Source organism: Schistocerca piceifrons, unplaced genomic scaffold, assembly GCF_021461385.2.
Source record: "Schistocerca piceifrons isolate TAMUIC-IGC-003096 unplaced genomic scaffold, iqSchPice1.1 HiC_scaffold_866, whole genome shotgun sequence".
NCBI classification, from domain to species: domain Eukaryota; kingdom Metazoa; phylum Arthropoda; class Insecta; order Orthoptera; family Acrididae; genus Schistocerca; species Schistocerca piceifrons.
Window position 1 is genome coordinate 511,742 of NW_025729131.1, and position 576,716 is coordinate 1,088,457.

The following is a 576,716-nucleotide window of genomic DNA, read 5'->3' on the forward strand; positions in this document are numbered from 1 at the left end:
TTCTGTACTAGTTAAGATCTTTGAATTGTCAAAGGGGAAATGGGAGTTTATGATGTATATATTGTAAAGATTTAATAATGTTTAAAAATAATGAAACTTCATAAAATATGTTTGCTCGTAAAAGAGAATTTGTACTTTGAATACTGCTTCATACTTAGGGAAGTTGAATAATATATTAAGGAAAAGGTGTAGGGAACCCCCTCCGCTACGGAAAGGGCTTGGCGCGCGATAAAATATGGATTGACGGTCAATTAGGGCGGCAAGAGAGAGAGAGCACATTATGCAGTCAGTGGCCAGCAGCTATACAGTCAACATCGTAGGTGCCAAGTGAGGCATTCGGAAGCCAATTTATGTCGAAATTGCCTCGGATGTGGTTTCGGCTATAATATGGTGCTCTTGTATTATGGAATGGCTCTAAAATGATTAATACGTCGCCAAGAAGAAATTTGAAAGGAGCCTTAAACAGCAAGAGGTGAGACCAGATAACCGCCACGTGCTTGCCACCACTATTCCGCCGCTGCTCCACTAACTTCAGGAAATCAGATATGTATTTTAGTATGGACCAGTACATTTGTGTGTGTTATACAATAATAATTTCAGTGATAAAAATATGTGTTTGAACTTTGAAATCGCCCTGGTCATGAAACCTATACAGGGTCCTATCCTTAACGTGCGAAAGACCGAGTGTCCTGTTTCTGAATAATCAGTGATTTGTTTCGACTTTGAACGTGCCAAAGTTTCAATGCTAAAGTGTATAAATGATGCTAGTTAAACCAACTGTTTCACAGGTAATGAAAAAGGCACATAATTTGACTTACAGGTAATTTTATTTTGCCTTTACTATTACCATAAACTAATTTCTGAAGTTTTATTTGAGAATAACATTTGAGTAAATTGCTATATAGTTTTGAAATATAAACAAATTCAAGTGGGGTTACAAAGTAAGATTAGTGAAATAGTTACAAAATTTGCTGGCAGAGTGAATGATAGTTTATGGCCCCCACTATATTCTTCTCTATAATGAGAAAGTTAAACTAAATATTGCTTTTGCTAATGGAATCTGAAGTATTTCCATAAAAGAGAGAGTATAAAAAAAGTGTTTGTACAGTGTTATTTTATTGCATTTGTGATGTTTGTGTGTTAGTTAAACCAGGACTCTTGTCACGCTTTACTTAGTCTCGTGATGTCTTTGATGATATTCTGGCGCTGAATTGATTAATGATTGAGATAGTAATTATTATCAATAGGAGTAAAATGCCATTTATCTTTCTGTGATTGCCACTTTATGCAAATGATAAATAGTACTAAACACTGTTCAGTTCGTCTGGTAGCCGTAGCCGGCCGTTATGGGCGAGCGGTTCTAGGCGCTTCAGTCTGGAACCGCGTGACCGCTCAGGTAGCAGGTTCGAGCCCTGCCTCGGGCTTGGATGTGTGTGATGTCCTTAGGTTAGTAGGTTCAAGTAGTCCTAAGTTCTAGAGGACTGATGATATAAGATGTTAACTCCTATAGTGCTCAGAGCCGCTTGAACCATTTTGGTAGTCGTGTGTGTTCATTGCACCTTAGAAAGAGAAAAAGACAAAGTCGTTTTTGCAAAATTATATTTCAATTCTTTGACCATAATGTTTCAAAATTATTACGCCTAATTAGGCTGGCGACCGTTTATTATTTCATTCACGAAAACTTTCGCTGATTCCATTATTTTCAAAATTAAAGTCTTTCTACTAGTTGCCATTTATACGAAATTCATGTTCGATACCCTCTGTCCATTAGGTAAACACACGGTCAAACTTCAAAATTCCTTCCAGAGGGTAACACCTACTGTACGTTAACGTCATATTTGGCACAAAGTACGTACAGGTGCTATAATGTGACTGCGTGTTTCTCATCATATTATGAAGGATGCGTCGTTTAATTAGTAATGATAAGTGAAAGAAATTGTTTAACGTTGTGTTTGGTATTAAGCGTTTTTTTATTTTTTAACCCAACTCCACAACCGAAGCTGTGCTCGACTGTGAGAAAGCCGTGTTGGAAGAAATTTTCACCGCCATTATTCGGCTAACAAGGGGCATAAAGTTCCCTGTCAGATAACTTCGCACCAGCGTCCTGGATAACTGGATAAAGTTCTAAAATTCTCGTCTCTGTCCCATGGAGTGAGAGCATGTGACACAGCTGATGGTGATCAATACGTCAGACGGGGACGTAAACCCGGAGGGCTCCTTGCTGTTATTGGAGTTGAGCAGGCCACTTGTCTGAACCTGACCCCACCCCTTCTCAACACAGATCTGACACCACAATATACAAACCCCCATTACAGTCACGAACACTCATAGGTACACTTAACAATAATTCTCACACATCGTGTGAAAATGGGCCGTTGTACGTGGACGAAGATAACCCTTTCCGGCTGAACAATCCGTTGAGGTCTCTCATCCAGCAACGCCAGACAAATCATTATTTTTCATATATTGTTTGTTTATACAAGAAAAAATGACAACACCAAGAAGAAGTTGTGCGACATAAGCGAAATTTGGTAGGCCTGTTTCTACATCCGAAAAATTATATCTATTCAGATTTCGAGCCACGCTAGTAGCACCACTATGTGTATGCAAATCAGGTTTGCTCTAAATACACGCTGTGCTTTAGTTACTTTTGAGGCTGGACGTGGTGAGCTGATGTTAGTCAAGAACGCCTTTCAGCCGACGAAGACGCTTTTATCCACACCTCAGTGACTTTGAACGAGGTCGTATAATAGGGCTACGAGAAGCTTGATGTTCCTTCTGCGACAATGCAGAAAGACTTGGCATGAAAGTAGCTACTGTAGATGATTAGTGGCGGCTGTTGTCACGAGAAAGTACAGCCGCAAGAAGACCGGGCTCCACTCAGCCACGTGGCACTATCGAGAGGGAAGACCACCGTATTCGGCATACGGTTCTGGTGCATCGTATTGAATCCGCAGCAGCAATCTACGCAGCAGTTGGCTCCACAGTGATAAAATGAACGGTTAAAAATCGGGCACTTCACAGACAGCTCTGAGCAAGACGTCCTGTAGCGTGCATTCCACCGACTCCCAACCACAGCCATTTACGACTTCAGTGGTTTCAAGCGAGATCTCATTGGAGGGCAGGGTGAAGGTCTGTTGTGTTTTCTGATGAAATCTGGTTCTGTTTCAGTGGCAGCGATGGCCGAGTGTTGGTTAGAAGAAGGCCAGCTGAGGGCCTCCAACCAACCTGTCTGGTGATAGACACACTGGACCTACACCTCGAGTTATGGTCTGGGGTGCGATTTCGTATGACAGCAGGAGTACTCTCGGGGCTACTCAACGCACCCTGACGGCAAATCTGTACGACAGTCTGATGATTCGACCTGTCCAGCTACTATTCATTAACAGCGTTTCAGGGATTGTTTTCCATCAGGATAACACTCGTCCACATACCGTTGTTGTAACTCAACATGCTCTACAGTGTGTCGACATGTTGCCTGGCTTACTTGATCACCTGACCTGTCTCCAATCGAGCACGTATGGGACATCATCAGGCGGCAACTCCAGCATCACTGACAACCAGCATAACCGCCCTGTATTGACCGACCAATGGAATTCCATCCCAAAAACTAATATCCGGCTCCTATAGAGTACAAAGCATGCCCATTTCCATGCTTGCATCCAACCTTCTGGTGGTTACAGCGGTTATTAATACACCACCATTTCACATTTGCAATGCCATATCTTTCACTTACATAACTCTGTGATCTTGCAGTGTTAATCACTTAAATATGTTACCTAGACAAATTTATTCACGAAATTTCGTTACTAAATGGTTCAAATGGCTCTGAGCACTGTGGGACTTAACTTCTAAGGTCATCAGTCCACTAGAACTTAGAACTACCTAAACCTAACTAACCTAAGGACATCACACACATCCATGTCCGAGGCAGGATTCGAACCTGCTACCGTAGCGGTAGCGCGGTTCCAGACTGTAGCGCCTAGAACCGCTCGTCCACAACGGCCGGCAAATTTCATTACTCTACATTAATTATTTTTTGGTGTTGTGATTTCTTTCCGTCAGTGTATTTGCTAGAGTGTGAAAAACAGGAAGGAGCATAAGGTGAACGGATAACGACAAATCGAAAACACAAAAAAAATGTACAAAAATTTTATTACTTTTATGTCGTCTTTTGTGTATGAATTACAGTTCACTTTCTCATCATTAAAAGTATCAATTTATACTTTAACAACAAAGAAATATAATATTCCTATGTAACGTGGGAGCACCTGCCCATAGTTTTCTTTATATCTGGTTGGTACAAATGGTTCTAGTGAACTGTCTGCAGTACTTGAATGACAGAATGTCAGAAAAGAGACGATAAGGGCAGACAGAAAATGTTTAAATGAAGTATGGCAAATGCACCGGAATCGATTACTCAGATACAAAGTCCAAGTGTTTTCATATATGTAGACACGTAGAAACGAAGTATTTACTCACAACGTAATTTGGGCAGCTGATATTCAATACCTTCCTTTCTCGAAATATAATACACTTCAGAAAACATAATATAAAATTTAAGTCCACCTCTATCGGTTTATGTTCAGCACCACATTTGCTCTCGTTTCCTGTGTATCTGTAAGAGTGTGTCTTAACGCCACATCTCTGTTTATTTACCACTTGTATGTGGCTGTGACTCAATAGCTATTAGTACATCATTTCCCTGAACTACTGAACTGTTACATTCGTCAGAGGAATGATAGATTAGCATGAAGTCACACGGCAGTGACTGCACTGTTAATGGGAATTCGGTGTCTAAATTTTATCGATAAAATTAGAGCACACAGACAAACGACTTGGTGATTTAATACTGGATACGCCCATTATCAAACATAAGGTCACTGAAACAAAAGGCATTTATAAAATATGTCGTATATGTCTTAAGTATTTACTTTTTCTGCACTTGCTCAAACTATAGCACATTTCTTGAATCGAAACATATAGCATTATAGCAAAAAGTGGCAGATAGCAAACACGTATTGGACATAAGTGTAATATGTTGCAGTTGTTGCCTCCAGAAATAAAGGACAGGTACGTATTTCATTTTAAAGGAGTGCTAAGTTCCTCAAATACTACGGGTCATTTTAAAGGAGTGCTGAGTTCCTCAAATACTACGGGGAAAGAATAACGCTGCGTTCTCATTCGCAGTTTTCACGCTGTAACTGTGCCGTAGCTTTTTCGTACTTCTTTTTCATGTTAAAAAGTGACACTATACCTCTAAATGGAAGAAAATGAGCTTACATAAAAATTTTTAAAGATATGTGCGTATATTTTGGCACTTATTATCTTGTATTTCGCATGCAAGATTACTTTTTTCCATTTTAATGGACGTCCTTTTATTATGAGCTATTAACGAAAACAAATGGTTCAAATGGCTCTGAGCGCTATGGCACTCAGCTGCTGTGGTCATAAGTCCCCTAGAACTTAGAACTACTTAAACCTAAATAACCTAAAGAAACCACACACGTCCATGCCCAAGGCAGGATTCGAACGAGCGACCGTAGCGGTCGCGCGGTTCCAGACTGGAGCGCCCAGAACCGCTCGGCCACTCCGGCCGGCTTAACGAAAACATTTTAATTTGATGATAACGAACCGCAGAACAAATGTTTTTGTAGCTCATGAATAAAACAGTCTGTTCACCAGAGGAATATTCTGCCCCTCACGGAGATTAAAAGATTGGAACCCAGACTTTACCTTAAGCTACGTCCATCCAAACACACCTCACTGTTCACCGTAAGCGTTTTTTCTGCCAAAAGTCAGGTCTTGATGGACCTAAACCCACATTATAATTTGATACAGCAATACTGATGCTTTGATAGATTGGGTGCGGTGTGATAAAGGGTCTAGTCCTTTAATAAGGCGAGTTCCAAGTGCTCTTTTGACTAATCGTTGCTCCACGAGCAGAAGAAAAAAAGTATTAGAGTTTCGCCGACTAAGAGGTTTCGACGAGCGGAGACGAGAGTGTTGAATGAAAAAACATAACTGATGAAAAGTTCAGGTCCTCAGATGACTATACGCCTTCACAGAGTTGTTAGCATAACAAAAGAGCGAGGAGGGGAGCTGAATAGAAGTGCTGCGCTGGACAGTTCTGCGGCCTCATCGTCGAGCCTCGGCGACCAACTACGCCTCGCAGACGGTGCCCTTGATGAGGCCTTTGACGGCCGCGGAGAAGATGCGGTAGTTGACCGTGTTGGGGTCGAGGCCGCCCTTGTACACGTAGACGGGCAACCGGTCGGTGAGCACCCAGAGGGTGCCCTCGGCGTCCACCTTGAGGTCGTTGGGGAAGGAGAAGCGCTCGCCGTCGCTGACCAGCAAGTGCACGTTGCCCGGCTCCAGGGGCTTCTGCGTGTTCCAGCACGCCACGCCGTTGCGGTTCAGCTGGAACAGAAACAACAACACAATGTGACAAACATTCTGACAAATATTCCATGAAATGTCAGGAGAACTGTCGGACAACTTTCTGCCATGATATTTCGGCGCAGAATCTTCTGACCATCTGTAGGTGAATACTGACAGCAACGGCACTGCGCTCAAATATTTAAGACAAACGGCGCATGTGCAACGCCAGCTGGACACACCACGCATGTGCCGGCGGGCTCTTAATTACGTGAGCTTAGTGCGTTTCCTATCAATATTCACCTGAAGAGGCCAGAAGATTCGGCGTCGAAATATCATGGCAACAAGCTGCAGACATCTGGTAGTTCCCGCGAAATTTTATGAATAATCTGTCTATCTATCTATATCCGGATCCCGCTCCAGCTACTGCCAGGTCTAGGCGCTGACGAGTCCTCTCCATTTGGCTCGGTCCTCCCACCACTTTTCTTCCTCCACTTGCTGCCAGGTCACACCTCTTCTTTCCACAGATATTCCCACTCCCATTTTCCACTGTGTTCTTGGGCGCCCTCTAGGTCTTTTTCCATCCATCTATAGTTCTTCCATAATTTTGGGGAGAGTCTGGCCATGCATCCTCTTACCATGCCCATACCATATAAATCTCTTTTTTTCAATTTCTTCTTTCATACTTTCTTGTTTAAGGTCCTTTCTAATCTCTAAATTCCTTACTGTCCATTCTTGTTTTTCCCTGAGAAATGTCATTTCCCCTGCTTGCAGTCCCTTTCTGCCATTGTCCATGTTTCTCCACCATAGGTGACAATAAGGAAGTAATAATTCTTATAGAAAAGGAGTTTTGTTTTTTCTAAAACTTCCTTAATCCAAATCAGGTGTTTTATTGTTTGGTAGAAATTGCCTCCCTTCTGTAACCTCCTATTAATTTCGTTGGTTATTCATCCATCACTAGATATTTCACTCCCTAAGGAAGTGAAACTTTCTACCACTTTGAGGGGTTCTCCATTCAAGGTAATATTTCCGCTGATCCCTTTCCCTCTTCCAACGCTGTTGCGTTCCTCCCACCTTTGAAGCTATTTACCCAGTTACACATGGTGCAGTCACATTACTGTAACTACCTGCCAAAACCTGAATAACCACCTCTTGCACAGACCGCTGAAGATGTGCAGGAGACTCAGTGAGGTTCTGGAAGGTACCAACAGGGCTGTGAAGCCATGCTGTGACCAGCTGCACTAGGTTTCTCTGTTGAGCATCCATGGCACCTATAGCCCGATCGCTGTGGTCCCGTAGATTCTCCACTGGGTTTAGGTCCAGCGACTTTGATGTACAGTAAGCTCATCCTGGTGCTCTTCGAACCACACACGCAGTGAGCTGTGTGACACATTGCATTGCCCTGCTGGTAGATGCCATAGTACTAACGAAAAAGAAATTGCTCGTCGGCGTGGACATGGTCCACAAGAATAGAGGAATACTTTTGCTGATCCACTGTGCCATCCAGGATGATAGCTTACTGAGGAAATGCCTCCGGTCTGGACCCTTCTGACACTTGTTGCAGGGTGTTTGTTATCAGAGGTTTCACGACATTCATGCCAACGGCCTTCTGTCTGATGAAGCACAGAGCGTGATTCATCTGGAAAGGCCACCTGTCGCCTCTCATGAACGTCCAGTTGCGCTATTGGCCTGCAAATTCCAGCCTTCTTCGCCAATGAGCAGCAGTCGCCATGGATGCATGAACCAGATATCTCCTGTGGAGGCCGACACGCAGCAACATTCATTGAGGAGACACTGTTTGTAAGCCCTTGGTTCATCTGGGCGGTCAGTGGCTATTCGTCTGTACCCATCAATGTAGCCGTCATTAGCTTCTGTCATCTATCGCACTTCGTGCACTATAGTTGCCTCAACACCGTTTTGGATCGTTACTTTTGCCGTCAAAAAATAAATACATAAATAAATAAAAATGGTTCCAAGCACTATGGGACTTAACATCCGAGGTCATCAGTCCCATAGACTTAGAACTACTTAAAACTAACTAACCTAAGGACATCACACACATCCATCCCCGAGGCAGAATTCGAACCTGCGACCATAGCAGCAGCGCGGTTCCGGACTGAAGCGCCTACAACCGTCACAGCGGCCATCTACTTTTGCGGTCAGAATATACTTTAACCAAGGCGGCACTCCAAAGGTTACAAACTTAACCATTTCGACATGCCTCCACCCTTAGACCGAAAGCCAATAATCAAGCCCCTTTTGGACGTCAAATAAATTGCTCCGTTTCCGCATTCCCCTAACACACTTTATATACCCTCCACTGCTAATGCTGCCATATGGTGTCTGAGAGTGGTTACTGTACAGTGATGTCGAAACTAGACGACGGTCTCTTTAATGTTACTGGACCGTGTAAGGTGGACTTTATACCATGGTGCAACTCGTCGTTTTTCACCCTCACAAACATTATCAGATGGTGCCCTGGTCTACAGTGGCTCGTTACAGAGTGTCTGTATTTCGCTTCCATTCTGCCGCCGGTTTCTCTCGTACTGCACGAATGCGAATTGACGGTGGTTCAAATGGCTCAAATGGCTCTATATGTGACTTGACATCTGAGGTCATCAGTCCCCTAGACTTAGAACTAAAACTAAGACTTAGAGGCCGGCCAGAGTGGCCGTGCGGTTCTAGGCGCTGCAGTCTGGAACCGAGCGACTGCTACGGTCGCAGGTTCGAATCTTGCCTCGGGCATGGATGTGTGTGATGTCCTTAGGTTAGTTAAGTTTAATTAGTTCTAAGTTCTAGGCGACTGATGACTTTAGAAGTTAAGTCGCATAGTGCTCAGAGCCATTTGAACCATTTGAACCTAAGACTTAGAACTTAAACCTGAGTAACGAAAGGACATCACACACATTGATTCCGGAGGCAGGATTCGAACCTGCGACCGTAGGAGCAGCGCGGATCCCGACTGAAGCGCCTAAAACCGCTCGGTCACAGCGGCCGGCGACGGTAGTTCACTGCGCGGGGTAGCCGTGAGGTCAGGGGCGCCTTGTCACAGTTCGCGCGGCTCGCGCCGTCGGAGGTTCGCGTCCTCCCTTGGGCATGGGTGTGTGTTTGTGTGTTTGTGTGTTGTCCTTAGCGTACGTTGCTTTAAGTTAGATTAGGTAGTGTAAGCTTAGGGACCGATGACCTCAGCAGTATGGTCCCATAGAACTTACAACAAATATTTGACAATGGTTCAACCCCTTCCCATTTACATCCGATAGGCATTGTTGTGTAGTCAGCGCGTACACAACTTTCCCAATAGAGCGCGCCCTGCTAAGCACAACAGTGCAGGCGCAGCGCTCGTCCGTCTCCGCACTACGAGATGGCGCTGTCTTAGAGACGGACCAAATTCTGCTTCCGCCGATCCGCGTATTAATATGTATCGCAGCCAATGAGATTGCTGTTTATGTAGAACCTTTTCTGCTCGCAGATCACACTCGCGCAGTGATACCTGAACGCTCGAGGTATTATAACGAGTGTACAGACCTCCAATTAGTCAGTCTGCATTAGTCTGCATTAGTCTGTAGTCAAGTTTCAGTCTGCGCCTAATAAGATTATCATATTCCTGTACATAGCCATGAAGATAAATGAATAGACACTTTGTCAAGTATCAGAGATGTGAGAATAAGATTAACATACCAAGACCAAAGAAACTTCAGATTGTCAACTGTAAATAGCGTCCAGAACCAAGTTAAGTTATTTTTATGCTTGTTATTATTTTAATAAATGTGTGTGAAAATTAATCAAGTTCTGTTTAAAGTTGGTCACCGTCAATCTGCTACTCTAAGCGCGCAAGTGGCATTTCTATCGTCTGAACTAACGGCAGAAGATAAACACGCCACGATAAGACCACGAGACATATTGCTGACACTCGCCTGCTTCGTTGGAGCGACAAGTCGAATAATCTGATGGTGTGTGTACCGAAGGTCTTACAGTACGCACACCACAGGCATCAAGGGTAACCCTTTACGCTACCGTCAGTAGAAAGATGCTGTTTTGCTGCATTTTTTCGAAGTCAGCAAAGCCGCTTACTGCAAAACGTAGTGCAGCTGGGGGTGGCCATTCCAACAAGTGTCCTTTCCTCGGATACCGCCTGTGGCATCCACGATAGCCACAGGAAGAACGCAAAGGTGCAGGCGGGCAATGGCACAGTTTGCCTTTTTGGTGTCAGAACGGTGATACGCACCTGCGTGAAGAAGAGCACGCCGGTGCCGAGGTCGAGGTAGGAGGCGGTGGCCTGCGTGTCGTTGCCCTTGAAGCCGAGGTCCCGGTAGTGGTAGTAGGAGTCGGGCCCGGCGGCGAGCGCGGCCGTGCGGTTGCGCAGCACGCCGGCCGGCACCGAGAACTCGCGCAGGCTGGACAGCGCGTGGAAGAAGACGGTGCGCTCGCCCTGCGCGTCGGGCCGCGACAGCGCCACGCCGAACACGCCGTCCGTCCACTGGAAGTTGACGTCCTCCACGCGGTGGTTGCCGTGCAGCGGGTCGAAGTGGAAGTAGTGGTGCGTCACGCGCCACGCCTCGTCCGCCTCCCAGCTGCAAAAAGGGTCCGCCAAATCTGCAGGTCAGGCGGCGTCTACAGCTGTGGCCACATGGCTGCTGTGCAAATCACACTATAGTCCAGGATGAGATTTTCACTCTGCAGCGGAGTGTGCGCTGATATGAAACTTCCTGGCAGATTAAAACTGTGTGCCGGACCGAGACTCGAACTCGGCACCTTTGCCTTTCGCGGGCAAGTGCTCTACCAACTGAGCTATCCAAGCACGACTAACGCCCCGTCCTCACAGCTTTACTTCTGCCAGTATCCCGTCTCCTACCCTCCAAACTTTACAGAAGCTCTCCTGCGAACCTTGCAGAACTAGCACTCCTGAAAGAAAGGAGGTTCGCAGGAGAGCTTCTGTAAAGTTTGGAAGGTAGGAGACGGGATACTGGCAAAAGTAAAGCTGTGAGGACGGGGCGTTAGTCGCGCTTGGGTAGCTCAGTTGGTAGAGCACTTGCCCGCGAAAGGCAAAGGTGCCGAGTTCGAGTCTCGGTCCGGCACACAGTTTTAATCTGCCAGGTAGTTTCACTCTATAGTGTTTGGCAGAGGGGTTCATAGGATCACTTTCAGGCTATTTCTCGCACACTGGACTCGCATTAGGGAGGAGGACGGTTCAATCCCACGTCCGGCCATCCTGATTTATGTTTTCCGTGATTTTCCTAAATCGATCAAGGCAAATGCCGGGATGGTTCTTTGCCCGTCCTTCCCTAATCCGACGAGACCGATGACCTCGCTGTTTGGTCTCTTCCCCCAAACAACCCAACCACAACTATTTCTCGACTGCACCACTCTCGAATAACACATGGGAAAAATGAACATCTAAAGCCTCATGTACAAGCTCTAGTTCCTCTCAGTTTATCGCGATGGTCAGTGAGATGGGATTCAACAAAACTCTGCCGCATTCTATGGAGAAAGTTCTTGATCGAAATCCAGTGAAAACATCTCGCCACAACAAAACACCTCTTTACTGTAACAAATCTATACAAAACGAGCTACCGTTCTCTGATCTCCTTCGATGTCTTCCGATAACCCCATCCGATAAGAATCCGCGCAGTAACACTACATAAGAAGAAGACAAGCGTAGTATAGGCATGAAACTTCCTGGCAGATTAAAACTGTGTGCCAGACCGAGGCTCGAACTCGGGAGGTTCGCAGAAGAGCTTCTGTGAAGTTTGGAAGGTAGGAGACGAGGTACTGGCAGAACTGAAGCTGTGAGGACGGGTTGTGAGTCGTGCTTGGGTAGCTCAGTTGGTACAGCACTTGCCGCGAAGGCATAGGTCCCGAGTTCGAGATTCGGTCCGGCACACAGTATTAATCTACCAGGAAGTTTCATATCAGCGCACACTCCGATACAGAGTGAAAATATCATTCTGGATACTATAGGCAGTCTAGTTACTTCATTGCGTCTTCTATGCTTTCTGCCAATAAAGGCAATATTTGATTCACCTTACTCCCACTCCAATTTAAGGTGTTCATGATGATAATCCCTAGGTATCTAGTTGAAAGGAGAGCCATTAAATTTGTCTGATCTATCGTGTAACTGATGTTTTTTAACAGTGTAAAAAGGCTCATCGGATTCCATCTTACATCGCTATATATATATATATATATATATATATATATATATATATATATGACGCACCAAGAAGGAATTGTCCAAAGGGGACGAAAATCGGTAAATGTGATGTACATGTACAGAAAAACAAACGCTTACAGTTTCAAAAAAATTGGATGATTTATGCAAGAGAAAGAGGTCCATAAAATGCATAAGTCAATAGCGCGTTGGTTCACCTCTAGCCCTTATGCAAGCAGTGACTGAGCTTGGCACTAACTGACAGTGACTGTCCAGTTGACACATTAGAAAGTCTAAATCCCGAGCTGGTTTCGGGGTGCTGAGCATAATGCTCCAAACGTTCTCAATTGGGGAGAGATCGTGCCTGCAAGGCTAACTTAGGGCTGGCAAGCACACGGAAAAACACTAGAAACTCTCGCCGTGTGCGGACGGACGCTATCTTGCTGAAATACAAGCCCAAGATGGCATACCATGAAGGGCAACAAAGTGGGGTGTAGAGTATCGATGACGTACCGCTGTGCTGTAAGGTTGCCGCGGATGACAACCAAAGTGGTCCTGCTATGAAATGAAACGATATCCCTGATCATCGCTACTGGTTGTCAAGCCGTATGGCGGGGAACAGTCGAGTTCGTATCTCACTGCTGTTCGGGACATTTCCAGACACATCTTCGGCCTGAACTGAATGGAGTATAAATGCACTCAGTGATGATTCCCGCTTCGAAATGAGCCCTAATGACCAGCGAAATCGTGTCCGGAGGCGCCCCAGAACCCTTCCGCTGTCATCCGCGGTGCTCCTACAGTACAGCGTTATGTCATCGACATTCTACGCCTCGTTTTGTTGCCCTTCGAGGCAAGTTATCCTGAGCTTACATTTTAGCAAGATAACGCCCACCCGCTCACGGCGAGACTTTCACCTGGATAACTTCCCGTAAAATACTAGCAACCATGCCTTTCCTGACAGAAAACCACGATTCCAGTTGCACAACTGAGACAATTCTGTATGAGCACACTATTTGATCAGAAGCCGCTTGCCAGGGACGGCGTCAAACGTCTTGAATTCAGTAAGAACGGTGTTCAAATTCCTGTCCATCCAGATTTAGATTATTCGTGATTATCTTAAATGATAAGTTTGGAAAGGTCTCGGCTGATTTCATTGCCCATCTTTCTGCATCTCAAAGTATTTCGCTGTCGACTACTCGTTAAACTGTGAAAATTTGTCTACGTTTCTGTTTAATTAATCAATAAAACACTCTACTATGGTAAAATACACCGTGAAACTCACTTGAATTCCGTTCACAAGAAAAATGGCAGAGTACTCAAAATGCCGGGTTTCTTTCTTACAGCATTGCCATAGCAACAGTGGCAGATGTGAATACAAACTACGCTGTTTACCTATCGATTTATTTAACAGTATCAGCAAACAAAATTTACTCTGACGATATGAATATTAAATCGTTGCAAGAAAACCTACTGTTGTGTTCTCTCTCTAAGCCCACTTCTTGTTCCTGTCAAGAATTCTATAGTTCTCCTCAGCGAAGTACTATTTTTTTTCTTCTTCGCAGTGTGTTGTTGCATTGCCGTAAAACAGAACTATGCAGCCTCAGTACAGAAACCAACATGTAATTTAATGCAAATATCTTTATCTAGCTTAAGTCGAGTTTTTCAGTACGCTGCCCTTCCTGAGTGCTAAAAGTTGTATCCGCCACGTCTAATCATCTCAATATGTTGACGTTAGTGTTTTGAAACGATAAAATTATGAAAAAAGTTTCCTTCTTCATCATTATCTCCGCACGGACGAATCCTTCATTTCCTGAACCGGTCTATGTTTTTTGTTGATTTTCCTCTTTTTTGCTAGCGTAAATCTCACTTAGTTCCCCACAATTGTTTCTAGAAACCAATTAGGAACATGAGGATAGCTTCGCGTAGCGTGCTAATAAACACACCACGTTTCTACATTAAATGCAAGGGTATGCAGACTAACTTTACAGTGCCCAAGTCGATTTCCTTCTCCATTCATTTCAATTCGAGTTTTTACTCCATCTACACTGATGAGCTAAAACATTACGACCACCTGATTAATAGCTTGTTTGTCCGTCTTTCGAACGAAACATCATTCTGTGTATCAGGGATCCGACAGTTTGGTGGTATGTTTGTGGAGGTATGTGACATTAGATGTCTACACACACGTCATGTAATTCGTGTAAACAACGGGCCGCCGATTTGCGTAAGCGGTGATGGCGTCCGGTAGCGACTCAGATGGGCTCCACAGGGTTTACACCGTGCGAGTTTTGTCGCCGAGACACGAACGTAAGTTCGCTATAATGCTCCTCAAACCACTGTATCATTATACTGATGGGAGCTGAAGAAACGATTTAAAGTTTGTAGTGGAGCCGAGACTTGAAACCAGGTCTCATTTCTTACTAGGCAGGTACGCTAGCCATTACACCACCACAGCATCATCGCTGCACGGACTACCCCAGTCAAATGCTGTCCCTAACACAAACTTCAGTTCAAAGCTTCAGCTTATTTTCCTCTTCTCAGATCGTCGCTACTGCCAAGGCTCTCCGGTATTGGAATAGCACCCCTTTTAATTCATTTCTTCAAATTCCATTATTACCGTAGATAAAGATGAGACTCAACTGTCTCGAGGAAAATTTAATTATATCAAATCCGTAGCTCACTTAGCACGTCTCTGATTCCGAAACATATACTGCTGGAAGATGACATCGCCGTAGGGGAAGGCATCAACTATGAAGGGATGCAGGTGTTTCACAGCTTCACAGCTGTCTGCGTGTCTTCGATTACTACAAGAGGTCCCATGAAAGTGCAGGAGAATATCTCGCATAGCATAATACTGCTACCACTTGCCTGCGTCGGTGGCGCGCTGCACGTTTCGAGCCGCTGGTCACCTTGACGACAGCGTTTGCGGAGACGATCAGCGACCTAGTGTAGCAAAAATGTGATTCACCCGAAGAGCCGACATGTTTCCATTGAGCGACGGTCCAATCCCCATGGTTCCATGCCCACTGCGATTGTAATTGACGATGTCGTTGGGTCAACATGTGTAGAGGTCAAGGGTGGTCTGCTGCGGAGCTCCATGTTCAACAATTTACCATGAGCGGTGTGTTCTCCTAAACACTTGTACATGCGCCAGCATTGTGCTCTTTCTGCAGAAATACCAAAGACAACCATCTACCCTAGTTTACAGAGCAGACAACCCTGCGAAATCCACGTTCTGTGAAGAATCGTGGACGTTCAACCATTTAGCACCTAGTGTTGGTTTCACTGTCCTTCTACCTTTTTCCGTAGATGCTCACGACAGTAGCACGTGAACATTCGACCAGCTTCGCCGTTCTTGAGATACTCGTTCACAGATTCTGCGTAATAATAAGCTGCCATTTTTCAAAGTCGTTTATGTCAATAGATTTTCCCATTTGCAGCCCATAGCTTCGATAGGGTGACCTGTCCGTGTCTGCAGTGCTTACATACATTTCATAGCGAGTCACGTGCTCGCAACGCCACCAGGAGGCATCTAATGTCGCGGTGGCAATGGTCATCATGTTCTGGCTCATCAGTGTATAATGACCTTGTTGTCAACGGGACTTCCACCCTGGTGCTGGTTTCTGTTTGTATATTTTGCTTTTGAACTCAGGTGGAGCTACGATAGGTTACAGGGAGTTCCTTCGAGCGTTGCGTGTAACACTGTAGAAAGGCACTTATTTTGCGTTATGTACTAGAAACTCAAATCTGTAATCTAGTTTGACATGACTAAAATGAGTTTATGTGTACACCGTGGACAGGCTTTAAAAGAAATTTTCTGTTCTATGATCACCATGGTGACCGAAATCCAATGAAGCTGATTTGTAACATCGTTAAACAAAAAATATCTGAAAGAAATATAGTATCACCAATCCTTTGTCGGAAATCTTGAAGGAGCTGACGAAAAGGAGCATAGAAAAAATAACAGTGACATACTGGCCAAAAACGTATGGGCTCGTTCAAAATACTTAAAAGAACATTAGCGTTATGATGCTCTACCATTTGGCCCATTCCCAGTTCAACTCACGAACATAGCGTGGGAAGAATGATTGTCGATAAAGCTCCTTGTAACATTAAAATCCTCTCATTTTCTCGTGACCATTTTTACATCTACAGCTATACTCCGCAATCCACCTTGGGCTGTGTGGCAGAGAGTGATTGTGTTCCACTGTAATTCCCCCCTCCGCCCCCCCCCCCCCCCCACCGGCCATTCCCTGCTGCACTCACGAATGGCGCGTGCGAAGAATGGTTGCTGTGCTGGTAAGCTTCTCTAATTTTATGTTCAAGTTCTTTTACCGAGATAGACGTAGGAGGAACGTAGCCTCTTGCAATTTTTAGCAATAGACTATGCCGTGGTACAGAACACCTCTCTTGCAATATCTGCCACAGGAGTTGGTTAACCAGCACAGGAAAGCTTTCGTGCTTACTGAATATACCTATAACGAAACGGGCAGCGCTTCTTCGGCTCTTCTTTATTCCCTGCAGCAATCCTAACTGGTGGGGATCCCTTATGACGAACAACATTCGAGAATCCGTCGAATGAGTGTTTTGTAAGCTACCTCCTTTGTTGACGGACTGCTTTTCCTGAGGTAGGGACTGAAGAAAACGTGACGCCACAACAGTACGTCAAGTCCTTGTGTGTTAGCTCTCATGTGACACTATCAAGGTGCCATATTTCAACAGGACAATGCTCGTCCACAGTTGGCACCTGTCTCTATCAATTGTCTACATGATGTTGAAGTACTCCTGTGAACAGTAAGATCCCAAAACCTGTGTCTGATAGAACATGTGTGGGACCTGCTTAAACGTCAACTCCGTCTCTGTGCCACTATGCAGCATACCCTGTAACGACGGTTGTGGGACAGCTTCTCCCAGGAGAAAATACAACAGATTTATGACACATTTCCTAACCGAATCAGAGCAGGCATCCAGACCAGAAGGAGTGCAACATCAAAACTGATAAGTGGCCTCTAATTGCCAAGTCAGCTGTAAATCTCACTCGATTTTGTGATCACTGAAATAACATCAGATATTCTCTCAACCGCAGAATAATACCTCTGTAGAATCCGGTCGGCGTTGCAGACGAAACGTCATTCACGATATGCAGACCAGGATGACCGCAGACTGCCAGGCAAGCCTGGCAACAGGCTGTGTGTCTGTGTGTTTACGGATTACGTCTGCTGCTGTGGTCATCGCTTGGAAGTCGCTCCGCCAAGTGGAAATTTTCTAAGCGTCACGCTCGGTGTCGAAACAGCTTCTCAAAGGTCACAGATTTCTCTGTACCGATCTGTGCGGTCAGCGAATGTTCCCAAGCAACTGCTCACACAGCTGAACAGACACTACACGCGGTATGGCTGTGGTGTCCTCACAGCAACACTAATTTATTGGCCATGGCTCTTCATGTCATGTCAAATGAGATAGTGATTGGTTCGTAATCAGTTCCGCATCCCCTTTTGCCAGAGCTTAACCAATCCCACGTGCTTCGCCTCTGCCATTGCTTGTCTTGCGACGTCGCTGTCACAGTTGTAGTTAGCCTATCTTTATTGTCCCTCTTAAGACAGTAAATGCTCAGATGCCTTTAAATTCTCTATTGAATACACTATACTTCCTATTTAGTACAAATGGCTCGCAGAAGCAATCACTCACAGCAGTCGTTGAAGTTTCGTTCTTTAGACACGAGTATGCTGCACTTGCTATCACCATTTGTCCCTGTGATATAGTGTATATCAACGATTCTCTGAAATCCCGGACTGTGCGAGATGGCTTGGTAGGAGCTAGGAATTGAGAGGGAGTGCAAGGTTCGAATACAGTCCGCAGGTTCAAGTAAATGCAGAAATAAAGAGGCTTGCGCAGGATAGACTACCTTGGAGAGTTGCATCAGACCAGTCTTCAGACTAAAGATCACAACAATAACATTGTAATACACTATGTGATCAAAAGTATTCGGACACCCACAACAACATAAAGTTTTCGTATTAGGTGTATTGTGTTGCCACCTACTTCCAGGTACTCCATAACAGCGACCTCAGTAACCATTAGACATCACGAGAGAGCAGAATGGGGCGCTCTGTGGAACTCACAGACTTTGAACGTGGTCAGGTGATTGGGTGTCACTTGTGTCATACGTTTGTACGCGAGTTTTCGACACTCCTAAACATCCCTAGGTCCACTGTTTCCAAAGTGATGGTGAAGTGGAAACGTGAAGGGACATGCACAGCACAAAAGCGTAAGGCCGACTTCATCTGCCAGCGCTTGTATTGACAACAGTAAAATTCGGAGACGGTGGGGTTATCGTGTGATCGCGTTGTTTTGCGTGGCACTATCATAGCACACATTGATGTTTTAAGCATCTTCTTGCTTCCCATTGTTGAAGAGCAATTCGGGAATGGCGATTGCATCTTTCAACACGCACTAGCACCTGTTCGTAATGCACGGCCTCTGGCGGAGTGGTTACACGACACTAACATATCTGTAATGGATTGGCCTGCACAGAGTCCTGACCTGAATCTCATTGGAATGTTTTGGAAAGCCGACTTCGTGCCGTTACTCACTGACCGAGATCCATACCTCTCGCCAGTGGAGCACTCCGTGAAGAACGGACTGCCATTCCCCAAGAAACCTTCCAACATATGCCTGCGAGAGTGGAAGCTGTCAGTAAGGCTAAGGTGGGCCAATACCATATTGAACTCCAGCATTGCCGATGGGGGGCGCCACGAACTTGTAAGTCATTTTCAGCCAGGTGTCCCGATACTTTTGATCACATAGTGTGCCTCTCCACAATGAGCTCAGGTGAAGGTGGCCCACTTGGGCTGCATCTGTACGTGACATTTTGCCGAAAGCCAGACAGGTACACTTTAACTAAAGCGTTTGCTTCGCTCTCAAAGCGTTTTTCTGCTTTTAACGCTGACTGGCAACAAGAAGGACGCTGTCAAGTTGAGTAAAGCTTTCTACTTACAAAGTGAGTGAAGCATTCTACTTAAAAACAAGTAAATTTGTTGATGGGTTGCTCCCTTCGTGTAGCTGAATGCAAACACTTGAAGTAATTCTTAGATGTGTCCACGAGAATGTCCGAGCTGGAATCCTCTGGGGAGACTTCACCCAAGTCACGGAAGTGACATAACAAGGAGCCTGCGTGAGAACAAGGCGGCAGTTCGCATGTTATCCGCCAGTCGCCGCCAGGGAGTTTTCGACTCACAAGATCGGAAATTCAGTCACCCTATATAAAGACTGGGAGGCGTCAGGATGTAATCTTGACCGTTCACTGGGTCAGAATGTAAATTGCGCTCGCAGTGACTAGGGCGATACTATGGAAAATGAAGCACACTCTAGCACGGAGGCAGACAGGAACAGAGAAGATCAGAGATAGAGGAGAGGTCAGACAGTAATCGAGAGATTGGACAGTCAGTGCGGGAAGATAACGATCCATCGATGAGTGAGAGGGGGACACAGAAGAGCCGGAGAAGAAGTGATTTTTCTGTGGACGCTAATGAGCCCGGGAAGCAGTTTCACATGAAATATTTTATTTTTGCGTTCTAGAAGCATGTAAACCTATTTTCGGCCTTTGAGTCAGATGCATGCATTCATTCCGTCGTATATCGTCACCTTGTGATATACTGATTTCCAATCCCACGTTACGTGGACAAGCAATCCGATGCTTGAATTTTTATGCGCTCGACTACATTTTCCTTGCCTGATGTCAGTCACCAAATTTCATACTGTCACCGCCTCCGGAAGGAAATCAACATAGACAAAAGATGTCACACATGAGAACAATAACATTCACAGCTGCAACCACGACCGGAGGTGATCACCACATCGTACCGGCATCATATCGGTTGCCTAAGCCTGCAAGTGATGAAAAGACGTTATTCACTCTTCATGCTTTCCCAGTTACTAAGTTCGTGTCTGTGCTCAGTCGAAATAGCCATGAAATATTACTTCTACTGTTTATCTGTGATTAATAATAATAAACGGAGGTATTTTGAAGTATTTGCCACTTTTGAATTTAATTCGCTACATTTTTGACCTTATTTACGTATCAGTCCCTCAATCAATGGAATTCATTTATTATATTTTTTACACTCAATGTGGACCGATCTCTTATTATTCTAATTCAGTTTATCACGTTTTGGCACCCATAATGCCGACCTTACAAGGGTTCCGAATTGTAGCGTGTAACTACCTCACTGCGTGACAAACAGCGTACTGTGATCGTGTTTTGAATTTGAAGAGTTCGTCCACACATGGGGTACCCTCTTCTTCAGCACGACAATGCCAGACCACACACGTGCCCTGGAACGCCTGCAACAATCCGTCGCCTCGGGTTCACCGTCGCCGATCGTCTTCCATACAGTCCCGACTTGACAACATCCGGTTTTAATCTGTTTCCAACACATCAAACAACTTCGAAGACTTCACCTTGGTAATGATGGAGCGGCGCAAGAAGATGTGAGGTCACGGGTGTTATGATTCTCGTTGTCAGTTGTTATTATGACAGGTGGACAATGCTAAGTAGAAATATGTATTGCAGGTATGGCAGTGAATTCGGTAAGGAGCTGGCTGCACAGTCTGAGATAATTAGTAGTCGTTTGTAAAAAATAATGTATATTGTACTTAACCTGTGTTACAGGCTTCTTCATACGCTGCATACATATAATTACATACATGAGAGGCATTACTTATGCCATACTTGACTAAGCGCCTTGTTAGAGGTTGCTTCGTATCAGCTGAAGGCTATGATATACCTAGTTGAAGTCCCAAGCTAGAGTGGACGAGAGCTCGCTAGATACTTGTGCACAAGCCGCGGAGCGGCGCTAGTCGCGACTCGTGGGTCCAGCGATATATATTACGGATCGCGGTCGATCTCAACCCCTAACAAGTGTGTATCTAACGCTGATATCACAGTGGGTCCCTCAACAACGTCATACGTTCATGCATGACGGTATAAACAAATTGGTTTCTCGTTGGGAGAAATCTGTTCGTCGCAAGGGTGACGATGTTGACAAATACAAGGCCCAGTCACATTAATTTGAACACCGCGTATATTCGACGTCATCATGCAGTAACAAGTGACAGACAGCAAGTGGCGGCACTAATAGTGGACAGTATTTAAAGTGTCTCAGGGAAGGGGGTGGCCGCGCGACCGCTGCGGTCGCGGGCTCGAATCCTGCCTCGGGCATGGATGTGTGTGATGTCCTTAGGTTAGTTAGGTTTAAGTAGTTCTAAGTTCTAGGGCGCTGATGACCTTAGAAGTTAAGTCCCATAGTGCTCAGAGCCATTTGAACCATTTTTTTGAAGGGGGTGGGGGGACACAGAAAAGAGTGCAATCGTTATCGTAACGCGGAAACTTGTCGACTCATTTGAAGTCGAAAAGGGCATACATTGCCTTTCGGGTGAAGGGCGGAAGCATTTCTGCAACAGCTAAATTTGTAAACGGTTGGCGTGCCGCCGTGGTTCAAGTACACCGTACCACCGTACAAGGCAAGATGGTGCTATACAAAACAGACGCCGAGGCAACCGCGGTGCACCATGCGCCACAGATCATAGGGCAGAACGACTACTGCATAGATGTGTACGTGCGAATAGATGTGCAACTGTTGAGCGACTGACCGTGCAGATGAACCAAGGGGATACCGACAGTGTCTCCTAAACGACTGTTCAGCGAATGCTGCTTCGTAAGGGCCTCTGTAGCAAACGCCTGGTTCATGTACCCATGCTGACCGCTGTTCATCAGCGACAAAGGCTGGAATTTGCTCGCCAATAGCGCAACTGGACATCCACTGAATGGTGACAGGTGGCCTTTTCGGATGAATCACGTTTCATGCTGCATCGGGTAGATGGCCTTTGGCATGTACGGCATGTAGCGTCTGAAAGCAAACACACTACAACAATTTCCGCGGTATGAGGGAGTGTTATTGTCTGGGGAATGTTTTCCTGGCGTTCCCTGGGTGATCTCGTCATTCTGGAGGACCCAATGGATCAGAACAAGTATGGGTCTGTCTTTGAGGACCACATGCGTCCCTACATGCAGTTTTCCCCCCTCGGCACACTGGCATCACTAGCAGGACCATACAAAGTGTCACACAGCTTGCAGAGCACCAGGATACGTTTACCGTACTCCCATGGCTGTCAAACTCCTCGGATGTAAAGCCAATCGAGAAACTGCGAGACCATCTCGATCGGGCTACTGGCGCCACGAAAGCTCAGCCGAGAAAGCTAGCGTAGCTGGCCGCGGTATTGGAGTCGGCCTCACTCCAGATTCCTTTCGTTGCCTTCCACAACCTCTCCTAGCACGTCTCGCATTAATGTGGCGGGACAGTGTGAACAGATAGAAATGAAGAACAAAGATACAGATTGTCAGTAACATTTGTTTTATTTGGAAAGTTTTAAAAGTTTTCACTTAAAGAACGGGACCCAATTGAAATACAATCAGATATATGTTAACAGAAAAGTACAGTTGTAAGACTTTTTCATATAATTGGGTGGTACATACCTACAGATAATGACAACACATATCAGCTGTTATTTGGCATCACCCCTTTTGGCCTACACATGTCCAGAATTCAAGTTGAACTGAGGCTGCTGTTTAAAGCTATCTCACAACTCAGTGACTAAAGTTCATAAAGGTATATTTAAAACTGTGGCCTTAATCCTCTTCTAACTGCTATCATTAAATTTGCTAGAAACCAATATATGTGTAATGTTCCTAGAAATATTTATATGTAATGTACTTCTCTAATGTAATACAAAAAATAATTATGTACATATCGATATCCAAGAACACAAAGTAGTTCATATTACTACCACTCTGACTGTAAAGAATTTTTACAGCTTTAACATCACTCACCTGTTGTAGTCACTCTTATTGTATATCAAAAAAACATCTATTTCCTTAAAATTGTGAGCTTTGTGATAAGAAATAACCCAGGACAAATACAATGTATTAGTGTAACATGATGCATGTACAGTGGGTGACATAGTCATGAATGATGTACACTGAGGTCAGCTGTGAGATAATTGTAAACAGCAGTGTTATAACCTTTAATCATTAATAAATTGCGGGGATATACAAAAGTAGAAACAATAGCGGGTTACATGCTATTAACTCCGTATCTGTCATTCGACTCCCGTGCCGTGACATGCGGCCGGCACCGTTCATAGCCAGGTGGCGCTCCCGCGCTCGGCCGAGCTGCGGAGCGCCTCTATCGCCGTGTTCGCGTACTGACGTAGCGGCACTTTTAAATCTCGTGGCACTGTCACAACACTTTTCCCCCCTTGAAAAAAAACACTCACTTCCTTGGAGACACGGACAGTGCGGAGACATCCATGGCCTCTTGGGAGGCCCCGAGAAGATCCCGCGGAGAAACATGAGAGTGTGGTCGAAAATGTCCAGGACGGAAGCTTGCACCTGGAACGCGCCTCCTGGACGAGATGATGGGTGAAAACTCCGGAGCAGCATCCAGAGGTGTCGTGGACCTGGGGGTGTGTTCCAGCGAGATGGGTCCCGGAGAAGGCGGCGTCGCGACTGGGGCCGGTTCCGGCGTACTCGGAAGCGGTAGCGACGTTGGCTGCAGCAACACGCCCGGAAGATCGGCAGCAGCTACAGGACTGGCTTCTCGGGCTGGTGGAGACGAAAGAAGGGGCGGTGGCACCGGCGTGGCCACCACTCGTGGGCGCATCTGGTCGTAATGGCGAATAACCATGCCATCGTCCGTACGTATTTCACAAAGCCGGCGGCCGCGAAGAGCCTGGACCACCCCTGGAATCCATTTAGGGCGAGATCCATACCCTCGTGCCCACACGTCGGCGCCCACTGAGTATTTTCCCGCACTAGGGGACACAGTACAAGGCCTGACAGGGTGAATCAGGTGCAGTAGAGTGCGCAGTTGGCGGCCATGCAAGAGTTCAGCAGGGCTGCGATCACCCAGAGGCGTGAAGCGATAAGAACTCAGAAATTGCAACAGAGCGTCATCTGTGGAAAAATCACTAAAGAATTTGTTCATCTGGCTTTTGAAAGTGCAGACAAGGCACTCGACCTCCCCAATTGATTGCGGATGGAAGGGCGGTGCTGTAACATGATGAATCCCTTGTCCAGTACAAAAATCACGGAAGGCCTGTGAAGAGAACTGAGGGCCATTGTCCGTGACAATCGTGGATGGAAGACCTTCTAGCGCAAAGATTTTGGACAAAGCCAGTGTCGTCGCCGCAGTGGTGGGCAACGGACATCGAACAACAAACGGAAACTTCGAGAAGGCGTCAATCAACAGTAGCCAATAAGTGCCGAGGAAGGGGCTGGCAAAGTCAGCGTGCACCCGTTCCCACGGCTGCACCAGATCAGGCCATGGGGAGGGCATAATACAAGGTGCAGCCAGTTGTTGAGCACACTGACCACACGCAGCGACCATGTGGGCGATGTCCGAATCAATACCAGGCCAATAAACGTGCCTGCGGGCCAGGGACAGTCCGAGAAATCCCCCAATGGCCTTCATGCAATAGTTTGAGAACATCTTTGCGAAGAGAGGCTGGCACCACGACCCATGGAGATTGCCAGAAGAACAACACCCTCACGAACAGAGAGATGAAGGCGCAAGGCTTGGTAGTTGCGAAGGGCATCTGATGCCCGGCCCTTGGTCCTATCCGGCCAACCCCGTTGAACAAAACCGATCACCTGATGCAGGACCGGGTCCCGCGCAGTAGCCGACGCGATCTGCGAACCTGTAAGTGGAAAACCCTCGACTGCACGACGTTCTTCCTCATCAATGTGGAAACAGAGTAGTTCATCGCGATCGAAAACCGGGTCGGGGCCCATTGGCAAACGCGACAGTGCGCCAGCGTTGGCATGCTAGGCCGTGGGGCGATAGTGAATCTCATAGTGAAAATGAGACAAGTATAAGGCCCAACGTTGCAGGCGGTGAGCTGCCTTATCAGGAAGCGACGCCGAGGGGCTGAACAGACAGACCAGCAGCTTGTGGTCGGTGATGAGGTGAAACTTAGAACCATACAAAAAAACGCTGAACTTTTTGAGAGCATAAATGATAGCGAGCGCCTCCTTTTCGATTTGAGAGTAACGCCGTTGGGCATTGTTGAGGGTCTTGGAAGCGTAGGCGATGGGTCGTTCCGACCTATCCTCATACCGATGGGCGAGAACAGCCCCTAGGCCATACTGTGACGCGTCAGTCACCAGAACCAAGTGCTGACCTGGACGGAATGCGGCAAGACAAGGCGCCGACTGCAAATGAGCCTTCAGGCGGACAAAAGCCTGCTCACACTCGTCGGACCAGCAGAAAGGAACGTTTTTGCGTAACAGCTGATGCAGAGGATGAGCCACCGCCGCCGCGGAGGGAATCAATTTGTGATAATAAGCAATCTTGCCTAGAAACGCCTGAAGTTCTTTGACCGTAGACGGCCGGGGTAGAGCGGTAATGGCCGCAACGTGCTGTCGTAGAGAACGTATACCCTCACGGGACAAGTGGAAACCACGATAAATAATGGAGGGTTGGAAGAACTGTGACTTGTCCAGATTGCACTTCAACCCAGCCGAATGCAGAACCCGAAACAGTGAACGCAAATTGCCAAGGTGCTTCTCAGCGGAGGCCCCCGTGACATAATGTCATCCAGGTAGTTGATGCAGCCGGGAATGGAAGCCGTGAGCTGTTCCAAAAACCGCTGAAAATTGGCCAGCGCGCTAGCGACACCAAATAGTAACCGCTGGTACTGATACAACCCACAAGGAGTGTTTATGACGAGAAATTCCTTGGAAGACGCATCCAACGGCAACTGATGGTATGCCTCCGATAAGTCAAGTTTGGAAATGAACTGGCCCCCAGCGAGCTTGGTAAATAACTCCTCAGGACGGGGAAGAGGATAAGTGTCAAGGAGGCTCTGAGCGTTGACAGTGGCTTTAAAATCACCGCACAATCGCAGACTCCGGTTTGGTTTAGAAACCACCATGATTGGCGATGCCCATTCGCTGGAGGCAACAGGAAGGAGAATCCCTGAAGCTGTTAACCTGTCTATCTCAGCCTTGACAGGCACACGCAACGCCATCGGAATAGGGCGAGCTGTAAGTTTAAGAGTAATGTGGGCTTCAAAACCCTTGGCCCGACCCAGACCAGCAGAGAACATGGACGAGAATTCAGAACACAATCCATCCAGCTGTTGATATGGAATATCCTCAGATATGAGGTGCACATCATCATCAATGGATAACCCGAACAACTGGAAAGCATCATAACCGAACAGGTTTTCCGTGCCCGCATGATCCACCACATAAAACGTGAGGGGCCTAACAACAGACTTGTAGGCAGTAGAAGCATCAAACTGGCCAACGATAGGAATTTTCTGCTTATTATAAGTTCGCAGATTCTGCGTAACGGGAGACAAGGGACGAGAGCCCAACTCCAAATATGTGCGAGAATTAATGAGAGTTACTGCAGAGCCAGTGTCCACTTGCATGCGAATGTCTTTATCCAGAACACGAACAGTAACAAACAACTTATTTGTTGGAGAAAGCACACAGTTAACATCCATGTCCGATGCCTCGTCCTCGCCGACAGGAACTTTAGGGGACTGACACACAGTGGCAATGTGGCCTTTTTTCCTACATGAATTACACGTGGCCCAACGTTTTGGACACGTGGCCCCGTCATGCTGTATGAAACAACGTGGACAAGAAGGAAGTGCGGAACGAACCTGCTTCTGTGGTTGCTGTTTTCGCTGCGAGTGTGGTGGCCCAACGCGACGTTGTTGACGCCAGTGAACCGCCGCCACATCGTCGTTCCCCTGTGAAACAGGCAAATTGTTCACGTCGAAAGTGGTCTGTACAGCGCCCACATCACACCACACGTCTATTTGCGCACCAGCAGCGTGAGCCACTTCAAAAGATTGAGCGATGCTGATAACTTCCGACAACAACGGGTTTGGCAGTTGTAAGGCATGTTGCCGAACTTTTTTATCAGGAGCAAGCCGTAGAATAGCGTCCCGAACCATTGAATCAGCATAAGACTCATGATGAGTGTCCGTGACAAACTGACATTTCCTACTCAGACCATGTAGTTCCACCGCCCAAGCCCGGTAAGATTGATGGGGCTGTTTACGACACCGGTAGAACGCCACGCGGGCGGCAACGACGTGGGTGTTTTTTCGATAATAGTTAGACAATAATTCACACATTTCTTGGAAGGACAGAGAGGCAGGTTCCCGCAGAGGGGCTAACTGAGATAGCAGCTGATAGATCCGTGGGGAAATCCAAGATAGAAATAACGACTTACACATAGGAGTGTTGACAACGCCGAAAGCCAAGAAGTGTTGCCGCAAATGCTTCTCATAATCCTCCCAGTCTTCAGCGGCCTCGTCGTAAGGAGGGAACGGAGGCTGAGAAGAGGAAGACAGACGATGAGTAAGCGACGTCGACAACGCCTGAATAGCAGCCGTCAGCTGCATTTGTTGTGCCTGAATAGCAGCCGTCAGCTGTGTTTGTTGTTCAATGAGCACTTGCATAAGCTGTTCCATGGCTGCCCCGACACGAACACACAATTCCACTACGCAAGAAAAAAAATACCCGACGTTGTCGCCAAAAAGTGTTATAACCTTTAATCACTTATAAATTGCGGGCATATACAAAAGTAGAAACAATAGCGGGTTACATGCTATTAACTCCATATCTGTCATTCGACTGCCGTGCCGTGACATGCGGCCGGCGCCGTTCATAGCCAGGTGGTGCTCCCACGCTCGGCCGAGCTGTGGAGCACCTCTATCACCGTGTTCGCGTACTGACGTAGCGGCACTTTTAAATCTCGTGGCACTGTCGCAACAAGCAGCCTCAGTACAATTTGAACTCTGGACTTGTATAGTCCAAAGAAGAGCTATGCCAAATAACAGCTGAAATATGTTAACTTTATCTGCTGGTATGTACCATTCACTTTTATGTGATATTTATACAACTGTACTTTGGTGTTAACATGTGTGCAATTGTATTTTAATTGGTCCCTGTATTACTTCTGCAAGTGTTGTATTGCTACTTGAGGTAGTTAAATTCTTCATAGACATTACTTAATCAAATTTTTATCATTATTTAGAATACAGCATGCAAATGTGAGGAATATTATTCTTCACATTTGTGTGTTATAAACTAAATAACAATAACAATTATCTTCACAACTGCTGTTTCCAATTGTTAGCATTGATGATGTTAGAAAACTCGAGCCTGTTTCATAATTTTTAATGTTACCTCCCATCATGCCCTTAAATGAAGAATGTCCTACCCATTATCCTTCCCACCCCTCCCAAAGTGATATTCAGCCACCCAGCAAAGTTACACAATATCCTTGCCCATCCCTATTCCGCTCCTGGCTCATACCCCTGTAATAGACCTTGATGCGAGACCTGCACCCTACATCCTCCCATCACCAACTACTCCAGTCCAGTCACAAGCATCACCTATCCCATCAAAGGCAGGACTATCTGTAAGAGCAGTCATTGATCCACAACCTAAACTGCATTCTGGGTGGGCATGACAACCAACAGGCTCTGTGTCACCATGAATTGCCACTGAAAAACTGTGCCTAAAAACACCTGGACTACCCAGTTGCTGAGTATGCTGCCCAATACAATATTCTTCACTTTAATGACTGCTTCACAGCCTGTGCCATCTGGATCCTTGCTACCAACACCAGCTCTTCTGAATTGCACAGGTGGGAACTCTCCCTGCAATATATCTTATGTTCCCATAACCCCCTAACCTCAACCTTCATTAGTCGCTGTCCTTCATGCACCTATCCATTTCCCTGTGCCCTCTTGGGTGCTACACAGCCTTCTATGCCACCAACACACCCAGTCATTTTACCGCTCTCCTTTTCCACTTATCCCCTCCCCCTCCCCTAGCCACTGTCTAACCTCCCAACTGCACATAGCTGCTCTACCCTCTCTCCACCTTGCCCCTGTATGCTCCCACAAGCAGCACTTTATTGTCACCCACCCCATCCTGCTATCCATGCCCCAGCCACCTCCTTACCCCCACCACCAGATTGATTCTCCCATCATGCACTGTTGCTTGCAGTCTGATCACTGAAGCCAGAGACAATGGTCGTGTGTGTGTGTGTGTGTGTGTGTGTGTGTGTGTGTGTGTGTGTGTGTGTGTGTGCGTGTGTGTGTGTTGTCTAGTTCACAAGAAGGCCTTCTGGCTGAAAGTTTAGTTGTTTAGCAGTTTCTTTGTTGTACCTGTCTGTGTATCAGCATCTCCCCTGTATGGTGAGTAGCAATCTATCATTTTCATAATATTGTCATTATTCCATCATGGATTTTCCATTGCTTGATTTTGTTCATGCTTTAATTGTGTGATATACTATGTTCCAGGCCTTTGCTAGATTTTGTCATTTTAAATACAACTGCTTCAATTTATATACCAACAAAAATGATAAAAGTTTGAAAATAAAAAATAATTAAATGGGTAAAAATCTAGTCACCAAGAGCTGTTGGGAGAAAACACATATAAAGTATTTGGAAATGCAGAAGCTTTTGGAGCCAGTGGCTCCTTCTTTGGACAGAAAAGTTGATGACTTTTCCATAACTCCCTCAAGTTCCTAAACCTTATCAGTCCTTTTTCTTCATCCCTCTTTCTTTCCCTTCAATCCTTCTGTAAGAAGAAGGAGCCACTGGCTTCAAAATCTTCTTCAATTTGTAGTTATTTATGGAGAATTGTGCAGTTTCTTTATTGATATAATATGATTTTTTTTCTTTGCAAGATTAGTGCTAAACTGCATAAACGTATTTACGAATTTTTCACTCAGTACATTAAAAGGAGATGCTACTTTTCTGTTTATGCCGTTAATGTAGTTTACTTGCTGTTGTGTAATGTATATCTTTATGGAAGGGTCAGTGGACTTAACTGCTACACAATGAATGTGTTTGATCCCAGGTATGGTTTCCACAGGGGAGGACTGGAACAAGATACAGTCAGTATCATAAAAATTAAGGCTGGCATTCATGGTCAGGAGAGAGGTGTGCAAAAATTAGGATTCAAACATCCATTTATGATGTAAGATGGCATATACAGCAGTCATCAGTTGGGTTTGCACAATTCTCTGAACCTGATACAGAATTTGTTCAATAGAAACAGCTGGTAAGTAGGCATTGTTATGTTTTGAATAGTGTTACTATTGAGCATGTCCATATCCTTGTTGGATGAATGTAATTATTTCTCTAAATATAGCAATTTATTTTGTTATGAACCTCTTGACATATGGTACTAAGTGGCAAATGCAATCACAGGAGTCATATAGCAAACAAAAATTTTGTAAAAATCATGCTGTAGCATAGAAACATACCATTTTTGTTGCAAAAAAAACTCTGAACGTATCTGTGTGATGGTGACCTGCAAACTGACCCATTATGATATCATGGAATTCTCGAACCATTACAATATATTTCCTATTATGTTTTTGGTGAAACCAGTGGATTCCAGGTATTGCAAGTCGACTTTCAAAGACACCAGGTGGTACAGACATAATAAGGTAAACCTGAAAAAGATGACAATGTTTAACCCTATATGTATAATAGACCAATATGAAATATATGACACATTAAGATGTAAAATTGTAACATTATCTGTGGACTAGTAACATTCTGTTAAAGTGCTGAAAGGAGTTGGTACTGAATACTGTGATCAATAATTTGCTCCCACTCCACATATGGTTGCACCTGAATTTGTCCCATGTAATAAATAGGTGGTCTCAGCTGACTTGTGTGTGAGTGAGATGCATTAAAGAATTTCACTCTGTGAATTCAGACTGTCACTTCAAAATGGTAGACAAGAAGACAGTACAGGTAAATGAGCTAATGACAGGGGTGGCCTGACCATGGAAAACACTGTTAATGCCAAAAGTGGTCCTCTAGATCTGGATACCATGAAATGTATTACCATTCATTCATTTTGCAAGAAGACAAACTGGTTAGTATGACTGAAAAATTTTTTTTCATCCTTTCTAATGTATAGCCACCTCCAAGCCAAGTGGCAAGCTATTCTGACTCTCACCCTGCAGTGGTACTTTTTATGATAGCAACATGTCTCACTTACTACTATAGTGACAAAAGATTTTCATGGAGACATTTGATTTTTGTTAGTAGTACAGAGAGTAATGTCTACTGTGTACATGTTTCTTTTTTAATTTATGTGCAGATATGAAAGGAGAAATGTGAACACTGTCCATCAACAAGACATGATGATGAGTGAGTATCTTTACTTGTGCTGGAGAAGTCATTTACACTTTGCCATCATGGCTTGGGAATGATGTGAATTCCTGAGAAGAAGAGCTCTGGACTACAATGATCTCATGCAGGAACAAAAGAAGTATGTCATAAGGCATGTTATTATGTGGAACACGTGGATTCAATTTCTGGTACTGCCAGGGATTTTTCCTTAGTGGGAGGACTATAACATAGTGCACTCAGCCTCACAATGCCAGTTAAGGAACTACTTGAATGAGAAGTAGTGGCTCCAAGATCTGAAATCTGAAAGTTGACTATAGTTGGGAGAGCAGGGTGTTGACCCCATTTCTGTCCATACCACATCTGCATGATGCCACATGGCAGACGATTACGTGGTGACTGGTCAGCTTCATGTGGTCTTCATGGACTGATCACTGAGTTTAGTTTTAATTTTCTAATGTACAAAATTGTCTCTCAATAATCAGTCATTTCACTTTATCAAGAATTGCATATGCAGAAAATGTCTTGTAAAAACATAAAGCTGCACATGATGTTTGCCAGTCCCTCCATGTAGCTCCAACAGAGTTCTACACAAACTCGCAGAACTGTGTACCAAGTGCACTGAACTGAATGGAAACTGTAGAAGAATGATAGAGATAAGTACCTGTAGTGATATCTTGTATTATGTATTCCAATTTCTCTATTTTTTAAAGAGCTATGGTAAACAAGAATTTTGGGTTTTATGAAATAATGATCGAGATATTATGAACCATGAGAAAACAAGGAAAATGTAAATGACACTTCCATTTCATTTTGCTTCCCTCATTTTATTAAACTACTAGTTTATTACTAGCTTCATAATTCTTGAAAGTACTTAGAGAAATACTGAAACAAAGCCTCAAGTAATTACAGTTTAATTTAGGAGTGTGACAAAAGTTCAGTACTTGATGGAGAGCCTGTTTTTGTTTTTGGTATTTGAAGCAACAGCATTTTGAGGAAGCATCCAAGTAAGCTTTGTGATGAAGCATGTCCCTGGCATTAGGTTACATTATTTGCTCTGCAGTGGGATACTGAGTGTTGCTGTAAAGAAAGAGTTTGTTGGTGGCTGCCCATTCAAATGATACATGAGCAGTAGTCATGCCAGGCTAAAACCATCAACAAAACTTAGAAGTTAGTTTGTGAATCATCTGTGTGGTCCTTCTCCATTCAATTCTGTTTTGCTAGTGTGTGGAGTCAGAATATGTAATGTTAATAGGACACATGAAGTATGTTGAACAGTGATGCAGTATGTGGGCAGGGCTGCGGCAACATTTGACACAAATAAAGCTAACACAGAGCCCAACAAGTTTAACACAGAAATTGTATCAAGATCAGAACATCACCTTTTGAGATGTTAGGAAGACTTTAGACATTGCCAATCTCATTTCTGTGAACAAATTAAAGAAAACGTAACCTCAAGGTAGAATCTGATTACAAGTTCTTTTCTGCCTTTAATTGTCCAGTAACAAGGTACTCTAAAATACATATACAGACATACTCATGTGACAATTTACAAGAATGTGAATGGCATAAAAGGCTAGGTAATGGGAGTGCCAATGAGTATCTCACTCTAAGAAACATAGTGAAAGACAGTCAACTAGTTAACTACAGAAAACACACACACACACAAACGAAATATTACACACACATCAAGTTCTTTTTCACGAAGAAATTTATATAGGAGTCTATCACTCACATGTTCAGTGAGAAGGACACTTACAGCAAATGTGTCATAGCAGTAAACCTTTGTGGGTACCTTCTTTTTATTTCTGTTATAAGGCGACTAGAAAGTTCCATACATTTTGTCATGTGTTATGGTTACCCTTTGAATGTTGACATTTTGTCACTTCTTTGCTTATTAGTCATGGCTAGTAAAGTTTCTGGGACACACTCAAGTGAGCACAGGTGATAATCAACTGTGTCCAAATCCATGTACAATGCAGCTGCCATCATTGGTAATGCAAGTAAATAGGCCAAAGAGGAGCATGCTCAAAAGCCAGTAATGTAGCACAGTTCAATTCGCAGCAATGCCAGCTGTACGACAATACTTGAAGCAGGTAAGATGCAATGAGAATGAGACATGAAGGGGCTGTAGCTGCATAAAGCCACACTTGTATGCAGTTGCACATGAGTTGTGGCACCTAGGGGCCATGCAGTACCTGGAGACCCTGTGCAAACTATTGTTTTCACATGCTGCAGGTACTAATGTTAGCCTGGGAATGCTCTTGCAGTTGTGGTTGACAGTTTCCAAAACTGCCTTCATGTTTTCATATATTGTACATTGTTATCATAGTCATGTTCTAGAACTACCTTCATCTTGATGTCTTTAATTTCCAGTTGGAAACCATGAAATTCAATGAGATATTTGGAATGCCTACACTCTAAATCTGTCCCCCTTTCTCTTTTTCTCTTCTCCTCATTAAGTTTCTTGCTTTTCACATACATTTCTTTGTACAGCATATTCTATCTCCTCCCCCCCCCCCCCCCCCCCTGCCCTGCCACTCATGCACCTCGACACCCCATCATTTTTCTAAAAGGTCCTTCTCAAATGTATATTGATTTTGTAAATTATTTAGTAGTAAAGGTAACTACTTACTGAATAGCAGAGGCACTGAATCATCAAAAGGCACATAAACAAGACTGAAAACTTTGATAGCATTTGTAAAAATCTTATTTTGAATTGAAATACACACACTCACACCTCTATGGTTACATTGTGTCAGGGTGCGATTTGTGCTTTTACCAGTGGGGGGGATGTCTTAGGGGGTTAGTAGAATTATGTATGTTACTAGCTTGGACCGTGGTGTTACGCATGGTTAAACAGCTATTTATAAATAGATGTTAATGCCGAAACTCACTACTGACGCGTATGCACTATCAGAAAAGCCATCCCTTGTTATATCTTTACAATTACATTATAAGTAAAGCTTATTTACAAATTCATCAACATACGGGTACAGATATATGAGGGGAATTCAAAAAGTAGAGGCACATTTGTGAAAAGTTGAACTTATTCTGATGATAGAAAACTGAAACATATTAATAGTATTAATAGTAAAACTTATTAAAAACTTTCAGTGTTCGGCTCCACAAATTTAAATTATATGTAAAGTTTTACTCCAGTGCATGGGAAATAAACATCCCAGGTAGGGATGCATAAACTAAAACCAGAGGAGGGGATGTTCTGATGCAGAGGGGGGGAAATCCCCCCAATCCCCCCATGCAAATCGCACACTGCATTGTGTCAGCAGAATATGCTGTGCTGCAGCAATTCTACAATCTGCTGTTTGCAGCCATGCCATCCAACAAGCTAATCAACACCACCACCAAACCAAAATGTTCCTATCAACACCAAGATGTAGCAACACATCATACCAAGAGCTGGGTGAAAACTGCAACAGCCAGATGAGCAAGGCATTTCTCCACATAAAATCTGGTCCCCAAGAGCACTGAACCACAATAAGCCTCCAGTTGCAAATACCAGCAGTGGACAAGGTACATCAATATGGAAATTGAAAGACTACACGTAACTAAAACTGAATTTCTTTTGTGAACTGCTAATCTGTATGTTTATTTTTGTTATCTCTTTCATTATTCATTTTATGCCTTTGCTGTGTCAAAGTGTGAAAAAATTTCCACTGAACAAATTTAAAATGTTGAATTAACTATGTAAATTTATAAGATTACAATTAATGTTACTTAAAAAACTGTGTTGAGGAGTCATGTCAGGTCGAAGGGGCAAGAGGAGAAAGGACTAAGGGAGTGGAAAGGGGGGGGGGGGGGGGAGGGCTAGTGAACAGGGTCTGATGGTCTGATCACTGGGATGGAATCAGTTGGTGCATGAATAGGAATGGAGGAGGAAGAGAATGTGCATGGGATAGGAATGTGACTAGGGCTCTGGCACTGGTGAGTATAATAATACAGGAGTTGATAGGAAGGGAGGCTGTAGAGAAGAGAGTGTGGGTGCAGGATGAGTTAAGTTAAGACTCTGCAGCAGAGTTAAGGTGGGTGGGGGGCAAGGCACTAGTGAAGACTGGAGCCCAGTGAATTACAGGAGCAAAGGACCTATTGTGAGAACAACCTCTGTGTATGTAGTTCAGAGAAGCTGGTATTTGGGTAATCGTTACAGATGATATGGGTTGTGAAGAAGCCATTGAAATTGAGCATTTGTGCTCAGCAACATGCTCAATCTGTGGATGGTCAACTCTGCTCTTGGTCACAGTTTGGTTATGACCATTCATTCAGATGAACAGCTGGTTGGTCACATAAATGCTGTGCAAAAATTACAGCAGAACTAGTATAGCACATGACTACATTCACAAGTGGCCCTGTCTCTGATGAGGTAAGTCAGCCTGTGATGGGACTAGAGAAGGATGTGATCAGTGGGTATACTGGACATGTCTTGTACCTGCAAGGAGTGGCAAGGAGTTAGGAGTGTGTGTGGCATGAGAATGGATCAGGAAAATGTATAGATTGGGTGGACAGCAAAATACAATTTTGGGAGGGAAGGGAAGGATTGTGCGTAGGATGCTCCTCATTTCTGGGTATCTTGATAAGTAGTTGAAGTCCTGTTAAAGGGTATGCTTCACATTTCTACTCTGGAATCATATTGGTAATTATAGTGGTGCTATTTTGCATTAGGTTCAAGGGTGTTGTTGGAGGATTATGGATTTGTGAGGGAATGGCATGGGAAATCTGTCATTGGACTACATTTGGAGAATAGTGCCTTAGCGAGATGTTCAGGGTAGTAGGGAATGAAAGTCTCATCACTGAATATGCACCTTCCTTGGGTGGTTTGACTATATGGGGATGATTTTTTTTCATGTAGGTTGGATGACAGCTATCAAAATTCAAATACTGTTGATAGTCAGTTGGTCTCATATGGAGAGAGGTATGGATGGAGGCATGAGAGAGGTGGAGCTCAATGTCCAGAAGCTTGAATTTGGGCAGAGAATGACCAAATGAAGATGATAAGATGCTGAGGCTGTGTAGGAATGACGACAGAATGTTTTTTCTCTGGCTTCAGATCATGAAGATGTCATCAATGAACCTAAGCTAGACAAGAGGTTTGGGGTTATGGGTGTCTAGAAAAGATTCCTCTAGACAGTCCATATATACATTGGCATAGGCTGGTGGCATGTGGGTCATACGAGAAATCAATGATGGCCTGTACCAGCCCTGCTGCAATTTCTGCACACATCCAAATCTACTCTGCTCAGCACCATAACTTTCCTCATCCTGTAGCCACAACCTCATCTCACGGTCTTCCCCTTCCTCTATTCTGACACCCTCTGCCTATCAACTCCTCCATATCATTGTCATCATATGCTGCAGGAACTCTTGCTCACATCACATACCTACCCTATGCTCCTGCAGCCTCTCTTTTTCATATTTCTGTCCTAAGCACTTACTGCCTACCTCAGCCTCCTCTTTTCAATCCTCCTTCCTGCTCCTTTCTTCCTTTCTCCCTTGCTCACCCCTCCTGACACAGTCCCTAACCACAGTCAAGCAACAGAATTGCAGACCCAGCACACGTGTGCAGATGTTACATCATTCTCACTATAGGTGCTTATCTCTCATCCTAGTACCTGAGTGCATTTTATTCCTTTTTAATCTTCACAAGTGGAAGATCAGCTGCTGTGGAACACACTGTGCAGCCAAGAGACCACTAGATCTGATTTGATAAGACTGAGGTACTGGCAGCCACAAGTGGAATGTATGAAGGGCTTCAGGAGAGGCTATAGAGAGTGCAAAGTACCTCACTAATTTTAATCTGAAACAGGAGTGTGTGAAACTAAATGTTGTCTGGATTCTGGCACTGGAGAAGATGTGGCTTCATGCTTATGCATGGGAGTGTGTAGAAATGGAATTTTACTTCAACCAGTAGCAAGCCAGGGTGTCCATCAGACCTTCAAAAATGGTTCAATGTCCTTTGCAGATGGGGACAAAATACTGGGTTTCAACAAGAAATTCATCTGACCACAGCATAATTGCCCAGAATATTTTAATAAATATCTTAGTAATTTTATACTTCCTTTTTCATCTTCTGAAGGGAAGTACTAGCCAGCAGTTCTGAATTTTCCTAAGGTATTAGAAAATAAGTTTAAGACTTAAACTCACAAAGATCCATATTATATCAGTTAAAATGCTGCTACTAGAAGTTATATTAAATGCTAAATAGATAGCAAAGCTAAATACGAAAGTAATCCAAATAATTTCTCTGTGTAGCTCCTATTTCACAGAAGAAATTTATTTAAAAGCTTGTAGTTTATCTTGTATTAAAGTCTTACATACTTACTTTCACAGATTCTGTTTTTCTGTGAGAACTTATCTGTATATGGCTGATATAAAGCCAATATTAAATACAAACTAAGCTGATAACCTTTAAGCTGACTTGCTTCATATCACTGAGATACATCATGTAAGTAATCTGTGAAACAGTAAACAGCTAGCTGACAGACATTATCCAAGTCACAACAACACAAGTAAAAGTTTTATACAGTAAGTCCAAAAGTTGAGCTGTGATGCATTTACATTCCTTGATCAATGATGCAACCACATCTCTATTATTCTTCGTGATACATTGAATGTGAAAGATATACATTTTAATTATCAACATATTTCAAGGGCAACTTCATTTATGGAGATTTACCTTCAAATCTTTTTCTCTTGCTTTCAGGAGTTCCATTCTAAGCCAGCTCCAAATTCCTAAAGGATCATCTTCCAAGGCAGCTGCATTTCCTTCTGCAATGTGGTTGCTATTAAAAATCACAAGGACCAGCCTCAGGGTATTATGGACTTCAGAATAACAGCCTGTCTTAGAGAATAGCTTCATTGACTGAAAAAAATGAATAAAAAGTTATGTTATTTTCTATTTTTGTTGTCAACAGTTATGGAAAAAAGAAGTATAAGCAGTACAACATCACTGTAGGTACTGTACCAAAACTAAGAAATTAGTAATTACATTGAAATGGAGAATACAAATTTTTGCAGTACAAATATATTGATATAGTATTATGTGGCTGTTCAGTGACAGCATTTCACTTGTGATGGAACTAAAAGATCCAGGGATTGAATCCCAGTCAGACCACAGATTTTTGGTTGGTTGGCTGATGTGGGGGATGGGACCAAACAGCCAAGTCATCGGTTACATTAGATTAGGGAAGGATGTGGAAGGAAGTCAGCCATGCTCCTTCATAGGAACTATACCAGCATTTTCCTGAAACAATTTATGGAAATTACAGGAAAACCTAAATCAGGATGGCTGGATGTGGGTTTGAACCATCATCCTCCTGAACATAAATCGAGTTTGCTAACCACTGAGTGACCTCACTCAGTGTGGATTTTTCAGTCTTCACTTGTACCTATGACTGACCTCTCAAAGACATGGCACTTCACCAGGAATGACATGTGGTTGAGTTTCCACATTAAATTGTAAGATCCCTTCCACAAATTGGATAACTAGATCAGTCAGGAACATGCAAGTCATAGGCATCCAATTTAAAGACACACACCAGGCTACTGAGTCTCACAAATTTATTATTTTTACTTTTAATGTGCTCTTTCATATTTTTTATTTACATCTTTGTGTCAGGTGAAAATATAGTGGTTCCAAATTCATATTTTTCCAAATTCACATTTGCCAGAATTGTTGAAAATTTTGCAAAAGGTAATATTCAAGCAGCATCTCAACCATCTGGCTGTTGAAATCACAGTTTGGGTTTCTAAAGGTCAATTTTTGGGAAAGCAATTTAGAGTTACAGCAATACTGTGCCTAATTCGCTTGACAACAAATTGCAGCCTGCGAGTGTATTCAGTGATCTTTCAAGGCATTTGATTGTATGAATAACAATTGCTGGACAATTTATTTAAAATATTATGCTATTACAGAAGCTTCAATGAAATTGTTCAAGTCATATCTGTCTAACAGGAAACAAAGTGTATCAATAGGAATAGCCCTATATTAAAGTATCAGTCATTACTCAAGTGCGAACTAATTTCATGTGGTATTCCATGAGGTTCCACCTTTGGGCACTTATTAATTCGTGTATTTATTAATAACCTAGCTTCTGTAACAGAGCCAAATGCTAAGTTTATTTTGTTTGTGTATTCATACAAACATTACAATAAGAATAAAACGTGGTAATAAATGTAATATGTTAGTTATCAGGAGTAAACAAACTTTTAAGGGGCAAAATTACGTCAGTTTAAAGATCGACCTAATTAACATATTCCAAGGCCAAATAAGGGTATCTGTTAAGAAAATGGGCTCACTTTTTTCATAAAAAAGGTAAAAGAGCTATATGTAATGAATACAAGGACTCCACAACTATGCATGCAACTGACAACTCAAAAAGCTAACTGACCCATAAGACCAACAGTTAACCACATTAATAGCCTCAGATACAAGTTAAGCTTACACAATAACATTTTGCAAATGAAGAATGTGTTCAGGCATCTGTTTATGGTATGCAATACACAAAAATTAGTACAGAAAATGAAAAATGTCCAGATTCCAATAAATCCAAAATGAGTCTCACTTGATTATAACCAATTTGTATATAAGACTATTGAAATCATATTGGAACTATTAAAATCATATAAAAAAATCTCCTCCAACAGGTGATATGATTGCTGTGTAGGTGGCTGATTTTATTCTCGTGTTAAATTTGGTGCTGCCATACAAATATTTTTAGTTCCGGCAGGAATATTACAATCAGCCTAACACTTCGTTATTGGTTGTTGCCATGGAGGAGCATAAGCAAATATTTTCATTAGTCATTTAGAACAATACATCTTTTCCAGATAGCACAGAACAGTGTGGCATGTTATTTACTACTTTCAGTATATCAATGACACACTAATTCTCTATGAAGACACAGAGGACAGTTTTGAAAATGTCCTAAACCTGTTTAACAGCATGACCAGAAGATAACTTTCACCAGTGAAAAAGAGAATGACCAAAGAATGAACTTGGACATTACAATTTCTAAGTAGCATGATAAACATTGATTTGCAATTTTTTTTAAATCGACTACTACTGATGCCATTGTTACCACTGACTCAGAGCACACTAAAAAGTATAACCAAGCATTTTTGTAGTATGATCAATAGATTAATAAAACTCCTACTTGAATATGAAGAAAGACAACATGAATGACAAACCTCAAAAGAAATTTCTTGGCACAATGGATGCTCTACTGTTAGTTGTAGACAGTATTCATAGGATGGTGATGAGGAAACCAAGCAACAGAAATAATGAGATTGCACTTATAAATATGTGATGGGCAAAAGTATACAGTTTATGGTAGTATAACATATTTTAGATCATACCTGTTTAGGAAGTTTAAAGTGTATATAATGTTCAGGGATAATTATACCGTGTTACACAGCAGAAATGTATTATGGACAAAAGTAAAATTTTCCCAAAGTTCTCTCTAGCCAGCATGAACTAGGGGCAGCCCAGGCCAATCCCCCATGTTGCAGTCAACATGACAAACAGGCAGAAGGTCAACACTGCCAAAACTGGAAAAAACCCAGAGGACATTGCCTCACCTCACACAAGTGAGAAGTCAGAATTGTAAAATCAGGAAAATGACCTCAGCAAGGAGAGGGCATTGTGTCATTCTAACAGCATAGCTTGATTTCATAAAAAAGAGTAAGAGTTTAATGAGAACATTTATCAGCCTCTGAAATAAAATTTTCACACTGCAGAGTGAAAATTTCATTCCAGAAACATCTCCCAGGCTGTGGCTAAGCCACATCTCCACAATTTCCTTTTTTTCTGGAGTGCTAGTTATCCAAAGTTCATAGGAGAGCTTCTGTAAAGTTTGGAAGGTAGGAGATGAGGTACTGGCAGAGTTGAGGCTGTGAGTGCAGGTCATGAGTTGTACGTGGATAGTTCCATCAGTAGAGCACTTGCTCGTGAAAGGCAAATGTACTGAGTTTGAGTCTTGGTCCGACACACAATTTTAATCTGTCAGGAAGATTCACTTCTCAGCGGCTGAAATGGCAGAAAGACAACAAGCTGAAGCCCTGGAAGTCATTCTTATGAGATAGAGGGGTGCTGAAGAGTGCTGATGAGCCTGGAAAAATAGGTCACTTTCAGTCATTACTGGCCAGGCATAACATCATTAACTTGGCCAAGTAGTAATAAATACTCACACTTCTGAACCTTGACATATTTGCGTTGCAGTACACCAACAGTGAAGCTGAAGCTGCCATACATGAAACTGTTTGTCAAGATGTCTTCTGTCTTCAAGACGCTACCTTTCTGTACTCTAGGGTGTCCATTTCATTTTCATTGAAAAAGAGAAAAACTTGGGACAATGAAGAAAAAAAACGGGACATAAATATTGTACTGACTAAATTTAATACACATACAAGTTTACCTTTAGAACGTGGACTCAGATGATCCCAAATAACTTTTTACAATTATTCTGGCACACTATCACCGTACTTTTCACTTTTATGTACTTTATCAAGAAGTGCATTTTCGTTTGAAATTGTATCATGAAAGTCAGTACACGATTCACCATTAAAGTGTGTTTTGACAATGAGTAAGGTCCTCACTGTTTCAACTTACATTCTGTTTTTTTTTTTTTTTTTTTTCCATCTGACCAAAAAGAATTCACTAACGAAAACACACATTCCACAGCAGCATTTGACCCAGGAATTGTCAGACAAAACCCCACCAAATAATCATGTTTTTCATGTTAATGTTTTTACTTTTGAAATAAGCAAATATTTTACAACCACTTTGTAGGGAATTGTGCACCACATGTGCTGGACAGCCAACACCTACTACATTATTCACTGTATTCTGTTGCAGTTTATAGAACAAATTGTTTTTTCCTTTCCTCTGCTTACCACCAAAATTGGTGTTAGTGTTGTCTGCAGAAACTGCAATCACCTTTCCCTCAAGATCATATTTCTTTTAAACCTCCAGCACGTAATTCTGAAGTAAACCTGCTACAGTATTTCTGATGCACACTAACAGCTGTGGCCCCAGACTAATAATTGCAGGCAGTCTTCAACATCTCCAACCTTCCTTGGTGGAAAGACTATGCTTTAGCTCATCTCCACATCATTCAGAGCTGCTGAGAGATTACCTGAGCACACCCCTTTAATGGTCATGAGAATGCTCTGGTAATATACAGTCAATATCCTTGGCAGTAAAGCTTGTTTACGTGAACCATACGCTACTGGATGATGCTCTCTGCACTTGTTTAGATGGTGCCAGCATGTTACAAGACAGAATGCTACAGTGTCACTGACCTTGGAGCCAACAGACAGAAGAATACATGATTGTAAACTTTTATGTAACAGATTCTTGTTCTGCTAATGTTGTACCATTAATACCTATACCATTGACTGGCCTCTTCATTTGCACTCCATGGTTCATCATGCCAACAGCACTAGGTGCCTCAACCCATATCCCTACAACAGGGTGATTACAATTAAAGTTGCAGTTCCAAAATGCTGTAAAAAAGGAACCTTTCCTCAGAACAATGTCAAATTTGCACTTAATATTATCAAAGAAGTGAGAAGTATTATGGAAACAAAACAAACCTAATGAAAATTTCCCCACTAGATGACAATGTAAACCTCATAATGTAAATGGGTTCAGTCACAAATGACAGAAGAATCTTAATATGACAGCTATGATGTGAGTTGTACATTAAACCAACCATACTGTGCAATGTGCATGACCACACTAGTTTGATATTTGATAGCTGTGTCACAACATTTCAATCCCACATTTCACTGTCAGGTAAGGCCACCCACCATTGCAAGGTTGTACCGCACTGGATGGAAAAAAATGGTTTTTAATTGCCCTGTGGCCAAAAAACATATAAAAATAACAAAAACTAGTTTTTAACCTTTAACTCCTGAAATGTGATCTTTCAGTCGATGCACAAATTTTCCAACTTGCTCTATGTATTCATTTCAGGTGGAATGCTTCTATACGTCCCCAATTCTCTTTAAACTGCCAACCTCACACTGTTTTGTTGTCAGCTGCGTTATCACCTTCTTTGTCAGTTGTTGATAAATGTTATCAACATGTGATGGTGTTTTCCTTGATCTCACCTCGTGAACCACATACCTGTTTTCTTCAGTGTAATACAAAATGTATTTACAGGAATGTGCAAATGTTAATGGTCCTAAGTTTGAGCAAATTGTTAGTCAGTGGACGGAGGAAGATGGCAGTTATATAGATCAAGAAATATACAAAAAAGATGACCTTTTTTAATAAAAAACAGTGATTGCAGTTCTTTTAGTGAACAAGAGGGACATTCAGATGAAGAACTTCAAGACAAGTGTAATGGGGAACTTTCTGTTTCTCCAATAAAACACTTAAACTGTTAGTTAAAATTAAATGTGTACTGAGCAGTAATACAGAAAAATGTAGCCACCAGTAATGAATGTCAGTTTTGCTGACTTTCTTTTTGTACCTATTAAGTGCAATTTTTATGTGATGGTATAAACCCTGGAATTTAATTTTATATGGAAATTTACTTGCCACAGAGATACTACAATTTTACAGGATTTATAACTCAGTTCTCTGACAGTACGTTTATGTGTACTATTTAAAAAAAACTGTACAAATGTATTTGAGTTCGTGTGATCAAAAGTAAAATGCTGCAGGCATTATTTAGTGCAATAAGTTCAACAAGTAGTCCTTAAATAACACTGACATAATTGTAAAAATAAATGCTATGTAACTTCAGTTAAAATTTTCATACGATTTGCACCTTAAAACTCAGTTTAAACATAGAAGTCTCATGGACCCCACCTTGTAATATATATTACAGGAAAGTCACCTCATTAATCAAGGGTTAACACATTGAAACCGATGGATGCACTAGATACATTCACTATGTTTTAACCATAAAATCCGACGGACGTATGTCATACGTTTGTGGCGCCAATGAGGTCAACACCAGCATCAATATGCGTTCGTCTTTGGACTGTGAGCATTGTCTTTGGACTGTGAGCATTGTCTTTGGGCTGTTCCGCCATGTTCAGTTCTTTGTGAGCCTTGAATGCGTATAGGTGAATAAATGAACTATTGAAATTGGGTGTTGTTTGGTGTAACCTACCTGAACCTTCCCCTCACAGGTGACCCCGAGTTGTAACGTCTTCCGTTTTCGCCATTTTACTGTGTCCCCAACCTCCACGTTGGTTATTTTCGCTTGTATTACATCGACACAGCATTCAAACAATGACTTCGGCCCAGTGCCTAACGCTGGATTTTGTGATTGACATGCATCATGTTGTGGGCAATGTACACCCACCAGGACTGCAAACAATGCGTCTCACTCGACGATTACGCCAATTTCACCAGACGTTTTCGAGCCTGCAACAATAAGTGAGGTTAGGAGTGTGCATGACTCTGGCTATCAAACAAATTTGTTCCCACCACATGTGCCCTCCCTCATTGAATGTGCAGTTACCTCTTACGTATCTCCGTGCAGTGCGGAGCCAATGCTGATTTCTGCAAATGATTCGGTGGATAACCTACTACCACCAGGACAACAATTTGCCATGCCGCAATCTGTGCAGTACCATGCGGATACCCCCCACGTGGCTGGAACTACTTCATTCACAGGTCTACCTCCTCAGTATCCAACCACGCCCACGCCTGCCTTGGTCCAACATTAGTACATGCCTTCCTACTTCCAAACCTCGGCCTGCAACAGGAACAATAACTTGTTATCTGTGCCTGACCTCCTTCTCTGTGCCACTTCTATGCCTCAGTGTTTTGTGCCATGATATTCACCTTATCCGCACACCGTTTTGAGTGGAGCGACTAAGAACAGTGAACACTCACACATTCCATCCCACGTTCGACATCATTTCCCACACTGTGCTTCTGGACAGCTCGCACCTCCACAGCCTCCCTACAACACAGCTGGCCCCGGCTCTGATCATACATCGAGCTTTCCACGGACTAACACGTGTTCTCAAACTTTGAACATTTTCTCACCTGTCGCCCCCGCACTGGCTCCAGTCGAGCTTCCACTACCATTCTCGGCACATCTCGGTGCCTCATCCACGTTGGTCTTCCGCAACGCACCAATCTGAACACACCTGCAACGTGTTGAGCTTCCGCAACCGCAATCGACACATTACGGTGTCTCACCTGTGTCGGCCTTCCGCGTCGCGACGGATCATGCTCAACCACAATGTATCACCTTCATGCTGTCACCCAAACAGCCGTTGTTGCCACATTCCCTGGAGGCACAATCACCTAGAATATTACAGCAACAACAGCTCGATTCAGGCAGTGTCCTGATGAACTCAACTCATCCTGTTCACGCTTACTGATGCTGCCGCCATTTAATCCCAACAGAGCAACAACCTCGTTCAAAATTGTGGATGAAGTGTTCGACCATTACAAACTCAACGAGTCAACCAGGTTTCTGTGCACTTGATTGCTGACCTGGTCGACGCCCCGGACTCATCTACATGGTACACTCTAGCCAAAAAGACAGTTCTACATTGGATTGCACGCTCAACTGAGGCAGCAATACGGCAAGTGCTCCACGTTGAGCAACTAGGCAACGACAAACCTTCCCAGCTCTGGAGATGGCTACGTGCCCAGGTCAGTGCCGATCTATTCTCTGACACAGCTCTCCTTGCCATCTGGTCAGATAAACTACCTCCTCAGATCCACTTTGCTCTGGCTCAACGGTCTCCTGAACCTGTTGAGCAAACACTGACATTTGCTGACAAACTACACAATGCATCACTGCTCTATTTCTCAAGCAACTGCCTACCTGACAAGTCTCAGGTTCAGGCTCATCGCCCTGCAGCCGGACGCAGCCGGGGCCATACTGTGCCGACCGTTCTGCTCACTCTGGGAAGCAGTAAGGTAGCAACTGGGACGTCACCGGCTCTGCCCACTGTCATGCCCCCTCCTGCAACCGAACCTGATGTGCCTACCAAACCTCGGCCACCGCCACTGGCAATGAAGTTTTTGTAGGAAATGCAGCCACACTACTGGTACTGTTACTTCCACACACGGTTTGGTGAGGCGGCACGGAATTGCAGACCACCCTGCTACTGCCCAAACACCAATCGCAGGTAGGTCCAGGTGCCGCCTCCTGCGCACAACGTGACAGGTATCCCCCAGTGCTCCATTCTGTCCAGGAATGACCGGATAATTGCAGATGACTTTACATTAAAGACATTTAGTTGGGATATCTTTTCCTAGTGGACACAGACGCCGATGTTTCACTGCTGCCTATGTCCTTAGCGTCGTCGAACATCCACCCTCATCATACTTCACTGCAAGCTGTGAATTCAACTAAACTACAATGCTCGGGTTCAACTTCCCATGTCGTCTCACTCTCTGCAAACTGCAAACTCCAAACTCGAGAGGACTTTTTTAGTGTGGGAAATTGACAAGCCTATACTAGGCATTGACTTCTTGCGACACCACAAACTATCACCTGACCTAGTGTGAAACACAGTGTTTCATCATCCGTCCAAGACTCACTTCCCTGTGCTCTGTCGAGCAACCCCTCCCTTGATGAATCAGTCCAGGCTCATCTCATCCGTACATGATCGTCTCTGTCTACAACGTTACAAGAAACCACGCACAAGTGCCTTGTTGAGCTTGAACACGTCACTCGCCTACACAAGGAAAACTTCAAGCTCTCCCTCCGGCTCCAAGAAACACAGCTCCAGCTCTCTGATGCAGCAAAGGGATTACAGACACTAGAGCAAGGACAAAGCAAGCTCAGTAAGTGCACCAAATCTGCTTGCAATCCCAGCAATAGAACCTCTGTGTGTTTACCTCCCGCTACCCCACGCAACTGTGCTATCAAGACTGCCATAATGTGTACTGATAGTTCTGCAGGGCCACACCCCCTGTAACACCGCAGCGTTTGACACTCGGCCGGACACAAGTGTGCATGCGCGACGAGCGTCACATGTTCCCGAACTGATGGCTCCTACCCCGCCCCTCGCGGACAGCACCTCAAACTATGCAACTTCGGCTCCTGCGCACCACTGTGCGACCGCCACTGACAACACGAACAGTGCACTTGCGCCAAGTGTTTCGCCCACGACCGTGTTGCCACATGCCGCACCCTCAGACAATCAACTCACTAACATCTCACAAGCTCTACCGAGCTCACCCAACCACAGTGTCACTGCTTTGGGCTGGCGGCCATCTTGTCACGTCAACAAGGACTGCCAGCAATGGGCACGCTCCTGCGTCGCGTGCCAATGCTGCAAAGTACACAAGCACACTTCACCCCCTCGGCACCTTTTCGATCCCTCCTGGGCGTTTCCAGCATATTCATATTGACATTGTCAGCTCTCTCTTCCCCTCTAATGGCTTTCGTTATGTTCTCTCGTCTATCGACCGAACAGCTAGCTGGGTCGAGGCTGTCCCCCTCCCCAATATTACGGCAGAAACCGTTGCTTGAGCTTTCGTCGTGTCATGGGTATCGCGTTTCAGATGTCCAGCTGTTATTACGACTGACCAGGGCAGACAATTTGAGTTGGCCCTGTTCAATGAGATTTGTAACATTTGCGGCATCCGACGCATCCATACCACAGCATATCACCTGCAAAGTAAAGGGCTAGTTAAGTGCTGGCACCGGCTCTTCGATGTCATGACTCTCTATGGACAGAGGCCCTTCCCCTTGTGCTACTCAGCATTCATGCAATCTATAAGGAAGACCTCAAAGGCACAATAGCCGAGTTCATATACAGGCAGAACATTGTTCTCCCTGGCGAACTTGTCAGCCCTTCCACTTCTCTCCCTCAGTCTGACTTACCTTCCATTGTGGACCGCGTCAGACGCCACTCCATCAACCTCCATATCCCTCCGCCCTCCAGCCATTCCCACCCTAAGGATCACGTCTCAAAATCTCTGGACAATTGCGAGTACATCATGCTTTGAGATGACACTATCCGTGCTCTCCTCCAACCTCCATATACCGGCCCGTGCCGAGTTCTCCGGCGCTCAGCCAACATCTATGACATCCAGATGAAAGATTCAGCTGTTACAGTCTCTCTCAACAGACTTAAGCCTGCTCATGTCGAGCCTTCTTCTACCCCCCTTCAGGCCACATCCACGCCACTCACTGTCGTGGCTAATGACACTCCGACCACTCCTTCCATGTTGGACTTATACACTCGATCGAGTGACTTTCAGCTCCAATCGTCGAGTTCTCCTCCAACCTCACCCTCTACTCTGATCTCACGCACTCCGTCGAGTGACCACAGGCTCCCCACGTCGAGCTTACCTATGATCATTCCCTCGCCGCCAGACCCTTTGCCGGTCCCTTTGACCTCTCCATTGTCGCCTGCCTCGTCCTGTCGAGGTTTCTCACCCCACCCATCTTGAATGTGCCCTCATTCAAGGTGTATGTGCCTGTCCCCCTGGATATAATCCACGATATCTCAATAATACTGCATAATGATACACTGTTCGTTGTGTGTTTCTCCTCATCCAGTGCTCATGACACAATCTCCACCATTCCCTGCCACCTAGTAAAGTGTGTTCCCCTCCCGCCCGACGTCAACCTGGACATGTGGAGACAGCATCGTTGCTGCTCCATTCCACTCGCAAACCACTGGCCTACCTGTTACCACGTGACCAGCACGCCCAGTGTGACACCCGGCTCGCTTCAACGACTTCCAGGTTCAGTGGCCGAACCTTCCTTCATGACATCTACCCACACAGTTCCCTGACGATGCTGTTGAGGTGACCATGGTTTGGCTCCTGCGGACTACCCCTGCCGATGCCTTAGTCATCCCCCCCCCCTCCCCCTCACCGGCCTCTCTAGAGTACTCCGTACTGCAGGGGGGAGAGCTATGTGGTGCCAAGGTGCCAATGAGGTCGACACCAGCATCGATATGCGTTCGTCTTTGGACTGTGAGCATCGTCTTTGGACTCTGAGCACTGTCTTTGGGCTGTTCCGCCATGTTAAGTTCTTTGCGAGCCTTGAATGCGTTTAGGTGAATAAATGAACTACTGCAAAATGGGTGTTGTTTGGTGTAACCTACCTGAACCTTCCCCTCACATTCTTCACTTCCTTCCAACTTATTTATTTGTTATTTAAACGTATGTTTTACATTTGTAAGTGGCAAGATTAATTGTTTGGCTGTCGTAAGTGCATTGTTGATGGCTAGCATCCACCAGTCACTCGTAAATGGTACCAGTGTTACACGAACTACACGCGCTCTCAGAATATTGTTAAAGGTTGTTTTGTTCTATGTTGGCTGTCATGTTGTGCTATTGTGTGCCTCCTTTCCATGTGTAAAAACATATAAATAGTGAATATGGCTGACAGACATTGCTTGTCAAACTTAAAGATTGAAGAACTCTTGAACAATGGCTCAGAAATTGATGATCTTTTAGATGACATCAGCAATTTTTCAGAAGACGACGATGATTCACATGAGCTGGAGAGTGAAACCTGTGCTGCTGATAGAAATGATGGTAGTGAGTATGAAGAAGCTACTGCACAAGTTTCTATTAGTCAGGTTTGTCATTCAGTTCAGCAGCCTGCCCCTCATAACGAATGGTGCCATTTTGATGCACTCCCTGAATTACCTCTATTTGAAGAAATGAGTGGAATTCAGGTTCCTGTTGATGCATTATCAACAGAGCTAGACTGTTTACTGGAATTTTTTGATCACAGCATGTTTGTAAAAGTAAAGTCACAGGCAAATTTACATGCTACTGATTCTATTTCTGAACTTCATTGTCAGAACAGAATCAAACCAAAATCTTTATGGAAGAAATGGAGAGCAGTGAGGATACATGAAGTATATCAATTTTTTGCAATTGTTTTGCATATGTGTGTTGTAAAGAAACCGAAACTTAGGGATTATTGGTCTGAAGATCCTGTGCTTGCTTCATCATTTTCTTCTCAGCTAATGCCATGAGACAGACTTTTGCCATATTCAGAATGCTACATGTGAATAATAACATGTTATAGATACTGCAACAAGAACCAGGCCATGGCCCTTTGCTTAAAATAAGACCTGTTTGAGACTTTTTCACAGAAAGATGCAGAAAAGTCTTATCCACCATGAAATGTGACGTCCTTTTTGAGGAAGACTTGGATTCCATGTTCATACGAAAGACAAACCAGGGAAATACAGGATAAAACTGTATGTTGTAAGTGATGCTCAAACATGTCACATGTGCAATGCTGAAGTTTATACTTGGGGAAAAGGAAATACTGAGAATTCTGTCAAATCCCTGCTGCTGAGACTACGTTCCTCTTACTTGGGAAAAGGACATATGGTGTACTTGGACAGATTTTATACAAGTCCTGCAGTCCTTGAAGAGCTATGGGAAAGAAATACATTGGAAGTTGGAACTGTGATGAAGAACAGGATAGGTTTGCCTAGAGACCTGATAAATCAAAAACTAAAGATAGGAGAAATGATATTTCATCACAAAGGACACCTTTTCTGCTTGAAACGGAAAGACAAACATGGAGCAAACATGTTGCCAACACAGCATAAGATAACTGCTTTACATGTCAGTGTAAAATCCAGGATATGTTGAGGTAGTAAAGCCAGACGACAACTTGTCTAAAACTGGTGTTGACAGAGGAGACTAGCTGATCAGTTACTATCCCTTCTAGTGAAAGACTGTAAAATGATGGAAAAAGATTTTCTTCCATATTTTTGTCAGGGCAGTTGTGAATGCCAACATTATTTACAATATCAAAAAATTGTGCATTAGCAGATTTCATCTGTAGATTAGCAAAGCAATTGGCTCAAAAAGGAGGAGCAGAATTAAATAAAGACATACATTCAGCATCTGGAGTTGCAAGTGCAGACTCACAGCACATCATTTTCCTGAGAAAGTGCCACCAACAGAAAAGAAAACATGCACAGCTAGAAGATGCAAGATCTGTTGGGAACAAGGGAAAGATGCAGGAAAGGTAGTGAGGAAAGAGACGGATACTGTAGGCCATGTAACACAGGTCTTTGTGTTCCGAGTGTTTTTATGGATTTCATACCCAAGTGAAGTTCTCTAATTTGTAAGAATGAGAAAAAATTCACACTAAAACACTTTACCTATAATTGAAGCATTTGGTATTTCCTTCTGACAAGTGATTTTAAATCAACAGTCTACAATTCCCTATGACCTACGAAAATTTTGTTCACTTCGGGGAAAAATAAAAATGCTGAAAAACAGTATCTTTAGAGTAATATCTACAAATCCCTTTATAATTCATTTGTGCTAAATGTATACATATTCATAAAGCGGAAGGATGGAAGGTTAAGCTGATGTACTGCCTAAAGAGGTAAGCCGATTAGTAAATTTATTAAAACAATGAAAATTGTAGCAAATTTCCTCAGGGTCTGGGTATTACATGGATTGCTGACCCATTAGGCTCCAATGTGTTAAGTGTCCTGAGGCCAAAAATTGCATAAAAAGCAACAATGAAATCAGTTTTTTGTCATGATAGTGGCACAAGTCATATTCAATATGCTGTCTCTCATTTTCTATCATACATTGAAATCGAGAAACAAGATGTTCCACAACAGGTTCGAGTGTCTCAGAGTTCACATTCAGAAGTGTTGTGCAACGCATACCTTCAGTTCAGCTACGTTTGTAATTGGAGTACTGTACATAGCATCTTTCAAATAACACTAGAGCTGGAAGTCACATGGATTAAATCAGATGATCTGGATGGCCAGGCTGTAGGGAAATGATGACTGATAATTCTAGCATTTCCAAAATGCATCTGCAGCAGCTGCTGTGCAATCCACAGAAGAGCACCATCTTGCAGAAAAATTATTCTCTCCACACATCAACACTACTGAAGGGTTGGAATAACATTCATGTGCAAAAGACTTTCATATTGTTCACCAGTGACAGTACTGGTAACAAGACTCACAGGCCTCACCTTCTTGAAAAAATATGGGCCCACAATAAACAGTGCCATCAACCCGCACCACACAGCTACCTTCGCAGAATGAAATGGTATCATTTGATGTGCGAGTGGATTTTCCATTGCACATATTCTGCTTCTGTGTATTGACACATCCTTGGAGATGAAAATAGGTTTAGTCTGTCCACAGAATGTTCCATGGCCATTCATTGTCTGCCTCTATGTGAGCAAGAAATTCTACAATAAATGTTTGTCTGCCTTGGAGGTCAGCATGAAGTGATTCCTGAACAATGGTAATTTTGTATTGGTAGCTGTGCAGGATGTTTTGTAAAAATCCTCACAGAAATGTACAAAGTTTGGGAAAATCCCCATCACTGCATGTTTTGCACACCACCACTCACCCCTCCTGCAACACTGTTGCTATATCTTCTACTAATAACAGATCAATTGTTTTCCTCCCTTTACCACATTCCACTTCTAAAGAAACTGTCTTTGAATTTGTAATCATTTTCCCCAGATACTTGACATCAGAGCAAAATCTTTTTTCATACCCTTGTGGGTCTGTAACTTCTGCAGAGCTACTGGCACTCAGTCACCAGTCAGCAGTAAATGATGCTCATTGAGACAGTCACATCGACTATCTGAGATGCCACCAACTGAGGAACAGAAATGTAGTGTTTGTCTTTTACTCTGCATATTCTGCTGTCTACTACCCCTTCCTCCCCCCCCCCCCCCCCTGCCACACTCAACATTTTCCCCTTTTTCAATAATATTCTGTTGAAATTTGACATCATGCGGAGTAGCTGTTCATATTTGTTTACAGCATTTGATATTGGAACTTTAATTATAATCACCTTGTATACTGAATCATTCAGTGCAGAAAATGTCTCCCTTACTATGTTCTGTTGTATATAGAGTGCAATGTGTTGATTGCAGTATGAGATACATTAGCCAGATTAGATTCAATGAACTTGTGAAATTAAATATAGTAAACATACCATTTTCAAACAGCTGCCAAATGTTAAAAGTAACATGGAGGTTTTAATGTCATAGACAAAGGAGCAACTTCGAACATCATTGAAAAATTAGAAATATTCATGCAGTCCCTGTGAAATCCACATTTACTGATAAAATATTGAACATAATTAAAAATAGAGGTTAAAAATAGAGGATTCTTTAATCTGTTTACAAATATGAATGGAGAACGGCAATATCCTACACCTTAAACCTGAATTATGTCAGCAGGTAACATATGCCGTCAAAAAAAAAAAAAAAAAAAAAAAAAAAAAAAAAAAAAAAAAAAAAAAAAAAAAAAAAAAAAAAAAAAAGAAGGAGTAGAGTGACATAAATCAATGTTGGTAGGTGTGTTTCTACATCTGAAAGATTATGTCTGTTCAGATTTTGTGCCAATTGCATAAGAGTGGCGATAGTAGCACCACTATGAAGAAGCAAGTCAGGTTGCCTTAAATACATACTGTAACAGTCATGAGCATTAGTTACCTTTGAGACTGGTTGCACTAAATTGACATTATTCAAGAATGCCTTTAAGAAGACAAAGGCACTATCAGCATCTCACTGAGTTTGAACAAGATTGTGTAATAGGACTAAAAGAAGCTGAACGACCCTTCTGTGATATTGCAGAAAGACTTGGAAGGAATGTAGTCACTGTACATGACTGCTGGCAGTGGTGGTCACTGGAATGTATGGTCACAAGAAGACCAAGCTCCTGACAGCCACATAACACTAATGAGAGGGAAGACAATTGTGTGTGGCATATGGTTTTGGCACATCATACTGGATCAGCTCTAGCATTTTGAGCAGCAGTTGGCACCACAGTGACACAACAAACTGTTATTAGTTACTTGAAGGACACCTCAGAGCCAGATGACCTTACTGTACATTCCACTGCCCGTAAGCCACTGCCATTTGTGACTTCAGTGGTGTCAATCAAGAGGTCATTGGAGGCCAAGGTGGAGGTCTGTTGTGTTTTCTGATGAAAGCTGGTTCTAGCTTGGTGTCAGTGATGCCCGTGTGTTGGTTAAAGGAGGTCAGTTGAGGACCTGCAAACTACATGTCTGCTTGTTAGACACACTGGATATACACACGGATTAATGTTCTAACATTTTCACAGGATAACATTAAATGCAGACAGATGGGGTACACAAAACTTAGTCAAGGAATGGGGGGGGGGGGGGGGGCAGTGAAGACATGAAATAAAGCCAGAAAAAATAAAAGGAGAAGAAGAAAAGAATAGGAATGAAAAATCAAAAAGCAATCAAAGCATTTCATGTAAATTTTATTCAAAAGCCTGTGTTATAGAAATAGTTACATTCTAAATTAGTAGATTAAAATCATCCTATTGTCAGTTCACATCTTATTTTGTCAAAAAATATATTTGTTCAAAAGTGATTGGTGTTAGAACAGGTTTTCTGGAAACTTCTTCTAACCCAAAAATGCAATTTTTAAAAAAAAGTACTATTGTTGCTGTTTAAGAAATGGAAAATCCAGGTTGTAATGTAACAATATTATGAAAGGAAAGTCGCCACTACCCATACTACAGTGGAAATGCTGAGTTGCAGATAGTCACAACAAAATGACTGCCACAAATAAAGCTTTCAGCCCATGAGGCCAGTAGGTTATGGGTGGCATACAGTGATGTGCTGTTGGGGAGCACACAGAGAAAAAGTGGAAAGAGGGTAGGGTAGTTATGTGCAGTTGAGTTAGGTGAGGGGCAGCAGAGATGTGGGAAGGGGGCAGGGAGGCGGAAGCAGAAAACAGACAGCAGTAAAAAGACAGGTTGCAATGGCAGAATAAGAGCTGTGTAGTGCTGAAATGGAAACAGAGAAGGGGCTGAATGGAAGAGAAGAGGACAATGACTAACAAAGGTTGATGGCAGGAAGGTTACGGGAAAGTAGGATATATTGCAGAAAATGTTGCCACCTGGACAATTCAGGAAAGCTGGTGTTGGTGGGAAGGATCCATAAGGCACAGGCTGTGAAGCTGTCATTGAAATGAAGTATGTCATGTTTCGCAGTGTGCTCAGCAACTGGGTGGTCCACTTGTTTCTTGGGCACATTTTGTTGGTGGCCATTCATGTAGACATAAAGCTTGTTGGTTGTCATGCCCACATAGAATGCAGCACAGTGGGTGCAGCTTAGCTTGTAGATCAAATGACTGGTTTCACAGGGATGTTTGTGACCAGATTGGAATAGGTGGTGGGGGAGAATATATGGGACAGGTCCTGCACCTAGGTCTATTATAGGGATATGAGCCACAAGGTAAGGCATTAGGGTCAGGGGCTGGGTATGGTTGGATGAGTATACTGTGTAGGTTTGGTGGATGGTGGAAGGCCACTGTGGAAGGGGTGGGAAGGATCGTGAGCAGGACATTTCCCATTTCTGGGCATGATGGGAGACAGTCAAAACCCCAGCAGGGAGTGTAATTCAGTTGCTCCAGGCCTGGGTGACACTGTGTTATGAGGGGGACCTTTCTCTGTGGCCAGACAGAGGGGCTTTGGGAGGTGGTGGGAGGCTGCATAGGTAAGGCACAGGAGATTTGTTTTTGTACGAGGTTGGGAGAATTATTACGGTCTGTGAAGGCTTCAGTGAGACCCAACAGTATATTTTGAGAGGGACTGCTCCTCACTGCAGATGTGATGACCATGAGTGGCTAAGCTGTATGGAAGGGACTTCTTGGTGTGGAATGGGTGGCAGCTGTCGAAGCGGAGTTTCTGGAGGAATGTGGATAGAGTGTCCTCACCCTCGATCCAGATTGCAAAGATGTCATCGATGAATCTGAAGCAGTTGAGGTATTTAGGATTCTGGGTATATAGGAAGGATTCCTCTAAATGGCCCATGTATAGGTTGGCATAAGATGGTGCCATGCAGGTGCCAATAGCTGTACCCAGATTTGTTTGTAGGTAATGCCTTCAAAGGAGAAGTAATTGTGGGTGAGGATATAGTTGGTCATGATGATTAGGAAAGAGGTTATTGGTTTGGAATCTGTTGGGCATTGAAAAAGGTAGTGTTTGATAGCAGTAAGGCCATAGGCATTAGGTATGGTAGTGTAAAGGGAGGCGGTATCGACAGTGATGAGCACGGCACCATGTGGTAAAGGGACAGGAACTGTGGAGAGTCAGTGGAGGAAATGGTTGGTATCATTTATATAGGAGAGTAGGTTCTGGGTAATAGGTTGAAGGTGTTGGTCTACAGGGGCAGAGATTGTCTCTGTGGGGGCACAGTAACTGGCAACAATTGGGTATCTCTGGGTAGTTGGGTTTATGGACTTCAGGAAGCATGTAGAAGGTAGGAGTGCGGGGAGTGATAGCGGTAAGCACAGAGATGGATTCTGGGGAGAGATTCTGGGATGGGCCTAAGGATTTGAGGAATGACTGAAGATCCTGCTGGATTTCTGGAATGGTGTCACTGTGGCAAGGTTTGTAGGTGGATGTATCTGACAGCCAGTGGAGTTCTTCTGCCAGGTAATCCTTGTTGTTTAAAACAACAGTGGTGTAGCCTTTATCTGCAGGTAGGATTACAAGGTCAGGATCAGTTTTTGGATGGTGGACTATGGTTCTCTCTGCAGATGTAAGGTTAATTTGCATGTTGAGGGATTTGGGGAATGATGATGAGGCAAGGTCTGAGGTTAAGAAATTCTGGAAAGTTAACAGGTGGGGATTTGGGGGGAGTGGGTGTGAATCACAGTTGGATGGAGGAGTGAACCGAGTTGAGTAGGGTTCAACATTGGTCTATGGCTGAGTCTGGTTGGTAGGGTTGGTGCCAAAAAAAATGTGTCCACTACAGGGACCAGCAGGAGGACATTCTATGCTACATCTTATGCATCTGCAGCTTAAAACCATAAGTCAAGTGCATTAAAAAAATCATGGAGCTAGGGATCCTGTCATCTTAAAATAATCTTTACATCAATAACTTAAAACATAGTAACAGTGGAATACATTAGACTAAATATCATACACTTCATGTAATAATACAGTATAGAGTATTAACTGAATGAAACAGTTTTTTCTAGTCTTGTTTCACAAACTTTATTATTACTATATGACCTAGGTTTCAGGTTATAAGCTAATTTTTTAGTACCCAATATATCCTATGGGAAACAAGCAAGAAAAATACATCAACTTCACAACATATTGATTCTCGAATTAAATTGTTAAAGGTATCTCTGTTGATAATTTTGACACAACTCAAAAACTGGTAGGTTAAGAAGATGACATATGTATCTTTACATCTATACTTGCATCTACATCTGTATGCTGAAAACCACTATGAGGTGCATGGTAGAGGGTACAGCCCATTGTATCAGTTATTTAAGTTTCTTCCCATCCCGTTCATAAATGGAGAGTGGGAAGAATGATTTTTTGAATGTCTCTGCATACAGTAATTATTCTAATCTTAACATCATGATCCCTATGGGAGTCATATATAGGGGATTGTAGTATATTCCTACAGTCATCAATTAAAGCCAGTTCTTGAAGCTTTGTCAACAGACCTTCTCAAAATAGTTTACACCTATCTTCGAGAGTCTTACTTTTCAGTCCCTTCAGCATCTCTGTGGCACTCTCCCCTGGGTCAAAATAAACCTGTAGTTCAATATCCTCTGTTAGTCCTATTTGGTATGGGTCCCACATACTGGGTCAGTATTCCATAACCAGTCGCACAAGTGTTTGTAAGGAATCTCCTTTGTAGACTGACTGCACTTCCCCGGTATTCTACCAATAAACTGAAGTCTACAACTTGCTTTACCCAGGACTGAGCCGATGTGATTATTTCATTTCATATCCCTACAAAGTTTCATTTCATACCCCTAGACTCAGATATTAGTATAAGTTGGTAAATTCAAACAGTAGCTTATTGATATTACAGTTCTATGACATTTTTTTGTTTTGTGAAGTGCATAATATTACATTTTTGAACATTTAAAGCAAGTTGCCAATCTTTGCACCATTTTGAAATCTTATCAAGATCTAGCTGAATATTTATGCAGCTTCATTGTAGATAACTGTATCATCTGCATCTGAGGTTACTTTCAACATTGTCTTTAATGTCATTAATATACAGCAAAGACCCCAACACATTTCCCTCAGGAAAACCTAAAGCTACTTCTTCATATGATGATGACTCTCCATCCATGATAACATGCAGCATCCTCCCCATCAAAATGTCCTCAAACCAGTCACAAATTTCACTTGATATACCATATGATCGTACTTTTGACAATAAGTGTAGCTGTAGAACTCAGTCAGATGCTTTTCAGAACTCAAGAAATACTGCATCTACCTGACTATATAGATCCATAGCTTTCAGTATGCCATGTGAGAAAAGTGAGAGTTGGGTTTCACACAATCGATGTTTTTAGAATCCATGCCAGGAGGCATTGTGGAGGTCATTCTGTTCAAGATATCTCATTATGTTCGAGTTAAGAATATGTCCTAAGATTCTACAACAAATTGAAATGAAGGATATTGGATGGTGACCTATGCCTTTTCCAAGAACAGGGCATAATTTTTTGTTCAAGAGGTCTACAATAGATTATAGATGTAAGAGAGGCTAACTCAACTGCAAATTCAGTATAGAATCAGGCAGGGTTTCCATTGGCCCCTGGAGCGTTGTTCAATTTTAATGATTTCAGCTGTTTCTTACCACCACTGATACAATTACTTCTTTCATTCATGTGTTAAGTGGTATGAGGATTAAACTGGGCTGACTCTCCCAGGTTTTCGTTTGTAAGGGAACATTTGAAAATGAAGTTAAGCATTTCAGCTTTTGCTTTGCTACCATCAGTTTCATTTCCTGTCTCATTTGCTATGGACTGGACACAAATGTTGGTGCCACTAAGAGCCCTTTCATACAACAAGAATTACTTTGTGTTTTGCAAAATAAAATTTGACAGTATTCTGCTACAGTAGACACTGAAGGCATCAACTCTTTGCTCTCTTGACAGCCAAATATTTTTCATGCAGTATCTCTCTATCTATGTCCCTAAGCTTTGTGTTACACCTGTTATGTAGTAATCTCTGTTTCTTTAGAAGTTTCTTTATTGTGACTGTATACCATGGAGGTTCCCTCCCATTATGAACAGTTCTATTGGATAGATATCTAGTGCATGGTCAACTATTCTTTTAAACTTGAGCCAGAGGTCTTCAAATGCTCCTGCCCCTTGCTAAAAGTTTAAAGTTCCTCAATGAAATGGAATTGAGCATTTGACGTCATTGGCCAGGAGGCCCCTTACGGGGCAGGTCCGGCTGCCTTGGTGCAGGTCTTATTACATTTGAGGCCACATTGGGTGACCTGGGCGCCAAATGGGGATGAAATGATGATGAAGACAACGCAGCACGCAGTCCCCGAGTGGAGAAAATCCCTCACCCAGCCGGGAATCGAACCCAGGGCCGTAGGACGGCAATCCGTCACACTGACCAGTCAGCCATCGGGGCAGACTGTTCCTCATTGAGATAAGTCACTACTGAATTTTTATCTAGTTTACTGAACATATATATATTATTACTGCTTGTTGAAGTTGTCCTTTATACTGTGGTAATCATTGTTGCCACAACCACATCATGGTCACTGATACAATTTTTGATGTGGACGTCTTCAGAGAGGTCAGATCTATTTGTTGCCATTAGATCCAACATATTTGCATCATGAGTTAGGTTCCTATCTTTTATAGGTAGTTTTCAGAGAAGGCTTTTAGTATAGTTTCACAGGATGTCTTATCACACCCACTGCTAACAAAACTTTAATTTTTTCCAATTAATTGTAGGATGTTGATTAAAGTCTCCACCTCTGGTTACAGTATGACTAGGGAACTTATGTACAGGTGAACTAATGTTTTGTCTGAAGTTTTTGGTTACATAGTAAGTGAGTCTTGTGTGTGACATAAGGATCAAATTATCATTTTATGCTCTTCCCCTATACTGCATCTTGCCCAAAAAATCTCACATACACCTTCAGTTTCTATCAAGGTGGATTTGAGTTTGCTGTTTACTATGACAGTACACTATTTACATTCCCCATTTGCCTTTTCTTTCCATATACACTGAAACTTTCCTAAAAAATCTCATGGCTATCAACTTCAGGTTTCAACCAACTTTTCCTATCTGTTATTATGTTAGCTTCACTGCTTTTCATAAGTACTGGTACTTTGTTTGAATGCCTTGGCAGTTAACCGCTAGGACTTTAATACTCTCATCTGTGGGAGGCTGTTTTCTTTTCTTATAATTGATAGTCCTAGGTTTCCTACAGCTATCATTATCTGGATTGGATGGAGAGTTGCCTAATCTAAAAAACCAATGTGTGCACTTCACACACAGTCAGCTGCCTGAGTAGCAGCCTCTGATGTGAAGTGCGCACTAAGCCCATTTAGAGAGACGCTACAGTTCTCAAGCCTATGGCACAAGTCCAAGAAGTCACACCACAACTTCTCACAGAACCTTCAAAGTCTCTAGTTCTGTCCTTCCATTTGATTCAGAACCAAAGGACTACTATCAATTCTGGGGATAATGCTACAAATTTTGAGTTTTGTTGAAACTCCATGCACAAGCCTGGCCTTGCCAATCTTCTCTGCCAGCCACTGGAACATTCCTAGTATGACCTTAGAGTCCACACAAAAGGCATAATTTGTTCCAGTGATCACCATAATCTGCAGTTGCTTGCACCCTGTTCCCTCAATGGCTGTTGGAATAGCCTCAACATCTTGAATAAGGCCCCCAGGCATACACATTGAGATCACTTGGTGTCCTTTGTTGACCCTTGCTGCCATTACCCTTAGGGACACTATCATTCACAGTATGTTTCGACTACCAACAATTATTGGACCCCTATCCCATTGTGTTTGCCTCCTCCTGATGCCAGACAAAGCAGGTTTCCCAAAACAGGCAAAGTGAGTCCCATTGGCTCACCTCCAGTTTCAGTGAAAGACAGCACCTGGAACTTGTTGGTTAGGGGGAGTGGTGCAACACCCACAGTCCTCACTGGTCCCTGTTGACACGCCACTCACAGCCAAGTGAACAAGTGATCACAGATCCTGTACTTTCTCCAGATGACACAGGATCCACAGGAGAAGATAGTACTTGAAGTATTTCTGATACTAGTATCACAGGTACACAACTCTTGCAGCAATTGCCAATCATTTGATTGTAGTCAGGGTACTTTCCAGCTGCTTACTAATGTCAATCAACTCATTCTGTGTTTGACACCAGCATTCAGAGTGGAGCTGCATTTTAGCTGGTGCAATGTATTACAGGACAGTGAACAAACAACTAAATTAAGCTCGTTGATAACTTTTAATCTGCTGAGCTAAAAAGTTGCAAATTCCCTATAAGAACTAATACAAACACACAAAATGAGAATCCTATTGAAGCAACACATCAACCTGTGGTAATAAATACCAGTTTTCTAAAATATTTTGAGGTTAATTGTCGTTGTTAGCTAACTCAAAAACTGAGTTAATTTATGATAAATGCGCATAATGTATGCGGCACCTCCTCTTTAAGAGGAAACCAGGTGTAACACAGTATCTTACTTAGAATATCTGCTACAGTAACTGAATCACAAATGCTGATTTACTACTAGTTGTGTATAGATTATGCAAAGGACAATGGTAGTTTCCAAAAATTCTCAAAAATGCACATTTATTTGTGTTTATATACAATGAAATTCAGGGGTACTGTATTCTTTGGCAGAATTGTGAACCACAAACTCTAAAATAAGTTATGTGTCTAAAACACTCATACCGGTAAATTTCGAAATATAGTTTTGTAAGTTTTACAACTACGTCTGTACTCTGAAAACCACCATGAGGTGCATGTCAGATCATGTGTCGCATTGTACCAGTTATTAGAGATTCTTCCTGTTCCATTCATGTATGGAATGTGGGAAGAATGATCATCTGAATGCCTCTGTGCATTCAGTAATTATTCTAATCTTATCCTCATGATCCCTATGTGAGTGAAGCATGGGGGAGGGTTGAAGTATATTCGTAGAGTAATGATTTAAAGCTGGTTCATGAAACTTTGTTAATATACTCTCTTGGGATAGTTTACATTTTTCTTCAAGAGTCTTACTTTTCAGTTCCTTCACTGTATATGTGACAATATCACATGGATTAAAGAAACCTGTGACATCTAGTGCTATCTTTCTCTGCATATATTCAAAATCCCCTGTTAGTGCTATATGGTATGGTTCCACTCACTTGAGCAATATTCTAGAACCGGTTGCATGAGTAGTTTGTAGACTGATTGCACTTCCCCAGTATTCTACCAATAAACCGAAGTCTACTATCTGCTTTACCCACAACTGAACCTATGAGATCATTCCATTTCATATTCCTACAAAATGTTACACCCAGGTTTTTGTATAAGTTGGCCAATTCAAACAGTGACTCATTAATATTACCATCAGAGGAAATTTTCTTGTTTTGTGAGGTGCACAATTTTACATTTCTGAGCATTTAAAGCAAGTTGCCAAGCTTCACACCACTTTTAAATCTTATCAAGATCTGACTGAATATTTATAGAGCTTCTATCAGATAGTACTTAATTATACATAACTGCAAAAAGTCAGAGGTTACTACTATTAATATTATCTGTAAGGTCATTAACATACAACATGAACAGTATGGGCCCAAACACACTTCCCTGGGGCACACCCAGAATTACTTCTACATCTGAAAAAGATAACATGCAGTCCTCCCTCCAACAAGTCCTCAATCCAAACTTCACTTGATATCCAACATGATTGTACTTTTGACAATAAGTGTAGCTATGGAACTCAGTCAAATGTTTTTCAGAAGTCAATAAATACTGTATCTACCTGGTTGGCTTTATCCAGAACTTCCAGTACATCATGTGAGAAATGTGCAAGTTGGGTATCACATAATCGATATTTTCAGAATACACGCTGGTTGGCATTGAGGAAGTCAATCTGTTCAAGATATCTCATTATGATTGAGCTAAGAATACTTTCTAAGATTCTACAACAACTAAATATCAAGGATAATGAACGGTAATTTTGCAGATGACTTCTACTACCCTACTTGTAGACAGGTGTGATCTGTGCCTTTTTCTAATAACTTGGCAAGGTTTTTTGTTTGAGGGATCTAAATAGATTATAGTTATAAGAGGGGCTAACTCAGTGGCAAATTCGGTATAGATTCAGGGAGGGATTCCATTGGGCCCTGGAGTTTTGTTTGATTTTAACCATTTCAGCTGTTTCTCAACACCACTGACACTATTACTTCTTTCATTCATCTGTTCAGTGGTACAAGGATTAAATTGGGGCAATTCTCCCACGTTTTTGTTCGTAGAGGAACATTTGAAAATTGAGTTCAATATTTCAGCTTTTTCTTTGCTACCCTCAATTTCATTTCCTGTCTCATTCACTAGGGATTGGACACAAACCTTGGTGCCACAACAAGCCTTTTCATACAACTAGAATTTCTTTGTGTAATAACATTTGACAATATTCTGTTGCAGTAGTTACTGATGGCATCACTCTTTGCTCTATTGACAGCCTAATGCACTTCATGGTTTTTTTTTTTTTTTACACCTATTATGCAGTAATCTCTGTTTCTTTAGATGTTTGTTTACAGGGTCTGAATACTATGGAGGTTTGCTCACATTATGAATTTAAACTTGAGCCGGATTACCTCTACACGCTCCTACCCTGTGATGAAAATTTAAAGTTACTCATTGAGAAATTTCATTAGCAAATCTTTATCTAGTACACACACACACACACACACACACACACACACACACACACACACACACACACACACACACACACATTTTTGATGTGGACATCCTCAAAGAGGTCAGGAATATTTGTTGCCATTAGATCCAACATATTTCCATCATGAGTAGGGTTCCTAACTATCTGTTGTAGGCAGTTTTCTGAGAAGGCTTTTAGTAAAGTTTCACAGGATGTCTTATCATGCCCACCACTATCAATGATTTAATTTTTTCCATTTAATTGTTGCATGGTTAAAGTCCCTACCAATGATTACAGTACAATTGGGGAACTTATGTACAAGTAAACTGATGTTTTGTCTAAAGTTTTCAGTTATGTCAGGAGATGAGTGTTGTGGGTGACAGAAGTATCAAATTATCATTTTATGCCTATCCTTGATATTGAGTCTTGCCCAAACAATCTCATATGCAGCTTCAATTGCAATCTTGGTGGATTTGAGTTTCCTGTCTACTGTAACAAATACACCACCTCCATTTCCCATTTGTCTATCCTCTCCATACACATTTATATTTTCCCCAAAAAATCTCCCTATCAATTTCATATTTCAACCAGTTTTCTATACCTAGTATATGTAAGTTTCACTGCTTTTTATGAGCGCTTCTGACTCTGGAAATTTGTTGCAAATGCTTTGCAGTTTACCATTAGGATTTTAATACTCTCACCTGAAGGAGGCATTTCTTTTGATTTTACGCTGCTGGGTTTCCTACAGCCATAATTACCTGGATTGGATGGAGAGTCACCTAATCTTAAAAAAAACCTTGTGTGCTCCCCACACACAGTCAGTTACTTGAGTAGCAGCCTCTGATGTGCAGTACATGCCTAATCTGTTAAGGGGACTCTTACGGTACTCAATCCTGTGGAGCAAGATCCAGGAAGCCACAGTCTAACTGCTCACAGAACCTTTGAAGTCTCTTGTTCTGTCCTTCCCCTTTCCTCAGAACCAAAGGGCGACAATCAATACTGCGGACAATGCTGCAATTGTGAGCTTTGTTGAATCTCCAAATGCAAGGCTAGTCTTCCAAATCCTCTCTGCCAGTCACTGGAATGACCCTAGTATGATCTCAGAGCCCAGATGACAGGTATCATTTATTCCAACATGTGCCACAATCTGAAATTGGTTGCACCCTGTTCCCTCAATACAAATTGGTGTTGATACAGTCAGTGAAAATATGTGAATCTAGAACTTCAAACAGTAAACAAAAGATGTACATGCAGTCTCACACAAAAGAAAATTCTGAAGTTGGCTTTTATATATAAATAAACATGCATATTGCACAGATTTTTCACTTAGCTGTCTGTGTGTGTCCACTTCTACACTGGCATGCCATAGAAGAACATTTTGCTTGGTTCCTATCTTTGAAATCAGTTGTGTACTAGAAAATGGACTTATAACCCAAAACACATGCCATACAGTAATAAAAAAGTATGTGAAATAAGCCTAAAAAGTGTGTGTTTAGATAATGCAATGCACTGAATTTCACCAAGAACCCACAGTGGAGTTAATTAAAATGTTATATAGCTTATTTTGCTAAGGGTAGGAGGAAGGGAAGGGGATGGGTGAAGGGGAAGAGCTAAGTAAATGACATAGGGGAAGGAGCAACAGATAAAACTTTGGAAGTATAGTCAAAGATTGAAAGTTAGAGTGGAGGGGAAGTGTGATACAAGACATAGGAAAATTGTTAAATTTTGCATATTGTCCCTAAGGTCCTGATGATGAACAGCTTAGAGGGGATGCAAATGTGTACTCACATGAATGGACAAACAAGTTAGTTACTCGGTGATCAGACAGAAATTAGAAAAATGCAATTCCTAGAACTATCTACAGAATGGATGTAAGGTTGCCTCATCAGGTTATTTGCTGGATAAACTTCTGATACATGGTTTAAGGATCTTGTCAGCAATCCTTCCCTCCCTCCCTAACTTTTAATCAATAAATGTTCTACACAAGGGATAGTGCAGTAAAAGATTTATTGAATGAATGTGGCATTTATTCATCACTTAGATTGTTATTTCTTTATTTTCACTACACGTTTTAGCATGTCAAGCCATTGTCTATTGAATACCTCTTAAATTTGTGAAATATCTAAACAGGTGGAATTTTCAAAATCTGTATCTCAATTTATATAGGTTTACAACTGTTCTAGGTGTTTTGACAGTTTTGGCATCTATTTTGTGACTATAGGATGGTAAATATGTGCACGTATCTGTGAAAATTTCCTGCTTTCTATACACAAAATAAATGTCAAAACACCTCGACCAATCTGTAAACCAATACAAATTGAGACACAGATTGTGAACACACAGGCAATTTAAACATTTGGCAAATTTAAAATATATTTTGCCTTCATAAGGCAAAATCAACAGAGAAAATAAATTATAGCCTAAGTGAAAAATAAATGTTCCACTCATTTAATCTTAGACTATATTTGTAAAGTTTTATATGTCTGTCTTTTCCCTATGTCATTTATTCCACTGATTACTATGTTTTAAATTATTGACATAAAGACTGATTTTAAGATGATGATGTTTTATAAGCACTTGACTTGCTGTTTTAAGCTGCAAATGCACAAGGTAACTATGGACATAAAGTGGTCTCCTCACTTGTAGACACAGAGCGCCACCAGGTTTAGAACATAAGAGTTGCATTAAAGTGGCACAATAGGATAACATTCATAGCATGATATGTTCGTTTTGTGGCTGTACTTGTGCTGGCATAAGCTGGCAGCAGCACACTGGTCGCCAAAGAGGTTGCAAGAAGATCAATAACAGGCACTGAATCAAATGAACCTTCAGGAAAGAGGCCAAAGACAGACTCAGAAGCAATGCACCGCTAATGTACTCTCAACTGCCAGCATTTAAATTGCCACTGTGGACCGGAGGGCACAGTCAGTCATCCAGTGAGTCACTGAGTTGAGTCATCTGTTGCAGCCCAATCACTTGCAGTCACAGGCATGATCAGAGTCTCAATCTCAGGCAGCACATAACGACCAGAGTTGGGTGCATAGTGGGACTTGTACTTCACCAGAAGTTAGGCTAATGTGGACTATTATAGAAGAGCTCGTACAACAACACGTGGACCAGCTTAAGACAGGTAGCTTCTTGTTCTGTTAATAAAGAACCCAGTTAATATATGTGTGCAGTTTATGTTGTAGAACGAGGATACTGGCCACCAAACAACATCTTCTCCTTGCTTCGCACAGTACAAACCTACAGCGCCAATGGGATGACACAAAAGTGTCAAGTATAATTCAGTGCAGATTTTGCTTGCTTCTCTTGTGTCTTAGCTTGCAGGGGTGCTCATTTCTCTTTACCAACGTGTTGTTGTGTTCTTGCGTGTATTCCAGGAGGGGAGCCACAGAACTAATCAAAATTCTCTTTTAAAAGGCTTTGCTTGCTTTTTGCTATAACGTATTTGTGTAAACCATGACTCCCCCACCCCCTCCATTCCCTGCCCCTACGCCTCAGCCACAGACAGCCAATGTGATGGATCTAACACAGGCTTTTCAGTTTCAGACCAACAGACTGCAACCTTGCCGATGACAGTACAGCAACTACTGGCTGCACAAGCTGTGTCAGTCTCTTAACAAACAAACTAACCAGCCCAACAAGTGCCACCAACTGGCAAACCAATGCTCAGGTAATTTAATGACACAGAAGAGAAATGGATTGAATACCTGTCACAATTTCAAGCACATTGTAAAGTTCATCATGTTGAAGGTACTGTAAAGCTACAATATTTTCTTTTGATTGTGGGAACCCCAGGGTTGAGGTTAATACAAAAAGTATTCCCAACTGCATCTCCCAACAAACTCAGTTATGATCAAGTAAATGCCACATTAACTCAATATTATGAGCAGCGAGTCCAAGTAGCTGCAGCCAGATATCAGTTTTCTTGCTTGCATAAAAGGCTGGAAGAGATGTACCATCAGTGTTACACAGGCATGACCAGGAAGTGTAAATTTAAGTGTAGTTATGGTAACTTTTATAGTGATTTAATGATTAAAGATGCAATAACACCCAGTGTCCCAGATATTAGAATATGATCCTAAAGTAATCTGATTCGTCACTTCCCTAAGTATTTATTTTTTATTTATATATTTATCCAGCTGTAGGCAATAAATATTGTATGGATGTTGTCCAAAATAATATGTAAATTTATGGAAAACAATTTATGGAAAAGGAACATACAAAGTTTTATATCGAGTTGTGCAAGGAAAAATACATACAAAATTGTACAAAAAAAGTACAAAGGATAATACTTGGTCATACAAGACACAGTAAGACAACTTTTTATACATGTATTCTAACAACATTGTAACTGCATAGACTGTTTGCCCTAAGGCTTTATTTTTGTCTTCCCTAAACAGGAAGCCCTTATATTCATTACAATGATTCAGTAAAGATTTTACCACACTCAACAGCTGTCCGTCAGATATACAAAGTTAACAGAAAGGGAATGAAAGACAGTGTTTTCAGTTTTGCCTTAATATAAACATTATAAGCATTATTTATTGGCCTAAATAGTAATTTACCAAGTAAAAACATTGTTCAAATAGAAATTCTTTACATTCTCCTTTAAATCTGTTTTCATCCTTTAACATTCTGATGTTGGCTGGTAGTCTGTTGTAGTGTTTTGTACCAATATGGCTCACATGCCTTTGTGTGTGTGTTCTTTTTGTTTGCTGAGTATGGAGTGCTATGCTATTTCGGCTATTGTAGTTATCCAAGTCAAGGTATTGTTAGAACTTTAAGCTTGATAAATAAGGGTTTTCATTGTGTCTGTGGATGACTGTGTTATAATTCGGATAGCCCTCTCCTCCTTCTGTAACAGAAAGATTTGTTTTAGACAGCAAGTGGTGGAAACCCAAAATATTATTTCTTATGTTGCAAGACACAGAAAATAGCCAAAATATGCCATCCTGGCACCCTCTGCAGTACAAATATTTGCAATAATTCTAAGAGCAAAACAGGCTAAATTGAGTTTCTGCACAAGTTTCATTACATGGTCATTAAAATTAAGATTTTCATCTACATGAATCCCCAGCAATTTAGTTGATGCCACTCTGTCTATGGCCTTGTCACCCAACAACAGATCGAGATTTACATTTTGACTTATTTTCTCAAACTGCATATAATTTGTTTTATTTGCATTTAATGTCAACCAGTTTCCATTGAACCAAGTGTGGAGATCCTTTATTACTTGATCAATAGTTGTTTTGCAGCATTTGCTTTGGTGAACCTATTGTCACACTAGTATCATCTGTGAATAGTATGGCCTTGGCTGCTCCATGTGAATGTCATTTATGTAGACAAGGAAGAATAAGGGACCTAGAATGCTGCCTTGCGGCACTCCTATTTCAACTTTTTTGCATCTGATATTAAATTTATTTTGTGGTTGGAGTAATCTGACATCAGTCCTACAATCTGTGTTCTGTTTTGTTGGTCTGATTCAAATCACTTTTTCCCAGTCCCATTAATACCTAACACTTCCAGTTTTTCTAAAAGATTGCTATGATCGACAGTGTCCAATGTTTTGAAAAGATCTACATTTATTCCTACTACACAACTGTCTTTTTCTAGATTTTTGATTATTTGTTCAATGTAGCACACTTCTGCTCTTTCTGTATTTTTATCTGCCTGGAAGCCATGCTGATTTCTATTTAGTAACTTATGGCCATTTAAATATTTGTTGATTCCATGCTTCATTAATTTTTCTATTATTTTGGAAAATGCTGGAAGGAGGGATATTGGCCAATAGTTTTCTACCTCTTGCTTGTCACGATTTTTTAATAATGGCTTCACTTCTGACATTTTTATCCTTTCTGAGAACACTCCTTCACTAAATGATAAGTTGGCTACGTATGCCAAGGGCCTTGTGATTTGTGCAGCTGTGATTGTTATGATATAAACAGGCACCTCATCTACTCCTGCTGAAATTTTAGGTTTTGAGCTTTTTATTACTTTCAACACTTCATATTCATCTGTTGGATCCATCCTCATGCTACAAGCTGCTTTTGGAAATTCTGGTTTTTCTTGGTTTGTAAATTTTGAGCTTATTGCAAATCTTATAGTAACATGATTTGGGTGCCATGGCAGCCAGTAAGTTTGACCAGACCTTGGTTTGTCCAGTCAAGTCACCCCTTGCTCATAACTGCCCCAAGCAGCGACAACAACAAGCGCATACACAGCCATGTGAACAGCCACATAGACATGTAAGCAGACCTATTAACTTAGTGAAGTCTTTCCCTAGATGTTTTGCTCACCATAAAAGACAGGATTCCTCTCACATAATGCAATGTGTTACATGCCTGGAAAAAAGGCCATGTCCAAGCAGTTTCTTTGCAATGGCACAAAAAGGCAATTTTGCCTGCTCCCATAAGAAATGGTCTCATGCAAATGCAGTGAACATTTTGTTTTCCAAACCTACATCAGGTTCTGACAAAAGCAGGGTTAAGGTTGTGTGCCTCCTTCTCACCCTAGTGCTGTGGAATAATGTTATAACCAATTTTTTGTCTCGTTAGTCATTGCTGGCCATTGTATGAACTTTCAGTTAGGCACAGGTGCCTCACTAACTTTGCTGAACTGTGCCATGTATGAACAGGTAGGCTCACCGTGCCTTTCTAAATAGCAAGCACTTCACTGCTTACAATGGACAGGAAATTCCAGTGCTCGGACAAAATAGTTTGCCTGACACTTACTATTCTCACACTAGGACAGTGAATTTCACTGTGCTGAAGTCACATGACAGTGAAAACATTTTTGGTTTAGAAGCCTTTGATTTGTTTGGACTTAGCATCCACGAGAATGTACTTTCCATATCAGCTTTTGGATCAAAGACAGTGTCACTAGCTAGCTTATAGAATTTCCTGAACTATTTTCAGAAGGAATGGGAAAAGCTAATAACTTTGTAGCTCATGTTATGTTACATTGAAAGACAATGCACAGCCTAAGTTTTTCCAGGCCTGCCCCATTCCATTTGCTGTAAGAGACAAAGTTGCCAGTAAATTGAAAGAATTGCAAAATAATGGTGTAACTGCTTCCATTCAAGCTAGTCAATGGGCAAGTCTTCTCATTTTGTTGCCTAAGCCTTCTGGTTGCATTCACATTTGTGTTGACTTCAAGTCTACAGTCAACCCACAGACAGTAGTTGACACATTGCAGTACTCATGGACAAGCCTGATGCAGGACGTTGCTTTTCTAAGATAGATTTGTGTGATGTCTACTTGCAAATTCCATTGGATGAAGAATCACAGAAAGTTTTTGTCATAAATACACACTTAAGACTGTTCGAGTATTTGCATTTGCCCTTTGTCAGTGCTTCCCACACCCACCATTTTAATGTTACTTGGAACAGCTGACTACAAAAGTGCCATTTTGTTCAAACTACCTTGATGATATTGTCATCTGAGGTCATACACCAGAGGAACACATTGTCAATTTGCATACTCTTTTCTGAGTGTTGTTAGAAGCAGGATTCAAGTGTCATCTCAAAAAATGTGACTTTTTTCAAACTGAACTACAGTACTTAGGTCATGTTATAAACAGTCAGGGTGTGCACCCCTCTCCAATCTCATCTACTTGTGATCCATGACCTGCCTCTTTTTTGCACTGTGTCTGAACTACAGTTAGTACTAGGCAAGATGACATGTACTTCGTACCTAGTGCCTCTCAGATCATGTCTCCATTGCATCACCTGCATGCAAAAACGTGCCTTTTGTGTGGGCTAAAGACTGTCAAGATGCATTTCAGAAACTCAAAAATGCTTTGCTTAGTGACAGATGTTTAGTGCATTTTGACTCTGCCAAGCCAGTAGTTTTGCAAGATGACGCTGCTTCTTATGGAATTGCCACTGTGCTTTCACACAGAATTGGTGCACAAAACAGATCTACTGCTTTTGCCTCATAGTTGATAACTGAAACTCAGTGCAATTATTCTCAAACAGAAAAAGAGGCTCTTGCTATTGTGTATGGTGTTACCAAATACCACCACTATTTAGTTCTATTTAGTGACAGATCACAAGCCTTTGCAATCCTTGTTTCATCCATCAAAGCCAGTTCCTACATGCATCACTTAAAAATTGCAATGCTGGGCTTTGTTGCTTTCACAGTATAAGTATGAAATTGTGTACAGACCTATGGCAACGTATGGCAATGCAGATGTCCTACCTATACTTCTTATTGGTCCAGACTTTGATTTTGATGCATCTGCCACATCTTGTTGACAAACTGATGTGCAGGACTCAGAATTTCTGGGATTTTCTCCCATACACTACAGAAAAATTCCACAGCCCACATAAACAGACCCTAGACATCAAGATTTTGTTGCGTAACATTCACATGTCTCGGCCTCATTCATTGAACAGTATCCAGAACTGAGTTGTGCGCCAATACTTTGCTCGTCGACATAACCTTTCAGTACAACAGGTTGTGGTTCTAGTTCAAAATGACAGTGGACAATCATGTGTGCTTATTCCCAAAGTGTTCCAAAAGGTGTGCTGTGATTGCACCACCAAGGACATTGAGGAATTGTTTGCACTAAACAGTTAGTTCACCAGCTCTGTACTTGACAGGGCACGGACACACACATTGAAAAAATGACATCACAGTGTTGCACATGCGCAGAAAACCAATCTGCTCTGCCACAAACATTCTCGTCTTGGCCTAAGACTCAATTTCCATGGCAATAAGTGCACATAGACTTTGCAGCACCATTTTGGAACACTCGTTGGCTCATAGTGATAGACTCTTTTAGCAAGTTCCCATTTGTGGTGCCTATGAACTCCACCACATCATGTAACAGCATTCAAGCATTGTACTCAATATTTTGTGTAGAAGGTTTGCCGGAAGTACTTGTGTCAGACAATGGACCACAGTTCACTTCACATCATTTTGAACAGTTTTGTGAATGTAATGACATTCATCATTTCACAAGTGCTTTGTTTCACCCACAATCCAATGGAGAAACAGAACACTTTGTACACACTTTCAAATAACAGATGGCTAAGCGTCACACCACCTACACACAGGAACAGGTGCTGTGACTCTTTCTCATCTCCTACTGCTCCCACCCACAAGATGGACCATCACCAACAGAACTTGTGCACGGCCGCTGCCATCGGACACTACTACACTTGCTGCACCAACCGCAGCATCCCGGGCTGCCAATGGACCACAAGTATTGCTTTACACCACATGATCTTGTTCTTTTCAGGGTTTATAGCAACTATGGGCACTGGAAAAGAGACATGATCCAGGAACGCATAGGCTTTTATATGTATTTGATTGCATGTCCTGATGGCGTGCAGCACTGCCAGCAGAACCAAATTTGCTCATGTCATTTGCCCCGTCATTCTCCCAGTTTTCTTCCCCCATATTCACAGCCTCACTGGACTGCATTGCCTTCGCAGCTGCCCACTGGTGTTGCCAGGCCACCCCAGGATGAGTGGATGGACGATGCGCCCTCGCGCCCACTGTTCCCACTAGCCGACCCAATGGACCTGGACCTGCCATTGCCATCGCCATTGCTATCATCACTCCAGGACATGCCCTCAGGCTTGGATGTGTGCCCTGGCAGCAGTTTTCTGGAGGATGTTCCTGTTGCCTTGCAAGCCAGATGGAGGGGTACAGTCGGAAGTACACCTTCCTCCACAGTCACGGCTCCCAGCTCATCTCTACATCCAGCATCCTGCCTCCCTCCCCTTTGTCATTTGCAGCCTCATTACATGACAATGGTGTGGCATTTCAGAGGAGATGAATGGGCTGGTGCAAGCTGTTGCCAGCACACCAGTTGGCAAAGAGGTTGCAAGAAGATTGTAATAGGTAATAGGTGCTGAATTAAGTGAGCCTATCATGAGAGATGCCAAAGACAGACTCAGAAGCAGCACATTACCAATGCCCTCTCAACCACCAGTATTTAGACTACTGCCATGGACTGGAGGGTCCAGTCAGTCATCCAGTGAGTCAACGAATTGAGTCATCAGTCTCATCCCAGTCACTTGCAGTTGGAGAAAGTCACAGGTGCAGTCAGAGTCTCAGTCTGAGGCAGCACATGGTGACCAGAGTAGGATGAATAATGGGACTTGTACTTCACCAGCAGTGAGGCTAACATGGGCTATTACAGAAGAGCTCATTCCAAAACACATGCACTAACTTAAGATGAGTAGCTTCTTGTTTTGTTAATAAAGAACACTGTTAACATATGTGTGCAGTTTGTGTTGAAGAAAGAGGGTGCCAGCCGCCAAACAACATCCTCTCCTTGCTTCCCATGGTACAAGCCTATAGTGACAACAAGACAACACAAAACTATTAGTGTTGTAGTCCTTTGTAGTCTTCCTCTGATACCAATGCCCGTCAATGCAGCAACTCACAACTGCATGTTATCTATGGGGAATGATTAGCATGGTTGTAGTGGGTTGTTGAACTGTGGCATGTTATGGAGGAAGCACAATGCATCACCACCAAGAGCCCCAGCATATACATGGACACTGCTTGAAGAAACATAACTGTAAATATGGCCAAAGACTGTCGACTGACCGTTGCAGACTAACACATAGCCACACTGCACATCTTTTCAATAAAAACAGTTTTTTGTTTTATATATAATGCTATTATTATGATGACACTCACTTGATCAAAAGAATTATAGCCAGATCAATATGTTAGTAATAAAGATAATGAATGTTAATAATGGTGATTGTTTTATTTAAAAAGCTTTAAGAGTTTTCACACAAAAATTTCAGAGGCATTACTTTCCAGCACACCCTCCTAATGTCTTAAATTTCATATTTTATGCTGCTTTTATTCTTAGACATCTTTTACATTTTTTTTTGTTTTTTGTTTGAGGAAAAATGAAATCTGTACATAGGAAGTGCTCTTACCAGTGTTGGCCCCAATTTGCATCTTTGTAAAGTTAAGGGAAGGGGAGACCTACACATTTAAAGATTGCACACTGTGCCATGTGATTGCTATCCTAGAGAAAAAATAAATATTTTGTAAATGTCTCTTACTTTATTATTTTTGCTGTGTACTGGGATTATTTGATCATACAACGGCCTGAGGATGGTAATATGTACCAGAACTGGTAATCAGTAAGCAAAATAGAAATTTGCAACTATAGACTGAAAGATATATTTTTGGGGTGTAGAAAGGGTCAAACATGAATAAATCCTTCAGAAACCTCTTTAACTGAATTTTACTAGTAGTTAAATTTTTTATGGCATGGAGTCAGCACACTGTTGCCACATCAGTTTTTGTGACTTGGAGCCACTAATTCTTAGTCAAGTAGCTCCTCAGCTAGAATCATGAGGCTGCAAGCAACCTGTTCCAGTCTTCCTACCAATGAAAAATCCCTGGCAGTACTGGGAATCAAACTCAGGTCCTCCTTATGGCAGTCAACTGCACTGGCCATTCAGCCATAGTAGAGGACCTGGACGAAAGTAAATGGTAAATGTTTATGAATATAATTCTTATTCCTAGTATTGATCCTATGAACTGTGCTATTGGTTTGAAAAAGAGATATATATTTAATACCAAACTTCATAAAGGAATAAACATAGTGGGCAGCAGTAGATAGTATTCCTAGTTCCCTAAACGGGCTTCTGTAAGATGTTCTTGAGTTCATACCATTAATTTCTTACTAAATGTGTTTGAATTCAGAAAACTTTAGCTTGGATGGATGAGTTACCCCAAAAATCATCCTGTATGACATTATGGAACAAAAGTAAGCAAAGTATGTTAGCTTTTTTACTTTTATATCACCTATGTCTGACAACATTCGTATTGCAAATAGAGATTTGTTTAGGCACTTCAGCTGTTCTGTGGTGTGCTTCTCCAAGCTGAATTTGTCATTAACCTGTAATCCAAAGAATTTAAAACTGCCAACTTCTTCTATCTGACTGTTATATACTTTACATGTATACTGGCAAGAAACCTGATATGCTACACTGCATCTTCATGTAGTGTGCTTTGTCAAAGTTTAGTGACAGAGAAATGGCCAGGAACCATTTATTAATGTTCATTAAAAAATCGTTAGCCAAACTTCCTAAGACTATATTTAATTTGCTATTTATTGCAATGTTTTCATTACCTGCATACAAAACAAACTTGACATCTGGTAATTTTACATATTTTATTTATTTATCAAATGGTTTCTACAGAGTTAATTTCATAATTCAGGTGTAACACAATTTTGTACTCAGAATTATACAAAGTTGTCAGAAGATGTATATTATAAACAAAATGCAAACGATACTGAATGTTTAATGGTGATTACAATATTTAAACATTAATTATGGTCTAGTTTCTATAGCACTTAATTTTCAGTGTGTATCTGCTACAGTGTGATGTCCAGTGTGTTCAGCCATTCAATTGCTCCAGTGGTTGTTTTTAGCAGACATAGGGTGTGAAGAAGTGTAATCAACCACCAAAATGACAAAGATGAAAGGCCATTGGCACACAAAAGAAAATATATGAACCTTAAGATGGAATATTCTGGGACACCACATGTAATTAGTCACCAGTTGGATGATGCCTGTTAGCTTAATAGGCTACATGTATCTTTCCTTTTGATACCTTTTGTTTCCAGACAGATATATAGGATATGAATCATTTTGCAGCATTTTCTGTTGTATTCCTATATTCTAATTTACATAAAATTGTATAGGCATTTATGCAGTCAGATGCCTTTGGCAATTATAAAATATACCAGGAGCCTGCACTTTATTTTCTAATGTGTCAAGTTCATTATCATTTTATAAGTAGAGCCTTCTCAATTCCAGGACCCTTTAAAAATCCAAATAGTGACTCTGATGGTACATTATTTGCTGTCAGATCTGTATATTACCTGGAAACGATCACACATCATACGTCATGATCACAGTGTAGACACTTTTATTGTTCCAAGGGGGAGGGGTTGGAGAGAAACTACAATGATATAGAATATACAAAACTTAATGTACCATATGTAATGTGTCATAAAACTGCCATGTTACGTTACATGTAGCCTAAGTGTAAAAGGCACTCTCCAAGTATACATATCTTGATAAAAATCCAGTTGGTTAAATGAACACAGTTGATAAAGTGCATATGGTTGATAAAATGCACCCAGTTGATAAAATGCCAACAGCTGAAAAAATCCTGATACCATCCACGCATGCTCATGGTGAATATGACTCTCACATGCTTGCTACAGAGCACTATGCTTCCAGCGGAGTGTTGACACAGAGGCAGTGGGCACACTAAAAAGTTACCTACCTTGCTGTTGGATGGCATGTGTAATACAAGCTAAATGATCACATGATGTGCTTACAAGCAATGAATAGTGATGCATCAGAAATAAAGGCAGATTTTTCAAAGTACCCAATATAACAATTATGATATCACCTGACCATACGTGTAAAATTACCTTGGGCTTATGCACCATATAAAATCTGTAGTAATTACATACTGTGTGATCACTGACAGCAAGGAAACAACAGAAAAAAGTAACCTATATGTTTAATTAACAAAGCAATGTGACACAAAAAGAAAACCACGCTGATGCAAGCACAAATGCTAAACCAGGCAGACCTGGAGGGGTCTTGCCAATTATTGCTCATGGATGGGGGAGGGGGGTACTCAAAAGTGGATCTGTCACCTCTATATTAGCACTCTGCTGTTAGCTTAGTGCTATGTGGCATGCCTGTGACAGTAATGTTCTCTGCCAACGTGCATAGATGGTATGAGGATTTTATCACCTGAGTGCATTTAATCAACTGAATTTTTATCGAGATACGTATATGTGGGAAGCACCTTACATGCTTTGACTTCATGTAATGTAACACGGCAATTTTTTATCAATAGGGTATTTAATGTGTGCTGATTTTTTTAAAAAAAATCTGTGCTGCTTTCAGTTACTTGGAACCATGTTACACTAGATTAATTATGGAATTATCAGTGCTTCTTGAGCTATTTTATATACCTCCCTGCACAGAATTTCTTCATCCTTATCAGTAATAAATTTTTATCCTTATATTTCTATACCTATTCCATATACCTATGTTTAAGTAGTACAAGATACAATAAATAACTTAGAAGGTCATGTGTGATTACTGTAAAAACCAAAATGCCTGAAGATGAATGAGTAAGGTCTAAAATGTCATCATGTAAAATTTAAAATAAAGTTATTTTTGTACTGGGGGCAAAATTTATATATACATTCAAATATTTACTCAAGAGAAGGGTAACTTAAGTATGAAACTGGCTGACTCAGTCAGTGAACCACCAAAAGGTATAAACACTGATAAAAGCAGGACAATAAATACTATGATCAAGATCAGATAGAGCATGTTTCATTATTGATAGCAGATGGTGCCATTAAATGATGTGTAATGAATGGGCAGCATCAACAAGCAATAGTAATGTGTGAGACGAGATGCTATGGATGCTGGGCAGTCCATGATCTAAACTGCTGTTAGTGATAAGTGAAAACAGAGTTGTTTGCTGAATAGTGTAACATATCTGTCAGATTTCTGTTAGTGAATTGTGTCCTAGATGGAAGCTTCAGCTGGTGGCTAAGTAAAACAAGTGAAGTACTATGAGTCAAGGTAGTTGGGTTATTCCTACTGATTTTCACTGCAAGAGATTGCTGTTTACAATATGATGAGTGCAAACAGTATGACTTTTTTGCTGGTGAAAAATGCAGAAGAGAGGAATGGAGCCACAAGCTGAAATTTCCAAGGACTCAAGTCCATTATTAGGGCTTTGCTATTGGAAATCAATGCTAATGTCTTTTGTTGTCAAATTGGAGCTGGATGCATTTCACTAGATAGATGATATCATGCTTTGATTATCCATCAACCTCCTGACCCCACCGACACCCCGCACCCCTACCTTCTACCTTCTTTCTAAAATTCACAAACCCAATCATCCCAGCCGTCCCATTGTAGCTGGTTACCAAGCCCCCACAGAACATAATTTCTGCCTATGTAGATCAACACCTTCAACCCAGTACATGCAGTCTCCCATACTTCATCAAAGACACCAACCACTTTCTCGAATGCCTGGAATCCTTACCCAGTCTGTTACCCCCGGAAACCATCCTTGTAACCATTGATGCCACTTCTTTATACACAAATATTCCGCACGTCCAGGGCCTCGCTGCGATGGAGCACTTCCGTTCACGCCGATCACCTGCCACCCTACCTAAAACCTCTTTCCTCATTACCTTAGCCAGCTTCATACTGACCCACAACTTCTTCACTTTTGAAGGCCAGACATACCAACAATTAAAGGGAACAGCCATGGGTACCAGGATGGCCCCCTCGTACGCCAACCTATTCATGGGTCGCTTAGAGGAAGCCTTAATGGTTACCCAGGCCTGCCAACCCAAAGTTTGGTACAGATTTATTGATGACATCTTCATGATCTGGACTCACAGTGAAGAAGAACTCCAGAATTTCCTCTCCAACCTCAACTCATTTGGTTCCATCAGATTCACCTGGTCCTACTCCAGATCCCATGCCACTTTCCTTGACTTTGACCTCCATCTGTCCAATGGCCAGCTTCACACGTCCGTCCACATCAAACCCACCAACAAGCAACAGTACCTCCATTATGACAGCTGCCACCCATTCAACATCAAACGGTCCCTTCGCTACAGCCTAGGTCTTCGTGGCAATCGAATCTGCTCCAGTCCGGAATCCCTGAACCATTACGCCAACAACCTGACAACAGCTTTCGCATCCTGCAACTACCCTCCCGACCTGGTACAGAAGCAAATAACCAGAGCCACTTCCTCACCCTCTCAAACCCAGAACCTCCCACAGAAGAAACACAAAAGTGCCCCACTTGTGACAGGATACTTTCCGGGACTGGATCAGACTCTGAATGTGGCTCTCCAGCAGGGATACGACTTCCTCAAATCCTGCCCTGAAATGAGATCCATCCTTCATGAAATCCTCCCCACTCCACCAAGAGTGTCTTTCCGCCATCCACCTAACCTTCGTAACCTCTTAGTTCATCCCTATGAAATCCCCAAACCACCTTCCCTACCCTCTGGCTCCTACCCTTGTAACTGCCCCGGTGTAAAACCTGTCCCATGCACCCTCCCACAACAACCTACTCCAGTCCTGTAACCCGGAAGGTGTACACGATCAAAGACAAAGCCACATGTGAAAGCACCCACGTGATTTACCAACTGACCTGTCTACACTGTGACGCATTCTATGTGTGAATGACCAGCAACAAACTGTCCATTCGCATGAATGGACACAGGCAGACAGTGTTTGTTGGTAATGAGGATCACCCTGTGGCTAAACATGCCTTGGTGCACGGCCAGCACATCTTGGCACAGTGTTACACCGTCCGGGTTATCTGGATACTTCCCACTAACACCAACCTATCCGAACTCCGGAGATGGGAACTTGCTCTTCAATATATCCTCTCTTCCCGTTATCCACCAGGCCTCAATCTCCGCTAATTTCAAGTTGCCGCCACTCATGCCTCACCTGTCATTCAACAACATCTATGCCTCTGCACTTCCGCCTCGACTGACATCTGTGCCCAAACTCTTTGTCTTTACAAATGTCCCACAGTGGGCAGCTACAAAAGGTGTCTGCTCCACATGTCAGTGGCGGCCTCAACCAACCTCCTGATCTGGAAAGTCAGGTTGTACTCGGCAGCATGCCATACATCCAACTACTAAACATCATGATGGTACAATGAGAAAAATCTCATTACCCCGGGCCCCAGTCAATAGACTGGGATTGTCGTGAGCATCGGATTCCGAGGGCTCACAGACATCATGAGAAGAATCGGAGCTTCTCAAACTCCCTCAAGACCAAACGCAAACACTACATCGGCACACTCAACGTGAACACACTGATGAAGACAGGAAAGATGAAACAACTGACAGACACTCTCGAAAAATTTCAAATCAAAATATGTGCACTGCAAGAAACACGATTCACAGACGAAGACCATTTCAACACGGAGAATTTCAGAATATACAAAGGAAAACCATCGAGACAACTGAAAAACCTAAGGCTTTTTGGCACAGGATTTGCAGTACACAGGTCCATCACGGACAGCATAATCGACTTTTCATCACCAAACGAAAGAATCAGCACCATCACAGTGAAATCAGCCAATAAATCCTACGCAATAATCAACACACATGCACCGACTGATGACTACAACAGGAAAAACCCGGACGAAATTGATGACTTCTGGACGACAATGGAAGCAACTATCAGAAAAATTCCTGCACATAGAGTCAAAATAATACTGGGAGACTTCAACGCCAAACTAGGAAATGAAAAGATATACAGACATATCACAGGAAAACATACTCCACACAAGGACACCAACAAAAACGGAAAACATCTGATAGACTTTTGCAAAAGCCACGACCTCGCCATTATGTCAACAAAATTCAAGAAACCAACACGAAAACTTACCACATGGAAATTCCCCAGCGGAAAGCAAGAACTACAAATCGACCATGTAATAGTGCAGAAAGACTCACAAAAAGAAATTTTCAACATAGACACCCGTTAAGGCTACTTCGACTCAGACCACCACCTACTACAGATCAGGATTCGTCTTTTGCCCAAGAAAAAGCTCCAGAAGAATAAAATTGTTAGACCAGATCCAGGATACGTTACTTTAAACCAGACACAAATATTACACAAAATTAAAATGGAGAAAACGACAGACTGGACACAACTTTCACGAAGAATCCGAGAGGCCATGAAACTAGCACAAGCACCACGTACACGGAAACACCGTTGGTGGAACCACACATGTGACCAAGCTATTGACCAACGAATCAGTGCATGGAAAAAATTTAGTAGCCATAAATCCCAAGAGAATTGGATGAACTTCTTGAAAACACAGAAGCAATCAAGCAAAATCATTCGCAGTGAAAAACGACAGTATGACAAACGGCGACTGACAGAGATCGAATCGGACTTCATGAAGAACAATACAAGAAACTTCTACAGAACGTTCAGAGAAAATATGACTGGATATCAACCACCCAACTTGTGCTTCAGAAGACTGGATGGAACCCTAGAAACCAGTACCAAAAACAATTGTGACATTCTGGCAAAGTACTTTAAAAAACTGCTCAACACGGACCCCCCCATGGAAGAAATGATGACAGAAACGAGCACATACAATCCAGATAGTGAACCTCCAACTCTAGAAGAAGTTAAAGAAATAATAAAGTCACTCAAGAATCGTAGAGCACCAGGAGAAGATGGCATCATCGCGGAAATCTGGAAGTTGCAAGACCCAGAACTCACCAAAGACATCCACAGGATCTTGGAAGACATCTGGAAGACCATGAAAATTCCTGGCGACTGGAAAACTGCCCTGATACACCCACTACACAAAAAAGGTGACAAGACTGACCCAAACAACTACAGAGGAATATCCCTACTACCGGTCACCTACAAGATCCTCTCTAAAGCTTTACTGAACAGACTAGAATGCCAAACCGACCACTTGATTGGGGAATACCAAGCAGGCTCCCGTAAAGGGCGGTCTTGTGCGGAACAAGTTTGGAACCTGAAAATGATTTTACAACACAAACAAAACCTGATCATTACCTTTGTTGACTTCAAAAAGGCGTATGACTCTATCGACCGGAAAACTCTCTTCAAAATTCTAGCAGAATACAAAGTAGACAACAAAACACGGGCTATCATAGAGCAAACTTTAACCAACACGACCTCCAAAGTAAAGTTCTGTGGGGAACTATCAGAGCCCTTTGAAATTCGCACAGGTGTCCGACAAGGCGATGGCCTCTCACCTCTCCTTTTCAATCTGGTGTTAGATAAGGTCATAAAAGAATGGGAAACATCACAACAGGGGATAACCTTAGGAAACCTACAGATTAAATGCCTGGCTTTTGCAGACGATTTGGCGATTGTCACGAAAGGTATAAAGGAAACAAAAGACGTTATTTAAAAACTGCACAAAATCGCTTCCAAAACTGGACTACAGATCTCTTACAAAAAGACACAGTTTATGAGCACAAAGAAACTCTCATCTCTGAACACAAAGTATGGCACGATTTACAAAATGGCAAACTTCAAATACCTCGGTGAAACACTACAAATGAGTGGACATAACAGAGACTCAAACGAAGAAAGAAAGACTAAACTGGACAAGGCATACAAAGTAGTGTGGAATCATTACAACAAGAAGTCTATCTCACAAAAAGCCAAATTACGCCATTACGACACGGTGGTGCTCCCCGAGGCACTATATGCAGCAGAGACCACACTAATCCTAGGGCATACACGTATCAGACAATTAGAAAAAGTAGAACGGAAAATACTTAGGAAAATATTTGGCGCAACTAACAACAATGGAATATGGATCAAGAAACCTACAGAGGAACTGTACAAACATACGGAGACAATCACAGAAAAGATTAGAAAACGCAGACTACAATTCTATGGACACCTATACAGAATGCCATCACACAGGCTGACCAAACAGATCTTTGACTGGGTAACCACTGGTAACAACAAATGGGTGGCAGAGGTAGAAAACGACCTGAACCAGCTCAACATAACAGCAGACACAATAAACGACAGAATAAAGTTCAGAAACATCATTAAGAAAAGTAAACTACATGAGATACAATGCGACAAACGAACAGGCATAAAATGGACTGAAGAACGCAAGCAAGATCACAGCCAGAAGATGAAAGAAATATGGGCAACCAAAAAGGCAATCAAGATGAAGCCGAAGACACAAAGCCGACAAGAAGCATGGACAGAGGACCGGAAACAGAAACACAGCGAGCGAATGAGGGAAGTTTGGGCAGCAAGGAAGGCAGCAAAAGGAACTGGCCATGTAGTTTAGTTCAAATGCGCTCTTTAAGGGCAAAACACCAATAATAATATATATAATATATATCAATTCTTGTATAGGTGAACATTCTCAGCTGTTTCACTGAAATAATTTCATTTGATTTTTTGTATGATATATTATATTTCAGACTAAAATGTATAAAAAGAAATTAAGTTGTTACAATCAATATAGCTAAAATTATTTTTCTTTTAGGAATATGTGGCATACTTAAAATTCATGTTATTAACTGCACAGTCTAGCACTAATTATTAAATTTATTTCTGGATTCACCTATAAAATAATGTCATATCTTGGTCAGGAAAGTTTGAAACTCTTTTGCTTTGTAAGCACCTTGGAATATTGTGAGTACCACAGAATGTAGTAGTAGTGGGTATGCCTCTGATGGAGGCAGATGTTTTGTTTTTTTTATGATTGACACTAACGATGTAATTTGGAACATTAAGTGGAAATTGTAAAGATGGTGTGATATTTAATAATGTGACAAAGAATAAAGTTCAAGAAATATAATGGCAAATCTTCATCAGTTAGTCAGTCATCAGGAACCCACAATGTTAAATCAAAATTTCAGCGGCAAGAATGTACCCCCAGGCGCAAGACTTGGAGCCCACAACAAGAAGAGAAAATGAAGATAAGTAAAAATTTTTTCTTTTGTATATTTTACACCTCTCAGAGCTTTTGAAAATAATGAAGACACTAAGGGACATTAAACTGTGATATGTGAGAGGATAAAATTACAAGTGTGTGCATCAGCCATGATCCGTTGACTGATAACGAAGTTTGGTGTGTTGCATAAGAAGAATGGATTTTGGATATGGGTCATTTACAGTTTATGTATAAATGAAATTACAATCACTCAATCAAAGAAGACCCGTGAGCTGCCCAACGAAGTCATATCAACAGTGATGAGATAATATCAACAATGATGGACCAGATGAATTGAAAGAGGACTTTACAAATACAATGAAGGACATCAGAAAAGATAAGTACAAACTATCTGTGGAATTAATATTTCTGGTGGACTCGTGTGATTGCTAGGAAAATGAATAAAGACTAGGTTAATGATGTAGATGTGAAAGCTGTAGGACCAAGCCAGAACATGTTTGAACCAAGTGAAAGTGTAGTTAGCAAAGAAACAGTTAAAACTGATGTTACACAGTTGATTTTGGCAAAATAGAGTGCAGTTACAGATCAGTTAACAGAAGTACGAACTGAAAACAATGATAAAATGGACAGGGTACAATACCAAATAGACTAACTTAGTAATAGGTTGTCAGATGGATTAAAAAGTGTGAATGAATAAGTTGATGTAATAGGAAATAAATTTATTGTTTTTGAAAATGAGTTAGTTGCACAATCCGCAAATCAGGATAAGAATGTTAATGATGTCAGAGTTCAACAGAAGGCCATAGAGGAAAAAATGGAACAGAACTTTAGGAGTTTAGATCAAAAAATTTTAAATGTTGAAAACAATATGCTAACTAATGTAAATGTTATAGATCTTAAAATTTCAGTAGTCCAGCAAAACTGTATTCACAAAAATCTTTATTCAAACAAAGGTATTGCACGGTCCAACATTCAGTAATTTGCAAGAATGTTTGCCTATTGGAGCCCCAGGCTCCAAACGATTGGTATCAAACGTGTGATTCTAAATCCACCATGCAACTGTGATGGCAGGTGTCATAAGATGCTAGGAAAACCCAAATGATTTATGATGGTAGTGTGTGGGATGTCTGGTATTGCAGACGTTTCTTTGGCCGATTACATCATGTGGAAGAATCTGACAACACTGCTGCACAAGACATTTAAGTACGCTACTGGCCCAGATCTAGACTTTTACCCTCCTCTGTTATTTACCCATTGTTATTTTTACTAGTATACTGATACTCCTCTTCTTTAGGCAAGTGGCTCTGCTCTGTATTTCTAGATAATGTCAAGAATGAAATACTGAAAAACCTCTAAAAGGGCAGAAATAATGCTTGATTCATTTATAATCCTTGACAATGCTGAGACTTCAAAGTGATCCACTGCATTCCATTAACTGTACTCTACTCTATTCCCAGCTGGAGCTTATCACCATTAAACTGACAAAAACAGTCTACAACTGACAGATTATTTTTTTTAAAAAAAACAGCGTTTGAGATATCTCAGAACTGTTCTACAAAAGACCACATGCATAAAAATTAAATTGAAATTCCAGATCTATGTTAAAAATGCAGGCAGCCTTTCTTACTTCATTTGTCAATGAGTCTTTAAATAGTGGTGCAATATTTGAATAGAATTTCTGCTCAGTTATATTATTAGTATTATTCCATATGACTGTAAATTCTTTCCAACCAAGAGCAGGGTAGGTTTTCACGTGTTTTAAATGTGCAAGCTCACAGTAGATATATTCCAGTGATTGAAATACTCCAGATAAGGTGATATCTTCATCTGATGAACCACTGCTGCTGCAATAGAGTGATAGAAATATTGTAGCAAATTTTGAACACCATTATCTTCATGCAGTGCAGAAGATAACAAACAAAGATATAGAATGTTGGGACAGAATTGCTGGTCAGGCCTTACCTTCAGACCCCTGTCCTTCATCCCAGGTGGGTCCCTCTCCCCATTCGATCCAAGTGACCTGCCCTTCCTTTTTAACCTTTCCTGACCTGTGCCTCTCTCCTCCTCACAGAAGGAACTATTGGTTACTTTGCTAAAGCTAAGACAGTGTGTGTAATTTTATGAGTGTCTATCAACAGTACTGAATTTCTCCTGACCAGCAATTCTGTTTCATGATTTTCTTTTTGATAAAACTATTCAAACAAAACCATTAGGTTTGTGGAGCACTAATGTCAATGAATAATGCAGCTTCTTTCAATAGAAATTACACAATAAAAACAATCTATCATTAACTTTTACACTAATCTTTTAGTATCTGAATTTGTCAGATAGTTTCAGTAAACTCTCTTACAGCAAGCCTCCACGTAGTCATTTTAAGGATATAGGTCACATAACAGCATCATCCTAGCACCCTCACTTTTTTAAATAAAAGATCACTGATTGTAAACTGAATAAATATTACAACACTAAAACTTAATTAGTAACAGGAATAAAAATTCTGGAGAAAATGTAAAACAGAGTAGTTACTACAAATACAATATAAAAAATCTGCGAAATGAAAGATATTGTATGGTCACACAATGAGAGTTAGTGGGTTAGAAAAACTGCTAATTTCAATCCTTCGAATTTTAGGGATGATGTTATGGGCAAACATTCATACACAGTTTTGCATGGTTTATTTCATAACCTGAAACAGAAAGTAAGTCATCATTCAAATGACTGATTACTCTAACAGAAGTCAGCTGAAATAAGTGCTGCTCTACAACATAACCAAAATCATCACACCTTGGGGAATCCTTTTTGCTGAGAAGGAACTCATGCCTCTATGGCAGAATCAAATTCTGAGGTATATGTACAATATATCTTGGAAAATCACAGGAGCAAATCAGACAAATCAAATTGACCATATGTTAATCACAAACCAGAGGGTGACTTTTGCTAAAAATGGGGATATTTTTTGAGAAGCTAATGGTAACTTTGACCACTGTCTAGTGGGTGGAAATCAGAAACTATCTGCAGTACTTAAAAGAAAGACTGTCAGCACAAAGAAATACAATGTGAACAAACTTAAGGATAAATTTGTACTACAGTGATACTGACAAATGTTGGCACAAATGCTACATCATCAGGAAGTAGGAAAATAATACATAGATAAGGAATGGAGATACATTAATGACTGTCTTAGTGACCATGTTGGTAGTGGGGAGCAGGTGTGGTAATTGCAACGCTAAATAATCACTCGCACTCCCGCCACTTACTATGGATACTTTTATTCTTACAATGTATACACAATACATGTAGCATAGAGTGCAAACTACAGAGAACTGATCTAGCAAAGATACAGTTGTTCTTGCTGTGGTATGGCAGTGATGTTATTGGGATTAGAGCCAGTGGTTCTATGCCTCCACAAACACTCAAACAATATTCAACAATGGGTTCCACAAGTGTTCTATATGCAGACTCCTTTGCAGAATGAAAAGAAGACTGAAGTAGCAATAATTTCAGACAGTAGAAAAGAAAAAGAGAACTACTAACAAGGCAGACAGGGGAGATACCAGAGAATTATCACAGTAATGAAAGTGGTAAGTCCTATAAGAAGTTAAAAGAAACAACCCAAGAATCACGACAAGATAACATTGAATAAGGATAGTTATGAAATCCAAGTATCAAGAGTTAACTGAAAAACAGCAAGAACACTTCAAAGTTGTTCAGATGGCAAAAATATTTCAATAATATTTCAAGGAGATCCTCAAAGTGATAGCTGGGAGGACAAAAAAACTTCTGCACTTCATAGCAGAAACACAGACTGGTGAACTATGCTCCAAGAAATGCAAAGGATCATCTCATGTTTGAAAAAAAATTGGTCAGGTGTGTGTAGGACTGAGGGTTCCATAGAAGCTTAATTATGTTTAATATATAGGCACTTCATCCATGCTGGGAATCAGATACTGGCTATATGCCACTCCCAAGAATCCCAAGACTTTTGAAAATGTTTTAATTTTAATTCTGAACTTGAATAACAAATACCAAAAAATATATTTTCTCACACCACATGGCAGAGTGAGAACACACATACAAAAGATATTACATATGCAAGTTCTCAAAGCTTTTATGTATATGTTCTCCTGCTACCACTTGGAGAATAGATTTTTTATCCATCCAATTATATCATACTTTCAAATTTGTGCTGAAATATTTTTTCATGCAATGTAATTACAAATTAAACAATGTAAATTCCAGGTAGGAATATCAACAATGTAGAACCAGCTCTTAGTCACAGTGATATAACAGGCTTTGTGGAGAACGGCTTCTATCAACTAATCCAGTAAAGGCTGACATGGGGACACTGCTCAACTTACATTACTGGTCATTAAAATTGCTACACCATGAAGATGAGGTGGTTGTTGTTGTTGTTGTTGTTGTTGTGGTGGTCTTCAGTCCTGAGACTGGTTTGATGCAGCTCTCCATGCTACTCGATGCTGTGCAAGCTGCTTCATCTCCCAGTGCCTACTGCAACCTACATCCTTGTGAATCTGCTTAGTGTATTCATCTCTTGGTCTCCCTTTACGATTTTTACCCTCCATGCTGCTGTCCAATGCTAAATTTGTGATCCCTTGATGCCTCAGGACATGTCCTACCAACCGATCCCTTCTTCTAGTCAAGTTGTGCCACAAACTTCTCTTCTCCCCAATCCTATTCAATACCTCCTCATTAGTTACGTGATCTACCCACCTAATCTTCAACATTTTTCTGTAGCACCACATTTCGAAAGATTCTATTCTCTTCTTGTCCAAACTATTTATTGTCCATGTTTCACTTCCATACATGGCTACACTTCATACAAATACTTTCAGAAACGACTTCCTGACACTTAAATCTATACTCGATGTTAACAAATTTCTCTTCTTCAGAAACGCTTTCCTTGCCATTGCTGGTCTACATTTTATATCCTCTCTACTTTGACCATCATCAGTTATTTTGCTCCCCAAATAGCAAAACTCCTTTACTACTTTAAGTGTCTCATTTCCTAATCTGATTCCCTCAACATCACCCCGACTTAATTCGACTGCATTCCATTATCGTCGTTTTGTTTTTGTTGATGTTCATCTTATATCCTCCTTTCAAGACGCTGTCCATTCCATTCAACTGCTCTTCCAAGTCCTTTGCTGTCTCTGACATAATTACAATGTTATCGGCGAACCTCAAAGTTTTTATTTCTTCTCCATGGATTTTAATACCTACTCCAAATTTTTATTTTGTTTCCTTTACTGCTTGCTCCATATACAGATTGAATAACAATTGAATAACATTGGGGAGAGGCTAAAATCCTGTCTCATTCCCTACCCAACCACTGCTTCCCTTTCATGCCCCTCAACTCTTATAACTGCCATCTGGTTTCTGTACAAATTGTAAATAGCCTTTTGCTCCCTGTATTTAACCCCTGCCACCTTTAGGTGTGGTGCTACAGATACGAAATTTAAGCGACAGGAAGAAGATTCTGTGATATGCAAATGATTAGCTTTTCAGACCATTCACACAAGATTTGCACCTGTGGTGACACCTACAACGTGCTGACATGAGGAAAGTTTCCAACTGATTTCTCATACATTAACAGCAGTTGGCCGGCATTGGCTGGTGAAACGTTGTTGTGATGCCTAGTGTAAGGAGGAGAAATATGTACCATCACATTTGCGACTTTGATAATGGTTGGATTGTAGCCTTTCGCGATCGCAGTTTATCATATCGCATCATTGCTGCTCGCGTTGGTCGAGATCCAATGACTGTTAGCAGAATATGGAATTGATGGGTTCAGGAGGGTAATACGGAATGCTGTGCTGGATCCCAACAGCCTCATATCATTAGCAGTCGAGATGACAGGCATCTTATCTGCATGGCTATAGCTAATTGTGCTGCCACATCTCGATCCCTGAGTCAACAGATGGGGATGTTTGCAAGACAACAACCACCTGCACGAACAGTTCGACGATGTTTGCAGCTTCATGGACTATCAGCTTGAAGACCATGGCTGCGGTTACCCTTAATGCTGCATCACAGGCAGGAGCGCCTGCGATGGTGTACTCAATGATGAACCTGGGTGCACAAATGGCAAAACTTCATTTCTTTGGATGAATCAGGTTCTGTTTACAGCATCATGGTGGTTGCATTTGTGTTTGGCGACATTGCGGTGAACGCACAATGGAAGCGTGTTTTCTTCATCGCCATACTGGTGTATCACCCAGCATGATGGTATGGGGAGCTATTGGTTACAAGTCTCAGTCAGCTCTTGTTCACATTGACGGCACTTTGAACAGTGGACGTTACATTTCAGATGTGTTACGAGCCGTGGCTCTACCCTTCATTCGATCCCTGCGAAACCCTACATTTCAGCAGGATAATAACATGACCGCATGTTGCAGGTCCTGTACGGGCCTTTCTGGATACAGAAAATGTTCAACTGCTGCCCTGGCCAGCACATTCTCCAGATCTCTCACCAATTGAAAACGTCTGGTCAGTGGTGGCCGAGCAACTGGCTCGTCACAATATGCCAGTCACTACTCTTGATGAACTGTGGTATCATGCTGAGGCTGCATGGGCAGCTGTACCTGTACACGCCATCCAAGCTTTGTTTGACTCAATGCCCAGGCGTATCAAGACTGTTATTACAGACAGAAGTGGTTGTTCTGAGTACTGATTTCTCAGGATCTATGCACCTAAATTGCGTGAAAATTTAATCACATGTCAGTCCTAGTATAATAAATTTGTCCAATGAATACCCATTTATCATCTGCATTGCTTCTTGGTTTATCAATTTTAATGGCCAGTAGCGTATTACTTCCTTCCACATGTCATGAATCTTACATAGTTTGAGAGCAAATTCAAAATTATGAAGTGGCTTTCCTCAAATCGAAGTGCTCTTTGTACTCCCTTCATACACTGGTACCTGAAAAGCATAGTGCCTGCTTCACTTTGGGGATGGGAGTGGTTTGATTGGTACTCAAAATATCGTCATGACAACAGAGACACTGCTTCTCCTAGTAAGCAGTTACCTCCAAGTCATTTACTAGTGACTGTAATTATTACTTAACTATGTTCGTATTGATGTATCCTTATCTATGTCAACAGTGAATGAAGTTGTGTTACTAGGTACAGGAAAGCTCCTGCAGCTGTTAAAAAAAGTTCACTAAGTAACAAAACACAGACAAAATATGGAATCATTTAAAAAATAATACTAAACCATCATGTTCAGGTTGAAATTGATATCTTTACAATCATACAGTAACATACTGGATAACAGGAAGAGTAAGAAATACTGTGTTTTCTCTTCATTTATTCTCTGTAGGTGTTGCATCTCAGTAGTTTGTAATGGCAGTGACATACATATATTTATGTTAATGCCAGCAGGAAAATTTTAGAAATCCTAGTCCACAGTTAAAGTTTTATTACAGTATGTCTATTCCTGAAACTCAGTACTATGGGGAGTTTTCTAACAAAACAACGTACAAAATATATGCATCCCTAGCTGACCCACACAATTCTTATATACAGTACCTGAGAGCACAGGTTTAAAGATGGCTACTTATGAATGTAAATGCCCAAAATATTCAATAAAACTTTTTTCTTGCATCAATACAGAACCACACCAGGAAGCTACAAAATAATTAAACTTATTAGGTAGACCTGATACTTGATATTTTAAAATATTTGGTCGAAAAAAATTGGCTTCCTAGAGTTTTAAAAAGATTAAGTAGAACTTCAAAAGATCTATCAGAGAACAAAATGAGTAGTAGTTTTGTTTAGCCAAAATTACCATAAATTATTAACAAAAGCTTCTGTTCTGAAACAAAGTGCAAAATCTTTGATAGCAGCATTAAGTGCTATGCTGAACTACAAAATAAAACTGTTTGGCTGGCTGTTATTGCATGAACCCAATCATGAAAGCTATCAAGACATTATTGTTTCTGCGTCAACCACCACAGTTTCTTAAAAATCATAGTTGAACTGAAGCATTATGGATGGAGTTATATAGGCAGAATTAAGGCAACTGCAGTATAATGTAAAAAGTGATGTAAACCAATGTGGTTGGCAGTGTCAGCAGTCTTACTCGTGATAATTATTTATGAAGAAACAGTCAAGATCACAAAATCTCAGTTATTTGGTTGGTTGGTTGGTCGATTTGGGGGAGAGGACCAAACAATGAGGTCATTGGTCCCATCGGATTAGGTATGGTTGGGGAAGGAAGTCGGCCATGCCCTTTCAAAGGGACCATGCCGGCATTTGCCTAAAGCGATTTAGGGAAATCATGGAAAACCTAAATCAGGATGGCCGGACATGGGATCGAACAGTTGTGCTCCTGAATGTGAGTCCAGAGTAATAATCACTGTGCCATCTTGCACAATATCATTTTTTTTAAAAAAAATGACCAGTTTTGGCACATACAGTAGGCCATCTTCAAATTGACACCACCATTTGCTGGACCTAGTGACGGACTGAGCAGCTGTGTGCTGTCAAGATTATAACAGAGCAGTTATCATATTGACAACACACAGCTGCTCGCTCATTAAGTCACCAGCTTCAGCAAATTATGCAAGCAGCCTGTAGATGGCCTACTGCATGTGGAAACCCGTCATTTTAAATAAATGATATTTTCTAATTGTGACTTTTTCTTCATAAGTACCTGTAAAAAGTATATTTCAGAATGAAAAGAAGCTATAGCAGCAACACTATGTACCCAGTCCATATAACAAAATCTGCATGTTGCTTCTGCGACATCATGAAATGCACCAAGCTGTTGATTAGCTGCAAGGATGAGCCACATACATATTCTCCAAAAATATGGGTATTCACGTAATCAGAGCTCATCTTACGACAACCTAAAGGAAAATAAAAAAGTACACTGAGCACATTAACTTGTGTTTAATGCCACGAGTAAAAAGATATTTACAGGCTACATTTTTTACATAGAATAAACTAAAGTATTTGAAAAATTGAACTAAGCTTTCATGTAAAGCAGAAATAACAAAAACTAAGGAACACATTAATAAAGCCTTCAAGGAAAATATACTTCTGTTGATTCAGGTATACAACACTGCAGACATCTCAGCAGCATTTGTCAAGAAATATGTTGGGGAAGAGGAGGAAGAAAGACTTGCTAGGTTAAGAGTTGGGTTACGTAAAGAGAGCAAAAGAATGAATACAGAACTTAGCTTTTCAAGACTTTTTAACAAACAGAAGTGAAGGGAGATGAAATATACTGTTTTCTTCCATAAATAACTTTTCTGATAATACAATACAAATTTAAGAGTTAATCTATTTAAGCATACTCACTTCAGTATACATAGTAATTGTGTAATGACAGTAACAATGAATGTGTTTATTGTACACTATGTACTGGAGAATTTTCTGTTGTACATTTCAGTACTCACGATAATTGATATCACCATGCAAAGAAAAGTGAGGATCATAATGAAAGTCCGTCGAGTGCCAAAAGTAGCCTGTAGTAATCAGAAAAGATATAGTAAATATCACAGAAGGTAATAATAGTTCTACTATAACAATAAACGAGTTCCCTATATCTCTCACAATTACAGATGGGACAAAAATGTGGACAAGTGAGGAAAATACTGAATTTCCATAACACATAGGAAATATTCATAATGTATTCTAATGGAACATTGAAATTAACTGAAATGAAAAGGGTTGGTGTATTGTTTTCATCTACGATCTTTTGTTTTATGTATACTGTTAGTAACAAATGTAATTGCAAATACAAAATAAAACACTTTTTCTACAATGAAACTGTTTAAAGGAGATTGCAGACCAAAAAATACAAAAATAGTTCTGTCACACCACTGCAATACTTACCTATATCTCTTGCACGTATAGACTGGACCAGATGATGCAAAAGTGAGAAAAACACTAAATATCTTAAATGCATAAGAAATATTCAGAATGTTTACTAAAGGAGCACAATAGTTCACTGAAATGACAATGCCTGCTGTATCATTTTAATCTGCCATCTTTTGTTTTATGCATTTCACAACTAACAAATGAAAGTATAAATAAATGACAAAATAACTTTGCATAATTCACATTTAAAAAAGAATCACATTTAAGAAAATGTTACATAGCTTGTCTTGGAGAAAAACAATTTTTTTTATTTATGTTAGCATATCTTTCCATACACATTGGTGTAATTGCCTGAGCACTCATATAATCATAGAACATAGCTGAACAATTATTTGTTTCATGTACATGACAAAATGGCAGTGATACATTGCATAGTACTTCTGTTTCTTTACTGAATTGACATCATCTAGAAAAGTTCCACTCCAAGAAAATAAACATGGGTTTCCACTTTTATATACATAGTTATATAATTTTTGTAATATTTTAAAGTAACTTTACATAATTAATGAATTTTCACTCTGATGGCAGATTGTACAGGATTTGAAACTTCCTGGCAGTTATAACACAGTGCTGGGATGGAACTCAAAAATGGATCCTTTGAAAAGGTCCCAGGTCTGAGTCCTGGCCCAGCATGCTGTTTTAATCTGTCAGGAAATTCCTATTTATATAATTCTGTCAAGTCTGTCTCTGCATAGAGTATGCAGCAATTATATTTAATGGCAAAGGAACAGTGATTCAACTTCCCATGTTATTTAATAAATCAGTTTAGCCTGTTTTATTGTTTTGGGACCTCTACATAGATTTACTATATGTCCATGATTAACCTGGACAGTCCTGGTTTTTAGTGCTGTCCAGAGTAACAGGGGCTGCAAAAATGTTTGGGGTTTGAGAATTTAGTGACTAGTTTGATTATTTTTTTTTAACTTATATGTTCGACATCACATTTTCAAATATCCTCTTACGACTGTGCCTCTCTCAGCCAACATCGGATCGAGAGGGGTTTTTGTCTCATTGTTTAGCAATGGGCAAAAAAAACTGCATGTTTAATTTTAATCTGCAGCAGGAACATTTTTTTTTAATTGTGTAATGACAGTAACAATGAATGTGTTTATTGTACACTATGTACTGGAGAATTTTCTGTTGTACATAAAGAAAATGGTGATATTAAAAATCATGTAGACAACTAAACATAGGAGTGCTATTACTGCTACTGCTTGATGAAGCATAAGAGAAAGTTCAAAGAAGGGCAATGTTTTTTGCATTATTGAGAAATAGGAGGGAGAGTATTACGGACACGATACAAAATTTGCACTGGGAATCATTAGAACAAAGGTGTTTTTCACTATAGCGGGATCTTCTCACCAAATTTCAATCACTAACTTTCTCCTCCAAATGCAAAAATATTTTGTTGATGCTGACCTGCAAAGGGAGAAACAACAATCATAATAAAGTAAGGGAAATTAGAGCTCACATGGAAAGATATAGGTGTTTGTTTTTCTGTGCATTGTTTGAGAGTGGAATAATAGAGAATTAGTGTGAAGGTGATTTGATGAACCCTCTGCCAAGGTACTCAAGTGTGATTTGCAGAGTACTCGTGTAGATGTAGATATGAAAAAGTTTTTTTAAAGAGAAATGTGGGAATATTACTTATGCAGAGTGTGCTGCTAAAGAGGCTACTACACAGCTACACATGAACTCAGTCTCTAAGTATCATACTGCACGTCCAACCTAGTTAAAAAATTATATGATCCTAAATTTTCTTTTGCTAGAAGCAAAACTTAAACAATTATTGTTGATGTAATTTCAGCATTTGTTCCTGATGATGTGTTGCATTCTTTAGAAAACATTAGTTATGGAACAGTAATGACAGATAACTCAAACAGAAGTGTTGCAGAATTTGTTCCTGTTGTTAAAAGATGTTTCAGTCTCAAGGTAGGAAGTTAAACTTCATAATTTTGTTGAAGAGTCAGATGAAACTGCTCAAATTTTGACTCAGCGTCTTTTGCAGTCTGTAAAAAATACAAACTTAAAAGAACATTGGTTTTTATACTGCTCAGATGAATTCAATAAGAGGACAGTGCATGAATGCCGACAACAACAAACCTTCAGTAGTTCTTTCCTTTTCCTTCCACTGTACTAAACATAATTAGCCACATGCCTGGAAATGCTGGTAAATGTCAGCATTAAATACCAACCTCCACTCCTGAAGTTCCATGACAACAACTTAATCAATACTGAGGACCTACTACTAACAAGGATACTGTATTGTTGGACAAGTGCAAGAACACAAACGCAATATCCTCTTAGTACAAAAGACCTGCAGAAGAGCTTCGTGGCACTGACCCAAATCAATGGCATGAACATCATGCCACAATGACCACACAACCAGTACAACAGCATAATCGTCACCAGACCAAGTCATTATATCATCTCAGACTCGCTGCTGGACAACTTTCAAATGTATACTGTAGAAACTTCACAGTACTGCACCACCTCTGTGCATGTTCTGCCAGACGAGCAGTAGTTCTTTAATGAACCTGATGGTGATAGTTACCATGAGGTCATGATAGTTACCATGAGGTCACGATGGGTGGCTTCAGCTGCCACTACAAACCTTGGCTTTAACAGGAGACAAACAACAGAGTTCCAAAGGATACTCATCAGTGAACTACCCTCCTCCCTTTACTGATGATAATGGAGGAAAGAGTATGATTTTAGTAATATTTTTGTCTGTTTGGGGATGCAACACAGAGACAGAAATATTTTGTTAACCAGTCTCTCCCAGACCACACAGATTGATTAAGAGTACTGTGGTGCAAGTGTGAAAACCACATTCTTAAACAGGCATTCACTGTAACTGATATGGAGCTGGTCATTTGTGAATAATGCCAATGCACTGAGGGCCAAACAAATTAAAAACTTGGGCCAACACACATGGAAATGGCTGTTGTAATTGATGAACATCTCTATAGTCAAACTACAGATTCTGAAAACATAGAGAAAGGCTAGATACATGAAAAGGAATCAAAGACTTGTTAATTAGCACACCACAAACACTATGCTCATTCAACACAAATATTAAAATTCATTCTTGAGCTGTACAATTACAAAACAGGAAATATTACAACAACACACTATTCAATGGCATTCTTCAACCATTTGTTTTAAAATATGAATATTTGCACCACTTAAGCTAGTTCAGTTTCTCACCAGGCACTAAATCAAATTGGAAAAATCCAATAATATGAATTCATACAGCAACTAGCTTCTAGTAAATCTTGCACAAACCAGGTCCTATATGTGGTGGAGTATTAAGGATGGCTTTCAGCAAAAGATCACTGGACTGTCTTTTAACTCCATCAATCACAGGCTAATTAGTAACTGAAACCAGCAGCACAAAAAGTAATTTTTGTAAGTAAATCTTGTCAATGAAGTGTGTAATGGTTTTGTTCAATCTCTCCAACAGGTGCAGCATACTGTTGTCTGTCTGGAGTGGTAGTACATGACTGGTGTCATGAATAAACAAATATGAGCAAATATATCCACATTAAATTTTTACTTACAAAAAATGGACTGAAAAAAAAAGACAATGAGAGAAGTTCATGGTTCTACTAACTTAGTACTCAAGATCTTCTACTACAGTAAAAATTGATCTGAATATACTTGTTTCAATTCTGAAGATTTGGTATATTCTGGGCACACACTAAGTTTCTTTTAAAGAATTTGTTGACAAAATTTACAGTACTGTCATAGAAGATTATCAAATGACCTTTCACGAAATGATGCAAATCTTATATGAACTGGTAGATGAAGTCTGGAATAAAACTCAGTGTTTAATTTGCACCTCATTTGTTGACTCCAAATCAAAGATGATCAAGGGAGGACAGCTAAAATGATGTTTGGAGAAAGTGAAACAATCCACAGGACTTCTGGTGTCATTGTGAGACTATACATTAAAACTTGGCTCCATTATTACACCCCACAGGAAACTTGCAGCCAAAGCAGAAGATGTTAATGGTGAAAAGGAACAATGAAAAACAAAACTGAATGTGTCATAAATAAAAGTTATAATGACTATTTTTTGGAACTCTCAGAGCATTATCATGGTTGGTTATTTTGGTTAAAAATACTTCTATTTCACTATTCAATTGTGTGCAATGACAGATGTCATGACTTATTCCAACCTGATAGATGAGACTTGAGGATGTATGTAAATCATGTCATCAGAATTCACTATTTAAATTTAAAGGCTTACTTGTTCTTAAAAAGACTTGTGGATTTTAGGCAATAACTGGTGCTCTTTTAAAAGCTGAACAAAATACATCATCTGAGCCTTCCCACAATAAATGAAAATCGATGTGAAATATCCTTACAATGAAGTGTTCAATATGTATGTGCACACTAATTTGACGAAACTTCAAAAGGAAGTAGTTCTCTTTGCTTATGGAACTAAAGGTTTCTTTTCAGCTAGTTTCTGGGAAAATACAACAAAACAGTGTACAAGTAGGATCAATAATACCAATCCTGTACAAAATTGGGTCACAGGTACAGATTCCAGGTAAAAAATGTACAGAAAATGTAACAACTAAAGTTTTGGTACACTTAATAATTTGCTTAACTTATTTAGCTAGTCAAAGGTTATCAGCAAAGAACAAGAAACTAGATAAAATTGTTTGGTGCTGAAATAAATGTAAGGTAAATGAGGTTGTAACTCAACATATATGCAGAGAGTTTTGAAGTTCAGTATCTTCTTGTCTGAAACATGAAACACATGTGGCAACATAATGCAAACAAACAGCAGACACTGCAAAAATAGCCAGCACATTGGACCAGATATCTGTTGCACACTTTCTGAAGAGTAAACACAAAAACAAACCTATTGCAAAATTTTGCATAATGGAAGAACTGTATGGTGATTCCTACTTGTTTCTGCAGTAGGTTGGATAAGATGTACTTTGCCTTGTATAGATCCTCAGTGAGGAGATCCTCAATGATATACAAAATGACATATTTACAAAAAGAGGTATGCTAATGGCTCTTCCACAGATCCTACATGAAATGTTCCTCCTGAATGAGCAGTAATTCAGAAAACTGTAAACATGTTTTGAACAATATGGAAAGGACAGATTTGTTACTCACCACACAGAGGTGGCACTGAGTTGCTGAAAGGCACAATGGAAAGAATACTAGAAATATATCAGCTCTCAGACAAAGTCCCTTCTCAGAAGCAGAACTCTAGATTCTAAACACATTTCCATTCAATGAGTAATAAAAAAATGAGTATGAAGTAAGAATCTGATCATTGTGAGGCAAACACCCCGTAGTTATCCCATATACACTGGGCCAGAAAACATATCAGTGCTGGAAGACACTTTAAAAGAAAATCATTGTATAAGTGTGATGAGAAATATATACAAATACAGGTACTGAAGTTGGATCATCAGTCCTCATAATGTGGTGTAATTCCAACTTTTTCCTGCACTTATGTGCAATTTGTAAATTGACAGTAGAATTTAGTGTCAGGTATTGCAAAAGGTTAAAAGTTTTCTACACCCACCCTCGGCATCAAATCTCATTTCTAGTAATTATTATGATTTTAAGTCTTTCAAACAGGAGTTGAGATGTAGGCATTCCAAATCAAGAAGCAGGTGATAATTACATGGCCGAAGGTTTACAATAGCAAGTCTCAATTTCTTTCATACGTCCCACCTCCAGGGCATACACACATCAGGTCAATTACATAGAAAGGTTTATACTACTTATTTATGGATTAACTGGTCAAATAAAATGTATTTGATGTTATATTTTAACTACTGTACAATAACTATTATAAACATAAAATGAGGACATACTACAATTAGTCTATTTTCTTTCTTTCTTTCATGTTCCATTTTCTTGCCTGCCTATTCATTCGTGTACACAATTTGTGTGCTTTTATGCATGTTCCTGTACATAACCAACAATATTTTTACATCTTCCCTGAGGAATCTACAATTTGATTTGATATCTAATGCTAGACTGATCAATTTCACAACAGGTTTCATTTTGCTCTGTGTATTGTGTTTTCTCAACACAGGACTCAAAAGGCTCAACTATTTTTCTCTTATATGACTTTTCCTTCCATGTGTTTTCCATTAACTTCAACTACAAATAAAGGAATGCCAAGATCTTGATGATTCTTAAGTTAAATAGGTGCATTATTTCCAACCATTATTATGTTTTACAATTTAACTTTGCACATAAGAAAATCTTTACATCTTACAATCCGAGCACATTTTGAAACAACAGAGCAGTATTCTCAGAAGGGCATCAGAGTGGGTTAAATACTGGAGAAGTATACTCTGGCCGGGAATAAACAACGAAACATTAATTTAAATGTTAGAAATTAGTTATGCAACTCACAGCGTGTTGTTCTGCTGTTAATTCAAAAATAAGTATTAACATCATGCCTGAAATTGTTGTATAAGACTGCAACTGCTATCCAAGATGGGGATATGGCGAGTTAGTTCACATTCTGTGTTTACTTACTGTACAGTTTGTGAAACTTATCTATGCATGTATGTAAAATCAGATGCCACTGTTAAAACACAATAAATTAGTTCTGCCTAACAGTATAATAAAGCATGCACAACTATAATATAAATATCTATACACTGAATTGGCTATTATTATTATTATTGATATTATTACTTGAGCATCACAAAACAGGACATGCCTACTAGCCAGACACAAGAGTTGGGACATATGTCATTTCCTGCCCTATATTATAACATACAATACATTACTGTTTGTTCTGCACTAAAGTTCTGTACAAATTAGAATTTATGGCTCTAAATTACAGAAATGAATCCATTCCACATTGCAGCAAATATTATATGTTTTGTTTTTTGACCCCACCAGCAAACATTAGAAGACTGTGGGCCAGTAGCCCTTTTTCTCCCATCATTGTCAATCTTTGCAATCAAACACAGAAATTGTATCTGCATTGCTAGACAAAAAAGCGAAGCACCCAGAAGACTTGCTGGATGTCAATGTGCGCACAGCATCAGTGGGTTTGTAAAAGATTATAGAGCTGCAGTTCTGTGTAGCTGTTAGAATGGCCACCTGAGGGCATTATTCATGTTTAGTGTTGTTACCATGGTGTCGTAGGGGGTATAAGGGGCACAAACAGCATCAGATGTTGAGCAATCACTATGAGGGACAATGAGATGTTACATACTTGTGTCAGACAGCGTTATCAGACCCTACAGAGTATGAAAGATGCCTCGTTGTTGGTCTCCATTTGGCCAGCTGGTGGAATTGAGGACTATTCAAATTTCTGGGGCATTCAGATGTGACAGTGGCTTGATGTTGGGCTGCATTGGAACATGAGACCTGGTGTACTTGTCTAGGTTCCAATCGAGCATGTCTGACAACTACAAGGGAGGATCCAAGAAAAAGTAATGGACTTCTTGAACCATAATTAATCAGAGACTCGCAGCGCCCAGACTATGAAACTACAGTTATATACATAGGCTGCCATTAACACCACAACATATAACTGCTGCCTTTTGAGTGATGTCATTACCAGGAAGCATGGATTGTTGATGGATGACAACATATTGTTCTCATCAATGTATTTCAATTCTTCACTACTCTGGATGACTATCATCGGTGAGTATGGTGGCTACCTGGGTAGGGGTCCCATTCTTTCAATGTTTTGGAGAGGCACAACAGTGTTTGTCCTAGCATCATGATGTGGCAAGCCACTGTATATTACTTCAGATGTGGCTGGTAATGATTGAAGGAACTGACAGCACCACTGTATGTCACCGGCATCTTGTATTTTCAAGTATTCTCCCTCGTGGTGACATTTTTGAAAAGGATAATGCTTGTTCACAGGGGGCATGTTTCTGTATTAAATGTCCTCATGATGTTGAGGTATTCCCATGGCCAACAAGATACCCATATCTGTCCCCCACAGAATGTGTGGGACAAGCTTCGATGTCAGCTCCATCCTAGTGTCACTATCAATGTCAAGGACCAGTTCGAACATTTGTGATGTAACATGCCTCAGGTGAGGATACAAAGGCTTTATGATACCCTTCCCAATCAGATCAGTGCATGCTTCAAGGCCAGAGGGGGTGCAACATCATACTTGTAAGCGGATTCGTGCTCTGAAGTTCTTTATAAATTTGACTCTATAGTCATTGAAGTAACACCACATAGCTTCTCAACCCAAGTTTTGTTTTGTTGGTTTTGGGTGCTTCACTTATTTTTGTCAAGCATTGTATATTGTAGCAATATATATATAATCACTAAGTGTGTCAGCGTACAAATCAATTTTAGTTTGATAACACATTTAAGCATTAGTTAACTCTTTGTGTCACTTTCATCTTCGTAAATGCTGAGTATTAAATATGAAGCTTAAGTCCTATTTATACTGCGGGTTTCATTGCATGAGACGGCAAGAGCTTACTCCATTTACACAGCTCCTCTCTTTACAACATGAGGGCAGGACTTCCTTCCTACACTAACGAAAGCTAAAGATTTAAAAACATTTTTAAATTTGTTAGCATATCACATCTGTTCCAATTATTGTTGTTATGGCATATCACATGCAGAAAAGAATGGAAGGAAGGAAAGATAAAAAGAAAAGGAAGGAAGGAAGATTAAAGTTTAATAGAGATGGAGCACATGCTCAAATTGGAAAAGGATGAGAAAGGAAACTGACTATGTTCTTTGCAAAAAATCACTTACCCAAACTGATTTAGAGAAACAACAGAAAATCTAAATCTGGACAGCTTGATTGGGATTTGAATCCAGCTCCTCTTGGACACGACTCAATTATACTGCCAGTGTTGGCAAGTAGGTATTTCTTTTCAGGCACTAAGGTTATTCATTTTATTGATATATAGCTCATAATGATGAAAACAAAATTGAGTTAAGACAACTACTCACTTGTTGTTGATTTATATGATCTCTTTCTTTCTTCTCTCTCTCTCTCTCTCTCTCTCTCTCTCTCTCTCTCTCTCTCTCTCTCTCTCTCAATGCACCCACATCTGGTCATGGTGACACACTATAGAGTGGTTATGTATGAAAGAACATGTACTGAAACGTTAACAGTGACAGCTCAACAGTTAATTGTACATATTTGTATGCCCCATGCATCAATAACTACAGATGAAATGTTGCTTTTCCTCACTTTAGTTTATTGTTCCAATCCTGGAATTTCCATTATCATAGCATAATGACAAATATTTATGATTCAACTTTGTCTGTAAACACTAATATTCTACAGTAATGAATATCAAAATTTACATCATGAACAATTGGCATTATAAGTACTGTCTAATTTAAAGATGACAGTCAATTTTACATATTGTTCATAAAATGAAGTACTTGTCCATTAGTGCCTTATTGTGAATGAGGATGTCTTGGACTCAAGAAAGGCTAAATTGCTAGTCCTGTACCAATGTGTACATTAGTTCACCATCTGTACTAGTGACAAAGTTTTATAGTTGCCTGTTTCTCTGCAGGAGTCATTTAAAATGAATGCTGCACTTCCAAACACCATTAGATTTGTTCCCTGAGAGATAATACTATTTTTTTTCCTCAAGAAAACCATCACAGATGCTCCTGTTTATCACAAAATTTGTGCTATTTATGGAAAGAGTACAATTTTCAATGTGATAAGAATCTGCAGCTGCAATGAAATTTTTGGATGATTCTTTGAAGCCTTCAGCTGCCATTTTCTTTATTTCCTGTACGATTGTTCAATTTCGGCCTTAGGCCAACACAGCACAATCATACAAGAAACAAAGAAAATGGCAGCGGAAGGCTTCAAGAAATCATTCAAAAAAGAAAGAGTATGACGTGCGAAGGTGTTGTGCAGTAGTGCAATCACTTGTTTAAAAATGGAAGAACAAATGTTGAGGTGGCTGGCCATTTCATTACTCATCATGTAGTCAGTGATGAGTTCCTACAGAAATGTGACAAAAGTTGAAGAAAATGGCTGAGTCATAATATCTCAACTTTTGTAGCAATTTTCATCTTTTTTCCCCAATGTTTTGCTTGAGGTCACCATAGAAAAATAAAGCTGTCACTGTTACAATGACAAGAAAGCATCCTAACTTTGTGGAAAGAAAGTGCGTGGTCTGCCACTTCATTTTATGAAATATAACAGCCAAGACAAGATAACAATAAATTACAAATGGGAGTCCTTAGTACCATACTGTACAAAGCAATAAAGTTTTGTCTTTGATGAAAAGTTACTGATTTTGCAAATTCCACCACACGAAAATGTGGAATAAATGCAAATGCTCAAACTTAGCCTGAAAGGAAACTGAGACGGCCCATCTAAAACACAAACTCTGCAGAATGTTGATTTCTGGCATTGCTGTTATATCGTAAAGATGTTGTTCATGGACTTAAAACATCGGCTGGACTTTTAATTAATTTGGAATCGATGTGGACCTTAAGATGCTATCTCTTGTTGCCAGCCACATCAAGTGACAGAATGAAGATAGCAGTCTTCAAAATTATTAAATAATGTGACAAATGTTTAAACGTATGGTATATGACAGTCACATGAAAAAAAAGGAAAAACTTGTAATTTTGATTGTCAGATATTTCCAATTCATTTATGTCATCTCATGTCGTCATAAACTATCACTAGAAGATGATTGCAGGAAGTGCTCCACTTATGAACAAACACAGAACTTCAAATTGAATGAAATACTTATTCACCAAATCACTTAGGTATGAAGCAATTACTCAAATTTTATCAATATTAAAATGTGAATCATAATTCACACCAATGAATGAAAAAATACAGTAATTTACTTTCCTTTTAAATAATAATCCAGAATGAAACACAATCACAGCCACTGCTACACATTTTGCATTTCAAATTGCAATAAGGCTATTTAATGTTGTGTACATTTAAATAAAATCTTTAAAAAATGTTGAACGAATGTTTTAAATAAAATCAATTATTCCTTCAAGGTACACACTCCTGTAACATACAGTTTTATACAATAAACTCAGATCAAATTATCCATCTATTCAGATTCAAATATCACTTGCACATTCAAACAAATCTCACTTGCAAGTTCACACATGCATAAGAATGCGAATGCAGAAAAACATTACTTACAGAAAACAATTACCAATTAAATTTATTTGGTGAGGAATCAGTTATTATTATTGTCTCTTTGTAAAAGATAATGCGCATCTGCTCTATAATGATGAAGAGCTGTGTATAAAATCAACACAAAAAGACTATTTTACAGGGTTTCTAAAGCGTTTTATACTGACTAACAACAGCTGAATTTTGAACAATTTCTCAATAGGAGTCTTTTGTGTGCATACACCAAAGAAAAAAAATTCTACAGAATGAAGTTATGCATAAAATAATAAAAAGTAGAATGACAAATTTAAATGACATGACTTGGTCCTCAGAAGAAAAGAACCAGTTATTATTCACATTTGTTATTAAAAGTAATTGAATGAACACAGTTGTAGCTGAATAACTTTTCAGCATTCATGAATTGATGAATATCAATTATTTTCATTCGCTACATGAGGCAGAGGAATGTATCAGCTAGAACTATGACTTGTAACAAACACATTTTCTTAACTTAAGTTTAAAATCAATACACTAGTACTCCCATTTATGTCAGTCTTTTTGTGATGATAAGTCATACACACAATAATCAACTATTTCAGAATTATTTTGCAGATTAATGTCACAGAAACTAAGTTAACTGAACTTCATCGAACAATTAAATAACATATGAAAACTTTACAAAATACACAAATAACCTAAATAAATATGTGATGACTATCCATGTTTTACATGACTAACAATACTGCCTTTAAATACAAAAATAACACACTGCCTTTAAGTGAATAAACAACACAGAGCAATGACAAGCATTACAATTTTTATATGAAGCTCTTTGAAAAATCTTGTTTGGATTTTCTTGTTTTATTATAAAACAATGTTTTTATTTACAGTTGAATGTTGTGAGGGTAGCAGTCTTTCAAAGTAACATATCTTTTTCTGAGAATGTTATGTGATGAATACTGATAACGTAAGATGTTGCTTATTAAAATATACTGATTTTCTTATCACTTAACAGCAGAACAAATAAGAACAGGTACAAACACACACAAAATAACAAAAATAATTTGTTGCCTGAGGTGGGACACTAGTGTTCTACATGGCAGCGAAGTTTGCTTACTGAACACATTGCTCATGTCTCCATATGAATTATGTTTGAATATATCTAACTTTGTGGTGACAGCAAGACAGAAAAATATTCATCACTGACACCACAATGTTGTTTAGCATGATACTCCACAGAACAGCAGTAATACTAAGTATAATTTTATTTAAAAGTACTATTTAAAAAATAAGATAAACATTTTGTCATTAGGCAAGCCACTTCACAAAATTGCACCTCTATTACACAACTTTTCACGACATTCTGTGTAATGAAAACACTTTATGGTAACCTTCTCACTGATTTTCCATTCCATTAAATAACTGAGCAGATTGTTCTAATTGTGTGAGCTGGTCACTATATTCAACAAGAAGTCTCTGCAATCTGAGATTCGTGCCCATCAGAGAAAGTATCTCTCTTAGCAAAACGTGCTTTGAAAACCCCTGGAACACAGAACAAAATCATGAAGATTGAATATTACTGATAACACACCCACAAGTCCAGATATTGTACTCACCATAATTGTGTTTTCCCAAGATTTGCTTTGATTTGAATGGCTGTGTGTGGGACCCAGCAGATCATTACAGATTAGCCGTAATTTGGACTCCAGACCTTTAAAGCAGAGCAAAACCATCACAGGAAATTTCTTGCAAAGTTATTTTAACAGTAAATGAAAATTAATCATATGCAAGACTCAAGAAGAACATATATAACCTTGTAGCCAAAGAAGAAAGAAATAAAGCAAGGTTGTTACACACATAAATTAGAAAGCATGATTGACCTTCTACATCTTGGAATTTTTAAGTATTCCCTCAGCAGAAAGAGAAAGAAAGATGAGGAATAAGCAAAAGAAAGATGCACATGTTTTAGAGGAGATGTAAAATCATTGAAAATATGGATTAGGACAGAAACACAACAGGAAAAGTGTCAGTGTCATCTGAGATAGATCACAATTTTAGTTGGAGCGTTGGTCAAGCAAAAGGCCATATCTGTAATGATAATATCCTAAATATGGTCTAGAGGAGAAAACCTAAATATGGTTGAATGGATGGGGATTGAGCCCCATGCCTGTTAATTAAGAGTTCAATGTCATTCGATGTACCATCTCAGTCTTCAGACAAACGGAGTAAGGTAAGAACTGTTAATAATAATAAGAATGTCAAGAATTAACATAAAACCTATAAGAAATTGCAAGATGATAATGGAAACAAAACAAGAAAACCAGAGAAGTGCAAGTAGGACTTGCACTTTGAGGGTTCAGTACAAGCTTAATTACGTACATAGATATTTCCTCTATAGGTTTTGATGAGTGAGTTTTTATCAAAACAGACGACATAAATGGTTATATCTTTTGATTACATCGACTCAGAAACTTAAATGTTTTACACCACCAAGGAACCATAGTCTTTAGTATCAGACGTAAATTTCAATTTGATACAGCTACCCATTCCCGAAAAAAAAAAAGTCTCTCTTCATAGAGAGATGGACATCAAAGTAAATCTGTAAGGGTTCTTTTTTTACTGAATGAGGCACAGAGTTCTAAAAAATATAAGAGGAAAAGTAAAAGTTCATATTGATAAGGAACACAAAATAAAGAAAGAGAAAGAAGAGTCATTAATGGCAAGATGCATATAGAAGATGGGGAGCTTGTTTCCCATCTTGAGTTCACAATGAGAAAGGGGCTCAAACAATGCAGTACTTTCTTTCTGTTTTCTCGGGCATCTATTTATATCTTTGGTCTTTTCAATCTATCTTTGTTTATTGTCACCCCTCCCATCTTTGAACCAGTCAGAATTGGCTTCTCTTTTGCCACAAAACTGGAATCTTAATTTCTACTGTCAGTCCCTCTGTATGTTTTGAGAGAGGCTGTTTATTGCAGTAGATGTGGCTTTCTTGAGAAGCAATGCAGTGGGGAAAGGACATATTGATCTGAAGAGGTTTCTTTTAAAGAGCCAGATCACAATTCAATATCTTGCCCACTTGGTTCACAGACAAATCTCCTATAGTTTATTCTTAAGCTCAATACTCCCACAAGTATAATGGGCAGTAGGACAAAAACAGTTTCCCAGTTACACAGCTCTGATGTAACAAGTCACATGTCTAAAGACTCTTATGTTTTTAATAAAAAATTCTTAATTAGTATGTCCCATGCGAATGGACTTTGTTTAGATACTGTGACTTTTTTAACTGCACCACCTCTTTTTATCATAAATTCTTCACGACTTTATCAGTTATTTTGGTTTCCATTTATCCTTACCAGTGTTTCTACAAGAGCTTTCCCTATTTAGTGAATGTTGGTGTGAGATTGAGCCCATTAATCTTAATTAGAAAGGAACCTCATTGTGAACACTGCTTCTAGGCTCAGTGTGAGTTTTGGGAAATTTATACGCCACTGAAAGTCATCTTTATCAACTGCTGAGTAACTGGAAGCTGCTGAAAGTTGGTGTATTGGAAGATTGCCCAGAGAAACATACTTGAAGTTCCAGAAGGACTTTCGTTACTGTTCACTCCTGTATATACCACTTCTCCAAAAATGACTGGCCTGTAAACCATCTGTTCATTTGTCTGTGACATCAGGATCCCTTCCAAAAAAAAAAAAAAAAAAAAAAAAGAATGAAATTGTGTCTGAAATTGATACTGAATCTGGGCCACTACAAAATTCTTCTCCCATGCCATGTTATGGCAGATGCAGAAGAGGAGAGTTTCACTGAACATAGGACAGTTATCAACAGTTGGAAAATATCACACATAACACTTATTAGAGAGCAGAGCTGACACACGAAATTAACATTCTGCATTATTCACCTCTACAGTGATGAACCAAAATATTATGCCCACTTGCTACTGCTAGACTGAATGCAGCCTGGTGACACTGAGGCATCTGAGATAAGGTAATTATATAGACAGAGTAGATATGAAAGTGGAATAATTGTAGTGATTATATGGCTGCAAATGAGGAAATCATCTGGCATAATGGACTCTGTCCCAGTGCCTGGAAATGAGCATCTCAGAATCTGCAAAGCTAGTCAACTGTTCACATGCTACTGTTGTACTCATCTATGGATGACATAGTATTGGACATTCAAGCCCATCACAGCATGTGAAGGTCAGGTGCTAGTCCACTACAACATACAGAATATGCTATGATCTGTGGCAGATCTAACCACAAAGCACAATGCTTGTGCAGGCACAAGAGTTTAGGATCCCACCGTTCAACTCATATTGCTGAGCATGGAACTCAACAACAGATAACTCCTACGTGTTTTCATGTTGATTCAAAACTATTGTCAATTATGACTGCAGCAGGCATGAGAGTATCTGGATTGGACCATGGATTAATAGAAACTTATTGCTTGGATTGATGTACAGACATGCAGTCATCCAGGCAAACAGCAGCTCAAAACACACACCATGACACAGATACAGGGATGTTGGGAGCAGTATCAAGCTACAGAGAAAATTCACAGGGACTTCCTTGGGATCTGAGATAATGATTGAAGACAACATGACAGCCGTGGACTACAATAAAATTATTACAGAACACCAGCACCCCCTCATGCTTGATGTCTTTCCCAACATCAATGGCATCTTTCTGTTCAAGAATGTGTGTAGCAGGTGGGTACTGATAAACCTGACAACCAATGCAAAATAAATTGCTTCAGAGCAGCAGTGACATTTCTGCAGCAGAACCATGATGACTGTGACGAGTTCCTCGACAGGATCATAATAGGTGATGAGATGTGGGTTTGAAAAGTCATTTTGAAAGTCATATCACAGTTGTTGAGTGCATCCACGTTCCTAATGGAAGATAACCCGAGATTTGGGTTGTTGACTTTACTCTGGAATCAAAGCAACATTACCGGTTTCACGATGGGATCAGTCAACTTCACAGTGGGATCAGTTAACTCACACAAGTACTTGGGTGTAACAATTTGTGGGGATATGAAATGATACATGGTAGAGTGTCAGAAGCTGATGAAAGAACTGAATTCACAGATGCAAACTGGCATGAGAAATCCTACTTAGAATGTTTCTAGAAGCAAATATAAGTGATGAATCCTGGAATATCTTACAACCCAAACATAGTGCTCCCACAGGGATCACGAAGGCAAGATTAGACAAGTGGTGTGTAAGCAATCATTCTGCCCTTACTCTATACATGAATGGAACAGGAAAAAGCACTGATAACTGGTACAATGGAACACACCCTCTGCCATCACTTCACAGTGGTTTGTAGAATAGAGAAGTAGGTCTCCCGTCAAGACGAAGTTCAAGGAGACATTGTTGGTGGGGAAAGTGGGTGCTTGGTGATCTGGGACAGGAGGGGCATTCTACCCATTGACTGCCTGCCCAGCAATGGAACGTTAATGCCTTGCCGCCTGTTACTGTCACTATGAAACATTGTGGAAATTGTGATGAGACATTCCAAACAAGAATGCTCAACGCAGCTGTGTTAACCCATGAAAATGCTCACCCACATATGGACTGCTGCACAACAACTGTTGTGAAGGAGCTTGGCAGGAACTATTTTATCTTCCACCATACAGTTCTTGCTCTCAGCAATTTCTATCTTTCCTTCACATTCAAGAAATTCCCACCCTCCAGTCAGCATTTCCACCAAATTAAGAGCTGGAAATGCCAGTTACATGCGCTGGTTTCATTCCCAGCCTCCTCCAACACAGTAATACGACAGTTGGTCTCACAATATGAAAGATGTCTAAATGATAACAAATGATAGCTCAAACTTTCCTGTATTTGTTACCAATAAAGTTTTCAATATAACTATGTTTCCTCTTTAAAACAAATAGAAAAAAGTTGTGATGACAAGCAAAACTGATACTGTATAGCATTAGAAAGGTGAAGCAACATGCTATAAACAAGTGGTCACAATGTTTTGGCCCTTCAGCGTACTGTATCAAAATTCAAGCAGGAGGAACTATACAGAACAAAATAATCTCTTCCATGGCATCAGCATGAATGCAAAAAATTCTGATCACATGAACCAATTTAATGTTCTTGATAGTCAGTCTTCAAAGTACCAAGGACAAGGGCAACAGGATGTACTCTGAGTTGCAGGACTCCCATAAACCTGTTAACCCTTTGATCGCTGTGGGCGAGTTAACTCATCATTCCCCGTGCTCCTCATATGCTAAGGACCTGTTAAAATGCAGCCTCCGGGTTTTCCTTAAGCACTACTGATGTGTCTGTGCATCCCACTCCATCCATTCTCTAACTCCTGTGAACAATTTACTTTCTTATCTTCATGAACAAAAAAGTTTTCACCTACATATCACACAATGTATGGTTCATGCTGTCATTTTCTAAAATCCTCATTTTGATATCTTGAACCATTAATGAAATATAACAACTGCTATGAGTACGTTATTCCCAATGTGCAGGGATGGAACTGAACATTCTGTGCATGAACATCCACTGGATATAAAAACCAATGCTTTGACAATGAAGCGAAATATTCTTGTGCTCTCAGTTTTCAAAAGCATTTTGATATTTTATCTACATTTCGTACATACCAATATATGAGCTAAAATCAGTCATATGCAAAGGCTATGCAATGCAAACTCTTTAAAATTTCATGTAATGCTTTACTTTATTTGATGCAGCACAGTAGTTATGACAAATAACAAAAAGAAATTCAGTCCTTTATCAAGTGAAGACATCAGATGGTAAGATATGCAAAAATCAAATTTTTTCACCACATAGTTTTCTTAAAACTGTATGATAAGTATTTCATAATGCCTGGAACACCACCTGTTAGCACAGGTACTAGCATTAGGTGAGCAGTAACACTGACAACAAAGCCATGCTCAGCACAGAATGCAGAGAGCACATCTCTAGCAGTCAAAGGGTTAATCAGGATCACACCTGGTTTGTAAGCGGCTTCAAAACATGCACAGAGAGTGGGGGAATTATTATGGCCAATATTGTGCATTAAAATTTAGTAGCCAGTTTTAATAAATATTTAGTTATATCTTTAGAAAATATAAGGCTAGCATAAAAACCAGAAGTTAATTCCTAACAGATATAAATGCAGTCCTGCAAATTTACTAAACATAAAAATTACATGATTAATGAGTCACAATTAGAGTCAGTCATATCACACAAACACCTGAGAGCAACAGTTCCTGGATCCATGAAGTGGATGACCAGATTGACTCATATGCAACTGAAACAAATAATAGGTTTTGATTCACCGAAAGGATACCAGGAAACGTGTTCACCAGCAGAATGCATTGTTTACCACTCTTTTCCCTCACAGTACACATTGCTCATGTGTGTGGTATTCATACCAAGTTTCACAAACCAGGACCATCAAAATTTTTAATGCAGTTTTCAAGAAAGACGGTGTTATTAAGCCTTTAGATGAGTTCTAAGATAAGTAAATAAGACCACATTAAACTCAGATTTATAAAAGACATATTTAGCCTAACACTGTGAAATGAGTAGTTAATATTTTGAATTGAATACAGTTTTATTCACTAACTGTTTAGCTTCTTACCACCAAATCCCAAACTGTTTAAAAATTCCCATGTATAAAATGTTCCAAATGTCTGATTATTTTACATAGAAGTTAATGTGTTGAATATTTTATATTAAGCATTTAAGTGAGAAAAAGCTTGGAAAAGGTCTGATATTATGCTTAAAGTTTGTTGGAAGTCTATAAGTATTCTCACTATGAAACACTGGATGAATGCAGCCTGGGTAATCTGCGATCTGTTTTAAGCAAAAACTAGTTTTTCACACATCTCATTGTTTATGACATTATATCACCTGAACTCTGTGTCAACAATGATATAATTTTGCAGGTACATTCAAAAGCATATGTGGATACTATCTACAAACTATGTTGCGAATAGTTAATAACATAGAAATAAGAAGTTAAAAAATCATATATGATGGCAAAATCTTACTGCATGAACAGTGAAAATGTAGTGACCGATAAACTTTTTTCCTTTCTTCACTCTGTGGATGGAATCAGCGAAAAAATGTTTCATTAATGTTTGAAATTGTGTGTAAAGTTCACTGGAAATTGCCAAGTGCCCTCATTCTGAAGTACTGGATGAATAAAGTCTGGATATTTATGTGCCACCAGTTACACACACACACACACACACACACACACACACACACACACACACACACACACACACACACACACAGTTTCTAGCTGCAGTACTTGTCTTACTGTTTTAAACTATTAACATAAGAATAAACCTCATAATGAGCAAATTATGACAGCATACTACATTTTTAAATTCAGTCAATAATTAGACAAAATGTCAAAATTCAAACTTTCATTCCCACTGGAAGCTGTCAAAAGGCAAACTGCAACTGGTACTAGGTTCAAGGATAGTTGCTTAGTAATACCGATTGTCTTTCTGAAAAGGTGGTGCACTGAGGTAACATTGTGCCAGACAGTCCAACCATGATGTTAGAACACTGTTCACTTCACTTCATGGATTGGTACATGAGGATGTGTCACATATTTAATCAAATACAGATTTATTTTCAACTGTGCAACCTTAAAAATAGGAAAAGCAGCTACTTATGAAGAGAATGGGATATATAATTTGGTGTAGCACATTGTTAAAGAAATATACAAATTGGTGACATTTTCTATATTTGGCATTTTAATTATCTTTACATACTTACTGTAAGGGAAGGCATAATCTTACACATACTATGTGCCAACACAATGGAAGTGTAGTTTTTTAGTAATTCATATTCAACAGCCTATTTAATATCTATTGTAGGACTCAGTTTTACAATCCTGTCCTATTACCCTCAAATACAGGAATGGTCTCTTTCATGTTTAGAAAGCAATGTTACAGTGGCAAGAAAATGTTTATCACTTACTTATCCTTGCTGCTGCACTGAAGTCCAGTTTCATAACTTACAACTGTGTGATTATGATATAGCATACATTCATATTACATGGCATATATTGGAGTTATTTCTTGAGAATCATGAACTAATGAAAGACTGTCAAGCTAAAGGCTTAATCTAGGCCTAGCGGAAAATAAATGAGAAGTTTTGAACTGTTAGTGTCCACATATGCACACCTATACCAACTATAAAAAGGACTACCATTTGCAAGGTTATCTGCTGTGACATTACGCATGGATCATTAGAAGAGTGATTTCTATTATGATGGCTAAGTGTGGGTCACTGTCTTATTAATGCCATAATACAATTATCATTCACAGGCAAACTTTGACAGCAAGTTTATATGAGTATCTGTACACTAACCACCATATTCCACACAGAAACAGACTCTAAGGAAAGAGAATCCAAGATTGTTCCACCATAACAAAACTGCATATTAAATACAGTGTACGGATTAATATCAATGTGGAAAGGATGGACTTTTACTCAGCTCATAGAGGAGGCATTATGTCATAGACATGTACAACGAAAAAGTATACTGGAAATATTCAGCTTTTGGACAAGGTCCTTCATCAGAAGTAGAAAAGTCTCACACATTCATACAACCGCAATTCACGCACAAGTGGCCACTGTCATCTCCTGATGCTAGATGCAGTCAGCCCTAGCACCTGGAGATTACAATGGCCTTGTACATGTCAGTTGTGAATGTGTGTGTGTGTGTGTGTGTGTGTGTGTGTGTGTGTGTGTGTGTGTGTGTGTGTGCGTTTTTCCCCAAGGACTTTGTTTCAAAGCTGAATATTTCGAGCACTTGTTTTCACTGTGCCTGTTTGCGACTAATGCCTCCGATACGTGGAGTATCAATCTATCCTTTCCATATTGTTGCTATTTTAACCTGGTCTTTCAAAATGCAGTTTCTGGCAACATTAACTTTTGATTCTTGGTATTTCTGTATTGATACTGGTATTTCTGCATTGATATAACCACAGACAACATATGTCACCCAAGAGAGGAGGGCTATTTAAAACTGGGGACCTGGACATAAAGTGGGAAGGGGGCCATTTTATTCTTTTTACTTTAAAGGATAATATTTCATTATTATGTGCTGACATACAAAAAGAATACAACAAGTGTTTTTCTTTTCCTTGTGAACACTATTGGAAGCTGATTGTTGGTACACAATATTGAGTGTCAATTATTTACAATTCATTTTCTCTGAATTTATTACAGAAGTAGGAATCACTCATGTGGTAGTTTGTCGATCACGTCACAAACTTTTTAAAAACATTGGTAAACTTAGATTATTGTTTCAATGGGAGACATTTTTCAATAAATGTATACACTACTGATAATCTTGTGATTCCCCCCACCACATTTCAACAACTGTTTTCTTCTCTCTTTTTCTCAGTATTTATCCCACATGTATAGGGTCTGCATGTTCACTATATTTCCTTCCACTATTTCACTCTGTTGCTGACATCTTCAAGTGGATAGTGTTAGTTAAGAATGGTGGAGGATGGATTAACTATTGAGCCAAGATTATTTCTGATGGGAACATTGCCAAGCGAAATCATGTGTATTTTCAATCACTTAGAAAAGGACAATGAACTGTAATGTTCAGTGTATTAATGTATTAGTACAATCTCAAAATGATTACTACGGCTAATATGAGAAAAGGGTGGCAGGGGGGGGGGGGGGGGGGGGGGGGGGGGGGAATAAACATGGTAAAAGCTGGTTGTGAGGGGGGAAGGTTATAAAGAGAGAAATGGATAGCAGTAGTGGTGCAAGGTAATATATGTTTTTTAAATTGTAATTGCAATTAGAAATATTGCATACAACATTAATTGTAAAAAATAATTACATTGTAACTGTGTTATGAACAGTTACTATGGTATACAGTCCATAAAACTTGTTCTGGCGTAACCACAATTGCCGGAACAAAGATGAAGAACACAAAGAAGAGAAGGCAGTGAAACGACGTCGACCAATGATGCACTGATCAGAACACACTATGACAGGAGTGACCTTTACAAGAAGAGAATATAAGCGCTGCTCCTGCCAGCCTTGGTCGCTCAGTATCGGCTCAGTATTCGGACAGCACTAGCACGACCTAGCAGAGAGTGCTACAATAACAGTGACATGTGATCCATATCAATTGCTTGCAAGAACACTGTATATAGCAAAGGACACTTATTTTGCATGTTGCCCATCGCTTGCAACCACTTATAAATACACGTTGAATATTGTCACTCTTCTCGTTTGTAAGAAAACTATTAATGTGGTTTTACATGAATTCCGAGAAAATTCCAAGAACACAGCATCCTTTAGGCATCCTATACGAGACAAATGGGCAAGACCTCACATTTGGTGATGAGTATCTGCCAAACCCAGCGCCTGACGGCCACAGCATTTTCGTTTATATTGTGCTGGTGCCTTAATTCTCTCTTTGTCTTTACTTTGCAGGGGCAATTATTTGCTTTAACAGTTTCTTGTCGTTTTTGCTTATCAGTGTTTACAGGTGGTCATTGCAGAAATTTTCTTTACTTTCTTTGTTTACTTGCCTTGCCTATTTGTTGCATTTGTGTCGAGCAACATGCCCATCCCACCTGCCCGCCCCCTGCTCAGGCGCCGCAGCTGCAAGCATTAGATGCTACAAAGCTAATGCAGGTGTTTCAGTTCCACACTCAACAAATCTCCACATTACTCAACATGTTGTAGCAGCTGCTGGCCAAAGCTGTGCGCCCGCCGGAACAAGCACCACCTACTACAGTTGCTACACTAACTTTTTGACAGTTTTGTGAACAAGAAGAGGAATGGCTAGAGTGGTTGTGGTTTGAAGCCCACATCATTTCCCACAATGTACCAGGTATGGTGAAACTTCCATATTTATTATCAACAGTAGAAAGTACAGTGTTCAGACTTATCCAGAAGTTGTATCCTCAACAACACTCCAAGTGAACTTAATTATGACCAAGTAATCGCTTCTCTAACTAACTATTATGACCAACAAGTGAAAGTGGTAGCAGCTAGATATCAATTCTTTAATTTCAAAAAAGGCCAGATCAAACTTATGAGGAAACAGGTAACAGATTTGCAAGGTACGACAAGGAAATGCAAATTCAAATGTACTTGCGGTGCTTTACATTCAGATGTTATGCTGCATGATGCGATCATGTATAAAGTACCTGATATCAAACTCAGAGAATAGATTTTGAAACAGTCTGATCCATCATTTCAGCAGGTAGTGCAAATACTAGATCAGTACGATTCTGGTGCCTTCTTGACTCATTAATTTGAGCAGCCAGCTATCTGTCGGGTTGAGTCCCTTGCTTGCGATCACCTCATTCTGCACCGGCGGCGTGCACTAGCCGCTGTGAGTAAACAACGTTCCACACTGTGTAAGCGGTTCACTAAACAGGCGAACAGAATTAAGTCTTGACCTCAGTGTTATTCACAGCACAAACGCCAAGACTGCCCCTCCCGACAGGCTCTGTGTTACGCCTGTGGTAGAAAAGGACATGTGCAATCCATATGTTTGTGACAGAACAAAAATAAGAATCTGCCCCACTCACAAAAATCTAGACACAAGGCCCATGTCATAAAAGCAGTACATTCCAAGTCTGCAACTAGCAAGCTGCACCAGTTTCATCAGTGATACATCAGTCAAACAAACTTTTTGTTCATTTACTTATTTGTGGGAAACTTGTGAAATTTCAATTGGAGGTGGGTGCCTATGTCACACTGCTAAATCGTCACACATATGAAGTGTTAGGCTCCCCTTGCCTCTCTAAAACTAGCACGCAACTGATGGTTTATAATGAAAAAGACATACCTCTTCTCAGAACATGTACTTTGCCTACCATTTATCACTCACATACACGAACAGTGACTTTTACAGTGTTGCAATCACGCGATTGTGAGAACATATTTGGTCTTGATTCTTATCATTTGTTTGGCTTTAACATTCAAGACAATGTGATGTCAGCATCTGCATTCAATGCAGAAGACTGTGTAGTTAGCTTGCTAAAAGGATTCCCGGAACTCTTTTCTGAAGTTTTAGTCAAAGCTAACAATTTTGTTGCACATATGGCGCTTAAAGACAATGCTCAGCCAAAATTTTGCCGGGCCAGAACTGTTCCCATTGCACTGCAGGACAAATTCGCTGGTGAACTTAAAGAAGTGCAATATAATCTAGTTATTGCACCCATATCAGCTAGTCAACGGACAAGTCCACTGGACTTGCTCCCCAAACTTCCAGGTCGCATTCACTGACTTTAAGTCTACAGTCAACTCACAAACTGTTATTGATACTTATCTACTGCCACAGCCAGAGAATTTCAAGGACAGATTAGTTGATGGACACTATTTTTCAAAAACTGGTTTGCGCCATGCATATCTCCAAATACTGCTTGGTGAAGAATCTCAAAAAGTGTGTGTAGTAAATACCCATTTGGGTTTATTTAAATATTTGTGTTTGCCTTTTGGCAGTGCTTCCACACCCATCATTTTACAACAGTATTTGGAACAGATGACTGCAAAATGCCAGACTATTCAAACTATTTGGATGATATTATCATAGCAGGTCATACACCTGAAGAACATATTGCAAATTTACGTGGTTTGTTTTGTGCATTATCTGAGTCAGGACTAAAGTGTAGACTGGACAAGTGTCACTTTTTTAAACCTAAATTGCAGTATCTTGGTCATGTCAAACAGTCAAGGTGTACATCCACTTCAGTCGCATTTGTTAGCCATATGAGACTTGCCAGTTCCTCGCAATATCACAGAATTAAAGTCAGTTTTAGGGAAAATGAACTATTATATTTGGTTCATACCAAATGCTGCACAAATCGCAGCTCCACTGCATCACTTGCATCGCAATAATGTCCCCTTTGGGACTCTTCAAGCTTTCCCGGCAGATATGTTGTAAACAGTCTTCACGGGTTTCATGCTGGATCATGTTGTGCAAATGCCACAATATATGCTCAGAGCAACTGTCCGACATCTTCAGCTGGTTCAACATTGCTTGTGGCTAGGTACGACTGATGGTATCCGCACATCGATGTCCCATTTCTACAACATGCCCACAAAGAATGCGCAGGCCTGGAAATCATGCATGTGCAATGATTTGCAGGTAGATAGTGCCATACTCAAACATTCACTGCCGAAAATCAAAGAGTGACTCTCCTGTGCGTGCGCTGTATGCTGCATTTACTAACAGTACAGACAGACATTACTCACCAAAGACCATACTAGAACAATGTTATGACGGGTCTGTTATCGAAAAATATTGATTTTTGCATTGTGATTTAATAGCAGCTAATCCAGGGTTCCAGGCTGTGCTCAGTTGAAATCCCACATCCCTGTTGATGAGATTAGCAGCAGTACAGATATGTATTGCTTCCTTTGTGATGCAATCCCAAAATGATGCCGGGGATAAATCATGCTATGTCCTGTATTCAGACAGTATTCCACAATTGTCAACTGCTATTAAACCACAACACTAAAATCAAGATTTTTTTGATAACAGACCCATTATAACATTGGTCTAGTACGGTCTTTGATGAATAATGTCTGGCCATACTGTTAGTAAACGCAGCGTACCGTGCGCACGCAGGAGAACCCTATGCGATTTCCACGTTTTAGTATGGCACCATCCATCCACAAATCACTGTGCATGTGCAATTTCCACACGTACACATTCTTCGCACTCGTGTCATGAAACGGGGCCTCAATGTGCAGATAGTGTCAGTCGTACTCTAACATTCTGATGGCTTAAAATGTGAGTGTGGGTTATACTGATTTTTTTCTCCAAACCACATTCCACTTCTTCACGAGGTGACTTGGAATTTTGCATCCCTCTTCTTTAAGAGCTAGTTGGCTGCTGGAAAATCTCTTGACTTCCTCTCCATCAAATAGCGATAGGTACAGGAACTTTTAAGGCTCTTACTACTAATAAAATGAGTGTACATACAAACTTTCCTTTTCGTCAGTTAATGACGTATTTGACTTTCATGCACAATATAATTCACACTTTCAACATACATATGTAACTTCCTGTAAGTACCTCGTACCGTCACACATTGGAAACAAAATGAGTTACAGTTAAAAGAAAGTTGGATCGACTACTATGACTTTCTCAAAATGAATTGGAAAATATGTCTTGCCTCTATCAAGACTGAGCCAAAAGTCTAAAAGAGTACTTTTTCAACTGTTCTTGTTTCACATAACAATAGTCAATGACACAATAAGCAGAGCGGCATAAAAACTCCATGGTTCTTCCTTACACATGCACTAAAATCTCTATGGATTGCCTGACAGGTACTTGTCGGTGCAGTTCGACCGCCGCGTCTACTTTCTTCTCGTGACTGATTTTAAACCTGTACACACAAACATGTGATGCGCAGTAGGAAGGATTCTACCATCCCACACTCACTTCTAGAATATTGTGTGTTCAAGACGGTAGAAGGCTGAGTGGTTCTAGAATTTACACAGAAATTCTCAAATCACTACAATACCTAGCCACCAGCAAGGTTGAATCACCTGAAGATGTAGGACAGCTGCTCTGAGGAAGTATTGTGGAATTTGCACAACGTGAACTGGTGGCAAACCCATGAAGACTATTTACAATGTCGCCTTTGTTTGGACAAATGATGTGAAGCAGCTTTGCAAATACTAAAAGATGCATTGCTCAGTGATAAATGCTTAGTTCATTTAGATCGCGACAAACCACCAGTTGTATTGCAAGTTGATGCTTCCTCTTACGAAATCGGTGCAGTGCTTTCACACAGAATTGGTAATAAAGAGAGGCCTATTGCTTTCACATCAAAAGCGTTGCCTAAAGCTCAGTGTAACTACACACAAATTGAAAAAGAGGCTTTGGGTATTGTGTATGGTGTCACCAAATTTCACCACTATTTGTATACCAGAAAATTTTACTTGGTAATGGATTACAAGCATTTGCAGTCCTTGTTTCATCTGATAAAACTGCTTCCTGTACAAACTGCCCAAAAATTGCAAAGATGAGTTTTGTTGTTGTCGTCTCAATACCAGTACTAGATAATGTATCATCTGACAGCTCAACATGGTAATGCAGGCGTGCTTTCATGTATTCCAATTGGCCCTGGCACAGACTTTGATGCTTCTGCTGCGTTTGTTGTCACATCAATGCTCAGGACTCTGAATAGCTTCAATCTTTTCTGCTGAACTATAAGAAAATCGCACAGGCCACGGACGCTGATTCAGATTTTGCTCAACTACATTTGCACATATTGTCCTCTTTCCTTGCATTACATAAAGAACTCTGTGGTGCACCGATACTTTACACATCAGCATAGCCTCACTGAAAAGAAAGGTGTGATCCTTGTACAAAATAACAGTGGTCAGTCACATGTATTGATCCCCAAAGCTTTGCAAAAAGAAGTGTTGCAGTTACTTCACACCAAGAACACTGGGGGATTGTTCATACGAAACAGTTAGCATGTTGACACTGTATTTGGCTGGGTATGGACAGCCAAATCAAACAGATGATATCACAGTGTCACCCATGTGCGGAAAATCAGTCCAATCCACCATAAAAATTCTCTGCTTAGCCTAAGTTGTAATCGCCATGGCTATATGTGCACACACACTTTGTAGGACCTTTTTGGAACAATCGTTGGTTGAGTGAGTTTGACTTGTATAGCAAGTTCCCTTTTGCTGTTCCAGTGAAATCGAGAATGGCAGGTTGCACAATTCAGGTGTTTTCAATGATCTTTTGCCTCGAAGGTTTATCTGAAGTAATAGTGTCAGACAATGGCCCTCAGTTCATTTCAAATGAATTTCAAACATTCTGTCCACAATGGCATACAGCATCTAACTAGTGCACTGATCCTTCCACAGATGAATGGCAAAGTGGAACATTTTGTCAGAACATTGAAGCAGCAGATGGCCAAACTTTGCTCTGCACACACCAGGGATGCAGCTCTTTCCCACCTCATATCGTTCGCACCCACAAGATGGACCATCGATGGCGGAATTACTTCACGGCCACTGCCATCAGACACTGCTCCACCCTCTTCAGCATCCAGCGCCAGAGGAAGGCCACAAGTATTACTTCGTGCCACATGATATTATCTTTTACAGGGTTTTTAGTGGCAGTCTAACCGTTTGGACGACTTAAAGCATTGAAGTATGTATGCAAACTTCCACATCTTTAACGAGATGACTTACTTGAGATGTTCGGCCAACCTTCCTTGCTGATTGGCCTGTCACTGCAAACTCTCTCTCTCTTCTTCTCCGAAATATGTTGCAAGTTACAGGAATTTCTCAAGACTTTTGCCACTTATAAAAATAAGTAGATGTACAAAGTTTCATTTGATTCAACCAACGCTGTATATTTCAACTTCAGACATTTTACAACATCCCACTCTTCACATAAATAAATACTGGTTAGTAAGTCTCTCACATGTCCAAATGTCAGAAACAAAGTTAATTTACATATAAGAGAAGGTAGGCTTAATAACCATGTCCATTCTCAGATGGTTCAAATGGCTCTGAGCACTATGGGACTTAACTGCTGAGGTCTTCAGTCCCCTAGAACTTAGAACTACTTAAACCTAACTAACCTAAGGACATCACACACATCCATGCCCGAGACAGGATTTGAACCTGCGACTGTAGTGGTCATGTGTTTCCAGACTGTAGTGCCTAGAACCGCTCGGCCACTCCAGCCGGCTCCATCCTCAACATGAATCTTAATACACGTCTTCCCCTCACCAAGGCTAAGACAAAAGTTTTAATGGTTCTTTTTCAACTATTCACATTACTATAACAATGGTCAAAACACAATTAGAACAGGGTAGCATAAACACTCCATGGTTCTACTGTCCATTTTCACTAAACTTCCATGGATTGACTGACAAGTACTTGGTGCAGTTTAGCTGCCACGTCAACATTCTGCTCATGATTCATTTCCAACCTGCACACACAAACATGTGACACGCAGTGGGTAGGATTCCACTTTCTTGCAGTCATATCTAAAATATCATGTGTTCGAGACGGTAGAAGGCCGAGTGGTTCTAGAATTTACGTGATAATTCTCGAATCCCTACATGTCCCCCACCCCCGATTGAACACGTTTTTTTTATACACAATCATTACGTACATAATATCACACATAATAACATTTACATTTTAGCAGTATACATTTCTCACATAGGTTTATATATACATCTTCCACTTCAATAACAACCCTTTGTTTTCTCCAGAGCAATATGAGTGTCTCTTTATTCTATTCTCACTTTATTTTGATATCAAGACCTGAGTATTCATTTGTGATTTAGTAAGCTTGACTAGTATTTAGGAATCGTGAGGACTCTTTCCTTATTTCCAGTTGTAAACTTCAGGTGTTCATGTAATGTTGAGTAATCTATTTTCTGTTCTCATTCCTTGTACTACCTTTTTATTAGTACATACTAGTTTTATTATTTTTTGCAGTTTGGAGGAACTCTGAGCAAAAGGAAAGTGTTCTTTTTGACATTTATTTAAGTGAAACACAATAATGCTAATTTTGTATAGAATTCATGCTTTCCAGAATTATCGCTATAAAATGTGTGACTTCTGTCACGATACTGTCCCCTTCTGCTAGGATCAGTACCTATACCTTACTTGAGGGTTGACCTTATGAGTGCTCACCCACTCTTTCCATTCTGGTAGGTATGTCCCTTTATGAAACAGTGATGTTTTATAGGCCACAGGTCATCTTATCTCCATGTAGGTACACCTGCCCTTTATACTCAGTAAATGCTGGGTACACCCCACTTATCCTTTTTGAATAGGCCTCACGGTTCATTACTCCAGTGTACACTTCTATGTATAACCAAATTAAGTATTTTCTGGTTAAGATATAAATCTATCTCAGACTTCACATTCACTTCTTAATACATAATCTATTTCCTAGTGTTCTCCTCTACTTCTCAAATCATATACTCTCCATAGATAATATGTCTACATACACTATTTAAGTTCCACTATCCTACAATCCACTGATTTTTCCTAAATGACTTATAACGATTAATTCCACTCTAGCTTACGTTCTCTTTCTTTGCTCATGCCTCTTTCTTGTCCATCCCCTGCTCACCACTGCTTTATAGTTATTCCACTAACTCACATGCTTTTGTCTCTCTTTGTGCATGAGTTGATCACCACTATACTTTCTTTATATACACCTCTTCATGTATACACAACGAGGTAGAACTGTCATAGTTTTTATATATATGTACATATGTTCCTATGTACACACATTCTTTCACCTACAACACCTGTCGGTTCTCACATCGCAACAGGTTTTTAGTCTGTAATTTCAATGTTTGTGTATAAGGTTATTCTTGTGTGTAAGTGGATGTGTGTTCATGTAGTGTGATTCTTTGGTGTTCTTATCTAAAGATAAGATGTAGGTTATTAGAAACCATGGAAACCAGGAAGGACTTCTTCAGCGATAGAAGTTAGTGAATATGGAAAGAGGGAAAAAAATAGATAGTTCCTCAATTGAGAAGTAATATAGGAAAAAAATAGATGTTGTTGCTAAGATCGAAGAAGAGAAAAAAAGATAGCCCCAAGGACGGGAAACCCTTCCCACTCTCCTTTGCCAGGATCCCTACCTCCTACCTCACAGGTACTTGAGTGAGACACCAGAGGTGGTTTGCTGTTAAATTGTCTCCTACCGAACGGACATCCCCAACTTCACCCTTGAGGTCCCCAAAGGAAATCTTAGCAATCCTATGGAAACGGCAAGTGATGAAGAATCAGGCACACTTGTTTGTGAGGGTTGTTTGAAAGTGTGATGTATGTTTTGTGTTAGCCATGATTTGTGTGTTCTTGTAAACAATGGTTTTATCTGTGTTAACCACCCCTTTCAAAATTGATACAAACACTTCCATTTACATCACCTTTCATAAAAGGTATAAAATATTCTATATAAAATAGGAAATTTATACACTATTGTATAGTTTGTTACATGACATTATATTTTCCACACATATAATACTTCATTCATTTTATTTTTATGGCGATACTGCTTTCCTCCTTATTCTGTCATTCGCGTGGATCATTTTCTACTTAATTGTCATGTCCAGTTTTCTAAACACTAAAATTATAGGATAGATTTTAGGAATAGATGACAGAATAGTGTAAAATTTTAAAGGAATTTGGTGCAGGAAAACTGTTTTGGAAGAAACACCGAAAACAGCTTGGGATCTGACGGTTGTCACTCCACCCATTAACACAGAATGTTAATGTCCCTGGGGAACGTATACATTGTACTTCCCCTTCTCTAATCCAATTGCCGGATCTACTAAAAATAATGTCTTGGGATGTTTTATCATTAGTACTCGATATGGTCCTTCATATGTCTGGAAAAATTTATGAGTCTCTTTCTTTAGCGTCGAGCTTTGAAGATGTCATCAACTTCGTATTGACGTTCCACAGCCTTTTCATTATGTTTACTTACTCTTTGTTGTGCTTTTTCAACTAATTTCTTAGAAACTATTTTCTGATTCACTTCGTAATCAATACTTGGTTGTTCAGACCCATTAAAACACTTAATTATAGGTTCTCCAATAAATGCTTTACCTATAACGTCTAAAGGTGTCAACCCAGTCAATAAATGTGGTAATTCATTTAAAATAAGTTCAAAATCTTTAATTTTTGTTGCCCACAAAGTATGTTTCTCATGACAGTAAGTATGACACAATTTTCCAGTTTCCTTCATCACTCGTTCACACAGGTTTGATGATGGGTTATAATTAGATATTAGCACCTGATGAATACCTTCCCATGCTAGGAATTCTTTAAATTCATTACTTACAAACTGTGGTCCATTATCTGTAAGAAACCGTTTTGGTTTACCTACTTCTAGGAAGTATTGTTGTAAAAAGTGTATAACTGTTAGCATATTTGATTTTTTAACAGGATATAGTCTAACATACTTTTACCAGCACTCTATGATGACCAAAATGTATGATACTCTTCCCTTTCCTTTTGGAACTGGTCCAAAAAATGCTGCCGCTGTGAGATCATGTGACGATAGGAATAATAGGATACATTTTGTATTTTACATGAGTATTATTCTCTTTCACTTTCTCGGAAATTTCACAAGTTCTTATCAAAGATGCTATTCTACGCCCTAGTTTCTTAAAATAATAAAACTTATTCATATGTGTTATTAACTTTTTTATTCTGAAGTGTCCATATCCTGTATGAACATACCACACAAGTGCGTCTTCCATTACCTTCGGAATACATAAGCACCAACGCTGTGATGTTGTGCTCTCTCTATAATAAGTTATGACCTACAATTTTCCATTTTCCTAATTGATCAAGACGATGGATATTTTCTGTTATTCTTTCGGCCATTTCCTTTACTCTGATGTTCGGATATTCTACTGACATAAAATTAATGGTAAAAATAACGCTGGGTCCTTCTGTACATTTCAATTCTTTCATTTCTATGGGTAGCCTAAACAAAGCATCAGGTACAATATTCTCAGAATCTTTTACATATCGTATCTTAATATCATACTCCTGTAGGAAAAGCATCCATAGCATTAACCTATTGTGCAATAATTGACTACTCATTAGAAAGGATAAAGCTTGATTATCTGTATAAACGTGGATTTCAGATCCCCACAGTAGCGTTTGAAATTTTTGAATGCCCTACACAATTGCCAATAGTTCCTTTTCCATAGCTGTGTAATTTAATTCATACCTATTTAGCCTACGGCTAGCAAAAGCTATGGTTTGGTGTTCTACATTCTTTAAATCCCACTCTCCTTGGCAAAGTTTCACAGCAATACCGTAATCAGATCATCTCTTGACAACTTAAAACAGTTTGACCATAACCGGAGGATGTAATATGGGTGATTCTACAAGTGCTCTTTTGATGTTTTCAAATGCATCAGTTGTACCTTGATTCCAAGTCCATGGTACTCCCTTTTTTAATAAACGTAAAATTCTCGGGTCATTTAGTTCTTGCCCTCGTATTTAACATCAATAGTATCTGGCCATACCTAAAAATCCTTTTAGCTGTCTTACATTTTTGGGGTGTGGACATTCTTTGATAGCTTTGATGCATTCAGGGTTCGGTCTAATCCCTGTATCCCTACAATATGACCTAAGAACTTAAGTTCTTGGCGCACAAAATAGATTTCAACAGTTTCACCATAATACCTTTCTCTTTAAACCTTTTCAAAGTCTTGCACAAAGTTAAACAATGTTCTTCGAAAGTAGTTGATATTATCAGGATATCATCTACATATATTATAAATCCTTCAATAACTCTCTGCCTAGTGCCTCATCTAACGCACGTATAAATACAGACATGGAGACATTAAGTCTGAATGGCAGTACATTGAAACGATATGATTTTCCATCAAACAGGAATGCTGTATACTTTTTAAGATTCTGTATGTAACTTTATTTGCCAATATCCCACAGTCAGCTCCATCGTGCTAAAGAACCTTGCCTTTTCAAATTTGGATAACAATTTGTCAATATTAATCAGTTTGTCTCTTTCTGTCTCTATATGTCAATTCAATGTACGAGAGTCTAACACTAATTGTACTCCACCTGTAGCTTTTTTCACCATGACCAGAGGATTATTCATGATGCCGGAACTACGTTCTATAATATTATTATCAGTCATCTTATTGATTTCATCTCTAACTGCTTCCTTAAAACTCACAGGTATGGGATATGGCTTACAGAAGAATGGAGTGTCATCTTTGATTCTGAATTTACAAATATAGTCGCTGATGTTACCTGGACAATCGGAAGAAACTACTTCATATTCCTTTAAAATTTTATATAAATCTCTCTTTGTTGTTCAGTCAATATTTGGGATTTATTAACTCTATTGTGTATATCAGTTCGATGTGTTCCGGATCTACATTATCGATCTTGGTTACAACTGTGCTGTAGCTGTTAATCAGAGACACTGACACTCCGCTGTTTGATTTTCAATGCAGCTGTTTATCATAAACGGAATCCAACATCTACTATTCCCTTTACCAAAACAAAGATTTTCGTAGAAGTTTAAGGTGACCTTAAACTCTAATAACCAATCTAAACTAAACAATACATTCCTGTTAATATTTTCTTCTATCAATAGTGTTTGACAAAATAGTATACCTCCAAAATGACAGTTCACCTGAGTTTCATATTTCACAATTTCACTTTTCGTTCCAGTTATCCCGACTATATATACTCCAGTTACTGGCAATAATGGTAAGTGATGTTTATTTTGTATCGAGTTAAAGAATTCTTTGGATATGAGTGATACTTCACTCCCCAAGTCTATAAATATGTTAATCTCGGAAGTCTTCACAGTCCCTGCTATTATAGGTTGTGGGTTATTAGTATCTAAGCATGGTTCTTCAAGCAGCAACCATTCCTTTGTAGGTATTTTGTGGGTAAAGTTAACACACATATACCAAATGAGGCCTCCTAGTGTATCTCTACAATCTGGGCCCCGGCCCTGAATACAGACTGAACCATGTTTTCCTCATTACCACTCATTACGGGTTGGTTACCGAAACGAGGTACTACATTTCCATTCAACGTTTTGTGGTTACTCGGTACAAATCCTTGGAAGTTACGGGATTTAGATTTGAAGGTGGATGCTTCTTTTGGTAATTGTCGTTACAATGCTGCTTATTGTACTGGTGTACTTTTGCGAGGTTTACTTCATGCTTTTTGAAATTATTTCCATTATTTCTTTAATAGTTCGAAGTTTCCCCTTGGTGTAAAGCTTCATTATGGTCCTTATTTATGGCATCTAGTACATCAACGAAAGATAACAGTTCCTCTACCGTTTTCCAGCCACTAAATAAGATGTCTTTTCTTGCACAACTGGGTAATCGTCTAATTAAAATTTGCACTAATCCCTCTTCTTCCATTGGCTTATCTAAGTACTTTGCCCATGTTTTTAGATGCCAGTCGAAATATTTCCTCATGGTACCCCAAGTATTGTTGTAATATTTTGGGTCCACAGACGTGATTATTAACTTTTCCTGCGCATTAGCAGACCAATATTTCTCTTTAAATTTCCTTTGAAAGTCTCCCTAACAAGAAAAATTCTCAGTATATACAGTTCCCCATTCTGAGGCCTCTCCTAGTAGGCACCCCAGAGGAAATACGATCTTTTTAGAATCTTCCCAATTCTTTGGCAAAGCTTGATTGAATCTTTACAAAAATGAGTCGGATGTACATCCTCGTCTGGCTTAAATTTAGGAAATTGCCTGGATAATCCTGAATTAGACCTCCCACCACCACTGTAGATCAGTCATTACTTTACTAGTTAATACTACATACTGTGAAGTTACTCCTTTGTCTACTTTATTCTAGATAAGTCTGAATTCCCGTCACAGGTCATCCACAACTTTCTTGGTATCGCGAAGTTCAGAAGATAAAAAGGAGATATGTTTCCACATGTTACTTTCTTGGAAACTTCCCGATCTACAAGTTCTACCACCTGTTCCTCCAAACTATTAATATTTATGATATCAGAGTTCACCAACTTATCTTTGAAGTTCCTTTCCACATTATCCACTCTTGTATTAATACCTTAATTTGCGATTCAGTAATTGGCATTAAGTTATCTTGCTTACCGACACCCTCAAAGTACTCAACCCTTGCTTTACAGCATTGAATTAAACATTGCACACAATTTCAAAGGATCCCAACTTTTCATTAAGCTCTGGTTCTACACTATTACATTTGTCTCCAATATTCAATTCTAACCTTTTTGTCAGATTCTGAAAATTATCATTCTGTTTCTGGCTGAAATAGGTAAACATTTGATTTACATGAATAGTCAAGGAACTAGTCAATTCATCCTTTAAATCTAATTTCAAATTTTCTACTTTACTATTTAAGGCATCAAATTCAGTCTTTGCAGCATCCATGCCTTCACATAGTTTACTAAACTCTTTGCTTTGTGAGTCGACTTTGGCATTTAGCAAACATAGGTTTGTCGCTTGACTATTTAGAGTTTCACTCTGGACATTTAGAGTATCCCTCTGAGCATTCAACACTTCACTATGGGTACTTAGTTGAGAATGTACTGAACTTAATTTTTCACTTAAAGTTGCATTTTGAGTATTTGAAGCTTCACTCTGGGCATCTAATTTAGAATTTAAAGTTTTGATCAGATTTACTAACTCACACCAGTCTGGTCCTTCTTTGCTAACTCTCATAGCCATGGGTGGTTCTGAAGTTTCCTTGACTTGCTGTATGTTATCCATACTACTATAGGCTTTAGACCTTGTAAGCATTTAATGCTAATTGTAATTGTATGTTATCCATACTACTATAGGCTTTAGACCTTGTAAGCATTTAATGCTAATTGTAATTATACTAAATACACAGTAACAGTTCACTCCACAGTATTCTGTCACACTTCCTATTACAGTAATTAAGTTATGTTTCACGCTCAGCCAGCATAGAGTTCTCACTGCGTAGGTGAGCAGATGTGGAAGCAGGGCAGCACCAGTGAACAGCAACTCGTGCCGACAAAATCGGATGTTGGTTTCCACGTCTGCGTCCTCGCGATGTGTGTGAGGGCTGTATAATCCCCGCACTGAATCTTCTTTGTCCAACTGTTCTAGGAGTATTTCTTCTTGGTCTAATACAGTGAGATTTTCTCCTTATTATGCTTGGTTACTAAAGCGATACATGATAGATTTTTCCCTTGTTTTCATCTTGAAATTCCTCTTTTCTTCTGTCCTGTCATGGTCATCATGTTCTAATGGTTTGGACGACTTAAAAGTGTTGAAGTATGTATGCAAACTTCCACTTCTCTAAAGAGATGACTTACTTGAGATGTTCGGCCGACCTTCCTTGCTGGTTAGCCTGCCACTGCAAACTCTTTCTCTTCTTCTCTGAAGTATGTTGCTAGTTTCAGAAATGTCTCAAGACTTTTGCTACTTATAAAAATAAGTAGACATAAAAAGTTTCATTTGATTCAACCAATGCTGTATATTTGAACTTCAGACATTTTACAAATCCCACTCTTCACATAAATAAATACTAGTTAGTAAGTCTCTTGCATGTCCAAATGTCAGAGACAAAGTTAATTTACATATAAGAGAAGGTTGGCTTAATAACCATGTCCATTCTCAACATGAATCTTAATACACGTCTTCCCTTCACCAAGGCTAAGAAAAAAGTTTTTAAAGTGTTCTTTTTCAACTATACACATTACTATAACAGTGGTCAAAACACAATTAGAACAGAGTAGCTTAAACACTCCATGGTTCTTTTGTCCACTTTCACTAAACTTCCATGGACTGGCTGACAAGTACTTGTTGGTGCATTTCGACTGCTGCATCTTCATTCTGCTCGCGACTCATTTCCAACCTGCACGCACAAACATGTGATGCACAGTGGGCAAGATTCCACTTTCTCACACTCATATGTAAAATATCATGTGTTGAAGACAGTAGAAGGCTGAGTGGTTCTAAAATTTACACAGAAATTCTCGAATCACTACAGCAGCAGACGGTGGGTGCAAGGCACTTGCATGTATCTTCTTTAAGGCCCAGTTGGCTTACAGCGCCGCCATCAGTTTCGCATCTGTCATGTACACGATGATCTTTCAGTCTCTCTTCCCCCAGATTCACGGATCCAGAGGACAATGTGGCCACAACAGCCACCAGAGGGTGTCATCACAACACTGCAGGACGACCCAATGGAGATGGAGCCTTCGCCTCCTCTCATCCTACCGATGGATATGGACCCACCCACATTGCAGCAGTCGCCACCTTCTTCATATGGTTCATGGCAGCAAGAGGTGGACGCGTAGCATTCTGGTCATTTTCTGCGGAAATGCTTCCACCAGACTACAGGGCAGATGGCGGGGTACGGCTGGAACCTTGATGTCCCCTGCAGCCACAGCTTACAGGCCGGCAATGAGCTCACACTCCTGCCTTCCCCACCCTGGTTGCACTCCCTACACAACAATGGTCCGTTACTTTGTGGGGGAGGAATGTTCTGACATTACTGCAAGCACTGGAATGAAGATGAAGAACAAAAGAGAAGAGAAGAGAAGGTAGTGAAATGACATCGGCCAATGGTGTGCTGATCAGGACCGCACCATGACAGGAGCAATCTCTACAAGAGGAGAATATAAGCACTGCTCCTGCCAGCCTTGGCCACTCAGTATACAGACAGTATTAGCACATTTGTAATAAAAACTATTACTGTGATTTTGCTTGAATTGTTGTATAGCATTCTGAGAATGCAGCATCCTTTAGGCACCCTATTCGATGTGAGTGGGCAAGACCCCACAAAACTTTTCCTTGTAATTAAAAATGTTGTTTCAAGCCTCATAATGGCATTAAAGTATTAATGATATAGCAAATATCATTACTGCTATTATATGATATAAAGGAAGCTATAAACCTAAGCCTGGCTTCCTAGAATGACATACATATGAGCATAAAGTATGCGTTACCAGGGTGTACACGCGGACAAGAAAAAGGAATTCCCGGATTTCCCAGTTAAAAATACACATTTTCCCATGTGATAGTACACTTCTTCCTAGGTGATGATAAGTGACAGTATAATTCCCTTCAAGCTGTAAAAATATCAATCCTTTGAATGGTAAAGGTTTTATACATCAGTGTGAAACTTCACAGAATCAAAAACTTCACCAAAAGTTTTGGAAAGCTCTGATGTGCAGCAACAGTTACGCTGCATATTTTCATATTATGATACACTGCATATGTTTGTATTTGTATTATGCTAGTATAGATTCGAAACAGCACGTTAGTTTCCAAAGCACTGAAATTGAGATTGAAATGCATTTTTGTAAGCTAGTCATACCTCATGTCACATGATTTCACCAGCCAATGACAGCAGATATTCAGAGCATAGGACACATAGCATAGTCAGTCACAACAGCAACATCATTGTTAAGTAGAGTGAACACACAAATAGGAAAAGTTAATGGTTTAAATTACTGTATATAGTGTGGCTACAAGAAAAGTTAAGCTTTCACGTATAATATTGGTCTTTATTGCGTGTGTTACACTTTAAGATACGTCACACAAATGTGCCAGTAAAATTTTAAATAATGACATAAAAGTCTGGTGTCTGTGCTGTAAATTCCTCTAAGTGGCTAGTCCTCAATGTGTTAAGTTTTAAATGAGAATCAAACACTCTGTGATTTTAGAAATTCATTGAACATTCACACATGTAATATGAAACATCTTGTGCAAAAGGAAATTTACTTTGAAATGAACACTTTTCAAAACACAATTTTCCTGCAAGCTGTCAGAAATAAGTTTTGTTTTAGCAATTGCTAAAGAGTGCCAGAGAACACGTGGGGAGCTACGATGATGTAGGAAGCCCATATGTTCATACATATATAGTGTTAAGAGCTCTTACATGACATCATAAAAGCAACAGAATACTCCAAGAGCACTGGAATTTCTAATACCATAATAAAATGCACAATTCGGCTTGAAGTGCACATTTTTTTCATATGTCCAGATTCACAATAAATGGGGCCACAACCTGATATTATGATTTCAGTGCGGTTTTCTGGGTGCCAATTTTCTTGGAATACCAATACTGTAGTATCTCCTGTTTGGTTCTTTATTGTGGCATAATGAAATACATGCCAGGAGATGAAAATGTGCACTAGAAATTGAGTGAACAGTTGAAACTAGCTAATAGTGCAGAGTAAAACACTTTGTTTATAATAAATTGACTGCCTCTGGGGAAAGATTAATAAGAGCCACATTTATATAGCAAATCGAAAAAAATAACTTCACTGTTCTGAAAGTGATTGACTGCCAAAAACATGGAAATAAAATAAGTAAGAAAACTGAAACTAATAACATGTGTTAGCCTTCCATAATTATGTAAATTTATTTAAATTCATTTGATAGCTTCCAGCCACAGAAATAGGCTTTGTTTTCATTTGATGTGAGAAGAATAAATGAAGAGGAAACATCAAAATCACTATATGTAAGCACGGCTTACGTGGATACCAACCCTCCCCACTACAACCCAGACTGCTATGTGCATGCGGCAATCTGGCAGCTTGGGTGCACCAAAATATTTTTCAGGGTACCATCTGGCTGCTTGTTGCTAATGCTGATGAGTAGATTTTTTATCTATCCAATTAAATAATTTTATCTATAATTTATTGTTTTCACTGTTACATATTATGTACTTCAAGCTCATATGTACACTATTCTAGGAAGACAGTCTTTGGTTTTATAGCTTCCATTAAATCTTAAAATAGCACTGATGATTGTTGCTACATAATTAATACTTCAATGCCACTATGAGGCTTTAAGCAATATTTGTATTTGCGATGGAAAGTTATGTGGACTGTGTACCACAATAACTATTTATAACACAGCTATGACGTAATTATTTTTTACAAACAATATATTGTAAGCATTATTTTTAATTGCAATTAGTATTTTAAAAAATTTATTACCTTACAACACCATTGCTATCCGTTTCAAACTTTATAACCCCCCCCCCTCCCCCCCCCCCCCCCCTTCCAACCAACTTTTCCTACGTTCCATTCACCTCCCTTCTTTTTCAAATCAGGCTGTAGTAATAACTTTAAGATTGTAATAATAGGTTTATACACTGAGCATTACAGTTCATTGTCCTTTTTTACGTGATTGTAAACACAAATAATTTTACATGGCAATATTTCCACATCATAAATAATCTTGGGTTAGTAGTTAATGTCTCCTTCACCTTCCTGAAATTTTAAATCTACAAATGTACATTTACTACAGCTATACTCTGCAAACCAAAACCACCATAAGTTGATGGCAGAGGTGCTCACATTATATAGTATGTATCGTAAATATATATATTTACATTTATGAATCCATTATTACAAAATTTTATGGATATACATTATTACAAAATGAGCACCAGTATTATGGTTAATCCTACTGGTAATTCATTTCATTTCATGCACTGTAAATAGTATCACAATGATACTCCATCGATGGACACTATACCATAGCAACTGTTGATAACACAGCTACACTGTACTTACTCTAATTATTTTTTCATAAACAATGCCACCTAGCCTACACTATTATATCAATGTTTATTCACTTGAACAACTGTAATTTCATATTATTCATTTTATTTTATCATCTCATCTATGCAATCCTTTTACAGTTTATCCTGTGTGTTTGTAATTTGGGGAATGTATACATCAACTACTGTAAATGTTAACCATATGTATGCTGAAATTGTTTTTTACAAGTAAAGCCATCTATCTTGCTGTTAAGTACAGCGCATGTGTGTTAAATAGGGCAGTTAGTTGTTTGAACAATCATAATATGATATCCTACTAGTTTTACTGTTATTTCATTTTTAATCTTTGTGTAATTTATTACACATGTCTATAAAATTACAGTATGTAAATGGTAGATATATTGCTACCCCTGCACTCTCTTGTAGCTGACATCACTTGTGACAACACATAGTACCAGTAATTAATTTGCAGTCATCTGTTGCTCACATGATACCCCGTATGTTTTGTACATGTAGTGATTTTAATATGGAAGGCTTTTATATATGGCAAGAGCTCCCTAGATGCTTCAGTTCTATTGTGGATTCAATGTAACCATTTGTTTACTAATGATACTATGTATATATTCCACTCAGCCTTCGAAAATGATGTGTAATTAACACGTGTAGGGCAGCTTTTCAATAAACAATGTGGCTAAGACAATCTGAAACTTTGAGGGGAACTATCACATTGGAAACGGAAACGCTGTATGGGTAGGGCCTCCCGTTGGGTAGACCACTCGCCTGGTGCAAGTCAATCAGTTGACGCCACTTCGGCAACTTGCATGTCGATGGGGATGAAATAATGATGATGATAAGGGCAACACAAAGCCCAGTCCCTGAGAGGAGAAAATCTTCAGCGACTTGCCTGTCGATGGGGATGAAATAATGATGAAGATAAGGACAACACAACACCCAGTCCCTGAGACTAGAAAATCTCTGACCCAGTTGGGAATCGAACCGGGGCTGTTAGGCGTGACATTCCGTCTTGTTGACCACTCAACTACCAGGGGCGGACAAAAGAAACATTACTGTTGTTATCAGGTCAGATCAGATAACCATATTAAGTAGAACAGATGTTAAATTTATTCTGTACAACAGCCGAAACAACACAAGTATTTTCTGAGAAATGTACAATAACACTCATCTCTAAAATTATGTTTTTATATATGACATCAATGGAAATACCTTCTTGAATGAGAAACCTGACAAGACACATCAACCAACTGTGGTACTCCTTCGTTGAATTGAGTGCAACACATGCTGAAAGTAGTTGTTCCAGAAAGGTTATTGTGCATAGAGGCCCAACTTTTGCTCCATTAAGAAGGCGACTTGCTGTAGACGAAATCCTGTAGAAGGAAAAATGTTTTGGTTGAATGTAGATGTTTTTTTTTTACCAGAAGACAAAGTACTGTTGATAATGTGAATAACTCGACAGCATCCAGCTTTATAATACATTAATATATGGATAAAGAACAGATATATTACTCCAGATTTAAGATGGAATCAGCAACCATTCTAGTACATTATAATAGTTAATTTTTACTTAACTTCAGTAATGTAGCTATCATGGGGTACATAACAGCTTTTAACACTTTTAGTGCCAAATACGATCTGATCGTGATCCAGATTTTCGGCGAAAAATGCCAGTAACGATCTGATCGTGATGCCTTTCTCATTCATTTTTTCCGCGCTTGAAGGCAAAGTTGTTAGTATTTCCTATCAAATGAGAAAGGCATCACGATCAGATCGTTACTGGCATTTTTCGCCGAAAATCTGGATCACGATCAGATCGTATTTGGCACTAAAAGGGTTAAGCTCTAGTGTAATGAATGCAAAAGTATAATGGTGAAGGCAGTATCTAAGAAAATAAATTTTCCCATATGATGTGATACATTAATTACTTTCAGTTAAATCACATAAATAAACTTAACTTAAAAGAGAAATTTATGAGAGACTAAAAAATACATCTCACTCTGGCCTATAATGTGAAAATATGATTTATTCACCACTTTTTATCACATTATGGACTAAATTAAAGCACTTCTTGAATGTGGTGCGACCGAAGTTAGTGTTCAATGATCAAGATACACAGTGGAAAGGAGTTACAATAAGTGGTTAAACAATGGAACTTAAAAATAGCCATTTTCTCTGATTAAAGTATTTGGACAAAGTGCATGGTGTACCTGAATCAGCTGTAAAGATCATTTACTCACAGGTAATGAATTTTAACTAGGGTGAATATAGACTGAAGATGAAGCACACACTGGATGTTCAGCTGATGTCAACAGTTTTTGTTGTGGCTTCCTCATAGTCAAATAGATTTTTGGTATTATTTCATAACCACAAATAAAACAAGAACCCAATTCTTTTTGATTTTTCAACTGTAGCAATATTCATGTGGTGGATTTTTACCTTGCCAAATTACAAGTAAAACAATAAATAGTCAAAAGCACTTTTGTTTTTACCTGACATAGTCAAATTGGAGATAAGTGATGTATGTTTATTAAAAGTTGTGCAATCAGAAAAATCCTTTATTAGTCAAGATAGCAAGTACAATTTTTTCTTTTATTGGTAAATAGTTTTGCCTATCTTAATTAGCCATCTTCAGATCTGTAATATGTGGGAAACTGAGTCTAAGAAAATAATACAGTGTAAACAATTAATATAAAAACATTCTAACAGAAAGCGTGTACCAAAACCATTTTTTTATTTAGTGTAAATCACCACTTGGTAAGACATATCATCATAATTTTGTTCCAGCTGCACTGCTAATTATATAATCTGATGCCTATAAGACAAATTTAAATCATGACACTATATATAATATAGTATACTAATATGTGAGAAAAAGTACAAGTTAAGATTATGAGTGTTACAAAAGTTTACAAGATTTTTGAGTGCCATTTATGACAACAAAATCAAACATTCTCCATATGTGCATAACTGACATCCATACGTTATTTTGAAGGCACAGTATGACGGCGACTATGTTATATGAGACTTCCATATTTACTGTGGTAGTCTATTACTAAGTGCACTCCACATGTGAATGTAAACATCACTGGTTACTCATGACACACGGTATCTGTAAACAGATAAGTACCCATGCCATAGCAGGCAGCAGGAAGAAGACCAGCAGGCACCTTGCGTCAGCGCTTAAAAGAAAGAAAGCTCCATCTGAGGGCATTGTTGACAGGTGTTGAGCATACTTGCCAACAGAACATATTTAGTAACAGACTTACACAGTGATCACAAAAGTCTCATGTAATGGAGTCAACATTACACATTTCATTTGTTCTTGTGCTATGTCTGCAGAGTAACATATGCATGTCAGATATGTTTGCACTATGCACACATGGAGAATGTTTGATTTTATTCCTTTATGTAGCACTCAACGATGTTGTAAACTTAGGTAACAATTGTAATCTAAACTTATACTTTTTTGACATATTTATGCACTATATCACATACATCATCACAATTTAAAGACATCTGACATAATTACACACCACTGTTCCATTAGATTATATAATAAGTAACACAGGTTAAACAAAATTATGACAATGTGTCTCGCCATTTGGTGATGTATACTAAACAAAAAATTGAGGTGGAACAAACTTTTGTCAGAATTATTTTATATTAATTGTTTATATAGTATTATTTTCTTAGATGCAATTTTTGTTGTGTTGCAGATCTGAAGGTCATTAATTAATGCAGCCAAAAATAGTTGTAGATATAAAAACCTGTACTTGCCACCTTGACTAATAAATGATTGTTTTGAATCCACAGCTTTCAAAAAGCACTTTTACTACCAGGAATTTCAACAATTTTTTATTTATTTATTGGTGGAAGATTTGGAAGTAATCTTCATCACTTATATTTCAGATCAATGCTGAAGAACTTCAGAGGCATACTACACTTTCTTCTGAAACCAACTGAAAAGTAGAGCTCCATTAAAAGTGATCAAAACTTCATGTAAGAAGTGGTCCACCGCTACAATAAAAACAAAGCTTACATTTCAATTGTTGAACAAATCAAAAGTCAGAAAGTTGATGGGAATTACATCTAATTTTGTTCTAATTTTGAAATTTCAGCCCTCAACTGATTTCTCGCTCTTCCTCCACAGTTTCAAGGCCCACGACAAGGAAGAGATTCACTACCGTAAATGTGAACTTCACAGGCTTTACCTGAACATTTTTTAAACTGAAAAAAGTAAAAGAGAAGCTTCAACACCACTGTAATGCTCATGTAGTTGAAGAGAAGCTAAAATAAGAAATATGGTGCACTGCTATAGAAATTAAAATGAAAATTAAAGATTTATAAACATAATAATTGAACAAGTGGTCTAAACAGAGAATCTATAATTTATAAGCAGCTGCACTAGTAAGTTGAGACAACAAATTTCAAATATTCAAGGCAGCTACAAAAATTGTAATCCAAGGTATCAAGTTTGTGTAAAACAGGCTGATAGCAACAAGAAGAGGAAAGAAATAAGAATAGATGATGCAAGAAAGTCCCACCAACCCCTGAAACAGAATAGGTAAAAGTGTATGATAAGTGAAAAGCTGCAACCAATTTAAAAAGCCAAGATTCAGATTTAAGAGTACTAATAATAAACTGAAGGTTTTGTGATGGCTCCCAAACCCAAGGTCTTTGGCGGTACTTTTGGGGCAGCCACCACAAATTTTATAAAGCATGGTTAGTGACCAGGATGTAGCTATGTCTGTTGGCCGAAAAATAATTAATGGCAAGAATTGCACCAGCTAGAATGAAGAGATAACTTATCTTTATTTCTGATGAAGTGTACACCAGCAATAAAAGTCCAAGTAATATCCAAGAGTAATCCGTGTACTGAGCCTAGTCGAATACAATAGCAAATATCACACTGCAATGGCTCTGCTATAAGCTCCACGAAAGGCTAGCAATAGACAATCGACAATAGACTGTCCGTCTCAGGGCCAGCGCTCCTCCTCATATGCAAAAGGCAGAGGGTGCTGCGGACCCGAGCTCAGCCATGGTGCGACCTCTTCCGTTGGTGGTAAGACCCTGAGATGCCGACGGCCACGACAGGAACTGTGGCCAGCAATATCACGGTCAGGGCGCGTGTGCGTGAGTTCGTTGGTTGGTTGGTTGGGTCCATGGTTACAACAGAAGGGAAATGAAAAGGGTGAAGAAAATTATTTGAAGTTAAGGTAAAGATGAACAACAGCTAAGTGTTAGCAGAATTCCAAGAGACTATTGTTACCATTAGTCGTATGAGTGGGGTAGGGGTTACAAGGGGTGGGAGTCAAATGTCTTTAATAGTTTCCCAGTTACCTATACCACTGTTTCCACATTATAGTGTGTGGTAAGTAAGAGAGACTGACATCTGTGACTGCAAACAATTTGTAGGTGGCTACTCATCTTTACTGTGTCATTAGTGGTAGTCACACCAGTACAAAATGCTGAAACTAACTTGCAGCTCAGTTCACAGACAATGTGTATGGTGCATTTTTCTGCAGTGCTTTTGCAGCAATGGGGTCAACTTCTATCTGGAGTATGACTTCTAGTTATGACTGATTTGTGAGCATTCTTAAATCTCTCAAAATGGCTATAGATGCACACACACAGCAGTAACACCCCAGAAAACCATATCTATTCATCACAGGTAGCATTTTGTGAAGGAAACGCTGCCCAATTTAGGATGTGTAGCATTAGGCAACAGCCTCCACTCTGTACACAGACAGCACTATTATATGCTATTGGACACTGCAGATAAGGCAAACATTTTCATCTTCCCTAGTGAATGAATAGGACAGTGTGATATTCTGTAGCGGTACTCATCAGAGCATTTATAATGATCTCTGGGCAAGTGCTGCATCCATTCTCTTCTGCCAGCCATATTAGTCTTTGCTCTACTGTTCCATGGAAGTACAGATTGGGAGAGTGGTTCTGCACTTGTGCAACTGCTCTTCCACTGAAATATAGTCATGCACTGGCAACAATCTGGCAAGTATACCAGACATAGAGTTGAGTCCAATTGTGATGAAGCACTGGCTGTAAGAGAAGCTACTAGTCCACTATCTGCCTGCAGGCTGTCAGAAAAGAGTTGTCACTCCTAGAAAAAGAGTGAGATGGAATGATTGGTTCAGCAGTACATCTTATGACAAATCAGCTCAGCTTAGGAATGTTCTGCTTATTCCAATCCACAGAATGACTTAGGAAAAGTAACAAACACAGTTCATCTTACTTAAATCTGATGGGAAACCAAGACCACTAACAGTCATACAATCAAAAACTATGTCACCATTTTTCAAATTTAGAGACAGTGATCTGGCACTTTCATATCTTGGCAAAGTGTGACAAGCGTTTGTGACAAAGAGAAAAACAGCAGTCATTGGACAAGAACTATCCCAGTTCAACAATATTGCTGCCATCTGTGAGACTTGTATGAAAATAGTACAGAAGTGAGACAGAATCTGAGTGGCTGTATTCACTACTGCAATTTCATCTTAAAAGATCCTCTGGTGTGGTTTGATTTGCAGTTCAAAATAAACTTACCAAACCACTCCTTAAAACTCCCAAGGGAAGTAACGACAGACTGATGACCAAGCATTTTTGCAATGCCAATGCAAAATACTTTTTCTCTTAAAAATTCAAAACTGTTGTCAACCTGATGGTTGGTTTGTATACTAATGAACTTTAAGGCCTGGCCATACAGAACACGGCTTCATGGTACGGCCTGCAGCCTTGAGCCTCAATGGCCAGGCCATATTGTTAAAATACCTACTGTTACATTCTGCTAGTCACACAGAGTATGGCTTTGACACAGTGGCAACTGGCCTGTTGCACCGGTCAGCATTGAGTTGCCTCAGAATACAGATTCGCTGCACACTGGGGGAACCCTGTGTGCACGTGCTAGCACATATGACTGCTGTGTGGCAGCAGTAGCAGGAGGCAGCTCTGTTGTGTTGCACTACACATACGAGCTGATAATGAGGTTTTGGCTGGTTTGGCAGTGTGGCGGTTGATGCAACAAGAGCAGTCACTGCGACCAGCTGCTCATGGTTGATGCAACAAGAGCAGTCACTACGAACAGCTGCTCTTGTCTGTGTGACATCCCTTGCCATTGAATGCCCTGACCGCTTGCAGTGAGGATGAGCTGCACCATCAAGCCACGTTCTATTTCCCAACCAGTTACAGGAGGACTTACAGCTTAAAATGGACTCTGAACCACAGTGAAACTTGGCATTTTTCACATTAACAAACACTGCCACAGGAAAAAGAAGAGACAAGTAACGGAAAAAATTGTAGAACTGACTAGGGATGGAACTGCAGACCTTTGGATCCTTATTCTGGCATTTAACCACTGAGACACTAACACATTCATTTTATCAGGGCACATGCTTGTAGGCTATCAGAAAATTTTAGTTGAGCTTCATTTGACGATGTTACAGTAATAGCAGATGCACACGTACATCTTATGAGGGTAATACCAAAAGTAAGGTCTCCTATTTTTTTATAAGTACATAGAGCTGTTTATTTCTACAATGGTTTACATCAGTTAACAGCTTGAACATTTAGCTATTTTTCGACATAATCACCATTTCTGTTGATGCATTTTTGTAGATGCTGTGGCAGTTTTTGTATGCACATGTCATACCAGCTCACCACCACGCTGTTCGAAAGTTATGAACCTCTTCTTTTACCTCATCATTGGAGCTGAATCGCTGGGACCACAACTAACGCTGACAGGTACTGTGAGACTCTGAAAAAACTCAAACGGGCAACTCAGAACCGGAGAAGTGGAATGTTGGGCAAGGGTGTAGACACTCTCCATGAGAACACTCGCCCACACATCGCTCGTCAAACCGTTGCTCTCCTGCAACAGTTTCAGTGGAACATAATCGCCCACCCACCCTATAGTCCTGACTTGGCACCCAGTGACTATCTCCTGTTCCATAGGTTAAAAGAACATTTGGCCAAAAGCGATTCAACTCCAAGGATGAGGTGAATAACGAGGTTCATAACTTTCTGAACAGCATTTCTATTCCATGGCTACCAGCAGAAGACAAGTTAAGATTTACTTGTTCATTTATTTTGAGAGAAATGAAAATGTGACAACAGCAGAGATGAAATTGTTGAAGTGAGTACCTAAATGATGAGATATGACAAAAATGATACACAACACCACAAAGGTTGACAGAGAGAGTCATGGTGCAGCCAGGGAGGTGTGATATATCTCACACACACACTAATAAGCGTGCTGGGAGCAGTCAGGGAAGTGCGATATGTTTCATATTCCAGGAAATGAAGGCAGGAATGGAATAACCAGAGTCACAGTACTGGAAAGTATAATGCAAATGGAAATGTGCTCCTTACATTGTGGACAGATTTAAATCACCGCTTGAAAAACACATTCTTCAGATTTACTGGAAAATACAAAAAGCTTGTATGCATCCTAGCTCTATGTACTGGTACCTCCTCAATTATGTTATTTAAGCTACGAGAGATATTATAGACGTTCAAATAAGCAGGGCTACAAGTGAAGCTGAGGGTTGGGCTAATCAGTGTCTCGATACATCTAAAATGAGGCTAACATATAACCTCCCTACAGAGACAATGAAATATGAGCCAACGGAGACTGATAATCTGTAAGCTGTTCAACTGCAGAGGGACCAGTTGTTCATCTACATCTGCATCTACATACATACTCCACAATCCACCGTACGGTGTGAGGTGGAGGGTACCCCGTACCACAACTAACATCTTCTCTCCCTGTTCCACTCCCAAACACAACAAGGGAAAAATGACTGCCTATATATGCCCTAATCTCACCTCGATGCTGAATTTAACACAAATAGATTCTTACCCACAAGGCATGTCAATCAATGAAAAATATACTATGTGCAGACAGAAAAGTTCTGTCATATATTGTTAATAAATGGCAGTTTCTCTTACTGAATAAATAATTCCCAAAAGCCAATGTAACTTCTGACCTAACAGGGACATGCTGCTATTTCTGTAGTTAAACTAGTTCAAGAGAAAATCATTGAACAGAACATGATATCTACATGTGTTTCATTGATTTAAACAATGCATTTGACTACATGCCTGCTGATGTTATGAGAAGCTCCCCATCAGTTTTATGATGGCATGTTTGTCTAAATACAGCATGAGAATAGATCAGTTTCATATTCTAAGTGGTGTTGTGTACTTGCACTCTATTTCACTGCTGTGAGTGATGCACTCAAGAGCTGCAATCCCCATTTTTTTAAAGAACTGAACTCTTATGTATCAAACAACTTCAAACATCTGTTTACTTTACAAATGTATTTGATGTCATATCTCCTGAACTGGGCGTCACACAATCATACAATTATGCAGGTGCTTTCAGTGGTATATATGAATACAGCCTGCAGAATGTGTTCTGAATACAGTTAGTAGTAAAGAGGTAATAATTAAAACATCATATCACACCTGATGATGATGAACAGCAAAAATTTAGTAAGTGTTATTTTTTTTTATTTTGTGTGTGTGTGTGTGTGTGTGTGTGTGTGTGTGTGTGTGTGTGTGTGTGTAGTAATGAATAGATAATGACAGCCTTTTAAATTCTGTCAATAAATATATGATGGGTATCCTTGATAACCTGTAGCTTGACAAGAACAAAGCACAGGACATGGGCTGATATTGGGCTGAAAAATGTTAAAATAAAGGTAAAATAATTACAGTATATGAAATACCGAAAACCAAATTTATGTTGCACTTGTAAGCCTTTAGATAGGCATCATACAACTGTGCTTGGTAGACCACATTAGTCATAATACAGACATTAGATCTGACAAAGGAGTCTTTGACGTCTTCCACTTTTAGTCCAATCAAATGGTGCTCAGAAAGGACAAGTAATTGAAGCTTTTACAGAAGTTTTTGACAAGCTTTGACAAGCTTTCTATATGTTTTTGAGGGTTTTGAATCTGAATTTTCAAAGTTCCACTGAAACTCTGGTCCAGAAATGAGGCAAAAATGAAAAAATCCACAAAAAATGAAACTTTTTGGGTTTTTACACTTACAACTCAGAAAAGACAAAAATTTCAGTAAATTTGACAATGTACAAAAATAAAGAGGATAAAATTTCCCACATAACAGTTCATTGTGACTTTTCTTGCCAGACCAACTGTAAGTGTTTAGTGAATGTTGAAGTTAGCATGATTTCAGAACTGAAGGTGATGGGCCATCTCAGGACCTAGCCCCCTCACACTCCTACCATACTTTGTCGCACATCCCTAGCCAATTTCCATTCTCCAGTAGCGTCATGATGTTATTAGAGTGGTTGGTAGTTGACACTTGCTGAGGGAGAGTGCAAGATGTTTGTGAGCTGGCACTGACCTTTCCTCCTGACAGGTGAGAGGCCAGTCTGTGTATTTTGATTCCTCCTCTGGCGGTTGGAAATTCAGTTTAAATATATAAAACAGTCATACAGAATGAGATGAGGTCAAAGGTGTGTTCCATGTGATGGTGTACTGGATGATGGGAGAAAAGTATCACCATCCAAGCCCGAGGTGGCGTTAAAGAATGTTCTCGAAGTAAGTAAGAAGAGGAAGAACGGGATTAGCTGCCCTTTTGAAGAGCAAAACTTTGTTTAAGGTTCGTGAACAATGTTCAAAGAAGTACACTAGCAAAAAAACTTAAGGAGGAAGAGCAATTGAGAAGGTCCCACAAACACAGCTTTGTAGAAATAGTCTTCAATGAAAGGCGGGTAACACATATCACTTAGGACAAATTCCTGTCTAATTTGAAGGAGGAGGAATGCTTAATATCAGTTTTAATGGACAAATTGGACATAGCAGGCATAACTTCCAAGTATGCCATGGAAGATGTCGATACCTTGATCTACAACTATGTCTACACTCTGCAAGCCCCCTTGCTGTATGTGGGTGAGGGTACTTTGTGTACTGCTGTCATTTCCCCTCTTGTCATAAATAGTTTGTGGAAAGAACAATTGCCAATAAGCCTCTGTGTGGGCTCAATTCCTCCGGTTTTATCTTCATGGTCCTTTTGTGAGATGTACGTAGAAGGGAGCTATATGTTGTTGACTCATTTAGGAACATACTATAACAATATTTTAACAATAATCCATACTGTGATGCAGAACACCTCTCTTGCAGTGTCTGCCATTGCAATTGGTTGACCATTTCTGTGATGCTTTTGTGCTTACTAAATCAACCTGTAACAAAATGCACTGCTGTTCTTTCAGTCTTCAATATTTCCTCTATCCATCCGATCTGAAAGGGATCCCATACAGGTGAGCAGTATTTGTCGAACAAGTGTTTTGTAAGCTATTTCCTTTGTTTATAGAGCACATTTCCTGAGGATTCTTCCAATGAATATATCTAGCATCTGTCTTACTCATGATTTATTTTATGTGGTCATTCAATTTCAAATCATTCTATACGATTGTCAACACTGCACATCTCTGGCTTCCACACATTCAACCGTCATAGTTTTTGTGGAAGGCAAGGGGGGAGGGGTAGGGGGGGGGGGGGCGTCTCATCATTCTATCCGACTTCTTTCAACAACATAATGCATTAATGATGAAAGCAGGCAAAAGAAATCCCACAGAAGCCTGACTGTTCTCAGGGAATTGGCCACTCTACTTGAGAGAAAATCTTGTATTTGCATGTAGTCAAGTTGCTGTGACACTACTTCTGCTCTTTACAGTCAGGGAAAAGTGAAACGCATCACTGAAGAAACATCCTGAATTGCAACAGGACATATGAATATTTAAAGATCCAAACATGGACAATGAGGCAGTGGTGGAGTGCAGTAAAAGATCCCTCGTTAAGTTGTATGGTGGTATAACCAGGTGCCTCTGAACCACATCCAATATGGAAGCTCCACCAAATCGGCATTCGTAACAACTACCAACATCAATTCTCTGCTACCAACAGAAGATGCTGCTTGCCAGTATATTCTCAGATTGTACAGCCAGATACAACAGTGGCTGTGCAAAAATAAAAATCCTGAGGAGTCAGGTTGGACGAGGTCCAAGGATTGCATATGCTTGAGCTGCCAGCACCCAGTGTTATTCTGACCTATATCCCATGCAAATGCTAAACTTTGGCAACTCTTGTAGTTGCCAAAAGACAGGCCTCCACTGTTCCAAGTTCTGCATCAACTGGGATACAGTTTGTGAGAATGTCAGCCACCTCAATTCACATGAATTAAAAACCATGTCGAAAGTAGAGGAGGAACAGGAGACTGAAATGAGAGTTACTGCAGATGAAGGCACACTGTAATTCATATTATGTCGTTAAACATTCCCACTGTGATATCTCATGACCTCATCATCGTAAAGAGAGAGAGAGAGAGAGAGAGAGAGAGAGAGAGAGAGAGAGAGAGAAAGAGAGAAAGACAGAGAGAGAGAGAGGAGGAGAAGAAGAAGAAAGCTGTACACTGGTTAAAACTCTAATTTATTATAATTATAATAGATAGATAATTATTTACCTATTATTTGGTATGAACTGAAATAAGTCACTCATTATCTCACTTTGCTGTAACACACACACACACACACACACACACACACACACACACCCACACACACACACACACACACACACACACACACACACACACATATTCTCATTTTGCAGATAGATCAAGAAAAGATGAGAGCAGACCTAAACACCATTTCTTCTGCCTCAGTTTGCAAGCTTATTTCATTTCTAAGGGATTTACATTGCTGTATTCCAGCCACTGCCTGAACATTTCTGTAATTCCTTCTTTCATTGATTAATTGAAGTATTTCACCTGTTACCCTAGGTTCCTTCACAGTCACCTTCCTTGTACCTATGTTTGTCTGCCCAGCATCTGTTCCCTTTCCAGAGATGTCCACTCCTCTTCAAATGAGCTGCCTACTCTGGTGTTCCTTATCTCAGTATCCACAATAAATGAACTTCAAATGCCTCCCAGCATTCCTCAGTACTTCAGTATCCCACTTCTTTCCACAATGATTTTTTCGGATGATTCTCTTAAACTTCAGCCAAACTACAACTTCTGTAAACATTGGTTTGCCTTTCTTCAGGCTATCTTCTAAGATAAGTCATAGTGTCAGTACTGCCTGGTGTGTTTATACATTTCTTGGGAAACAGGTGGGGAGAGGGGGAGGGTGACAGGCGGGGAGAGGGGGAGGGGGACAGGTGGGGAGAGGGGGAGGAGGACAGTCGGGGGGAGGGGGAGGGGGACAGAGGGGGAGGGGAGGAGGGGGACAGACTGGGGGAGGGGGAGGGGGACAGACGGGGAGAAGGGGAGGGGGACGGACGGGGAGAGGGGGACGGACGGGGAGAGGGGGACGGACGGGGAGAGGGGGACGGACGGGGAGAGGGGGACGGACGGGGAGAGGGGGACGGACGGGGAGAGGGGGACGGACGGGGAGAGGGGGACGGACGGGGAGAGGGGGACGGACGGGGAGAGGGGGACGGACGGGGAGTGGGGGACGGACGGGGAGAGGGGGACGGACGGGGAGAGGGGGACGGACGGGGAGAGGGGGACGGATGGGAAGAGGGGGACGGACGGGGAGAGGGGGACGGTCGGGGAGAGGGGGACGGACGGGGAGATGGCTGCATGTGGGGGGGAGTAGTGGGAGAAGGCAGTGTATGAATTGGATGGAAGTGTGATGCCGACAGAGGAGAGAAGGGGAAAGGAAAGGTTAGGCAGTGGAAACACGTTAGAGGAAGTCAGGGCTGATGGGGTTTCAAGAGTGGGGAATCTGTTGTCTTTCTAATACATCCTGCACTCCTGAAATCCCCCTGGCCTTAACCTCTGCTAACCTGTTCCCCTTGCCTCACTTTGCCTTTTCTCTTCTCTCTTCTGTTGACACCACTCCTTCACCATCTAGATCATGCACTCACTCGCAAATGCCCCTCCCCCTCTCTGCTCTTCCCCTTTCTCAATCCCTCTCCCTTCTCTCTCCCCTTCCTTTCTCCCTCTTCATCTTTAGTTTACTTTCCTTTTCCCCTCTCCCCATTTTTCCCCTCAGTACACCTCTCCCTCTCCCTACACCTCTTTTTGTTATATCCTCTGTATTCTTTACATCTTGTGTGGCCACGAAGTCATCTGTCCAAAGACCAGCCTCTTTCTCGCTACCCATACCTTGTGTTCTTCCCTACCCCATTCCCCATCTCCATCGGCACAAGGAACTGTTTTCAATACTCTAATATCAGTAATCAGTCTTACCGTGGGCATGGGAGTGTGCTTTTGGGTGCCTGTGTGGTTGTGTGTGTGAATGTGTGTACCATTGCTTTAAAAAGAACTAGTACTCAAAAGCTAGTGTGAATTGTATTTTCTATGTGTAACTGTGCTCCATGCATTGAACTGCTATAGGTGAGTGGTTGTCTTTCTTTTATTTTACATACTGCCTCATCCAGGAATTTTCATTATTGTTTTACCTTCACTCTTTCATCACTCACAGTTTCTGTCTTCTACTTTATTCATTTTCCTTGTTTCAGACAAACATTGCCTAATGCTTCCTCTGAAACTCTCAACAACCTCAAGTTCTTTCAATTTATCCAGTTTATTAAGCCTTAATTTGCTGTTTATAACCAATAAATTAAGGCGTGTCTACACCTGACCCAGGAAAAATCTAATAGTTTAACATTTGGTTTTGAAATCTGAAATATTTCAGTGCCATAACATCTCATCCATATATAAAATATTCTTGCATAATACTTAAACCAAGTGTTAGTGACAATCAACATATGCAAAACTTGTGCAAAAATTCTACCGAGCACTTCCCTCTTTCACTCCTTTCCTCCAAACCATGGTCTCCTACTACTTTTTCTTCTCCCCCTCTGGAATACCACTGAGTTCCAGTACCCCATTACAATTAACTTTCTGTCTCCCTTTTTACTTTCATCATACATTCTTTCAATCATTTCATTACCTGTAGAGCAAGTTGGCATATAAAGTTGTACTACTGTGGCTTGGGTTGACTGCGATACTTTGCTCACTACGCTGTTCATATTAGTTGACGACTTTTCTTACTTTCTTGTTCATTATTGGATGTGCTCCTGCATGATCCCTTCTTGATTATCTATATATGTATCACTGTGCCAACTTGACCAGAAGTCCTATTCTCCCTGCCACTTCACTTCACTTCACTAATTACCTCCGTATCTAACTTCAACCTACTCATTTCTCATTTTGAATTCTCCACATAGCGATTCAATTAACACATCTAATATGCCATGCTTTACCCCAAATAATGCCAGTTCCGTTTTTCCTGATGACAACAACTTCTTGAGTAGTTTTGCCTGAAGGACAATATAGGGGACAATTTTACCTCAAGGATATTTTACCCAGGAGGATGTCATCATCATTAAATCAAGAAAAATTATGACTGTAATTTCCCCTCTGTTTTAGTCCTTTGCAGTAACAGCACAACCTTGGGTGATGTTACAAAGGCAGATCAGCCAATGATCTAGACTGTTGCCTCTGCCACTACTGAAATGGCTGCTGCCCCTCAGGAAGCACAAGTATGTCTGCTCTCTCCATAAATACCCCTCCATTGTGGTTGAACCAATTGTATGATAAGCTGTATAGATGTGGCACATGAGCCACCACACCTTGGTGAGGTCCATGGTTCACCAAATGAAAGACAAAAACTTAGCTTTCAGAATGAAACAACTACTGAGCAAAACTGCTAGAAGAATTTACTCAGTTAAATCAAATATTAACAAAATATGAATGTTATTAGTAACTGAAGTTTACATTTATTTGTTCACAACATACCCTTTAATGTGAGACTGCAAAGAAGCAAGTGGAAGCAATTTGTTTTCTTGTGGCAGGAGCTGAGTGAATGCACGCTGAGCACAAGAGCGCTGGACTGCATCTAAGCTGTCACCCATTAATAACCTGGTGAACAAGACATGGCACACAAATTTTGTCATCATGGATGTATAAAAAAAACAACCGAAATAAATATCTGAGATTTCTATTCCTCCTACCAGCAACTTAGATCACTGGATAACATGAATGCTTTTCCTGTTGATAGTGATATTATAGGGCAGCCTTTCTCTGTTACTGTACAACTCAAAATTGTGACAACAGAGCCTGTAAAGATAGGAAAAAGAATTACTGTAAGATAAGAGCCTAAATAATATTGAGATATAGTAAATGAGGACAACTGCAGAAGCACACATATCAAGCTGAAAGTTTACTTACCTTTATTCCACATACCTTTAACATCAGATGATTGAAATACAAGTAAAACTTTTCATTTTCTTCATGCTTTCTAATTATTCCCCCCACAGTCAATAATTTTTATTTCATATTTATTTATTTTGTTAATTATATTGACTTTTGTCTGGTGACACATGTGGTGGTAAACTGAAAGTGACTCAGCAGTGGAGAATGTGACAATATATCCAAAGTGATAACTATGTGTAAGAAAATATTGGAGTGCTAAACACAGAGATGGTAAATTTATGTCATGAGTCAGCTTTTTCCCATGAAATGCATGGATCCTGCTTTTTCAAGTGGTGATAAATCATTTTAAGAATATTTACAAATTGTGTTAAAAATTATCCAGTGCTGATGTGCTGTTAACCTTTAATTTACCCACTCTCATAGAGCACATAATGTTATGAACTGCAGCCATCTGCTGTCTTCTTTTTCCTTTTAAAGACTTCTTCATAAGCCTTTATTGTTTATTTTCACTACCCTATGACTCACTGGTGGTTCTGTATCACTATAACTCCATAAAATGAAAGAAAATGATCAGATTTGTAATTTTTTAGTAAATGGAATCCCTTAAAAACGTATTTTAAAATACTTGACACTTGCAATACATGCATAGTTCTAGAGATACCTCTTCTGATACTCCAAAGAATCGATACTATTCATCGCAGGTCCAAAACATACTGGCAATGATGAAAAGACTGTGTAACGTTGAGCACCTCAGTTGCAAGGTTTGGAAAAGTCAACTACCAAGTAATTTTAATAAGACCATGGCAGCAATGAACTGATCTCTTCAACACACCAGGCAACATAAAATTAAAAAGAAGTTGCAGTGACTCCAAACGATTCTGTGTACCTGGTTCAGAACGCATAATAGGCATCAGCGATTCATTCTTGATGAGGCAACGGCTTTTCTCAAAGTCCCATACACTAATGCAGCCATTGCTTGTGATAAACATAACATGCTGAAGCCCTGAAAGTACCAAACGGGATGGAGCCGCTGACAGCACGAGAGGTGGGAATGGTCGTCTTCCTGCAACGAAATAAGTATGGATCCACTGCAGGTTTACTATGTTTTACAACAGCTCTGATTTTAGGCTGTGGAAAATGACATCAACATTTAAAAATTGCAAGAGAACATTGAATCTTCTATATAAATGTATCCCTCCTCATATGCTCCTCACTTCTGACAGGACATTTCAAAGTTCGTAATATAAATAGTATAGAGTAAACTTTAATTGTACTTCATCCATTATCACAACTTCACATTAACTTTCATTTCCATATTAGCTATGAAAAAAAGAAAAAGGTGACAAACTGTATTTCACTGAAACATGCAAAAGTAAGTCTAATAACACAAAAGAAAATAAGAATGTGAGTGACATAGTATGAACAGCATAGGGAAAGCAGTATCATAGGCGAAATAGGCATGAAGTCAATCCCCACCAAAGTAGTACAAGTTTATTTGCCCATTAGCTCCATAGATGTTAATGAGACAGAAATAGTGTTTGGATAGAGAAAATAAACTATTCAGATAGTTAAAGGAGGCAAAATTGTGATTGTGATGGGAAACTGCGATTTGATAGTAGGAAAAGAAAGAGAAGGAAAAATTGTTTGTTCCAGCCCCCGGCATACAGGCTGCCCATCGTGGTTGCAGTGGTATCAGCCTGGTTTATCAATCTGCTTTGTATGGTGGCCTGTACATCAGAGCAAATAAATGATTTTCAAGAAGCTGATATGTAGTCTGCCCTGCATGAGAGGTGCATTGTGGGAGTAGTTACCAGCCTGCTTTAAAAACTGTACTGCAAGGGGCTACACATGCTAGTGTGCATGCAGGGTACAGATTGAGATGGATAGAGGAAGGAATGGACAAAGCGAGGAGAGGAGGGGATGGACAGAACAAGGAGAGGAGGGAATGGATAGAGAAAGGGGAGGTGGGGAGATGCATGAGAAAGGTGGAAGGGGTAGTGGGCAGGTAAAAATAGAAAAATGGGGGGGGGGGATGAAGAGTGGGGGAGGAAGATATGGTCAGAGGGAGGTGGAGAAAGATATATGGCAGAGGGAGGGGATGGAGGGTAAGGAGGAGATGAAGAGATGAGAGAGGAGATAGATAGAGGTGAGACAATGATGTGGACAGACAGAGGGAGGAAGAAGTGAACACAGAGAGGGGCAGGACAACATGTGTTCAACATATGTGTCAAATGCTCCTGCAGGTGAAGCTGCTGGGGAGGCTAGTATATCAGAAACGCAGAAATTTTGAAACAGATTTTACACTGCACAACATGTCCAGATGAATATGTGGGCTATGATAAATTACAAACTGCAAATTACGGTTTATGAGATAAGACTTGAATGAAAAGAGAGAACCATAGATTATTGACAGTTTAAAATGGAGTATTAGGCAATGATAGACTGAAACAGAGGAAAATAATACAATAGAAGACAAGTGGGTAGTTCTGCGAGGTTAAATATGTGTTCTGATTTTGCGCCACAGTTGACGATCCATCCTCCTCAGCAGGTAGTGCCAAACTTCCAGTTTTCTCACTGCAGTGAGGGGACATGGGCGATCTAAGGAGCCGACTATCGGCATCACTGGTGTTGACAAGTGAAAGTCCAGTGGCAACTATGGGTAGTCTGGACTGGAGGAGTAAAATAAACAGAACTTGTAATTAGGTCTGAAGAAGACCAGTTGGCAGCTGAGTGGAAGGTCACCGAGCAGACAGCAATGCCTACTTTATGGAGCGCTGATCACTCAATGACTGTGTCTTTGTGCTGTGTGCCCTGCATGACAGACTCCCCACATGAAACTCCCATATTTGACAGCCCTCTTCTTTGTTGTCTATTTGGCATCACACATCAATACCATCCCCACCAGCGGCTCACAGTTGGCTACAGAAATGCACGCTTCTGACAGACGCCAATAGCCATCATGCAGGGCCCGGTGTATCCAATGATGCACGCCTGCCAAGCCATGTCTTCAGTAGCTCCATCTACAAGAGTACCCTACCGTTGTGATATAGAATGGCTGGCAGCAGCTACATGGTTCAGTCTCAATCACAGTCTTCAATGGTCTTCAGTCTTAGACAGCCTCTGATGGTTCATTTATGCATTAGTAGCAGGAGCCACACACTACACGATGCTCTCTAGCTTCTTCTAATAACTGGACTTTACTGCTGTTTCTTCATTTGTAAAGTGTCTTCGCAATTCCTGGAGACAGCTACAAGATATGTAAAACTTCTGTTAACCATATTTAATCATTTCTGCTCTTATCCAGCTTGCCTACAAGGACAGATGCTGTGCTACTATGTAACCCACCTCTTCTCATCATTGTGTAAGGAATAGTACACAAGTAACCTGGAGACAAGATGTTTTTGTTCCCACATGTCACTGTCTTTTCACTTTACTGTTGTCTTTTTGGTTGCTTTTGTCACTTGTGGGCTTGTATGCTTTGTCCCCTGTGTTTGCTTGCTTGTGCTATTTATGTTCCAGGTTCTATGGTTGCTGCTTTTGGCCCCCCCCCCCCTTTTTTCTGTGGAATTTTGTATTGCTTTTTGCGTCTTTGTGCATTGCTTGGTTCCAAATGACTACCATGCCACAATTGCCTGCTGCGTGAGTCAACGAAGGATACACATGCTTGAAGTGGTGAATCACTTCCAAGATGGTGGAGATGGGGTCACAACTGACGTTGGGAACAATTGCAACACCACTACCATCCACCCGGCTGTGTGTGTGTGTGTGTGTGTGTGTGTGTGTGTGTGTGTGTGTGTGTGTGTGTGTGTGTGTGTGTGTGTGTGTGTGTGCGCGCGCTCGTTGCCATTTTGCGAGTTTGATAAGATGAAGGAAGACTGGAATGCATTCCTTGCACAGTTCAAAGTGCACATCGCACTGCATCACGTACAAGATACTGACAAACATTCTTAGTCCTTGAATATGGTGGGAGTGACTACTTATAGGCAGTGTGCCAAACTCTTTCCCACTTTGTAAAATATGAAGACCTAATACAGGTGCTTACAAAGTGTTACGAGGATAGGGTACAAGTGGTGGATGCCCGTTACAAACCATTTAGGTTGAGTACGCAACAAGGACAGACATACCGTCACTGCGTGACTGATTTGCAGGGCCTTACTAGACAGTGTAGATTCAAATGTGACTGAGGCAAATACTACAGTGATGCAATGATTTGTGATGCCATCACGTGCAGTATAGCCAACTCATGAAATTGGGAAAAAATTCTTAAATACCCACACTGTTCATTGCAACAGTTTCTGCAAATTCTTGACTATTAAGATTCCTGCAAAAGCACAGCAGACAGTTTTGAGGTACCACCTTATCATATAACGTGTTTGGAAAGAGAAACAACATCTACTGCGTGCACTCTTGTACCTGTATGTGGAGATGGTGTGGACTATATATGGACATAAGGTGGCAAAAAACCAGCAACAAAATACAAAAGGAAGTTTGTTGGCTGTGACTGATGAGTTGAGCTTTGTTGGTACACATTTGGAACGTGCAGTGAACTACTCAGAGCAAGAGTGTCAACACCATTGTCAAGTCTGGAACAAATGAAGACTGTCCTTGAACTGACTTACTTAGAAGATAGACACTGCTTGAAAACTTCATTGTTGTCGAGATTTTTGATAGTCATTATACTGAACATTACAATAAAGTGTTTGTTTGACTGAGTTGTTCAAATATAGAAGAATCATTGAAGAAAGGAGTAAATTGCTTTCCTGAAGTTGAAAGATGTTTTGATTAGTGATCAATGCCTTGTTTATTTTGATCCAGCCAAACTGGAGGTCTTGGTTGTGGATACTTCCTCTTATGGTATTAGTGCAGTTCTGTCGCATACATTTGGTCATGTTAACAGGCCACTTATCTTTGCTACAAAGTTGTTGTCCAAAGCTCAGTGTAATTACTTGAAAATTGAAAAGGATGCTCTTACCATTGTATATCATGTAACTACGTTTCACCAGAATCTCCATGGCAGAAAATTTTACTTGGTGTCTGACCACAACACTCTTCAATCTTTGTTTTGTCCTTCTCATTCAGTCCAAAATCGCACATTGCAGAAGCTACAATGGTGGGCTCTTCTTTTGTCAAATTACTAATATGAGATTGTGTATCAGCTCACTTCAAAGCATGCCAACACAGAAGCTTTTTCTCACCTCCCCGTTGGCCCAGATTCAGCATTCAATGAGTCCTCCACATCTTGTTGCTACATTGATGTACGAGACACAGATGCTTTGCATAGCTTTCCACTTAGCCACTGGAAAATTGCTCAGGCTGCAGCAGCGGATCTCAATTTGCAGATTCAGTCGCACTCTGTCAGCACTGGTTGGCTGCATTCAGCCAAAGATTTGTAGTTATGTGGTTCACTGATACTCTGCCCATCGGCACAAAATTTTCCGTTCATCAAGGTATCAGTTTGATTTGCTTGGATAATGACCATATGTTGTCATTCCCCAGGCTCTCCACTCTGACACACTTCATTTGCTACACCATGCCCACTGCGGCATCATTCGCACCTTGCAGCTGGTGTGGCGTTACTGCACTTGGCACAGAGTCAATGCGCATATTGAACAGATGACTTCTCAGTGCCAATCCTGTGCTGAACATCAGTCAGCCACGTTTCAGCAGTTCTTTGAATGACCAAACCACAAGCACATTGGTGATTTATGCACTTGGATTTCAGGGGTCCTAACTGGAATACACGTTGGCTCATCTTCGCTAATGATTTCAGCAAATTTCCCTTTGTGGTTCCTATGCTCTCTACTATGACAACTCGCTCCACAATCCAGGCCTTGGCATCAATCTTCTGCCTCGAGTGATTGCCTACCGTGATTACGTCTGACAATGGACATCAATTTATTTGCACCGAGTGTGAACAGTTTTGCATCACCTCTGGCATCAAATACCATGAGTGCATCATTCCACCCACAATACAACAATGAAGCTGATTGCTGTGTACAAACATCTACGCAATGGATGGACAAACTTCATACCTCTCACACACGGGATCTAACTCTGCTGCTATTCTTTTATTTCTACCATTCCGCATCACACGACAGACAACCACTGGCAGAGTTGGTATGTGGACAGCACCACCACACTTTGCTTTATTTGCTGCACCTGCCACAGCGAGTGATGCCCATTCCACCCACTGAGGCAAAGTATCACACTAATGATGTGGTGTTTTACAGATTGTATGGTGCATCGAGGCACTGGTAGCATGGCATCATAGTATGACTTCTTGGACATTATGTGTTTTTACTGCAAGAACTGAAAGGATTGCTCAGGTGCCACCACAATCAAATTCTTCTATGTAAATTGTTTGATCCTGCAGCAAGCTTTGTGCTTTCACATTCCATGCCCACTTGGATGCAGCAGCCCTCATTGCATCCAGCTCCCAGGGACCCCACGTCATCAGTGCCAGTCCTGGAGCCAATGGAAGTCAATGCCCTTCTATGGACATCACTATCTTGACAGCCACCACTGCCTGGGAATGGGACCCTCTTCCTGGTAGCTGTCCCACATGCCACTACAGAGCCCTTTGCAGTTGTTGAGGTGCTCTGTCTTCATTTGCTGTTCTGCCTCTGGATGTCGGTACGTCCTCCCTGCCTGTTTTTTTGGGTGATGTTCCCAGGCAGGCTGGGCATATGCTGGGGCATGGGCAGGTACTCAGCGCCAGCCTTCGGTTTGGCTCCCGTCTCCTCACGTGCAACCAGCCCTCCAGCCAGTTATCATTCGCTCATCCACAGTACACAGAGATGGTTAGGTGGTTTGGGGAGAGGGTTGCGAAACCACATAGTGACACTACACTCCTGGCATCTCACAGTCAGAAACAGAAACACACGTTTTCAACAGATGTCAATAGCAGTTGCATGAGGATCTGTCAGATCCAACGATGTGCATCTGCTGAGCCATGCCTTCAGTGGCTGTGACTAAGAGTATCTTCTGCTGCCATGATATAGGATGGCTGGTGGCAGCTGCCCTGCCCAGTCTCAATCACAGTCTTCAGTGTTAGTCAGCCTTCGAAAGTTCACTTGTGCGTTAGTAACAAGAGGCTCACACTGCACAATGCTTTTTTCTTCTTGTAACAGCTTAGCTGGACTTTACTACTGTTTATTCTTTTGTAAAGTTTCTTCACAACACTTGAAGAAAGTTACAAATTAAGTAAAACTTCTTTTTACTGTATTTACATGTTCACTGTTAATTTCTGCTCCTGATGATGATGATGATGATGATTCGAGGTGAGGGGCGCTCAACATCATAGTTATCAGCGCCCTGATGAAAAGTCAGCATGCTAATCTCATGGATGGGGATGAAGGCTGATCCCACATGTGGAGCAGTTTATAATGTATTAAAGTCTGCCTCCCTTCACCACCAATTTAGGGATGAGGCCTGACAGTTCACAAAATTTCACCACAGGAATCGGCATCTGCGAGGATGGTGGGCAGATCTCCATCGAGACAAAGGGCCGCCCTAATATCAGTATACAGGGTGTCCCAGCTATCTTGTCCACCCAAAATATCTCTGAAACAATAACAGCTATTGGAAAACGACTTTCACCGGTATCAATGTAGGGCTGGGGCCAATGAATGTACATATTTGGAAACATTCTAAAACGAAAGCATATGTGTTTTTTAACACAAACTTATGTTTTTTTAAATGGACCTCCTGTATTTTTTCTTCAGCAATCCATAGCATGACAAAGCACATACACAATGGCGTTGATTGCATCGCAATATTCCCATTACATCCCGAGATATTACGACGCGAAGTTGACGCTTGAAACACCCGACATGCGCTGCTAGCGCACGTCCTGAGGCTCAGGCGTGAACCCCATGCTGCCCGTAATCGCGATGTGATTGACATACGTAATCACGCTTCCATACTTATCAAGAGGTCCGAAACGAATAATACGGTCTGCTGCGCGATTACGGGCAGCATGGGGTTCACGCCTGAGCCTCAGGACGCGCGCTAGCAGCGCATGTTGGGTGTTTCAAGTGGCAACTTCGCGTCTCAATATCTCGGGATGTAATGGGAATATTGCGATGCAATCAACGCCATTGTGTATGTGCTTTGTCATGCTATGGATTGCTGAAGAAAAAATATAGGAGGTCCATTTAAAAAAACATAAGTTTGTGTTAAAAAACACATATGCTTTCGTTTTAGAATGTTTCCAAATATGTACATTCATTGGCCCCAGCCCTACATTGATACAGGTGAAAGTCGTTTTCCAATAGCTGTTATTGTTCCAGAGATATTTTGGGTGGACAAGATTGCTGGGACACCCTGTATAATACATATGTTGCCAGAATACGCCGAATTGAAAGTGGCATGCCACGAATTTCACAGAGTGGTGGATCCTCCCACTGGAGGAGGAAGCCCTGTGTTAAGGGGCTATGTCCAATCTGCAGTCTGGTAAGCAGAATCTCCTTCCAGCATTGAGGTTGACAAAGTCTGCCATGCCTGTGTGGTCGATTTGAGTGAGTGCAGTTTGTTTTCTGTCACCTGCAACCATTCAGTCTCCCACTGACACAAGATGCGTCTATCAGAAAATGAGATGATAGTGTGCAACTGGATGGGATATTGATGGACAGCACCATGTCGACATGCTTCCTTTGCAGCTTTATCAGCCATGTCATTTCCCAGTGTCCCAATGTGGCCAGGTACCCAGCAAAAAGATCACCTCCTTGACATGATGTTGGAGCTGCTGTAAGGAGTCATGGATGAGCTGAATCATATGGTCTACTGGATACATTTGGTGAAGTCCTTGGAGTGCACAAAGTGAGTTGGAACAGACAAGAAAAATTGTACAGTGGTGTCTGTAAACGCTCTCTAGTGCAATTGGAATGCCATATAATTCCGCATCATAATTTGTAAATTCTTCCGGAAGACATACTTTAAAAACTCTATCAGAGAAAACAGCAGAACAACTGAGGACATTCTCTTGCTGGAATCCATCTGTATACCGTATTTACTCGAATCTAAGCCGCACTTTTTTTCTGGTTTTTGTAATCCGAAAAACCGCCTGCGGCTTAGAATCGAGTGCAAATTAAGCGGAAGTTCTGAAAAATCTTGGTAGGTGCCGCCACAACTAACTTCTGCCGGAACTTTTTTCTCCGCCCCGAGTTTCGACCACTGCATTTTCATTTTCATACATTATCCAACGAAGTAAATACAAATTAAGTATTGTTCATCTTCGAATTTAGCAGCATTTCAATGTACTACAAAAATCCAACTGGCAAGACTGTTTGGGATGTTTGTCAATATGGCCAACTATATGTTCTGAATTTTTTCTTACCTATGAGAAGAGATGGTTGCTAATAGGAACTTTTATGAATTGTGAATCACATGCAATATTCTCATCACCATAATAATAACACGAATATAAACATTTTGCCATGTATTCTTCCGTGTTTGCTATTATCTCATTAAAAACCTGTCTGCCTAATAAACTACGAAACTAGAGTGAGACAACAGCAAACGCGGAAGAATATACATATCATGTCATGTTTATATTCGTATTATTCTTGTGCCTAATAGTGATACAGCCAGAAATGAAGCACAGTAATTGACTAGATTTTTAAATCTAAGATGACTCTAATTTCAGTGCAGAATGTAATGTACTAAAGAGGCGTCTGCAAAGATTTTCAAACGGAGAAAAATTTTCGCTAAAGTCTCGTTCAGAACATCATCTATCATACGCATTCTATTATTTGGTTCTTGTTGACCATTATCAAAGAAAGCAGCAGTGTAAGTAACAACAAATAGCAGTCTCTTGCCATTGTTTCGCTAATGAGACGATTCTTCTCTCTCTCTCTCTTTATTTATTTATTTTTTTTTTGTAAGCGGCGGTAGCTTGCACAAAAGCAAGCCATGCCACAAGCGGCGACAGGCTGCAAACACAGAATGCAATAAATAATGCATGACACAGTATAGTAATACATTTTTAGCTTAGAGTGACGTAAACACCTATAACAAAGGGAACGGCACTAATCAAATCAAAGAAAAATAAGCAATCAATTCAAACCAGACAAAGCACGTGAAAAAGGAAGGGTACCCGAATAAATACGGACGGAGTGCCTGACGCATAGCAATGGCTACCTGGTATAGCTTAACTGCCAAGCTTACGACTCGAACCAAACTACTGTAGTTGTATCGTCATTCATTCGACCTAAATCGTGTCTCATATTACAATAGACCAACATTGTTTCGATTTGGAGGTGCGGCCTAAAACTTTTCTGTCTCCTTGAATTTCGAGTCTCATTTTTCAGGTGCGGCTTAGATTCGAGTAAATACGGTAAACTGTGATGAAACTTTGGTACATACTTGGAGTGGACAAAAACAAAGTTGTAAAAACATAATCTGGAGTACAAGTTTTCTTGTACTGTGTCAAGTTTAAAATCACTTTGGGCCTCTGAAGACACCAAAGCGGCAATGCGTTCCATCCCTGGGTGCGTATTTTGATGCTTGATATCCAGGTCCTTGAGACAGTTTGTAGCATGTTTCCCAAATGGCTTGGTCGCATGGGGCTGATTCCTGAACAGCCATTCAAAGGTGTGTTGGCCCACATCATTAAATGTGAATGACTGAGGTGATTCTGAGATTTTCAGCACCTGCTGAGCCAAAAGGATATGTCACTGAATCCAAGTGGTGGTTCACCAGCCACTGCACACACACTCTGAAGTGGGCTGGTCTGAAAGGCACCAGTTGGTATCCAAAGGTCTTCATGGTGGACAGTGTCTAACATCTTGAAGTAGGAAGTATGGACTGATCCGTAGACTATGCTGCCATACTCTAAATGTGATTGAACAAATGCGCTATAAAACTTCAAAAGGCAGGACCTGTGGAAGTAAGCAGATGCAGACTGGTTTTTCCTGGACCAGGACCTGTGATTCTTTCAAATGCGAGTGATATCCATTTAAATTCCACTGCAACACAAATGTCCCTGTGGAGGCCACTGTTTAGTGAAGGTTGTTCTTATCTTTCTTCCTCGGAAGTAGTGATTTACAGGGGAGATCAGAGGGAACATTTGCTGGTTCCCGACTCTCTGGTTCCTGTAGCTGGAAATCCATATCCTCAAGAGCAGAGTCCCCCATCAGAGAGGGAGAGAGCTCATCAATCTAAAGGTTTAACTACCACTTTCTTGGATTTGGAACTACTTTTCGAAGGATGTTTTTCTTTACTTATGGGAGGAGCTGTTTGCTTGGGTTGTGGGGATGGCTTAGTTGGCTTCTGATGTGGGGTAGTGGTATGTGGCTTAGGTGGTAAGCCCATTGCTGACAGTTACCAAATGACTTCTGCTTCAAGTGTAGCATTTCCCCACAGGTTAACCGACAAGTGCATGTGCTCATATTGGAATCTGTGGTCTGAGTTTGTGTGAAGGCGTCACACTTAACAATTGGTGTCTTAAGGGCTGATGCAAGAAGCAGCAGCAAAACCCGGAGGTTGCATAGCTTTGATAGCTTTTTTTAACTTCACCATAAGGTATGCGTCTCTTGACCTTCAACTGCTGAATTTTACTCTTCTTGTTGTAAATCTCACTCTTTCTGCTCCATACTGGGTGATTCCCGGAGGAGGTTACACATTTTGGAGGAGGTGTACAAGAATTGCCTGATTTGTGAGCTGAACCACCACAATTGCTACACTTAGCCTGCCCATTACATCTCACAGTGGTATGGCCAAATCGTTGACATTTTTAACATATCATTGGATTAGGAACAAACGGTTGAATGTTAAGATGGATACAGCCTGCAAGGATAAGTTCAAGTAATTCCTGGGTACTATATGTTACAATAAATGTTGCCAATTTTTCCAATTTGCCGTTGACTCTCCTCATATAGTTCTGCACTTCCGTGATGCCCATATTTTTCCATTCTTCACGTAACTCCACAGGGTCCACCTCCATTATGTCAGAGCAGGTGCCCGCTCCTTACTAAAGTTAAGGGTGTTATACAACTCCGTCTGAACTGGGTAGTCACCTAAGGCCTTACATCCCAGAAGCTTAAAGCTTAGATATCTGATTTGAATTAGCAGTTTCAACTAGAAGTGTTCCATTACGAAGTTGTCTGGCACTTTTTAGAGACCCAGAAATACCTTCCAATGCCTTGTGAACATACAAAGGGGAGATCTTCTCAAAGGTTCCCTCTGTTCGCTTGATTGCAATGAAAGTGTTATGGCACACTAATGCTCTGTTACTACGATTCTGGGACTTCTTTATAGGAGGACTGACCAACCGAGCTCTCTTGGAGGATTGGGTGTAAGCACTACCTGACGGTACACCCGCCCCGTCAGTAGTAGTAGTTCGATGAGACTGTTCCATAGGATCCCACAAGATGCTATGGTAACAACTGTCAACTCAGGCGGAGCCCTACGTGCCTGAGCAAGCCTTGTACAACTGGGGGAGGGGCAGCAGGTGCCCCAGAGGTTTCCCACTAGAGACTGTTTTACCTCAACATCCATTCACCTCATCAATATGTAGCACACCTTGAGGTTGGGGGGCTTTTTATAAAGGTGTGTATACCTTCCTCATGGTCCAGGCAGTGAAGCCGAAACCCCCGTTCTCCGAAACAGACAACATTCCACCACTGCGCCACTCGGTGGTCGCTGAAGCATGCCCAGAGCTCAGGAACCCTGGGGTCGCCTATCCTGTACTCAGCAAATGAATGCTGAGCCCCTATGGAGATTTCTGCTCCTGTCCACGTCCCTAGGACGACAGATGCTGCACCACTCTGTAGCCCATCTCCCCTTACAGTTGTGTATGAAATACTGTACAACAATTTAGAATGAATTGTCTGAATGTGCCTCCCAGCAATGTTATTTATCTTAATTCATAAGTGTGGTTACCAAGCGTGTCAGTTTCATTTCTATCCTCTCCCTTTCTTTCTGAGAATTTTGAGATGTTTGACCTAGAGCTCAATTACTTCATGGATTTTATTGTAATGTACGTATGAAGTGTGATTTAACTCTACTGTTAACTGAAATGACCCCACTCACAGAAGACTTTTGCCCAGTTGATCTGAGAATTTAAAAGGGAAGACATTACAGTTTTTGTGGTTACTATGTCATTTTGATACACATCTTTTTGGGATTGCTTTTATTGATATTTGATAACCGTAACCAAGTAGAAAAGGTTGATGAAAGTTGTGTGACCATTTAAACATATTTGCACCACCACAATAATCACACACTTCCACTTCTCAGCCTGTTGCTACTGCTAAACCATCATTTCAAATAGCAGGGGCAGCAGGGGGTCAAACAGTCTAGGGGACAAAGCACAGTAGAAATCTTTGGGTAACAAATGAGATACTGAAATTAACTGATCAAAGGAGAAAATGGTGCAAACAAAACAGGCAAAAAGGCATACAGACATCTAAAAATTGAGATTGACAGAAAGTGCTAAATGGTAAAACATAAATGGTTAGAAGAGAAATGCTAAGGTTGATACATGTTGCAAAGAGGCTAATTCAGCAGATCTTTGGAGAAAAGAGAAGCACCTGTATGATTATCAAAATCTCACATGGGAAACCAGAACCAAGCAAAGAATTGGAGATTGAAAGTTTGAAGGAAAGTTTGAAAGAATATGTTACAGGAGTAACATGGAAACAAACTTGAATACAATATTATATATACAAAAGAGGAAGATGAGAAATGATATTGTGAAAAGAATTTGACAGAGCACAACATTTTCTTGGAATTATTAAGATACTTAGGACAGCCAGCCAGCCATAGCAACACTATGGGCTTTGTGTCCAAGATATATGTGACGGGCAAAATACCCTCAGATTTCAAGAATAATTTCAGTTCAAAAAATGTTGGTGCTAACAAGTATGAACCATCGGTTTAGAAAGTCATGGTTGCAAAATACTGGCACAGACAATTTACACAAGAATGGCTAATTCTCAGGGAAGATCTGGACAAATATAGGAATACGCAAGGCAATAGTGACCCTATCTATGATTTATCCTACAAGACAAGTTGAAGAAAGGCAAAGCTATACTTATAGCATTTGCTAACGTGAAGAAAGCTTTTGACAATAAAACAAAGCATGTGATTGGTTATCTCCAACTTGTACAGAAATCAAAGTCCAGTTATAAGAGTTTAAGGACATGAAAGAGAAGCAGTAGTTGGAAAAAGGAGTGAGACAACACTGTAGCCTACCCCTGATGTTATTCAATCTGTACACCGAGCAAATAGTACAGGAAAGCAAGGAGAAATCTGGGGAAGAGAAATGAAGTTCAGTGAGAAGAAATAAAACCTCTTGAGGTCTGTCACTGACATTATAATTCTGTCACAGATGGGAAAGGGCCTGGAAAATCATATGAATGTAATGGGCAGTGTTTTGAACAGGGTTGGTTTGTTTGTTTTGTTTTAGGGCATCGGAACAAATAGGGTCATTCACACCCCTGTCAAAACTATAGAACAGAGGACAGAGAGGAGTTGAAAAGTGACTACACATCAATCTCAATCCATGTAAGAGAAGGCAGCTAGAATCAGGAATGTGGAGAAAGGTCTATAAAATAGACCATAAAGAAACGGAGGTTCATGACTAAATTTTAAATGGCCTTCACCATATTGCTATGACGGGTAAAAAAATAAAACATGGTCGACAGCCCATGTGGCGTTTGCTAAAATGCCCGATAACTCAGGTGGGAAACCCAAGTGGGAATATAAATGGTTAAAAATTGGCATTCCATCAGGAAATGATGGACAGGTAAAACTCTGGTGCAATATGTACAAACTAGTGGGGGAGCACCACTTAACAAATGACAATGGCTAAAAAGGAGTGCCCAATACACAACCTAGTGAGAATGACCTCCTCACAGCGGGAATGCTGAGAGGAGGTCGTCCAAGCTGCTGGGAGAGGGTTAATAACCTGTAGCTTATTCCCATGAAGGGAGGACCTGTGGCGATGACAAAGTGACACCACCTCCTGACAGGCAGAAACACAGATACTATCGGAGGGAATACAAGAAATAGTGGGCTAAGGCACGAGGACTGCAGCCTTGGCAACAGTGTCAGCAGCCTCGTTTCCTATCAGACTGACATGACCAGGAACCTGTCTGCCATGATCAGGAACCCACATAAATAGCACAGTGAGCAAATGGCAGTTTTCCTGGACCTGCTGCATTGAGGTATGGGCAGTGTATAGTGCACACAGGTTTTGAAGGGCTCTGAGAGAGTCCGAGCAGATGACGCAATTGAAAATGCTGTGTCGCCAGATGTACTCTGTGGCTTGATACAGGGCGAACAGCTCTGTTGTAAATACTGAGCAGTGATCTGGAAGTCAATACCGAAAAACTTCGAAGCCAATGACGACGGCATACCCAACACCACAGTTAGTCCGAGAGCCATGAGTGTACACAAAGGTACAGTCACAAAATTCCATGTGAAGGTTGTGAAATTGAAGGTGATAGAGCAAGGCTGGTGTAGTGTTCTTAGGAAGCGAGTGAAGGCCGAGGTGACCACAGGCTGCCGCATGAAGCCAAGGTGGTGGTGTGTTCACACCTACCGGGAAAGTTACAGGGAGTGAGAAGTTAAGCTGCCGGAGTAAGAGCCGAAAGTGAGCTCCAGAAGGTAACAGAGAAGGTCACGCCCCATATGGGGATCAAAGGTGTCATCGAAGGAGGAGGCGTAGGATGGGTGGTCACACTTGGCAGACAAATGGCATGCATACCTACTGAGGAGAAAGTCACATTGGTAGGACAGCACTAGGTCAGCAGCTACAGCATACAGATTCTCAATCGGGCTACTGTAAAAGGCACCAGTGGCCAAACAAATGCCATGATGGGGGATAGCATTGAGACAGCACAAGAGGGACGGATGTGCAGATGCATAAACAAAGTACCCATAGTCTAGTTTCAAATGGACAAAGGACTGGTACAAATGGAGGCACGTGGTTCGATTGGCACCCCAGGAAGTACCATTGGGGACATGTAGGACATTGAGGGACCATGTACAGCGGGCTGCCAGATAAGACACGTGGGAGGACCAAGAGTGTTTCCTATTGAGCATTAGCCCCAGGAATTTCGTAGTTTCAACGAACAGAAGAGCAACAGGCCCAAGATGTAAAGAGGGTGGGATAAATCAATTGTGCTCCCAGAAATTTATACAAATGGTTTTGTCAGTGGAAAAATGAAAGCTATTGTTGAACTCCATGAGTAAAAGATGATCAAGACATTGCTGAAGACGCCACTCAATGAGACAGGTCCGAGAAGAACTGCAATAGATGGCAAAATTGTCAACAAAAAGGGAGCCGGAGATGACCAATGGGAGACAGGCCATTATAGGGTTAGTGACGATAGCAAGGAGGAGGATGCTAAGGGCGGAACCCTGAGACACATTGTTTTCCTGGATAAAGGTGTCCGACATGGCAGAACCCATACGGACCATCAAAACTCTGTCTCTTAAAAATTTCTTAGGGAAAGGGAGCAGGCGGCCATGAAAGGCCCACAGGCAGAGAGTACAGAGGATACCAGTCCTACAGCAAGTGTCGTAGGCTTTCTCCAAATTGAAAAACATGGCCACAGTCTGGGATTTCCACAGAAAACCATTCCATGTCACGTGTGGACAATGTGGTCAACTGCAAAACGGTGTGCTCATAGTCCACACTGTGCAGTGGTTAGTAAATTGCGAGACTTGAGCCACCATACCAGCCAGCCATGAATCGTACATTCCATCATCTTGCAAGCACAGCTGGTGAGAGAGATGGGGCGGTAGCTAGAAGGATGGTGTTTGCCCTTACTGGGCTTAGTAATTGGTATCACAGTGGCTTCATACCAGCGTCTGGGAAATGTGCCGACTGCCCATATGCAGTTTTGAAGCAGACAAGTGCTTGTCTGCAAGAGAAAGGTGCTGCAGCATCTGAATGTGAAAAGCGTCTAACCCTGGGGCAAAGGATTAGATGAAGTTAGAGCATGATCTAGCTCCCTCACAGTAAAGGTGGCATTGTAGCACTCACAATTCTGAAAAGAGAATGATAACGCCCAAGCCTCCTCTGATTGTTTCTATAGAGAAAGGTAGTGTGACAGTGGGAAGAGCAAGAAATTTCCACAAAATGGCTGTCCAAGGTGTTGGAGATAGCAATAGGGTCCATGATGACATCATCAGCTACTGTCAGGCCGGAAATTGGAGAATGAATCTTGGTCCCAAAGAGCCGCTGGAGGTTAGCCCACACAACAGAGAGGGAGTGGCACTGTTAAAAGAACTACTGAACGCAATCCAGCTAGCTTTTTGCTATCCCGAATAACACAATAACAGTGTACAAGCATCTGTTTATAATGAGCCCAGTTTGCCATCATAGGGTGACTGTCAAAAATGTGGAGAGCAAGTCTGTGCGCGAATCGCATCGTGGCATGCCTCAGTCCACCAAGAAAGCAGGACACAGTGTGTTGAAGAGGAAGTGTGGGGATCTGCAGTGGTAAGGATAATGTTTGTAAGGTAGTCCACCTGGTCAACACAACTGGGGAAATGGTGTTTGCAGTAGGTCGCCAGGGAGGAGTACAGCCACCAGTCGGCCTTAGTAAGCTGCCATTTGGGTGTGCATGCAGGTGGGGTAGGTGTAAGAAAACAGACAGCACACGGGAAATGGTCACTCGAGTAGGTGTCAGAAAGAATGGATCACTCGAGAAAATGGGCAAGCTGGGCACTGCTGAAGGATAGGTCCAAATGGGAACAGGTGTGCGAGGAGTCAGAAAGGACTGTGGGTACTCGCACGTTAAGGCAGAAGAGGTTAAATTGATTACGAAGGTCTGCCAAGAGGACATATCCGACAGGTTCTTGGAGATGGTGCGCATTGCAGTCACCGAGAAGCAGAAATGGGTGAGATATCTGCCCAATAAGCTGGAGGAATGCTCCCTGGTGACATCGAATGACGGAAGGATGTAAATGGATCGAAGGGAAAATGTCAGGTGAGGAAGGAAAACTGCAACAGCTTGAAGACAGGCAGTCAGGGAGATGGGTTGACTATGAATGTCATCCCATATGAACAGAGTGTGACTCCCACATGAGGTGGAATGTCGATGTCAGGGGGAGGTCAAAACAGACTGTCAAGAAACACAAATGATGACACAATTTTGTTTCCTGAAGGCAGAGTACAAGGGGTCACTGTGATTCTACAAGCAGCTGTAAATCCTCTTTGTTGGATCAAAGGCTGGAAATATTCCATTGGAGGAGAGTCATGAGGGGGAAAAAATGAAGGAGTGAACAGGGTTGCAAGATGAATAACCTACAGTACACACTTCATTGTATCACTTTAATAAAGTAGTACAATACCATCCAGATACTGTCTATATTAAATTACTTTATCAAATGTGTATGGATGTATATCAAAACAACTGTTCTCTAGTTCAAAATGTCAGCCAAGGTTGCCCCTGAACTCCGTAAGATTGGTAACAGTAATTGGAAACTGATGACCATTTTAGCCATTTAGTAATATAGATACTGTTTCACACAATACACAATAATTGTGCATTAAATTAGTATGGCTAGATACCTAAGTGAGTAAGGCCTTAGAATCAATCCATTATCTTTTACAATGAAGTGAGAGTATTCATGAGTGACTGTTTGGAAACATATTTGATGTTCAGTTTCTTCTATCAGCTACTCAATATCATTGCTTATTCAGTTGTATTCCCACTAAGATTTTCCATTATTGTATGAAATCAGTACTAAAAAATTCATACAAATCAGAGCTTACCAATTTTTGTGTGATATTACTGACCACAAAAGATGGTAAATATTTATTTGGAGTGTTCAAAAAACCATTAACACAGATATAATCACAGAAGTCAACTCTAACTATCACAAAAGCTGCAAAGAGCTTGTTTTAGATTAGTTGTCCATAGGAGCCTACCATTTCTGTTCAAAAATAAAGAAATGCAGAAACTGCTTAGCGTACTTACAGAAGTAGCGAAGGTCAATGAATATAAGAACAATAGTGTCAAGAACATGTTTAAGTAGTTAAAAGAAAAGAAAGGACCATACTACAAACATAGAAAAAGAAGAAGCAGAAGAAAGAAGGCTCATGACAAAAAGTGCGCTCACTCACACCAAATTGCTAATAGTTAAAAGTGAATTTAGGCTTTGGTAATACAGAAAAATCAGAAGCAGGAATATGACATAAAATCAGCGAGAGACTTAACAAATTTATGGGCAAGTATAAAATTAATTGTCAGGACTGCAACAAATTTTAAGTTGGAGAAACATGCAGAAATTTTGCTGTCCAATTTAAAAAGTGCACGTATGAACGGAAATCCTTTCAGTAATCATCTGAGCTCCCTTAAACATAAAGTGGGACAATACATGGCAATTTAGAAATTTTACATAAAGGAACAAACAGGTACACTTTAAACATATTGCAAGGAATGGAAATCTTTGTTCACAGTAAGAGAGAGCCACAACACTCACTGAAAGAACGAAACATCACATTAAACTGGTATTTTGACATCTTTCAAGAAGGCAAATGTCGCAGACCCATGTTGGAGCTGATGCTTACCTATCTTCCATTGGTACCATTTCATCCACAAGAGGTATCATGTAGCCATGAGACCACTCTCAATATCCCAAGTAGTAAACATGGTACCATGAGATGACCAAGGCACTACTGTCCAACATTCCTGTTAATTTAAATATCTCAACCCCTCCCTATTTATACAAATAAAAAAAAGTTTTTATGACTGTGTAGTATTCTTATTTTAGGTACATTTAGCTTTTACATTCTGTTGCATAGCAGGTCTGACTTCTGGGGTGTACATACAAATTTTTGAAGTTGTGACTTGGCACAGATGGCACATCATCAGAGCTGGCTCATATCTTATGTCACAAGCAGTATCTGGGGCACAGAAGGAATTGTATTGAATCATATTATTCTTTTCTTTTCTTTTCTTATATATAAGCTATATGTAAACTGAATGAATTACACACACAGCCAAAAGTAAATTAATGGGTTGTTTTATGCAAGGATAATGTTTTGATACATCGTTCAACACCTGTATGAAACAAAGTAAGAAATATGCTCTTCAATTCATTAATTCATGTATCTTCATCTTTTTGTTTCAGAAAGTGGTAGCATACAGACGTATGCTTGGTTCTGTCGTACCAGCATCGTTAAAAATGTGTATTTTAACCATTCATTAAAATATTACGATAAATTATTAGAAAAAGAATATTTGCTCACACAGTTAAGAGTTCAAATCCTCTGTTCATCATTTCACTTGCCGCCAAGATCCTGCATCAAGAGATTCGGTGCAGACAACAATAATTCACACAGTATCCGAAAGAGCATTCCTTTATCTAGATGTCACAATCAAGGCTACACACAATGGAATTAATGTGAAGATCAACAATTTCAATGGTTGCAGTGATTATCTGGTACCGCATACTACTGGAAGCAGCAGTATGTAATGCAAATTATGTCTGTTGAATGTAATGATATTAAAGGTCTGTTAATATTGTTAAAAGTTAAAGTTTACCCAAGATTATGCACATATTCATAAATTATCTTCAAAGTTTTTCCAATTATTCACACAATTATTAATCCATTTCCACATCTGCACACATACCTATTCAGAATGCACTGTTCCAGAAGACTAGGCACCACATTTCCACACTGAGCCGAGCCATAATTAATACATGCAAATAATGCAGTATGACAGCACCTAATGTGTTACTCTGTGAGTCTTGCAATATGGAGCCATTCAAGGCATTATTGCACTGAAGAAAAATATGAAGGCAAGGGGAACTGACAATAACTGAGACACCATGTTGGGAGCAAGTCTGCTATCATCTCCAGATAATGAGAGCAAATGACCATATCACCAGCCTTGATGACATTATGTCCAGCTTAAATACGACCATTTCAGAAAGCCTCAGTCTCGATGTGTGGTGATCCCACCTGCATCTCTGATTACGACGGAATGACAGTCTCGCTATTTACAGGATGATTCAATTGGTGAATCGTAATGTGCTGACTGCTGCCAAAATAAGAGACCACATTCAGACAGCTGCCACTGCTGTATGGTCATTTCTGTGGTACAAGAAGATGTTGGTGAGTCTGAGGCTTCCCCTGGGGAAGGGTTATTCAAGTAACAGCAAATTACCACCTACAACATGTTGGGCAACACATTCTCAGATGTTTTTGGACTTCTGCCAGGACTGTGCCACCCAATGGGCACATCTCTCACAAAGGTCTAAAATATTGTGCACAATGTTCTGCAATGTAGTTAATCTAATATTTAGAGTACCTTCAATGCCACAAATTGTGAGATGAGGATTGTCTCCAATCATTTTCCTTGCAGCATCAGTATTTTCTTGGATCACTGCCACTGCTAGGTGACCAGGACAAGGTTCATCTTCAGGAGACTCCCAACCTCTTGAAAGCTTATGAAATCAATTTCCAGATTGGCCCTAGACTCACTGTAACAGTCAAGGTTGGAGATCTTCTGCATTCAACTTCTTTTTTTGGCCACTGCATGAAAATTGTGGCACGATAGAACCATCTCGCACTGTGTCAGACTCGCTCAGCACTGCATGCATCTTCATTCACCTTCACAACATGGTTTGAAGTCCAGTGGTGGGGGAACTGTTGGGCACATGCTCCAAGGTTGAAAAACAATGCACTTTCAAACTGAAATAATCCCACTGTTGTGAGACTTCCAGTTTCAGAGCTGCTAAAAAACTTTCTGCAAAGCCCTCATAGTACCGTCTTCCTGGCAGTACACTGTGCTGCTGATCTGTGCCTAGGCTTCCTCCTTTAGAATGTCTGCCATTCGTGATATCCTGTTGGCACCTGCTTAAGTGCACAATCATCTTTGAGAGTGCTGGGGTGCACCACACTAATTGCCAGTGAGCCGAAGTAGGCTTGCGCCTACAGATTCCTATTCCAGTTACCTGCCTGACATGGCCACTGGGTCCTGACCTACACAATGGCTGTAACCGAGAAAGCTGTGTGCCTGCATTCCTTGTTGCACTCTGGTATGTGACTCAGCAGGTCTTCCACACCACCAGACAAGACAATCAGTACTGTAAACTCACAAGTAATAAACATGTTTCCAGACACTGCTGTTTCAGTGACACCTTAGGATACATGACAGCCACCTCCTCCAGTTCCCGAGGTTGACCACCTGCACCACTAGTGTCACCACCTCACATATTTAGCTTCCATGACCATTATAAATCCTGATCCAAGAGGTAACTGCTACAATACTTAAAAACACTGCTGCTTTTCATAAAATTGTGTCATATTTTAAAGTGGTTCCACTGCCATACTAGTTCACAGAATATTTTATTACATTTATATATTTTGTTTATTTTGTAGAATATGACTGTATACCTAATACTAAAACTTTAGATTCTACATTTGAAAGCATTTCTGTTCTAATGCCATTTAACAACCACAGCTAGTTTTACTTCAAGCAGCCTAAATTACTAACAGTGACACTAGTCCATGATACTCCTGTACACTAGAATTTTTGGTAAATTATTTTGTTTTTGTTGTCCTTTTAATACAGTATGTCTCACTTCTATATACAGGATGGTCCAGGAGGACATCTTTGCTACTTTGAAACATCTCTCCTATTGAATAAGGCTCATAGCTCTTAAGGTACACATTTTAGAACCCATGCTCACTGGACATTTTTTATTGTTTTGGTCCACACTATCACTTCTCAAAATATGGAAAGCAAAGAGTTTGCAGTAGAAGATATTTGTTTTACAGTATTGAAAATAATCAAATGCTCACAGCTCTTCAAGATATGCATCTTTGAGCCCATGTTTACTTGACCTTTTTTGCTTCTAATGATAGTTCACATCATATTCCCGAATATTTTGTGCTATGTAAGATAACCATTTCACATTGCCCCAGTTTCTGAAGATTTGTGTTTGTGTGTGTGTTTTATGCTAACAGATCCATGTAAATAACTTGGAAACAGCAGCACTTTAAACAAAATACATTGCTATTGAAGGGGGAAATTAAATGGAACAAATTATGACAGTTACAATATGCACAAAACCCAATATTACATGATTTTCTCTGCAAGATATTGCTGACAAAATTTTTATAACACACAACTTTAGCTCACAATTGTTACTGTATAGCAGTGGTTTGGAATAATGAACTCCTCTTTCAAAGCACCCTCTTCCTCCTGTAAAGTTCTTATTTATGACAACTGGAATGAACATTGTTCGGAATATGATTATCAGTGGCAGGTGTAAAATACAGGGAGCGAAAAGCTATTTACAATTTGTACAGAAAGCAGATGGCTGTTATAAGAGTCGAGGGACATCAAAGGGAAGCAGTGGTTGGGGAGGGAGTGAGACACGGTTGTAGCCTCTCCCCGATGTTATTCAATCTCTATATTCAGCAAGCAGAGAAGGAATCAAAAGGAAAATTCGGAGAAGGTATTAAAATCCATGGAAAAGAAATAAAAACTTTGAGGTTCGCCGATGACATTGTAATTCTGTCAGAGACAGCAAAGGACTTGGAAGAGCAGCTGAACGGAATGGAAAGTGTCTTGAAAGGAGGGTATAACATGAACATCAACAAAAGCAAAATGAGGATAATGGAATGTAGTCGAATTAAGTCGGGTGATGCTGAGGGAATTAGATTAGGAAATGAGACACTTAAAGTAGTAAAGGAGCTTTGCTATTTGGGGAGCAAAATAACTGACGATGGTCAAAGTAGAGAGGATATAAAATGTAGACTGGCAATGGCAAGAAAAGCGTTTCTGAAGAAGAGAAATTTGTTAACATCGAGTATTGATTTAAGTGTCAGGAAGTCATTTCTGAAAACATTTGTATGGAGGGTAGCCATGTATGGAAGTGAAACATGGACGATAACTAGTTTGGACAAGAAGAGAATAGAAGCTTTCGAAATGTGGTGCTACAGAAGAATGCTGAAGATTAGATGGGTAGATCACATAACTAATGTGGAAGTACTGAGTAGGATTGGGGAGAGGAGAAGTTTGTGGCACAACTTGACTAGAAGAAGGGATCAGTTGGTAGGACATGTTCTGAGGCATCAAGGGATCACCAATTTGGTATTGGAGGGCAGCATGGAGGGTAAAAATCATAGAGGGAGACCAAGAGATGAATACACCAAACAGATACAGGATGTAGGTTGCAGTAGGTACTTGGAGATGAAGAATCTTGCACAGGATAGAGTAGCATGGAGAGCTGCAACAAACCAGTCTCAGGACTGAAGACCACAACAACAACAAAGATTATCTGAAGTGTTAAACTAAACCATTTTGCAAACAACATTTGTATACCATCAAAAATTCTCAAAAATATACCTTAAATCACATAGATGGACAAAGAAATTAGGGGTAACAGTTTGTTTGAATGAGGATATCACGTGCAACATTTGTAGAAACACAAAGATAGTATACAACTGATGAAACAGTATGAATTCGTGTTCCCAAGTCTTTCACTAAAATTCAAACCATAATGTAAAAACGAGAAAAGTGACAGTAAAACATATTATTTACAAATTGAGAGATTATGGGTAATTAGCCAACTTTTTCTTACAAATTATGAAGATTTTCACTTTCTAGAAAGATATCAAATTTTTAAGTAATAGTGCCCTTAAAATTATATCAAAAATTATTATGTAACTGATTTGTAATAAACCAAAGTTCTAATCTTGCTGAGGAATGGTAGAATGTCATCATCAAGCACTTTGTGAAATGGTAAGTACATACGTGCACTGTTAAGTATGAATTATGTCCGCAGCTCGTCGTCTTGTGGCTAGCATTGCTCCCTCTGGATCAGGGGGTCCCGGGTTCGATTCCCGGCTGGGTTGGGGATTTTCCTGCCTGGGGACTGGGTGTTTGTGTTGTCCTCATCATTTGATCATCATCATATGTGACTATGGATAGATTGCACTGTGTAAAAAAATTGGACTGTGTAAAAATTGGGACTCTGTATAGGCGCTGATGACCGCGCAGTTGAGTTCGCCAAAAAACCAATCATCATCATCATCATTCTGGTTGTAATTACACTCATGTTCACAAATTAAGGATAATTGCAGAATGTGGTGCCCCACAACATAGCACTACACAAAACTGGCACTAATAGCATAGGCACATAGGGAACACACACGAAACAGATCTGCAAGTCCACAGTACTGGTGATAAGTTGAGAAAACTGACCTGAAACACATGTGCTACTAGACGCCACTGTTTCCTGGGCATGTACCCTGATATCAGTATGGGATATGATCACCATGCACACGTACTCAGGCCGCACAACAGGTTGGCGTACTCTCGATCAGGTAGTCGAGCAACTGCTGGAGTATAGCCTCCCATTCCTGCACCAGTGCCTGTCATGGCTCCTGAAGTGTCATAGGGGTTTGAAGACGTGCAGCCATACTTTGACCAAGAGCATCCCAGATGTGCTTGATGTTGGAACAGGCAGGCCACTCCATTCGCCTGATATCTTCTGTTTCAAGGTACTCCTCCATGACGGTAGCTCAGTGAGGCCGTGCATTATCATCCATCAGGAGGAAGGTGGGACCCACTGCACCCCTGAAAAGGCAGACGTACTGGTGCAAAATGACGTCCCGATACACCTGACCTGTTACAGTTTCTCTTTAAAGACATGCAGGGGTTACGTGCACCAATCATAATCCCACCCAACCATCAAACCATGACCTCCATACATGTCCCTTTCAAGGACATTAAGGAGTTGGTATCTGGTTCTTGATTCACACCAGATGAAAACCCAGTGGGAATCACTGTTCAGACTACACGTGTACTCGTCCATGAACATAGCCTGGGACCACTGTTTCAATGACCATGTACTGTGTTCTTGATATCAGGGTTTACGGACTCTCCTGTGACCAGGGGTCAGTGGACTGCACCTTGCAGGTCTAGGGGAAAATAAACCATGCCTGTTCAGCCATCTATAAACTGTGTGTCTGGAGACAACTGTTCCATTGGCTGCAGTAAGGTGCCGAGCAAGGCTACCTGCAGTACTTCGCGGCTATCTGTGGGCACTGATGGTGAGATATCAGTCTTCTTGTGGTGATGTACACTGTGGACATCCTGTACTGTAGAACCTGGACACATTTCCTGTCTACTGGAATCATTGCCATAATTGTGAGATCACACTTTGTGGCACACAGAAGGCCTGTGCTACAACCTGCTGTGTTTGACCAGACTCCTACTCACTGCACCGTACTTTGAGATGCACCAACACACCTCTGCATATGTGAACTCCTGCCAGCACCACCGGGTGACGACCACAGGTCAAATGCACTACACGGTCATACCCTGAGGTGATTTAAACCTGCAAATCGCTCACCAGAGCGTTGTTTCTCAGCGCGTGTGTGTGTGTGTGTGTGTGTGTGTGTGTGTGTGTGTGTGTGTGTGTGTGTGTGTGTGTGTAAAAAAAATTCCTGAAGACCCCTGAACGTCTTACACTTACTAAGTCAGTTATTTGTCAATGACAATTTCTGAGTTGTGATAATAGTCTGAAGAAGCTTCAAGCCCAAGGAATACAGTGTAGGAGACAAGATGTGTCAACCAATCCTTAATAGTCTGTCGAAACTGGATGTATCACCCAACACTTTATAGTTTCTCAATATTGGTAAATGGCACATGGCTCTACTCTGGTTTTTATCACAGAAAGCGACACATTCCTCTGATTTGTGACTTTTTAATGTTTAGTCGAGTCATGATAACTATGAGCAATTCACAAGTAAATTTACTCTCAGACAATGAAAAGACAGCATCAATGTTTTGCCATCACAAAGATAGGATGGAGTTCTTCACATGGAACCCTGCCTCAGAATCTCCACAACAACTCACTGTATTTACTTGAATCTGAGCCGCACTCGAATCTGAGCCGCAACTGAAAAATGAGACTCGAAATGAAGGAAAAAAAAAAAAAAAAAAAAATTTCGCGAATCTAAGCCGCACCTGAAATTTGAGACTCGAAATTCAAGGGGAGAGAGAAGTTTTAGGCTGCAGCTCCAATTCGAAACAAAGTTGATCCATTGTAATATGAGACACAATTTAGATCGAATGAATGATGGTACAGCTACAGCAGTTTGGTTTGAGCCATAAGCTTAGCAGTTAAGCTTTACCAGGTAGCCATTGTTATGCATCAGGTGCTCCATCTGTATTTATATGGGTACTCTTCCTTTTTCACGTACTTCGTCTGGTTTAAATTGATTGCTTATTTTTCTTTGATCTGATAAGTGCCATTCTCTTTGTTATAGGTGTTTACGTCACTCTAAGCTGAAAATGCATTATTGTACTGTGTCATGCACTGTTTGTCACATTCTGATAATGTGGCTTGGCTTGCTTTTGTGCACGCTACCGCCACTTACTATTTTTTAAAAAAGAGAGAGGAATTGTCTCATTAGCAAAACAATGGCAAGAGACTGCTATTTGTTGTTACTTAGACTGCTGCTTTCTTTGATAATGATCAACAAGAACCAAATAATAGACAGTGTATGATAGAAGGTGTTCTGAACGAGAGTTTAGCAAAAATTTTTCTCTGTTTGAAAATCTTAGCAGACACCTCTTTAGTACATTACACTCTGCACTGAGATTAGAGTCATCTTAGATTTAAAAATCTAGTCAATTGTTGTGCTTCATTTCTGACTGTATCACTATTAGGCATAAGAATAATACGAATATAAACATGACATGATATGTATATTCTTCCGCATTTGCTGTTGTCTCACTCTAGTTTCGTAGTTTATTAAGCAGACAGGATTTAAATGAGTTAGCAGCAAACATGAAAGAATACATGGCAAAATGTTTATATTCATATTATTCTCATGGTGAAGAGAATACTGCATGTGATTCACAATTCATAAAAGTTGCTATAAGGAACCATCTCTTCTCACAGGTAGGATAAAATTCAGAATGTAGAGTTGGCCATATTTTGTCAAACATCCCAAACAGTCTTGACAGTCGGATTTTCGTAGTACATTGAAATGCTGCTACATTCGAAGATGGACAATACGGAATTTGTATTTACTTCGTTGGATAACATATGAAAATGCAGTGGTCGAAGGTGCTCGTCTTCCACCTTTTTTTTTTCATTGTTTTTGGCGCCAGTATTTATCTTTGTGCCTCCAAAGCATGCCTGTGTAGTGCTACATATATCCGACGGCAGAAGTTAGTTGTGGCGGCAACTACCAACATTTTTCAGAACTTCGGCGTACTTTGCACTCGAATCTAAGCCGCAGATGGTTTTTTGGATTACAAAAACCGGAAAAAAAGTGCAGCTTAGATTCGAGTAAATACGGTACATCTCTGCCCTGAAGAAGTTTTCACACTCTATATTAGCACAAAAGACTCACTTTTTCCCTCACTAGGACACATCTACACAGGAATTATGTGATCTTATTTGTGTTTTCAAAGCAGATAGTAGATGAATTGGAGACATAAATCTGGTTAATGTCAGCTCACGTGGCACCAAAACACTATAGTATTTCAAGTACAAACTCTCTTTTACTTTAGTTAGGAGTATGATAAGTGCTTCAACAAATCTGACTTTTGTTATTTAGGGGTTTTATCACTCTCTTAACAACTCTAACTTCATTATTTTTTGTTGAGTTAATGGAGAGACATAAGTCATTAATAATGGCACCTTGAACACAAAGTAAGGGAAGCAGAACAATTGACAGCAACTGTAGCAACTTTTGACACAACTGTGCATCTTCTATGAGACCTTGGAGCTCATTCTTAGGGTTCTGTACCGTAATTGGTAGAAACAGAATTCTAAGAGGAGCATTTTGTTGTCCAGCTGTCTGTTAAAACCCCCCTCCTCTCAGGAACAATTAGATGTATCATGTTGAAATTTTATGTCAAATACTAAGGTCTATGGATCCTCCTCTCCTTGACACAGCTAAAAAGAACCAAGAACAAGTAAGCACTCACAAAGAGACTGTGCAAAATGTAACCGCCAACATGTGCAATCCAGTTGTGAAGATTAACTGAGAGTACAGTGAGTGAAAAATAAACCAACACTGAGTCTTTAACCAAATGAATGTCAGACAGTCTATATTACTCCCATCAAAATAATGAGCCCTGACATTGATTGGATTCTGAGGAACAGTACATTGTGTGTTTTAAATAGTTTTGGTATGCACTAAATGACTAATATTTAACCATGCACATTACAATACAATGAGTTACAGCTAGTACTTGTTACTGAATATTAAATGTTTTTTGGAATACTGAACTCCCCTTAAATAGCCCCCATTTCCTCCTGTAAAGCTCTTATTTAAGACACAAGTGGAATAAACATACCTAATTAGATATACGATTATCTTATATGTTTAACTAAACCATTTTTTGGGTAAAGACTTATTTCATGTTCTTCATTTAGTTATAATTTCAATTAACAAATAATATACTTACAAAATAGTCTTAAGATTGTTCTCAGCCAATCCTCTGCATCTGTAATGAAATATTAATGTGATGCTACGGTAAGCAAATGGAGCATAGCATCTTGGCACGCAATAGCAATAACTTGGTTATTGGCAGCTACTCCAGCTGCCGGAGAACCCAACACAGCCTCCCAGTCTGGTGGCTGTTCAGTGTCTGCTACACTGCACACACAGACCCGTGTCAGTGGACCATGTGGAGTGTTGAGAGCACCGTTCGATACTTCTAATCGTTTACGCCCTCCCAACAGCTGGAAACATAATTGTTAGGTACAGTACAAATAATTAAATGGAATTAAATCTTTATCTCAGACATATGAAAATGTGAATTTATGAACGCTTGTCAATGAAAGAGAGATTAAATTAGCAAATTGGGTGTAGAATGAAATTTTGTTTACGATTTCAAGAGTGATGCAGTAAATTCCTTACCAAAAAGATTGAATTACAGGGGAAACTGCTTGAAACAATAAATATGCAGCATTTAAGGATAAAACAAGACCCTCAATTTTTACACAGAAGTAACTCCATTCTAATTACAAACAATGATTAAATGAGTAAACTCACTATACAAGTATTGTGTACTTAGGCTTTACCACATTAAGCAGCACATATTTCCTGTATTTATCGGCTGAACAGACCATAGCATCCAATTAAAAATGGTTCAAATAATGGATTTGTAGGATGTTGACTAGTGATTTTGGCAAACTGCTCACAGATCCCAATGATTCCCTCACTGCCTTAAAGGGTTCATGACCTTTTCCATGTCTCACATGTAAGTGCTATAGAGACAGAACTTTTAGCAATAGGTGAATATATTAAACCATATTTGATAAATAGTCGCATGTTATGTTGTATTGTTAGAGGAGACAGACAATCTAAGATAGTCATTCCCTTGACACAGTCCCTTATTTCTTTAAATATTTCCATGAGTGCCTATTGGGAGATCACCTGTTAATACATTATTAGCAATGGTCCCCATATTATATGTTTACCCCACACAGCCACTCCCTTGCTCCTTTCAAATAAACATCTTTATGCCTCAGTTCTATGCAAAGTATTGGTGTGGAAGTACTGAGTCTTTTCTTAATTTGATGATACACCATTTGCCTTTAATCATCTGTTAATGTTATCAGATATTTCATAGGTTGCCTTTTCCCTCAAGGCAATGGCACAATAAAAATTCCTATACTTGCATCCTCAGCAAAATTTTATATGTGTTTAAGAAACAACAAAGGTCCAAAAATAGAACTCAGTGCTACACCATACCTAATAGCTTCAAATTCTAAGTGGTTATTATTATGTGATGAATGTGGATGTAATACACACAGCTTACTTTTTCTACAGATACCACGTAAGTGCGCTCTTGAGAGAAATTTTGGAATGAACCACAAATATGTTGCACTCAAGGTCAGTACACAAAGGCTTGGGCATCCGTGTTCGTTATGAAGTCACCATGTAGGGGCTAAAGCTGATGAAACACTGTAATTTTGTTAATGGAGTAAGCAGTTCCTTCTGGACACTCAGTGCCACTTTTGGGGGCATATTTTTGAACCAGGAACTGCATTTTTATGTCTACAAATAAATTATGTACATTATATACTGGGCCAACAGTGTTATTTATTTAGAGGAAAATCACGTCTTCCCAAACACTACAGGTATAATGTAAAAACTATAGGTATAATGTAAAAACTTTCCCACAAAATCTGATGCGATAAAAATATATCAATGCTAGTATAGCACTCTTGACGAATAACAATTGCATCATTACTAATGTTGTCTTTCTGTAGAGAAATTTGTACATTCAAACATTACATTGGGGCTACTTGAAGGTGAATAATGTCCAAGATATTGCTAAAAAACATTTTGTGTGTAAAACAGATATTTTTAGGACACTTTAACATTTAGTTCCTCCTAAGCTAACATTATTAGGTCACTTCTATACGGGAGCTGTATTGAGTAAAATTTTACTTCATCACTATTTTTATAGGATAAAGTGTATGCTATAACTTTACAAATAAAGTTATGGAAGCAAGGTAAATAAAATAAATTTTCAGAAATGTCACTTTCTTGAGATCATCTCCTTCACTATGTGCTGCAATTCAATTACATATTCAACTTCCTCTAATCACAGTAATTCAAAAGGATCCCTATGCATTTGGTTCTTACATGGAATGACTCCACAGCTAGAATTGAGTTACACATAACTCAGTCAGTGACAACGGCATATTTGAGCATTTGTACACATATGGTAGCTTCAGTCAAAAATATATGATTTCCTAGCCTCTTGACAAATTTCACACTGCTTTGTGATCCCCTCTAGTGTGAGAAGGCAAAACCTGGCTGCAGATTTCTAGAGCTGCATTTTTAGGACTCCCCTGATAGATCAGGGTTGCACTACACAAAGGAAGCCGCTACACGCATAGCACAGTACTTGAGGAGTGCACATGAGGTCTTTTTAGACTAGATGATAGTTTGAGGTGCTCTATTGAATACTCACCAGTCGATATGCAGCAAGAGACGTCATACCGAGTTCAGACTAAAGACACATTGACTGTCAAAATATTATCAGTGAACTGTCAAAGTCTTTGTAATAAAGTTCCTGAATTTACTGCCCCCCTGGAAAGTCTTGTGCTAAAATTATTTTTGGGACCAAGAGCTGGCAGAAACCCGAAGTGGAAAGTTCTGAGATATTTTGCGCGTCACTGAGCGTACATCAGAAAGACAGATTACAGGCCATGGGCGGGAGATTGTTTTTACTGGCCACCCGATACTGCTGTGACAGTTTTAGAATAATTCAAAGAAAGTCTATGGTCAGTAGTGCGTAAATACCCAGATCATGTAGTACTATTTGAAGGCAACTTTAACTAACCGAGTATATACTGGGATGTATATACTGGGATGTCTAAGGATTCATTGCTAGGTAGATAGTCATGTGAAATATTTTTGAACACATTTTCTGAAAACTATCTTGAGCAGGCTATACACAATGGAAATATTTTAGACCTTGTAACTACAAGTAGGCCGGACCTTATCGACAATGTCAGTACAGAAAGGGGGATAGGTAATCATGATGTCATTATAGCAACATGGTTACGGAAATTAATAAATCAGTCTAGAAGGCTAGGGGAGTGTTTCTACTAAATAGCAGAAGGAGATATGCATTTGTTAGCATCTCACTTAGTCAGTGAACTGGTATCACTTAGTTCCAGTAAGATAGACACTGAGGAATTATAGACAAAGTTTAAGCAGATTGTAAATTGTGGTCTGGAGATTTATTTGCCTAGGAAGTTGATAAAGTATGGAAAAGACTCACTATGGTTTAATAATGAAATTCGAAATATGCTGAGGAAGCGGAGGCTGTTGCTCTCTTGTTCAAAAGGAAACGCACAAATGACAACAAGCAAAGGTTAGTAGACATTTGTGCATCTATGAAAAGATCTATGCGCAGAGCTTACAACTACCACTATCATAACTTAGCAAAAGATTGTCACAGAACCTGTGAAAATCCTGGTGCTGTGTAAAATCTTTAATTGGCTCTCAGGCTCCTGGATAAAGGTGTCCGACATGGCAGAACCCACACAGACCATGAAAACTCTGTCTCTTAAAAATTTCTTAGGGAAACGGAGCAGGGGCCATGAAAGGCCCACAGGCAGAGAGTACAGAGGATACCCGTCCTACAGCAAGTGTCGTAGGCTTTCTCCAAATTGAAAAACATGGCCACAGTCTGGGATTTCCACAGAAAACCATTCCATGTCATGTGTGGACAAAGTGGTCAACTGCAGAACGGTTTGCTCAAAGTCCACACTGTGCAGTGGTTAGTAAATTGCGAGACTTGAGCCACCATACCAGCCAGCCATGAATCGTACATTCCATCATCTTGCAAACACAGCTGGTGAGAGAGATGGGGCGGTAGCTAGAAGGATGGTGTTTGCCCTTACTGGGCTTAGTTATTGGTATCACAGTGGCTCCATACCCTTGTTGACCGTCTGGTGTAGCAGTTGAAGACAGCAAAATGAAAGCTGAAGTTTTAAATTTCACATTCAAGAAATCACTCACACAGGAGAACTGTACTAACATCATTTGACCATTGGACAGACTCCAGTATGGACGAAATAGTAACAAGCAACGAGGGCATAGAGAAACAACTGAAAGCAAATAAATCACCAGGTGCAGATGACATCCCAATTTGGTTTTACAAAGAATACTCTAATGACACTAGCCCCTTGCCTAGCTTGCTTTTATTGTGAATCTCTCACCCAGAGCAAAGTCACAAGCAATTGGAAAAAGGCACGGGTGACTCCAGAATATAAGAAGGAAAAAAGAATGGACCCACTAAATTACAGACCAATATCTCTTACTTTGATCTGCTGCAGAATTCTCAAACATATTCTCAGTTTGAGTATACTCAACTTTCTTGAGACTAAGATGCTTATGCCCAGAAATCAGCATTGCTTGTGCAAAACTCAGCTTGCCCTTCTCTCACATGATATACTGCAAATTATGGATGAAGGGCAAAAATGGAGATTCCACACTTCTTGATTTCCAGAAAGTATTTGACATTGTGTCCCATTGCAGATTGTTAATGGAAGTACGAGCATATGGAATAAGTTAGCAGATATGTGAATGGTTCAAAGACTTCTTAAGTTACAGTGTTCGTCAGAGACACGGGTACCACCATGAGGGCCCCAGGGAACTGTGATAGAACCTCTGTGGTTCGCTATATACATAAATGATTTGGCAGAGGGGCTGGGCAGCAATCTGCAGTTGTTTGCTGATTATGCTGTGGTGTACAGTAAGGTGTCAAAGCTGAGTGATTGTAGGAAGATAAAAGATGAAAGAATTTCTAGTTGGTGTGACAAATGGCAGCTAGCTCTAAATGAGGAAAAATGTATGTTAATGTGGAGGAATAGGAAGGACAAACCTATAATGTTTGGATACAGTATTAGGATCGGATACAGTATTAGGAATGTCCTGCTCAACACAGTCAAATCATTTAAATAACTGAGTGTAATGCTGCAAAGCACTATGAAATGGAATGAGCCTGTGAGAAATGTGGTGGGGAAGGCAAATGGTTGACTTTGGTTTATTGCGAGAATCTTACGAAAGGAGACCACATACAGGATGCTAGTACGACCTATTCTTGAGCAATGTCCAAGGTTTGGGATCCATATCAGATCGAACTGAAGGAAGACATCAAAGCAATTCAGAGGCGTGCTGCTAGATTTGTTACCAGTAGGTCCAAACAACACGCAAGTTTTACAGAAATGTTAGGGACCCCAAAGGGGAATCACTGGAGGGAAGATAACTTTTTTTTTGAGAAACACTATTGATAAAATTTAGAGAACCAGCATCTGAAGCTGACTGTCAAACACTCCTGCTAACATACGTTGTGAGTAAGGACCACGAAGAAAAGATACAAGATATCAGGGCTCACAAAGAGGCATATAGACAGCAGTTTTTCCCTCACTCTGTTTGCAAGTGGAACAGGAAAAAGAATGATTAGTAGTGGTATGGGGTATCCTCTGCCATGCACCGATGATAGCTTGTGGAGCAGTTACATAGACACAGGCATAGAACCTCATCCAAGGTACCATCTTCCTTCTTTACAACTGAAATACGGCTGGACAAAAATGTGTCCCGTTACTATATCTCATTCTTAATTTAGTGGTTGATGCTGAGGAATACTCTGCCCCCCTCCCTGTAACTTCCATCTGAAATCTCTAGTTGAGTCCCATTTTTAGGAGCATACACAGAAGTATATTTCATCGCAGGCTGGCTTAGTAATGCAGGACTTTGCCCAGTTTACATGGGACACAGCAAGTACTCAAGATGTCACTCACTACTGACAATTTTACCCCGATGGCCAAGTACCTAATTTGTGCACCACACATCTTGTGGTCGGGCTTCTTATACAAGTTTTTGCAATTCTTTTGATCCAATGATTCTGTCAACATGATGCCGTTTTCTGCATGAAAACATTTTCTTCTCTTTCTGTACAAAACAAACATTACAAAAAGGATTTAACTTTAGTATTGTCAGCTATTTATACCAGAGACTGTGATTCTGTTTGAAGTCAGCATCATGTTGAGCACACAATTAGCTTGTTGACTACTCTTTCCATGAACAGACTGACTGTTTTCTGTTTTCCTTGGGTATTCCAAACTAACTAAATTAGTTGCCTCAGTAGTATTGTTAGTTAGTTTCATGAACAGATTAAAAAAAAAAAAAAAAAAATGGCAGAATACGATTTATAAAACCAAAAGTTGATAACTTTGCCTCAGGTGATACTGTTCATTTTGTTCCTGCTAGAAAATGATTCAGACAGCACATTGGAAGTTATGTAGATAAACTTCTGACTGATTTTCTCATGCATATGTCGTTCTTTTCAATCTGAAGCAATGCTACTCAGGGCCTCTCTCCTAAGAGTCATCAAGCACATTTTCTCTGGTGTTTTGGCAGATATTTACAATTTTGTTTTTGAATTGTGTATCTGGAGCCAGCACAGCCAAATGCTGTTCATCACATCTTTCATGTGACACCCAGTTTTGATGGGAATCATCAGTCTGTTTTCTCTTACAAATAAAATTATTTTTTGGGTGGTATTTTATGTGCCTACTGAACAGACAGGACGAAATTAGTCTAATGCAATATTTGTTTTACAGATGTGTATTAACGCGGACAACAAAACATGAGGAATAATGGGTACTCCTGCAGTGACAGCACCTCCATGGTCTGCGCTGACCGCTATTGCCGTGCAAAAACACGCTGCTCATCAGTCACTGCTGGAGTACCGGTTATTCCTTATGTTTCACTGTTCCCCTTAACACATATCAATGATACAAATATCACTCTAGACTAATCTGGTAATACTCTACTGAATGGGCATGTAAAATTCCAATTTAAAAGTCATTTTGTTTGAAACGGGAAATAAATCGATGCACTTCGTCAAAGCTGGGAATCGTGTGAAAGATGTGATGAGCAGTATTTGTTTGGGCTGACACAAGATACACATTGCAAATATCTGCTGATGAACCAGAGTAAATGTGCCTAAAGAGTCTTTAAGAGAGACACCTGGTACACTGGATGTGTGTGTGAATATTTGTCCACCCTTAGTTCCTATAATCAATCACATTTTTCTCAGTCTTCCAGCTTTATCACTTACTCAATAAAACAGTGTTATTCAGTTGTTATTACTTCAATACATTTCCTTTTCCTTGTTTATATTTTTCTTTTGCATCACCAATAAAGTGGTGACAAGTAAGCAAAGCATGCCTTTTTTTGTCAATAAAAAACATTTTATCACACGAAATTGAAAGTTTTGCAGAAATGTAAAAGGTCAGATTAGAACTTTAACACTGCATTAATGCAAAGGTTCTTAGCAATGGAAGTCAAGGCTAAAATCTGTAAGTGTGAAGCAGCAAAACTACCACATCCTTTCCAAACAAGTCATTCCAGCAATAGCCATTCACTTAGGGAAACTGTGATAAATGCAAATCTCTATGCCCAGAATACGAATTTGAACTCTGTTTGCCCCCTTGCTGTGTGTAAAACTGGAAAAAAACTGAGGAAACTAATGGAAAACACAGACTGGGTGTATACGCGGACAAGGAAAAAAATATTCCTGGATTTCTCCCGGATTTCCCGGTTAAAAATACACTTTCTCCTGGGTGAAAACATACTTTTTCCCTGTTAACTCTCGGAACTGTATAACTTATCAGTCCTTTGAATGGTTATGGTTTTATAAGTGGGTGTAGAATTTCCCGGCGCTTTAGAAAATGAAACACAGGGAATAAACACGTATTGGAAAGATCTTTGATGAGCAGCAACATGTATTACAAAAATATAAATTCAAATTCCACCAAACACCGCATGTTACATTCTGAAGCATTGAAATCGAGATTGCAATGATCTTTTGTAAGCCAGGCATAGCTCATGTCACGTGACCTCGCCAGCTGATGACAGCGGGTATTCAGAGCTGAGGACATGTGATGTAGTCAGCCAATATCAGCATCACTGTTAAGAAGCGGGAACACACAAACAGAAAAAGCTAATGGTTTAAATTAATATACATAGTGTTGCTACACGAAAAGCAAAGCTTTCACATTTAATATTGGTCTATAAGATTAATACGCTGCAAGAGAGGCTAAGCTTTCACATATAATGTTGGTCTTTTCTGCGTGTATTACAATGTAAGATATATCACACAAATGTGTCGGTAAAATTTTTAATAACGATATAAATGTTTGATCTTCTGGGCTCAAAATTCATCTAAATAGCTCATAATCAAAGAGTTGATTTCTAAATGAGAGTCAAACACTCTTTGATTTAAGAAATTCATCGTACATTCTCGCACATAGTTCAACTTGGCGTAAAAGGAAATTTACTTTGATAGCAAAGCTTTTCAAACCACTAATCGGAATATTTTCCCACGACATACTAGAAATAGGTTCGTTTCTGCGGGAGCCCATATGTTCATGTGTGTAAAACCTTAGAAGATCTTACATTATGTCATAAAAGAAACAAGACATCAGAGGATACTCCAAGAGCATCAGAATTTTGTGACCCATACTAAAATATGCACATTTAAAGTGCACATTCATATATCCAAATTCCCAGTGAAGTAGGCCACGACCTGATATTAAGCTTTTCAATGAAGTTTTCGGGATGTAAAATTACTCGGAGTACCAGTACTATGTTATCTCATGTTTGGTTCTTTATTATGGCATAATGCCATACGTGCTAGAAGTTGAAAACGTGCACTTGAAATGCAGTGAACAGTGTGTGGAATTAAACACTTCGTTTCAAATATATTGTCTGCCTCAGCAGAGAAGATTAATAAAAGAAAATTTCTTTAGCAAACTGACAAAATTAACATCATTGTTCTGGAAGGCAATTAATGCTTTACTGTCAGAAAGGTGGAAATAAAATAAAATCTGCAACTAACAACACATTTTAGCCTTCCGTAATTATGTGAATGTATTTTAATTCACTTGATAGCCCCTGGCCACAGAAATCTATTTTGTTTTCATTTCACATGAGAGCAGTAAATGAAGGGGAAACAGCAAAATCACTAAATGTAAATACGGGTCACGTGGAGACTACCCACTTGCCCACTATAACTTAGACTGCTCTGCGCATCACCCCTGGATCTACGATATTTCCGAACCGGGGCAATACCCCGCCACTCCCTCAAGCGTTTCAGACAGGACGTCAATTAGAAAAAAATGGAATTTTCAAAAATATATACATTTTGTTGTGCAAATCTTTCTGAAGATTCTGATGCATAAAACATATGTGTTCGAGGAAATGTAAGACATGTTATTTGGTCTTAAGTGTGCCAAAGCGCAGCACCACACCTCTTCATACAGCATTCCCCTATCGCACGTCACCGTATTTCGCTCTGTGGAATTGAAACGTGTATTTTGTAATGGATACCATCAAACCATATTCAGGACAGTGGAAATTAAAATGTCCTGTGGTGCCTCTCATGCTTACAGTTGGCCGGTTTGACATCCTGTCCCTCTACTTAGAAAAAAAACTCTTCAGAAAATTTGTATTCTTTATTCCCTATCAGCTAACAACTTGCTGCTTTGTGTGACATAAAATTAAATATAGGATACATAAAACCATTAAAGACATGAAACAAGCAAGACAATACACATCTCTTCAATCCTTAGCTCCAAGAACTTTTTCTCTCTAATCTTGCTACAGCTTTACATGGCGTGCTTTCGTTTCTGCGAAAGAATCTGTTGCCTCATCAAAGTTCTGCAAACGTTTTGCTACATGAAAAATTGAAATGTAGTTGTCTAATACTAATAGCTGTTAATAAAAATAGGGCACAAGAATGGTGGTGTTTCTCGATCTTATTATGTCTATTTTGTCACTCTCTGGTAGATAAAACAAAATAGGCCTTTCTCATACTGCCACAATTGTAACACACACCAAATAAACAAGACTATTTTGGCACAAACAGTCATTTTTAACGACAGAATATAATTCACAAAGAACCAATATCAAATGCCTATTAGGCCTACTACAAGCAAAAGGTTTACTTTAGGAAATAGTTTCACACTTCATTCATACGCTCCAGATTCCCAAGCATGAGATTGAAAAGTAGTAGTACAAAATTTTTATAGAAACTTAGAATCGTCATATTGTTCCATAGTTTGTGTGGTGTCCCCATTTCTCCTCCTTCCTCGTTCTAACAAAAGGTCTTGTTATCACTAATTCTGTAACTATTCCTGTCAATGTCAAAGCTTACTCGCCGGTTAACTTCACTAACTCTACCAGAATCACCAGTTTAGTTATCCCACGATTATTCTCTGGTTAGGCATTGTTACATGTTCATACAACGCGTTTTCCGTGCTACTTCCAGAATAGTACTCAAAGCGGCTGCTAGTCATGGACTGTACAACTGTCCCTTACTAGTATAGCGATCTGGCAAAAAATTTTCTGTCAAAATTTCATTTTCTTGGATACACCGAGAAGGTAATATGTAATCACCTACTGCAGTGGCCAAGCGGTTCTAGGCACTTCAGTCTGGAACCGTGTGACCGCTACAGTTGCAGGTTCGAATCCTGCCTCGGGTTTGGATGTGTATGTGATGTTCTTAGTTTAGCTAGGTTTAAGTATTTCTAAGTTCTAGGGGACTGATGACCTCAGATGTTAAGTCCCATAGTGCTCAGAGTCATTTTAATACGTAATCTATCTTACCTGTTATTCATTTATTTCCACTCCACTAGTCTGAATCTATGGATTTCGCTAGTAATTATAACAACGCCCATCATTCGCAAACCCAATCAAACACACAATCATACAGCGGTTGGCATTCATCCATTCGGCCTTACTCCACCCATCAAAGTTTGTTTCTGACAGAGACATCATGAACACTATGCAGATATTCACAAATCAACTTACAATTCACTCAGAAATCAACTTAGAATGTGTTCAAAAATGTTCAAAAACCGACAGGGATGAGTTTCAAAGTCACATTAATAATCGATAGACTAACGTGCGCTAGATGCTATGCGCTTTGTCTAACAAAAAATGTTTTTTTTCCTCAAGATTATGAATTTGCCCCCCTCCCAGATCTGGGCCTGCTGCGCATGCATGAATCTGGCAGCTTGGGCGCTCCACTAAAATTTTTCCCGGTAACATCTAGCTGCTTGCTGCGACTGCTTACACAGCCAACAGCCACATTTCTGTAGCCAGAAGTGGGAGAAGCTACTACTCACCTGCGCATATGCATGATCCTGCTTGTAACTGCTAAAACGAATCTAATGTAAACAGTTGTGATGTCACACTCATCGGAGGCAATTTGTTGTTACGAAGCATTGCATAGTCTTCCTAAAGCCTTTGACACATTTTCCTGTTGGCAGATACTTGTATGAGCACTGTGTTTTGTTGTTGTATATGGTGCATTTCCTTTGCAGTTTAAAGTTTTATTTTCGTTTTTTCCTTCGTTCATGTTTTATTGCTGCAGTATTATTCTGCAGTAGCGGGATACAGTAATACCCCTCGTTATAGTATCAGTTCTTACCAGTCAAAATTACGAAAATTTAACTGAGAACAAGAACAATGAAAAATTCCCGGGTTTTTCCCGGATCTCCCGGTTGTCCCGGGTCGTATACACCCTGACAGATGGAGTTATTGTGTTCAGTTCAATTTTTTAAGACAATAACGTTTTACTGTAAATAGCCCCTTAACGTTGCTCTAATAATAACATGCTATAGGGCAGCATACTGTGTCACATTGTGCTGCCAAATGGAATCCCTTGCTGATATATCAACTCACTTAAAGTAATCACAATTTTTTCCTGGGCAGATTTGATGTATACAATATCCCTGGCGATTTTTTTGTATTTAACCTGTATAAAGGTCCAAGTTTTCAACATTATCTACAACTGTCTTCAAGAGAAAAGCAACTATTTGGTATCAGTTGCTTTCCTAATGAAGATACTGATGAATATTGTCAAAAGTCTGAATTTTATAAAAATTTTACATGCACAGTTCACTGAAAACATTTTATAGAATTTGCTTCTGCCCTCAGTTTCTACATGCCCCAATACAAAGAAGAAAGACACGTCCAGGTTTTGCATAGGAATTAGACAATGTTTTTCCTGTTGCCTATAGTTTCTGAATTGTTAGATCACTTAAAGAATTAAAAGTTAACTAAATTTGTACATAGATGAAGTCTCATTTGATCTTGGTGTTTCAGGATGGAATTTTACTAATAATGATGAGAATTCTTTAATCAATATCTTCATTTACAACTTAGAAATATTTTTAAATCAGTGAACAACTCACTGGTACAGATGCCGACTTTGATAGCCGAAGAACAGGCAGTGACAGAGCCGGATGCTCAGAGGCTGCAGGGGCAGGAGGTGGCACTGGTTGTGGTGCTGGTTTGCTATCAGCTGGTGGTAACAGACGCATCCGCTTCCCCTTCCCTCCCAATGGCTCCCTATCCAGCCGTCTCTTTGCTGCAACTGGTGCACTGCATTCTACTTTCTGCAGCTGCAGTTTCCTGTAAAATAGAAACACAATATATCTGTTATGCAAGTTATCTATGACACTGAAATCAACCTCACATACTGCTGATTTAATTAGTTTGTGATCTAACACATTGTATGTCTTTATATCAGGGGTTTACTGGGAAACAGCCATAAGTGAAATGCAAAAACTGAATTATGTAGGATTAAAAGTCCAAATTCTTTGTTACTAACTACAGGGAATATGCATTCCTTGCTTTAGTTCAAGCCCTCACTAAGTCTTACAAAGTGAATGTGAAAGACTCTGTCTGTTTTGTACAAAATATTGTCAGAGGAAAAAGATCAAGTCATTTGTGTCTGTAAACAGTTATTTCATCAATGTTGTACTTTATACTATTATGTAACATTTCAGAGTCCATGAACAACATGATAATTTTTATGCTATGGAGTCATTTTGTATTTAATAATTACTATGATCCAGAGACAAGAGTAGTACTGCGTTATATTAAACAACAGTCGTGCTCTACTTTGTAACAAGCAAATAACAGAATTAAAATTTATAGTTATAAAGAATTCATTAAAATGTGGCTAAACAAATGTAGACAGCAATAAAAATGCCCTTCTGTCAAATAAAGCAAGATCAGATTTCTCAGACACAATTAAACTTTTACGGTCATTCACCACAAACCCATCATTTTGGACTAAGTGCCTTTTCTCATTATGTGCATAATTTTGTATTTTGTAGTGAGACAAGCCATCAGTGCATTTCTCACAAATTTTCCTACCAATGATTGATGACCAAGACCTGTTCTAGAGCAAAATTTAATAAAACATGTTAATGGATCTATTTACTTATCACATTACATGTTTTTGTTGTGAAATGCAATCATATACTTGTGTGTTTAGAATAGATTGTTTCACACAAACACGTCGCACATTAGGGTGAGACATACATGACAATTGTCAATGGTCGCATGTTAAATGTCAGAATTACATTATAATGAACTAACATACAATTTTGGGTAAAACTGAGTCATCATCATATTTTCCTAAGGATAATAACTTATACACAGAGAGGAAAACTTGAACTGATCTAATGCAAGGAGAGTGATGTACATGGTTTGAGTCAATACAACAGATTATTATATTAAGCACACAACTAATTACTTATTTTTTTAAACAATGATGGTGTTATCTACATGCAAATAATAGCAACCATTTTGAATGTCCGATGTCCGAACCAAGAAGACAAGATCAACTTTATATCATAAAATCTAACATCTCATTTTGGTGAGTGTAGCTGTCGGGCCTGTGAAGAGGCCGAAATAAGCAGTGACAGTGAATTAAATAAATAAAAATGAAGACATTAAATTAACTGAAAGAAGAATAAATTAGCTTTTGATGAGAATTTTGCACCCTAGATCTGTCAGAGAGTACAACAGTATGTGAAGAAAATGTTAAGCTGAAATACTGTGAGCAACACACAAATTTGAAGCCACATCAAATATTTGAAGGTTGACAAATCAATAAATTAGAAAAGAAAGTCAAAAGAAGGGATTGATGTTGCTGGTTGCTCAAGGAGACCATACACAACTAACCAATTTATCAACAGCAGAAAGGAGCAGCTTTAATTGTGCCTACAAATGTGAACTGACATTTTCTGGTGCAGAAGGGTGATGCATGGAACAACATCAGCATTCAGAAATGACTCATACTATCCTTGTGCCAGGAGAAGTTGCAGCAGCTTGTGGGCATATCACCTTGTGCCAACACCACAGCTTTAGCTGCCAACATTGGACCACTCATCTTACTAACAATGAGATGGCCGATGTTTGCTACTAGAACTTGGACTACTTGTGTTGCATGTGCACACCTTGGACTTACCTTTTCCCATGCCCTTGCCCCTCTGATATTGGACATCTCACAGCATGATTACAATATGACTAGACAACCTGGGTGACCATAGGCTCATTTAGTTACAGTTTTCCATTTTAAGAAACAGGACTTAGGGTACATTTACCGTATTTACTCGAATCTAAGCCACACTTTTTTTCCAGTTTTTGTAATCCAAAAAACCACCTGCAGCTTAGAATCGAGTGCAAAGTAAGCAGAAGTTCTAAATATTTTGGTAGGTTTCACCACAACTAACTTCTGTCGTCGAATATATGTAGTGCTACACAGGCATGCTTTGCAGGCACAAATATAAACACTGGAACCAAAACCTCTGCGTCAGTAAATAAAGTAAAAGAAAAGGTAGAAGAATGTAAACATTATGCCATGTATTCTTTCTGTTTGCTGCTATCTCAATTAAATCCTGTACGCCTAATAAACTACGAAACTAGAGAGAGACAACGGCAAACGCGGAAGGATATACACATCATGTCATGTTTATATTTGTATTATTCTTAAGCTGAACAGTGATAGAGTCAGAAATGAAGCTTGCCAACTGACTAGATTTTTAAATCTAAGATGACTCTAATTGCTGTGCAGAATGTAATGTACTAAAGAGGCGTCTGAAAAGATTTTCAAATGGAGAAAAATTTTCGCTAAACTCTCGTTCAGAACATCTTCTATCATATGCAGTCTATTATTTGGTTCTTGTTGATCATTATCAAAGAAAGTGGCAGCGTAAGTAACAACAAATAGTAGTCTCTTGCCATTGTTTCCCTTATGAGACAATTCCTGTCTTTTTTTTATTGTAGGCCACGGTAGCGCACATAAAAGTGAGTCATGCCGCGAGCGGTGACAGGTCGTAAACACTCATTATCAGACTGCAACAAACAATGCATGACACAGTACAATAATGCATTTTCAGCTTAGAGTGACGTAAACACCTATAACAAAGAGAACGGCACTTGTCAGATCAAAGCAAAAGTAAGCAATCGATTCAAACCAGATGGAGCACATGAAAAAGGAAGGGTACCCTTATAAATACGGGCGGAACGCCTGACACATAACAATGGCTACTTGTTAAAGCTTAACTGTTAAGCTTACGACTCGAACCAAACTACTGTAGCTGTATCTTCACCCATTCAACTGATATTGTGTCTCATGTTAAAACGGACGAACTTTGCTTCAATTTGGAGGTGCAGTCTAAAACTTTTCTCTCCCCTTGAATATCGAGCCTCAAATTTCAGGTGCGGCTTAGATTCGGGAAATTTTCTTTTTTCCTTCATTTCGAGTTTCATTTTTCAGGTGCGGCTTAGATTCGAGTAAATACGGTATATTGAAGTTGTGGTGAATGACAAGAGTGACAGTACTAGTATAGTGGCAAAAGTGTAGACAGCATTATCATAGCATTTATATTGTAACATCACTCGGAGTCACACTTAGATATTAATCCCTGCTTGAGTTTTCTTTATTAGTATCAACTATGGACTTCCCAAGATTTACTGGTGAAACAGAGAGGCAAAATGGAATGAAGTGACAAACTGAAAATAAATTGTGTGTGAAAAAGTTTATTTTCACAGCAATAATTGTAATAAGCAACACTGAATTCTGACAAAGATAGTAAGTCTTGAATAAATTGTGAATATATGCAAATGTTCAATTTGGCTCCCAGGGAAAGTTTTCTTATGTCATACAGTCATTGGTTGTAAATTTGTTTTCACAGAGAAAATGTAGTCCAAATGTCTGAGTTGTTGATGTATAAATGTGTGTGTGAATTTTTCTATATGTGATGAAGGACACTGTCCAATAGTTTAATTTCCTTTTAATAAGCCTATTTCTTGTTTTATGACATGGTCAGTATCCTTGAAGATCTCTTCATAATGGTTCTGTGGAATGAAAAATAATCTAATTGTATCCTGAATCAAGAAGATGCAGTCATATTGGGGTCTCGATGAACTTCAAAACAATACTTTACACTTACTCTCACAGGCAAGAGATAATTAAAGATACACTAACAATTTTCTAAAGTCCAGGAAAAGTTTTCAGATACCCAGAACATACTAACTGAAACTGATGAGCTGTTAATGAGAAATTGTTTCTGGAATTGCACTGATTAATTTGGATGTGGAAGTGACTTATTTTGTCAAACAAAAATTTCCAAAGTCTTGAGTCTTCTATTAACACACCTGATTTGACAATTGGATCTAAGAAAATTACCACAGATAAAAGACATTGGTGGATTTGTGTACCTGCAGAGTACCCTTAATTTGGTATCTGCATGAAAGACAAAGTCATTTCATGCAAATTAGTGAATACATTAAAATTTAATTATTTCAAAAATTTGAATAAATGAGTTGATACTACAATGAGAACTATGTCAGGGTCACACACTACAGGACATGTCCTATAATCCTACAAAGCATTAATGGTTTAGCCACATTTGATATTTTCAGATTAAATCTAAGGGGAAGAGATAATTCATTTATTTATTATTTATTATTTACACATCAAGTTCCATGGGAGCAAATCTCCAAGATCATGGAACGTGTCTCTACATGAAATTACAACAAAAAAGTAATAACAGATAAAAATAAAATGTTTATGAAACCGAAAAAAGTCATTCCATAAGTTTAAGTAAACACAGTCAACAATAAAACAAGAATCAGCTTAATTTTTCAAGGAACTCCTCGACAGAGTATATTCTAGTGTTGATGGACTGTTGGTCTCAGTACTGTATGTAGTATTTTACCTGATAAAAAATCTCTAATTACAACTGAGGCCACACAGGCTCTTGTTAAAATGGTGTCCAGTTTGTTATCAATTCATTCAAAAAATTTGTAGTGTGGGAAAGGCTGAAGCACATGTGTTGTTGTTGTTGTGTTGTGGTCTTCAGTCCTGAGACTGGTTTAATGCAGCTCTCCATGCTACTCTATCCTGTGCAAGTTTCTTCATCTCCCAGTACCTACTGCAGCCTACATCCTTCTGAATCTGCTTAGTGTATTCATCTCTTGGTCTCTCTCTACGATTTTTACCCTCCACGCTGCCCTCCAGTACCAAATTGGTGATCCCTTGATGCCTCAAAACATGTCCTACCAACCGATCCCTTCTTCTAGTCACGTTGTGCCACAAACTCCTCTTATCCCCAATTCTATTCAATACCTCCTCATTAGTTATGTGAACTACCCATCTAATCTTCAGCATTCTTCTGTAGCACCACATTTCTAATGTCGTCTTGTACTGACTATTTATTGACCATGTTTCACTTCCATACATGGCTACACTCCATACAAATACTTTCAGAAACAACTTCCTGACACTTACATCTATACTCCATGTTACGAAATTTCTCTTCTTCAGAAATGCTTTCCTTGCCATTGCCAGTCTACATTTTATATCCTCTCTACTTCGACCGTCATCAGTTATTTTGCTCCCCAAAAAGCAAAACTCCTTTACTACTTTAAGTGTCTCATTTCCTAATCTAATTCCCTCAGCATCACCTGACTTAATTCGACTACATTCCATTACCCTCGTTTTGCTTTTGTTGATATTCATCTTATATTCTCCTTTCAAGACACTGTCCATTCCGTTCAACAGCTTGTCCAGGTTCTTCGCTGTCTCTGACAGAATTACAATGTCATCAGCGAACCTCAAAGTTTTTATTTCTTCTCCATGGATTTTAATACCTACTCCCAATTTTCCTTTTGCTTCCTTTACTACTTGCTCAATATACACATTGAATAACATCGGGGAAACGCTACAACCCTGTCTCACTCCCTTCCAAACGACTGCTTCCCTTTCATGTCCCTAGACTCTTACAATTGCCATCTGGTTTTTGTACAAATTGTAAATAGCCTTTCGCTCCCTGTATTTTACCCCTGCCACCTTCAGAATTTGATAGGTAGTATTCCAGTCAACATTGTCAAAAGCTTTCTCTAAGTCTACAAATGCTAGAAACGTAAGTTTGCCTTTCCTTAATCTAGCTTCTAAGATAAGTCATAGGGTCAGTATTGCCTCACGTGTTCCAACTTTCCTACAGAATCAAAACTGATCTTTCCCGAGGCCAGCTTCTACCAGTTTTTCCACTCATCTGTAAAGAATTCACATTAGTATTTTGCAGCTGTGGCTTATTAAACTGAGAGTTCGGTAATTTTCACATCTGTCAACACCTGCTTTCTTTGGGATTGGAATTACTACATTCTTCTTGAAGTCTGAGGGAATTTCGCCTGTCTCATACATCTTACTCACCAGATGGTAGAGTTTTGTTAGGCCTGGCTCTCCCAAGGCTGTCAGTAGTTCTAATGGAATGTTGTCTACTCCCGGGGCCTTGTTTTGACTTAGGTCTTTCAGTGCTCTGTCAAACTCTTCACACAGTATCATATCTCCCATTTCATCTTCTTCTACCTCCTCTTCCATTCCCATAATATTGTCCTCAAGAACATCGCCCCTGTATAGACCCTTTATATACTCCTTCCACCTTTCTGCTTTCCCTTCTTTGCTTAGAACTGGGTTTCCATCTGAGCTCTTGATATTCATACAAGTGGTTATCTTTTCTCCAAAGGTCTCTCTAATTTTCCTGTAGGCAGTATCTATCTTACCCCTTTTAAGATAAGCCTCTACATCCTTACATTTGTCCGCTAGCCATCCCTGCTTAGCCATTTTGCACTTCCTGTCGATCTCATTTCTGAGACGTTTGTATTCCTTTTTGCCTGCTTCACTTACTGCATTTTTGTATTTTCTCCTTTCATCAAGTAAATTCAATATTTCTTCTGTTACCCAAGGATTTCTACTAGCCATCATCTTTTTACCTACTTGATCCTCTGCTGCCTTTACTATTTCATTCCTCAAAGCTACCCATTCTTCTTCTACTGTATTTCTTTCCCCATTGTTGCCAATTGTTCCCTCTGAAGCACATGTTCATTTCAAAAATTCATCTATAGCCAAACATAGCAGAGTTGAGATGCCTATGTCACACTTGTTGCTTGGACAAACATATTTGAGGGCTCAGACTGTACCTGAATTTTGGAAGATCTTGAACAAGCTTCTTCATTTGAGTACAAGATTAGCAGCTGAAAGTTTATGGATGAATATTGATAAGATTCTGAAAATGGCCAGATGACACAGAAAGATGGAGGAACAAGGTTTTAAATTGTAAGACATTTCGAGGGGCAGATGTGGCCCCTGGGCACAATTTATTGGTGATGAACTGTAGTTTAAAACTGAAGAAACTGCAAAAAGATAGGAATACTCTGAAAGAACCTGAGATTGTAAAGAGTTTCAGAGGAAGCATTAGAGAATGACTGACAAGATGGGGGGAAAGGAATAGAATAGAATAGAACAAGAATGGATAGCTTTGAGAGATGAAATAGTGAAAGCAGCAGAGTATCAAGTAGGTAAAAAGACAAGTGCTAGCAGAAGTCCTTGGGTAAAACGAGAGATATTGAATTTACTTGATGAATGGAGACAATATAAAAATGCAGTACATGAAGCAGGCAAAAGAGAATACAAATGTCTAAAAACTGAGACTGACAGGAAATGCAAAATGGCTAAGCAGGAACTTTTGCAGAAAAGGGAACTACCTGTGTTACTATCAAGACATCAGATGGAAAACCAGACCTAAGTAAAGATGGGAAAGCAGAAAGGTGGAAGGAGTATATAGGGAGTCAATAGACAGGAAATACACTTGTCGGTAACATTTTGGAAATGGAAGAGGATGTTGATGAAGGTGAGAAGGAAGATATAATACTGCGTGAAGAATTTCACAAAGTACTGAAAGTCCTAAGCCGAAACAAGGCCCCGAGAGTAGACAACATTCTGTTAGAACTACTGAAAACTCAGGGAGAGCCAGCCATGACTAACCTCTTCCATCTGGTGAGCAAGATGTATGAGACAAGCAAAATAATCTCAGACTTCAGACTTCAAGAAGAATATAATATTTCTAATTCCAAAGAAAGCAGGTGCTGACAGGTGAGAAACTATCAGTTTAATAAGTCACGGCTGCAAAATACTAACATGAATTCTTTATAGAAGATTGGGAAAACTGATAGAAGCTGAACTAGGGGAAGTTCAGTTTTGATTCCATAGAAATGTAGGAAGATGTGAGGCAATACTGATCTTACAACTTCTCATAGAAGACAGGTTAAGGAAAGACAAACCTACATTTATAGCATCTGTAGAGTTACAGAAAGCTTTCGACAATTTTGACTGGAATATTCTCTTTCAAACTCTTAAGGTGGCAGGCATAAAATACAGGGAGCAGAAGGCTCTTTACAATTTGTTCAGAAATCAGATAGCAGTTGTAAGAGTTGAGATGCGTGAAAGGGAAGCAGTTACAAGTGGAATGTGTGTGTGATAAAGTACGATATTTTGCTGTCTCAACTCTTTACTTGAGGTTTACACGGCAATTACATAGAGTGAGGCACCATGAGGCTACCATAGTAGTGATACAGTCATCAACTGATTCCCTAATTGTGTTGACCAGTGTATTTGAAGGAGTGAGTCACGTATGTAAGTGAATATAGTGCTACAGAAGAATGCCAAAGTTTAGATGCTTCGATCATTTGCTAGTGGTCATGCATGCATGATGTGTGCTTTCTTGTCAGGATATGAGATGTTTCCTTTGCTGAAGAAGGCTTTGTCCAAAAGCTATTAATGTGTAACAGGGTTTTCATTGTGTCTGCCTGCAGCTCAACAGGTCATCTTTATGGTAAGTAGCAATCTATCATTTTCCTAATATTACTGATATTCCAACCTAGAGTTGCCATTGTTTAACACATAAATTGCAAGGTGATAACCAAGAACCAACTGCAAATTTTCTAAGATAGCTTGGATACAATTACAGTCAAGAAGAAAGGAAAGAGTACACACAACTTGCTGGAGATATATTTTCATTTATTAACTTACATTTCTGCATTGCTTGTTGAGCGATGCTTGTTGTCAGTTACTCCGATAACTACTTGGGTTCCAGCTAGGCTATTATCTGCCTGAACACCTTTGACAGGTGCACTTCCAGCAGGGCTTGGTGTGCCATCACAAGATTTGCTAGAACCAGGAGTTCCTCCACTGCTACTAACATTTGGCCGCACCACATCATCCCGTTTTTCAATCATAATACAACTTTTGGTCTCAGAGGAACTGCTAAATGTTGGCTGGTGTACACTACCAGTAATTGCCAACCCAAAAGGGCGAGGCCCATCCCTGTGAGGAAAATACAAAAAATTTATATTAATAACAATATCACTGAAAATTCGAAAGTAAATCATTGTGATAATATAACGTATGATTACTAGCAGCAGCAGCAGCAGCAGCACCACAAGTATCAATGGCAACAAGAAAACTGACATACATATTTATACATCTACATCTACATCCATAGTTCACAAGCCACCTGATGGTGTGTGGCAGAGGGTACCTTGAGTACCTCTATCAGTTCTCCCTTCTATTCCAGTCTCGTGTTGTTCGTGGAAAGCAAGATTGTCGGTATGCCTCTGTGTGGGCTCTAATCTCTCTCATTTTATCCTCATGGTCTCTTCATGAGGTATATGTAGGAGGGAGCAATATACTGCTTGACTCCTCGGTGAAAGTATGTTCTCGAAATTTCAACAAAAGCCCGTACCGAACTACTGAGCGTCTCTCTTGCAGAGTCTTCCACTGGAGTTTATCTATCATCTCCGTAATGCTTTCATGATTGCTAAATGATCCTGTAACGAAGCGCACTGCTCTCCGTTGGATCTTCTCTATCTCTTCTATCAACCCTATCTGGTATGGATCCCACACCAGTGAGCAGTATTCAAGCAGTGGGTGAACAAGTGTACTGTAACCTACTCCCTTCGTTTTCGGACTGCATTTTTTTAGGATTCTTCCAATGAATCTCAGTCTGGCATCTGCTTTACTGACGATTAATTTTATATGGTCATTCCATTTTAAATCACTCCTAAAGCCTACTCCCAGATAATTTACGGAATTAACTGCTTCCAATTGCTGAGCTGCTATATTGTAGCTAAATGATAAATGATCTTTCTATATATTTACAGCACATTCCACTTGTCTACATTGAGATTCAATTGCTATTCCCCACACCATGCATCAATTCGTTGCAGATCCTCCTGCATTTCAGTACAATTTTTCATTGTTGCGACCTCTCGATATACTACAGCACCATCCACAAAAAGCCTCACTGAACTTCCGATGTAATCCACAAGGTCATTTATATATATTGTGAATAGCAATGGTCCTACGACATTCCCCTGCGGCATACCTGAAATCACTCTTACTTTGGAGGACTTCTCTCCATTGAGAATGACATGCTGCGTTCTGTTACCTAGGAACTCTTCAATCCAATCACACAATTTGTCTGATAGTCCATATGCTCTTACATTGTTCATTAAATGACTGTAGGAAACTGTAGCAAATGCCTTGCGGAAGTCAAGAAATACAGCATCTTCCTGGGAGCGCATGTCTATGACCCTATGAGTCTCGTGGACAAATAGCGCGAGCTGGGTTTCACATAATCGTCTTTTTGAAACCCTTGCTGATTCCTACAGAGTAGATTTCCAGTCTCCAGAAAAGTCATTATACTCGAACATAATATGTGTTCCAAAATTCTACAACTGATCGACGTAAGAAATATAGGTCTATAGTTCTGCACGTCTGTTTGACGTCCCTTGAAAACGGGGATGACCTGTGCCCTTTTCCAATCCTTTGGAACGCTACACTCTTCTAGAGACCTACGATACACTGCTGCAAAAAGGGGGGCAAGTTCCTTCACGTACTCTGTGTAAAATCGAACTGATATCCCATCAGGTCCCGCGGCCCTTCCTCTTTTGAGCGATCTTAATTGTTTTTCTATCCCTCTGTCATCTATTTCGATATCTACCATTTTGTCATCTGTGCGACAATCTGGAGAAGGTTGGTTGTTGGTTGGTTGTTTTGGGGAAGGAGACCAGACAGTGAGATCATCGGTCTCATCGGATTAGGGTAGGACGGGGAAGGAAGTCAGCCGTGCCCTTTGAAAGGAATCATCCCGTTATTTGCCTGGAGCGATTTAGGGAAATCACGGAAAACCGAAATCAGGATTGCCGGACACGGGATTGAACCGTCGTCCTCCCGAATGCGAGTCCAGTGTCTGGAGAAGGAACTAGAGTACAGTATTCCTCTGTGAAACAGCTTTGGAGAAAGATACTTAGTATTTCAGCCTTTAGTCTGTCATCCTCTGCTTCAGTACCATTTTGGTCACAGAGTGTCTGGACATTTTGTTTTGATCCACTTACCGCTTTGACATCAGACCAAAATTTCTTAGGATTTTCTGCCAAGTCAGAACATAGAACTTTGCTTTCAAATTGGTTGAACACCTCTCACATAGCCCTCCTCACACTACATTTTGCTTCACGTAATTTTTGTTCGTATGCAAGGCTTTGGCTATGTTTATGTTTACTGTGAAGTTCCCTTTGCTTCCGAAGCAATTTTCTAACTCAGTTGTTGTACCACTGTGGCTCTTTTCCATCTCTTATAGTCTTGCTTGGCACATACTCATCTAATGCATATTGTACGATGGTTTTGAACTTTGTCCACTGATCCTCAACACTATCTGTACATGAGATAATACTTTTGTGGAGCCATCAAGTACTCTGAAATCTGTTTTTTGTCACTTTCACTACACAGAAAAATTTAGCTACCTTTTTTAATATTTCTATTTATGGCTGAAATGACTGATGCTGTAACTGCTTTATGATCACTGATTCCCTGTTCTGCGTTAACTGTTTCAAATAGTTCAGGTCTGTTTGTCACCAGAATGTCTAACATGTTATTGCGAGTCAATTCTCTGTTTAACTGCTCAAGGTAGTTTTCAGATAATGCACTTAAAAAACTTTCACTGGATTCTTTGTCCCTGCCACCTGTTATAAACGTTCGAGTCTCCCAGTCTATATCTGGTAAATTAAAATCTCCACCCAGAACTATAACATGGTCGGGAAATCTACTCGAAATACTTTTCAAATGTTCCTTCAGGTGTTCTGCCACAACAGCTGCTGAGCCAGGGGGCCTATAAAGACATCCAATTACCATGTTTGAGTCTGCTTTAACCGTGATATTCACCCAAATTATTTCACATTTTGGATCCCTGTCAATTTCCTTTGCTACTATTGCACTTTTTATCGCTATAAACACGCCTCCCCCTTCACTGTCCAGCCTGTCTCTGTGATATACATTCCAATCTGAGTTTAAAATTTCATTGCTGTTTACATCTGGTTTCAGCCAACTTTCCATCCCTAGTACTATGTGGGCATTGTAACCATTTATTAATGAGAGCAGTTCTGGGATCTTTCTATAGACCCTCCTGCAGTTTACTTTTACCACATTAATATTGTCATTCCCTGTGTGTAGTGCATGCCTGACCTATTCAGGGGAACCCTACATTTCCCCACCCAATAGTGGAGGTCAAGAAATTTGCACCCCAGATCTCAGGAGAATCGTCTCAGCCTCTGGTTTAAGCCTTCCAATCGGCTCCAAAGTGGAGGACCGTGATCGGTTCTGGGAACGACACTACAAATAGTTAGTTCAGATTCCACCCCATGAGCGAGACTTTCCACCTTCACCAACTCTGCCAACTGCCTGTATGAACTCAGGATGAACTCTGAACCCAGACAGCAGAACTCATTGCTGTCAACATGAGCAACAATTTGCAGTCAGGTGCACCAACTGCTCTCTATTACCGCTGGCAGGCCCTCCTCCACATCTCGGATGAGACCCCCGCCGGCAAGCAGACAGAGTGAACACTGGCCTTCTTCCCCGACCTTTCTGCTATTTCCCTTAGGGGCTCCATCACCCACCTAACATTAGAGCTCCCAATCACTAATAAACCCCTCCCCCGTGTGCCTGTTCAGACCTTGCTGAAGGAGCGGCCACATGTCCACTCACTGGCACGGCCAGCCTCCACATTGACCCTCCGCGTCAAGCAACGCGAACGCCATTGAACCCGCCACTGTCCTTGGGGAGAGGGTGGCCCAACCGGGTCCAGTACCCGCGAAGATGTCTCGAAAGCAGGGACCATGGGTGAAGCATGTAACACCTGGTGTGTGCCATGTGACGCACCAGATTCCCCATTGCCGCTACACTCTGAGGCAGCAGCCTGAAGACAGTTGACCGTGGCCATCAGCATGTTCAGCTGTTCGCAAACAGTGGCCAGCTCCTCCTCCATCCATACACAGCAGTCACACATCCTATCCATCCTAAGAAATCAACAATTTACTGTAGAGAGTTAAGTATTCAAATTTTAACTAGACTGCTAATTCACTAAAGGCGGCTGATAGCTGACTAAACTGTGGTTACTAGACACTTCTTGTTGGAAACAATGAAAATAAGCACTAACTGTCTCTGGACTGTATTCAGAACAAACACAAAATCTATGGAACACTATTACTAGTACTCGAAAATTAAAGCTTCCTAAAAGTAAAAACACGTGGAAAAAGAAGTGACAAGTACAAAAAACACAGTTAATACTTAAATTTATGTAGTTTGGTGCACCAAAAAATACACATGCACAACTATTTAGGGTATATAAACATTCAGTAGTCCAGACTACAAACAAATGTTGGAAGACTAAGCCCAGTGAAGCACCTTTTCAGATACTTCATGCAGACTCAATACCACTAGGGAAACATCTATTAGGGCACGTATTTACAAGGTGGCTTATTGTCTGTACATCACCAAAGACACACATCCTATCAGTGCAAACACGCCATTTGTGCATGGTGTATTTGCACATACCTTCTCCAGTTTGAAATGTATTAAGCTTTACCCAACACCTTTCCAGGAACTTTAAAAGTTGAGTTGCCAATAAGCTCATGACTCCCGGTTTTCACGGCTTACCACTTACATTTCCATTTAGCATCACAGTTCAACCCAGTGGAGAGCATTTGGATTTCTATTTCATATGCTGGTCCTCTGGATTTGAGGCATTTCCTATGCGGCAAGAGTAAAACTTTGTGAAGGGGGACTGATTCATTTTTAGACTTGCTTGCAAAGATTGTACAGAGCCACCTTTCAACAAAAGCAGACAACGCAGATGTTCGACAGTATTCGTAGCCAGCACTGAGTCACTAACGGTTTTCATAGAATCATTCAAGTAATCATCATCTTTTTTTCACATGTGCGCTGCAGAACCACACTCATGTGCAATATTCTACTGCAGAGTACAGGGTTTATAAAAAAAAAGAATCATCTGATTTGGCACATCTATATTTCTGAACTAATAAATGTATACAATGGTTTTTCTATTTTTGATGAACAGGAGACTCAAAAGTCCCCCCAATACCTTTTCATAGGTGTAGGTGTTCAATATGGCCCCCCTTGAGATGCACGGCATATGGAAATGTGGTATTCAAATTGTTCCCACACTGCAACAAGCATGTTTGAGTTACAGCTTCCCTAGCTGCTGTTATGCGATGTCTCCGTTCATTCATTGTGACTGGTAATGGAGGCACATAAATAGAGTTTTTTATAAGCCCCCACAAGAAATAATTACATACAGTCAGATCTGGTGACCTTGGAGGCCAGTAATGTATGGCTGAATCATTTCCTCCAGTGCAATTGATCCATTGTTCAGTAATCCTTTGATTTAAAAACTCCCCCACTTCCTGATGACAGTGTGGCGGTTTCCCATCCTGTTGGTAAATGAAGTCGTTTGAATCAGTCTCCTACTGTGGGAAAAGAAAGTTCTAAAGAATATCAAGATATGTGCTTCCTGTAACAGTGTTCTTGGCAACGAAAAATGGACCATACGCCTTATCTCATGAAACTGCATGAAACACATTAAATTTTGGAAAGCCCTCTCATGTTGTACAGCCTCATGTGGTTGTTCTGTACACCATATTTTCACATTACAATGGTTCACCTTTCCATTTAAATGGAATGTTGCCCCATCACTAAACACTAAACGTGGAAGAAAACTGTCATCCTCCATCTTGTCCAGAACGAAATTACAGAACACCACATGTTGTTTTTTGCCACTTTCCCGAAGAACTTGCCGTACCTCAATTTTGTATTGTTTCATGTGTAAATGTCGACGCAACACATGCCAGATGCACAGCAGGAGCATGTTGAGCTGTCGAGCTGCACAGCGAACAGGTTTCTGTGGACTCCTTGTGAAATTATGGCAGAGATGTTCGATGTCTGTTTCAGGCATTCAGGGTTGGTGCAGGGATTTGCCTTTACACAAACAACCTGTTTCTCAGAATTGTTCATGCCATTATCTAATGCTCTGTGTTGTAGGAGGATCCACACCATACCTAGTACGAAAGTCATACTGAACAGTTATTACTTCCATTGTGCAAAATGTAGAACACAAAATGCTTTCTGTTGTCTTGTCACCATTTTTACTAGAACTGAAGTGGGTGCACACTGCTGCTACCTAGTGGGAACCATGTAAAACTCGAGAGTATGCTCATTCCAACAGTACATCGTTCACGCACAAATAACATAATAGTTATGATTTTTTAAAATGCACCCTATATATCAATGCAAGACATGCTCCACGGACAACTGACATGTTTGCTTCCCATATACTACCTACCAACTTCCTCGCCAAGTTCACTCATCTTTGTACTTTCTTAGCTGTGTTGGAAAGGTGTTTATGCTATGTCAGAGTTCTGTCTAATGGGATGCCATGGTAAGTTGGCATATTACTGTGATTGGCAATGCCATAGGGCCAAACTGTGGGTTGATCTTTGCTGCTGCTATATGATTAGAGAGGTGGAAAAGATTTACTTTTGTTTTAGAAACCTTAGTCTGTCATCACATCCTGCATACTGGAGTTCTGGCAGGTCTGCTGTTACATACTGAATAAGGCCAGAGCAAGAACAGAGCCTTGAGGTGAGCCATCATTTGAGTACACATTCTCTGCTCTTCTTTTTAACTTGGCGTACTTCACACTGCTCATTTTTGAACATGTTCCTTAAGAGGTTACTTAGTCTTATAAGGTATAGTTATCAGAAATTTCAATATTATACCAGTACGCCACATCATGTCACAAGCTGCTGACATGTGAATGAAAACTATCCTGGTCTTTAATTTCTGGTACCTAGTTTCTGTGTGAGTAGACAAGGAGAGCACTTGCTCACAGCAGCTTCTACAAGGTGTAATCTATCTTGTTCAGTTGGTACCACATAATTAATTTGGTTTTATTCTGTCTAATATAACTTTTTCCAGGAGTTTGTAACCACAGCCAAATACAAATGTGCTCTGAAGCAGTTCCTTCTTTCCCAGTTATTTTGATAACAATAACTTAAGTGCTCTTAAATTTTGATGGTAATATTCCTTTGTGAAGAATTACATTAAAAAGGTAGGACTGTTGTGCACCAGAATTCCTGAGTAAAGCCCATCTGCACCTGCTTTTCTACATTTCATGTCAGTAAGGACAGTCTTCTGTTCAGTGGTCATAAATTGAGATGAGAATTTTGCACTAGATTCTAGAGATTTCTTGACCTCAGTAAGTTCTCTGTTTACTTGTTGAACACATGTTTTATCTGCTGGAACCTTGGAAACTCTCACTCAATGACTGGCAATTATTTGTGTTGTGGGACAGGTCTTCTCCCAGCTCCCAAATCAGTGTCCCAGCTTTTCCACTGGAATGTGTGAAATCAATCTTTGTGCCAGTTTTCTCTGCTTTGACCAGTCACAGAATTCACTGAATTTGTGGCTGTTTCTTGCTCTCCACCTCCTTTGAATGTATCTCTTTGGATGTACCCTTTACAGCACTCTCTATGTAGGTGTTAAAACTATTAAAACATAAAACTGAATGAAAGGTTATGAGGGAAGCAGGTAACATGTAGGCAAAACTCAGAAACCACTGAAGACATCTCTACCACACTTTGTACATATGTAACTCACCATCTTGGGGAAAATATTTTAGGTACAAGATCCCTTACCCAAGCACCACTACAAGGGGGCAGGGAAGTGGGATGCTGGAAGTGTGTAAAAATTACCAACTTTAATATTGATTTCACAGTTTTCAGAGTTGCTAAGCTCAAAGACATTTCCCTCTTAGGAGTGTGAGCAGAAATGGAAAGGGAGTGACAAATATTTTAGGTAATCAAGTTTTGTCTTGAATTAATTTTACAATAAATTTGTAAAGGGCTTAATTTTATAGTTTGTGTATTGTATTTATACTTTTAAAAACAAATAAATACAGTAGGTTTGTTTTATGCTGTACAATAATTTAATTCCTTTTTCTATCTGACATGAGGCTGAGGTAAATAAGTAACTGGGAACACGAAACAATCAGCTAAAACACAATAAAGGATGATGGACAACTAATATTCACCATAATGTACAGGGCACATAATTTGTAAATATTAGATGAGGGAAGATAGGGTAGCAGAAGCAGTTAGTATTTGTGTAAGAAACATCTCACAATATCTGTATTCAATAATGTGACACAGCAAACATACTTGTCATTATTATAATGGAAATTACTCAGAAAAATGAGTGTGTACAGGCACTAGCCAGTGATAGTCATCTAGGCAAAAGTGTGGGAGAAGATGAAAGGACAGTATAGAGCAGTGTTGAAATATCGGAGGGGGCAGACAGAGGGGTTTTAGTGACAGCAGTGAAACAAGCCCAAAACAGAAGAAGGATGGTGGGAGGGAGGGAGGGAGGGAGGGATGAGTGCAGAAGTGAAAAATGGTGAGGGGGGCAAAGGTAAGGGTGAATGGAAAAGTGACGAGGAACTACCCTTCAAGACACCTTTGACTTTTATGCACTAAGTGTTGGCCTAAAATATTCCCTGCAGGATGCCAGCTACATAATATGGGATTGCATTGTGCATGTGTTCATTAAAACTAACGTTGGAATAACAATTAAGTTCACTTTTGTTAATATACTTAACAATGCCCCTTTCTTTCTTTACTGACTGAACATCTAACTGTTATTTCCCAAAAGCACATAAAATACTTCTTATCAAGAAACTTCAAATAAGCACTGGTACTGTACTAATGGTGACTGGAGAATAATTTTATGGATACAGTAAATCATTGTAGTTTCAAACCTTGTGCATTACAGTTACAAAATCATCCCTGGCAAAATCAGAGTGAACAGGAAAATTAAACCATTACAGTCCAGAGAATGGTCATCTGAATCAAACAAACCACTATTTATTACATTTACTGTTGATGCCCAACACCTGTCAAATACACACCACCTCTCATTGTTTCCCCCTCATATTACAATCCTCTCTCTTCCTAACATTGTATTCTCCCTTGTCACTTTCTCATTTACTAAGTTCTACGTTTTATGATTAATCCAGTCTTTCACCACAGACATACATGCAAGCACGTGACCACAAACACAAGTGCACATGCTCTCTCTCTCTATTCATTCACTTGCTCTCCCTTTTGCACTGATAACTCATAGTTTATTTTGGCACTTCTGCAAATGTAATCTCTCTTTCTTCACATTTCATTTATTCAACTAGCTCATTTATCTTTCCCTGTATAATGCATTATCTGGGAGGTTAAATGGAGCATTATCAAGGAGGAGTAAATTCCATTTCTAAACATCTGGAGTCAAACATTGAAGAAGACTGACACAAAGAACCCTAGATATAATGCAACAAAAGGTCTTCTTCAGAAATCAATAAGATGCAGCCATAGATGTTTTAAAACTTGCCAGGAGGTCAGCAATTGACGACTCTCTGAATACCAGGCATTGTTACCTCTTTGACATTACACAGGGTACACCACATGGAGATGAACTGCCAAAGGTTCAAAAATTGCCTTTATCTTCTTGAATATTTATATTTCAAACAAGCTAAACACACAATCCAGAAAGTTCACTTACACAGATGACTCAGCCAAAGTTGCACAACATGAATCATTTGAGGCCTTCAAAGACATTTTGATCTCCGACTTAAAGCTGCCAAGCAACTACTTTCATAAATGGAGACGGCAGCTTAACACAACTAAGACAGAAGTATCATGCTTCCACCTTTGTAATGGTCACATTAACTCTGAAGGCGAAGGTCTCAACCGTGACAACTACCGTGGACAGAATGCTTGCTTAGAAGGAGCACCTGACAAAGACCACAGGTAAAAGAAGGGCAAGAATTAAAATGATTAATAAACTGTGTGGCATCTATTTGGGCTCCTAGGTAAATATGCTTTGCACATTAGAAGTTGGGCTCATCTATTTGGAGGTGAAATATTGTGCCCCTACAATGATTATCTGCTCACATACGAACAAGATTGGTGTGGCACCAAATGACATTATCCACACTATCAGCAGCACAGTACAATCAACTCCTACTGCATGACTGCCCTCCTTGAGCCATATACGACTACCAGAGATATGGCGTAAAAATGGTTTCCTTAGAGAGTACCATAAAATTAGCAGTATCCCTCAACTGTTCATACATACTGAAATTGCTGGCCTGACTCACAGAACACTGATATCAAGAAAATATGCACTATCCACTGCTAAGGAACTGACACACTCAAACTTTGATGTTCACAATGTCTGGAAATAACACTGGAAAGAGCACTGCCGACCAAAATGCCAAAGTTCCTCAGTGACATTCACTGTCCAAATTAAACATTCCCTCCCCCCACCCCCTCCCCTTCTCACCCCATCTGGTAAGTCTCCCACGACCCAAGGTTCTGAGTGACTTTTCTGTACTCTCCTCACTTCCGAAACCTCACAAATCTTTTTTCTTCATCACTCTTCCTTTCCCCTCAACCTTTCTGCCAGAAGAAAGAGCCACTGGCTCCAAAAGCTTGCATATTTCTTTAACCTTCATATACGTTTTCTCCTGCTGCTCCTTGGTAAGTAGGTTTTTTATCTGTACAATTACATTATATTTACAAAACAAAAAATGACTGATGTGAAGTTAATGGGCACTAGTGCAGGCCCCCAATCAAACTCAATTTAAAATGATCACAATACACATACAACACACAAATACAGTTTAAAATTACAGAAAAATTAATCAAGGCTCACCAAGCATCTGGTGCAGGAGGTATGTACATAGGTGTTATTCTTCTCTTTCCATCTGAAGTACGAGTCTCTATCTGTTAATTGATGGGGCCCTTAAGAGGTGTTGAAGGCTGGGATACAGAAGCAGCTGGCCGTTCCAGTGATCCATTAGTCTGCCCAGCATCTGCTGCCGCTTTCTCTGCTGCAGTTTTTTCTGCCTTCTCCCGGACAGCAAGCAACTCTGGTGTCTCCACCACACATGCACCTGCACCACCGGCAGCTGATAGTGACTTGCCATACATGCGATCATGAAGCATTGTCTGTTTCAATTATGACAGTTTCAATATTAGTATCAGGATTTTAAGACGTTACAAATAATTTCATGAACAGGTGCTCCACACTGGCTCCCTTAACACTGTTCACAAGAGTACTTACAAAATATTATCAGCTACAGCTGCACTAACATGTTATGAAAATGCAGAAAAAACAAAAACTGCAATCAAGACCACGCTTGGTTTAAATCAAATGAAGCACTGTTTATGTCCATACACACATATCACAGTTGCATGGTTGTTTGACAGTTTTACTTATGTTTAATGACACAAATCTCATATCTACTTGTGGTGCTATCGATTTGGTCTGCACCAGTTAAGGAAACAAATCGAGAAATTTATCTTTCAAAATTAAGCAGTGGTTTGGCTATGGAAAATGCAAAGTGCTCACAACATAAATATTAAATTAAAATAGGATTTCTAATTGAAAATTTTCAATGCCAGTGGCAGCAATATTGAAGAGCAGGTTGGGTTACTGTAGACACAATGTTAACAAGAGAAACACAAAATAGAAGAGAACAAGAGGCTGGGAAGTGGGATAGACTCATTTAAGAACAACATATTCTGTGCTCAAATTTCAACCAGATTCTCAACTAGAATGACCTCCATGCCAATGAGCATGAATTCTGAAAACTTCAGTCACTTGTAACTCAGATTGAGCTTCTCTCCCATGACATTTTGAAAGCCACAGATAAAAGCAATCAAGCAGAGGTATTTCTTGACTTTCAAGAAGCATTTGCCTCATCACCACAACAAAGACTGTTAATGAAAGTATGATCCCCCCCCACACACACACACAAAATAGTTGGATGAAATGGTTGACATTCATAAGCATCTGGAAATCACCCTGACTACAGTCAATCGGCAGTTGCTGAGAATCGGTGGAGACCTCCCGAGAGTGACCTGTGACATCTGTACCAGAGGTACCTCATGTACTATCCTCTCCCATGAATCCTGTCTCCTCTGCAGAAAGTATGGGATCTGTCATTAGCCATTCACTTTACTGAGAGAGGCGTGTCAATGGTAGATCTAGGCATCTTCTACAGGGTGGACGAGGACCAGGGAGGACTCAGTCCGAGCTGATGTCTTTCACTGAAACTGATCCAGAGGGACTCACTTCACCTGTTTTAGGAAAATCTGTTTTGTGTGGTGGCAAGATGAGGTGAACACAAAAGGGTAGGAGGTCTATTAATCGTCAGCAGTTGAAATGTACAGCAAATGATGGTAGGAAAATTGCAGCAAGGGACACGAAAGGACACCAGGTGCACTCAGTGTGTATGCCTGCAGGCCACATTCAACATGTTGAAGAGGCTAATCAAGCAGCCAGTGAGGGAACAGTGTGCAAGCAACTGCAGATTGTGGCACAAGTTGGAACAAAGATGCCTTTCATCTGGGCTCCGAGGCCACTCTTGGGTCATTCCACCAACTGGCAGAGATAGTTCAGGAGATCAGCCTTGAGCATGGAGTTTCAATTACTTTTGTCACAATCTGCAGCAATGTCCCCCAGTATACAAGAAACTCAAATCCAGCAAGATAGAAACCGAAGCGGCATGTGAGATTGTTTGGGCAAGACCCAGTATCAGGGGTGGGAATAAAATGATAAATGGATGCTTTTATTGCCCACCAGACTCATCTCCTGATATAAACAAAAACTTTATAGAAAATCTTAGTTCAATTGTACATAAGTTCCCCAATCATAGCATAATCATCAGGGGAGACTTTAATCATCCAACAATTAATTAGGACAATTATAGTTTTGTTGGCTGTTGGTGTTATAAGACATTCTGTGAAGCATTACTAAATGCCTTCTCTGAAAACTGCCTGGAACACATAGTTAAGATCCCCACTCATGATGGAAATGTATTGAATTTAATGGCAACAAATAGAGCTGACCTCTTTGAGGATGTCCACATCAAAACTAGTATCAGTGACCATGACACAGTTGTGGCAACAATGATTAGGAAAGTATGCTCAGTAGACTAGATAAAAAATCAGTAGTGACATCTCACAATGGGGAAGTTTAAACTTTCAACACAGGTAAAGAGCAAATCTGGCTCAAGTTTAAAAGAATAGTTGACCATGCACTGGACAGATATGTACCCAATAGAACAGTTCATAGTGGGAGGGAATTTCCATGGGATACAGTCACTGTAAAAGAACTTCTAACGAAACAGAGATCACTGCATCATAGGTGTGAAACAAAGCGTAGGGCTATAGGGAGAGAGATAATGAGTGAAACGAGTTTGCCTGTCAAGAGAGCAATCTGTGATGCCTTCAATGACTACCTTAGCAGATTACTGTCAAGTGATCTTTCACAGAACCCAAAGAAATTCTGGTCATATGTAAAAGCTGTTATTGCACCAAAGTTAGTGTCCAGACCCTAGTGAATGAGACATGAAGTGAAATTGAGGATACCAAAGCAAAAGCTGAAACACTTAACTAAATTTTCAAATGTTCCTTTACAAAAGAAAACCCTGGATAACTGCCACAATTTAATCCTTGTACCACTGAAAAGATGAACAGAATAAGTATTAGTGTCAGTGGCTTTGAGAAACATCTTAAATCATTAAAATTGAACAAAGATCCAGGACCTGATGGAATCCCTATCATATTCTATACTAAATTTGTGGCTGAGTTTCATCCTCTTGTAACTATAATGTATCACAGATATCTTGAACAAAGAAAAAAAAAACCAAGTCTAGTTCTTGGAAAAAGGCACAGGTCACACCCATCTACAAGAAAGGGAGTACAAGTGACCCACAAAACTACCATCCAACATCCTTGACATCTATTTGTTGTAGAATCTTAGACCATATTTTGAGTTCAAACATAATGAAGTATCTTGAACAGCTAGATGATGTATTTCTTGATTTCCAAAACACATTCGACTCCATATCACACCTATGCTTATTGTCAAAAGTATGATCATATGGGGTATCAAGTGAAATTTGTTACTGAATTGAGGACCTTTTGGTAGGGGGACTTATCATGTTACCTTGGATGGAGATTCAACATCAGATGTAGAAGTAACTTCAAGTGTAACCCATGGAAGTGTGTAGGGACCCTTGCTGCTCATATCATATATTAATGATCTTGCAGATGATGCAGTTAGCTATAATGAAGTACTATCTGAAAGAAGCTGCATAAATATTCGGTCAGATCTTTCAAAGTGGTGCAGAGCAGAGACTGGTAACTTGCTTTAAGTGTTCAGAAATTTAAAATTTTGCACTTCGAAAAAAGAGAGAGAGAGAGAAAGAGAGAAAGAGAGAGAGAGAGAGAGAGAGAGAGAGAGAGAGAGAGAGAGAGAGAGAGAATAGTATCCTATGACTAAGGACTGCAAAAATTTCCCTCAAAATGACAATATGCAAAATTACTTAACAGATGCTGTTCCATAGCAAATTGTATCCAGACAAGTTATTTGTCAGAGACAGGTTCAAATAGCTTTATTTTCTGCATCGAATATCAAAACATAAGCAGTTACTGGCATTGTACATCATCTGGCAAAGCCCAGTTAAGAATGATAATGTCCACAAGAACCTACACGGAAAATGAAGTGTACAAACCCAACGATGTATCAGTGTGCTCAATGATCTGGAGCCATGCCAATGTAGGTGGTTGGATGGTCTGTTTAAGTTACACGGCACATAATGCAACACAGTACTCAGCCATGAGACCTAGCATTTTATAAGAAGGAAACGTGCCTGTTTGTTTGTTAGCTAAAGCTTAAAAGGTAGTATAACAGGGACAGTTTTAACGTGGGAAATTAGGTGGCTGATGGTTTGAGTTGTATTTGCATATAATACCGCTAGAGGTTGTGCCCTAACTACATCTTTAACAGTAATCTACTAACTTCATCAAGCCATTGTGCAGTAGCTGTGCCTGAATGCTTTGTGTTGTGCATTGCTCATTTTCTTCTTTTGAAGCGGCTAATCCTGGTCCATCACAGATTTTGATTATGACCTTTACAAAACCAGAAGAGGTCAGTGATCCCCTGTGACAATGTGTCAGTTCTTGTGTAAGCTTCTGCTCAGCGAAATGGAGGCAGAGTTTGTTTCTGCGCACTGCTCCTTCCTCTGTGGTGGTCAAAATTCTAGTCTGTTTATGTTCGCAGCCATCTGTGACTATAGCCTATAGCACCATCTCTCTGCGCTATGGTGACTGGAACACAAAATCTGTAAAGTTTTCTAACAGTGCCGAAATTTTTCTCCTAACATTAAAATTGAGTTGCCGTACTTTCAATTCTACTTCTATGCTAAATGCCTTGTCAGCTCTATCTGCAGTGTTGTCACGCATGGGTCACATGGCTGTGAATGCCCATGAAAGGTTGAATTTAGTAGTCTGCAGATTTTTTAATCTTCAAATTGGGTGAGAAAAGACAAGTAATGTTCAGAAACATCTTACATTGGAGACACATTCATTTAACTAGAGGGAAAGTGCTGCTGCTTTTCAACAGAACAACCAGTTTTGAAAGCATAAATGCAGCCAAATGAAGAAAGAAATGCCATTTTGGAAGAAAAAGGTGTTGGAGTTTTTTGCAAAAGCAAACACTCCCATCAAAAAGTTCAATTTCAAAGAACTAGTAATTTGTCTGTCTTCACTCGTGTAGTATGACAATCATATAAATTTGTGTGTCTAATAATTTACAAACAAAGAAAATATATGCGAATTTCAACAAAACTATATGTGAATTTTGCAAAACACAGATGTGGATTTTACAAAAATATATTTTCCCATCCTTACCTATCAGTATAATATCAATGAGTTAGTAAAATATCAATGAGTTACTGCTGGAATTGGCCAACTCATACAAATACTTGGGTGTAACACTTTTTAGGGATATGAAATCGAAAGATCACATAGGTTCAGTTGTAAGTACAGCAGGTGGTAGACGTCGGTTTACAGGTAGAATACACGGAAGTGCTATCAATCTACACTGGAGATTGCTTACAAGTCACTTGTGTGACCCATTCTAGAATATTGCTTAAGTGTACAAGTGTACGGGACCGATAGCAGATAGGACTAACAGGGAATATTGAACAAATATGGAGTAGGGCAGCATGAATGGTCAAAGATTTTATAATCCTTGGAAGACAGTCACAAAAATACTGAAGAAACTAAGCTGGAAGACTCTTTAAGATATGTGTAAACTATACTGAGAAAATCAAATGATTAATCCAGGTATGTACTACAGCCCCCTACATATTGCTCACATACTAATCATGAATGTAAGATCAGAATAATTACTGCACATACAGAAGCATTCAAACAATCATTCTTTCCATGCTGCATATGTGAATGGAACAGGAAGAAACCCTTATAACTACTACAATGGGATGTACCCTCTCGCATGAACCTCATGGTGGTTTACAGAGTATAGATGTAGATGTAGATGCAGAAATAATGCAAGGAAAACTTTTTAATGCTTACTACGTTTTCGTGATTCATGAAGTAAAACTTCAGCATCAGGTATCTCATTTTAATATATTACAACTGCATTTCTAGATTATTTGCAACATGTTTTAGAGACAGTATCCACATACGTCACTGAATGTACCTGCAAAATTTTATCATTGTATGACACAGTTCCAGAGATGTGATATTTTAAAACTGCCAGAATCTAAGATGAATCGATTTTGGTTTGGAATTTTTCACCAATCTATGGGTCACTAAGGTTAAACTAATACATTCTATGAGGGCTATTCAGAAAGTAGGGAACATTTCCATCTGACGCCGCTAGGCATGCACCAATCACGTATATTTTGGTATATGTGTGAGCTCGGCAGCTCAGTTAGCATCCATCCCTGACAGTGGGAACGTCTCTGCACGTCTGGTTTTTTCGATATTTGAATTTGAAATGTGCGCTGCATTTCGAAAATTCTGCCTGTTGTGAGCTGCGGTCTGCAACACAGTTTTTATTGGCAAAAAACCTAAAACTTATAGAAATTTATCGTGAACTGTGCGAAGTATACGGAAACAATGTAACGAGTGAATGTTTTGTCCAGGAATGGTGCATTCGGTTTAAAAATGGCTAAACCAATGTTCATGATGAAGAGAAGAGTGGACACCTGAGCATTGTGACTGACAATCTTGTTGCTAAAGCTGATGAAACGATTCATGAAAATCGTCGCTTCACAATAATGGAGCTTTCACTTTCTTTTCCACAAGTTTCATTGAAATTATTGTTTGAAATTGTCACTCGAAAGCTAGGCTACCACAAATTTTGTGCATGGTGGGTGCTCAAAATGCTTACAGAGCACAATAAAGAACAGCAAATGGAGGCAACGTTGACATTTCTGGAGGCCTACCACAAACATGGTGATTCATTATTGGATCAAATCATAACACAAACATGGTGATTCATTATTGGATCAAGTCATAACCAGTGACGAGACTTGGGTGAAACACGTCAATTGTGAGACAAAATTACAGTCCATGGAGTGGGGGTCACAAGGTCCTCCCAGAAACAAAGAAAATGTTTGCAAACCTTGTTGGTAAGAAAGCTGTTGGCGACAGTGTTTTGGGATAGGCAGGGTGTGCTTCTTATTGATTTTCTCGAACATGGAGCAACCATAAATTCTGCCCGGTACTGTCAAACTTTGCACGGCCTTAGAAGAGCAGTTCAAAACAAATGCCGAGGAAAGCTTATGTCCAAAATTTTGTTTTTGCTTGACAATACCCAACCTCACATGGCAAACCGCACTAAAGAACTCCTAATTCATTCAAATGGGAAATTTTCCCTCATCTGCCGTATAACCCCGATCCTGCACCAAGCGACTTCCACTTGTTTCCCAATATGAAGAAATGGCTTGCAACGCAGTGCTTTGATGATGATGCAGAACTCCAGGCAGGCTGACTCACTGGCTGAAGTCTCAGGTGGCAGAATTTTACAACAAAGGTTTTTCAAAGCTTGTCCACTGCTATGATAAGTGCCTCAATGTGTTTGGTGACTATGTGGAAAAGTAGTATGTCAGTCGCTCTTTCACATGTATATAATAAAATGTATATACATCTTCTTCTTCTTCTTCTTCATCATCTTTCTGAATAGTCCTCGTAAGTAATTGGGGTTTTGAGTCTTCAAACATAAAGGTTTACACACTTAATGTAAAATATTTAACACACAAACTCATTTGTAAAGTCAGACATCTGAAGCTCTTTTATACACTCCTGGAAATTGAAATAAGAACACCGTGAATTCATTGTCCCAGGAAGGGGAAACTTTATTGCCACATTCCTGGGGTCAGATACATCACATGATCACACTGACAGATCCACAGGCACATAGACACAGGCAACAGAGCATGCACAATGTCGGCACTAGTACAGTGTATATCCACCTTTCGCAGCAATGCAGGCTGCTATTCTCCCATGGAGACGATCGTAGAGATGCTGGATGTAGTCCTGTGGAACGGCTTGCCATGCCATTTCCACCTGGCGCCTCAGTTGGACCAGCGTTCGTGCTGGATGTGCAGACCGCGTGAGACGACGCTTCATCCAGTCCCAAACATGCTCAATGGGGGACAGATCCGGAGATCTTGCTGGCCAGGGTAGTTGACTTACACCTTCTAGAGCACGTTGGGTGGCACGGGATACATGCGGATGTGCATTGTCCTGTTTGAACAGCAAGTTCCCTTGCCGGTCTAGGAATGGTAGAACGATGGGTTCGATGACGGTTTGGATGTACCGTGCACTATTCAGTGTCCCCTCGACGATCACCAGTGGTGTATGGCCAGTGTAGGAGATCGCTCCCCACACCATGATGCCGGGTGTTGGCCCTGTGTGCCTCGGTTGTATGCAGTCCTGATTGTGGCGCTCACCTGCACGGGGCCAAACACGCATACGACCATCATTGGCACCAAGGCAGAAGCGACTCTCATCCCTGTGGACGACACGTCTCCATTCGTCCCTCCATTCACGCCTGTCGCGACACCACTGGAGGCGGGCTGCACGATGTTGGGGCGTGAGTGGAATACGGCCTAACGGTGTGCGGGACCGTAGCCCAGCTTCATGGAGACGGTTGCGAATGGTCCTCGCCGATACCCCAGGAGCAACAGTGTCCCTAATTTGCTGGGAAGTGGCGGTGCGGTCCCCTACGGCACTGCGTAGGATCCTACGGTCTTGGCGTGCATCCGTGCATTGCTGCGGTCCGCTCCCAGGTCGACAGGCACGTGCACCTTCCGCCGACCACTGGCGACAACATCAATGTACTGTGGAGACCTCACGCCCCACGTGTTGAGCAATTCGGCGGTACGTCCACCCGGCCTCCTGCATGCCCACTATACGCCCTCGCTCAAAGTCCGTCAACTGCACATACGGTTGACGTCCACGCTGTCACGGCATGCTACCAGTGTTAAAGACTGCGATGGAGCTCCGTATGCCACGGCAAACTGGCTGACACTGACGGCGGCGGTGCTAAATGCTGCGCAGCTAGCGCCATTCGACGGCCAACACCGCGGTTCCTGGTGTGTCCGCTGTGCCGTGCGCGTGATCATTGCTTGTACAGCCCTCTCGCAGTGTCCGGAGCAAGTATGGTGGGTCTGACACACCGGTGTCAATGTGTTCTTTTTTCCATTTCCAGGAGTGTACATGGGAGACTGTCTCTTTAAACACTTGGGCTGTGGGGATAACTGGTATTAATAGTATGGATAATCATCAACAGATGTAGAAGTAACTTCAGGCAGGCCACAGGTAACTGTGTTGGGGCTCTTTATTGTTACTGTTGTATACACATGACATTATAGATGACATTAATAATAGCGTCAGTCATTTTGCAGATGATGCAGCAATATCTGGAAAGGGTTGCATTAGTATTCCGTCATGTCAAAGTGGTGCAAAGATTGGAACCTTGCTTTAAATGACGGGTATGTAAAAGTGTACACTTTACAAAATGAGAAAATGTGGTTCCTATGGTTACAATACCAATGACTGACCATTACAGTCAGTCATTTCATACAAACACCTCGGTGTAAAAATTTGTGGGGATATGAAATGGAATGATCACACTGGTTCTGCTGAAAGTAAAATAGACAGCAGATTTTGGTTCATTGTAGGAAAATGCAATCACTCTACAGAGAAGACAGCATGAAAAACACTTGTGTGACCCCAACCTAGAATATTGCTAGAGTGTGTGTGACACATACCACATATGACTAACAGAGGACATTGAGCAAATATGAAGAAGGGTAGTGAAAATGGTTACAGGTCAGCTTGACTCACAGGAGGCTGTCACAGAAATGCTATGAAACCTGGAATGGCACATGCTTTAAGATGAACGCCTGCATTTCCTTGGCATACATGAATAAAACTGAAATGAGTGACACACTGTGCATGGATATACACTCTTACTATTTTTTTATTTGAATTCTGTGATGTGCACAAACTTCAGTCTTGTTTGATATATTTGAGTTGTGTACATTCAGTCAGACCTAATATAAAATGAACTACTTTTTTTTAATAATATGAATATTTATATACATGTTTGGAGAGAGATTGAGAGAGAGAGACTGATTTTTGATTGAGATTTTACTTTAAGTCGTAACTGGTATCTGAATTTCGGTTGCTGCCTCCTTGAATGATCAGCTTCTGCACCAGTTGGTGATGTATTACAATTTGGAGGAAGCTACTGCTCTTTAAGGTTTAAAATACAACTCTGTTAGTTACTTGGCCGTATTGTGGATAGCTTTGAGCCCAAATTTTCGTAGATTTTCATACCTAAGGGACCACTGCTGTAAGTAAATAAGATCAAACAGCAATCTGCTTTTTGTGAGAAAAAGAGATAAGAGATTGCTTAGCACACAAACTCCCTTCAAACTACATGTCCTGCTACATCAAAATTGGTCAGTGGAGTTCAGCACAATACTATTGTACAAGAATATAATCCAATTACAGTAATTCAGAAATTCTGAGAGATTGTTACTTATTGAATGAAAACTATAGAGAATGCAGTTCTTTTCCTGTATTTTAGTGAACTTCGTACACTTACAATTCCGTTGGTTGATAGACAGCAATGACAATGAAGTTTACCTCCTCTTCCAAAAACAAGATATTTCTATTCTTCACTTCCAGAAAATTTGTATACATAAATGTTTGGCAACTCTTACACATACTTTACTCGGTTTTATCACTAAAATATCAATTTTCATTAAATGTAACAATACGTTCTGAGTGACGGCATAGCAACATGTCCTCTTTCCACAAGATACAGATTAACAGTCCTCTGTTTTTCTTTTTTTTTTTTTTTAATAAATCTTATTTTGTTTTTTTGTTTTTTAGAGTCCATACTCAAAGATTTACAACTACTATCGTTGTGGGGATTGCGCACTAAAGAATTTCTTGCTGTTCAGCTGCGCTTCACTTAACTTCAAGTACTTTTTTAATCACATTTACATTTACGGTATTTACATACATTACTGATTTCTCGGAATAAAATTAGGCACAAATTAGTTTAAAAAAGCAGTGAGACACACACAACATTACAACCTGTCCGACAGAACAGACATCACTCGTGATGACATGGCTGATGCTTACATTTATACGAAACACAGAATGGGGAAAGAAGGGGAAAGGATGCAAGGGAATTCATCACTTCCAGGCACACAGGGCATTGTCCTAATGCAATAACGAAAGCTGAGAACTGGTGCTGGTCCAGGATTCTCATGAGCACTTGCCTTAACCTTATTTATTTTGCTCCAAATCAATTTCTAATTAGCTTGGAAAATAGCCTTGTGATGATGGTGCAGTGAAAGAAACACATTAGTTATTTTTACGATTGAATAACACTGATTATCTGTAGATTAAATGTTTGTTGGTTAGGTTAGTTACAAAACAGCATCATCATCACACATTTGGTATCCACTACTGCATAAAAGCCTCCTACAGATTTCTCAATCTTCAGCTATGTGCATTCATATTAATGTAATTCACATAACCAAACTACTTAATCTACATGATCTTCAATTGGTGCACCACTAACATCAGGTACTATGCGAGATATGTTTTGTTTTGATACAAATGGTGCTATCAAATTTAGTATCCACTACAATTTCATATCAAAAGTCAAAAGTCAGTGACAGCCAAGTGACATTATGAAATGCAGAGCAGCTTTACATAAGTAGGTTTCCCAGAAAGCTATTGTCACCATGTCTTGAACAATGTGTTTAAACCAGCTTCTTCTCAACTTTGCTTCTATTGGTTTCATTTGTCTATGTCATTTACAAATCTGCCATTAGTACTGACATTTGGGTCTGGCAGCCCTAGGGATTAAAGACACCTGGAGAAACCATGTACAACAGAAAGGAACACAGGCACTTTGTGCAGGCAGCGTGTGGTCTTCAGGGCTCGTGACCACTGGATATGGATATATGCATTATATTAGTAAACTAGCAAGTAGTACTATTTTTCTAGATGAGAAGTCTCATCTCAAGGAGGTAGTTACACATTGCTGAAGACACAGAAATATTGAACTTATGTACAGCATCCACAAACTACATTCTCTCTTTTCCTGGTGTTGAGTTTATTAAATCATATACATCACTGGTCATAGCATGCCAGGCAATGTTATGAAACTATGAGAAATATCTGATAGTGTGAAGACAGATGTGAGCAACAAAGACAATCATGAACAAAATTTTGAGCTTCGGAGAGGATACACATTATATATTATCACAGGTAAAATCGTTTCTGAAGAAGAGAAATTTGTTAACATCGAGTATAGATTTAAGTGTCAGGAAGTAGTTTCTGAAAGTATTTGTATGGAGTGTAGCCATGTATGGAAGTGAAACATGGACGATAACCAGTTTGGACAAGAAGAGAATAGAAGCTTTCGAAATTTGGTGCTACAGATGAATGCTGAAGATAAGGTGGGTAGATCACGTAACTAATGAGGAGGTATTGAATAGGATTGGGGAGAAGAGAAGTTTGTGGCACAACTTGACTAGAAGAAGGGATCTGTTGGTAGGACATGTTTTGAGGCATCAAGGGATCACAAATTTAGCATTGGAGGGCAGCGTGGAGGGTAAAAATCGTAGAGGGAGACCAATAGTTCAATACACTAAGCAGATTCAGAAGGATGTAGGTTGCAGTAGGTACTGGGAGATGAAGAAGCTTGCACAGGATAGAGTAGCATGGAGAGCTGCATCAAACCAGTCTCAGGACTGCTGAAGGTAAGGTGGGTAGATCACGTAACTAATGAGGAGGTATTGAATAGGATTGGGGAGAAGAGAAGTTTGTGGCACAACTTGACTAGAAGAAGGGATCTGTTGGTAGGACATGTTTTGAGGCATCAAGGGATCACAAATTTAGCATTGGAGGGCAGCGTGGAGGGTAAAAATCGTAGAGGGAGACCAAGAGATCAATACACTAAGCAGATTCAGAAGGATGTAGGTTGCAGTAGGTACTGGGAGATGAAGAAGCTTGCACAGGATAGAGTAGCATGGAGAGCTGCATCAAACCAGTCTCAGGACTGAAGACCACAACGACAACAACAACAACATTATGATTCATTTTTACTACGTTGCCATTGTCTACCAACCAACCAACTTGCTTAGAGTTTATATGGCTGCATTAATAATTTCCAGTAAATAACAATTACATAGGTGGTGTAAGAATAAAATTTTATTTAAAGTAAACTCTGTTCTTTTGTCATGATTCTAGCAGAAAAGCAGCAATGACTTTTTTAAGGGTTTCCAGTTTATTACTTGATATCTACTAGGAGCTTGTTATAAGACCTTGGCAACAGAATATATTACTACTCTAAAGCTTAATAAGAAGTCAAACCATATGTAGATACCATTATTTCATCCTTCGTTGTTACCTAAGAGCTTAATAATATTAGGTCTTTGTAGAGACCTAAACAAGATGTGCTGTTATCTGCTTTACACTATATTCTTATTATTCCAATTTTGGTGAAAACCTTATCATCCCTACACTTTGTTAATAACACTCGATTCTAATGATTTCACAAGATGAAGACACCGTGAAAACAAAAGAAAAGAAAAGAAGGAAACAAAATGTAACTTAAATGGAGTTATAGTGACAGACTTTCCTAGCAACCAAGACAGTATTATTAGAAGGAAAGCTAGCTGAAGTTTCACAGTTTGCAGGGAAAGAAAACAAACAATGACTTTCTTAAAATATTTATGCAGCTAGTTGTAGAAAAGTAACTAAATAATAATTATCTGATATAAACTGTGTGTCAAAGAATCAGTGAAATCATCAAAAGTCAAACCCACTGCAATATGACTTAAGACATGATATCTGTTTGGTGAAAAAATGAAAAATGTCCCTGAATAAGGAAAACCATGAGGTCATCCACATGTGTACAAAAAGAAATCCATTATACTCCAGTTACATGTTAAATAATACAACTTTAAGGGCTGTAAATTTAACTAAGTACCTAAGAATTACAATTACGAAGAACTTAAATTGAAATGATCACATAGGTAATGTTGTGGGAAAGGCAAACCAAACACTGCATTTTATAGGTGGAACACTTAGAAGATGCAACAGGTCTGCTAAAAAGACTGTTTACCTACACTTCTCTGTCCTCTGCTAGAGTACTGATTTGCAGTATTGAATCCTTACTGAATAGGAGTGATGGAGGACACTGAAAAAGTTCACAGAAGTGTAGCTCATTCTGTATTACCCGGCAACAGGGGAAGGAGTATCACAGATACGATAAGTGAGTTGTGGTGGCAGTCATTAACCCTTTCGTGACTATGGGCATACATGTATGTCCAGCAGGTAGAAAAGTCATTGCTATTGGCCTAGATGTACACTCAGCGGGCGGTAACTCCAGACGGCTACTGACGGAAACGGAGGTCCTAAACTACAAATTAAATGGCCTTCGACATATTCGTTTGAGACATAAAAAGTAAAATGCGCTCGACAGCCTGCACGTCATTTGCTAAAACAGTCGATAACTCATATGGCAAACCCAAGTGGGAACATAAATGGTTAAAAACTGGGCATTCCATCATGAAATGGCGGGCAGTTAAAACTATGGCACAATGCATACAAAATGGCAGGGGAGTGCCACTTAACAAATGATGATGGCTAAAACGATGTTTTCTCATGCAACTTCATCTGTCCACAACATTTCAATTTATTCACACCATCATGGGACACAATTTATCAGACAAGGAAATTATGGATATTCTTATGAATTGTAGCGACAAAGATTGTAGTGATACTGCGGAACTTTCTTCCAATGAAGAGTTGGATGCGTGTCAATGTACTGCTGAATCCTCGACATCAAGAATAGAAGATTCTACCTCTGAAGACAGAAAAGAAGATGAAGTAAGTGAAACTTCATCAGAAAAAAGAAAGTATGACTGGACGGAGAATCATCCAGTGATGAAACGACGCCATTTTGTGAACACATTAATGCATTAAAAGCAGACTTCGAAGAGTCAGCAAGTCATTTAGATATTTTTGTACTTCATTTCCATGGAATTCGTTTCTGCTATCTGTACACAGATCAATAATTATCATAAATTTATTACTGGAAAAATGAAAACAGTACCCAGGAAATTTGCATGCTGGAAGCACGCAGAGCCAGCTTAATTTTATTGCTTCCTACCAAGTTCTCTGTTTATGCCTAGAAGTAAAAAGTTAGAAGCGAATGGATATTGGTTGACATATTCTCTGCTTCAAACACCAATATTCTCTAACATAATGGCCAGGGACTGGTACAAGTTGATCCTGCCTTTATCGCACTTCAGTGACAATTCCACCACACCTCCAAGACATTCTTGTAAAAATATGTCTCATTGTAGATCACACAAAAAATAAATTCTGCCAGACATTAGTACCCTTTGAAAACCTAGTGATTGACAAAAGTCTTCTACTTTTCAAAGGAACCATTTTGACATTAAAATTTTTGTCCTTTGTAACGTACAAATCAATTATATTTTGGATTATATTGTCTACATTGGTGCTGCCTCAGAAATAGGGGATAGAGAAAAATATAAAATAGCATGAGCAAACCTAATCTTGAATGAATGAAAACCTGCCTGTCGATAAACTACATCTGACGACGATAACACAATCTACAGGATAAGGATCAGGAAGACATAAAAATTAAAGCAGAATAAATTATTTGCTTACATGCTGTGGTGCTACCAATTATGTAAACCATAAGTGAAACAAAAAGAAAAAAGTAATTAAAAATACACAAATTACAGCGATATGTGAATTCATTATCATATTCAGTAGATACTGTCAAGAAGGGGTACCTCCAATGATGTGGAACAAGTCAAGGTATACACGTAACATATGAGAAAGATATGACAAACTTTTCAACAATAAACTATCACTACACTACTTAATGCTATTCACACTAATGCCATCTAAATTTAATCAAGATAATTAGTAATAAAGTTGTTTCTTTGAAAAATAATGCTGCCTCGTTAGTTTCATCATACAGCAGCTGTTTGTCTGCCATTAATAGCATACCATTTACTTGATTACAATGGTAGTTTTCAAGAATATGTATACATCTTTAAAAACAAGTCCTATTTATAGTACATTATTACTATACAGCTTCCTATATAAACCCACACTGCTACTGGCCATCTAGCTAACAGAATTCTTAAATATCTAAATCTGGGTATTTACATAATTTGTAGAAAAAGTGACTGATGAGGTATGTTTTTAATTTTCTTTTGAATTGGTAGGGAATCTCACTCCAATTTCAGAGAGAAAGGAAACATTCATTTATCATTCACAAAACGTTAAAGTAATTTCTTTGTCATGGCAAAAAAAAAGAAGAGGAGACAAGGTTTGTGAGTTTTGGAGTGATGTATAAAAAATACATGACAGAAGATGGGATTCATTTTATCAGCATATCTAACAACTCAGCCTATTTTGTTTGTTTTCAGACAAATAAAATAAAATGCTCCATTTAATCTTCAAATACTGTTGCCAGTACAGTTTATTATAAATATGCAAAAGAAGACTTTTAAAAAGTGGATAAAGAACTTTAAGTGTGGAACATGAAACGATCCCTATGAAATGCTACTTCTGTTTAGTGCCAGACCAATGATCAGAAAATTTTTAGTATAACTTCTATCTGAACAGTCACGTTTATTCCACGTGGAAAAATATATCTAAAAACAAAGATGATGTAACTTACCAAACGAAAGCATTGGCATGTTGATAGACACAAAAACACAGAGGCAAATGTACTCTGTACTTCCGCCTCGACTGACATCTCTGCCCAAACTCTTTGCCTTTACAAATGTCTGCTTGTGTCTGTATATATATGTGTGTGTGTGTGTGTGTGTGTGTGTGTGTGTTTGTCTGTTTGTTTGTGTGTCTATCAACATGCCAACGCTTTCGTTTGGTAAGATACATCATCTTTGTTTGTCCCCCTCCTCTGAGGCAGTAAAGAAGTGGGAATTTTCCCATATGACTGTATCACGAGTGTACCATGAATATCAGGAATCCATTAAAACATCAAATCTCTGACATCGCTGCAGCTGGAAAAAGATCCTGCAGGAATGGGACCAATGACAACTGAAGAGAATCATTCAACATGACAGAAGCGCAACCATTCTGCAAACTGCTGCAAATTTCAATGCTGGGCTATCAACAAGTGTCAGCATGTGAACCATTCAAAGGAACATTGATATGGGCTTTCGGAGCTGAAGGCCCACTTGTGTACCATTGATGACTGCACAACACAAAGCTATATGCTTCACCTGGGCCCGTCAACAATGACATTGGACTGTTGATGACTGGAAACAAGCTGCCTGGTCAGACAAGTCTCGTTTCAACTTGTATCGAGTATTTTGGACATGTACAGGTATGGAGACAACCTCATGAATCCATGGACCTGGCATGTCAGCAGGGGACAGTTCAAGTTGGTGAAAACTCTCTAATCATGTGGGGCGTGGGCAGTTAGAGTGATATGGGACCCCTGGTACATCTAGATATGACTAACAGGTGACAAGTACGTAAGCATCTTATCTGATCACCTGCATCAATTCATGTCCACTGTGCATTCTGATGGACTTGAGCAATTCCAGCAGGACAATGCAATATCAAACACGCCCAGAATTGTTACGGAGTGGCCCCCGGGACGCTCTTCCGAGTTTAAACACTTCTACTGGCCACCAAAATCCCCGGACATGAACATTTTTTTTTTTTTTTTTTGGTAATCAGTCTACTGACTGGTTTGATGCGGCCCGCCACGAATTCCTTTCCTGTGCTAACCTCTTCATCTCAGAGTAGCACCTGCAACCTACATCCTCAATTATTTGCTTGACGTATTCCAATCTCTGTCTTCCTCTACAGTTTTTCCCCTCTACTGCTCCCTCTAGTACCATGGAAGTCATTCCCTCATGTCTTAGCAGATGTCCTATCATCCTGTCCCTTCTCCTTATCAGTGTTTTCCACATATTCCTTTCCTCTCCGATTCTATGTAGAACCTCCTCATTCCTTACCTTATCAGTCCACCTAATCTTCAACATTCGTCTATAGCACCACATCTCAAATGCTTCGATTCTCTTCTGTTCTGGTTTTCCCACAGTCCATGTTTCACTACCATACAATGCTGTATTCCAGAAGTACATCCTCAGAAATTTCTTCCTCAAATTAAGGCCGGTATTTGATATTAGTAGACTTCTCTTGGCCAGAAATGCCTTTTTTGCCATAGCGAGTCTGCTTTTGATGTCCTCCTTGCTCCGTCCGTCATTGGTTATTTTACTGCCTAGGTAGCCGAATTCCTTAACTTCATTGACTTCGTGACCATCAATCCTGATGTTAAGTTTCTCGCTGTTCTCATTTCTACTACTTCTCATTACCTTTGTCTTTCTCCGATTTACTCTCAAACCATACTGTGTACTCATTAGACTGTTCATTCCGTTCAGCATATCATTTAATTCTTCTTCACTTTCGCTCAGGATAGCAATGTCATCAGCAAATCGTATCGTTGATATCCTTTCACCTTGTATTTTAATTCCACTCCTGAACCTTTCTTTTATTTCCATCATTGCTTCCTCGATGTACAGATTGAAGAGTAGGTGCGAAAGGCTACAGCCTTGTCTTACACCCTTCTTAATACGAGCACATCGTTCTGGATCGTCCTCTCTTATTATTCCCTCTTGGTTGTTGTACATATTGTATATGACCCGTCTCTCCCTATAGCTTACCCCTACTTTTTTCAGAATCTCTAACAGCTTGCACCATTTTATATTGTCGAACACCTTTTCCAGGTCGACAAATCCTATGAAAGTGTCTTGATTTTTCTTTAGCCTTGCTTCCATTATTAGCCGTAACGTCAGAATTGCCTCTCTTGTCCCTTTACTTTTCCTAAAGCCAAACTGATCACCACCTAGTGCATTCTCAATTTTCTTTTCCATTCTTCTGTATATTATTCTTGTAAGCAGCTTCGATGCATGAGCTGTTAAGCTGATTGTGCAATAATTATCGCACTTGTCAGCTCTTGCCGTCTTCGGAATTGTGTGGATGACGCTTTTCCGAAAGTCAGATGGTATATCGCCAGACTCATATATTCTACACACCAACGTGAATAGTTGTTTTGTTGCCACTTCCCCCACTGATTTTAGAAATTCTGATGGAATATTATCTATCCCTTCTGCCTTATTTGACCGTAAGTCCTCCAAAGCTCTTTTAAATTCCGATTCTAATACTGGATCCCCTATCTCTTCTAAATCGACTCCTGCTTCGTCTTCTACCACATCAGACAAATCTTCACCCTCATAGAGGCTTTCAATGTATTCTTTCCACCTATCTGCTCTCTCCTCTGCATTTAACAGTGGAATTCCTGTTGCACTCTTAATGTTACCACCGTTGCTTTTTTTAATGTCACCAAAGGTTGTTTTGACTTTCCTGTATGCTGAGTCTGTCCTTCCCACAATTATATCTTTTTCGATGTCTTCGCATTTTTCCTGCAGCCATTTCATCTCAGCTTCGCTGCACTTCCTATTTATTTCATTCCTCAGCGACTTATATTTCTGTATTCCTGATTTTCCCGGAACATGTTTGTACTTCCTCCTTTCATCAATCAACTGAAGAATTTCTTCTGTTACCCATGGTTTCTTTGCAGCTACCTTCTTTGTACCTATGTTTTCCTTCCAAACTTCCGTGATGGCCCTTTTTAGAGATGTCCATTCCTCTTCAACTGTACTGCCTACAGCACTATTCCTTATTGCTGTATCTATAGCGTTAGAGAACTTCAAACGTATCTCATCATTCCTTAGTACTTCCGTATCCCACTTCTTTGCGTATTGATTCTTCCTGACTAATGTCTTGAACTTCAGCCTACTCTTCATCACTACTATATTGTGATCTGAGTCTGTATCTGCTCCTGGGTACGCCTTACAATCCAGTATCTGATTTTGGAATCTCTGTCTGACCATGATGTAATCTAATTGAAATCTTCCCGTATCTCCCGGCCTTTTCCAAGTATACCACCTCCTCTTGTGATTCTTGAACAGGGTATTCGCTATTACTAGCTGAAACTTGTTACATAACTCAATTAGTTTTTCTCCTCTTTCATTCCTCGTCCCAAGTCCATATTCTCCTGTAACCTTTTCTTCTACTCCTTCCCCTACAACTGCATTCCAGTCGCCCATGACTATTAGATTTTCGTCCCCCTTTACATACTGCATTACCCTTTCAATATCCTCATTATTGGGCATTTCTGGGATGCCTTGCAACGTGCTGTTCAGAAGAGATCACCACCCCCTCGTACTCTTGCAGATTTATGGACAGCCCTGCAGGATTTATGGTGTAAATTCCCTCCATCCCATCTTCAGACATTAGTCGAGTTCATGCCACATCGTGTTGCGGCACTTCCGCGTGCTCACAGGGGTCCTACATGATATTATGCAGGTGTACCAGTTTCTTTGGCTCTTCAGTGTATATAGCTTCCTTCTATGTATATCTCGTGAAAAGATCGTGAGCATGAATTAGAAACATTGAGCCCACACAAAGCCTTACCAGCAATCTTCCTGTGAACTATTCGTGACTGGTACAGGGAAGAGGCTGTGACAGTGGTACACATAGTACCGTCCACCACACACCATAAGATGGCTTGGTGAGTACAGATGAATAGAGAAAGACATTTTTGTCAACAATAAAATAAGTTTTTAATCATGGAGAAAAATAATGTAATATGAACATGATGTTTCTGAATGGAACACTGAATTAGACATGCAGTAAAACAATGAAAATACATACTACATTCATTGTCCTGTGTGTGTGAAAAAGTGCCTACACCAGCAAGTCACGTGCACTGGCAAACTTTCTCATCACAACATGATGTCATTTGCACATCAATAACGAGAGACCATTGCAGATAGAAATAAAATAAAACCAACAAGGTTTCGTATCACATTCACAATTAGAAATAATGGTTCAAGTACTCATTTCATAAATTGCAGTTTACTTTTTATTCTTTTCCAGGTATATATTTTCTGTCTAATAATTATTATTACCTAACTAGTAAAATAATGTTATTGAGCTGTGACTTCTTGCGATGCTCTTAGCAGGATAGTTTCTCTGTCATGCTTTGTGGTGTCATGGTTGGCTAGCACTGTCTATTTAGGATGGCTGTGGCTCGCAAGGTGAGACTCAGTCGGGGGCAGCAAAGGAGACTCGGTCGGGGCAGTGATGGAGACGTGGTTGGGGACATTGACAGAGGGAAGATAGCGCATGGAGCATCGTGAGTAGTCAGTCGATGCTTAGTGTACTGCAGTGGGCATAGTGTTAACATTCCAGCGCCTGGGTCTGGCGGCGAGCAGAACTGGAGTGCGAAAGCAATCACCAGTCATCACAGGTTCTGTTTAAGAGTCGTGTCTATCTCGAGTCCTGAGGAGAGCATGGGAGTTTACCCAGGTGTGCATGTTAACAGCGAGATCCTGGACTAACTTTAAGCAATGAGCAATTTTGTGGTGGAACTTTTGGATGTGTAAACCATTTGGATGAGGGTCCACGATACTTGGTATTACAAGTCCATGAAACTGCACTGTGCCCTGATTCCACTGCATTTATTTTGAATTGCAAGTGTGGCAGATATTCAGTGATTCATTTCTTATTATTATTGTTAATGTATTAAGTGGTAAATTTTATGAATCAAAGTTAATTCTCTACATAAAACTTCAGCTGCTAATTTAAACTAGAATTGCAAACTTCTTCCTTGTTGGCAACTATAATGGTAACGATTTTCCGCCATCAAATGGTGCTTTGGTATTTAAGGTTGTGTGCAGACTGTCTGGTCATTATCACCTTGAGATAGTGGTGATTTATAAATTTATCAAGTGAAATTTCATATCATTGGAGATTGTTTAACGAACTATTGCTTTAATAATAATTGCGATTGTCACACTATAACATTTAACGTCTCATCCTGTATTTGTCGCTACCCAGTGCTTGCCAGTTGGCTTTAGTTTTTTGTGAATTGTGTGTTAATACTGGGTTTGTCTGTTTTAGAAGCTGTTATTATTGTGTGCAGGCCCTCCTGCTCGTTGTTGTCACTTGAGCTCTCGAGCACGGATTTCAGACACGTGGCCGAAATGAACGCCAAATGTCGACTATCTCACAGGTCTGACAGTCTGAGATCCAAAATATCAGAATGAGACTTCTCTCTGTGTTTTTCCAAGTGGGGCAGTGAACAATGCTGTACCATGACTCATTCTTTTTTTTTAATGGATCGAAATATAGAAACAAAGAGAACAATTTGACATCCTGTACATTACAATATCAAGAAGAATATTTACCTTGTCTTGCAGCTATCAAATATTGAAGAAAGACATTTTAACACCAAAGCTGCTGTTTATATACTAAATAACTCGTTTAAGGCTCTGCCCATTTTCATAAGTCACATTTATTATCTAGCATGATGTGATCCACATGACAACAATATTTTATACACAATGGCGAATTTGTTCTTATTGGATATTGGGTTACACTGTGTGTCATGCTGGCTTGTTTGGAGTAGGTGCTGTTGTAATTTTGACAGATTACAGATGCGAAAATTATGACATCTACAATAATTGAACCAGCATGACACAGTGTAATCAACAGGACACTCTTGAAGACAGTTTTGTAAGATGCTGTCTACTTGGAAGCATAGTGCCTCTGAGAGTCAAATGTGAGATTGGTCCCACAGGTAGTCTAGACAGGACATTGGCATTAGCATGTTGTGTTGTCTATCAATAGTAAATAGAATACTTGTAACTGGTGAGAAACAGTGTCCAACATAAAATATACATAATAATTTATTTTGTCAAGAAATGATTGAAGATCTTAAGTTGGTAGGCCCTTGAATTTTTTCCATGCTTTACATATGTTGTCAATTCAGTTGAAGTCCTTTAAGATTCAACATGTAGATGAAATACTCAACTCGCTTGTGAAAGAGTTCATTCTTTTGTAGGTTACACTTTAGCCCATTCTGTTGAAGTGGTCTGGAATGGCAGACATAAGTTCATCATTTACTACTGTATTGTCCTGATACTTGTCTGATCAGAATGTTTTGACTCATCTGCTCAAAAACACTGGAAAACTGCTGGTGTGCTAGCAATTCTGAAAAGCAATTTATTGTATCTGTGTAATCCAAATGGATAATGATGACCATGAATTTACAGGATTGTCTGTATAGCTGCAACTGTAAATAAGATTAAAATAAACCAATTCCCGTAAAGTACTGTCCACCTGATAGTCTTGACAAGAGCTCTTCTTGCCTTGGGATGAGACTGTACTATTGAGCCTTCAAGGTTTTGTTAGGATGGTGTTTGTTTTGTTTTATACAATGACAAAAATGCCACTGAAACACACATGCTGATCCTCTAGTTGCATATGAAATAATTGGAGACACATGACAACTTACTTTGCAATGTGTTCTGTCAAAAATTACCTCTACCTTCCACTGATAACTCAAAATTTATAAACTAAGAAACCCTTTGACATAATTGTGCAATATGGTTAAAATCTCGTTTTAGGGATAGCAACTAACTATGAATCCTGAAAGGTCTGGGGTCATAGGTTCAATTCTAGTTATTGCTTAAAACTTTGACAGTAATGACAGTGACCTCGTTAAAAGAGTGCAAATGAGAGAGTAAAAGTTCAGACCACTCTCTTGCCACTGGGTTGGGAAATGCTCCTAAGGGCAGAAAATTCAACAACAATCAGCAGAATATTGATACAGAAGTTAATGGAAACCACTGCATTAAAGACATTTAATATGTATCCACAATATATGCAGTCATCAAAATTAAATATATTGATAATTTTCATTGAAAAACTTTCTGGCGGTAAACTATTCTCGCATTTGAATCTTCAAATGACGCTGCTCGGGAAAATAAGAATATATTCTACAAATCGAAGCATTGCATGTAATGTTGTAGGGAAAAAGGATGATCTGAAACAACAGTTCTGTTACAAAGGGATTGATTTTGCATTGCTTTGGGTGCAAAAAACAATTGAGGTCATACGTGTCCAAATCAAAACTACAGAACACGAAGACAGAGAGGAGTTAAAAATAGCTATATGTCAGTTCCAACTGACATAATAGAAGACAGCTAAAAACAGGCACATGGAAAAAGATGATGATGATTTAGCTACGTCATCAGCACCCTAGCATTAAAGTTATACTGAAGAAGATTTCCATAATCTATGGAAAGAGATCAATAAACTGGAAAACTACGTTTGCTCTCACCACAGGAAACGTAAAGCAACACCAGAAATGTGAGGTTCAGAAAAGCCCGTAATAAAACCCCAGTGAGACACAGCGGGATAACTAAACAAAATCATGGAGAAAATACCTGTAAAGATGCTGTTAAGAAAGGGACCAATAAGTGTGGCTGGATGACAACTTAGAAATAGTATGTGACACATTAAGATTGCACACCAAGTATTTTGGGAAGAATTCCAGACACCGCACAAAATTTTAAGACACAAACAATATTCGCCTTGTTATCAGTTAAAATAGATCCTGTGGGAAACCCAGTTCAAGCCTCAGGTCGGCAAGAGAACACAATCGGTTAAAAGATGTCAGCTTTGTCCCGCGTCTGACATACTGGGGGCTCCTCCCAACGTAAGAGGAAGCCGTGTGTCACTGGGCAATATGTCCCACTCTAAGCCAAGTAAGGGCTACTTCTTCACACCATCGCAAGCGAAAGGAGGTGATCCATGGTCACACTGAAGTTTAGATGGAACGTATTTTGCTGTTCCTCACTTCTAGCCACTGAGACTCCCACCAAAATGTTGCCTTTCTGGTCACAAATGAAGTGACAGCCCACAGAGGGACTGAACAGCTGGCAGGAGGAGGAAGGGAGCAAGCCTCCTTAGCAGTAGCATCAGTGAGTTAATTACCCTGGATGCCTATGTGCCTTGGAACCCAGCACAAAACGATTTCCTTGTTTTGCCTGGGCAAGAGAAGGAGAGTGTCCTGCACTTGTTGCACCATCCAATCTGCTGGGTACATCTGTCCAACAGCAAGAAGGGCACTTTGAGAATTGGAGCAGATGATAAATTTTTTGTCACAGCACTGTCTCATCTGCTCCATTGCCCTCATGATAGCAAACAATTCCGCATAATAAACTAAAAACTGCTCTGGGAGCCCTATCCTGAGGACAGTGTCAGGGAACACGACAGAACAACCAAAAACATCTCCCTGCTTAGAACCATCTGTGTAGACAGTAATAAAATCTGGGTGGCTACGTAAAAATTCATTAAATTTAATTTTATAAACATGGTCTGAGGAACAATGCTTCTTGTAAATAGTTAGTTCTAAAAGCAATCTAGGCCTTGGTAGTAGCCAGGGGGATACCCTACTCCACCCCTGGCTTTCGACCTTAATCCCCCCCCCCCCCCCCCTTCCACCTGTAATAAATCAAGGCTCTCCCTTGCACAGATCCAAAATGGCCATGTTGCTTGTGGTCGATGATTGAATAGCCATTCCAGTGGCAGCTGAACAATGTAACTGGATGCTGGCGATGTAGGAATGGACAAAGACCTATATGCGTGTCATACAACGAGAAGAAGACGTCCAATAGACAGTGGAGGCTCACCAGCCTCTGCACACAAACTAACAACAGGGCTCGTGTGGTAAGTCCCTGTTGACAACCTAATACCCTCGTGGTGAATGGCATCCAGCACTTTAAGGTATGAAGGCCTTGCTGACCCATAAATCTGGCATCTGTATTCAAGCTGGGGTTGCACGAAGGCCTTATGAAGTTGGAGCAGACATGCTCTGTCGGCTCCCCAAGACCTATGATTAACACATTTAAGGATGTTTAAGGCCTTGAGAAATCTCAGTTTCATTTCTTTAAGGTGTGGCAACCATGTTAACTTCTCACCAAAGATAAGACCCAGACACTTCACCTTTTCCTTAAAACTGAGATCAGTACCCCCAGTTTTAAAACGGGCAAATTAAACAGAGAGCAGGAACGATTAAAAGCAACACAAACTGTTTTCTCTAATGAGAATTTAAAACCTGTGGTGCGAGACCATTCCTCCAACCATCTGACCGTCAGTTGCAACAGCATGCCCAGAACTTAAGATCACGGGACTGCTGGTGCTTACCAATCCCCAGCTCAGGAACCCCGTGGTCGCCAAGCCCGTACCCAGCAAATGAATGCCGAGCCCCTGGGGGCACGTGGAAAAATGGCTAAAACAACGACATACAGAAATGGAAGTCGAAAACTAAAAATTAAATGGACTTTGCCACATTGGTTTGGCGGGTAAAAAGTAAAAGACGGTCAACAGCCTGCCTGTCATATGCTAAAACAGCCGATAACTCATGAGGGCAAACCCAAGTGGGAACATAAACGGTTAAAAATTGGGCATTCCATAAGGAAGAGGCAGGCAGTTACAACTTGGGCACAATGTGTACAAAGTAGTGGGGTAGCGCCACTTATCAAATGATGATGGCTAAAAAGGCAGTGCCCTATACGCAGTCTAGTTAAAATGACCAATCCCAGCAGAAGAACCAAGAGAAGGTTGTCCAAGCTGCTGGGAGAGGCTTAATAAGCCCATGAAGGGAGGACCATTGACGATGCCAAAGGGACACTACCTCCTGACAGATAGCAACACAGAGATCATTGGAGGGACTGAAGTACGAGGACTGCAGCCTTGGAAGCAGTATCAGCAGGCTCGTTTCCTGGCAGACCAACATGACCAGGAACCCACAGAAATATCACACTGCTCCACCAACAGTGAGCTGGTGACAGTTTTCCTGGACCAAATGCACTAAGGGATGGGTGGTGTACAGAGCACTTAGACTTTGAAAGGCATTAAGTGAGGCTGAGCAGAGGACACAATTGAAAAGGCTGTGTTGTCAGATGTACTCCGTGGTCTGACAAATGGAGAAGAGCTTGGCTGTAAGTACTGAGCAGTGTGCCAGAAGCCAATGTCGAAAGACACAGGTGCCAATGACGAAGGCACTTGCAACCCTACGGTCAGTCCAAGAGCCATCAGTGTATACAAAGGTACTATTGCGAAGTTCCATGTGAAGGTCGTGAAACTGAAGGTGATAGACCAAGGCTGGAGTAGTGTCCTTAGGAAGCAAATGAAAGCCAAGGTTAACATGGGCTGCTTCACAAAGCCAATGTGGTGAAGGGTTCACACCCATTGGGAAAGTTGCAGGTAGTGTGAAGCTAAGCCGCTGTAGCAAAAGCTGAACGGACTCCAGGAGGTGTCAGAGAAGAGGGACGCGCCCCATACTGGCCATCACAGGAATCATTGAAGGAGGTGGCATAGGATGGGTGGCTACGCATGGCAGACAAACAGCATGCATACATGCTGAGGAGGAAGTCACCGTGATAGGACAGTGGTAGTTCAGCAGCTTCTGTTAAACTCTCAACCAGGCTAGTGTAAAAGGCACCCGGGGCCAAACGGATGCCACAATGGTGGATAGTGTTGAGACGGCATTAAGAGGAATGAAAGGGCAGACGCGTCAACAAAGCACCCATAGTCGTGTTTCGAATGGACAAGGGACCGGTACAAACAGAGGATGGTGTTCGATCAGCACCTCAGGAAGTACCATTCAGAACATGTAGGACTTTGAGGAATTGAGAACAGCGGGCTGCCAGGTAAGACACATGGGAGGACAAAGAGAGTTTCCTATCAAGCATGAGCCTGAGGAATTTTGTAGTTTCAATGAAGAAAAGGGCAAAAGGCCAAAGATATAAAGATGGTGGGAAAATCCAATTACGTCGACAGAAATTCATACAGACGGTTTTGTCAGTGGAAAAACAAAAGCAATTGTCAATGCTCCACGACTAAAGATGATTAACACATCGCTGAAGATGCCGCTCTGTCAGACAGGTCCATGGAGAACTGCAAGTGAGACAGGTCCATGGAGAACTGCAACAGATGGAAAAATCGTCAACAAAAAGGGAGCTGGAGATGCCTGGCGGCAGAAAAGCCATTATAAGATTAATGGTGACAGCAAAGAGGACAACACCCCGGATGAAACTCTGAGGCACACTGTTTTCCTGGATAAAGGTGTCCGACATGGCAGAACCTACACACACCTTGAAAACTCAGTCTTTTAAAAATGCCTGAAGGAAACAGGGCAGGCAGCCATGGGAGCCCCATGTGCAGAGACTATGGAGGATATCAGTTCTCCTGCAGGTGTCGTAGGCCTTCTTCAAATCGAAAAACATAGTGACAGTCTGGGATTTCTGCAGAAAACCATTCATGACATGGGTGGCTAAAGTAACAAAATCCACACTGCACACTCGTCAGTAAATTGCGAGACTCGAGCCACCGTACCAGAAGGGCATTAATCATGTGTTCCATCACCTAGCAAATGCAGCTGGGAAGAGAGATGGGGTGGTAGCTAGAAGGAATGTTTTTGTCCTTACCGGGTTTAGGTATAGGTATGATGGTGGCTTCAAGCAAGTGTCTGGAAAATGTGTCCTCTGCCTAGATGCGGTTGTATGTGTTAAGCAGAAAGTGCTTGACAGCAAGAGAAAGGTGCTGCAACATTTGAATGTGGATGGTGTCTGGCCCTGGGGCTGAGGATTGGAATGAACTTATCGCCAGAGCCTCCTCCGCTTGTTTCCAATGGATGTAGGCAGGGTGACAGTGGGAAGAGCTCAAAAGTTCTGCAAAATGGTGGCCCAAGGTGTTGGAGATAGCAATAGGATCCACGCTGATGTTGTCTGCTGCTTTCAGGTCGGAAATTGGGGAATGGATCTTGATCTCAGTGAGCCATTGGAGGTTGGCCCACATGAGAGAGGAAGGGGTGGAAATGTTAAAAGATCTAGTGAATGAAATCCAGCAAGCTCTTTTGCTATGACACTTTGCACGTATCTGGTTATCATGAATGCAGTTTGCCATTAGGATGGTGGTTAAAAATGCGGAGAGCATGTCTCCGTGTGCGAATTGCATCACGGCATGCCTCAGTCCACCAAGGGACTGGGACACAATTTGGTAATGAGGAAGTGTGAGGATTGGAATGTTCTGCAGCGGTATGGATAACGTTTGTGAGAAATTCCACCTGGTCATCACAACTGGGGAAATCTTGCTCTTCAAAGGTCACCAGGGAGGACTAAAACTGCCAGTCAGCCTTAGTAAGCTGCCATTTGGGTGTGCATGCGGATAGAGTACAAGTCAGAAAATGGATAGCACATAGGAAATGGTTGCTCGAGTAAGTGTCAGAAAGAATGGAACATTCAAGACGATAGGCAAGCTGGCAGTGGAGAAGGATAGGTCCAAATGGGAGTGCAAGGAGTCGGAAAGGAAAGAGTATGCTCCAGTGTTAAAGCAAAAGAGGTAAAGTTGGTTAAGAATATCAGCCAAGAGGGCACCTCTCTGACAGGTCCTGGGAGAACCCCAAAGGGGATAACATGCATTAAAGTCACTGAGTAATAAAAATGGGGGTGGCAGCTGCCCAATAAGCTGAAAGAAGTGTGCCCTGGTGACATCGAATGACAAAGGGACATAAATGGTACAGACGGAAAAAAAATCAGGTAGGGAAAGGAAAGCTGAACTGCAACAGCTTGAAGCTGGATAATCAGGAAGGTGGGTTGACTATGAATGTCATCCTGTATGAGCAGCATGATGCCCGCATGAGATGGAATGCTGACCTCTCGGAGAAGGTCAAATCGAATTGGTAAGAAATGTGAAAGCTCAATGCGGGTGTGAGGGTGCAATTTTGTTTCCTGAATGCAGACTACAAGGGGATGCTGTGATGCTAAAAGCAGCTGTAAATCCTCTTTGTGGCACCAAAGGCCGCGAACGTTCCATTGGAAGAGTGTAATGATGAGAAAGAGACGAAGGGGTGTCACCTCGGTGGCTGCCCAGTGACAGTTGGTGAAGACAGACTATGACAGGGCACAGAAGCAGGAGTATCCTGCCCCATGGGGTCCACAGAAGCATCAGCTTGATTGTGTTGTCGGTCTGTGGAGTCCAACACTGAAAAACAGTTGGTGTGAGCACTGGCGACACGGAGGCTAGCCGGGTTAACGTATCAAGTGGCAACACCATGTAGAGGATCTTTGAGTTGGTGAAGGAGAAGACCTTTTGCCTTTGGTGGACATACTTGAGCCTTTCCAGTTAGAGGAAGACTCGGGTGTTGTTCCACTGGAGGAACGGAGGAAGTCTTCATGGAAGTACTCCTTCTGTCCTTTCTGGCCAACCGGTTAAGTAGCTGGTGGCTTCGCCCCTTGAGGCAAGAGTTTGACGACATGTTGCACAGCTGGATGGGGGGATGGCGATACTACATTGACACTGGGTGATTTCACTACCTCAGAGCTGAATTTGAGGTCGCATGCCTGCGTGGCCATGCCCTTCATGGAGCGAGGGATAACAAGAGCAGAACTATAGGTGCCAGACAGGAGAACACAGGATTTGTGACTAGTCATTAACTTGCAAGTGACTGGGTAAGGCACTTTTTCCTTTACCCAGATCTCTTGGACAGCCTGCTCATCAAGATACAAGGGAAAATCCCAAGAGGAGTCGGCATGTCTGCCATTGCAGTTGATACCGCGGGGAGGAGGAGGCGGACAATCGCTCTTGTACGCATCCCTACCACAGATTACACATTTGGCTGGGTGTCGACAAGATGATCTCATGTGGTTGAAATGTTGACACTGGTAGCAGCGCATAGGTTTTGGAATGTATGGCCAAACTGTGATAATTTCATAGTCTGCTTTGATCTTGGATGGAAGCACAATTCTATCAAAGGTGAGAAAAAAGGGTGCGGGTGGGCAGTAAGGAGAGATCAAACTTTTTCATTACATGATGGACGGCAGTGACACCCTGATCAGATAGGTAAGATTGGATTTCGGCCTCGGTTAGACAGTCGAGCAGCCTGGTGTAAATTACACCATGGGAAGAATTCGAAGTTCTGTGGGCACTGACATAAACAGGGCAGCCATGGAGAAGCGAGGCAGCAAGCATTTGTGCTTGAGAATCAGACATAGTTTCCAAAATCCAAATGCCATTCTGTAAATGAGAGCAGGATTTCACAGGGCCAGCAATTGCATCAGCACCTTTCTGAATAATAAACAGATTTACCATGGCGAAGGACAAACCGTCTTCAGTACGTGAGACCATGAGGAACAGTCGTGCTGGGTAAGGGTCTTTGAATCATTAGCCTCATTACATTTTACGTATCATAGATGTTTATTGGGAAGCTGACTGATTAATTGTGAGAAAATCCCCCATGATTGCCAGCATCTCTGATGGCATGCTCCTTCCTACTGGGGGCCCCCTTCACTAGGGGGCGCACCCACCTTAGGTGACTGTTCACACCTCAGGTTGCACCTCCTGAACACCTGACAGAGGGACCAATCAGCAATTTGGGAAGATTGCCTGAGCTGCAATCACCCCTACCTGGCCCTGGCATGTACCAGGGGGTATGTGCGAACCCTGCCTGTCAACCCAGAACAGGGAATTACGTGTTACGCAGTCACCTGTTACAAGTCAGATGCATGGGCTGACCTTCAGGAGCACACAGGGAGGAAGAAGAGAAAGAGGAGCCTCAAACGCCAAAGCGGAGGAACAAGAGGAGAAGGGAAACAAAGAAAGGAAAGGGAGCAAAAAAACAAAAGGTGAGACTGTTCTTAGGTCAGCGACAGACAATGCAGAACATTCTCAATAACACCAGAGACATGTTCCCCAAGGGAGGGGAAAAAGAATAGCAAGAGGAAAGACATGCAGCACAGAAGGTAAAAATGCTGTAAAGGCTGGGGCCCTGTGGTAGCCAAGCACAAACCCGCCAAAGAGTGGTGAGCCCCCTGGGGGTCTGTTGCTAAAGTTAGAAGTGATGGGGATTAGTGAAATGAAATGTAAAGGGGCCAGAGGATTCTGATCAAATCATTGTAGGTTACAATATAAACAGTATCAATGAATGGTATAATGGGTATTGGCATGATTATGAACAGAAAGGTAGGTAACAAGAGATACTTTGAGCAGCACAGTGACCAAGAACTCAAGCTAAGGCAACATTGTGTAGAGAGATGAAAGTTTGTATGTTTTTCCACAACCGGTTTCAAAGCATAAAACTCCATATTAGGTGCCAACAAATAATTATGGGAACAAAAATGTGTGGTAGTTACAGGGTGGTGACTATTGAACTATATGAAAAAAAATATAAATTAATTTGTGCACACACTTTATTCAACATGTAAAAGTCACTACAGATATTCAGATTTAGATTACGACATGTTTTATATGCCTGCCACCATTGGCGATAATGTGGTGCAGACAAATAGCAAAATTCTGCATGATCCATTGAAGTGCCTGAGCATCAATGATGTCAATGACTCCTGAATGGCTGTTTTCAGCTCAGCAAAGATCTTGAGGTGGTTGTTGTACACATTGCCTTTAATATAGCACCACAAAAAGAAGTTGCCAGTATTCAGATCCAGGGAATATGGCGACCAATCAAGGCCCATGCCAGTGGCCTCTGAGTACCCCAGAGCCAGAATGCAGTCGTCCTCAATGTGCTCCTCCACGACATCGAACACTCTCCTGCTTCAATGAGGTCATGCTCCGTCTTGCACGAACCACATCTTGTCAAAATGGGAATGAAATCATCTATCGAAACCTTCACGTACCATTCGGTAGCCACCATGCCATCAAGAAAGATCACACATATTATACCATAACTGGACACTGCGCACTACAAAGTCACCCACTGAGGGTGAAGAGACTTCTTGGTCATGAAATACAGATTCTCAGTCCCCCAAATGAACCAATTTTGCTTACTGATGAACCCATCCAAGTGAGCTAAACCAAGCCATGTGCATACATCATGCCCCACAGCCGACCATCCATTTTGAACATCCTAAGCCAGACATTTCAGAAGTTATGACAATTTTATTTCATACAATTCCTGTATGTTCCCATAATTACTTGGTGGCACCTAAAGATAAAGTTTTAGGCTTTGAAACGAATCATGGAATAAATTAAGGAATCACAGGCAATTGAAGTGGATTTTTATTCTATAAACACATTCCTCAGCTGCAGATGTTCACTTGATTAAATCTTCTGTCATAGGTTTCAACTTTTTATAGCAAACATTCATTACCAAAATCACAAAAGAAAGACCAGGAGACAAAGAGAGATATCAAGTAGACTACATTATGTTTAGAGAAAGATTTAGAAACAAATCCTGGTCTACACAGGATATCCAGGTGTGAAACAGACTCAGACTATAATCTGGTAGTGATAAACAACAGATTGAAGCTGAAGAGAATGAGAAAGGAGTATATGAATAAAAGCAATACTGAAAATTTAGGATACAATGCTATTAAGGGGAAATTCTCTGAAGCACTGAGAAATATCAAAAGTAAAAAATGTAGTGTAGTTTTGTGGAATTGGAGAGAACAAGGAAAAAACATTTTAGATAGATACAGTGCAGACACAGTGAAAATCACAGCATGTGGACCCTAGAATTTTTCACTGGGGGCAATGGGACTGCAACAAGGTACTGGAAGATCTCAAAAGAGAGGGCTGACTACATGAAGCAGGTGCCTGGAACACTACGGTACCGGGTTGCTCGGAATCAAAGACAATGGAAACAGGCAACCATCCAGCAATGGAAAAAAATCTATGATACATGTTACTTACCATGAGACTTCCAGACAAGTTCTGCCATCACATTACCATTGAAGGCACATATGGATAAATGTGACAACTGTGTCAGATGACGGGTCAGATAAGTCACACTTGTAAACTGCCGAGCAAAATAATGTACATAAGAGTGGAAACTAAAACTGAAGATATACTGGAAAAAGAACAGTTTGGCTTCAGAAAGACAAAATGTATTAGATAAGCAGTTGTGGTGTTGTGCTTAGTAATGGAAGGCAGATGAGTAAAAATAAGGATAGCTTCCTAGCATTTGTGGACCTAGAGGAAGCATTCAAAAATATAAAATGGCATAAGTAGTTCACAATCTTTGGAAGACTGGGGGCTAAAGTAAAGAGATGGGAGAATTAACTGTAAATGTGCAAAAGCCAAGTGGGAGAAATAAACATGGAATGTCAAGACAGGGAAATATTAGGGAGCGTGTAAGGCAAGGTTGCAGCTTCTCACAACTGTTCTGCAATTAGTACATCAAAGCAACAATGAAATAGTGACAGACAATTTCAGAAGAGGAATAAAGTCGAAAGAGAACAGATAATGTTATGGTTCGCACACCACCTTACCATAAGCAAGGAAGACTTAGAAGATCTATTGTAAGGAACAGATAGTACAGGAAGCACAGAATATGGCTTTAGGATAAACAAAGCAAATATGAAGTCAATGCAGAGTGGAAGAAGTGATAGAATTCTCCAGTCTAGGAAGTAAGAGTACAGAGACAGGTTGCAGTAAGAAAGATATCAGAAAGAAACTGACAAAGGTGAAGAAGGCTTTCTGCAATAGGAGAGCTCTACAGCACATATTCCATTGGAAACAAAGAAGTTCCTGAATGTGTGTGTCTGGAGCACAACGTGAAATACATATCATCAGAAATCTGGGGAAGAAGAAATTGGAAGCATTTGAAAAATGGTTCTCTCAAGATGTGTTAAAAATTAAATGGCAAGATCAAAATGTAAAATGAAGTATTAAAAAGAATAAGTGAGAAACAAATTCTATGAAACAACATTACAAAAATGGACATGTTAGCACAACTGCTACAGAATGCAGAAACAGTTAACTTGGTGCTGGAATGAACAGTAAAGGGGAAAAATAGCAGGGGCAAACATAGACTAGACTGCTGAAAACAGTTTACAGAGGATGTTGATTGTAGCAGTCATATAAATATATAAAGATCCAGGGAAGATAGGGAAAGATAGAAGACACCAATGAACCATTAGAAAGAATTATGGAAAAAAGGGCATAAACCTAATTTAAATTCTATTAGTCTTATTACTTTTCTTTCTACATTAGTAAAGTTTACAATATAGTGTTACAATTTGAAGTACGGCAGTCATATTCTGTTCTTTGTTTTCTTTTAATGCATTTAGTGAAAATAAACACATCAGGACCTGTCTATGCGATGGTGCACCACTTACGTGAAAGGTAAAGGTACCCAATAGAAGTGCTGATATACCCTCCTTGTGAAATATCTGTAGGTGTTCCTTGTAACATATTTAGCTACAGAGAATGGCAGCACACATCCTTATTCTTCAGTTTCCAAACAGTTTATAAAGCTACTCAAAGAAATAGCCAACCTCCAATAATGAAAACATTTGTGAACTAAACTTTTATCGACAATACTACCAACAAAACAAAATTCATACAAGAAAACCAACAAATTATGAGACAGCATCACTGATGAGTATTTATCTTCACAGACAATATATATAGTACTGCAGTGAAAATGACACACTAATAATTCCTTCCTCACAGCTGAGAGGAGACAGGTTGGGCAAGGCTCTCAGACCATAGAATGAGAGAGAGCCAATTGTAGTGAGGCTTCAGACAGAGCTTTGTGTACCCTAAACCTCACCAGAGTGTACACGTGGAAAAACAGAGAGAAAAAAATAATAATTTCCGAATTTTACAGTTAAAAACACACTTTTTCCAGGATGAAAGTACATTTTTTCTGTGTTAAATGACAACATACTTTCCCATGGAACTGTAAAATTCCCATAGAGCTATAAAACTTATTTATCAATTCTTTGGATGGTAAAGGTTTTGTGCGAACCTCCTGACATTTTAGCAAAAACCTACATATTTTGGAGAGGTGTTCAGGACGCAAAGAGTGCATATTTTAGTATTATGAAAGTATAAACAAGAATTCCACAAAAAACAGCACTTCAAAAGCACTGAAATTGAGATTTCACTGCCTGGTACAATTTTGTCAGCCAATCGTAGCTCGTGTCACATGATCGCCAGCCAATGACAGCAGATATTCGGACCATAAGACACACAATGTCGTCAGCAAATAGCAACATCACTGTTAACTAGTGCAAACACACAAATAGGAAATGTTAATGATTTAAATTGATATATATGCAGTACAGTTACAAGAAAAGCTAAGCTCTCACATATAATACTGGTGGTCAAAAATTTTTTGCAGTTTTTTTTATGAGGGTGTGGTTATGCATGATCCTAAAAGCACAGTTTAAAGTACAGCTGATGAATTTTTCTGACAAGCAAAATTATAAATTTCACTGATGTGGACCATGATAACTTTATTTTCCATTGTCACTGATAATTTGTAATCTATGAAAAAACTAAAATAAATATGAAAAACTCACCTTGAAGATTTGTCTTTTTTAGCATGTGTTACCCTTTAAGAAACATCAAAGACAAATGTCTCAGATAAATTATAAACAATGGCATAAATCGCTTGTCTTCTGGGTCCAAAACTTTTCCAAGTGACTGGTCCCCATAGTGTTAAGTTTTGAATGTGAGTCAAACATTCTGTGATTTAAGAAATTCATTGCACACCCTCAAACATAACACAATTCATCTTGCTTAAAAGGAAATTTACTTTGAAAACTAAAGCTTGTCACACCACCATTTGTAATATTTTTCCACAAACTTCTAGAATTGCAAACAGTTGTGATGTCATGCTCATCGAAAGCAGTTTGTTGTTACAAAGTACTGCATGGGATTCATGCTAAAGCTTTTGACACATTTCACTGTCAGCAGAGAAATGTGCATGCACTGTGTTTTGTTGTTGTAAACGGCACATTTTCTATGCAACTAAAGTTTTATTTTGGTGTTATTCTCTCATTTATAGATTCATTGCTGCATTAAGTTCCTACCAGTTAAAATTACAAAAATTTAACTGAGAAATAAAACAATAAAAAATTTCCAGATTTCTAAAAATTCAAGGTTCTTCCTGGATGAAAAATTCCTGGGTTTTTCCCAGATTTTCCAGTTGTCCCAAAGTGTATAAACCCTGCTCATTATAGATGGTGCCTTTTTACACTGCCTTTTCTATTAAACCTTCTCCCAACCTTCCCTCTCCTCTCCCAAGGAGAAACTATTATCACCTCTCCCAAGGAGAAACTATTAATGCCAAGAGCCAGGTAGTGAGTCACTCTTTTATATGTGTGTATCAGCAGTAATACACATTTCACCTACTTAATGTAAGTAATGGTCAGTAATTCATACTCATAATTTATTACATACTACACTCATGTTCAGAAATTAAGGATGATGCTGAAACATGCTGAAACAACGCTCTGGTGGGTGGTTTGTGGGTTTAAATCACCTCGGGGTATGACCATGCGGTGCATTTGACGTTCGGTCATTGCACGGTGGCACTGGCAGCAGTCACATACACAGAGGTGTGTTGGTGCATGTAAGAGTATGGTGGACCAAGTAAGTGTGCACACGTTTTCAGGCATGCTAATGGTGACTGTGTCTTGAAAATGGCTCAAAGAACACATATTGATGATGTTATGAGGGGTAGAGTACTAGGGCGACTGTACTCTGGTCAAACACAGGAGGTTGTAGCACAGGCCCTCTGTGTGCCACAAAGTGTGATCTCGAGATTATGGCAATGATTCCAGAAGACAGGAAACGTGCCCAAGCACTACAGTATGGGATGTCCACAGTGTACAACACCACAAGAAGACTGATATCTCATTATCAGTGCTCACAGATAGCCACAGAGTACTGCAGGTAGCCTTGCTCAGGACCTTTCTGCAGCCACTGGAACAGTTGTCTCCAGATGCACAGTCTACAGATGACTGAACAGACATGGTTTATTCACCTGGAGACCTGCAAGGTGCATTCACTGACCCCTGGTCACAGGCTGGTGTCAAGAACACAGTACATGGTCATTGGAACAGTGGTCCCAGGTTATGTTCATGGATGAGTCCAGGTATTGTCTGAACAGTGATTCTCACCGGGTTTTCATTTGGCATGAAGCAGGAACCACATACCAACCCCTTAATGTCCTTGAAAGGGGCCTGTATGGAGGTCGTGGTTTGATGGTGTGGGGTGGGATTATGTTTGGTGCACGTAACCCCTGTATGTCTTTCACAGAGGAACTGTAACAGGTCAGGGGTTTTGGGACATCATTTTGCACCAGTATGTCCATCTTTTCAGGAGTGCAGTGGGTCCCACCTTCCTCCTGATTGGTGATAACGCACAGCCCCACCGAGCAGCCATCATGAAGGAGTACCTTGAAACAGAAGATATCGGGTGAATGGAGTGGTCTGCGTGTTCTCCAGACCTAAACACCATCGAGCACATCTGGGATGCTCTCAGTTGACGTATCGCTGCATGTCTTCAAACCCCTACAACACTTCAGGAGCTCTGACAGGCACAGGTACAAGAATGGGAGGCTATACCCCAGCAGCCGCTCGACCACCTGATCCAGAGTATGCCAACCCATTGTGTGGCCTGTGTAAGTGTGTGTGGTTATCATATCCAATATTGATGTTGGTGTACATGTGCAGGAAACAGTGGCGTTTTGTAACACGTGTTTCGGGACGGTTTTCTAAACTTATCACCAATACCGTGGACTTACCAATCTGTGTCGTGTTTGTTCCCTATGTGACTATGCTATTAGTGCCAGTTTTGTGTAGTGCCACATTGTGTGGCACCACACTATGCAATTATCCTTAATTTATGAGCACGAGTGTAGAATAAGAAACGAATTATTCCTACTGTAGGAAAACGTAGTAAACTTACAACACATGAGACAGCCTTTCGGTGTCCAACAAAATCCTTATCTTTCCGCCATCCCTCACGTTCAACAATTTGAGCAGTGGGTCCTCCACCATTCATGGCGTGTGCTGATACTAAGTATTGACCATCTGGTGACCAGCTGGGCCTCAAGAAATGTGTTGTACCTCCACACTAAAAATTTAAGAAAAAATACAAATAAATAAAACAAAATTGAACTGACATGTTGTAAGCACTCTGTAACACTACAATTTACATATTATTAGACTAAATATAATATATTAAAATATTTTTTCAGTGATGAGAAAACAAGAAATAAGATACTAAATACGTACCTCACTGAGAACACCAGTTTATACAGTGGCAAGCAACACAACTTAGCACACAATGAAGTTCTAAGTCTAATACTAAGTTCATTGAAATTTCAGATAATCACTAGGTCCACACCTTTTATCACACTTCCAAGAAACAGAAGCAATAGCTGCTTTCTCAGCTAACCTTTTGTTGTATGTTAGAATTTTGGGTGAATACTAGAAATGGCTATAAGAAGTATGTTATTGTGAGCACAATTTTGTGCCAATACAACTGGTCACTAAATATGTCGTCTCCCCTCACTGACCCAAACACAATAACACAACTGTGTACTGGGACAGAGCAAGTGGGAGCTCCAAATGCACAGACATGTGACAGCAATTGATTGGTGTATCAAATTTATGTTTTCCAGTATTTTCTGTGATATGCAGTTCTCCAGTTCATTAACAAGGGTCAATTCTATGTCAATCTTGTAAATATTTTCTGGGACAGTTTTATTTTGCCCATCCTGTGTAATGGACAGTGCCAAACCAGTTTGTGGAAGCAGTTTTGTGAAGCAGTTAGGCAGTTCTCTATGATGTTCTTTTTTGTGTGTACACTTCTGTACGAAAGTTTTCCTACCTATCTTACTAAACCATGAAATGCGGCATAATAGGAAGTGTTCACAAGTGGTTAATAAACAAAACATTTATTTAATGACTAAATTACTACAAAAGAAAAGCATGAAATGGTCTTATAATTAACAAATATTCGAGAAAGTCACTGATGTGGTGGCACTAAACAAAGGCATGGCACACTAGAACTAGTGAACATCGAACAAAGTCAGTATCTCGTCCCTGAGTATTGCCATTACAACAACAAATTTTTACAATGCAATGCACAGAATTAATTGTCTCTTGCGAAAGACGTGGTCTGGACAGGATTTGAACAATGTGTGTGCCAGCAGTGACAGGCACAACTCGGCATTCTAATAGCACTCATGTGGGTACTAATATGTGCCAATCAGAATGATCTGTGGTACAAGTCACTGATTTACTCACTGGGCTGTATAGACGATCTAGAGATGGTGTGGTGCGGATGAGTCATGAAACTCAAGCTGAAAGTTTCAGAGCAAAGCACGTTACCACATAGTGTGTTCGGCCCACTGCTGTCGCTGGGCCAAAGTCAATGTGATTCCACGAGGAGAAGGGCAAAACTAATGGTGGGGCTAGATCAGCGAACACCTTGCTAGGAACTGAGCTACTGTCCTGTAGCCAGCGACTGTAGTAGGAAGGTATCCGGTCACACGACAGAATCGACAGCTTGTTGCGGAAGTATACACACAAAGAAAGAAACTTGCTGTGTTGGGAGACAGTCATAGTGAAGTAGGAACGTACAGATATGCTAAGACACATGTGCGGGGAAGGACTGCCACATGAAGGCCCACCTGCCCCTCATGAGAGTGGAGCTCAGATGGTGAGCGAGTTGGTGATGGTGAAGGCTGCTACCAATGGCGGGGGATGGGGGGGGTGGGGGGTGAGGTGTGAGGACTGTGTACTGTATCAGTGTTGAGGCCATGAGCAGAGCGGTCAACACTGCAGGTCTGCAGTTGTCAGCCATGCAATGGAGGCGGGTGCCAGGTGTTAGGATGCTGGGTGTGAGGTGGGTGGGGTGGCTGGCGGTCAAGTGTGCTAGTCCACTCCATGACAGCAAACAGTGGTGCAGTACCATCAGTGGGCCCAAGTGGTGAGTAACCTGGTGCAGTGCAGGGTGGAGTGTGCGGGGCCAGCCTGAGCTGTGTTCAGTGCTGTGCTTGCAGCAGTGGGCAGGCGCAAGGCGCAGTTGCCAGCTTGGGGCTGTAGAAACAAGAGCACAGAGGTGTTGCCGGGTGGCTGCGAGGATAGGCTGGCAGGCCGATAGCAGACTCTGGCCATTGACAGCACATGCGCCAGGCACTGTGAGCATGAATGGCTTGGCTGGTGCCTCCAGTATGAGGATGAGCAGCAGCTGAGGATGTGGTGTTGGAAAAGGATGAAATAACACTATTGTAGAAGTTGCATGCAGCATTGGTGGTGGCATTGGGATGGGGGATGGGGGATGGGAGGGTGGGGGGCTGGATGGGGGGATGTTAACCTGCTGTCAAGGCGAAATTGCCGAGTTAGGCGTAGGCTGTAGGACAGGCATTGGAGCAGGGACATCCTACATGTGAAGGGTGCTGATGTCTGTGTTGTCAATGACCAGTGGGTCAGGGATAGGGCGAGCACTGATGTAGCATGGTGGGTTTTCCTCAGTGTCCTTGGCCGTAGTGTGGTAGGCTAGCATCTCGAGGTCTTTGGTGGCGTGACACTTGTCATGGTGTCAGCACTGGCATTGGCAGCAGTGGCACCACTGTTGTTGGAAGTGATCGCCTATGAGATTTGTGCAGAGATGGTAGTTGGTTGGTTGGTTGGTTGATTGATTCAGGGGAGGGTACAAAATGGCAAGGTCATCGATCCAATTGGATTAGGGAAGGAAGTCAGTTGTGCCCTTTCAAAGGAACCAGCACAACATTTGCATAGGGTGATTTAGGGAAGTCACAGAAAACCTAAGTCAGGATTGCTGCACGTGTGTTTCAACCATCATCCTCCCGAATGCGAGTCCAGTGTGCTAACCACAACACCACCTCGCCCGGGCAAAGATGGTAGTCAGACTGGGCTGCATGAGATCAGGCAGCATATAGGTGGGCTTCAGTCTATCAATCACACTGCTGGTAGGGGTGCCATGAAGATGTAGGATAAATGTCTTTGAGTCACACTTCAGGACCTAGTCTGGGTGTGGCAGTGCGTGCGAAGTGGGAGCTGACAAGGATCAATGCACAGAATAGCACGAGATAAGGTTTCTATGAATGAATCCTTTATATCTTCCATAGTGCTTGCGGACAGATGGGCAGGGGGTTGGCAGCAGATGAGCCATGCAATCCTGCAAGCCAATGACAAACCCGGGGATGATGTCATCCATGAGCCAGTTGGCAGGCTCCAGGAAGTCGTTCAGCACAGTGAGAGACTAGCTGTAAATGAGGTCAGTAGCTGATGTCTCAAGTTTAGCCCTGTGAACAACAAGGAGGCTGATAAATACCAGCACCATGACAGTATTCCACTTGCTGTTATGACAGCTGAGTGTATGCTTCAAACTGGTGAAACCGTTCCATCGAGCCATTGGCAGCTAGGTGGTAGCTCAATGTCAGGTGCATTTCAGTCCCACAGAAGTCTGTCAGGCACATGTAAATAGGCACTTGTAGTCCACTGTGACATAGCACGGGCAGCCAAAATGGGCAACCACGTGGAGACAAAGGTGGTGGTTACCGTGGTGGTCATGATGTCGAGTATTGGCATTGCCTCAAGGAAGCTGGTGAATCTGTCCACCAGCGTGAGAGGCAACGGCAGCAGTCAGAGAAAAGTAGATGACTGTCAAAGTCCACACGAACATTCTCAAAGTCCGGAAAAATGGTAATGTAGACATCTACATGGGTCCAATATTTACGCACTGACAGGTGAGGCGTGTGCAGGTTCAACTCTTACAGTCTCCCTGAATACCTGACTACACAAAATACTGCATCACCAGAGCAACAGACATGTAGACAGTGGAGTGCATCACATTGTCTAACAGGTAGAATGTGGGCTTTCAAAAGGCAGCGGGCAAGAATGGGATTGGTGAGCCAGTGGATACATCACACTAGTTGCTGTTGTTTGAGCAGGAGTGGATGTACACTGAAATTGGAGTCTGGATGCAGCATCTAGGCAAAGGTGGGTGAGTTTCAGGTCTTGCTCTTGGTCATTGCTAAGTGCCTCTTATTCCAAGGATGAACTGACAGTGCAGATGCGGCTGAGGCAGTTGGCGATGACAATACCAGTCAATACCAGTGACATGTCATATGTCAGTAGTAAATATGGAGTTGAATGACAGCTGCTGGAATTGATGTGGGGAGCACAGATCAGTGTTTTTTTGACAGGGAAGACGTTATAGATTTGTGGTCAATGAATACCATGAAGTTATGGGCCTTCTCAAACAGCTGGAAACATCTGATTGCCTTGTAGATGGCAAGGAGCTCCCTTTCATGTGTGCTCCAATGCTGTTGAACAGCAGAGAGCTTGCTGGAGAAGAGAGTGAATGGCTGCCAGATGTAGTCAGTGTGCTCCTGCAGGACAGTGCTGATGAGTGTCTGGCAGGTGTAGACCAAGATGGCAAAGCAGGGCAGTGGATTGGGGGTGGGCGAATGTGTCTGCCAGGTTGCTCTTTGTGGTGTAATTGTCTTCCATTTGCGGTGTCCACTGCACCAGCTTGTTTCCCATTGTTTTGACCACATGAAGGGCAGCACTGAATGAAAATCTCTTGCATATCAGCAGTATTTCTCAGATGGCAGCAGAAGTAGTTTAAAATGCCAAGGAAGTGGCAGAGGTCCTTGAATGTCACCTAGCATAGGAAATCGAGGACAGCTTGTACCTTGTCAGGCAGGGTGACCAGCTGGCGGTGGAGATGATAATACATAGGAATACCACCTCAACTGGCACCACCAATGCACTTTGCTGTTTTGATGATCCTGGAGGCATTCAAAAATACTCCAGAGGTGCTTGTGATGTTCCTCGGGGAACACAGAAAAAACGAGCAAGTTGTCCAAGTAAGCAAAACAACAGGCAAGCATCAAAAGACACCGTCCACGAATGCTGTAATGTTAGGCAGCATTATGAAGGCCACAGGTCATAAAGATGGTCTCTTAGAGACCAAAGGTTGTGATAGTGGTTCTCTTTTAAATGTCCTTGGTTGCAACTAGAAATAGGGGTGAAAGCCTAGACACAGTTGATTGTGCCAAAAATTGTAGCCCTAACTAGTACTTTGTTGTTGTTGTTACCAATCAGAGATGGTAATCACTTCATAGGTGCCAGGAGCCATCCCCCTTCTTGGTAAGGTGGGGGGTGAACACCCACAGCCTCTTTGCACAATGCAATAGGCCAGCAATGAGTAGCTCATCAAACTTGGCCTTGGTGACCTGGGTGCGTTGGTAGGGGCTTTGACTGGCAGAAGATGGGTGGACCAGGAGAGGTGTTGGTGTAGTGGGCAGTTGAAGTGCAGATCTCCCTTGGTGCACTGAATGAGTTTGTGAGAGCAGGAAATTGTGTCGGGGGTCAGCTTATGGGCCAGAATATTCCACATGCTTCACACTAGAGAAAACAGCAGAATGAGTGACGCATTTCGTTGACCTCCCAGTATCGCTTCCAATGAGATAGTCGCTGGCTACGTCAGGGACCAGATGATAGTGCCTGATGAAGTCCACTCAGATAATGGGTCTGTAACAGCAATGTTAGTGAAGGTCCAGAGAAGGTTCTGTTACAGGCCATGGTCTACGATATGACGATATATGCTGTGGCAATGGTGGAGATTTACTGCCATCAGGAGAACAGCTGAGGCAGCACCATTGCCCCATATGAGCTTCTGCAGGAAGCAACTTGGACCTGGTATCTATCAGGAATGGCATGGCAGAGCAACCATTGCAAACAAACAAGTGTTGGGAGACCGAGCAGCAGCTGGGCACACCTTATCCCAGCAGCTGTATGGGTCTGAGTGCCAAGAGTAGGGTTCCCTGTAGTTTGCAGCATCTGGGCTGAAGTGTTTGTGGTATCAGCAGAGGCTGGCCATATTGCTAGAGGTGTCAGCAGAACGGTTAGAGCTGAAGTTGTTGTAGCCCTCACTGCATCTGTGGCTGGGGCTACTTTGATGGCAGCGGTCAGGGTTGAGGTGAGTCGCAGCTGCTTGCAGCATTGCCACGTTGGTACTGAGTCAGGTGAGGGTGTCGTATACCTACAGTTGCTAGGAAATGTGTTGCAGGTCGGCTGGTGGTGTCGTTAGCAGCACCTCAGGGATCCTTTTGATGAGGCTGGCAGCGTTGGTGACAGAGCAGTAGGCATGCGATGTCACAGCTGTCTGTGAAACTATATATGATTCCAGAGATCTTTCTAAGTCTCAAGCATCTATAATGTATAGTGCAGACTCAAGTGATGAATGAAAATGTTTACCAAGGCCGGAATTCAAATCCAGGTCTGATGCTCACTAGGCAGGCACAGTGCACAACAGCACAGACTACCCTGGCATGCCTCCCTAGCAATCCACATTCCCATTCATATCTCAGCCATGAATGGCAGTGGCAGTAGATGCAGAGGTCTGTGTGGGTATCAGCATGGAGTCTAGTGCTGGGAGCTGGGCCACCAGTGGTCGCATCTCCATGAATTGCGCACACTGATTCGTGTTGCAGCATTCAGCTTCGGGAGCATGCAGTCAGCTCGGTGATCATGTCACATGGCTGGAGTGGCAGTAGCATGTGGCAAGGTGCAGGTTGGGCCAGTGATGGAAGCTTGGTGGCTAAATTCGAACTCTAATAGTACTCATTTGGGCACCAACACAGATGGAATTTCCCATGGCATACATCACAAATTTACACACCGGGCTGTGTAGAAAGTATAAAGACAGCATGGCATAGGGGAGTCTTGAAACTTGTTGATGAGATTCTTGGTGTGAAGTGCATCACCATGTGGATTATTCATAGTGGCATTGTCATGGGGCTGTAATCGATATTGACTCCACAAGAAAAAGAACAAGACTGAGGGCGATGTCAGGTCAATGGAAGCCTTGCTAGAAACCAAGCTACTGCACCACACCAATGCCAGTGACCATAACAGGCAGCTATCTGCTTGCACAACAGAACCAACAGCTTGGGGTGGAAGTAAGTGCACAAGGAAGAACCTCACTGCCTTAGCAGATGGTCACAGTGAGCTAGGAACATAGGGAAAATCTAAGATAGATGTGCGATGCAAGGCCACTATGCTTCTAATGATAGAAACAAATAATCAGAAAACAAACTCAAGGAATTATTAGAAAATATTTAGCAGACAGGATTACTACAAAATATTTAGCAGACAATTACAATGGTGTGACTCTCCAATATTAATGTAAAAAGATAAAAATAATAAGATGGCCCAAAGAGACTGGAAAAATACAGAAATTTTAGCAGGGACATTAAACAAGTTACTAAAATGTAAACTACTGCAAATAAACACAGATACTCCTATTAAAACACCAGCAGAAAATATAAACCCATACACAATCCATGAAGTCTACAAAGCTTTGAAAGAGCTCAAAAACTACAAAGCAAGTGGAGAACACCAAATATTAGTGAAACTTTGGAAATACGCAGTAGAATCAGTGAAGATATCGCAACACCAATACACAGAGAAAATCTGCAACAACAAAGAACTATCTGAACATTGGACTGCAGCTATAGTCCAATCACTACACAAAAAAGGAGACAAACAAAATCCACACAGCTGCAGAGGAATGATAACACATATGAAGTCAATAGAAGAATTTTATATAATCTTTGTAAAGATCAACTTGAACTGGAGCTAGGATAATGCCAGGAGGATTTATGTCTTGGAGAAGCTAGCCAGAACAAATAATCAATTTGAAATTGGTAATGGATTATTATAAAGGGAGGGAAAAAAACAGGAAGTTGTAACGTTGGTAAACTTCAAAAAAGCTTATGATTATATTCACAGTTCTTCAATGATGAAGATACAAAGGAATTTGAGATGCCATCCCAAATTAATAAATATGATAAAATTAACTCAAAAAAACACCAACTCTAAAGTAAAGTTTAGAGGAGAAACATCTGAGCCATTTATGATTAAAATAGGGTTAAGACAGGGAGACAGTTAATCACCATAATGGTACAAGGAAAATGCTCAAAACATAAGAATTGGAACCAAGAAAGACCAAATAAACTTAAACAGCTTGGGATTCACAGATGAGTTGGTGTTCCTAGTTAATAACAGTCAACAAGACAGAAATCCAATAACAAGCCTACAAAAAAACAACAATCAATAGGATTCCAGACACCATTCGAAAAGACTGAGCAGATCCACTAGTAATCAACCACATAACAGTAAATAACAGGAAAGTAAAAATAGAAAAATAATTTAAATACCTAGGAGAAATTATAACACACAAAGATGAGAAACCCGCATGGGAAGAAAGAACTAATAAAATGATTACATTTTTTGGGACATTGTCATAGGAAAAACAGTGACCTTTATAATATTATAATTTATTTCAGAACACACACTTGTGCTCACATTTAAGTTGTCTATTTTTATTTTCAGATGGCCACTTCAATCTTCTAAGAGATCGTCTTCAAATCTTAAATTTCTTGATGACCATAAGAACCGTTAGCAAGGTGCAGGTCCACATGCGCTAGCATGGAGAACACTGCTCAAAAAGCTTAAATTTAACATGATCTACATACAACAAAAAGAGTCTATCAATCAAGGCTTAAAGCATTACAGGATGGCGATTCAACAGAAATGAAACTCCTTCCAAAGTCACTTAGAAAAGTAGAATTGACATAATCCCAAAAGCAGGGAAAAAATACCCAGAACGTGTATTAATAAGAAATATCAAAAAGATGGACAATGGCAGATTGCTCCAAATAAAGTGATGTACAATGAATGGGAGCCAATTACAGACACTATATGGGAAAAAAAGAATCTCTCTTTTTTGGTCACAGGTGTGAGGACCCCTGAAAAACATAAAAATATGATTCAAATTAAAAACAGACAAACAATATAAAATACAAGGAGTATTTACAAAAGAGGAATGATAAAAATGTTGGAGCACATGAAACGGTACTGGGCAATTCAGAAAGAAAACTTATTGATGATGATGATCAGAAAATTTCTGACTGAAGTGGACCAATGAGGCCACAAAAGCAGAACAAGGATACGACACATCAATCTGTGTTTAGTTCTATAGTTTCTATTAAGTCCCAAACCTCTCACTGAGCAATGACAATGTTCCAGCTTCAACAGCTAAATATTTAATAAATTCTACTTACTACTCCTGTCATGACCTGACATCTTAAAACGATTTCCTTTAGTTAATAGCAATTTTGAAGCAGTAGGTTTAGATGTGGACAGGAAGGTATGTCAGAAGTATTTTGCAAGTTTTCTCCAGTGCAAGAATAACAGCAATTTATTATTATTATTATTATTATTATTATTATTATTATTATTATTACTAACTTGATTGGCCACATTGAACCACATTCCATGTTCACTTTCTCTTTGAAGATTGGACTACTTGCTTTTTGTGCACAGTCCAGTATTTTACATTTGTTCCAAACACAATTTTCTTAACTCGTCTGAAATATCTACCAGTCTTCTGTACATCATTTCTGCTGAAAATTTATTATTCATAAGGAGAGTGTTGATTTTGTTTTTGTTCTCTGCATCAGTAATTCTAAGTCCGACTGCTTCAAGATCTTGTTGAATTTCTTTCGCCCACTGTCCTCCTGTCTTCTTTCTGAGACTTCTCATCACTAGTTGTTTTAAAATCCTGTTATCAGGGAGTCATAAGACATGAAAGAAATATGAGATTCTTTTCTTTTTCTTTGTGCTGGTGATTGGGACAGACTTTCACAAGTATAAGTTGCTTCCGGGAGAGTTACAGTTTTGTAATGTTGGATTGTAGTGTCTACTAATGGGCATTTCTTATTATATGTTGACCAGGTTAGAAATTGTGCTTTTTTCATTTTGTTGGTTCTATTTATCCATGTTGCTTTCTCACCCAAGTAGTGCAAAATAATTTCTCCAAGATATTTGAACTGTAGAACTATGTTAATTGATTCATCATTTATGAAGATTTTATCTATGCATAGAGGTTTCATGGGCATGGTTTCAGATTCCTATATTTGAAGCAATTTTCTGGAAACTTGAGATCTGAACATGAACTACTTCTATGTCAAGGGCTTAGAGAGATAAATTGTCAGCAAACCCAGGGCAGTTTGCTCTTACTGCTGATTTTCCTCCAATTTTGATTTTACACGGATTTTTTTTTTGCCAGATTGTCATGATGTAATAGGGGGCCACATTGGAAATCAAAGGGGACAATCCATCACCTTGTCTGAGTCCTGTTTTTATTGTGAAAGCTTTTGACATTTCTCCTCTAAATTTGGCCTTTGAATTTGTGTTAGTTAAAGATAGCTGAATGAGTTTTCCCAATGTGGGATGGTGGCCATATGATCTAAGGATTTTTAGAAGTGTGGTTCCTATGAACACTATTATACATTTTTTTTTCCAAATCTATGAATGGGTTGAATAACTGTTTGCTTCTACACTTGTAACACTCCATTATTAGTTTCAGGCTAAGAATTTGGTCTGTGCACCTTCTGTATGGTCGAAATCATCCTTGGTATTCTCCAAGTTGTTGTTCCAGAATATTTTTGATCCTATTGTAAATTATGCAGGAGAAAACTTTGTATGTGCAGTCCAGAAGGTTTATTCCTCTTTAATTATCTTTAAAAATTAAAAAAAAAATAAAAAATTAAAAAATTAAAAAAAAGCTGGATGGATTTGAATTTTAAAATTTTCCCGGCTGCAAGCCCGAAATTTGTTTGAACAATTGATGTATTATTCCTGAGGTCCGGTGCTCTGGAATTTTCTCTGTGATGCACATTTCAATTAGATGTTGGTGGAATTCATGACCGCACATTTTCCAGCATTCTTCCAGATTTCTGCAAATACATAGTCTTCACCACATGCATTGTAATATTTTTGTTCCTGAATTGCACCTCTACCTCTTTGATAGTTGGAGGGTCTATTAGCTCTGGGGTGGTTAAAATACGTGCTTCAGTGTCTACTTGAAATGTTTCCAGTGGGCCATCACAATTTAAAAGTTTATTGAAAGTCTCTGCAAGGATCTCTGCATTTTCTTGATTACTATGCCCCAACTTTCCTGACTTATCTCTCAGCAGCAATGTTGGGAACTCATACTTTTTAAGATATCTCCCATAGGTTTTGTAATAATCTCTTGACTGTTTCTTCTGGAAGTTTTCTTCTATCTTCTATATGGTATTTTAAGATGTTTGTGTTTTGTCTGTCTGATGATTTTATGATTTGACTTTCTTTGCTTCATAAGTTCTAGATGTGATTCTTCAGACTTTTGGACTTGATGCTTTATCCAAGCTTGGTGTCTTCTTTCTAATGCCTTCATTCCACCACTCATGTTTCTTCCTAGGATTTATTGGAGCCAACTCTTCTGCTATGGATTTTAATTTAGTTGTTAATTCTACTAGCGTATTATAGTTGATAGATCCTTCACCTGATTTCCTAGTGTATTTCCTCATTTTTTGTTAAGATGGTTGGGTTGAATTTTCTTCTAGTTTTTTTCTGAGATCTTTTCTTTACCATTGGTGTTTATTTTATTTTGATCTTCAGGACATAGTGGTCTGACCCTGAGTCTTCACCTCTTAAAAACTTGACACTGTAGATTTCACGATGGTGAAATTTATCCATAAATATATCATCCAGTTGCCATTCCCTCTTTATTAATAATAATAATAAGAACCAAAATTTTTAAGTTCCATATGTATACATATGTTAAAACAAGAGTCTGGAAGCCACTCACTGAAGATTTTGTAATGCATAATTAGATGACATACTTCTCGCAAGCTCAACTGGAATCTGATTCAACATTTGGGTTTTATCTGAATGCCAAATAGGTATTTTCAACAAAGGCGACACATAGAGTTTATGTAAGGAAATTAAAAGTAGGCATTCAGATTCTGGGGGTCTACAGCAGTGTGCGAAGGATGAGTCAGAGCATCCTGAAACCTACCTTAAGCAAGCAACAAATAATTTGATAAACAAACAGAGAGCTATACTCGAAAACTGAAAAACTAACTGATGTAATGAGGAAGAGGATGCTGCAATTTTTTGGACATATATTCAGAATCAATAAGAACAGTCTGACCAAGTGGATATTCACATTACTCAATAGCTACAAATCCAAGCCCGCATAGTTCATAAGAGATTGAAAAGTACATGGAAAATGCTGGAATTGCAACGGACACAATAGAAAACAGAACATATTTCAGAAAGGCAGTTCGAAAGGCAGAATTTCAGGAGAGAAAGAAAACAACTAGACAATAGTGGGCCCAAGAAGAAAGGGAACAACACTCTAAAAGGATGAAAAAAATTTGGAAACTAAGGAAATCTAATACAACAAAGAGTAGCCAAAGTTGATTCATCGTACCCTCCAAATGGGTTATTTGAAAGAAGAAGAAGAATTTATGTATGTTCTCTGCAAGAAAACTCAACACTTTAGTTATCAATAGTGTACAATTTTTTATTACTCAGGGCTTGAAGTGTAGTAGTTATCTTGTAGTGACATTTTATGTATAGTATACCAGCACATTGCAATTTTTTTTTAAAGTAATGTTCAAGTACTTACTTCCATATCTCATCATTGACATTGTGGCTGTCAAATAAGACCATGTATCGGATTTGTAGCGCAGAATGAGTTGGTTTTGATTATATATATATATATATATATATATTCTTTTCTCAACAAAGGATGCTGTTGCTGAGTAATTTTTGGTTTAAATTTTTGTTTTCTATAAATTTGACAGCTTTCCTTGACAAAGTCGATGATGTTGTATCATTACATATTTATCTTATTCATCTATGGAATTATATAGTGCTTATGGATTCTCTGTGCGGGTTTGTATGAATAGTCTTTCCCTATCATAATATCTATTTTGACAAAACTTTTAATAAAATTTTTATGTTTAAGTTCACTCTGTTCACTTAGGGGTTTTTGTGTGTGTGTTTCTATTTGTTCTAAGAGAGCCATTATTGGATGTTGTTGTTGTTGTTGTTGTTGAGGTCTTCAGTCCAGAGACTGGTTTGATGCAGCTCTCCATGCTACTCTATCCTGTGCAAGCTCCCGGTACCTACTGCAACCTACATCCTTTTGAATCTGTTTAGTGTATTCATCTCTTAGTCTCCCTCTACGATTTTTACCCTGCATGCTGCCCTCCAATACTAAATTGGTGATCCCTTGATGCCTCAGAATATGCCCTACCAACCAATCCCTTCTTCTAGTCAAGTTGTGCCACAAATTTCTCTTCTCCCCAATTCTATTCAAAACCCCCTCATTAGTTATGTGATCTACCCATCTTATCTTCAGCATTCTTCTGTAGAACCACATTTCGAAAGCTTCTACTCTCTTCTTGTCTAAACTATTTATCGTCCACATTTCAATTCCATACACAGCTACACTACATACAAAAACTTTCAGAAACGACTTCCTGACACTTAAGACTATACTCAATGTTAACAAATTTCTCTTCTTCAGAAACACTTTCCTCACAATTGAGAGTCTACATTTAATATCCTCTCTACTTCAACCATCATCAATTATTTTGCTCCTCAAATAGCAAAATTACTACTTTAAATGTCTCATTTCCTAATCTAATTCCCTCAGCATCACCCTATTTAATTTAACTACATTCCATTATCTTTGATTTGTTTTAATTGATGTTCATCTTATATCCTCCTTTCAAGACACTGTCCATTCTGTTCAGCTGCTCTTCCAGGTCCTTTGCTGTCTCCGACATAATTACAATGTCATTGGTGAACCTCAAAGTTTTTATTTCTTCTCCACGGATTTTAATACCTACTCTGAATTTTTCTTTTGTTTCCTTTACTGCTTGGTCAATATACAGATTGAATAACATCGGGGATAGGCTACAACCCTGTCTCACTAACTTCCGAACCACTGCCTCCCTTTCATGCCCCTCTACTCTTATAGCCGCCATCTTGATTCTGTACACATTGTAAATAGCCTTTCGCTCTCTGTATTTCACCCCTGAAAGACGGTATTCCAGTCAATATTGTCATAAGCTTTCTCTAAGTCTACACATGTTTGCCTTTCTTTAATCTATTTTCTAATATAAGTTTTAAGGTCAGTATTGCCTCATGTGTTCCAACATTTCTATGGAATTCCCCAAGGTCAGCTTCTACCAGTTTTTCCATTCGTCTGTAAAGAATTCGTGATAGTATTTTGCAGCTGTGGCTTATTACATTGATAGTTTGGTAATTTTCACATCTGTCAATACCTGCTTTCTTTCGGACTGGAATTATTATATTCTTCTTGAAGTCTGAGGATATTTTGCCTGTCTCATACATCTTGCTCACTAGAAGGTAGAGTTTTGTTAGGCCTGACTCTCCAAGGCTGTCAGTAGTTCTAATGGAATGTTGTCTACTCCCGGGGCCTTGTTGCAACTTATGTCTTTCAGTGCTCTGTCAAACTCTTCACACAGTAACATATCTCCTATTTCTTCTTCATCTACATCCTCTTCCACTTCCATAAATTTGCCCTCAAGAACATCGCCCTTGTATAGACCATCTATATACTCCTCCCACCTTTCTGCTTTCCCTTCTTTGCTTAGAACTGGGTTTCCATCTGAGCTCTCGATATTCATGCAAGTGGTTTTCATTTCTCCAAAAATCTCTTTAATTTTCCTGTAGGCAGTATCTATCTTACCCCTAGTGATATGTGCCTGTACATCCTTACATTTGTCCTCTAGCCAGCCTTGCTTAGCCACTTTGCACTTCCTGTTGATCTCAGTTTTGAGACATTTGTATTTCTTTTTGCCTGCTTCATTTACCACATTTTTATATTTTCTCCTTTCATCAATTAAATGCAATCTCTCTTCTGTTACCCTAGAAATTCTATTAGCCCTCGTCTTTTTACCTACTTGATCCTCTGCTGCCTTCACTACTTCATCCCTCAGAGCTACCCATTCTTCTTCTACTGTATTTCTTTCCCCCATTCCTGTCAATTGTTCCCTTATGCTCTCCCTGAAACTCTATACAACCTCTGGTTTAGTCAGTTTATCCAGGTCCCATCTCCTTAAATTCCCACCTTTTTGCAATTTCTTCAGTTTTAATCTACAGTTCGTAACCAATAGACTGTGGTCAGAGTCCACATCTGCCCCTGGAAATGTCTTACAAGTTAAAACCTGGTTCCTGAATCTCTGTCTTACCATTATATACACTATCTGAGACTTCCCAGTATCTCCAGGTTTCTTCCATGTATACAACGTTCTTTCATGATTCTTGAACCAAGTGTTAGCTATGATTTAGTTACGCTCTGTACAAGGTTCTACCAGGATGCTTCCTCTTTCATTCCTTACTTCCATTCCATATTCACCTACTATGCTTCCTTCTCTTCCTTTTCCTACTATCGAGCTCCAGTCACCCATGACTATTAAATTTTCATCTCCCTTCACTATCTGAATAATTTCTTTTATCTCATGATACATTTCACCACTTTCTTTGTCATCTGCGGAGCTAGTTGGCATATAAACTTGTACTACTGTGGTAGGCTTCGTATCTATCTTGGCCACAATAATGCGTTCACTATGCTGTTTGTAGTAGCTTACCCACATTCCTATTATGCTATACATTATTAAACCTACTCCTACATTACCCCTACTTGATTCTGTATTTATAACCCTGTATTCACCTGACCAGAAGTCTTCTTCCATCTGCCACCAAACTTCACTAATTCCCACTATATCTAACTTTAACCTTTCCATTTCCCTTTTTAAATTTTCTAACCTACCTGCCCAATTAAGGGATGTGACATTCCACGCTCTGATCCACAGATGGCTAGTTTTCTTTCTTCTTTAGGTATTATATGTAGAATTTTCATTGCATGACAAAATTAGTTATATTATGGTTTTCTGTTTTCAATTGGGCAAAAAAATTGGAGGGATTTGTATCTCTATTGCTGGACTGCTCTCAATATACTGAAAATTTCATCCTGTCTGGCTTATATAGAATTTTTTGCAATAATTACAACTGATTTTATATTAATGCTGACATAAAACTAACACAAAAAACGCCTACAAGATGGAAAACCACATACATACATAGGAAATATATCAGACAAATTAAATTCATTACTAAATTCTTAACATAAAACGTCAAGTTACCTCAAATTTATCATTTTAACAGAAACTTAAAATCCCAAGTACACTCAGGCAAGTTAACAAGAGGGCTTTGAAAATATAAGACTCTGCTTATATCTCTTTCAGCACAATAGTTTCATGTTCAGCCACTAGAGAGCAACCGGTACTACATTTGTAGCCTGGCTGTCCTGTTTTGGTTGATGTGGTTGCTATAAGTTATCATCTTTACTGTGTGCAGCTTTGGATATTTGACAACAAACTTTGTGCTTTCTCCTATATTGTTGTTTAAGCAATGCTTTCAAAAAATATTTGCTATAGCAAGCCTGAATTTGACACTGAGTTTAGCAGCTCAGAAAGTGAAGAAGAATATGATGTTACTTCATTAGAGACTGAAAGTGATGACAGTTTGTCAGCAGGGTGATAAGTGCTCACCAGTGGAACAACATGAAACACATCCATTGTGCTCCATACAACTCCTCCAAAGTTTATGTTCACAGGAAACATTCTGAAATACATGGTTAGATTTCACAGCTATACAAAAACTAAAAAATGAATTCAAGTTTCACTATATTTTAGTCAAAGTTCAGTGCCCAAAAATACATGGGATTTTATTATTGGTTATTTTCAAAACTTTGTAACTCATTATTTTGAGCTTTCTAAGTTGTATTCATATGTCTGTAAGTGCTGCCATTCATTACAGGATGTTTTCATTAATAAAAAAATAATCATTTTTGGAACATAATTTTTTAAAAAAATTGGTAAGTTATGGGGTTAAAAAATACTACAGTGAGATAACATAAAAACACAAATCCAGGCCAGCAAAACAAAAACACCAACACACAAGAATCCAGGACTATTTTAAATCAATTTTAATGATAGTAAAAATTCTATGTAAACCAAACAGAATGAAATTTTCTGATCAGATATCGAGAACACACCTGAAAGAATGACACAAATCTCTCAAAATTATTCTGTCATATGAAAACAGAAACCCAAAACATAAAGCAGTCTGAGCACACAATGAAAATCCTACATATAATACCAAAAGGCCCAATAATGACCCTTTTAGAAGAAAGAGAAATAGACGCTACATATACAAAAATGCCCAGACAAGATCCTAAATGAACTGACTTAACTCAAGCATAAAAATTATATTAAAAATTTTGTCAAAATTTTAGGACGTGGTAAAAAATAACATGATATGCAAAGAATACTCATACAGACCTATACAAAGAATATATAACAACCACATAACTGTACCGATAAAAAAATTAATATGTAACCATACAATATAATTGGCTTATCTGAAGTGAAGCTGTTAAAAATTAATAAAAAATGAAAATTTCAACTACAAAATAGAATAAGCAGCAAAATTTGGCAGCCACAATGTCAATGATGAGGTATGAAAGTAAGTATTCGACACACTGTTACTAAACCAAACAGATATATAACATAAAAATTGTATATATTAATAGCACATTTTAACTGCAGATCACCTGCAGCCAAAATAAACTTGCCGAAATAAACTTATCACCTAACTACACAAGTCTACAATCAAGCTTCAGAAAATAGCAGCAGTATCCTGAAATAATATACATAAAATGTATCTACTTTATTTATCAAATTATTAATGTACTCCAGGAGTAAGGGTTTGAGTATATTCTTGTATTCCTAGTGTTCATTTTATGTATCAGATAACACGGAGATGATCAAATTCAATTAACAATGTTCCTAAGCCTTGCCGGCAATGCTGTTGCAATATGCAACAGTACATTTACATTTGACCTTATTTTATTCAAATGGCATGCATTCATTACCTCAATCACAGCACCCCATTTCAAATACCTGTGTCAGTTACATAAACAAAGGGAAAGAAAATATGCCAATCAACAAACAGATTATTCAGAAAGCCACAGTGAAACAATCAACAGGTTTTGAAATCTGGCTCCATCCTAAAATGATACCTTCTGAATTGGTAGAGTTAAAAATTGAATTCCTAGTAGGAGTTTCTTGGACACATTTATGATCTAATACTGTTAATGTTCTACCCTCTCAGATATAAAACAAGGAGCAGTATTTCTACAATGTAATTACTTAAATAAGGACACCAGTACATTACCAGCCACTGAAGTCAACATTCATATTAACATGAAAATTTGTAGAATAATATTTGTGCAAAATTATAATTTTAAGAGATAAAAACCTCTTCAAATGGTTCAGTGATGACTGAATCCTCTTTCCAGTCTGCTGTTCTCCAAACCCTCAATGTCTTGTCATCAGATTGTGAAGCCATATATTTGCCTACAGGATCCCATGCAACACCCTTCACTAGTCCAGAATGACCTTTCAGTACTGCTACCATTTCTGTAAGAAGATGAAAACTGGGGACTTAATTCATGAAAATATTCTATGCATTCTCTTATTCCTAACATAAGCTGAAGAAGAAACTGCCTTGCTTTAAGTATCATTATCACAGGCAGGAAACTGTTAATCACCACAATTGTGTATCTATTGTTAGCTATACCTTTAACAATTTAAAAAACAGACAGAAAATACAAAAGAAACTATAATAGGCTGTAGGAGTGTGTACTATAATGGACTGAGACTCAAATATTGAAGTATATGATACATATGTTTACGAATCACCTTGATGTACGATATTTAATATATCACTCGATACACTGTATCTTTTATCACATTATCTTATATTTAAACCTAAGTGAAATTATTCCACAGTTATTATTCTTTATTTGATACTATCTGTGATTACTAAATGTTTCACAAATGACAAGTCAGTCATTCTAGTTTATTTACAAAAATATGATACTTTGAATTTTCATGCACGTATCTTCCTGTTTTGATAGGATGGTAACTCCTAATCCAGAATGATGAATTTTCACTTGGATAATCCAATTTTGTAAAATTAACAAAAATAAAGTCCCAGAAAAAAACACTTTGTAATGTCCGGTCTGATTACTGAAACTGTATAGTGTTCTTTAGATCATGACCTTCAACACAGCTCATAAAATAATTAGGTGCAGTAAATAATTTGGCTACAGCATTGTAGCCTCTGTAAATGAGAGTAATTTAAATAATTAAGTACCTTGACAGTAATTTCATAAAGAGATTCATTTCATGAAAGTTTGCACAGAAAATCAAATATTTTTCCTTCTTTTTGTAAAGTCTAATGTCGCACCAGAATATTTGTGAATATGTAATTTTCATTTTAAGGTAATTAAAGTAACTGTTTTAATAAAACACTTGTAAGCTTGTGTTTGTTGCATTAATATACATACTAAAGTGGCTGTGTCAGCACAGTTAGTTAGTAATTGTTGAAGATATACGATGGCAGTAGTTGTATGAAGTTATGCTGAATATATTGTATGTTGAAATATCTTTGAGGAAACGACTAGATGCCAAACTTGAACTCCTACAACTGTTAGCTTCCAAAAAATTAGTAATAATATATGTACAACAGCAAATTATTGACAATTTTAAAATGTTGCTGAAAATAATATTAATATAATAGAGGGAAACATTCCACGTAGGAAAAATATATCTAAAAACAAAGATGATGAGACTTACCAAACAAAAGCGCTGGCAGGTCGATAGACACACAAACATATACAAAAAATTCCAGCTTTTGTAACCAACGGTTGCTTCGTCAGGAAAGAGGGAAGGAGAGGGAAAGACGAAAGGATGTGGGTTTTAAGGGAGAGGGTAAGGAGTCATTCCAATCCCGGGAGCAGAAAGACTTCCCTTAGGGGGAAAAAAGGACGGGTATACACTCGCACACACACACACACACACACACACATATCCATCCGCACATACACAGACACAAGCAGACATTTGTAAAGGCAAAGAGTTGGGGCAGAGATGTCTCGACTGACATCTCTGCCCAAACTCTTTGCCTTTACAAATGTCTGCTTGTGTCTGTGTATGTGCGGATGGATATGTGTGTGTGTGTGTGTGTGTGTGTGTGTGTGTGTGTGTGTGTGTGTGTGTGTGCGAGTGTATACCCTTCCGTTTTTCCCCCTAAGGTAAGTCTTTCTGCTCCCGGGATTGGAATGACTCCTTACCCTCTCCCTTAAAACCCACATCCTTTCGTCTTTCCCTCTCCTTCCCTCTTTCCTGACAAAGCAACCGTTGGTTGCGAAAGCTAGAATTTTGTGTGTATGTTTGTGTGAAAATAATATTAATGATATGAATATAATAGTGAAACATTCCACGCGGGAAAAATATACAAATATATGAAAATAATATTAAGTTGACATATGTCCCTACAACATCAGGACATGTACTGATGAAGGGAATAAGCTGAAATAAGCTAATATATTAAAATAAAATATCAGGCAGCACATTGTTTTCCAGTTCTCTGCATAATACTGTATGAAGATGGCTGTAAAATCAAGATTTGAAATTGGATTAATCTGCAAAAGCAAATCAAAGTTTGTTATAATTTGTTAATCTGTCTGCTGGGCTGGAGAGAAATAAGTGGGAAGTCGCACACACACACACACACACGAGTATAGAGACTGTTGTCCTGACAGTCTTTTTGTTGAGCCTACTCGCGTGTCAGCATTTCTGCTACATGGGGAGTAGAGCAAATATCCTTTTCATGTTATTGTTACATTCCATTCAGGATTTTCCATTGGTTGAATTCACGTTATCTTATTCTCACTATTATCTGATAAAATACTTACTCTAGATAATATGTACTGAATTAGAGTTCCAACTAATTCATCTGCAAAATAAATAAAAGTCAAATAATAACTTCTTATTTAAACCAGCAGAGCGTGATGTTAAGAGTACCTGTGGCATTATCAATACAAGATATTGGTTATTTTTAAATAACACAATCAAATAAATGGTCCACTGAAGGTGCGATAATGTGCTGAAACACGTACAGGCTCAGAAAAAATAAATTAATGATGTCTTACAGAAGGCAGAACTATAGTACAACTTTTTAACCATTAATTTCCACTATATATAAGACATACACCATTAATATTTATTCTTCACGAGCAAAAATTATTTTCTGTTGCTTATGATATGATCAGGTTTTCATCTGTTTTAACATGCCACGCTTTTCAGAACATATATTTGTAAGACCAACTCTCATCTGAGCACTAACTTATAAACAAGAAATTGCCTATCATCTGACAAGTGTGTGCTTCTGTAATGCCACAAAAATCTGCATATTATTCAATATTCTAAGATTATTTGTTTGTGAACTACATTTAATTCAGGAGACTGGATTTACTAAAACAAAAAACCACCTCAATAAGAGGAACTCCTCTAAGTTGGTTTATTTTCATCTAATTTGTTTTCCAAAAGCCTATGAGGTACCTTTACAGATATTTACCACAAATGATAGTTCTAGTAGTTGCCTATTTATGAAGCAATGAACTGCTTCGTGTTTCAAAACTTTATGTATGAAATGTATAAATCATTGTTATTACCTGGCATCTTAAGAGCATTCCACACAATCACTGTGTTGTCAACAGAACAAGACGCAAGCCACGCATCATGTGGAGACCATGCCATATCCAGGACATCACCATTATGTCCACGCAAAGTCATGCAGCAACACCAACTCTCGACATTTACTTTCCCAACACTTCCAAAAACATTTGTTGCACCTGCAATGTTACAATGCTTTCTGAAGAAAAGTTATCATGTATATGATATAGGAAAAACCAAATACTGTAAATGGTGACTAACAAGAGTCCCACAAAAGAATTACAACACACTTATCAAATAGGGTTGGGGCTAAAAGACACAGAGTGAATATCTAAAACAATGGAAAATCCAGGATGGAATAACGACAATATTATAAAAAGGATAGATTTCATCTTACCATAAAGTAGAAATGTTGAGGCGCAACAAAAGACTGCTAAACAAGTAAGCTACACACAGCACACGCACATTCACGCACATGCAACTCTTCATAGAGTTTTGCCTTAGAGCCAGAGACAGTGGACAGTGGTCATGTGCAGTTGCATGAATATGTGTGTGTGCTTTTTGTATAATTCAAGAGAAGGCTTTTTGGCTGAGGTGAAGGCTCACTTGTTTAGCAGTCTTTTTGTTGTGTCTGTCCAACAGTGAACATATACATGCCAGAGGGGGAGAAAAACAACCGGATAGTCATTTCTGAGCAGGGGGACTTCAAATTCTACAAAATTTCTCAAATAATCGAAGGTCAGAAATGTACCATTATGGTGACACAGCCACAAAATGACAGCCGATCAGTGACAAGCATGTGCATGTGTGCGCATTTAAACTATCTTGCCACAGCAAATACCTGTTATGCTAAGGAGTGCAGTTAATAATCAACTTAGCTGAAGATAATGGTTTCAAGTGAACAGTCATAGCTAGGTAAATTTTAAATTCTCATCCAAGAGTGTTTACGTATCATTAACATTTTCTTTGATGTTTCATGACTATTAAATCAGTTACTTGTATGCATCACTACCATAGCGCCTTAAAATTATTAAGATAATTAGCTGTGCTGCATTGTTAGGCATATCCAAGCACCATCACTTAACAGGATGTCATTTTATGGCTATAGTTCCACAACAAATCACTTCCAAGCTACAGTTATTTTGAAAATTTTATAGATATAAGTTAACATGAACCATGGACCTTGCCCTTGGTGTGGAGGCTTGCATGCCTTAGTGATATGGATAGCCACACCGTAGGTGCAACCATAATGGAGGGATATCTGTTGAGAGGCCAGACAAACATGTGGTTCCTGAAGAGGGGCAGCAGCATTTTTAGTAGTTGCAGGGGCAACAGTCTGGATGATTGACTGATCTGGCCTTGTAACATTATTCAAAATGGCTGAAAGCAAGAGGAAACTACAGCGTTATTTTTCCAAGGTCACGCAGCTTTACTGTATGGTTAAATTATGATGACATCCTCTTGTGTAAAAAATTCCAGAGGTAAAATAGTCCCCCATACGGATCCCCGGGCGGTGACTACTTAGGACGTCATTATCAGGTGAAACAAAACTGGTGTTCTATGGATCAGAGCGTGTAATGTCAGATTCCTTTATTGGGTAAGTAGGTTAGAAAATTTAAAAAGGGAAATGGATAGGTTAAAGCTAGATATAGTGGGAATTAGTGAAGTTCAGTGGCAGGAGGAACAAGACGTTTGGTCAGGTGAATACAGGGTTATAAATACAAAATCAAATATGGGTTATGCAGGAGTAGCTAAAATAATGAATAAAAAAATAGGAATATGGATAAGCTACGGTGACCAGCATACTGAACGTATTATTGTAGCCAAGATAGATACAAAGCACACACCCACTACAGTAGTACAAGATTAATATGCCAACTAGCTCTGCAGATGAGGACGGCATAGACGAAACGTATGGTGAGATAAAAGAAATTATTCAGATAGTTAATGGAGATGAAAATTTAATAGTCATGGGGGACTGGAATTCGATAGTAGGAAAAGGAAAAGAAGGAAAAGTAGTAGGTGAATATGGACTAAGAGAAAGAAATGAAAGAGGAAGCCACCTGGTAGAAGATTCCGCAGAGCATAATTTAATCACTGCTAACACTTGGTTTAAGAATCGTAAAAGAAGGTTCTATATGTGGAAGAGACCTGGAGATACTGGAAGGTTCCAGATTGATTATATTATGGTAAGACAGAGATTTCAGAACCAGATTTTAAGTAGTAAGACATTTCAGGTGCAGATGTGGACTCTTACTACAATTTATTGATTATGAATTGCAGATTAAAACTGAAGAAACAGCAAACTAGAATGTTTCAGAGGGAGCATTAGAGAATGACTGACAATAACAGGGGAAATGAGTACTGTAGAAGAAGAATGGGTAGCTTTGAGAGATGAAAGAGTGAATGCAGCAGAGGATGAAGTAAGTAAAAAGAGGAACAATAGTAGAAATCCTTGGGTAACACAAGAGAGATTGAATTTAATCAATGACAGAAGAAAATATATTGTGTCTCATAACATACATGAACAAAATCATTTGATTCAGGTACAGGAGACACTTCAAAGTTTGGTAAAATTTGCCATAGACATAGAAAGTTGAAGCCTACATTTGTTGTTGTTGTGGTCTTCAGTCCTGAGATTGGTTTGATGCAGCTCTCCGTGCTACTCTATCCTGCGCAAGCTTCCTCATCTCCCAGTACCTACTGCAACCTACATCCTTCTGAATCTGTTTAGTGTATTCATCTCTTGGTCTCCCTCTACGATTTTTACCCTCCACGCTGCCCTCCAGTGCTAAATTTGTGATCCCTTGATGCCTCAGGACATATCGTACCAACCGATCCCTTCTTCAAGTCAAGTTGTGCCACAAACTTCTCTTCTCCCCAATCCTATTCAATACCTCCTCATTAGTTATGTGATCTACCCACTTAATCTTCAACATTCTTCTGTAGCACCACATTTTGAAAGCTTCTATTCTCTTCGTCCAAACTATTTATCGACCATGTTTCACTTCCATACATGGCTACACTCAATACAAATACTTTCAGAAATGACTTCCTAACACTTAAATCTATACTGAATGTTAACAAATTTCTCTTCTTCAGAAACGCTTTCCTTGCCATTGCCAGTCTACATTTTATATCCTCTCTACCTCCCCAAATAGCAAAACTCCTTTACTACTTTAAGCGTTCTCCATTGAGAATGACATGCTGCGTTCTGTTAACTAGGAACTCTTCAATCCAATCACACAATTGGTCTGATAGTCCATATGCTCTTACTTTGTTCATTAAATGATTGTGGGAAACTGTATCAAATGCCTTGCGGAAGTCAAGAAACACAGCATCTTCCTGGGAGCGCATGTCTATGGCCCTATGAGTCTCGTGGACAAATAGCGCGAGCTGGGTTTCACACAATCGTCTTTTTGAAACCCTTGCTGATTCCTACAGAGTAGATTTCCAGTCTCCAGAAAAGTCATTATACTCGAACATAATATGTGTTCCAAAATTCTACAACTGATCGACGTAAGAAATATAGGTCTATAGTTCTGCAAGTCTGTTCGACGTCCCTTCTTGAAAACGGGGATGACCTGTGCCCTTTTCCAATCCTTTGGAATGCTACACTCTTTTAGAGACCTACGATACACCGCTGCAAAAAGGGGGGCAAGTTCCTTCACGTACTCTGTGTAAAATCGAACTGATATCCCAACAGGTCCCGTGGCCCTTCCTCTTTTGAGCGATCTTAATCATTTTTCTATCCCTCTGTCATCTATTTCGATATCTACCATTTTGTCATCTGTGCGACAATCTGGAGAAGGAACTAGGGTGCAGTATTCCTCTGTGAAACAGCTTTGGAGAAAGACACTTAGTATTTCAGCCTTTAGTCTGTCATCCTCTTCTTCAGTACCATTTTGGTCACAGAGTGTCTGGACATTTTGTTTTGATCCACTTACCGCTTTGACATAAGACCAAAATTTCTTAGGATTTTCTGCCAAGTCAGAACATAGAACTTTGCTTTCAAATTCGCTGAACACCTCTCACATAGCCCTCCTCACACTACATTTTGCTTCACGTAATTTTTGTTCGTATGCAAGGCTTTGGCTATGTTTATGTTTACTGTGAAGTTCCCTTTGCTTCCGAAGCAATTTTCTAACTCAGTTGTTGTACCACTGTGGCTCTTTTCCATCTCTTATAGTCTTGCTTGGCACATACTCATCTAATGCATATTGTACGATGGTTTTGAACTTTGTCCACTGATCCTCAACACTATCTGTACATGAGATAATACTTTTGTGTTGAGCCATCAAGTACTCTGAAATCTGCTTTTTGTCACTTTCACTACACAGAAAAATTTAGCTACCTTTTTTAATATTTCTATTTACGGCTGAAATCACTGATGCTGTAACTGCTTTATGATCACTGATTCCCTGTTCTGCGTTAACTGTTTCAAATAGTTCAGGTCTGTTTGTCACCAGAATATCTAACATGTTATTGTGAGTCAATTCTCTGTTTAACTGCTCAAGGTAGTTTTCAGATAATGCACTTAAAAAAATTTCACTGGATTCTTTGTCCCTGCCACCTGTTATAAACGTTTGAGTCTCCCAGTCTATATCTGGTAAATTAAAATCTCCACCCAGAACTATAACATGGTCGGGAAATCTACTCTAAATACTCTTCAAATTTTCCTTCAGGTGTTCTGCCACAACAGCTGCTGAGCCAGGGGGCCTATAAAGACATCCAATTACCATGTTTGAGGTCTGCTTTAATCGTGATCTTCACCCAAATTATTTCACATTTTGGATTCCTGTCAATTTCCTTTGCTACTATTGCACTTTTTATCACTATAAACACGCCTCCCCCTTCACTGTCCAGCCTGTCTCTGTGATATACATTCCAATCTGAGTTTAAAATTTCATTGCTGTTTACATCTGGTTTCAGCCAACTTTCCGTCCCTAGTACTATGTGGGCATTGTAACCATTTATTAATGAGAGCAGTTCTGGGATGTTTCTATAGACCCTCCTGCAGTTTACTATTACCACATTAATATTGTCATTCCCTGTGTGTAGTGCATGCCTGACCTATTCAGGGGGACCCTACATTTCCCCACCCGATAGTGAAGGTCAAGAAATTTGCACCCCAGATCTCGGGAGAATCGTCTCAGCCTCTGGTTTAAGCCTTCCAATCGGCTCCAAAGCAGAGGACCGCGATCAGTTCTGGGAACAACACTACAAATAGTTAGTTTAGATTCCACCCCAAGAGCGAGACTTTCCACCTTCACCAACTCTGCCAACCGCCTGTATGAACTCAGGATGAACTCTTCACCGAGACAGCAGAACTCATTGCTGTCAACATGAGCAACAACTTGCAGTCAGGTGCACCAACTGCTCTCTATTACCGCTGGCAGGGTCTCCTCCACATCTTGGATGAGACCCCCACCGGCAAGCAGACAGAGTGAACACTGGCCTTCTTCCCCGACCTTTCTGCTATTTCCCTTAGGGGCTCCATCACCCAGCTAACATTGGAGCTCCCAATCACTAATAAACCCCTCCCCTGTGTGCCTGTTCAGACCTTGCTGAAGGAGCGGCCACATGTCCACTCACTGGCATGGCCAGCCTCCACATTGACCCTCCGGGTCAAGCAACGCGAACGCCGTTGAACCCGCCACTCTCCTTGGGGAGAGGGTGGCACAACCGGGTCCAGTACCCATGAAGATGTCTCGAAAGCAGGGACCGTGGGTGAAGCATGTAACATCTGGTGTGTGCCATGTGATGCACCAGATTCCCCATTGCCGTTACACTCTGAGGCAGCAGCCTGAAGACAGCTGACCGTGGCCATCAGCATGTTCAGCTGTTCGCAAACAGTGGTCAGCTCCTCCTGCATCCGTACACAGCAGTCACACATCCTATCCATCCTAAGAAATCAACAATTTACTGTAGAGAGTTAAGTAATCAACTTTTAACTAGACTGCTAATTCACTAAAGGCGGCTGATAGCTGACTAAACTGTGGTTACTAGACACTTCTTGTTGGAAACAATCAAAATAAGCACTAACTGTCTCTGGACTCTACTCAAAACAAACACAAAATCTATGGAACACTATTACTAGTGCTCGAAAATTAAAGCTTCCTAAAAGTAACAACATGTGGAAAAAGAAGTGACAAGTACAAAAAACACAGTTAATACTTAAATTTATGTAGCTTGGTGCACCAAAAAATACACATGCACAACTATTTAGGGTATATAAACATTCAGTAGTCCAGACTACAAACAAATGTTGGAAGACTAAGCCCAGTGAAGCACCTTTTCAGATACTTCATGCAGACTCAATACCACTAGGGAAACATCTATTAGGGCACGTATTTACAATGTGGCTTATTGTCTGTACATCACCAAAGACACACATCCTATCAGTGCAAACACGCCATTTGTGCATGGTGTATTTGCACATACCTTCTCCAGTTCGAAATGTATTAAGCTTTACACAACACCTTTCCAGGATGATGAAAGCCTGGATCTTTAAAAGTTGAGCTGCCAATAAGCTCATGACTCCCGGTTTTCACGGCTCACCACTTACATTTCCATTTAGCATCACAGTTCAACCCAGTGGAGAGCATTTGGATTTCTATTTCAAATGCTGGTCTTCTGGATTTGAGGCATTTCCTATGCGGCAAGAGTAAAACTTTGTGAAGGGGGACTGATTCATTTTTAGACTTTCTTGCAAAGATTGTGCAGAGCCACCTTTCAACAAAAGCAGACAACACAGATGTTCGATAGTATTCGTAGCCAGCACTGAGTCACTAACGGTTTTCATAGAATCATTCAAGTAATCATCATCTTTTTTTCACATGTGCGCTGCAGAACCACACTCATGTGCAATATTCTACGGCAGAGTACAGGGTTTATAAAAAAAAAAAAAGGAATCATCTGATTTGGCACATCTATATTTCTGAACTAATAAATGTATACAATGATTTTTCTATTTTTGATGAACAGGAGACTCAAAAGTCCCCCCAATACCTTTTCATAGGTGTAGGTGTTCAATATGGCCCCCCTTGAGATGCATGACATATGGAAATGTGGTATTCAAATTGTTCCCACACTGCAACAAGCATGTTTGAGTTACAGCTTCCCCAGCTGCTGTTATGCGATGTCTCAGTTCATTCATTGTTGTTGGTAATGGAGGCACATAAATAGAGTTTTTTATAAGCCCCCAAAAGAAATAATTACATACAGTCAGATCTGGTGACCTTGGAGGCCAGTAATGTATGGCTGAATCATTTCCTCCAGTGCAACGATCCATTGTTCAGTAATTCTTTGATTTAAAAACTCCCCCACTTCCTGATGACAGTGTGGCGGTTTCCCATCCTGTTGGTAAATGAAGTCGTTCGAATCAGTCCCCAACTGTGGGAAAAGAAAGTTCTAAGGAATATCAAGACATGTGCTTCCTGTAACAGTGTTCTTGGCAACGAAAAATGGACCATACGCCTTTTCTCATGAAACTGCATGAAACACTTTAAATTTTGGAAAGCCCTCTCATGTTGTACAGCCTCATGTGGTTGTTCCGTACCCCATATTTTCACATTACAATGGTTCACCTTTCCATTTAAATGGAATGTTGCCCCATCACTAAACACTAAATGTGGAAGAAAACTGTCATCCTCCATCTTGCCCAGAACGAAATCACAGAACACCACATGTTGTTGTTTGCCACTTTCATAAAGAACTTGCCGTACCTCAATTTTGTATTGTTTCATGTGTAAATGTCGACGCAACACATGCTAGATGCACAGCAGGAGCATGTTGAGCTGTCGAGCTGCACAGCGAACAGGTTTCTGTGGACTCCTTGTGAAATTATGGCAGAGGTGTTCGATGTCTGTTTCAGGCACTCAGGGTTGTGCAGGGATTTGCCTTTACACAAACAACCTGTTTCTCAGAATTGTTCATGCCATTGTCTAATGTTCTGTGTTGTAGGAGGATCCACACCATACCTAGTACGAAAGTCACACTGAACAGTTATTACTTGCATTGTGCAAAATGTAGAACACAAAATGCTTTCTGTTGTCTTGTCACCATTTTTACTAGAACTGAAGTGGGTGCACACTGCTGCTACCTAGTGGGAACCATGTAAAACTCGAGAGTTTGCTCATTCCAACAGTACATTGTTCACGCACAAATAACATAATAGTTATGATTTTTTAAAATGCACCCTATATATCAATGTAAGACATGCTCCACGGACAACTGACATGTTTGCTTCCCATATACTACCTACCAACTTCCTCGCCAAGTTCACTCATCTTTGTACTTTCTTAGCTGTGTTGGAAAGGTGTTTATGCTATGTCAGAGTTCTGTCTAATGGGATGCCATGGTAAGTTGGCATATTACTGTGATTGGCAATGCCATAGGGCCAAACTGTGGGTTGATCTTTGCTGCTGCTAAATGATTAGAGAGGTGGAAAAGATCTACTTTTGTTTTAGAAACCTTAGTCTGTCATCACATCCTGCATACTGGAGTTCTGGCAGGTCTGCTGTTACATACTGAATAAGGCCAGAGCAAGAACAGAGCCTTGAGGTGAGCCATCATTTGAGTACACATTGTCTGCTCTTCTTTTTAACTTGGTGTACTTCACACTGCTAATTTTTGAACATGTTCCTTAAGAGGTTACTTAGTCTTATAAGGTATAGTTATCAGAAATTTCAATATTATACCAGTACGCCACATCATGTCATAAGCTGCTGACATGTGATTGAAAACTATCCTGGTCTTTAATTTCTGGTACCTAGTTTCTGTGTGAGTAGACAACGAGAGCACTTGCTCACAGCAGCTTCTACAAGGTGTAATCTATCTTGTTCAGTTGGTACCACATAATTAATTTGGTTTGTATTCTGTCTAATATAACTTTTTCCAGGAATTTGTAACCATAGCTAAATACAAATGTGCTCTGAAGCAGTTCCTTCTTTCCCTGTAATTTTGATAACAATAACTTAAGTGCTCTTAAATTTTGATGGTAATGTTCCTTTGTGAAGAATTACATTAAAAAGGCAGGACTGTTGTGCACCAGAATTCCTGAGTAAAGCCCATCTGCACCTGCTTTTGTACATTTCATGTCAGTAAGGACAGTCTTCTGTTCAGTGGTCATAAATTGAGATGAGAATTTTGCACTAGATTCTAGAGATTTCTTGACCTCAGTAAGTTCTCTGTTTACTTGTTGAACACATGTTTTATCTGCTGGAACCTTGGAAACTCTCACTCAATGACTGGCAATTATTTGTGTTATGGGACAGGTCTTCTTCCAGCTCCCGAATCAGTGTCCCAGCTTTTCTACTGAAATGTGTGAAATAATTCTTTGTGCCAGTTTTCTCTGCTTTGATCAGTCACAGAATTCATTGAATTTGTGGCTGTTTCTTGCTCTCCACCTCCTTTGAATGTATCTCTTTGGATTTACCCTTTACAGCACTCTCTATGTAGGTGTTAAAACTATTAAAACATAAAACTGAATGAAAGGTTATGAGGGAAGCAGGTAACATGTAGGCAAAACTCAGAAACCACTGAAGACATCTCTACCACACTTTGTACATGTGTAACTCACCATCTTGGGGAAAATATTTTAGGTACAAGATCCCTTACCCAAGCACCACTACAAGGGGGCAGGGAAGTGGGATGCTGGAAGTGTATAAAAATTACCAACTTTAATATTGATTTCACAGTTTTCAGAGTTGCTAAGCTCAAAGACATTTCCCTCTTAGGAGTGTGAGCAGAAATGGAAAGGGAGTGACAAATATTTTAGGTAATCAAGTTTTGTCTTGAATTAATTTTACAATAAATTTGTAAAGGGCTTAATTTTATAGTTTGTGTATTGTATTTATACTTTTAAAAACAAATAAATACAGTAGGTTTGTTTTATGCTGTACAATAATTTAATTCCTTTTTCTATCTGACATAAGGCTGAGGTAAATAAGTAACTGGGAACACCAGACAATCAGCTAAAACACAATAAAGGATGATGGACAACTAATATTCACCATAATGAACAGGGCACATAATTTGTGAATATTAGATGAGGGAAGATAGGGTATCAGAAGCAGTTAGTATTTGTGTAAGAAACATCTCACAATATCTGTATTCATCAGCTACATAATGTGACACAGCAAACATGCTTGTCATTACTATAATGGACATTACTCAGAAAAATGAGTGTGTACAGGCACTAGCCAGTGATAGTCATCTAGGCAAAAGTGTGGGAGAAGATGAAAGGACAGTATAGAGCAGTGTTGAAATATCGGAGGGGGCAGACAGAGGGGTTTTAGTGACAGCAGTGAAACAAGCCCAAAACAGAAGAAGGATGGTGGGAGGGAGGGAGGGAGGGAGGGAGGGATGAGTGCAGAAGTGAAAAATGGTGAGGGGGGGCAAAGGTAAGGGTGAATGGAAAAGTGAATGAGATAGAAATGTCCAAGGGTGGAGTTTTTGGTCAGGGAGTTTGCTGGAACAGATGTGTGGGACAGATAGTTACAAACTGATAGTTAAGATGTATATGATATGTTTTGTATTTTGGCTGTTGACATTGTAGTGACACATGGATGATGGTTTGGGATAAGAAGTGGAATACAGTGGTGGGACTAGGTTGCTGTATGAAGGGAGTATTTTGATACTAAGTATCTGTTAAACCCCATCCTCAGCTATGACAGCTGGAATATGTATTTAGTAAGTCAGAATGAGGCAGAATGGGTGTTTAAACACAGACCAAATTAATGTATATATGGTACAATTGCCAATAATACTAATTTTACAAGCATCACCATGAACTTCTATCCAAATTAGCCACATATCATCAGCACTTCATTTATACAGGCAACAAAAATGTATATACAAAGATTTAGCAACAGAAACAGATACTGTGAACCTTCCTGAATAGGTCCACACAGCTTCAGACAACATTAATGTGTGGTATGCCAAAACATCACAAGGACATATATTATACAAAATAGAAATTCTGTTCATATTATCCTTCTTAATACAACTGAAAGCAATGACATCTCAGTTTCAGCCACCAATCACCTTTACATTACTAAAAGCAAACCAAATTTTCATCCATGAATAACAGCTATATTAATATAGTTGACGTAACATCATAAGAAATTATGATATTATATACTGTAAACAGTTGCGTGCCAGCAGTGAACATAACTGTATGACGAGGAACTACCCTTCAAGACACCTTTGACTTTTATGCACTAAGTGATGGCCTAAAATATTCCCTGCAGGATGCCAGCTACATAATGTGGGATTGCATTGTGCATGTGTTCATTAAAACTGATGTTGCAATAACAATTAAGATCACTTTTGTTAATATACTTAACAATGTCCCTTTCTTTCTTTACTGACTGAACATCTAACTGTTATTTCCCAAAAACACATAAAATACTTCTTATCAAGAAACTTCAAATAAGCACTAGTACTGTACTAATGGTGACTGGAGAATAATTTTATGGATCCAGTAAATCATTGTACAGTTTCAAACCTTGTGCATTACAGCTACAAAATCATCCCTGGCAAAATCAGAGTGAACAGGAAAATTAAACCATTACAGTCCAGAGAATGGTCATCTGAATCAAACAAACCACTATTTATTACATTTACTGTTGATGCCCAACACCTGTCAAATGCACACCACCTCTCATTGTTTCCCCCTCATATTACAATCCTCTCTCTTCCTAACATTGTATTCTCCCTTGTCACTTTCTCATTTACTAAGTTCTACGTTTTATGATTAATCCAGTCTTTCACCACAGACATACATGCAAGCATGTGACCACAAACACAAGTGCACATGCTCTCTCTCTCTATTCATTCACTTGCTCTCCCTTTTGCACTGATAACTCATAGTTTATTTTGGCACTTCTGCAAATGTAATCTCTCTTTCTTCACATTTTATTTATTCAACTAGCTCATTTATCTTTCCCTGTATAATGCATTATCTGGAAGGTTAAACGGAGCATTATCACGGAGGAGTAAATTCCATTTCTAAACATCTGGAGTCAAACATTGAAGAAGACTGACACAAAGAACCCTAGATATAATGCAACAAAAGGTCTTCTTCAGAAATCAATAAGATGCAGCCATAGATGTTTTAAAACTTGCCAGGAGGTCAGCAATTGACGACTCTCTGAATACCAGGCATTGTTACCTCTTTGACATTACACAGGGTACACCACATGGAGACGAACTGCCAAAGGTTCAAAAATTGCCTTTATCTTCTTGAATATTTATATTTCAAACAAGCTAAACACAATCCAGAAAGTTCATTTACACAGATGACTCAGCCAAAGTTGCACAACATGAATCATTTGAGGCCTCCAAAGACATTTTGATCTCTGACTTAAAGCTGCCAAGCAACTACTTTCATAAATGGAGACGGCAGCTTAACACAACTAAGACAGAAGTATCATGCTTCCACCTTTGTAATGGTCACAAGAAGAGAGCTTAAAATTAACTCTGAAGACAAAGGTCTCAACCGTGACAACTACCGTGGACAGAATGCTTGCTTAGAAGGAGCACCTGACAAAGACCTCAGGTAAAAGAAGGGCAAGAATTAAAATGATTAATAAACTGTGTGGCATCTATTTGGGCTCCTAGGTAAATATGCTTTGCACATTAGAAGTTGGGCTCATCTATTTGGAGGTGAAATATTGTGCCCCTACAATGATTATCTGCTCACATACGAACAAGATTGGTGTGGCACCAAATGACATTATCCACACTATCAGCAGCACAGTACAATCAACTCCTACTGCATGACTGCCCTCCTTGAGCCATATACGACTACCAGAGATATGGCGTAAAAATGGTTTCCTTAGAGAGTACCATAAAATTAGCAGTATCCCTCAACTGTTCATACATACTGAAATTGCTGGCCTGACTCACAGAACACTGATATCAAGAAAATATGCACTATCCACTGCTAAGGAACTGACACACTCAAACTTTGATGTTCACAATGTCTGGAAATAACACTGGAAAGAGCACTGCCGACCAAAATGCCAAAGTTCCTCAGTGACAATCACTGCCCAAATTAAACATTCCCTCCCCCCACTCCCTCCCCATCTTACCCCATCTGGTAAGTCTCCCATGACCCAAGGTTCTGAGTGACTTTTCTGTACTCTCCTCACTTCCTAAACCTCACAAATCCTTTTTCTTCATCACTCTTCCTTTCCCCTCAACCTTTCTGCCAGAAGAAAGAGCCACTGGCTCTAAAAGCTTGCATATTTCTTTAACCTTCATATACGTTTTCTCCTGCTGCTCCTTGGTAAGTAGGATTTTTATCTGTACAATTACATTATATTTACAACACAAAAAGTGACTGATGTGAAGTTAATGGGCACTAGTGCAGGCCCCCAATCAAACTCAATTTAAAATGAACACAATACACATACAACACACAAATACAATTTAAAATTACAGAAAAATTAATCAAGGCTCACCAAGCATCTGGTGCAGGAGGTATGTACATAGGTGTTATTCTTCTCTTTCCATCTGAAGTACGAGTCTCTATCTGTTAATTGATGGGGCCCTTAAGAGGTGTTGAAGGCTGGGATACAGAAGCAGCTGGCCGTTCCAGTGATCCGTTAGTCTGCCAAGCGTCTGCTGCCGCTTTCTCTGCTGCAGCTTTTTCTGCCTTCTCCCGGACAGCAAGCAACTCTGGTGTCTCCACCACACATGCACCTGCACCACCGGCAGCTGATAGTGACTTGCCATACATGCGCTCATGAAGCATTGTCTGTTTCAATTATGACAGGTTCAATATTAGTATCAGGATTTTAAGACGTTACAAATAATGTCATGAACAGGTGATCCACACTGACTCCCTTAACACTGTTCACAAGAGTACTTACAAAATATTATCAGCTACAGCTGCACTAACATGTTATGAAAATGCAGAAAAAACAAAAACTGCAATCAAGACCACGCTTGGTTTAAATCAAATGAAGCACTGTTTATGTCCATACACACATATCACAGTTGCGTGGTTGTTTGACAGTTTTACTTATGTTTAATGACACAAATCTCATATCTACTTGTGGTGCTATCGATTTGGTCTGCACCAGTTAAGGAAACAAATCGAGAAATTTATCTTTCAAAATTAAGCAGAGGTTTGGCTATGGAAAATGCAAAGTGCTCACAACATAAATATTAAATTAAAATAGGATTTCTAATTGAAAATTTTCAATGCCAGTGGCAGCAATATTGAAGAGCAGGTTGGGTTACTGTAGACACAATGTTAAAAAGAGAAACACAAAATAGAAGAGAACAAGAGGCTGGGAAGTGGGGTAGACTCATTTAAGAACAACATATTCTGTGCTCAAATTTCAACCAGATTCTCAACTAGAATGACCTCCATGCCAATGAGCACGAATTCTGAAAACGTCAGTCACTTGTAACTCAGATTGAGCTTCTCTCCCATGATATTTTGAAAGCCACAGATAAAAGCAATCAAGCAGAGGTATTTCTTGACTTTCAAGAAGCATTTGCCTCATAACCACAACAAAGACTGTTAATGAAAGTATGATCCCCCCCCACACACACACACAAAATAGTTGGATGAAATGGTTGACATTCATAAGCATCTGGAAATCACCCTGACTACAGTCAATCGGCAGTTGCTGAGAATTGGTGGAGACCTCCCGAGAGTGCCCTGTGACATCTGTACCAGAGGTACCTCATGTACTATTCTCTCCCATGAATCCTGTCTCCTCTGCAGAAAGTATGGGATCTGTCATTAACCATTCACTTTACTGAGAGAGGCGTGTCAATGGTAGATCTAGGCATCTTCTACGGGGTGGACGAGGACCAGGGAGGACTCAGTCCGAGCTGATGTCTTTCACTGAAACTGATCCAGAGGGACTCACTTCACCTGTTTTAGGAAAATCTGTTTTGTGTGGTGGCAAGATGAGGTGAACACAAAAGGGTAGGAGGTCTATTAATCGTCAGCAGTTGAAATGTACAGCAAATGATGGTAGGAAAATTGCAGCAAGGGACACGAAAGGACACCAGGTGCACTCAGTGTGTATGCCTGCAGGCCACATTCAACATGTTGAAGAGGCTAATCAAGCAGCCAGTGAGGGAACAGTGTGCAAGCAACTGCAGATTGTGGCACAAGTTGGAACAAAGATGCCTTTCATCTGGGCTCCGAGGCCACTCTTGGGTCATTCCACCAACTGGCAGAGATAGTTCAGGAGATCAGCCTTGAGCATGGAGTTTCAATGACTTTTGTCACAATCTGCAGCAATGTCCCCCAGTATACAAGAAACTCAAATCCAGCAAGATAGAAACCGAAGCGGCATGTGAGATTGTTTGGGCAAGACCCAGTATCAGGGGTGGGAATAAAATGATAAATGGATGCTTTTATTGCCCACCAGACTCATCTCCTGATATAAACAAAAACTTTATAGAAAATCTTAGTTCAATTGTACATAAGTTCCCCAATCATAGCATAATCATCAGGGGAGACTTTAATCATCCAACAATTAATTAGGACAATTATAGTTTTGTTGGCTGTTGGTGTTATAAGACATTCTGTGAAGCATTACTAAATGCCTTCTCTGAAAACTGCCTGGAACACATAGTTAAGATCCCCACTCATGATGGAAATATATTGAATTTAATGGCAACAAATAGAGCTGACCTCTTTGAGGATGTCCACATCAAAACTAGTATCAGTGACCATGACACAGTTGTGGCAACAATGATTAGGAAAGTATGCTCAGTAGACTAGATAAAAAATCAGTAGTGACATCTCACAATGGGGAAGTTTAAACTTTCAACACAGGTAAAGAGCAAATCTGGCTCAAGTTTAAAAGAATAGTTGACCATGCACTGGACAGATATGTACCCAATAGAACAGTTCATAGTGGGAGGGAATTTCCATGGGATACAGTCACTGTAAAAGAACTTCTAACGAAACAGAGATCACTGCATCATAGGTGTGAAACAAAGCGTAGGGCTATAGGGAGAGAGATAATGAGTGAAACGAGTTTGCCTGTCAAGAGAGCAATCTGTGATGCCTTCAATGACTACCTTAGCAGATTACTGTCAAGTGATCTTTCACAGAACCCAAAGAAATTCTGGTCATATGTAAAAGCTGTTATTGCACCAAAGTTAGTGTCCAGACCCTAGTGAATGAGACATGAAGTGAAATTGAGGATACCAAAGCAAAAGCTGAAATGCTTAACTAAATTTTCAAATGTTCCTTTACAAAAGAAAACTCTGGATAACTGCCACAATTTAATCCTCGTACCACTGAAAAGATGAACAGAACAAGTATTAGTGTCAGTGGCTTTGAGAAACAGCTTAAATCATTAAAATTGAACAAAGATCCAGGACCTGATGGAATCCCTATCATATTCTATACTAATTTTGTGGCTGAGTTTCATCCTCTTGTAACTATAATGTATCACAGATATCTTGAAAAAAAAAAAAAAAAATAAATAACCAAGTCTAGTTCTTGGAAAAAGGCACAGGTCACACCCATCTACAAGAAAGGGAGTACAAGTGATCCACAAAACTACCATCCAACATCCTTGACATCTATTTGTTGTAGACTCTTAGACCATGTTTTGAGTTCAAACATAATGAAGTATCTTGAACAGCTAGATGATGTATTTCTTGATTTCCAAAACACATTCGACTCCATATCACACCTATGCTTATTGTCAAAAGTATGATCACATGGGGTATCAAGTGAAATTTGTTACTGAATTGAGGACCTTTTGGTAGGGAGACTTATCATGTTACCTTGGATGGAGATTCAACATCAGATGTAGAAGTAACTTCAAGTGTAACCCATGGAAGTGTGTAGGGACCCTTGCTGCTCATACCATATATTAATGATCTTGCAGATGATGCAGTTAGCTATAATGAAGTACTATCTGAAAGAAGCTGCATAAATATTCAGTCAGATCTTTCAAAGTGGTGCAGAGCAGAGACTGGTAACTTGCTTTAAGTGTTCAGAAATTTAAAATTTTGCACTTCGAAAAAAAAAAAGAAAAGAGAGAGAGAGAGAGAGAGAGAGAGAGAGAGAGAGAGAGAGAGAGAGAATAGTATCCTATGACTAAGGACTGCAAAAATTTCCCTCAAAATGACAATATGCAAAATTACTTAACAGATGCTGTTCCATAGCGAATTGTATCCAGACAAGTTATTTGTCAGAGACAGGTTCAAATAGCTTTATTTTCTGCATCGAATATCAAAACATAAGCAGTTACTGGCATTGTACATCATCTGGCAAAGCCCAGTTAAGAACGATAATGTCCACAAGAACCTACACGGAAAATGAAGTGTACAAACCCAACGATGTATCAGTGTGCTCAATGATCTGGAGCCATGCCAATGTAGGTGGTTGGATGGTCTGTTTAAGTTACACGGCACATAATGCAACACAGTACTCAGCCATGAGACCTAGCATTTTATAAGAAGGAAACGTGCCTGTTTGTTTGTTAGCTAAAGCTTAAAAGGTAGTATAACAGGGACAGTTTTAACGTGGGAAATTAGGTGGCTGATGGTTTGAGTTGTATTTGCATATAATACCGCTAGAGGTTGTGCCTTAACTACATCTTTAACAGTAATCTACTAACTTCATCAAGCCATTGTGCAGTAGCTGTGCCTGAATGCTTTGTGTTGTGCATTGCTCATTTTCTTCTTTTGAAGCGGCTAATCCTGGTCCATCACAGATTTTGATTATGACCTTTACAAAACCAGAAGAGGTCAGTGATCCCCTGTGACAATGTGTCAGTTCTTGTGTAAGCTTCTGCTCAGCGAAATGGAGGCAGAGTTTGTTTCTGCGCACTGCTCCTTCCTCTGTGGTGGTCAAAATTCTAGTCTGTTTATGTTCGCAGCCATCTGTGACTATAGCCTATAGCACCATCTCTCTGCGCTATGGTGACTGGAACACAAAATCTGTAAAGTTTTCTAACAGTGCTGAAATTTTTATCCTAACGTTAAAATTGAGTTGCCGTACTTTCAATTCTACTTCTATGCTAAATGCCTTGTCAGCTCTATCTGCAGTGTTGTCACGCATGGGTCACATGGCTGTGAATGCCCATGAAAGGTTGAATTTAGTAGTCTGCAGATTTTTTAATCTTCAAATTGGGTGAGAAAAGACAAGTAATGTTCAGAAACATCTTACATTGGAGACACATTCATTTAACTAGAGGGAAAGTGCTGCTGCTTTTCAACAGAACAACCAGTTTTGAAAGCATAAATGCAGCCAAATGAAGAAAAGAAGTGCCATTTTGGAAGAAAAAGGTGTTGGAGTTTTTTGCAAAAGCAAACACTCCCATCAAAAAGTTCAATTTCAAAGAACTAGTAATTTGTCTGTCTTCACTCATGTAGTATGACAATCTTATAAATTTGTGTGTCTAATAATTTACAAACAAAGAAAATATATGCGAATTTCAACAAAACTATATGCGAATTTTGCAAAACACAGATGTGGATTTTACAAAAATATATTTTCCCGTCCTTACCTATCAGTATAATATCAATGAGTTAGTAAAATATCAATGAATTACTGCTGGAATTGGCCAACTCATACAAATACTTGGGTGTAACACTTTTTAGGGATATGAAATCGAAAGATCACATAGGTTCAGTTGTAAGTACAGCAGGTGGTAGACGTCGGTTTACAGGTAGAATACACGGAAGTGCTATCAATCTACACTGGAGATTGCTTACAAGTCACTTGTGTGACCCATTCTAGAATATTGCTTAAGTGTACAAGTGTACGGGACCCATAGCAGATAGGACTAACAGGGAATATTGAACAAATATGGAGTAGGGCAGCATGAATGGTCAAAGATTTTATAATCCTTGGAAGACAGTCACAAAAATACTGAAGAAACTAAGCTGGAAGACTCTTTAAGATATGTGTAAACTATACTGAGAAAATCAAATGATTGCTCCAGGTATGTACTACAGCCCCCTACATATTGCTCACATACTAATCATGAATGTAAGATCAGAATAATTACTGCACATACAGAAGCATTCAAACAATCATTCTTTCCATGCTGCATATGTGAATGGAACAGGAAGAAACCCTTATAACTACTACAATGGGATGTATCCTCTCACATGAACCTCATGGTGGTTTACAGAGTATAGATGTAGATGTAGATGTAGAAATAATGCAAGGAAAACTTTTTAATGCTTACTACATTTTCGTGATTCATGAAGTAAAATGTCAGCATCAGGTATCTCATTATAATGTATTACAACTGCATTTCTAGATTATTTGCAACATGTTTTAGAGACAGTATCCACATACGTCACTGAATGTACCTGCAAAATTGTATCATTGTATGACACAGTTCCAGAGATGTGATATTTTAAAACTGCCAGAATCTAAGATGAATCGATTTTGGTTTGGAATTTTTCACCAATCTATGGGTCACTAAGGTGAAACTAATACATTCTATGAGGGCGATTCAGAAAGTAGGGAACATTTCCATCTGACGCCGCTAGGCACGCATCAATCACGTATATTTTGGTATATGTGTGAGCTCGGCAGCTCAGTTAGCATCCATCCCTGACAGTGGGAACGTCTCTGCACGTCTGGTTTTTTCGATATTTGAATTTGAAATGTGCGCTGCATTTCGAAAATTCTGCCAGTTGTGAGCTGCGGTCTGCGACACAGTTTTTATTGGCAAAAAACCTAAAACTTATAGAAATTTATCGTGAACTGTGCGAAGTATACGGAAACAATGTAACGAGTGAATGTTTTGTCCAGGAATGGTGCATTCGGTTTAAAAATGGCTAAACCAATGTTCATGATGAAGAGAAGAGTGGACACCTGAGCATTGTGACTGACAATCTTGTTGCTAAAGCTGATGAAACGATTCATGAAAATCGTCGCTTCACAATAATGGAGCTTTCACTTTCTTTTCCACAAGTTTCATTGAAATTATTGTTTGAAATTGTCACTCGAAAGCTAGGCTACCACAAATTTTGTGCATGGTGGGTGCCCAAAATGCTTACAGAGCACAATAAAGAACAGCAAATGGAGGCAACGTTGACATTTCTGGAGGCCTACCACAAACATGGTGATTCATTATTGGATCAAATCATAACAGAAACATGATGATTCATTTTTGGATGAAATCATAACCAGTGACGAGACTTGGGTGAAACACATCAATTGTGAGACAAAATTACAGTCCATGGAGTGGAGGTCACAAGGTCCTCCCAGAAACAAAGAAAATGTTTGCAAACCTTGTTGGTAAGAAAGCTGTTGGCAACAGTGTTTTGGGATAGGCAGGGTGTGCTTCTTATTGATTTTCTCGAACATGGAGCAACCATAAATTCTGCCCGGTACTGTCAAACTTTGCACGACCTTAGAAGAGCAGTTCAAAACAAATGCCGTGGAAAGCTTATGTCCAAAATTTTGTTTTTGCTTGACAATGCCCAACCTCACATGGCAAACCACACTAAAGAACTCCTAATTCATTCAAATGGGAAATTTTCCCTCATCTGCCCTATATCCACGATCCTGCACCAAGCGACTGCCACTTGTTTCCCAATATGAAGAAATGCCTTGCAACGCAGTGCTGTGATGATGATGCAGAACTCCAGGCAGGCTGACTCACTGGTTGAAGTCTCAGGTGGCAGAATTTTACAACAAAGGTTTTTCAAAGCTTGTCCACCGCTATGATAAGTGCCTCAATGTGATTGGTGACAATGTGGAAAAGTAGTATGTCAGTCGCTCTTTCACATGTATATAATAAAATGTATATACATCTTCTTCTTCTTCTTCTTCTTCATCATCTTTCTGAATAGTCCTCGTAAGTAATTGGGGTTTTGAGTCTTCAAACATAAAGGTTTACACACTTAATGTAAAATATTTAACACACAAACTCATTTGTAAGGTCAGACATCTGAAGCTCTTTTATACATGGGAGACTGTCTCTTTAAACACTTGGGCTGTGGGGATAACTGGTATTAATAGTATGGATAATCATCAACAGATGTAGAAGTAACTTCCGGCAGGCCACAGGTAACTGTGTTGGGGCTCTTTATTGTTACTGTTGTATACACATGACATTATAGACAACATTAATAATAGCGTCAGTCATTTTGCAGATGATGCAGCAATATCTGGAAAGGGTTGCATTAGTATTCCGTCATGTCAAAGTGGTGCAAAGATTGGAACCTTGCTTTAAATGATGGGTATGTAAAAGTGTACACTTTACAAAATGAGAAAATGTAGTTCCTATGGTTACAATACCAATGACTGACAATTACAGTCAGTCATTTCATACAAACGCCTCGGTGTAAAAATTTGTGGGGATATGAAATGGAATGATCTCACTGGTTCTGCTGAAAGTAAAATAGACAGCAGATTTTGGTTCATTGTAGGAAAATGCAATCACTCTACAGAGGAGACAGCATGAAAAACACTTGTGTGACCCCAACCTAGAATATTGCTAGAGTGTGTGTGACACATACCACATATGACTAACAGAGGACATTGAGCAAATATGAAGAAGGGTAGTGAAAATGGTTACAGGTCAGCTTGACTCACAGGAGGCTATCACAGAAATGCTATGAAACCTGGAATGGCACATGCTTTAAGATGAACACCTGCATTTCCTTGGCATACATGAATAAAACTGAAATGAGTGACACACTGTGCATGGATATACACACTTACTATTTTTTATTTGAATTCTGTGATGTGCACAAACTTCAGTCTTGTTTGATATATTTGAGTTGTGTACATTCTGTCAGACCTAATATAAAATCACCTACTTTTTTTTTAATAATATGAATATTTATATATGTGTTTGGAGAGAGAGAGAGAGAGAGAGAGAGAGAGAGAGAGAGAGACTAATTTTTGATTGAGATTTTACTGTAAGTCATAACTATTATCTGAATTTTGGTTGCTGCCTCCTTGAATGATCAGCTTCTGCACCAGTTGGTGACGTATTACAATTTGGAGGAAGCTACTGCTCTTTAAGGTTTAAAATACAACTCTGTTAGTTACTTGGCCGTATTGTGGATAGCTTTGAGCCCAAATTTTCGTAGATTTTCATACCTAAGGGACCACTGTTGTAAGTAAATAAGATCAAACAGCAATCTGCTTTTTGTGAGAAAAAGAGATAAGAGATAGCTTAGCACACAAACTCCCTTCAAACTACATGTCCTGCTACATCAAAATTGGTCAGTGGAGTTCAGCACAATACTATTGTACAAGAATATAATCCAATTACAGTAATTCAGAAATTCTGAGAGATTGTTACTTATTGAATGAAAACTATAGAGAATGCAGTTCTTTTCCTGTATTATAGTGAACTTCGTACACTTACAATTCTGTTGGTTGATAGACAGCAATGACAATGAAGTTTACCTCCTCTTCCAAAAACAAGATATTTCTATTCTTCACTTCCAGAAAATTTGTATACATAAATGTTTGGCAACTCTTACACATACTTTACTCGGTTTTATCACTAAAATATCAATTTTCATTAAATGAAACAATAAGTTCTGAGTGACAGCATAGCAACATGTCCTCTTTCCACAAGATACAAATTAACAGTCCTCTTTTTTTTTTATTAATCTTATTTTTGTTTTTTTGTTTTTTAGAGTCCATACTCAAAGATTCACAACTACTATCGTTGTGGGGATTGCGCACTAAAGAATTTCTTGCTGTTCAGCTGCGCTTCACTTAACTTCAAGTACTTTTTTAATCACATTTACATTTACGGTATTTACATACATTACTGATTTCTCGGAATAAAATTAGGCACAAATTAGTTTAAAAAAGCAGTGAGGCACACACCACATTACAACCTGTCCGACAGAACAGACATCACTCGTGATGACATGGCTGATGCTTACATTTATACGAAACACAGAATGGGGAAAGAAGGGGAAAGGATGCAAGGGAATTCATCACTTCCAGGCACACAGGGCATAGTCCTAATGCAATAACGAAAGCTGAGAACTGATGCTGGTCCAGGATTCTCATGAGCACTTGCCTTAAACTTATTTATTTTGCTCCAAATCAATTTCTAATTAGCTTGGAAAATAGCCTTGTGATGATGGTGCAGTGAAAGAAACACATTAGTTATTTTTACGATTGAATAACACTGATTATCTGTAGATTAAATGTTTGTTGGTTAGGTTAGTTACAAAACAGCATCATCGTCACACATTTGGTATCCACTACTGCATAAAAGTCTCCTACAGATTTCTCAATCTTCAGCTATGTGCATTCATATTAATGTAATTCACATAACCAAACTACTTAATCTACATGATCTTCAATTGGTGCACCACTAACTTCAGGTACTATGTGAGATATGTTTTGTTTTGATACAAATGGTGCTATCAAATTTAGTATCCACTACAATTTCATATCAAAAGTCAAAAGTCAGTGACAGCCAAGTGACATTATGAAATGCAGAGCAGCTTTACATAAGTAGGTTTCCCAGAAAGCTATTGTCACCATGTCTTGAACAATGTGTTTAAACCAGCTTCTTCTCAACTTTGCTTTTATTGGTTTCATTTGTCTATGTCATTTACAAATCTGCCATTAGTACTGACATTTGGGTCTGGCAGCCCTAGGGATTAAAGACACCTGGAGAAACCATGTACAACAGAAAGGAACACAGGCACTTTGTGCAGGCAGCGTGTGGTCTTCAGGGCTCGTGACCACTGGATATGGATATATGCATTATATTAGTAAACTAGCAAGTAGTACTATTTCTCTAGATGAGAAGTCTCATCTCAAGGAGGTAGTTACACATTGCTGAAGACACAGAAATATTGAACTTATGTACAGCATCCACAAACTACATTCTCTCTTTTCCTGGTGTTGAGTTTATTAAATCATATACATCACTGGTCATAGCATGCCAGGCAATGTTATGAAACTATGAGAAATATCTGATGATAGTGTGAAGACAGATGTGAGCAACAAAGACAATCATGAACAAAATTTTGAGCTTCGGAGAGGATACACATTATATATTATCACAGGTAAAATCGTTTCTGAAGAAGAGAAATTTGTTAACATCGAGTATAGTTTTAAGTGTCAGGAAGTCGTTTCTGAAAGTATTTGTATGGAGCGTAGCCATGTATGGAAGTGAAAAATGGACGATAACCAGTTTGGACAAGAAGAGAATAGAAGCTTTCAAAATTTGGTGCTACAGAAGAATGCTGAAGGTAAGGTGGGTAGATCACGTAACTAATGAGGAGGTATTGAATAGGATTGGGGAGAAGAGAAGTTTGTGGCACAACTTGACTAGAAGAAGGGATCGGTTGGTAGGACATGTTTTGAGGCATCAAGGGATCACAAATTTAGCATTGGAGGGCAGCGTGGAGCGTAAAAATCGTAGAGGGAGACCAAGAGATCAATACACTAAGCAGATTCAGAAGGATGTAGGTTGCAGTAGGTACTGGAAGATGAAGAAGCTTGCACAGGATAGAGTAGCATGGAGAGCTGCATCAAACCAGTCTCATGACTGAAGACCACAACAACAACAACAACAACAACATTATTATTCATTTTTACTACGTTGCCATTGTCTACCAACCAACCAACTTGCTTAGAGTTTATATGGCTGCATTAATAATTTCCAGTCAATAACAATTACATAGGTGGTGTAAGAATAAAAGTTTATTTAAAGTAAACTCTGTTCTTTTGTCATGATTCTAGCAGAAAAGCAGGAATGACTTTTTTAAGGGTTTCCAGTTTATTACATTATATATACTAGGAGCTTGTTATAAGACCTTGGCAACAGAATACATTACTACTCTAAAGCTTAATAAGAAGGCAAACCATATGTAGATACCATTATTTCATCCTTCATTGTTACCTAAGAGCATAATAATAATAGGTCTTTGTTGAGGCCTAAACAAGATGTGCTGTTATCTGCTTTACACTATATTCTTATTATTCCAATTTTGGTGAAAACCTTATCATCCCTACACTTTGTTAATAACAGTTGATTCTAATGATTTCACAAGATGAAGACACCGTGAAAACAAAAGAAAAGAAAAGAAGGAAACAAAATGTAATTTAAATGGAGTAATAGTGACAGACTTTCCTAGCAACCAAGACAGTATTATTAGAAGGAAAGCTAGCTGAAGTTTCACAGTTTGCAGGGAAAGAAAACAAACAATGACTTTCTTAAAATATTTATGCAGCTAGTTGTAGAACAGTAATTAAATAATAATTATCTGATATAAACTGTGTGTCAAAGAATCAGTGAAATCATCAAAAGTCAAACCCACTGCAATATGACTTAAGACATGATATCTGTTTGGTGAAAAAATGAAAAATGTCCCTGAATAAGGAAAACCATGAGGTCATCCACATGTGTACAAAAAGAAATCCATTATACCCCAGTTACATGTTAAATAATACAACTTTAAGGGCTGTAAATTTAACTAAGTACCTAAGAATTACAATTACGAAGAACTTAAATTGAAATGATCACATAGGTAATGTTGTGGGAAAGGCAAACCAAACACTGCATTTTATAGGTGGAACACTTAGAAGATGCAACAGGTCTGCTAAAAAGACTGTTTACCTACACTTCTCTGTCCTCTGCTAGAGTACTGATTTGCAGTATTGAATCCTTACTGAATAGGAGTGATGGAGGACACTGAAAAAGTTCACAGAAGTGTAGCTCATTCTGTATTACCCGGCAACAGGGGAAGGAGTATCACAGATACGATAAGTGAGTTGTGGTGGCAGTCATTAACCCTTTCGTGACTATGGGCATACATGTATGTCCAGCAGGTAGAAAAGTCATTGCTATTGGCCTAGATGTACACTCAGCGGGCGATAACTCCAGACGGCTACTGACGGAAATGGAGGTCCTAAACTACAAATTAAATGGCCTTCGACATATTCGTTTGAGACATAAAAAGTAAAATGCGCTCGACAGCCTGCACGTCATTTGCTAAAACAGTCGATAACTCATATGGCAAACCCAAGTGGGAACATAAATGGTTAAAAAATGGGCGTTCCATCATGAAATGGTGGGCAGTTAAAACTATGGCACAATGTGTACAAAATGGCAGGGGAGTGCCACTTAACAAATGATGATGGCTAAAATGATGTTTTCTCATGCAACTTCATCTGTCCACAACATTTCAATTTATTCGCACCATCATGGGACACAATTTATCAGACAAGGAAATTATGGACATTCTTATGAATTGTAGTGACAAAGATTGTAGTGATACTGCGGAACTTTCTTCCAATGAAGAGTTGGATGCATGTCAATGTACTGCTGAATCCTCAACATCAAGAATAGAAGATTCTACCTCTGAAAACAGAAAAGAAGATGAAGTAAGTGAAACTTCATCAGAAAAAAGAAAGTATGACTGGATGAAGAATCATCCAGTGATGAAACGACGCCATTTTGTGAACACATTTAGTGCATTAAAAGCAGACTTCGAAGAGTCAGCAAGTCATTTAGATATTTTTGTACTTCATGTCCATGGAATTCGTTTCTGCTATCTGTACACAGATCAATAATTATCATAAATTTATTACTGGAAAAATGAAAACAGTACCCAGGAAATTTGCATGCTGGAAGCACGCAGAGCCAGCTTAATTTTATTGCTTCCTACCAAGTTCTCTGTTTATGCCTAGAAGTAAAAAGTTAGAAGCGAATGGATATTGGTTGACATATTCTCTGCTTCAAACACCAATATTCTCTAACATAATGGCCAGGGACTGGTACAAGTTGATCCTGCCTTTATCGCACTTCAGTGACAATTCCACCACACCTCCAAGACATTCTTGTAAAAATATGTCTCATTGTAGATCACACAAAAAATAAATTCTGCCAGGCATTAGTACCCTTTGAAAACCTAGTGATTGACGAAAGTCTGCTACTTTTCAAAGGAACCATTTTGACATTAAAATTTTTGTCCTTTGTAATGTACAAATCAATTATATTTTGGATTATATTGTCTACACTGGTGCTGCCTCAGAAATAGAATCTAGAAATGCTGATTGGGGAAAATCAGGCGATGTTGTTGTGAGTTTGTTATAGCCATACCCCAACAAAGGTCATACCATTTATTTAGACAATTGGTATTCGAGCCTTGAATTATTCCTGTGGGTCCATGATAAATGTACAAACACCACTGGAATGACATGCAAAAACAGGAAACATCTACCACCGTTGCCAGACAGTTTGAAAAATGGGGAAATACAGTCCTAGTCCTGTGGAACATTAATGACACTAAAATGGATGGGCAAGAGAGAAGTCTGGATGCCTTCTACCATAAATGGACCAGAGTTTGTGGAGATAGAGAAAAAAGACCATAGAGTGGGCAAAAACAAATTGAAACCTACCTGTGTTGTCAGCTATAATAAGTCAATGGGTGCAGTTGGTAAGACAGACATGCTGTTGTCTTCTGAACAGTTCATTCGAAAGGCAATGAAGTGGTACAAAAAATTATTCTTTCATATGACTGACTTGTGTGTGTTTAATGCAAAAAGTATTTTTTGAAATGCAAAAGTAACGGAAGATACCACTAGTGAAATACCACTTGGAAACAATCCGTCAGTTGCTTAATGAATTTCATAGTCAAACTTGTAAAAGTGCAATCCTATGAACAACCAAAGAAGAAATCCCTTTCCAACTGCAGAATAAAGAGGGACATTATTCAGGGTTCCTAGAAGCGACAGAGAAAAAGGAGATTCCCCGGACACACTGTGTAGTATGTACTGCTCATTCACAATGAAAAATTACACACGTAAGATGCAAAAAGTGTGATGTGGTTCTCTGCATGGTGCCATGTTTTGAAAAATATCACACACTAAAGATATATTAGTATGTTTTAGTAACTGTGTACATTTCAAGCAAAGGAAAGTAATAAATTAAAATTAAAAAATTAAAAAAATTAAATAAAAAGGGTTTTTAATTCAGCCAGTGGCAGTCAAAGCCTGCATCAAAAATGAGAATGGGAAACCATTAAAGGAAACTGTACTGAACATGACGAGCTGAAAAAGAAAACATTGAGCAAGAAGAAGGTAGGCATTTACTATTTGCCCCGCCCCCCCTCCCCCCTTAAACCAACCAATCTTATTGTGGAGAATCGACTTTAGGCTTTAGTTACAAACCAAGCCATGGGCCTATCGAAAAATGAATTATCCAGATATATGCTTTGTTTAACTCAGAGTCCGGATATGTGCCATAATTTGGTTTTAAATTCCTGTAATTATTTTTTAATTAAGATAGTAGCAAGAACTGTCCAATATTTGGGCGTTTTCACTACACGCTACTCACTTTAACACTATATAGCTTGGAACACATTCATTCAATTTTAAGGAAATTTTAATATGTTGTAGGCACACATATCGACGGAATAAGCCTCAAGTTATAGGAATTATTATTAAAAACGTTCCTATCATTTTTCTAAACCAACTGTTTATCAGCCCATAATAAACATATAACAGAAAGTGTTACTTAGTTCCAAGCTCTCTTTCGTGGTCATCAGAAACTATGACCACTGAGACAGTACAGCGGTTCAGTATGCACCAGAATGTGCGGGATGCCAACAGTGGCCATAGCCTACAGCGACCACAGGGCTGAGTCCGCAGTCTACCGGCCAGGCGAATGATGCATTTCCTCTTATCAGCCGGCCAAGTAGCCAGGACACTTGGCCCTTGTAGCCACGAAAGGGTTAAAACAAAGGCATTTTTCACTGTGGCAAGATATTTTCACAAAATTTCAGCCTCCAACTTCCTCCTCTGAATGTTAAAATATTTTATTGTCACTTACAAGAAAGAAGTGATTGTTGTAATAAAATTTAAAAAATCAGGGCTCATACCAAAAGATTTAAGTGTTTATTTTCCATATGTGCTGTTTGAGGGTGAACAGTACAGGATGTCTGAAGGTGGTTTGCCACACTAAGTGTGAATTGCAGAAAAGTCATGTAGATGTTCCACATTTGGAGCAATTCTGTTACCTTTCAAGAAAACTTTATTTATGACAGTATAAAACAGGGCAGTTGTGTATTATTTAACAACTGAAACAAAATGGGGGATAGAGAAAAATATAAAATAGCAAGAGCAAACCTAATCTTGAATGAATGAAAACCTGCCTGTCGATAAACTACAGCTGATGACGATAACACAATCTACAGGATAAGGATCAGGAAGACATAAAAATTAAAGCAGAATAAATTATTTGCTTACATGCTGTGGTGCTACCAATTATGTAAACCATAAGTGAAACAAAAAGAAAAAAGTAATTAAAAATACACAAATTGTAGCGATATGTGAATTCATTATCATATTCAGTAGATACTGTCAAGAAGGGGTACCTCCAATGATGTGGAACAAGTCAAGGTATACACGTAACATATGAGAAAGATATGACAAACTTTTCAACAAATAACTATCACTACACTACTTAATGCTATTCACACTAATGCCATCTAAATTTAATCAAGATAATTAGTAATAAAGTTGTTTCTTTGAAAAATAATGCTGCCTCGTTAGTTTCATCATACAGCAGCTGTTTGTCTGCCATTAATAGCATACCATTTACTTGATTACAATGGTAGTTTTCAAGAATATGTATACATCTTTAAAAACAAGTCCTATTTATAGTACATTATTACTATACAGCTTCCTATATAAACCCACACTGCTACTGGCCATCTAGCTAACAGAATTCTTAAATATCTAAATCTGGGTATTTACATAATTTGTAGAAAAAGTGACTGATGAGGTATGTTTTTAACTTCCTTTTGAATTGGTAGGGAGTCTCTCACTACAATTCAGAGAGAAAGGAAACATTCATATATCATTCACAAAAACAGCAACAGGGTTGGCAAACACAAAATGTTAAAGTAATTTCTTTGTCATGGCAAAAAAAAGAAGAGGAGACAAGGTTTGTGAGTTTTGGAGTGATGTATAAAAAATACACGACAGAAGATGGGATTCATTTTATCAGCATATCTAACAACTCAGTCTATTTTGTTTGTTTTCAGACAAATAAAATAAAATGCTCCATTTAGTCTTCAAATACTGTTGCCAGTACAGTTTATTATAAATATGCAAAAGAAGACTTTTAGAAAGTGGATAAAGAACTTTAAGTGTGGAACATGAAAGGATCCCTATGAAATGCTACTTCTGTTTAGTGCCAGACCAATGATCAGAAAATTTTTAGTATAACTTCTATCTGAACAGTCACATTTATTCCACGTGGGAAAAACATATCTAAAAACAAAGATGATGTAACTTACCAAACGAAAGTGTTGGCATGTTGATAGACACACAAACACAGAGGCAAATGTACTCTGTACTTCTGCCTCGACTGACATCTCTGCCCAAACTCTTTGCCTTTACAAATGTCTGCTTGTGTCTGTATATGTGCAGATGGACGTGTGTGTGTGTGTGTGTGTGTGGGCGCGCGCGCGCGCGTGCGCGTGTGTGGGTGTGTGCACGCGCGAGTGTATTTTCCCCTAAGGTAAGTCTTTCTGCTCCCAGGATTGGAATGACTCCTTACCCTCTCCCTTAAAACCCACATACTTTTGTCTTTCCCTCTTTCCTGATGAAGCGCCCATTGGTTGCGAAAGCTTGAATTGTGTGTTTGTGTTTGTGTGTGTGTGTGTGTGTGTGTGTGTGTGTGTGTGTGTGTGTGTGTGTTTGTGTGTGTGTTTGTGTGTCTATCAACATGCCAACCCTTTCGTTTGGTAAGATACATCATCTTTGTTTGTCCCCCCCCCCCCTCCCCCCCCCCCCCCTACAGTAAAGTTGTGAAAGTAATCCAGTAATCCATGTTAGCTTTTCACACTAAGGAACTAACAATTCATGAATAAAACATAATTCCATCAATGAAGGAGTCAACATTATCTTTCAGTAATTAAAATGAATTACAAATAATATTAATTAAACACACCTTCTCTTCCATTGTAAGTGGCTTCCCAAGTTCATCTTCTGAGAACTCTACAAAAGCAGCAGTTCCATCCCATGAACAAGCCATCAACTGCAGACCTGTACAGCTCCATGACAGATCAAGCACAGAATTAGTAAACAACTCGTGCAACATAACAAGAGGTCGTTTGAGTGCTGTAAGCCATACTGATAACGATCGATCTCGAGAACCAATTGCACAACAGTAGTACTGCTGAGGCTTCGATGAAGAACGATATTGTTTCTGCAGAATGTTGGAATTGAAGTGCTGAAACAATGAACAATACATTAAAACTTCAGAGCAATGCTATATCAAGACAGCCTCTACACATTTTAAAAACAAAATTAAAAGTTTGTGTGATAGATAGATGCCAGTGGTTCGGTTATCATGTGTAATAATATAATGTGAACAGAAACTTGAAAACTACACAACTTTTCATCAAATTCTAGAATTAAAGATTTGTGTTCAGGAGCACATCCATAAAGGATGAAGGTGTTGCCACACATGCTCTTGTTGTTTTATTATAATTTGGTGATGGGTGCCATCAGTGTCACACTCTAACACTATGCAGGTCAAGCCCAAGCATGGCTCAGGCCACAACTTTGTGTTAAAAAGACCATGCCCGAGTATAGGTCTGGCCGTGATTTCTCAAAGCACGAGCATAAACCACACGAAAACTTGACTTACGGCGTATGAGAACAATGTACGGACATCTCGTTACCTGTCCACTAACTGATGATGCCTTCTGTTGTCAATTTCTAGAATTATGTCGAAAGAAACATTAGTAAACGTAAAAGATGCAGTTGCAATTGCCTGAGCGAATACAATTGCATTGATGTAATTTCAGGCACTTATTTGTTAGGTTTCACAGTTTACTGTAATTCTGCTACAAACACATCATGTTCATTGAGTAAGCAGAAATTTTGGAAGCTCACAAGTAAGAAATTGCTCAACAACAAACCGAGAACCTGTTTTTGGAAGAATAATTTACTTTCCATCATAATTAAATCTTGAAGCTTGGTCTTTTTTTAGTATGTGTTACTCTTGAATATGCATCAATTACATATATGCCAGAAATACTTTAAATAATGGCATAAACGGTTGGTTTCCTAAACCCGATATTCTTCTAGAGAGAGAGAGAGAGAGAGAGAGAGAGAGAGAGAGACCAATACTTGAATATTGCTCATCAGTATGGGATCCATACCAAATAGGACTGACAGAGGAAATAGAGATGATCCAAAGAAGAGCAATGCATTTTGTTACAGGGTCATTTGGTAAACACTAAAGTGTCAACCAACTCCAGTGGCAGACACTGTAAGAGAGACGTTCTGCATCACGGTGAGACTTATTGTTAAAGTTCCCAGATCATACGTTCCCAGAAGAGTCAACAAATACACTGAAGTGCCAAAGAAACTGGTATAGGTATGCATATTCAAATATAGAGATATGTAAACAGGCAGAATACAGTGCTGCAGTTGGCAACGCTTATATAAGACAAGAGTCTTGGTGCAGTTGTTAGATCAGTTACTGCTGCTACAAAGGCAGGTTATCAAGATTTAAGTGAGTTTGAATGTGCTGTTACAATCGGCACATGAGCGATGAGACACAGCATCTCTGAGGTAGTAAAGAAGTGGGAATTTTCCCATATGACTGTATCACGAGTGTACCATGAATATCAGGAATCCATTAAAACATCAAATCTCTGACATCGCTGCAGCCGGAAAAAGATCCTGCAAGAATGGGACCAATGACAACTGAAGAGAATCGTTCAACATGACAGAAGTGCAACCATTCTGCAAACTGCTGCAAATTTCAATGCTGGGCCATCAACAAGTGTCAGCATGTGAACCATTCAAAGAAACATTGATATGGGCTTTCGGAGCTGAAGGCCCACTTGTGTACCCTTGATGACTGCACAACACAAAGCTTTATGCTTCACCTGGGCCCGTCAACAATGACATTGGACTGTTGATGACTGGAAACATGCTGCCTGGTCAGACAAGTCTCGTTTCAACTTGTATCAAGTATTTAGGACATGTACAGGTATGGAGACAACCTAATGAATCCATGGACCTGGCATGTCAGCAGGGGACAGTTCAAGTTGGTGAAGGCTCTCTAATCATGTGGGGCGTGGGCAGTTGGAGTGTTATGGGACCCCTGGTACATCTAGATATGACTAACAGGTGACACGTACGTAAGCATCTTATCTGATTACCTGCATCTATTCATGTCCACTGTGCATTCTGATGGACTTGAGCAATTCCAGCAGGACAATGCAATACCAAACACGCCCAGAATTGTTACAGAGTGGCCCCCGGGACACTCTTCCGAGTTTAAACACCTCTACTGGCCATCAAAATCCCCGGACATGAACATTTTTCTTTTTTGGTAATCAGTCTACTGACTGGTTTGATGCGGCCCACCACGAATTCTTTTCCTGTGCTAACCTCTTCATCTCAGAGTAGTACTTGCAACCTACGTCCTCAGTTATTTGCTTGACGTATTCCAATCTCTGTCTTCCTCTACAGTTTTTGCCCTCTACTGCTCCATCTAGTACCATGGAAGTCATTCCCTCACGTCTTAGCAGATGTCCTATCATCCTGTCCCTTCTCCTTATCAGTGTTTTCCACATATTTCTTTCCTCTCCGACTCTGCGTAGAACCTCCTCATTCCTTACCTTATCAGTCCACCTAATTTTCAACATTCATCTATAGCACCACATCTCAAATGCTTCGATTCTCTTCTGTTCCGGTTTTCCCACAGTCCATGTTTCACTACCATACAATGCTGTACTCCAGACGTACATCCTCAGAAATTTCTTCCTCAAATTAAGGCCGGTATTTGATATTAGTAGACTTCTCTTGGCCAGAAATGCCTTTTTTGCCATAGCGAGTCTGCTTTTGATGTCCTCCTTGCTCCGTCCGTCATTGGTTATTTTACTGCCTAGGTAGCAGAATTCCTTAACTTCATTGACTTCGTGACCATCAATCCTGATGTTAAGTTTCTCGCTGTTCTCATTTCTACTACTTCTCATTACCTTCATCTTTCTCAGATTTACTCTCAAACCATACTGTGTATTCATTAGACTGTTCATTCCGTTCAGCAGATCATTTAATTCTTCTTCACTTTCACTCAGGATAGCAATGTCATCAGCGAATCGTATCGTTGATATCCTTTCACCTTGTATTTTAATTCCACTCCTGAACCTTTCTTTTATTTCCATCATTGCTTCCTCGATGTACAGATTGAAGAGTAGGGGTGAAAGGCTACAGCCTTGTCTTACACCCTTCTTAATACGAGCACTTCGTTCTTGATCGTCCACTCTTATTATTCCCTCTTGGTTGTTGTACATATTGTATATGACCCGTCTCTCCCTATAGCTTACCCCTACTTTTTTCAGAATCTCGAACAGCTTGCACCATTTTATATTGTCGAACGCTTTTTCCAGGTCGACAAATCCTATGAAAGTGTCTTGATTTTTCTTTAGCCTTGCTTCCATTATTAGCCGTAACGTCAGAATTGCCTCTCTCGTCCCTTTACTTTTCCTAAAGCCACACTGATCGTCACCTAGCGCATTCTCAATTTTCTTTTCCATTCTTCTGTATATTATTCTTGTAAGCAGCTTCGATGCATGAGCTGTTAAGCTGATTGTGCAATAATTATCGCACATGTCAGCTCTTGCCGTCTTTGGAATTGTGTGGATGATGCTTTTCCGAAAGTCAGATGGTATGTCGCCAGACTCATATATTCTACACACCAACGTGAATAGTCGTTTTGTTGCCACTTCCCCCAATGATTTTAGAAATTCTGATGGAATATTATCTATCCCTTCTGCCTTATTTGACCGTAAGTCCTCCAAAGCTCTTTTAAATTCCGATTCTAATACTGGATCCCCTATCTCTTCTAAATCAACTCCTTCTATCACATCAGACAAATCTTCACCCTCATAGAGGCTTTCAATGTATTCTTTCCACCTATCTGCTCTCTCCTCTGCGTTTAACAGTGGAATTCCCATTGCACTCTTAATGTTACCACCGTTGCTTTTAATGTCACCAAAGGTAGTTTTGACTTTCCTGTATGCTGAGTCTGTCCTTCCCACAACCATATCTTTTTCGATGTCTTCACATTTTTCCTGCAGCCATTTTGTCTTAGCTTCCCTGCGCTTCCTATTTATTTCATTCCTCAGTGACTTATATTTCTGTATTCCTGATTTTCCCGGAACATGTTTGTACTTCCTCCTTTCATCAATCAACTGAAGTATTTCTTCTGTTACCCATGGTTTCTTCGCAGCTACCTTCTTTGTACCTATGTTTTCCATCCCAACGTCTGTGATGGCCCTTTTTAGAGATGTCCATTCCTCTACAACTGTACTGCCTACTGCGCTATTCCTTATTGCTGTATCTATAGCGTTAGAGAACTTCAAACGTATCTCGTCATTCCTTAGTACTTCCGTATCCCACTTCTTTGCGTATTGATTCTTCCTGACTAATGTCTTGAACTTCAGCCTACTCTTCATCACTACTATACTGTGATCTGAGTCTATATCTGCTCCTGGGTACGCCTTACAATCCAGTATCTGATTTTGGAATCTCTGTCTGACCATGATGTAATCTAATTGAAATCTTCCCATATCTCCCGGCCTTATCCAGGTATACCTCCTCCTCTTGTGATTCTTGAACAGGGTATTTGCTATTACTAGCTGAAACTTGTTACAGAACTCAATTAGTCTTTCTCCTCATTCATTCCTCGTCCCAAGTCCATATTCTCCTGTAACCTTTTCTTCTACTCCTTCCCCTACAACTGCATTCCAGTCACCCATGACTATTAGATTTTCGTACCCCTTTGCATACTGCATTACCCTTTCAATATCCTCATTATTGGGCATTTCTGGGATGCCTTGCAACGTGCTGTTCAGAAGAGATCACCACCCCCTCATACTCTTGCAGATTTATGGACAGCCCTGCAGGATTTATGGTGTAAATTCCCTCCATCCCTTCTTCAGACATTAGTCGAGTTCATGCCACATCATGTTGCGGCACTTCTGCATGCTCACAGGGGTTCTACACGATATTATGCAGGTGTACCAGTTTCTTTGGCTCTTCAGTGTATATACCTTCCTTCTATGTATATCTCGTGAAAAGATCATGAGCATGAATTAGAAACATTGAGCCCACACAAAGCCTTACCAGCAATCTTCCTGTGAACTATTCGTGACTGGTACAGGGAAGAGGCTGTGACAGTGGTACACATAGTACCGTCCACCACACACCATAAGATGGCTTGGTGAGTACAGATGAATAGAGAAAGACATATTTGTCAACAATAAAATAAGTTTTTAATCATGGAGAAAAATAATGTAATATGAACATGATGTTTCTGAATGGAACACTGAATTAGACATGCAGTAAAACAATGAAAATACATACTACATTCATTGTCCTGTGTGTGTGAAAAAGTGCCTACACCAGCAAGTCACGTGCACTGGCAAACTTTCTCATCACAACATGATGTCATTTGCACATCAATAACGAGAGACCATTGCAGATAGAAATAAAATAAAACCAACAAGGTTTCGTATCACATTCACAATTAGAAATAATGGTTCAAGTACTCATTTCATAAATTGCAGTTTACTTTTTATTCTTTTCCAGGTATATATTTTCTGTCTAATAATTATTATTACCTAACTAGTAAAATAATGTTATTGAGCTGTGACTTCTTGCGATGCTCTTAGCAGGATAGTTTCTCTGTCATGCTTTGTGGTGTCATGGTTGGCTAGCACCGTCTATTTAGGATGGCTGTGGCTCGCAAGGTGAGACTCAGTCGGGGGCAGCAAAGGAGACTCGGTCGGGGCAGTGATGGAGACGTGGTTGGGGACATTGACAGAGGGAAGATAGCGCATGGAGCATCGTGAGTAGTCAGTCGATGCTTAGTGTACTGCAGTGGGCATAGTGTTAACATTCCAGCGCCTGGGTCTGGCGGCGAGCGGAACTGGAGTGCGAAAGCAGTCACCAGTCATCACAGGCTCTGTTTAAGAGTCGTGTCTATCTCGAGTCCTGAGGAGAGCATGGGAGTTTACCCAGGTGTGCATGTTAACAGCGAGATCCTGGACTAACTTTAAGCAATGAGCAATTTTGTGGTGGAACTTTTGGATGTGTAAACCATTTGGATGAGGGTCCACGATACTTGGTATTACAAGTCCATGAAACTGCACTGTGCCCTGATTCCACTGCATTTATTTTGAATTGCAAGTGTGGCAGATATTCAGTGATTCATTTTTTATTATTATTGTTAATGTATTAAGTGGTAAATTTTATGAATCAAAGTTAATTCTCTACATAAAACTTCAGCTGCTAATTTAAACTAGAATTGCAAACTTCTTCCTTGTTGGCAACTATAATGGTAACGATTTTGCGCCATCAAATGGTGCTTTGGTATTTAAGGTTGTGTGCAGACTGTCTGGTCATTATCACCGTGAGATAGTGGTGATTTATAAATTTATCAAGTGAAATTTCATATCATTGGAGATTGTTTAACGAACTATTGCTTTAATAATAATTGCGATTGTCACACTATAACATTTAACGTCTCATCCTGTATTTGTCGCTACCCAGTGCTTGCCAGTTGGCTTTAGTTTTTTGTGAATTGTGTGTTAATACTGGGTTTGTCTGTTCTAGAAGCTGTTATTGGTGTGTGCAGGCCCTCCTGCTCATTGTTGTCACTTGAGCTCTCGAGCACGGATTTCAGACACGCGGCCGAAATGAACGCCAAATGTCGACTATCTCACAGGTCTGACAGTCTGAGATCCAAAATATCAGAATGAGACTTCTCTCTGTGTTTTTCCAAGTGGGGCAGTGAACAATGCTGTACCATGACTGATTCTTTTTTTTAATGGATCGAATTATAGAAAGAAAGATAACAATTTGACATCCTGTACATTACAATATCAAGAAGAATATTTACCTGAAAATGCTGACCAACTTTTGTACAAAAGAGAGTTTTGACATTGAGTTTTATAAATGTTTTCAGTGTGTTGTGTCTTGCAGCTATCAAATATTGAAGAAAGACATTTTAACACCAAAGCTGCTGTTTATATACTAAATAACTCATTTAAGGCTCTGCCCATTTTCATAAGTCACATTTATTATCTAGCATGATGTGATCCACATGACAACAATATTTTATACACAATGGAGAATTTGTTCTTATTGGATATTGGGTTACACTGTGTGTCATTCTGGCTTGTTTGGAGTAGGTGCTGTTGTAATTTTGACACATGACAGATGCGAAAATTATGACATCTACAATAAATGAACCAGCATGACACAGTGTAATCAACAGGACACTCTTGAAGACAGTTTTGTAAGATGCTGTCTACTTGTAAGCATAGTGCCTCTGAGAGTCAAATGTGAGATTGGTCCCACAGGTAGTCTAGACAGGACATTGGCATTAGCATGTTGTGTTGTCTATCGATAGTAAATAGAATACTTGTAACTGGTGAGGAAGAGGGTCCAACATAAAATATACATAATAATTTATTTTGTCAAGAAATGATTGAAGATCTTAAGTTGGTAGGCCCTTGAATTTTTTCCATGCTTTACATATGTTGTCAATTCAGTTGAAGTCCTTTAAGATTCAACATGTAGATGAAATACTCAACTCACTTGTGAAAGAGTTCATTCTTTTGTAGGTTACACTTTAGCCCATTCTGTTGAAGTGGTCTGGAATGGCAGACATAAGTTCATCATTTACTACTGTATTGTCCTGATACTTGTCTGATCAGAATGTTTTGACTCATCTGCTCAAAAACACTGGAAAACTGCTGGTGTGCTAGCAATTCTGAAAAGCAATTTATTGTATCTGTGTAATCCAAATGGATAATGATGACCATGAATTTACAGGATTGTCTGTATAGCTGCAACTGTAAATAAGATTAGGATAATCCAATTCTCGAAAAGTACTGTCCACCTGACAGTCTTGACAAGAGCTCTTCTTGCCTTGGGATGAGACTGTTCTATTGAGCCTTCAAGGTTTTGTTAGGATGGTGTTTGTTTTGTTTTATACAGTGATAAAAATGCCACTGAAACACACATGCTGATCCTCTAGTTGCATGTGAAAAAATTGGAGACACATGAGAACTTACTTTCCAATGTGTTCTGTCAAAAATTACCTCTACCTTCCACTGATAACTCAAAATTTATAAAATAAGAAACCCTTTGACATAATTGTGCAATATGGTTAAAATCTCGTTTTAGGGATAGCAACTAACTATGAATCCAGAAAGGTCTGGGGTCATAGGTTCAATTCTAGTTATTGCTTAAAACTTTGACAATAATGACAGTGACCTCGTTAAAAGAGTGCAAATGAGAGAGTAAAAGTAATAATTCAAGGCTCTCCCTTGCACAGATCCCAAATGGCCATGTTGCTTGTGGTCGGTGATTGAATAGCCATTCCAGTGGCAGCTGAACAATGTAACTGGATGCTGGCGATGTAGGAACGGACAAAGATCTATATGTGTGGCATACCACGAGAAGAAGACGTCCAATAGACAGTGGAGGCTCACCAGCCTCTGCACACAAACTAACAACAGGGCTCGTGTGGTAAGTCCCTGTTGACAACCTAATACCCTCGTGGTGAATGGCATCCAGCACTTTAAGGTATGAAGGCCTTGCTGACCCATAAATCTGGCATCTGTATTCAAGCTGGGGTTGCACGAAGGCCTTATGAAGTTGGAGCAGACATGCTCTGTCGGCTCCCCAAGACCTATGATTAACACATTTAAGGATGTTTAAGGCCTTGAGAAATCTCAGTTTCATTTCTTTAAGGTGTGGCAACCATGTTAACTTCTCACCAAAGATAAGACCCAGACACTTCACCTTTTCCTTAAAACTGAGATCAGTACCCCCAGTTTTAAAACGGGCAAATTAAACAGAGAGCAGGAACGATTAAAAGCAACACAAACTGTTTTCTCTAATGAGAATTTAACACCTGTGGTGCGAGACCATTCCTCCAACCATCTGATCGTCAGTTGCAAAAGCATGCCCAGAACTTAAGATCACGGGACTGCTGGTGCTTACCAATCCCCAGCTCAGGAACCCCGGGGTCGCCAAGCCCGTACCCAGCAAATGAATGCCGGGCCCCTGGGGACATGTGGGAAAAAGGGCTAAAACAACGACATACAGAAATGGAAGTCGAAAACTAAAAATTAAATGGACTTTGCCACATTGGTTTGGCGGGTAAAAAGTAAAAGACGGTCAACAGCCTGCCCGTCATATGCTAAAACAGCCGATAACTCATGAGGGAAAACCCAAGTGGGAACATAAATGGTTAAAAATTGGGCATTCCATAAGGAAGAGGCAGGCAGTTACAACTTGAGCACAATGTGTACAAAGTAGTGAGGTAGCGCCACTTATCAAATGACGATGGCTAAAAAGGCAGTGCCCTATATGCAGCCTAGTTAAAATGACCTACTCCCAGCAGAAGGGCCTAGAGAGGGTTGTCCAAGCTGCTGGGAGAGGCTTAATAAGCCCATGAAGGGAGGACCATTGATGATGCCAAAGGGACACTACCTCCTGACAGATAGAAACACAGAGATCATTGGAGGGACTGAAGTACGAGGACTGCAGCCTTGGAAGCAGTATCAGCAGGCTCGTTTCCTGGCAGACCAACATGACCAGGAACCCACAGAAATATCACACTGCTCCACCAAGAGTGAGCTGGTGACAGTTTTCCTGGACCAACTGCACTAAGGGATGGGTGGTGTACAGAGCACTTAGACTTTGAAAGGCATTAAGTGAGGCTGAGCAGAGGACACAATTGAAAAGGCTGTGTTGTCAGATGTACTCCGTGGTCTGACAAATGGAGAAGAGCTTGGCTGTAAATACTGAGCAGTGTGCCAGAAGCCAATGTCGAAAGACACAGGTGCCAATGACGAAGGCACTTGCAACCCTACGGTCAGTCCAAGAGCCATCAGTGTATGCAAAGGTACTATTGCGAAGTTCCATGCAAAGGTCGTGAAACTGAAGGTGATAGACCAAGGCTGGAGTAGTGTCCTTAGGAAGCAAATGAAAGCCAAGGTTAACATGGGCTGCTTCACAAAGCCAATGTGGTGAAGGGTTCACAACCACTGGGAAAGTTGCAGGTAGTGTGAAGCTAAGCCGCTGTAGCAAAAGCTGAACGGACTCCAGGAGGTATCAGAGAAGAGGGACGCGCCGCATACTGGCCATCACAGGAATCATTGAAGGAGGTGGCATAGGATGGGTGGCTACGCATGGCAGACAAAGAGCATGCATACATGCTGAGGAGGAAGTCACCGTGATAGGACAGTGGTAGTTCAGCAGCTTCTGTTAAACTCTCAACCAGGCTAGTGTAAAAGGCACCTGGGGCCAAACGGATGCCACAATGGAGGATAGTGTTGAGACGGCATTAAGAGGAATGAAAGGGCAGACGCGTTAACAAAGCACCCATAGTCGTGTTTCGAACAGACAAGGGACCGGTACAAACAGAGGATGGTGTTCGATCAGCACCTCAGGAAGTACCATTCAGGACATGTAGGACTTTGAGGAATTGAGAACAGTGGGCTGCCAGGTAAGACACATGGGAGAACAAAGAGAGTTTCCTATCAAGCATGAGCCTGAGGAATTTTGTAGTTTCAATGAGGAAAAGGGCAAAAGGCCAAAGATATAAAGATGGTGGGAAAATCCAATTACGTCAACAGAAATTCATACAGACGGTTTTGTCAGTGGAAAAACAAAAGCAATTATCAATGCTCCACGACTAAAGATGATCAACACATCGCTGAAGATGCCGCTCCGTCAGACAGGTCCATGGAGAACTGCAAGTGAGACAGGTCCATGGAGAACTGCAACAGATGGAAAAATCATCAACAAAAAGGGAGCTGGAGATGCCTGGTGGCAGAAAAGCCATTATAGGATTAATGGTGACAGCAAAGAGGACAACACCCCGGATGAGACTCTGAGGCACACTGTTTTCCTCGATAAAGGTGTCCAACATGGCAGAATCTACACGCACCTTGAAAACTCAGTCTTTTAAAAATGCCTGAAGTAAACAGGGCAGGCAGCCATGGGAGCCCCACGTGCAGAGACTATGGAGGATATCAGTTCTCCTGCAGGTGTCGTAGGCCTTCTTCAAACCGAAAAAAAAGTGACAGTCTGGGATTTCTGCAGAAAACCATTCATGATATGGGTGGCTAAAGTAACAAAATCCACACTGTACACTCATCAGTAAATTGCGAGACACGAGCCACCGTACCAGAAGGGCATTAATCATGTGTTCCATCAACTAGCAAATGCAGCTGGTAAGAGAGATGGGGCGGTAGCTAGAAGGAACGTTTTTGTCCTTACCGGGTTTAGGTATAGGTATGATGGTGGCTTCAAGCAAGTGTCTGGGAAATGTGTCCTCTGCTTAGATGCGGTTGTATGTGTTAAGCAGAAAGTGCTTGACAGCAAGAGAAAGGTGCTGCAACATTTGAATGTGGATGGCGTCTGGCCCTGGGGCTGAGGATTGGAATGAACAGAGAGCATGATCTAGCTCCCTCATAGTAAAGGCGGCATGGTAGCACTCACAATTTGGAGAAGAGAAAGGTTATCGCCAGAGCCTCCTCTGCTTGTTTCCGATGGATGAAGGCAGGGTGATAGTGGGAAGAGCTCAAAAGTTCTGCAAAATGGTGGCCCAAGGTGTTGGAGATAGCAATAGGATCCACGCTGATGTCGTCTGCTACTTTCAGGTCGGAAATTGGGGAATGGATCTTGATCTCAGTGAGCAATGGGAGGTTGTTCCACATGAGAGAGGAAGAGGTGGAACTGTTAAAAGAACTAGTGAATGAAATCCAGCAAGCTCTTTTGCTATGACACTTTGCACGTATCTGGTTATCATGAATGCAGTTTGCCATTAGGATGGTGGTTAAAAATGCGGAGAGCATGTCTCTGTGTGTGAATTGCATCATGGCATGCCTCAGTCCACCAAGGGACTGGGACACAATTTGGTAAAGAGGAAGTGTGAGGATTGGAATGTTCTGCAGCTGTATGGATAACGTTTGTGAGAAATTCCACCTGGTCATCACAACTGGGGAAATCTTGCTCTTCAAAGGTCACCAGGGAGGACTAAAACTGCCAGTCAGCCTTAGTAAGCTGCCATTTGGGTGTGCATGCGGATAGAGTACAAGTCAGAAAATGGATAGCACATAGGAAATGGTTGCTCGAGTAAGTGTCAGAAAGAATGGAACACTCAAGACGATAGGCAAGCTGGCAGTGGAGAAGGATAGGTCCAAATGGGAGTGCAAGGAGTCGGAAAGGAAAGAGTATGCTCCAGTGTTAAGGCAGAAGAGGTTAAGTTGGTTAAGAATATCAGCCAAGAGGGCACCTCTCTGACAGGTCCTGGGAGAACCCCAAAGGGGATAACATGCATTAAAGTCACTGAGTAATAAAAATGGGGGTGGCAGCTGCCCAATAAGCTGAAAGAAGTGTGCCCTGGTGACATCGAATGACAAAGGGACATAAATGGTACAGACGGAAAAAAAATCAGGTAGGGAAAGGAAAGCTGAACTGCAACAGCTTGAAGCTGGATAATCAGGAAGCTGGGTTGACTATGAATGTCATCCTGTATGAGCAGCATGATGCCCGCATGAGATGGAAAACTGACCTCTGGGAGAAGGTCAAAACGAATTGGTAAGAAATGTGAAAGCTCAATGCGGGTGTGAGGGTGCAATTTTGTTTCCTGAATGCAGAGTACAAGGGGACACTGTGATGCTAAAAGCAGCTGTAAATCCTCTTTGTGGCACCAAAGGCCGCGAACATTCCATTGGAAGAGTGTAATGATGAGAAAGAGACGAAGGGGTGTCACCTCGGTGGCTGCCCAGTGACAGTTGGTGAAGACAGACTATGACAGGGCACAGAAGCAGGAGTATCCTGCCCCATGGGGTCCACAGAAGCATCAGCTTGATTGTGTTGTCGGTCTGTGGAGTCCAACACTGAAAAACAGTTGGTGTGAGCACTGGCAACACGGAGGCTAGCCGGTTTAACGTATCAAGTGGCAACACCATTGTAGAGGATCTTTGAGTTGGTGAAGGAGAAGACCTTTTGCCTTTGGTGGACTTACTTGAGCCTTTCCAGTTAGAGGAAGACTCGGGTGTTGTTCCACTGGAGGAACGGAGGAAGTCTTCATGGAAGTACTCCTTCTGTCCTTTCTGGCCTACCGGTTAAGTAGCTGGTGGCTTCGCCCCTTGAGGCAAGAGTTTGACGACATGTTGCACAGCTGGATGGGGGGATGGCGATACTACATTGACACTGGGTGATTTCACTACCTCAGAGCTGAATTTGAGGTCGCATGCCTGCGTGGCCATGCCCTTCATGGAGCAAGGGATAACAAGAGCAGAACTATAGGTGCCAGACAGGAGAACACAGGATTTGTGACTAGTCATTGACTTGCAAGTGACTGGGTAAGGCACTTTTTCCTTTACCCAGATCTCCTGGACAGCCTGCTCATCAAGATACAAGGGAAAATCCCAAGAGGAGTCGGCATGTCTGCCATTGCAGTTGATACCGCGGGGAGGAGGAGGCGGACAATTGCTCTTGTACGCATCGCTACCACAGATTACACATTTGGCTGGGTGTCGACAAGATGATCTCATGTGGTTGAAATGATGACACTGGTAGCAGCGCATAGGTCTTGGAATGTATGGCCAAACTGTGATAATTTCATAGTCTGCTCTGATCTTGGATGGAAGCACAATTCTATCAAATGTGAGAAAAAAGGGTGAGGGTGGGCAGTAAGGAGAGATCAAACTTTTTCATTACATGATAGATGGCAGTGACACCCTGATCAGATAGGTAATATTGGATTTTGGCCTCAGTTAGACAGTCGAGCAGCCTGGTGTAAATTACACCATGGGAAGAATTCAGAGTTCTATGGGCACTGACATAAACAGGGCAGCCATGGAGAAGCAAGGCAGCAAGCATTTGTGCTTGAGAATCAGATGTAGTTTCCAAAATCGAAGTGCCATTCTGTAAATGAGAGCAGGATTTCACAGGGCCAGCAATTGCATCAGCACCTTTCTGAATAATAAACAGATTTACCATGGCGAAGGACAAACCGTCTTCAGTACGTGAGACCATGAGAAACAGTCGTGCTGGGTAAGGATCTTTGAATCATTAGCCTCATTACATTTACGTATCATAGATGTTGACTGGGAAGCTGACTGATTAATTGTGAGAAAATCCCCCATGATTGCCAGCATCTCTGATGGCATGCTCCTTCCAACTGGGGGCCCCCTTCACTAGGGGGCACACCCACCTTAGGTGACTGTTCACACCTCAGGTTGCACCTCCTGAACACCTGACAGAGGGACCAATCAGCAATTTGGGAAGATTGCCTGAGCTGCAATCACCCCTCCCTGGCCCTGGCATGTACCAGGGGGTATGTGCGAACCCTGCCTGTCAACCCAGAACTGGGAATTACGTGTTACGCAGTCACCTGTTACAAGTCAGATGCATGGGCCGACCTTCAGGAGCACACAGGGAGGAAGAAGAGAAAGAAGAATCTCAAACGCCAAAGCGGACGAACAAGAGGAGAAGGGAAACAAAGAAAGGAAAGGGAGCAAAAAAACAAAAGGTGAGACTGTTCTTAGGTCAGCGACAGACAATGCAGAACATTCTCAATAACACCAGAGACATGTTCCCCAAGGGAGGGGAAAAAGAATAGCAAGAGGAAAGACATGCAGCACAAAAGGTAAAAATGCTGTAAAGGCTGGGGCCCTGTGGTAGCCAAGCACAAACCCGCCAAAGAGTGGTGAGCCCCCTGGGGGTCTGTTGCTAAATTTAGTAGTGATGGGGATTAGTGAAATGAAATGTAAAGGGGCCAGAGAATTCTAGTCAAATCATTGTAGGGTACAATATAAACAGTATCAATGAATGGTATAATGGGTATTGGCATGATTATGAACAGAAAGGTAGGTAACAAGAGTTACTATGAGCAGCACAGTGACCAAGAACTGAAGCTAAGGCAACATTGTGTAGAGAGATGAAAGTTTGTATGTTTTTCCACGACGGGTTTCAAAGCATAAAACTCCATATTAGGTGCCAACAAATAATTATGGGAACAAAAATGTGTGGTAGTTACAGGGTGGTGACTATTGAACTATATGAAAAAAATGTAAATTAATTTGTACAAACACTTTATTCAACATGTAAAAGTCACTACAGAAATTCAGATTTAGATTACGACATGTTTGATATGCCTGCCATAATGTGGTGCAGACGAATAGCAAAATTCTGCATGATCCATTGAAGTGCCTGAGCATCAATGATGTCAATGACTCCTGAATGGCTGTTTTCAGCTCAGCAAAGATCTTGAGGTTGTTGTTGTACACATTGCCTTTAATATAGCCCCACAAAAAGAAGTTGCCAGTGTTCAGATCCAGGGAATATGGTGACCAATCAAGGCCCATGCCAGTGGCCTCTGAGTACCCCAGAGCCAGAATGCAGTCATCCTCAATGTGCTCCTCCATGACATCGAACACTCTCCTGCTTTGATGAGGTCATGCTCCATCTTGCACAAACCACATCTTGTCAAAATGGGAATGAAATCATCTACCGAAACCTTCACGTACCATTCGGTAGCCACCATGCCATCAAGAAATATCACACATATTATACCATAACTGGACACTGCGCATTACAAAGTCGCCCACTGAGGGTGAAGAGACTTCTTGGTCATGAAATACAGATTCTCAGTCCCCCAAATGAACCAATTTTGCATACTGATGAACCCATCCAAGTGAGCTAAACCGAGCCATCTGCATACATCATGCCCTGCAGCCGACCATCCATTTTGAACATCCTAAGGCAGACCTTTCAGAAGTTATGACAATTTTATTTCATACAATTCCTGTATGTTCCCATAATTACTTGATGGCACCTAAAGATAAAGTTTTAGGCTTTGAAACGAATCATGGAATAAATTAAGGAATCACATGCAATTGAAGTGGATTTTTATTCTATAAACACGTTCCTCAGCTGCTGATGTTCACTTGATTAAATCTTCTGTCATAGGTTTCAACTGTTTATAGCAAACATTCATTACCAAAATCACAAAAGAAAGACCAGGAGACAAAGAGAGATATCAAGTAGACTACATTATGTTTAGAGAAAGATTTAGAAATAAATCCTGGTCTACGCAGGATATCCAGGTGTGAAACAGACTCAGACTATAATCTGGTAGTGATAAACAACAGATTGAAGCTGAAGAGAATGAGAAAGGAGTATATGAATAAAAGCAATACTGAAAATTTAGGATACAATGCTATTAAGGGGAAATTCTCTGAAGCACTGAGAAACATCAAAAGTAAAAAATGTAGTGTAGTTTTGTGGAATTGGAGAGAACAAGGAAAAAACATTTTAGATAGATACAGTGCAGACACAGTGAAAATCACAGCATGTGGACCCTAGAATTTTTCACTGGGGGCAATGGGACTGCAACAAGGTACTGGAAGATCTCAAAAGAGAGGGATGACTACATGAAGCAGGTGCCTGGAACACTACGGTACCGGGTTGCTTGGACTCAAAGACAATGGAAACAGGCAACCATCCAGCAATGGAAAAAAATCTATGATACATGTTACTTACCATGAGACTTCCAGACAAGTACTGCCATCACATTACCATAGAAGGCACATATGGATAAATGTGGTAACTGTGTCAGATGACAGGTCGGATAAGTCACACTTGTAAACTGCCGAGCAAAATAATGTACATAAGAGTGGAAACTAAAACTGAAGATATACTGGAAAAAGAACAGTTTGGCTTCAGAAAGACAAAATGTATTAGATAAGCGGTTGTGGTGTTGTGCTTAGTAATGGAAGGCAGATGAGTAAAAATAAGGATAGTTTCCCAGCATTTGTGGACCTAGAGGAAGCATTCAAAAATATAAAATGGAGTAAGTAGTTCACAATCTTTGGAAGACTGGGGGCTAAAGTAAAAAGATGGGAGAATTAACTGTAAATGTGCAAAAGTCAAGTGGGAGAAATAAACATGGAATGTCAAGACAGGGAAATATTAGGGAGCGTGTAAGGCAAGGTTGCAGCTTCTCACAACTGTTCTGCAATTAGTACATCAAAGCAACAATGAAATAGTGACAGACAATTTCAGAAGAGGAAAAAAGTCGAAAGAGAACAGATAATGTTATGGTTCGCACACCACCTTACCATAAGCAAGGAAGACTTAGAAGATCTATTCTAAGGAACAGACAGTACAGGAAGCACAGAATATGGCTTTAGGATAAACAATGCAAATATGAAGTCAATGCAGAGTGGAAGAAGTGATAGAATTCTCCAGTCTAGGAAGTAAGAGTACAGAGACAGGTTGCAGTAAGAAAGATATCAGAAAGAAACTGACAAAGGTGAAGAAGGCTTTCTGCAATAGGAGAGCTCTACAGCACATATTCCATTGGAAACAAAGAAGTTCATGAATGTGTGTGTCTGGAGCACAACGTGAAATACGTATCATCAGAAATCTGGGGAAGAAGAAATTGGAAGCATTTGAAAAATGGTTCTCTCAAGATGTGTTAAAAATTAAATGGCAAGATCAAAATGTAAAATTAAGTATTAAAAAGAATAAGTTAGAAACAAATTCCGTGAAACAACATTACAAAAATGGACATGTTAGCACAACTGCTACAGAATGCAGAAACAGTTAACTTGGTGCTAGAATGAACAGTAAAGGGGAAAAATAGCAGGAGCAAACATAGACTAGACTGCTGAAAACAGTTTACAGAGGATGTTGATTGTAGCAGTCATATAAATATATAAAGATCCAGGGAAGATAGGGAAAGATAGAAGACAGCAATGAACCATTAGAAAGAATTATGGAAAAAAGGGAATAAACCTAATTTAAATTCTATTAGTCTTATTACTTTTCTTTCTACATTAGTAAAGTTTACAATATAGTGTTACAATTTGAAGTACGGCAGTCATATTCTGTTCTTTGTTTTCTTTTAATGCATTTAGTGAAAATAAACACATCAGGACCTGTCTATGTGATGGTGCACCACTTATGTGAAAGTTAAAGATACCCAATAGAAGTGCTGATATACCCTCCTTGTGAAATATCTGTAGGTGTTCCTTGTAACATATTTAGCTACAGAGAATGGCAGCACACATCCTTATTCTTCAGTTTCCAAACAGTTTATAAAGCTACTCAAAGAAATAGCCAACCTCCAATAATGAAAACATTTGTGAACTAAACTTTTATCGACAATACTACCAACAAAACAAAATTCATACAAGAAAACCAACAAATTATGAGACAGCATCACTGATGAGTATTTATCTTCACAGACAATATATATAGTACTGCAGTGAAAATGACACACTAATAATTCCTTCCTCACAGCTGAGAGGAGACAGGTCGGGCAAGGCTCTCAGACCATAGAATGAGAGAGAGCCAATTGTAGTGAGGCTTCAGACAGAGCTTTGTGTACCCTCAACCTCATCAGAGTGTACACGTGGAAAAAGAGAGAAAAAAATAATAATTTCCGAATTTTACAGTTAAAAACACACTTTTTCCTGGATGAAAGTAAATTTTTTCTGTGTTAAATGACAAAATACTTTCCCATATAACTGTAAAATTCCCATGGAGCTGTAAAACTTATTTATCAATTCTTTGGATGGTAAAGGTTTTGTGTGAACTTCCTGACATTTTAGCAAAAACCTACATATTTTGGAGAGGTGTTCAGGACGCGAAGAGTGCATATTTTAGTATTATGAAAGTATAAACAAGAATTCCACAAAATACAGCACTTCAAAAGCACTGAAATTGAGATTTCACTGCCTGGTACACTTTTGTCAGCCAATCGTAGCTCGTGTCACATGATTGCCAGCCAATGACAGCAGATATTCGGACCATAAGACACACAATGTCGTCAGCAAATAGCAACATCACTGTTAACTAGTGCAAATACACAAATAGGAAATGTTAATGATTTAAACTGATATATATGCAGTACAGTTACATGAAAAGCCAAACTCCCACATATAATACTGGTGGTCAAAAATTTTTTGCAGTTTTTTTTATGAGGGTGGGGTTATGCAAGATCCTAAAAGCACAGTTTAAATTACAGCTGATGAATGTTTCTGACAAGCAAAATTATAAATTTCACTGATGTGGACCAAACATTTCATGGGTTACCTGGCTGAATACATGTCCCATTGATCACTTCTATTTTTGCACAGAAAAGCCAATTAAATGTGAAATTGCTCAAGACCTCATCTCATACTTCTTTTTGGAAGGATGATAACTTTATTTGCCATTGTCACTGATAATTTGTAATCTATGAAAGAACTAAAATAAATATGAAAAACTCACCTTGAAGATTTGTCTTTTTACCATGTGTTACCCTTTAAGAAACATCAAAGACAAATGTCTCAAATAAATTATAAATAATGGCACAAATCGCTTGTCTTCCGGGTCCAAAACTTTTCCAAGTGACTGGTCCCCATAGTGTTAAGTTTTGAATGTGAGTCAAACATTCTGTGATTTAAAAAATTCATTGCACATCCTCAAACATAACACAATTCATCTTGCTTAAAAGGAAATTTACTTTAAAAACTAAAGCTTGTCACACCACCATTTGTAATATTTTTCCACAAACTTTTAGAATTGCAAACAGTTGTGATGTCATGCTCATTGAAAGCAGTTTGTTGTTACAAAGTACTGCATGGGATTCGTGCTAAAGCTTTTGACACATTTCACTGTCAGCAGAGAAATGTGCATGCACTGTGTTTTGTTGTTGTAAATGGCACATTTTCTATGCAACTAAAGTTTTATTTTGGTGTTATTCTCTCATTTATAGATTCATTGCTGCATTAAGTTCTTACCAGTTAAAATTACAAAAATTTAACTGAGAAATAAAACAATAAAAAATTTCCAGATTTCTAAAAATTCAAGGTTCTTCCTGGATGAAAAAATTCCTGGGTTTCTCCCTGATTTTCCAGTTGTCCCAAAGTGTATAAACCCTGCTCATTATAGATGGTGCCTTTTTACACTGCCTTTTCAATTAAACCTTCTCCCAACCATCCCTCTCCTCTCCCAAAGAGAAACTATTAATGCCAAGAGCCAGGTAGTGAGTCACTCTTTTATATGTGTGTATCAGCAGTAATACACATTTCACCTACTGAATGTAAGTAATGGTCAGTAATTCATACTCATAATTTATTACATACTACACTCATGTTCATAAATTAAGGATGATGCTGATACATGCTGAAACAACGCTCTGGTGGGTGGTTTGTGGGTTTAAATCACCTCGGGGTATGACCATGCGGTGCATTTGATCTTCGGGCATTGCACGGTGGCACTGGCAGCAGTCACATACACAGAGGTGTGTTGGTGCATGTAAGAGTATGGTGCATGAAGTAAGTGTGCAGACGTTTTCAGGCATGCTAATGGTGACTGTGTCTTGAAAATGGCTCGAAGAACATATATTGATGATGTTATGAGGGGTAGAGTACTAGGGCGACTGTACTCTGGTCAAACACAGGAGGTTGTAGCACAGGCCCTGTGTGTGCCACAAAGTGTGATCTCAAGATTATGGCAATGATTCCAGAAGACAGGAAACGTGCCCAAGCACTACAGTATGGGATGTCCACAGTGTACAACACCACAAGAAGACTGATATCTCACCATCAGTGCTCACAGATAGCCACAGAGTACTGCAGGTAGCCTTGCTCAGGACCTTACTGCAGCCACTGGAACAGTTGTCTCCAGATGCACAGTCTACAGATGACTGAACAGACATGGTTTATTCACCTGGAGACCTGCAAGGTGCATTCACTGACCCCTGGTCACAGGCTGGTGTCAAGAACACAGTACATGGTCATTGGAACAGTGGTCCCAGGTTATGTTCATGGACGAGTCCAGGTATAGTCTGAACAGTGATTCTTACCAGGTTTTCATCTGGCGTGAAGCAGGAACCACATACCAACCCCTTAATGTCCTTGAAAGGGGCCTGTATGGAGGTCGTGGTTTGATGGTGTGGGGTGGGATTATGTTTGGTGCACGTAACCCCTGTATGTCTTTCACAGAGGAACTGTAACAGGTCAGGGGTTTTGGGACATCATTTTGCACCAGTATGTCCATCTTTTCAGGGGTGCAGTGGGTCCCACCTTCCTCCTGATTGGTGATAACGCACAGCCCCACCGAGCTGCCATCATGAAGGAGTACCTTGAAACAGAAGATATCGGGCGAATGGAGTGGTCTGCCTGTTCTCCAGACCTAAACACCATTGTGCACGTCTGGGATGGTCTCAGTTGACGTATCGCTGCATGTCTTCAAACCCCTACAACACTTCAGGAGCTCTGACAGGCACGGGTACAAGAATGGGAGGCTATACCCCAGCAGCCGCTCGACCACCTGATCCAGAGTATGCCAACCCATTGTGTGGCCTGTGTAAGTGTGTGTGGTTATCATATCCAATATTGATGTTGGGGTACATGTGCAGGAAACAGTGGCGTTTTGTGGCACATGTATTTTGGGACGGTTAACTAAACTTATCACCAATACCGTGGACTTACCAATCTGTGTCATGTTTGTTCCCTATGTGACTATGCTATTAGTGCCAGTTTTGTGTAGTGCCACATTGTGTGGCACCACACTATGCAATTATCCTTAATTTATGAGCACGAGTGTATAATAAGAAACGAATTATTCCTACTGTAGGAAAATGTAGTAAACTTACAACGCATGTGACAGCCTTTCGGTGTCCAACAAAATCCTTATCTTTCCGCCATCCCTCACGTTCAACAATTTGAGCAGTGGGACCTCCACCGTTCATGGCGTATGCTGATACTAAGTATTGACCATCTGGTGACCAGCTGAGCCTCAAGACATGTGTTGTACCTCCACACTAAAAATTTAAGAAAAAATACAAATAAATAAAACAAAATTGAACTGACATGTTGTAAGCACTTTGTAACATTACAATTTACAGTATTATTAGACTAAATATAATATATTAAAATATTTTTTCAGTGATGAGAAAGCAAGAAATAAGATACTAAATACGTACCTCACTGAGAACACCTGTTTATACAGTGGCAAGCAACACAACTTAGCACACAATGAAGTTCTAAGTCTAATACTAAGTTCACTGAAATTTCAGATGATCACTAGGTTCACACCTGTTATCACACTTCCAAGAAACAGAAGCAATAGCAGCTTTTTCAGCTAACCTTTTGTTGTATGTTAGAATTTTGGGTGAATACTAGAAATGGCTAAAGGAAGTATGTTATTGTGAGCACAATTTTGTGCCAATACAACTGGTCACTAAATATGTCGTCTCCCCTCACTGACCCAAACACAATAACACAACTGTGTACTGGGACAGAGCAAGTGGGAGCTCCAAATGCACAGACATGTGACAGCAATTGATTGGTGTATCAAATTTATGTTTTCCAGTATTTTCTGTGATATGCAGTTCTCCAGTTCATTAACAAGGGTCAATTCTATGTCAATCTTGTAAATATTTTCTGGGACAGTTTTATTTTGCCCATCCTGTGTAATGGCCAGTCCCAAACCAGTTTGTGGAAGCAGTTTTGTGAAGCAGTTAGGCAGTTCTCTATGATGTTCTTTTTTGTGTGTACACTTCTGTACGAAAGATTTCCTACCTATCTTACTAAACCGTGAAATGTGGCATAATAGGAAGTGTTCACAAGTGGTTAATAAACAAAACATTTATTTAATGACTAAATTACTACAAAAGAAAAGCATGAAATGGTCTTAAAATTAACAAATATTCGAGAAATCACTGATGTGGTGGCACTAAACAAAGAACTAGTGAACATCGAACAAAGTCACTACCTCGTCCCTGAGTATTGCCAGTACAACAACAAATTTTTACAATGCAATGCACAGAATTAATTGTCTCTTGCGGAAGATGTGGTCTGGACAGGATTTGAACAATGAGTGTGCCAGCAGTGACAGGCACAGCTCGGCATTCTAATAGCACTCATGTGGGTACTAATATGCGCCAATCAGAATGTTCTGTTCTACGAGTCACTGATTTACTCACTGGGCTGTATAGATGTAGAGATGGTGTGGTGCGGATGAGTCATGAAACTCAAGCTGAAAGTTTCAGAGCAAAGCACGTTACCACAAAGTGTGTTCGGCCCACTGCTGTCGCTGGGCTAAAGTCAATGTGATGCCACGAGGAGAAGGGCAAAAACTAAGGGTGGGGCTAGATCAGCGAACACCTTGCTAGGAACTGAGCTACTGTCCTGTAGCCAGTGACTGTAGTAGGAAGGTATCCGGTCACACGATAGAATCGACAGCTTGCTGCGGAAGTATACGCACAAAGAAAGAAACTTGCTGTGTTAGGAGACAGTCATAGTGAAGTAGGAATGCACAGATATGCTAAGACACATGTGTGGGGAAGGACTGCCACACGAAGGCCCACCTGCCCCTCATGAGTGTGGAGCTCAGATGGTGAGCGAGCTGGTGATGGTGAAGGCTGCTACCAACGGCGGGGGATGGGGGGGTGGGGGGGGGGGGGTGAGGTGTGAGGACTGTGTACTGTATCAGTGTTGAGGCCATGAGCAGAGCGGTCAACACTGCAGGTCTGCAGTTGTCAGCCATGCAATGGAGGCGGGTGCCAGGTGTTAGGATGCTGGGTGTGAGGTGGGTGGGGTGGCTGGCGGTCAAGTGTGCTAGTCCACTCCATGACAGCAAACAGTGGTGCAGTACCATCAGTGGGCCCAAGTGGTGAGTAACCTGGTGCAGTGCAGGGTGGAGTGTGCGGGGCCAGCCTGAGCTGTGTTCAGTGCTGTGCTTGCAGCAGTGGGCAGGCGCAAGGCGCAGTTGCCAGCTTGGGGCTGTAGAAACAAGAGCACAGAGGTGTTGCCGGGTGGCTGCGAGGATAGGCTGGCAGGCCGATAGCAGACTCTGGCCATTGACAGCACATGCGCCAGGCACTGTGAGCATGAATGGCTTGGCTGGTGCCTCCAGTATGAGGATGAGCAGCAGCTGAGGATGTGGTGTTGGAAAAGGATGAAATAACACTATTGTAGAAGTTGCATGCAGCATTGGTGGTGGCAGTGGGATGGGGGATGGGGGATGGGAGGGTGGGGGGCTGGATGGGGGGATGTTAACCTGCTGTCAAGGCGAAATTGCCGAGTTAGGTGTAGGCTGTAGGACAGGCATTGGAACAGGTACATCCTACATGTGAAGGGTGCTGATGTCTGTGTTGTCAATGACCAGTGGGTCAGGGATAGGGCGAGCACTGATGTAGCATGGTGGGTTTTCCACAGTGTCCTTGGCCGTAGTGTGGTAGGCTAGCATCTCGAGGTCTTTGGTGGCGTGACACTTGTCATGGTGTCAGCACTGGCATTGGCAGCAGTGGCACCACTGTTGTTGGAAGTGATCGCCTATGAGATTTGCACAGAGATGGTAGTTGGTTGGTTGGTTGGTTGATAGATTTGGGGGAGGGTACAAAATGGCAAGGTCATCGATCCAATTGGATTAGGGAAGGAAGTCAGTTGTGCCCTTTCAAAGGAACCAGCACAACATTTGCATAGAGTGATTTAGGGAAGTCACAGAAAACCTAAGTCAGGATTGCCGCATGTGTGTTTCAACCATCATCCTCCCGAATGCGAGTCCAGTGTGCTAACCACAACACCACCTCGCCCGGGCAAAGATGGAAGTCAGACTGGGCTGCATGAGATCAGGCAGCATATAGGTGGGCTTCAGTCTATCAATCACTCTGCTGGTAGGGGTGCCATGAAGATGTAGGATAAATGTCTTTGAGTCACACTTCAGGACCTAGTCTGGGTGTGGCAGTGCATGCGAAGTGGGAGCTGACAAGGGTCAATGCACAGAATAGCACGAGACAAGGTTTCTATGAATGAATCCTTTACATCTGCCATAGTGCTTGCAGATGGACGGGCAGGGGGTTGGCAGCAGATGAGCCATGTAATCCTGCAAGCCAATGACAAACCCGGGGATGACATCATCCATGAGCCAGTTGGCAGGCTCCAGGAAGTCGTTCAGCACAGCGAGAGGCTAGCTGTAAATGAGGTCAGTAGCTGATGTCTCAAGTTTAGCCCTGTGAACAACAAGGAGGCTGATAAATACCAGCATCATGACAGTATTCCACTTGCTGTTATGACAGCTGAGTGTATGCTTCAAACTGGTGAAACCGTTCCATCGAGCCATTGGCAGCTAGGTGGTAGCTCAATGTCAGGTGCATTTCAGTCCCACAGAAGTCTGTCAGGCACATGTAAATAGGCACTTGTAGTCCACCGTGACATAGCATGGGCAGCCAAAACGGGCAACCACGTGGAGACAAAGGTGGTGGTTACCGTGGTGGTCATGATGTCGAGGATTGGCATTGCCTCAAGGAAGCTGATGAATCTGTCCACAGGCGTGAGAGGCAACGGCAGCAGTCAGAGAAAAGTAGATGGTTGTCAAGGTCCACACAAACATGCACAAAGTCCGGAAAAATGGTAATGTGGACATCTACATGGGGCCAATATTTACGCACTGGCAGGTGAGGCGTGTGCAGGTTCAACTCTTACAGTCTCCCTGAATACCTGACTACACAAAATACTGCATCACCAGAGCAACAGACATGTAGACAGTGGAGTGCATCACATTGTCTAACAGGTAGAATGTGGGCTTTCAGAAGGCAGCGGGCAAGAAAGGGATTGGTGAGCCAGTGGATACATCACACTAGTTGCTGTTATTTGAGCGGGAGTGGATGTACACTGAAAGTGGAGTCTGGATGCAGCATCTAGGCAAAGGTGGGTGAGTTTCAGGTCTTGCTCTTGGTCATTGCTAAGTGCCTCTTATTCCAAGGATGAACTGACAGTGCAGATGCGGCTGAGGCAGTTAGCGATGACAATACCAGTCAATACTAGTGACATGGCATATGTCAGTAGTAAATATGGAGTTGAATGACAGCTGCTGGAATTGATGTGGGGAGCACAGATCAGTGTTTTTTTGACGGGGAAGACGTTATAGATTTGTGGTCAATGAATACCATGAAGTGATGGGCCTTCTCAAACAGCTGGAAATATCTTATTGCCTTGTAGATGGCAAGGAGCTCCCTTTCATGTGTGCTCCAATGCTGTTGAACAGCAGAGAGCTTGCTGGAGAAGAGAGTGAATGGCTGCCAGATGTAGTCAGTGTGCTCCTGCAGGACAGTGCTGATGAGTGTCTGGCAGGTGTAGACCAAGATGGCAAAGCAGGGCTGTGGATTTGGGGTGGGCCAATGTGTCTGCCAGGTTGCTCTTTGTGGTGTAATTGTCTTCCATTTGCGGTGTCCACTGCACCAGCTTGTTTCCCATTGTTTTGGCCACATGAAGGGCAGCACTGAATGAAAATCTCTTGCATATCAGCAGTATTTCTCAGATGGCAGCAGGAGTAGTTTAAAATGCCAAGGAAGTGGCAGAGGTCCTTGAATGTCACCAAGCATAGGAAATCGAGGACAGCTTGTACCTTGTCAGGCAGGGTCACCAGCTGGCAGTGGAGATGATAATACATAGGAATACCACCTCAACTGGCACCACGAATGCACTTTGCTGTTTTGATGATCCTGGAGGCATTCAAAAATACTCCAGAGGTGCTTGTGATGTTCCTCGGGGAACACGGAAAAAACGAGCAAGTTGTCCAAGTAAGCAAAACAGCATTCAAGCATCAAAAGACACCGTCCACGAATGCTGTAATGTTAGGCAGCATTATGGAGGCCACAGGTCATACAGATGGTCTTTTAGACACCAGATGTTGTGATGATGGTGGTCTTTTAAATGTCCTTGGTTGCAACTAGAAATAGGGGTGAAAGCCTAGACACAGTTGATTGTGCCAAAAATTGTAGCCCTAACTAGTACTTTGTTGTTGTTGTTACCAATCAGAGATGGTAATCACTGCATAGGTGCCAGGAGCCATCCCCCTTCTAGGTAAGGTGGGGGGTGGACACTCACAGGCTCTTTGCACAATGCAATAGGCCAGCAATGAGTAGCTCATCAAACTTGGCCTTGGTGACCTGGGTGCGGTGGTAGGGGCTTTGACTGGCAGGAGATGGGTGAACCAGGAGAGGTGTTGGTGTAGTGGGCAGTTGAAGTGCAGATCTCCCTTGGTGCACTGAATGAGTTTGTGAGAGCAGGAAATTGTGTCGGGTGTCAGCTTATGGGCCAGAATATTCCACATGCTTCACACTAGAGAAAACAGCAGAATGAGTGACGCATTTCGTTGACCTCCCAGTATCGCTTCCAATGAGATAGTCGCTGGCTACGTCAGGGAGCAGATGATAGTGCCTGATGAAGTCCACTCAGATAGTGGGTCTGTAACAGCAATGTCAGTGAAGATCCAGGGAAGGTTCTGTTACAGGCCATGGTCTACGATATGACGATATATGCTGTGGCAATGGTGGAGATTTACTGCCATCAGGAGAATAGCTGAGGCAGCACCATTGCCCCATATGAGCTTCTGCAGGAAGCAACTTGGACCTGGTATCTATCAGGAATGGCATGGCAGAGCAACCATTGCAAACAAACAAGTGCTGGGAGACCGAGCAGCAGCTGGGCACACCTTATCCCAGCAGCTGTACGGGTCTGAGTGCCAAGAGTAGGGTTCCCTGTAGTTTGCAGCATCTGGGCTGAAGTGTTTGTGGTATCAGCAGAGGCTGGCCATATTGCTAGAGGTGTCAGCAGAACAGTTAGAGCTGAAGCATTTGGTGTAGCCGTCACTGCATCTGTGGCTGGGGCTGCTTTGATGGCAGCGGTCAGGGTTGATGTGAGTCACAGCTGCTTGCAGCATTGCCACGTTGGTACTGAGTCAGGTGAGGATGTCGTATACCTACAGTTGCTAGGAAATGTGTTGCAGGTCGGCTGGTGGTGTCGTTAGCAGCACCTCAGGCATCCTTTTGATGAGGCTGGCAGCGTTGGTGACAGAGCAGTAGGCATGCGATGTCACAGCAGTCTGTGAAACTATATATGATTCCAGAGATCTTTCTAAGTCTCAAGCATCTATAATGTATAGTGCAGACTCAAGTGATGAATGAAAATGTTTACCAAGGCCGGAATTCAAATCCAGGTCTGATGCTCACTAGGCAGGCACAGTGCACAACAGAACAGACTACCCTGGCATGCCTCCCTAGCAATCCACATTCCCATTCATATCTCAGCCATGAATGGCAGTGGCAGTAGATGCAGAGGTCTGTGTGGGTATCGGCATGGAGTCTAGTGCTGGGAGCTGGGCCACCAGTGGTCGCATCTCCATGAATTGCGCACACTGATTCGTGTTGCAGCATTCAGCTTCGGGAGCATGCAGTCAGCTCGGTGATCATGTCACATGACTGGAGTGGCAGTAGCATGTGGCAAGGTGCAGGTTGGGCCAGTGATGGAAGCTTGGTGGCTAAATTCGAACTCTAATAGTACTCATTTGGGCACCAACACAGATGGAATTTCCCATGGCATACTTCACAAATTTACACACCGGGCTGTGTAGAAAGTATAAAGACAGCATGGCATAGGGGAGTCTTGAAACTTGTTGATGAGATTCTTGGTGTGAAGTGCATCACCATGTGGAATATTCATAGCGGCATTGTCATGGGGGCTGTAATCGATATTGACTCCACAAGAAAAAGAACAAGACTGAGGGCGATGTCAGGTCAATGGAAGCCTTGCTAGAAACCAAGCTACTGCACCACACCAATGCCAGTGACCATAACAGGCAGCTATCTGCTTGCACAACAGAACCAACAGCTTGGGGTGGAAGTAAGTGCACAAGGAAGAACCTCACTGCCTTAGCAGATGGTCCCAGAGAGCTAGGAACATAGGGAAAATCTAAGATAGATGTGCGATGCAAGGCCACCATGCTCCTAATGATAGAAACAAATAATCAGAAAACAAACTCAAGGAATTATTAGAAAATATTTAGCAGACAGGATTACTACAAAATATTTAGCAGACAATTACAATGGTGTGACTCTCCAATATTAATGCAAAAAGATAAAAATAATAAGATGGCCCAAAGAGACTGGAAAAATACAGAAATTTTAGCAGGGACATTAAACAAGTTACTAAAATGTAAACTACTGCAAATAAACACAGATACTCCTATTAAAACACCAGCAGAAAATATAAACCCATACACAATCCATGAAGTCTACAAAGCTTTGAAAGAGCTCAAAAACTACAAAGCAAGTGGAGAACACCAAATATTAGTGAAACTTTGGAAATACGCAGTAGAATCAGTGAAGATATCGCTACACCAATACACAGAGAAAATCTGCAACAACAAAGAACTATCTGAACATTGGACTGCAGCTATAGTCCAATCACTACACAAAAAAGGAGACAAACAAAATCCACACAGCTGCAGAGGAATGATAACACATATGAAGTCAATAGAAGAATTTTATATAATCTTTGTAAAGATCAACTTGAACTGGAGCTAGGATAATGCCAGGAGGATTTATGTCTTGGAGAAGCTAGCCAGAACAAATAATCAATTTGAAATTGGTAATGGATTATTATAAAGGGAGGGAAAAAAACAGGAAGTTGTAACCTTGGTAAACTTCAAAAAAGCTTATGATTATATTCACAGTTCTTCAATGATGAAGACACAAAGGAATTTGAGATGCCATCCCAAATTAATAAATATGATAAAATTAACTCAAAAAAACACCAACTCTAAAGTAAAGTTCAGAGGAGAAACATCTGAGCCATTTATGATAAATAGGGTTAAGACAGGGAGACAGTTAATCACCATAATGGTACAAGGAAAATGCTCAAAACATAAGAATTGGAACCAAGAAAGACCAAATAAACTTAAACAGCTTGGGATTCACAGATGAGTTGGTGTTCCTAGTTAATAACAGTCAACAAGACAGAAATCCAATAACAAGCCTACAAAAAAACAACAATCAATAAGATTCCAGACACCATTCGAAAAGACTGAGCAGATCCACTAGTAATCAACCACATAACAGTAAATAACAGGAAAGTAAAAATAGAGAAATAATTTAAATACCTAGGAGAAATTATAACACACGAAGATGAGAAACCTGCATGGGAAGAAAGAACTAATAAAATGATTACATTTTTTGGGACATTGTCATAGGAAAAACAGTGACCTTTATAATATTATAATTTATTTCAGAACACACACTTGTGCTCACATTTAAGTTGTCTATTTTTATTTTCAGATGGCCACTTCAATCTTCTAAGAGATCGTCTTCAAATCTTAAATTTCTTGATGACCATAAGAACCGTTAGCAAGGTGCAGGTCCACATGCGCTAGCATGGAGAACACTGCTCAAAAAGCTTAAATTTAACATGATCTACATACAACAAAAAGAGTCTATCAATCAAGGCTTAAAGCATTACAGGATGGCGATTCAACAGAAATGAAACTCCTTTCAAAGTCACTTAGAAAAGTAGAATTGACATAATCCCAAAACCAGGGAAAAAATACCCAGAACGTGTATTAATAAGAAATATCAAAAAGATGGACAATGGCAGATTGCTCCAAATAAAGTGATGTACAATGAATGGGAGCCAATTACAGACACTATATGGGAAAAAAAGAATCTCTCTTTTTTGGTCACAGGTGTGAGGACCCCTGAAAAACATAAAAATATGATTCAAATTAAAAACAGACAAACAATATAAAATACAAGGAGTATTTACAAAAGAGGAATGATAAAAATGTTGGAGCACATGAAACGGTACTGGGCAATTCGGAAAGAAAACTTATTGATGATGATGATCAGAAAATTTCTGACTGAAGTGGACCAATGAGGCCACAAAAGCAGAACAAGGATACGACACATCAATCTGTGTTTAGTTCTATAGTTTCTATTAAGTCCCAAACCTCTCACTGAGCAATGGCAATGTTCCAGCTTCAACAGCTAAATATTTAATAAATTCTACATACTACTACTGTCATGACCTGACATCTTAAAACGATTTCCTTTAGTTAATAGCAATTTTGAAGCAGTAGGTTTAGATGTGGACAGGAAGGTATGTCAGAAGTATTTTGCAAGTTTTCTCCAGTGCAAGAATAACAGCAATTTATTATTATTATTATTATTATTATTATTATTATTATTATTATTATTATTATTATTATTACTAACTTGATTGGCCACATTGAACCACATTCCATGTTCACTTTCTCTTTGAAGATTGGACTCCTTGCTTTTTGTGCACAGTCCAGTATTTTTCATTTGTTCCAAACACAATTTTCTTAACTCGTCTGAAATATCTACCAGTCTTCTGTACATCATTTCTGCTGAAACTTTATTATTCATAAGGAGAGTGTTGATTTTGTTTTTGTTCTCTGCATCAGTAATTCTAAGTCCGACTGCTTCAAGATCTTGTTGAATTTCTTTCGCCCACTGTCCTCCTGTCTTCTTTCCGAGACTTCCCATCACTAGTTGTTTTAAAATCCTATTATCAGGGAGTCATAAGACATGAAAGAAATATGAGATTCTTTTCTTTTTCTTTGTGCTGGTGATTGGGACAGACTTTCACAAGTATAAGTTGCTTCCAGGAGAGTTACAGTTTTGTAATGTTGGATTGTAGTGTCTACTAACGGGCATTTCTTATTATATGTTGACCAGGTTAGAAATTGTGCTTTTTTCATTTTGTTGGTTCTATTTATCCATGTTGCTTTCTCACCCAAGTAGTGCAAAATAATTTCTCCAAGATATTTGAACTGTAGAACTATGTTAATTGATTCATCATTTATGAAGATTTTATCTATGCATAGAGGTTTCATGGGCATGGTTTCGGATTCCTATATTTGAAGCAATTTTCTGGAAACTTGTGATCTGAACATGAACTACTTCTATGTCAAGGGCTTAGAGAGATAAATTGTCAGCAAACCCAGGGCAGTTTGCTCTTACTGCTGATTTTCCTCCAATTTTGATTTTACATGGATTTTCTTTTTGCCAGATTGTCATGATGTAATAGGGGGCCACATTGGAAATCAAAGGGGACAATCCATCACCTTGTCTGAGTCCTGTTTTTATTGTGAAAGCTTTTGACATTTCTCCTCTAAATTTGACCTTTGAATTTGTGTTAGTTAAAGTTAGCTGAACGAGTTTTCCCAGTCTGGGATGGCGGCCATATGATCTAAGGATTTTTAGAAGTGTGGTTCCTATGAACACTATTATATGTTTTTTTTCCAAATGTATGAATGGGATGAATAACTGTTTGCTTCTACACTTGTAATACTCCATTATTAGTTTCAGGCTAAGAATTTGGTCTGTGCACCTTCTGTATGGTCGAAATCATCCTTGGTATTCTCCAAGTTGTTGTTCCAGAATGTTTTTGATCCTATTGTAAATTATGCGGGAGAAAACTTTGTATGTGCAGTCCAGAAGGTTTATTCCTCTTTAATTATCTTTAAAAATTAAAAAAAAAAAAAATTAAAAAATATAAAAAGCTGGATGGATTTGAATTTTAAAATTTTCCCGGCTGCAAGCCCAAAATTTGTTTGAACAATTGATGTATTATTCCTGAGGTCCGGTGCTCTGGAATTTTCTCTGTGATCCACATTTCAATTAGATGTTGGTGGAATTCATGACCGCACATTTTCCAGCATTCTTCCAGATTTCTGCAAATACATAGTCTTCACCACATGCATTGTAATATTTTTGTTCCTGAATTGCACCTCTACCTCTTTGATAGTTGGAGGGTCTATTAGCTCTGGGGTGGTTAAAATACGTGCTTCAGTGTCTACTTGAAATGTTTCCAGTGGGCCATCACAATTTAAAAGTTTATTGAAAGTCTCTGCAAGGATCTCTGCATTTTCTTGATTACTATGCCCCAACTTTCCTGACTTATCTCTCAGCAGCAATGTTGGGAACTCATACTTTTTAAGATATCTCCCATAGGTTTTGTAATAATCTCTTGACTGTTTCTTCTGGAAGTTTTCTTCTATCTTCTCTATGGTATTTTAAAATGTTTGTGTTTTGTCTGTCTGATGATTTTATGATTTGACTTTCTTTGCTTCATAAGTTCTAGATGTGATTCTTCAGACTTTTGGACTTGATGCTTTATCCAAGCTTGGTGTCTTCTTTCTAATGCCTTCATTCCACCACTCATGTTTCTTCCTAGGATTTATTGGAGCCAACTCTTCTGCTATGAATTTTAATTTAGTTGTTAATTCTACTAGTGTATTATAGTTGATAGATCCTTCACCTGATTTCCTAGCGTATTTCCTCATTTTTTGTTAAGATGGTTGGGTTGAATTTTCTTCTAGTTTTTTTCGAGATCTTTTCTTTACCATTGGTGTTAATTTTATTTTGATCTTCAGGACATAGTGGTCTGACCCAGAGTCTTCACCTCTTAAAAATTTGACACTGTAGATTTCACGATGGTGAAATTTACCCATAAATATATCATCCAGTTGCCATTCCCTCTTTATTAATAATAATAATAAGAACCAAAATTTTTAAGTTCCATATGTATACATATGTTAAAACAAGAGTCTGGAAGCCACTCACTGAAGATTTTGTAATGCATAATTAGATGACATACTTCTCTCAAGCTCAACTGGAATCTGATTCAACATTTGGGTTTTATCTGAATGCCAAATAGGTATTTTCGACAAAGGCGACACATAGAGTTTATGTAAGGAAATTAAAAGTAGGCATTCAGATTCTGGGGGTCTACAGCAGTGTGCGAAGGATGAGTCAGAGCATCCTGAAACCTACCTTAAGCAAGCAACAAATAATTTGATAAACAAACAGAAAGCTATACTCGAAAACTGAAAAACTAACTGATGTAATGAGGAAGAGGAGGCTGCAGTTTTTTGGACATATATTCAGAATCAATAAGAACAGTCTGACCAAGTGGATATTCACATTACTCAATAGCTACAAATCCAAGCCCGCATAGTTCATAAGAGATTGAAAAGGACATGGAAAATGCTGGAATTGCAATGGACACAATAGAAAACAGAACATATTTCAGAAAGGCAGTTCGAAAGGCAGAATTTCAGGAGAGAAAGAAAACAACTAGACAATAGTGGACCCAAGAAGAAAGGGAACAACACTCTAAAAGGATGAAGGAAATCTGGAAACTAAGGAAATCTAATACAACAAAGAGTAGCCAAAGTTGATTCATCATACTCTCCAAATGGGTTATTTGAAAGAAGAAGAAGAATTTATGTATGTTCTCTGCAAGAAAACTCAACACTTTAGTTATCAATAGTAGTACAATTTTTTATTACTCAGGGCTTGAAGTGTAGTAGTTATCTTGTAGTGACATTTTATGTATATTATACCATCACATTGCAATTTTTTTTAAAAGTAATGTTCAAGTACTTACTTCCATATCTCATCATTGACATTGTGGCTGTCAAATAAGACCATGTATCGGATTTGTAGCGCAGAATGAGTTGGTTTTGATTATATATATATATATATATATTCTTTTCTCAACAAAGGATGCTGTTGCTGAGTAATTTTTGGTTTAAATTTTTGTTTTCTATAAATTTGACAGCTTTCCTTGACAAAGTCGATGATGTTGTATCATTACATATTTATCTTATTCATCTATGGAATTATATAGTGCTTATGGATTCTCTGTGCGGGTTTGTATGAATAGTCTTTCCCTATCATAATATCTATTTTGAAAAAACTTTTAATAAAATTTTTATGTTTAAGTTCACTCTGTTCACTTAGGGGTTTTTGTGTGTGTGTGTTTCTATTTGTTCTAAAAGGACCATTATTGGATGTTGTTGTTGTTGTTGTTGAGGTCTTCAGTCCAGAGACTGGTTTGATGCAGCTCTCCATGCTAATCTATCCTGTGCAAGCTCCCAGTACCTACTGCAACCTACATCCTTTTGAATATGTTTAGTGTATTCATCTCTTAGTCTCCCTCTACAATTTTTACCCTGCATGCTGCCCTCCAATTCTAAATTGGTGATCCCTTGATGTCTCAGAATATGCCCTACCAACCAATCCCTTCTTCTAGTCAAGTTGTGCCACAAATTTCTCTTCTCCCCAATTCTATTCAAAACCTCCTCATTAGTTATGTGATCTACCCATCTTATCTTCAGCATTCTTCTGTAGAACCACATTTCGAAAGCTTCTATTCTCTTCTTGTCTAAACTATTTATCGTCCACAATTCAATTCCATACACGGCTACACTACATACAAAAACTTTCAGAAACGACTTCCTGACACTTAAAACTATACTCAATGTTAACAAATTTCTCTTCTTCAGAAACACTTTCCTCGCAATTGCGAGTCTACATTTAATATCCTCTCTACTTCGACCATCATCAATTATTTTGCTCCCCAAATAGCAAAATTACTACTTTAAATAGCTCATTTCCTAATCTAATTCCCTCAACATCACCCTATTTAATTTAACTACATTCCATTATCTTTGATTTGCTTTAGTTGATGTTCATCTTATATCCTCCTTTCAAGACACTGTCCATTCTGTTCAGCTGCTCTTCCAGGTCCTTTGCTGTCTCCGACATAATTACAATGTCATTGGTGAACCTCAAAGTTTTTATTTCTTCTCGACTGATTTTAATACCTACTCCAAATTTTTCTTTTGTTTCCTTTACTGCTTGGTCAATATACAGATTGAATAACATCGGGGATAGGCTACAACCCTGTCTCACTCCCTTCCGAACCACTGCCTCCCTTTCATGCCCCTCTACTCTTATAGCCACCATCTTGATTCTGTACACATTGTAAATAGCCTTTCGCTCCCTGTATTTTACCCCTGAAAGACAGTATTCCAGTAAACATTGTCATAAGCTTTCTCTAAGTCTACACATGTTTGCCTTTCTTTAATCAATTTTCTAATATAAGTTTTAAGGTCAGTATTGCCTCGTGTGTTCCAACATTTCTATGGAATTCCCCAAGGTCAGCTTCTACCAGTTATTCCATTCGTCTGTAAATAATTCGTGATAGTATTTTGCAGCTGTGGCTTATTAAACTGATAGTTCGGCAATTTTCACATCTATCAACACCTGCTTTCTTTCGGACTGGAATTATTATATTCTTCTTGAAGTCTGAGGATATTTTGCCTGTCTCGTACATCTTGCTCACTAGATGGTAGAGTTTTGTTAGTCCTGACTCTCCAAGGCTGTCAGTAGTTCTAATGGAATGTTGTCTACTCCTGGGGCCTTGTTGCAACTTATGTCTTTCAGTGCTCTGTCAAACTCTTCACACAGTAACATATCTCCTATTTCTTCTTCATCTACATCCTCTTCCACTTCCATAAATTTGCCCTCAAGAACATCGCCCTTGTATAGACCATCTATGTACTCCTTCCACCTTTCTGCTTTCCCTTCTTTGCTTAGAACTGGGTTTCCATCTGAGCTCTCGATATTCAAGCAAGTGGTTTTCATTTCTCCAAAAATCTCTTTAATTTTCCTGTAGGCAGTATCTATCTTACCCCTAGTGATATGTGCCTGTACATCCTTACATTTGTCCTCTAGCCAGCCTTGCTTAGCCACTTTGCACTTCCTGTTGACCTCAGTTTTGAGACATTTGTATTTCTTTTTGCCTGCTTCATTTACTGCATTTTTATACTTTCTCCTTTCATCAATTAAATGCAATCTCTCTTCTGTTACCCTAGAAATTCTATTAGCCCTCGTCTTTTTACCTACTTGATCCTCTGCTGCCTTCACTACTTCATCCCTCAGAGCTACCCATTCTTCTTCTACTGTATTTCTTTCCCCCATTCCTATCAATTGTTCCCTTATGCTCTCCCTGAAACTCTATACAACCTCTGGTTTAGTCAGTTTATCCAGGTCCCATCTCCTTAAATTCCCACCTTTTTGCAATTTCTTCAGTTTTAATCTACAGTTCGTAACCAATAGACTGTGGTCAGAGTCCACATCTGCCCCTGGAAATGTCTTACAAGTTAAAACCTGGTTCCTGAATCTCTGTCTTACCATTAAATACACTATCTGAGACTTCCCAGTATCTCCAGGCTTCTTCCATGTATACAACGTTCATTCATGATTCTTGAACCAAGTGTTAGCTATGATTTAGTTACGCTCTGTACAAGATTCTACCAGGATGCTTCCTCTTTCATTCCTTACTTCCATTCCATATTCACCTACTATGCTTCCTTCTCTTCCTTTTCCTACTATTGAGCTCCAGTCACCCATGACTATTAAATTTTCATCTCCCTTCACTATCTGAATAATTTCTTTTATCTCATGATACATTTCACCACTTTCTTTGTCATCTGCGGAGCTAGTTGGCATATAAACTTGTACTACCGTGGTAGGCTTCGTATCTATCTTGGTCACAATAATGCATTCACTATGCTGTTTGTAGTAGCTTACCCACATTCCTATTATGCTATACATTATTAAACCTACTCCTACATTACCCCTACTTGATTCTGTATTTATAACCCTGTATTCACCTGACCAGAAGTCTTCTTCCTTCTGCCACCAAACTTCACTAATTCCCACTATATCTAACTTTAACCTTTCCATTTCCCTTTTTAAATTTTCTAACCTACCTGCCCAATTAAGGGATGTGACATTCCACGCTCTGATCCACAGATGGCTAGTTTTCTTTCTTCTTTAGGTATTATATGTAGAATTTTCATTGCATGACAAAATTAGTTATATTATGGTTTTCTGTTTTCAATTGGGCAAAAAAATTGGAGGGATTTGTATCTCTATTGCTGGACTGCTCTCAATATACTGAAAATTTCATCCTGTCTGGCTTATATAGAATTTTTTGCAACAATTACAACTGATTTTATATTAATGCTGACATAAAACTAACACAAAAAACGCCTACAAGATGGAAAACCACATACATACATAGGAAATATATCAGACAAATTAAATTCATTACTAAATTCTTAACATAAAACGTCAAGTTACCTCAAATTTATCATTTTAACAGAAACTTAAAATCCCAAGTACACTCAGGCAAGTTAACAAGAGGGCTTTGAAAATATAAGACTCTGCTTATATCTCTTTCAGCACAATAGTTTCATGTTCAGCCACTAGAGAGCAACCGGTACTACATTTGTAGCCTGGCTGTCCTGTTTTGGTTGATGTGGTTGCTATAAGATATCATCTTTACTGTGTGCAGCTTTGGATATTTGACAACAAACTTTGTGCTTTCTCCTATATTGTTGTTTAAGCAATGCTTTCAAAAAATATTTGCTATAGCAAGCCTGAATTTGACACTGAGTTTAGCAGCTCAGAAAGTGAAGAAGAATATGATGTTACTTCATTAGAGACTGAAAGTGATGACAGTTTGTCAGCAGGGTGATAAGTGCTCACCAGTGGAACAACATGAAACACATCCATTGTGCTCCATACAACTCCTCCAAAGTTTATGTTCACAGGAAACATTCTGAAATACATGGTTAGATTTCACAGCTATACAAAAACTAAAAAATGAATTCAAGTTTCACTATATTTTAGTCAAAGTTCAGTGCCCAAATATACATGGGATTTTATTATTGGTTATTTTCAAAACTTTGTAACTCATTATTTTGAGCTTTCTAAGTTGTATTCATATGTCTGTAAGTGCTGCCATTCATTACAGGATGTTTTCATTAATAAAAAAATAATCATTTTTTGGAACATAATTTTTTAAAAAAATTGGTAAGTTATGGGGTTAAAAAATACTACAGTGAGATAACATAAAAACACAAATCCAGGCCAGCAAAACAAAAACACCAACACACAAGAATCCAGGACTATTTTAAATCAATTTTAATGATAGTAAAAATTCTATGTAAACCAAACAGAATGAAATTTTCTGATCAGATATCGAGAACACACCTGAAAGAATGACACAAATCTCTCAAAATTTTTCTGCCATATGAAAACAGAAACCCAAAACATAAAGCAGTCTGAGCACACAATGAAAATCCTACATATAATACCAAAAGGCCCAATAATGACCCTTTTAGAAGAAAGAGAAATAGACGCTACATATACAAAAATGCCCAGACAAGATCCTAAATGAACTGACTTAACTCAAGCATAAAAATTTTATTGAAAATTTTGTCAAAATTTTAGGACGTGGTAAAAAATAACATGATATGCAAAGAATACTCATACAGACCCATACAAAGAATATATAACCACCACATAACTGTACCGATAAAAAAATTAATATGTAACCATACAATATAATTGGCTTATCTGAAGTGAAGCTGTTAAAAATTAATAAAAAATGAAAATTTCAACTACAAAATACAATAAGCAGCAAAATTTGGCAGCCACAATGTCAATGATGAGATATGAAAGTAAGTATTCGACACACTGTTACTAAACCAAACAGAAATATAACATAAAAATTGTATACATTAATAGCACATTTTAACTGCAGATCACCTGCAGCCAAAATAAACTTGCCGAAATAAACTTATCACCTAACTACACAAGTCTACAATCAAGCTTCAGAAAATAGCAGCAGTATCCTGAAATAATATACATAAAATGTATCTACTTTATTTATCAAATTATTAATGTACTCCAGGAGTAAGGGTTTGAGTATATTCTTGTATTCCTAGTGTTCATTTTATGTATCAGATAACACGGAGATGATCAAATTCAATTAACAATGTTCCTAAGCCTTGCCAGCAATGCTGTTGCAATATGCAACAGTACATTTACATTTGACCTTATTTCATTCAAATGGCATGCATTCATTACCTCAATCGCAGCACCCCATTTCAAATACCTGTGTCAGTTACATAAACAAAGGGAAAGAAAATATGCCAATCAACAAACAGATTATTCAGAAAGCCACAGTGAAACAATCAACAGGTTTTGAAATCTGACTCCATCCTAAAATGATACCTTCTGGTTTGGTAGAGTTAAAAATTGAATTCCTAGTAGGAGTTTCTTGGACACATTTATGATCTAATACTGTTAATGTTCTACCCTCTCAGATATAAAACAAGGAGCAGTATTTCTACAATGTAATTACTTAAATAAGGACACCAGTACGTTACCAGCCACTGAAGTCAACATTCATATTAACATGAAAATTTGTAGAATAATATTTGTGCAAAATTATAATTTTAAGAGATAAAAACCTCTTCAAATGGTTCAGTGATGACTGAATCCTCTTTCCAGTCTGCTGTTCTCCAAACCCTCAATGTCTTGTCATCAGATTGTGAAGCCATATATTTGCCTACAGGATCCCATGCAACACCCTTCACTAGTCCAGAATGACCTTTCAGTACTGCTACCATTTCTGTAAGAAGATGAAAACTGGGGACTTAATTCATGAAAATATTCTATGCATTCTCTTATTCCTAACATAAGCTGAAGAAGAAACTGCCTTGCTTTAAGTATCATTATCACAGGCAGGAAACTGTTAATCACCACAATTGTGTATCTATTGTTAGCTATACCTTTAACAATTTAAAAAACAGACAGAAAATACAAAAGAAACTATAATAGGCTGTAGGAGTGTGTACTATAATGGACTGAGACTCAAATATTGAAGTATATGATACATATGTTTACGAATCACCTTGATGTACGATATTTAATATATCACTCGATACACTGTATCTTTTATCACATTATCTTATATTTAAACCTAAGTGAAATTATTCCACAGTTATTATTCTTTATTTGATACTATCTGTGATTACTAAATGTTTCACAAATGACAAGTCAGTCATTCTAGTTTATTTACAAAAATACGATACTTTGAATTTTCATGCACGTATCTTCCTGTTTTGTTAGGATGGTAACTCCTAATCCAGAATGATGAATTTTCACTTGGATAATCCAATTTTGTAAAATTAACAAAAATAAAGTCCCAGAAAAAAACACTTTGTAATGTCCGGTCTGATTACTGAAACTGTATAGTGTTCTTTAGATCATGACCTTCAACACAGCTCATAAAATAATTAGGTGCAGTAAATAATTTGGCTACAGCATTGTAGCCTCTGTAAATGAGAGTAATTTAAATAATTAAGTACCTTGACAGTAATTTCATAAAGAGATTCATTTCATGAAAGTTTGCACAGAAAATCAAATATTTTTCCTTCTTTTTGTAAAGTCTAATGTCGCACCAGTATATTTGTGAATATGTAATTTTCATTTTAAGGTAATTAAAGTAACTGTTTTAATAAAACACTTGTAAGCTTGTGTTTGTTACATTAATATACATGCTAAAGTGGCTGTGTCAGCACAGTTAGTTAGTAATTGTTGAAGATATACGATGGCAGTAGTTGTATGAAGTTATGCTGAATATATTGTATGTTGAAATATCTTTGAGGAAACGACTAGATGCCAAACTTGAACTCCTACAACTGTTAGCTTCCAAAAAATTATGTAGTAATGTATGTACAACAGCAAATTATTGACAATTTTAAAATGTTGCTGAAAATAATATTAATATAATAGAGGGAAACATTCGACGTGGGAAAAATATATCTAAAAACAAAGATGATGAGACTTACCAAACAAAAGCACTGGCAGGTCGATAGACACACAAACAAACACAAACATACACACAAAATTCTAGCTTTCGCAACCAACGGTTGCTTCGTCAGGAAAGAGGGAAGGAGAGGGAAAGACGAAAGGATGTGGGTTTTAAGGGAGAGGGTAAGGAGTCATTCCAATCCCGGGAGCGGAAAGACTTACCTTAGGGGGAAAAAAGGACGGGTATACACTCGCGCACACACACATATCCATCCGCACACACACAGACACAAGCAGACATTTGTAAAGGCAAAGAGTTTGGGCAGAGATGTCTCGACTGACATCTCTGCCCAAACTCTTTGCCTTTACAAATGTCTGCTTGTGTCTGTGTATGTGCAGATGGATATGTGTGTGTGTGCGCGGGAGTGAATACCCGTCCTTTTTTCCCCCTAAGGTAAGTTTTTCCGCTCCCGGGATTGGAATGACTCCTTACCCTCTCCCTTAAAACCCACATCCTTTCGTCTTTCCCTCTCCTTCCCTCTTTCCTGACAAAGCAACCGTTGGTTGCGAAAGCTAGAATTTTGTGTGTACGTTTGTGTTTGTTTGTGTGAAAATAATATTAATGATATGAATATAATAGGGAAACATTCCACGCGGGAAAAATATACAAATATATGAAAATAATATTAAGTTGACATATGTCCCTACAACATCCGGACATGTACTGATGAAGGGAATAAGTTGAAATAAGCTAATATATTAAAATAAAATATCAAGCAGCACATTGTTTTCCAGTTCTCTGCATAATACTGTATGAAGATGGCTGTAAAATCAAGATTTGAAATTGGATTGATCTGCAAAAGCAAATCAAAGTTTGTTAAAATTTGTTAATCTGTCCACTGGGATGGAAAGAAATAAGTGGGAAGTCATGTACAAATGTTGTCAGGATTTTATTTATGTCTAAGAACACAGGACCCCTTTATTCAACAACAAAGTGAAGAATTCACATTATAGTGAAGACGCTGAGTTGCAGATAGGCACAACGAAAAGACTCTCTGGAAGTGAGCCTTCATCAGAAATAAATAAAACACTCACACACACACACAAATGCAACTCACAACTCACACACACATGAATATAGAGACTGTTGTCAGGTGTGTGTGTGTGTGTGTGTGTGTGTGTGTGTGTGTGTGTGTGTGTGTGTGTGTGTGTGTTTTCTGATGAAGGCTTAGTTGGCTGAAAGCTCACTTCCTGACAGTCTTTTTTTTGAGCCTACTTGTGAGTCAGCATTTCTGCTACATGGTGAGTAGAGCAAATATCCTTTTCATGTTACTGTTACATTCCATTCAGGATTTTCCATTGGTTGAATTCACGTTATCTTATTCTCACTATTATCTGATAAAATACTTACTCTAGATAATATGTACTGAATTAGAGTTCCAACTAATTCATCTGCAAAATAAATAAAAGTCAAATAATAACTTCTTATTTAAACCAGCAGAGCGTGATGTTAAGAGTACCTGTGGCATTATCAATACAAGATATTGCTTATTTTTAAATAACACAATCAAATAAATGGTCCACTGAAGGTGCGATAATGTGCTGAAACACGTACAGGTGCAGAAAAAATAAATTAATGATGTCTTACAGAAGGCAGAACTATAGTACAACTTTTTAACCATTAATTTCCACTATATATATGACATACACCATTAATATTTATTCTTCACGATCAAAAATTATTTTCTGTTGCTTATGATATGATCAGGTTTTCATCTGTTTTAACATGCCACTCTTTTCAGAACATATATTTGTAGGACCAACTCTCATCTGAGCACTACCTTATAAACAAGAAATTGCCTATCATCTGACAATTGTGTGCTTCTATAATGCCACAAAAATCTGCATATTATTCAATATTCTAAGATTATTTGTTTGTGAACTACATTTAATTCAGGAGACTGGATTTACTAAAACAAAAAACACCCTTAATAAGAGGAACTCCTCTAAGTTGGTTTATTTTCATCTAATTTGTTTTCCAAAAGCCTATGAGGTACCTTTACAGATATTTACCACAAACGATAGTTCAAGTAGTTTCCTATTTATGAAGCAACGGACTGCTTCATGTTTCAAAACTTTATGTATGAAATGTATAAATCATTGTTATTACCTGGCATCTTAAGAGCATTCCACACAATCACTGTGATGTCAACAGAACAAGACGCAAGCTACGCATCATGTGGAGACCATGCCATATCCAGGACATCACCATTATGTCCACGCAAAGTCATGCAGCAATGCCAACTCTCAACATTTACTTTCCCAACACTTCCAAAAACATTTGTTGCACCTGCAATGTTACAATGCTTTCTGAAGAAAAGTTATCATGTATATGATATAGGAAAAACCAAATACTGTAAAAGGTGACTAACAAGAGTCCCACAAAAGAATTACAACACACTTATCAAATAGGGTTGGGGCTGCAAGACACAGAGTGAATATCTAAAACAATGGAAAATCCAAGATGGAATAACGACAATATTATAAAAATGATAGATTTCGTCTTACCATAAATTAGAAATGTTGAGGTGCAACAAAAGACTGCTAAACAAGTAAGCTACACACAGCACACGCACATTCACGCACATACAACTCTTCATACAGTTTTGCCTTAGCAGTCAGAGACAGTGGACAGTGGTCGTGTGCAGTTGCATGAATATGTGTGTGTGCTTTTTGTATAATTCAAGAGAAGGCTTTTTGGCTGAGGTGAAAGCTCACTTGTTTAGCAGTCTTTTTGTTGTGTCTGTCCAACAGTGAACATATACATGCCAGAGGGGAAGAAAAACAACCTGATAGTCATTTCTGAGCAGGGGGACTTCAAATTCTACAAAATTTCTCAAATAATCGAAGGTCAGAAATGTACCATTATGGTGCCACAGCCACAAAATGACAGCCGATCGGTGACAAGCATGTGCATGTGTGCGCATTTAAACTATCTTGCCACAGCAAATACCTGTTATGCTAAGGAGTGCAGTTAATAATCAACTTAGCTGAAGATAATGGTTTCAAGTGAACGGTCATAGCTAGGTAAATTTTAAATTCTCATCCAAGAGTGTTTACGTTCCATTTAGATTTTCTCTGATGTTTCATGACTATTAAATCAGTTACTTGTACGCATAACTACCATAGCACCTTAAAATTATTAAGATAATTAGCTGCGCTGCATTGTTAGGGATATCCAAGCACCATCACTTAACAGGATGTCATTTTATGGCTATAGTTCCACAATGAATCACTTCCAAGCTACAGTTATTTTGAAAATTTTATAGATATAAGTTAACATGAACCATGGACCTTGCCCTTGGTGGGGAGGCTTGCATGCCTTAGTGATATGGATAGCCACACCGTAGGTGCAACCATAATGGAGGGATATCTGTTGAGAGGCCAGACAAACATGTGGTTCCTGAAGAGGGGCAGCAGCATTTTTAGTAGTTGCAGGGGCAACAGTCTGGATGATTGACTGATCTGGCCTTGTAACATTATTCAAAATGGCTGAAAGCAAGAGGAAACTACAGCGTTTTTTTCCAAGGTCATGCAGCTCTACTGCATGGTTAAATTATGATGACATCCTCTTGTGTAAAAAATTCCAGAGGTAAAATAGTCCCCCATACGGATCCCCGGGTGGTGACTACTTAGGACGTCATTATCAGGTGAAACAAAACTGGTGTTCTATGGATCAGAGCATGGAATGTCAGATTCCTTTATTGGGTAAGTATGTTAGAAAATTTAAAAAGGGAAATGATTAGGTTAAAGCTAGATATAGTGGGAATTAGTGAAGTTCAGTGGCAGGAGGAACAAGACTTTTGGTCAGGTGAATACAGGGTTATAAATACAAAATCAAATATGGTTTATGCAGGAGTAGCTAAAATAATGAATAAAAAAATAGGAATATGGATAAGCTACAATGACCAGCATACTGAACGTATTATTGTAGCCAAGATAGATACAAAGCACACACCCACTACAGTAGTACAAGATTAATATGCCAACTAGCTCTGCTGATGAGGACGGCATAGACGAAAAGTATGGCGAGATAAAAGAAATTATTCAGATAGTTAATGAAGATGAAAATTTAATAGTCATGGGGGACTGGAATTCCATAGTAGGAAAAGGAAGAGAAGGAAAAGTAGTAGGTGAATATGGACTGAGAGAAAGAAATGAAAGAGGAAGCCACCTGGTAGAAGATTGCACAGAGCATAATTTAATCACTGCTAACACTTGGTTTAAGAATCGTAAAAGAAGGTTCTATATGTGGAAGAGTCCTGGAGATACTGGAAGGTTCCAGATTGATTATATTATTGTAAGACAGAGATTTCAGAACCAGATTTTAAATAGTAAGACATTTCAGGTGCAAATGTGGACTCTTACTACAATTTATTGATTATGAATTGCAGATTAAAACTGAAGAAACAGCAAACTAGAATGTTTCAGAGGGAGCATTAGAGAATGTCTGACAAGAACAGGGGAAATGAGTACTGTAGAAGAAGAATGGGTAGCTTTGAGAGATGAAAGAGTGAATGCAGCAGAGGATGAAGTAAGTAAAAAGAGGAGCAATAGTAGAACTCCTTGGGTAACACAAGAGAGATTGAATTTAATCAATGACAGAAGAAAATATATTGTGTCTCGTAACATACATGATCAAAATCTTTTGATTCAGGTACAAGAGACACTTCAAAGTTTGGTAAAATTTACCATAGACATAGAAAGTTGAAGCCTACATTTGTTGTTGTTGTGGTCTTCAGTCCTGAGATTGGTTTGATGCAGCTCTCCGTGCTACTCTATCCTGCGCAAGCTTCCTCATCTCCCAGTACCTACTGCAACCTACATCCTTCTGAATCTGTTTAGTGTATTCATCTCTTGGTCTCCCTCTACGATTTTTACCCTCCACGCTGTCCTCCAATGCTAAATTTGTGATCCCTTGATGCCTCAGGACATATCCTACCAACCAATCCCTTCTTCAAGTCAAGTTGTGCCACAAACTTCTCTTCTCCCCAATCCTATTCAATACCTCCTCATTAGTTATGTAATCTACCCACCTAATCTTCAACATTCTTCTGTAGCACCACATTTTGAAAGCTTCTATTCTCTTCTTGTCCAAACTATTTATCGACCATGTTTCACTTCCATACATGGCTACACTCCATACAAATACTTTCAGAAACGACTTCCTAACACTTAAATCTATACTGAATGTTAACAAGTTTCTCTTCTTCAGAAACGCTTTCCTTGCTATTGCCAGTCTACATTTTATATCCTCTCTACTTTGACCATCGTCAGTTATTTTGCTCCCCAAACAGCAAAACTCCTTTACTACTTTAAGTGTCTCATTTCCTAATCTAATTCCCTCAGCATCACTTGACGTAATTCGACTACATTCCGTTATCCTTGTTTTGCTTTTGTTGACATTCATCTTATATCCTCCATTCAAGAGACTGTCCATTCTATTCTACTGCTTGTCCAGGTCCTTTGTTGTCTCTGACAGAATTACAATGTCACCGGCAAACCTCAAAGTTTTTATTTCTTCTCCAAGAATTTTAATACCTACTCCGAATTTTTTTTCTTTCTTTCACTGCTTGCTCAATATACAGATTGAATAACACCGGGGAAAGGATACAACCCTGTCTCACTCCCTTCCAAACCACTGCTTCCCTTTCATGCCCCTCTACTCTTATAGCCACCATCTTGTTTCTGTACACATTGTAAATAGCCAAGACAGTATTCCAGTCAACATTGTCAAAAGCTTTCTCTAAGTCTACACATGTTTGCCTTTCTTTAATCTATTTTCTAAGTTAAGTTGTAAGGTCAGTATTGCCTCATGTGTTCCAAGATTTCTATGGAATCCAAACTGATCTTCCCTGAGGTTGGCTTCTACCAGTTTTTCCATTCATCTGTAAATAATTCGCATTAGTATTTTGCATCCATGACTTATTAAACTGATAGTTCAGTAATTTTCACATCTGTCAACACCTGCTTTCTTTGGGATTGGAATTATTATATTCTGCTTCAAATCTGAGGGTATTTCACCTGTCTCATACATCTTGCTCACCAGATGGTAGACTTTTGTCAGGACTGGCTCTCCCAAGGCCATCAGTAGTTCTAATGGAATGTTGTCTACTCCCAGGGCCTTGTTTCAACTCAGGTCTTTCAGTGCTCTGTCAAACTCTACACGCAGTATCGTATCTCCCATTTCATCTTCATCTACATCCTCTTCCACTTCCATAATACTGTCCTCAAGTACATCACCCTTGTATAGACACTCTATATACTCCTTCCACCTTTCTGCTTTCCCTTCTTTGCTTAGAACTGGGTTTCCATCTGAGCTCTTGATATCCATACAAGTGGCTCTCTTTTCTCCAAAGGTCTCTTTAATTTTCCTGTAGGCAGTATCTACCTTACGCCTAGTGAGATAAGCCTCTACATCCTTACATTTGTCCTCTAGCCATTTTGCACTTCCTGTTTATCTCATTTTTGAGACGTTTTTATTCCTTTTTGCCTACTTCATTTACTGCATTGATATATTTTCTCCTTTCATCAATTAAATTCAATATTTCTTCTGTTACCCAAGGATTTCTACTAGCCCTCGTCCTTTTACCTACTTAATCCTCTGCTGCCTTCCCTCAGAGCTAACCATTCTTCTTCTACTGTATTTTTTCCTCAATTCCTGTCAATTGTTCCTGTATGCTCTCCCTGAAACTCTGTACAATCTCTGGTTTAGTCAGGTTATCCAGGTCCCATCTCCTTAAATTCCCACCTTTTTGCAGTTTCTTCAGTTCTAATCTACAGTTCATAACGAATAGATTGTGGTCAGAGTCCGCATTTGACACTGGAAGTGTCTTACAAGTTTCCCTTCAGTACCTGAATAATTTCTTTTATCTCATCATACATTTCATCAATTTCTTCATCATCTGCAGAGCTAGTTGGCATATGACCTTGTACTACTGTAGTAGGTGTGGGCTTCGTGTCTATCTTGGCCACACTAATGCAATCACTATGCTGTTTGTAGTAGCGTACCCGCACTTCTATTTTTTTATTCTTTATTAAACTGACTCCTGCATTACACTTATTTGATTTAGTATTTATAACCCTGTACTCGCCTGACCAGAAGTCTTGTTCCTCCTGCCACCGAACTTCACTAATTCCCACTATATCTAACCTTAACCTATCCATTTCCCTTTTTAAGTTTTCTAACCCACCTGCCAGATTATGGGATCTGACATTCCACACTCCGATCCGTAGAATGCCAGTTTTCTTTCTCCTGATAACGACATCCTCTTGAGTAGTCCCCGCCCGGAGATCCGAATGGGGGACTATTTTACCTCCGGAATATTTATCCAAGAGGACGCCATCATCATTTAATCATACAGTAAAGCTGCATGCCCTCGGGAAAAATTACAGCTGTAGTTTCCCCTTGCTTTCAGCCATTCACAGTATCAGCACAGCAATGCTGTATTGGTTAGTGTTACAAGGCCAGATCAGTCAATCATCCATACTACAGCATCATAATAATAACACAATTTTGTTTTATATACACAAGCGGCAGAGATGATGATGATGATGATGATGATGATAATAATAATAATAATAATAATAATAACAATTATAAAAATAACATCTAAAAATCTAACACTAAATTACCCTAGCTCAAATTATCATTTCATCCTCTAAAAATTCTTCTATCAAATAGTAACATGTCTCCCCCAGAATCTGACGTACTCTTATTTTTATTATCTCTGTCTTAACATTAAATATATTTTTGCCCATTAATTTGTTATTATTGTCATTCCCATATACTGTGGAGCCTGTTCATATAACTTCAATTTGTGTGTGGGAAGCATAAAATTATTTTTATTTCTTGTGTTGTGTATGTGGATAAATTGATTTTCCTCAAATAAGTTTTTCCTGCTATGTAGGAAGATAATAATTTCATAAATGTATATAGAGGCTACAATTAGGATTTGCAGTTGTCGCAATAATGGACGACAAGATTCTTTTTTCTGTACGGTACACATGTATCTGATAATTTTTTTCTGAAGTTTCAGCATACGAAATACTTTACTTGAACTTCCCCAGAAAATTACACCATACCTAATTACAGATTCAAAATAACTATGGTATGTTATTGTTCGTGTACTCATGTCTGTAGAATTTGCAAGTATCTGCATTGCAAATGCAAAACTGCTTAGTTTATTTGATAATGAGTCAATATGTGTGTTCCAGTTCAAGAACTTTTCCACATTTAGTCCTAGAAATTTGACAGTGTCAACTTCTTCTATAAGTTGATTATTGCATTGTATTTTAAGCTCTCCACATTTTGAGTGTTTGGTTTGGAAATGTCCCGTATGGGTTTTTGCAATGTTCAGTTTCAACCCATTTAACTGGAACCAGTTCTCTTGTGTATCCAGTGTGCTCACAATGAAGCTTGGAATTTTTTCTGCATCACCATCTTCAATTAAAACCCAAGTATTGACGGCAAACAGAACTGATGGGGAATTGATATTTGTGAATAAGTCATTTACATAGAATAGGAACAAGTTAGACCAAAATTGGAGCCTTGAGGCACACCTTGTGATACAGAACTCCACTTCGAAAAATAATTCACCACATTTTAAGTGATAGTTACCCTTTGTTTTCTGTTCTGCAGGTACAATGTAAGCCATTCGAGAGTATTGCCCTTAAACCCATATTTCTCTGATTTGCAGATAAGCAAGGCATGGTTTACAGAGTCGAAAGCTTTAGTAAGATCACAGAAAATACCAGCAACTTTACTCCTCTGGTCCAGTGCTTTGCATATCTTTTCAATAAAGTTATTTGCTGTATCGAGGGTGTTTTTTCCTGGTTGGAATCCAAATTGATTATTTATAATAATATCACTTTGCACAATAAAATTTTGTATCTGGTTTGCAGCTACTCTCTCAAACACTTTCGACAAGATTGGAAGAATAGAAATAGGATGATAGTTTCCCATGTGTTCCCTTGACCCTTTCTTGAACAGAAATCTGAGTGCAGCATACTTCAACACATCAGGAAAGCATCCCTGTTGAAAAGATTGATTAATTATTTTAGTTAGTGGCGGTGCTGTTATGTGATACACAGCTTTAATCACTTTAGTCAGTATCCCATTCCACCCAGCTGAGTTTTTATTTTTTAATCATAATATAATATTTTGCACATGCTTTATTGAGACTTTTTTAAAATCTGTGACATACTCAGCTCCTTGCTGGAATCCAAAGGGGTTTACTTTACTCTGATTCTCTACTATATCGACATCTGACTTTGCCACATTTATAAAGAATTCATTTAAACACTCCGATATTTGAGCTGGGTTTACAATAAGGCTATCATTTACTTTAATTCTAGATATTTCATTTCTATTAATTCTGACACCTACCTCTGATTTGACAACAGACCACACTGCCTTTGTTTTACTTTTATGTTGTGAAATGAAGTAATTGTTTGGCATTTGTTTGGTTGCTTTCACAACTTTTTTTGAAGGTAGCTTTATAAAGTCTAACATATTCAGTAAAATACCTATTTTTATTAAATATTTCAGTTCATTATGTAGTTGCCTCTTCCTAGCAACAGAAATTTTTATACCCAGAGTTATCTATTTAACTTTACCAGTGATGCAATAAATGAAGCACACAAAAGAGAAAACAAACTTCTAAAAAATGAGATCAAAAGGAAGTGCTAAATGTCTAAACAGGAATGGCTAGAGGACAAATGTAAGGATGTAGAGGCATATATCACTAGGGGTGAGATAAATGCTGTCTATAGGAAAATCAAAGAGACCTTTGGAGAAAAGAGAACCACCTATATGAATATCAAGAGCTAAGACAGAAAACCAGTCCTAAGCAAAGAAGGGAAAGCAGAAAGATGGAAGGAGTAGTTAGAGAGTCAGTACACAGCATATATACTTGAGGGAAATATTTTCGAAATGAAAGAGGATGTTGATGAAGATGAGAAGGAAGATATAATGTTGCATGAAGAATTTGACATAGCACTGAAAGACCTAAGTCGAAACAAGGCCCAGGGAGTAGACAACATTCTGTTAGAGCTACTGATAGCCTTGCGAGAGCCAGCCATGACAAAACTTTTCCATCTGGTGAGCAAGGTGTTTGAAACACCCAGACTTCAAGAAGAATACAATAATTTCAATTCCAAAGAAAGCAGCTGTTGACAGGTGTGAAAATTACCAAACTATCAGTTTAATAAGTCACGGCTGCAAAATACTAACATGAATCCTATACAGAAGAATGGAAAAACTGGTATAAGTCGACAGAAAAACTGGTATAAGTCGACCTCAGGGGAGACCAGTTTCGATTCCATAGAAATGTAGAGATGTGAGGCAATACTGACTTTACGACTTCCAATAGAAGACAGGTTAAGGAAAAGCAAACCTACATTTATAGCATTTGTAGACTTAAAGAAAGCTTTTGACAATGTTGACTGGAATACTCTTTTCAAATCTAAACGTGGCAGGGCTAAAATACAGGGAGAGAAAGGCTATTTAAAATTTGTACAGAAACCAGATGACAGTCATAAGAGTTGAGGGGCACGAAAGGGAAGCAGTGGTTGAGAAGGCAGAGAGATAGGGCTGTAGCCTATCCCCAATGTTATTCAAACTGTATATTGACCAAGCAGTAAAGAAAACAAAACAGGGAGAAGAAATAAAAACTTTGAGGTTTGGCACTGACATTGCAATTCTGTCAGAGACAGCAAAGGACTTGGAAGAACAGCTGAACACAATGGGCAGTGTTGTGAAAGGAGGGTATAAGACAAACATCAACAAAAGCAAAACAAAGATAATGGAATTTAGTCTAATTATATCAGGTGATGCAGGGGGAATTAGACCAGGAAATGAGACTCTTAAAGTAGTAGATGACTTTCACTATTTGTGAAGCAAAATAACTGATGATGGTTGAAGTTAGGAGGATATAATTGCAGACTGGCAGTGACAAGAAAAGCATTTCAAAAGAAAAAATGAAATGAGTATATGGCATTTATTGGCCGGGATATCCCTTTCGGGGTTCAGCCGCTGTATTGCAAGTCCTTTTAGTTGAAGCCACTTCGGTGACTTGCGTGTCAGTGATGATGAAATGATCACGAAGAACACACAACACCAAGTCCCCTGCAGGGAATCGAACCCGGGCCCCCTAGCATGGTAGGCGGTAAAGTTACTGCTGTGCTAAGGAGGCGGACATTTCAAAAGAAGAGAAATATAGTAACATCAAGTACAGATTTAACTGTCAGGAAGCCCTTTTGTAGAGTATTTGTATGGAGCATAGCCATGTATTGAAGTGAAACATGGATGATGAACAGTCTAGACAAAAAGAGACTAGAAGCATTTGAAATGTGGTGCAACAGAAGACTGCTGAAGATTAGATGGGTAGACCATATAACTAACAATGAGGTACTGAATAAAATTGGAGAGAAAAGCAATTTCTGGTACAACATGACTAGAAGAAGGGATCAGTTGGTAGTATACAGTTAGAGACGTCAAGGGATCATCATTTTAGTACTGGAGGGAATCGTACAGGGAGACAAAGAGATGAATACAGTAAGCAGATTCAGAAGGGTATAAGTTGCTGTAGTTCCTTGGAGATGAAGAGGCTTGCACAGGATAGAGTAGCATGGAGAGTTGCATCAAACCAGTCTTTGGACTGAAGACCACCACCACCACAACCACCACCACCACCACCACCACCACCACCACCACAACAACAACAACAACAACACCAAATTAATATGCAAGAATCTCTAGAGTAGGTTATTGCATTTACAATCAAACTTTTTCTTTCTTGGCACATTTTAAAATCATCCCTTCTTGTAAGAAGGCAATAATAATACAAATATTTCTATTAAAAGTTTGGTAGCTTTTTCAATGGTGGATCATTTTAAGTTTCTGGTATCTCACAGCATATAGCAAGTATCTGTAAAGTAATGATGTAAAATATTAACCCTGCATTGCATGGTGTTGTCATGCAGCAAAAAACTATAAACTTACATATAATGTTAAGAAAAACACTTGTATATGCATGATGTACACATCTGGCAACACACACAATCTGGATGCATCGACCCAGACTGTGTTTAGCGGCAATCTTTGGTGTAGGTCGAGCTGTACTGGTACTGTGAACGGCTGAAAGCAAGGGGAAACTACAGCTGTAATTTTTCCAGAGGGCATACAGCTTTACTGTATGGTTAAATGATGATGGCGTCCTCTTGGGTAAAATATTCTGGAGGTAAAATAGTCCCCCATTCGGATCTCCGGGCAGGGGCTACTCAAGAGGACGTCGTTATCAGGAGAAAGAAAACTAGCATTCTACAGATCGGAGTGTGGAATGTCAGATCCCTTAATCTGGCAGGTAGGTTAGAAAATTCAAAAAGGGAAATGGATAGGTTAAGGTTAGATATAGTGGGAATTAGTGAAGTTCGGTGGCGGGAGGAACAAGACTTCTGGTCAGGCGAGTACAGGGTTATAAATACTAAATCAAATAAGGGTAATGCAGGAGTTGGTTTGATAATGAATAAAAAAATAGAAGTGCGGGTAAGCTACTACAAACAGCATAGTGATTGCATTAGTGTGGCCAAGATATACATGAAGCCCACACCTACTACAGTAGTACAAGTTTATATGCCAACTAGCTCTGCAGATGATGAAGAAATTGATGAAATGTATGATGAGATAAAAGTAATTATTCAGGTAGTGAAGGGAGACGAAAATTTAATAGCCATGAGTGACTGGAATTCGAGAGTAGGAAAAGGGAGAGAAGGAAACATAGTAGGTGAATATGGATTGGGGGTAAGAAATGAAAGAGGAAGCCGTCTGGCAGAATTTTGCACAGAGCACAACTTAATCATAGCTAACACTTGGTTCAAGAACCGTAAAAGAAGGTTGTACACGTGGAAGAATCCCTGGAGATACTAGAAGGTATCAGATAGATCATATAATGGTAAGACAGAGATTCAGGAACCAGGTTTTAACTTGTAAGACACTTCCAGGGTCAGATGCAGACTCTGACCACAATCTATTGGTTATGAACTGTAGATTAGAACTGAAGAAACTGCAAAAAGGTGGGAATTTAAGGAGATGGGACCTGGATAAACTGACTAAACCAGAGGTTGTACAGAGTTTCAGGGAGAACATACAGGAACAATTGACAGGAATGGGGGAAAAATACATTAGAAGAAGAATGGTTAGCTCTGAGGGAAGGCAGCAGAGGATCAAGTAAGTAAAAAGATGAGGGCTAGTAGAAATCCTTGGGTAACAGAAGAAATATTGAATTTAATTGATGAAAGGAGAAAATATAAAAATGCAGTAAATGAAGCAGGCAAAAAGGAATACAAATGTCTCAAAAATGAGATAAACAGGAAGTGCAAAATGGCTAAGCAAGGATGGCTAGAGGTCAAATGTAAGGATGTAGAGGCACATATCACTAGGGGTAAGATAGATACTGCCTACAGGAAAATTAAAGAGACCTTTGGAGAAATGAAAACCACTTGCATGAATATCAAGAGCTCAGATGGAAACCCAGTTCTAAGCAAAGAACGGAAAGCAGAAAGGTGGAAGGAGTATATAGAGGGTCTATACAAGGGTGATGTTCTTGAGGACAATATTATGGAAATGGAAGATGATGTAGATGAATATGAAATGGGAGATATGATACTGTGTGAAGAATTTGACAGAGCACTGAAAGACCTAAGTTGAAACAAGGCCCCGGGAGTAGACAACATTCCATTAGAACTACTGACAGCCTTGCGAGAACCAGTCCTGACAAAACTCTACCATCTGGTGAGCAAGATGTACAAGACAGGCGAAATACCCTCAGACTAGAAGAAGAATATAATAATTCCAATCCCAAAGAAAGCAGGTGTTGACAGATGTGAAAATTACCGAACTATCAGTTTAATAAGTGACGGATGCAAGATACTAACACGAATTGTTTACAGACGAATGGAAAAACTGGTTAAAGCCGACCTCAGGGAAGATCAGTTTGGATTCTGTAGAAATGTTCGAACACATGAGGCAATACTGATCTTACGACTTATCTTAGAAGAAAGATTAAGGGAAGGCAAACCTACGTTTCTAGCATTTGTAGACTTAGAGAAAGCTTTTGACAATGTTGACTGGAATACTCTCTTTCAAATTATAAAGGTGTCAGGGGTAAAATACAGGGAGTGAAGGCTATTTACAATTTGTACAGAAACCAGATGGCAGTTATAAGAGTCGAGGGACATGAAAGGGAAGCAGCGGTTGGGAAGGAAGTGAGACAGGGTTGTAGCCTTTCCCCGCTGTTATTCAATCTGTATATTGAGCAAGTAGTAAAGGAAACAAAAGAAAAATTCGGAGTAGGTATTAAAATCCATGGAGAAGAAATAAAAACTTTGAGGTTCGCCGATGACATTGTAATTCTGTCAGAGACAGCAAAGAACCTGGACAAGCAGTTGAACGGAATGGACAGTGTCTTGAAAGGAGAATGTAAGATGAATATCAACAAAGCAAAATGAGGATAATGGAATGTAGTTGAATTAAGTCGGGTGATGCTGAGGGAATTAGATTAGGAAATGAGACACTTAAAGTAGTAAAGGAGTTTTGCTTTTTGGGGAGGAAAATAACTGATGATGCTCGAAGTAGAGAGGATGTAAAATGTAGACTGGCAATAGCAAGGAAAGTGTTTCCGAAGAAGAGAAATTTCGTAACATGGAGTATAGATTTAAGTGTCAGGAAGTCGTTTCTGAAAGTATTTGTATGGAGTATGGCCATGTAAGGAAGTGAAACATGGTCAATAAATAGTCTGGACAAGACGAGAATAGAAATGTGGTGCTACAGAAGAATGCTGAAGATTAGATGGGTAGTTCACATAACTAATGAGGAGGTATTGAATAGAATTGGGGATAAGAGGAGTTTGTGGCACAACATGACTAGAAGAAGGGGTCGGTTGGTAGGACATGTTCTGAGGCGTCAGGGGATCACCAATTTAGAATTGGAGGGCTGTGTGGAGGGTAAAAATCGAAGAGGGAGACCAAGAGATGAATACACTAAGCAGATTCAGAAGGATGTAGGTTGCAGTAAGTACTGGGAGATGAAGAAGCTTGCACAGGATAGAGTAGCATGGAGAGCTGCATCAAACCAGTCTCAGGACTGAAGGCCACAACAACAACAACAACAACAACAACAACAACGTAAAATGATGCTTTATGGTAACACACATTATGTTTCCACTTCCCTGTAATGGAACAAATAATATTCAATGAATATTTTCAGTTTGTTACCATATGACAACAAACCTAAAACATAGAATAAATCAAAATTTCTGTGTTTGACCTGTTATATGGTATTTTGTGTGTTGGTCCCTACCACCAGATGGTCTTTCATTGAAATCAGTTTCCTAAAAAAATTCTTGCAACAGAGCGGTAAAAAATGGAAGAAAAGTAATTTTTTGGAGTTGTCAATATTGTATTTTCTTCTAATATTAACGCAAGAAGCCCTAAGTTATCAGACACCAATTTTAGCACTCATGTGCATGAAAAGTAACTTCTATAGTATGGCATCAGTTAAAAGTCTCACCAAATGCAATCATTAGACTGAGAATCATTTTCTATACAAAACTGACAAAAAAGCTTTTAAAATGTATCAGCATATGATTTCTTTTTATGCTGAAAATTTCCCAACAGGTGAAGCATACAAAAACTGTAGTGACTAATGAAATCATATAACCACCCAAGGAAAGATCCAAGCATAACTCATCAATTAAGTTCATGAAAAATATCTAGGCATGTCAAGAACTAATCTTAATAAAGTGGTCACAGACAGATGAGGCTACTGGAACGTGTGCCTACTATGACTGGCAAAAACAAGTGATGAAACTTGTGTTCATCATGACACATTCATCATCATAGAAAATCTCTAGATTTCCAACATAATACCAAAGTATACAGTCAATGATATTTTGGTACAATGAAGGGTCACTACTAGCATAGTTTTAGCATTTTTGCCTTGAGAACACACTACCAATACTGATGTTTACTATGGAATGTCAAACCATCAGGCTACAATGCTAACATTGAAAAGACAACACCCATTCACACTGCACATGATACAGAGAAATGACTGCTGCATTTGGAAAGTAAAGTTTTCATGTACACTTAATCATATGCAGTTGATGTTCCTGAGACATATTGAGTCTCATCCTTATCAATAATGATGTAGGCTGAAGCAATGAATCAAAATCTATACCAACGTTGAGACTAATAAGCAGGAGACACGGGTTTGAATAATGGTGCTGGTAATAATTTCAATTCATTGCTATGGCCTACATCATTATTTTGATGTACCAATGCCATTCCTTTCCAAAGCTGAAGGAATAAGAGCATAGAAAAACTCTGGCACACAATGTTATAAGTGAAGAGGAAGCAAATAAGTTAACTGGCAGAACAAGCAGTGCACTTCCATGGTGTTGGAATAAAAGAGTTTGTAGCTAAACTGGAACGTATGTGTATTTTTGGCAATTAAGATTTCTACTGAAAATGATGAGCTGAATAACTTACATCAAGTCAGCATCATTTTGCTGTTGGCCTTCTGTAATTGCCCATTTTTTAAAATAAGGGAACATATGAAATGAAATGACTGTATGGCACATTGATGGCCGGCGAGTTGCAAGTCTTTTCAGTTGATGCCACTGTGGGCAACGTGCATGTCAATGATGATGAAATGATGAGGACAACACAACACCCAGTCCTTGAACAGGGTAAATCTCTGAGCTGGCTGGAAATCGAACCAAAGTCTGCCGCATGACAGTCAGACGCACTGACAATTCAACAAAGGGAGCAGATATAAGGTCACAACAAGTACTAGTCAATGTTACACTGTCATTTGATGAGAATCATTATAATCACCACCACCACCACCATAATCATCAGGCACATCATCAAGCTCTCGGAGGCAGTGGTCATCTATCAAATGGTAGTTTACACAGTAGCTACTGGCAAAATCCTCTCTATGTTATTTGCTGTTACAGTGCAGGAGCAGATATGGTACCATTATTCCCACTGTGTTGATACAGCATTCAGTAAGGGCTGCTCCTCCACAATGTAGCCATTAAAAGGTGTAACAATAAGGCGTTACACCATTGTCCTCTCTTGAAAAGCTGTGTCACCCTTGCAACTGGAAGGGAAGTTTGGGTGCTGTTCCCATGAGATGGCAATTGGCAAACAGGTCGGTCCCCCCCCCCCCCCCCCCCCCACACGCACACACACACACACACACACACACACACACACACACATATACATTTGACATATGGGCAGTCAGTATAAACATGAAAATATACCAGTGGCAAGTCATCATCCCCAGTAAATAGCTGGCTCACTGAGAGGCCAAACTATGCTATAAGTATAAAAAGGTACTACATAAACTAATCTTTGTTGCAGTTGATTCCTTTGTATGAAATTTGAGTTTCTCATGGCGTATAAAATGTTCAAACAAATTAAAGGAATGTAGCTGAGCGACATCTCCAATAACCGGCAATATTTCAACAGGCGAACATGCTGTCATTTTCACGGTATAAACATAATGAGATAGCAATGTGCACAGAAATTTAACACCTCTGTAAGTGGAGCTACACCTACCAAGAACCGTATAATATAGTTTATTAAGAATAACAAAATACACGCACACACAACACACTGTAAACAACTAGAACATCACACAACCAAAGATGCCTAGTATCAGAAGTTATTACTAGTGAATATTAATTACCAACCAGTTAGAATGTTGCATCAACTTAGGCTGTCCATTGTTTAATCGTAGTGAGCACTATTCCAAGCAGAATATTTTGAAGATGAGGGATTAAAACTGTGATCCAAATACAAGGGTTCCCCAGAAAGTAATACACTGCATTTGTTTTCTTCGACAATTTTTTATGGAACAAAATGAGAATTACACACAGAAGAATGGTGCTCTATCTACACACCCTATTTTTCAGTGTAATTTCCATCCTGTTCTATGGCCTTCCTCCAGTGGGAAACAAGGGCATATATACCCTGTCGGTACCAATCCTTGTCCTGGTGGTAGAGCCAATGCTTCACTGTGTGAATCACCTCCCCATCGTCCTCAAAATGTCTTCCACAATTGGCATCCTTTAACAGCCCAAACAAGGAAGTCTGAGGGGAGCTAGTTCAGGGCTGTCAGTTGTGACAGCCAAGGATGCCCTAACCCCAACCACTGGAGCTCCACTGAACTGCACTCTGATGACCTCACCCACCGTGCCCAGTGACTAACTGCACTTCTGTTGACAGCAGATGCTCCATACACTTTGCACATGTGCTTGTGAATATTCCCCATAGTTTGTTTATCTGCAGTGAGAAATTCACTGACACCACGTTGCTTGTAATGTACGGTACATCACCTACAGATGCCATTTTGAAACTGTCCTGCAGCTGTGCTATCTGTCAAATGTGACAGAAGCTTGGCGCACCCACTCAGGAGATTTCATATACTACATACATAATGTTTCCCACTCTAAGCATTGTTTTCAGCTGAGAAAAAAAAAATGGTGTATTACTTTCTGGGCAACCCTCGTAACTATGAAATAGCCATCACTTCAACCATTCATTATATTCTTTGGTACTATCTACAACAGATAATTTATTTAGCCAGTGTTCCAGAGCCATAGTAAAAACCAATGGTTAATCAAATTCTGAAATCTGCAAAAATTAGCTGTGGCCAAACACTGTCCTATGGATATGCACAACATGTTGTATGAACCAATAACAATTCTGGCCCACACTCCAAATTACAATAACTCAATTAAGATGGGCATTTTAAAAATCAGAATGCATGTCAACAACTTTAAACAGAGATGGGGTAAGGACCCAACAATGCACAAAAGTAGATCAGCAATTTTGTGTGTGTGTGTGTGTGTGTGTGTGTGTGTGTTCTAGCTTGCAAAACAATTCGTCCAAAAGCTACCAAATTCTTCATTTTTCTTTGTGTGTCTGTAAACGACTCAATTCTTTTACTCTTTGGTGAGTTTTCTCCTTTACTCCTAAATTATTTACATTCTGCAGAACTTTACCTGCCTTATTTATAACACTTCAAGATTACAGAAAAGAATGCTCCATAATTATATTTCTGATGGGAATCACGACATTGTGGGTCAAATGGTATACCTGGAACAACCTTTGGTTTCAGGGACATTGGTACGGCATTCACATCTGTGGATTCCTGGGATTTCATTATAATTTTATCAATACTGGGTTTCTCCTTTAGAAAAAAATAGCTTCCATCATGATTTTTGACTATCTGTTTCTCTTCCTACTGATGACAATGGGGGTAATTGCTAGAAGTGTGAAATTTTTTACAAATATGATTCACATTACTCTGGATCAGTTCTGCATCAACAAGAAGCTCCATTACCATGGCACAATAATAGTTTGTAACTATTTTCCCTCTCTTTCTTACTGTCAGTGATACACAGGAAGAAAAGAAAAGTCAACATCACTCTCGGTAATCCCCAATATTTAGGAAACACTTAGAATTAAGAAAACAAAAGCTAAAGTACAGAAATAATATACAAAGGGAACTGGCTGTTATTAATTGGGATCAAATGTAAACATCTTGAGAACTACAGCACAGCCACTGGTGTATCCTGTCATTGAAAGCTTTCTTGTGTTTGAGGTGGACATAGCCACATCAATAAAATAGATATTCATCTAAAGAACAGAATGAGAATTGTGATAGGAACTCTTAAATCCACACCAATACCACGACACCATAGTGTCGGAAGTTCCATGAGGCTTTTCGCGGATGATGCTGTAGTATACAGAGAAGTTGCAGCATTAGAAAATTGTAGCGAAATGCAGGAAGATCTGCTGCAGATAGGCACTTTGTGCAGAGAGTGGCAACTGACCCTTAACATAGATAAATGTAATGTATTGCGAATACATAGAAAGAAGGATCCTTTATTGTATGATTATATGATAGCAGAACAAACACTGGTAGCAGTTACTTCTGTAAAATATCTGGGAGTATGTGTGCGGAACGATTTGAAGTGGAATGATCACATAAAATTAATTGTTGGTAAGGCGGGTACCAGGTTGAGATTCATTGGGAAAGTCCTTAGAAAATGCAGTCCATCAACAAAGGAGGTGGCTTACAAAACACTCGTTTGACCTATACTTGAGTATTGCTCATCAGTGTGGGATCCGTACCAGATCGGGTTGACAGAGGAGATAGAGAAGATCCAAAGAAGAGCGGCGCGTTTCGTCACAGGGTTATTTGGTAACCGTCGTAGCGTTACGGAGATGTTTAGCAAACGTGGTAGACTGCAAGAGAGGCGCTCTGCATCGTGGTGTAGCTTGCTCGCCAGGTTTCAAGAGGGTACGTTTCTGGATGAGGTATCGAATATATTGCTTCCCCCTACTTATACCTCCCGAGGAGTTCACGAATGTAAAATTAGAGAGATTTGAGTGCACACAGAGGCTTTCAGACAGATGTTCTTCCTGCGAACCATACGCGACTGGAACAGAAAAGAGAGGTAATGACAGTGGCACGTAAAGTGCCCTCCGCCACACACCGTTGGGTGGCTTGCGGAGTGTAAATGTAGATGTAGATGTAGACTGTCAGTACTTGCTACTATTGCCCCATCAAATCTCCAATGAGAAGCATAACACATGAACAGACAGAACTCAAAAGGTCCAGAGACTTAACAATTCATGAAACACTGAACAATTTGTCACACTCACAACTAAAATCTAGTGAACCAATCTGGGTAAACAATGACATACTCATGCCAGGCAGCTATGATCCAGAATGGAGAAATCAACAGATGTTCTTCCATGGTCATCAGAATATAGGTATAAAATAGATCTGACCAGCCAATTCTTGGGAACCACCATACAAAGAAAAATATGGAGCTACCTCAATCATATAAGAACTGGCCATGCTGTGACTAAAGCAACTCTTCATAAGGAAGGAATGACCAATGTCACTGGAACATCACTGAGCCACATTTTGCATAATTGCCCAAAAGGAAAATTCACTGGTACCTGGAAAGACTTTGCAGAGGATACATCTCAAGAAATCAACTAGCTGGAATCTTCCAATATCCAACTATTTTTTGGGGAATGGCTATCTGAACCTCTTAACTACCGGTAGTGACAGCTCTCCAGTTTTCAGCACAGTTTGTATCTTGAGGTACAGTTCACATTTTTAAATAAAATTTTTCTAACTTTACAACACTCAATTTTAATAATTTATGAGATTTGTGACAGTAATCATTTAGGTAACGATGTATTTACATCCTGAATACAAGAATCACACTTATCAACATGATATATATACTACTACCAGACCTATCAATCTATATTCACACAATTGTTTCAACGCATTTTTTAAAAAGAAGCATTTCAAAGGAAACTAGCAAAACACAAAACCTATCAGCCTACTGACAGTACATTAGTAGACAAATAAGAAGAAAGGTAAAAACAAAAAACAGAAAAAATGAAGGACACCTTACTAAAACAGACAGAGGAAATATTCGTACCTGTGTATTTACTAATTTTCCATATCATTATAAGCTTGTCATCACCACCAGATGCCAAAAATTTTCCTGAGAAACTCCACCGGACACAATTCACACATGCTGCAACAATGAAGAAAAATCTTATTTTAAAAAAATTGTACAATAAAGGAGAAAATTCTGCTATTAACAAAAAAACAAATATATTTTCAGAAGATTTAAAGTAATGATTGCATTATTTACTAAAAGTTTTGGGAAGACCATCATTGGACATGTTACTGCGTAAGATGGAAGATTCAGATACAATAGTAACTACAATAAAAGTTGTTACAAATCCATCAATAGCAATTCAGACTGACTCACAAGTTGCATGTAATAATGTTGCTACCAACTTCACCATAGATTTAAGTGTCAGGAAGTCGTTTCTGAAAGTCTTTGTATGGAGTGTAGCCATGTATGGAAGTGAAACATGGACGATAAATAGTTTAGACAAGAAGAGAATAGAAGCTTTCGAAATGTGGTGCTACAGAAGAATGCTGAAGATTAGATGGGTAGATCACATAACTAATGAGGAGGTATTGAATAGAATTGGGGAGAAGAGGAGCTTGTGGCACAACTTGACTAGAAGAAGGGATCAGTTGGTAGGACATGTTCTGAGGCATCAAGGGATCACAAATTTAGTACTGGAGGGCAGCGTGGAGGGTAAAAATCGTAGAGGGAGACCAAGAGATGAATACACTAAGCAGATTCAGAAGGATGTAGGCTGCAGTAGGTACTGCGAGATGAAGAAGCTTGCACAGGATAGAGTAGCATGGAGAGCTGCATCAAACCAGTCTCAGGACTGAAGACCACAGCAACAACAACAACAACACTTTCACCATGACTAAAAGTTGGGATCAGTTGTGTTAAATTTATTTAGAAATTCTTGAAATAGATTATGCCAGATGTATTGGATCTCAAATGCCTCTCCTCACTCATATAGTGCAGTTTTTCCTTGATCTCTTGGAACTTGTCTTCTGATTGGATTTTAAATAAATCCTCTGCAGCTGACATCAACTTTGAGCCTCTATGAAGTTCCTGAGATTCATGCAAGCTGCAGAGCAGTGTGTGTATAAAATATTTATACTGCTTTCAGACAAGGTGATGGGTGCATTTTTCACAATCAGAAGACAAGATCCAAGATATCAAGAAACACTGCAATGTGCTGCTGCTAAGACACTACACGAGCCCAACAGAATAAATTATTTTCACAATTAATTATTAATTGTTTTCAGAATAACATTTGAAGATGGGCGTATAAGAGCACAAAACCGGTCGTGTTCTAAATAAAAGAACCTTACAACTGTAGCGGTATTTTCAACCTCTGGTATGAAGTTCAGTTGTGGATGTTCCTCTGGCAGGTTTATTTGAAATTAAAAGAAAAAACTCTATGGAGGCAATGTTGGCTGTTTTAGTCACCACAAAGTTCTCGAGATTAATGGGATCTGCAGAGCACTTTATACATGGGAAAAAGGGGGTTTTAAGCAAACTCACTAAAGATCAAAACCACACCCAAAGGCCACAAAAACCTAATTTGCACACACCTAGGTCAAACTGATACAAGATAGCTGTGAATAGGGTACAGGTCTATACAGAGTATGATGGTTTGTGGAGCAAACATTTAGATGTAGATTATGTGCTTGCTTTTGGTATATCATCTGCATACCCGCACAATGAAAAATTCATAGTATTTAAAATCTATTCTACATCTCTCTGAAACACCAGGAATCTCAATGATGCATGTTCTATGCACTCCAATTATACTAATCACAGCAGAGTATCAAATGGGTAACCATTCACAATGTTCTGGAGTTCTGAGTTTAATACTTTCATGGTTTTATTGAAAGTAACTGAATCAGAAACTCTCCTTGTAGTATGCGATATCCTTCTCCATCCTGTTGATGACGGCAAATCTCACAAAGAACTGGAAGCTAAAAAGAGCCATGCCAGTCTGCAACTATACAAAAAGACCCACAACTTGCATGTCAACAACATCCCAGATTTGCTTAACAATACTGTGGCCAATAGTTCCCGACAGCCCTGCCATGCATCTCATGATGGTTCACACAGTACAGATGTAGATATGAATGTTACCCAACATCCCTCAGCACCATTTGAAGTGGTAGTGAGGCATATTGTCTTGCTTAATGTCTATATCTCCTGTGGTGCTACAAGTGAGCAAAAGAAGGTACATGATCTCTGTACTTTTAGATACAGTCCACATTTTAGAGACAAGAGGTGAAACAAGTAATTTTAATCTTTCGTTTTGAAAAGTTCTTATCTCTCCTCAAAACTGGCTATTTTTGTACTTATTGCACCCAGTTTCAAAAACTCATTTGAGATATGTTACATTTCCAGCTACATCAGATTTTTTTTTTTATTGTTTTTTTACATATATAATTGTCTGCTTGTGTTTGTATATGTGCTGATGGATGCGCGCGAGCGAGTGTACACCTGTCCTTTTTTCCCCTTAAGGTAAGTCTCTCCGCTCCTGGGATTGGAATGACTCCTTACCCTCTCCCTTAAAACCCACATCCTTTCGTCTTTCCCTCTTTCCTGATGAAGCAAGCGTGGGTTGCAAAAGCTTGAATTGTGTGTGTGTGTTTGTGTTTGTTTGTGTCTCTATCAACATACCAACGCTTTCAGTTGGTAAGTTACATCATCCTTTTTTTTAGATATAATTTCTTAAAAATTGTCATATCTAGAAAGTTCTTACTTTGGCAGCATTGCTGCCTTTTGTCACACAATGGAGTGGTCAGCTACCTGTTGCAGTGAGTCAGACCACCATATGGAGTAGCTCTTCCTGTCAAAACATCGTGTGTTACAGTCAGGTCACCCACAGATGTATGAATTAGTTATTTATGAATAGTGAGTACATACACAACAACCAAACCCAACACTGTATAATGCTCCTGATGATAATTTGCACAGTGAAGTTTGTTCAGTCAATAGTTGGCTCTTATTTTAGCTACACCACCTGTAGTAATCTAATAGGCCTGTTGTTCGAATAAGCTGTATTTTTTCACATTTCTTTATTAATTAAACCTGATCACATAAACATGCACAAGTTTCATGAAATTTCCTGAATATGACTTGCTCTAATTAATGGTTTAATTGGCATTTTGATACTATCCTTATACATTCCAATGCCTATTTGCCATAAGAAAAGTCAACAAAAAAGTATGAAATTTTCAACTTTATTCTGAGACTTCAAGGACAGAAGAATTAAACAAATGCAACTAGGCTTTGCCCAACTGTTGGTGATTTACAAGAATTTTAAGGGAAAATGCAAATTCTATGAATGGTTGGGTCCCTGTTCCACACACTCTTGAAACAATTGTTACAAGCACGGCCTCTGGAAGGTAGTCAAGAAAGATGACAGAGCCTAATGCTGGGGGTGGTATCTTCAAACACACACTGAAAACTAAATTTATTTTCATTCTTAAATGCTACATCCATTTGCTAAAAACATAACAAGAAGCATATTTAACACCTGTTGCCAGGTTTTTAGCTAAATAGATCTGGCATTAACAATTATTCTAGTTCACCCCAGAATTGTTAAAGTCATTTCAAATATGGGTTCTGAAGAGGCACACGCAGAAAATATGTATGACCTTTCTTCTTTTTTTAACAAAGATGGGGTCCTTCTTGCTTTGTAGGCAAGATCTTTATTGTGTTAATACACAAAACAGTTGCTACAATGTAGGTAGAATGTCATTGGCTTAAATATTATCAAATATTCCTGCATTATTTTGCCAATTAATCAGAAGTAATTATCTGAGACAAAACAAAGAAAAATAGACATGGGCTATTCATCAAGGATCCACCTATCCACCCTTTGTCATCCATGTGCTTCATAATTTATCATTACCCAACACTCCATGAAGATATCTACCGCGATGCTGTCGACAAGAGATAGTGGTGTTGCTATCACCGTAAGTAACGTGGATTATTTCTTATTGCCTCACTTCTAGGAAGTGATAGAGCTATGGAAACCAGTCTCTAGTGCATCTCAACTGGCTTTATTGTTTACTGACCTCTATATGTAAGTTGTGATGGAGAACATCTGCAGTTAATGGTATGGATGTTAGTATGTCTGAGTTCAGCAACACCCACAAGAGTCACCTCTACAGAAACTAGTTGTTTGCCCCAATTTTTGATATTTACAACATCTTACAGCATTCAGTATACAAGACATAATTTTTATATAACATGTACATTAGGGTAAGATTACTTCCTCTCCAAATATAAAGAGTGCTAAACAGTGGACACCCAAACATAAAAGATGGAAGATTTTTTGGATTCTGGGCAAAGTTCATCGTAAGAGATAACTAATGAACAATTCACACACCAACTGTAGTGTAGAGCTGTTGCTGCATGACCTGTGCAAGCAGCAATCCCAGCTGTGGTGGATATTGGGGAAAAGGGTGGAGCATGAAGTGGAGAAGAAAAAACAAGAAGACTTGAATGCACTGGGAAAGACTGTGTTGGAGTGCGACATGTAGATGAAAGACACGCCAGGATACTGGTGCACAAGAAGGAATGTTAAGAGAAAAAGGGAAAAATACAAATAGAAGGTATTATGTTTGAGTTCCAGCAGAAATAAAATAATTTTTCTCACAATACTGCATTTTATTTGGAAAAAACTTTTATACTTACAATTTTCCAATTCCACTGAGAAGAGACTGTGAAGCAGCTACTGAAGTCTATTACATTTTTTTAACAGGATGTTCCATTACTGAGTGAAACTGTTGGCCTTAGGCTGTAGCTTGGCAGCGGCAGTTCATCTGGTTGGCTATTTCATACTTGGTCACATGTGAGTTTAAGGTGAGGTGCCCAACTGGACCATTTTAGGGCAATACAAGCAATTTATGTTTTAAAACAAATGTCCTGCTCTTTTTCAGCACAGTATTTATTTTCCTGATGATGTTCTTGGCATCTCTGACAGCTACATTAGCCCACTTTGTCTGCAGTCATGACACTTCTAATCGCCTAATTTCCGAACATTTTCCTGCTCAAGCATCACGGATTTTGATGAAATTTTGTGTGAATATTTGCACGTAACCCCAACAATAACTGGCAAAGTTTAATGTTCGTCAAAGAAACACTGGCAGAGATATAGCCAGTCAACTTGTTTGGCTCCACACACAAGTTTGCACAGACTGTGAATTTCTGATGGCATTGAGCTGTTATATATTGGGTAATATTTTGTTGAAAATAATCAAATTTGGCCATCTTGTACACCTTTAGTCATTCTCTTAAGGATATCAATGAAAATAATATTATGAGCCATATTCAGCCAGAAATTTTCGACAGAATCACCTGAGAAAAATTTCATCTACATCTACATCTACATTGATACTCCGCAAGCCACCCAACGGTGTGTGGCGGAGGGCACTTTATGTGCCACTGTCATTACCTCCCTTTCCTGTTCCAGTCGCGTATGGTTCGCGGGAAGAACGACTGTCTGAAAGCCTCCGTGCGCGCTCTAATCTCTCTAATTTTACATTCGTGATCTCCTCGGGAGGTATAAGTAGGGGGAAGCAATATATTCGATACCTCATCCAGAAACGCACCCTCTCGAAACCTGGACAGCAAGCTACACCGCGATGCAGAGCGCCTCTCTTGCAGAGTCTGCCACTTGAGTTTATTAAACATCTCCGTAACGCTATCACGGTTACCAAATAACCCGGTGACGAAACGCGCCGCTCTTCTTTGGATCTTTTCTATCTCCTCCGTCAACCCGACCTGGTACGGATCCCACACTGATGAGCAATACTCAAGTATAGGTCGAACGAGTGTTTTGTAAGCCACCTCCTTTGCTGATGGACTACATTTTCTAAGCACTCTCCCAATGAATCTCAACCTGGTACCCGCCTTACCAACAATTAATTTTATATGATCATTCCACTTCAAATCGTTCCGTACGCATACTCCCAGATATTTTACAGAAGTAACTGCTACCAGTGTTTGTTCCGCTATCATATAATCATACAATAAAGGATCCTTCTTTCTATGTATTCGCAATACATTACATTTGTCTATGTTAAGGGTCAGTTGCCACTCCCTGCACCAAGTGCCTATCCGCTGCAGATCTTCCTGTATTTCGCTACAATTTTCTAATGCAGCAACTTCTCTGTATACTACAGCATCATCCGCGAAAAGCCGCATGGAACTTCCGACACTATCTACTAAGTCATTTATATATATTGTGAAAAGCAATGGTCCCACAACACTCCCCTGTGGCACGCCAGAGGTTACTTTAACGTCTGTAGACGTCTCTCCATTGATAACAACATGCTGTGTTCTGTTTGCTAAAAACTCTTCAATCCAGCCACACAGCTGGTCTGATATTCCGTAGGCTCTTACCTTGTTTATCAGGCGACAGTGCGGAACTGTATCGAACGCCTTCCGGAAGTCAAGAAAAATAGCATCTACCTGGGAGCCTGTATCTAATATTTTCTGGGTCTCATGAACAAATAAGGCGAGTTGAGTCTCACACGATCGCTGTTTCCGGAATCCATGTTGATTCCTACATAGTAGATTCTGGGTTTCCAGAAATGACATGATACGCGAGCAAAAAACATGTTCTAAAATTCTACAAGAGATCGACGTAAGAGATATAGGTCTATAGTTTTGCGCATCTGCTCGACGACCCTTCTTGAAGACTGGGACTATCTGTGCTCTTTTCCAATCATTTGGAACCTTCCGTTCCTCTAGAGACTTGCGGTACACGGCTGTTAGAAGGGGGGCAAGTTCTTTTGCGTACTCTGTGTAGAATCGAATTGGTATCCCGTCAGGTCCAGTGGACTTTCCTCTATTGAGTGATTCCAGTTGCTTTTCTATTCCTTGGACACTTATTTCGGTGTCAGCCATTTTTTCGTTTGTGCGAGGATTTAGAGAAGGAACTGCAGTGCGGTCTTCCTCTGTGAAACAGCTTTGGAAAAAGGTGTTTAGTATTTCAGCTTTACGCGTGTCATCCTCTGTTTCAATTCCATCATCATCCCGTAGTGTCTGGATATGCTGTTTCGAGCCACTTACTGATTTAACGTAAGACCAGAACTTCCTAGGATTTTCTGTCAAGTCGGTGCATAGAATTTTACTTTCGAATTCAATGAACGCTTCACGCATAGCCCTCCTTACGCTAACTTTGACATCGTTTAGCTTCTGTTTGTCTGAGAGGTTTTGGCTGTGTTTAAACTTGGAGTGGAGCTCTCTTTGCTTTTGCAGTAGTTTCCTAACTTTGTTGTTGTACCACGGTGGGTTTTTCCCGTCCCTCACAGTTTTACTCGGCACGTACCTGTCTAAAACGCATTTTACGATTGCCTTGAACTTTTTCCATAAACACTCAACATTGTCAGTGTCGGAACAGAAATTTTCGTTTTGATCTGTTAGGTAGTCTGAAATCTGCCTTCTATTACTCTTGCTAAACAGATAAACCTTCTTCCCTTTTTTTATATTCCTATTAACTTCCATATTCAGGGATGCTGCAACGGCCTTATGATCACTGATTCCCTGTTCTGTACATACAGAGTCGAAAAGTTCGGGTTTGTTTGTTATCAGTAGGTCCAAGATGTTATCTCCACAAGTCGGTTCTCTGTTTAATTGCTCGAGGTAATTTTCGGATAGTGCACTCAGTATAATGTCACTCGATGTTCTGTCCCTACCACCCGTCCTAAACATCTGAGTGTCCCAGTCTATATCTGGTAAATTGAAATCTCCACCTAAGACTATAACATGCTGAGAAAATTTATGTGAAATGTGTTCCAAATTTTCTCTCAGTTGTTCTGCCACTAATGCTGCTGAGTCGGGAGGTCGATAAAAGGAGCCAATTATTAACCTAGTTCGGTTGTTTAGTGTAACCTCCACCCATAATAATTCACAGGAACTATCCACTTCTACTTCACTACAGGATAAACTACTACTAACAGCGACGAACACTCCACCACCGGTTGCATGCAATCTATCCTTTCTAAACACCGTCTGTACCTTTGTAAAAATTTCGGCAGAATTTATCTCTGGCTTAAGCCAGCTTTCTGTACCTATAACCTATAACTATTTCAGAGATTGGCTTCTTATATCTCAGGAACTAAAGTTATGACAAATGTGAAATTTGGCATATAGTAATCTGACAACACAAGGTTCTCATATATAAAGTTTCATTTACTACCACTTTCCAATGCCGAATAAATTACGGGGAAAATTGACCTAATTTTGCAAAAAACTGTGTTCTTTAAAACTCCCCACGCTGGGCTGATTAGGAAGACTGTGGCTTTAACCACAAGACAATGTGTATTTGATAATCCAATGTGGGCTAGTGATGCCAGATAATTAGAATCAAAGTTGGATGCAAAAATTGCAGTATGAATAAAATGTAAACTTTGGATTCTTGTATTTCATAGAGTAAATGCATGCTGGACATGAAACTTAATATGGAATGGTTCAAGTGGCTCATTAGCATAAGGATACGGCAAACAAAATTTCATCCCCTTACTATTTTCCAGTAATCTACAAATTTGGAAAAGAAGGGAGAATGACATCTGTGAAAAGGTGTAAATTGGTGTACTGAGCACTTCTACAAATACCATTTTTAAAGCATGAAGACCAGTCTCATTTGAAACAATATGGTTTAAGATCCCCACACCCCACAAAAACAGTGGGTGTAATTTCCAACATGGGATAACAACGCTACATAAATTGAGGCAAAGTGGACGGAAAAATCATGATGCGAATAGAGTTTTAGCTTTGTCTTCAGGTATCTCATTGATTAAAGGCACGATAAACATGAAACGTTGGACACAACAACTTAGCAACATGAAGTATTTTATAGGATAACCAAATTTCTATAAAATAAGTTCAAACCTGATTTTCATAAAAATTACAAAAATAGATCTCATTCAACATGTTTTTAGAAAGTTAGTTTTCCAGAGGGAAAAATCTGCATGCTACTTTACACCATTTTGTAGCTTATTACATCAACAAGGGAATGTTGCAATCTGTTAACTGTTGCACTATTTCAGGTCAATGCAAAATGTTACGGTATCTGTACAGGCGTTTATTCAAAAACTGATCAACTTTTTGTGAACTCAAACAAAAAAACATTATTTAAGTGCCATCTCAGCTGCACAATGTAAAAATTATAAGAATTTTGTCAATCTGTGTAGCCACAAAAATGATTTCAACACTGATGCAGAATGGAACTTTTTTGTCACCAGCTACGGAAAATCTGCAGGGAGTGATGGGATTGATAGCACAAGCAACTGGTTATATGCACAAGCCTACAAAGGCCATCAACCAATCGAATACTGAAGACAAAAGATCTATTCATCTTTTGTGACATATCTGTGTGTGTGTGTGTGTGTGTGTGTGTGTGTGTGTGTGTGTGTGTGTGTGTGTGTGTGTTTTACAAAACAAGAAATGTAAGAAAGCAAAAAGTTTGAAGAATAAGATGGCAAGGAAGCAGCACAGCTGCCAGTATGAGAGAGCATCATCAATTCGTATCAGCAAAGTTTCTACTGACATGATAAATTTTCTATTTTGTTGCCAGAGTATCTAGTGCAGCCATGCTCACTCTGAAATGGATAGGAGTTCATACTCTCAGTCATTATATTGCCTGTAAATATGATACTGAATGGTGGACTGCTAACATTATTGAAAAATTAATGAAACACAATTATACCCTGATAAAATTTATGCATGCTTAAGGCCCAGCTCATTCATTTTATTGGCCATAATGTTTGTTGGGTACCAGATCAAGACCCCATCATGCTCTATTTTCCTTCAATATAATCATCTAACTGACAGTATCAATTTCCAGAAAACGAACTGCAGAAAGTGGTTCAAATATTATAAAAAAATGTAAACTGAAATGTTGTCAAATTTAAAATCTGCCTATGTTGGATAGTCGTCCTGGTACCACGCGCCGCAGGTTTTGAATCTGTGCCAGACGGCATGGACGTCGAAGACCACTAGAGGTCTCTGCACCGTCACACCATAAGCCATGGTGGGGCGGGGCGCGCCTCCTGGCCCATGTATAATATGAGGGCTCCACGGTGGAACACGTGTTCCCAGAGGCCAATAGCGACGTCCCCAATCATGTATTTAAGCGCCTGCCTTTCGCTCAGCCAGTCAGTCAGTCTGATCTTTGTTTGTGTCTATCAACATCTCGCCTACAGCCAGCGTGTTTACGTTAATTTGTTCCATGTACGAGTGGATGTGGTTGATTGGTGAGGTTTTCTTGTGACTCTGTTGCTTCTTGTGTGTTGTTGTGCATAAGGTCTTGCTCGGTTGTCCTTCGTTGTTCATTTCTGTCCTTTCCTGTTTGTGTTGTTGTTCATGGGCTGCTCCATGGGTCTCACCGAGCTCTCCTTCACTACAACCCCGCAACCTTCCTACAGAACTGAGATTTGGGGATTAGCTACTTAGGAAATGGCTTTGTAAGCAGACCATTACCATCGCAAAGCTTTGATCCTAAATTAAGATACCAAATTACAGGTGTAGGAAACTGGATGAATAAACCCACCTGTGGGAAGCATTTCATGACTCCTATGGCAACTGGGTCGCCATGTCAAATTCTTGTACTGATAAAGACAATGTCACCATGCACCAAAACAATAGAGTGAGATCTTACTTGCCAATTTAAAAATAAAAATCATAGGCAATAAAACACGGACAACATTTTGCTGAAATGTACCCTGTTGCTGTGGCACATTTCCTCAAATCTGTCCATCATTTTCCGATATTGTTAGTGCACACTGGAAAATTGAATATGATTTTCTGGATACTTCAAAACATGCTCTTTCCAGTTGTAATTAGTTTGAAATTAATTATGGAACACAAATTTTCTAAATGCAAATTGAATGTGATCTACTTTTGTAATTTTTATGAAAATCAAGTTTGGAACGAATTTCTAGAAATTTGGAAAGCAGTACATGAACCATATTTTATACTGGAAAAAACTTTACTTTGCTAGTGTCTTGTGTACAAAGTTTCATCTTTATCATGCCTTTAATCACCAATACACTTTATATAAGATGCAAAAGTTAAAACTTTATTTGCAGCATGATATTTCCAGTTACTTTCCCTGAATTCATGTAGTATTGTTAGCCCATGTTGGAAAATACACTCTTATCTAGTGATGGAAAGGGGGGGGCTGGTTGCTGAGGTGGAGGTTGGAATCTCTTACAACAATTGTTTCAAATGATGACAGTTCTAAAGCTTTGATACAAAATAGTATCTGTAAAACAAGTGACCCCCCCACCCAAGAACCATGGACCTTGCCGTTGGTGGGGAGGCTTGCATGCCTCAGCGATACAGATAGCCGTACTGTAGGTGCAACCACAATGGAGGGGTATCTGTTGAGAGGCCAGACAAACATGTGGTTCCTGAAGAGGGGCAGAAGCCTTTTCAGTAGTTGCAGGGGCAATAGTCTGGATGATTGACTGATCTGGCCTTGTAACGCTAACCAAAACGTCCTGGCTGTGCTGGTACTGCGAATGGCTTAAAGCAAGGGAAAACTACAGCTGTAATTTTTCCCGAGGGCATGCAGCTTTACAGTAAGGTTAAATGATGATGGCGTCCCCTTGGGTAAAATATTCCGGAGGTAAAATAGTCCCCCATTCGGATCTCCGGGCGGGGACTACTCAGGACGATGTTGTTATCAGGAGAAAGAAAACTGGCGTTCTATGGATCGGAGCGTGGAATGTCAGATCCCTTAATCGAGCAGGTAGCTTAGAAAATTTAAAAAGGGAAATGGATAGGTTAAAGTTAGATATAGTAGGAATTAGTGAAGTTCAGTGGCAGGAGGAACAAGACTTTTGGTCAGGTAAATACAGGGTTATAAATACAAATTTACATAGGGGTAATGCAGGTTTAATAATGATTAAAAAAATAGGAATGTGGGTAAGCTACTACAAACAGCATAGTGAACGCCTTATTGTGGCCAAGATAGACACGAAGCCCACGCGTACTACAGTAGTACAAGTTTATATGCCAACTAGCTCTGCAGATGACGAAGAAATTGAAGAAATGTATCAGGAAATAAAAGAAATTATTCAGGTAGTAAAGGGAGACGAAAATTTAATAGTCATGGGTGACAGGAATTCGGTAGTAGGAAAAGGGAGAGAAGGAAACGTAGTAGGTGAATATGGATTGGGGCTAAGAAATGAAAGAGGAAGCCGCCTGGTAGAATTTTGCACAGAGCACAACGAAATCATAGCTAACACTTGGTTCAAGAATCATAAAAGAAGGTTGTATACATGGAAGAAGCCTGGAGATACCGACAGGTTTCAGATAGATTATATAATGGTAAGACAGAGATTTAGGAACCAGGTTTTAAATTGTAAGACATTTCCAGGGTCAGATGTGGACTCTGACCACAATCTATTGGTTATGAACTGCAGATTAAAACTGAAGATATTGCAAAAAGGTGGGAATTTAAGGAGATGGGACCTGGATAAACTGACTAAACCAGAGATTTTACAGAGTTTCAGGGAGAGCATAAGGGAACAATTGACAGGAATAGGGGAAAGAAATACAGTAGAAGAAGAATAGGGTAGCTTTGAGAGATGAAGTAGTGAATGCAGCAGAGGATCAAGTAGGTAAAAAGACAGGGAGTAGTAGAATTCCTTGGGTAACAGAAGAAATATTGAATTTAATTGATGAATGGAGAAAATACAAAAACGCAGTAACTGAAGCAGGCAAAAAGGAATACAAACGTCTCAAAAATGAGATCGACAGGAAGTGAAAAATGGCTAAGCAGGGATGGCTAGAGGACAAATATAAGGATGTAGAGGCTCACTAGGGGTAAGATAGATACTGCTTACAGGAAAATTGAAGAGACCTTTGGAGACAAGAGAACCACTTGTATGAATATCAATAGCTCAGATGGAAACCCAGCTCTAAGCAAAGAAGGGAAAGCAGAAAGGTGGAAGGAGTATATAGAGGGTCAATACCAGGGTGATGTACTTGAGGCCAGTATTATGGAAATGGAAGAGGATGTAGATGAAGATGAAATGGGAGATACGATACTGCATGAAGAGTTTGACAGAGCACTGAAAGACCTAAGTCGAAACAAGGCCCCGGGAGTAGACAACATTCCATTAGAACTACTGACGGCCTTGGGAGAGCTAGTCCTGACAAAACTCTACCATCTGGTGAGCAAGATGTATGAGACAGGCCAAATACCCTCAGACTTCAAGAAGAATATAATAATTCCAATCCCAAAGAAAGTAGGTGTTGACAGATGTGAAAGTTTAATAAGTCACAGATGCAAAATACTAACGCAAATTCTTTACAGATGAATGGAAAAACTGGTAGAAGCCGACCTCGGGGAAGATCAGTTTCGATTCTATAGAAATGTTCGGACACGTGAGGCAATACTGATCTTACGACTTATCTTAGAAGAAAGATTAAGGAAAGGCAAACCTACGTTTCTAGCATTTGTAGACTTAGAGAAAGCTTTTGACAATGTTGACTGGAATACTCTCTTTCAAATTCTAAAGGTGGCAGGGGTAAAATACAGGGAGCGAAAGGCTATTTAGAATTTGTACAGAAACCAGATGGCAGTTATAAGAATTGAGGGGCATGAAAGGTAAGCAGTGGTTTGAGTGGGAGTGAGACAGGGTTGTAGCCATTCCCCGATGTTATTCAATCTGTATATTGAGCAAGCAGTAAAGGAAACAAAAGAGAAATTCAGAGTAGGTATTAAAATCCATGGAGAAGAAATAATAACTTTGAGGTTCACCAATGACATTGTAATTCTGTTAGAGACAGCAAAGAGCCTGGACGAGCAGTTGAACGGAATGGACAGTCTCTTGAAATGAGGATATAGATGAATATCAACAAAAAGCAAAATGAGGATAATGGAATGTAGTCAAATTAAGTCGGGTGATGCTGAGGGAATTAGATTAGGAAATGAGACACTTAAAGTAGTAAACGAGTTTTGCTATTTGGGGAATAAAATAACTGATGACGGTTGAAGTAGAAGGGATATAAAGTGTAGACTGGCAATGGCAAGGAAAGCGTTTCTGAAGAAGAGAAATTTCGTAACATGGAGTATAGATTTAAGTGTCAGGAAGTCATTTCTGAAAGTATTTGTATGGAGTGTAGCCATGTATGGAAGTGAAACATGGACGATAAATAGTTTGGACAAGACGAGAATAGAAGCTCTCAAAATGTGGTGCTACAGAAGAATGCTGAAGATTAGATGGGTAGCTCACGTAACTAATGAGGAGGTATTGAATAGGATTGGGGAGAAGAGGAGTTTGTGGCACAACTTGACTAGAAGAAGGGATCGGGTTGGTAGCACATGTTCTGAGGCATCAGGGGAACACCACTTTAGAATTGGAGGGCAGCGTGGAGGGTAAAAATCGTAGAGTGAGACCAAGAGATGAATACATTAAACAGATACAGAAGAATGTAAGTTGCAGTAGGTACTGGGAGATGAAGAAGCTTGCACAGGATAGAGTTGCATGGAGAGCTGCATCAAACCACTCGGGACTGAAGACCACCACAACAACAACAATAACAACAAAAAAAGTGTCAAAAATACCATATTTACATCTTTTCACAAAAATCATCAGTTTTTTACAAATTTGTAGATTAATGGAAAATAGTAGGTGAAAATTTTTTTTTATTCCATATGCTTGTGCTACTGAGCTAGTGCACAATAAGTTTCATATTCACAATGTATTAACTCTAAGAGATATAACAATCCAAAATTTACATTTTTGTCATGTTGCGATTTTTGTGCCCAATTTTGTTTCAAATTAATGTAGCTAGCATTCTTAGCCTCTGTTGGCTCATCAATAACATATTTCCTTTTTGTTAAAGCCATGGTCTTTCTAAGAAGTCCAGTTTGGAGAGTTTTACAGAACACAACTTTTTGCAAAATTAGGTCAAAAATACTGCATTTTTTACCTTTTTACAAAATCTTTAACTCTGTACTGAATTTATTCAGTATTGGAAAGTGGTATATAAATGAAACTTTATATCTTAGAATCTTGTGTTGTTAGGTTACTACATGTCAAATTTCACATTCATTGTACCTTTAGTCCCTGATATACACGAAGCCAAACTTTGAAATTGTTTTAGGCGTCGATATTTACGGAGCCAATTTTTCAGGTAATTTTGTGTAAAAAAACTGTGGTGAAATATGGCACATAAAGTTCTTTACATTACTATTTTCAAGAGAATGCATGAAGTTGTACAAGATGGCAAAATTTCATTTATTTCAACAAAATATTGCCCAAGATACAACAGCTTGAAGTCACCAGAAATTCACTTTCAGTGCAACTGGGATGCAGGAGGTATCCTACACATTATCACTGACTATTTTGCATCAACAGCAATCAACCCACTTCGTGTATTGTACATATTCAGGGCTGATAGCTTTGACAGATTTCTGCAGTCTTGTGATCTTCACAATTAAGTATACGTTTTGGCTTTCTTTAAGACACTGGTTGCTGGAGCATGTATTTATTTTAAGATGATAGGGAATCAGTGGGACTGGGAGCTCACTACTTAGGAACCTATGGTTAATCACAAATGAATCTAAGTAATTCTTGCTAAGCTCTATTGCCTAGCTGTCCTACCATATAGTACTGCATATGACTTATGGAATGCTACAAAACAAAACACACACACACACACACACACACACACACACACACACACACACACACACACACACACACACACACAGAGAGAGAGAGAGAGAGAGAGAGAGAGAGAGAGAGAGAGAGAGAGAGAGAGAGAGAGAGAGAGATCAGTTCATCATTTATATTTTCTATGTGTAATATGTTGTTGACTTTCTCAAACACGCATGCCCAAAATTTTTTTTTATTCCATGAAGCTCAGTTCTGAGTACATCTAACCACATGCAGAGATGAGTTTCACCATTGCTCTTTATCTTCATATGGCAGGAAAACCATCCTACTTGAGTTCTCCACAACATCTGGTTGCTCATGGTGTTTGAGCATTCTAGTCAAAATGCATGGTGAATCTGCTTCTCTGAGCACCTTTTCTGCACTAACACCTAACACTAAATGGAAATGGGTAAACTCTGCTGACAAGCTCTCAGGATCTGATATAACTTCCACAATTTGAGTGAGTGCTCATAAAATACTACTGCCTTGGGATGAGTGAAAACAGTTAGTAGCTCACAATTATAAGTAATTGTGTGTTCATTCACTATGCATATTGTGACCCATGAGCGATTTCTACATTCATGACATCTAGAAAAGGGAGGTCTTCATTTTTAACCAGACAATTGTATAGAGGGAGTTTTGATTTCTAAAAATAAAGGAAGCATTGCGGTCTCATGTGGTCATACCACCAAGGTATCATTTAAATATATCAAAAAACATTTGGGTTCAAGAACTACTCACTGAGGTACTTTATAGTTGATGCAATGTTTCTTGAAAAGGCACTTTTAGTAACAGATAAACTGGGACGAAACTCTAATATGTCAGTTGGTTCGAGAAGTAAGACGTTGAGTTGACATTTTGTCTTCTGAATTTTTAATGCAGTGTTCAATTTTTGAACCAAATGGTTCAAAAGAGAAGCCAGATCTATTGCTGGGTAGTATGTCAGGGTTGCAATATTGCTGGCAAGGGGTGAAGCAGGCCTCTTTGGTAGGCCATAAAGTCTTGGTTTCAGGTGGTCATTAATAGGTGGGCACTGAGGAGTGTGGATGTCTTTGCTTGTATGCATCCATAGAATTCTTCTGGAAATCTCCAATAAATCTGTCATGTTGTCAAAATAAGATGTCAGAGACAAAAAAATAATGGTGTCACACTTGTCCTCTCTTGAATATCGAAATGCTTTCATCATCACAGAGGTAATATTCTGCTTGGGTGTGTGCATCCTAAATGTCTTTATCTGTGAAATTAAGCACAGTATGTCTGCAATGTTTATATTTTTGCAGTGGTCAGTATGCAAGGTGACAGAAATTCGACACACCATGGCTTCTTCAGCCTGGTCTGAAAGTGACCAAATAACACTGCCTATCACTTCCAGGAATATGCCAACTGACATGACAATATAAGAAAGGGAAAGTGAAAGCAGATTTCTGGAGATCATGTCTAGTTCTTGTTATGCATAACAAATTCTGACTGTCATCAGTGCCCACTTGGTGAATTTCAATCAAGTTTTCTGAAGCCAAAATCTTAATCAAAATGCAAGAGAACGCAACAGTCTGTTTCTCTCGTAATGAAGATTATCAAACTCTTAACTGCTGATGTCTCCTCCCTGTAGGTTACTGCCATAGAACGTAAGTTATATTTCAATGAAGTTGCTGCTCATCATTTTCTGGTGGAACTGTGCTGAGTTGAAGTGGGCTGCCAATTTACACAGAAGTTTCTAAGAAGAATGCATGTGCCAGGAAGTAGGGCTATAACATCACCATAGGAGATGTCAGCATACAAAGCCCCACTACCAGAAGAATGAGCCATTGATCCCACATGTGGGGCAGGAAATCCCTGCCACAAGCTGTGCCATTAACGTAATGGTTGAAATATATATAGCAAATGATTTACTCAACAGAAACAGAGGATTTCGCAGCTTTGGTAGCACTAAAGCAATGATTGGAGCAGATACATTAATTCAACAAGATTGCACTGACAGACTCAAAAGCTAGGAGAGCTCAGCTTTGCCACAATGCACGTGCTGGGGTCCGCAGCAGTTTTCAATGTGTCATGCATCTGGGGTCCCCTGCCTATTTCTTTAGCAGGGAGCTATAGATGTCAATGTTATCTGTGATGATGTTATAGCCTCTTGGCATCTGCACTTCTCTAGTGAATCAGTATATGAATTGACGAGCTACAACTACTCCCCACAGTTGAAGATGATGAGCTGCTACATTGAAGCACAGTGCACTTCCCATGACACTACCCAGTGCAATGCCTGAGAACCTTACAAGCATGTGGAAAATCAACTGAATGAATATGAACCACTATAGTGTCTTGGAGTCAGAATATTATGCTGCAGCAAATAATAATGTATAATCAATTAAAAATATCAGTTCCAATGTTTTATCTTAAAAAATCTACTCACCAAGTGGCAGCAGAACACACACATAAAAGACTGTCGTAAATGGCAAGCTTTCGGAGCCAGTGGCTCCTTAATGGTTGAAGGGGAAGGTAGAAGGGTGAAGGAAAAGGACTGGAGAGGTCTAGGAAAAGGGATAGTTTTTGGCAAAGTCACCCAGAACTGTGGGTCAGGGGAGACTTACCGTACGGGATGAGAAGGAAAGACTGATTGTAGTGGACAGCATCGGACGAGATTTGAAATCCTGAGAGCTTAATGGTGGAAGACAGGGTAATATGCAAGACAGAGATTACTACTAAAACATCACGCATGAGTTAATAAAGCAAAGTGAATTGTGCATGTGCACGTAGCAGAGGTGGAACGGTGGGTGGGTGGGTAGGTGGATGGTGGTGGGGGGAGGGTGAAAAATAGATGGGAACGAAAATTAAAGATGTCAATAACTGATTGTTTCAGCTCCATTGTTTTGTTGTGTTTTTGTTTTATATGCTGAAGGTAAAAAATGACAGACATACAGATAAATCTTACGGAAATTAAATTGTACAAAGTTTATCAAGAACATGCTTAGAAATAAGCAATTTTGTCAAAAATGATTTACAAATGGAAAACACAATTAGACAGGACAATAATGAGGAAGGAAATTGGCTATATTCTTCCGATGGAAGATGTTTTGGCATTTGTTTTGAGGGGATATGTGAAACTACTGCACACCTAAATGTGGATAATCAGCCTGGGATTTGAACACTCACACTCACACTCACCCTCCAGAGTTTTTAACCACTATGCCACCACGATTTGTAGTAGCTAGTAGCTGCACAGTTCACATAACGACTGAATATTGATTGACTCATATCCTGTAAGATCAGAAGGAGGAAGGAGCAATGTGTCCAAAAAGGGGTCACTTTGAACAGTATAAGCTTTATCAGCTTCTTCATATACGGTGGAAGCAAGAGCAATCATGAAGGCCATTAAGTACTCTTTAACCCAGCATAATGAAAGTATTATAATTGTTTCTGATTCTAAAAGTATTCTTAGAGCTATAGAGAGCAGAAATTGGAGTAAACACAGCAATAAACTTGTTATTGACATAGGTAACAAAATAACAGAATGTTTACAAACAAACAAATATATTCATTTACTTTGGGTTAAAGCTCATGCAGGCAATTTGTTTAACAAAACTGTTGACCAAGGAAGCTGCCATATCCAGAACTGTCTGAGATATCAGGCTACCTTACACCAATTTATTACATCAAATTAAAAGGGACATCAGATCACAGAGAAAAAGAGGAATGGAAGACATCTGTTAAAAAATGAAAATACACTGATTAAAAAAATGCAACACAAAAATATTAATGTAGAGTAATGTAATTTCGGGAATACATTTGCCTAGGTAACCTATTTAAGTGATTAACATTGCTAGATCAAGGTTAATGGAAGTGCAAGATAAGCCATTGCAAATGTGAAATGCTGGCCCATTAATAACTGGCCTAACTGTCAGAATATTGAATGCAAGCTTGCAAACATGTCTGCACTGTGTTATACAGGTGCCTGATGTCAGTTTATGGGATAAGAGTTCAATGCCTGTTGCACTTGGTGGGTTGATACGGGGATGGTTAATGCCATTTGTGGAAAACCCTGAAGTTGTCAGCTGATGATGTCCCATATGTGCTCATCTGGAGACAGATCTGCTGATCGAGCAGGCCAAGGGACATGTTGACCATCTGTAGAGCATGTTGGGTTACAACAGTGATTTACGGTTGTGCGTTATCCTGTGGAGAACAGCCCCTGGAATGCTGTTAATGAATGACAGCACAACATGTCAAATCACCAGATCGATGTACAAATTTGTAGTCAGGAAGTGTGGGATAACCACGAGGGTGGTGCTGCTGTCATACGAAATCGCAACCACACCATAACTTCTTGTGCAGATCCAGAGTGTCTAACATACACACAGGATGGCTGCAGGCCTTCAAATGGCCTCCTCCTAACCAACACAAGGCCATCACTGGCAATGAGGTAGAACCCGCTTTCATCAGAAAACACAACAGACCACCATCCCGCTGTCCACTGAGCTCTCGATTGACACAATTGAAATCGCAGATGGTGGTGGTTTGGGTCAGTGGAATGCACGTTAGAGGGCACCTGGCTCGAAATGTCCTTGAAGTAACTAATTTGTAACACTGGTGCCCACTGCTGCAGCAGTTGCAGTACAATGCACCAGAGATATATGCCCAACACAGTCATCATCTCTCTGTAGTGCCATGTGGGTGTCCAGAACCCAATCATCTTGCTACTGTACATTTTCATGACTAGAGCTGCCACCAATCATGTTACATTCCTACCAAGCGTCTCTGCAATTTCAAGGAAGGAACAGAACATCCAGCTTCTTGTAGCCCTATAAAATGACCTCTTTCAAACTCACTGGTGTTTATTGCAGTAGCCACAAGAAAGATCACGGGAGGCGCACATCGGCGCGGCACGTCACAGACAGTGTTGCCGCAAGTAAAGTCCCGCCCACCAGAGGGCACACGAGAATTCGGCCGCGCCCTCTGCCAGCGGAACAACAACAACTCAGGCAGCATGGGCTTTGCCCAGTCAGTTTTATATCGGGCATGCCTAGCAGACAGTTCCCGGTCTACACTAAGTGAAGTGCAACAGACAATGTGAATTGTGTTAATACACAATTGGCGACGAGTAGGGTCGTTCTTTCGCTTGTTGCGTCATTGTTCCGGTTTCGCAGCTTATCCACGGCATGGAGGATTTATTGCGGGTTTTGGTTGAGCAGCAGAAGCAGCTCATGGCAACCATGACACAAGCACTGCCGGCGTTGCTCTCCATGCAGCCTGCTCCAGTGCCGTTCCCTCCTCCCTTTGCCCCGTATGACGAGACGGCGGAGGATTGGGACACATATAAACATCACCTTCGGCAGCATTGCCAAGCATTTCATGTTGCCGATGCGGAGGTATGTCATGCTCTTTTCTTGTCTTGGATATCTCCCCCCCTGTATCAAGTTTTGCGGCAGCTAGCGCCGTTCCAGGAGCCCTCGTCCTTGTCTTTTGATGCATTGTGTTCATTGCTGACTTCCTATTATCGCCACCACACGCATGTTGTGGCAGCTATGGTTGAGTTCTATCAATGCGAGAAACAGCCCCATCAGTCTTACCAGATGTGGGCCACTACCCTACACAGTCTTAGTTGCAAGTGTCATTTTGTCACGGAGCAGTCGCGAGAGTTGTATGCCCACGTTATGGTGCAAGACGTCATTGTTCATTCGGCCCCTGATAGGGAGGTCTGGCAACGGGCCCTGCAGTAGGTAGATCCTTCCCTTGAGGAAGTCCTGTCCATTGCCCAATCGTATGAAGTCTCTCACACCGCAGGTCAACAGTTGGAAGCGTGGTGTGACATCGCGGTGGTTCAGGGCGATGCAGCCATGTCCACTGCGTCCGGGGTGAAAGACGTGCGAGCGGTACAATCCAGCCGTTACGGCCGCTCCCACACGGCACGTAAACAGAGTTCCGGCCGCCGGCCCCTGTTACCATCCTGTTCGTTGTGCTATATAAATCATGATTGGTCAGAGTGCCCCAGCGTTGGGCCGTTTGTTGCAAATGTAATAAAAAAGGACGCATTGCTCAAGTTTGCCGCTCAGCCTTAAAGGAATCGAAGGAAGCAGATACAGAGGACATTCAGGAACTTTCATCAGGACAGGCTCCCGACACATCGGCACACAAACTCCTTATCGTGGTGTCAGTTCGGTCGCACCGACTACAACTGCAAGTAGATACGGGCGTGGCAGTTTCCTTGTTGAATGCACAAACTTACTCCGACCTTGGGTCGCCCCCGTTGGTGCCAGTTTACCGGCGTCTCTGTGGTTATGGCAAACAGTTCATTCCCCTACTGGGTCAATTCACTACCGATGTTACTTACAAATGAGCCACTCGGCCTCCTACTTGTATTGTTGTCAGTGATGCGAGCTTCGCTAACCTTTTTGGATTGGATGTCTATCAAGCTTACAGTTTTTCTATCGCAGACACCATACAGTTGGTTTCCGTAGACGTTTCCTATCAATCATTGGAATCTTTGATCTCCGACTTTCCAGATATCTTTGAGGAGGGCCTGGGGCATGTTCCAGACTTTGAAGCTCACTTAACGTTGAAGGCGTCACCTCGCCCAAGTTTTCTACGTGTGTGGCAGATCCCTTTGGCTCTCCGCCCTCAGGTAAAAGCAGAGCTAGACCGGCTGACAGCCCTCGGGGTCATTCTTCCCATTTCTTCTAGTGAGTGGGCTTCGCCCCTCATTATTGTCAGGAAACCCTCGGGAAAATTACATCTTTTTGGCGATTTCAAGGCCACCATTAATTCCCAATTGGCGGACACCTATCCCTTGCCTCATTCTGATGAATTGTTCTCCGACATGGCGAGAGGCCAATATTTTTCGAAAATCGAACTTCCGGAGGTTTATCATCACATACCACTTGATGAGGACTCCAAACGGCTGGCGGTCATCAACACCCCATTTGGCCTTCACCAATACTAGCGGTTGGTCTTCGGAATATCCAGTGCCCTGGCGATATTTCAGCATTATCTTGAGCACATCACGTCAACAATCCTTCGTATTAATTACCTTGATGGCATAATTGTCACAGGTTGCCGCATGAAGGAACACTTGCACAACCTTCGAACCCTCTTTCTCAAATTCAGGTCCGTGGGCCTGCGTTGCAACCTGCGTAAGTCGAACTTCTTCCAATCATCCATTGAGCATGTGGGCTACACCATCTCTCAGCACGTCGTCCAGCCGCTAGGAAGTTTGGTCCAAGGTATTGTCAACCATCCGTGGCCCGCTTTGCTGAAGGAGTTACAAGCTTTTTTAGGCAAGATTGCCTATTACCACCGGTTCATTGCCAGGGCTTCCACCATAGCCCACCCTCTGTACTGCCTTCTGTGCAAGGGTGTTCCTTTTGATTCATCGCCTGCATGCGAGCGAGCGTTCACCTCGTTGAAGGGCCTCCTCACGTCAGCGCCTTGCTTGGCTAATTTTGTCCCCAATAAGCCGTTGGTCCTGGCTACAGATGCTTCACAGTATGGGGTGGTTGCGGTCCTGACCCATCGCAATGCGGATGGCTCCGAGCAACCACTGGCCTTTGCGTCTAAAACTCTTAGTCCCGCGCAGGCCCATTACTAATAGGTGGAGAAAGAGGCTTTGGCCATTGTCTATGCTGTTACCAAGTTTCACTCTTTCTTGTATGGCGTGAAGTTTCAGTTATCATTATTTAGCCCCGCCTCTCAGATTCCAGATAGGGCGGCCCACAGACTGCAGCGCTGGGCCTTGTTCCTCTCTAAGTACCATTATGACATTCATTTTCGCCCTACCGCACAGCATGCCAATGCCAACACTCTTTCCTGTCTTCCGGTGGGCGCGGATCATAAGTTCAATCGGGAGGAGATTATGTGGTTTCATTTGGATGTGGCGTCTCTACGAGACTGCCTCTCAGTCTTGGAAGGAGTTCTCTTTCTGGCTACCGATGATACAGCTCCTCGCATGGTTGTTCCTGCAAGTTTGCGAAGGGAGGTCCTCACGTTATTACATGAGGGGCACTGGAGTGTTTCCCGTACTAAAACCTTGGCTCGCAGACATGTGTACTGGACTGGTATTGACAGAGAAATTGAGCACTTGGTGGCTGCCTGTTCCCAGTGTGTGAGCCAACAGGCGTCTTCCAGGTTAGCATTCTCTTCATGGCCACCTGCAACCCAGGCATGGGAACGTGTTCACATAGATTTTGTGGGCCCGTTTCTCAATGGCTTTTGGCACATTGTCATTGATGCTTATTCCCGATTCCCATATGTGGTTCGCTGCTACTCAACCACTTCCGAAGTTGCAATCCAGGCACTCGCAAAAATCTTTTCTGTGGAAGGTCTGCCAGTCACCCTGGTATTGGACAATGGACCTCAGTTTCTTTCGCAGACCTTCCAGGATTTTTGTAAGTGCTTCAGTATTCAGCACGTTTGCTCTCCCCCTTTTCATCCACAATCGAATGGGGAAGCCAAGCGTATGGTGCGCACATTTAAGACGCAGATGAAAAAGTATGTGCACGAATTTCCTGCGGAGGAGGCGTTGATGTTTTTCCTGGCGGCATACGGGTCCACACCGATGGGAGAATGCAACCCCGCAGAGCTCCTCCACGGGTGCCAACCTAGGACTCTGCTGCACCTCCTCTGGCCTGGTCCTCGCCAGTCTTTGCAAAACGGGGTACCCGGCTTTCCACCAGATATGTCTGTCTGGGCATGTGGGTTTGGTCGCAATCCATGTTGGATACCAGCGGTGATCATGCGCCTCAATGGCCGCTGGCTCTATACCTTGCAGGCGGGGGACCGGGAGGTGCATCATCACCAAAATCAGCTACGTCCACGTTTGGGCACCCACCCTCCGACCCCTCAGGCACCGGCTTCCCCATTGCCAGCACCCATGTTGTTTTCACAGGGGATGCTACTGCCCCTGCCCCCTGTGACTCCGCCACACTGTGATGGTTCTCAGCCTTGGCGCCCTCCAGTAGCTCCAGCACCAGCATCGCCATCATTAGAGATGCCCCGGCAAGAGCCAGCCCCCCTCGCAGGCCCGGTTTCTCAGGAGGCTGGTTCACCTGTGGTCGTGCCTTCCCCATCGTCCCCACCACTGGGTCTTGCCCCTCCCGAGGTGGAACAGGATCCTGAGTTTGACAGCTTGTCACCCGTTCTGTCCCAGGCTCCGATGGTGGGACAATGGGGGCCTCTTCGTGTGGGTCACTTCCAACCGTATTCGTAGGTTCCGGCTCGAGGGTTGGCAGATACCCCTGACTCCAGCATGCCAATGGACATGGAGATCATCGCTATTGCATGATGCTCTACCTTCCGATGCAGTGTCTCACAGTGGCTCCACCCCCCCCCCCCCCCCCCCCCCCCAAGGAGGAGGAGTGCTGTAGCCACCAGAAAGATCGCAGGAGGCGCACATTGGCACGGCGTGTCACTGACAGTAGTTGCCGCAAGTAAAGTCCCGTCCACCAGAGGGCACGCGAGAATTCGGCCGCGCCCTCTGCCAGCAGAACAACAACAACTCAGGCAGCACGGGCCAAGCCCAGTCAGTTTTACATTGGGCTTGCCTGGCAGACAGTTCCCGGTCTACACTATGTGAAGTGCGACAGACAACGTGAATCGTGTTAGTACCTTGATAATGGTGATTTCCTCATCTTAAAGTCATTCTTGACTTACATCAACTCACCATGCCCAATTTCAACAGTAACTAATGCTCAGGACCACAATAATGTATATTTAAACAAAAGCTGATCTGCATCCTCATAATGGCTCTATCAGGCTACTCTTATGTGACTGCAACAAAATATGAAGCAACGTCATCTTTCAGATGTATAAACATGCCCACCAACTTTCATTTACGTTGCACAACTCCCTCTTAGTGTCAATGTATTATAGTTGGATACGGATACAACTCACATACCCAGATTTCTGTGGTTTCACAACAGTCTATACACTGTAGAGCTATCTCTGCAATCGTGAGGATGAGATTTAATCAAGCCTGTTTTCTTATGCATTTATTTTATTTCCAACTAAGAAATTCTGGCACCTGTTATTGCAACAGCTCATATGTGGGGTACATTAATCATTTAATATTCACCTGCTTGAAGTATAGTCAGCATACAGAACACCTCCTTTCTGATCTTAACTATCTTAGATTAACTTCTTTCCTTTTATTTATTTTTTTAATTGAAAACTTGAGTGTTTAGAAATTAAGTTTGCCTTTGTTTACACAATAGTACAGAAACAGTGTTTAGATATGTTAATAATTCATGTTCATTTCTTCTTCTTCTTTTAGTGCTCAACCCTGAGGTTGGTTTGCAGCAAAGTGCCATTCTTCTCTTCTGTCTGCCTTCCTCTTCATTTCCACATGTGTGTTACATCCAATGTCATTCATGATCTGTTGCATGTATAATATCCTTGGTCCCCTGCAGATTCCTTCCCTCAATAGCTTGTTCTGCTATTGTTCCAATTATGATATTGTGTCATAGGATGTGCCCTACAAGTTTCTCTCTTCTTGTTTAGATATGCCTCCACAGAGATCTGGTTTCCATTTGGCTTCTAAGCACCTCTTCATTTGTTACTTTATCTCTCCAGCTGACCTTCATCACATCATCCTTCTATAGCACCACATCTCCAGGGTCTTTAGCCATCTTCTCTCTTCTCATCCAACTGTCCAAGTTTCACATCCATATAGGGCCACACTCCAAACGAAACCTTTCATGATTTGTTTCCTCATTTTCGGGCAGATGTTGCTGGTGAGCAAGTTTCTTCTCTGATTAAATGCAATTTTGGCCTTTTGTATTCTGCTCGCAATTTCTTTCCAGCTTCTACCATCCCTTGTGATTTTGCTTCCCAGGTAAGTAAATTCCTCTATCACTTCCAGCTCCTCTATTACAATTCTCATCCTCAGAGGTTCATATTCTGCTCCTGTACTGCATACCATCACTTTAGTCTTTTTCTTGTTTATTCTCATTCCATACTGATTGCATAGAATTTTTTCCATTGTTCTGAGGACTTCCTCTAGATCTTCTTTTGTCTCCGTGACTATAGCAATATCATCCCTTTGTGATCCAGCTGTTTGTTCTAGAGTTTCCCCATACGGGGAATAAGGGTTTCATGCCAGAAGAAAAGACTACTTCATGAAATATGTAACTCAAAAAATTCCTCACCTGTAGTACGCGCATACTATAAAACATACTCCAAAATATTAAGAAAAGTAATAAAAGCAGCAAAAATAATGCATAATGATGAAATCATTTATAATTCAGCTAATAAATCAAACGCTATGTGGAGTGTTATAAAAAAAGAACGTGGAGAATACAGACAACCTTGGAAAAATATAACACTATCACATAAAAATAAAAAAGTAACAAACCCCTTAGAAGTAGCTAACACATTATACAAATTTTTCACAGGTGTTGCTGAAAATATGTTACAATCAAACTTTAAGAGCATCCAGGCAAATGAATATAAAATAAGTACATGTAGAGGATCAATGTACATCAGTTCTGTTCCACAAGATGAAGTAGCTAAAGCAATAAAAGGACTAAAAAATTCCAAATCGGCAGGTATTGATGGTATACCTGCAACAATGTTAAAGAAGAGCGCATCAAACCTAATTGAAGTACTCACACATTTATGCGACTGCTCACTTCAGACAGGCACTTTCCCTGATGTGTTAAAAACATCAAAAGTTATTCCTGTATATAAAAAAGGGGATAAAGACAATGTAAATAACTACAGACCCATCACAATTTCCTCCTGCATCTCTAAAGTACTGGAAAAAGTTATGTATGAGAAACTTATGAAATTTATAAATAAAAACAGCATCCTATGTAATGAACAACATGGATTCAGAAATAAGAGGTCAACGACAACTGCTGTCTATGAGTGCATCAATTCCATCCTAAACTTGATGGACAAAAAACAGGAAACAATAGGAGTCTTTATTGACTTGTCAAAAGCTTTTGACATGGTGGACCATAAAATTCTGCTATCAAAGCTAGAAAGATATGGTATTCGAGGTCTGTCCAACAAGTGGATCAGTTCCTTCCTGACAAATCGTATGCAGGCAGTGTGCGTCAAGCACACAAATATTGAACTAAAAACTGTATCTAATCACTTATCTGACTATAAACAAATAAAATGTGGTGTACCCCAAGGATCCGTATTGGGACCCCTTCTGTTTCTTCTGTACATAAATGATCTAAGCTTAAATATTGATGCACACAAATCAATCATATTTGCAGATGACACCACGATTCTACTAATAGGAGACGACGATGAACAGTTACAGCAGACAGTAAACACGGTCACGAAACAACTTAGCAGCTGGGCACAGAGTAATCAGCTTGTAATAAACAGTAAGAAAACCGTTGCTCTAAAATTCCACAATGTTCCTAACAAGGACATGTTTATCCCATCAGTCTCTATCAATGACGAACCAGTCGGTAACAGTACTGAAACCAAATTCTTAGGACTTTGGCTGCAGAGTAACATCAGATGGAATAAGCATATTGAATGTCTCAATGCAGAACTGAGCAAAACATGTTATCTTCTTTGTTCATTAAAGTCATGCTGTAGTGAGTAAACAGTAATGAATGCATATCATACATACTTTCATTCTCGTCTTAGATATGGGGTCACCTTCTGGGGAAACTCTAAAATAGCTAATAGCACTTTTAAACTACAAAAAAGGGCCATTAGAATCTTGTTTGGGTGCAAGCCTAGAGACTCTTGTAAACCCCTGTTTAAGAAATCTGGTATTCCCCCATTACCGTGTGTATACATTATGGAAACCCTTTTGTTGTTTAAATTAAGTTTAATAGGCAAGGACCAGAGGCTACAAAAAACTGTGATATACATGAGCACTTTACCAGACAAAACAGGAACTTACATATGACTCAAATCAGCACAGCACTGTGCCAAAAAGATACTTTTCACACGGGAGTTAAGCTTTATAACAAACTTCCTGAAAACATAAAAGCTATCACTGAGGTCAATACATTTGGAAAATCTCTAAAGTCATATTTACAGCATCACTGTTTTTATTCCATTGAAGAATATTTAAATTTATGAAATGTGTTATATAAATACTTGTGTGTAAAGTGTATTATTGTAAGATTAAATATGTATGCCTTGAAATCACTTTCAGCCTGTATATTTATAACTTGACTTGTCCAATGTCTTATGCATAAGCTGCTATGTAGACAACAGGACCAATAAAATACAATCTACAATCTACAATCTGCATAACATAGCAAGTCTATCTACTGCCCATTAATTTTGATCCCCACCTCAGTAGGTTCTCGAACTTGGTCTATAGCTTCCTGGATGTAAGCATTGAATATAAGAGGAGAGAGAGCACATCCTTGCTTTACCCTTTTTCTAATGTTTGCTTCTTGTTCCTGGTGACAGTTCCTAATCACTACCACCTCATTCTTATAGAAACCGACTTTCACAGGGATGTCTTTGTACTTTATTCCACTTTTCCTCAGCATTCTGAACATCTCTTGCCAGATAATGTTATCACATGCCTTTTCTGTGTCTACAAAGTCAACATAAGTAGATTTATTTTTCTGTAATTGCTTTTCGATAATGAGTCTCAATGCCAGAATTGCCTCTCTTGTTCCCAATCCCCTTCTGAAACCAAACTGATCTTCACTCATATCCTTCACCTTCTTTTCAGCTCTCTTCAGGACTATTTTTATGAGAATTTTTGATGCATGTGATATTAGGCTTAGAGTTCGGTATTGTTCACATTTTGTAGCTGCTGCCTTCTTTGGTGTAGGAACAATGATACATTTCTGGAAGTCCGTCAGTATCTCTTCTGTGTTATAGATGGACCCAATAAGTTTAAGCAGCATCATTTTCAAGCTGTCACCAGCATTCTTTATTAGTTCTGCAGTTTTTTTTATTAGTTCATTGGTTCTCAGTGTCCATTGAGAAGTTCAGGCAGGCAGGTGCTAAAGAGGTCCGAAATTCACAAAATTCTCACAAGAGGAAAGTAAATAATAATGTTACCATTTTTCACCAAAATATTCCGGGACTGAAGAATAAAGTAGATGAGCTCCTTGTTTGTTTAGATGACATTGAATCTGATAATGTAATAGATATACTATGCCTGTCTGAGCATCACATTGTGTCTGATATGGAAAAGGTAAATGTCAGTGGTTATAAACTAGCTGCACATATGAGTAGAGAGAATAAGGTGAGAGGAGGAATTGCCATATATGTCAAAAGTTATCACTGTGTAAAAAGCTTAGATACAAAAAAGTTTTGTCTAGAGCAACATATAGAAGCATGTGCCTGTCAACTTAAACTGAAGGAGGGCTCTTTTATAATTGTAACAGTATGTAGGTCCCCTTCAGGAAACTTTCATTTATTCTTGGAAAACTTGGATGTCTTGTTGTGCTATCTGTCAGATAGGGGAAAGCAAATTATTGTTTGTGGGGACTTCAATATTGATTCACTGAAAGAGTGTAATAGGAAGAATGACCTGGAAGTCTTGCTCGGTTCTTTCAATTTGACATCTGTCATTAATTTTCCTACTCAGATAGTAAAGGACAGCAGCACATTGATAGATAACACTTTTATAGACCAAGATAGGTTTAAAAACAAAAATTCTTGTCCTGTTGAGAACGGCCTTTTTGATCATAATGCTCAGCTAGTTACAGTATATGACACAGCTCCATTCAGTAATTCAAAACTACCCTCCAAAGCTGTGCGTTCAATTAATGACTCAACAATTAGAAATTTCAGAGAAAATCTTTAGCAGTTATACTGGGATGAGGTGTACAAGGAACCCGATGCTAATTTAAAATATAACTTATTTCATGATACACTTGTAAGAGAATTTGAAAACTGTTTCCCCAGGAAAGTAGTTAAATCTAATTATAATAAACCACGCAAAAAAACCTTGGCTTACTAAAGGAATAAAAATCTCTTGTAACCACAAAAGGGAACTGTATCTAACAACAAGAAAGAGTAATGACCCAGAAGCAGTCAAATATTATATAAACTACTGTGCTACATTAAGAAAGGTTATTAAAAAGTCCAAAAGTATGTGCATCATGTCTGAGATTAATACCTCTGATAACAAAACCAAAACAATTTGGAATATTATTACAAGGGAGACAGGACAACCAAGAGTACAGGATGATGGCATCACCATCAAAGCGAATGGAAACTTGAGAAACAACAAGCCGGAAGTCGAAAACGTTTTTAATAATCATTTTTTAAATGTTATAGAAAAAATAGGATCTAAACATTCATTAGAAGAAGCAAGGCAGGTAATGGAAGAGGCCTTACCCACACCATTTGATACAATCGAAATTCCACCCACCTCTCTTTCTGAAATTAGGAAGATAATAAACTCTCTTAAGAACAAATGCTCACATGGAATTGATGGCATTTCCAGCAGGATAATAAAAGCTTGTTCCCAAGAAATAAGTGGGATTCTTAGCCACATATGTAATAGCTCTCTGAAGTAAGGTAGACTGAAGTGTGCCATTGTTAAACCACTGCATGAAAAAGGGGATACGTCTGATGTCAACAACTACTGCCCAATCTCTCTTCTGACTGCTTTATCCAAAATTCTTGAAAAAGTAATGTAATGCAGAGTAGCTTCACACCTTTGTAAAAATAAAGTTTTAACAAAATGTCAGTTTGATTTCCCTAAGGGTTTTTCAACTGAAAATGCTATATATACTTTTACTAATGAAATATTAAATGCTCTGAGTAACCAGAAGTCACCCGTTGGAATTTTTTGTGATCTATCAAAGGCTTTTGATTGTGTAAATCATGGAATGCTTCTAGATAAGCTCAAGTACTGTGGTATGAATGGGACAGTGCTCAAATGGAAGAGTGCAGAAAGTTGAAATAAGCAGTTCACATAATATGCAAGAAACTGGCGATTTCTCAAACTGGGAAACAATCAAGAATGGGGTGCCACAAGGTTCAGTCTTCAGTCCTCTGCTGTTCTTAATATATATTAATGACTTGCCATTCTATATTCATGAAGATGCAAAGCTGGTACTTTCTGCTGATGATACAAATATAGCTACCACACCCAACAGACAAGAATTAACCGGTGAAATTGTAAACTATGTTTTTCAGAAAATCATTAAGTGGTTCTCTGGAAATGGGCTATCATTAAACTTTGACAAAACACAGTATATACAGTTCCACACAGTAAATGGAATGACACCATTAATAAATATAGACTTCGACCAGAAATCGGTAGCTAAGGTAGAATATTCAAAATTTCTAGGTGTATGCGTTGTTGAGGGTTTGAACTGAAAAAAAAAAAAAAAACGCACACTGAGGATCTGCTGAAACGTTTGAGTTCAGCTACTTATGCTATTAGGGTCATTGCAAATTTTGGCGATGTACATCTGAGTAAATTAGCTTAGCACGCCTACTTTCATTCTCTGTTTTCGTATGGCATCATATTCTGGGGCTGCACAAAAGCACGTAACTGGAGCTCATCCAAGATCATCCTGCAGACACTTATTTAAAGAGCTATAAATATTCACTGTAGCCTCACAATATATATATTCAATTATGAAATTTGTTATTAACAATCCGAACGAATTCAAAAGTAATAGCAGTGTACATGGCTACAACACTAAGAGAAAGGATGATCTTCACTACTCAAGGTTACATCTAACTTTGGCTCAGAAGGGGGTAAATTATGGTGCCACAAAAGTCTTTGGTCACTTACCTAATAGGATCAAAAGTCTGACAGATAGCCACATAGCCACATTCCATTACGAAGTGTCGTATTCATGATCTATGGAACAAGTACTAATCTAATCTAATCAACACCCATTACTTTGTTGTCCTGTAGTTCTTTTAGAGCTCTGTCAAATTCTTGTTGCAGAATGTCACCTCCCTTGTCATCTTCGTCTACTTGCTCTTCTCTTCCTATTACTTCCTCCGAAAGAGGTGTTCTGGCATGTCTAAGTGGGAGATATTCTAATTTTCACTGTTGGTAGCTAAATAGTGCTCACAAACTGTTAGGAAAAAAAAAAAATGAGCTGTCCCATGTATCAGCAGCTGCCATGAAGGAGCATGCTACATTTGCATTGACAATGATTTTAGAAAAAAAGTCTTACCTTGATTATAAAAATTTATAACAGAAAAACTGTTTGACATAATAAGTTATATTTGATGCCATTACATAGGTTACTGTTAATAGTTTTATTTTTATTTATTTTTTTTTTTTTTAAGACCACTTATGTTAGTAAACCTCAACATGTGCACCCTTGGTATCTCGAATAATGTCGAGGTGGTATTCCAGTTCCCACCAGGTGTTTTATAACATGTGTTCCGTCACAATACCCACAGCAGCTTGTATCCTAGCCTTCAGTTCATTGACGTCAGCAACTGGTGTGACGAAGACTCTGTCATGGTATAGCACTCCTTCCAATCCACCAATCCTGACATTACTCCCCTCTCCAGACATTACGCCCCTTGACTTTTTTTCTGGGGCTATATCAAGGACAGAGTCTTTGTCACACCAGTTGCTGACGATGACAAACTGAAGGCTAGGATACAAGCTGCTGTGGGTACTGTGACAGAACACATGTTACGAAACACCTTGCGGGAACTGGAATACCGCCTCAACATTCTCCGAGCTACCAAGGGAGTACCTGTTGAGGTTTACTAACATAAGTGGTCTTAAAAAAAAAACTAGTAACACTAACCTAAGTAACAGCATAAAATGTAAATCATTATGTCAAACGGTTATTATTACAATCAGGGCAAGACTTTGTGCTCACTCTGTACATTTAAGTCTCATAAAAGAGTAACACATTTTACATTAGTACGCCTTGTATCCATACAGCCTATGAAGTGAAGTATTAAGAGAGGCTGATTTTCACCCATTGGCAGAGTTCTACAAGGGGCCAATATCCGCGACTACTACCATATTGACATTTTCTCATCTCCTAGGTCACCATGAGGCCACGAACAGTACACAACACAAAATAGCAACCTAGTTTTTCAAGACAATATAATGAATGATACAACTGAGTCAGGGGAAGAAGAGGAAAGTGGGGGGGGGGGGGGGGGGGGGGGAAGGGGTGTAAGCTGAGTAACTTGATTAATTTATGTAGGCATATGTACTGACGCCATTTTAGTTTGTTAGCCAACTGAGCACCAAGTAATTTTACACATGCTATTTCACCTTGCACATGATCATTAGTATCAATTTCTGGTACCAGAAGATTCTTTTTTACTCATTTGAAATTTCAGAACATGACCAAGCGAGGTGGCACAGTGGTTAGCACACTGGACTTGCATTTGAGAGGATGACAGTTCAATCCTGTGTCCGCCCATTCTGATTTAGGTTTCTCATGATTTCCCTAAATTGCTTCAGGCAAATGCCGGGATGGTTCCTCCCTAATCCGATGAGACCAATGACCTCGCAGTTTGGTCTCCTCCCCCACATCAACCCAACTCAGAACATGAATTTTTTTTTAGTGTGAACCTGCAGTAGGCCTATTCAACAGTCTCCTGAAATACGTATGCTATAGTCGAAGCTGCCTTTTGATGAACATGCTAATCTCTTCAAGAAGAATTAAGAGTTTTTGAACACTCCATTGAGGTCACTGTTAGATCATTTAGGTGGATTAAACTCTGAAATAGATGTAGCACTGAACCTTCATGGATTTTATGTTTACTGCTATCTTGTTCTGAGTTTAGTTTTATTCCTGTACTACTGTCGCTAGGTATCTTCTTTCTCTTATGAACCTAAGATTCCATTTATCTCCGTGTTGATCCTGAACTTTTAAGCATGTTCACTAAACAAACAATTCATGAAGCGAAAAATTTTTAAAACATTATTTCTTGGCACTCTAGGTCTTGAATCTTAGATAGATGAAAGCTACACAGACTGATAGTGTTATGAGGACCCTCTGTCACTGAACAGGTACAACAGTTCAAGATACTTTATTCTGGACTGGTATTTAGCACCTGCCCTTCTGTCTATAGTAGTATTTGTGTGATCAATTCAGCAGAAATCTCCAAAAGATAACACAAAACTAGAAAAAAATGAATTATGTTGCAATTAATCATGGAGCTTTCATTTAAATAATACCTGATGTCTGTCCTCTATGTACAGTATTCCATAACATTGAAATTGTTTACTTTGAGCACTATCTGCTGTGATCTGGAACAAGCATTTAGTCTGAATGGCTTATGTAACAAATTTCTTGTAACACTTTTCTAAAAGCAAGACTATTGCAACCTACATCCTTCTGAACCTGCTTGGTGTATTCATCTCTTGGTCTCCCCCTATGATTTTCACCCTCCACACTTGCCTCCAATACTAAATTAGTGATCCCTTGATGCCTCAGAATGTGTCCTACCAACCGATCCCTTCTTTTAGTCAGGTTGTGCCACAAATTCCTCTTCTCCCCAATTCTATTCAGTACATCCTCATTTTACTTGATCTACCCATCCAATCTTCAGCATTCTTCTCTAACACCACATTTTGAAAGCTTCTATTCTCTTCTTGTCTAAACTATTTATTGTCCATGTTTCACTAACATGCATGGTTACAGTCCATACAAATACTTTCTAAAAGGACTTTCTGACACTTAAATCTATACTTGATGTTAAAAAATTTCTCTTCTTCAGAAACAGTTGCCTTACCAGAGACCATCTACATTTTATATCCTCTCTACTTCGACAATCCTCAGTTATTTTGCTCTACAAAGAAAAAAACTCATCTACTACTTTCAGTGTCTTATTTCCTAATCTAATTCCCTCAGCATCACCTGATTTAATTTGACTACATTCAATTATTCTCCTTTTGCTTCTGATGGTGGTCATCTCACATCCTCCTTTCAAGACACTGTCCATTCTGTTCAACCGCTCTTCCAGGTCCTTTGCTGTCTCTGACAGAATTACAATGCCGTTGGCAAACCTCAAAGTTTCCATTTCTTTCCCATGGATTTTAATTCCTACTCCAAATTTTTCTTTTGTTTCCTTCACTGCCTGCTCAATATACAGATTGAATAACATCGGGGATAGGTTACAACCCTGTCTCACTCCCTTTTCAATCGCTGCCTCCCTTTCGCACTGCTCGACTCTTGTAGTAATAATTGCTATCTGGTTTCTGTAAAAATTGTGAATAGCCTTTCTCTCCTTTTATTTTACCCCAATCAACATTGTCAAAAGCTTTCAGAGAGTCCACAAATGTTAGAAATGCATGTTTGCCTTTCCTTAATCTATCTTCTAAGATAAGTCATTGGGTCAGTATTGCCTCGCATGTTCGAACTTTTCTATGGAATCCAAACTGATCTTTCCTGAGGTCGGCTTCTACGACTTTTTCCATTCCTCTGCAAATAATGTGTGTCAGTATTTTGTAGCCATGATTTATTAAACTGATAGTTCAGTAATTTTCACACCTGTCGACACCTGCTTTCTTTGGGATTGGAATTACATAATCATCAGTATTATCAAATTTATCCTTGTATGCAGCAAACACTTTTCATTCATGTTCTTTGTTTTATAGGCTATCACTTTGCATTGTTCAAATTATTCTAACTGCTATAGGCCTTTACTTACATCAAGACTTCATATCACATCAACTGTCATATGCAGTAATTTTATTTATTTATTTACTTATGGCATAGTCCATATCAATACCGGAAGGCTAAGAGAAAATCTTACTTTCATCATCTCAGATGTTACTGTATTTAGCATATGTTAAAATGTCAAACTAAGTAAGAAACACACACATTTTTGTTTTCTCCAAAAAAAAAAAAAAAAAAAAAAAAAAAAAAAAAAAAAAAAAAAAAAAAAAAAAAAAAAAAAATTCTGCTCCAAGATACAGCCCTCCAAAGATGACACTGCACATACCACTTTGAAGTTGTAAATTTTGGAAAAAAAAGTTAAAATGCTGTATCTCCGGACCAGTTCCAGATATTTTGTTGGGGGTGTTTCTTATTTGAAGGATAGCTGCTTTATGATTACAAAGAAATCCTTCATTTGGACTTATCTGTCAAAGTTATTTTATTATAGCATTCTGAACTTTACTTATAATTTATGGATTTTTTTCTTTAAAAATGCCAATCCATAAAATTTTGATTTCTTTCCTGTTGATTAGTACCAGATAGTTTTACATTTGCTGAAAAGGAGAGCTTCCACTTTTAGGTTGAACAGGTTCTATAAGCAACTGAAATTTTTGCCATACATAAAACCTGTTTTATTACCACATTATCACACAACAGGCTCATAAACATCAAAACCTAGCCTTATTTAACACAATTTTAGTTTTGAAAGATGAGTAAGAGATTCATTTTTCAACCTTTTTAAACTGTTCCAAAATGTATGTGAAAGGTTCGAAGACTTAAAAGCTTCACTTTATACAACTTCTGTGCACTCTGTTTTGAATTGAAATTAGACAGTCAATGAACTAAAAGTGTGTTCCACTGCTTCAGTATCTTTTTTTAATATACAGTCATGCATTCCTATTGAACCAATAGGAACTGGAGCACTTACAATCTTCAAAACACTGAACAGGAAGTGAGCACTGATGGTGTTGTTGCTGTCCTTCAGCTGGAAACCTATATGCAGTAGCTGGTCAATGTGTTAGCATAAAGTTCACTACAATTTTGTATACACACACACACCACAAACACTCCCCTTCTCAGGTTGTGAATCCGAATATTATCCTGCTGTTTCTAAGGTGTTTGCCGAACGAATGAAATTCTTCTCTCTTGCTCTTTAAAGTGCATGCAATATGAGTTTGCCCATCACTTTGAGTCCAAAAACGTGTCTTCTGAATTTCTTTCGCAGTTGTAGTTTGTTTGGACCATTCTTCTTCTTTTTTCCGCTCACAGAATTCTTTGATTTCCTCTTTGGACAAAAGAATGAGGGCTGTGGATGTGCAAGATTTCATGACTCTCGTAAAATCCTCAGCATTCTGAATTGCAGCTGTATTTGATCTCGAAAGATTGTGTTTTGTAGCATATTGCTTCAGCAGGCCTCCTACACCATCACAAGGACTCTTCCTGTGACCAGTAGCACTTAAAATGACTAGGAGCACCATCAGAAATAATGATGATCTCTGCCCCTGTTTGCAGTTGAAGAATTTTGCGCATTGCTAGCAAGGCATGTGCTGAGTCATGGCCTATGTCATCACTTATAACTGCAACACTTGTGGTCTTGTTTTGACAATATGTCACTCCTGTAAAAATTGATACCTGGTTATTACTCCAATGATATCCTTGTACTTCTTGTGGGAGTATTACAGACCGGTTCTCAGCAAAATCACAGTGAAGCACTAAACATAGTTCTTCAGCCTGTACACACCCTTTCACTTCTGCAATGTGTTGTTCTTGCAATTTCTTCAGATGCTGGTGTGTTATTCCTTTCACTGACCATTTACCAAGTTCATCAATGAGACTGTCAAAGGCAAGAGTTTTCTTAATTAGTTTGCTTTCCTTCCATGTCACATATGTAATTTCTGCAGAGTTATCTGCTACATCTTCCAGCCAAGTGGCTGTAAAGACAGTCCTCCCTTTCCAAGGCAGTTGCCAAATTCTTGAAACAAACAAGTATCTTGCTTTACATAACAGACTACTAATGACTTCACACGCCCAACAACCAAGGTGTCATAGGTCACATGCTCCAGTAAGTTCTTCAAAGTTACCATACAACGTTCAAAATTCACGCAGTACACATACAGACAGACATCTCTAGATGGGTGTGGAACTACCCACTTGGATTGCAGTGCATAAAATTTTGATCTCCCAACATGTGAAGTTGTATAGATGCTCTTATAAATTGCTATTAAGTTTCTTTAATACCACTAGTCATGTACCTCTTCACTAACATAACTTTCTGACTTTCAACTGTTACAGATATAGTGTCTTTATTGTTGGCACTCAGGCAAGAACAAGTCTACTTATCTTCCAGATAAAATGACTGCACTATTTGAACTTCAGCTGCTTCTACAGGATGAACATAGGCCTAATAGGGATCTGGCCTTCCAAAGACTCCTTTTACAGACCTCACATTTCTTGAGTTGTCTACAGTGTACTTTGATACTGACGGAATATGGCTCAAAATTGTTTTCTTTGAAAATGTCTCTGTAACAATAGTTAAAACTTGCACCCTTTCACTGTAGGGTGCACAATATTCAACAGCTGAATTGATATTTGTGAAAATTCTTGGCAAGAGGTGAAAGAGTGCTTTGGTTCATTTTCTTCTGAAGATGGAATTTTTACTTTGACGAGTGTGGTCAGTTTTGCTGTAGTGCATTCATCCACTGCTTTAGTAATTTCTCTGAGCTTTCTTGAGGCAAAGAGCTTGTGGCTCGACTTCACTGATCACAGTTTCTAAACAGGACTAACATCTACCTCTGTAGTTGACTGATTCAGGGTATTTAACTCTTCCTCTATTGATGCAAAATCTGCATCACCTGCACCATGGGAGGCTTCACCTTATTCAGACACTATCATTGTTGTTATTTTGTTAAAACATTTAGAACACAAAAATTCATCACTGGAAATATCTTAACTTTGAAACAGACTCTTCAAATGAGAACACTTATTCCCAACTTGAGTAAAGTCTGTTTTTTTGTCTGTCTTTTATATCAGTCTTTTATGGATATGCAAATAGTCAGCAGACTTCACTCTCCTGTGGCCCCAGTCAGAAGACATTTCAAACAGTCCTTTTCACAAAACACACTGCAACTGTGTCAACTGGCAAATTGCTCACAAAAACAGAGAACTTACTGTATGGTCTCAGATTTCTTAGAAGCATTTTCAGAAAACAAGTTAGCACTGAACAACTACAATACAGAAACCTGCAATGAACAACCACAATAAAGAAACTGACAAGAAACTACAACAAAGTGTAAGAATATCTGCAACAATGAGACTGAAAAGAAATAACTGCAACAAAGAAAGTGATAAGAGATAATTGCAACAAAGACAATGGAAATATACATTGTAACAAAGAAATTAGTAAGAAACTACTTCATTGAAAGCATATATTACCTTTGAAAGTTAAAAAAAATATTTAAAAAAAAATAAAACCTGTCCAACTTAAAAGTGGAAGCTCTCCTTTACACAGAAGATAGCACTAATTGGTAATAATCGACAGAAAAAAGATCTAACTTTTCTGGATTGACATTTTTGAAAAAAAAAATCTGTAAATTAAGAAAAAGAACTTTGACAGATATGTCCAAATGGAGGATACCACTATCATCATAAAGCAATTATCTTTCAAATAAAAAAAAACTCTAACAAAATATCTAGAACTTTTACAGAGATACAGCATTTTTTTAAAAAATTCCAAAATTTGCATCTTCAAAATGGTGTTCACAATGTCATCTTTGGAGGCCTGTATCTCAGTGGCAGAAATTTTTGTGGGGAAAACAAAAAAAATACATGATTCTCACTTACTCCTGAATTTTAACATACGCTAAATTCAATGACATCCGAGACTATGAAGGTAACTCCCCTGCCTGAAGTGATACGGATTATGCCTTGTGTATTAGGTAAAAACAGAGACCAAAAAGTTTTTTGTACCATCATTCACACATACTACAGAATTTTTATGGCTTTTACATTTTATAAGGTCATATTGGGCTTGGTAATGAGTTCTATACGCACAGGATTTTTTTCCTCAGGAGTTAAGGAAATGAGGTTCAAGTGTGACTGAGTTCCGTCCCCCATCAACAACACATCTTTGTTAACAAATTGACCTGTAACATTAGCCCAAGGTCTAGGTTTTGTTAGAGGCGACAAATTGGCTGTGAGGCAGAGACACTAAAAACTGTGAATACAAAATAAAGGTTGTAGTTATGCCATGAAATGTAGCGCATCCAAACATCTCTTTTCCCTCCACATTAACACACTTTAGTTTAGCAAGATATGTTCAGAAAAGCTATATTACATAATAGACAATTCACCAATGAAAATTTTGGAAGAATTGCATGCAGAAACAAAGGAAGTGTGGGGATGTGGGCACTAAATAACCCTTACCAAGAACTAGGAAGAACACAGCCTGTAGCAAAGACACCTGTAAAGTTACAGAATGTTTCGGTTACTCACCGGAATGTCTTCCCTTTAATAATTTCTTTACTTCACTTAAAATTGTTGTGAGGCACAATTATAGTTAAAAAGACATTGCCTCACATCTTGTTTTGATTGTAATGCACCATTACCCCAATGAAATTTCATCCGTTGGGGAAACAAAAGGCAAAAGCTAATGTAAAACGTGAACTAGCCATCTGAAGATGAACCTGTCAGTTCATAATCAATAACGGTGCTGTTTAAATAAATAAATAAATAGCACTGTAAAAAGTGGCTGGTTGCTGTAATCTACTGTGTAAGAGTCAACCCATAGGAAGTTTCAATCTATGATGTACAGAGTGCAGAACAATCCAAGCTTAATGTATATATGAGCAGTCACTTAAAATGAACCACCTGCAGTTATTGCAGTGAAAATTTGAGAAACCATGTGATCATTACAGTTGATGTTAATCTGAAATTTTGTTGTAAGAAATAGCTCCTTAAAAAATGAAAGAAACAAATAGGTGTAGGCTGTAAGCATACCTAGGTGATTATCCATTTGGCACAACATTTTCGGTATATTTTCATCATTTTCAATTTCTGGACTAACAACTGGAGCCATATTCCAAATAACAATTCTTCCAGAATCTCCACCTGCAAAAAGATGAAATACACGGGTAACAATGCTGTTGTACGCAAAGCTGGTGTAATATTCAACAAATTGTGATTTCCGTCAATTGATCATAAAGCAAATAGAAATAAACTAACGGCAAAGCCAAGTACTGGTAGCACTGTCATGGACCAAATGTGTCAAACTAAAAACCATCTTGACAACTGTGATATTCAAAAGGTCTATGTTCTGAGAGTCAAATTTTTTGTTAACAGTTCACAGTGGCCGATGACCGTATCAGTGTAGTCCCTCCAATCCCACAAACCAATGAACAGTTCACAATTTCTTAATCCATTTCTTCTTTTGGACATAGTTCTGCATAGTTGATAAATCAAATAGCTTCAAACTGTTCATTTCTGGTTCCCTTATTACACCATAGTTTTATGCAGTGGCTAATACATTCTTAGTCCTTTGTGATCTATATGTATAAAATTAATATACTGTGCATTTGCTGCTGAATGCACACACAAAATTTTTTTAATGGGCTATAACAGAGACAAATATGTGCATACAATTGTACTCAAGGGTGAATAAATCTATTCTATTCTTGGTGCAGATCTTTACGAAAACACACTGATGCTACTACATCTTTCTTCTACACTTGCACCGTGGAAGTGGTGTCCTGTTCATATAAATAAATGCTTTTGGTCAAACACAAGATTTACATTAAGTTCACAAACATATTATACCAAATACATCACATAATAATACCTTGTCCTCCTGTTGCAAACCTGGATCCATCAGGATGGATGTCAACGGACAAAATAGAAAGTTCTGAAAAAAATTATGGGTCGACAGAGGCGTCCGATCCCAGGCGTCGGCTTTGACCCATGACGTAAGGGTGTTGTGTGTGACGTCATGATGGCGCGGAGTTTGGTTTGTGAGCGTGGCGTGTTTGAAGATGTCGTCGTGTTGTGGTTTGTTGTGCTCTCTGGTGGTATGTTCAGGATTTTCGTTTGTGTGCTGTAATGGGCTCAGTTTGCTTTTGCTCATTATCCAGAATTGTTCGAGTGTCGGCTGTGTTTCTAGTGGAATTCCTTTTAGTTAGTTAACGATTTTGTGTGATGGTTAATTTAGTGATGTTCACTGCATATGGTGTGGTAATTGTATTAAAATTAATCGGTTGTTGTTTTTGTTCAGGAATGGATATGACTGATAAAATTAACAGTGCGCAGGTCACGAGAAGTGTTCGATCCCAATGTGTGGCTGTGTATGTTGATATTGGGGGTTGACAGAAGTGTCCGATCCATGCGTCGGCTTTGACCCGTGACATAAGGATGTTGTCGTGTGTGACGTCATGACGGCGTGGAGTTTGGTTTGAGTGTGGCTGTCTCCAGTTCTGTTTTACCTTATTTTATTTACTTTTCTGATCTGTTTGTTCTATCTCGTGAGATTTTTTTTTTTTAAATTTAAAAACACTTATTACTTATTTTAATTATCTGTTTCATCGAATTTCTGTTTTAGTTTATTATATTTATCTTTCTGATCTGTTCGTTCTATCCCGTGAGATTTTTTTTTTTTAAAAGACAAGAAACACTAATCAGCTACTGAAGCATCTTTGTCTTCTACGGGTTGCAGGGGTTACGACCCCCTGGGGAGGTGGGTGGGTATTCGTGCTTGGCTGTCTTCACTTACACGTTGTAGCTACGCAAGGCCTCTAAATTTAATTATATTTAATTTGCCCCCCACCCAAAACACCCCATTTCCCGCGCTTGTCCCGTTAGTGTCATTAGGCTTCTTGTGGAAAGTGTGTGTGTTTGTGTTTGTTTCCGCCATATTTGTGACGTCATGGGTCAAAGCAGATGGGTGGGATCGGACGCTTCCGTATTTCCATAGCCTAAATCGCAGTACAGACATTTCACTTCCTTTACTTTCGCTGTCGTTGCACTTCAATATCATTAAGAGTGAACGTGTTATCCTCATCAACAGCCACATAGAAAGTATTTACTCCCATACTCCAAATCCACAATACACTTGCACCTCTGATGAAAGCAAAACAGCACCAATCAATGATAGGCGTAACCCATCAAAGATATTAATTTTCAAATAAAACAGCAACCTGCACAATGCAAAAGGTCTTTATGACATTAAATACAATTTATTTTCATTCTGACTGAAATAAACTCTATAATAAATAAGATGCAGACCAAAGATCTGCTCATTCTGACGGAGTCTGACACTAAGACACAGAATATCAAAATATAAATAGTACAACGCTATGGGAACAGAATGACAGCAGCGCTCCTAGTGGTAAGGCGGTGAACTTTGAATACAAGAAAATATGGTGCCAAAATCAGTATTTTTAATACTAAATACACGATGTAGATGACACTACATTTCATTTATATTTTACGAGCGGGCGTCTTACTTTAGCGGTAAAGTGCGTGCCTGGAAACAAAAGTTTTGTGACCTTGCAAAGCAACATATTAGAGAAATCTTGATTTGTACTAAGCAACACTTTGATGTGTAAGTATAGAGCTGACAGCAAATAAGAGACCAGTTGTGATATTGTTAATTTATAGAGTAACTACAGGGGATCTCGGAATCTTTCTCAAACAGAGTGAAGCAGTTTTGTCAAAATTGTATAAAAACACATTTCAGTCATATTAATAGGTGACTTTAATTTAAATTTCTTGACTGAAATAAGTGATAGAATAGAATTAGAGCAATTGATGAGTGCTTACAACTTAGTGCAAATAGTAGAATTTCCCACTAGGTTACCTGACCATTCAAGTACTCTTATTGATAATGGTTTTGTTAATAAGTCTAGGCACAGCAGCTTGTCAGTCAGTCAAGTCTTAAGTGGGCTGTCAGACCATGATGATGTACTTCTTACTGTCCTTCAGTTTGATCTTAAGGTAAAACTACAACCTATCTGAAAAACTTTGAGACCAGTAAATAAAGAAACAATGTAGACATATAGGTAGGAGCAACAAGTAGTAGACTGGTTTGAAATATATAATTCAACAGAAGTTAACTCAAAATGCATTGTCTTTATTAATCAAATAACAAGTCTTTTTGAGGAAGTGTTGCCAAAGAAAACAGTCACAGAAAACAAGTTTAACACTACATTTAAGTCATGGAGTACACATGTAAACCAAAAAGAGAATTCTATAGGTCAGCCAGACTATCTAACAATACTGACATGAAGTGGCAAGGTACGTGGACTCTAAGATGTTAAGGAAAGTGATACAGAAATCAAAAAACATGCACTTCAAAGAGAAAATTGTTAAATCGGTTAACAAAATGAAAACCATATGGAAATATGTGAGATGTGAGACTGGGAAAAGATCAACTGCCAAAGAAATTACTAGTTTAAGAAATGGGTGCAATACAGTGGATGATCTTGAAATATTGGCTAATATTTTCAATAACCATTTCTTAACAGTCACAAAACAAATGGGGTGCCTGGGTACTGTAAATAAAGATACACCTTAAGTAACAAAATGTTTGGAAAATGGCAGTGAAAGAAATAGAAAAAGTAATTCTGTCTTTAAAAAGTAAAAACTCTGTTGGAGTTGATAACATTTCCACCAAGTTACAGAAATATTGATGTAGTGAAAAAGTACAGTCCTCAGCCATATTTGTAATATGTCACTGGAGGAAGGCGTATTGCCTGACAGGCTAGAATGTGGACTTATACGACCAATTTATAGAAAGGGGGAAAAGATTGATGCTACAAATTATTGACCCATTTCATTACTCTCAGTTTTTCCAATTGGTGCACAACAGAGTGGTTGAGCATCTTAGTAGATATTGCACCCTCAGCAGTTGCCAGTTTGGCTTTCAAAAAGGGTATCAACAGGGGATGCATTTGTTGACAATGTTTTAGAATCTATAAATAATAATATGCTGACAGTTCGAATATTTTGTGACCTGTCAAAAGCTTTTGACAGTGTAAGTCACCATTTTCTTCTGAATAAAGCCAACACCCTAGGATTGAGTGGAACAGTAGGCAAATGGCTTGAATCCTGTCTATGTGGTAGAAACCAGAAAGAAATCATGGAAGTACTGCATGGTGTCTTCCAGCTGGGGCTCCATTGCCACTGGAGTACATCAAGCCTCAGTATTGGGCCCACTTCATTTTCTAATATCTATAAATGATCTACCACTATGCACAGATCATGGGAAACTCACCATGTTCGTTTATGACACTACCATAGCAGTTATGACAAGTGGTTCGAGACTAATGGTCTTGCCATCAATCTAAAAAAGACAAATTATGTTTTTTTTCCTCTAATACAAAGGTTGAGTCTTCCAAATTCTTGGGTCTGCATATAGGCAGCAAACTTAAGTGGCACTACCATATTCAGGATCTGTGGAAAAGGTTAAACTCAATAACATTTGCCTTGAGAAACACATCAGACAGTAGGGAGGTGACCACAACAGAAACAGCATACTTTTGCTATTTCCATAAGCTTATGGCCTACAGTGTAATATTTGGGGAAATAAATTGTCGACAAGAAAATTGTTTCATGCACAGAAGTGAGCCATAAGAATTATGTGCAGAGTACATCCTAGGAACTCATGCAGAAATCTATTTAGAGATCAAATCTTTACAGAAACTGCTCAATATATTTTTCCCTGATGTGCTTTGTTTCAAAAAAATACCAATTTATTTAAATCCAATAGTCTGTACCATAATTATATCACCAGAAGTAAACTTGATATTCATTATGATGTAAAAACAAAGAGCATCGTGCAGAGGGGGGTGTTAGACTGTGGCTCCCAGATTTTTAATATCCTTCCACCAATAACTGAAGAACTGGTTGGAAACATACCCCACTTTAAAGAAAAGCTGAGGCAGTTCCTTCTAGATGGATCTTTTTATAGTATAGATGAATTTCTAAGCCAAAATGCATAACACTTCCTGAGTATGTTTTTCTTGTGGCCTTTATACTTCTTTATCATTCTTAATCTATCTACAGTGTAATTTAAAAACTGAAATGTATGTATATCTGTATGTATAACTGTATATTCATTCAGAAGTCAAGTACAGTAACTCATACGTAATGTTATATGTTAACTTATCTGTTCCTATTATTTATATGATGAGAACAGTGTACTTGTGCACTAAACAATAATTTGTAAAAAACAGACTTGTTCTATATCCAGAGATATATTCTCATATGGGTATATAGAACTCGAAATAAATAAATAAATAAATAAATCAACTTCCATAGTTGAGGTTCAGTCATGCAATATTTTGTACATGCTGTCATGGTCACCATTTAACTGTAAAATTATTTATTTCTAAGACCCAATACCGCAATTTCGATTCCGTGGCAATTATCAAGTGGAATAGCATGTGTCAAAACTTAAAACTTTTGTGACGTAACATGTCACAGATCAGATTCAGAAACTCTTGATTCATTGCATTGTTTTCTGATTGTGAGTACTTGTGTGTACTGCACTCTTTGAGTTGCGCTGTCAGTATGTTGTTCCATTCTGCTTTATTTCTGCGTAAATCTGTAATTTTATGTGGAATAAATGATTCTATGTTTGTTTTATCCAAAGTAAAATACAAGGTTTTTCTTTAGTTTTTTGTTTTCTTTGCCTCTTGGTAAATAGTACCACATAACCACTAATATTACATATATAATGTACTGAAAATTTTAATGATTAAATAATATATTTTCAATGGTACTTTTTTGAACATCTAAGTATCTATGCCACAATTTGAATTGAAGTAACAAATTTAAATATTGTCTTGCAGCTACAAGGTAGTGGGCATACTGTGTTTTGGAAAAGCAAAGAAAATATTGTTTGAGCTGTCATGGAGATATTGTCACTGTCACAATAAGGTGAATCCAAGACTCCAATTTGGTGAATTTGGGCTGGAAAATATCAGTGATTGAACCATACCTAAATTACAGTAGTTTTTAATTTCCTTTAAAGATTTCTGTCCGGGAATCAAGGTTTATGTGAGATAGATTCTTGTATTAATGCATATAAGCTGTCCTTATTGGCTACAGATGGCTTCCAACATTCTTTTGAATAAATAATAATTTTTTCCTTGATCCATGGACTGAGGTTGGATTTAGAAACTCTTGAGTGATATAAAATTCCTACTGACTTCAAACCTGATCTGCGTATTCATTTTCTATGATGTCTGAAAGTCTGAGAATACAAATGAAAGAAGATAGAATTCCTTTATCATTGCTTTGCATCACCATGTGAATAATTTCAGCTGTATGTAAGTTTGTATCATAGTTCCATTTTGAATTTTTGTTGGTTAGAATAACACTTTTTGAATCTGAAATAACTGCAATGTTGCCACATCCTGTTTGTCTACCTAGTAATAGTGCCTCCTTCATGGCTATTTTTTCGGTGATATAGATGGAAGAATATATTGGAAGGATAAATTGTTTGCAAAGTTCTATTTATGGGTCATAAGGAAGCACAGCCAACAGAACCACTGAATCTCCTTTTTGACCCATCTGTAAATATTAAAAACGCCTTAGAAGAAACTTCAAAAATTCAATTCATGTCATCCTTGTTCCATTTATAAGAAGAGCACCTTGTCAGGTTACAATAAAAAGTTGTAGCATTACTCAACTGGCAACTGAATGGAAATTTAATTGGACCTCTTGAATGGCTGCTAATAAAAGGAGAGGTTGTGTAATGAGTCACTCTCCTTTAACATTACCCTTTTTTTTTTTTAGAAATAACCTATGCCATGTATTCTCTTGATTCATTGTATAGGTGAACATTGTATCAGCTGTCTAACTGAATGAACTTCAAATGATTTGGTATGTGATGTGTTGTGTTTTGGGCTAAAATATGTAAAAAGAAATTAATTTGTTATTTCTCTGTACATACAGTTAAAATTACTCTTGTTTTAAAAATATTTGAAATTACAAAATTTCTGGCACATTTAAAATTCATGTTATTAATTGCACAATATTATGCCAATTATTAAATTTATTTCTGGATTAATTTATAAAATAATGTTATATCTTGGCGACGATTCTTCTTTTTTCAAAACAGTACATAAAAATCTTTTGCTTTGTAAACTCTTTGGAATAGTGTGAGTACTGCAGAATGTAGTAGTAGTGGGCATGCCTCTGATGGAAGTAGACGAATTTCTAATCTTGACAACAACAAAATGAATTCATGTTCTGAAGTGGAATTCTAAAGTAGGTATGATATAAAAGAATGGGATAAAATAAAAAGATATTCATAGCAAATTTTCATTAGTTATTCAGTTCAAATAGAACCCGCAACGTTATAAAAATTTCAGCCTCAAGAATGTACCCTATATTCAAGACTTGGTACCATCAACACCGAGATAATGAAGATTATTAAAAAGGTTTTCTTTTGTGCATCTTATGCCTCTCAAAGCTTTTGAAAATAATGAACCGACAGTGAATTTTAATGGTGATATGTGGGAGGGTAAGATTACAGTTGTGAGATTGATTTGAATTTGAACTACTGACACATCCAGTGATTGTAATTGGTGTAGGAGACGATGTGAAGTAAGACCTGAGTCTTGTCTCTTCCATTGTGAGATCTTCTTTGTTATTTGAAGCCTTCTTTCTGAAAGGGGCTTTCCTACTGCTTCCGCCAACAATGCATTTATGGCTGTGGATTGCATTCCTTATTTACATATCCCAAGACAACAATATTGAAGATTATCTAGACAGAGCTTTTTTGAACCATTACCACAAAGAAAGCTTCCTTAGTCTAGTACTATTGTTATTAGTACTCTGTGTAATATCAGCAGAACAGAGAGATGAGTACCCCACCAAGTGCCGGCTATAGACTTCATTACATCAATTGATTGTTCTATTTTGTAGTCTACTTGATTAGTCAAGATTAGCTTAGATTCAGTTTTCTTCCATAGACACAAAAACTGAGATTATTCTTGTGGGTGTGGAACATGTCAGAAAGTGTAAGATAAAAAACTAAAACATTTGAATATAATACTTATACCCTGATCATTTGTCGGGAGATTGTAGAAATAGGTGAATACAGTGCAGTTGTGGCGCAGATGAAATCGACATCAACATCGATGCATCCATCTTTGAACTATGCTAAGATTATCTTTGGCCTGTTCCGCCATGTCAGTTCTTTGTGAGCCTTGCTTGTGTTTGGGTGAATAAATGAACTACTGCTAAATGGAGGTTGTTTGGTGTAACTAACCCGAACATTTCTCTCACTGGTGACCCCGAGTTGTAATATCTTCCGTTTTCGCTGTTTTACTGTGTCCGCGACCTCCACGTTGCTTATTTTCGCTTGTATTACATCGACACAGCATTCGAACAATGATTTAGGCCCAGCACCTAATGCCGGATTTTTTGATCGATATGCATCGTGTTGCAGGCGATTTACACCTGCCAGGACTGCAACACGATGCCTCTCTCTCGACTATTGCGCCCATTTCGCTTGGCGTTTTCAAGCCTGCAACAATTAGTGAGGTTAGGGGTGTGCATGACTCTGGCTATCAAATGCCTTTGTTCCCATCACATGTGCCCTCCCTCATCGACTGTGCAGTTACCTCTTACGGATCTCCGTGCAGTGCGGGACCAATGCTGATTTCTGCAAATGCTTCGTTGGACAACCTACCGCCGCCAGGACAACGATTTGCCACGCCCCAATCCGTGCAATACCACATGGACACCTGCCACATGGCCAGAACTGCTTTGTTCACACGTCAACCTCCTCAGCATCCGACCATGCCCACGCCTGCCTTGGTTCAGCATCAGCACATGCCTTCCTACTTCAATACCTCGGCCTGCAACAGGAACAATAACTTGTTATCTGTGTCTGACCTCCACTTCCGTCCCACTGCTACACCTCAGTGTTTTGTGCTACGGCATTCACCTTATCCACACACCATTTTGAGTGGACTGACTAAGAACAGTGAACATCCACACATTCCATCCCACGTTCGACATCATTTCCCACACTGTGCTACCGGACAGCCCACACCCCCGTAGCCTCCCTGCAACACGGGTGGCCCCAGCTCTGATCAGTTGTCGAGCTTTCCGCAGACTAACACGCATTCTCAAACTTTGAACTTTTTCTCACCTGTTGCCCCCGTGCCGGTTCCAGTCGAGCTTCCGCTACCGTTCTCGGAACATCTTGGTGCCTCATCTGCGTTGGTCTTCCACGACACGTCAATCCGAACACAGCTGCAATGCGTTGAGCTTCCACAACCGCAGTTGACACATTACGGTGTCTCACCCGCGTCGGCCTTCCGCATCACGATGGATCACGCTCAACCACGACGTGTCACCTTCACGCTGCCACCCAAACAGCCATCGTTGCCACAACCCCTGGAGGCACACTCTCCTGGAACAATACAGCAACAACAGCTCGTTTCAGGCAGTGCCCCAACGAACTCTATCTGTTCTTCCAAACATTGTACAATGCTTACCGACGCTGCCGCCGTTTAATCCCGACAGAGCTAAAACCTTGTTCAAAATTGCGGCCGAAGTGTTCGACCATTACAAACTCGACGAGTCAACCAGGTTTCTGTGTCTCATCACCCACCTGCACGTCCAGGAGGACTTGATTGCTGACCTGGTCGACGCCCCAGACTCATCTAGCGAGTACACTCTAGCCAAAAAGACAGTTCTACGTCGGCTTGCACGCTCAACTGAGGCAGCAACAAAGCAAGTGCTCCACGTTGAGCAACTAGGCAACGACAAATCTTTCCAGCTCTGGAGACGGCTACGTGCCCTGGTCAGCGCCGATCTACTCTCTGACACAGCTCTCCTCGCCATCTGGTCAGATAAAATATCTCCTCACATCCGCTTTGCTCTGGCTCAGAGGTCTCCCGAACCTGTCGAGCAAAGAATGACAATTGCTGACAAGCTATACGATGCATCACTGCTCTATTTCGCTAGCCACTGCCTACCTGACAAGTCTTTGGTTCAGGCTCATCGTCCTGCGGCCGGACGCGGCCGGGGCCGCACTGTGCCGACCATTGCGCTCGCTCCGGGAAGCAGTAAACAAGGTACTGGGACATCACCTGCTCCGCCCACGGTCACGCCCACTCTTGCACAACATGACAGGCACCCCCCAGTGCTCCATTCTGTCTGGGAAAGACCAGATAATTGCGGATGACTTTACACTAAAGACATTTCGTTGGGATACCTTTTCCTAGTGGACACAGGCGCCGATGTTTCGCTGCTGCCTACGTCCTTAGTGTCATCGAACATCCGCCATCATTATACTTCACTGCAGGCCCTGAATTCAACTAAACTACAATACTCAGGTTGAACTTCCCACATCATCTCATTCTTCACAAACTGCAAAATCGAGTGGACTTTTTAGTGTGCGAAATTGATGAACCTATACTAGGCATTGACTTCTTGTGACACCACAAACTTTCACCAAACCTAGTGTGAAACACTGTGTTTCATCACCTGTCCAAGACTCACTTCCCCTGTGCTCCATCAAGCAAACTCCCCCGTGACACATCAGTCTGGGCTCATCTCATCCGTACATGCTCATCTCTGTCGACGATATTACAAGAAACAATGCACAGGTGTCTTGTCGAGCTTGAAAACGTTGCTCACCTACACAAGGAAAACTTCAAGCTCTCCCTCTGGCTCCACGAATCTCAGCTCCAGCTCTCCGATGCAGCAAAGGAATTACAGACACTACAGCAAGGACAAAGCAAGATCAATAAGTGCGCCGAATCTACTTGCAGTCGCAGCAATCGAGCCTCTGTGTGTTTATCTCCTGGTACCCCTCGCAACTGTACTATCAAGACCGCCATAACATGTACTGACAGCTCCGCAGGGCCACACCGTCCTAACATGGCAGCATTTGACACTTGGCTGGACACAAGTGCACATGCGTGACGAGCATCACGTGTTCCCGAACTGACGGCTCCTACCCCGCCCCTCGCGGACGGCACCTCAAACTATGCAACTTCGGCTCCGGCGCGCCGCAGTGCAACCACCACTGACAACACAAACAGTGCACTCACGCCAAGCATTTTGCCCGTGACCGTGCTGTCACAGGCCACACCCTCGGACAATGGACTCACTAATGGCTCACAAGCTCTACCGAGCTCACCCAACCACAGTGCCACTGCTGCGGGCTGGGGGCCATCTTGTTGTGTTGACTCCTGGCACACTTTGCCACCTCGGCTCCTGTCGGATCCGCCAAGTGGCTCCAAACACCACAACCACGCCTCGCCTGCCTTGCCCACCACACAATGTAAACAAACCGCCTCCCGTGCCGCCGGCAACATTTCCGTCGTCACCAATGGCACGGTTCACAAGCTTCAGCTCACGCCAGGTCCCCCAATCTCCAGTAAATCACGTCGACTTTGTCCCCAGCGCCTCTCTGACCTTAAAAATCAGATTTCTGAACTACTAAGCTCCGGCGTCACTGAACCCTCTGCCAGTAGCTGGTCTACGCCCATTCATATGACACCCAAGAAAGACGGGTCCTGGCACATGTGTGGAGATTACTGTCAACTAAACGCACGAACAATTATGGACACCTATCCCATACCCAACATTGCTGACTTTACCAGTTCCCTCACAGGTGCGACCACGTTCTCTGTGATTGATTGCAAAAGGGCCTACCACCAGATCCCCATGGCACCTGAAGACATCAAGAAGACAGCAATCACCACCACAATTGGGTTATTTCAGTTTCGATTCATGCCCTTCGGTTTGAGGAACGCAACCCAGACATAGCAACGCTTCATCAATAAAGTGCTATTCGACCTAAAATTCTGCTTTGCATATCTTGATGACATTATTGTGTTCAGCTCCTATGTTGAGGACAACATTCGACATGTGTAAACTGTTATGAACACTCTCACACCAGCAGGCATCGAGACCAACCAGGACAAATTGCAGCTACATCAGCCTGCTGTCACTTTTCTTAGTTTTCGGGTCTCTGCCGACGGCATTTCACTGCCCCTGAGAAAGTACAAACAATACTAAACCTACCCAGACCATCGTCATTCAAAGAGCTCCAGCACTATCTGGGGACGGTTAATTATTATAGCCAACATCTACCTCGGGCTGTGGAGATTCAGGCTCCACTGACGGATGCCTTGGCAGGCACCAACACTTCTGGATCTCGGCCCATTCCATGGACCCCTGCTAGGACTAACTCTTTCACTGCCCTCAAAAATTTTCTTGCCGAAGCCTGCACCATCACACATCCTCATCCCAATGTGCAGCTTTTCATCACCACAGACATGAGCGATACTGCCATCGGCGCTGTCCTTAGCCAGGCAGTCGACGGCCAAACTTCGCCTCTGCAGTTGTTCTTGCGCAAGCTCACCAATGCACAACGGAAATATTCCGCATTTGACAGGGAGTTGCTCACAGTCTATGAAGTGATCAAGCATTTTAAGACTGACATTGAGGGATGCCCTTTCTATGTTTTAACGGACTACAAACCCCTGGCTGTGGCCATTACAAACCCACCAGCTGATCCGGCTCCTCGTCGCTTCAGATACATGGATTTCATATCTCAGTTCACTACCAATGTCAGACACATAAAGGGTGCTGACAATATAGTTGCAGATTTCCTTTCACGAGTCGACGCAGTCCATTCACTGTTAGACTTCTCTGAACTGCTTAACCTCCAACCCACCGACTGGGAAACATAAAACCGAATTTCAGATTCTACCTCTTCACTACACTTCGTCCGCACCACCTTCCCTGGCATTTCTGGTGAGAACTTGTGCGACGACAGTACAGGCACATTACGCATTGCATAATTTAGCCCACCCCAGTGTTTGTGCGTCCGCCCGCCTCATAGCTGAGGGCTTTGTGTGGAGAAGTGTCAACAAGGACTGCCAGCAATGGGTATGCTCTGCATCGCGTGTCAATGCTGCAAAGTAAACAAGCACACTTCACCGCCCCCCCCCCCCTCAGTGTCTTTTTGATCCCTCCTGGATTGACATTGTTGCCCCCCCCCCCCCCCCTTGCTCGGTCGAGGCCGTCCCCCTCCTCAATATTACGGCAGAAACTGTTGCTCGAGCTTTCATCAAGTCATGGGTATCGCGTTTTGGATGTCCAGCTATCATCACGACTGACCAGGGCAGACAATTTGAGTCTGCCCTGTTCAATGAGATTTGTAACATTTGCTGCATCTGGCGCATCCATACCACAACATATCACCTGCAAAGCAATGGGCTAATTGAGCGCTGGCACCGCACTTTCAAGGCGGCTCTTCGATGCCATGACTCTCTATGGATGGAGGTCCTTCCCCTTGTGCTACTCGGCATTTGTGCGATCTATAAGGAAGACCTCAAAGGTGGGTGGTAGCAAGGAGGGCTGCATCTCTTAGCGCCCGATCGAACTTGGTATGGTAGTAGCAGAATGGGTAGTGTTGTGGGTGCTCTTGGGGCTCTGGATCATCAGAAGTGTTGAGACTAGGGGGATGGGATGGAGGTGGTGTAGTCACTGCTGTTTGTGCGGTGCGAGGGGGAGGGGGGGGGGGCGTTGCTGCACGTGGCGTTCGCGCTGGAGAGCGGAGTGCACTCGGGCAGCAGCGCGGATGCGTTCTTCAGTTGATTGATCTTCGTTGCTGGCGATGGCAGTTTGGATGGAGAGAGGCAGTTTCCCGATCCATATCAACATGAGGGTGTCATTGGGCAGGCCCTGTTTGTTGACGAGGAGTCATAGGTGTTGCCACATCTGAGACAGAGTTTTGTCACCGAGGTGCTCCTTGTAGATGAGGTTCTGAACCTTTTCCATTGACGTCTGGATGACGCTTTCCAATATTATCTCCTTGGCAGTTGTGTATTTGTCTACCTGTGGGGATGTGCTTACTAAATCATGGATCAGGTCTACATGGTCGCGGAGGTTCGTCAGCAGACAGATGAATCTTGAGTCATCATTGAGCGAATAGTACTGAAAAGTTTGTTCTGCGAGAGCAAACCAGAATTTGGGGTGTTCTAGTGTGAACGCTGGTAGTTTCGGTACCGTAAAATGGGGTGACTTTGTGACAAGTTTTGCATGTTTTCACTCGTACACTGATCAATTTTTAACATAAACTGAAACGGATGGCATCATAAGATAGCTACAACCTTCCTTTACAAGATTATGTCTTCAAAAAATTTGTATCTTTTTTATGAACGACTATATAAAGGGAAAACTCTGTCACAAAGTCACCCCACCCTGTGGGGTGACTTTGTGACAACATTGTTTTTGGGTTTTAAAGTATGGGAAATAAAGAATGTCTCAATTTTGACCAATCAAAAAGTATATTTAATCAATGTACATGTGTTTGATGCTTTGGTAGAGCTACATCATTTTTACAAGTGATGAAAAAGGAGCTCCCTAATCTAGATTTTTCACCTCAAAGAACCCTCGCTTTCCTACCGGTCTTGGGGGGTCGATAGTGTACAAAAATTCTTCTTTGGAGTACAGAATAGCATCTTCTTTAGTAGGCCACTTCCAGAACATCTTGGTCCTCTCCATAACGCTGACAATGTAGCCCTCTTGTTTTTCTTCAGTCACCCTCCCTGGAAAAAGTTTCCCTTCAAAGTTCACCACTACAAAATCATCCACTTTGAAAACTTTTTTTCAGGAGCCATGCTGTCGATTCCCAAGACGTCTTTATCATTTGGAATCACTTTTTTGGGAGACATTTCAGGTTCTGAATCCTCCAAACAGCTGAAAGATTCATCCAGCACGTTGGGGTCAGTGAGATCTTCATCCGTCCAGTTCCTCTCTCTGCTGTTGTCTTCATCTGAAGAGCTTTCTTCAGACATCTCACCTGCCAGTACAGCCTTTTCCTTGGATCCGCTGGGTCTGGAGGAAGTGCTGGCTTTTGTGTTCTTCCCTTTCGGCTGTTCCGCCCTACTGGCTTCGATTTCGGCACTGGAGATACTTCTGCCTGCTGGAACAGTGAGCCTTCTCCTTCTCTTGGGGGCCCGGCATCCTGTAACCTCTTCTCTCTTCTTCTTCAGTTCTTCTATGAAGATCTCACCAACCACTCCTGATAAGGACTGTAGGCTCTCTTCCAAGACGGCCTTCGGGAGTCTTTGGAGGACTTCCATTTTGTTAAGCGGAAAAATCCCAGTCTTCCTAAATCCTGACTGGAGATTTTTTATGATGTTCTCCTGCAGCTTGTCCATCATTTTCTTTAACAGACCAGGCAGTTCATCTTTTGGAACTGATGTGCACTGGCTACCAGATGTCGATTGCTTCCAATCTGACAAAATTTCACGCCAAATCAGTTTTAGAACTCTGAATATGGCAACATCTAGCGGTTGCAGTAGATGTGTCGCATTTGGTGGGAGTGCGATAAATTTTATCCCATACTTTTCGCAGAGTCGAATAACCTCTAGGTTAATATGCGAACTCAAATTATCGCCAATAAGAACTTTTTGGCCATCTTGTTGTTTCAGTATGGGGAGCATAAGATTGATGAACCAGTCCTCAAACACTTGGTGATCAAACCATCCAGATTTAGTACGATTGTAGCAGGCTCCTTCAGGTCCATTTTCGGTCCAGGTCGACCACATGTTCTCGGCCTTGTAATTTACGTATAGTGGAGCCAACTGTCCTGCGGCGTTCCCACAGACCATAATCGAAGTACACGCTTTGGAACAATTTTGTATCCGCTCTGTATATTTTGCTCCTCTTCTGACCAACACTTTTTTGCTTCCCGGATCGTCCTGGACGTTCGTTTCGTCGTAATTCCAAATTTTTTTCTGGCGGAATACCCTCTAACTCCTTCTCTAAATGCTCAAAATATGAGTCAATCACTTCAGTATCAGTTGCAGCTCTTGCATATGTGATATTTTTTGCGACACGTTCGGAGAGAACATACTTATGCCGCTTCATAAATGACATGGCCCACTCTCTCCCAGGAAAGTTTCCATTTCCAAACACGGGAACTTTTCTTCCGGTTCGATCTAGATATGATTTGACGACACAGCCCAAATCAAGTAATGTCGTTGGGAAACCATAAGATGCCATTGCAATGGAATGAGCAACGAATGTATCCTCTTCTTCTTTTGTAAAAATAGGTTGACCCCATGCTGTCTTTTAGGTTTGACTGTCTATGAGTTTGAGGTGGTCGAACGTTTTATCTCTTTGGTTTTGTTCCACTATGTGTTTCGATGAATATTGAACCTAAAAGCAGAGAAAAAGAACGTATAAAACATATATACCAGTATGGTATAATTCAGAAAAAAATACCATACCTTTTAAAAGATGTTTAATAGAAAAAATGCCAAAAATATCAGAATTTTACGAAGGTAGGTTTAAAATTTGCATAAATGCTTCCTTTACAAATGCCAGAAGTTGCAAATTGGTGTAAAAGCCCGTTTTATGACAGTAAAGTTTGTAACAAAATAAAGAAATGTAGGTAACTTCCTGGTGTACATAGCTGTATTTTTCTCCCTATTCAAGCAGAAGAATTTGCTTAAAAACGCCAAACAGATGGTCATCTAAACGTCTATTTTAGCCTTACAGTATCCAATAAAACGTTTACTTCCTGTGTGACAGTGTATGAAAAATTAAAGAACTGCCACTAACCTTTCAGATGCTGCTCGCAGGGTCATTTTCTTTGTTAAAACCAATTTAACAGCTTTATCTAACGTCTCTGGAGAGTAATTTCTATAGGCTCTTGCACCCAACTTCCTTTTATAAGACTTCATCTTCTTTTCAGTGCTTGAAAGACAAAAAAACGTGATAAAATATAACCTAAAACCATGGTGGGGTGACTTTGTGACAAGTTGGGGTGTCACAACGTCGCCACACAAAGTGCGTGCATTTCAGTTTTTGTCTCATATGTTCAACAAACATGGCTTGATTTAATCGATATTCTACAATAATTTGTCCAACATATTAATAAACAAATGTACATACCTGTTTTAGTTGCGTCCTTAACATAAACGTTTTCACAATATAAAGTTTCCCTCGTTTTACGAAAACGTAAATAACAGCGTTTCTAAGCAACGGCGTCGGAAGGAACTATGCATGTGCAGAAGCTTCACCCTGCTGCCGCTACGTGGCGTGGCATGTCTGACAAACGAAATGCGTGGTTCAGCTCTTTCCTGAGACGAGCGGTCGCGGCGCGAGATTTAAAATACGAAAACTCAATCCCTTGTCACAAAGTCACCCCACCAGACCAGTCACAAAGTCGCCCCATTTTACGGTAGCCTCTTGGGTGACAGCGGTTTGGAAGCAGCAGATAGGTTAGGTGTGGGCGCGGATGTCAGGTGCCATGTGGGGGGGTTTGCTGTATGTGTCTTCTAGACTTCGTGGCGCGGCCGACGTGCTCGGTGGCACTGTTGGGCGGTAGAGTAGCTCGGTGCAATGAAGCAGTCAATCGACGCAGCTGGCACAACACGTGTTGTGGTACATGGCTGAACATTAGGCCAGCGTTCACAATTGACGTTACTTGGTCCCCTGGCGGAATAGTTCACTGTGCTCGACTGGAGTGGCGCAGTACTACGTGATCATGGTGCATCTTTACAATGTTCACATGGCACACATAAAAAGAGGTTCCATGAACTGGTATGAAAAAGTACTGAGGTACGTTCACTGGCGAAGGTATGCTAACACTCGCATTATTAGAGTAACTGCCTGATAAGTCTATAGAGGCGTTTGTGAACTGTGCAACTTGTTGCTGTGTCACATTCACAGAAGGATACTGTTGAAGTCTATATGGGACAGAAGCAGGTCCATCTACGGAATTAATGCTGTCTGCTTGCACACTGTAATTAATGTTTCGTTGCACTGCTGTAGGTGTAGGAAATGTGAAGGGGTTGTTCCGCTGGTGTGATTCATATTTTGGTGTAACGTGGGGGAAGCATGGCGTCACAAAACCAGAGTCTCTCGGATTGTTCTCTAGGTTATGTACTCGAAGTGGCGTGGAAGCAGGTTCTGGCGATGTAGCGTGAGCTGATTTCACTGTAGCAGGGTGTTGGAAATACAGCGGGTTAAACATGCTTTCTTCATTGTGCTGGTCGACGCTGAACTCCAGGTGTGTGTAGCCCATGGCCATGGTCTCCGTGATGCGGTTGAATCGATGGATGTAAATAGCGTTTTTCACGATGCGGTAGTCCCAAACACTTAACTCGTGCAAAAAGGTGGAATAACGAACTCGGGGTAACCAATACGGGGTATAAGTAGGTACTATAATATCGAATAATACACCCATTGCTAAAAACACTGATTTATTGTACTTGATGGCACAATGTATACAGCACATAGACTAAGGAAAGGGCGCCAAGACGTGGGTCTACGCTTGATGCTCCAAAGAACATGGCAAAGAGAAATCAAACCTTCATAGCTGGTGACGGTCGATGTCTAACTACTTCTCTGAACGTCGCCACACTGCCATTGATATGTGGAAACTAAGTCTGACAATGTGTGTCTATTATACTCATCTTTGTTTCCCTAAATGGAGGTGGATTACCGTTTGTGATACTTGATGTGACACCTCACATCTTGTACCAAATAAATATACATTTTGCAGGAGAGTTTGAGAGTAAAAGGTTAACACACTTGTTTGTAGTTTTATTTTTTTTTTTGTTTTCTCCTAAGACCATTCTGAGAGTCTTCTCACATTAAGGACTGTTACTGGGGAACATATCTCATTCAAAACCTCATCTTCTGGGATGTCTACGAGAACACTTTGTGTTACTCTCTGTTTGAATACATTATGTGACAGACGATAGGGATGGATTAGTTTAGTTATGGAAGGAAAAAAAAATACAGAAAATTTAAAAAAAAGGGGGAATGTGTTTGACAAGCAATTGAAATTATTGAGGTTAGATTCCAGACACTGCTTAAATTTTGGACGGTAAACTACTCTTGAAAGGTGGAAGTATCAGCAATGAACAACAGCATGGGGATACAGAAGGCAATTGGAATCAATGTACTAAAGCCGCATTGTGTGTATTCACTGGACATGTAACCTGTATTGGTAATTGAAAAAGTGTCGTGGTAGTCTTCCCATGGCCAAATGATTCTGGATTAGTCCCCAATTCAGATCTCTGGGAGAGGACAATCAAGTGGGAGGTAAACATGAATAAAAGATTGAATAAGCAACGAAAGTTTATCATTCTACGTGTCAGAGTCTGCACTGTCAGATGGCAGGAAAGTTAGAAAGTCCGAAGAGGCAAATGCAGAGGTCAATATAGGTATTGTGAGGATAAGTGAAATGATATGGAAAGAATATAGTACTTACTGCTCATCCAAATACAAGGTAATACCAACAGAAGCAGAAGATGATATAACTGGGGTGGGCACAGAGTGAGCTAATATGAAAGAAGATAATAGTTGCTCTTATCAGAATCAACAGAAAATCTACACCAACAACAATAGCTCAGTTATACATGCTGAATGGCAAACGAGGAATGAGAAGATTACACTTACATTGCATCATGCTCAGATGGACATTCCAGAGTCATATATTATATTGTAAGGCATATCCAGGAGCAGATATAGACTCAGATCACAACTTGGTAATGATGAACAGTAAACTGAAATTTAAAATAATCTTCCAGAAGAATCAACGTGAGAAGATGTGAGATATTGTAATACCAAGGAATGATGAGATGTATTTGAAGGTCTCCAAGGCTGTGGATATTGTCCTAATGAATACCACACTAGGCAGTTAAGCTGAAGAGGAATAGACATCGCTAACACACATAATCACACAAACAAATAATTATTGACAAAATTATTTAATTGGTTGGATAAAAAATCTACTCACTAAACGGCACCAGCTTGGTGAGTAGATTTTTTTACCTATCCAATTAAAAAATTTTGAACATAATCACAGAAGCTAGACTGACAAACATAGGTACATGGAAAGTGACTATGAAGAAACATTGGGTAACAGAAGAATTAATTAAACTGCTTGACAAAACAAAGTACAAAAACGTCCAACAAAAGACAGAAATATAGCGATGTGAGTCACTAAGGAATGTAATATATAGGACGTGTGGGGAAGTCAAGCCACAACCAATGCAAGAAAAATGTGAAGATGTCATAAAAGAAATGGTCGACAGAACAACGACTGATTCGGCGTATACCAAATTAAAACAATCTATTGATGCTTGCCCAACTGCTCTTCGCCAGACGGTGAGATCCGGCTCATTTGTTATTTTGCGCCGTGACCATCGCTGCATGACCTGAAACTTAGGTCATAATTGGCTGCTTCAAGGTCACTCCAGCAGTGCCATGTTTGATTCTGCAAGCATTCAGTTAGCTACATAAAAGGCTAGAGGGTAATTATTATCAGTGAGCAGCCAGGCTGGAGCGTAAGTGTAACAAGTCTCCTGGTGAGCAGAGAGGTGCAATGTGCTGGCAGTGAGGTGTCAGTAGAAAGTCTGCAGCATGAACATGCCCTAAGATTGCAGTGGGAGTTTCACTGTTCAACAGAAAGGAAAGAGCAATTAGTTGGAAAGAATACAATGAAGACTTCTACAAGACCGAGGATTTGTCTGATGAAGTGATAGAATTGTATGGAGAGGAGTTTTTATGAGGGAGATTTTGGCGACGGTACAAAAATAATGTATATAAATCACACAGAAAGACTTATACATCACCTTCAAAAGTTATTTTTTTTAATTGGACACCTCTTTATCAACGTAGTTTGACTAAAAGAAACCACTATGAACGGCCAAATTGTGTTTTGGCAGTGAAACTAATGCTGCATTATCAGTGCAGTGCAGTAGTGTGTGTGCTGTTTCCAGTAGTGAATGGGACAATGTGGCTTATGTTCACTAGTTAGTTTGTCATCATATCTCAGTGGCTGAGTCTGAGATTATGCCATGTGACCATCAGCCTTTATAGTAATGAGATTTGTCAGCATGGGAAGCTGCACACCAAATTAGTGTACTCCACATTGATATCATCTGAACATTCAGCTGCTATTGTTGGACACTAAACATTGAAGGTCATTCTCATAGTGGTCAATATTTGGCGTTTGTTTGCTGTGTAGGGACGATTTCGACATGGGAATAATTATGCACACAGTGAATTGAGTATTCTATATTTGACGCCATTTGAAAATTTACCTGGCACCAAATATTGAAGATCTTCCTTCTAGAGATCGCTCGTGGTCCACAACATCAATTGATACATGCTACCTATATACACATATCAACAAAAGTTTTGCATCACAACTTTATTTCGAAATTCATGGTATAAAACAAAAAAACGAGCACCGAGGCATGTGTCTATATTCTTTCTTAATGTGTACTGATCACCAAATCAAAAGAACAAGCATTTTTGTATTGACAAAATCGTCTGTTTCCATAGGGGACTCGTGAGCAACATCAATATGTGGTAGAACTTCCCCCTGCCGAGATGCAGGTTTGAATCCATCATGACATGCCATCACTGAAGTCATCAAGCCCTGACCCAATTGTCCCACTCCTCAATGCACTTATGTATAAGTCGCACACAATATGTGGTTGTTGTCGATATTCACACATCATGTTCGATTGGGTTCATGCTCAGCAAACAGGCAGCACACTCAATTCTGGTGATACCAGCGGGCTGAAGGACTGTTTCCACGAAAGCAGTACGCGAGCTACAGTTCATCAAGCTGAAATTCTCACCAAACCGTTAGTGACTCAATCCCACTGTTGGCTGCAAAATCTCATACCTGCACTGCAGAAAGTGAGATTGCCCTCAACAACCACGAGAGCTGTACAGTGGCCTCATGTAATGCTACACCAGAACATAACTCCATCACCACTTTGTTTTAGATGTGACACACAGTGCTGGAAGCGGTAGATATTAGCAGATAGTCTCTACAGAGATTGTCTGCAGTTATCAGGTTACAACAGATCCGACTTTCGTCCATGAACAGCAACTTACGCCAATCCTGGGGCATCAATTCAGCATGATTTCATGTCCATCTGTAACGAAGTCCGTGGTGTTCTGGTATACGACATGGTGGTGGTAGGGAATGGAGATTTACATCATGCAGTCGTTTTCTAACAGTTTGATGCGATACGTGATTTCCTGTAACCTCTCAGAATGTTGGATTTAGTTCTGGAGCAGTCGATCCACAGTTCCTTCGACTCAAATGTCATATATATCGATCATCCTGTGCACCTGTCGAAGGTGGACAGCCTTTGCGGTGTAAGTCTTCAACACCATTTGTCATTTTGAACCGAATTCGTGTCCGGACCCCATCACTTTGACTCCAAAGAACATGTCGAGCAACTTCCCTGGTTGACAAACCTTCTGCACGTAACTTGATGATGCAGCCCTGATCATTGGTTACAACTGTCCTTCGTGTAATGATCCATGTGCACTCTACTGTCCCACAGACTTCTCCACATGTCCACTGGTGCTTTACTTTGAACTGAAATGCTAGAGTCCATTCGAGTGCAGTACCGTAGGTATCACGCATTATAACTGAGTGTACGGTTACAAACAACGTCAGGGACAGTCTTCTGATAGGTTCAGAAACAGTCACAATAGCAACACAGCTGCACAGCATATCGTGGTGATACAACACTTTCGTTGATGTGTGTGTGATAGCTCATAGGACCTTCAAGGAGAATGCAACAGATCTGTACACTGCCCTTTGGGGATTATTCGATGCAAAATGTAGACAACCATCTCCATACGACATATGAAGTACCTAGGCGTCTGCTGCAAACAACAGCACGAAGGCCCCAGCATTGTGGTGCATGGAGAAGGTGGGTAATGGAACATCAGCAATGCAAACCATGTCAATGTTGTCAGGTTCTCTTCACCGATAAGTGCAGGATTTTTCTGACTCCAGCTGATAGTTGAAGATGAGTGTTGAAGAGACCAAGTATTAACACATGTTTCAAGGAAGCACTTCCATAGGGTGAGCAGGAAGAGGGGTCGATTTCGTTTGGTTCAAAAATGGTTCAAATGGTTCTGAGCACTATGGGACATAACTTTTGAGGTCATCAGCCCCCTAGAACTTAGAACTACTTAAACCTAACTAACCTAAGGACATCACATACATCCATGCCAAAGGCAGGATTCGAACCTGCGACCGTAGCGGTCGCGCGGCTCCAGACTGACGTGCCTAGAACCGCTCGGCCACCGCGGCCGGCAATTTCGTTTGGGATCAGTGTCATGTGCAGATGTCAAAAACTTGTAAAAGACTTTTTCTTGTGGACATGCTTATCTCCTGCTGGGGAGATACAAACCAGATCAACTCGAAGAATTCCTCATGATACCATAATAAACTAATATAGTAAGGATACTGCTACATGACACTGAGCAATGTTTTAATAGGAGCTGTTATTGATATTATTCAAATTACAGGCATGCAAGCTGACATTGAGCCCAAGTTAAAGCAATGGCACTAACAGTTGATGTGCAATATAACACCCTTAGTGTTTCATGTGCCACTGCAGATTAGTCATCATCTGTTGATTGTTTGATGCAGCGAATAATGTTGTGATTAATTACTTAATAAACAATGTTTAAAATCACAAATTAATACAGAGGATAAAATTAATAACTACAGACCACTTGTGTAATTACGTAATTAACAAGTTGAAAGACTTAATTAGCAAATTAACGTTATATTATTAATTTGCCAAGACTACCAATGTGTTGCCTAAGTATGGGGGTAGATTAATTTTAATATCAGTTAAAATAAGAAAGCCTCAAGATTACGTAAATCAGTAAAGGACAAGACTGTTGCATTCAGTCTTGACCTCAGATGGGGGGAGAAGTTTTACTAGGGCCACCACATGGTGTCGAACTTAAACACAGGGACATCTTTCCTCCTCCACTCTCCCGTCATCCCGCTAAGGGATAGGGGGCAAGTTGGCGTCGTCATATTCAACGTGATTTGTTTTCCATTACTTTGAAACTATAATCCATTCGTCATTGGGATAAACCTGATTTAAACAAACACAAACGCTATGATTGGTCGGAAGCCATAGCACACATACACTGGTGTTGTTACGCTCTTGGAAGTAGATCCTACTTATGTAAGAGGTTTCTTATTACTAAGTTACTTTAACTGAAACTTTAAGATCTTCAAATGTATTAACAGCCATCAACTTTTTTCTTTATCACGCTTCAGCTACGTAGTTTTTATTTAAAAAATCGTGTACAGTCACAGCCTCTGCATGGTTGTGCTCTGGCTGTCGCGCTGTTAACCCTCTACTGCCCACCATGACTCTGAAGTCACGTCAAATTTTATCGTAATATTTCGCATTAGGATCGTTATTTCTTTCTTGACCAGTGTGACTTGAGTGTTACAATTTGGCTGCTTTATATTTAGGTTGTTTGCACTGGCACCAGAATAATATTATATTTGGTACGTAGCATTGAATGTTGGACTGCAGTTTTTTTCATCTTCCTGTGCTGGTGCAAGTTTAGCTATTATTTACAGTGATGCTATTGTCATTTTTCCAAGAAACAAAAATACTTAGAAATGTAAGTATCATTCTTCAATATAAACACTGCATTTCATGTAACTATAAATATTGCATGTGCTATGAGCGAATTTGGGTCCGTTTCTCTTAAGTCACCTTGGGCAATAATGGAATCATAACCTCACTTTGTTACAGAGTCTTGGAGCCCAATAAGTTTTATGGAAAACGTAAGAAAGGTGAAGAATATGAAGTTAGAACTATTCCTGGGCATGAATCAGAAGATTCTGTCTCAGATTCAGATAGTGTGGATGATATTGAGATAGTAGAAAAGCGTCAGGTGACGTAATTATAGGCGAGAGTGATAATGATAGTGCAGAGGATGGTGATAATGCTGTACTTGTGAATAATGAAAGTGATAACGAGAATGTTAGTGATGAATTTCAAGTCAATTATGATTGGAGACGTTCTAGCAATCGTATTATTCGTCCTGTTCAACCATGGAAGTGTTGTCTCCCTTGTGCACCGGAAGAACCTCGCCTACCTATGACCTATTTTAGGCAGCTGTTAGATGATAAAATTGTGGAAAATGCTGTAGATCAATCCAACTTATATGCAATACCGAAAGACATTTCTAAACCAATAAACAATGATAAAAATGAGATTGAACAATTTTTGGTTGTTGTATGTACTTGTCCATTTATGGACTTCCATTGTCTCGTATGTATTGGAAAACTACTATTCAGATTCCAGCTGTTGCTTATGTAATGAGCCTCAATAGGTGGGAGCAGCTAAAATTAGGACTCCATTTCAATGATAACGAAACTATAGATCAAGCTGATGCATTGTACAAGATCAGACCCTTTCTGGAGCCATTGGCTGAAAATTTTCGAAGAATTCCCATGAGTGAAAAATTGTCAGTGGATGAACAGATGATTCCATTCAAGGGAAGACACACCTTGAAGAATTATGTCAAAAATAAACCTAAAAAATGGGGTTACAAAGCATTTGTCTTGTGTGATTCACATGGAATTGCACATAATTTATAGATATATTCAGGGAAAGTGAAACATGACCCATCCTTACCTGATGTAGGTGTGAGTGGAAATGTTGTTCTCAGATTGGCTTCTGTAATACCTAGACACATGTTTCACAAACTGTATTTTGATAATTGGTTCACAGGAGTTCAGTTAGAAGTTGAACTAGAAGAGATGGGTATTCAGTCTTTAGGAACTGTGAGACCTAATCGGCTCAAAGGCTGTATGTTCACTTCTGGCAAAGTCATGAAAAAGAAGGGTCGAGGGAGTTATGAGGAACATTTATCTAAAATTGATGGCATTACTTTGAGTGCAGCAAAATGGTACGATAACAAGCCTGTTTATTTGCTAAGTACTTTTGATGGTGCTCATCCAACATCAACAGTGGAGAGATGGGACTGTACAAAGAAAGAAAAAATAAATGTTGAATGCCCCAGTATTGTTCACTATTACAATCAGTGCATGGGTGGTATTGATCTGTTGGACTCACTGATAGCATTGTATCGCATCAAGATCCGGTCGAAGAAATGGTATTTGAGAATTGTATTTCACTTGCTTGATCTGACTGTAGTCAATGCTTGGCTACTATACAGAAGAGATTGTACAGAGTGTAACGTGAGAAAACTAGATCAGCTCAGCCTATTGGACTTCAAAGCTACTGTTGCTGCTTGTCTTTGCAAACAGAATAAGGATGGACAGAAAAAAAGGGGAAAACCTAGTAGTTCGTCAATGGAAACTGCAATTCAGTGGAAGAAGAAGACTGGGTCAGCAGCACCACTGCCTGAGAAAGAAGTGAGGAAGGATGGAATTGGCCACTGGCCTCAATTTTCAGAAAAAAGAGGTCGTTGCAAAAAACCAGGATGTAATGGTGCACCAAAACTGTTTTGCACAAAATGTAAAGTGCATCTTTGCTTCACACCAAATTCTAACTGTTTTGTTTTTATTTTCATCCTCAGTAGTTCATGTCAGAAACTAAAAATAACCAGAAAATTGCTGACATTAAAATCAATTTTTAAGTTTGTATTTTTTAAATTATTGTGTAGCGTATGTTTTTATCTGTAATTGATTGTTATCTCATTATTCTTTACTTACTTCCAATTTTACCGTAACGTGCAGCTCCATTCTTGTCTCGAATTAGAACTACTAAATTATTTGTACAAGACTGAACAAAAAATGGAACTGCCCACTGTGACCTCAGAGTCACAGAACTATTTTTAAAAATAAATTATTTCAAAAACAAAAATTCACCTTATATGTGTTAAATACATTATTCTCTAACATTCTGTGCATATAAATATTTTTTATACAGGAAATAATAATTTGGGCAATAGAGGGTTAATGCTGAAAATGACTGAGGCTGCTTTCTGTTCCGTAGTGAGACACGTGCGTGGAACACGGTTAAAAATTGCCGAGAAATAAGCTGTTCTTAGTGTATTTAATAAATTTATGGAGATATTTCAGCTCTGAAATTTTCCGAGACCTGTAAGTATATTGCGATTGAGGGAAACATGTCGTGTTGAACGTATAGTGCAGTCGGTAGCGTAATGGAATGTGTACGACAACCTGGTAATTCGTTCGTTGGTTCAAATCTCCCCATTGTTACTATTTATTTCTCGTTCAATTTGAAATACACACATCTTGTAATTATAAAAATCATCATAATTTTTTATGAATAATTCATGTCTTCTTGTTTCTAATTACATACTGGACGCGAAATTTTTGTTTCCATTTCAAATACAAATTCGTAATTATCGATGTTTTATGAATGACTTCATAAAAGTTGTTTAAATTAAGAAAACATAACAGTTAATTCTTTAAGGCAAAAATGAGAAACCAAATCCTCTTTATTTGGACCATGTCCATCGTTTTATACCACATAGATAGATAACTATTGTAGAAACACGAAAAACAATCATTTTCACAGCATCGAGTACGTCATACAAATGATGCATTTTTACATTTGTTACTGTACCATTACAATATGAACCCAACAGAACTGATCTGGAGCCAAGCTGTGGGATTTGGCCCGAGGAGTAACAAGACTGTTAAGCTGCCAGATGTACTGGAACTAACGCACGCAGCTTTTTGTCACGTTACTGCCAAACGCTGGTGGGATGTAGAATGGCTCGTCATAATAGAAGAGAAAATGCTGCGCGTGGTTGGCTTCTTGGGTTTTGTTGTTGATAGGCTCATTATCAACGTAGCAGGTAACACTTCCACAACTGAAATGTATTTCTCGGATTCGGATAAGGAAGGAGCTGAAAATTACCAGACGACTGCCTTGTGTAAGTAATACCATCAGTGGTTTCAGTATTTAACTATATGGTGGAATCCTTCAATACTCTCTTACGCTACACACAGCTTATGCAGAAAAATTACGCTGTAGCTAAGACAGGTATTTTCATCATTCTTGTCTTTAATTACAATAGTACGTTAGATAAAAACTACCTTGAGCAGTTAAACAGGGAACAGACTCGTGGCGATAACATATTAGACCTTCTGGTGACAAACAGACCCGAACTATTTGAAAAAGTTAACGCAGAACAGGGAATCAGCGATCATAAAGCGGTTACGGCATCGATGATTTCAGCCGTAAATAGGAATATTAAAAAGGGTAGGAAGATCTTTCTGTTTAGAAAAAGTGACAAAAAGCAGATTTCAGAGTACCTGTTGGCTCAACACAAAAGTTTTGTCTCAATTACAGATAGTGTTCAGGATCAGTGGACAAAGTTCAAAACCGTCGTACATAATGCGTTAGATGAGTATGTGCCAAGCAAGATCGTAAGAGATGGAAAAGAGCCACCGTGGTACAACAACAGAGTTAGAAAACTGCTGCGGAAGCAAAGGGAACTTCACAGCAAACATAAACATACCCAAAGCCTTGCAGACAAACAAAAATTACGCGAAGCGAAATGTAGTGTGAGGAGGGCTATGTGAGAGGCGTTCAATGAATTCGAAAGTAAAGTTCTATGTACTGACTTCGCAGAAAATCCTAAGAAATTTTGGTCTTATGTCAAAGCGGTAGGTGGGTCAAAACAAAATGTCCAGACACTCTGTGACCAAAATGGTACTGCAACAGAGGATGACAGACTAAAGGCCGAAATACTAAATGTCTTTTTCCAAAGTTGTTTCACAGAGGAAGATTGCACTGTAGTTCCTTCTCTAGATTGTCGCATAGATGACAAAATGGTAGATATCGAAATAGATGACAGAGGGATAGAGAAATTAAAATCGCTCAAAAGAGGAAAGGCCTCTGGACCTGATGGGATACCAGTTCAATTTTACACAGAGTACGCGAAGGAACTTGCCCCCCTTCTTGCAGCGGTGTACCGTAGGTCTCTAGAAGAGCGTAGCGTTCCAAAGGATTGGAAAAGGGCACAGGTCATCCCCGTTTTCAAGAAGGGACGTCGAGCAGATGTGCATAACTATAGACCTATATCTCTAACGTCGATCAGTTGTAGAATTTTGGAACACGTATTGTGTTAGAGTATAATGACTTTTCTGGAGACAAGAAATCTACTCTGTAGGAATCAGCATGGGTTTCGAAAAAGATGGTCATGTGAATCCCAGCTCGCGCTATTCGTCCACGAGACTCAGAGGGCCATAGACACGGGTTCACAGGTAGATGCCGTGTTTCTTGACTTCCGCAAGGCATTCGATACAGTTCCCCACAGTCGTTTAATGAACAAAGTAAGAGCATATGGACTATCAGACCAATTGTGTGATTGGATTGAGGAGTTCCTAGATGACAGGACGCAGCATGTCATTCTCAATGGAGAGAAGTCTTCCGAAGTAAGAGTGATTTCAGGTGTGCCACAGGGGAGTGTCATAGGACCATTGCTATTCACAATATACATAAATGACCTTGTGGATGACATCGGAAGTTCACTGAGGCTTTTTGCGGATGATGCTGTGGTGTATCGAGAGGTTGTAACAATGGAAAATTGTACTAAAATGCAGGAGGATCTGCAGCGAATTGACGCATGGTGCAGGGAATGGCAATTGAATCTCAATGTAGAAAAGTGTAATGTGCTGCGAATACATAGGAAGAAAGATCCCTTATCATTTAGCTACAAAATAGCAGGTCAGCAACTGGAAGCAGTTAATACCATAAATTATCTGGGAGTACGCATTAGGAGTGATTCAAAATGGAATGATCATATAATGTTGATCGTCGGTAAAGCAGATGCCAGACTGAGATTCATTGGAAGAATACTAAGGGAATGCAATCTGAAAACAAAGGAAGTAGGTTACAGTACGCTTGTTCGCCCACTGCTTGAATACTGCTCAGCAGTGTGGGATCCGTACCAGATAGGGTTGATAGAAGATATAGAGAAGATCCAACGGAGAGCAGCGCGCTTCGTTACAGGATCATTTAGTAATTGCGAAAGCGTTACGGAGATGATAGATAAACTCCAGTGGAAGACTCTGCAGGAGAGACGCTCAGTAGCTCGGTACGGGCTTTTGTCAAAGTTTCGAGAACATACCTTCACCGAAGAGTCAAGCAGTATATTGCTCCCTCCTACGTATATTTCGCGAAGAAACCATGAGGATAAAATCAGAGAGATTAGAGCCCACACAGAGGCATACCAACAATCCTTCTTTCCACGAACAATACGAGACTGGAATAGAAGGGAGAACCGATAGAGGTACTCAAGGTACCCTCCGCCACACACCGTCAGGTGGCTTGCGGAGTATGGATATAGATGTAGATAACATCTTGCGGTTTTTGTCTAGTCGTCTAAGGAGCCTATTGTGGGAGATTTAATGTGTTTTATTTCATTCTGCTTAAAAATTAAATGGCATTCGAAGCGGTATTGCTCCTCTGCTCATCTCTTTTTACCTGTAAACTGCAGCTGGCCACGTCACTGCAGTCTAGCTGTACCAGCTGACCGGCCAGTGCTGTCCAAGTTAAATGCGCCGGTAAAGCTGTTGTTCCGTACTGTTGCCAAGTCGATGTGCGCGTAACATGTATCACAAAACGTACCCTTATTACCATACTTGACAGTACTCGAGACAGCTTGATGCAGGCCTACGTGAAATGGAAATCCAATGAGGTTCCAGCAAATGCTGGAGAACACGTAGTGCAATGTTTACATCAGGTTTATTCTTATGATGAACGGAGTATAATCTTTTGCAAACTCTCTCCAATAGAATTTCGGTTGCACAGCGGTAGTATGCACTTGCCTGCTTCGCCTGATGTAATTACGTGAAGTGACAGCACAACGCGTTCGCTCAGATGGAACGGTTGTATTTACACCTAGTTTTCCTCATGGCCAATCATGCTGTGCATTACTTCTGGCAGTTCATCAAGTTTTACTGTAGGCCTATAAGACTCTACTGCAGTGGTTCCTAACCTTTCTCGGACCATTACCCCTGAGAGCAATCGGACGTTGCTGGTACCTAACTACACTTTAGAATGAAAAAGAATTTTCTTTGAACACTTTTATTTTCAAAATTTGCGCCACTCCTCTTCTGTGATTCTAAAGTTTGTTTTGACAATCCAGAGCATACATTAGATTGAGTTGTACCCTGATACGAAGTTAAATAGTCTTAATAAAGGACAAATTCAGACATAAAACAAATTTTATATCCACAGTATACTAAAAAGAGTAAACAAGACCAAAATGTAACAAGGATACACAGTGGTGTATGCTGTTAAAATCATACTGGCAACACAAAAAAATGATAAAACATCACTGGTACATATTCGGAATATTTAAAATTCAATCCATATTAATGACTAACTATTCTAATTAACAATAAAATGTCCTTTTGTATGTCCTGCAAGAATTGTTTCGAAAGCTGCAGGTAGATAACATTTGTGCAGGTCTGTATGTACCATCTATATAGAACATGAAAACAATATAAAGTAACAAAAAAAAAAAAAAAATCACCTCAACACATTCACATCTAACTAAATTATTTAACAGTTACATTGCAGACCCATACACATTCCCTGATACACTTACACATGGAATAACTTATCTGAAACCTAAAGATCAAGCAGACACAGCAAACCCAGCTAAATATCGCTCCTTAACATGCCTACCAACCATATACAAAATATTAACTTCAGTCATTACACAGAAATTAATGACACATACAACACAGAACAAAATTATAAATGAAGAACAAAAAGGCTGTTGCAAAGGAGCACGAGGATGTAAAGAGCAACTGATAATAGATGCAGAGGTGACATATCAAGCTAAAACTAAACAAAGGTCACTACACTATGCATACATTGATTACCAAAAAGCTTTTGATAGTATACCCCACTCATGGTTACTACAAATATTGGAAATATACAAAGTAGATCCTAAATTGATACAGTTCCTAAAGATAGTAATGAAAAATTGGAAAACCACACTTAATATCCAAACAAATTCAAATAATATCACATCACAGCCAATACAGATTAAGCGTGGAATATATCAATGAGACTCATTAAGTCCTTTCTGGTTCTGCCTTGCACTGAACCCACTATCCAACATGCTAAATGGCTCTGAGCACTATGGGACGCAACTGCTGAGGTCATTAGTCTCTTAGAACTTAGAACTAGTTAAACCTAACTAACCTAAGTACATCACAAACATCCATGCCCGAGGCACTATTCGAACCTGCGACCGTAGCAGTCTTGCGGTTCCAGACTGCAGCGCCTTTAACCGCATGTCTCCAACATGCTAAATAATACAAATTATGGATACAATATTACTGGAACATACCCACACAAAATCACACATCTGCTATACATGGATGATCTAAAACTACTGGCAGCAACTAATCAACAACTCAACCATTTACTAATGATAACAGAAATATTCAGCAATGATATAAATATGGCTTTTGGAACAGTCAAATGTAAGAAAAATAGCATAGTCAATGGAAAACACACTAAACAAGAAGATTACATATTGGATAACCACGGCGACTGCATAGAAGCGATGGAAAAAACAGATGCCTATAAATATCTAGGATACAGACAAAAAATAGGAACAGATAATACAAATATTAAAGAACAACCAAAAAAAAAATATAGACAAAGACTAACAAAAATGCTGAAAACAGAATTGACAGCAAGAAACAAGACAAAAGCTATAAATACTTATGCTATCCAATATTGACCTACTCATTTGGAGTAGTGAAATGGAGTAACACAGACCTAGAAGCACTCAATACACTTACACGATCACAATGCCACAAATATAGAATACATCACATACATTCAGCAACAGAAAGATTCACATTACGCAGAAAGGAAGGAGGAAGAGGATTTATCGACATAAAAACCTACATTATGGACAGGTAGACAATTTAAGAAAATTCTCTATAGAACGAGCAGAAACTAGCAAAATACACAAAGCAATCACTCATATAAATACATCGGCTACACCACTGCAATTTCATAACCACTTCTACAACCCTTTAGATCCGGTAACATCAACAGATACGAAGAAAGTAAATTGGAAAAAGAAAACACTACATGGCAAGCACCCGTATCATCTAACACAGCCACACATCGATCAAGACGCATCCAACACATGGCTAAGAAAAGGCAATATATACAGTGAGACGGAAGGATTCATGATTTCAATACAGGATCAAACAATAAACACCAGATATTACAGCAAGCATATTATTAAAGATCCCAATACTACAACAGATAAATGCAGACTTTGCAGACAACAAATAGAAACAGTAGATCACATCACAAGCGGATGTACAATACTAGCAAATACAGAATACCCCAGAAGACATGACAATGTAGCAAAAATAATACATCAACAGCTGCCTTACAACATAAACTTATAAAACAACATGTTCCCACATACAAGTATGCACCACAAAATGTACTGGAGAACGATGAATACAAATTATACTGGAACAGAACCATTATAACAGATAAAACAACACCACATAACAAACCTGACATCATACTCACCAACAAAAAGAAGAAATTAACACAACTAATCGAAATATCCATACCCAATACAACAAATATACAAAAGAAAACAGGAGAAAAAATTGAAAAATACATCCAACTGGCTGAGGAAGTCAAAGACATGTGGCATCAGGATAAAGCTGACATTATACCAATTATACTATCAACTACAGGAGTCATACCACACAATATGCACCAGTACATCAATGCAATACAGCTTCATCCAAACTTATATATACAACTACAGAAATCTGTAATTATTGATACATGTTCAATTACCCGAAAGTTCCTAAATGCAATATAACACATACCATAAAGTTAAAAGGAAGTGACACTTGATCAAGGTCCGCGTCACTTTCCATTTTTAACCAGACTTAACGTCTGAGAAAGTAAAGAAATAATAATAATAATAATAATACATGGCTAAGAAAAGGCAATATATACAGTGAGATGGACGGATTCATGATTGCAGTACAGGATCAAATAATAAATACCGGATATTACAGCAAGCATATTATTAAAGATCCAAATACCACAACAGATAAATGCAGACTTTGCAGACAACAAATAGAAACTGTAGATCACATCACAAGCGGATGTACAATACTAGCAAATACAGAATACACCAGAAGCAATGACAATGTAGCAAAAATAATACATCAACAACTTGCCAAACAACATAAAATAATAAAACAACACATTCCCACATACAATTATGCACCACAAAATGCACTCCTGGAAATGGAAAAAAGAACACATTGACATCGGTGTGTCAGACCCACCATACTTGCTCCGGACACTGCGAGAGGGCTGTACAAGCAATGATCACACGCACGGCACAGCGGACACACCAGGAACCACGGTGTTGGCCGTCGAATAGCGCTAGCTGCGCAGCATTTGTGCACCGCCGCCGTCAGTGTCAGCCAGTTTGCCGTGGCATACGGAGCTCCATCGCACTCTTTAACACTGGTAGCATGCCGCGACAGCGTGGACGGACTTTGAGCGAGGGCGTACAGTGGGCATGCGGGAGGCCGGGTGGACGTACCGCCGAATTGCTCAACACGTGGGGCATGAGGTCTCCACAGTACATCGATGTTGTCGCCAGTGGTCGGCGGAAGGTGCACGTGCCCATCGACCTGGGACCGGACCGCAGCGACGCACGGATGCACGCCAAGACCGTAGGATCCTACGCAGTGCCGTAGGGGACCGCACCGCCACTTACCAGCAAATTAGGGACACTGTTGCTCCTGGGGTATCAGCGAGGACCATTCGCAACCGTCTCCATGAAGCTGGGCTACGGTCCCGCACACCGTTAGGCCGTCTTCCGCTCACGCCCCAACATCGTGCAGCCTGCCTCCAGTGGTGTCGCGACAGGCGTGAATGGAGGGACGAATGGAGACATGTCGTCTTCAGCGATGAGAGTCGTTTCTGCCTTGGTGCCAATGATGGTCGTATGCGTGTTTGGCGCCGTGCAGGTGAGCGCCACAATCAGGACTGCATACGACCGAGGCACACAGGGCCAACACCCGGCATCATGGTGTGGGGAGCGATCTCCTACACTGGCCGTACACCACTGGTGATCGTCGAGGGGACACTGAATAGTGCACGGTACATCCAAACCGTCATCGAACCCATCGTTCTACCATTCCTAGACCGGCAAGAGAACTTACTATTCCAACTGGACAATGCACTTCCGCATGTATCCCGTGCCACCCAACGTGCTCTAGAAGGTGTAAGTCAACTACCCTGCCCAGCAAGATCTTCGGATCTGTCCCCCATTGAGCATGTTTGGGACTGGATGAAGCGTCGTCTCACGCGGTCTGCACGTCCAGCACGAACGCTGGTCCAACTGAGGCGCCAGGTGGAAATGGCATGGCAAGCCGTTCCACAGGACTACATCCAGCAACTCTACGATCGTCTCCATGGGACATTGTGCATGCTCTGTTGCCTGTGTCTATGTGCCTGTGGTTCTGTCAGTGTGATCATGTGATGTATCTGACCCCAGGAATGTGTCAATAAAGTTTTCCCTTCCTGGGACAATGAATTCACAGTGTTCTTATTTCAATTTCCAGGAGTGTATGAGGGATTGCTTTGCGTATTTTGCTGGTTTCTGCTCGTTCTATAAAGAATTTTCTTAAATTTTCTACCTGTCGATAATGTAGGTTTTTATGTCGATAAATCCTCTTCCTCCTTCCTTTCTGCTTAATGTGAATCTTTCTGTTGCTGAATGTATGTGATGTATACTATATTTGTGGCATTGTGATCGTGTAAGTGTATTGAGTGCTTCTAGGTCTGTGTTACTCCATTTCACTACTCCAAATGAGTAGGTCAATATTGGATAGCATAAGTATTTATAGCTCTTGTCTTGTTTCTTGCTGTCAATTCTGTTTTCAGCATTTTTGTTAGTCTTTGTCTATATTTTTCTTTTAGTTGTTCTTTAATATTTGTATTATCTATTCCTATTTTTTGTCTGTATCCTAGATATTTATAGGCATCTGTTTTTTCCATCGCTTCTATGGAGTCACTGTGGTTATCCAATATGTAATCTTCTTGTTTAGTGTGTTTTCCATTGACTATGCTATTTTTCTTACATTTGTCTGTTCCAAAAGCCATATTTATATCATTGCTGAATATTTCTGTTATCATTAGTAAATGGTTGAGTTGTTGATTAGTTGCTGCCAGTAGTTTTAGATCATCCATGTATAGCAAACGTGTGATTTTGTGTTGGTATGTTGTAATTATATTGTATCCATAATTTGTATTATTTAGCATGTTGGATAGTGGATTCAGAGCAAGGCAGAACCAAAAAGGGCTTTATGAGTTTCCTTGGTATATTCCACGCTTAATCTGTATTGGCTGTGATGTGACATTATTTGAATTTGTTTGGATATTGAGTGCTGTTTTCCAATTTTTCATTACTATCTTTTGGAATCATATCAATTTAGGATCTACTTTGTATATTTACAGTATTTGTAGTAACCATGAGTGGGATACGCTATCAAAAGCTTTTTGGTAATCAATGTATGCATAGTGTAGTGACCTTTGTTTAGTTTTAGCTTGATATGTCACCTCTGCATCTATTATCAGTTGTTCTTACATCCTCGTGCTTCTTTGCAATAGCCTTTTTGTTCTTCATTTATAATTTTGTTCTGTGTTGTACATGTCATTAATTTCTGTGTAATGACTGAAGTTAATATTTTGTATATTGTTGGTAGGCATGTTATGGGGCGATATTTAGCTTGGTTTGCTGTGTCTGCTTGATCTTTAGGTTTCAGATAAGTTATTCCATGTGTGAGTGTATCAGGGAATGTTTATGGGTCTGCAATGTAACTGTTAAATAATTTAGTTAGATGTGAATGTGTTGAGGTGTACTTCTTTAGCCAGTAATTTGCTATTTTATCTTTTCCAGGGGCTTTACAATTGTGAGTAGAATTAATTGCTCGGGTGACTTCATGTTGCAAAATTATCACTTCAGGCATTTGTGGTATCATCTTGTATGTGTCTGTTTCTGCTTGTATCCACCGTGCATGCCTGTTGTGTTGTACTGGGTTTGACCATATGTTGCTCCAGAAGTGTTCCATGTTTGTTATGTTTGGTGGATTGTCTATTTTAATGTGTGTGTTATCTATTGTCTGGTAAAATTTCTTTTGGTTTGTGTTGAATGTTTGGTTGTTTTTCCTTCTATTTTCACTTTTTTTTGTATCTTCTAAGTCGTTTGGCCAATGCTTGTAATTTCTGCTTCTTTTCATCTAATTGCTCTATCGCTTCTTGTTGTGAGATTTTACCTAACGTTTTTCGTTTTTTTTCTGACATTTCATTTCTTATAAATTGTGTTAGCTGTCCGATGTCTTTTCTCAGTTTTTCTATTCTGATCTGTAGCCTGTGTTGCCGTGCTGGTTTTGTGGGTTTCTTCTGTGTGTTGGTTGGTTCTGATCTCTGCCTAGTGTGTATATTTAGTGTAGTGAGTGCTCCTATATAAACCAGTAGTTGTAACTCTTCCATAGTTGTGTTTTCATTTATTTTGTTGTGTATGATTGTGTTGATGGTTGTTATTGTTGTTTCAACTTGTGGGTTATTTGGTGGTCTATGTAAGAATGGTCTAATGTCTGTATTTGTGCCTTTGTATTCTATATATGTCAGCTGAAATTTTTCTTCTATATCTAACACGTGTGTCACTTCATGTTCTATTTGTGCTTGTTCTGGTAGCTGTCTTAAGATTTAGTTTTCCTCTGATTGTTTAATTGATGTGTGTTGTTCTTTGTTTGTTTGCTCTGGCATTTTAGAGTCCATTACTGTATTTTCTTCTTCTTCTGATTGCACATTATTTTGTTCCAGTACTTGTTGTTTGATGTTTTCTAATTCTGACTGGGGTATCCTGTTATTTTTGATTATTACACGGATCTGATCAGCTAGTCGTTGTTCTGTTGAAAATTTTAATTCTGGGTATATGGTAATAAATGTTGTGAATACTTGTGATCTGTATCCAGTTGTGTTGGTTCCTAAGTTTGTTGCTTGGTAATAACAGAACATGAGGTGTCGGTTAACTTCATCTGACCATCTCATCATCTGTCTTTGTTTTCCTTCTAGAGTGGTTGCAGGAAGCATATCCTGCAAAACACCTCTATTTGGATTTAAATCATTTTCCGTGTGGCTAGCAGTGTCGTTACCTTTGTGGATGGGCATTGGGTTCAAGCGTCATCCCATGACAGCGCTTGTCCGAGGCTTCATTAGTTCTGTCCTGAACCAACTAATCGCACTAAAAGGGGGGGCTAGCCCTATTAGTGGTTTGTTCTTTTCGTCGCCTTTTACGTCTGGCAGAACATACCGGAGCCCTATTCTTTTCCCGGGCCTCCACAGGGTTTATTCAGCCGACCACTAATTCGTCTCCTGTGTCAACATTTTCATCTCAGATAGCACATTCAATCTACTTCCTCAATTATCTGTTGTGTGTATTCCAATTTCTTTCTTCCTCTACAATTTTTAGCCTCTACAGCTCCGCCTAGTACCGCAGAAGTTATTTCCTGATGTTTTAAAAGATGTCCTATCATCCTGTCGCTTCTCCTTGTCAGCATTTTCCATATGTTCCTTTCCTTGTTGATAGTGAGGAAAACCTGCCCATTCCTTACCTTCTCAATCAACCTAATTTTCAGCATCCTTTTGTAACACCACGTTTCAAACGCTTCGACCCTTTCGTTTGCTGTTTTCCTGCGATCAAAATTTCATTTCTAAACCATGGATTCTAGAAATTTAACATCAAATTAAGACCATTTGTTTGATATTATTGGACTTCTTTTGGCCAGAAAAGTCCTTTTCCAGCACTGTTTTTCATGCCCTCCTTGCTCCATCCATCATGGGTTATTTTGCTTCCAAGATAGCAGAATTCCTTAGCTTCATCTACTTTGTGAGTCCCAATTCTGATATTATGTTTTTCCCTATTTTTATTTCTGCTACTTATCAATACCTGCAACTTTTTCGATTTATTCTCAGTCAATATTCTATACCCATTAAGCTGATCATTCCTTTCGGCAGATCCTGTAACTCCTCTTCACTCTCACTGAGCATAGCAACGTCATCAACGAACCTTGCCATTGATATCCAGTCACCTTGAATTGTAATTCAACTCTTGAGTCTTTTATTCCCGTAATTGCTTCTTGGACATGTAGATTGAACACTAGGGGCGAAAGACTGCATCACTGTCTTACACCCTTTTTAATCAGAGCACTTCGTTCTTCCAGTGTTACTGTTCCCCCTTGCTCCTTTTACATATTGTATATTACCCGTTTCTCCCTATAGCTCACCCCTATTTGCCTCAGTATTTCAAACACCTTGCACCATCTGACATCTGAAACGTTAAGCTGATTGTGCGATAATTCACGCACTTGTCGTCTCGTACGATCTTCGGAATTAGGTGGATGGTGTTTTTCCTAAAGTCTGATGGTCGTATATCACTAGTCTCATACATTTTACACACCAGCGTGAATAGTCATTTCGTTGCCATTTCCCCCAATCATTTTAGGAATTCCAATGCAATAGTACCTATCCATTACGCCTTACTGGATCTCAAGTTGTCTAAAGCTCTATTAAATTTTGATTTTATTATTGGATCTCCTATCTTTTCCCTGTCGGCACCTGTTTCTACTTCCATCACGTCATCAGGCAAGTGGTCCCCACCACAAAATCCTTCAGTTACTCTTTCCACCTAGCCGTTCACTCCTCTGTATTTGACAGAGCAATTACCATTGCATTATTAATGTTATCGAGTTTTCATGTAGCCATTTCACCATTGATTCCCTGAATTTCTATTTGTTTCATTCCTAAGTGACTTGTATTTCTGCATTACTGTCTTTTCCTGAACATTTTTGTACTTCCTTCTTTTGTCAGTCAGCTGGAGTATTTCCATCTGTTAGCCATGGTTTCTTCACAGTTGCCTTCCTTGTACCTACAGTTTTCTTTCCAACTTCTGTGATTATCCTTTTTAGAGATATCCATTCCTCTTCACTGAACCGCCTACTGGACTGTTCATTATCGCAGTATCTATAGCCTCAGATAAGATGAAGCGACCTGCTCCATCTCTTCATTCCCTAGTGCTTCCGTATTCCACTTATTTGATCATTGATTCTTTCTGACTAGTTTCTAAATATGATCCTGCTTTTCAATCATTACTAAATTGTAAATCCGAGTCTATATCTGTTCCTGATTACGGCTTACAATGCAATATCTGAATAAAACATTCTCGGTTTTCAAGCCACGTCAATTCGAATAAAATCCTCGAGCTTTTGATGGCCATCTTCGCCATCGTCAGGAGTTCACCGACTGCCGGGCCGCTACGGTTTCTCGCTTATATAGGCATGATGACAGCAGCAGCCAATCAGATACACCCACTGTGGCGCACATGCGCGTTAAGTCGACCCGGGCAGTTAGCGCAGCTATTGCCCGTGGCAGCACCGTTGATGTTAGGTGGCGCCAGGGGCAGGCGCCATGTTTGAGACTGCCGCTCCCACATTGCGTATCTGCTTTCTTTCGATGTCCAACGCCCGTCCCCATGCCCTGCTGAGTGTGTACCCCTGGTCTCTGTTGAAGTTGTTTAAACGAATCTAGGCCGCTTCTTTTATAACAGAGGCCCAATATGTAGACGCATAAGCCAACACTTTGTATTTTCAAACTGTATTTTATGTCCGTTTTCTAGGCAATGCTCCACTATGGCCAACTTGTCAAGCTCCCTTTGTACAGGGTACACCATACACACCGGACACTCGAAGAGCAATGAGGCAGCATGTATATCTGTCAAAACAATTCGCACTATTGCAGAGCGTTGTACTGAGCACAAGCGCCATATAAAACAAAGGGTTACCAAACTAAGTGTCTAAAACGATTCACAAGCACTTTAATGGCACGTATTTGGCGTTTGTTTGCTATGTAGGAACAATTTCAATAAAGGAATAAATATGGAGGCATTTTGATCCTGAAATGTTTAATTTATTTCATCATCCTGACGTCACGTCTCCTTGCAGTTTTTGAAATTAGTCAACGATGATGTCAAGGGCGAGGAGCTAAGTTGATGTGTTCAGGTTCCATCCTGGAAGCATTATTAAGCTTTTACAGTTATCTCCAGGATGAAAATTAATGAAATTGCAATTAGTATTGTCCACCATGTCAAATTTGGCCACATGTTCTGTAGTATGTATCGAAGCAGTCTGTTCTAACAATTACATGCCAATAATTCTCATATGAATGTTCTGGAAGCCTAGAGGTGTTGTTAGTGTGAAACAGTCAGAAAGTAAACTAAGAGAAAAATGCGCCGACTGCGAGAAGCTGCATGGATATTTTATGATTATTGCTGTTTAAATACGGTTATAGAACAGTAATACACTTACTGTATATTTAAGTACAACAAATTATGCGTATTTATGTGCGAGTTAATTGTCAGTCACGGGGCCTACTGTCGTTCCTCTGTAGGGCAGCCTTACCTTCGCACAATTTTCCAGCATTGCGACCCTCTCAGATGAAACCGTAACAACTGAGAACAGTTTCATGCGGCTTGCAATATTATACATCAGACCATACACTATGTGATGAAAAGTATCAGGACACCCCTATGAAATGCAGAAGACTGTCAACTAGATGTAACGAGACATAAACCTGCCCGCCTAAAACGAGGGGGGAGTATTGGATTCTCAGTAGAGAAGCAGAAACGAGAGATTGGGTCGGTCAGGAGAGCTCACCGATTTCGAAAATGGACTGTCCATTAGATGTCCATCAGGGACATTTCAACACTTGTTCACAAAACTGCCCAAGTCAACTGTTGGAGATGTCCTTGTGAAGTGGAAACGCGAAGGAACAACCTTAGATAAAGCAATACCACGCAGATCTCGTGTACTGGTGGGCAGGGACCGTCGAGCATTGCAAAGTGTGGGTCTGGTACCGCGCGCCGCGGAATTTGAATCCGCGCCAGACGTCATGAATATCGAAGACCCCTAGAGGTCTCTGCACCATCGCTCCGTAAGCCGTGGCAGCACGCGCCTCTGGCTCATATTTAGTGTGAGGGCGCCACAGTGGAACTCGTGGTCACAGCGGCCATTAGCGGCGCCCTCCCATCGTGTATTTAAGCGTCTGCCTCTCGCTCAGCCAGTGAGTCTAATCGTTGCGTGCGTCTTGACATATTGCCTCGACAACAGACATAGTGTCTGCCGTTGTTTGTTTTCATTACTAGTGGACGTCTTGGATTCGTTTGGTTGTCTCTGTTTCGTCATTTCCATTCGTTTGTTTGTTCGCGGGCTGCTCTGTGTTTGGTCCCACCACGCTTTCTCGGCCAACAGTGGGTTGAAAAAAAATCCACGAAATCGGCGAAAGGATCACTCGTGAGTTCCAAATGGGTGCCAGCAGACCAGCTGTTAAAAAGGTTTGAGGAAGTGTAATGTGGGACACTACTGGACAGTGAATGATAGGAATCGAATGATTTGGAGTGCTGACACTGTATGGTCTGTGGCAATCCGACAGGAGCGTTTGGGTTTGGCGAATGACTGTAGGATGTTACCTGCCATAATGTGTAGCGTCAACAGCGAGGTACAGAGGAGGTATTACCATGGCAAACGTTTGATGCCCTTATTGCACTTAGGAAAACACTGTATGTGGAAGGATACGAGTATATTCTACACCATTGTGTACTGTGTACAACAGAGACGTGTAGTTCCCTTATTGTGCTTAAAAAACACTGGATGCGGAAGGATATGAACAAATGTTCAAATGTGTGTAAATTCCTAAGCGACCAAACTGCTGAGGTCATCGGTCCCTAGACTTACACACTACTTAAACTAATGCTAAAAAAAAAAAAAAAAAAAAAAACACACACACACACACACACATCCGCTATTCCTGAAATGGCCTGCCTGGAGTTCCTGCCTGGACCCAATGGAACACCTTTGAGATGAGTTGGAACGTTGACTTCGCTTCAGACCCCAGTGTCCAGTATCGCTACCCTCTCTGATGATGTAAATAACTGCTCTGTTGTTGGTAACACTTGTGCATTGATGGATGCAGTCTTTTCTTCATAGCACGATGGGTACACATCCATTGTCGCAGTTTGAATTGTTTGTTTAGTCAGAGTGTGAATTCTTAATTACGACAGACTGATGATTATGGGTGATTTATCTGTAGATATTGAAGGCAATGCATCGGAATGTCAGCTCAGGTAAACTAATAATTACTTTGTGAATTTGATACACGAGGTTTAACAACCAGACTGGGATTTTGAGCTTAAAAGTATGGTAACAATATTTTACAGAATTTTCACAGCCATAGAATAATATTTCAGCATATTTTTCTTTTTTTTTGCAGGAGAGGACACACATACTGAGGAAGGTGGTGCTTCTGTGGGAGATGACAATAACGTCTGTAATCAAGGAGGAACAGAGAGCAGAGGAAGAAGTAGTTCGCGACGTCCTTAGAAATTGAACAAGGGTATCAGGCAACGGTAGCAGATAAGTGAGCACTGGTATACCATGAGGACGCGTGTGAGTGTTTCTGATAAAAACCTTCTTGCTAACGCCTCCTTCTGCAAATTACAATGTTACAATAGGATTAAAGAAGAAGAGAAAAATCATATTCAATTCCTTCTGGAAACTTGGTGACTACGGTTGGTTAAATGACTTGTTTAGTCATGTGTGATTATGAGATCTCGGAAAATAGTTGGTTCCAAAAAATTCCAAAGACGCTAGCTTTAAATACTTCTTGAGGTTTGGAGTGAGATCTGTAAGGGTGTGAAGCGTCTAGTCACAATAAAATAATCTTATATTCACTATTGTGCGGACCAAAACAAGAATATTAAAATATCGTTGTCTGCCACGAAGTCATGTCAAGATCCAAGCGTGAAGTTTCAGCCACTGATCCAAGTTATTGGTATAAGGACATTCTTCCATACCTTATGATAATGATTTTGGTTTCGTGGAGAAAGCCACTAGGAAAATTTCTTACATTTACACACCAAATGAGTGGATGGATATGTTAGGCAAGCAAAGAAAACGTTCCCCAGTCATTGAAACGGAATTATCAGGCTTCTTATCCTCCAGAGACTTGGAGAATCCAGTTATGAAGAAAAGAAATGGTTGAAGGTTATGGCATCAGCTGGCTGACTAAGAGATGGTTACATTATGATACTCGAATTTGCCATTGCCCCAATGTTTAAGCAGACTCTGAATGATCATGAGCAATTTGACGACGTTGACTTAAAAAAGAAGTGCATCATATACTTTTGCAAAATCCAGAAAGGCTCTCTTTATAGACAACGTGGTGCAGTAACAAAAATGAAGAAAAAGGACACGGAGTATTTACTCCTAGGCATTCCACGTGCATATCACCATTTTTTCAAGAACCTACTGTGTGACACTGCCACAAGAACTTTGTCAGCTTTTCAAGAGCATGCAGATGAAACCAAATGCATTTTTCTTTCAATTTTAAATGCATAGATTCCTGTTTGGAAATATTTGTTACAAGCAAACACAAGGAATAAAATTATAATTATGCATTTTAAAAAATTACTCCTATACTCTTCCTGTAGTAAAACGTGCCCCTCCCATGAATCATGGACCTTGCCATTGGTGGGGAGGCTCACGTGCCTCAGCGATATAGATAGCCTTACCGTAGGTGCAACCACAATGGCGGGGTATCTGTTGAGAGGCCAGACAAACGTGTGGTTCCTGAAGAAGGCAGCAGCCTTTTTAATAGTTGCAGGGGCAATTGACTGATCTGGCCTTGAAACACTAACCAAAACGGCCTTTCTGTGCTGGTACTGTGAACGGCTGAAAGCAAGGGGAAACTACAGCCTAAATGGTTAAATGATGATAGCGTTCTCTTGGGTAAAATATTCCGGAGGTAAAATAGTCCCCCACTCGGATCTCCGAGCGGGGACTACTCAGGACGTCATCAGGAGAACGAAAACTGGCGTTCTACGGGTCGGAACGTGGAATGTCAGATCCCTTAATCGGGCAGGTAGGTTAGAAAATTTAAAAAGGAAAATAGATAGCTTAAAGTTAGATATAGTGGGCATTACTGAAGTTCGGTGGCAGGAGGAACAAGACTTCTGGTCAGGTGAATACAGGGTTATAAATACAAAATCAATTAGGGTTAATGCAGGAGTAGGTATAGTAATGAATAAAAAAATAGGAGTGTGAGTAATCTACTACAAACAGCATAGTGAACGCATTATTGTGGCCAAGATGACACGAAACTCACGCCTACCACAATAGTACAAGTTTATATGCCAAATAGCTCCACAGCTGACGAAAAGATTAATACAATGTATGATGAGATAAAAGAAATTATTCAGTTAGTGAAGGGAGACGAGAATTTGATAGTCATGGGTGACTGGAAATCGGTAGTAGGAAAAGGAAGAGAATGAAACGTAGTAGGTGAATACGGAATGGGGGTAAGAAATGAAAGAGGAAGTCGCCTGGTAGAATTTTGCATGGAGCATAACTTAATCATAGCTAACACTTGGTTCAAGAATCATAAAAGAAGGATGTATATATGGAAGAGGTCTGGAGACACTTGAAGGTTTCAGATATATTATATAATGGTAAGTCAGAGATTCAGGAACCAGGTTTTAAATTGCAAGACATTTCCAGGGGCAGACGTGGACTCTGACCACAACCTATTGGATATGAACTGTAGATTAAACTGAAGAAACTTCAAAAGGTGGGATTTTAAGGAGATGGGATCTGGATAAACTGACAGAACCAGAGATTGTAGAGAGTTTCAGGGAGAGCATTAAGGAACGATTGACAGGAATGGGGTAAAGAAATAGAGTAGAAGAAGAATGGGTAGCTTTGAGGGATGAAATAGTGAGGGCAGCAGAGGATCAAGTAGGTAAAAAGACGAGAGGTAGTAGAAATCCGTGGGTAACAGAAGATATATTGAATTTAACTGATGAAAGGAGAAAATATAAAAATGCAGTAAATGAAGTAGGCAAAAAGGAATACAAACATCTCAAAAATGAGATCGACAGGAAGTGCAAAATGGCTACGCAGGGATGGTTAGAGGACAAATGTAAGGATGTACAGGCACATATCACTAGGGGTAAGATAGATACTGCCTACAGGAAAATTAAAGAGACTTTTGGAGAAAAGAGAATTACTTGCTTGAATATCAAGATGGAAATTCAGTTCTAAGCAAAGAAGGGAAAGCAGAAAGGTGGAAGGAGTATATAGAGGGTCTATACAAGGGCGATGTACTTGAGGAAAACATTATGGAAATGGAACAGGATGTAGATGAAGATGAAATGGGAGATATGATACTGCGTGAAGAGTTTGACAGGGCACTGAAAGACCTAAGCCAAAACAAAGCCCCAGGAGTAGACAACATTCCATTAGAACTACTGATAGCCTTGGGAGGGCCAGCCCTGACAAAACTCTAGCATCTGGTGAGCAAGATGTATGAGACCAACGAAATACCATCAGACGCCAAGAAGAATATAATAATTCCAGTCCGTAAGAAAGTAGGTGTTGACAGATGTGAAAATTACCGAACTATCAGTTTAATAAGCCACGGCTGCAAAATACTAACACGAATTCTTTACAGATGAATGGAAAAACTAGTAAAGCCCGATCTTGGGGAAGATCAGTTTGGATTCCGTGGAAATGTTGGAACATTTGAGGAAATACTGACCCTACGACTTATCTTAGAAAATAGATTAAGGAAAGGCAAACCTACGTTTCTAGCATTTGTAGATTAAGAGAAAGCTATTGACAATGTTGACTGGAATACTCTCTTTCAAACTCTGTAGGTGGCAGGGGTAAAACACAGGGAGCGAAAGGCTATTTACAATTTGTACAGAAACCAGATGGCAGTTATAAGGTCAAGGGGCATGAAAGGGAAAGGGTGGTTTGGAAGCGAGTAAGACAGGATTGTAGCCAATCCGCAATGTTACTCGAGCTGTATATTGAGCAAGCAGTAAAAGAAACAAAAGAAAAATTCGGAGTAGGAATTAAAATCCATGGAGAAGAAATAAAAAGTTTGAGGTTCGCCGATGACATTGTAATTTGTCAGAGACAGCAAAGAACCTGGAAGAGCAGTTGAACGGAATGGACAGTGTCCTGAAATGAGGTTATAAGACGAACAACAGGAAAAGAAAAACGAGGATAATGGAATGTAGTCGAATTAAATTGGGTGATGCTGAGGGTATTAGATTAGGAAATGAGACACTTAAAGTAGTAAATGAGTTTTGGTATTTGGGGAGCAAAATAACTTATCATGGTCGAAGTAGAGAGGATATAAAATGTAGACTGGCAGTGGCAAGGAAAGCGTTTCTGAAGAAGAGAAATTTGTTAACATCGAGTATAGATTTAAGTGTCAGGAAGTCGTTTCTGAAAGTATTTGACTGGAATAGGGCCATGTACGGAAGTGAAAAGTGGACAATATATAGTTTGGACAAGGAGAGAATGCAAGCTTTCTAAATGTGGTCTTACAGAAGAATGCTGAAGATTAGATGGGTAGATCACATAACTAAATGAGGAGTTATTGGATAGTATTAGGGAGAAGAGAAATTTGTGGCACATCTTGACTAGAAGAAGGGATCGGTTGGTAGGACATGGTCTGAGGCATCAAGGGATCACCAATTTAGTATTGGAGGGCAGCGTGAAGGGTAAGGATCGTTGAGGGAGACCAAGAGACGAATACACTAAGCAGATTCAGAAGTTTGTAGGTTGCTGTAGGTACTGGGAGATGAAGAAGCTTGCACAGGATAGAGTAACATGGAGAGCTGCATCAAACCAGTCTCTGGACTGAAGACCACAACAAGAACAACAAAACGTGAGGACTACAATGAAGGTACAATACATTTAATGCACCAAACAATCATCTCCAAACTTTAACTTTTCTATCCACAGGAGCCTGTACCAGCACTTAAATTTATCCTTATTCAATATGAGAATACATTATACAAAATATCTTCACGATTCAAGTGTTTTAAAGTGGTGGGAACATTTTCATGTAATTAATTACTGAGCAAAAGATTTATGCCTGTTTTTCTCAAAAATTTCTTATTTGACTTGATTCTCTTGCACACTGAATATCTGATGTGAGGACTGAGTACAATGCAATGCTTTGGAGCATACCGTTCTGTACACACTTCAATATGGAGCTTCATGACAGACAAAGACCATGTGTTCACATGTTAACCCAATGACGTCGTCAGTTGTGATTCCAGCAGGCATGGTATAATCAAATTGTATCGTGGATCAGTGGAAACTTGTCGCCCGTTCAGATGAATTATGTTCCTTGCTACACCAGGTCGATATTCATACCAGGATACACCATCATACAGGGGAACTGCTGCTCTAAACATGCATCCTGCAATAGACACAGGCTAGTGGAACACTAACGTTCTATGAGGGTCATTCACCTGGACCTCCATAGGACCTGTGGTAGCAATCGAAGTAGTAGAGCAAAGCAGGAAACAGCGCGTTTTGATAGTGCAAGTTGCCCACATCAGGGGCAAGTATACATTCAGGGGCAAACCTATTGTTCTCTTTTGATTGACAGCCCTTGACTTATTGTTTGGCTAGTGGATTATGACTCTCTGCAGATAATACATCCTTATGAGAAACCTCCCTCCACCCCTCCCTATCCCCCACATTCCTCCTCCCATCCTCTCTAGAAACCTCCGCCCCCTTCCTCCCTCTTGCTGATACAAGTAAACTATGAGGCCTGAATTATTTGAATAGCTCCCTCCCACTCTGTCAATTTGATTGACTAATTAATTACATTGATGAATTAATTAACCCCTTCTTCTCTGGTAAATCCCAAAGCCCTCCCCTCCCACCATCTGGAAATTCACAGGTCTGTGCATGAGAGGATGGATCTCATGACAGGAAATTCAATTATATAGCAAAGGATATATTGTTCATTTATAAATTTTTTTCAGAGGTCGGATCTCTCTCCCTCATCATTCTCTGCTGTTTGGGAAGATGCAGATCTTGTAAAATAGATCGAAAAGAATTAATTAATTCGATTGTTTTCTTTATATTCTGATTGGGCAAGGAATACCATCGACATAACCCATCATGTGTAATTACACTGTCAAAAATCTTTCGATGGCAAAGCAGGCATAGACTGCTCGGGGTCCCACAATACAACATGTCTATCAGTGGCTGCACAAGTGATAGCACATTCTCTCTCTCTTTCTCTCTCTCTCTCTCTCTCTCTCTCTCTCTCTCTCTCTCTCTCTCTCTCAAGTGGCCACATTTGTCACATTTCCTTGCTTCTTATTGATGGGTACTGGGATTGAAATATTGGTGGGATTCGATCTGGCAACCACCCAGTTTCCAAATCCCACTGGATTTTTTCTCCCTTGCCTTCTGTCGGTGGATGCTGGCACAGTTAGGTCATTTGATAGGAAACCCATTAAGTTGGAGGTAGCTGAAAATTTTAAATTTCAGCTCAGTTGCAAGCTATGTCTTTAAACAATATGCAGAGGGATTGGACTGGTGTGTGTGTGTGTGTGTGCTTGCACTATCAGAAATAATAAATTGATCAGTCTGAAATTGGTTGGGTTTCTAAAGCACTATAGAATTGCTAAAGAAATTCCCCTACTTGGTGGGAGCTCATGTCTGCATTCCACCCCCACTTTCCATGATGTAATAACTGTAATCATCGAGATATGGAGTGAAGTGCGGTACAGTAGCCATCATTTGGGGTCATCAGCTTGTATGTCTATCGTCAGAGCACCACTGTGATTGCCAAAACCTCCAGATATCCTAGTAACACATCGCTTTACTAAACACCACTGACTATGGACTGTACAAGACCCTCCTTTGATCTCATGATCCCCAAACAAAGCATCAAGTAGCAACTTTCAGGAAATTCCAGACTTGCTTCCTGTCTCTGTCTTTCTCAAGATGTCACTAACTGTTTGTGTGTGTGAACCAACATCTCTAAACACACAGACGGAGGCTTTCTTCTCTTCTCAGAACACTGTGTTCCTACTGGCTAATACTGGAGAGCTCAAGCAATTTCCATATCAAAAACCGAGTGTAATAGTCCATTTGCACTACCATATCAAATTAATTGTTTAAAAATTTATGGGAGTCAAGTAGATTGCTTAAAACACTCACCTCTATCTTACAATGATCCTTCTTCGCAATAAAACGTATTTTCAACGTTTGAGCATCACATGCAAACATTATGTAAATCAAGAATGGAATTTGCGCCTCAAATAGATTGTAGTGCTATATATTTCCGAGGCCATGTACACACCAATGTATGAGAGCGCAAACACCCTTCTCCACCACAATGTTCCTACTAAACATATCAGGTGAAAAACTCCAGCCAATCACATAAAATCGCCATTGTTAAGAGTGCACCAACTGCCGACTGCCTGGAACTACAGTCGCGTCATCCCCACAGCAGGGACATCACGTCATCTTACAAGCGCCTGTGAGGAGAGACCCACACATGTATCAGCTATGCTGGCAGATGCATGTGCATCCCCCAGCCTCCACACACTTGCTGTACCAAATTCTCAGAGGTTGGAGAGAGACTGTGAGCAAGCAGTCAGTCGATCAATTTGCACAACACAAACAGCTGTCCTTTTTAATCTTCTAATGCAACACACACACACATGTCTGCTTCTATCGCCATTCACCCAGCATACTGGACATTTCAGTAGCCTCGATGCCACAGGCAAGAGCAGACAGTTCATCACATTCTTTACTCGTAACTACCCGTCACAGGCTTAGCTTATACATTATCTACATTTGTGCTAGATGTTGAGAATTGTACTACATTTACAAGCAGTTTTAGGATAAGTTCCAAGGAGTGATGCGACGATCGCATGGTCAGAAATGACATAGATTGACGAAACTACAAAAAATGGAAAATACGTATAAACTGAGGGTAAATTCCCCAAAACGTGAGGGAAGTTGAGGGTGAACGAGGGAGTATTTGCATATCTTCAGCTTGGTACAAGAAAATTCATGTACTTGGGAATGAGTATGTGACAGTATGAAAAATACGAGAAATGGGTGACATGAAAGCACTGGGAACCAGGGAAACTGTCATTTTTGTCAACAGAGATAAGACTGTTGGAACAGAATGGTTAATGAGGATGACCACCAAATGTAGAGTAATAAATTTATATATGTTGCATCACAAGCCCAGGTGGAGACCAACGTTATTGGCAACTGCGTTACAAATGTTTATAAAGTGTCCTTAGCTAAAGAGCATTGTATTATCGGCTGAGGTGACTGCAGTATACAGCTACAGAATGGGTTGCATGTTTGACTCTGCGCAAGACTGTTCAGGTGTTTTAAACCCTTACAATTGGTAATTACAATGTGTTTCTTTGTACTCTCTACCAATCGCAATCACGAGGTATCAGATTATAAATACCTCACAGAACAGTTTCTGCATTTTTTAAACAACGTTCTACTGTATGTCTATTGAGATAATAGTGATACATGCCAGTTGAGTGCTGTCTTTGATGATTTCCTAGAAAAGAGAAACATCTGTCTCTAAATTGACATGGATCTGCGTTAAAGGACGACAGAAAGTAGATGGAATGATTGGTTGAGACGGGTTGTAACAATGTATGATTTAATGGTGAACTGATGATGCGTTCTAGAGAGAGGGACACGATTCTGCACATCATTTATCACGAATTTAATCACTTTTTTCCGTTGTTCTCTTTGGGTGCATCAGTTGTGTGGTAACATTTGTGATCGACTTGTATACAATTCTGTGTGTGACTTATAGCGCTATCTACTACAGTGTCGCGGAATGGTAAAGAGTTGGAAACGTGGAATATTGTCAAAGTTTCGTTGTCCATGCCGAGAGCCAGAGGCAGTAGGTTAGCCCAAGGGGTAAGAGGATTGCACATATATTGGAATGTGTCGTCATGCAGGGGCAATGGCCTGGTTACACACAACAGGCGAGAGAGGATTGCTTAGCACGCGGGTTTGTGTTAGACGGAGTGCAAGACAGAGGTATAGCATCAGCTGTACTGCATTTCGCAACTTCACGTGAGTCTGCTGTAACAACACGTAACTCTGTCGTAAGAACACCTAAGGGGCGAGTACGACAGATGAATCAGCAGTATAAGTGGAACGAATGCGTTCATTACAAACGAGCGTGACGTCAGGACGTCGCTCGTGCTTCCTTTAAATACGCCAGCTTTGATAGCAACAGGGCACTCACAGTTAGAGTTGCGGTTAGATGTGTACTGGGTCGCTGCGTAGCGCTCAGCTCTGTGAGAGACATGTTAATCTTTATTAAGGAGATGTTGCAGTAAGGGCGGCCCATCCAGCAGCAGACATGAGGGGACGGTACCAGCTCTGGCCCTCTCTGCTGCTGCTGTCAATCATCAACCCAGGATTAGCAGACATCGTGGCAGACTCACTCTCCGCCAATGCTGACCACATCAGTGAGCCATCATTGAGATCGTGCGGGGCCTAGGCCCTGTGGATCCGCCGTCACAACCGGGTGAGCCGACGACGCTGGGGGATTGCAGCCCATTCCGCCCGTCCACCGCGGACTAATGATAGGTTTACCCCTGAATTTAGGCAACCTGCACTAACAAATTGTGCTTGTGTCGGCCTTTTCCCCCTACTCGCATCTCTGGAATGCCTCCCCACCGGGAGGAGCAGGGAAGAAGACGGCGTGGGATACACTCTGCACTACGCAGCGCCGGGACTCCAACCCGGAGCCTCCACATGCAGCAGCTTGCTGTCCGCCACCAAGACGGCTGGCCAGCCAGATGCTGCCAGCCACGTGCGGCCGAAGTAAGGGCATTCCTTCGCTACGTCACAGGACGCGGCGCTGCGCTAGCGAGACTGTGTGGCCTGGAGATGGTGTCATCGCTACGAGTCAGCGAGGACTCGGGAAGGTCGCTGATATCACCAAGTCACATTGTAATCGCCGGAAATAAAGGTATTATGAATTAATAATGTTTCTTTGGCGTTTCTGACGCCTCCACAGTCATTTCCTAGCATCCTCACAACTGGAGAGGTCACCGCTTGGCCATCCAGTCCACCGTAGGCGGCTGGGACCAGCAAACATCTCCACACCACTGCAAACAGAGGGTTTCCAACGCATGTGTGATGAATCATGTTCATTGATGGAAAACCTATTTCATCACCCTCCTCTAGATGAATGATGATGTACGTGAAGTACTTCATTTCTCTGTCACATCTTGGACATAAATAGAGTCATTAGTTTCACATAGGTATGAAGTGGCTGTTACTATACTTTTCATGATCAGCCTATCCAAAATGTATGGCTGTAGATCATCAGGGAGTGGGCAAGTCCTAGAATTTTTTAGTAGACTAATGTATAACATGTGCAAATATTCTCGTAAAAAATGAAACATCACATGGGTATGTGAGCAGTATGTCCATATAAATATGGTAAACTGTGCAAAAATACGAAAAACGAAATAAAATCGGTTAAATTAGAGGAAAATCTGGTATAATAACGAAAAATTAATGTGAAATACGTAAAAATTGAGGGGGAGCACAATGAAACATGTAAAATAGCGAAAAAACTAGTAAAATTATGAAAATTGATTGTGAATACATAGAATTAGAGAAAAATACAATTAAATTAGTACCGAGCGAAATCAATAAAATTGGATCTCCTTTAACAGGAGAGTAGACTCATGCTATATGAACACACTTTAATAGTGGAAAGGGGAGGCATTCCAGAGATGCGAGTAGGGGGAAAAGGCTGACACAAGCACAATTTGTTAGTGTAGGTTGCCTACATTCAGGGGCAAACCTATCATCATCCTTTCATTGACAGGTCTTCAACCTATTATTCTGCGAAGAGGATTATGAACCCCTGGGGATAACCCTCCCTTTTGATTAATAGGTCCTTAAATTATTGTTTTCCCACACATCCCCCTCCCTATTATCCTCCGCTCCCCCTCATGCTGCTCCTGATGTATCCATGGACCCAACCAACCAACTCGCGCACGCACGCTCTGACCGTGACATTGCTGGCCACAGTTCCTGTCGCGGCCATCGGCATCTCAGGGCGTGACCACTGACGGAAGAGGTCGCGCCCTGGCTGAGCTCGGGTCTGCAGCACCCTCTGCCTTTTGCATATAAGGAGGAGCACTGGCCCTGAGATGGGCAGTCTATTGTCGATTGTCTATTGCTAGCCTTTTGTGGAGTTTATAGCAGAGTCATTGCAGTATGATATTTGCTACTGTATTTGACTAGGCTCAGTACACGGATTACTCTTGGATATTACTTGGACTTGTATTGCTGGTGCATGTTTCATCAGAAATAAAGATAAGTTATCTCTTCATTCTAGCTGGCGCAATTCTTGTCATTAATTATTTTTCGGCCGACAGACATAGCTACATCCTGGTCACTACCCACGCTTTATACAATTTGTGGTGGCTGCCTCAAAAGTACCGCCGAGGATCTTGTGTTTGGGAGCCTTCACAAAACCTTCATCCCTCTGGGAACTCACCTCGCTGATACTAGCTCACTTTTGATATCAATTTCATTGACTGCTGAATTAAATCTATCAATTAACACTTCCTACCACTGGTAAACTCCCAACCCTTCCCTCCTCTCTCCCTTTTCAGTATCTGGAAATTTGCGGCTCTGTGCTGGAGGGGAAGGATCTCATAACAGGAAATTCAACTACAAAGCAGAAGGTACACAATGTGATCAAAAGTATTCAGGCACCTGGCTGAAAGATGACTTACAATTTCACAGCGCCCCCCATCGGCAGTGCTGGTATTCAGTATGGTAGTGGCCCATGCTTAACCTTGATGACAGCCTCCACTCTCGCAGGCATACGTTCAATCAGGTGCTGGAAGGTTTCTTGGGAAATGGCAGCCCATTCTTCACGGAATGCTGCACTGAGGAAACGTATTAATGTCTGTCAGTGAGGCCTGGAACGAAGTCCACGTTCCAAAACATCCCAAAGGTTTTCTATAGGATTCAGGTCAGCACTCTGTGCAGGCCAATCCATTACAGTGATGTTATTGTCGTGTAACCACTCCGACACAGGTGTTGGAAGATGCAATAGCCATCCCCAAATTGCACTTGAACAGTGGGAAGCAACAAGGTGCTTAAAACATCAATGTAGGCCTGTGCTGTGATAGTGCCACGCAAAACAACAAGGGGTGCAAGCCCCCTCCATGGAAAACACGACCACACCATAACATCACTGCCTCCGAATTTTACTGTTGGCACTACACACGCTGGCAGATGCTGTTTACTGGTCATTCGCCATACCCACACCCTTCCATCTGATCGCCACACATTGTGTACTGTGATTCGTCACGTAACGTTTTTCCATTGTGCAATCGTCCAGTGTTTGCACTCCTTACACCAAGCGAGGCGTCGTGTAGCATTTACCGGTGTGATGTGTGGCTTATGAGCCGTCACTCGACCATGAAATCAAAGTTTTCTCACCTGCTACCTAATTGTTATAGTACTTGCAGTGGATCCTGATGCAGTTTGGAATTCCTGTGTGATGGTCTGGATAGATGTCTGCCTATTACACATCACGACCCTTTTCAACTGTCAGCGGTCTCTGTCAGTCAACAGACGAGGTCGGCCTGTACGCTTTTGTGCTGTACATGCCCCTTCACGTTTCCACTTCACTACCCCATCGGAAACAGTGGACATAGGGATGTTTAGGAGTGTGAAAATCTCGCGTACAGACGTATGGCAGAAGTGACACCCAATCACCTGACCACGTTCAAAGTCTGAGTTTTGCAGAGCACCCCTTCTGCTCTTTCACAATGTCTAATGACTACTGTGGTCGCTGATATGGAGTACCTGGCAGTAGGTGGCAGCACAATGCACCCAGTATGAAAAACGTATGTTTTTAGTGGTGTCCGGATACTTTTGATCACGTAGTGTATATTGTTTATTTATAAAAAAATCATTTTGCAGGTGTTGCATCTCTCTTGCTCATTATTATCGTTTGGGAAGCTGTAGGACTTGTAAAATACATTAAAATGAAGTAATTAAATCTATCGCTATTTTTTTATACCGATTGCGCAAGGAATACCACCATGAAATACCCATGACACGTAATTAGACCGTTAAAAATCTTTGGATCTTGAAGAACAGACTGTCCATCATCCTGCAGCCAGTGGTGGCTTCCGCCACTGTATGTGCAGGTGGCTCTGGGTCTCCTAAAGCGACGTTTCCGCCAGAGGTCGTGCCGTGTGCTGTGGCGAAGAGGCATCCGCTTGGGCCCCATGAGTGACAGACTGAATGTCACGCTAACCCCTGAACAAAGCATCAGTTGGCAGCAGCTCTTTGATACTTGATACCTGAGAAATTTCTCTCTAAAACGTGCTCTCTCTCTCTCTCTCTCTCTCTCTCTCTCTCTCTCTCTCTCTCTCTCTCCTCCCCCTCTCTCCCCCCTCTCACCCCCTCAGTGTCGCCTGGCCACCAAGAGCTGTTGCAGGACGATTTGATTCACGGATCCATTTATATGGCTCCTTCAGTCTATAGCGATTTTACGACTATGACGAGTGGGGCGTGCAGATGGCATCAATGCAATGTCGAAACTGGTAGCACATAGAAATTCATAAAATAAAATAAATATCTACAATACATACGGCTGTTGGTAAATTATTGCATCAAGAAATTGCAGCCATTGTCGCAGCCGCAGTCATGGACCCGTGCGTATGCCAGAATGCACCATTCCTGGCCATGGAGGGCATCCAGAGATGATTGGAGTGGTAGAAATTTGGATGTTATCAAATACATCCAGCGCAAACATCCATCATTTTGAATCTTCTCTCACGCAGCACACGCACTTCTGCCTCTGTCACACTCGCCTAGCCCACTGGTCACTTCATCAGCCATTGCTGCCATAGGCAGATGAGACAGGTCGGCACATACTTTGTACCCGGCCCAGGCTGTACTACTCCGTTACTTCCCGTTCCGGACTGCTCGTGACCGCCGCTTCAGCCAGCCGCGAAACAAGAAGCTGCAGCTTGAACGTACACAGCAGTTCTAAGCAATTCCACCCAAACATGGACCGACCATTTTAAAATATCTACTTTACCCAATCGGAGGCAGTGATGTTATTGACCATACACCTCGAATTTCTCACGCAAAATGTAGCTTTCTCCCTTTTACACGAGCCATTTTCGAAGGTAGAAAAAATCGGACCAGACACGTATTTCCATATTGCTATTGTTGCGAAAATTCTGTACAGGACTGCAGCATAGGGTATATCCCCACTAAGTATTCTCTCGTCAGGCAGAAAAATGTATTTTTTTGTCTGTCATGTGCTGCATCACAGGACTAGAATATTCAACTCTTTTTGGCCTCCTCACTTTCACCCCCTCAGGTAACATCACAGAGAAGTTGTATAAATATAAGGTTTACGCTACGTATCACTTTATAAAATCGATAGTACATCTGATTTTATGACCATGGTCGTCTCTCCCTCTGTAGGTGAGAGATTCAAATATCGTTAAAAGATATCGCCACAAGGCAAAAATCCCCAAGTCAAGAATCACATCCACTGTGTCCCAGCCATCACCTCAATCACCAGGTGTCATGTCACTGATATCATATTGATAGACTAATTAATTAAATTGATCATGAGAGACACTTCGCATGGCGCCAAAATTTTCTTTTTCGGTGGTCGGATGGTTTAAATGGCTGAGCACTATGGGACATCTGAGTCCATCAGTCCCCTAGAACTTAGAACTACTTAAACCTAACTACCCCACAGAGATTACAACATCCATGCCGGAGGCAGGATTCGAACCTGCGACCGTAGCAGCAGCGCGCTTCCGGATTGAAGCGCCTAGAACCGCTCCGCCACAACGGCCGGCTTTCAGTAGTTGGATTGCAATCACCAGGCAGTTTAAATGGGAATTCCTGGAGGAGAGACGATTTTGTTGTTGTTGAGGAAAACTACTGATATCTGACATTTGAAGTTGACCACAGAAGTATTCTATCGCCAGCAACGTACATTTTGCGTAAGGACAGTGCTAAAAAACACAATCACAACCACTATATTAAGGTCACCCTGAATAAAAAGTGGTCATGCTCTACATTCACACACACGAGTCGCCGATAGCGTTACGATTTTTTATAGAAATGCTGTCAGCGATTTGAGATGAAGTCTTTCCATTTATGTATCTATCTGAGTTGGATCCTATGGAGATCTCTTTCAATCACTGCAGCCACTAGTGAGTCATATTCGTGGCACTCTCATATCTCGAAACGAGTCACCTTTTTCTGACCTATCTGGAATGTGGCTTTAGACAGTCCCTATGCATCTTGTAATTGTCCCTCAGTCTCTGTCCACCATCCCTGCAGCTTCGTCCATATGACCGTTCCAATTTAAGTTGGAAATGAACAAAAGACGCAAAGCGCTATATCTACCTCCTTCTGCATCCCATGTAGACTCAGGTTGAGGTGAGTCAATACGACAGGACCCTCTTTTCTGACCACTTGGTGTAAATGCAGATATTTTGTTGTAGCTCCTCAGCGGTGTATGATGTGTAAGGCCAGAGCCTAAACGAAGTTTTCTCCTACAACACGAGGTAGTAGTAGAAAAAGACAGTATGGGAACTGAAAGAAAGATGGGGATTTTGCTACTGCATTGCCGTGCATCTCCAAACTACATACAGCTACTAAAATTCGAAGCAAATCTGCATCTGTCAGGGTGCATTCATCTGTGTCACCTAAACATTCTCTCTATTATCGTTATTTTGTGCCACCCAACAGAGAATAAAAAACTACGAACTACAAAAGCTCCGTTAATGTCATCTGACAGAGACTTGATAAGATGTTTCTGCGTCCCTGTCTTCCGGTATATATATCGAAAACAAATACCATCTGCATGCTGGCATCGAGCATATGCGCCGACCCCACTCAGTGATCAAAGTCACTTGCACAGACCAGAGTAAAGTGTCATCGCCTGTACTGTAGGAGGACCATATCCCACAGACACTCAATCGCAAGATAGGGTCCCTGTGTTGTTGCTTGACATGCTTTTTTTCTGCTGTAACACGTCCAAGCAGCATATGACTACAGATTTTACACAACCATACTTTTTGTTTTTTCCACCACAACCTGGACGTCTGTGTCAGGTTTTAAACTGACATTGACACGTTTAGATCCGTTGGATCTAACTGAAAGCTGGACATTGCACGTTGTAAATTACGCTGCTGCTCCCACAATACACATGATTGGAATAAAATACAGTCACAGCATAAGGAAACTGGAAGAGTTTTGCGACTTTGTGGAGCGTTTCCAAACACCAAGTTGATTGATGACCTCTACATTTAAACTCGTCTTTCACAGTGACAGGGTAGAAGACGGCTCGGTGTTCCACTTAGATTGATTCATCATATTGCACTCGTGTATGCGATCCCCAGAAGGTGTTGCACCTCCACACAGACTCTTTCCCCATCTCAAACAAGTGATGTCAGTCAATCATTATGCAGTAATCAACAGCATAGCAGTGCATGGATGGGATGTAAAAGACACTGTCGATGTACTGTAATAAGAATCATAGCTGATAGTGCAAACAGTTTTAGCAACTTTGACAGTTTTTTTTCTCTAATTTCAAAGCTAACCAGTGACATGGCAGCATGGTTCCCGATTTCTGCATCTACGCTAAACCGCCCCTCCACTACTTTGCGAGTACAATTGCTAACGCAGATAGATGACTGTGCAGTACATCCATTTAGTGTTAATTCTCTAAAATTTATGCCAAAGAATACCAGACAGCTGTGTACATATTTTTACCACTTTAATCATAGTGCGTAATTTATGATTACAATTGTCCGTCTTTCCCTATATGGATGGGAGTCACAGAGCATTCTCTCATTCTTAGTATAATCAAGTCCGTCCCCGATTGCTGAATGGTCAGCGTGAAGGATTGTCAATCCTCTGGGCCCGGGTTCGATTCCCGGCTGTGTCGGGGAATTTTCCCCGCCCAGGGACTGGGTGCTGTGCTGTCATCCTCATCGATTGCAGGTCGTCAAAGTGGCGTCAAATTGAAAACCGGCACCCGGCGAACGGTCTGCCCGATGGGGAGCCCTAGCCATTCGATTAAATTAAAAAAGTATAATCACCGATTTAATCTGCAGCTGACCAAAAGCAGACCGCTACATTCTATGTTTTGTGAAGCGGCAGAGCGAGCTGAGTCTGTAACTGCTGTTCCGCACCAATTTTACTCATGGCACCCATCCAAGTGCACAGTATTTCTCCAGATGCGCGCATGTTGAGGAGGTTAGCATACATTATCGGTGTACAGTAGACGTGAAAGAATTGTGGTGATACAACAGACTGTTACGAAGAAGAAAAGTGCGGTTTTCATGCATGATGGAGCTCCAGACGGATGGAGTTTGAAGAATTGTACCTAAATCAACTGCGCTATCAATTCTAAAGTATAGTTCTAGTGTCTGGGCTCAGTAGCAAGAAGGTATTGGTAAGAGAGAACATACACACATGCACTCCTAAGGCTACATGGTTCTGCATAGTGCACACTACTCACATCCGATCACGGTTCAGAAATTATAGTATGCTCGCATCACTTCCTATAAAATGATTGTTAGTAACAGAGATTGTCTCTTACAAGGAAAGAGAAACGCATAATAGCGGTAATTGACATGTGAAATTACACGTCATGCCGCCACTAACTCCATTGACAGGACACCTGTCAAGCAGATGTATACACGGGGATTGCAGCCTCATAAACACCTGTTGTTAACTTAGAATCACCGTAGTTATGAAATAAACTCGATTTGATGCCCAAGATGTGGCAGAAAAAAGGAGTGTGTTGCATAGAACTTCGTTTGTCTAGAGAAAGGTACCGAAACAGCTTTTCCATCGATAGAAATGTTTCATCACACAGAAGTTGGAAGTCTTTTGATGACAGTGGTTTAGATAGGTTTGCTGTTAGGCATGTAGATAGGATTTAATTCACACACAGAACGCGTAGTTGTATACGGGTCGATCACAACTAATGTACCCCGAGAGAACAATGGAAAAAATGGTTAAATGCATGATAAATGACCTGCAGCAATACCTTCTACTCTCCTTCTCAACTGATCATCTACTTCCTATCGTCCTTTAACGCAGAAAGTTTAGAGACAGGTGGCTCTATTTTCCAGAAAAGCAAAAGACAGCAGTCACCTTGCATGTATCATTATTACCTAAATAGACATACAGTAGAATGTTGCCATATAGAAAATGTTTGTTAGCTGATACCCAAGGTTGTGATTGACGGAGAGTACAGAGAAGCACATTGTACTGTTTGTTAGGGTTTAAAGCACCTAAACAGTCTTGCACAGGGTCAAACACGCGATCCATTCTGTAGCTGTATACTGCAATCACCCCTGCCAATAATACAACGCTCTTTAGTTAAGGATTGAGAAGTAGCGGCTCTGGTCTCGCAAACTGACATACGGCCGGGAGAGTGGTGTGCTGACCACATGCCCCTCCATATCAGCAGCCAGTGACGCCTGTGGGCTGAGGATGACATGGCGGCCTGTCGGCCCCTTTGGGGCTTCATGGCCTGTGCGGAAGGAGTTCAGATTTTAGCTAAGGACACTTTATAAAAATTTATAAGGCTGTTGCCGATAACCTTGGTTTCATGCGACACATAAAGTGTTCTTCGAAAAGACCTTCGTCTTTGCTCCAGGGATTCCCATTTGAAGTACGTGGTGAACGTAATTCGACTACTGTAGAAGAAAAATTTCGCGACATGCGAAGTGACTTTCATGATCAATTTAATTAATTACCCTATCCATTTGATATCAGTGACATCTGGCGGCTAGAGGTGATGGGTAGGGCACCACAGATATGATTATTGACTTGGCGTTTTTTTCGTTGGGACGATATATTTTAAGGAAATTTGAATCTCTCACCTACAGAGGGAGAGACGACCATCGTAAGAAAATTAGAGGTAGTACAAACCCTTTATTTTCAACTTCTCTGTGCTGTTACCTTACGAGACTGTCAAAGTGGAGAGGTGTCCTGTGAGAACGGTAGATCTTAGTGCTCCATCATGAGCCAAAAATGAGTCCAAGCTGCAGTCCTGTACAGAATGTTCGCAACAAGTAACGATGCTTTAGCAATAGGGAAATGCGTGTCTCGTCCAATTTTTTCTACCTTCGAAAATAACTCGTATGAAAGGGAGAAATCTACATTTCGCGTGAGAAATTCGAGATGTTTGGTCAATAACATCACTGGCTCCGTTTGGGCAAAGTAGATATTTTAAAATGGTGGGTCTATGTTGGGGTGGAATTGTTTAGAACTGCAGTATACGTTCAAGCTGCAACTGCTTGTTTCGCAGTGCACCGTGGCTGGCTGAAGCGGCGGTCACGAGGAGACGGGAACCGGAAGTAACGGAGTAGCTCAGCCTGGGCAGGGTACAAAGAATGTGCCGACCTGTCTCATCTTGCCTATGGCAGCAATGGCTGACGAAGTGACAAGTGTGCTAGGTGAGTGCGACAGTGGCGAACGTGCGTGTGCTGCGTGAGAGAAGATTCAAAATGGTGGATGTTTGCGCTAGATGTATTGATAACAGGCGAACTAAAATGGTTCAAATGGCTCTGAGCACTATGGGACTTAACATCTGTGGTCATCAGTCCCCTAGAACTTAGAACTACTTAAACCTCACTAACCTAAGGACATCACACACATCCATGACCGTTTAAGTAGTTCTAAGTTCTAGGGGACTGATGACCTCAGCAGTTAAGCCCTATAGTGCTCAGAGCCATTTGAACCATTTTAGAACCAATTCAGGAATTCTGTGGTGCTTTAAAAATCTAGTCGCGACGCCAATTCCCCTATTGCCTGCAATCTCCGACATTTAGCCACGACAACTACTACTACTACGGATTCGATCGTGGTTTGAGTGTGTCGTGTTTAACAATTCTCAATACATCGTCGTGGACTCTGTCTTGCAGTGGTATTTGTTATTGTCTCTATCCTATCACGTAGTGGAACTCTCCTCCGCCTCCTTCTTCCGAATGTAGCGGAGAGAACAAATTTAGCAAGCCTATAGTACGTTAAAAACCCAGTCGTGACGTGAAATTTCACGACTGATGAATTTATAGTTTCCGATATTTCGGTACAGGCGGGCAAGGCCGGCGCGGTCGTCGGTCTGCCTCTCCCAGCTGGTGCAGATGGAGGTACCCTGACGTCGGCGGATTGCGCGCTTTGTGATCGCCAGGATTCTTTTTCACGATATGTTTAGAGGAAACATTGCGGTGGAGGAGGGTGTTTATGCTCTCAAACGTCGGTGTATACTAAACCTCAGATACATTTAACACTACGATCTTTTTGTGACGGAAATTTCTACATCTACATCTGCGTGATTACTGTGCTATTCACATTAAAGTCGCCTGGTAGACGGTTTAATGAACCACCTTCAAGCTGTCTCTCTACCGTTTCACTCTCGAACGGCCCGCGGGAAAACGAGCGCTTGAATTTTTCTGTTCAAGCCCTGATTTCTCTAATTTTATCGTGATGATTATTTCTCCCTATGTAGGTGGGTGCCAACAGAATGTTTTCGCAATCGGAGGAGAAAACTGGTGATTGAAATTTCATGAGAAGATCCCGTCGCAACGAAAAACGCCTTTGTTTTGATGATTGCCACTCGAATTCACGTATCATGTCTGTGACACTTTCTCCCATATTTCGCGATAATACAAAACGAACTGCCCTTCTTTGTACTTTTTAGATGTCATCCGTCAGTCCCACCTGATGCGGATCCCACGACGAACAGCAATACCCCAGAATAGGGCGGACAATCGTAGTGTAAGCACTCTCTTTGGTACACCTGTTGCACCTTCTAAGTGTTTTGCCAATGAATCGCAGTCTTTGGTTTGCTCTACCCACAATATTATCTGTGTGATCGTTCCAATTTAGGTTATTTGTAATTGTAACCCCTAAGTATTTAGCTGAATTTACAGCCTTCAGATTTGTGTGACTTATCGCGTAATGCCTGTTGAGAGGCCAGACAAACGTATGGTTCCTGAAGAGGAGCAGCAGCCTTTTCAGTAGTTGCAGGGGCAACAGTCTGGATGATTGACTGATCTGGCCTTGTAACACTAACCAAAACGGCCTTGCTGTGCTGGTACTGTGAACGGCTGAAAGCAAGGGGAAACTACGGCCGTAATTTTTCCCGAGGGCATGGAACTTTACTGTATGGATAAATGATGATGGCGTCCTCTTGGGTAAAATATTCCGGAGGTAAAATAGTCCCCCATTCGGATTTCCGGGCGGGGACTACTCAAGAGGACGTCGTTATCAGGAGAAAGGAAACTGGCATCCTACGGATCGGAGCGTGGAATGTCAGATCCCTTAATCGGGCAGGTAGATTAGAAAATTTAAAAAGGGTAGTTAGATATAGTGGGAATTACCGAAGTTCGGTGGGAGGAGGAACAAGACTTATGGTCAGGTGAATACAGGGTTATAAATACAAAATCAAATAGGTGTAATGCAGGAGTAGGTTTAATAATGAATAAAAAAATAGTTCAGGTAAGCTACTACAAACAACATAGTGAACGCATTACTGTGGCCAACATAGACACGAAGCCCACGCTTACCACAGTAGTACAAGTCTACATGCCAAGTAGCTCTGCAGATGACGAAGAAATTAAAGAAATGTATGATGAGATACAAGAAATTATTCAGGTAGTGAAGGGAGACGAAAACTTAATAGTCATGGGTGACTGGAATTCGATAGTAGGAAAAGGGAGAGAAGGAAACGTAGTAGGTGAATATGGATTGGGGGGAAGAAATGAAAGAGGAAGCCGCCTTGTAGAATTTTCCACAGAGCATAACTTAATCATAGCTAACACTTGGTTCAAGAATCATAAAAGAAGGTTGCATACATGGAAGAAGCCTGGAGATACTGGAAGGTATCAGATAGATTATATAATAGTAAGACAGAGATTTAGGAACCAGGTATTAAATTGTAAGACATTTCCAGGGGCAGATGTGGACTCTGACCACAATCTATTGGTTATGAACTGTAGACTAAAACTGAAGAAACTGCAAAAAGGTGGGAATTTAAGAAGATGGGACCTGGATAAAATGACTAAACCAGAGGTTGCACATGGTTTCAGGGAGAGCATAAGGGAACAATTGATAGGAATGGGGGAAGGAAATACAGTAGAAGAAGAATGGGTAGCTTTGAGGGATGAAACAGTGAAGGCAGCAGAGGATCAAATAGGTAAAAAGACGAGGGCTAGTAGAAACCCATGGGTAACAGAAGAAATATTGAATTTAATTGATGAAAGGAGAAAATACAAAAATGAAGTAAATGAAGCAGGCAAAAAGGAATACAAACGTCTCAAAAAGACACGTGAGAACCGGAAGCCGGTTCCTTCACGGGCGTCTCCGAAGGGGCGGCCTCGACAACAGGAACAACGCCAGATAAGGTGTCACGGATCTTCTGCACAGTCGTGAAAGCACCTGTTGTGTCCTCATCCACGTTTTCAGACTGAGAAAGGGGGTCCTTTACTGGAAACCATCTGCTGCATCATCCTGTGTTCGGCGACACTTGTGAGAAATCATGGCGGGCACATCGAAATTAACGGCATCAACATCCCGACGCAAGGACAGCGGGAGAAAATCACGGGCGTTGTCGATCAACAGATCACTGCGTCCCTCAGTAACAGGGAGCGGAAATACGGAAGCGTCCGATCCCGCCCGTCTGCTTTGACCCATGACGGCACAAATATGGCGGAAACGACCATAAACCACGATTCCAATATGGCGCATATAAAGTCGGTACGTACACATTATGAGGACGAAAATACATCGAAAAACAAACACACACACTTTCCACAAAAAGCCTAATGACACTAACGGGACAAGCGTGGGAAATGGGGTGTTTTTGGGTGGGGAAAAACTAAATATAAACAAATTTAGACACCCACCCCCATACAAAACCACACAAAACGACGAAAAAATCCGACATCACAAAACTCCCCAAACACCACTAAACACATTATCATCTGGAATCGGACACTTCCCTTGACCTATATAGCTCAACAGCAGCTCCCGATCCCATAAATTAGGATCAAACACTTCCCTTGGCCTATATAGCTGAAAAACATCTCCCGATACCAATATCAACATACACAGCCACACATTGGGATCGAACACTTCTCGTGACCTGCGCACTGTTAATTTTATCAGTCATATCCATTCCTGAACAAAAACAACAACCGATTAATTTTACTACAATTACCACACTATATGCAGGGAACAACACTAAATTAACCATCACACAAAATCGTTAACTCACTAGAACGAATTCCACTACAAACACAGCCGACACTCGAACAGTTCTGGATAATGAGCAAAAGCAAACTGAGCCCATTACAACACACAAACGAAAACCCTGAACATACCACCAGAGAGCACAACAAACCACAATACGACGACATCTTCAAACACGCCACACTCACAAACCAAACTCCGCGCCGTCATGACGTCACGGGTCAAAGCCGACGCCTTGGATCGGACGCCTCTGTCGACCCTTTAATACCACCACATGCCACGGACAATTAGTACTGAAATGACCGGTTTGATTACAATAACAACATGTGCCTTCTTGGCCACTGTACGTAATATGGACCCTATAACCAAATACCTATAGATAAGAAGGAATATGTTTTGACCACCATTTCCACCGACCGAATGCCACTGTAGAACCGAAAGCGGTGCTGAGCAGAACAGCGTTCCTTTCGAATATGACGTATTTCCCCATAAGGAAGCAAAACGGGCCTCAGAAAATTGTCCTACACCTCGGGCGGAGGGTTAAACACCTTGACATTCCTATATATCACTTCTGCATTTACCAAGAGAACCATACTAGTGGAACCATCACGGTGCGTAAAGGGTTCCTGAGAACTGTGACGAGAAAGTATCTTATCAACCTGGAGCGAGTCAAGAAACAACAAAAACACATATAATTCGCTGTCAAAATATGCAGTGTGCACCTGATCAGTAGTGACTTAATTGTATCGACTAACCAGTCATGTATCTCCAAAGAACCGGGCTGGACGTGACGCGTGGATTTGTTGAAGGTGAAGCTGCCAGTAGCTGTGCGCGCAAGTTTCGTGGTAACCATGGTGGACATCACGGCGCGAGACGACGCCGCTACAGGAAGGGCCGCACGAACACCAAACACCAGCCGACAACCAGCGATGCGACGCGCACGGAGACCCACACGACACTAAACGGACACGAGGGAAACACGCAGCGCTACGGTAGAGGCGGAACTAAGACCACAACCAAGCCGCCCGACGCGCGAGCAGAGATCCGTAAAATTATCCGGAAGACTCGGAATAACGCGCCACGCAACGACTCCATAAGCAACACCGATTTGAAACAGTTGCCCATGAAGCTAACTGTGCTCCTTACCCGAATTTTCAACAGCTGTCTTCTGCAGGGATATTTTCCGACGGTATGGAAGACGGCTCGAATAGTTCCACTACCAACGCCAGGTAAAGACCTAGCAGAATCCAACAGTTACCGGCCAATTAGCCTCTTGCCGACCCTTGGCAAGGTGCTCGAGAGAGTGCTGTTGAAGAGGCTCCATGACACGCTTACAGCGCATGATGTTATACGACCCGACAATTCGGTTTCAAGGACAAATTATCTGCCGAACTTCAATTTCTACTGATCGCCGAACGGATACAAGAAGGATACAACAAGCAGCACTTCACGATTGGTGTATTCCTTCCCATCGAAAAAGCTTACAATAAGGTGTGGCGGCCCAACCTTATCGTCAAACTGCATCGCACTACCCCTATTGCGGATTGTTACATTGTACTCATAGACAGCTTTCTGCAGGACAGGAAACTGTATTTCCGAGTCGACGATAAAAACTCCGAAATGAAACTGATCTCCGCAGGAATTCAGCAGGGCTCTGTCATTTCGTCTCTGCTTTTCAACTTCTATGTAAATGACATCCCAACAGTCCCCCTTGTTACGGCGAGTTTTTATGTGGACGTTACCGCCTCTCTGACAACTGGACGACACTTGGACCAGCTAATCGCCAAGATGCAACGGCAACTTGCTGTAATGGAACGCTGGGCGCTGCAAAATAAGATAACGATCTACCAGACGAAGACGGCAGCCCATATGTTCACACGGAGGAAACGAGTTCTGAACGACAGATTCCAAATAGCTGATCAGTTTATCCCATGGTCGCTGGGAGTGAAGTCCCTCGGTGTCTACCTCGACAAAAAATTTACGCAGCATATTGACGACAAGAAGACGGCAGCCCAGAAGATGGCCAGGTCATTGATTCCGTTCGTGAAGAGTAAGGATCTCAACCCTGAGACTAAACTCCAACTGTATAAGGCAACGGTGGAACCCACAATGTTATATGGCTCCACCTCGTGGGGAACTACGTGCGCCTCCAACTACAACAAACTCCAAACGCTGCAAAACAATTGCTATCGATGGATCACAGGAGCTCCATGGTGGACAAGAAACGTCGACATCCGCACCGCACTCCACGAGACCACTATACAAGAGAAGCCTCTACGAGTTTTTGACAAAATCGATGCCCTTAGGGACGAAGTTCGACAATTAGAATCGGTAGGAATGGTAAACCCTGCAAGATGGCACAAGTATCGAGTACAGAAGTCACTAACGTTTCACCTCCCATAGGCAACCTGTCAACATAACAGTCTAGACACATCTCACCCTCCACAGCAGATAGACATCACCAAAGACAGCAGGCTAAAGGACCCATTGAGTGCCCAAGCCTAACTGAATGTGTAATAAATAAAGTGTTTTCCTTTTATCCTTACATCCCATCCTAGAAGAATAAGTCATCAAGGATGGTCCCTTCAGCCCACACTGAAAAAAAAAAAAAATACCCGACGCTCAAAGCGCGAATGTGACACACCGAGAGCTACCCAAGCAAGACTCACGACCCGTCCTCACAGCTTCAGATCAGCCAGTACCTCGTCTCCTACATTCCAAACTTCACAGAAGGTCTCCTGCGAACCTTCCAGAACTAGCACTCCCGGAAGAAAGGATATTGCGGAGACATTGAGTCTCGGTCCGGAACACAGTTTTAATCTGCTACGCAGTTTCATATCAGCGCACACTCCGCTGCAGAGTGAAAATCTCATTCTGGAAACATCCCCCAGGCTGTGGCTACGCCGTGTCTCCGCAATATCCTTTCTTTCAGGAGTGCTAGTTCTGCAAGGTTCGCAGGAGAGCTTCTGTAAAGTTTGGAAGGTAGGATACGAGGTACTGGCAGAACTGAAGCTGTGAGGGTGAGTCGTGAGTCGTGCTTCGGTAGCTCAGACGGTGGAGAACTTGCCCGCGAAAGGTCCCGAGTTCGAGTCTCGGTCCGGCAACAGTTTTAATCTGTCAGGAAGTTTCAGTTTCCCACCTACGAGCTGCTTATGTAAAACGAATTCGATAGGTCAATGTCTTTTAAGGAGGATCATATTCGTCTTTTCTGTTCTCTGAGAGGAGCATTTTTCCGCTGGTATACTCATCCTCATTCATCCCTATTACGGTCGGAGGAAAGCAATGGCAAACCACCTCCACTAAGACCTTGCCTAGTACAGCGGTTGCGGGCCTCCCGCATCGTCCCCTACGCTCCTCGGAGTATGGGACATCATCACCATCATCATATAGGGCGAACATTAATAAAACCGACAAACTTCAGGGACGGATTCCTGTCCGGAAATGAAGGAAGAAAGTCCTACGAACATATGTTCGGAATTGCATCATTGCCATGATAGATTTCTCTGACGAATGAAGGTTTCTCTGACCACCTGCCGTTTGTTCCTTGTGCGTTACGGGCTGTATGATCGACGCAGCGTACTGTAAGCAGCAGCAAGGTCCGGTATTCATGTCGGGAACAAGCTGAGATTGCGTACAGCGAAGCAGATTGAAACGGTCGAGAGGTAGCATGGCCGCCCCGCGGGATTAGCCGAGCGGTCTGGGCCGCTGCAGTCATGGACTGTGCGGCTGGCCCCGGCGGAGGTTCGAGACCTCCTTCGGCCATGGGTGTGTGTGTTTGTCCTTAGGATAATTTAGGTTAAGTAGTGTGTAAGCTTAGGGACTGATGACCATAGCAGTTAAGTTCCATAAGATTTCACACATATTTGGACATTTTTTGTGCGGTTCTAAGCGCGTCAGTTTGGAACCGCGTGACCGCTACGGTCGCAGGTTCGAATCATGCCTCGGGCATGGATGTGTGTGATGTCCTTAGGTTAGTTAGGTTTAAGTAGTTCTAAGTTCTAGGGGACTGATGAGCTCAGTAGTTAAGTCCATAGTGCTCAGAGCCATTTGAACCATTGTTTTGAACATTTTTGGTAGCACGACTATGCCAAAACAAAACAAGCAGGCAGGCGTCGGACTCTGCGTACACCAGATTTGGAGGACCAGGTTGTGCAGAATATTGATACGATTCCTAGTACACGCTTCAGACAAGAGGCCCGCTAACATGGTGTAAGCCAAAATGCGTTATGTCTATCCTGCCTGACAACCGCTACTATCCCTATCACCTGCAGTCCCATGGAGGTCACTTCGAACATCTGTGATTACGTGGATGCGATGCAGCTCTGTTCTGTGTTCCAGTACGATAAGTTCTCGTTGCACGCCCAACGTCCATTTCCAGACACATTTTCATTGGATATTTTTTCCTCCATTTCCAATTACAAATCCATCGCTGCGGTTTGGCAGTTTTGTTAATGTTCACCCTGTATGTTATTGTACCAAATTTTTTATGACTGTTATACTTCTGATATTGTGATTTAAGATAAATTATATTTATTATAAAATAAAGAAAATAAAGAAGCAGTTGAAAAAGATCGTGGGATGATGAAAGGCTTTAGAGTTTACAGCTGTGAGATAGTGATGAAAAACCGCAACGTTTCGTCGAAGAGTTGAGTAGTATACGCTGGAAGTGCCTAAATGCAAAGATTGTGGGTATCAGTTTAAGAGACTCATAGTAAGAGAAAAACAGACAAAGATAGGCGATTAATAGCAAATATTTATATTCCATGGATGTGTGATAAAATGCTGAAGTGATGATAGTATCTGATGATGATGAGTATGACATAACAAAACAAAGATAATGGTAACAAACAAGCTCAGTCGTCTCTACTCTGACACTGCAGGCAGAAATGGCATCAATGCACATTACACGAAAAAAACCATACAAATTGTTCCGAAAATATCCTGGACCTCTCGTCCATCGACAGACATTCCAGCTTCCTGCACATTGATCTCGGCGCCTATCCAAAAGGCACGCTGATTAGGCTTAGACGTGGTGCGGGCGTCGGCGGCAGCTGCCATCTGTGGGCCGGGCGGTAAGGCTCGCAGACGGTGCCTCTGATGACGTCAGAGACGCGGCCCGTGAAGACGTGGTAGTTGTACGCCTTGCTGTCGACCTCGCCGTACAGCAGCACCGGCAGCACGTTGTTCACGAACCACAGGTCCCCGCGGGCGTCCACCTGCAACCAGAAGGATACGATGCAATTCTGTCTGTATAAATAGAGCCCTGACCACTGAAGAATAAGAGAACTTCATTTTGATAAGATGTGTTTCTGGTTTCCTCCTTCTTCAGGTTGCTTAAGGTAATAACATACACTCTAAAAAAAATTAAAAAATACCGACACACCAAGAAGAAGTTATGCAAATTAGTCATGAAACTGATATTCACAACAGCAACGGAGGGTGAAACTTTGACAACGCCAGCCAGTCATGCCAGCGAGACGTCAGAAACATCATCAGACGAACGTCGGCCAAGAACCTGAGACAGAAGCCAACAGGCAGTTCGTCAAAAGTTGTAAACCTTGGCCGTCGATGAAAGATGTGTGATGCTGCAGTGCAACTTGACCGCACAACTGGCAAGGATAAGAGACAAGGGAAATGTCGTTACCAGGGCATAAAATCTTTGCGAATTTCATTCCGTGTTCTCAGCTGGGCAGTAATGGTTCAAATGGCTCTGAGCACTATGGGACTTAACTGCTGAGGTCATCAGTCCCCAAGACTTAGAACTACTTAAATCTAACTAACCTAAGGACATCACACACATCCATGCCCGAGGCAGGATTCGAACCTGCGACCGTTGCAGCACCGCGGATCCGGACTGAAGCGCCTAGAACCGCAAGGTTACAACGGCCGGCGCTGGACAGTAACTATGCCTCGCAGACAGATGGGTGATCAACATATGTAGATGTCAGAATTTGAGGGAGGACGTGTAGTTGGGCTCAAAGTAACCAGATGAATAATCGGCGGATCGCTCGATATTTGAATAGGAACGATGCCACTATTCGCCAATTTTGGCAGAAATGGGTCAACCACAGTGTCAAGAAGAAAGCGGTCGACCTAGAGAGACGACAGAAGGTGATGACCGACCAACAGCCAGAAGATGGAGTTGCATTCATTGAATCGTCGGAGAGTCTCTCAGAGACCCAGGTTCACCTTTACCAGCGATCCTACGTGCAACTGGTGCTTGATTGACCACAAGGACCATTAATAGGCAGTTCACAGAAAGGGGGCTGACCTCATGGTGACCCTTGCGCCAACTACCATTGACATCAGTACTCTAACAAGACCATTTGCAGTCGTGTAGGGCACTTTCGGCCTGAAATCTCATTGACTGCAACTGAAATGTCTTCAGTGATGAATCCCGTTTCGTACTTTGCCCCGATGACTAGCGAAGACGTGCCTAGAGACGCCCTGGACAACGGTGGGATACCAACCCGACTGCCGCCCAACATATGGTCCGACAACCAGGAGTGATGGTCTGGGGTGCCATTTCATTTCATAGCAGGACCCCTTTGGTTGTCATCTGCGGCATCCTTACACGTACGTCGACGATATTCTACGCCGCTTTTGTTGCCGTTCATGGCAACCCATCCTGGGCTTACATTTGAGCAAGATAATGCCTGCCCACACAAGGTGAGATTTTCAGCTGTTTGTCTTCGTGCTTGCCAAACCGTACATTTGCCAGCAGGGTCGTCGGATTTCTCTCCAATTGAGACGTTTGAGCGTTAATCATGGGCGGAGCCTTCTAACCTGCTCGGAATCTTGACGATCTAACGTGCCAATTGGACAGAGTTTGGCACTCCCTCAGGAGGACATACAACAACTCTATCAATCAAGGCTAAGCCGAACAACTACTTGCATAAGGGCCAGAGACCAGAAGTGGAGACGGCCAGGATGGCCGAACGGTTCTAGGCGCTACAGTCTGGAACCGCGCGACCGTTACGGTCGCAGGTTCGAATCCTGCCTCGGGCATGGATGTGTGTGATGCCCTTAGGTTGGTTAGGTTTAATTAGTTCTAAGTTCTAGGGGACTGATGACCTCAGAAGTTAAGTCCCATAGTGCTCAGAGCATTTGAACCATTTTGAACCAGAAGTGGACCAACGCATTATTGACTTGCTCCATTTGTGAAGCACTTCTTCTTGAATATATCATCCAATTTTTTTCTGAAATTGTAATCATTTGTTCTATGTACATGAACATAACATTTACCGATTTCCTTCCCATTCGGATGATTCCTTCGTGGTGTGTCGGTTACTGTTCAAAACATGTTCAAATGTGTGTGAATTCCTGAGGGACCAAACTGCTGAGGTCATCAGTCCCTAGACTTACACACTACTTAAACTAACTTTAACTTATGCTTAGAACAACATTCAGATCCATGCCCGAGGGAGGACTCGAATCTCCGGCGGCAGAGTCGGTTTCTGTCTTAGAGTGTTTTCGTAACTGCTTTGCTGACTTAAAGATGAATTAACAATATTTTATGACTGAAATAACTTCTTTAGTCATCATGTACAGAGACTGGCACAGTATGGATGTAGGTGTAGACATTATTTGTGTCATATTCATATGGATTTTAAAACCAATTTTTCTCCTTTTATTATGGTTAAAGTGTGCTTTGTTTAATGCTGCTGTCAACAGTTCTTTCACGAATATTAATCACTTTATAGATGATGCTACACACACACTTATACAAGGTGTTGTTTTTGCCCTTGAGAAGTGGCAGGGCGTAGGCACTCTCCGGCTTGCAAATGCAATGTGCGTTGCCTGTAATCCAGTACTCTGTTTCGTGTGGAAAGGGGAAGTGTTAGCAAAATTAAGGTTCCTGATTCGCTTCCTAAACATCTGTCTCAGGTCAGAGACGCTCATTCTTCAGATTTTCTTGTTGGAATTCACTCTATCAATTTCCTGGACTAGGCAATACGGAGAGTGCTCTTGTAGTGTTGCAGTGAATTGCCTATGAAAAATAGGCCTTAAGCACAGTTTCAAGAAAACTACCAAAATGGCTGGCAAAGGCTGGGTTTCTGGTTTAAAAAATCCTAAAATAAGCTTAATAAAACCATCAAGCAAATATCAACAGAGATATGGACTTCAGGACAGCTGAAGTTGACTGCCTTTTTCCCAACTTCAACACCACTTTCGGAAAACATGCTGTGTATGTATTTTGATACATATTAAGACAGTGAAATATGTTACTTTCTGGGAACAGAAATTTTACTCTATTTGCATTGCGTACTGCTGGTATTATCCTGCAATACTGGCGATGTTAGAATTCAATATTTTTCGATTTTTCTTGTACGGGCATAAGTCTAACATTCCTATGTCAAACAGCGTGTCATGGATTTTTTCATAGAAAAGAGAGATTAAAAAAAGAAAAAGCTCTTAAGATGACAGATGTCGGTATTCTTCCGGTCTCCCATACTGGAATCAACAAAGTAACCATATCCACTGAAGCGCCAAATAAACTGGTATAGACATGCATATTCAAATACAGAGCTATGTAAACAGTCAGAATACGGTCGGCAACTCCTATATAAGACAAGTGTGTGGTGCAGTTGTTAGACCGGCTACTGCTGCTACAATGCCAGGTTATCAAGATTTAAGTGCGTTTGAATTTGGTGTTATAGTCGGCACACGAGCGATGGCATTTCCGAGATAACGATGAAGTAGGGACTTTCCCGTAGGATCATTTGACGAGTGTACCTTGAATATCAGGAATCTGGAAAAACATCAAATCTCCGACATCGCTGCGGCCGGAAAAAGATCCTGCTAGAACGGGACCAACGACGACTGAAGAGAATTGTTCAGCGTGATACCCAAATTGTGCAGTTTTCAATGCTGAATCATCAACAAGTGTCAACGTGCGAACCAATCAACGAAACATCATCGATATGGGCTTTCGGAGCCAAAGGCCCACTCCTGTACCCTTGATGACTGCATGACACAAAGCTTTACGCCTCGCCTGGGCCTGTCAACACTGACGTTGGACTGTTGATGACTGGAAACATGTTGCCTGGTCGGACGAGTCTCGTTTCAAATTGCGTCGAACGGATTGACGTGTGCGGGTATGGAGACATCCTCATCAATCCAAGGACCCTACATGCCAGCAGTGGACTGTTAAAGCTGGTGGAGGCTCCGTAATGATGTCGAACAGGTTCAGTTGGAGTGATACGGGACCCCTGATACGACTCTGACGGGTGACACGTACGTAAGTATCCTGTCTGATCACCAGCATACATTCATATCCGTTGTGAATTTTGACGGCTTTTGGAAATTCCAGCAGGACAATGCGGCACCCCACACGTACAGAATTGCTAAAGGATGGCTCCAGGACCACTCTTCCGAGTTTAAATGCTTCCGCTGGCCACCAGACTCCCCAGACATAAACATTATTGAGCATATCTGGGATGCCTTGCAATGTGCTGTTCAGAAGAGATCTCCATCCCCTCATACCTTTAATGGACAGCCCTGCAGAATTCATGGTTTCAATTTCCTCCAGCACTGCTTCATAAATTAGTCGAGTCTATGCCACGTCGCGCTGCGGCACTTCTGCGTGCTCGCGGGGGCCCTATACGGTATTAGGTAGGTGTACCAGTTCTTTGGCTCTTCAGTGTATATGTTCTGTGATACCGAGGTCCACATAATTTAATGGCAGGCTTTCAGTGTTTAAAAAAAAATCAGAAGGCCGTCATTTTGTGTAAACTAGTTTACCTATGATATGTTACATGTGCAGAACATAAAAGTAGTTTGATACAGTACGGGACATTAGAATATGTAGAGAGACTGCTATGAAAACTTTTAGCCGAGTGTTTCTACTTGACCATTACGAAAATCGGACGAAAATTTCAACTTGTTTCTGTGACGGTCTTGCATACTCACGGTTCCCGCTTATCTTCAGAAAAAAGAAACAGCCGTAAGTCTTTGTTAGTCAGAGAATTTCGAAAGGCTTTTCGAGCCGCCTAATGCCTTGTCCTATCAAGGCATCGCTCCTTCACAGCGTAAGAGCTGTTTCTCAGGTGTACCTCTTTAAAATGGAAGGCCAGCGACGAAATGCGCGTATCATGAAGGCATGAGACAAGGATGTAGTGGTTTGCCCCTGTTGTTCTGTCCCCGCATCGAAGAAGCGAAGACACACAAATCAAGGAGAAGTGGGTTTAAAATGGAAGGAGATTAGCGAGAAACTTAACATCGACATTGGGGACCACATAGTTGATGGCGTGAAGGAATTCTACTACCTTTGTAAGGAATATTGCAAGTGATGAAAGACGCAAGGAGGGCATAAAAAGCAGACTAGCATAGGAAAATGAGGGCATTCATTCGTAAGAGATGTCTACTAGGATCAAACGTCGGCCTTAATTTGAGGAAGAAATTTCGAGGAATCCATTGTTTAGAAAAATTCAGGAAAAGAGGAAAAGAGGAGGATCGAAGTGTTTGAGATGTAATGCAACAGAAGGAAGTTGAAAATTAAGTGTACTGATAAGGTAGGAAATGAAGAGGTTTTCTGCAAAATCGGCGAAGAGAGGAACATGTGGAAATCTTCGACAAGAAGAATAGACAGTACAATACGACATAAGACGTCAAGGAACTACGTTTATGGTACTAGAGGAAGCTATAGAGGAAAAACGGTATGTGAAGGCAGAGACAGGAATATATCCAACAAATAATTAAGGATGTAGGGTGCTAGTACTGAGGCGAAGAGATTGGTACAGGAGAGGAACTCTCGTTTGGAAGTGGACCGCATCAAACCAGTCAGAAGGCTGGTGACAAAAACAGGAAGATAGAAATTTCTGTGCAGCAATACAGTGGTTAAGTGACTTCAAGACAGCCACTACAAAAAAAGCACATCGTCTGGCAATGAACTCAACCTTATCCCCGTTGCTATCAGAAATTTTCGTGGGGAAGTAGGAGGCTGATTTTCTTAAAAGTGAACCAGTGGCAAAACATGTTGTGTATAGGTAAAGATATTCCGATGATATTCTTTTAATGGAGAAGTGTTCCATCAGACAACTCCAGAAGTTCCTGGAAAATATGAACCAGTAGCATACTAACATCCCGGTTTCCCGGGTTAGATTCCCAGCGGAGTCAGGGATTTTCTCTGCCTCGTGATGACTGGGTGTTGTGTGCTGTCCTTAGGTTAGTTAGGTTTAAGTAGTTCTAAGTTCTAGGGGACTGATGACCATAGATGTTAAGTCCCATAGTGCTCAGAGATATTTGGACAATACTAACATAAAGCCAGGAGATTCCACCACTAATTCTCTATATATCAACTAACAGACAGAAAATAGCAACTATAAGTTTAAAGTCTACCGGAAATACTCCTTCACTGACACATTCATCCAAACTTCCTCTCAACATCCAACAGCCTACAAACATGCAGCATTCCATCATAGGGATCACCGTCTCTTTGCTGTCCACTTATCCTCAGAAGACTATGACGAGGAACGTAATATAACAAATCATTTGCTAGAAGTAATGAATGTGAATCCAAAATTATTGAGAACATTGTGAATAAAAAACTGAAGAAGCAAGCCAGATACCTACCGTACCCAGTGAACAACGTACAAGGATCGAAAAGGAAGTGGTGCCGTTTATCTTCTACAGATGAAACTTCTAATAGGCCAAGCAACATTTTCAAGGCAAAGGGTTTCTCTCTGTTTCCATATGTCCGACAGCCATTAGGTACATCTTGCTTCAGTTCAAAAGATAAACAACCGGTCATAATGAAAAGAGGGATTTACAAGTTCATCTGCAAGTGGTATCAGTCCTGATATACTGGAGAGACTTGGATGTCGATGTGTACTAGGCTCAAAGAACACCACAGAAGCTGGAGATTAAAGAAATCAGATTCAGCCTTTGCCGAACAGTGCTTAAACCAAAACCACAAAAACATAATAGATGTAGAAGTCCTACAAGCGGAGGGAAATGTCGCAAGGCTCACTCAATTCGAAATCTTAGAAATTAAAAAAAAAATTATATTTTCCCGCAATTGCTATTGAACGAGCAGATTTTGTTCAGTTTTTCATCCCTTTTAGAAAATGTTACATCTACATAGGAGCAAAACGTGGATGTCTTCATTCACGAGTAGTTAACGACACAAATGGCCTTATCCCACTGTAGGTTGTCCATAGTTATTATAAATGATTTCCAAATGGATGTGGTAGAAAAGAAATGTTACTGTGTCAAGACTTTCAACAGAGATAACATTTATAATTTAAGTCAGGAATCCATGAAAGTATGATAAGGGAAGATGGTACTAAGGACTTAAGCTGTAAGTTGCTTTGAAGTCGGGGACGCCATGCTATATGACCCAAAAAATTAGCAGACCGCTGTTTATGATTGCTTTTTGTTCTTAACTTCTGTCGTGTGCACAGAACAGTTGCTTCAAATAGAAAGTCTTGCAGTGCTTTAGCGAATAACACACCGTCGACAAGGCATTTTAAGACATTGTTAAAAGCATATTTGATCGAATAATACGATGCATTTCGCCTTAACGTAACTTTCTCCTTTTTATACGTTTGGAATGACCAAGAAGAGAAGTGAACGATATGAAAAGGCTTCCCTTAATACGGGCAGGCGAAACTGATGTTTGGTTTATTTTACCCTCCCGAAAATGCTGAGAACTTATTTTGCTATATTTGGACGGTTTCCAGTGTTTCCGTCTCACAGCGTTCACCGAGAGAGCTTTTCGAGTAGACTGATAGGAAGTCAAATGACAGAACTAAAACTTCTACAGTAAAAGTAAACAGTGCAATCAAATCTCATGGAACGGCATGTAAAAGAAAATCTCTCTTCAATGAGCCCACTTACGACTGAAATTGATTCCTTTACAAAATTAGAGTGTAATCAGGATAATTAGTATAACCGTAAATGACGCAAGCTGGCGTTTCTGATAAAAATATTTCAACAGAAGCTAAAGTTTAGGGCAGCTAACATGGCGGGCGTCGGCTTCAAGTTTGTGACATCATAACGGCTCTCTTTAATCTAATAGAAGCCAAGAATCAATAGCTGGCTGCTGTGGCCGAGTGGTTCTAGGCGCTTCAGTCTGGAACCGCGCTGCTGCTACGGTCGCAGGCTCGAATCCCACCTTGGGCTTGGGGTTGGGTTGTTTGGGGGAGAGACCAAACAGCAGGGTCATCGGTCTCATCGGATTAGGGAAGGAAGTCGGCCATATCCTTTCAAAGGAACCCTCCCGCCATTTGCCGGGAGCGATTTAGGGAAAGCACGGAAAAGCTAAGTCAGGATTTATTGGCAGGCACTTACAAAATGTAACAGACCTACTAAGGATATTGCCTACACTATGTTTGTCCGTCCTAATACTGCTGCGCGGTGTGGGATCCTTACCAGATAGGACTGACGGAGTACATCGAAAAAGTTCAAAGAAAGGCGGCACGTTTTGTATTATCGTGAAATTTGGAAGAGAGTGTCACAGAAATTATACAGGATTTGGGTTCAAAAATGGTTCAAATGGCTCTGAGCACTATGGGACTTAACTACTGTGGTCATCAGTCCCCTAGAACTTAGAACTACTTAAACCTAACTAACCTAAGGACATCACACACATCCAAGCCCGAGGTAGGATTCGAACCTGCGACCGTAGCAATCGCGCGGTTCCGGACTGCGCCCCTAGAACCGCTAGACCACCGCGGCCGGCGACAGGATTTGGGCTGGACATCATTGAAAGAAAGGCGTTTTCGTTGCGACGGAATCTTCTCACGAAATTCCAATCACCAACATTCTCCCCCGAATACGAAAGTATTTTGTTGACACCGACCTAAATAGAGAGGAACGATCATCACGATAAAATAAGGGAAAGCAGAGCTCGTACGGAAAGATATAGGTGTTCATTCTTTCCGCGCGCTATACGAGATTGGAATGAAAGAGAATTGTGAAGGTGGTTCGATGAATCCTCTGCCAGGCACTTAAATGTGTTTCCCAGAGTATCCATGTAGATGTAGATGAACCGTCGTCCTCCAGAATGCGAGTCTACTGTGCTATCCACTGCGCCACCTCGCTCGGTACCTTGGGCTTGGATGTGTGTGATGTCCTTAAGTTAGTTTGGTTTAACTAGTTGTAAGTCTAGGGGACTGATGACCTCAGATGTTAAGTCCCATAGCGCTTAGAGCCATTTGAACCAAGAATCAATAGATTAAGAAAGTTTGCACTTTTATCCTTGTTTGGTTGCCATCTTTGGGATCAGTTGTGTAGTAGGAAACGAACTTATAACTCGAAATCTAATTCGTGCAATAATAATAAAGCTCCTGAAATAAGTCTAAATGTTTCATAATAATAAAATTATAAACAGCCGACCAGTTGCAATGGATAAAGAAATTCTTTACCTAGGTTTCGATAAATATAAATTTGTCTTCTTCAGAAGGTAGCAATTTTACATTAGTAAGGACTAATGTACCATCGCCGTTTTTACAATTGTCGGGATAGTTCCATGTGTCAAAAATAAAATACAGCCCTAGAATTAGGGTTTGTCACGTAAGTATAAAATAGCTCATGGATCCTGTAGAGCTCACAACCGAGCTCATATTTGTTTAAAATATTAAAATATCTAAATACTTCGTTTAATTATTAGAATTTTACCTCACTTGTTTTGTATTTTTCCAAGTAACTAGCATTTTTGCGGTTATTGATTTTTATTGAAAATTGTGTATGTGAAGCAACTTTGTGAAGACGCTGTTAAACAATTGCGGCAAGCAGGAGCGCAGGTGCCGGTTAGTTACCTTGATGTCGCTGGGGTAGACGAAGGAGCGACCGTCGTCAGGGGCGACGACGCCTATGGTGGCAGGGGACATGGGGAGGCCGGTGCGTGAGTTCCAGCAGGTGACGCGGTGGTTGTTAACCTCCATCTGGAAGAGCACGCCCGTCTCTTCGTCCAGGAAGCTGCCAGTCGACTGGCCGCTGGGCCCGCGCGATCCCACTGCCCGGAAGGAGCGGAACCAGGGCGTCGTGCCAGCCGCGGTCCTGCAAACGCCGGCCATTCTGAAGTACTCTCATGGCTGCGACATCCGTACCAGGTCGGGTTGACAGAGGAGATAGAGAAGATCCAAAGAAGAGCGGCGCGTTTCGTCACAGGGTTATTGGTAAGCGTGACAGCGTTACGGAGATGTTTAGCAAACTCAAGTGGCAGATTCTTCAAGACAGGCGCTCTGCATCGCAGTGTAGCTTGCTGTCCAGGTTTCGACAGGGTGTGTTTCTGGATGAGGTATCGAATATATTGCTTCCCCCTACTTATACTTCCGAGAAGATCACGAATGTAAAATTAGAGAGATTCGAGCGCGCACGGAGGCTTTCCGGCAGTCGTTCTTCCCGCAAACCATACGCGTGTGGAACAGCAAAGGGAGGTAATGACAGTGACACGTAAAGTGCCCTCCGCCACACACCGTTGGGTGGCTTGCGGAGTATAAATGTGGATGTAGATGTAGTTTCGGTGCATAACCATCTGACACAAAGCTTACAGGACAATTGGGATAGCCACCAGCATACCACTGTTTAACACCCAGCCACCGATGATGGTGGCGAAGTTCAGAGATTTTCATATACATCTGTACTCCGCAAGCTATTTTATGGTACGTCGCAGAGGGCACATTGTCTACCACTGTCGCTTCCCCCTTTGCTGTTCCAGTCGCGGGTGGTACGCGGGAAGAAAGATTGTTGTTAAGACTCTACTTTTACCTTCATGGTCTCTTCGCGAGATATATGGAGAAGGAACAACTACGTTGAGTGATTCTTCCAGGAATGTGCGCTCTCGGAACTTTAACAGTAAACCACACCACGCTGCAGAACACCTCTCTGGTAGCACCTGCCATTACAGTTGGCTGAGCAGTTTCGTGACGCTTTCGTGCTTACTGAATGAACCTATGACAAAACGCGCTGCTCTTCTTTGAGTCTTCTTTATTTCCTCTATCAGTTTGTACACATGAAAAGAAGTTTTGCATCACCCCGGTTCTAGGCGCTACAGCCTCGGGCATGGATATGTGTGATGTCCTTAGGTTAGTTAGGTTTAAATGGTTCTAAGTTCTAGGGGACTGATGACCTCAGAAGTTAAGTCCCATAGTGCTCAGAGCCATTTGAACCACTTTTTTTTCACCCCAGTTCCAAGAACTCCTGAAGATAGACGTTGACAGTGAATATTGTATCACAGACACAGAGCCTTTGGCTATTCAGAGATGTCACTAAACCCACCCAAAGACTTAAACAACCATGGATGAGGAGCGCCTATTAGACGGAGGGGGTCCGACAGCCGATCAATTCCAGTCATTCCACCAGGAAGGAGGTACACATCTCGTGTCGTCTGTAGTTCAACCATGCCTAGACGGTCAATACCGCAGTTCGATCGCGCCCGCATTGTTACTTTGTGCCAGTCGTCTCTGAGTAAACCAAAGTGAAGCCCGCCCGGTTGGCCGTGCGGTCTAACGCACGGCTTTCAGGGCGGGAAGGAGCGCCTGGTCCCCGGCACGAATCCGCCCGGCGGATTTGTGTCGAGGTCCGGTGACCCGGCCAGTCTGTGGATGGTTTTTAGGCGGTTTTCCATCTGCCTCGGCGAATGTGGGCTGGTCCCCCTTATTCCGCCTCAGTTACACTATGTCGGCGATTGCTGCGCAAACAAGTTCTCCACGCACGCGTACACCACCACTACTCTACCACCCAAAGATAGGAGTTACACTCGTCTGGTCCGAGGCGTTCCCTGGGGAGTCCACCGGGGGCCGAACCGCACAATAACGCTGGGTTCGGTGTGGGGCGGCGGAAGGGGTGAAGTGGACGGCGGTAGTCGTCGTGGGGTTGTGGTGCGGCAGCGGCGGGGACGTTTCTAGGTCCCCGGTTAACATACAATACAACACGATAGAAACCAAAGCGATGTTGTTCGGACGTGGAGGAGATACAGAGAGACAGGAACTGTCGATGACATGCCTCGCTCAGGCCGCCCAAGGGCTACTACTGCAGTGGATGACTGCTACCTACGGATTATGGCTCGGAGGAACCCTGACAGCAACGCCATGATGTTTAATAATTCTATTCGGGCAGTTACAGGACATCGTGTTACGACTCAAACTGTGTGCAATTTTTTGTATGATACGCAGCTTCACTTCCGACATCCATGGCGAGGCCCATCTTTGTAACTACGACACCATGCAGCGCTTTACAGATGGGCCCAACAACATGCCGAATGGACCACTCAGAATTGGCATCACGTTCTCTACACCGATGAGTGTCGCATATGCCTTCAACCAGACAATAGTCGGAGACGTGATTGGAGGCAACCAGGTCAGGCTGAACAGCTTATACACACTGTCCAGCGAGTGCAAGGTTTCCTGCTGTTTTGGGGTGGCATTATATGGGGCCGACGTATGCCGCTGGTGGTCATGGAAGGCATCGTAACGGCTGTACGATACGTGAATGCCGTCTTCCGACCGATAGTGCAACCATATCGGCAGCATATTGGCAAGGCATTCGTCTTCATGGACGAAAATTCGCGACCCCATCGTCCACATCTCGTGAGTGACTTCCTTCTGGTTAACGACATTGCTCGACTAGAGAGGCCAGAATGTTCTCCAGACATGACCCTATCGAACATGCCTCGGATAGAATGAAAAGGGCTGTTTATGGACGACGCTTACCACACCAACTCAATCGCTGTTGAGGAGTGCGACAATGTGGACCAGTACCTTGATGAACTTGTGGATAGTATGACACGACGAATGCAGGCATGCATCGATACAAGAGGACGTACTACAGAGTATTAGAGGTACCGGAGTGTACAGCAATCTGGACCACCACCTCTTAAGGTCTCGCTATATGGTGGTACTACATGCAATGTGTGGTTCTCATGAGCAATAAAAATGGCGGAGATGGTGTTTATGTTGATCTCGATTCCAATTTTCTGTACAGGTTCCGTAACTCTTGGAACCGCGGTGATGCAAAACTTTTTTGTTGTGTGTAGTATGGATCTCGGAACGACGAGCAACAGTCAACAATTATTTGAACGAAGGTTTAGTAAATTCTCTCCTTCGTAGCGGCAACCCCTGCCCCAAGCGTCGATATACTAGAGGTCTCTCTTGAACCGTATCGTTCACCACAGTTCCTGTTTTTCACTTGGTCTTCTCGTGTTTGGAGTTTCCGAGCTTTCCTAGAGGGCAACCCCTGCCCCAAGCGTCGATCCTCTGCAGCTCTCCCTTGAACCGTGTCGTTGGCCACTGTTCCTGTTTTTCCCTTGGCTTACTCGGGTTTGGAGTTTCCGCACTTTCCTAGAGGGCAACCCCTGCCCCAAGCATCGATCCTCTGCAGCTCTCCCTTGAACCGTGTCGTTTGCCACTGTTCCTGTTTTTCCCTTGGTTTACTCGTGTTTGGAGCTTCCGCGCTTTGCTAGAGGGCGTTGCGGAGACTACACGAGCGCGCTGCTAGCGCGGCCGCTGGGAGGAGGCGCAGTGTGCCGTGCTGAGGGCGGACGAGGCAGGTGAGACGAGTGTTTCGCCCTGGACGACCATTCTGCAGCGCGCTTTTTTTTTTTTTTTTTTTTTTTCATGGTCTGGGGAAGCTATGAAGTCCGCCTGCGGCTGCCAATAACCTTCAGAAGGTGGTGTCGTCACTGAAAGTAAGATTTTTCATCTAGTTAGTGCAACGGTCGTCGTCTGGCGGGGCCTATCTCCCGGTGTTGTGGGAGCTATTAATAACTGTGTGGCAACGTTTCTCTGCTTTGAGTTTGTGATTGTAAATTGCCTTACGTGTGTGTTACTGCCCCCTTGCATGATTGTACATTTGAACATCATGCTGAATTAAATGCGCGCGTTGTAAAGAAACAAAAAAAAAAAGAAATTTTTTTTTGGCTGTGGACCTTCTGCAAGCCGCTGTTTTCCCATCGACGACGTAGTTCACTGTTTGAATAAGCACGTTGTAAAATGTTAAGAAACCTTGTACTGTTGGTTGTTTGGGTTCATAATATTTTGTACACTTTTATAGGGTAATGTTTATATCGTCTAAACATTTATAATTTTTTTATTGTTGTTGCCCTTTTCCTGTTCCCATTTTCCACCCAAAGATTACTTGTAGTGCAAATGTCCTGACCGTCTGACTCATTATCGCCCAGCCGAAGCCGCTAAGGATAGAAATCAGAAATTTGGAGAGGGTGTTGATATCATACTGTAGGTGTCGTTTAACAAAGGAATTTTTTAAATTTCACCCTTTAGGGGTAAATTAGGAGATGAAAGGCTTTTTGAAAATATAGCGCTATTAACGTAATTTTGAAACTAGATCGACGAAAATTGGTATTTGATCTCTGAAGAAAGATGTATTTCAGCGTTTTTGGAAATTTAACCCTCTGTGGGTGTGAAATGGTGGGCGAAAGTCTTTTGTGAAAATAGATCGTTATTAAAGAACAATTGAAATATTGTTAAAGATACAACAATGAAAATTGATATTTAAATTCTCTGTTCAATTCGCCAGGAAAATTTTAGAATTCACATTTAAATTCTCGGTTGCAAATAAAAAAAATGTTTAAGCGTTTTTGGAAATTCAAGCCTTAAGGGGGTGAAATAGGGGATGAAAATGTTTACCAAAATGTGACATTACGAAAGCATTTTGTAGCTAAACCCAAGAACACTTGTATTTGGAGTCTCAGTAATACATAAAAAAACACGTGTTTCACTGTTTTTGGAAATTCAACCCGTATGGCAGTGAACAGGCGATGAAAGTTTTTATGGAAGTATTCCATTATAGAAGCATTTTTGAAGCTAAATCTATGAAAACTTGGCTCCTCTGTTAGAAATAAAAAAGTTTGTTTCACTGTTTTTATAAAATAAACCCATAGGAGGGTGCAGCAGGGTCTCACTGATTCACTGACACATCAGTGCCCACCGAAAACTGCTATGAATATAAACTTAAAATTTGAAGAGGGTGTACGTAACTACTTGAAAGTAATCTGGATATTTAAGAAATTCTCTGTAACGATTTCAGAAAAAATGGAATATTTCATAAATAAAGTGTCAATAAATTCGTTTCTCCACGGTATAGAGCTGTATTTCCCGTAAAAAGTTCAATTTACGCGATATTTAACGGTTAAGAAACAATTCTGAAATGACTTTTTTTAAACCGTGAAATATTTTGTGAAATGATTTGTCTACAAGTAATCAATGAAACGGATTAGAGAAACGCTTGACGTGTCATAGAATGGTGCTCGAAATTTTGGCGTTTGAAATAAGCAATGCAACACTTTTTTCCTCAGCTAATTTTGGTTGAAAAACCCGAAATTTGTCGTGGGATATCGTGGAATATTCCCTCTTCAGCCCGTAAGGTTTCATAATGTTCCAATAGGTGGCGGCGCTACAGGTAGCCTACAAAATGGCGTCTGTGACAGAGGTGCTTTCCAAGCAGATATCTGTCATTGAGCTTCTTTTGGCAGAAAACGAGAACATCGCAGATATGCCTAGGCACCTGAAGAATGTGTATGGAGACCTGGCAGTGAACAAAGCCACGGTGAGTCGTTGGACAAGACCCCTGTCATCATCGCAGCGAGATAACCCATCTGATCTCCCTCGTGCCGGCCGGCTGCTCACAGCTGTGACTCCTGCAACGTTGGAACGTGCGGACACTCTCACTCGAGTTGATCCACGGATCACAATCAAACACCACTCGCTGCGCAATTGGACGTCTCTGTTGGTGGGGCTGACACATTTGTCTTCTAGTTGGGGCACTCAAAGATCGGTGCCCTCCCCGTCCCTCAACAGAATGCGATAGAGAGCAATGGACAACCATTTGTGCTAAACTGCTTGCACGTTACAACGCTGATTGTGACAATTTTTTGGTGACCATTATCACCGGCGATGAAACATGAGTTCATCATTTCGAACAGAAAACAAAACGGCAATCCATAGGGTGCCGCCACACTACCTCTCACCCGAAAAAGAATTCAAAACCAACCCTCTGGCGGTAAAGCCATGCCGGCGAGCTTTTGGAATTCTGAAGGGGTTATTCTATTTGATGCGCTCCCTCATGGTACAACGCTAAACTTTGAAGTCTGTTGAAGTGAAAGTGAAGAAACGATTTCAGCGTGTTCGTCGCCAGAAAAGTTCAAACGAACTGCTCCTTCTCCATGACAGCGCAAGCCCTCGCACAAATATAGGCCCTCGAGAGGAGCTCACGAAACTTCATTGGACTCGTCTTCCTTATCCGTCCTACAGCCCAGATCTCACACCTTTCTGTTTTGGGCCAATGCACTCTGCAGGAAGAAGTACATGGATGATAGGAAGGTTATTGATGAAGCAAGACGTTGGCTTCGATGTCGATTATTAGAGCGGTATCGTGTGGCATAGGAGCCCTCCCCGGAAGGTGAAAAATACGGTTTTGCAACCAAACGAGTGGGGAGATAATGTGGTGTATTGGAATCGTCAATAAAAGGAACCGCTTGTATTACTTACTGAACGCCCCTCTCATGTACAGCAAATGAGGTGCCACTAGCTGGCAGCGGTGGTCCGAGCTGTTCTAGGCGCTTCAGTCCGGAACCGTGCGACTGATACGGTCGCAGGTTAGAATCCTGCCTCGGGCATGGATATGTGTGATGTCCCTAGGTTAGTTAGCTTTGAGTAGTTCTAAGTTCTAGGGGACTGATGACCTCAGATGTTAAGTCCCATAGAGCTCAGAGCCATTTATACCATTTTTTGAGGTGCCACTTGAAAATTTAAACTTCAGTGTTAGAATCACGAATAGTATTAGGGGATCTTTGTCGGTGTTGCATCATTCAGATGTTTCTGTAACCTAGCCATTAAAATTGCTACGCCAAGAAGAAATGCAGATAATAAACGGGTATTCATCGGACAAATATATTATACTAGAACTGACATGTGATTACGTTTTCACGCGATTTTGGTGCATAGATCCTGATAAATCAGTACCCAGAACAACCACCTCTGGCCTTAATAACGGCCTTGATACGCCTGGTCATTGAGTCAAACAGATCTTGGATGGCGTGTACAGGTACAGGTGCACATGCAGCTTCAACACGATACCGCAGTTCATCAAGAGTGGCGTATTGTGACGAGCCAGTTGCTCGCCCACCATCCATCAGACGTTTTCAGTTGGTGAGATATCAGGAGAATGTGTTGACCAGGGCAGCAGTCGAACATTTTCTGTATCAAGAAAGGCCCGTACAGGACCTGCAACATGCGGTCGTGCATTATCCTGCTGAAACGTAGGGTTTCGCAGGGATCGAATGAAGGGGTAACGTCCACTGCTCAAAGTGCCGTTAATGCGAACAAGAGGTGACCGTGACGTGTAACCAATGGCACCCCATACCACCACGCCGGGTGATACGCCAGTATGGCGATGACGAATACACGCTTCCAATGTGCGTTCACCGCGATGTCGCCAAACACGGATGCGACCATCATGATTCTGTAAACAGAACCTGGATTTATCCGAAAAAGTGACGTTTTGCCATTCATGCATCCAGGTTCGTCGTTGAGTACACCATCGCAGTTGCTCCTCTCTGTGATGCAGCGTCAAGGGTAACCGCAGCCGAGGTCTCCGAGCTGATAGTCCATGCTGCTGCAAACGTCGTCGAACTGTTCGTGCAAATGGTTGTTGTCTTGCAAACGTCCCCATCTGTTGACTCAGGGATCGAGACGTACCTGCACGATCCGTTACAGCCATGCGGATAAGATTCCTGTCATCTCGACTGCTAGTGATACGAGGCCGTTTGGATGCAGCACGGCATTCCGTATTACCCTCCTGAAATCACCGATTTCATATTCTGCTAACAGTCATTGGATCTCGACCAACTCGAGCAACAATGTCGCGATACGATAAACCGCAATCGCGATAGGCTACAATCCGACCTTTATCAAAGTCGGAAACGTGATGGTACGCATTTCTCCTCCTTACGCAAGGAATCACAACAACGTTTCACCAGGCAACGCCGGTCAACTGCAGTTTGTGTATGAGAAATCGGTTGGAAGCTTTCCTCATGTCAGCACGTTGTAAGTGTCACCACCGGCGCCAACCTTGTGTGAATGCTCTGAAAAGCCAATCATTTGCGTATCACAGCATCTTCTTCCTGTCGATTAAATTTCGCGTCTGTAGCACGTCATCTTCGTGGTGTAGCAATTTTAATGGCCAGTACTGTATTTTATTTCTTGCTTTCAGACAATTCGTTTCTCAAATCATTTGGCCATTTTTAATGTCTCTCGAAACACGTAATGGACTGTGGGGCAGAGTGAACCAACCTGTTGCGCAGGAGTCGGGTGGAGACGGCATACTCGGTCGTGGCGGACAGCGCGTGGAAGTAGAGGGTGCGGAAGCCGCCGTCCGCGGGGTCTGGCGCCGACAGCGCCGCCGAGAAGACGCCGTCCATCCACTGGAAGTCCAGCCCGGCGATGCGGTAGTCGCCGTGCTGCGGCTCGAAGTAGAAGAAGTGGTGCTGCACGCGGAACGACGACATGCGCGCCATGTCGAACACCACCATGGCGTAGGAGCCCAGGTCCGGCAGGTAGGCGAACGCCTCGGCGCACCTGTCCGCCGTCACGTCCACCGCGATGTGCGCGAAGAACGAGTCCGGCCGGTAGTCCGCCTCCTTCAGGTAGTAGCTGCGGGCACACGGCCGCGCGTCAGCACGTAAGGCAGTGCAGATCCACAGTATCTGCAATATCTACATCGATAAATGTAGGGTAATTTACTTGCGATTGTACAGACTACCACTGTCAGGGACACCAAAAGACTTATAATATCAAGTTTGTTTGTGTGGCCATCCTCCGCAGCAAGCATATAAATACTGCGACATAAAAGTTTTCTGCTGCTATAGAAAACCAACATTTCGGCCACGATTGCAGCGGCCTTCTTCTGGGTCTAATGGTGCGTTCTAGCTATGCAGTGTCCTTTATATTTTGTTGTTAATGTTCACTGCGCATGGAATTACATCATAATTTTAAAAATGTAGATAGTCGCATTGGTCACTTAAGGAAGAAGGAGAGGGAAATTTATTTTAATAATAACCTATTAAAATAATCACCTGGAAAAATAAAGTTCCGTCTCCTTCTTCCTTAAGTAACCAATGCAACTATCTACCTTTTTAAAATTATGATGTAATTCCATGCGCAGTGAACATTAACAACAAATTACAAAGGACACTGCACAGGTAGAACGCACCATTAGACCCAGAAGAAGGCCGCTTCAATCGTGGCCGAAAACGTTGGTTTTTCTATAGCAGCAGTAGTTTTTTACATTATGACGCGGTACCAAACCTAGAAAACTTTTATGTCGAAGGACTCTGGCCGCGGAAGCCTACGCAATTATATAAATACTTGTTTTGCAGGCCGTGCGGTTCTAGGCGCTGCAGTCTCGAACCGAGCGACCGCTACGGTCGCAGGTTCGAATCCTGCCACGGGCATGAATGTGTATGATGTCCTTAGGTTAGTTAGGTTTAATTGGTTCTAAGTTCTAGGCGACTGATGACCTCAGAAATTAAGTCGCATAGTGCTCAGAGCCATTTTGAACTTGTTTTGCAAATCAAATTGCCTTTTCCTGCTGCGGGGGGACTAAAAAATAACGAGAGTAGTTTTACAGAAAATCGTGTGTTTGACGGAATATTTTCAGATTCAAACACCTTCAAAATACTGTCCATCATCAATAGGAAAGTAAAAAATGTAGTAATGAGAGCAGGTTTATTGACGCGTTTCGCCTTTTTGAGGCATCTTCATAACTTCTGCAAGAAAAAACTAACTGTTGTCCTACATTTTGGTAGTGGAACTTTGAGAGAGACGACGATTATAACCTGGTGCGAAGGCATGCAGCTATGCTCTTTCACGGTTCTACTACGAATCTGGCTCTGCGTTGCAACTATAGGGCAACGTTTTATAAAAATTCTTTTACTTTTGCATTCTAGGTCCACACCAAAAGCTTCGGCTACTTATGATTAAATGTGTTACCCGCAGTTCCTAGTAAGTCCCTTCACTCTGGTGCTTTTATAGAACTTTTTTAAAAAGTTTTTAATGCCTTCTCATGCCAGATAAGACCATACTCCTAATCTGTTTTTCTGTATTTTTCACATATAGCTATTGTGAGGATGTCTCAAAAAGGCGAAACGCGTCAATAAAGCTTCTTCTGCCATTGCAACCTTGACCATTTTTTCCTACTGAAAATATATCACAGTTATAGCACTAAGGGAGCGGTGGATTTATATAGTGTCCATCAGACACTTGTCCCAGCTCCTTTACATTGGTGGACCTGTGTTTAGCCCGCTCTGAGGTTGTGCTGTTTAGTGCCTTCAGCGATTTTTTCCCACTTCTTTTATGTCTCGAGAAAACTTTCTCTTTCGGTTTCCTTTTCATTCTCGGAAATAAAAAAAGTCAAAGTGGGGTAAGGTACGGTGTGCAGAGTGGGTGAGGATCCTCTGTCATTTGGTTTTTGACCAAAAACTGCCTGACACTTAATGTCGTGTGTGCAGGGGCGTTATCGTGGAGAAAGAGTTCCAAATCGAAAAATGTGCTGTCTTGAGAGAGCGGACTAATATTTTTATGAGAATGTAGCCTTTCTTGGCGAATCTGGATGATAAAATCTTCTCAGGTTGAGAGTCGAGTCAATGCGTCGTTCTCCAGGAACGTTTCAGCAAGTTTCTTACTTGCCATCATCAGGCGAAGTGTCAGGTTCACGTTTCGTCGGGATCTTTATAGCCGCTGGCGCATAGATTTCTCTGCATCCTCGGTGCCGGTCGGGCCAATCAGGCGCGAGCGGAATCGGCGCGGCGGTGCGTGGTGAGGGGCTGGAGCGGGGGGGGGGGGGGGGGGGGGGTGGAACCTGCGGCGCCGAGTCTTCGCGTCTCGTATCGGTGCTGGCTGTTTCTTCGATCCGCTGCCACCGACCTGCCTCCAATGATGCACTCTCGTCTTATTCTCGCTAATATTGTGTTCCGCGACGTGCTGAGTTGGAAGCCGCTATCCTGGTTGACCAGGTTATCACTGACCCGTATCTCCACTGCCTCTTGATTTAAACGTGTGTTCTTCACTGAGTCTGCGCTCCGCTACAGCGGATTTTTCCTTTTGTCCGAGGGGAACGCTTCTCACATGTTCAGAGATGCGTTGTGTGATGCAACGCTGCGTCTCCGGTCTATTGGTTTCCACATTCACAAGAAATGGTGTAGACACCCGGTGTTCTTAGACCCAAGTTGTCCTTCATTGAGCTCAGCATATCCTTGATATTTGTTACAGGACGGAAGATGGTTTTTACCTTGTCCTTCTCCAGTATCCTGGCAATATTTGCCGTGGGCGGCCTTGCCTACGGGAGGTACGCCAGACCTTTGTTGGTCTCTTTTTCCTGAAGGTCCCCTTTCTTCATGTTGCCATGTTAAGAGCGCGTCTAATCTGGGTTTCGGTGTAGCCATTCTTCCGGATGGTTTTCTTCAGGTGATGAATATCACTTGATAAACTGTCCTTGTCGCATATGTTGTGAGCTCTGCGGACAAGGGTAGTGAGCACGGATTTCCGTTGTGCTGGGTCATGGCAACTGTTGGCGTTGAGCTACAGGTCTGTGTTCTTTCGGTAGATGGAGTGTCCCAGTGTGATGGCCGTTTTCTTCTTTATTAGGATATCAAGGAAGGGTAGACACCTCTTTTCTTATAATTCCATTGTGAACTTGATGTTCTCGTGTATGCTATTCAAATGGTTGAGAAATTCAATTAGATTGTTCTCGACATGCAACCAGACTGCGAAAGTATCGTCCACGTATCGATAAAAGACGTTGCTTTTAAGGTGTGCTGTTTCCCAGGCGATATCGTGGAAGTATTCCACGTACAGGTTGCGGTGTATGCTGGCAGTGGGGATCCCACAGCCAACTACCTGTTGATAAACCCCACGCCTGGATTTTAAGGAAGAACAATAGGAAGATGTTCATTGTCACACTGTGCACGGTTTGTTTTGTCGATACATGAGCTCCAATTCAAGCGGACTATTGATTATGAGTGATTCATCTGAAGATATGGAAGATAACACACCGGAATATCAGCGACCTTGATGGTTATGGTGGCAAATGGCTGATTATGAAATGATTACAGGCCGGCCGGTGTGACCGATCGGTTCTAGGCGCTTCAGTCTGGAACCGAGCGACCGCCACGGCTCAGTTTCGAATCCTGCCTCGGCCATGGATGTGTATGATGTCCTTAGGTTAGTTAGGTTTAAGTAGTTCTAAGTTCTAGAGGACTGATGACCTCAGATGTTAAGTCCCATAGTGCTCAGAGAAATTTGAACCATTTGAAATGATTACAGCATGCACCAGAGTCTTCTTTTACCCGATTTGTAAGCGGACTTTGAACCATGATGTGCTGTTTGACGAAGTTGATGCAATAAGGAAGTCTGGCCATCCAGTGACATACTTTTGTAACATCCAGATACAAATATAATACATTCAGTGCACAAAAGAATCAAATCCATAATTTTACTTTTCTACTCATGATAGCATGTAACGATACTTACATTCACCCATACGAATTATGTGAATACCAGAATGAAATTTTGACTCTACAGCAAAGTGACTGTGCCCTGGTATGAAACTTCCTGCCAAATTAAAACTGTGTTTACGTTTATTAAGCATCTGGAGGCTGTGGATCCCCCCAAATACAAAATATTAACTGAAATATAAAATTTTAAAACTGTGTAACGGACCGAGGCTCGTAGGTCCCGAGTTCGAGTATCGGTCCGACACACAGTTTTAATCTGCCAGGAAGTTTAATTTGTAAATATATTACGTAAAAGATATTTTATCATGTAAATTCTTTAAATAGTGTAATGTAAATACATTAAACAGTGTAAACTTTTTCTTGTAATTAATTATTCAACAAAAACTTTATGTCCCTTTCTCTCAAACTCTCCTATTCTGGCTTGATCCTCTTGGTCACCGAACGCCACACAAGCGAGGCACTTCAAGGATTTTATTAAAGTACTGTACGTGTAAGGTGGACAACGTCAATAAAATGTATTTAATGAAATACGGAATATACATATGACTTACCACATAGGATACTTGATAAAATCTGCTATCTAGTTTGTTGGAGGATAGATTGCTTGAACACAGATAAACCATTTTCATTTATCACCAAAATCCTCTAACATTACAATGACACATTATCAAAAGTTAAGTTTTATTTTACTCTGCGTAATTAATACACATTCACGCATGTTTATTTTGAAGGAAATTTGTTATTTCCTTTGCAAGAAAAGGAATTACAAAGATTGTGTCATTCACTTCGTTCCTGCCTGATATAAGCTTCTACTGAATCTATAAAATTTTTCATGTCTCCACACGGACCTATGAGTCCTCCGGCATTTGTGCTGCGGATTTCTTGGATCCCAGAAACACGTATGCTATCTATATTCTTTTATCAGCAATGATACCCATGTCAACAACAACAAAAGTAATTTCTCTACTGAAAGTGCCGAAGCGGAAAGGACGTGAACTTCCTTTGATGGTTCGTTAAAAGAGAGAGAAGCAACGGAAAACGAAAGAACACAAGCGAATGCGGACCGAACACGACCTTCGTTTACACCAGAGCGAATACTCGTTCGCTGTTAGCCTGTGTTCGCTTTGGTGAAACAATCCAACTTGAAACTACACATAGCGGTAATACACAAACCAGTTTATGTAATGGAACCGAGTGGTGCAAGAGAGAGGTAGTAAACTGCATAAAAACGAAAGCATTGCGAGTAGGCGGATGATTCAGGAAAATTTGGACTTCAATTTACTGTTTTAATTCATCCATTGCTATCGACCGATTCCTGTACAGGGTGACACAGAAAAACGGGAACTTTTTAAACATCAAATGAGCATAGAAAAAAACTCAACAAAAAATGTTATGGCAGTAAATGAACCGCTGCAACTTGCTTTTTAAGAGATGGTAACCGAACTTGTCACTGTTTCAAAATTACGTTCTATATACGGCGTCGTCCTGCACGTATGATACAACCTGCTCTTGAGGTTCTTCATTGGGTGCTGCAACATATCAGTTGGGATCACCACGAATGTCGTCCTTAGTTCATCAAGTGTTCTTGGCCGTGTCATGTAGACCAGACTCTAGAGGTAGCCGCACAAGAAAAAATCACAAACGGAAAAATTAGGAGATCCTGGAGGCCAGGGAACGTCGTAGAATTTTGAGATGACAGCTGCCACTGTATTGTGTCGCACCAGCTTGTTGAAACCAGGTGTCTTGAAGTTGTGGAATACTGTTAAATGCAGTTGGAACAAAAGAGTGCAGCATCTCAACATACCGATTCGAAGCGATAGTCACTGTGATCCGCTCTTCATTTTCGAAAAAGTGAGGTTCGATGACCTATGTGACGAAACTGCACGCAATACGAACACCTTGCTGACGTGTAAGGGTGTTCTAGAACTACATTGGGTTGCTGTCTGCCTAATAGCGGTAGTTCCGCTTATCCATGTAACCCATGAGATGAAAACTGCCGCCGGCCGCGGTGGTCTAGCGGTTCAGGCGCTCAGTCCGGAACCGCGCGACTGCTACGGTCGCAGGTTCGAATCCTGCCTCGGGCATGGATGTGTATGATGTCCTTAGGTTAGTTAGGTTTAAGTAGTTCTAAGTTCTAGGGGACTGATGACCAGAGATGTTAAGTCTCATAGTGCTCAGAGCCATTTGAACCATTTTTGATGAAGACTGCCCTTATCTGACATCCACAATTTGTCAATAAATCCATTGTCCTCTTTTATGTTTGTCATAATTTGCTGACATATTTCTAATAGTAACTGGTAATCGTTCTCCTTCAGTTTTTGCATGTTCTTCAGCTTGTTGGGATGAAATTTTGAAATTTTAAAACATAATAGAGAACTCGACGAACTATCTCTAGGTTACTACAAACTGAACCCCGTGGGCTTTGTAAATGCATATTCCTTCGATGTCCTGAGGTGTAAGAGTACTCCTCGGCCATCCTGTCGGTTTCGTTCTTACAGCAGATCTAGCCTGTTCAAAAATTTGTATTTATGTTCTTATACAGTGCTTTCAGGGAACCCGACTATGGCACCCTAATTTGAGAAAACGTCGGAATTTCCTCTGCCCACTTTCCAAACTATCATTGTTCTTGTGAAACATTATTACGGCAAAATAACGCTGTTGACCGTTGCAACGATGCGTGATTACCAAATGATGAGACTGTTTAGAACTCAAGGTCCTCATTCCTCACTGCTGCCAATTGTATATGGTTGCCACTAAGCATTTCGAAAGTTCTATTTCTTCTGTGTCACCCTGTGGTACTCTCTTACAAGTGGACAAATCTAATGAACTAGGACGTGCAGAAATATAAAACGTAGGGGACACAAGTATTTCTTGAGGAAGAGTGTACTTAAGCTTAAGAGCGTTATTTAATTGAGCATTGGCCGAAGCGAGATAAAATAATGCAAAGGGATAGATAACATTCCATCAGAATTTCTAAAATCATTAGGGGGTGGCAACAAAACGACCATTCACGTTGGTGCGTAGAATGTATGAGACCGGCGACGTACCATCCGACTTTCGGCAAAACATCATCCATACAGTTCCGAAGACTACAAAAGCTGACAAGTGCAAGAATTATCACACAAACAGCTTAACAGCTCATGCATCCAAGTTACTGACAATATACAGAAGAATGGAAAAGAAAACTTAAGATATGTTAGATGACGATCTGTCTGGATTTAGAAAAGGGAAAGGTACCAGAGAGACAGTTCTGACATTGTGGTTGATAATAGAAGCAAGACTGAAGAAAATTCAAAACATATTCATAGGATTTGTTAACTTGAAAAAAGCGTTCGACGATGAAAAATGGTGCACGATGTTCGAAATTCTGAGAAAAATAGGGGTAAGCTTTAGGGAAAGACAGTAATATACAGTATGTACAAGAACCAAGAGGAAACAATAAGAGTGGAAGACCAAACACGAAGCGCTCGGATTAAAGACATTGCTGTCCTCGGTGAAAGTGAAGAAGAACTACAGGATCTGTTGAATGGAATCAACTTTATAATGAGTGCAGAATATGGACTGAGAGTAAATCGAAGAAAGATGAAAGTAACGAGAAGTAGCAGAAATGAGAACAGCGAGAAACATAACATTATAATTGGGATCCACAAAGCGGATTAAGCTAAGGAACTCCGCTACTTAGGCAGCAAAATTACCAATGACGGACGGAGCAAGGAGGCTCAAATGGCTCCGAGCACCATGGGACTTAACATCTGAGGTCATCAGTCCCCTAGAACTTAGAACTACTTAAACCTAACTAACCTAAGGATGTCACACACATCCATGCCCGAGGCAGGATTCGAACCTGCGACCGTAGCGGTCGCGCGGTTCCAGACTTAAGTGTCTAGAACCTCTCGGCCACACCGGCCGGCCGGAGCAAGGAGGATATCAAAAGCAGACTAGCACAGGAAAAGGTCATTCCCGGCCAAGAGGAGTCTACAAGTACCAAACATAGGCCTTAATTTGAGGAAGAAATTTCTGAGAATGTACATTTGGAGCGCAGCACACACGGACTGTGGAATATGTGAACAGAAGAGAAGAGAAGCGAAGCTTTTGAGACATGGTGCTACAGACTAGTTTTGGAAATCCGGTGGACTGATTAGGAAGGAATTTGGAGGTACTGTGCAGAATCGGAGAGGAAAGGAACATGTGGAAAACACTGAAAAGCAGAAAGGAGAGGATGATAGGACCTGTGTTAAGACGTCAGTGAAGAACTTCCATGGTATTAGAGGGAGGTGTTTTTTGAGGGGGGGGGGGGGGAAGAGACCAGACAGCGAGGCCATCGTTCTCATCGGATTAAGGAAGGAAGAGGAAGGAAGTTGGCCGTGCCCTTTCAAAAGAACCATCTCGGCATTTGCCTGGAGCGATTTAGGGAAATCACGGAAAACCTAAATCTGTATGGTCGGACGCGGGATTGAACCGTCGTCCTCCCGAATGCGAGTCCAGTGTGCTAACCACTGCGCCACTTTGCTCGGTGAGAGGGAGGTGTAGAGGGTAAAAACTGAAGAAGAAGGCAGAGACTGGAATACATCCAGTAAACGATTGAGGATGTAGGTTGGCACAGAAGAGGAATTCATGGCGGACTGCATCAAATCAGAAGACCAACGAGAAAAAAAAGAAGAAAGACTGTACTTGAAGATGGGCCGGTCGTTGAGCAGGTTGAAAACGAGGATCTGCGGTGCGGTGATGGTGACGACAGTGCCGTTGCCAGGGTCGGCGAGCCCGGTGTCGACGACCCAGAGGCGGTCGCAGGGATCCACCCAGACGCGGTAGGTGGATGTGATGCGCGGTGCGCTGCCCCTGCTGGTGGGCCCCCTGCCCAGACGGTTCGTCTCCCAGTTGGGGTAGGGCCGCAGTGCTGGCGACCGCCGCGCCGTACTATTCCCTGTGGACAAACCAGGCCACGCTGCATTTTAGCACGTTGCCTCTTTCCTTAAAGTACACTACTGGCTATTAAAATTGCTACACCAAGAAGAAATGCAGATGATGAACGGGTATTCAAGGGACAAATATATTATACTAGAACTGACGTGTGATTACATTTTCACGCAATTTGGGTGCATAGATACTGAGAAATCATTACCCAGAAGAAGCACCTCTAGCCGCAATAACGGCCTTTATACGCGTCGGCATTGAGCCAAACAGAGCTTGGATGGCGTGTACAGGTACAGCTGCCCATGGAGTTTCAACACGATACCACAGTTCATCAAGAGTAGTGACTGACGTATTGTGACGAGCCGGTTGCTCGGCCACCATTGACCAGACGTTTTCAGTTGGTGAGTGATCTGGAGAATGTGCTGGCCAGAGCAGCTGTCGAACATTTTCTATATCCAGAAAGGACCTGCAACATGCGGTCGTGCATTATCCCGCTGAAATGTAGGGATTTGCAGGGATCGAATGAAGGGTAGAGCCACGGGTCGTAACACATCTGAAATGTAGCGTCTACTGTTCAAAGTGCCGTCAATGCGAACAAGAGGTGACCTAGACGTGTAACCAATGGCACACCATACCATCACGCCGGGTGGTACGCCAGTATGACGATGACGAATACACGCTTCCAATGTGCGTTCACCGCGATGTCGCCAAACACGGATGCTACCATCATGATTCTGTAAACAGAACCTGGATTTATCCGAAAAAGTGACGTTTTGTCATTCGTGCACCCAGATTCGTCGTTGAGTACACCATCGCAGTTGCTCCTGTCTGTGATGCAGCGTCAAGGGTAACCGCAGCCATGGTCTCCGAGCTAATAGTCCATGCTGCTGCAAACGTCGTCGAACTGTTCGTGCAGATGGTTGTTGTCTTGCAAACGTCCCCATCTGTTGACTCAGGGATCGAGACGTAGCTGTACGATCCGTTACAGCCATGCGGATAAGATTCCTTTCATCTCGACTGCTAGTGATACGAGGCCGTTGGGATCCAGCACTGCGTTCCGTATTATCCTCCTGAACCCACCGATTCCATATTCTGCTAACAGTCATTGGATCTCGACCAACGCGAGCAGCAATGCCGCGATACGATAAACCGCAATCGCGATAGGCTACAATCTGCCTTTATCAAAGTCGGAAACGTGATGGTACGCATTTCTCCTCCTTACACGAGGCATCACAACAACGTTTCACCAGGCAACGCCGGTCAACTGCAGTTTTTGTATGAGAAATCGGTTGGAAACTTTCCTCATGTCAGCACGTTGTAAGTGTCGTCACCGGCGCTAACCTTGTGTGAATGCTCTGAAAAGCTAATCATTTGCGTATCACAGCATCTTCTTCCTGTCCGTTAAATTTCGCGTCTGTAGCATGTCATCTTTGTGGTGTAGCAATTTTAATGGCCAGTAGTGTACCTGGGACATATGACTGATTAATCGTCTCCTTTACCTAACACTCGAATTCACTGAACAATTAAAATTAACAAATTACTATACTTCCTGCGGACTTTACCGCTGTCCCTGTAAGAATAATGTTATTGCGCTAGCGGAAAATAGAACATGCATGCAGATGAGAAATAAGTTTTGTTCATATAATATACAAATTGCTCTCTGTGTGTAAAAAAAAAAAAAAAAAAAAAAAAAAAAAATCACAGTGGCGTCCAATGATCAGAAAGTTTTCATAACAAGTAACTCATTATATTCAGAGCCTGAGCTGTACTCCTTGCATGTTCACAGCATGCAGGGCCCAGTAATCACGAAGTCAACAATTTTTTCACTTAGCCATATTAGAAGGGCCAAAACACTGTGTCAAGTATCTGTACTGTAGTGTTATTCATCGAAATGAATTCGAAAATTTGCATGGAAATGGTTACTCGTTTAGTTTACAGATGCTCACATAGCTTTTTACATATAAACGGTGCAGCCAAACTATTACTTTTGGTTTAAATACAGTCTAAGTGTTTAGATTTTTTCGTTCACTGCTTTATGTTTACAACTGACCTTTTCTCTGTTGCTTTGCTCCTCTATCCACCTCATCCTTTTCCACAAGTATAGCCCCAACAAAACAGGTTGATAGAGCAAGCTAATACTACTCCCAGAACATGCCTGTTGTCAGGAACTTGAAAACAGTTTTTTTGCCTCTGACATAAAGGGCCCCCAAAAGCAGATCGATAAGGCAGGTCGACACTATTCCCACTAAATATGACTGTTGTGTAGGGCAGTCTGTACAGCATGTATCGGCAAAAACACATTTTTGTCCTTATCTGCGCTCCTAATGGAGCTAGGAGGTTTCAAAGCCCACAGTGTTGATACTAATGTAGCTAGCTGTTTATGTCCCAGATTTGGTTGAAATCGATCCTGGGGTTTGAGAGGCAATTCTGAATATAGGTGCATGCTGCTTCATACGTATACATGTTAATGAAGAGCAGTGCAAGGGAAAGCTTGTGGATCAAGGCTTGTAAGAAAATGCAGCAGATCAAGTACAGCACGACGTTTTCAGAGCATTGCTGTGAAGCTGACATTAATATACCTTCGATGTCACGTGTACACATTGGAGATCGCCCAGTGCCTAGCATTTATATTATAGTTTCTGTAACACATGGAGATTGTAAGTTGCAGTAGATGTTTCATAAATGAGTGTAATGTTTAAGTGCATGGTAACTGTTAGACAAAATATGATGTTATACTTGGTTTCCTTTGCTGTTTACAGCTGGTGTCAAAGAAGTGTGCATGCATTGTGCATTTTATTTAAATGTTTTGATTTGTAATACTTTGCTGCAAGGCACTCAGGATATGAGGGGTGACTAAGCCACAACCAGATATTGATCTCTTAACCAAAGTGTTTGCTACACTTGGATTCGGTTGCACCGTTTTAAGTCTGACCAACAGCAAGAGGGATGCTGCCAACTCACAAACATCTGGAGACAGGTGAGAGAAGCAAGTGAGTTTGTTGCTGTGTCTCTACGTTCTAAATAATTTGGAATGCAGAAAAAGACTTCAAGAAAATCCTAGCGGTGTGCAATACTCAAAGAGCCCAGCAGTCAGCGTTGGAAAAGGCCACAACGAGGCAAACCTTAAAGCAATGCAGGAGTTACAAGCCAGCCATAGAAAGTTCGAAATCTTAATCTTGTATGAAGTATGGGATGCGTGGTCACTTAACATCGGTTGTTGACTGGGTGGGATAGTAAATTGATCGCACCAATTACAAAGATGTACAACGGAAAATTCAGCACCCTCGCGGAAAGAGTGGGGAATCATGGTAACAACACTGCCGCAGAGGGTAGCCAAGAGGGCAAACATAATCAGTGAGTGATCAATGACACAAGAAATCAGAGATCCATCAGTCATCCTGAAGTGAATCAGTCAATGAGCCAGCAATACAGAGAGTCAATGAGCCAGCAATACAGAGAGAGAGGAATCGGACAGGAGAAGAGAGACAATGTGTTTGCCTTGTGGAAGCACACCAAACTATAGCCGACTGAGTCTTCAGACATTAAGCCAGATCACTGCATTCATTCTGATGTCTATCGTCACTTTCCACTTCATACTAAATAAACACTCTTTGCTGCCTGATGCTCGAATCTTTAAGCATCTGTCTGCACTTCGTCGTCTTATCTCAGCATCCAAATATCTGTACTACACTGACACCGCTTGTGTGAAATAATCTCTGCAGACAACAGACTCCATCGCTGGGTCGGTAATATTGCATTGGTTGCCAGGCTGTACCATAAAGAATTTAGGTCGGCAATCAGCCATCACAGATAAAGGAGTTTGAACGGAAGATGAAAACTGCCGGCTGTCAACCAGCAGTGAAACAAATGAGGTGGGGTGACTGACACATTCTATCGATCTCATATTTTTCACACATTGTTTCATGGGTAATTAACTTAGTCGAGTGGTGAGGTGAGATGGTCCATTTCCGTCTTACTTTTCCAATTACTGAGTGATGTTCATGCCCAGTAAGCAGGCCGCCAGAACAATATTTGTATTGTCGATATAGTAATAAATATAAATGTTTCCATATATTAATCTTTCAGTCAATTTAACTCACAACATTTTTGGTAGCCAGATCATTCTCTCTGTCATTTTGAATTCCAATACAGATTTGAGATAATTCAGACAGTGAACTTTGTTATCAACCAACAATGATTTAAAATTTTCGACATATCAATTTTTCTTCTTGTGCGTATATGTTTATCGTGCTTGCGTTAGTTGTTATGATGGAAGATATTCCAACATTTCGGGCACTGCTTTTTCTGTGCAACAAAAACGACATGTTATGTTTTTTATTATATATAAATGAAAGGCACAATATTTTGTATGTTCTACAGATCAATTTATTTAGTTAACCAGTTTAAGGTTTACAGTGTCATCACCACACTTTAATTATCATCGTCAAAGAAGTTAGAATATTTCTAAACAGCACTGTAAAAATATGCCGCTCATGTAAAATGGAGCAGAAATACACATTAAATTTTGTCCTTGACAGTGCAGTGGTAATTTTATTACAAAGGTAAAAAGTTGAAAAGTAAATAAAGGGAGCAAACATTAACTCTAAACTAGAAAAACAGTGCTTACATAACGGTCTCTATATATAAAAGGCATAGCCGCTACCAAGCCCGGTTGAGAAAGGAGGAGGGGGGTCAGTCGCACCTCGTAAAAAACGTTGGTTCACTTGGCTCGGGTCATAGTACCTTGAGAGGGCCCCTTGCCAGGGTAACGGTGAAGACCTCAACGGCAGTGAAGGCGGAGATAAAGATCATCAGTACTGCGGAACTGGCGGAAGAGGCAGCCATGCTTTTAGGGTTAATATAAAAGCTAACGACAGCAAACCCAGACGCGTCTCAACCCATAATGGGCGGCTTTCTGGTCAGTGACTGTTCCCTATGTTAGGGGCGACTGCAGTAATTGCTCCAGGAACTAACAATCCCTGGTTCTAATATGCCAGTGGAAACATTGGACAAACGCGAGATGCTACTCAATCCACCCGCCAACAGGCGGTAACCGGGTCTTGAGAGTCGGAGTTCTCTGACAGACTTCCAGCCAAAACTATCTTATCTAGGTACATTTACTATCAACGCTATAATTCAACCGGAAAAATTACACATCCTAGTACAGGAGTTAGATCTACAAAAAATTCAGATTTGAGGCCTTTAAGAAACATGATGTACAGATGAAGCCACAGTACATTATGGAAATTACTGCATATTTAAGTGTAAAACAGAAATACCTATCGCTAAAGGTGCTCCGCTTCTGGGAATGACTTATGTCATACAGTAAAATGTAACGGACTCCATTCGAGATATGTGCCCCATAAGAAGTCGCCTTACGACAATGCGCATGCAGAGCGGTAACACGAAATATACCTTAATTAATGTTCATACACCCACCAACATTGCTAACAAAAAGAATTCACAGGCTGTGGAGAAATTCTGGACCGACCTTGAGAAAGTAATGACTAAATTTCCAAAGCAGAACATCAAAATCTTATTGGGTGATTTCAGTGCTCAGATAGGCAAAGAAAAACATACTGTAAATCTGTGGGAAAATATCCCGCCGATAAATTTACCAACAAAAACGGAAGAAGGCTTATCGAACTATGCCAATAAAACAACGTTAAAATCATGTCAACATCATTCAAGAAGAATCCCCGAAAACAGAGGACCTGGAGATCCCCCATTAAAGAGCTCGTTGATTATCAGATTTATCATGTTGCCATCTCGTATTCTCTACAGAAGGAAGTTCATGACATACAAGTCCGTAGAGGTGCAAACGTAGATTCAGACCAATATCTAACGCGGATAAAAATGAAATTTACCCATAGAGAGTCCACTGCAAGAAAATGTACCAGTAGAAATTTGACTCCAGGAGAATCAAAGAAACTAAGCTTGGGAAGAACTGGGAAAAGGCCGGGCAGATACATGGGAAAAATTTCACCCAGGAAAACTTTAGGGAATTTTTCGACACTCCTTGATTGTCCGGAACCACCTTCGAGATTACATAAAGAAAGGCCTACTTACACGCACCTTGAATCATTCCCACCAACACAAGAAGAAATTCACAAACGCACTATTAAATTAAGAAAGAGTAGAACATTTGGTGAAGATGGGATTATTGCTCAGCTACTGAGAACTCTAGGACCAAATTCTCTCAGAGAATTAACCCAAATCATTGCAGGTATTTGGGAGACAGAAAAATTAACCCAGGAATGGAAATGTGCACTTATTCACCCATTACACAAAAAAGGAGACAAATTGATGTAAATAATGACGAGGTATATCCCTACTTCAGCTCGCTTACAAAGTTTTATCAGTCTGTCTTCTTCAAAGAGTGCAGGAGCAACTGCAAAATAAAATTGGTGAATACCAAGATAGCTTTCTCCCCAATAGATCCAGCACAGAACAATTTTTTCAGTCTAAATGCAGTGGTAAAATACAAAGCAGTCAGAAACAATCCAATAATTCGCACGTTTGTTGACTTCAAAAAGACATACGACTCAGTTGAACGACAAGCACTTTTCGATATACTTGAAGAACAAGGGTTAGATCCAGAAGCCGGCCGTTTTGGCCGTGCGGTTCTAGGCGCTTCAGTCTGGAACCGCGTGACCGCTACGGTCGCCGGTTCGAATCCTGCCTCGGGCATGGATGTGTGTGATGTACTTAGGTTTGTTAGTTTTAAGTATTTCTAAGTTCTAGGGGACTGCTGACCACAGATGTTAAGTCCCATAGTGCTCAGAGCCATTTGAACTATTTAGATCCAAAAACCCATAACCTCATCAAAGAAACATTGAACAATACTATCTCCAAAGTGAAATTCATGTGTGAAATATCTGAGCCCACCCTGATCAAAACTGGCGTCCGACAGCGTGATGGTCTGTCTCCTCTCTTATTCAACTCTGTGCTGGACAAGGTCATCCGCGAATGGGAAAGGGTATTGAAGAATAAAAACTGCTGGAAACCTATACAGATGGGGCGAGTCAATGATGACATAAAAATTTCATGTTTAGCTTTTGCTGACGACTTAGCCGTACTAGCGAATGATAACGGCAGTCGAACAGGTTGAAACCCTTAAAGAATGTGCAGAGAAAGTTGGTCTGCAAATATCTTTCCTAAAGTCTGAGTTCATCGGCACAAAAACTAACACCCAAAACTTAACTAAGAAATACGGTCATATCAATAGAGTCCCATATTTGAAATACTTAAATACTTAGGCGAAGTCCTTGAACCTACGCGGAGAGAGAAAATAGCACAAAACATTCGCCTCCAAAAACTAAAGAGGGCTTGTGAAAGAACCTTCAAGGTGTACAATAAAAATGCATGTTCAAAACTACTAAAATTAGGCACTGTAATACAGTATTAAAACCTAAAGTCCAGTATGCCAGTGAAACCCTGACACTCCACATAAAAGGTGACCTAAAATACTTGTTAAAGAAAGAACTAAAATAGTCAGAAATGTACTAAGGGCAAAGAAAACAGAAGAGGGCTATAAATACAGTCTCGTCAAGTAACTGAGAAATTGTCCAACCTTGCAGCACACATTAGAAATAACCGATTAAAATTTTATGAGCTCGTCTCTAGGCTTCCGAAAAGAAACCTTAAGCACGAAATTCTTAAATACACAGAAGGACTTAAAACTATACCCTGGATGCAAGAGGTCAAAAAGGACCTACAAAAAGCTCACATAAATTATTCAAATATTTTGGACAGAAAGGTATTTAAGCAGAAAGTTAACAGATGGGAACTCAGAATACGAAGCTCTGAAAAAAGCAGAATCAAAATGTACAGAGGAAAGGAAGAGAGTCCATGGAGAAAATATGGGAGCAATGTGGAAAAAAGGGAAAAGAATCAAGAAGGTCTGCGTTATCCAACAGGGTCTAATCGCACATAATAATAATAATAATAATAATAACAAAAAGCAATGTCCTCACTGAGTGGCTGACTCATCATCCCCAGCCCAAATTGTTATGTATAAAATGTTGAAATTTGGGGGAGATACAGATCTTATACTGTAGGTGTCGTTTGAGAATGGATTTTTCGAAGTTCCAACCTTAAGGGCGTGGAATATGGGATAAAGATTTTTTTGAAAAATGGCATTATTAAGGTAATTTTGAAGCTAGACCTACGAAAATTGGTATTTGGTTTCTCAAAAAAAAAATGGCTCTGAGCACTATGGGACTCAACTGCTGAGGTCATTAGTCCCCTAGAACTTAGAACTAGTTAAACCTAACTAACCTAAGGACATCACAAACATCCATGCCCGAGGCAGGATTCGAACCTGCGACCGTAGCGGTCCTGCGGTTCCAGACTGCAGCGCCTTTAACCGCACGGCCACTTCGGCCGGCTTTGGTTTCTCGGTCAGAAATAAAGAAATACCTGTTTCAGAATTTTTGGGAATTTAACCCTATGTGGGTGAAAGCTTTTTTAGAAAATATACCCTCACTATGAACTGCTAAAGTATTTTTGAAGCTACATCTATGAACATTGGTGTCTGGCTTCTCCGTTACAAATGAAAAAAATCGGGAGAGAGGGCTACACCTTGGGGCATGGAGCGCTTTTAATATTTTGGAAGACGAATGGGGACTTGTAAACCGCCATACAAAGCTCCAGTTCCTACACTTTAAAAACCCTGCGCAATTTCATGTTTTAAATAATTTTCTTAAAATAAAAACTGACTACGTGATATTTTTTCCTTTCCCTGAGAGCTAGTAGGAGGGGAGCAGGGGGGGGGGGGGGGGGGGAGAGCGGCCTTGCGTTTGCAGTTTTTACAGGATCTAAGGCCTACAGACTGCCGTTTACAAGCCAACTTTGCAAACGCGTGACTATAAAGATTTTCTGGATCGTGTCGTCTTCAGTGGTAAATCGAAATTTTGCCTAAGTAAAAATGTAAACATACACAATGTAAGCATCTGGAAGTCAAAAAATCCCCACGAGTGTCTCTTAAAATGAATGTTTCTGTGCCAAATACTCAGCGGAAAGTTTATAGGTCATTATTTTTCGGTGAAACAATTGTAACTTGTGTTCTTATCTTAAATTCAACCACAGATCTTTATTTGGCAGCAAGATGGTGGCTACCTCACTGGCATAACGTTGTACCCGACCACTAGGAGCCGGGTGACCGAACTTGTTTTACATGACCTCCATGTTCACACACGACCAGATGTCATTTAATTTTTACCTTTGAGGGTTTATAAAGGATAATGTGTATGTGGTTTCTCTACCAGCTGATCTACTCGACACATTAGAAACAGCATTGTTGCAACAGTTACTCCAGACACACTGATTAAAGTTTGGGAAGAAACCGCCTACCGACTCGCTGTGTAACGAATAGTGCTCACACTGAACACTTGTAAGACTGTTTGAGATGCTCTTTCGTTTGCTGTATTCTTTATAATAACTGTAATATGAATGTATAAATGTTAAAAAGCGTTAAATTCCGTATATTCGTTTCTAAATACCCTGTATGCCACTTTTAAGGGAGAGTCAGCATTCTCCTGAAGTCATGTGTATCCCACTGTAGCTGGTTACCAATAAAGGCAATAGTCATTCGCCAGCCACTTCTGCTTCCGGTACAGCAACCGTGACTAGCGGGTAGTCGGGTTCCAGTGCCACAGGCGTTTCTCCGCGTCTGGCGGTGGAATGCAAGTACGGCAAGTGATTAGCTACGACAAGGCGCCAGCCTCACCGCCAGCAGCTTGTACTACTTCGACGATAGTGGCGCTGCAGTCGCAGCACTGTGTTACACCCACCATCAAGCGCCGCGCATGTCCTTCCCCCTGCTGCCTGTTTTTACACTGCTGGACACCTAGCAGGCAGCTTATGCACACGTTACAGGCTTTACGCCGACCGCGCCCTGTAGCCTATTCAATGGATATCTTGTTAAGCTCTGGCCGGCCATGCACGGCAGCTCTGTCCAGCTGAGCCCAGCCTCTGGATTTGCGCCGCGCCGCAACGATCCTCCAGCAGCTACTAGGGAAGATACTCCACAGCAGCCACATCGAACTACCAGCCATCACCCCAAGAGCCGTAGTCTCCTCACACGCTAGCCTTCCCCAGATTCGATGTCCCAGGACTTGTGTTCTTACGTGGAACTAATTGTGAATCTGTAACAGGTAGTTTCCGTCACGACGCATGTCACGGCGGGCATTGACTTCGTTCAAATGGCTGTAAGCACTATGGGACTTAACATCTGAGGTCATCAGTGCCCTAGACTTAGAAACTACTTAAACCTAACCAACCTAAGGACATCACACACATCCATGCCCGAGGCAGGATTCGAACATTCGACCGTAGCGGTCGCGCGGTTCCAGACTGAAGTGCCTAGAACCGCTCGGCCACACCGGCCGGCCCATTGACTTCGTCAGATTTCTAGCAGATCAGGAATTTCTTTCAGTTTATGTCTATCAGAATCAATATTATGTCAAAAATTGCTTTTTATGTGTTTTGCTAATAAAGTAAGACTTACACACTACCTGGGAAACATGAATCGTTGCACATGTGCCACACCACTGAGGATACAAAACTGTGTTGTGCAAATAACATCAGACACCGACCTTCATACTTGTAGACCACTGTAATATTCGAGATCGCTTTGGGGCTTGAAGTAAACCCTGAGCACTCGTACTTATACTTTTACCTGTAATGTTGTCTGTGTACTACACATCCGTACTACTCAGGTCTTTTGTACACGCTCATTATGTAGATACTACGGCCCCACTACTTTCATGTGGTTCCCTATCGGCAGCTTTTACTCTTGGTTGGTAGCTAAAGCTGTTTTTGTTAGTGGTTTAACAGAGAGATTTTTCGGGGTTAGTCTGTGTGTGTGTGTGTGTGTGTGTGTGTGTGTGTGTGTGTGTGTGTGTGTGTTTTGTGCGCAGCTGGCGGAAGGTACCCTTAGATCAGATTTATTTCCTATACTTATTGGAAGAATCCTTTCATAAGTCTGCTGCCACCATCAAGTGATTATTCTGGAACAGGTTAAAAAGTAACAATGTAAATTCCTTTGAAAATTTCTTGAAACCTGTATGTTTGTTCCATTATCACTAAAGAGACTTAAGAAATGCTTATCCAATAATATTAAAGGTAATCAGCAACTGATTGTCCTGTATAAAAAGAGAACAATACTAAAAAAGTTAATAGATACTCATGACACTGCATATCAAAAGCCTTGATGTAAATTTGCTTGTACAAAAAAGTCTGACTGTCAGTGCATCTTAGCAGTTGAAGTACATGGGTCATTCGATAAATAACAAGAAAAGTTGTATAAAAAATACAAAACTTCGACAAAGTTTGTGATTCTTCGGTTGGTGGTGTCCTATAACTATTATGAGATGGGGCTGACTCGCGTACTTTGAGAACGGGATGCTGGGAATCACTGAAACAATCGACTGTGCGCACGCCTGTAACGTAGGACGGGCGAGTCCATTTGCTCGGAGGTAAGGTAGGTATGTCAACAACGTGTGCTATCAGCGGCAATAGTAGATTCCATTGCATAGTGTCTTCACAGAAGTGTTGCCACTATTTAAGTTCCAACCTACGTATATATATATATCGTACCAAGAGTGACGTGTTTATGATAACTCTTCACTGCGCCATTGCCTTGAAACGGCGTACTGTCATAACACGCAAGTTGCTAGGTCAATGTATATGTTCGTAGCGTTTTTGTTTTGCATGTTGGTATCCCTGTTGGCCTGGGTTTATTTATCGATTGCCATTTTTTTTTTTTTTTTTTAGATCACTCTTGCTATTTGAGTTTACATATTGTGAGTGGAGTTGTGGACGCTAGACAATGGAGTGCCAAGTGGAGAAATCGGAACATTTCCGACACATTCTTCTGTTTCAGTTCAGTAGAGAAGTGACAGCTGCACAGGCAGCCAGAGACATTTGCGCCGTCAATGGGGATAAAGCCACTGGGCAGGATACGCAAGAAAATGGTTTTTTCGTTTTAAGGAGGATCGTTTTCACATTAGCGACTCTCCACACTGTTAGTGTTACAGGGTTTGATAAAGATCGTTTAAACGCATTAATGCACAATGATCCACTTCAGTGCACCCGGGAACTGGCAAATGTGATGAACTGCGATAAATCCACCATCGTGCGACATTTGCATGCAATGGAGACGGTTCAGAAATCGCGTGTATGGACACTGCACTCTGTTAGGCTAAATCACTAGAATCAACGGCTGGCAATATGTGCATCTCTGCTTGCTCATCATCAATTGGCTTTTGATCAACACAGACCATTCCTATCCTGTAGCGTTACTAGTGACGAGAAATGGCGTCTTTATGCCAACATAAGGAAAAGAGAGGAATGGTTGAAGCCAAACAGAGACCTGCACAAATCCACAAAAGATACTAGGAATTGCTTCCCCGAGGTGTAACCATCACTACTAACATTTATTGTCAAAAACTGAGACGTCTTGCAGATGCAATCCCAGAACAATGACCAAGAAAGCTGTGTGGTGTGATGCTACATCACGATAACACCCACCCTCATTCTCCTACACTGAAAAAAAAAAAGTACAACAGTTGGGTTGGGAAGTCATTCCACACCCACCTTATTCACCTGATCTTGAGCCCTCAGATTTTCACTTTTTCCGCTCTCTATCGAACAACCTTCAAGGGACTTCCTTTTTGGATGAAAATGCGTTCCGAACATGGCTCGACGTGTTGTTCGCCTTAGACCCACAACAATTACACTGCTGGCCTACAAAGTGCTGACATGAGGAAAGTGTTCAACCGATTTCTCATACACAAACAGCAGTTGACCGGCGTTGCCTGGTGAAACGTTGTTGTGATACCTCATGTAAGGAGGATAAATGCGTACCATCACGTATCCGACTTTGATAAAGGTCGGACTGTAGCCTATTGCGATTGCGGTTTATCGTATCGCGACATTGCTGTTCGCGTTGATCGAGATCCAATGACTCTTAGCAGAGCCGGCCAGAGTGGCCGTGCGGTTCTAGGCGCTACAGTCTGGAAGCGGGCGACTGCTACGTTCGCAGGTTCGAATCCTGCCTCGGGCATGGATGTGTGTGATGTCCTTAGGTTAGTTAGGTTTAATCAGTTCTAAGTTCTCGGCGACTGATGACCTCAGGAGTTAAGTCTAATAGTGCTCAGAGCCATTTGAACCATTTGAACTGTTAGCAGAATATGGAATCGGTCGGTTTAGGAGGGTAATACGGAACGCCGTGCTCCATCCCAACGGCCTCGTATCACTAGCAATCGAGATGACAGGCATCTTATCCGCATGGTTGTAACGGATCGTGCAGCCGCGACTCGATCCCTGAGTCAACAGATGGGGACGTTTGCAAGACAAAAACCATCTGCACGAACAGTTCGACGACGTTTGCAGCAGCATGGATCATCAGCTCGGAGACCATGGCTGCGGTTACCCTTGACGCTGCATCACAGACAGGAGCGCCTGCGATGGTGTACTCAACGATGAACCTGGGTGCACGAATGGCAAAACGTCATTTTTTCGGATGAATCCAGGTTCTGTTTACAGCGTCATGATGATCGCATCCTTGTTTGGCGACATCGCGGTGAACGCACATTGGAAGCATGTATTCGTCATCGCCATACTGACGTATGCCGGCCGCGGTGTCCGTGCGGTTCTAGGCGCTCCAGTCCGGAGCCGCGCTGCTGCTACGGTCGCAGGTTCGAATCCTGCCTCGGGCATGGGTGTGTGTGATGTCCTTAGGTTAGTTAGGTTTAAGTAGTTCTAAGTTCTAGGGGACTAATGACCACAGCAGTTGAGTCCCATAGTGCTCAGAGCCATTTGAACCATACTGGCGTATCACCCGGCGTGACGGCACGGAGTGCCATTGGTTACACGTCTCGGTCACCTCTTGTTCGCATGGACGACACGTTGAACAGTGGAAGTTACATTTCAGATGTGTTACGACCCGTGGCCCCACCCTTCATTCGATCCCTGCGAAACCCTACATTTCAGCAGGATACTGCACGGCCGAATGTTGCAGGTCCTGTACGGGCCTTTCTGGATACAGAAAATGTTCGACTGCTGCCTTGGCCAGCACATTCTCCAGATCTCTCACCAACTGAAAACGTCTGGTCAATGGTGGCCGAGCATCTGGCTCGTCACAATACGCCAGTCACTACTCTTGATGAACTGTGGTATCGTGTTGAAGCTGCATGGGCAGTTGTACCTGTACACGCCATCCAAGCTCTGTTTGACTCAATGCCCAGGCGTATCAAGGCCGTTATTACGGCCAGAGGTGGTTGTTATGGGTAATGATTTCTCAGGATCTATGCATCTAAAGTGTGTGAAAATGTAATCACATGTTAGTTCTAGTATAATATATTTGTCCAATGAATATCCGGTTATGATTTGCATTTATTATTGGTGTAGCAGTTTTAATGGCCAGTAGTGTAGAAATGTTATTTGACCAGGAACATTAGCAGTATGATTAGCCGCAAACATAATTGGACATTTCATGATTTCTACAGTCACGGAATCGAAAAGTTAGCCTATAGTTGGCAGAGTGTCGTAAATAGTCCAGGAGAATTATTGGTGACTGAAGTCCGTGTTATGTGAATCTGCATGCGAATATAAAAAAAAGACGTAATACCCTCAAGATTGGCGAACTTGTAAAGAGGCTCGAAATTTAGTGCGAACTTCAATGCAGTGGCAAGACGGAATCAATAGAGGTAATGTTACTGCTGACAGCACTGCTAAGGTAGAATTACTAAACACGGTTTTCCGAAATTCCTTCATCAAAGAAGACGAAATAAATACTCCAGAACTCGAAACAAGAACAGCTGCCAATGCGAGTACCTTAGAGTTAGGTATACTCCGTGTAGCGAAGCAGCTTAAAACATTTCAGAAAGCAAAGCTTCCTGTCCAGATTGTGTACTAGTCAGGTTCCTTTCAGAATATGCTGATACAATTAATCCGTAATTAAAATCACATACAACCTCCCACTCGACGAAAGATCCGTACCTAAAGGCTGGAATGCTGCACAAGTCACATCAGTACCAAGAAAAAAATAGAGTATTTCGCTGAATTACGGACACATATCACTAACGTCGATTTTCTGTAGGATTTTGGAACACACACTGTGCTCGAACATTATGAATCACCTAGAAGAAAACGATTTATTGACAAATGGCCAACACGGATCCAGAAAATATCGTTCCTGTGAAACACAACTCTCACGAAGTAATGAGTGCTATTGACAGGGGATTCCAAATTGATTCCATATTTTTAGATTTCCAGACGGATTTTGACACCGTTCCTCACCAGCAATTTCTAATTAAAACGCGAATCTATGGGGTATCGTCTTAGTAATGTGTCTGGGTTCGTGATTTCCTGCCAGAAAGGTCACAGTTCGTAGTAACTGGCACGAAGTCGCCGAGTAAAGCGGAAGTAACATCAGGCGCTCCCCAACGAAGTGTTATAGGCCTTCTGCGGTTCCTGATGTACATAAACGATTTGGGAGACAATCTGAGCAGTCCTCTTGGATTGTTTGGAGATGATGCAGTCACTTACCTTCTTATAAAGTCATCAGACGATCAAAACGAATTGAGAAATGATTTCGACATGATGCCTGTTGTTGTTGTGGTCTTCAGTCGGAAGACTGGTTTGATGCAGTTCTCCGTGCTATCGTATCTTTTGCAAGCAAGCCATTTTATCTCCAAGTAACTAATGCAACCTACATCCTACTGAATCTGCTTACTGTATTCATGTCTAGTTCTCCCTCTAAGATTTTTCCCCCTCACACCTCACTCCATTAATGAGTCACAGAATGTGTCCTAGAAACCGATCCTTTCTTCTAGTCACGTTGTGCCACAAGTTTCTTTTCTCCCCAGTTCCATTCACTACCTCCTCATTAGTTACGTGACCTATCCAGCTAATATTCAGTATTCTTATCAGCAATAAATTTCAAAAGCTTCTATTCTCTTCTTGTCTACACTGTTTATCGTCCTTGTTTCATTTCCATATATGGCTACAATCCATACAAATATTTCCAGAAAAGACTTGCTGGCGCTTTCCTTGTCATTGCCAGTCTACATTTTATATCCTCTCTGCTTCAACCATCACCAGTTATTTTGCAGCTCAAATAGCACAACTCGTCTGCAAGCCGACCGCTGTGGCCGAGGGGTTCTAGGCGCTTCAGTGTGGAACCGCTCGACCGCTACGGTCGCAGGTTCGAATCCTGCCTATGGAATGGATGTGTGTTATGTCCTTGGGTTAGTTAGTTTAAGTAGTTTTAATGTTATAGGGGACTGATGACCTCAGATGTAAAGTCCCACAGTGCTCAGAGCCGTTTTTTTTTCGTCTTCAACTTTGTCTCATCGCCTAAACTAATTCCGTCAGATCATCTGATTTAATTCGACTACATTCAATTACTCTCGTTTTGCCTTTGTTGATGTTCATCTTATATCCTCCTTTCAAGACAATGTACATTCCGCTGAACTGCTCTTCCAAGACTTTAGCTGTCTCTGACAGAATTACGCCATCGGCAAAACTCGAAGTTTTTATTTCATCTCCCTGGACTTGGCAGAACCGTAAGAAAATGTACTGATCTACTAAAGAGATCTCTTACAGTACGCTTGTCCGTCCTCTTCTGGAGTAACTGCATCAGGGAGGATTGACGGAGGGAATCGAAAGAGTTCAACGAAAGGCAGTTCATTTTGTCCTATCGCGAAATAGGGGAGAGGGTGCTACGGATGTGATACACGAATTGGTGTGGCTGCCATTAAAACAAAGGCGTTTTCCTCTGCGGCACGACCTTCTCATGAAATTTGTCGCCAATTTTCTCCTCAGAGAGTGAAAATATTTTGTTTGTGCCCACTTACATTGGAAAAAAGATACCAGAGATGCAATAGGGCTCCTACGAATCTTGGGAGAAAGGTTTATTGAAAAAGGAAGAAACCTATATATGTGCTTCATCGATTTAGAAAAGGCATTTGACAATGTGGTTTGGGACAAGCTGGCGACTATTATGAGGGAAAAGAGAGTGGACTGGAAAACCAGAAGACTTATAAACTCATTGTACCTTAATCAAAAAGTTTCAGTTAAAGTGAGAGGAGAAAGTACAAACTGGATCAGACTTGGGAAAGGAGTAAGACAAGGATGCTGTTTATCACCTACTCTTTTCAACCTGTACTTGGAAAATATGATTGACCAATGCTCATTAGATGACAAAGGAGTAGAAATTGGAGGAAGAAGAGTAGGGTGCTTGAGATTTGCTGATGACATGGTCCTTCTAGCCACAGGGGAAAAAGAATTACAGGATTTGGTGGACGCCATTGCAACTAACGGAAAAAATATGGAATGAAAATTAACACAAATAAAACAAAAGTATTGGCAATAGGAGGAAATAAGGAAATAAAAATTGTGCTGAATGGAGAAACACTAGAACAGGCGCAAAATTTTAAGTATCTTGGAAGCAGGATAGACACCGACTGGAAGTGCACCACAGAAATTAAAACAAGGATAGCAATGGCAAAAGAGGCGTTTTATAAGAAAAGGAGAATCTTCTGCAGCGGTATGGACAGAGAACTCAGAAAGAGACTCATAAAATGTATGGAGTGTTCTTCTATATGGCGCTGAAACATGGACTATGAGGAAAAAAGACAGAGAAAGGCTGGAGGCTTTTGAGATCTGGACATGGCGGAAGATGGAAAAATAAGTTGGATGGACAGAGTAAAAAATGAAGAGGTACTGAGAAGAGTGGGAGAGAAAAGGCAGTTACTAGATGTAATTAAGAGAAGAAAAAGAAATTTGGATTGGGCATATATTAAGAAAGAATGACGGACTGATAAAAACAGTTTCAGAAGGATATTAGAAGGGAAAAGGAAGCGAGGAAGGAAGAGATTCCAGATACTGGATGACATGATGGACGGTACAACATACAGCAGCCTTAAGAAGGAAGCAATGGATCGCAGAAAATGGAGGGGCAAAGGACCTGCTAATATAGCAGATAACTGATGATGATGATGAATAGAATAAGAGGAATCAGAGCTTTTTTTACTTTATTGGATTTCGATTTCCCTCTGCCCCAGAGGGGGGGGGGGGGGGCAGGTTGGCAGCAGCTCAATACGCCACTCTGCAGCCTAGAGAAAAGCTAAAAATTAGAATTAGGAGATAGAACAATAAAAGCAGGCGACAAAACGGTGGCTGTTAAAAAGTGAAACAAGGCGAAAAAGTTGCGAAGAAAATACAAAAGCAAAAGATCGGTGATAGTGATTGAAACACATAGTAAGTAGACAGTCACAGTTAAAAAACACATCGACAGTCTGGTTTTTGTTCGCAACAGTTAAAAACACGACCTAGTGACAGTATGGTGGCTCGTTGTAATACTGACAGGGGACCTACAACATTGAACACTCACTTTAAAAAGCACTATAGCGGTGACACGGTGGCTGTTGGGGGCGGGGGGGGGGGGCACCGAGTGATGAAAGAGGAAAAGGGGGGAGGAGAGGGAAAGAAAAAGGGGGGAGGCGATGGAGGGAGAGGACATAGAAAAGAGTGGGGCTGGGTGGACGTTTGAAGGAGTGGGGAAGGTAGTGGAGGGGAAAGCAAAAGAACTTGGGGGAGAGAAGGGAGGCAGAGAGAGGATAGGCAGGGAAAAACAAAACAGTGTGGTAGGGGAGGGGAGAGAGCTAGCCTTGGAAAAGGACAGAGGGAGGGAGGGGAAGGTGAGGATCAGAGTTGAGAGGAGGGATAAACGGAGGGAGAGAGGGAACCATCCAGGAGAGGGAGTAGATGGAAGCAACCTTTTGGAGAAGGGTAGGGGGCACACAACGGTGAAGGAGTGGCAGAGGACAGGGGTTGAAGAGGAGAAGAGAAATCGGGGGATGAGGGGGATCAAGTCCGCAGGAGGTGTAGAGGATGTGGATATGTTCTAGGAAAAGCAGCAGATGGGGGAAAGGAATCAGGTCATAGAGGATCCACATGGGGGATGGGAGGCATGTAGCAAAGGCAAGGCGGACTGCATGGTGCTCGAGGATGTGGAGGGACACATAGAATTTGGGAGGGGGTGGATATCCAAGTGGGACTGACATAATGAAGGATGGGATGAATTAAGGATTTGTAGGTGTGGAGGATGGTAGAGGGGTTCAACCCCCATGTCCGGCCAGAGAGGAGTTTAAAGAGTCAGAGGCAGTTGTGGGCTTTGGATTGGATAGGAGATGAGGGATCCAGGTGAGGTGACGGTCAATGGTGAGGCCAAGGTAGGAGAGGATGGGGGAGAGGCGGACAGGAAGGGCGCAGATGGTAAAAGAATCAAGGAGCCAGAAGGAGCGAGTGGTATAAGCTACAATGATTGCCTGGGTCTTGGAAGGATTGATTTTCAGGAGCCATGCAGTAAAAAGGTCAAGATGATTCTGGAGAAGGTGGTGGGACCACTGAAGGGTAGAAGCGAGGTCAAGGAAGGCGGTGTCATCGGCATACTGCAGGAGGTGTACTGGAGGGGGTGGTTGGAACCTATCTGCCATGTACAGGAGGTAGAGGAGATGGGAGAGGACAGAGCCCTGGGGCACACCCACAGAGGGATGCAGCAATCAGAGTTATAGATGGTAACGTAGGAGGGGCGGTGGGAGAGGAAGGAGGCAATCAGACGACATAGTTGATAGGAAGGGCGTAGGTCTGGAGTTTAAACAGGAGAGCGGAATCCCACACGCGGTTGTAGGCCTTTTCGAGGTCGAGGAGGACAAAAATGGCAGAGGAACAGGAGTTAAGCTGGAGGGAGAGAAGATAAGTGAGGCGTAGGAGCTGGTCATCGGCAGAGTAGGATGGGTAGGAAATCAGAGCTTTACGAGAGAGAACGGTAGAAAGTAGCTTAAAGGTGGTTCGATGAACCCTCTGGCAGGCACTTAATTGCGAGTTGCAGAGTAGGCATGTAGATGCAGACGTGAACGTAGAACTTATGCACGAACATAGTATAATGTGGAAACAACGAAATACGACGAAATCCAATATGGCGTCTCCAAAGTAACGAGTGGAGGACGTCACGTGACCCGACGGGTGTAGCTTGGGCATTTTATCAGTAGTGCGGTCGGTGCGCTTGCTGGAACACAGCGGTGCGACTTACGGTCGATGTCGACGTATCCGAGCGTGGCGGGCACGCCGGCCTTGCGGCGCGGCACGGTGAGGAAGAGGCGGTCGCGCCAGACGGCGAGCCCCAGCGGCAGGTTGTTGCGCGGCTGGTAGTCGGCGCCCGCGGGCGGCCCGCCGGCCGGCCACGTCCAGTTGATCTGCCGCCACGAGAAGGCCTCGCGCAGCGCGTGCGGCCCGGCCGCGCCGCGCGCCTGCGGCGTCACCGTCGCCAGCAGCACGGCCGCCGACGTCAGCAGCGTCGCCGCCGTCGTCAGCAGCGCCGACGTCGTCATGGCGCGCCGCGTCTGCCGGCACCAGTCGCGCGCTCACTCTGCTGCAGTCGCCGTGGGCGCTTTGGAAAGCGCAGCCTTCGTCGACAAATCTGCCCGATGGCCGTCTTCTTCGTGTTCTAAGCACGACGACGTCGACGAGTGGGGGCGCAAGGATGGCGGGGTAGGAGTAGGGGTTGCAGGTCGGCAGATGTGATGACGCTGACGTCTCAACTCCTACACTACTGGCCATTAAAATTGCTACACCAAGAAGAAATGCAGATGATAAACGGGTATTCATTGGACAAATATATTATACTAGAACTGACATGTGATTACATTTTCACGCAATTTGGGTGCATAGGTCCTGAGAAATCAGTACCCAGAACAACCACCTCTGGCCGTAATGACGGCCTTGATACGCCTCGGCATTGAGCCAAACAGAGCTTGGATGGCGTGTACAGATACAGCTGCCCATGCAGCTTCAACAAGATACCACAGTTCATCAAGAGTAGTGACTGGCGTATTGTGACCAGCCAGTTGCTCGGCCACCATTGACCAGACGTTATCAATTGGTGACAGATCTGGAGAATGTGCTGGCCAAGGCAGCAGTCGAAGATTTTCTGTATCCAGAAAGGCCCGTACAGGACCTGCAACATGCGGTCGTGCATTATCCTGCTGAAATGTAGGGTTTCGCAGGGATCGAATGAAGGGTGGAGCCAAGGGTCGTAACACATCTGAAGTGTAACGTCCACTGTTCAACGTGCCGTCAATGCGAACAAGAGGTGACCGAGACGTGTAACCAATGGCACCCCATACCAGCACGCCGGGTGGTACGCCAGTATGGCGATGACGAATGCACGCTTCCAATGTGCGTTCACCGCGATGTCGCCAAACACGGATGCGACCATCATGATTCTGTAAACAGAACCTGGATTCATCCGAAAAAATGACGTTTTGCCCCGCAGCCGTGGTCTCCGAGATGATAGTCCATGCTGCTGCAAACGTCGTCGAAATGTTCGTGCAGATGGTTGTTGTCTTGCAAACGTCCCCATATGTTGACTCAGGGATGTGGCTGCACGATCCGTTACAGCCACGCGGATAAGATGCCTCTCATCTCGACTGCTAGTGATACGAGGCCGTCTGGATCCAGCACGGCGTTCCGGTGTACCCTCATGAACCCACCGATTCCATATTCTGCTAGCAGTCATTGGATCTCGACCAACGCGAGCAGCACTGCCGCGGTCGCGATAGGCTACAATCCGACCTCTATCAAAGTCGGAAACGTGATGGTACGCATTTCTCCTCCTTACACGAGGCATCACAACCACGTTTCACCAGGCAACGCCGGTCAACTGCTGTTTGCGTATGAGAAATCGGTTGGAAACTTTCCTCGTCTCAGCACGTTGTAGGTGTCGCCACCGGCGCCAACCTTGTGTGAATGCTCTGAAAAGCTAATCATTTGCATATTACAGCATCTTTTTCCTGTCGGTTAAATTTCGCTTCTGTAGCACATCTTCGTGGTGTAGCAATTTTAATGGCCAGTAGTGTAGAACTGTCCTTAGCGGCCGGAATACTGCACATCATGCAGAATTGCTCGACACCACTGACTGACAGTGTGATGACAAGCAAGGGCATTCGGGGTAGGGAGTGGGTGCATGAGGAGCGAAGGACCGGTGCACAAGGGGCTGATGCTGATGCCAGGATTCCGGGAATGGCCGTGGTGCACTTGGCTAGATGCGATGAGGGCAGAAAATTACTGATGCTGACGTCAGCCAAATATAACAAACACTAATACCTGAACACTGGAATGATCTCTAGGTCGGGGGCCGAGGCTATTTCGTATGCTCAGTGATCCACTACTCTAGCATTGCTGCCCGCCTCAAAATGGACAGTGCCTCTCCCGATAGTGTGGGGTGTGACTGTTAAGGTGTCCAGCGCGAGTCTGTGGTATGGGTGCCACGAAACTTACTGGACGCGTGCTCTACAAAACATCTACATCTACATACATACTCCGCAATCCACCATACGGTGCGTGCCGGAGAGTACCTCGTACCACAACTAGCATCTTCTCTGTTCCACTCCCAAACAGAACGAGGGAAAAATGACTGCCTATATGCTCTCTACGAGCCCTAATCTCTCTTATCTTTGTGGTCTTTCCGCGAAATATAAGTTGGCCGCATTAAAATTGTACTGCAGTCAGCCTCAAATGCTGGTTCTCTAAATTTCCTCAGTAGCGATTCACGAAAAGAACACCTCCTTTCCTCCAGAGACTCCCACCCGAGTTCCTGAAGCATTTCCGTGACACTCGCGTGATGATCGAACCTACCAGTAACAAATCTAGCAGCCCGCCTCTGAATTGCTTCTGTGTCCTCCCTCAATCCGACCTGCTAGGGATCCCAAACGCTCGAGCAGTACTCAAGAATAGGTCGTATTAGTGTTTTATAAGCGGTCTCCTTTACAGATGAACCACATCTTCCCAAAATTCTACCAGTGAACCGAAGACGACTATCCGCCTTCCCCACAACTGCCATTACACACTTGTCCCACTTCATATCGCTCTGCAATGTTACTCCCAAATATTTAATGGACGTGACTGTGTCAAGCGCTACACTACTAATGGAGTATTCAAACATTACGGGATTCTTTCCCTATTCATCTGCATTAATTTATATTTATCTATATTTAGAGAGCTGCCGTTCTTTACACCAATCAAAAATCCTGTCCAAGTCATCTTGTATCCTCCTCAGTCACTCAACGATGACACCTTCCCGTACACCACAGCATCATCAGCAAACAGCCAAACACTGCTATCCACCCTATCCAAAAGATCATTTATGTAGATAGAAAACAACAGCGGACCTACAACACTTCCCTGGGGCACTCCAGATGATACCCTCACCTCCGATGAACACTCACCATCGAGGACAACGTACTGGGTTCTATTACTTAAGAAGTCTTCGAGCCAGTCACATATTTGGGAACCAATCCCATAGTTTCGTACCTCAGTTAGGAGTCTGCAGTGGAGCACCGAGTCAAACGGTTTCCGGAAGTCAAGGAATACGGCATCCGTCTGATACCCTTCATCCATGGTTCGCAAGGTATCATGTGAAAAAAGGGCGAGCTGCTTTTCGCAGGAGCGATGCTTTCTAAAGCCGTGCTGATGCATGGACAGCAACTTCTCTGTCTCAAGGAAATTCATTATATTCGAACTGAGAATATCTTCGAGAATCCTGCAACAAACCGATGTTAAGGATATTGGTCTGTAATTATGAGGATCCGTCCTTCTACCGTTCTTATATACAGGCGTCACCTGCGCTTTATTTCCAGTCGCTCGGGACTTTACGTCGACCTTTGCGTTGCTAAAAATGGCTAAAAACCTTCAAGTGTGTAATTTCCACATTCGTTTGTTCTGTTGGCGTTGTAACTATCAGCCGCACTGTGTCAGTTACGGAGTCAACAGACATGGGCTTCTTCCATGTTCGACTCACGGTCCGTCACACAGTTTAAATCAGCCAGCTCTGAAATCCCGACCCAACGTGTTCGGAAACCCGCCAGAGCGCGTGGACCTAGACTGCAGCCGCTAGGCGGCGCTCCTAATATTTGCGAGCGCTGCGCTCACCGCCTCAGCGCTAGTCACAGGCCACACACGACGCGCCTGCCTACCGGCGCCTGTTTCCACGCTACAAGGCTAGCAACTCAGGGGCCCGGACCTCCGTTGTGCTTCGGCTGGGGCTCTTGTATCATTCCTTGTACCAGGTGTATAAGTATGAAACTGGAATTTGGTTGCAATAATTACATGTCTGTTGTTTGAAACTGATAAACAATATTTTATTCAAAATAGTCTCCATTGCTATTTATAGAGTTCTCTCCCACCTCTTCGGCAGGCCATGAACGCCACGCAAAAAAAAGAACAGTTCTTCTTCTGAAGCGAACCAGTGAGGGAGCGGCTTTCGTACCTTTTCACATAAATTGAAGCGTTGTTCAGCGACAGCTTGTCCCAGTGATGCAAACAGATGATAATCGAACGGAGCCAAGTCTGGAGAATAAGACGGATGTCCTAGTATGACCCAACTGAACGCCTCGATCGTTTACCTGGCGCGTTTTGCTGTGTGATGGGGCGTTATCATAGTGCAATATGACTCTGTGTTGCCTTTTTCTATATTCCGGTCGTTTTTCACTTAATGCTCGATTTAAATCGATCATTTGCTGTTGGTAGCGAGCAGTGTCAACGGTTTCTCCAGGTGTTAGCAGCTCATAACAGATGACAACTTTCTGATCCCACCAAACATAGAGCACTGTCTTCTTTTCAAAGCGGTTTGGTCTTGCAGTGGATGTCAACGATTTACGACCCTTAGGATTCTCAGTTTTCACTACATGTCAGTATTTGGTGGAGAAACGACTTTCTTCTGTATCTGGCGAGCAGAATTTCACAAGTGGTCCAAAAAAAAAATGGCTCTGAGCACTATGGGACTCAACTGCAGTGGTCATCAGTCCCCTAGGACTTAGAACTACTTAAACCTACCTAACCTAAGGACATCACACACATCCATGCCCGAGGCAGGATTCGAACCTGCGACCGTAGTAGCAGCGCGGCTCCGGACTGGAGCGCTTAGAACCGCACGGCCACCGCGGCCGGCTTCACAAGTGGTCTTTCGATTTGCTTTCTACCTTTCATTCAGTTCATGCGGAACCCATTCTCCTACTTTCTGCACCTTTCCCATACCTTTCAACCGAAGAGAAACGGTTTTTGCGTCACATTCAGTTGTTCCGCGAGTTCCTGTAGAGTTTGGGTATCATCTTCATCCAATAAGGCCTGCAATTCGTTGTCTTCGAACTTTTTTCGGTGGTTTCTCGCGCAAGTCGTTTCTCACGTCAAAATCACCACTTTTGAACTGTTTGCACTACTCGAAACACTGTGTTTTCCCAAGAGCGTGTTCGCTTTGACAAGCATTCGATGCGATTCTGCAGCAATTTACTTCAAATGAGAATAGAAAATCAATGCTGTCCGCAAATCGTAGTTCGTAGGCACAAAACTCGACACGTTTACGGGTTTCAAACAGGTACCGATGTATGGAGCTTGTTTTACTGTGTGTTGACATTTGTTGTCAGCCGTTACATGAAGCAGATGACGCTGGTGACGCGGTCTCACGGGTGCTACACGACGTCCAGCACCATCTATAGGGAAATTCCGTTTCCATACTTCTACATTTGGTATGCAGCGTTCCTCGATTCCAAATGTCGCTACGTCTGGGCTCTCGACTTTGGTTTACGCTCCGGACTTGTCACTCTATCCTGTTGTTGGTCGTCCATCGCTGTCGTTGTCTCTCGTATTTTTCGGCGACTCACCGCCAACGCTCTCGGCGGGTCGGCCACGGTTTCCTGGTAGTGTCCGATGACAGTAACTATACCAGGAATTTTCTAATTATTGCGCACTCAGATGTGGAGAGAGAATTCATTCTGGATTCAGGGAATTGTCCATAAGGAGTTTGTTTCATTTGGTCATATAGTCACAGGAAACTACTACTGCGATGTTTTGAAGAGATTGAGGGAATACGATACACGCAAACGGCCTCACAGATTGAACAGCAAAGACTGGTTGCTGCACCATGATAATGGACCTGAACGCACCATGCTCATTCTGACGTACCTCGTGAAAAAGAAAACCTCCAAGTGTCCCCCCACGCACCTTTCTGATCTAGCTAAAAAGAGAGAGAAAAAAGAAAAAAAAAACAGCTTCAAATGTCCCCCACGTACCTTACTGATCTAACTCCTTACGATTTCGTCCTCTTCATGAAAATGAAACTGAAGTTGAAAGGGTGGCGTTTCGACTCCATAGAAGAGAAAAGCGAAATCGCAATTAATTCTGAACACGATTCAGTCAACAGAATTCTATCGTTGCTGCCAACAGGGGGAAAATCGCTGGAAGCATTCCATACACCAGGAATATTCGGAAGGACATGTGTAAATTAAAATTTACTGTAAGGTTTATGATTTATACGACGTTATTCATTAAAATTTTCGTTAGCCCCATCTTACGTAGTAGTTCTTATCGCATTCATGAGATCTGCACTTGCGGCTGGTTACGGCGGAGGTTCGAGTCCTCCCTGGGGCATGGGTGTGTGTGTTTGTCCTTAGTATAATTCAGGTTAAGTACTGTGTAAGCTTAGGGACTGATGACCTTAGCAGTTAAGTCCAATAAGATTTCACATATATATATACACACAGGGTGTTTCAAAAATGACCGGTATATTTGAAACGGCAATAAAAACTAAACGAGCAGCGATAGAAATACACCGTTTGTTGCAATATGCTTGGGACAACAGTACATTTTCAGGCAGACAAACTTTCGAAATTACAGTAGTTACAATTTTCAACAACAGATGGCGCTGCGGTCTGGGAAACTCTATAGTACGATATTTTCCACATATCCACCATGCGTAGCAATAATATGGCGTAGTCTCTGAATGAAATTACCCGAAACCTTTGACAACGTGTCTGGCGGAATGGCTTCACATGCAGATGAGATGTACTGCTTCAGCTGTTCAATTGTTTCTGGATTCTGGCGGTACACCTGGTCTTTCAAGTGTCCCCACAGAAAGAAGTCACAGGGGTTCATGTCTGGCGAATAGGGAGGCCAATCCACGCCGCCTCCTGTATGTTTCGGATAGCCCAAAGCAATCACACGATCATCGAAATATTCATTCAGGAAATTAAAGACGTCGGCCGTGCGATGTGGCCGGGCACCACCTTGCATAAACCACGAGGTGTTCGCAGTGTCGTCTAAGGCAGTTTGTACCGCCACAAATTCACGAAGGATGTCCAGATAGCGTGATGCAGTAATCGTTTCGGATCTGAAAAATGGGCCAATGATTCCTTTGGAAGAAATGGCGGCCCAGACCAGTACTTTTTGAGGATGCAGGGACGATGGGACTGCAACATGGGGCTTTTCGGTTCCCCATATGCGCCAGTTCTGTTTGTTGACGAAGCCGTCCAGGTAAAAATAAGCTTCGTCAGTAAACCAAATGTGGCTCACATGCATATCGCCGTCATCGATCCTGTGCACTATATCGTTAGCGAATGTCTCTCGTGCAGCAATGGTAGCGGCGCTGAGGGGTTGCCGCGTTTGAATTTGGTATGGATAGAGACGATACGCGGACGTTGGCGTCATTTGGACCGCAGCTGCAACACGGCGAACGGAAACCCGAGGCCGCTGTTGGATCACCTGCTGCACTAGCTGCGCGTTGCCCTCTGTGGTTGCCGTACGTGGTCGCCCTACCTTTCCAGCACGTTCATCCGTCACGTTCCCAGTCCGTTGAAATTTTTCAAACAGACCCTTTATTGTATCGCTTTTCGGTCCTTTGGTTACATTAAACCTCCGTTGAAAACTTCGTCTTGTTGCAACAACACTGTGTTCTAGGCGATGGAGTTCCAACACCAGAAAAATCCTCTGTTCTAAGGAATAAACCAAGTTGTCTACAGCACACTTGCACGTTGTGAACAGCACGCGCTTACAGCAGAAAGACGACGTGCAGAATGGCGCACCCACAGACTGCGTTGTCTTCTATATCTTTCACATCACTTGCAGCGCCATCTGTTGTTGAAAACTGTAACTACTGTAATTTCGAAAGTTTGTCCGCCTGAAAATGTACTGTTGTCCCAAGCATATTGCAACAAACGGTGTATTTCTATCGCTGCTCGTTTAGTTTTTATTGCCGTTTCAAATATACCGGTCATTTTTGAAACACCCTGTATATATATATATATATATATAATTATATAGATCTGCACTGTTGATTTCCACTGTGCGTCGACCAGATGTGACATCTGACAACTATAGTTGTAATAACCTCGCAGAAAGTGTTGTCATTACTAAAATATTACAGGACTGTGAACGCAAGTAAACAGGAAATAATATATGAAGGGGAGCCTTGATGGAAGACAGCTGTCTACGGCTATAGGTAATGGAAATTAGAGGAAGAGGCCTCCTGATGAACTGCTTTCCGAAAAAATACAAAGAGTATGCTGCAATCTGGCAAATAAACTATCACTGAACTGTCCAGAGCTATGAATAGGGACTACTATGAAACACGTTTCTGGCGCAGAGGCCGTAATTCTGGAATAGTGTCATGAGAGAGGCGACTGAGATTAGGTTGCATGAAAACATCAATCGAGATGCCCGGTACACAGTTAGCAATGTTTGGGATTCTGCCTCAGGCCAGGAGTTCCATGCAGGGTGGAGGAGTGGCCATGTACGTAAAAAACAGTATTCCATTTGAGTCCATAGACGTATCATGGCACTGCACTGAACAGATATTTGAATGTTGTGCAGGGACAGTTGAATTTAGTGAAACTAAACTTTTAGTTGTTGTTGTTTATAGGTCCCTGACTCTGACTTCAGAGCATTTCTACTTCAGCTAGAGAGGGTTCTTCAAAAATGGTTCAAATGGCTCTGAGCACTATGAGACTCAACTTCTAAGGTCATCAGTCCCCTAGAACTTAGAACTACTTAAACCTAACTAACCTAAGGACATCACACACATCCATGCCCGAGGCAGGATTCGAACCTGCGACCGTAGCGGTCGCGCGGTTCCAGACTGTAAGGGGGTTCTTGATTCACTTTACAGGAAGTATCAGAAATTAGTTGTATGTAGTGACTTCAATATTAATTTTGTATATGATGGTGCAAGAAAAAGGATGCTGGTAGATCTCCTAAATTCAAATGATCTGACGCAGACTGCGTTTTTTCCAATTAGGTTGCAGGGGAACAGTAGCGTAGCCGTAGACAATATTTTTATTCATGATGAGCATTTTGTTAGACCGGCCGCTGTGGTCGGTTAGGTTAGTTAGGTTTAAGTAGTTCTAAGTCTAGGGGACTGATGACATCAGATGTTGTCCCATAGTGCTTAGAGCCATTTGAAGCATTTTTTGAAGACATGCTCTTTAAAATTAGAACCTTTTAGATAATCACCAAAACTCTGTGTCACCAGTTTCAGGTTGTAGCTCTCCGTAAAGACAGGACTAGGTGATTTGCAATGTTTCCATAGGGTGATCTTAAACAGGCTTGAAGTATTTCATAAAATGCATATTAACCATCCGCTGTTTATTTGTCCACACGGTTTCAGTATTAACTGTGGTGTCACCGCCAGACACCACACTTGCTAGGTGGCAGCCTTTAAATCGACCGCGGTCCTTTAGTATACGTCGGACCCGCGTGTCGCCACTATCAGTGATTGCAGACCGAGCGCCGCCACACGGCAGGTCTAGTCTAGAGAGACTCCGTAACACTCGCCCCAGTTGTACAGCGACTTTGATAGCGATGGTTCACTGTCTACATACGCTCTCATTTGCAGAGACGACAGTTTAGCATTGCCTTCATCTACATCATTTGCTACGACCTAGCAAGGCGCCATATTCAGTTCTATGTCTTCTGAACAGATAATATTGTGACTCACGTACCGTCAAGAACGACGTTCATCATTAATGGATTAAAGTTAAGTATCAAACTAATTACGTCCGCTTTCTGAATTCTCATTATTTGTCATGTTCCAGACCTCACGTCAGTACAGTTCTTCCCTCCTCACGCTATCCTGCTTGAGCTAAAACGCGTGCATTTCGGCCTCCACTCATAACACGGTGTTGGCTCTTCTGCTAACACAGGATGTAGGGTACATCAGAGTACTTAAAAGTATCCCATATTCCTTTGTAGCTTAACACTATCGAAATTGCCCAGAGAAACTGTACAAATCATGTCAGGTGTTTGCACAATTGCTTTTAACTAATCTGTTGTATCCTGCATCCGGATGGTGGTTGATAACCGGAACAGTAGGTGACTGATGGGACAAATAAGCCAGGTGAGTGTCTGGGGAGCCGCTGCTGCGTGTTGATAGCCGCTGGCCTGACCAACCGCCGCCCTAGTTGCATTCTCAGCGCGACTGGAAGCTGGCCAAGATGTCTCGCAGCCGCCGAGCTGGCTGCAACCGGTGCGTGCTGGCGTGTGCGGCAGTGTCGGTACACAAAGCGCTCGCAGAGCACAACTCTCTCAGACTTCCTACCTACTCATGTAACTGCCACGGAGACTGCATTTAATTATGTTACACACCTGGCTCACAGACGTAACTAGGGTCTTTCTACCACTTGAGCAAAAATCATATCTGCAGCAGCATATACGGCATGAATGCTCGTTACTAAATATTATCGTAAGTGTGTGTGGAGAAAAGTCTGTCAGTCTTGCCCGGTGTGTTTCTCCTTACGCGCGGTGGGAATGCTGAGGTCAGTTTCAGTGGCACCGATGTTCCTCCCGCTTGTACACTGAGGTGTCGAAAGTCACGGATAGCGATACACAGGTATACGGATGGCGGCATTATCTCGTGCCCAAGATACACTACTGGCCATTAAAATTGCTACACCAAGATGAAATGCAGATGATAAACGCGTATTCATTGGACAAATATATTATACTAGAACTGACATGTGATTACATTTTCACGCAATTTGGGTGCATAGATCCTGAGAAATCAGTACCCAAAACAACCACCTCTGGCCGTAATAACGGCCTAGATACGCCTGGGCATTGAGTCAAACAGAGCTTGGATGGCGTGTACAGGTACAGCTGCCCATGTAGCTTCAACACGATACCACAGTTCATCAAGAGTAGCGACTGGCGTATTGTGACGAGCCAGTTGCTCGGCCACCATTGACCAGACGTCTTCAATTGGTGAGAGATCTGGAGAATGTGCTGGCCAGGGCAGCAGTCGAAGATTTTATGTAGCCGGAAAGGCCCGTACAGGATCTGCAACATGCGGTCGTGCATTATCCTGCTGAAATGTAGGGTTTCACAGGGATCGAATGAAGGGTAGAGCCACGGGTCGTAACACATCTGAAATGTAACGCACACTGTTCAAAGTGCCGTCAGTGCGAACAAGAGGTGACCGAGACGTGTAACCAATGGCACACCATACCATCACGCCGGGTGATACGCTAGTATGGCGATGACGAATACACGCTTCCAATGTGCGTTCACCGCGATGTCACCAAACACGGATGCTGCATCATGATGCTGTAAACAGAACCTGGATTCATCCGAAAAAATGACATTTTGCCATTCATGCATCCAGGTTCGTCGTTGAGTACACCATCGCAGTTGCTCCTCTCTGTGACGCAGCGTCAAGGGTAACCGCAGCCGAGGTCTCCGAGCTGATAGTCCATGCTGCTGCAAACGTCGTCGAACTGTTCGTGCAAATGGTTGTTGTCTTGCAAACGTCCCCATCTGTTGACTCAGGGATCGAGACGTGGCTGCACGATCCGTTACAGCCATGCGGATAAGATTCCTGTCATCTCGACTGCTAGTGATACGAAGCCGTTGGGATGCAGCACGGCGTTCCGTATTACCCTCCTGAAACCACCGATTCCATATTCTGCTAACAGTCATTGGATCTCGACCAACGCGAGCAGCAATGTCGCGATACGATAAACCGCAATCGCGATAGGCTACAATCCGACCTATATCAAAGTCGGAAACGTGATGGTACGCAGTAGTTCTCCTCCTTACACGAGGCATCACAACGTTTCACCAGGCAACGCCGGTCAACTGCTGTTTGTGTATGAGAAATCGGTTGAAAACTTGTCTCATGTCAGCACATTGGATGTGTCGCCACCGGCGTCAACCTTGTGTGAATGCTCTGACAAGCTAATCATTTGCATATCACAGCATCTTCTTCCTGTCGGTTAAATTTCGGTTCTGTAGCACGTATCTTCGTGGTGTAGCAATTTTAATGGCCAGTAGTGTATAAGACGACAGCATTTTGACGCAGCCGTCATTTATACTCAGGTGACACATGTGAAAAAGTTTGCGACGTGATTATGGCCGCACGAAGAAAATTAACAGACTTTTAACACGGAACGGAAGTTGTAGCTAGACGCATGGGACATACCATTTCGAAAATCGTAGGTAGAGCCACAGTATCAAAAGTGTACGGAGAATACCAAATTCCAGGCATTACCTCTCACGAGGGACAACGCAGTGACCGACGGCCTTCACTTAACGACCGAGAGCACCGGCGTTTGCGTAGAGTTGTCCGTTAACAGACAAGAAACACTGCGTGAAATAACCACAGAAATCAGTGTTGAACGTACGACGAACGAATTCGTTAGGACAGTAAGGGGAAATTTAGCTTTAACAGTGTATGCAGCAGACGACCGACAAGAGTGCCTTTGCTAACAGCACGTCGTCGCCTGCAGTGCCTGTTCCGCGCTCGTGTCCGTATCAGTTGGGCCCTAGTCGAATGGAAAACCGGGGCCGGTCAGATGAGTCCCGATTTCAGTTGGCAACAACTGATGGTGGGGCTGGAGTGTGGCACAGACCTCACGAAGCCATGGACCCAAATTGTCAACAAGGCACTGTGTTTACATGGAATGGACTGAATTCTCTGATCTAACGGAACCGATCTTTGACTGTAAATTGTTATGAAATTACAATCAAATCAATACCATCAGCTGCTGACAGGCGTTGATTTACATCAACGGGGACAGTTGAAAATGTGTGCCTCGACCGAGACTCGAACCCGGGATCTCCTACTTACATGGCAGACGCTCTATCCATCTGAGCCACCGAGGGCACAGAGGATAGTGCGACTGCAGGGATTTATCGCCGGTACGCTCCTCGTGAGACCCACATTCTCAACTTATAGTCGACACGCCACATTCGTAGTGCCCCTGCCATAATACCCATTATTCGCTGCAAACAATCCATCGAGTCCCGTAAGAGTTCGGGCAAATCGAGTGCATCCGCACTGAAGGAGGTCATCAGCCGGTTAGCCTTAAACGATATGAAGATGGCATCTGTTCTTTCGGACGTCTTCATATCGTAAATTGTTATGTACGGCTACTTGGAGAACCTTTGCAGCCATTCATGGATTTCATGTTTTCAAACAACGGTAGAATTTTCATGGGTGACAATGCGACATGTCACCGACCCACAGTTGTTTGCAGCTGCTTTGAAGACTATTCTGGACAGTTCGAGTGAATGGTTTCGCCACTCAGATCGCCCGACATGTATACGATTGAACATTTATGGGATATAATCGACAGGTCAGTTCGTGCACAAACCTTCAGTGCCAACACTTCCGCAATTATGAACGGCTTCAGAGGCAGCAAGGCTGAATATTTCTGCAGGGAACTTCCAACGATTTGTTAAGTCCATGACACGTACAACTGCTGCACTGCGCTGGGCAAAAGTAAGTCCGAAATGATTTCAGGCGGTATCCTGCGACTTTCGCCACCTTAGCGTAAACTTCCAATGAAGGACGGCAGAATATTTAATTTCGACGATTAGGTCATTGCAGATCATGGTCGAATAGGACAAGGAAACCGAGTCCTCCTGAAAAAAACAACTCTTTCACCCTAATCGAGTCAGGAAAACCACAGAAAATCGAAATCAGGATGGCTGGAAAGTTGTATGAACGTATATCTTCCTCAATGATATAAAAATAAAATAAGAACACTTTTTTTTCTTGTGATGTTTTCCGTTTTAGATGTGCTGAGTGTGAAGGTAAGCAGGCTTAGGAAAATTCTAATTTTTGATTGGAAAAATTGTCAAAATTGTCCCACAAATAAATCTAAGTTAGTTCCAAGTTCCCGGCGCGACCACAGTTTTTGGGTAGTTTCCCTTGGTTCTCAGTTTGATGCTGGAACCGGAAGTCCTTGTTAAATAGATACTGTTTCGGCTCACCAGTGTACGTCCAGAAAAAAATACCAGAGCTTAGAGTGTCTATGTACACTCTCCCGGCGTGTTAGTATATCAAATTCCTGTCGGGTTTCCAGCCGGATCAAACTGTCATCTGAGCACAATATTTGAGCGGTCCACCTGGCCGCCATCATCAGGTGAGAAAAGCTACGCTGCTCTCGCCGATAACTCATTCCACTCGCAAATGACTGCACCTTTACATGCATCGTAAGTACAACAACGCATGCGCTAGATACTGTGTGCACGCGCTCAGTCACTCCTGCTGCCCCCAGGCGCAAAAAGAGTTGCAGCGCCTCCTGTGGTGAATACTGTCGAAAACGATGTATCGTTACAAATGATTATTCATAGCCGGCTGATTCAGATGTCGTTGTTTCTGCATGTCTGATAAAACAGGATTCCACGTTTCCGTTAGTGGGTATCCATTGTCACGATTAATGATATTATCTGCTAATCTGATTTCAACAGATTCTTTTAAAACACAATCCCAATACCGTGAAACATGTGAAACTACTTGCGTCTCATTGTATTGCATCCTTTGTCCCTCTGTAAGGCAATGCTCAGCCACCGCAGATTTATCTGGTTGTAATAATCGCGTATGGCGATGATGTTCAATACACCTGTCGTTGAGGTACGAATAGTTTGTCCAATGTAAATTTTCCCACACTTACACGGTATTTTGTAAACGCCAGACTTCCTCAAACCTAAATCATCTTTGACAGAGCCAAGAAGTGCTCGAATCTTAGCTGGCGGACGAAAAACATATCTGATCTCGCATTTCTTCAAAACTCTACCTATATTGGCGGACACATTCCCAGCATACGGAAGAAAACCCACAGACCTAAAGATGTCTTCAGAAGGTTCAGGTAGAGTTAAAAACTCAAAAGCACTTCGAATTTGTCGGTCCGTATAGCCGTTATTATTGAACACGTCCTTAAGATGTTGCAGCTCCTGTGGTAAATTTTCAGCATCCGTGACAGCATATGCTCGTTTAACCAGATCCGAAGAATTCCTGTACGTTGAAAAGGTGGATGGCAACTGGTAGCATGTAAATACCTGTCGATATGAGTCGGTTTCCTGTAAACACTGTATCCAAGAGTTCCGTCTTCTTTTCTGTAAACTAATACATCCAAAAAGGTAACTTTCTCCCCCCCCCCCCCTCCCCTCTTCAATTTCCATCGTGAATTTGATGTTCGGATGAAAGTTAAAATGGTCCAATAACTGGTGCAAAGAGTCTATTCCATGTGGCCAAACAAGAAACATATCATCAACATATCTCAGACTTCTCAGACTTCAAAAATGATGTTTTCAGGGCCATATCCTAAAAGTCCTTCATAAAAAGATTAGCGACTATGGGGGATAAAGGACAAACCATAGCCACACCGTCGGTTTGTTCAAAACTTCAAGAGGGACCCGAGTAAAAAGTGACACCACATCAAAAATAACAAGTAAATCAGAGGGACCAAGACGAAGCAATTTTAAACGCTGAATAAAATCCATGGAGTTAAGAATATGGTGTTCACATTTACTCACATGAGGGCTGAGAACCGACGCTAAATATTTTGCCACGTCGTAAGTTGGTGCCCCCAAATTAGAAACAATAGGGCGCAATGGGACCACATCCTTATGGATCTTTAGCAAACCTTGTAATCTAGGTGAAACGGTCGCACCAGGACGTAGGTTTTTGGTAGTGTCCTCAGGTAAGGAACTCTTCTTCAGGAGAGAAATCGTAGTCCGTTTTATGCGATCCGTGGGATATGACGGATCCATAAGTAAATCATACATCTTATTCAATATCTGCCTTTGAGATTGAAACGGTCGCATTACCTTTATCCGCTGGTAAAATGAACAGTTCAGGGTCCTCTCTAATAGACAGAATGGCTGCTCGTTCAGCTGAAGAAATGTTATTTTGTGGAGGCCGAGCCCGACGCAAAAGGTGAGAAACCTCCTGTCTAATCTCTTCTGCCTGTTCTTCCGGAAGATGAAACACAGCTTGCTCAACAGAAGAAATGAATTCCATTTTGGGAATGCTTCTAGGCGTGCGTGCGAAGTTTAAACCTTTTTCCAACACTGAAACCGTGACGTCATCCAGTTCCTTACTTGTAAGATTAATCACAGTCCGTCGACAAGTATCATTTCCCGGTATCAAGTGTTGACGACAAAGACGTTGAAATTTAGAGCACTGCCTACTAGAAGCACTCTTGTGCAACCAATCTGATAAAGCCCAGGAAGAGAGCTCAACCCACTCCCAAGATATTGTAGACAGCAGTGAATAAATCTCTAAGTGAAGATAAAATAAATCTTCGCATATAATATCCAATCGTCTACAAGTAAAACGTATTTGAGCAGAGCTTAGACTATGTATCGATTCATTTATGCACAGAGCTTTCTTTTTTGTATCTTTTATCTTTGAGCGAGTCGTTGTAGAAGTGCGGCATCACTCATTTAGATTCAAACAAGTTGACAGCACGGCACAATATCTTCTACAATATTTTACACAGTATCGTTATTAGTAGATCTGTAAGGATCGCAGTGTCTGCGCATAAACAGTGGCGGTCCGGAGACTTTCCGACTTCGTAAATTCAGAAATATAGATCCCAGACACTAAGAAAAGGCCATTCAGTGCGCCTACGTAGCGTCTGTCATTGGGCGCACAATGTGATGTAACTGGCTTCAGACGTGCGAAGCTCACCCTGTGAAGTAAGTGGAGGAATTTACGGGTCAACAGCAGGTTCAACAATAGTGGAAAATGTACCGGACTGCAAGGAATTCACGAAAATACTCTGGGCGAAACAGCATCGTGACAGATTCAGGTTACTGGAGTAAATAAGTGAAGGAAATAAATAACATCCACATTCGGAGCAGACATTCCCAGCCACCTACAAAGCTGTTTGATTGCAGTGGACGAAGCCTTTCGTTAAAAGTCGTTCTTCACATCATTTATTTTTGTACGATGTTTGAACGGCTAAAGTAAAGCAGAACATTCTGTACCTGAGTTATGGAGTGCTAATCATAGTACAGCCTTGGCTGGCGATCTGTAGGTGTATGTGCGTAGTGGTCCAATCACGGGTCACTAGTTTGGTGGAAACACTCTCCAGTGATCGCTAGACAAAACCATTCTGTTCTGTTTCGTGTGCGTACTCGTTCTGGATCTCCATTCTTTTTGGGTCTGCTTTGAGGATATTGTGAGTATTGAGTTGATGTTCCGAAGATCATTCCCATACTGTAATCTACAACAGTTATGCTGAGGATGTGGCTATGCTACCGCAACTTGGCGTAATATTTTGTTTGGAATACTTTCAGGGCTATATGTGTTCATTCAGTCATGTACAGATTTAACATCCGTTATTAAAACAGAGAGATGTTGTTCCATGTTCACTGAACTATATCGATATTTCAATTGCCCATCCTTGAAATTAGAGTATGACATTCACCACTTTCCCATTGTTCTGATATTTTGTCGAGTATTTTAATGTGTATGGAGTGTCCTTTCATTCTCTTTCCACGTGGTCCATCAAAGGACTGATGTAATTTTTGTGGTGTCACCGCCAGACACCACACTTGCTAGGTGGTAGCTTTAAATCGGCCGCGGTCCATTAGTACATGTCGGACCCGCGTGTAGCCACTGTGTGATCGCAGACCGAGCGCCACCACAAGGCAGGTCTCCAGATACGGACTAGCACTCGCCCCAGTTGTACGGACGACGTAGCTAGCGACTACACTGACGAAGCCTCGCTCCTTTGCCGAGCGGATAGTTAGAATAGCCTTCAGCTAAGTCAATGGCTACGACCTAGCAAGGCGCCATTAGTAACATTGCATGTATCTAAAGAGTCTCATTTGTATCGCCACAATCTCCAGATGTACCCAAAGCATGGATTAAAGTTAAGTATTCCAGAAGCTACGAACTTTTCTTTATAGCATTCATTACGTATCCTGTTTCAGACCTCACGCCATCCTGCTTTAGCTAAACGCGTGCCTTTCGGCTTCCTCTCATTGTGTCTAGGCTGTCTTGTCTAGACACAACAATTTTGTTCTTCCCACTGTTTATTGAGTCAATGATTAATAGGAACGAATTGTCCTGAAGTACTTTCAGTTTATTCGTATCGCCTAGTCATTTAGAAAGCTCACCCTAGTTCTACGCTATTTCCATATGCTCTAACATTTTTTAAGGGAGACAGTATCTGGTCTGAGAACAAGTTATCACGCACATTCTACCTTCAGCGGAATTATTACTAAAAAAAGAGCTGCCAAAATGTTCTGAATTAGTTGCATGCATACTATGGCCAGTAAGGTAAGTCAGAGTTGACGAGACTTCAAGACTTCACATTGCTCCCGATTATGTTAGACGTGACTATTTTATTCCATGTTCTGTCTGTGACCAGCATTAGGCTTACAAAGTGTGGTCTCACACCCTCGTTGCACGTAATCTGCTTATAAGGGATTTCATAACCTCACTTGCAGATAACGCCAGGAAGTCAGAGAGTGTAACTATGGTTCTGCATTCATTCAAATATTTGTTCAGGCTCCCCTTTGTTCTTCATTGCGCAATGAGAGTTTTTCCTACTTCTGAACATCTCAGTTAAATAGAGGTCAGATAGCATAAGTGATTATTCTTGAGTCAAAATATCGTATGAAAGGGAATATTTTCAGTGCAGTTTACTGCAATCACTTCTCTTACGTACTAAGTTTACTTCTAAAAACAGGAGGCTTTCGGTGTTGATCGAAGACATCAGGGAATCTTCCTGGTGACGTGAGGGATGATACAAGCTGTATGAACTTATATGTTGTTTGTAGATAATAATGCCGCAATGAGTCATCTGGCTTGCTACATCAAGTCGAGCTACTGGACGACCAGGTTTCATTGTTTCCTCATCACCTTAACGATGGGCGTAAGATTAACAGTCTTGTGTTCCTGAATAGCCATATGATCCTGTACGTGACATTAACAGTAACTGCTTAACATTCAGAACTCTTACACACCTGAAAGGACTCATAAAGTACAGGGCTTTGAATCCTAATACAAATATCTGGAACAGCCTTGAACAACACGCCAAACATCAGAAAAGACGAACACGCCATTCGGCCTACTTGAGCGGGTTGTTTATGTCTCCTCGTGCAATCCATGCTGCGGGGAATCAGTGCTGTTTTGCGCACGCGCAGATGTGATGCGCGTTCATGGTGACGGTTTTTTCATCCAGTGAACTTAATTATGTTGTGTTACGGTCGGTCAGTAGGTTGACGTTATCGAGCAACTAGAGTACTGAAAGACAAAGAAACGATCCCCTGCGACCACGCCAATTTTTAGACGGGAATCCTTCACGAGCAGCCAGCAGTTGAGACTAATTCAATTATAAGAGGCAGTCGAGATGCAACTGTTTATGGTTTCCAAGTCAGAGAGCTTGAAGCTAAAAAGGTTCTCAGTATATTCAGAGCGCACTGAGTTTATCACTTTCTTTTTCCAACCAATGTTTTCGTTACTACCACTCTCTTGCTGAAACAAATGAACAATGCTGTTTTAAAACTTAAAACTTTCTGAAATAGACCAGACAACAGATTTCTCAAAAATAAGTCAGCTATTGCGCTGGTCAACTCAGTAACCTCGAATAGGAGTAAGCTGATTGAACCCTGATGTAGAAGAATTTTTCGTCAGTAATATTTAGTCACGTTGGTGGTGTACAGCTGTTGTAGATCACCAGATCACGTACTAATGTTCGATATTGCTCCACAATCTTTTATTGTGTGAGAACGTGAAGCTGTTGAGAGGTTCCATTTGTTAAATGGGACTGTTAAGCTTGGAATTCCTCTTAGTGTAGGTCAACACGAATAGGGTATGTGGCTGCAGTTTCCTACCTAATAGTCTTATTTGATACTCATCCATGACAAACATGTATGTATCACGTCCATGTATCAGGTCGGAGGAAAGCAACGACAAACCACCTACACTACGGCCTCATCCAGAACAGCAAACTGGACGCATGTGTCAGTGGTGGGTTAAGCTTTGGCTGATGGAACAACTGATACGTGTATGACTTTCTGGCTGCTAATGTGGAGAGAGGTAATTTTAATGCACCTCTGGATAGCCTGGATGTCTCCCTCAGAAGGAATTCACACCATTTCACAGCGTTGTGGCGTACAGGTATCACTACACCATAATTTAACACAATGTTTCTTGAAAAGAGTGACAAGAGGAACATCAATAACAGTAAAACAAGTGGTGACTGAGGTCACTACAAATCGTTACAGCAGTCACCATTTGAAAGGAGCCGAACACCCAACTGTTGGAATGGTGGTGCCCAAGCTGTCACTGCTTGGAATTAACGGTGAGTGGCTTGCTTGGCGAGCTTCAAGGGTTTCTGTGGATTGTAATTCACCACCATGATTACATAGAACCTTACTGTGGGTAGTGAGCAAACTGTTAGCTGGAGTGTGTCTTGCTTTATTACAGGCGCAAGTAATGATATTCATTGTTCTATTCAAAAGCTCACCAGCAAGTACATGAAAATTTAGTTTTTTGGTGTGTGATTCACCTGTTCACTCAGATCATTGAATTGCCTTGTTTCGAGTGAACCTTTGCATTGATGCATTAACCCATCTGTTACACGTTATTTGATGGGCAAATTATATAATTACAATATGTGAATTTTAGGCCATCACTTAGCTCATTTCTGTTGTGTAAAGGAAAGTTGCTCAAATGTGGCCTTTGACTGGTAACAGGCAATAGACAGTTGTGCAAGGCCGTTGGAGTTATAATATTTAAACCTCATCTTCAAGGTTGATTAGTGAGCTTGAAGGTGGCATGTACTGTGCATGAACTGATTTCTAATATTGGTTTGTCTTACAGGTTAAAACGTGATTGTTCTAGCTTTCAGTAAATCATCTATTAAAATTAGGGAAATCTGTTCTGGGAGTCTACTGTCACCACTTTTTTACCCATCTAGTAGTTAATGAGTTCAGTGAGTAAGCATTATTTAATTTAATGATGGATACCACTGATAGTGGGCACCTTTGAGTCACATTAAGTCGTCTTCACTGGATTGTCTTTCATGTACCAGTCTTTGCTAAACCTGAGTTAGGCTCGTTTCTATCTTCAGGTCGTGAATCATAAACGTTACTTTTTTTCTTCTGCTGCTTCATAGGGTTTCTAATACCACTATTTGCTATTTGGCTGTTTAAATAAAATTTTTTGAAGTGTGACTAGCTCCACCATGAACTATATCTAAACTTTAAAAAAATTGTGTCACTGTTTATTGTAAAGGAGTAATTTCATCATTTGCTCTTTCTGCTCTGCCCATTTTTTAAAAATTTTCTGTGGACAGTTAAAGAGTTATTCTACCATCACCTTTTTTTAGTCCCTTTAAAATTTAATGTGATGGACTATGAATTATTTAAAAAATAAATTAATTTCATTCACCTCAAATTTATGTGATGAGTTAAGAAGAAGTCTGTTTTTTAATGGGACTCTGACAATTGTCTAAACCTATTCATCCATTCCAATTATTGTTCGAAATTGCTAGTGTGTTGGGTATTTCGCAGTTGTAACAAATTCTTAATTGGTTCAAACAGCTATGTATTTCTCTAACGACTATATTGTCAAAGTTTTGGTTAATTAAATTGTATTGTCATTCATCTACATCCACACGATTACTCTGCAGTTCACAGTTAAGTGCTTGTCAGTGGGTTCATCAAAACACCAGGCTATTAATCTATCGTTCCACTCTAACAGTTCACAGAAAAAACGAACCCTTAAATCTTTCCATGCTAGATCTGATTTCTCTTATTTTATTATGATGATCATTTTTCCCTATATAGATGGAGCCCACAAAATATTTTCTTATTGAAATTTCATAAGAAGATCCTGCCATAACGAAAATCACTTTTAATTCAATGACTGCAACCCAAGTTCACGTATCATATCCACGGCACTCTCTCCCCTATTGCGCAATAATACAAAACAAGATGTCCTTCTTTGGGCTTTTTTGCTATCCTTCGTCAATCGTATCTGATGCAGATCCCATACCGCAAAGAAGTACTCCAGAAGACGGTGGATAAGCGTAGTGTAAGCAGTGTCTCTAGTAGCCCCATTGCATTTTTTGAAAATTGTTCTGCCAATAAACCGTAGTTTTTGGTTGTTTACCTACGACATTATCTATATGACTTTCCATCAGTTACTGCGAACGATGACTTTTCTGACAGCAAATCACGAATTCGTGCGCACGCAGAGACGATACTCCATAGACTTGAAATTTTAGAAGATACTTATGAGGAACCATGTCAAAAGTCTTCTGGATATCTATGGAATCAATTTGAGATCCCCCGTCGATAGCACTGATTGCTTGGTGAGAATAAACAGCTAGTTGTGTTTCACAGGAACGATATTTTTAAAATCCGTGTTGGCTGTTTGTCAATAAATCATTACCTTCGAGGTAATTCATAATGTTCGAACGATATATACACTCCTGGAAATGGAAAAAAGAACACATTGACACCGGTGTGTCAGACCCACCATACTTGCTCCGGACACTGCGAGAGAGCTGTACAAGCAATGATCACACGCACGGCACAGCGGACACACCAGGAACCGCGGTGTTGGCCGTCGAATGGCGCTAGCTGCGCAGCATTTGTGCACCGCCGCCGTCAGTGTCAGCCAGTTTGCCGTGGCATACGGAGCTCCATCGCAGTCTTTAACACTGGTAGCATGCCGCGACAGCGTGGACGTGAACCGTATGTGCAGTTGACGGACTTTGAGCGAGGGCGTATAGTGGGCATGCGGGAGGCCGGGTGGACGTACCGCCGAATTGCTCAACACGTGGGGCGTGAAGTCTCCACAGTACATCGATGTTGTCGCCAGTGGCCGGCGGAAGGTGCACGTGCCCGTCGACCTGGGACCGGACCGCAGCGACGCACGGATGCACGCCAAGACCGTAGGATCCTACGCAGTGCCGTAGGGGACCGCACCGCCACTTCCCAGCAAATTAGGGACACTGTTGTCCCTGGGGTATCGGCGAGGACCATTCGCAACCGTCTCCATGAAGCTGGGCTACGGTCCCGCACACCGTTAGGCCGTCTTCCGCTCACGCCCCAACATCGTGCAGCCCGCCTCCAGCGGTGTCGCGACAGGCGTGAATGGAGGGACGAATGGAGACGTGTCGTCTTCAGCGATGAGAGTCGCTTCTGCCTTGGTGCCAGTGATGGTCGTATGCGTGTTTGGCGCCGTGCAGGTGAGCGCCACAATCAGGACTGCATACGACCGAGGCACACAGGGCCAACACCCGGCATCATGGTGTGGGGAGCGATCTCCTACACTGGCCGTACACCACTGGTGATCGTCGAGGGGACACTGAATAGTGCACGGTACACCCAAACCGTCATCGAACCCATCGTTCTACCATTCCTAGACCGGCAAGGGAACTTGCTGTTCCAACAGGACAATGCACGTCCGCATGTATCCCGTGCCACCCAACGTGCTCTAGAAGGTGTAAGTCAACTACCCTGGCCAGCAAGATCTCCGGATCTGTCCCCCATTGAGCATGTTTGGGACTGGATGAAGCGTCGTCTCACGCGGTCTGCACGTCCAGCACGAACGCTGGTCCAACTGAGGCACCAGGTGGAAATGGCATGGCAAGCCGTTCCACAGGACTACATCCAGCATCTCTACGATCGTCTCCATGGGAGAATAGCAGCCTGCATTGCTGCGAAAGGTGGATATACACTGTACTAGTGCCGACATTGTGCATGCTCTGTTGCCTGTGCCTATGTGCCTGTGGGTCTGTCAGTGTGATCATGTGATGTATCTGACCCCAGGAATGTGTCAATAAAGTTTCCCCTTCCTGGGACAATGAATTCACGGTGTTCTTATTTCAATTTCCAGGAGTGTATGTTCCAAAATCCTACTGTAAATCGACGTTAGCGATATGGGTCTGAGATTCAGCGGATTGCTCCTATTTTCTTCCTGGGGTGCTGGTGTGACTTTGGCAACTTTCCAGTCTTTAGGTAAGGATCTTTCGTTGAGCGAGCGGTTGTATATGATTGTTAAGCATGGAGTTACTGTACCAGCATAACCTGAAAGGAACCTCACCGATATACAATCTGGACTGGAGGCCTTGCTTTCTTTAAATGATTTAAACTGCTTCGCTTCGCCGCGGATATCTACTTCTAAGTTAGTCATTTCGACAATTGTTCTTGATTTGAAATCCTGAATATTTATTTCGTCTTCTTTAGTGAAGGAATTTCAGAAAACTACATTTAGTAATTCTACTTTAGTGGCACTGTCACCAATAACGTCAGTGAAGATAAGGAGTGCATCTTGTTGCTGGTGTACTTTACATATGACCAAAATATTTTTGGGTTTTCTGCAACATTTCGAGACAGAGTTTCGTTGTGGAAAGTTTTAAAAGAATCTCGCATTGAAGATCACGCTAAATTTAGAGCTTCTGTGAAACATCACCAATCTTGTGTGTTTTGCGTTCATTTAAATTTCGCATGCTTTTTCAGTTTCTTCTGCATCAGTGTGATGACCTATTTTAGGTGTGATGGGGATTCGGTACCATCTCTTATTAATTTATTTGGTATATATCTCTCAATCTCTGTCGAAATTATTTCTCTGAATTTAAACCACATCTGCTCCATGCTTATATAGATTGGAAGGAGCTGAGACTCTCTCTTACGAAGGCGTAATTTTGATATTTATATCTTGTATAATGCCACCTTTTGTTTTGGCAAATAAAGATTTTAGTGGCACAGCACCGTACTAACCTCCGTGCCCGTTCCCCACTCCTTGAATCAGGAAATTAGATTCTAAACATAGTACATTAATTTTGCTGTCTGAACAGCAAAATTAGTGACGATGGTTGAAGTACAGAGGATATAAGGTGGATGCTGGCAATCGTAAGAAAAGCGTTGAAGACCACAAAAACAGCAACTTTTTGTCATGATATGAAGACAAACTGGCTCAGCACCTAACAGTCCTTCATTTTACGAGATAAAATAATTATGGCACGGTGTTTTAAGATTCTGAGTAACCACAGCTCTTCCAAATACATTATAACGAATAAATGTAAGATTACAACGTGTTTTCAGGTTGACTGGTTTATTCATTTTTTCCAATGACTATCCAGTCACAGCGCTATGTTATATCACACTAGCTGACAAAAAAGTGGAATTTAAATTTATTCCATGTTATATGGATGTTGTTTGAGGTCTGCGACTGTACTATAAGATTATGTGGAATAATTTATACTGCTGCAGTAACTTTTCATTAATATTTTATTAGCACAATGCATTTCGGCATCATGCATCATCAGGTGCATTATACAGTTACTTATACATCAGCTGATAGGTTATGTACATTAGCTGTGTGTGCCTGTGGGGCTAAGAATCGAAAAATAAACTTGTGTGGAGGGATAAATCTGTTACTGTGTGTACATTATGTGAATAGCGTGATGAGGTAATATATTAATACGTTTACTTAGATTTCTGTTGGCGACTTCATTTTCTGGCACACAGAGCACAGTAATAGGTAAATCACAACTTAGGGTTTTCACAAACATCTGTTTACATCTTTCCAAAGAGTTTTAAAAATCAAAGATAAACTACTTGCAATTTCAAAGACTGTTAACATCTTTCCAGAGAGTTATAAAATCTAAGCTAAACTACTTACAGTTTCAAACACAGTAATATATACCTGTAGTAAAGATGAGGACTTTTATCTAGATGTATAGGCAATATGGAGAATTTTACATGGAGACTTAATGAAAACTATTCTGTCAATGCACCTGATGATGGCAGTATGCTGCGGAAATGCATTGTGCTAGTAAAATATTAGTAAAAAGTGACTGCAGCAGTATAAATTATTCCACATAAAAAAGTGGAACTCCTAGATGGGGAGGAAGAAACAAAAACAAAATTACAATTTGAGAGAGTATTTGACGTTAGTTCAGTGATTACAGGCTAGAGTCAAATTTACGACGAACTTGGCAGTTTGAGCCCTTTTGTCAGAACAACTTTGCAGCCACTCTTTCTTGAATGCATTGTCTGATTCTGCTGAGAATGGTGTCATAAAACCATTGTATCCTCTCCTGGGGCAAGCTGACCCACAGCTGTTGTAACTGGTCCTTTATATCCCGGATACAGGCACTGCGCCGCAGTTGACGCCCGAGAGTGTCCCACACGTGCTGTATTGGGGACAAATCTGGAGATCCTGTTGGCCATGGGAATACCTCGGCATCGAGCATACAGTTCATAGCGACATGTGCCCTACTCGAAAAGTGCACCACGATACTGTTGCTTGAGAGGTAATACACGAGTACGCAGGATGTCTGTGCTACGTCGTTGCGTCGTCAGAGTTCTCTCAGTCAGGACCAAAAAACACACCCGACGACTTCCCGCACCATTATGCCGGGAGTAACACCGCTGCGCCTCTTCAAAACATTGGAAGAATGGGATTTGTCCGCAGGTCGCCGCCATACCTACCGCCATTGGCCACCCGGGGTAATACAGAATGGCGATTCATCCCTGAAGACAATGGGACGTCATCCAGCAACGCCCCATGCTCTCCAGTCATGACATCAGTCAAAAGGTAGCCGTTTGTGTTGTGGTGTTAACGGCAACCTACACACGGGACGGTAATTCCCTAGTACGACAGCTGTTAGTTTCTGGCCAATAGTGCGGGATGACACAGAGTGTTGCACAGATTCCGTTACTTGTTCTCGAATGCCAGGCGCAGACCTGAAGGGATTACTTTCTGCTTGTTGTTGCAAAATATAGTGATCTTTCCTTGTGCTGGCCAGAGGTAGCTGACCGGAACATTGATGACGATCATTCCTGCTCTCAAGTTCCTTCGCAGTCCAATATCGGACCACTGTCACAGAAATCTCGATATCGTACGTCCCGAACAGTCGTTCAAATGGACAACCTGCACCACGCAAGTAACGAGCAGCCCTTAGTGGTTCGCCATCAATTTTTTTATCTTAAATTTCTTTGTGGATAATGCCCTTTTGGCATATCTATTATTTCATAAATGACATATAAGTACTGCCAGTCTTTCACGATAATTCCGTACTTATAATTGTATGATACGTTTTTAGTCATAATTCTGTGACCATGTTATAGACCATTCTTTGGTTTAAATTCTGGGGATGACACTCCTAACAGTGTCGAAACCCGGTTAATTCGTTAAAAATTAGTGACCGAGGGCTGTTTTCTTTTAATTGTATCTCTAATACATTCTGGTAGCCGTTCTACCTGCCACAGAGAATTATTACAACTGTAATCATTAACTTACCTCATAATGGTGTATACGTATGCGAAGTCATATTGACATCCGACCATGTCATCGGTGAGCTCCACTTTTTTGCTAGGCCGTGGATTTTAGTGTCAGTACAGTCATTGTACGTCAATTTTAACGGCTGGTTTAAAAAGAAATGCGAGAGGCAGTCAAACAGTAATGCCTCCTATATTTTTTCTCATTAAATAAAGTTGGTCAAGTGAATAATTTGAGTTTGGCGCTATTCTGTAAAGCTTCTTCCCCAGTCCATTGCGGTAGTATGTTTGTGTCAACAGACGCCAGTACTGCAGCCACTTACAAAATGGCCGACATCGATGTTAACATTAGCGGTCTGTTGTAGTATTCTTAAATGCAATAAGTGAAACGCCCATTCGCATTCATGGAAGACTGAAAAATGTGTACAGCGGTAGAGAAGTGGATATCAGCACTGATAAACGATGGGTTCGTCGCTGTAACGAAGCTGAAGGGCAACCACCGTTGGCTGACTAAACACAGAGTGGCAGGCTGGTTGCTACCGCAGTGACTCTCCAACAACATTCAGTGGTGGCGGTAGATGATTTGCATCGCATTATGTCCCTCGATAAGGTCAGTGGATGACTATTATTCAGAAACTGGGATTTTGAAAAGGTTTATGTGACTTGGGTATCAAGAACTTTAACCGATCAGAACAAAGAGGCAAGATAAACAACTGCCTCTCAACTCCTGCAGCTCTTCCGTTTGGAGGGAGAGGAGTTTCTGGAAAAAATACCTGTGACTGGAGACTAAATATAGAGGCATTTTTTGAACCAGTATCAAAGAGGCAGCCAATGGAATAGCCTCAAAGGAACTCACAGAAGGAGAAAAAGTTCAAACGTGTGTCAATGGCTACAGTATTCTAGGATGCAGAGGGTGTGATTATGGTTGATTTTTAGGAATAGGGGTGCAAAGTAAATTCAGTCCAATACGTCAGAGCCCTCAAACAGCTTAAAGAACATCTTCAGAGAGTTCGCCCAAAAAAGGCTATGGCAGATGTTATTCTTTTGCTTTACAACGCGAGACTACACTCCAGTCGTAACACCGCTGAAGGGACTGTGAAAACTGAATTGGAAGCCTTACCTGGCACCATTGTACGTCCATCTGTTCGAGTCGCTAAAAGATCATCGTGGGTTCAAAAATGGTTCAAATGGCTCTAAGCACTATGGGACTTACTATTTGAGGTCATCAGTCCCATAGATTTAGAACTACTTAAACGTAACATCACACACATCCATACCCGAGGCATGATTCGAACCTGTGACCACAGCAGCAGCGCGGTTCCGGACTGAAGCGCCTAGAACCGCTCGGCCACAGCGGCCAGCGATCATCGTGGGATTCACTTTGAAGATGAGAAGGCCGTAATTATGATCGTGCGTCAATGGCTTCAGAGGCAAGACTATATACACTTGAATACATGCTCCTGGTAAAAAATGGACCAAACCTGTAGAAATGGACGAAGATCATATTGAAAAGTCGTATCTTAATCGTCGGTGTTGTGGTTTTCAGCCTACGTGGTTGCAGTTGAAATTCTCGACAAATAAAAGGAAAAAAAGGCATTACTTTTTGACTAACTCTCACATATCCTGAGCTCATATTTTTTTATTTCGTTTCGAAGTTGTATAAGAACGGAATCCAACTGCGAACATTTTAACTATATTCGTTTGAAATTAATTTATTTTGGCTGCTCATGACTCCTATGGTCAGCGCCTTATTCATAGAAGCAACAACAGGAACAGTTCCGCACAACCCCCAACGATCACAACTTAAGGCAACAGGAAGAGTGTTCATTTGAAAACATAAAGTCTGCTTTTGTGTTTTTATCCATTCCGAGCATGTTGTTCGTATGCAGTGTGATTGTTGTGCGCCTGGTATTCGCATTTGATTACAGGAATGACATTTTTCGAGAAGAAGGCTTCTCCTTTTAGTCCACTCATTTTGAGCCACAAGGGGGGATCTGTGATAATAAACTTTGTGTTCTACCTTACAGCAGGTCTTGTTATGGGTGAAGCCCCGTCAGAGAGGTCCACTGCATGAGCATCTAGGGAAGTGATTCCAGTGGTGCTTTCCCGTTGCCTTCCACTGATGATGATGAAATGATAATGAGGACAACACAACACCCAGTTCGTGAGCAGATAAAATCTCCGACCCAGTCGGTAATCGAACCCGGGCCCCTTGGCGTGACAGACCGCCGCGTTGACCACTCAGCTGCCGGGGCGCTGTTATAATAGATTAGAGAAAATGAACTTATTTGCCAAGATCGTTGATAAATAGCCTTTATTCATGACAATCCGTTTCGGTAATCAATGTTACCATCTTCAGATCTAGACAGTTATTAATGGTCTTGGCAAAGAAGTTTATCTTCTGCAACCTAATTCTTTTAGTTTTATTGCCATTCTTGCATACGATCGTTTCTGACGTGGGAGCTGTTTTGGCCAGAGGTCCGGCTCCACATGTGGGGAGTCGTTGGGTGCGCGCGCCGGCTCTCCTTATAACCGGGGCTACTAATAGCTGTTCCAGCGCCGCGACCGCGCGATCACTGCGAGGTGGACGCGGAGGCCGCCGAACCCTGCACAGAGCTGTCCTCCACACGTCACAATGTACCTTCGCAGTCGAGAAAGTCCGCTTCAAAGATGTGGCGCAGCCATCACGGCGTTAAATCTCTCTGTGGCGATGGAAAATCCCTTTGATGACCATCTCCTACAACAACCACGTAAAAAATCTGCAGATCTGCAAATCACTTTTGGTGTAGACCTTTGGGGTATGTCAAAAATCCTTACTTTTAATCAAGACCAGATTCAATGAAGTGTCAAAACACTTTGATCACCTGAGATTTCAGTCTTTCTCGGCGTATTCCACTGATGAATTATTCTCGTGTTATCAGCCGAGTGGGAGCGTCGTCTTGTCGCTACGTTTCAGTGAGTTGCCATGAGTTCCCCCCTGGCCCCAGGTATTGCCAACTTGTACATGGAGCACTTTGAAGATGTGGCACTGAACACCGCCCGCCATAAACCAAAGGTGCTTTACAGATAGGTAGACTATACTTTCGTAGTGTGGCCCCAAGGCAAGGAAAAAACTACAGGAGTTCCTACGTCATCTCAATGGCATACATGAGAGCATCAAATTCACAATGGAGGTAGAAGAGAATGGCTGCCTTCCCTTCATGGATATTTTGATCAAGAAAAACCACGACGGTACCTTGGGACACTGTCTACAGGAAGAAGACGCACACGGACATATCTCAATGCTCGGAGTAGCCACCATCCAGAATAACGTAACTTAGTACTGAAAACCTTAGTACAAAGAGCTAGGTCGGTCTGCGACAGCGAGAGACTGCCGCGTGAGTTAGCACATCTGCGTGAAACCTTCCTTAAGAATGACTACACCGAGACAAAAATAAGACACGCCTTGCGTGCAGACGAAGCAAAATGTGTGGCGTTTCTGCCGTTTGCTGGACCGCTAACATCCAAGATCGCAAGAATATTAAAGAAGCACGAAATAACGACCGTCTTTCGCGCACCGAAAAAAGTCAAAGATATACTTGGCTCATCCAAAGACCAACTGGGGCTGCAGACGCCGGGCATTTACAGTATTGAGTGCGAATGTGGGATGGAATATATCGGTCAGACACAGCGATGAATCTCCCAGCGCTGTACTGAACACATCAGGAACGTACGACTAGGACTGACAAATAAGTGCGCTGTAGCAGAACATAGCATTATCGAATTCGGAAAAGAAGCTGTGCAGCGCCAACGATTTCTGGGACTCGATCTTCAAAGAGACAGTGGAAATACGTCTGCAGAACAACAGGGATAGCGGTTTTCAGCTGTGTGCAGCGTGGGATTCCCACAATTGACCAAATACTTCAGGGACGCTCCGATCTGAAGGTAGCGACGTCCGCAGACAGGTTGGATAGCCATCGGGTCTCGACGGCGGGCCGTCCTCATCCCCCCCCCCCCCTCCCCCGCCTGGACCACCACCGACGGGGTACCCCCTTCCGGAGGAATGTGATTGGCAGGCCTACAGAAGCGAATGCGGCCAAGCAGCTATATATAGATATGCAGAACACAGCACCCCGACATTCCCACAAAGTGGTGGTTGAAATTCAACGCCACAAAGAGCCAGGCAGTCGTCTTCACTCGCGGACTTCTGCCACCAGGGCTTACGCCACTCGAAATCCGGGGAGAACCTATCCCATGGAGTGGGAAGGCAAAATTCCTAGGGGTTACCCTAGACCGCAGGCTCACCTGGAAGCATCACATCCGTGATGTGAAAGGGAGAGCAATAGGACGCCTCCGCGCAATGTATCCGCTGCTAAATCCGCAGTCGTCATTGCCACCGGAACACGGCATCACGCTTTGGTTTGCCCACTGTTAGAGTATGCGGCCGTGGTCTGGGGGAAAGCCGCAGATGCTCACATTGTGACTCTGCAGCGGATACAGAACCGCGCCCTGAAGACTGTTATGCATTTTCCGAGGCGTTTTTCGACGCGCCAACTTCACGAGGACACCGGGATCCTGCCTCTCCGAGACAGGTTCCGCGCCAATGCCAGGAAGTTCTACGAGAAGACTGGACGCTCTCGCAACCGGCTCATCCGTGGACTGGGCCAACCACCTCATCACAGGCCAATCACGCTTTGGCCTGACCTGCTGAGGGATTAAGTTTTACAGAGTGTGTCATTCTCTTTTTCAGGTTACACCAGACAGGACCAATCGACAAGAGTGGTAATATATATTTCTCTCTCTTACAGGAACCGCAGGAATGACAAATTTTTGTCTAAACTGCACCGCCACGAGCCAAGGGCAGGCTCGTCATTCCAGCGTCAGCGTCAGCACCCCGACATTCCCGCTCACGCTGCGGAGGGGTAAGCATCGCTGTTGTCGCTGTTGCTACTCGAGATGTCGGGACGCGGAAGGGAACCAAAGCTGCAACCCTAGCGGAGTTGCTGCTCACGCTGGCAGGAACGTCCGGCAAGAAGAAGAAGAAGACTGCAGCGCAGTGCTTTCGCTGCCAAAAGCTTGGCCACGTCGCCAAGCACTGCAGCGCCGCAGTTGAGTGCTTCAAGTGTGGGCAAGCACATGACACACGCGACTGCAAGAAAGAGAAGGACACCCCTTGTACCTGCGTCAACTGCGGCGGCGCACACGAGGCGAACGCCCGCTCCTGCGCCTACAAGAGGAATTGGCGCGGACCGGACAAGAAGAAGACGCAGAAGCAAGTGACCACCACACATGAAGAGGCGGTCTCTTGTACAGAAGAAGTCGTTTCCAGGCGTCTAAAGGACGCTGTACAAGAAGACATGTCCGCCTTCAAATCCGCCATGGCGGACGAGAGGGCGGCCATGTTGGCGGAACTGGGCGAGGCTCGGCGTCAGATTGCTGTGCTTACGCAGGAACTTCGCTCAGCCAAAGAAGACTCCGCCACCAGAGGTGACACCGCCACCCACACGACTCCTGCACGAGAGAGGGAGTTCGTAACGGTGGCCACGCAAACCGGCGAGCCTGCCGAAGGGGAGGCGACACAGCAAAAGGACACCGAAGCAGCTGCACAAGAGGAAGAAGAGAGGGAAGAAGTACCACTCCTCCCGCTTCCGGACATGTACAGCGCAAGTGCTATAATGAAGAAGATTGATAGTTCGCTTCTCGACGGTACATAACCCCACCACGAAAATCCCTATCCTTTTGTCCCACCAAACCATCCAAAACCACCACCCCCCCATCAACCAGTTGGTTATCCAGAAGGCCTTGTAGGACTTTCCAGGGAGGATTATGAGCTGATACTACCCTATCTTTACCACTCTGCAGATGCATTGTGTAACCATTTCTCTGGTGTACGGAGAAAAACTGAAGACGGAATACGTTACGTATGAACCCAACACCGAGGAACAGTACTCAGCCACTAGTAAGAAGAAAAAGAAAAAGCGTCACATCGACAAGAACAAGAAATAAATTTTCGGCACTCCTTGCCAGTTCGAGATATAACTAAACAGTCCAGAAACAAGTTTCAACAAATTCTTAGGGGAGTAAAGGCCAACACGTCACAAACTTCCACTCGACCTTCCTCACAGTGAGCAAAGTCAAAAAGGAGCTGCCAGCCAGCATCCCGACACTTCGCCAGAAGATGATGGTTACGAAACCCACTGAAACGTTGCGACAAGACGACGCCACCACTCGGTTGATAAGCCGAGGAGAATTCATCACTATGATCAACTGCTTTGTAGCGTGTTGGTCCACCTTGAGAATAAAAGCATCATACCATTTTCTGGATAGTGTGGGTTCGAGTCTTTTGTAGGACTTTTTTATTTGGTGGTCTCAGAGCCAATTTTTGTTTTCTGTGGCATGAATTTCGAAATAAAAGGGCGATGAAAAACATTTATTGGTGTCGTATTACAGCAGTCCTTTCTTTTACTGATTATTTCTGCATTTACTTCTTGCTTCTATCACACTGGAGATAAGATTAGTCACTCTAAGGGGACGTCACCCTAATATGGTGTAGCACCAACTTCAGCCTCATTTATGGTCTCAAATCAGACAAGGACAGAGTCCATAAGTTTCTTCAGCTATGCCGCATCCGGCTGACACCACTCGATGGCGATTAGATCCCGCCGAGTCGTTGTCATAGCGTCAGAAGATTACAGCGAAATGCAGCAAGATCTGCGGAGGACTGAAGATATCCGAAACGAGCTAAAGTGCAATGGCCACATAAAACTAATTGTAGGCTAATCAGACGCGAGGCTGAGTTTCATTAGAAAAATCTTAGGAAACTGTAATTTATCCACGAAAAATTAGCTTCCAAAACATTTGTTCCATCGATTCTTCTTAGCCCAGGCCAAAATTCCAAAGTAACCGCTGTCCATTGACAATGCTTGGTGTGGTGTATGACTGTTGTAACTTAACGCGACCGACTGAGCGTGGCTGTTAATCAGCACTCTGTCGAGTCTGGTTGAGACGATGGGCTTGTGGGCGGTGTTCAGATGTAGCCGCTAATTTGACATGAACATCCGCGCCGCGTGTTGTACGCTTTAAAGTTCCAGTGCGAACGATCAATGTCTTATGGTGCAATGTGGAGTACAATGACACCCCGATTAACGTACCTGGTTATGCGCAAATCAAGAGTTACGTAGTTACGTGCTTTTTTTTCTTTTCTTTTTCTTTTTTTTTTTTTTTTTTAACACAACTATTCCCCCATTCCGCCGACACTGTGTTCGCCTTACGACAGGTTCCTACGTGTTTCGAGCGTAATCGTTTTAGCTACGAAGCTGGGTTCATTGATAGATTCTATGTCGTCCAAACGAAGTAGAATTGATTAATTCCCATGAAACAAAAAAACAAAATCATGACCCTCGCAACTTAATAATATTATCAAAAACTTCGATGCAAAAATTAAAATTTGTGAATTGGCAAAGAACTTCTACCGGAATCAACAGTCAGAACGATTATTACGATTGTTATAAAAGACAAAGAAAAAATTTTCTAAGGTGTGGAAAATGCTCATTTTTGAATGTGATAACCAAGTAAGATTCAAAAATTATCGTGCTGATAAGAACATGGAGTGCTCTAAAGATCAGCTTTTTGAGGAATTGAAAGAACAAGTTGGGAAGGCGACCGAAGATGAAACGTTTAAAGCTAGTAACGGTTGGTTTAGCCGAGTCAAAAGTCGCTGTAATTGGCATAGCATCCCAGAAACTGGAGAGGCTGCAAGCGCTGATAGAGACTGCATCGCTCTATCCAGAGTGTCAAGATAACTAGGAAAATTATGGGGATTGCCTTTGATTTATATTTTAAGACCGTGCACTAGACCACGAGGCCATAAAGGAACGAGAGTCTCCATCCATAATTATAAACGTCAGCCAACAAAGATCCTACATTAATGCACACATATTTTGTTTATTACGATTTTTGTGACTCTCCTCACACTACCCAAAACAGTTTTGACGATAATCTCTGAATTAATAAAAGCAAACAAAAGATTTTTAATTTCAGTTAAACATCCACTTTTCTTTCAGTACATGTAAATTGAAGGTGGAGAAGGGAGAAAGGAAAGGCAAAGAAGCAAGAATCAGCAGAGGAAATTGCAAATTATATCTTTCAGAAAATTATTAAGTGGTTCCCTGCAAATGGACTACCACAAAATTTTGATAAAACACAGGTTATACAACTTTGTACAGTAAATGGCATAACTTCATTGATAAATATAGACTACGAACGGAAATCTGTTGCTAAGGCAGGATACTCAAAATTTCTTGGTGTGTGCGTTGATGAGAAATTGAACTGGAAGAAACACATCGATGATCTGTTGAAACGGTTAGGTTCAGAACTTGTGCTATTAGCGTTATTGCTCACTTTGGTGATAAAAATATCAGTAAATTAGCCTACTATGCCTATTTTCATTCACTGCTTTCATATGGCATCATCTTTTGGGGAAATTCGTCATTAAAAGAGAAAGTATTCATTGCACAAAAGTGTGTGATCAGAATAATAGCTGGAGTCCACCCAAGATCACCTTGCAGACATTTATTTAAGGAACTCGGGATATTCACAGTACCTTCGCAATACATACATTCATTTATGAAATTTGTCATTAATAACCTATCCCAGTTCAAAAATAACAGCGAAGTGCATAGCAACAACACTAGAAGAAAGGATGATATTCACTATTCTGGATTAAATCTCACTTTGGCACAGAAAGGGGTGAATTATGCTGCCACAAAAATCTTTGGTAATTTGCCAAATAGTATTATAAGTCTGACAGATAGCCAACCAACATTTAAAAGCAAATCAAAACAATTTCTGAAGGACGACTCCTTCTACTCAATAGATGTATTCTTAGATATGTAAAAAATTAATTATTTTGTGTAAAGAAAATCTATGTTAAAGTGACACGTTTCACATCATTACGAAATGTCTTATCCATGATCTATGGAACAAGCATTAATGTATTTATGTATGTATGTACTACTGATGTCAGCTGCTTCGGGATTTGACGTGGAATCAGCGGCGACGAGTGAAAATGTGTGCCAGACTGCGGTTCGAACCCGGGATCTCCTGCTTACTACGCAGATGTTTTAAGCACTGCGCCACCCAGACACAGCGTTTATGGGAACTGCACGGACCATCTCGACACGCCTCTCGACCGACCCAAATTCCCACCAATGCCATCTATTCGCCAGTCCTTGTGCATGTTCTCCATGCTCGATACTGAGAGATTCCCGCAGGACGTCGGATGTAATCATGCATCCGCATTGAAGAAAAGGGATTCGTTGCCCATCAAAGCGAATCAATTACGTTGTTGTTGTTGTGGTCTCCAGTCCGAAGACTTGTTGATACCGCTGTCCATGGCACTCTATCCTCTGCGAGCCTCTTTATCTCCAAAAACAGCTGCAACCTACATCTTTCTGAATCTGCTTACTGTATTCGTCTCTTGCTATCCCTCTACGATAATTCCCCCCCAACCCCACCCCTTACACACACACACACACACACACACACACACACACACACACACACACACACACTTCCCTCCAATACTAAGTTGATGATCCCATAATGTCTCAGAAAGTCTGCTATCAAATGATCCCTTCTTTTGGTCAAGTTGTGCTACAAATTCTTGTCTGCGCAGTCCTGTTCAGTACTTTTACATTGGTTACGTGATTGACCCATCCAATCGTCAGCATTCTTCTGTAGGACCACATTACGAAAGCTTCTATTCTCTTTTTCCCCAACCTGTATACCGTCCATGCTTCATTTCCATACATGGGTACACTCCAGACAAATACTTTCAGAAAAGACTTCATAACACTAAATACTATATTCAACGTTAGAAAATTTCTCTTCTTCAGAAATGCTTTTCATCCCACTGCCAGTTTACATTTTATATCTTCTCTACACCGACCATCATCAGTTACTTTGCTGCCCGAATAACGAAACTCATCTACTGCTTTAAGTGTTTCGTTTTCTGATCTAATTTCCTAAATTTCCCCTGATATAATTCGACTACATTCAATTAACCTTTTTTTCTTTTGTTGATGTTTATCTTATATTCTCCTTTCACCGTCTATTCCGTTCAACTGCTCTTCCAAGACCTTTACTGTCTCTGACACAATTACAATGTCATTGGGAAATCTGAAAGTTTTTCGGGTGTAGAAAGTGTGTGATCAGAATAATAGCTGGAGTCCACCCAAGATTACCTTGCAGACATTTATTTAAGGAACTCGGGATATTCACAGTACCTTCGCAATACATACATTCATTTATGAAATTTGTCATTAATAACCTATCCCAGTTCAAAAATAACAGCGAAGTGCATAGCAACAACACTAGAAGAAAGGATGATATTCACTATTCTGGATTAAATCTCACTTTGGCACAGAAAGGGGTGAATTATGCTGCCACAAAAATCTTTGGTAATTTGCCAAATAGTATTATAAGTCTGACAGATAGCCAACCAACATTTAAAAGCAAATCAAAACAATTTCTGAAGGACGACTCCTTCTACTCAATAGATGTATTCTTAGATATGTAAAAAATTAATTATTTTGTGTAAAGAAAATCTATGTTAAAGTGACACGTTTCACATCATTACGAAATGTCTTATTCATGACCTATGGAACAAGCAGTAATGTATTTATGTATGTATGTACTACTGATGTCAGCTGCTTCGGGATTTGACGTGGAATCAGCGGCGAAGAGTGAAAATGTGTGCCAGACTGCGGTTCGAACCCGGGATCTCCTGCTTACTACGCAGATGTTTTAAGCACTGCGCCACCCAGACACAGCGTTTATGGGAACTGCACGGACCATCTCGACACGCCTCTCGACCGACCCAAATTCCCACCAATGCCATCTATTCGCCAGTCCTTGTGCATGTTCTCCATGCTCGATACTGTGAGATTCCCGCAGGACGTCGTGTAGAAAAATATCCGCTACCAGTCACAATAAAAGGTTATTTATTTGTCACACGACCGGTTTTAGGCTTGCGCCCATCTCCAGGTGTTTATACATTCATTTACATGTTTGTACTGTTGTAAATGAATGTATAAACACCTGAAGGTGGGCGCAAGCCCGAAACCGGTCGTGTGACAAATAAATAACCTTTTATTGTGACTGGTAGCGGATATTTTTCTACACCCGATAAAGGAACAGTCACGGAGTTCGACAGCATCCACTATGGATAAAATTCACTCAAAGTTTTTATTTCTTCTCCCTGAAGTTTAATTTGTACTCCAGTTTTTTCTGTGGTTTCTTTTACTGCTTGCTCAATATACAGATTGAATTACATCGGCGATAGGCTACAACCTTGTCTCACTTGCTTTTGAACCACAGCCTTCCTTTCATGCCCATCGACTATTTTTCAACTGCCATCTGATTTCTCTACAAATTGTAAATAGCTTTTCGCTCCCTGTATTTTATCGCTGCTACCTACAGAATTTCATAGACAGAATTCCAGTCAACATTGCCATACGTCTACAAATGCTATAAAGGTAGGTTTGCCTTTTCTTGAACTATCCTTTAAGATAAGACGGAGGGTCAGTACTCCCTCGTGTGTTCCCACGTTTCTCTGGAATCCAAAATGATATTCCCATTTCGGCTTCTATCATGTTTTCCATTCTTTTGTAAGAAACTCGTGTTAATATTTTGCAACCATGTCTTATTAAACTGATAGTTTGGTAATTTTCACGCCTGTCAGCAAGTGCTTTCTATGGAATCGGAATTACTACATTATTCCTCAAGACTGAGGGTATTTCGCCTGTCTTATACATCTTGCATACCAAATGGAAGAGTTTCGTCATGGCTGGCTCTCCCAAGGCTGTCAGTAGTTCTGACAGAATGTCGCCTACTCCCAGGGCCTTGTTTCGACTTAGATCTTTCAGAGCTTTGTCAAATCTTTCTCGCAGTATCATATCTTCCAGATCACCTTCATGTACGTCCACTTCCGTTTCTGCACTATTGCTTTCAAGTTGCTCTCCCTTGCATAGAGCCTCTACACACTGCTTCCGTCTTTCCTTCCTTTGCCTAGGATTGGTTTACCATCTGAGCTCTTGATTTTCCTGCAGCTGCTTCCCTTTTCCCTAAAGGCCTCTTTCATTTTCCTGTAAGCGGTGTACCTTTCCCCTCGTGAAATATTCTTCCAAATCCTTGCATCCGTTCTGTAGCCACTTCTGTGTAGCAGTTATGCCCTTCCCGTCAGTTTCATTTTTTAAACGTTTGTATTCGTTTTCGTGTGCTTCATTTGATGCCTTTTTCAATTTTCTCCTTTCATCAGTTAAATTCAACATCTCTTGTGTTATCCAAAGATTTCTACTAGGCCTTGCCTTTTTACCTATTTGATCCTCTGCTGCTTCACTATTTCATCTCTTAAAGCTACCCATTCTTCTTCTACTGTATTCCTTTCATCTGTCCTAGTCAATCGTTGCCTAATGCTCCACCCGTAACTCTCAACAAATATTCATATAAATTCCTTTCAGTCTTTTAAAAGCAATGTTTTGGAGAGGTTTACTTAGAATGTCAGCAACGTGTTCTCGATTTTGGTAGTATTGTATGTTGAACCATCCATGATTAGTTCATCATTGATGAAATGATACTTCACCTCAACCTGCTCAGTTATTCTTGACATTTGACCAGATTTCGTCATTGCTATTGCACTTTGGTTGTCCACTTAAAGTGTAATTTTTATATCTGTATTCAACAATTCTCCCATGAAATTCTTCAAAATTTTCTTCTTTTGACAACACTGAGCTGCAGATATGTATTCTGTGGATATACTCTTTCCTGTAGAACCAAGTGATTTGAGCAAATTGTACAAAAGTATACAATCTGTAGTACTTTTTCTATCTTTCCTGTGGCCTTCGAAATTTGCATCGCAGTAAGCCACTATTTCCTTTTCTTGTATTTCTGATGAGTAGAATATTCCACTCCCTGTCGTTGAATTCACGTATCTTCAAGTTCTCTTCAGATTTTGGACGTATAAGTGATATGGGTAACTCATTGCTCTGTTTTCATAGTTCACTGCATATGCTAAGTCCAGCGTAAATACAACAAACTGCCTGTAGTTCCACGATATGGAACGTTTCACTTTTCTGCACTTATTTCTCCTGTTTCTTCTTATGGTGAAATTGGAGTTGTTAATTTTTCCATTCTGTATCTTTTCACAACTTCTTTAGCATATTTTTCTTGGTGAATATAAACATTTTCTTTCGTTCTTTTGATTTAAAGTCCAAAATACAATATTGGTTCTTCATCGACTGTAATGACAATATTTTTCTTAAGTTTTTGGAGGAGATTTTTCATTTGACAGATGTCTTCTCCAAATGGGTTCCCATTGTCAACATTTACAGCAAGATACGTTTTCTTGTCAGTATCTGATATGTAAAACCAATGGACAGATTTCAGTTGGATGAAGTATTCATTCTTAAGAAACTTGTTCAATTCCTGACTACACTGACTTGTTTCAAACCATACAGTGCCTTTTTGAGTAGGCAAATTTTCCCAGGTGCCTTGCATCCCTCTGGAATTTCTGTGAAAATTTCCTTTTAGATCACCATTAAGAATTATGACACCAATTGTTGTAATTTTCAAATCTTCTTGCTCAGCAAGTGCAAATAAGAATCTCAGGAAATTAGTTTGTACAACAAAACTAAAAATATTTGCTTGATCTTTTTGATATCCTCGGGAAACCAACCTAACTTTGTACTTTCCATTATCCTATTCCTTGAAAATCCATTTTCATATAGTTACTCATTTTCCACGAGCAATTTCTTTATCCACCAGAGTCCGTGTTTCGTTTTTCTTCAATGATTCTTTCTCTTCATTTATAGTCTTTATCCAGTTTTCCTTGTCTTCGGCTGTGGCCGAGCGATTCTAGGCGCTTCAGTATGGAACCGCGCTACCGCTACGGTCGCAGGTTCAAATCCTGCCTCGGGCATGGATATGTGTGATGTCCTTAGGTTAGTTAGGTTTAAGTAGTTCTAAGTTCTAGGGCACTGATAACCTCAGATGTTAAGTCCCATAGTGTTCAGAGCCATTTGAATCATTTGAAACTTGTCTTCACCTTCAATGCATTCCTTGTATGTGAGCATGACATAATCATCATTTTTCTTTCGCAAATGTGTTTGAGGGTTTATCCTGATAGATCTTTTTCTAGGTTGTTCTTATTTCTTGCGTCATAAAATTTCCAGTCTTAGGATTCCATATGACAAAGCCACTGTTTGTATATCCTACAAGAACACTTCTTTCATCTCTTATACTCATTTTTTAAATACCCAAGTCATTTTGTGAATACCACAGAAAAAAATTCAATCTTGATAATTTTGTCTTGTACCATACCACATTTGAGCTGCAGTCACGTCAATAGTTGTAGCATGACTTTGTTCATGAGATAAACTGCAGTCAGAACAGTATAGCCCCACATTGGGTTTCCAATTCTTTATCCAAACAACATGGTCCTTAATTTGTTCATGATAGTACGATTTATTCTTGCTGCCTTACCAGGAAGTTCTTTAATAGCGTAGTAAATCACTGTAGCTTCCTTTTTACATCATTCCTTGAAATCAGCACTTCTATATTCTCCTTCTTTGTCATATCTTATTTTTTTCGGCCTTCAGATTGAGATGAGTTTAACTTCCACTTGCGTATTCATTGATGTAGCCTTCATTTTCATCTTTTGTGTTCAGAAGATATACCCTGAAGAAATGTGTATAATCATCAAGACACGTTAAAAATTGTTCTTAATTGAGATAAGTTAGGGGATTATCTTATCACGTACACTAGAGAGAATAATCTCAAGGAATCTCATTGCTCTGTATGACACAGTGTTGAATGGTTTTCATACTTGCTTTGCCATCATGTTTCACAATAAGAAGTGTCACATCATCACACAGTTTTGGTGTTTTCTTCTTTAGATGTGCTAGTTTTTGTGCCACTGTTTTCTTCTTTAGTGCCATTAGTACTTCTTTTTTACGGTAATTTCCAACGTTAATGATGTACAGTCCATTTTCTGATTTGTTGCCCTACAAAATAACATCTCCATCTTTCACAATCTTCACCTTTTCCTTGTCAAAAGTTCCCACTCGTCCCTTTTCAGAGATGACATTTACTGACAATAAATTTCTTGACAATTCACGGACTTGGGGCGTATTTTCAACAACACCTGTTATGATCCAGCTTCACAAACAAGATAAGAACACATGAAATTTCCGTTTGCAAGCTCAGTTTTAGTATTTTTGCAGCTATTCAAACGTGACATAATTTTCCTTTCACATGTGCTCATTGCTTCCACTCTCTGTCTTATCAGTATTCTTTTCTTCCATCAGAAAGAAAAACTGTCTTTGGCGCTTTCTTCATCTTCCCAAGTTCCTCTTTGTAAGAAAGGCAGTTCCTATATTGCCCAGCAGTTTCCTAGATGATATTCACCACGTGGAGGGCACTGTGTTTGGTTCCAGTTTTTTAACACTCGATTACATGGTGACCTGAACCTCCATACCTAAAATATTTCACCGATTTGTCATTTTTCTTATTCTGATCTTTCTTCTTGTGCATGCGGATCTGAACGCAACACCTAATTCTTCTTTATTTTTCTTCATTTTATCTTCTTCTGATTGAAGTCTTGATTTCAGATGACGATGTCTTGGTCTCTTCTCAGATCTTACAGTGCAGTTCGTTCAGCTGCGGTAATGTTAAAGCTGGTCTTCTTAGGTGGCGCCCCAGTCAGGATACGGCATGAATCACGCCTAATCTCTTCGGCAGCTTCCGTAGGAAGTTTCAGAACAGCCTGTTCTATTCCACTAATCACATCTCGGATAGGAATGGTCCCAGGTGTAGGAGCAAGATTCAGACCTTTCTCTAGCACCGAAAGTGCAGCGTCGTCCAGCGTTTTTTCCGTGACATCATCATCTTACCTGCTGACAAAGGAAACGCTACTGTTCTCCTCTCACGCACAGAATATAACAGCAAGATGCACAAACTGCTCGAGGATCCTGCATAAATTAAAAAGTGATCCGACGGGTAGGATCCAGAGGAAGACTTTGGAACTCATCAGAAAGAGCTCGATCCCAGCGCAAGTCGCTAATGGTTCACGTCAACAAGCTGCAGTTCCTCCTAGACTATGGCCTACCCAAGATCCATAAGAATGGGGTGCCTCTGTGCCCCATCGTGAGCAACACTGGAGCACCTGCCAAATATCTGACGTCACTATTGGGACCTCTCGTAGGCAAGTGCGACCATCATATTCGCAACACTGAGGATTTCATAGGCCGCTTGAAAACTCTTAGACTGCAATCATCGGATCTCTTAGTAAGTTTCGATGTTGTGTCTTTATTTACAAGGGTCCCCTTGCAGGACTCTTTAGAGCTCATTAGTAACAAGTTTGAGGAGGACATAGTGGCACTATTTGAACATGTGCTTACTTCAACATACTTCTTATTTCAAGACCAATCCTGTGTTGGCCAATTATTTTATGAAGGACTTTGAAGATAAAGCACTACAGTCAGCCACTCTCAAACCCTCTTGTTTTCTGCGGTATGTTGACGATACGTTTGTGGCGTGGCCACACGGACTGGATACTCTACCTACGTTTCTTCAACATTTAAATTCACTCCATCCGAATATTAACTTCACTATGGAAGTGGAAAAAGTTGGCACTTTACCTTTTCTTGATGTTTTGGTACGAAGGAAAGCAGATGGAACCTTGGGACACAGCGTATACCGCAAGCCAGCGCATACAGGTCTATATTTTCAGGCCACAAGCTGCCATCATCCGGCACAGTGCGGTAGTGCATTACGTACGCTAGTTCATAGAGCGCGTGTGGTATCTGACTCTGAAAGCCTGCCGAGTGAGATGCAACATTTGAAGAGTCTTCCGTCAAAACGGTTATTCTGAAAGACAGATACGTAATGCATTCAGGTGCAAACGAGTTCAGTCTATGGAACTGAATGAAGATACGAAGACACCCACCACCTTGGCCTTCTTGTCGTACTTTGGTGGCATGTCGTCAAGAATCGGAAGAGTTCTCGAAAGATATGGCATCAAGTGTGTTTTCCGACCATCTGCAAAACTGAGGAACCTGTTAGCGGTCGCGCGGTTCCAGACTGAAGCGCCTAGAACCGCTCGGCCACAGTGGCCGGCTTACTTTGGATCAGGTGGTCGAGTAGCTGCTGGGGTATAGCCTCTCATTCTTGCACCAGTGCCTGTTGGAACTCCTAAAGTGTCGTAGGGGTTTGAAGATGTGCAGCGATACGTTGACCGAGAGCATCCCAGACATGCTCTATGGGGTTTATGTCTAGAGAACAGGCAGACCAATCCATTCTCCTGATATCTTCTGTTTAAAGGTACTGCTCCACGATTGCAGCTCTGTGGGGCCGTGCGTTATCATCCATCAGGAGGAAGGTGGCACCCACTGCACCCCTGAAAAGGCTGACATACTGGTGCAAAATGACGTTCCGATACACCTGACCTGTTAAAGTTCCTCTGTCAAAGACAGGTAGGGGTGTACGTGCACCAATCATAATCCCACCCCACTCCATCAAACCACGACCTCCACACAGGTCCCTTTCAAGGACATTAAGGGGTTGGTATCTGGTTCCTGCTTCATGCCAGATGAAAACCCGGTGAGAATCACTGTTCAGACTATACCTGGACTCGTCCGTGAACGTAACCTGGGACCACTGTTCCAGTGACGATGTACTGTGTACTTGACACCAGGCTTTACGGGCTCTCCTGTGACCAGGGGTCAGTGTAGTGCAACTTTCGGGTCTCCAGGTGAATAAACCGTGTCTGTTCAGTCGTATGTAGACTGTGTGTCTGGAGACAATTGTTCTAGTGGCTGCGGTAAAGCCCAGAGCAAGGCTACCTGCAGTACTCTGTGGCCGTCTTCTTGTGGTGTTGTACACTGTGGACGTCCCGTACTGTAGCGCCTGGACACGTTTCCTGTCTGCTGGAATCGTTGCCATAATCTTGAGATCACACTTTGTGGCACACGGAGGGCCCATGCTACGACCTGCTGTGTGTGATCAGCCTGCAGTCGCACTAGTATTCTACCCTTCATAACGTCATCAACATGAGTTCTTTGAGCCATTTTCAACACAAAGTCACCATTAGCACGTGTGAAAACGTCTGCACACTTACTCGCTGCACCGTACTCTGACATACACCAACACACCTCTGCTTATTTGGACTGCTGCCAGCCCCACCGTGCGACGACCGCAGGTCAAATGCACCGCATGGTCACACCCCGAGGTGATTTAAACTAGCAAACCGCTCACCAGAGCGTTGTTTCACCATGTATCAGCATTATCCTTAATTTATCAGCATGAGTGGTTAGGTTAGGGTAGTGGTGTTTAACGTCCCGTCGACAACGAGGTCATTAGAGACGGAGCGCAAGCTCGGGTTAGGGAAGGATGGGGAAGGAAATCGGCCGTGCGCTTTCAAAGGAACCATCCCGGTATTCGCCTGAAACGATTTAGGGAAATCACGGAAAACCTAAATCAGAATGGCCGGAGACGGGATTGAACCGTCGTCCTCCCGAATGCGAGTCCAGTGTGCTAACCACTGCGCCACCTCGCCCGGTGCATGAGTGTAGAAATGCGTAAACAAGAGCAAAACATTGAACAAACTGATTCTTTAGACCAAGTTCAGTCAGAAGATCAAATAAAGGTTACAGACTTGACAGAAGGCCTCAGTTAAAAAAGGTTAACAAATTTTAAAAAAATGTAGGATCCAACGAGATGCTTACTTCCACCATAAAACGGGACATAACAATTTTATTAATGCGCTAAGAGGATATTTTGCGTGAGAATTAAGAATGACTCGTCAAACTACATTTTTAGATTTTAGGAAGCAGTCTACGTCACAATAACATTGGTTTACATTGTTGCAGTGAATAATACTATTCTGTAATATGATTTGTTTTATTGTTTAACATTTAATAAATGTTTTTCTCGTAATTACATCGTTTTCTGTAAACTCTGGTCCCAGTTGAACACAATTTGCATGTAGGCCTATTTATACGCAAAATTGGACCCTGACTTGCGCGAATTTGCCTTATTGCGGTATCGTTCGGTCCACCTAGTCCGAGGTATTAATGTATTGCTAAAGTGAGTGTATTCCAAAGTGTATTAGATAAGTAAGGCTTTCAGTAATCTGCTAAAAACGAATGTTCTTAATCGAGCTCGTCATTACCCACTTCTTCGAACTATCAGTAAATGAAATAAATACATCGTAAACTCCTTGAAGTGGAGAGTTGATGTTCTAAGACACGAGCAACGTGTTACTTTCAGCCACATACGTCTCGCGTAATGACCACTAACAGATAATGATAGAAACTGCAGTTCATATGGAGGCTTAGCGATTGTTGTCCTTCCCGTGGATGATTCGTGAATGGGACAGGGTATGGGGAAAAAGATTGAAGTACCTTCCGCCAAACATCGTAAGATGGCTAGTGAAGTGCAAATGTAGATGTAGATGTAGGCGCTGTAATCTGACGCCAATTGAGCAAGGACGTTCGTTGGCTTCAACCAGGGACAGCCAGCGTAAATCCCTGAGATTACGGACATCGGACAGGGTTATGTAAACTGGTTCCGGAACTGGAAATCGCTCGCTTTAAGTGTGAATGGAAATTACGTCGGAGTGTTTGTTACAGTTAGGTACGTGTCGCCCGGAATGTCTGGACCATTTTAAGGTCGCACTTCAATGTCAGCACGAGGACAAACCGGTTCCGTATGCATATGATATTATGATTAATCGTTATGACCTTCCGCTGCAGAATTTAATAAGACCTAGGATTCTTTCAAGCAGTAACAGTTTTTCGCTTTGCAGCTCAGGTGAAATATATCTGTTTGTGGGGTGTATCCTGAGGCTGGTTTTAGACATGTGTATTGTCCACAGAATTTAACATAGGGGGCCGACAAATGTGACATAAACAACACTGCTTCAGACGAAACGCGTTTTCTTTGTTTAATAAATATGCCATTTGAATAGCTAGTGGTTGGTAAGCTTACTAAAAATCAAGTTCAGTCTTATGCCAACAGTTACTGAAGTAAAATTAAGCCTCAGATATACGCAAGGAAGACAGCAGTGTGATAGCTGTCCGTTAGACTCAACCGCAAGTACACCAGATATTATTCGGCATCAAATGCTGATACAGTATAAATCTGATACGCGGGAGTCGACAGTGAGAGTCGTTTCTAGGTTATCTGGTTAAGCGCATGTTCCCCGAAGAGTCGTGGGGAGCTAGTTCATATCAAATTGTAAATGATAATATGATGCGCATTGGTGTTATTTCACGTGTGTCCAAGATTTCCGTTGTGTTCTTCCCATTTCCAGTAGTATCAATGAACAACTACCCGTATACAGATCAGCGGCTTACAGTCCGACTGTCGACAGTCACGAAATGTGGCAGGACAGACAGCAACAACGATGAACGGTAAGTAGGCAGACGGTTGGTACAAGTTTTTGTAGGGGCAATCAAAATTAAAATTGCATTGTTTCCTATTGCGTAGTACTATGTGCCCGAAAACAGTCTTGAGTAGTGATCGAGCCGTCTGGCACACTGAATGCTGAAGAGGCCCAGAATTATTTCCAGACTTGTGGAACAAATAGGGAGATTTAACCTACGATTCTTGAAAATTTTGATGGGACTGGATCCATAGCCATTATGTTATTTTTTAGTATATTCAGTCTACTTGCAATTGTAATTTCTACATTCTCCCATTTTCAAGCATAAAGGGAAGTAAAGGCTCACTACACACAGTTAAGACGTGACACGCAGTACCATGGTTTCCAGCAGCCTGAACAGATTACAACAGGCCACCACGGTGGCTGCACGAACTTTTATATATATACTGTAGATGAAGCTACTGTTGGAATGTTATTTATGTGCTCGCCATATGACTCATTGTCACTCATTGTGTGGGAGCACGCGTATACTTATGCCATCATACGTATTTGCTTTCAGACTGCTGGAAACCGTGTTCGAACATGTCACTACTTAGTAGGGGTAGAGGTGGGGGAGAGGGACGAGTGAGAGGGGTGTGGGTTGGAGTTTTTTTTTTTTTTTTTTTTTTTTTCCAAGTCTTGTGTTGCTTATATAAAGTCTGGAGTTGCTGATTATCAGGCATCAGTAAAGTTGTTTCGCCCATACACAACTTTCAATAGTTCGCAAGTGTGTTGCCATGGATGGATGTCTAATACTGCAGAGAACTTTCCGGGTTTCCAGGCTACCGCAGCGGTTTTGGAAGTGCGCACATGATTCCTACGCAGAGGCCGTATAGTAAGCCGTGGATCCAGTAACTAGCTGGAGGTGGTGCTCAATGAGAAAGCGGACTAGGCAATATTCAATTTGCAGACATTAAATTCCCTTTGTTTCCGTGGAAAATTGAGTGTGGTATTAGTGTAAACTGCAGGAAGTTGCCAAGGAGTTAGGTGCAGGTAGAGTGTGAACTGTTGGCTGTGTACATATTCTAGTTCAGCTGTTTTATCTCGGAACCCTTGTGGAATTGATTAGATAGCTAAATGCCTTTAATTATTGAATTTGGGCTGGATATAAGTTTATCCCGGTCAAGCGCGTCAAAGCGGAGGAAGAGGATATTGGTGTTTAACGCCCCGTCGACAACTATGTCATTTGTGACGGACAGCA

At 40.9% G+C, this 576,716-nt stretch overlaps 3 protein-coding genes and 1 non-coding gene across 4 annotated transcripts; all 4 read right to left on the bottom strand.

The window, feature by feature from the left end:
* Positions 1-5,607: 5,607 nt before the first annotated feature.
* LOC124771028 (L-dopachrome tautomerase yellow-f2-like) lies at positions 5,608-38,495 on the bottom strand. The gene is made up of 6 exons (XM_047249269.1): positions 38,460-38,495; positions 30,889-31,080; positions 27,954-27,957; positions 26,574-26,577; positions 10,604-10,949; positions 5,608-6,420 (listed from the first exon to the last, which is right to left on the bottom strand). The coding sequence occupies exons 1-6, from the start codon at positions 38,493-38,495 to the stop codon at positions 6,163-6,165; spliced, it is 840 nt and encodes a 279-aa protein (XP_047105225.1). The 3' UTR covers positions 5,608-6,162.
* Positions 38,496-107,339: 68,844 nt separating this feature from the next.
* LOC124771029 (protein HIRA-like) lies at positions 107,340-410,533 on the bottom strand. Its single transcript, XM_047249270.1, is given in 19 exon segments — positions 107,340-107,486; positions 107,561-107,655; positions 137,230-137,390; positions 151,813-151,935; positions 152,028-152,133; positions 153,116-153,288; positions 164,494-164,507; positions 181,711-181,920; positions 193,975-194,194; positions 202,950-203,243; positions 287,465-287,760; positions 304,916-305,197; positions 326,678-326,845; positions 345,004-345,164; positions 348,519-348,698; positions 367,954-368,052; positions 409,157-409,267; positions 409,995-410,057; positions 410,437-410,533. Coding segments are annotated over 19 exon segments (3,000 nt in total).
* Positions 410,534-480,027: 69,494 nt separating this feature from the next.
* On the bottom strand, positions 480,028-527,984 carry LOC124771031 (L-dopachrome tautomerase yellow-f2-like; the record flags this gene model as incomplete). The annotated part of the gene is made up of 5 exons (XM_047249271.1): positions 480,028-480,508; positions 490,055-490,295; positions 498,545-498,904; positions 507,436-507,688; positions 527,783-527,984. Coding segments are annotated over 5 exons (1,275 nt in total), but the record flags the coding sequence as incomplete, so codon positions are not given.
* A 45,589-nt stretch (positions 527,985-573,573) lies between these two features.
* Trnaa-cgc lies at positions 573,574-573,646 on the bottom strand. Its single transcript has one exon. It is a non-coding gene; the product is annotated as a tRNA-Ala (tRNA).
* Positions 573,647-576,716: the final 3,070 nt, after the last annotated feature.

Excerpts from the sequence above, each read along its gene's own strand:
- LOC124771028 (XM_047249269.1), bottom strand. The coding sequence starts at position 38,495 with ATGGAACTCCTGAAAGCAAGAGAAAAAGATTTGAAG. Across the intron at positions 31,081-38,459 it reads CAAGAGAAAAAGATTTGAAG|GTTTACCTTATTATGTCTGT; the intron begins GTAAATCTCCAT and ends CATCTTTTTCAG. Across the intron at positions 6,421-10,603 it reads GCGTGCTCTTCTTCACGCAG|CTGAACCGCAACGGCGTGGC; the intron begins GTGCGTATCACC and ends TTTCTGTTCCAG.